Source organism: Biomphalaria glabrata, chromosome 1 (genome assembly GCF_947242115.1).
Source record: "Biomphalaria glabrata chromosome 1, xgBioGlab47.1, whole genome shotgun sequence".
Taxonomy (NCBI): domain Eukaryota; kingdom Metazoa; phylum Mollusca; class Gastropoda; family Planorbidae; genus Biomphalaria; species Biomphalaria glabrata.
Window position 1 is genome coordinate 80,267,906 of NC_074711.1, and position 576,716 is coordinate 80,844,621.

At 34.8% G+C, this 576,716-nt stretch overlaps 23 protein-coding genes and 2 long non-coding RNA genes across 48 annotated transcripts; 11 read left to right on the forward strand and 14 right to left on the reverse strand.

Moving 5' to 3' along the window:
* Positions 1-6,906: 6,906 nt before the first annotated feature.
* Positions 6,907-42,338, forward strand: LOC106079750 (uncharacterized). The gene is made up of 26 exons (XM_056017893.1): positions 6,907-7,177; positions 8,392-8,552; positions 9,864-9,948; positions 10,524-10,670; positions 11,525-11,600; positions 12,545-12,664; positions 13,651-13,807; positions 15,111-15,265; positions 15,846-16,076; positions 17,060-17,261; positions 18,027-18,209; positions 20,145-20,292; positions 22,095-22,862; positions 23,364-23,542; positions 24,432-24,578; positions 26,126-26,392; positions 31,836-32,098; positions 32,737-32,842; positions 34,051-34,277; positions 35,783-35,966; positions 36,422-36,505; positions 37,524-37,655; positions 38,496-38,558; positions 39,511-39,541; positions 40,613-40,725; positions 41,006-42,338. The coding sequence occupies exons 2-26, from the start codon at positions 8,406-8,408 to the stop codon at positions 41,339-41,341; spliced, it is 4,551 nt and encodes a 1,516-aa protein (XP_055873868.1). The 5' UTR covers positions 6,907-7,177; positions 8,392-8,405; the 3' UTR covers positions 41,342-42,338.
* On the reverse strand, positions 27,244-31,655 carry LOC129924085 (uncharacterized). Of its 3 annotated transcripts, XM_056017906.1 has the most exons (5): positions 30,817-31,651; positions 27,965-29,264; positions 27,782-27,846; positions 27,545-27,626; positions 27,244-27,437 (listed from the first exon to the last, which is right to left on the reverse strand). In XM_056017906.1, the coding sequence occupies exons 2-5, from the start codon at positions 28,206-28,208 to the stop codon at positions 27,373-27,375; spliced, it is 456 nt and encodes a 151-aa protein (XP_055873881.1). In that variant the 5' UTR covers positions 28,209-29,264; positions 30,817-31,651; the 3' UTR covers positions 27,244-27,372. The 3 variants fall into 3 exon arrangements, with proteins under 3 accessions (XP_055873881.1, XP_055873874.1, XP_055873880.1); XM_056017899.1 differs by having other exon boundaries at positions 27,244-27,626; positions 30,817-31,655; XM_056017905.1 differs by having other exon boundaries at positions 27,244-27,626; positions 30,370-31,655.
* Positions 42,339-57,836: 15,498 nt separating the features above from the next.
* On the reverse strand, positions 57,837-73,486 carry LOC106051526 (condensin complex subunit 2-like). The gene is made up of 19 exons (XM_056017911.1): positions 73,350-73,486; positions 71,985-72,097; positions 71,662-71,823; positions 71,271-71,370; positions 70,913-70,991; positions 70,668-70,754; positions 70,278-70,395; positions 68,614-68,699; positions 67,863-68,118; positions 66,804-66,886; positions 66,549-66,690; positions 65,596-65,695; positions 65,353-65,483; positions 64,201-64,442; positions 62,735-62,836; positions 61,997-62,158; positions 61,436-61,537; positions 59,013-59,183; positions 57,837-58,233 (listed from the first exon to the last, which is right to left on the reverse strand). Exons 3-19 carry the CDS (start codon positions 71,795-71,797, stop codon positions 58,171-58,173), a joined length of 2,160 nt encoding a protein of 719 aa, XP_055873886.1. The 5' UTR covers positions 71,798-71,823; positions 71,985-72,097; positions 73,350-73,486; the 3' UTR covers positions 57,837-58,170.
* An 8,780-nt stretch (positions 73,487-82,266) lies between these two features.
* On the reverse strand, positions 82,267-86,739 carry LOC106051101 (uncharacterized). The gene is made up of 3 exons (XM_056017930.1): positions 86,589-86,739; positions 85,791-85,880; positions 82,267-82,915 (listed from the first exon to the last, which is right to left on the reverse strand). The coding sequence occupies exons 2-3, from the start codon at positions 85,834-85,836 to the stop codon at positions 82,362-82,364; spliced, it is 600 nt and encodes a 199-aa protein (XP_055873905.1). The 5' UTR covers positions 85,837-85,880; positions 86,589-86,739; the 3' UTR covers positions 82,267-82,361.
* A 6,855-nt stretch (positions 86,740-93,594) lies between these two features.
* LOC106067901 (uncharacterized) lies at positions 93,595-100,580 on the reverse strand. Its single transcript, XM_056017941.1, has 3 exons — positions 100,355-100,580; positions 98,269-98,327; positions 93,595-96,998 (listed from the first exon to the last, which is right to left on the reverse strand). The coding sequence occupies exons 2-3, from the start codon at positions 98,312-98,314 to the stop codon at positions 96,139-96,141; spliced, it is 906 nt and encodes a 301-aa protein (XP_055873916.1). The 5' UTR covers positions 98,315-98,327; positions 100,355-100,580; the 3' UTR covers positions 93,595-96,138.
* A 28,090-nt stretch (positions 100,581-128,670) lies between these two features.
* Positions 128,671-144,233, forward strand: LOC106079751 (protein glass-like). The gene is made up of 2 exons (XM_013240954.2): positions 128,671-128,897; positions 140,257-144,233. The coding sequence occupies exons 1-2, from the start codon at positions 128,671-128,673 to the stop codon at positions 141,539-141,541; spliced, it is 1,512 nt and encodes a 503-aa protein (XP_013096408.2). The 3' UTR covers positions 141,542-144,233.
* A 36,816-nt stretch (positions 144,234-181,049) lies between these two features.
* Positions 181,050-317,088, forward strand: LOC106053378 (uncharacterized). Of its 3 annotated transcripts, XM_056017955.1 has the most exons (17): positions 181,050-181,448; positions 267,682-270,631; positions 281,864-281,945; positions 283,262-283,365; positions 287,202-287,300; positions 288,414-288,512; positions 289,158-289,262; positions 290,430-290,528; positions 294,321-294,419; positions 295,268-295,366; positions 295,590-295,688; positions 296,783-296,881; positions 304,849-304,947; positions 305,729-305,824; positions 307,349-307,547; positions 309,741-309,869; positions 313,681-317,088. In XM_056017955.1, exons 2-17 carry the CDS (start codon positions 267,725-267,727, stop codon positions 313,749-313,751), a joined length of 4,485 nt encoding a protein of 1,494 aa, XP_055873930.1. In that variant the 5' UTR covers positions 181,050-181,448; positions 267,682-267,724; the 3' UTR covers positions 313,752-317,088. The 3 variants fall into 3 exon arrangements, with proteins under 3 accessions (XP_055873930.1, XP_055873931.1, XP_055873934.1); XM_056017956.1 differs by lacking the exon at positions 290,430-290,528; XM_056017959.1 differs by lacking the exons at positions 287,202-287,300; positions 288,414-288,512; positions 289,158-289,262; positions 290,430-290,528.
* LOC129926404 (mucin-2-like) lies at positions 194,501-195,655 on the forward strand. Its single transcript, XM_056030109.1, has one exon. The coding sequence runs from the start codon at positions 194,501-194,503 to the stop codon at positions 195,653-195,655; it is 1,155 nt and encodes a 384-aa protein (XP_055886084.1).
* Positions 317,089-317,274: 186 nt separating the features above from the next.
* LOC129924134 (ceramide glucosyltransferase-like) lies at positions 317,275-340,722 on the reverse strand. Its single transcript, XM_056017967.1, has 10 exons — positions 340,612-340,722; positions 330,479-330,594; positions 329,240-329,381; positions 327,705-327,807; positions 325,583-325,684; positions 324,468-324,583; positions 323,069-323,247; positions 321,413-321,496; positions 320,245-320,434; positions 317,275-318,927 (listed from the first exon to the last, which is right to left on the reverse strand). The coding sequence occupies exons 1-10, from the start codon at positions 340,669-340,671 to the stop codon at positions 318,751-318,753; spliced, it is 1,269 nt and encodes a 422-aa protein (XP_055873942.1). The 5' UTR covers positions 340,672-340,722; the 3' UTR covers positions 317,275-318,750.
* Positions 340,723-342,758: 2,036 nt separating this feature from the next.
* On the reverse strand, positions 342,759-361,233 carry LOC106060569 (uncharacterized). Its single transcript, XM_056017968.1, has 17 exons — positions 360,300-361,233; positions 358,760-359,003; positions 357,792-357,846; positions 357,381-357,567; positions 356,914-357,263; positions 356,643-356,776; positions 356,273-356,500; positions 355,095-355,344; positions 353,605-353,689; positions 353,363-353,445; positions 352,542-352,742; positions 352,328-352,403; positions 352,133-352,202; positions 350,471-350,596; positions 346,977-347,114; positions 346,605-346,760; positions 342,759-346,517 (listed from the first exon to the last, which is right to left on the reverse strand). Exons 1-17 carry the CDS (start codon positions 361,110-361,112, stop codon positions 344,590-344,592), a joined length of 5,124 nt encoding a protein of 1,707 aa, XP_055873943.1. The 5' UTR covers positions 361,113-361,233; the 3' UTR covers positions 342,759-344,589.
* A 4,491-nt stretch (positions 361,234-365,724) lies between these two features.
* On the reverse strand, positions 365,725-389,010 carry LOC106074537 (uncharacterized). Its single transcript, XM_056017970.1, has 17 exons — positions 388,827-389,010; positions 388,220-388,440; positions 384,450-384,541; positions 383,594-383,648; positions 383,121-383,307; positions 382,668-383,025; positions 381,007-381,240; positions 378,878-379,127; positions 378,218-378,302; positions 377,171-377,250; positions 376,582-376,782; positions 376,344-376,419; positions 376,111-376,177; positions 374,922-375,041; positions 367,847-367,984; positions 366,698-366,853; positions 365,725-365,934 (listed from the first exon to the last, which is right to left on the reverse strand). The coding sequence occupies exons 3-17, from the start codon at positions 384,451-384,453 to the stop codon at positions 365,756-365,758; spliced, it is 2,190 nt and encodes a 729-aa protein (XP_055873945.1). The 5' UTR covers positions 384,454-384,541; positions 388,220-388,440; positions 388,827-389,010; the 3' UTR covers positions 365,725-365,755.
* Positions 389,011-393,307: 4,297 nt separating this feature from the next.
* Positions 393,308-437,393, reverse strand: LOC106074492 (ceramide glucosyltransferase-like). 3 transcript variants are annotated; one of them, XM_056017979.1, is made up of 11 exons: positions 437,212-437,393; positions 412,411-412,613; positions 405,369-405,484; positions 404,325-404,466; positions 403,877-403,979; positions 403,659-403,760; positions 403,223-403,338; positions 402,290-402,468; positions 401,593-401,676; positions 401,244-401,436; positions 393,308-400,141 (listed from the first exon to the last, which is right to left on the reverse strand). In XM_056017979.1, exons 2-11 carry the CDS (start codon positions 412,504-412,506, stop codon positions 399,962-399,964), a joined length of 1,311 nt encoding a protein of 436 aa, XP_055873954.1. In that variant the 5' UTR covers positions 412,507-412,613; positions 437,212-437,393; the 3' UTR covers positions 393,308-399,961. The 3 variants fall into 3 exon arrangements, with proteins under 3 accessions (XP_055873954.1, XP_055873957.1, XP_055873963.1); XM_056017982.1 differs by lacking the exon at positions 437,212-437,393 and adding an exon at positions 423,244-424,305; XM_056017988.1 differs by lacking the exon at positions 437,212-437,393 and adding an exon at positions 423,240-424,305.
* Positions 414,625-428,101, reverse strand: LOC129926414 (uncharacterized). Its single transcript, XM_056030205.1, has 2 exons — positions 428,001-428,101; positions 414,625-415,006 (listed from the first exon to the last, which is right to left on the reverse strand). The coding sequence occupies exons 1-2, from the start codon at positions 428,099-428,101 to the stop codon at positions 414,625-414,627; spliced, it is 483 nt and encodes a 160-aa protein (XP_055886180.1).
* A 1,001-nt stretch (positions 437,394-438,394) lies between the features above and the next one.
* On the forward strand, positions 438,395-450,454 carry LOC106074570 (uncharacterized). 8 transcript variants are annotated; one of them, XM_056018004.1, is made up of 12 exons: positions 438,395-438,731; positions 441,150-442,423; positions 442,732-442,916; positions 444,020-444,115; positions 444,884-445,027; positions 445,318-445,437; positions 445,764-446,689; positions 447,175-447,317; positions 447,551-447,678; positions 448,369-448,596; positions 448,735-448,782; positions 450,042-450,454. In XM_056018004.1, the coding sequence occupies exons 2-12, from the start codon at positions 441,273-441,275 to the stop codon at positions 450,347-450,349; spliced, it is 3,477 nt and encodes a 1,158-aa protein (XP_055873979.1). In that variant the 5' UTR covers positions 438,395-438,731; positions 441,150-441,272; the 3' UTR covers positions 450,350-450,454. The 8 variants fall into 8 exon arrangements, with proteins under 8 accessions (XP_055873979.1, XP_013090836.2, XP_013090824.2 ...); XM_013235382.2 differs by having other exon boundaries at positions 438,395-438,722; XM_013235370.2 differs by having other exon boundaries at positions 438,395-438,677.
* A 1,095-nt stretch (positions 450,455-451,549) lies between these two features.
* LOC106074606 (sphingosine-1-phosphate phosphatase 1-like) lies at positions 451,550-459,803 on the reverse strand. Its single transcript, XM_013235412.2, has 4 exons — positions 458,854-459,803; positions 457,906-458,103; positions 455,892-455,981; positions 451,550-455,556 (listed from the first exon to the last, which is right to left on the reverse strand). The coding sequence occupies exons 1-4, from the start codon at positions 459,475-459,477 to the stop codon at positions 454,993-454,995; spliced, it is 1,476 nt and encodes a 491-aa protein (XP_013090866.2). The 5' UTR covers positions 459,478-459,803; the 3' UTR covers positions 451,550-454,992.
* A 94-nt stretch (positions 459,804-459,897) lies between these two features.
* LOC129924227 (uncharacterized) lies at positions 459,898-464,713 on the forward strand. 3 transcript variants are annotated; one of them, XR_008776218.1, is made up of 3 exons: positions 459,898-460,052; positions 463,708-463,865; positions 464,584-464,713. It is a non-coding gene; the product is annotated as an uncharacterized LOC129924227 (long non-coding RNA). The 3 variants fall into 3 exon arrangements; XR_008776220.1 differs by lacking the exon at positions 459,898-460,052 and adding an exon at positions 462,388-462,450; XR_008776219.1 differs by lacking the exon at positions 459,898-460,052 and adding an exon at positions 462,466-462,665.
* LOC106072307 (polycomb group protein Pc-like) lies at positions 464,422-467,363 on the reverse strand. Of its 2 annotated transcripts, none has more exons than XM_013232663.2 (2): positions 467,246-467,363; positions 464,422-465,273 (listed from the first exon to the last, which is right to left on the reverse strand). In XM_013232663.2, exons 1-2 carry the CDS (start codon positions 467,313-467,315, stop codon positions 465,032-465,034), a joined length of 312 nt encoding a protein of 103 aa, XP_013088117.2. In that variant the 5' UTR covers positions 467,316-467,363; the 3' UTR covers positions 464,422-465,031. The 2 variants fall into 2 exon arrangements, with proteins under 2 accessions (XP_013088117.2, XP_013088118.2); XM_013232664.2 differs by lacking the exon at positions 467,246-467,363 and adding an exon at positions 466,678-466,997.
* Positions 467,364-469,585: 2,222 nt separating this feature from the next.
* On the forward strand, positions 469,586-477,654 carry LOC129924226 (uncharacterized). The gene is made up of 2 exons (XR_008776217.1): positions 469,586-471,837; positions 477,155-477,654. It is a non-coding gene; the product is annotated as an uncharacterized LOC129924226 (long non-coding RNA).
* Positions 477,655-479,606: 1,952 nt separating this feature from the next.
* Positions 479,607-487,050, reverse strand: LOC106051744 (aldose reductase A-like). Its single transcript, XM_056018025.1, has 8 exons — positions 486,857-487,050; positions 484,496-484,576; positions 484,178-484,285; positions 483,751-483,939; positions 482,734-482,825; positions 481,997-482,104; positions 480,905-480,998; positions 479,607-480,389 (listed from the first exon to the last, which is right to left on the reverse strand). Exons 1-8 carry the CDS (start codon positions 486,906-486,908, stop codon positions 480,244-480,246), a joined length of 870 nt encoding a protein of 289 aa, XP_055874000.1. The 5' UTR covers positions 486,909-487,050; the 3' UTR covers positions 479,607-480,243.
* Positions 487,051-487,565: 515 nt separating this feature from the next.
* On the forward strand, positions 487,566-508,284 carry LOC106051734 (coiled-coil domain-containing protein 171-like). Of its 3 annotated transcripts, none has more exons than XM_056017992.1 (32): positions 487,566-487,667; positions 489,123-489,243; positions 489,368-489,482; positions 489,790-489,869; positions 491,148-491,322; positions 491,438-491,639; positions 493,155-493,195; positions 493,332-493,426; positions 494,000-494,092; positions 494,232-494,326; positions 494,535-494,600; positions 494,776-494,914; positions 495,273-495,372; positions 495,639-495,769; positions 495,858-495,947; positions 496,830-496,991; positions 497,086-497,124; positions 497,442-497,609; positions 498,112-498,300; positions 498,998-499,111; positions 499,606-500,008; positions 500,660-500,821; positions 501,208-501,422; positions 501,648-501,812; positions 502,013-502,204; positions 502,540-502,685; positions 503,723-503,777; positions 504,358-504,492; positions 504,668-504,814; positions 504,929-505,002; positions 506,258-506,356; positions 507,498-508,284. In XM_056017992.1, the coding sequence occupies exons 2-32, from the start codon at positions 489,232-489,234 to the stop codon at positions 507,541-507,543; spliced, it is 3,945 nt and encodes a 1,314-aa protein (XP_055873967.1). In that variant the 5' UTR covers positions 487,566-487,667; positions 489,123-489,231; the 3' UTR covers positions 507,544-508,284. The 3 variants fall into 3 exon arrangements, with proteins under 3 accessions (XP_055873967.1, XP_055873968.1, XP_055873969.1); XM_056017993.1 differs by having other exon boundaries at positions 487,580-487,667; positions 489,126-489,243; XM_056017994.1 differs by lacking the exon at positions 487,566-487,667 and adding an exon at positions 487,848-487,947 and having other exon boundaries at positions 489,126-489,243.
* A 3,345-nt stretch (positions 508,285-511,629) lies between these two features.
* On the forward strand, positions 511,630-516,545 carry LOC106072309 (MOB-like protein phocein). The gene is made up of 8 exons (XM_013232666.2): positions 511,630-511,741; positions 512,258-512,320; positions 512,556-512,656; positions 512,775-512,817; positions 513,207-513,293; positions 513,564-513,643; positions 514,437-514,548; positions 515,162-516,545. The coding sequence occupies exons 1-8, from the start codon at positions 511,679-511,681 to the stop codon at positions 515,285-515,287; spliced, it is 675 nt and encodes a 224-aa protein (XP_013088120.1). The 5' UTR covers positions 511,630-511,678; the 3' UTR covers positions 515,288-516,545.
* Positions 516,121-524,197, reverse strand: LOC106072308 (fumarylacetoacetate hydrolase domain-containing protein 2-like). Its single transcript, XM_013232665.2, has 7 exons — positions 523,844-524,197; positions 521,160-521,376; positions 520,258-520,317; positions 519,045-519,207; positions 518,056-518,164; positions 517,681-517,768; positions 516,121-517,396 (listed from the first exon to the last, which is right to left on the reverse strand). Exons 1-7 carry the CDS (start codon positions 524,086-524,088, stop codon positions 517,334-517,336), a joined length of 945 nt encoding a protein of 314 aa, XP_013088119.2. The 5' UTR covers positions 524,089-524,197; the 3' UTR covers positions 516,121-517,333.
* Positions 524,198-524,282: 85 nt separating this feature from the next.
* On the forward strand, positions 524,283-530,854 carry LOC106072306 (leucine-rich repeat-containing protein 46-like). Its single transcript, XM_056018026.1, has 7 exons — positions 524,283-524,399; positions 524,972-525,056; positions 525,938-526,097; positions 526,562-526,670; positions 527,675-527,741; positions 528,686-528,966; positions 529,572-530,854. Exons 1-7 carry the CDS (start codon positions 524,315-524,317, stop codon positions 529,742-529,744), a joined length of 960 nt encoding a protein of 319 aa, XP_055874001.1. The 5' UTR covers positions 524,283-524,314; the 3' UTR covers positions 529,745-530,854.
* Positions 530,855-533,840: 2,986 nt separating this feature from the next.
* LOC106074642 (nicotinamide/nicotinic acid mononucleotide adenylyltransferase 1-like) lies at positions 533,841-546,837 on the forward strand. 2 transcript variants are annotated; one of them, XM_056018031.1, is made up of 10 exons: positions 533,841-534,028; positions 536,996-537,084; positions 538,103-538,170; positions 539,217-539,356; positions 540,252-540,382; positions 540,554-540,655; positions 541,135-541,193; positions 541,288-541,383; positions 543,528-543,801; positions 545,828-546,837. In XM_056018031.1, exons 1-10 carry the CDS (start codon positions 533,950-533,952, stop codon positions 545,873-545,875), a joined length of 1,086 nt encoding a protein of 361 aa, XP_055874006.1. In that variant the 5' UTR covers positions 533,841-533,949; the 3' UTR covers positions 545,876-546,837. The 2 variants fall into 2 exon arrangements, with proteins under 2 accessions (XP_055874006.1, XP_055874007.1); XM_056018032.1 differs by lacking the exon at positions 543,528-543,801 and having other exon boundaries at positions 533,849-534,028.
* Positions 546,838-546,840: 3 nt separating this feature from the next.
* LOC106074529 (uncharacterized) lies at positions 546,841-560,874 on the reverse strand. 5 transcript variants are annotated; one of them, XM_056018027.1, is made up of 21 exons: positions 560,594-560,870; positions 560,098-560,253; positions 558,981-559,959; positions 558,191-558,243; positions 557,891-557,949; positions 556,947-557,132; positions 555,270-555,379; positions 554,057-554,166; positions 553,646-553,761; positions 552,886-553,077; positions 552,687-552,770; positions 552,415-552,570; positions 552,141-552,324; positions 551,462-551,542; positions 551,240-551,354; positions 550,393-550,475; positions 549,613-549,684; positions 549,204-549,374; positions 548,681-548,759; positions 548,426-548,493; positions 546,841-547,879 (listed from the first exon to the last, which is right to left on the reverse strand). In XM_056018027.1, exons 2-21 carry the CDS (start codon positions 560,240-560,242, stop codon positions 547,740-547,742), a joined length of 3,183 nt encoding a protein of 1,060 aa, XP_055874002.1. In that variant the 5' UTR covers positions 560,243-560,253; positions 560,594-560,870; the 3' UTR covers positions 546,841-547,739. The 5 variants fall into 5 exon arrangements, 3 of the variants coding, with proteins under 3 accessions (XP_055874002.1, XP_055874004.1, XP_055874005.1); XM_056018029.1 differs by having other exon boundaries at positions 560,663-560,735; XM_056018030.1 differs by lacking the exon at positions 556,947-557,132 and having other exon boundaries at positions 560,594-560,871.
* Between the last annotated feature and the right edge of the window lie 15,842 nt (positions 560,875-576,716).

The window sequence follows — 576,716 nt, forward strand, 5'->3', positions numbered from 1 at the left end:
ACAGTGAAAAAGGTGCCGGTACGTCATACCGGTGCGTTACCGTCACAAAAAATCACTGGTTATAGATCTATGTAGTAAGCAGATACTAAGAAGAAAAAAAAATGTATTGACTGACATGGTTGTTTATCATTGAAAACAAATAGGCCCTATTACAAACTACCCACAAAAATTCAAGGCCAGAAATGAGTAGGCGCCTATGGAAAATGGGAATCTCTACCGCGCCGCTCCATTTTTTTTCTTTTATAAATTTCCAAAATAACTTTTTAAGTACAAATATCGTTTTTTTTAGCGGCCCCCGAAAGTGGAAAAGACGCTATTAGTTTTGTGCGAAATGTCTGTCCGTCTGTCCGTCCGTCCCGTTTAGATCTCGTAAAACTAGAAAAGATATTAAAAATCCGACATCACAATATTTTAGACCATTCAAAGTTCTGATGCAACGGCTACTTTCTTTTTCTGAAAGCGAAAAAATCTAATTTTTAAAATCAGTTATGCAAGCTGTTTTTTTAAAGAGAAAAAGCTAATTAGTATGCATTATAAGTTAGACGTAAGTTAAAACGAATAGTAATCTTATAAATGTCATTTTCGTGAACAACTATTTATTGCGGAAATGCCTTTTCTTTTGTTTTCTGAGCATTCGAATAAGAGATTGAGTCTTTTCAAAACAATTACATCTATTATAAGACATCAGTTAGTCCAGGAGAGGCGCGGTAGCTGAGCGATAAAGCGCTTGGCTTCCGAACCGGGGGCCCTGGGTTCGAATCCTGGTGAAGACTGTGATTTTCAACTTCGGAATCCTTATGCGCCTCTGAGTCCACCCAGCTCCAATGGGTACCTGATATTAGTTGGGGAAAAGTAAAGGCGGTTGGTCGTTGTGCTGGCTACATGACACCCTCGTTAACCGTAGGCCACAGAAACAGATGAACTTTACATCATCTGCCCTATAGACCACAAGGTCTGAAAGGGGAAATAGTTAGGCCAGGTTCACATCTAACTTTGCATTCACTTGCACCTATCCTTTGATCTGCTGTACCGTTGGGGCACTACACAAGATCTGTCAACCTTCTTTCTCCATTCTTATCTCTCATTTGTCTTTGATATAATTTCATTTGGATGTTCTTTCTGAAAATATTGAAGCCTGCCTGGGTGGACCACTTCGGGGGCCGGTAGTGTTTCCACACAAACTGTCTTTGTAATCTTGTTTTTTTTTTAAGTTTATAATGGATAATGGAATAATTAGAAGTTATAATAAAAATATTTATGGATTAAATTTATAACAAAGACTAAACCTAGATCTAGGTCTATCAGTACGTTGACTTTTTTGACATTTTAAAATATTTTTTCCCACAGAGATCAAAGGGTTTTTATGAAGTTAGTTTTACATTTTAAAATGCAAATCTTTAATAGATTTGTTGGCTATTTATTTTCCTTTTAAAAGAGATAAAACGTGCTTGCAGCAGGGACTATGGATATTTATATCTTTGTTGCCACGAATAAAACTGTATGATATACATCGAATTCCAGGTATCCTGTTACTAATAATAGATTTAAATGGCGAGTATTTTATGATTACGCTGTTTAACCTTGAAGCAAAATTTACAGAATCTGGTTTAACAGATCCAATAGTTATTCTTAATAATGGGTTAGGGAATTGTCCATTATTCGGGTTTCGCCTCTATAATTTCAAAATTAAACTTCACACTCGAGTTATTACCCCTCTATTCATCTTTCCATAATCCAATGGAACCATGCTTTTCTAAGTTTAAAAAAAAAATTAAAAAAAACTGTTTTTGTAGAGTGATAAAAGAGTGAATTGCAAAGGTGGGAAAATGAATTTAAAAAAAAAAACTAAATGTATGTCTTTTCGTCAGAGGAAATTTCACAATCATGGCATATTTTTTATTTGTGAAATTAAAAAAATGTTATTCTTTCTATGGGAACTTCCCACATGCCTTTGACCAGAGTGGGGCTACAAAACAGCGTGACGCAGAGGTTAAACCTATTATAACTTATCTTATATAATACAGACGTTACTTCAAAAAAGAAGATGATTACGTCCTACGCGTCATGCATTTAGTCATGCGTATTAACCAATGACTTAAAATCTGCCAAGTCACTGGTTTTCCTGGCTAGCTCAGGCAACCCATTCCATGCTCTAATAGTACTAGGGAAGAAGGAGTATTTGTACAAATTTGTCCTAGCATATGGGACGAGGATTGTGCCTTTATCTTTGTGTCTTTCAGAGTATTTTATTAAATTTTGTTTTTGTATTTGAAGATTATGGTTCAGTGTTTTATGTATGATTGCTACTTTACTTTTGAGCCTTCTGTCCTGAAGGCAGCCACAATGTGTGGCCCTCTGTCTAGCTTGCGGATACGTCTGTTGGGCATAAATCCAAAAGCAACATTTCTGAACTGTGATAATTACTCTCTCAACCTGGCAGCTTTTCATTCTGCTGAGATAGATCCAACAATTGTCACCTTTTTTTGGAACTGTATCTTATCTTATCTTATATAATACAGACTTTACTTCAAAAAAGAAGATGATTAAGTCCTACACGTCATGCATTCAGTCATGCATATTAACCAATGACTTAAATTCTGCCAAGTCACTGGTTTTCCTGGCTAGCTCAGGCAACCCATTCCATGCTCTAATAGCACTAGGGAAGAAGGAGTATTTGTACAAATGTGTTCAACTTTTTTTCCCCAAATTAACCCCAGAGATGGGCCAAACTGAAAGAAGATGAAACCGGGATTTAAAAAAAAAGAGTAATACAAGAGAAGAAGCTACGTCGGCAGTTTCCTTGCATCTCGATAAACCATCATACTGTTGGAGAACCTTTTTGAATCAACAACTGAAAGAATGGACACTAGAAGCAGTGCACAGAATCTGTTCTGTTGTCACAGATAGATATTAACATTAACATACTGTAGACATTAATTAATAATAATTATAATTATAACGGATACTGATTATCAAAGTAGACATAGAAGACTCTCTTTTTATTTCCGTCAAATCCTTTTGCTTTCGCACGAAACATAAACAACAAGCAATGACGTAATATCATATAATATTAGCTCATCCTTCATTTTGAAGTTATTATCACATCCTTCCTTTTAAAGTTCTTAAGACTGATATCTACTAGGAACTTTAACAATTCGAACACTTCTGGTTGTCTTGACTGGCACAACAAGTTCTCTAGACGTTGGTCTATAACTGTCTGTTTCGTTTGTTCCAACAGTTTGCTGTTCATTGTCTTCATCGCCTCATCGGTATCATAGTACCCAGAGATGTCTTCATCGAAACTCTTGTTCAAAAAGCGTTGATTTCTTCTGTATGTTTTTCCATCGTTTGTCTTTATGATGTAAGATCTGGGTGATGAATGTTTTTTTATGACAACTGCTTTCTGACATGTTTGTCCTAGACGAACTCTCACTTTCTCTCCGACAGAGTAATCTTTAGGTAGTCTTGCTTTTGCATCGTATTTCACTTTGCTTTTCACCTGTCGTTCGTTGAGTAATGTCTCTGCATTTTCAGCTACCGATGGTTTTAATAGTTTGGGATCAGTTGGAATGATGTCCCTGAGTCTTCTACTCATCAGCAGTTGTGATAATGAATACGGCAGTCCGAGTATTTCTATACTCGAGTATAGCGAGATATGGATCTTTCCCACTTTTGTATGCTTTAAATCCTTTTGCTTTCGAACAAAACATAAACAACCAACAATGACGTAATATCATATAATATTAGCACAGAATCTTCTTCAAGCAGTGGAAAATTAAGAATTTTTTGCCTTATCTGGAATTCTGATCAAAGCTCTTGCGCCTAATTAATATAGTTCAGAAGAAACAACAAAAGTCTGGACTGCACATACGAGAAGCTGCTAAAGAAATTAGTACCCTTTTATGATGAGAAATTGACAAAAACCCAATCCATCGAAAAAGCAAAAGAAAAAGGTAGTGAATACTATGGATTCCCTGTAATCAAAACAACCAGAAGAAAGAAAAGACTTGATGAGAAGTTGAGTTCTAATGTAGGACTGTCAATAGAACTGCAATTCAAACGTGCTGGACAGATTTCATATGGAGATGAAGGGCAGATTACAAAGGCTGGAAAGAAAATGGATACCTTTGGGTTTCTTCTTGAACCAAGACACCTGTTGGATGAAGACACGCTTATGACAAACTGTGTTACTTTTTCCTGTTTGCATGATGAAATAAATGGCAAATCGTTTGTTCAATGATGTCATTGATGCTCGAGCACTTTTCATCCACAAACCAGTGATACGATCACCAATAGCATATTGAGGAAACAGGTTTCATATGGTAATTACGTGTGCTCAAACCTTGCAACCTCCTCCGAATACCGCTAAGTCAGGCCACTTCCATTGCGTCATGTGAGAGATCATTCTCAAAGCTCAAGTTCATCAAAAACTATCTGAGGAGCAAAATGACGCAAGAAAGGCTTATCATGGCTTTAATGTCAGTGAAATCACAAATACTAGAAAGTATCGATGAAGATGATGTTATAGATGTCTTTGCTGCACAGAATGCACGACGTTAACCAATATGAATTGAGATTTGTCACTTGTGCATTATTTAGCTAATAAACAACGGTATTGTTCATTAAAAGAGTGTTAATGATTATTTTTTGTTAAGTTTACTGATATATTGAACCAATTTGAATTTGGGCTTATATATTTTTTGCGTACATTATCTCATGTCATATGTCGAATATCAAAATGCAAGGGGCCTCCAAAGAGGTCAATCCCCCCGGGCCCCCAAATCCCTAGCTACGCCCCTGCTCAAACCTCAACTCATTTACTTGGTTTGCTTGACTTTCTTTCATCTTCTAGTGAATCAACAGCCAGAAGTGTTTCGAACGACATTTTGCAGCGAAATGATTTCTCTTTTTACATTTTCTGTATGTCTGTCCAAATGTATTTTCCGTGAGATCTACCACAAGATCTGCACTCTCTAATGATACTTGTTACATGATTCTGCCATTTTTTTCCTGTGAGGTTTTGACTGGCTTCTATCTTCTGTCTTCTTTAATTTATTAGCAGCATCCACATGTAGTCCTTTCATATCTATCATTTGGTTCTGGGTATGCTCGTCAGCACGAATTATGCTTACAGCTTTCTCTAAAATCTACATCTCTCAGAAGTCTCTCTCTCACTCGATCCGACTGTATGTCACCTACTAATTAATCGATCTCTGATGAGTTCATCTCGAAGATTGTCAAACTTGCATTCTTTTGCCAAATTCTTCAAATCAGTATAATAGTGTTCAAACGTTTCACAGTCTTTCTGATTTCTTGTGAAGAATTTAAATCTGTTATACACGGTGTTAAACTTAGGCAAACAATGATTCTCAAACCTTTCAATTACTTTGTCTACAGTCTCATCTTCACATAGGCTACTTGAAAAGTATTGTAGATGTCTCGAGCGGGTTCACTGATCAGGTGTAATAATAAAGCTTTCTTCACTGGCTCGGGCTTCGTATTCTTTTCAGTGGCGACCATAAACAGTTCAAAACTTTGTCTCCATTTTTTCCATCTTTCAGATAGATTACCGTCTATTGACAACGGTAGTATAGAGGATCGAATAATTCCACTATTCGTATAGATTCTAGATTCTATATCTAGATCTAGATCTAAAACAAAATAAATAAGTAATAAGTGATGTGATTATGGCTATGCCACTGGAAAGGGGGGTGCCACTAACTTACGTATCTTTAATTATCATACATTGATGTGACTCACTCACTACTATCATCTATTAAAAACAAAATGAACTAACTTGCTACAAATAATATGTACTTTTAGCAATTTAGAAACCACTACCTATTGGCTATTACAAGCGCTTTAAACCAATGACAACAGATCTGACACCTAATCTGACATCAAATCTGACACCAAATCTGACACCATGTTCTGTTGTCACAGATAAATATATAACATACTGTAGACATTAATTAATAATAACAATAACAGAGACTTTGTATTTATACAAGTAGACATAGAAGACTATCCTTTTTTTTATTGCCTCACTTAATGTTAATTACTTTCTCACAAAACATTCACAACAAACAATGACGTAATATAAACATATTAGCACAATGCATCTAGTCAAGTATGTTAACCAATGTCTTAAATTCTGCCAAGTCATTGGCTTTCCTGGCTGGCTCAGGCAACTCATTCCATGCTTTAAAAGCACTAGGGAAGAAGGAGCATTTGTACAAATGTGTCCTAGCATATGAAATGAGGATTGTGCCTTTTAGTAGTCTTTTATCTACCTGCATTATAATGCTCCGAAACACGAATACACTATTTTTAATGAAACGTCTCTCCCCCCCAACATTATTACACTTTTTGGCCCTTGTATATTCAGTGGAACAGCCAGTATTACATTAATATCTCTATTCGCAACTTAGTCCCTCTTTACATAGGCCTATTTATTATTATTTTTTTTTTTTTGTCAATCGTAAAATGGGATGGGTTGTCTGAATCAGCCAGGAAAACCAACGACTTAGCAGAATTTAAGTCATTGATTAAATAGTCATAAATGTTCGCGTCTTCCATGAATAGTAAAACGTCGAATCAATAATGGCCAGATACAATATGCCTTATTTGTAAAGCCCTAAATCTATTATAATTTCAGATAAAAATATAAGTAGAATTTCAGAAAATCAAAAAGAAAATATTTAAAATAAAAATAAATATTTGAATAAATTTAAAAATCAGAGTTTACTCTAATCGTTTGTTTTACGAATTTAAAAAAGCTTCATTGTTAATAGTAGTCTTGACATATAATATAAAGTTTCCATTTAGTTGTAAGATCTATAGCTACACTGGCACGTTCTTAATATTTTTCCTATTCAATCCGTTATCTTCATACAAAACAATAACAAGTCTCCTTTAAGACGTTCTAGATCCAGATAGATTTAGGCCTATCTAATCAAGATCTAGGCTTCTAAGAATCAATTCAAGTAACACTTCATTGAGTCTGGATTGAGTCCATATAATATAATATTAATAAGAATAATTCGATAATAATAATAATACTTAACTTAATAAAAGACAAAAGTTAATTAATACTAAGTGACACTAAGTCGAACTTCTAAGTACTCTAAGTGACAGTCACAGTGAGTCTGAGTGAGTAAGTCACGTAAGTCGGACGGTAAGTGACACTAACTTCACTTTCACTAAGTCTAAATTTGTCTAATACAAATACTTATGCTTATAGTTATAGTTATACTAGATCTATATTACTAGTAATACTTTATTATTTACTATTATTATTATATTAGTAATAACTAGTAGATCTAATATATAGACTAATACTGTAATACTACTAATAGTAATAGTAGTAATAATAGTACTGTTACCTGTAGTGGCTGTAGTAATAGTATTAGTAATACAGTAATACTAATAGTAATACTTCTAATATTGTAATAGTACTTTAGTAATAGTAATATAGTAATACTTCTAATATTTAATTCATTATAATAAATGACATCAAGATAGAAAATATTTTTAGTTAATATTAGACAATTTGTAAAAATGTTTTACATGTTTCGGATGTTCCTTCAGAGTTGAAGATAGTTTACTTCCTAGTCCAAACCTCCCGCAGGACGACGGGGGATGGGAGCGGGCAGGGTTTGAACCCTCGACCGTCGATAAATCCGAACGACAGTCCAGCACGCAAACCGCACGACCAGGCAGCCATTTACTTTCTAGATCTAGACCTAGATAGTATATAAGTATAATTAATAGTTTAATACTAATAGTTATAGTTTACTACTCCCTCTCTATATTATTATTAGACTTTTAGTACTAGAGTAGATCTATATCTAGATCTATTATAATTAGAATAGTAAGAATACAATAGATGATAGTAGTGAGTGAGTGACATCATTGTATGATAATTAATGATACTTAAGTTAGTGGCACCCCCCTTCCCAGTGGCATAGCCATAATCACATCACTTATTACTTAGTCTTAGATATAGAATCTTTATTTACTTAATACTTACATCTAGTAGTAAACAGTCTTGTACACTATAAGCAATACTAGTAGTGTTTAGTGTAAAAGGTATAGGGTCTACTACTTTGAGGGGATTCATCATTCAGATCATCTATCTTCTAAGACTTCTTAGATCTAGATCAGTTGATCTAAATTTTAATCATGATGATCTACACTCCCCAGGAGTGAGTGAGTCAGTAGTGTAGTGAGTGTAGATAAGTCAATATACCAAGGCTTTTATTTTCCTTGGTTGTTTAAAATAACCTTGAATATACAATTATAGCATCAGGTTAAGATCTAGATAGATATCTACATTTTGTACATGTCATCCTTGCATATTTATAAATTATGTGTATTTTTCAACTGTAGGTGCTGGCTTTAAAATGCCTACAACTACCTTGGGTGAAATCTTTACATTAAGTCTTGATGTGGCAACAGCAGAAAACATATTTGCATTTTACATTGGTGCTCTTTTGCTACTTGCATACTTTCTATCAATAACAGTTTCATCTCTGCATATTCGTTCAGATGTAAGTAATGAACCTCATTCACCAATCGTAAACAAACAACATTTAGCCATGTGATAATATTAATAAAACAATGAAAATTATGTATCACATGACAGCCTTTATGGATTACGTATTTTGTATAGAAGATATAGAGAACCACGTGGCAAAATGTTGTTTGTTTACGATTGGTGAATGAAGTCCATTGTTTGTGCTTGTATTAAACAATAATTAAACTTTTCTATACAGCAACCATCAGCAGTCTAATTAACTTTGCCATCACCTGATGGTATGGTAATACTTCACTGGCACAAAGACATAGACTAAATAGACTAATTTAAAAAGCATTGTATATCACTCGAACACAGCTACCCTCTCTTGAAGAACTTTTTCATGAAAGATGCCTTTCCAAAACACACACATTTCTTAAAGATAACCTGCACCCATTAAACCACTGTTACATCAGATCTGAATGAAGTGGTTGTCTCCTTTCCATTAGGACTAAAACAGAAAGATTTAAAAACTCCTTTATCCCACTTTTGGTCAGAGTGTTACAAGGTCATCAGTTGTCATTGAGAAGTACATAAAAGTCTAATTCATAAAGCACTGGTTGTGAGTGTGTATGTGTTTTGTGTGGGAATGTTGTTCGTATTTTAATCTATATTGTTATTTTTACAGTAGTTATGCTGATGTGGTTAATTGTATTCAAACTAAATTTCCATTTGATTGGACCAATAAAAATTATCTTATCTTATTATGGTAAGGTATAAAAATTATATGTAAGAGTTCCTTGAGAAAGTAAACAATGAAAAATCTAAAAATTATAATTGAAACCATTGATAAAGGATGAAGTTAATTGATATTGAATCAGTAATATATTTAGTGTGTAGTTGGACACAGTTTTTAAATTTAATTATTTAAACAAAGTTATATTTTTTAAAAAAATAATAATTTTCTTCACTGACACTTAATATTTCACTTTTCCTATATAGATCCTACTATTGAGACCATATAATAGCCTCGTCCTCACTAGGCTGTTTTATTTAGCTTTATTAGAACTTCTTTTGTTTATATTTCTTTTACATGTATAAAAATTACACAAGGATTCAATGGGAGAGCATATACTTTATAAAAAAAAATGTAGTACACAAGATAATATTGGGACCATTAATTTAGGTTTTATTATTTATAAACAAATTTTTAGCTGTTTATTTTTAATAAAATTTATCAATCTATCACTAACATAACTTCTTATAATTAATTAACACATAGATATCATCTTTAGAAGGTTATAAATTATAAATTCTCCAACTATAGTCTCTTTTTTTGTTTCAGTCTGTAGTATATCCTTTGTCTAGGCCACAAGTTGGTACTTATTTTACTGAGTATATAATTAAAGTAAAAACTTCCTTAAGGATGGGTAAGTTTTCTTTTTGTGCATAACTTTTATCAATTATTATCCTTTCACTGATGAGGGAAAATACGTTTTGCCTTTACCTGGGTGGTGCCACTCTTAGTGGGTAAAGATAAAAAATGTGCTGAACCTTATTGGGGAAGCATTACATAAGGTGAGCTTATGGTCAATTTTTTTCTTTCAGAGTACACATTGCAAACTAGCTGGTACAGAATATCTGTAAATTTACTAACCAAAAACATAAGCGGTAAAGAGCTTTAATAGATTTTAAAGTATGTGCTATTAAAGTTTCCTTGCTTGAGTGCTGGAAGATCTTTGGTGCATAACTATGCATCCTAAATCACACATATAAAACAGAAATGTAGCACTAAATATACAACATAGAGGAAGTGGCCCTTAGCATGAAAAAAAAAAAGTCAAATGGATACAATAATTGTAAACTTTATACTTCATATAACCCAATGTAAGTTGAAACAACTCATTTGTCAGATTAGTTTGAATCATTTTGTACAGGATTGGTTAAGGTCATGATAAGAAAAAAAATATTTATTTCTGAAGAATTATTTACTTCTTTTATCAAGGCTCTTCATTTGATGAAAGGGGAAGGATTATTATACAACTTATTGGAACCTTTGCTGACTCTGTTCCACTACATCTCAAACAAGGCAAAGGGATAGAGTTCTTCCTGGAACGTGGCACAACAAATATATTTGTTTACCATTCACCATGTAGGTAACATGATGTTTCTGCAGTGTGAATGAATATAATTTTTGTTACAGTGCTAAGATATTTTAACTATAAAATAAAGAAGGGATTGTCTTTGAGCAGGGAAATAACTGTATCAAAGTAGTGAAGGTTTATGGTGCAGCTATCAGAATGACCTGTCACCTTATTTCTTTACCCTCCCTGGAATGTTAGTCACTCATTCTTGTAAGATCACCATATCCTAGATTAGGTGACTAATATCAATGAAGAAATCTAACATAAAAACAACTGTAAAGTAAAATTTTGTGATAAATAAAGTTTTTCTGTGATAAAAATAGTTAAAATAGAACAGAGTTGAAATCTGTGAAAAAAATAGTTGTAATTGAACAATTTATGTTACAAAAAAATGGATAACATAAATAACTTAAGTCTGTAGTAAAAGTGGATGTAAAAAACAGTTTGTCGCAATTAAACCTAGCGTTTTTTTCATATAGCTACTACATCAAATTCAATTTGAGCATATTGTTATTATTAAGTGTTTAATTCTGGAAAGCACAGTCCAGGCCAAACTTTGATTTACTGTGCTTAGCTACTAGGAGGAAGATTGCCCCAGACTTGCTGATCTCCATCTTGACAGGTCTGGGAAGCCTCGAGTTCCTGACCTGTATGGTGACATACATGAATTACACACAACAGCAGGTTTTCTGTCTAGTGCTTTTGCAAGAGAGTGTTTGAGCCTCTCCATCCCTCACTCAGGTTTAGTTTGTTGGTGATGATGATCATTTTGAAGAGAAGCTCTGCAGATCTAGTTGTTCAGAGACAATATTTAGATTTCATTTAATGTCAGAGTATTTACAATTTTGCCATTTTTCACAAGATGTTTTAGGAGATATTCAAGAAATTACAATCACTATGGTCAATGATGCTCCCCATGAGATACCATTTGTTCAGTGGTAAGCTCTCTTCATTCCACAATCGTCACAGTTGTCATTATTTATGTTGTTTCGCTCTTGCCTTTTTAGTTTTTCATTGTATGGTTGATTACATATATAGTAAAGCTGTTTTATTTACTCCTGCTCTGTAATGTAGATACTATTTTATGCTACTAGCATTTGTTTTTAATTATTATGTAGATATTATTTTATGCTACTAGCATTTGTTTTTAGTTATTATAAGCAATATGTATGCTTTTATACTCACAATTTTTGGGTGGCTGAATATTTTAATAAGTGTAATTTTTTATTTATAAGAAACTACAACAGTTTTTACAAAGCTGATATCAATTCACTCTGTCTGTTTGTCTGTCTGGTAGAAAATGTGTACACATTATTTTTCCCACACCCATTCTTGGATCAAGCTGAAACTTCGCACAGTTATTAATTGACATAGACCAGACATGAATTTTTGAAAAAAGTAACCAATTAGACAATTAATTACTGGTAATTCATTATTTTGTTTAATAGCAACAAGGGAAACTAATACTTCAGTATTCAAATATATGGCTAAATTTGTTGGGTTTAGTCTCCTTAAATAATTGTTAACGCTGTTCTCCGATCAAGTTAGTCAATTAATCATTGGTAATTAATTATTTTGCTTGATATCGAATAAGGAAAATAACTTGTACATTATTGGTAGATATAGTTTTAAGGACAGAATTCTTCCCTATTGTTGTTTTTTTTAAAGGATTTTTATATTTTGTTTGTGTTTTAAATCTACAGTTTTATATTTGATTCAAAAGTGATCATTTTTGTAATTGGTTGTATTATTTTAAACATTTTATTCTTTAACATAATGCATGTCATTTGCCTAATCAATGAAAGAAAATCTTGAGTAATGCATCTAGGGTAGTGTCAAATAATTATTATATAGAATGTTGATTAGTATTTATCCTTCTTAGGAGGCCAGCTTACATTGCTGTGATGCAGCCAGCAACCAGACTTTTGTGGAGTACGATAGGAAAGAAGATGATCTGTTTAGAGATTATTCAAGACACCTTCACATGTGTTCCTGATAAAAAGTAAAAGTTTTCATTTATTGGTTGAAAATAGGAATGAGGAGGGGCGTAAATTAAAAACATGCGTAACATTAACAAGTAGGCTTGAAGGGTAAAGAAAATAGTTTTAATACATTTAAATGATATTTGTCTTATTGTAGGTGGTTAAGCTCGTCATCAGCTTAACAGCATGCTCTATGACCACGTTTGAGGGAAGAGATTATCCCTATGTGCAGTAGGGGAAAAAACATCTTAATGCTTTAGGTACTAATTTTAAAACCATGCATTTGACCATGTAGTTGCAAATCCAATCCTTATTGACTTAGAACTTCGATATTTTTCCTGTTGACAAGGACAATTTTAACAGCAGCATGACTGTAGATTTTGTCGTTTAATACTCTTTTTTAGAGAGTAAAAGCTTTTGTGCAACATCTGAATCTGTGCTTCTTAATTTTCAGATTTTCTTTAATATTATTGTAACTACTAAACTTTTGCACTTGGCTTGTGTTGTTGGCTCTGATGAGCTTTTTGATTGTCCATGAGTGTAAGAAGTTTTTATATCACTAAACGGACAAAGTAACCAAAGAAGTAACGTAAATACAAAATCAATTGTAATATCAAAGAAATTTAATTTGAAAAAGGAATCTAAAAAGTCATAACACTACTAACTTTAAGTAATGATTAAAAATTGCATAATCTAATAGGTTGTCTACTTAATTAAAAACTGTTGTCCATGTGACAAAATGCTTAAATTTACTTTTTGAAATTTTTCTCAATCTTTCTGAGCCAGAGGTTTATTGACCACAGAAGCAAAATTAAAAAAAAAAAAAGAAAAGATTACAATACTTTCTTTACTTATTAAAAAAAGAACTAGCATTTTTGTAAATTAAAATAAAATGACCTTCTTGCAGCTAATTATTGTTTCCTTCTGAGAATCTGCAATCAACACACAGGTCAAATATTATGTGTCTTTAATATGGTCAAATGTCTTTTTTTTTTTATGGCTTCAGGGAAAGATATGGCTTTGTCAAAGCCCTGTGTTTATTTGATATATGGATATCAATGATGCACTCACCTATAAGATTTGGAACCTACAGTAATTTTGTTAATGTACTGATGATATTTTATGTGATAACTGGCTTATCTGCCCTTATTTTGTTTTTTGAAGTAAGTTCTATGCTGTTATGTTTGGTATAGTTTTAAAGCAATTATATGAATTTAGAAAAAAAAAAAAAACTATATATATAAAAAAAAAAGAAGAACAGTTCAAGTATATGAATACATTGTACATTATTTTTTGTTTATAAATATATTTTTCAACACTTGTGTGACAAAATAAGTATTTGTATGCTTTTATTGGTACCAATGATATTCCTTTTGTAGCCTAATTATGCCTAAAATAAAACATAGAAACGAAAAGGTTCTTTTCCTCATCATGCTCAGCCTATGTCATAAGGCTAGCTAGCCATATAGAAAGGGTGAGATAATCTTTCAAAAAGTTTCAATGATTAACCTTAACATTTCCTAAGTATGCTAATATATTACTATTTTTACAAAACTTATATCAACTGTCTAAGTTAGTACATGTTATTTCTCCGACACCCAATCTCAGATCAAGCTGAAATTTTGCACAATTAACCAATTAGTTAATTAACTATTGGTAATAAATTATTTTGTTTGGTATCTTGAACAAGGAAAAGAAATTGTACTTGACTGAAGTGGTGGTATAAGCTGAATTAGTCCCCTTTGTATGTCGCTGCTCTAAATTGAAACAAGCAATATATAACTATACAATCTTCTCTAGTCATAAGTACTTCACAAGCAGAGTGGTTAGCACAGTCATAAGTAGAAGAGTGGTTAGTACATTAGCTAGAGGATGCGTTTGCCTTCCTCCCCCCCCCCCTTTTTTTTTTTTTTAAATGCTTTTAAAAATGAACCAATTACAGTAAAATGCACCCAGATTTCCATTTATTTCTTTCCCCCCACCCATTTGCCAACTGATCCAGACAAGTAATAGGGCCATAGCTTATTGAGAAAGCTAAAAGCATGAAATAGCGCTAAACAAAAACAATTGGTAAAAATATTATTAATTGCACACTTAGTATAGTTCTATTACAACTTTTGTTACATGACTGATCCAAATTAATTGCTACAATTATACTTTGCATAAGCTTTGGTTTAAAAAAAAATAATTTTTGTATGTTTTTCTTGTTTTAAAGAGCCTCCCCATGTATCATTAGCATTCTCAGTGTGTTCTGGTCCAATCTTTTTGGAGGACGTCTGGGGTTGGGGTCATCTGAGAGTTTTTTTGTGCTGCTTTTAGGCTAACAAAACTCAGCTTGATTAATTCATGACATCAAACATTTCTGCTCTGGGTTAACTGGAACTCCACTCATCCCCACAATCCATGTTGAAAGTTAATTCATTAATTAGTCAAAGAGATTTAAATTGTTTCAATTTTTTTAAACAGCTTGGATTCCATGTCAAGGTTTTGGCTGATGTATCTGATATAATAACTACTGGCAACAGTGGAGTGATTATACGCATTTTTGGGTCAGTTATTGCTGTTTGGTTGATAGAAATCTTTTTGGAAGCTCTCTTCAGAAATACTGTTCCAAAATCCAGGTAAGTATTGCTACAAGTTGTCTAATTTTTTCCATGAGAATATATTTCAGCAATCGGGATTTGTCCACAAAGTTAATCTAGAAAACCAATATAATTTACATTCTTTGTTTTAAACATTTTAAAAAAATGTTTAGGATGATTATTGTTAAGAGGAGATTATCTTCAAATCAAGAAAAAATAATTTGCCTTCCTGTGCTAAAGAATCCAGTTTTTAGCATTCGCCTTTCTTCTATATCTGCATACCCACCATGCAGATGTCATATAAACTAAAAATTTATTATTACAAACAGAATCAGGAATCAATAAGGAATAAAATTGTGAGCTTATCTGCATCGAGAAAGAGCAAATACAAATTTTCATTGATAAACATCTTATCAGTGAAACTGAATCCAGCTGCCTTCATAATTTAATTATTAGGCCACTCCTTTGGATTTTTTCATTTTTTTTTATTGCAGGAGACTTGCAATTTAGTTTGATTTTATCATTTTAATTATAGCTTAATGATGTTATGAATATATGCAACTTACAAGCACTTTATTGTCATCAGCGTTACCACTTTTGCTATTTTAACACTTCTTAGTGCCCCAAAGTTTAGCAAGTTTCATGGACTAGTGGAGCCAATTGAGCCTGTTCATGGTCTTAATGACTTCACCATTGACTATGAGTGGGATCAAGTCTGGCCTCTTGTGCCAAAGAAACGAGTGATTGTGCCATATGGCACTCGGCATGGCAGTGCCCACAGTGTGTTTCCCATTGCTCCAGTCTACTCCTATTTCAACTTTTGGGGACTCATTAGCAGAGAAGATGAAAGGTAAAACTATTAAACACATGATTATAGATAAATCTGGCTATTTTTTTAAATTGTATTGAAGTTTCCAAAATACATCTTTCCATTTAAACTTAAAGCTCTAGATTATTAGATGGCTGCCTGGTCTGCACGCTGGACTGTCGTTCAGATTTATCGATGGTCCTGGGTTCAAACCCTGCCCGCTCCCATCCCCCGTCGTCCTGCGGTAGGTTTTGACTAGGAAGTAATTATCTTCAACTCTGAAGGAACATCCGAAACATGTAAAACATTTTACAAACATTTTTATTTGTAGACTTTAAAAATATAAATGGAAAGTTTGTTGTATACAGTGGCAACTTAAATGTTTAACAAATTTTTTCATTACAACATTTGACAAAACTAGTGTATGGACAATCATTTAATTTAGCAACATTTTATATTTAAAGCATTGTATATAATACTCTGAGTTGGTTAACAGGCTATTATGAAGTTTCGCTCAGCAGTGAAATATGCAATTAATGTTGTTTGAATAATCTTACCCCAAAAAATTATTATTGACTTAACTTTTACTTTGATTTTGGGTTTTAGTACTAATTGTGAACCAATAATACAGATTACAAACTACGTCTGACCTTGTGTAAGAGTATTAAATTAGGGTTGTTGGGGGGGGGGGGGCTGTCCCAATATATGGTTTAGTGTTTTATGTATTATTTTAGATTTAATTTGTAATGTTCTGTCCCAGAGTGTCTAAATTTAATGACTTTACCAATGGTGAAGTATGTAGAGTCACTTATATTAATCCTCTTCTTGGAAGGGGAAACTTGGAAGGGATGGAGGTTGGCTGATGATGATGATAATGAAAAAAAAAGAGCATCTGAGTATCACTTCTTTGCTGGTCATTGTATGGAGGAGGGGGATTCATATTGTGAACATAATGATCTATTGAGTGAAAAGACTTCATGAACTGAAAAGATATCCTAAATATGACCATTTGGAATTTACAACAGGGAAGGTAATTGGTTTACCAGGACTTTGAATTTGTGTGCATTACCATTACCTCTGGCATTAAAATGGTTGGCTAAAGAAGCTTGGAGTCTAAAGGAAGAGAAGCTGATCAAACAGTATCTAGCTGATTTTCAAGGCCCTATGTGTTTCTTTTGTGGTTGGCTGCAGGACTGGCCTTTACATTATGTGGACAATCCTCAGCAAGTAATTGATATCACTAGAATTATTAATATTAAATGTGAATGTCTTTATAATATCATTGCTTTTTTTTTCCACACCACAATTAGGAGCATCATTTTAAACTAAAAATAAAGACAAAACACATGCACCTTTACCTAGTCTGTTAATGTATGCCTGCTACTATGGTATATTATTATTTTTATTAGGAATTATTAAATGCTTGTGCAAAAATAAATATTTTCGGTATTCCTGTTCTTATCAAATCAATAAAACAACTTCCTCAGTCAGTGCTGAACATGAAACTGTTGACATGTCTAAGTCTTGTGATTCTTTAAATATTCTCTTTATTCTATTGGCTTAACCCCTTGACGTTGTTATGTCAGAGAATTGCAAGCCAACTCGCATAAAAAATATGACCTGGAAGATGAGGCTACATTATACATGTCTTCATGACTTGGAGTGCTGCTGTTGATTGGCTGATGAATTATCTTAGCTAGTATTTTAGTACATTCCAATTTATACAAACTGAAAATTCCCTGGTATTAGAGCTTATTTCATTTTTTAGCTAGTCATCCCAAACTTACATCATTTTGAGATATCATTATTGAAGTTGAATGTGCTTTTTACATACCTTTATCAATCTTTTTTTTTAGCATTATTTTATTAATTTTTATTATTAGGTATCTTAAAATATTTTAAAATACATACAAAATAGATATGAAAAGTCAAATATTTTAAAGCCTTTTTTACTAATTGAAACAAAATTGTGTCATTTTTATCTTCTCAAAGGCAGGGCTGGTATTTAGCCACATAATTTGCAGAGATATTCTCTCAATGACTAAACTAACTAATAAGACCCAACGAGCTAGGTTTGCTCAACTTTGCCTCCATCAGTGGAATGGTCTGATCTGTGGCATTTTTCTCTATGTCATCAAACAAAGCCTGGAATTAAGAAATGAGCCTTCCTCTGCTGTAAGAGTCAGATTATATTTACTTTGCTGTGTAGTCAATATTGTTTGTTTGTTTGACATGTTTTGGATGTTCTCTTAGAACAGAAGATTATTACATGTTTGCCCTAACCTCCCTCAGGACAGACGTATATTTGAAGGTTATTTTATTTGCAAGGTTATTTTATTTGAAAGGTTATTTTATTTGCAAGGTTGGTAATGTGAACTGTTAAAGCATTTGGTGCCATTTTTGCTTTGCTGGTATATAAGCTCATCAGTGAGTTTGAACACAGCTTGTTCTGGTGCAAGTTCAATATTGAAATGTTTGTTAATGTTTTTATGGGCTTGTCAATGGAGCAACTAGTTATGATGCCAACGTCTTCTCAGTGGTAATTATTATAACAGTTCAAGGTTATTCTTTCTTTTTGAAATAAAAAAAAGTTTAACTTGAAAAAAGTTTAGTGATTTCTTTTTCCTTTTGAGCCTCATGGAACTGCATTTGACCCATATGCTTGTGAATCTAGGACTGCAGAATTTGTGAGGAGGATTCTAGCCATAGAATCGAGATGCTTCAGAAGGATTCTAGGTATCACCTAGAAAGACTGTATCACTAATGAAGAGATCCAAAACAGGATGACCTTCTGACCATTGTAAAAAAAAACGCAAGCTAATACTTTACAGCAGTGATGCCCAAAATACGACCCGCAGGCCAGATCCAGCTTGTGATGTGGTTCAATCCGGCCCTCCATAACTTCGGCAGAAAGTGTAGAAAATCTCCCATCCATAAAAAAGGGCTGATAATGTATCTTTATCTATGTTAAGGCCCTCACTATTTCTCTGATGTATTGGTACCATGACCCTGAACATTTGTGTGTTTATGAAATGGGAATCTACCATGAAAAGTGAATTGATCTTTACTTATTGTTGAAAATTATAATAAGCCAACATATTTTTGTAATGTGGCTTTAAAAAAAATAACATCAGCATATATAACGGCAATATGAAACAAATATTCCGGTATTCTTGGTTTGAGCTGGGAATAAAAGATTGTTAAACTATGTCTAGAGATTGAAGGATTTATGAGAATATTTACCAAAAGAGACAAGAAAATGATTCCCCGGTAAAACTAGCTACAAAGTTGTTCATAATTTAAGTAGAGAAATAAAGCCATTTTTCATTCGTAAAAAGATAAACTTAAAAGTCTCATTAATTGTTTTAGGTCAATTTCATTTTGTTGTTGTTTTTTTTGTGTGCCTTTTCGACCATGTGGCCCGCGACATGAGCGTCAGAAAATAAAATGGCCCACAGGTCGATTGAGGTTGGGCATCACTGCTTTACAGCCATGTGACAAGATCCATAGGGCTTGCAAAGACCTTTCTGTTGTGAACAGTTCCTGAGAATAGAAGGAGAGGCAGACAAAAGAAGCTATAAGGGAAGCCAACATCAAGGAAAGGACATGTCTGTCAATGAAAGAGATTCAAAGTCTGACAAAAGACTTAAGAGAGATAGTCAACAGATTCATGTTTGGTGCCCCAACAGTCTACAAGATTAAGGTAAAGTTGTAGAGTTGGCAGATGTTAGGAAGTGAAACCAGCCAGTCTCTGAGATGACTTGAGAATGGGAGGAGTCGAGAACTTTGGCTGTGCACTATGCAATTAGAACTTTGGCTGTGCACTATGCAATTAAGTCAAGTGCCATTTAATGATGATTATGATGATGGACCCAAACTTACAATTCAGTTATTATTATCTTATACAGACTCTTCTGTAATATTTTTTTGAATTTTGTAGTCTTTAAGTGCTGTAGTTTAATATCTGGGAATATCTGTAGATTTCTAGCTCTCATTGTAATTAATTATTCTGCTAAAAATAATTTATTTGTGCTTGATCAGTGATTAATTAGTGATTAATTGGTTTGACAGCCATGCTTAAGGGATGATTTTTTACTGTCTTTCTACCAGTTAGTAAGTTTCATACATAGGCATATTAAAATATTTGGGAAACGGAGTCCACGTGAAATTCAAGCAACTTGGAAGAAGCGTCAACTCCGTCTGAGAGAGTTACAGATGGCTGGCATACAAAAACGAGCTGAAATAGATGAAGTTTATAGTAAGTAGTTTCACAATTGTTGTTTTATATTGGGTGTTTTATACTGCTGTCAGGAGACAAGACTTGTTCTTGTTTGTTTAGCTTCAGAGTTTATTATTTCAAAAAGCTTGGCTTTTATAAGTCATTCTCTTTCTCAAATTTAGTAATATTCACTTTGTAAACATTATTCTATACAGACCTGTCTTTAATGTAAAAAAAAAGTGATAATTGTTGTTACTTTGTTGCTACTTTGTATATTATAAAGCAATTTGAAAGAGTTTTATGTATGTATATGTATGTTATTTATAGAAATGAACACTGTTTGACCAAAATTGATGAATATATATATATTGATATATATATATATATATATATATATATATATATATATATATATATTGTTATAAACCTGGTGGTGGCACAGATGGGGGTGGTGTGTGTGTGTGTAGTCAGCCAACGCCAATCGCCCCAGGCCAGCGCTAGATGAGCGGTCGAGCGTGACGAGTTACGACGGTCAGCCGAGACGAGTTTCAACATGACGGTTCGGGAAGGATCGGCGTCGTGGACACAGCTCAGGAGCGTCACAAGAATTGTAGTCATCTGACCACCCAGAATGGTCGAGCGACGTTCTGTCCGGTTCTAGAAGGCCAGCAGGGACCCTATATAAAGAGCGAGGGTATAAGAGACGAGTCAGTGACAACTTCCCGATCTACAGTTCGTTACAACGGCTCAGTACAAGTCCGAGACGAGACACAGAGAGACCAGTGCAAGAGTTGATACGGCGAAGAGATATTTGTACAGTCTTGTGTTACGTGCTGCCAATTGTACAGTGTTGGCTGTTATTTATTGACATTAAACTATTACGTTACTTTGAAGCCCAGAGTTGTCAAGTTCTTTAAGTCGGTGGTGTCGTTTGGTGCCATTTGCAGCGAGCCTGGATAGGGAGATTCGTAACAATATAAATACTTAGCAGGCTGTCAAACTCAAGATAAAAAAAGTTTTATGCAATAGATTTTATTGTCTAATACATAATACATAAACTTATTGGATCTGTTTAACTACATTTCAGAGAGACATGATAAACTGTTCTAAGTATTGAACCTTGAATGTCAAACTAGTTTGTGTCAAGCGTCAGGATTAAAATCTATAATCCACAAAAACAAAACCTAATAAAATACTCATGAAGACACATAAATAAAGACACATTTCTTAATCGATATGCTAAGACAAATTTGTACAAATGCTCCTTTGCAAGTGCTATTAGAGCATGGAATGGGTTGCCTGAACTAGCCAAGAAAACCAAAGACTTGAAGAGTTGAAGACTTGCAGAGTTGAAGAAACTAATTAACATGCAAGACTAGATTGACACAGGGACACCCATATGATGTAATCATCTTCTCTTTTGAAGTAACATCTGTAAAGTATAAGATAAAAAGACACCAGCACACTCTTTTGTTTTCTTGGCAATTAATTCATTGAATAAAATCCAACTTTCTGATGTAATTTTCACATGTAAGATTCAAGAGAAAATGTGTTATGAATGCATATTTTGTGTGCTATTGTATAAATCATTTGCTCTTATAATGCATTGTTATTTGTTATGAACATTTCTTACACAAATTTCTTCATGGATAATAAGATTTGTTTTATTGTTATTAAATATTTCCTTCTTAACGTATGTGCTAGCAATTTTAATGGCTGCTCCAAAATTTGACTTGAAGATATAGGTTAGCGAACAAAGACTCTTAAACCCCTTGTTTAACTATGTATACTAAACATTTTGTAAATTTTGTACTAATTCAAAGCTCATTTCTTAAAAACAGATCCTTCAGTTGGCAGTAACAGAAATACCAGTGCCATACAATCAAAATCAAAATTTCCAATCAGCATTTTTGTTGGCTTGTGGCATGTTGTATGTAGAAGGCCAGCTATCATCAAGGAACCTGCTGCGCAGTCATTGCAAACAGATTTGCTGGATGGCATGGAATGTGTTGAAGAAGATGAAATGTTGTTTGAGGACCTGGACAGAGCCTCTCTCAATCTTGGTAAAGGGAGCAAAAAAGCCACGGAGTTTAGTCTTCTCAAAGCCAAGGACATGCCTTCCTTTAGTGTCGAAGGTGAAGGACATTTTGATCAAACCTGGGTCTCAAGAACAGACGATGTTTCTAAAAAAGGAAAGAGAAATTTGTCTAGAAGAAAACTCTCGGAGCAGTCTGCTTCTTCAAATTTTAAAGAATCTCTTCTAGAAGTGAAATTGAATTTAGATGCTATAGAGGAAAAAGAGGCCTGCTCAAGTTCAAGTAATGTATCTGTGGTAGACAGTGACTCATTACCTGGATATATCACTTCCTCTGATAGTGAAGTTTTAACTAGTGTTGCTGTGGACACCTCCTATTCAGCCCTTTTCACAAATGCCAATTTTAACGCTAACAGTGAAGATGACAGTGAAAAAGATGTGGATTTACCCTTGGTAATGGAGAAGACCAAAGCAAGACTGGAGTTGAAAGAAGAGCGTCAAGACATGGCAGCGGCCATATTGGCTCGGAAAGATCCCCAAGATCAAAAAGAGCATATAACAGCTGGTGCAGATGGTAAGGTTTTATTTCTGCTGCACTCACTGATCAGATAGTTAAAAAATGTTGTTACATAAGTTTTACTATAACAATTTTTTTTTTATGAAATTAAATTATTTTAGGACATTTATACTATAAAATCAAATTTATAATAAAAGAATTCAGTACCTCAAAATTGTAAATGTAGTGAAGTGTTTAATTAAATTGTTTTTCAATTTTACGTATGAGTACCATTGGTAGGTTGTTTTGATAGTATTAGAAGTGTATTAAAAAAAGTAAAGTACCCCTTTCAGATCTTGTGATCTAGAGGGCAGATGATGTAAAAGGTCATCTGTTTCTTTGGCCAATGGTTAAGGAGGGCGTTATGTGGCCAGCACAACAACCAACCACCTTTACTGTCATCCAACCTATGTCAGGTGCATTAGAGGACATACATTTTAAGCTATCAAAGTGTTGACATTTTTCAAATTATTTTTATGTCTCCAAATGGATGATGAGTTGAATGTTCTGCTTCTTTAGTGCAAAGTTTTCCTATATCACAATATGAATCTGCAACACTTGGTGTGCCGTATGATGAAAATACTGCTTGCGTCATAGATCCTGACAGACCAACTCATTTTCTGCGACACAGACATGAAATAATTGGCTATTGCTGCAAAAGTAAAAAATGTTCTGCATATGTTGAAATTCATAAAAAGGTATAGTTCAATATACTTAAGGTATCCTTGCTCTTTTCTGTTGGCACAATTTCCATGCTTTAAAATATTTTTTTTTCTTTCTTTCTCCCCACAGAGTTTTAATTGCTGACAATTAAATGTACTATAGTTTCTTTTTGCTACACATGCAGATTTGTTTTCTTTTCAATATGTTTTTACCAAGTATTATATGTTCAAAGTGTAAGACACACAATCATTATTTTGCATTTCGACACACTCAACTATATTGGTTAATGTTAAAAAATTAAGGTAACATAAAATTAATATATTTTCAAATAAAGAAAAAATAGGGAAAATTATTTATTTTTTTTTAATTTTTAAACATTTTCTTTTTCATTAATCTGTACAGAATTGGATATGTAAAAATGTAATTTAATTCTCCTCTAAAGTTTTCTTTGATATAAAGTATTGCACAGATTGACATCTCCTCCTCCCTCATTTAGCAGCAACTTATAGAGAGCATAGATCTTGAAGACTGTAGCATACACTCCGAAAAGCACTCCGAAAATCCTACTAAGTTGGCTTTTAGTTACATTACATCATCTACAAATAAAACTGTATAAAACTCTGTATTTAAGATTTGCTGCAATTAAAATCATTAGTCAACCAACCAAACTTCTGTACCTTTTCGGCTGCCTGCTTAACATGTGAAAACATTTCTCTGGGATTAAAAAGTGTATGTTCAAGCGGGAAAACTACAGCAGTAGTATCCTCTTGTAGATAAATATTGGCATATAGTAACGTAAGAATAGTTCTTTTAAACTACTGCCTCAGTAATGAAATACAAGAAGAAAGAATGGAACTGTGTAACATTTATTGTTTTTACACCTTAATTTAAGTTATTTGTGCTATAATGTTGTTTATTGACCAGGTTGGGCATACCTCTCTGGAAGTATTGAAGAAAATAATCCAGGACATGCTGAATTTTGCTATGGACAGTAAAAACATCACAGACGTGGCCAAACTTTGGAAAAGGAAAAAAATGGTTCTCCAGGTCTATGACATGATGGAAAAGAAGGTCATTATAACCTTTTTTTTAAGAAAAAATATTATTGATTAGTTAATACAGGCTCCATTTTGAAATTCTACATATTTAAGATGTAACATTCAAATGGCCTTTTTGTATAAGCATTCTGCATTCTTCTTGCTTGATTGGGACTCTACTATTGAAGCTGGAGTTGATAGTTTTGGTTTGATTAAAAGTTATTTGCATATTTATTTTTTTTTTTTTTTTTTAAATATTTATTTAAAACCTTTAGAGAATTTAACCTTTCCCTAGCAATAAACATGACTGTTTGCTAAGATAACTATACATTGGATACATTTCCTGATTCATTTTAAAAATAACCACTAGAAAGTTTTGAGGCAATTCTTTCACACAAAGAAAAGCAATAACTGAGTAGAGGAGCAGAAATAAAAACAGAATTTAAATAATCCCCTGTAATACTATGGCAGTGGTGCTCAACCTTATTCAAACAACAGGCCATTTTAATTTACGACTTTTGTGTCGTGAGCCACATCAACAAAAAGGTTAAACAAAAGAAATTAGACAATAAACCATTTTTATTACAAGCCTGGGAATCTAGTACTTACATTAATTCATGAGAAATTTATTCTTAACCAACTCACAAATATCCGGCTGCATAGATGAGACACCAAGTCAAAGCACTGAATCTAGAATTCTAGATGTTCGTCTGTGAAATATTACGTAACATGGGTCTCCCACAATTGATCACTGAAAAGGTTTGTCCTCACAAATAAGTGCTTGTAATTATTGTGATCATCCTTAACACTTGTTTTTGGAGATGTAAGTTTCTGAAAGCAACACGGAGTAGAAGTCAATTGTCTGCATCAATTGTAATTTGTCAAGTAGGGATGTCTGACATTTTAAATTAATCAGTTCCAGTTAAAGCTCTGTTTTGGGCACTTGACACTTTGGCTGCTGATGGATTTTCAAAAGGACAAACATTGTTCATGAAGAAAAGGATCCTCACTACATGGTCCAGACCTGAACACCTTGCCACATAGATTTTGTTGGTGAATAATTCAATGAAGCCACAGAGGCTCGGTTCCACAACTTCTCTGTGTAGCTAGCCTTACAGTTAACTCTTTTTTTTCTTGTCTCCTTATTCTCATCAATCCTCCACTCTAGGTGTAATCTAACAATCGCGTCTCCAACCAAGAATGTCCCCTTATTTATTTATGTGTTTGGTTTCATAAAGCTGTTGAATGTTTTGTTCTTTAAAAAGAGCCACTCTTTCTTTATAAAACAAATATGTTGGCTTATCAGTAACAATCCATTTACCCGGTACCCTAAAAGAAAGATTTTTTTCTTCAAACTTCATGCCAACATTTTTTGGGCTGGATGGAGTCACGATGCAACCAGCAGGCTGTAATTTGGGCATCACTGGACTGTGGTATTTAAGAAAAACTTTATCTACATATTTCCGTAATATGTTCTATATTTTGAACTTATAACTAATAATATGTTTAAATACTTTGCTGACCCTCTTATAAATTTTTTTTTCTGATTGCTAACATTTCAAACACTACATCTTTTTTTAGGCCTTTATGTATAGTAACAAAGACTTTCATGATATATTGCCAAACCAAGAAGAAGGTTTTCTTTGCAATCAACTAGTGACCTCCATCCTCACGATGCTTGAGACACTCATAGATATTGTCCTTGTCAATAAAGAGGAATCTTATCTTGCTCAAATGGTTATCAGGCGCAAGAAGTTTGGCGTACGACAAAAGCTTGTACGCCGTTGCCTTTTCTGTGCTCGTCAGGTGAAAGATGATACTGAAACTTTAGGTCAAGGCTGTGATGAGGTTAGTTTAAAAATGCAATGAAAGACTTTGATGGCATTTTTTTGAACTGGATAGCTAGGGAAATATTTTATCTCATTTAATACAGTGTAATCTTCATGATTCTTATTTCTATTTCTAGACATTAAGTTACATCAGAGTGTTTCTCCAGTACTGGTGCCAAAAAGTGTCACATTATGCTAAAAATTAAAGTTGAAGTTTTTGGTTTCATTTCAACTGTATTCACTTCTTCAACCAGTTCACTTTAAGAATTTATCAATAGAAAATGAATTGCAAGATGTAGATTTTGACAGCAGTGTCTATTCAAGGGGTACCCCCTTTTGCGTCACAGGTGCATCACCGGGACACCACTTGATAATTTAACAACGACCAATTGATAAATTCATTGTATTTTAGCATAATATAACTGTCTTTATTGATATTAGTCTTTAGATACTGAAATTTATGCTTTTGCATAGAAAAAGTGGATTTGAGCTCAATTCAAAATTTGGGACACCGTAGCACCTGTGACACTACAAGTTAAAGTTTTTTTAAAAGATATTCTGTGAGAATATTGAAATTATTTTATTTTTGCACTAAAGTGATCCATTAGACTTGTTATTAAGTTCACTATTCTAGTCATATAGTACCCATTTGTAAAAATGCTGCTTTAATTTCACAAAATGTCGCGGGTGCTTCATGGGACACCATTTTTTAAAATAATGTTTATAAGTTTATATTTTTGTCTTATCTGTGCACAAGTGAATGATCATTATTATTTTTAATTATTGACAAATATATATTTTATATCTTTTGTTAGTTTTAACACACAGAAAAAGGTTTGAAAAAAAAAAGAAAGAAAAGAAAACACATAAAACTGTACACAAATTTTATTTGACAAATTCAGAAATCAAAACATTCCACTCTCAAACTATTGCCTTGGTATCAACATCACTTCAGTAACAATCCTGTCTGCATACACTAACTGTATGTCCTATATTTCTTTAATTTCTGTGCCTTTTAAAAAAATTATTTCTGCGCTGATCATCCAGGACTTCTATCACAACTCCTGTTAGAAAAAATTACCAGCAATGTTGAAAAGTTAATACTTCAATCTAAAACATACTTTGAACTTGTTTATTGAAATTAAAAGGTACACAGTGCAAAAAATTATACCTGGATAGAATATTTCCCCATACTTGACAATCACACAGCTATTTACAATGTACTTTTGATGAGTGAAGAAAATTGTTTGGGCCTGAAAAAACAACAACATGGGGCTGAAATACTTAATTTCTAAAATGAGTCTAAAATTATTTAGCAAGGTATATTATTAAAAAACAACTTATACAATACAGGTAACATAAGATTCAATGAAAATGTTTAAAATGTTTATATGTAAAAGCTCTTTACCTTTGAATTTGAGCATATGGGACTGACATCCAAAGAGTCTTCAAGATTTGACTGAGATTGCACTACTGAAGAAAAAGAAACAATTTCATTTAGAAATCAATTACGTAATTTTAAAATGAATAATGTTTTTTTCTCAGATAATTGTAAAGTGCTATTTAAAAATAAATAAATACAAGTACTTACCATTTTGTTTCTGAAGTTTGAACACCTTCCAAGAGCCACATATTTCATCATGCAGGCACTGACTGCCATATGAATTTCTGTATGGATAGCAGAAACAGCTTCTATTTCTGTAAGCAATAGTGTTAGGTGTAATACCTCTCACTAGGTCATTAAAAGATCCTTCTTTATTTACTGGTCGCCACTTTGATACCTTTTGCAGTGTACCATCACTCTGAACATACTCATCCGTCATCTTTGACCACATACTATACTCCACTCTGCTAATTCATCTGTGCAATTTTTTAAAGGCTCAATACTTGTTAATTAAATCCACACCACAGTTGCTACATGATCTTTCAATGCACTGCAGCTTATGAAAACAATTGGCATTAGTTCTTGGGCATAGAGTTAAGTCAAGTGATGAAGCTGGATTTATTAATGTCAGCTCTCTGTGTCCTTTTTTGATCAGAAATTTATTAATGCCCTCTATATAAAGAAAAATCTTCAAACACAACTCACATAAGCAAGACTGCATCTTATGTAAAGTAGCTTTTGCATGAAACGTTTTCCTGTTTGAGCACTAACAGATGATTGAGAGGGATCAGTTCCCTCTACTGTAAAAAATGAATATTGTTTCCAAGGCATTTTGTGCAATGCAATCACGTCATTTTTTTTCTTGCAATTTGTTCTGATTTGCACTTGGACATAAAACTTCTTGACCAAATGTTAGAAATGAGTAGCACAACCTCTGAGTTTGTTGTACTTACTAAGGATACTGCAGAGTACTTGTCTATGAGCACTAGACATCTGACTTTTTTTTTTGCTGGTGGAGTGTAGTTAGGTTTTGATACTTTCTTTAATGTTGTTTAGAAGGATGAGCTTTCTTCTCTCAGGTAGGCGCAGAAAGCGTATGTCATGGACAGCTTTTACTTTTTCTTGGGGAGCATATTTGTGTGAGACCATCAAAAACTGCAGCATATTTCTTGGGTGACCTAGGCAATTTCATCAAAGCCCTTGAAACAGCCATTCTTTTTGCCACTGGAGTCTGGAATCCAGTACCTAGTGATTCACCAACCTCTGCTGAGATGACATTAAGTGGACTATTAGCTTGCTGTTTTCTTTCTTTGCGTTTTCTGTTTATCCAAGCTTTTTCATGTGGGCTTAACTAGGCCCTGTATGCAGCTTTTCTCAACCTTTCCTTTTCTCTCTGCTCTAAAACAGCAACACGTGTTAGAGACTCAGGCTTTGATGCTTGTAAATTTAGAGTCTTTCTTGGCTTGTAGACGCCTTGAAACTCTAACAGATACTCCATTACTGAAATCTGTAATTTATAAAAAAATGTATAAGTATCTAAATAAATAGATCTATTATATATAATATAGGCCTACTAATAAATTTCATAAACATATAATATATTATATATTGGTGCATTATTTAAATCTAGTCTAGTAATGCCCATAATTGCTTGATAGGGATAGACTCAATCAATAGTATAGGACTAGTACTGTTAATTATATTAACTTAAGTTATAATCATTCAGTGGTAGACTGAAAGAACTGAATATAATATAATTGAATATACTGTATAAACAATACAATGGAAATTAAGTGCAGGTTAAACCAAACTTTGTTTTAGATACTATCTACATTTTAATATAGAATAGGTCTATAATATAGATCTAGTCTCTAGATATTTTTCTAGATACTGGTCAATTTAAAGAAAAATATATTATTAAATCTAAAAATAGATTCTAAATCTAGTCATAAATGATCTAGTCTAGAGTCACTAGTCTAGATTCATAAAAGATCTAATGATTTCTAATCTAATAATCTAGTTTAGATCTAAATCTAGATAGTGAATTAGATCTAGACTGACTAGACTATTCTACTCTACTCTAGGTCTAGATCAAGACTCAAGAGTAAATCTAGCTATAATATAATGAATTACATAATTAGATCTAGATCTAGAGTAAATCTAGATAATGAATTACATAATTAGATCTAGATCTAGAGTAAATCTAGATTTAGGTCTAGAGGTCTAATCAGTCTAGATTTCTAGATCTAGAGTTAAGCTCTTTAAAGTTTTAAAGACAAGTGTCCGAGATGCGCCTCAAACGAAAGATCTAATAGTTCTAAATCTTATTTACAGTAATAAGTAAATTTTAATTATTTAATATTTCTTAAACAGTACCGCTTTATTTCTTTTAGATGTAGCTAATATTATCTGACACTGTAAAATCTTTAACAAACTATCACTAAAATCTATTTGGACTTAACAGACGCAAACTAGGACACCATTTGTAAACAAACGGAGTAGTGTCCACTGAAACGCCCCAAACGATGTAAAGTAAAATTACAAAAAATATAAAATAAAAGATGTCAATAAATGTTCATTTAAAATGATTAATTATGAAAATAGTTTATTACATATATTAAAATCATTTAATCTTAATTAAAACTTCCATGAATACAGAAAACGTAACAAATCCTGAACTCGCATTAGACGCTACATGTGACGCCATAATTTATGCATGGAAAACACCAGCACGGGGTCCCAAGGAGCGCCTCAACGCCTAATCCAATTTACTTCTCAAAATAAAAACAAATTAATTATTTTAAATCGCTACACACGTCTACTATTACATCAACATAATTGTTTTAGAAATATAAACTTTTTGTTTAGTAACAGGCTTTAAAATTGATTAACTTTACGATTTAAGACTAAATTGTGTTCAAGACGCTTCACGTGACGTCATGATTGAATGGTTAAATTTAGTAACCTCGTAATAAAAAAAGCACTTCGATTTGGATATTGCAATCAAACTTATTTGTAATAAGCTTAAATTTCAGTAGAATAATGAAATATCTACGTACCTGATGGGTTGTTGATTCACAAAAAACAGATTAAATGAGGTTTTTGTGCAAGATTGCCGGCGATTGATCGTGTCGACGCTTGAGGCGCATCAATGGTTTATTGTGGGACACGCTATTGTTTACGTACTCCTGTTAATTACTACGCCAGTATTTCCAGCGGAAACGGCACTTCTTTTGTTCTACACAATACCTGTGATGCTCAAAAGAACTCTCATTCATAAAAAGTAGTGTTGTGGGAAAAATAATCCCATTCTTAACACACGCAGCACAGGCGCTTCATCTGGGACACCTCGACCTATTTTAAGCTCGTTATGCATGTTTAGAAAGCTTTTAACAAAAAAAATACTTTAAAAGAAATCTTTAATGCTTGTTGTAACAGAAATGCAATGTTGAGCATATTATTTATTTCTTGTTTACAATTCATAGAGGATTGTAATTCCGTATAAAGTGGGACACATCGCGATGCGCCTCAAACGCCTTTTTGTGACCGTGTTTAATCAATATTTTAATAACCTTGAGAAAAACTAAATAATGACATTGAAATATGAGGATCTTGTTAACATATTCCAACAAAGATGGAAGTTTTATGCCCCTTGGTTTTAGTACGATATTAATTCAATCATACCATGGTGTTCCGTGTTACATCAAAAGCTGCCATTTTGGGTAGTAATTTCACACATTTTTTACAATTTCAATATTTCCCTAGCACCTTATGAGCTCAAAATATCAAAATTTATAGATTAACCATTTCTTAATGCAATGTAATGCAAATTGTCACATTTGAATAACAATCTTATGAAATACGGACTTTTTAGTGAACCAATACCTAGTTGTAACCAGTACTGGAGAAACACTCATCAACAAAAAATATTTGGAGTAATTGAAATCCCTTCATATAGTGTTTACTATTTAATGATTTTTTTTCAATTTTGCATTATTTACAATTTATTCTTGTTTAGCTTAAAGGACCTCTTCATAAAATTCTTACATGTTGTACAAATTTTATTTATTTTGTTTAGATGGACAAGCTTGTCAAATTTTTTTCAAGAGACACCGTCTATGTGGCAGAAAGGGAAATCAATATAGAGCTGAAGTATAAAGTGACAGTGCAGAACTACTGCGCCATGATGGTGAACGTGGCAAAGAAGGATGTGATGAATGAGCTGGAGGATCCACCCATGGTGCTGGCCACCAAGGTGACAAGGGCCATGATCTATAAGCTGCTTAATGACATGCTTCCTAAGCACACTAGCTTCAAGGATATGACAGCAGATGAACTCAGGTATGTCATGCTGTTTTTTTCTTCCAGTTTTTTAGAATAAGATAAGATTGCTTTATGGAAATGTTGTTAAATTGTTTGCTACTTTTTAAACTTTGGACAGATGAATTGGAAATACAATCTAATCAAACTAGAACAGATGCAAAATAGATCATAAGAATTATAATAAAAGAATTTTACTAGAATAACATAATTATTAAAATCACTATATATAAAGACACTTATTTGTAATACATAATACATAAAACACTGAATCATAACTCAAATATAAAGATAAAGGCACCTTTCTTATTTCCATATGCTAGGACCAATTTGTCCTTCTTTCTTCCCATGTGCCATTTGACCATGACATGGGTTACCTGAATCAGTCAGGAAGTTTCTTATTAACATGATTAACATGCATGACTAAATTAACACATGGATATATGTAGAACATAATTATCTGAAGGAATGTCTGTAATTAGAAGAATGTGCTGATTTGCTAACTTTTTAAATTGGTCAACAGCTCTCAATTTCTATTAGGCTAGGATGTGCATCAGAAGACTAAAGGTCAGATTGAAATTCAAGTTCTCTGCCTCACATTCAACATCTTCAACATTGACAAATATTTTGATAACTAACTCAATGCTTTCACATTCTAGGCGGCTTGGAACTAGAAGAGAAAGAATACAAGCAAGGAATGACCCCACTGCGAAATCAAGTAGAAAAGAAACACCAGAAGAGAAAAAAAAGAAACAGATGATTCAAGTAAAGAATTTATTTTAAAAAAATTGAACTAACAAAAAAATTCTTTTGTCTGTTAGAGATATGAGATTTAATTTTTTGGTAATTGAGGTGCTAGAAGTGTTCTCATCTGTTAGTAGCAGAGAGTTATTTGTTAATTTTAGAGATTTTTTTTTATTTGTTGAAGTTTTGAAGGTATCTTCAATGAAATAATGTATTTTGTTCAGAGATCTTTAAGGCATGTTAGATGCTATTTAATAAGCAATAACATTGAAATAGTGACATACAGTGACTAAGTAATATTCATAGCTCTTGTATAACGGGTACCTTACTACACATAATTCACTAAGACAGGTTCTGTTAATATGCTATTATAGTATAGTATTGGAGAAAGGATTCACATCTATTTCACTGTTTAGGCACACATGATTGTTGTTTAAATCCTGTATTGGTAGTGAGGTCTTGAACTTATTGATTTTGGTGATCTTAGATCATTTTCTTATTTCTAATCTGCTCTCAGCACCTTGGATGTCAGAGGGCATTAAGGAAGCCAAACTGATTCATTGCCATTGTGAGAGATTGTATAGTAAGACATTGAAAAATTCAACTACAAATTAATTTATTTATCACCACATTTGTCAAACGTATGACTTTTACATCATCTGCCCAATAGACCGCAAGGTCTGAAAGGGAAACTTTTTTATTTTTTATTTTACATTTGTCAAAAGATTGAAAAGGTTGATTTATTAAGGAGTCATTAAGAGTTATTATTGAAAATTTGAAATGTTAGGTGGAGCTAATAAAGGAATTTCCATCTTCTATAAACTTGTTGACTCATTTAGTATTTAACTTATTGGCAAGCATTCATCAGAACATTGAATTCTCTCCAACTAGCTAAGTGTCCATAACATTCTCATGGCCAGGTATTAATTATTCTTATTTGTTAAACATTATCAAAAGCACTTAAAATGTCACTATAAATGGGACAGTCTCAGCAAGCTCAATATAAAAGTATAGAATGCTGATGGAACCATTCTAGGCCCAGTGATGTTTATTATATATACTTATCCACACATTAGTCCTGAGTGATAGCTGTTACTTTTACCATGGTAAACAAAAAGTTTTTGCCAAAATTTGCTACAATTAAATGAAACAAAAAGTTTTTATTTTATAACATTAGTTGTTAGTAATATTAGACTTTGCATTCTTTTTCTTCTACGTTTTAAAACTAGACTTTGCTGGAAGACCTCGGCAATAGATGGCGAGTGAATGTGAAGGAGAATGAACTGAATCATTGTTGCATGCTACTGGCTCAGTGTTTGGTTCAGGAGCGCATCCTTGGATTCTCTCTCTATTCCGGGCTGGTCAGTGAAGAGCATGAAGAAGTCCTAGACAACAGTCGCTCTCGTCTCGGGGAAGTCGAGAAAAAAGCTTACACTGCCATTCTCAAAATTGCCAGGTTAGTAGAAATTTTTTTCTGTAGTATGATTTGGTGCCTATTGTCTAGGATGTATTGTATGATTGGTGAAACATTCATCAGTGTTTTGAAGTGTGTTAATTGTTTAAATAAGATTCAACTTACAAAGATAATTTCATAAATAGGACTTATTCTTCTTCTTTTAGTGGCTTTTGTGTAATGATTGAAAGTGTTCTAGTGGAATTCTTTATTGTTTCAAGTGTTAAGATATTTAATGCAATTGGAATAAAATGAGCAGACTGCTTATAAAGAATTTCCAGAGCTAAATGTTTGTTTTTTTCTTTAATGTTTGAATGTGAATGCATACCTATTCTGGATCTAGTAGCGTCTTAGGTTCTATGACAATCATGGAAGAAGTACATTTTTGACATGGGTTGGGAGATACAAAATGGTAGAACTAAAATTGTTTTACATGTTTCAGATGTTCATTCAGATTCTGAAGATAATTATATCCTAGCTCAAACCATCTGTGGATGGCAGTGTGCAGGGTTTGAACCTGTTACGTTTGAGACCACCTAACGAACATTAATGTCAAATCTTGTTATATCAAATAGTCAAGAGGACTTCCCTTAATTTTGAACATATTTGTTTTGATAGTTTATGTTACTGAACACCTCTCACTTTGAACAATTAATAAATACTATAAATTTGTTTAAAAAACATTTTTATCTATAAACATGGTCAGAAGCATTCATCAGAACATTGAATTGTTTGTTTGTTTTACATATTTCGGATGTTCCTTCAGAGTTGAAGATAGTTTACTTCCTAGTCCTAATCTCCCTCAGGACGACGTGGGATGGGAGCAGGCAGGGTTTGAACCCTCGACCGTCGATAAATCCGAACGACAGTCCAGCGCGCAAACCGCACAACCAGGCTAAGTGTCCCTCCCTCACTTGATGTTTTGGATAGCTGCCTGGTCTTTCAGTAAGCGTGCTGGACTGTGTAACAGATGCATGTGTATATCAAATGTAGCTGAAGTATTTCTAGAAGATGCTTAATTAGACTAAGTGCGTGTGTACCTTGTTTGATGTATTTTAATTGCGAGTTCTTGAAACATGCACACCGTCACAAATATAGATAAGGTACTAACAGGAACACAGACTCAATGACCAAGTTGACTCAAGGTGAACTTCAAACAAATATTTATTACAGAATGGGCCACAGTCTAGTCTAGTTATCCTCTCAAGAGTCTAGCAGTAACTGATTAATTAAAAGTCTATTCTAATCTCTAACCCAAAGTCTATGTCGTCACTATAAAATGTATGTTCACCGTCAGTCTAATAAAATGAGCTACCCAACTAACTAAACTAGCTATCTAACAGTTGTCATTCGGACTTCTTGATGGTCCAGGTTCATACCCTGCCTGCAGCCATCTCCTGTCGTCCTGCTGGAGGTTTGGATTAGGAAGTAAATCTTCAACTCTGAAAGAACATCTGAAACATGTAAAACATTTTAGAAACATTCAGTATTGAATTCTCTCTGTCCAGGAAAGTGTTGCTCCCTCGATTGCGGAAGGCTATTGACTCTTCTCAAGACTTTGATATTTTATTCACTAAGTTTAAAATGGAAGCGGCCTACACTGCCGAGGTTCTAAATGTTGTTCAGACAATGAGTGAACCAGTCTTTATGAAAACCTGCTGCTTCTATGTGGATGATATTGTGGAGATAAAGGTAAGAGTAGTAGATCCTTAATATTTGAAGTGGAAGCGGATAGATAAGGAAATTGAAATATACATTGCTATAAATCATCGTTTCTCAAACTAGTGATGCTCACCAAGAAAAAAAAAATCTATATCCCCCCCCCCCCCCCCCCCCACTACCCATTGCTTGTACATAAGTAACATTGGATCTTAAAATAAGCTTCTTTGGTCTAACAAACATAATTTTGTAATTCTAATTTTTGAATTAAATGTATGCACTCATTCTTATTGGATTTGTTAATTAAAGTAATTAGAATATCTTTTCTTGAATAAGTTCTGTGTCTTATTCATTTCTAAATCTTTGTGATATTTTGGAAAACAAAAGTTCCACTAAACTATTGTCATAATAGAAGATCTACTCAGTCAACTTAGATATAAGGCAACATTACCATATCTAATTTTTCTTTTTGTATTTTTTATCTTTAGATGCAGGAGTTTAAAGAACTTGCAACTTATATGAAATATATGGAACCTGCAAAAGACATTACTGGTCATTTAAAGTTAAAAATGGTAAGAGATGTCAAATAATAACAATGACTGTCCAATTACTCAAGGTAAAAACAGTTGATATATATGATATATATATTTTGTTTGTTTAATAGCAATTTCTAGATGCAATTGTTATTCAACTTGAAATAATAAGAAACATAAAAAAAAAAATATAAATACTTTGCTTATTTTGTATTCTAATGACTTATTTTATGCTATATTTGTAGTGAATTTCAAGGTTATAAAATTGTGCATACAAAGTATAATTGTAAAACAGGTCAATTTAAAAACTTAAGTGAAATCTGCGATTGAATTAAAATAGTGAATGTTTTCTAAAGTTATATCCTAATAGCTCCACATACACACTTCACCTTCTCCTATCCCCTTGGACACCACACATGATATGTCGACTCAATTTTTCTATCTCTCTCTGTCTTTTGCCCTGAAAAGAATCTATTTCTTTGACAGGCCCATCCATTATTTTATGTTATCTTCCCATTGCTTTCTCTGCCTCTTCTTCTTTGTCCTGGTACTGTTCCCTGAAAAAAGGTATTTGCGAGCCCTGTGGACCTTGTTATATAGTCATAAAGTTTTAGTTTGCGTTTTTTAATAGTGGTCAGCTAGTTCGTGGGGTCAATTTGTCATTTTGATCCTGTTTTGAATCTCCTCAATTGTGATGTGGTCTTTGTAGGGAACACCTAGTATCCTGCTATAGGTAACCTTCTATAGCATCTCAATTCACCTGCAAGGGTCCTCCTCTATAGATCTGCAGTTAGCATCCAAGTTTCTATAAGGAATTTATAAATAAAAATAATGCTTTCATTTTGGAAGTAGTTAAAGTTTTAAACCTAAAATTGGGAAGCACTTTTAATTATAATTCAAAGATACTGTTGAGATTTTAATTAAGAAATTAAGTTTACCCTGATGTGAAAAAGATGAGAGTTTGGTCAATATTCTAGCTACCTTTTTAATAATTTCCATTCCACTTTGAACATTTTAATTTCAGACTATGTTGTTTTTTTTTTCTTGTTTCCATCAGATGAAAGCCAAATACAAAATTGATGAACCTTTTTTTGAACAAAATGTTCGGTATAATTTTTCTTTCTCATCCCCCATACTAAGATGGGGAAATGTTGCCATTAAAGGTGTGCCTGCATTTCCTAATGATCTGGTAGGTTTCTTTTCTTTTTTCATCTATTGTACATTGAATATTGTTTTACTGTTATCTGTAAACTAGTTATATATTTTTGTAAAAAAAATATGTAGATCTTTATAAGTAATTTGAAACTGTTTATTCTTCTTATAATAAAAAAGTTTTTAATTTTCAATATCGTATTGTAACAGTCTCTCTTAAGAATTATTTGTAAATAAAGATGTTATTCACCCAATAGCTGCTATTTCCTCTTTTAAAAGATTAGAACTCTTGTTATATGAAAGTTAAGACAAGAAAAAAAAGCTTATCTAAGGGGAGCAACTTCAATTGTTTGGTACAATAAATTTTTAAACTTTCAACTTGATCTGAGAATGGGTGTGGGAGAAATAATCCTAAATATTAGGACATATCTCTGAATGCTGGAAAATTAAATTTCCCATGTGAGTGTCAAAAGAAAATTAAATACCAGTAATTAGTTGATTACTTAGTTAATTTTTTTTATCGATTGTTGTATTGTCTTTGTCAATGAATAATTGTGCAAATGGGTGTGATATAACATGTTCAAATTTTTTACCAGACAGAAAGATAAAGTGAGTTCCTATAAGCTTTGTAAAAATTGCTGGCAGTTTCTAATTGCATTGCATTGCATCAGCAGTCTACTCTAAATTAAAAGTAAAAAAATAATAATTAAAGTTTAAAAACAAATATATATTTCATTAAAATCACTAGTGAGTTACTGAACTTTTTATTGTATATTGTATTGTATTTATTGTGTATAATATTTATACTCTGAAGACTATTTTCTGTGAAAGCTTTTTGTAGCAGGATTATTTTTCAGTAAAATATTTTTCCTTCCAGAAAAAGGAATCTGACTCTATAAAGTTTGATCAGTGGCTACCAAAGATCATGCAAGTTGGTGCTGTAAGTATGACATTATATACAGCTTCATTTTAATGAATTAATCATTTATTTTTGTGCTCTAAGACAACACAGTCCTTAGAATTCCTTACTTTCAGATCTTTAGTCCTCAAGGAAACTATTGTAGGCATTGCAAATTCAAATTTAACCTGCTGGGCATTTGTAGCATTAATTTTTTCAAGTTCATTGGTAAGCAACTTTATACTAGCACAACATGGGCATGGAAGCCCATTTTAACAGGCTACTTTAATTCTATGACAGGAATATTTAAGCCCTTTTTTACCAGCTTCACGGGGAGGACTTAAGATAACTTACCTGTACAGATTGGAGGGACTATTCCCTACTTACAGTACCACCTTGACAGCTACACAAATAGAAAAGAAAGCAAATATCAAATACACATGCTATAATTGGCCTTTATCGAGCATTACATTACACGATTTTCTAACACAAGTCTTTCAGCATATCATTATGTCTTTATCTTTTATTGGTAACTTCAGCTGATAAATTTCAATTTCACAATCTAGAGATGTTTGTAGGCAGGACCGAGTAGATATTGTGAACTACACAATGTATAATACAACAAAACAAGATTTACAAGGGTAGATAAAATATTTCTAAACAATGATATTGACATCACTTTCAAAGTAAGCATTGATAGAGAATGCATTGCATGGGACATCTATACACAAATTAAAACAAAAACTGATGGATGAGAGTTGTAATATAGTTCACATTTAAGTTATTTATTCAAAAGTCAGCAAGAATTCAAAATAATACTTTTTCATAGACCTGCAAAATTGGGAAATGTTGCCAGCATCAGTGGCAAGAGTATGTTTCAGACTATAATGTGATTTCTATATCATTTTTATTTCCATTTTCATTGTTCATTTATTGCTTTATAATCAGTATTACTAGTTTTTTGTGTAACATAAATTGTATTATTCTTTAACAGAAAGATGAAAATTTGGAAAAAATTACTTCCAGTAAGTGCAATTATTGTTCAAGTACTGCTGTTTAAAACCTTGAAAAATATTATTATTTTTACTAAAGCATGACAATCTTTTCAAAATGTGTGGGGTTTTTTTGTCCACTGATGGGCTGCACTTGAATATTAAGTATTCATTAACAAAAGATGTAGCAGAAAAAAAAACAGAAATGAAAAAGTGGTTTGAGTCTTGGGACAAGTCCCAAAAAGCCAGTGGAGTCTGGGAGCGCATGAGGCGCCCTGACCACACTTCCCCGTGGTGGAGGCTGTCCTGGCCTGAGCAAGCTATTATAGCACAGTGCAGGACAGGCCACTGTCCTGTTGGCTCATACTTATCACGGCTATGGCCAAATTTTGATTCACGGTGCCCCGCTGCGGGGAAGAAGAGGAAGTCATGTCTCATATTCTTTTTGACTGCCCCAGACTTGTTGATCTCCGTCTCGACAGCTCTGGGAAACCAAAAATTCTCGACCTGTATGGTGACATGTATACACTACGTAAGACAGTAGGGTTTCTGGCCAGGGCTTTTGCAAAAGAGGGTTTTAGCCTATCAAGCCCTCACTCAAATGGAGTTTGATGATGATGATGGTAGCAGAAACAGCTTTTTTTTAGCTGATTAAGGACCAGATAAGTCCTACATGCTTTGTCAGAACATATCATTATATATTTTGTTGGAAAATTTTCTTTTGATTCTTTGGAAAATGGTGGTTTAAGATAAGTCTGTTACACTTTTACACTTGTGTTCTTTTATTTTGAAATAAGATTGTTAAACTGTTTAAGGTTTCATAAATGTTTTTTTTTAACTTTTACTTGGTGTATCATTAGAAGTTTTTAAATTTATATGTATTTTGAAGGGAGTAGGGGGAGTCTTTAAAATTGCAAGCTTAAAAAGATAACAGATATATTTTAACTGTTATGAGATATTTTTAGTTTTGTTAAATTTATGCAAGTATTTTTCTTTGATTTGCCTTTTACTTTCTCTTTCATGCCAGTACCCAAAATATTTTGTGTACTTGGTGTTGAGGTTTTAGTGTTATCAACTTATATGTTAGTGATCTTTTATCATCAGGGGTTCTTAAAGCAAGACGGAAACTCAAAGGGTATCTGGATCTCAATGAAGTGGAGAAGAAAAGAAAATTAGAAGCTCATCTCGGCAGAGTGCAAGCCAATTTAATTGAACAAGTAAGATTTATTTACTTACCCTTGTCCTAAGAATGAAGCTTTAAGACTTACATTTGAAACTTTGTAGACAATTTTATATATTTCCTACAAGCATGTAACCTGTTACTGTGATTAGATTGTTTTTGAGTTATTGTTACATTACATGTTTCATTTAATAATTTCTTCTATTTTATAATGATCTTTATAATGCTCATCTTACTATAGTTTGTCTATATTGTTTTTAGATGTTTTTTTTAATTCAAATTTATATGTAACAGAAGGGTTTCTTCTGTTTCTGTAGATAACCTTAGCCTCACAGAATATCTCTGATACATACACTCAAGAGACAGACTTTCAAAGAGAATACCATAGGGATGAATTATTCAATGTTGAGTTTTATGCTACAAGCAAACTGCAGGTTCCATTTTGTTCCGCCATGGGAACCATCTTAATTTTGCTTGTTGTTCTGTTGACACTGTTGATGATGTTTTTTACCACATTTAAGACCAGTCGCATGGAGGTGAAGGACGTCCGAAACTGGTTTGTCTACTGCTGCTTGGCATTTTTATTACACTCTTTAGTTTTTGAGCCACTCAAGTGTGTATTTTACCGTATTTTCAACTGGTATGTTGACTGATGCATCAATAGCTTGTATGCTGACTATTACACTATTAAGATTGAATGTTGACTGATATATCTTAACTTGAATGTTTACTAATGCATTATTAACTAGTAAGCTGACTTATAAATCTTTAACCTGTTTTTTTTTTACTTTTATTTCTTTAATTTGTGTGTGATAAATCTTTGACTAAGTGTGTTGTATGTTGACTGCCTGGTACATTTTTAGCTTTTATGTTGACTGATACATCTTAACTTGTATGTTTACTTATGCATTTCTAACTAGTAAGCTGACTGAGAAATCTTTAAATCTGTTTTTTTTACTTTTACTTCTTTAACTTTGACTAATCTGTGGGTCTGATATATATATCGTGTATGTTTTTGGCTGACTTATACATTAATAGATATTAAATATTTGACTAATGTGTGAGTCTGATATATTTTTGACTAATCTGTGGGTCTGATACATCTTTGACTAATCTGTGGGTCTGATATCTTGATCTTGTATGTTTTTGGCTGACTTATACTTTAATAGATATTAAATATTGGTATGTACCTAGAATTTATGTTAGATACAAGTTCTGTATATTGTTAGATTGTGGATATCAACATACGGTGTTAATTGTTATACAAGTATTGTTACATCAATCCAATAGTCCTTGTTTATATGAACAATGTCTGCAGACTTATTAGTTTGTTGATTATTCAGCTAATTGTTTTCCAGATGACCAAGTAATGTTTTCTCTAAGTGAAATTAATCTTTTTTTTTCTTGACTATTAGAAATGTAAGTTTGATACTTTTCTTCAATAAACCTTTTTGATTTTAAACTAATTATCTTGTGTGCAAGTGTGTATGTTATGGTTTTATGGCCTTGTGTATGGGTATATGTGTACACTTTGATATGATTCATAATCTTGTGGACTGGTAAGATTTCTTCTTTCCACTTAATTTTTTTTCCTAACCATTCTGAAGAGTCTGGTTGGGATTGTAGTGCTAATACATTCTAGAGACTCAATTCTGCTACATTTTGTGATCATTTATTCTTTGATGTCTCTCAGTTTTTCAATGTTGTGTTTTTTCTTTTGCATGCCTCTCAATTTCCTTATACTCAAACAGCAGGGAGTGGAAAAGCAATTCCAAGCTAGAGAAATGAAATGCTTCGAAATCTACAATTTTAAATCTTGAGTTTAATTAGGCCTCTGAACATTTTCTACAAATAGGAAGTGAAGCCTCGGTGTGAAACTTTGTGAATTGGTTCAAGTGCTAATTCATAATGAAATATAAAAAACAAAAAACAACTGTGTGCTGAACTTCCACCCCGGGAGGCTCTAGAAGTGTGTGTGTGTGTGTACTGCACTTCCACCCCGGGAGGCTCTAGAAGTGTGTGTGTACTGTACTTCCACCCCGGGAGGCTCTAGAAGTGTGTGTGTGTGTGTGTACTGCACTTCCACCCCGGGAGGCTCTAGAAGTCTGTGTGTGTGTGTACTGCACTTCCACCCCGGGAGGCTCTAGAAGTGTGTGTGTGTGTGTACTGCACTTCCACCCCGGGAGGCTCTAGAAGTGTGTGTGTGTGTGTACTGCACTTCCACCCCGGGAGGCTCTAGAAGTGTGTGTGTACTGCACTTCCACCCCGGGAGGCTCTAGAAGTGTGTGTGTACTGCACTTCCACCCCGGGAGGCTCTAGAAGTGTGTGTGTACTGCACTTCCACCCCAGGAGGCTCTAGAAGTGTGTGTGTGTGTGTACTGCACTTCCACCCCGGGAGGCTCTAGAAGTGTGTGTGTGTGTGTACTGCACTTCCACCCCGGGAGGCTCTAGAAGTGTGTGTGTGTGTGTACTGCACTTCCACCCCGGGAGGCTCTAGAAGTGTGTGTGTGTGTGTACTGCACTTCCACCCCGGGAGGCTCTAGAAGTGTGTGTGTGTGTGTACTGCACTTCCACCCCGGGAGGCTCTAGAAGTGTGTGTGTACTGCACTTCCACTCCGGGAGGCTCTAGAAGTGTGTGTGTACTGCACTTCCACCCCGGGAGGCTCTAGAAGTGTGTGTGTGTGTGTCACAGGCCACAGCACCGGAAACAAAAAACAACACATTTAGTCCAAGGAACTGATCCTCTGTGGTTACATTATGCACTAGGCAAAAGTGATGATAGACCAGATAACGCAGCATCATGAACGGGACCAGATAACGCAGCATCATGAACGGGACCAGATAACGCAGCATCATGAACGGGACCAGATAACGCAGCATCATGAACGGTATGCAGAGTTGCCTACAAGTTGAACGCACATCTTGTGTATTTTGTACGAAAATGGGCACGAAAATACGCATTGCTTATGCAACAAAAAAAATAATTAAATAATAATAAAAAAACAAGTTGTTGCAAATCATGTATGTAGGTTAGTGCGTCAATGTCTTGAAATGTTCAGATTAGATCTAGGCCGTAAACATAAATATATGTCTATGATCTGGGCCTACCAGAGATAGTAGGCCCTATCGTGTTATTTTTATTTTAGCGCTGACGCGCCATAAGATTTAAAATATTTACTAAATGTTGATGATGCGCCATAAGATTTAAAATATTTACTAAATGTTGATGATGCGCCATAAGATTTAAAATATTTACTAAATGTTGATGATGCATATAAAGCGTTCCTTTCAAGTGTCTGTTTATTTTAAGTCTTGGGAATGAATTGATTTTTTTAGTTCTAATTCATAGGAATTTTATAGAATCTAGACTAAGTCAAGATCTATATATTTTATATAGAAGGCCTAGTTTCACGATGTAACGCACCAAACACTGGCTTAGCTAGATTCCATTACTTTTGAAAGTCTAAATTCAAAGAATGAAATAAGAGACAAGGCTGCAGAGTGTGTTAGCAAAAGAAAATGCAGAAATAAATAATTCAATTCTTGATTCATTGTGCTCTCCTTCAACACACGTGGTTGTTTTCTGAAACAACTTCAAGCATCAGAACCGAGAATAACTATCTTTATTTTACAACAGCTAGAGAGTTTATCTATAATATTCAGCAGACTGAATAGCTCAGCTTCTATAGGCCTATTAGAAATAAGTTCAATGACTATTTAAGAACATTTGTCTGAACAAAAAACTTTAAAATGCTAATTCTTATAGTGATTGTAGAGGCCTATAAACGTTATAAAGACGTTTTAGAAACGCAGTCCTATTAAATAGATCTAGTCACGTTCACCTATTCCTTAGTTTGTTTGAAATAAGCACTCGCCAATAGGCCTACCTATAGGCCCTAAAATCTTCGCCCATATGGCCTTCATTTCAAATAACATGTGACAACCAGTGCAACTCCTGAGCTTCAGGCGTAACTCGGATATTGGGTCCGGTGGAACTATTATCACTAACAGGAAAAAGTCGAGTAACTGACGCCTTAACTTGTAAGATCCGGACAGATGGACTCCTTATTCCTTGGCAGGCTACCCTACTTAGAAGGAAATATGTCAACTCAAATTACTGCTGCCTTATAGCTTTAAAAAGCTTCGGAAGTCAGCCCAGAGGCGGATACCTTAAGGCATCTTGCAGCACACAATGCTACACCCTGGTAGAGCCTGCGATGCCGATGATCCCAAATTGTATCGGCGCTAGCCGCTCCTCTTGATAGATCAGCTTTGTGGGCGGCATCTTGAAATCTCGTTTCCATCAGATTATCCATAGTCATTTTGCAACTGAAAGAGACCATAAAGTAGCCTGATAATAAAGATTCTGGATTATTTTGATCATATTTTTGTTTATATTGTATTTTTCCACTTTACATATCTGGGATGCACAGTATCAAAAGACGCATCACTTTTAAGGGAAGTTGTAGGCTATAAACATCTGGTTAGAGCATAGACTATATATATTTTATATATATCTCTGTGGCATTTTACGTCTCGAGAGACGATCTTTTCCCTTTGCAACTTCTTGTGTGACTAAAGAGGCCAATCCTTGATACACAGCTGCGATCGCAGGTTGGGCATATATTATCACCAGGCGCCGTTGCATTTTCACCCTTCTTTCTGCTTCTGTTGTGTATGACTATATATATATATATAGGTTAGAGCCAGCACATTTAGACATCTCTAAGCAAGAGTGGGCGAAATAATCGCTCCGCCTGCCTAAAAGATCGGTGTCTACCAAGCAGTGGTACTCTTAACCGTCAGACTTAACCTTACTCTATATGACTTCTTAATTTCACCAAAGATGTTTGCGCTCCATCATGAACACACGATGGCAAAACTGCATCACAAATAGCGGCGATGTTCTTTCGAATGCCGGCAGGGACTGCTTTCAATAGTTCGCCTGCTACGCTGGGCAGGACACGTATCCCGTAGGGGAACGACCGTAAGCCAAAGGTAATCTTTTTTTTTTTTTTTGCAGGAGATAAAGGTGGTCAGCATAACATATGTGCCCCCTGGAAAAGCTTTAAAGGCCAGCTTGCTTTAACTGCCGTCGAAATAGAGAAACTGGCAGCAGGTGGCTTCGGAACGAAACAGCTGGAGATCACTTACAAAGCTGTGGCCGGCATGCACATTTCAGACCAAAAGAAAATCCACTGCCCATGACAGACGTAGGCAGCGAAAAGAAAACCAAAATCGACCACCGCCGGATACCGGTTTATGTCCGCTCTGGATGTGGCAAAATATGTAGGTATCAGCTGAGACTACTATAGGCCTACTCCTCATTACTCTGCGGACTCGAAGAAATTTTGTCATTTCATACCAGACTCAGTCGAAAACCTTTTAGAAAGACATAAATGAGATCCTGTTGGTGTCGGAGGTATTTCTTGCAGAGTATCCTGAGGTTTAGTTTTTTTTTTTTTCTGTTGTGTTAAGCCTCCGGCTTGTTCCTCTGATATAATTTTGACTGCTAGCTGTTGTTTTTTTTTTTTTTAGACTTGGGCCATTCTTCTGTCCGTCAAATCTTGTTGCAAATTTTATAGATCTATTATCAAGCAAATCATGGTTTCTCTTCAAGTAGGGATGTCGTCAACTCCAGGGTAGGGCCTAATATTAGACTAAATTGTCACTAGACTAGACAGGGTTTGGTTTACTAAAGTTGACTTCCATACAATTTACAAGAATGTGGTTTAATGTTAAGTTTGACGGAACGCGTCTGTAGACAAGACAAGAACTAGACTCTAATTAATCTCATTGAAATCTGTAGGCCTATCATTGGAAACAAAAATTAGTTCGAAGGATATTATTAATATTTGGATACATCAGCTGGGTGGAGAGGGGGATCACATCTAAACCCCAGGCATTCATCTCATTTCTATAAGATGATTGTTATGTAGTGTGTGTATGTTTCTTTGAGATGATTGTTATGTAGTGTGTGTATGTTTCTATAAGATGATTGTTATGTAGTGTGTGTATGTTTCTTTGAGATGATTGTTATGTAGTGTGTGTATGTTTCTTTGAGATGATTGTTATGTAGAGTGTGTATGTTTCTATAAGATGATTGTTATGTAGTGTGTGTATGTTTCTATTAGATGATTGTTATGTAGTGTGTGTATGTTTCTATCAGATGATTGTTATGTAGTGTGTGTATGTTTCTATAAGATGATTGTTATGTAGTGTGTGTATGTTTCTATAAGATGATTGTTATGTAGTGTGTGTATGTTTCTATAAGATGATTGTTATGTAGTGTGTGTATTTTTCTATAAGATGATTGTTATGTAGTGTGTGTATGTTTCTATAAGATGATTGTTATGTAGTGTGTGTATGTTTCTATAAGATGATTGTTATGTAGCGTGTGTATGTTTCTATAAGATGATTGTTATGTAGTGTGTGTATGTTTCTTTGAGATGATTGTTATGTAGTGTGTGTATGTTTCTTTGAGATGATTGTTATGTAGAGTGTGTATGTTTCTATAAGATGATTGTTATGTAGTGTGTGTATGTTTCTATTAGATGATTGTTATGTAGTGTGTGTATGTTTCTATAAGATGATTGTTATGTAGTGTGTGTATGTTTCTATAAGATGATTGTTATGTAGTGTGTGTATGTTTCTATAAGATGATTGTTATGTAGTGTGTGTATGTTTCTATAAGATGATTGTTATGTAGTGTGTGTATTTTTCTATAAGATGATTGTTATGTAGTGTGTGTATGTTTCTATAAGATGATTGTTATGTAGTGTGTGTATGTTTCTATAAGATGATTGTTATGTAGTGTGTGTATGTTTCTATAAGATGATTGTTATGTAGCGTGTGTATGTTTCTATAAGATGATTGTTATGTAGTGTGTGTATGTTTCTTTGAGATGATTGTTATGTAGTGTGTGTATGTTTCTATAAGATGATTGTTATGTAGTGTGTGTATGTTTCTTTGAGATGATTGTTATGTAGTGTGTGTATGTTTCTTTGAGATGATTGTTATGTAGTGTGTGTATGCTTCTATGAGATGATTGTTATGTAGTGTGTGTATGTTTCTATAAGATGATTGTTATGTAGTGTGTGTATGTTTCTATAAGATGATTGTTATGTAGCGTGTGTATGTTTCTATAAGATGATTGTTATGTAGTGTGTGTATGTTTCTATAAGATGATTGTTATGTAGTGTGTGCATGTTTCTATAAGATGATTGTTATGTAGCGTGTGTATGTTTCTTTGAGATGATTGTTATGTAGTGTGTGTATGTTTCTTTGAGATGATTGTTATGTAGTGTGTGTATGCTTCTATGAGATGATTGTTATGTAGTGTGTGTATGCTTCTATGAGATGATTGTTATGTAGTGTGTGTATGTTTCTATAAGATGATTGTTATGTAGTGTGTGTATGTTTCTTTGAGATGATTGTTATGTAGTGTGTGTATGTTTCTATAAGATGATTGTTATGTAGTGTGTGTATGTTTCTTTGAGATGATTGTTATGTAGTGTGTGTATGTTTCTATAAGATGATTGTTATGTAGTGTGTGTATGTTTCTTTGAGATGATTGTTATGTAGTGTGTGTATGTTTCTATAAGATGATTGTTATGTAGTGTGTGTATGTTTCTTTGAGATGATTGTTATGTAGTGTGTGTATGTTTCTTTGAGATGATTGTTATGTAGTGTGTGTATGCTTCTATGAGATGATTGTTATGTAGTGTGTGTATGTTTCTATAAGATGATTGTTATGTAGTGTGTGTATGTTTCTATAAGATGATTGTTATGTAGCGTGTGTATGTTTCTATAAGATGATTGTTATGTAGTGTGTGTATGTTTCTATAAGATGATTGTTATGTAGCGTGTGTATGTTTCTTTGAGATGATTGTTATGTAGTGTGTGTATGTTTCTTTGAGATGATTTTTATGTAGTGTGTGTATGCTTCTATAAGATGATTGTTATGTAGCGTGTGTATGTTTCTATCAGATGATTGTTAAGTAGTGTGTGTATGTTTCTATAAGATGATTGTTATGTAGCGTGTGTATGTTTCTATAAGATGATTGTTATGTAGTGTGTGTATGTTTCTATAAGATGATTGTTATGTAGCGTGTGTATGTTTCTATAAGATGATTGTTATGTAGTGTGTGTATGTTTCTATAAGATGATTGTTATGTAGTGTGTGCATGTTTCTATAAGATGATTGTTATGTAGCGTGTGTATGTTTCTATAAGATGATTGTTATGTATTATGATTTGATACTTCCCAGATAAGTGGTCTACCACGGAAAGATACTTCCCAGATAAGTGGTCTACCACGGAAAGATACTTCCCAGATAAAGTGGTCTACCACGGAAAGATGCTTCCCAAATAAGTGGTCTACCACGGAAAGATGCTTCCCAGATAAGTGGTCTACCACGGAAAGATACTTCCCAGATAAGTGGTCTACCACGGAAAGATGCTTTCCAGATAAGTGGTCTACCACGGAAAGATGCTTTCCAGATAAGTGGTCTACCACGGAAAGATAATTCCCAGATAAGTGGTCTACCACGGAAAGATACTTCCCAGATAAGTGGTCTACCACGGAAAGATGCTTCCCAGATAAGTGGTCTACCACGGAAAGATGCTTTCCAGATAAGTGGTCTACCACGGAAAGATAATTCCCAGATAAGTGGTCTACCACGGAAAGATACTTCCCAGATAAGTGGTCTACCACGGAAAGATACTTCCCAGATAAGTGGTCTACCACGGAAAGATACTTCCCAGATAAGTGGTCTACCACGGAAAGATGCTTCCCAGATAAGTGGTCTACCACGGAAAGATGCTTCCCAGATAAGTGGTCTCCCACGGAAAGATACTTCCCAGATAAGTGGTCTACCACGGAAAGAGGCTGTTCATTCACAGTGATCTTTGGGAATGAGTAGATTTTATTGCGTGACCTCTGAAACATGACTTCTGTTTACAATAAAATGAAAAGAGGCAGCGGCGTACGCAAGTCGTTGACCGCACGCTGGAAATCATGTTCAGTGTGGGCAAATAGGGCGCAACGTTCAAATGTCTTTTTTTTTTTCACTGGCACTCCATTGTCATTTTTTTTTCTTTCTGAAACAGTTTGATATTGAATATTTGAATTTAATGTCTTTCTGAAACAGTTTGATATTGAATATTTTAATTTCATTTCTTTCTGAAACAGTTTGATATTGAATATTTTAATTTAATGTCTTTCATAGTTTTCCTTTACATTTCAGATGTTGTACTTGTTACTTCAGTTGTGTACGATAAAAAGATAAGTTGTTACTTTAGTTGTTACTACAGTTGTTACTACAGTTGTTACTTCAGTTGCTACTTCAATTAGTTTCGTTTATGTTACTTGTTTTTTTTTTAAATAATTAATGAATGTTAAAAAAAATGGAAGATTTCTTTTACACCTTTGCAGAGGGTTATGATGATACACTGATACACAATTCTAAGTTGATTAAAATGTAATCGTCTCAAATTCAAAGAAATATAATAAAACTCGATGTAATAAATCTTAATGATAAAACACAGAGATAGAAACTGTAATAATAATCACAGCAAGTAATTTCTCCCTAGGCAAAAAATAGGAAAGAATTGATAAAGACGGTCGGTCAACAGATCACATGTGGTTCCCCAGTGGTTCAAAAGACTTCGGGATAGGTGAATGTGATAAGTCAGTGATGCCCCAAATACTGCCCGCGGGACAGATTGGCACGCGGCGTGGTTCCATCCGCCCGCCGAAATGCCGGCACAAATTGTTGAAAGTCACCCTTCAAAATAAAAAGTTTTAAAATGTAACTTTGCCTACGCTGGGGCGTCAATTTTCTCTGACGAATTTTTAACAACATTTAACATTTGTACGTTCATGAAATGGGACTCTGAATATAGAATCTACCTAGAAAAATGAACGGGTCTTGCCATTTTTTTTTTTGTGGAACATGATAATAAAGCAGTATATTTGATTTGTAAAGAAAGTGTGGCTGTTTTAAAAACAAACAATATATAAAGGGCATTACATTGAGCCGCGTATAAAAGATTGTTAAACTACGCCTTGAGCTTGGAGGATTGATGGGAATATTCAAGGCCACTAGGTGTTTGGAGGTGTTGTGTGTTGAAATACTTTCATCGGAAATACCATAGAGGTCAGTGGAGAGAAGGCCACTGGGTGTTTTGCCTGGAACGCACATATAGTATATGACGTATTGGCTGCATATGCCATGAAGCAAATATAAATAATGGAGTTTACTGTCATTCTGTAGTAAAACATCAAGACATCTTCATAGACCCAAACAACAGCCTAGCGACACACAAACACACACACACACAACACAGATAATCTATGGATGAGACATGATTGATTAACATGCATGACTAGATTAAAATTGCCACATGAAATGAATAGAAAGTCTTCTTTTGTTTGTTTGTTTGTTGTTTTACATGTTTCGGATGTTCCTTCAGAGTTGAAGATAATTACTTCCTAGTCCAAACCTCCCGCAGGACGACGGGGGATGGGAGCGGGCAGGGTTTGAACCCGGGACCATAGATAAATCTGAACGACAGTCCAGCGTGCAAACCGCACGTTTAAGTAACGTCTGTACGGTAATCTATAAGATAAGATAAAAAGATATTTTTTTTATTTATTTTATAGATTATAAATGGGCCTATGGTAAAATAAGTATTATTATAGGTTAAGAATGTGTTCATTCTTCAATATTGTTAATGTTTAAATTTTCTTGATTCACTTAAATTTAATATTTCGTACATTTACTGCCAATCTAGCTCTATATCTTATATTGTTCACTCCAAGCATAGATGATTTTCTTAATTAAACTGATTGTTGTAATTTACTAATTTATATTTTAATATGTGGAAAAAATACGGAGGTGTGGCATATAACAGAACCTAAATAAAAACGTAAAAAATAATAATTGAATATATTGGTAATTATATTGGTAACTAATACATCTGGAAATAGATCTAAATCTAAAACAGTTACTCTGCATATGAAAAATTTAGCCCTAAAAATATATATATATATATATCTAAAACAATTACTCTGCATGTGAAAAATTTAACCATGAAAAGTATAGACTAAATAAAGAACTACAACTTTTTTAAAAACACATTTCACTAGCACAAATTATCAAATACTTTATAAAATGTTTTTTTTTTAACTGCCAAAAACAACAACAACAACAACAACAAAAGTTTTCTTTTAATAATAATACACAGCTACGTTTGTAAAAGAAATTTTTATTTCTAGTTGGCAGCTTTTAAAATAATTTCTCCCTTCTTCCGGCCAAAAACCTAGCTTAGTTGTTGACAACAAAAGAATGTCGTGAAAATGACACTGAAGCTGATATACACATAATACAGGATTACCACTTATAGTAACTTATAGCTCTATTAGTTATAGTTATAGATCTAGATCTAGTTATAGATCTGCTAGTTTCTAGATTCTAGATCTATATGACTATATAATCTAGTAATCTACTACTAAATCTAGATTCTAGCTTGGTAATAAATAAAAAAAAGTTATATTTAGATCTGGAAAATGTCAGTTTATGCAAACTTTGGAAGCATTAAAAGTATTAAAAATCATCAGTTTAATGAAGAACGGTACCAAACAAGTGAGTCAATGACAATGACACAATCACTGTCACAATGTGAATTTGAGTATAACAAAGATGAAAAATGTCCTCCTTTACACTTAACTTAAGTGTTAGCACAAAATAAATAAAAAATTCATGTCAATCAATCCAATGTATTTTAATAAAAGCCATTTAAGCCTTGAGCTTCAATGTAACATACTACTGATGTAGACTATGTAGACTCTATCTAGATCTATTTACTTAGTATGTTTGTCCGCATAGAAATCAAAATCCCCGTTTGATCAATCTTGATAAAACTTGACATAGGCCTAAATGTTCCTAAAGCATGGATGATGGTGGAGACTATATCACACTGTATGAGTCACTGTATGTTTAATGTCTCTCTCTCCCCCCCCCCCTTCCCCTTAACAGAAAGATCATTAGTGACATTAGCTGCTTAGCAACAAAAATTTAAATCGCTTTTGAGAAAAGAAAAGTGTTTCTTAGAGGGCATACAAATAACACTATGGATAACCATTTTAGCATAAAATTTCACTATCACAGAGAAGATACAATAAGGCACAAATCACAAAAATACGTTTTTTTTTTAGTAATTAAATCATTGACGTGAATTCCAACTTTCTGATGTAAACTTCACATGTAATGTTTGAATGAAATTTTTGAATATTTTTTGTGTGCTAGATTTATAATGTGCATATAAACTGTATTCTTTGTTAGTAGTCTCTGCACTCCTATATGTGGTTGTGAATAATGTTTTAATCCATGTCTCATTGAATGCTGAGGCTGAAAGAAGAATTGTAGCCACTGAGTGTAAATGTTGCAGGAAATGGCTAGATATCAGATACCAGAAAAAGAAGATAAATGGTTTTGTGTACACCATTAAAAAAACAACAAAGATCAAGAAGGCAATATTTTGTAGATAATATCTGCTTGTGCTCAAAATATTTACTTTTTCAGACATCTATATCCATAATTAAGTTTGTAAAAACAATGTGAAGTCTAATAGCTGTGTGAGATATAGGTTACCTCAGTGGTCATTGATTATTTAGTTGCCACGAAAATAAAAGTAGAGTGTGAAAATGAGATGGCCATATGGCGACATATTCATATCATCATCATCATCATCACTCCTTTGAGTTCCTCATGGAACATAGGGCCTTGACAAAAACACGCCACTCTCCACGGTCTCTTGCTAGCTTTTTGATGGTGTCCCAGCTCTTCCCGGTCTTCTCTGCTTCTTCGAGTACACTGCGTCGCCATGTTCTTTTTGGTCTTCCTCTGCGTCTTGTTCCCTGGGGGTTCCACTCTAAGGCCTGCCTAGCTCTGTTGCTGGTATCTTTTCTAAGGGTGACATATTCATATGATCAAATTTAAATACTGGGAAAATGGGTTTTCCCGATTTGTTAAAAAGTTTTGTTCTTTAATAGAGATAAATTTAGGTATTTTCTTTTATATTTATATATATTAATTATATTGTATACATGCTTGCCAACTGACCAGGAAGTAATACTCTTCGTATGATCTTTTAAAAAATCAAATAAATATAAAACTGAAGGCATTAGTTTGCAACCTTCTTTTCTATTGTCTGTAATAGTAATATATATAATATAATTTTAAAGTATAAGCCAGAGGAAGCAGAGAAGTGAAAAGATGGCTGGTAGATGAATACTTTAAAGATACAATAAATACATTTTAAATAAATATTTGATGAATATTGAATCTTGAACTAACAACATAATTTAAAATTCTAAAATGCAAAGGGATATTTACTTTTAATATTCTCTCTTTGACTGAAGTCCAAGTAATTATTGTAAGTAAAAATAACATTGGAAAATTCAAAGATGTTTTAAAAAAAGCATGGCAATAACTTTCTATTCTTTTAGTTGGAAGAGGTCATGGCTTTTCTGAACTAGATGGTGTCCCATTCCGGCTCTCAGACAAGTGCTGTGTCACTTCTGGCCTCAGAAGTGATTTATATAAGGTAACAAGAAAGACATAAACAATACTGTAAAAAAAACAACAACAAAGCTTATATTAAGCATAGTTGTATCTATTAGTTTGGATCAGTCATGTAATTAAATTTGTAATAGATTTAGTTTGGGATCAGTAGCCCCGCATGATCAGCTAGGCTGTAGCACGGTGTGCCACAGTCTGCCTAAGGGTCACCAGCTCCTGATTTTTCCTCAGGGTTGTCTCCCGAAGCCTTTCCGTGTTTGGGTATAGCCGCAGGGCAGCGTAGGTTTGGATTCAGAGTTTTCCTTCTCCTAGATGGGTAGCCAACCAAGGCTAACAAGCCCCTCCTGCCCGAAGCTTATTGGCTTAGGCGCCAGTTGCTCGCCTTTGCCCCTTCTCCTGTCCGTGGTAATGGTTCCGCCAGGCTCAGTAACTGAGCCACACGTGAAGGCCAGGAGTTGGACTGGTTGTCAGAGGCTATTTGAGACGCATGCCATTGGAAGCACTTTATAGGTTATGATGGGCTTAAGACCATTACCACTTCCGGCGTTAACAACCGTGCGGAGATTTAGACTAACAATAAAAATTATTTGTGATTAGAAATATTTTTACCAATTGTTCTTGTTTAGTGCAATTCCATGCTTTTAGCTTTCTCTATACACTATGATGCTATCACTTGTCTGGACTTGTTGGAAGGGGGAAGGAGAAAGAATGGGTATCTGGGTGATGGCGTTTTAAATGCATCAATAAAGAAAAAGTAAACGACCTGAACTGGGACTCATGGGCTAAAGTCTTCTCAAGCCAATATACTAAACCAGTGACAGCAAAAATGCTTATGAAAATAGGTTTCATAGTTATCTCTTTTCTCTCTACAAAGTATAAAGGGAACTAATTCAACTTATACCACCTTATTTCTTTCCATTTCCATACAAAATAATTAGTTACCAATATTTTTTTTAACTTAATTGGTTATTTATTTATTTTAGTTTTGTTAGGTAGAAGAAATAATTGTGCAAAATTTCAGCTTGATCCAAGATTGGGAGAAAATAATGTGTATAAACTTTTTACCAGACAGACAGAGTTGATATAAGCTTTGTAATTTAAAAAAATGCTAATGCTATCATTTTATTTTGTTTGAAATCATACATTATATTGTAATTTATAAAATATAAATCTTGAATTTGTTTATCTCAGCTTAATGATGTTCAGCTAGAGTACTCAAGAGTCATTGATTCCACATGCTCGGTAAGTTCATTTTGCAGAACTAGTGCTAGGGTTGTTTAGATGAAATGAGAATAGCTGGATCAATGTTTGCAGAAAAAACAAAGTACCTGTACTAGTCTTGAGTGACTACCCCTGCAATGGCTATGCTTTTGTCCTTCAGTATGATACAAATACTTGTCATTAACAAATTACCTTTTTAGTTCATTTTAAGCAATAAATACATTACATAAGTTCCAACAATTTCAAGACATCATTCTAAAATAAATTAAAAAGAACATTTAACCAACTTAATGGGTTATATTTAATTTGCAACCTTCAGTATAAAATTGTTTGATGAATATTGAACTTCTACATAATTTAAAATACTAATTGCGATTTTTTTTAAAATCCAGTAATTGCTTTTTTTATTCAATTTAAACCTGACACTTGAATTTGTTTGTATTTATATCATTTTTTTTTAAAAGTCTATTGATGTTTTTAAAATAGTCAATATAAAACAACATTAGGTGTCCCCATGGATGTGCCTAATGTTAGGCACACTTTGGGAGCTTATGGTGTAGGATAGGCAAGGATAACTTTGTAACTTCAATTTAGAATTGTAGGCATATCAACTAAATATCTATTATTGCTTTCAGAACTGAATTGGAATAGCAATAAAGTATGGTTGGTTAGTCATGTGATATGGGTTCTACGAATCATTTGGTGGTCTCAAAGGTCCTTGTTCGAACCATGTTGATATGTGGGAGGTTTGGGCTAGGGTGTAATTATTTTGAGAGTCTGAAGGAACATCTAAAACATGTCAAACAAAAACATTTTCCAAACAAGCATATTAGATAAAAGTATACAAACTGTTTAAATGTAAATAACTCAAACTAGTTTGATTTAGATCTATAATAGTTTCATAATGACAGTACATACACAGTGGAATAGTTTAAATTACCGTAATTGTTTTATGGGGTAAATATGCAGTTATAATTTAGTTCTAAATTGTGATTTTATATTATTAAAATAACTAAATTCTAAGATCACACATAACAGATATAGTACCACAATTCAACTAAGGCTTTGTCTTTAACTGTACAGTTGATCAATCCAAGAGTGGGGAGGTGCTATTAAAATAACTATTAGATGAGTTGCACTGCCTTAATAGCTTTGGCCCTACTTTATAAATGGAAAAATAAAAATATTTACTGCTGCAACTGTTTAGAAAAACAGACATACATAGAGGGTTTCCTAAATGTATATCTTAATGGTAGCATAAAAATTATGTACATATTTTTATTTAATAACCCCTTTTTTCCTCCTTTTGAAGTAATTCACATTTTATGACACAAAATGAAACTGGTACTTGTCTCATTCTTCTTATATTATTTGCTTTGAACAGTATACCTTTGAGCTGGAGAGAAAAGTGATGTCTAATATGGCAAAGAAACACAAAACATAACCTGGCAGCTATTTGCTGTGCATGTTAGGAGCAGCTTCTCTCACAATCTAATTCATGTGCCATACATCATTTTAAAAACATATGTACTTGAGTGATAATGACTTATTGAATGTAAGCTTTGTACTATACTGTCTTAAAATAAATGCAAATATATTTTTGATAACATGTTGGTTTGAGTGATTTTATTTTGTTCAGTTAAAACATAGTGCAAAGAATTTTTCCTGTATCACAAGACCACTACCACTTTTATTGTCTTACAAATATTTTATTATACTAATATTTTGTTCTAGTTACACTAATTACAGCATATTCATGATTGCATAAATATGTATGTGGCAACCAGGGATTGAAACAGACTTGGAAAGCATGACATACACAATTTTGTTATATTTGAATGGGAGAACTTCAACACTTTTACCTTCTAGTACTTTTAAGTCTAATAGATACTACAGTGTTGTAACATTTATGAATCTGTTATGAATGTAAAAAATGTATTAAAGAGCCAGTGGAGATCTTAGGAATTCCCAAAAATATAGGACAATAACAAACACAGAGCAACTAGAAACACATGAAGAAGAAAACTAATATAAAACAATGCATTCTCATTATTCAATATTTTATTTATGTAATATTTAAAACAGTTTCATGGCATTAAAAAAACATTTAAGTCAACAAGTGACAAAAAAAATGAACCATACAACTTAAGTCTATGAGTTCCAATAGTGGCACAATAACCCAGGATAAGCAAGTTGTTGACATTTTGAAGACATCTTAAAAGGTGTAAGATTCATGTAAAGAAGGCACATAGTATTGATTCTTAATATCTTTAACATAATGTACACATTAGTAAGTAATAATACTAGTTGCTGCCTAATCCTTTTATATATATATATATATATATATATATATATATAAACATTGAACTATTACCATTAAAACATTTGCTATGTCCATATTTACAAGGAGTAGAACACAAGTTCAAAACTCTAAACAAATGAGAGTTCCAAACTATGCAGAATAATGCATATAAGATAAAACATCACATAAACCAACATTGAACTAGCAACTTCAAATGCATTAATTACAATTGCTAAAAAAATACACATATTAAATTTTCTCACTAAAATCAACAAAAATCTGGCCAGCATAATTGTTGGTCCTACTTTTTGAGCATCTAGACATTATTTCAATCAAATATTTTATTTAGTTGGGAGCAAAACAAAAAACAACTATCATAGGCTGTCTTGCTCTATGTAAATATCTTCCATTTCTTTAACTGTAGTTAACTTGAGACCCTGTAAAGAAAAATATAAATAAGACATATATTTAAGAATTAGATACAAAACTATTCATTTACAAATGAGAAATTGACTAGTAAGAAGTGAAAATTCCAACTGTTCTTTCTTTTTTTTTTTTTTAAATAAAAGGAATTTGCCTACGCCAAAACCAGCAGTCAATAAAATTGTTTAAATAGATGAGGTACAGTTTACAAAATGACATAAAACTAATTCATGACTAGTATTATGAACAACTATCCAAATGGTACTCAAAAAATTTAGGAGTAGATACAAAAAGAGTTGAAAATGTATTTTACCATCAGAATTTTAAATTATAAGGGTTCATTCAATGTACATTTATCTATGAAAATCTTCATAGAATATACTGATAGTGCTGCTTCCATGACTAACAATTTACAAGGTGACTAGCCAAATGACACATGTCTTTATTGATCAATTGTCAAAGTTCTACTAGAGCTGTTGAACGCTACAAAAAACATGCACAAAAATTGTTATTCTAATAGCACTGCCAACAAATGAATAAAAACAAATTGGTTAAGAAGTTTGTGACACAACAGCCAACACCAAGACCACTTGGCTACCTGGCACGGAGTTCAAGTTCAAATCCTGACTAAAACTGAGTAGTTATCTGAGCAACTCAAGGCAGAGCCCCCCCCCCCCTCCCCTGATTCACAAAAACATTTGGACAACATTTTACTAAGCATGAAAAGTTGGGCTCTACAAAAACAATAAAAAAAAAAAATTGATCTAAACAATGTAATATAGACAAAGCTTACCTTTTCATTGGTAATGTACAGCAAACAGGCAAAGACAGTATGTATAGACAGATTCTTGGCCATTGTTGTTGAGACTTTAGAGGGGAGAGTATTCACAAGTTGACTGAAGTAACAAGGGGAGGTCATCTTTGTAGTGGACAGGAAGACATCATTAGCAGCAACCTCTGAGTTCTAAACAAAGATTGCATTCATCATTAATAATAGTTATAATATTTTAGATAGCGCTGTTAACAAACATAATGTGGGCTCAAGTAGCACTGTTAACAAACATAATGTGGGCTCAAGTAGCACTGTTAACAAACATAATGTGGGCTCAAGTAGCACTGTTAACAAACATAATGTGGGCTTAAGTAGCACTGTTAACAAACATAATGTGGGCTCAAATAGCACTGTTAACGAACATAATGTGGGCTCAATGTTCTAAAAGGACAAAACAACGCCCCCCCCCCTTTCCCAAAAAATAAAAAGGTATCCAATATAACAAAAAGTTTTGAACAGGTAAGTCTTCATGTTCTTGAAAGTTCTATGGAATCCTCTTAATTTGAAGTAGAATAGTACAGAGGGTGCCTTCAAAAGTAATGGAATGTAATTTACTTTTTAACAAGGGAAATAACCAATAAGATATTCAACAAATTACCCCCCTTGCTAATATAGTAATCAAATATGGGGGTATTTTGTAATTAGCATTTTTTCCACATCATTTTACGTATATCACATGATATTTGTATTTTCTCTTTAAAGGATTTCAAATTTAAGTAATTGACAATCCCATTTTGTTTATAACTTTGAAAATGTCTATGACTACTGATTATTACAACAGCGTACATATTATTTGGTGAGTGCCAAACTGAAAAAAAGATGGATGGATTGTATAGATTGTAAGTCAGCCTGTTTTTGTCCCTCTCTTGGCACACACAAGAATAATAGGACATTAGCACATATTCATGATGTAACATACTAAATATATACAGTTGGCTTAAAAAGACATACATCCTTGAAATGGTATTATATGTATATTTGCACTTTAAAATAGGAACAGTTTCAATGACACTACATACATTATAACTGAGCTTTGAAATGTTACACAACATCAGGGAAAAAAACAACAACTCCCATTCCCTAATAAAACTAAGTACATTATGTTACTTATTCTATCTCTTGGAACGAATGATACTAAGTGCTTTTGTTTCATTGGAGGTGTTCTGGGAAATCAGGTCTGGTAATCTATACTATAAAGTAGAATGTTTGGCGTATGTATGTATGTATGTCTCCGTATAGAAATCAAAACCTTTTCACTGATCTTGATAAAACTTGGCACAAATGTTCCTTGGGTACCAACTTAGACCGTAGAGTATGTATTGTGGCCCTAAAACAAACTTAAGACCCTCAAAAAAAAAGAAAAAAAAGACCAACTCTATTACAGCTATAGTATTTTATGGATCTAGGCCATATTTATAATGTTGACATGAGAAAAGATCGAAAGGATTTAGATCTAGATATAATTATAAGAACTTAACTTTGCACTTATAGTTTATTTTTTGACACATGAAAATACAAAATATAGTTTATTGATTTCATTATTTTATCAAATTTGTGTTTCAAAAGCATTTTTACATTAATTCGTTATTTATATCTGTGAATTTAGATATCCTGATGCACATTCTTTCATTAGACATTACCAAATGGTTACACATTAACACATCTCTCAACTGAGTCTATTCCTAGGTCTAATACTCTTATTGAACTCTATGATGATAAAACTTCTTTTCGCAAAGATAGTTTTATGCTTTAACACATGAATATACGAATTATAGTCCATTCATTTCATATTTTAATCAAATTAACATTTAAATTTGTTTTTCTAAAGCATTTTAATACATTCGTTCGCTGTTCGCTAAAGCTGCGTAGCCGTGTTGAGATAGGCCTATATTCATTCAAGAAAAAAGGTCACGCATGCGCAGAGCAAAGCATTCACGCAGCACAGAATGAACTCTATAAATGCCAATTTTTAACTCCAGATTAGTCTAGATCTAGATCTATGTCTACCTCAAGATCTACTTTATACTTTAACACATGAACATACAAAATTAAGTCTATTCATTTCAAATTTTAATCAAATATATGTAGGCCTACAAGCAAATGTTTTAATTTGAAAAAATGGATTTAAGTAGATTAGCTATTTTGATTTGATGGCTTCATTCAAACTATTTTTACATTTACACACTCGTTTTATTTATTACATTATTATTTCGTTTAAATGTTTTAAAAACACTCTCAGTGACTATATCGACAGTAATACGCAAATAAAGACCCGCTGGTAAAATATGTCTAGTAATTTAATAAGCATGAAAACTTGTCACATTTAAAAAGTACCAAAGGACTTGAAAATTAATCCCAAAATTCAATATTTAAAATCTATTTACCTCTTGTGTATCTTTTGTCAAGATAGACCAAATGGTAGACTTTAATTTCTTGACGTCCACTCGTTTTGCGGATTTAGCATACTGAATGCTGATTTTTTGTACCTAAAATAAAAGGAAAAGAGGATAATAAAGTTGATAAATGAAAATGACAAACTGAAAACAGGGGACATTTAGCTAGGAATCAACAGGGAAAAACTTAACAGCATAATTAATTACATGTTTCAAAAATTCAAAGGAAGATTGCTAGGTTAAAGACACACTGGCACTACAAAGAAACCTCTGTTGTGCAGCATTGAGGCTGACTGATGGTAGGTTGACTGAAGGGTCAACATGCTGACTATAGAAGAGACAGGCCAAAGGTAGGCAAAGAGAAATCCTAATGAAGAACTGGTAGGGAAAAAGAAATAATAATTATAATAAATGCAGCATGGAAACCTTTCCCAGATACCCTCACTCCACAAAGGAGTTTGGAACATAGTGTACTGAGTATGTTATAAGCATGAACGCTGCGCTAATATGTACTGAAACAATGGAACAAGTGACAAAATCTCTTTAAAATACCTTGTTTGGGGCTGCCACAAGTTTATCTTGTGTTAAGACAGTGCCATTTAAAGTCAAATTGGTGAAATGACCTTGACTAGAGTTGTCCTGTGAGGCCTGAATAAAATTGGTCTCATTGGAAAAGTCAAAGCCAGCAGCAGATAAATCCTCATCATCCTCATCCTGAATGAAGAGAAAAACAAAATAATGTCAGGAATAAAAAAAAAAAGCTCCTCTTGCACTATATGCTGGCAAGCGAACCAAAGCCCATCAATTAAAAGTACCTAGCGATTCTGACAATCTAAATTTAAAAAAAAATAAGTGTAGTTTTGAGCAAACTGTCTTCAAGTTGACAAGAAAAAAAAAACAACAAAATAAGGAATATCCAATTGTAACATCTGTATTGTGACAATCTACTGAACAGCTGTAAGATGAAAAACAGGTTTACTTATGAAGTACACTTGTTAAAAAAAACATGCAAATCATGATTGCAAAAAGATTACACATGTTTGCATAATTAAAACAACTTCTATTTATTAAAAGTCCATAATAACCATTTGCACCTACTTCAAGACAACAATGGAATGTCTTTCATAAGCACATTTTATTTTCAAGACAAAAGTTACATGGATGGACAGATAATTAAAATTAAATATAAGTGTATTGTACAGTGTAACCTGTAGTACATTACAAAAATGATAATGTAATCAAAAGTATTTTAATACTAAACAGAAATCCAGAAATGATAAAAATGGTTACCCTAGCAACTGGACAAAAGTTTTCAACATCATTTTTGTTATTGAGGTCATAATTTTCAATTTCGCCGTCAACACCGATTGCCTCCTCTGTTACTGGTTTGATCTGCATATTAAGAAATATATGAATAATATAAGAATTTAAGATGTACCGCTACTTTTGATAAGCATTTCATTAAATGTCACTCAGAAAAGGTTATAAAAACAAAACTGGCACAAAAAACCGTCTCAAAAGGACCAATTTCATACAGGAATCTCTAAACCAAAAAAAGAAACACCAACTTGAAAAAATTACTCTGGAATCCTCGATACACTATAATGAATCTCCACCCTGGGACGAAAGCCCTCTACCTACTATAAGGGACCATATTGAAAACATAAAAAGAAAATCTGATTACAGACCAACAGAGCTCAAGGAAATAGTGAACTGCTTTCTACATACCAATTACCCTAGCAATCAGTGGATCAGAGTTTACACGGATGGCTCATCCCATAAAGCCACCACAAATGGAGGAGCTGGAATACTTATCGAATGGCCAGATGGAGAAAAACTAGAAAAATCCATTGCAACTGGAGAGCTCTCTGACAGTCACAGAGCAGAAAGGGAAGCACTAGCACTAGCTGCTACCATGCTAGCAAATCATTCAAGTTCCCCTCACAGTCAGATTGTCTTTCTAACAGACGCGAAAACAACTCTCCAAAGCTTGCAAAACTCTGATTCCCCTTATATTAAAAACCTCAGAACAGCACTTACAAAGCTCAACAACAACAGCAAAAAACTGTTATTCAATGGATACCAGCTCACATACAACTAGCAGGAAATGAGAAGGCTGACACACTCGCCAAGAGTGGGAGAACAAACTCACAAGTAAACTCTGCACTCTATCCAGAAGAAATGAAGAAATTAATTGTAGATAAAATAAATGAGAAATGGACGGGCTCCCATCCAAATCACAAGAAAGATGACGCTTACTATAAGCTATCCCGACAAGACCAAAGTCTAATCTTTCGACTCACGACCGGACACAACAGAATGCGACAACACATGTTCCGGAAGCTCAAAATTGGAACCAGTGAAATCTGCCCATGTGGAGTATCACCAGAAAATGCCGACCATGTCCTCCAAAACTGCTCTCTTTACCAAGAGGCCCGTATAAGACATTGGCCCCAAATCACCCCAATAGAAAGAAAACTATATGGAGAGCTCCTTGATTTGGAAACCACTGCGCAGTTCATCTCATGTATTGGTCGTCATATGAACACTCCAACATAACAATGAGAACGAGGAGAAAGAAGAACTCAGAAAGGGTTATAAACATGAAGCTGACACATTTTTTTTTTTAATTTGTTTTTAATACATACATTTTTGGAGAAAAAAAATGTGCTCATTAAAATGGGTTACAGGAAAAGCTAAGTAATTTCTGAAAAATAAAGCAAAAAACTAAACATGAAGTGAATAAAACATGTTACCTTTATATTTGGTTTTAAGAATAAACAAAACAGTTTCTCTTGTTTGTCTATCTGTTTGTCCTCTGGCAATGTTGTTCTTTTCTTAGTGTAGGTGGCCCACGTTCTCTTAGTGATGCTAATAGACTCTGCTTTGGCTGGCTTCAGAATTTCAGCCACCTGTTCCTCAGACATGTCAAATGTGAGTTTAAAGGGCTGCTTTTTTGTTTTCTTTTTGGTCGTCTTCTGGGCTGACGTATTGGAGCCTTAATAAAGAAATTTTTATTTAGTCAAAGCCTCCACCATTTTTATGCTCAAAACTCTTAAAACAAACTAGATTTCAAGAGACTATTATAAAGGGGGTCCCAGGTTCAAATACTTATAAACACTGGGATTTTTAATTTCGGGATCTTTATGGCGTCCCTGAGTCCACCCAGCTCTACTGGGTACCGGAAATTTGTTGGGGAAAACTAAAAATGGTTGATCAATGTGCTGATCTTTACATCATCCGCCTTATAGATCGCAAGATCTGAAAGGGGAACTTTTAATTTAACTATTATAATTTGAATTTGGAACTGAGATGCAATAACTATTTCTTTTAAGCTTAAGAATTTTTAAAATAACTCAAAAGATTATATTCAGTTTTCCTATGCATAGGCCTCTCCTAACATCTGTTATAGTTGATTCTATCGCTCTGATCAAGTTGTTTAAGAATGTTCAATAAAACCAATCACTACAGAAATGGCAAATACTATAGTCTCATTCCGCAAGAAATGTAACGAGTTTTACTAAATTTGAATCTTTGCCTGTGCTATTTTAGTGGCTCCTTTGGCAGTAAACCAAATGATACTGTTACTAAACTGTCAGAGTGACAGGGTGGGATTTTACAGTTAATCAGCCAGATGAAGTAAGCACAAGCATGTGAGTGTGTTGATCCTTTTTCTTATATAAAAATTGGTAAAATTTTTGTGTCCTTTTAGCTACATATAAACAATTTATAGAGCCAAAATAATTTTAGTTTTAAACAATAAAATACAATCAGAATTCAATAAAACAAGCTTTTACAAGTCGAAGAACAATTTTTTTCTAACCCAATATTTGTTAAAATTTGAAAAAATTAGAGGTCAAAATTTTTCTATTGAGAAGATGAGTATAGTAAAACAAGAAAATCCTAACCTGATTTGTTTATAGAAGCCAGTTTCCAATGTCCTGGTCCAGCCCAGGCTTGTAAAAGTGCACTATTAAATAGACAATAGTCTGATGGTTGTGAGGAAAGGATCTGACGCAGTTTGACAACACTTCCTTGACTGGTTTTACAAATGTACATAAAAGATGTAAAAAAAAGATGAAAATGTTACGTCACATAGATAAATACAATTAAAATAAAAAACAACACATAGCTTAGTGATAAATACTTACGCTATATCACTGATGGCACTTTCAACAAATTCTGCTGTGGTAGAATCTCTGAGTGATAAGGCGTTCAGGTCATTGACAAGGCCACCTTGATCAAAGTGATCTAAAATAATATAAAATATTTCTACTAAGGATTTATCATTGCTTATAAAACTTAATAATTGAAATAATGAGTGTCATCTTCCTATAAGATTGTTACAAAAGCAGCACATTCATGACGAGTAAGCAAGTGTGTTGTGTGACATCAGTTCCAAAGCATTGGTCTCGATCTGTATTATGTCTGGTCATTTTAAGAATTCAGTGGAAATAATTACATTTTTGGAGGCACTATGGTTAAGCGCTCTAATGTGTACCTGACATTAAGTGGGGAAAAGTAAAGGTGGTTGGTTGTTGTGCTGGCCTAATGACCTTCTGAGAAAAGGAGAACTTTTTTTAAAATTACATTTTTTTAAAATTTCTGTCTCCGAAAATCAAGATTCCGAATGCATCTCAAACAAAACTTAGTAAAAATAAAAATAGAGAGAGACTAGTCCAGTTCATTAGTTATTTTATTAATAATCTTTCCTGTGCGTCTCATTTAACTATGTCTCATTCAATGGGTGGATTTCAATTCATTGATATTGTGTATTCATCAAAATATTATTAATACATCAATGTGTATTTCCAATATTTTGTTATTAAAACATTTAGCATCACTGAATTTAAATCCAGCGATACAAGGATTACATCAACCATACGATACCACCTTTACACTGAAAAAAATATATATTCAAATACAAATTTCGACTATTATTTGCTCTCAACTATTTCAATCACTGAAACAATGGAGAAAGTCAATAGATCATGAGTGATGCCCTAATATCCCAACTGAATAAGGAATAGGTGAAGGTGAACTTAAATTACATTGTAAGTTGATTTGTTAAAAAAAAAAAGAAGTATAGAATCCATCAAATTACCATTGTCTCCATCTGCATTGTCATTATCATCTATAGCACCAGTTGCTATGGCATCCACTTCTTCTTCCACACTAGATATGTGTGGTGGCTCCACACTTGCATCAAAAGCAAATTCCGAGAAGCTCTTTGGTAAAATAGAGACCTAAACAAAAAAATATACTGTTCTTCAAAGTTTTAATTAGCAATTATAGTCAAAGTGCAATTTAAATTAGCAAAGTAAGATAACTTTACAATACTTATGTGTGTGCCACTTACTTCCCCTTCATTAGTCAGAAAGTGAAAATCACTCAAAGGAGAACACATCTGACAGTTTTCCAAATTAGCATTCTCAAGCTTGGCTGAAAACAAGAAAGTGTAAAAAGGTAAAACTATTGATCACCAGATTCTGTGACAAGTCTATCAAGTTAACACAGGTTATACCAAAACAAACATTCAAATATGCTCAATGAAAAGTTTTAGTCTATCAAAGTCAACACAAGTTATACCAAGGCAATCATTCAAATATGCTCAATGAAAAGTTTTAGTCTATCAAAGTCAAAAACTTAAAACAACCAGATGATTTGTTGACCTCCTGGCTAGGCTTTAGTAAATTAAGCACGACAGATTTAATTTTACCATAACTAAGCTTCAATGTACAATAACTTAAAACATGTATTATGCCATTAAATCAAGTAGTCGTAATCTAATCAGTTGTCTGTTCTTTTTTAAATTAGGTTTTAAACTCCAGACATTTTTCTATAATTATTTTAAAATAAGCACATGAAATGTTCCCTTTTATTTGGACAAATAATAAACATGTCCATAAAATTTTGGAAATGAGTAAAAGTATGCCTTATTTTAATAACCCAGCAACAATACAGGCCTGTATGCAGTATATTGACACTACTATTAGAAACATTTTATTGAAAATAAATAAATAAATAAGACATGACTTGTTTTTATATTAGACATTTATGAATACAAGTAAATGAAATATATATATATATATACATATATGCTCAATTAAAAACTTTTCAAAAGGTATAGCTTAGAAATTCAATTGTAGAGGCAAATATTGTATTACTATAAAGTAGTATTTTTTAAAATAGAAAATGTATAATGTATTTCAACTTTGTATCAACAAAAGGAGCCATATATATATATACATCAACATGCAATGCACCAAATTTGGGCAGATACTTTTTACTTGAACTATAATTAGTTAATTTTTCATTATATGCAAACATTGGAATGTGATTTAACAACACTTGGCATGCTTTCTGTCTTGGCTGTAAGTATTAAGAACCAACTTTTCTTTCTCTTGTCCTTACTAACCTTTCAGTTCAGAGTAACTCGCTTTTTTGGGGGCAGATTGGGAATCAGGTTGTGGAGCTTCAAAACTCACAGGTGCTGAGGAGTCCAGCACCAGCTGATAATTGTCATCAAATATTCGTAATCTGTTCAGAAGCAGTCCACGAGCACCGCCTTCATCAAAGGCAGCTGATGTCACTTGAAACATGGGATCCTCCTCAAACTCCAAGTCTTTGTCATCGTTTATATTTTTAAGATTGGTCTCAACAGTGGGTGAAATCTGGAAACAAACAAAAAAAATGTAGTTAAAAAAAAAAAAAAGCAGTCAAAAAGAGCTCCCCTATTGTTGTAGACAATGGTAAATAAGGATGCTAATTAGCAATCCTTAACACCTTAACTTCCCTTCACATACTGAGATTTACTTATGCTCACATTCACAGAAAAATATAATTAGGCCCCCAGGACATTAGCCCACACATTTTTAAAGACGCTAAATTATTTATTATGACTGAACTAATGTCTTTAAATGTTAAATGCTGAGTGGCTTTCAAGCTGCAGTCCCAGTGATTTTAAGGACCTCCCTAAGTCTAACTTTAATTGGGCACCTTACAGTGCTGATCACATGACTCCATCGTTAAGTCAGAGATGTTTTGCATCAATTGTAATATCTTAAAAACAACACTGACTTCTATAGTCTAAATCCCTTTGTAAAGTTACTGAATCACATGATAGTTAAACTTGTTGAATTGCAGAGTTTTTAGACTTCATTACTGACCTTTTTCTTTTTGATCTTTTGTTCTGCTTCTACAGCTGTGTCCTCTTGTGCTGCATTCTCTGCATTTGGTCCATCAGAAAGAAAATCTAAACAAAAAGTGATAGACACTGGTAATTAGCAAGCAAAAGTGAGTCAGTGGTAATTTGCAAGCAAGCAATAACAAAAAAGTCTAAATTAAATCATATTCTAGGATCAAGATGGGGCCGCACAGTAAATCCACTTGCTGCCAATCTATTTCCCTTTGGTTAAACTCCAAGCCTTTTTCAAATTTTGAAATATTTATGCCTTTGGCTATTCTTACTGGATAAACAAAATGGCAGCTGATCAAATAACACTTGTCTTCCAAGATTAAGGAGGAAAGTAGAATTTCAAGTGGCTACAATCCTAGCTGTGATCTAGATATTTTGTCACATCCATTTACTGTTGTCAGCCAATGGTTGGTTTACGTTTTTTCTGTCCATGACTGTCTTTAGCAGATTTCTTTTACTTTCAAAAGTGTATCCTGCGGCCTTTGTCTTGTTCAGAAGCTGCCGTCTACTCTCCTTTAAGTCAGTTAAAGCAAGCTGGTGTCTGATATGGGGGAAAGGCAACTATTGCATCAACCACGAACACGTCTCATCAAATAATGCTATAATTATCAAGACTCCATCATCTTTATTAGTATGTCTAAAAGACAAGCCACTAAAAATGTCAATCACAAAATATTTTAAATTATATTTTTTTTTCATTTCACTCTCCAATAAATACAGGCACAGAAATAAAAAAAACAGACTCAACTATATAAACATTTCTGTTTGTCTCATAATGAGATCTGCATAAGTAAAACACTTCCAAATAAAAGCTAACATTTTGACTGAATGAAAATAGAACAATATGATGTCTACACAGCTTGTTGAATAAACATATTACAGCCCTGTTGTAGTTACACACTGGTTTATCTTTTTTGTATCCAAATATATTATAAAGAAACAAAATATCTCATGTTTAGAAAATCAACAATGTTTTTTAAAATAAAGTTACCCAAAATATAAATAACACAATACAAAAATAATGTTTACTTCTCAGTGAAAAGTACTCATGGGGAAAAAAAAAGTACATAAAATATTAGTTTACAAGGGACTAGTGTACAGCAATGAGCTATAATTCCACAGGGTGAGGAAAAAGGGGAATTAAAAAAAATGTGTCTCTATGACAAATCGCTAGGGTGTTATTTATTATTAATACTTTCCCAAACTAATCTGTAGAGCTCATTAGACTACAGAATAGATGTCAAAGAAGCCAGAATATAAAATTCCAGCATTCATAGCAATTCGTACTACGAAAATTGTTCTAGGGTTTGGGTACTATTTGGAGCTTATCTCAATAAAATTTACACATTTTTTTTTATACAAGAATAAATTTTTTTTACTATAGTTATGCACATGTTTAATTAGCGATTCTTGTTCATTATAAATTTAAATAAAGATTTATGGGTCAAAGCTGGTATAATCAACAATAATGAGACACTATATTTGGTTCTTAATTAATTTTATATGAATAAATTAGTAAAGTAATACATGGGCGTATAAAACACTTCTTAAGTAAAAAAAATAATTTTAGAGATAATCAGCAGCTAACTCAAAGTTAATTCTCAAACAATTAAAAAACTATGAATTCCTACTCACCTTCCTCTACCACTTTTCCCCCTCCTAGGCTTGCTACCATTTTATAGGCAGATGAATGAATGAAATCAACACGCCCAGCATAGATTTTGGCACTTGCATCTAGTGTTGAGCTAGCAACCTATTTGTTAAGAGATACAGCAAATTAATTGCATTTATCCTAACTAATCTAGACTTTGTCTACTGTTTAGCTAGTAGCCTATGCAATTATTGCAGGATACACCAAAACTGTAATGCTGACATTAAAAAAAAAACAAAAAACTATTAGCTTCAGTTTGCTTTGTTTTATCTGTTATATATTTAATATTTTCAAAAACCACTGACATTGTCCACAGCAACTTATTGTAATCAATTCACTTCATTGTATTTTTAACTTAAATGAAGACCATTTACCTGGAAATTGTCTAGCTTTTTCTTTTTCAATAACTCTGTGATGTAATCAATGAGATGCAAACCAAAGGCATTTTTTGAGGTAATTTTCTGAGCAAAAAAAAAAAAAAAAGAAAGAAATAAAAAACAACCATTTTGTAGCATGTTTATGTCCATTAAACTATAGCATTGTAATGTCATGCTAATATTAAATAGCAGCATAATGTCATAAATTATATTTCATCACATTAAATAGTGTTTTGCCTTACGTTTTCTGTGGATAATTTGATGCAATTGGCATAGTTGCTGGCAAGTTCTGCACTAGTTAACCCATTCAGCTCTGTTGAACTAAACACACAAACATGTTTTAATATTTAAAACCAACTTATCATAGCACTTATGGATCTAGCTGTGACAGACCTATTTAAAAAAACTATTTGAAATTTTCATTTTCCTACTGAATATTATAAGCTATATAAAAATATATCCTACAAAAATAAAGGCTACAGTCAATATTTTTTGTTACATTAGCTTAAAAATAAAAATTTACTGCACAAAATATGAGTAGTTTACTTGCAGGAATCTGTTTATTAATAATAAATGAAACGTAACAAAGGCTAGCACTACCTGGGCGATGCAGTGGATGGGCTGCCCAAAACTCTCCTATGTATATCAAAGGCTTGAGACTTTCTCCGCCTTTCCCTTTTTTGCTGACCTTCATCATAATCTGGGGAAAACAAATCCCAAAATGTGATATTTAGTATTTGCTAAGCAAATCTCAAGGATAAAAATACAGCTTAAATGTCTTATTTAGTTTAAATAGATAGAGAGAGTGAGATATCTGGATTGAAATAAGTGATAGTTAAGGATAGAATAATTCTCTAAATTGAGTAAGACAAGTATCTTGCCTAGAACTAGCAAAAGCCACAAATAGAGAACAGTTTGTTGTATTTATATCATTTAAAGATGATGTTGCAAAGAATTTAAGTAAAATATTCTAACTTATAAAACTAAATACCATCAAAATTTTGAAGAGCTGTTGCAGGGCTTGAGATCCCAGGGGTACGACTAGTAGCTGGAGACAAGTATTTAGTTGAAGCTGGGCGAACTGGTGTAGTGTTATTCAAAGAGGACAACACAGCCCGTTCTGTCATGGTGTGGTATTTTAACTGATAAAATCCTGTGCAACAATAATTTTAATGATAAGTATAATATTTAAAAAAGAAAGATTTTTTTTTACTACATCACTATTGTGTGTGTATCAAATTTACACACAAAAATATCCCTTATTTTTTTAATGTAAAATGTTATGTTCAGAACATACGATGATAAAATACTCACCTTCAAAACAAAATGGTCCTACCCTTGTCCAGTGATTAGTTGGATTTATTACTTAATTTGGCAAAATTAATCTGTTAAGACTGGCTGACTATTTATTTTTTCCATTCTTCAATCTGGATTAACAGCAAAATGTCAAAAAGAAAATAATAAGTATATGGTTTTACATTAAAAAATATTCTTTTTAAAAGACTAGATACTGATGTAGATTTAAGTAAAATGTTTTATGCTAAAGTGATATTCACTTTCTAACAATTGAGAATTGAGACTTTATTAAATTGTCATCTTATTTGTCCCTGTGTGGTATGCAATCCTGGAAATGGTTCTGAACTCAAACCCTGCCTACTGCTGTCCTGCAGAATGCTAGTAAACTTAATTTCTGAACACATGTCTGGTTGTTTTTATTACAAAGTTTAGATCTCTATATATAAAAATAAACTCACTGTCTGTCTGGTACAAATTTTGAGCAAATTTTTTTCTTCCACACCCACTCTCTGATCAAGTTGAAATTTTACACAATTATTTATTGCACTTAAAAAAAACAATGAAACAGGAATCAATAAAAAAATTAATTACTGTTAATTAGATAGATCTATAATTTATAATTAAATTGCTTGATACTTGATACTATGTCTAAGTCAGACTAAGTCGCCTAAGTAGTCTAGATATTTTCTAATGATACTGATAGTTAATCAAGATTAAGAGATTAATTTTAATCATTATGATTAACTTGACTGACTTGACTTGTAGTTGGACTGTGACTGTCCTAGTAGGCAGGCCTAGACTAGACTAGTCACTTAGATCTCTAGTGTCTATTACACTATTGTGAAGTATTGTGACTATATTAATACTGTGACTATACTATAGTATAGTGTAGTCACAGTATTAATATAGTCACAATACTTCACAATAGTCTATAGTGTCACTATAGATTACTATAGAATACTACTAGATCTAGACTCTAGTATCAGTATAGGACTAATAATTATATCTAGACTCTAGTATCTAGAGTAACTAGAGTGTTACTAGAGCGAGTTTAGAATAGTCTAGATCTATGACTACTAATCTCAAATCTCAAGTCAGACAAGTGGACAAGTCACAAATGACAAGTTGATGACTTATAAATCATTATCATGATTATGAGTATTATTTAATTATGAGTGAGGGCGACTGAGGGGCGAGAATAAAATAGATCTACAAACTGAAACTCTAGTCTCTAGTGACACTCTAGACTTTATTCTGTCATTTCACAAAATTTAGATTTAAAACAAAACAATAAATTATATAATGTATCTAGATAGATCTAAATCTATTATATTCTAGATCTATATTAATTATTATAAGAATCCATACAATGTAAAGATTTACCTCGCTAAATAAAGAAATTTAAACATTCCGCCTCGACTTCCGTAAATAACACAGTTTGTGGCCACTTTGGCTTATCTGGATCTAGACTCTTTTTTTTTTTTTTTAATTTTAGACTTTGGTATTCTTTCATAGAAAACAAGATCTAGAATAATAATGTATGGAATGATAATGTAAACCTATCTAGATTTAGATATTAATAAATTTGATTTATTTTTATTATTAGAGTTTAATTTTTTTTCAAATAAATCTAGATTTAATTTTGATCGTAAAAATTTAAAAATCTCATGCTGCACTAGCCTATATTTTACATTTAGCCTGCAAAATGCGGCAGAGGAGATACCTGCAATCTGCGTGGCTGGCTTCTTATGGGAATACAACAGTAATACAACTCTTTCTCAAGACGTCCATCGAAGGGCTATTCTGACGCAGCGTCTTTGGAACAGCGGCCCTGGGAACGACAACAGTGACCTCCACTACCTCCCTCTTTGTGTCAGGTGGCTGGCGTCAGCGACAACTGTCTTGAAGTCGCTAGAACAAAGTCGTACAAGTGCTCCTTCTTCCCTAGTGCCATTATAGAACGGAATCTGTTGCCTGGATCAGCCAGGAAAACCAACGAGTTAGCAGAGTTTAAGTCATTGATTAACATGCGTGACTAGATTGACACATGAAATGCGTAGGACGTAATTATCTTCTTCTTCTTTTTTTTTTTTTTTGAAGTAAAGTCTTTAATAAATAAGATAAGAAGGTATATATCAATAATATCCCTGGATTCTGAGTAGCCAAATTTTAGCCATTTTTTCGCACCATCAAATCAATTAACTTCTAAGTAGCAACTGAACAAGTAGTGCTTCCACTGGTTAATGTAGTAGTAGATTAGCCTAGGCCTGCCTAGGCGTATCAGGAATTGATGACCAACCGTGTACGTACAGACTCTGAATTCTGAGTAGCCACATTTTAGCCTATTTTGTATATTTTATAATGAAATACATCTTCCAGATGTTTTTTTTTATTACGTAGATGTAGATTTAGTCAGAATCCGGGGGGGGGGGGGGAGTGCATGTACCATGTACCCCCTGAGGGTGCCCATGCAATATTGATTCAAGAGTTTGTTTTCATTTGCACATAGATTTAGTTATTATGAATGTCACAACATCGACTTTCACAAGACATTTTGTATGGTGATTTAACAGAAGGCAGGAGACCCGCTGGTCGTCCACTGCTAAGGTATACTGATGTATGCTAACGCGACATAAAGTGGCACTGGATAGATTCACATGAAGAGCGAGAATTAAAGGAAAGGTCCTGCATTGCAGATGCCATACACAATAGTAGTAGAAAGAAGGGTGAAAGTACAAAGGATTGGCCTCTTTAGTCACACAAGAAGTTGCAAAAGGGAAAAATCGTCTCGAGACGTAAATTGCCACTATTACTTTTTATAATATTTAGTTAAGGTCTAAGATATTTTTATTTGCCTTGGAGGAGAAATCCTTGCCAATTATCTTTCGATGTGATAAATGTTCTAGTTTCTTTGATAAAAGGAAAGAGTGTAAATGTATTTATGTCTTGTGGTCGGTGTCAGCGCTCGATAAAATAGCAGGTGAAACACGTCCACCAGTTTACAAAAGAAGAGATACAAGAAAGTTCTTCACATGCCAACGTCCAAGTCAAAACGGAGCACTGGCAGCAGCAGGAAACCAAAAAATACATCATGATTTAACTGCATTTGCTGGGTATTTTAGTGAAGAAATTGTCGATATCTCAGGCACTGAGCAGATGTCTTTGAGTGTTCGTTTTGTTGATTGCGATTGTATTCGACTTCATTGGTTTAGTTCCTGTGGTTCAGAGAGACGCACTGCATGTGTCTAATGTCATTGTACAGTCTAAACATGGGCAAAATACTCGGCCAAGGCTGCCCCGTGATGGCTAGCATTCTTTTTCCGTAACTGTCCCTAGCGATAGCGTTGATGCTAATTTTACCTTTTTTTATGTGAGACACAATCAACTGAAAAATACGAATACATTCGAGATTAAAGTCTAGTTTAGATTTAAGTATTTACTGTACACTTAATATCGATTAGGTATGAGTACCCGAATAGGGGGCAGTTCTTTTTTTAAATATTATAACAAGAAAGTTGAGGCTACGGCTTTGAGCCATGGGTGGCAGCTTGCACCCACCTGCAAAAAATCCTGCGGGCGCCCATGATAATATTATATACAATATACATACACCTAGATCTATATCTGTGGTCAGTCTCTTAGCAACACTGGCAAATCCAAGGGGAGGGGCAAATTTTTGATTAAAAATCACACAATTCGTATATGATTTTTTTTGTTACTTATGTTAATAATATATATTAATTATTTATATTTTAACAAATGTTTAGATTATGTCGTCCCCCCCCCCCCCACTTTTCTATAAATGTTGGCCGATTGGGTGGGGTGGGGGCGAAAGAGTTTACTATTTCCTTGAGGTCTGTTGGAATGTAGTCAGATTTTTGGGTAATATTTTCATTACGGTCTCTAAGAGAAAGAAGAGAGACGACCGTAGGGGGTCCACAGAAATATGAAAATTGTATACAATTATAATAACTTCTAATGATGACTTTAATAATATTCAACTGGCCCCTCACTGCTAGTTAGTATGTCTATTATAACTATTGTTAACGCAGCTTGGAAAACAATAACAGTTCTGTGATAGAATTTTACCTAAAAAACTAATCAACGTCGTTCCTTCAATGTCTCTACTTTATCACACCATTCAAAGAAGTTTTAAAGTTTCCAACCGTCGACTTTGAGACTCCACTACACACCGACATCAGTCTGGGACTTAAAATCGTGTACATTTTATGGTTAAATTTTAAAATTATACAAGGGTAGGTAATTCGTGTTTGTTAAATTGTGTGTTCGCACGCCCGTCTAACCGTTAGATTATGGATAAATGTTTGAAGCGTGAGCAGACGTTTGATGAAGAGCAAGAGTGTAATGGAAATAGTGACAATGAACTGAGACAGGATGCCCCAAGAGAGGTGGCAGCACGTAAGGCAGCATTACGAAAATATGCTCCTGAATATTTACAACTCGGATTTGTGTCCTACAAAGGCAACAGCCAGAATGTGTCACACGTTTCAATGCATTCTCGAGTTTGAAACCTACTAAACTGAAACGTCATCTTGTAACAAATCATAATGAACTAAAAGACAAACCCGTAGATTTCTTTAAACGCGAGATGAAAAATGTATGCAAACCAACAGAGAATTATTAGCGATGCGACAACAGTGAATGAAAAAGCTCTTAAGTCTTCATATAGGCCTATTATGGCATAGCCAATAGCGCAGAGCAAAAAAGCACACATGGTTGCGGTGAGTTTGGTAATGCCGGCAGCTTTAGAAATATGTGATTCAGCCAGACAAATCAGGCTGTGTCGGGTGTCCGCTAAAATTGAACAGTTAGTAAAGGGGGTCCCTGAACTGAAAAAGTTTGAGAACCTCTGTATTACATTGCCCCTTTTTTTTTTTTATTAAGTGCACTAAATATTGCTAAGAAGATCTGTTGGTTAAAAAGTAGAGAAAGGGAAACCACTCAATGGAGAAAACAGTCCTGTTGGCGATCACGTGACTTTCAACCAAAAGGCACGAGTTAATTGGCTCGTCTTTGACGTTTTCAGCAACCGCCTAAAAGGGAAATCACTGGTGGAAAATTATGGACTCAACTAATCTATTCATCGCCGGATTATTTTTTGGGGGTGTAAATTAGCTCCCCTTCGTTTCATCCGATTAGCTTACAGCGAAACATGTCTATCGATTTTTTACATTTTTTTTTGACGATAGACCTCGAGACACAATGTCATGTTCTAAATGCAAGTGAAACAGATTTTAAGAAGACAATAGTATAAGATATTATAATCCTAATGTATATAATACAAGAGTTTAACTGAACCAAAAACCAAAGTCTTTTAAAAACTAAATGAATTGAGGATGTAGGCCCCTATATATTAGATTTTTTCTTGTAAATAGAAAAAAAAAAGAGTTAGTTTCTGTTTGTAGATTGCCACCGATTGCACTTCAGGAATATACAGCTTGGGATTGCCACTCTGTAAGGGAGTGTTTCCCAAACTGTGTTCCGCGGAACCCTTGTGTTACATGAGGCCTGAATAGGTGTTCCACCAATTACTGGAATAATTAACTAGTAGGCCACAACGTGAATTAACCTATCTAAAAAATAAGCAAAGTGTTCCGCTAAATGCTCAAAATGTGCGAAGTGTTCCGTTACGGAAAACGTTTGGGAACCTCTAGTGTAAGGGAAAGTCAAAGAGTAGGCCGTAAGCTAATCTCTAGAAGCTTAAAAAAAAAACGAAATTAAAATTAAAACTCAGAAAATAGTGAATAAAGAAAATGAGAATAAGAATTGTGGGAGAAATTAAGAAATAAACCATCTCAATAAAGCAATATTGCAAGATCACTGTTGCCAACTAAAGTATAAAAAATGACTTTGTGGAAAAAGAAAAGAGCTGAAAAATTTAATTTACGATGCTAATTAATGCCAACAAAGTATTATAGGGTTTAAAAAATACATGGCTTATTAATATATCCGTATTATTTACATTGGAAACATGGGAGACTCGATTTATGTCAGCCTATCTGATCTATTATAATTCATGAGACATAAAGACCACGTGACATATTTCTTTCAATTCTATAAAGTGGTCGAAATGAATGTTTCTTTTTAAAATAATTGAATAACTGGTATGTTTTTTACCAATTTCTTTTTAAGCAAACAGATTTCTACACATTTCAAACAAAAAGATTGAGAAAAAAAAACTTTATTCAAAACGTGTTTTAAATTTCAATCAGCTCTGGACATTTTTGTACTATTTTTTCTTGACAGTTGAAATTGTAAATAAATAAATAAAAAAAAAAAACATGTTTTAAAAATTTCTAAACAAACCTTCAACCACTCACTGCAGATCCTTATATTCATATCTATACCAAAGTATTAAAAATGTAATATTGAGCTTCGAAAACTAAACACGTTTTTTGGAGCATTTAAAATTAGAAAAGATATATGTCTTCCTCTGCGCTCACAACCGGAACAAGATATAATTTTGTACATTAGTTATAGATTTTTTGAGATGCCACAGAAAGATCCTAGGTATCAATTACCTTCTAACTACTGTAAAAAAAAAATAATAAAAAAATAAACGCAAACTTAAACTCTTTTGCCATAACTGAAATTTCTCAGGGTTCGCAAAGACAATCTTTCAAGGAACAGTACCAGGAAAAAGAAGAAGAGTCAGACAGAAAAAGCGTTGGGAAGACAACATAAAAGAATGGAGAGACATGTTACTGAAAGAAATTCTATCCACGGCAAAAGAAAGAAGAATGGAGAAAGACTGTCAACAGATCTTGTGTGGTGCCCCAACGGTTCAACAGACTAATGGTTAGGTGAAGATGAAGAAAACCCTCCTCCCGTTTTTTTCCTCTAAAAAATGGTTGACTTGCATTTTAAAAAATTACATGATCTATTATCACCTTACCATTAACAATACTATTGATATTTTTATAACCAAAATTTACAATCGTCATTTGAAATTCCTGGCAAAAAAAAAAAAAAAAAAAAAGTATAACACAGTTGATGCTTCATGTAAAATACTATTGAACTGTCACTTCGACGGTCGCGGATTTGAACCCTGCCTGACGCGATCCCCGGGATCCCCAGCTGTCCCGCTGGAGGTTTTGGCTAGGATACAGTAATCCTTCGATTTGGAAGGAACATTCGAGACATGTACAACACACACAAACTAAAGAAGTTTCAGACTCTGGTTATTATTGAGACGAAACTCTGGACATATTTTATGCGTTACGCCTGCGCGGCTCTTCCTGACGTGTCTTATGACGTGTTGACGAATGAGATCTTCTGCCAAGCAGACGTGATAATGACGCGTTGTCACTTCCGTGTAACTCTCGAAATGGCCTCTTGCCAAAATGAAGGGAACAAACTTTTAATATAACAAAAGAAAGTTACAAATTATTCATCTGACATTCTTGAAAGGCGAAGAATTGAATGATAATAAGGGAACAAAGTTTTGTTACTTGAAAATAATAATGGAATTAATGCATGCATTCGACCACATTATAATCTCTCCGCATCATGAAACAAGTAGGTTAAATATAAAAGAAAAATACTTGTTTAAAAACAAAGCTTCCATTTGGGTGAAATGGCATCAATTATTTTTAATCAATTCTGTAATTAAGACGAACAATAATACATTTGTGAAATTGGAAATGTCTATTTATTGTTTTTGCTTAGTGCAACTTCCATGTTTATAGCATGCTCAGTGCACTATGGTCCAATCATTTTGGGGTGTCAATCAATATGGTAAAAGCCAATCTTACGGGCGATAAAAAAACCTTAACAAAAAAACGGCATCATCAGCTTTCATTTGATGAAAATTTAATGCAAAGACGAATTTATTTTCTAATACAAAATCTTAATTTTCACTTATTATCCGTACCCCTACCCTGACTGGGTAGCGTGTGATCCATTTCGCATAGGGCTCCGCAAATATTAGGGCCGGCCCTGATTAACATGCATGACTAGATTGACATAGGAACACGCTTAGGACTTAATCATCTTCTTTTTTGAAGTAACATAAGATAAGATACGAAAATGTCTTCAGCAAGAGAGAACGCTTTGAGTCAATCTTGTTACAGACGTCTCTCGGTACACAGGGCTCTACTTGTAAGCGATAGGAAGTCTCTTACATTATGAAAAACAAGAAATTCTTTAAACAATAGGTAGCCTAATAATGTAGTTTTTATTTGCACAATATTCAAATATGGATCAATTAGGCCTACTAGTACAAAAAAAGAAGACTATTTGAAAAGATAATGACCGCCTAGTGGCCTAGGCTCTTCCAATCAGCGAAGACTGAAAGACGCTGATCTTAAGTGTTGTCACAACAAAAAGAAGAAACTAACCGTATGGGCAGTTAGAACAACATCGAAACAAACCTAAAATAACTAAGTAGGTAAACAGGCGGAACAATGCTAGAAGCAGTCTGTCGTTGAATATGTCAACAAATAGTCATCTAAAAATGAGGCATACGCAAATATATTATACATTACACGTTAATAATTATATTCAATCTAGTTATAAAAGTTATAACACAAGACTTTTTTATGATCTACACTGAGTTAGAAAAACTGAGCGACAACACAAGTGTAAACAGAATGTTTTTTTTAGCGGCCCACGAAAGGGGAAAAGACGCTGTTAGTTTTGTGTGGTTTATGATCTACACCAGCGGTTCTCAACCTTTTAAGCTCGGCGACCCTTTTTACAATCCCCCACTCTGCCGCGACTCCCCCCCCCCCATACACATACGGCAATTTAAGAGTAGACAATAACAATCCATATTTTCTATGGTCTTAGGCGACCCCTGGCAAATGGTCAATCGACCCCCAAGGGGGTCGCGAACCACAGGTTGAGAACCCCTGATCTACACTGAGTTAGAAAAACTGAGCGACAACACACGTGTAAACAGAATGTTTTTTTTTTAGCGGCCCCCGAAAGGGGAAAAGACGCTGTTAGTTTTGTGTGGCCTGTCTGTCCGTCCTTCCCGTTTAGATCTCAAAAACTAGAAGAGGAAATGAAAATCAGACATCATGATATTTTAGATAATTCTAAGTTCTGATGCAACGGTTACTTTTTTTCTTTTCCGAAAGTGAACCATCTAATTTAAAAAAATTATATATGCAAGCAGATTTTTCAAAAAATTACACCACTTTTTAATGAAAAACTTCAGGGGATGTAATTTTTTTAAAAAGGTCATGGACTTCTTCACTAATAAATCAAGCTTCATTCATAGATTCGCGCATTGGTACAAAGCATTTGCATCTAAGGTCAAAATGGTAAAAGTGTCAATGAATCATTATAAAATATATTTTCCATTTATTAACTAACTCATTGAATAGAATACTGATTCAAATGTTATTTTTAAAAAAGAACTTTGATACGAACTTCGTTTTAGTTATAAGTTTAAAAAATAACGAATAACTTTTATAGCGCGCAATTTTGACATATCCTCATTATAGGGGACTACACTTGAGAGTGACAGTCTAAATAGAGACTAAGTAGAGCCCAGATCTACATAATTATAATACGAGTTCTAGTCTAGATATAGTAGATTCTATATCAAGATTCTATTGCTATTTCTAGATCTAGACTTAGATCTAGGGCAATCTAGGCTCAGATCTAGTTCTAGACCTAGACTTATAGCTTGAATCTAGATTTAGATCTAAACATAGGTATAGATCTAGCTAGATCTATGTCTAGTTTGTATGACAAATGACAATGGAGATATTAATTTTTATTTGCGATGGGAAAGTCTTGTTGTCATTTGTACACAATGGACCTCATTCACCAATCGTAAACAAACAACATTTAGCCACGTGATAATATTGGTAAAACAATGAAAATTACGTATCACGTGACAGCCTTTATAGATTGCTTAATTTGTATAAAAGAGATAGGCTAGAGAACCACGTGGCAAAATGTTGTTTGTTTACCTTTGGTGAATGAGGTACATTGTAGATTTAAGTAGGTCAAGAATTTAGTTTTTGTCGTGTTGCCAATTTATCTAATTTTGTTAGAAGAATAAATCTTTTTTAGTTTCTCTTTATTACAATGTAACATGTTATTAATTTTAATGTATGGATAAGGTTAATAATAATTATTTTAAAAAAATATAAGTGTACGCTAAATGAATATATGGAGATGCTGTGGCTGAGGGGTAAAGCACTGGAAGTCCCGTGTTTGAATCCTGGTGAAGACTCTAGGTGAACCACTTCGGGGGCCGATTTTGAGTTTGTGTTTCACACTTGTTTTCATTTTATTTTCTTGTAAAATTATATAAAAACTATTTATATGAGGTTAATCTTTATTGTCTTTAAACAAGAATTTATTTTTCGTGTATTTGAAACAGCTTTCAATAAGACCTCAGTCTCAGAATCTCAACTAATCAAGATCAATGTCTACGGAGTCATACAGAAGCAGCGAGTTGACCATAATTGATTGCCAAGGGGCATCTCTTTCCTGACTGGGCACTGGATACGCAGTGGTTAAGGCGTCACTTTCAACGAACATCCTGGATCTCAACTGGAGACGAAACATAAAGTTGCGCAACGCCCTGAGAGCTGTTGTCGAAAGGAATGTGGAGGATATGGTTGTGCTCACCCCTGTTCTGATCGTTGATGCTGATGTAGTTGAAGCCGCCAATAAAGTGGATGTCGCTGATGTAGTGGATGTCGCTGATGTAGTTAATGTCGCTGATGTAGTTGATGTCGCTGAGGTAGTGGATGTCGCTGATGTAGTGGATGTCGCTAATGTTGTTGATGTCGCCGAAGTAGTAGACGTAGCTGTTGTAGTCGATGCCGTTGAAGTAGTGGATGCCGTTGAAGTAGTGGATGTAGTTGTACTGGATGTTGTAGTCAATGGTGTAGTAGATGTTGAAGTTGTGGATGACGTAGTTGGCGGAGGCGGAGGCGGGGTCAAAGGTTTGAGAGTCTGCCCTGCAATGTAAACAATACATCAGATCACAATATAGTCATGGCAATGCCTTCGATTCTGAAGATTAAGGATGAATGCAGTATTTCACATGTCTACGCAATCTCAGTTGCGACTAGCATATTCTTCCGCATTTCGTGCAGACAAGCCGACAATATATGTAACAATATTTAATTAGTCAAAAAGACCAACTTTGTGATCCTACAAAATAGCGAACGACAAAATAGCGAACGACAAAATGCGTCGACAAAATAGCGACATTATTTATTATCCTTTTTTTTTCCTGATATTGTAAAATATAAATAGGCAAATATAGTAGAACATATTTCATTATAGGTAAAAAAGAAAACCTTAAATATATATAACATTTTTTAATATAATAAAAATGCACTTAAAAACACGCAAGCTTAATGACACATAGATTAATACTTCCATACTAGTTAACTTTACAAAATGGACTGTCACAGAGTATGCAATGTCACGTAAGAACTCCATCAAAGGCTTGTTTCCAACTTGTCAACTTCGCTGCCAGACGTCTAAGTTACTTTGTCTTGCTTGCATTTTTGCTTCGATCTCCAGCATTGTATCGAAGAATTCATTTCTCGGCCTATGTTCTCGTAGGAATAGATTGATTGGCTTGTAGACACTGGGGGGTGATGACCGTCAGTAGACAGCTGAAGCGCATAGTGCCATCCATACACTGAATTATTTGTTTATGAGAATATTGTCCTATGACGTGATGGGCGTTAGACAAAGAAAGACAAGAATTAGCGCAATGGAGAATTAAATCGGTAAGTCGCCGCCTGAGATGAACCGAACTTACAGGCGAGAAATGTGATGGCCATATTTATTAATTCCGTAGCTACAGGACTTTACCCTTAGAATGTGTCCCCACATTTTAAAAGACACAATTTTTAACACAATATACATATTATAGGCCTACATAAGAAAATAAGAGAAATGATATTTTCAAGTGCGCTATCTGTTTCTTGAAATGTCTTCACTAAAGCGATCTATTATTAATTATTAAGCTTGAAGAGGGTAAGGAGCCTTCACAAAAAAAAGCTTGCCCAGGGCCCTCATTTATTAAAATCCGGTACTGATGCTATATAAATATAAAAGTATCGAGCTATTTTGTCCTAGAATTTCGCGCTATTTTTGTCGGGGCTCTTTGGTCGTTCGCTCTTTAGTCGGGTAATCGATCGAATTGCTTTTAACAACCTAGTTCACTCATGTGTAGAGCAGTGTTTTTTTAATTATTTTTTTTTTATAATTAAATATAGACCAATAAGAGTGTAATAAACAGTTTCACATTTCTTCTGCTCTCAAAATATCACACTTAAAAAGCTTCAGTGTAGTGCAGAAATAAGTTTGGCTAAATAGTAAAAAATGGAGAGAAGTCTGATTTAAAAAATTAATCTTAATATAAGCAAAGAAAACAATATTCAATCTTAGAAATCAAAAACAATATTTTACATATTGTAAGCATGAGCTATAAATATAATTTTTATTGCTTTAAATTCCTAGAATTTTAGAGTTTATGCAATTTTATGTCTTTATGATACATTCAATTCATTCCAAGGTGTTACTTTCCACTGGCTATTCCTGTTTTTTAAAAATCAATCCTTTAAGCCAGTGATGCCTAAAATACGGCCCGCGGGCCATATCCGGCCCTCGACGTGCTTTCATCCGGCTCGCCGTAACGTCGGTACAAATTGTAGAAAATTTAAAAAAAAAATATTTGAAAAAAGGATCTTAACCTACGTTAGGGCTCTTTTTTATTGTTCTGGTGGATTGGATAGCCGAAGAAACCAAAAGTGGATTCTGAATTTAGAATCTACCAGAAAAAGTGGATGGATCTTTACCTTTTTTTTTGTGGAACATGATAATAAACCAACATAGTTGTTTTGTAAAGTGTGGCTGTTTTAAAGTGAAACAACTTATACGCGGATTATAAAACATTCTTAGTTTGACTTCGAATTAAAGATTATTCAACTACGCCTTAAGGATCGATGGGGATATATACCAACAAGAGACAAGAACTTGAGTGTTGATTAAGCTATCTACAATGTTGATCACATTTTAAGTAGAGAAATGAAGCCAGTTACCGACGCTTAAAAAATGACACGCCACCAATATCTGATTTTTTAATGTATGTACTAGACGCAAAAGTTTCTAATAAACTTGTTTTGGGTCAATTTCATTTCGTTTTGTACATTTTCGGTCGTGTGGCCTGCGACACGAGTGTCGGAAATTAAAATGGCCCGCAGGTCAAATTAGGTTGGGCATCACTGCTTTAAGCAAATGAAACAAAAATTCTGAGATCTAGAAACACAGACTTATATAGGTCTATGTCTACAAATTATTTGATGTGAAACATGCATGGAAACATGTCAAAGACAAACTTTTTTTTTTCTTAAAACTATGATGCTAACTATTCCTGTGCAGTATTTTTTATTTTGGAAAGTAACTTAGATTGTTAACTAAACATCGTAATCAGACTCTAATAATGATAATACGGCAGATCTAAACAAAATGTACTCTCTTCACAGTGCAAAGTTTACATCATCTGCTCTGCAGATCGCAAAGTCTGTAAAGGGAACTTTTTTTTTTTCAGTGCAACTCTGCTGTGTTTCTCAATCGGTCACTGTGTGTATGTGTGTGTTTCCCGCGTAAATCTCCTATGTAGTATTTCCATGTTATTTATAGGCCTTTTCTTGAAAACGTTATGAGTAATAAACAACTTATTTTTTTTTAACAATTATTGTGCATCCTTATGTCTTATTTGTTTTGAGGAGAAGGACAAAGACTTATGTTACATATTAAGTATCTTAATTTGGTGTGTTAATTTGACATAAAAAAAGAAAATGAACTACAAACCTGACGCCATCAAGAAATACGACAAAACGAAATAAAGAGACAACATTGTCACAGGTCAACAGGGCACAGGTCAGCAGGTCAACTGACAACCTACAAAAAAAAAATGTTTAAGAATAGATAGGTAATAATGACGTACACCAGTTATGCCCAAACTAAGTCCCGCGGGCCCTAGATGCAGGACTATCGAAACGTCTGCCGTCATTGTATAAAGTAGTCGAAAACTCAGGTCCTTTGGACTCTTGTTAAGAATGTATGCAGTGCTGCGATCTGCTACATTCATGGCGGACATCTATAGGTCCTCTGGGCTGAAATTGATTTGTCAACTCTGAGGTAGAATTTTAACATGGTATGTATCTATCTATTCGTCTATCTATCTATCTATCTATTCGTCTATCTATCTATCTATCTATCTATCTATCTATCTATCTATCTATCTATCTATCTATCTTTCTCTCTCTCTGTATGTATATATATATATATATATATATATATATATATATATATATATATATATATATATATATATATATTCAAAAAGTATACAGATAACTAATTTAAGGATGCAATACAATGGCTTAGCTTATCTGATTGAAATATAAAAGCCTCTATTTCCTTTAAGCAGTCTCCTTTTTATTGTATATAAAGCTAATAAATTTAAATACTACACAATGAAAATAAATTTCTTTTTTTTTTCGGTCAAATTAAAAAAACACAATTAATGAAATAATTGATATTATCAATTATAACATAGAAAAAACAACAACAACAACAATACTTTGAACATTGAATTTTGTATACCTTGTAAAGTCACGGTAAGAAATATTACTGACGCTCACTTTGAAAGCCTGTTGAAATATTTGTTTCTTAAATTCATCTGGACACCTGACATGTCCAATTTATCTAGGTTAGTGACATCCACTTTGTGCAACCAAATTTGTTGTTGTTTTTTTTTACGGTTTTTGTCATAATTATAACGGACATCACTTTCTAGTTGGTTGCGTCCTGTCCCCGAGTCATACCACACACATAAAAAACAACACTTTACAACTGTGGCGTAATAAACTACCTCCTCCCCCCCAGCACATTGAACTAAGTTTCCCTAAGTCTCACTACATAGGTTTGTTATATTATGAATTGTTATCTTGATGGAACACAGGCTTTGCGAGAACGAGACATACTTGTACCGATGTTAACAAAACGTTTAAAACATTTTGATGGAGATTTTTGGATTGAACCAAAACTGAGGCAGTGCTAGACACTCACGCACTTGCACTTTAGAAGATTATGATACACCATAAAAATTTAAAACTGTAGGTGAAATTAGAATTCTTTAAATCTGCTAAATCATAGGATAAAGTATAATTTAAAACACCTAGCAATTTGATTTAAAGCTGCTAAATTATTTGCTTAACTTTAAACAAAAAAGTCAAGGTATCGAAAGGATCTTGTACAAGATGAGCTTAACTAACCGTTGCATCTATTTCAAGTGGGGTGAAGGCAAATATTAAAGCCGCATTTTTAAAAATAGCATTTTTAGGTTTTGAGATCTAGTGACAAAAAAAACAACACAATTTCTGATTTTATTTATTGCCCACTAATATAAGTGTACAAAGTTTTCATACAGAAGACTCAAACTATACCGGAATATTTAGGTCTACAATACGTTTAAGTGGATATAATGTAGAAATGATGCATTGAACGGAATAAAAAATTGTTTAAAAAATAATCGAAAACTAAGCTTATATTAAAACGCATAAAAAGTAAAAACATTAAAATAAAAACAAAAAGCGTTGGGTTTAAATTTTACTTTAACTCATACACACCCAACGCTTTTAAGATTGTTTCTACTAGTTAGTGCGTGTACATTTTTAAAAATATTAACAATTAATTTTCTTTTGTTTCTATGATGTGTATGTTGGTTTTAATTCATTATTCCTGTAATATAAGTACATACAGATTGATGTAAGTAAGTAGTAGTGTTTAAGTAGAAGGAACATTGTTAGTAACAATGATAATTAAAACAATGTTGATTAAAGTTTTCTTTATAATGGTCTAATATGCACACATCCTTTGATATAATCGTTACATTAACATTTCAGTATTTCATTTGACTCTAACCATCTTTCACTTCTTACTGCCACAAAAGGCTTATCTCCCCTATGCTTAATATGATTTCTGTATATATTCTATTATACAAAAAATCACGACCTATTAATCAGTTAATTATTTGATTTTTGTTATTGACTCTTGTTTTGTCGTCGATCATGAGCTTCAATGCAAAATTTGATGACGATTAGATAAGTAGAAATGGTCTAAACATCGATGGTAAAAGTCTAAACAAATCATAGAAAGGTTCAGAGCAAATTAATAAAAGAATTGTTAAAAAAAAAAGGAAAGGTTCTAAAATTTTACTTTGTTGACCAATCTATATCAAGAAATGTTTGTCTGCGTGTTTAAACCATTACGTAAACAATGCAATTATCTTCTGCAATTAACATAGCCATGTCTAGTTATACATACTTTTATAATGTTCAGTGGCGCCAACCATTTTCAGTCTGGGGTGTGTCAAGTGATTTCTCACTCGCGTGACACAGGCAGCCTAAAAAAAAAAATAATTGAGTCCAATGGAACGGAGCCGCGGCGGCTTCATCATGCAATACGTTTCTAGGGACTGCATCAGGACCAGATGTGGCCCGCTGGCCATAGTTTGGGTATCACTGGGCTCATACATTCCTGTTGCACTCTGTTTTATGATTTGTTGGTTTGTGCAAGACAACAAAATATGTTTTCATTCATTTGTGTTGTGGATGTGGAGGAATGCCCCTCCTTGTAAAGCACTCAATGAACAAACACAGATGACATTAGTAACAACTTTATGACAAAGTAACTTTTTTTTTAGACATGCGCACTCATTAGGCAGGAAGGGGAGGGGCAAAGAAGCCGCTATAGTGCAAGTTCTCAAAATATTTCATTGATCCCGTAACGATGATTAAAAACTATGAATAGAATAGTTAGGGGACAGAAGAAGAATACGATACGAATAAATAACGACAATGAATTGTCTTCCCTTTAATGGAGGAGCAGTGCCAGGTAATTCGAAAAATGTTTTATAATATTAATAAGATAACAACACAACGTATCTTAATTTTACTAGAGGAAAGTTGTCTTTTAATTGTGTATAACACAAAACAATTATAACATTATAAAGATAGCAATATATATATAGGCCTATATATATTCATACCGCAGGTTCACTCAAATTATAATTGCCGCAAAAAAAAAAATTGTCTTACCCTGAGATTTGAAAAATATTTTTTTTCCCTTAACTCCTTCTCTCCTAATTAACGATATCATCGTTGGTTTGACCTCATTAAACTAAATGAATGTTGTTTTTATAAACTTTAATTTGTGTTTTATAAAAAGAGCATGAATTGTCCTATTATTCTGTACCAAAAGTAATGTTTTCTTATCATAAACAAAAATGTTATTGAAGTTGAATCATAACAATGTAGAATGTACAAATGTGAAAAAAAAACAACACAATTCTGTAAGAACGTGGAAAAATAATTACGGAGAAAAAGAGTCTAATGTAGTTCTTATTGATTTCAGGTTACGAGGTGTGTGTCATGTTTATATTGGGTTTAGTTTCTCTCCATTAGCCTACTACTACGTCAGAAAATCGTACTTAGAATGTATAAAATTTTGTCATTATCGACAGCCTAACGAATAAAATAAAAGTTGAAAAGTGGAAAAATGTGTTATTATTTTACTGAACTACTGTTGTTGATTTTTGTTCCTTTCTCGTAAATACAAATATGGATCCAGCAAAACTGAGATGAGCTCCAGCTGGCAACAGACAAGACGGTGTAGGCCTCCCGTAGTGCCTCATAGATCTCATACAGAACACGTGACACTGCCGAATTGCAGATACATCTCGACTTAGTTCTGGGAGCTGTGGACACTCTTGCAAGACACGCATCACTGTCTTTCCCCCGACTCTCCAAGCTATGGTCTGAATAGTGCCAGAAATTCCTGAATGTCTGACTACTATCATGACTTTCAACAAAACTATCACACATACTTTGGTAACAAGTAAAAATAAATTAAGGTTTGAGTGTCTGACAGCGTTTGTTTTAATTTTATGAGTCAGTGTTTCCCAAACCTTTTTTTTTTCTTAACGGAACACTTCGCACACTCTGAGTATTTAGCAGAACATTTTTGTTTATTTTTTTTAGAGAGATTAATTCACGTGGTGGCCTACTATTTAATTATTCCAGTAGTTCGCGGAACACCTATTCAGGCTATATAGAGAAACATAACAAACTCAATATACATAACAATATAAAAGAAAGAGAGGAAGAGACAGAGAAAAAAATAGAGATAAAGAGAGTGTGAGGGAGTGAGAAAGAGACAAACTGATGTAAATTTAGGTATATGAGAGAGAGAGAGAGAGAGAGAGAGAGAGAGGAAGAGAGAGAGAGAGAGAGAGAGAGAGGAAGAGAGAGAGAGAGAGAGAGAGAGAGAGAGCGAAACATTCGGAGAAAAATAAAAAAAAAGAAGAAGACAAACTGATATAAAGTTAGGTATATGAGAAAGAGAGAGAGAGAGAGAGAGAGAGAGAGAGAGAGAGAGAGATAGACAGAGAGATTAGGAGAGAGAGATAATTAATCATGGAACTATACTAATGGAACAACAGCTCAGAGTTTTTAAGAGCGAAGTGCCGTCGCGCATTTGAAGTCAAACTATATATAGTTGAGAAATCAATGATGATGTCACAGAAATGTACTTCACGAGCCACATTGATTGACCTACATTGAGTGTAAAACTTTCAAAAACCCTATTGATTGCGTATAAATTTCATTTATTGTCTGATATGATACATAACATTTTCCTGAATAAGAGATCATCACAGAAGTTGTGTTTTTTTTTTGTTAGGCCACTTCATTAAAATAGGTATTACCTGTGCTTCCAGATATGGGTATTTTACACAAAATCTGGAACCGTTTTATGTACATGAAATAATCATCATCATTTCCCGCGTAACCAAATCCCCCCACTTTTCCCGGTCAAAAGTTGTTCTTAGCAGGATATCAAGAGAGAGGCCAGTCCATTCTTTGACATTGTCCAGCAAGCTCCCTCCACTGCACCTTGAGTTTTTGACAGTGAGTCATGTCTTACAATATGACCGAACAAACTCAGTTTTCGTCGTTTCACGGCATCGAAGATTTCCTCCTTTTTGCCATACAGAGTGTTGATTTGTAAAAGGACAAAATCATTTTTGCCTGCCTTCACTTATAGTCACAATTCATAACAGTATCTATTATAGAGTCATATTTTAATAGATCTAATAAATAATTAACGAGGAACTACCAATCTGGGTATATTGATACTTAAATCTGGGTATACTGTTAAAGAGCAACTGAGGTATGAACGTATATCTTGTCTGCTATTGTACAAATGTTTGCTTTAATCATATATTTTATAATGCTCAATCGTAAAACAAATTTCCTCACGGATAATAAATATTATTATTATTACTATTATTATTATTATAATGTTAGAAACAAACGAGTATTCATTCTCAGGCGCTGCCAGGATAGAGTTTCGTTAAAGGGAAACAAAAATCCTCCTAGTCCCTTTATCAGTTTCCACCGAGGAATTTTCTGGTGATGTGGCAGGTCTGCAGCAGTACCGCACTCTGACAGGCATCGAGAATGTTTCTAGGAATGTTAAGGGCCTTGAAGGTATCTGTGAGTTCAGTTGTTATTATCATCTCGGTTGATATAACAATGGGGTATATTGTTATTTTAGAAAATTTCCATAAACGCTTAATTTCCAAGCCTAAGTTCCCATATTTTCGTTGTTTTTCCAGCTCAGTTTTTCTTAAATTATGAGACAGTGGAATGATAGCAGCTTTTTCTTTATTTATTTTTTTTTCATCAATTATTAATATTATTCAATTTTGAAAGTGCATTTTTCAATAATCAAAGCATAACCTATTTAGATCTATGTAGATTTCTAGATAAAATAGATTGACTCTTATTAATAGAGAACAATTTGATCTGGTCTAAGACTTCATGTAATATAATAGATCTAGACCTTATATATCTAGACCTAGGACTATTATAGGTACTACTGGTACTAGTAAATATTTAGACTTTAGATCTATGTAGATATCTATTTTATTCTAATTAAGCTTAATTACGTGTGATGGAGATTACATAGGTCGGGACCTTATTGATGTCATAACTACATTTAGATTCTAGTTCTATGCATGATGAATGATGATGATCATCCGATGATGATGGCTTAGTTTTAAAATAGTTGAGTTTAATAAATTATATAGACATAGATTTAGAGTCATAATCTATGTAGTAAATATCTGTGATATTTTACGACTCGAGAGACAATATTTTTCCTATGCAACTTCTTGTGTGACTAAAGAGGCCAATCCTTGATGCACAGATTTGGCATATGTAATCACCAGGCGCCGTTGTACTTTCACCCTTTTTTCTACTACTGATGTCTATGGCTCTGCCGTCCGGGACATTTTCTTTATGCTCGCTCTTCATAAAGATTTTTTCATAGCCCCTTTTCCCAAATTTTAGTAGTAAATATAAATTTATAGGTAGCCACATACTGACATACAGACATGTAATAGTGGGACTTCTTATTTTGTATTCTGACTTCTGTATGTTTGTAATATTATAATTATGTCAATAAATGACTCATTTACAGTCGCGTAGCTAGGAATTTACCCGGGGGACTTGACCTCTTTGGGGGCCCCTGCATTTTGTGTAATATTTAATATTCAATGTAAAAAACACTCATTTGGGGCCCCCCGATCAAGTTGGGGCCCATGGGATTTTCAAATTCTCCCCCTCCCTTAGCTACGCCTCTGCTCAATTATATCATTTTAAATAATAAATGTGGACATAACTTCTAAAACGTAAGCAATGCTTGATTTGATTTGATCATGTCCTCTAGTGTCTCTAGTCTAGATATATTGAATTCTAACGAAGATGTAACCTAAAAGCCTAATATTTAATAATCTACATTCTAGTGAAGATCTTGGGATTGGATCTAAACTCACATCCTTACGTAAAACCATAAAAGGTCCCACAAGTCTGATATTGAGATGCCCAATGAATCGAGAGTCTAGTACTGTCTCTTGATCTATCTGCTTATTATCTGTATCTTATAATTATAGATCTAGAATCTAGACTAGAGATATAATATATGTATAACATATAATTCATAATCTATGCCATGCCTAGACCCAATTAATTCAAGACATATGAGCTCATGTCATGTGGTGTTAATATATTTCTATTCCTTTGAAATTTAGGATAATATAAAACTCATATAGAATAAATTATAAATGCAATCTTGGCAGTTATTTGTTATGACACTGTGATCAACTTGGAATTGTGATATATGTATATATATAGCCATCTTTAGGATTGACGTTTTTTGTACATTTTATACCTCTAGTAACGCTGTCAGTGAAATCTTAAACCTCTTCTTTTAAAGTTATAAAAATGTTTGTTTTACATCTTTCGGATGTTCCTTAAGATAAGTTAAAGATAATTTACTTCCTAGTCCAAACCTCCCGCCGGACGACGGGGGATGTCAGCGGGTAGGGTAGCTGCTGGAAGATTAACAAACCAAAATTTTGCAAGCTGAAAATATCCTGACATTGGATTTTGAAATAACTTTTGAAAACGTTTTTGAGATCTGGACGTACTGGACAAAACAAAAACTACTATCGACTTTTCCGCTGAAACAAATAATCAAAACAAAAAATTTGTCATATTTTATTATTTTCTCTAAATTGTATGATTTATGTTGACACAATGATACAGCACTATTTGACTCAGGACGATACAATGAAAACATTGAGAACGAAATTTAACAAAAAAAATGGAGAAGCAAACATCTCACAATAAAAAAAACTGTCATGCAACACTTGTGTTAATCTCAGAAATGTTTGATTTGAGAAATAAATCAAACGGTCGGTCTATCTCTTCAGATAACACCGTGACACATACTCTCCTTGAATACATTCACACTTGAGTAAACCCTACATTTGTTTCACATTTGAAACAATACAAATATAGAATCAAATATAAAACAGTATTACCTCTAGACTCCTACATCTATTAATTAGAGGAAAAGAACGGACAGCTGTACGATTTTGGCATTGAAATGGAATGTTACAAATGAGATGGGGTCTAGTAAAGAGATTAAAACATACAAATTAATTATAATTAAACACATAATTATTTCTTTTTAAAAAATTACTCCTAGAAAATTTAAAAGAGTTTTCCAGGATTTTTTTAAATTGTTTTTTTTTTTTTTTAAGAAAATGTAGAATCATACTTAGCCCATAGACATAAATAAATATAGACTGGCCGATAAAAGAGTTTTATGAAACGAAAATTTGTGACTTGCAATTTTGTGTACTTTATGATACAGCAGTGTAGTTTTGTTTAATCTCTAACACTGAAGATCATGCAACTTTTCAGAATTCGGAAATCCGACAACAATAGATATACATGTTTTCAAGTTACATGAAGTTATTTCCTTTTTCCAGTCTATATTTATTAATGTCTATGACTTAGTTCCATGACTTAGCCAAACTCTCGGCAGACGAAGGCCGGATGTGTAAATACAAAGCAGCCGAAGAGTAGTTGTGAGACATCATCTATCTTTTTAGTTTTTAGCAACAAACAGAAGAAGAAGAAGTTGAAGAGACTATCTTCGGAGATGAGTCTTACGTACATACTTTTGAGCAATCTCAGTTTAGTAAGCATTACATAAACAAATCATGTTGGGACAAAGATATATTTTTTCTCTGCATAAAATACAAACAAGAAAACATCATACAAACACATCAATGCATCATTCACTTTCACTTATCTCTTGGAAAATAGGTCAACATCTTAAAGAGTTTCACATTTAGTACTAATAAAAAGATTTGTTTCGGAAAAAATGTTAAAGTAACAGTTATTCGAAAATGACTTAAAAATCAAAAGCATAAAAAAAATCGAAGTTAAGCGAAACATTTCATCAGAGTAAAAAAAAAAATATTAGGCCATTAGGGAAACAGAACAACCCCAATCGGGATGTCTAAGGACCGAGTCCATTGCACTGGCGGGAATGAAATGGAGCCCCAACAACCAAATCACCATCAACCCACCGTTCTTTGTATGGAGCACATCCACACAGCTGATATGTTACAAAGAAGGACATGGTGGAGTTTCCCCGGTGTGTTTGGCTTTCGGCCTCGCCAAGCGCCTAGGTATACGAACCATCGGTAAAAGGGATATAATACATTTACATTTGCTTGGATCCCTCCCCGGCAGAACAGTTGTTCAGAGAGGTTGATAGAGGTGAGCTTACATAGGCCTAGAGCTTCAAAGAGTCTTCCACTCAAATTTTACGACAATGGCAAAGCACAAAAAATTAAAAATTTCTTTATGTTGAAAAGTACGGTGACAATCCAAACCAGGCGAGGCCCTATTTTGTATATACCTTGAGCCGGCTCTGTCGTGTCGCGCAATTCTTCTACAATTTCTACTCACTCATACATAGCTCTTTGACTGTACAATGTAATGCATTCAACAAAATATTTGAGAAATAAATTATTTACAAAGGCAAACAGTCTAGGTATTAAAAAAAAAGAAGTAACAACTATAACAGCAATGCTGCTTTGCTCTCACATGTAAGTTGCAGGTCCCAATAAAAACAATAATTATTAATTACAATCAAACAAACACAAAGAGCAATTTAAAGTATTAAAACATATATCAAAACATATAATCAATCATTTATTCTCATCAAAAAGATTTGTCTACCTTGTCAGTTGTCGGTACCGTTAATGATCCACGGGCAGTGTTTCTATGGACGTTTTGTAATAATAATAATGTGAGCATATTATAATTAAAATTATACTTAAAACATTGTGCTTTTATTTTGAAAATAATTTTAAAGGATACTTCCTTCTCTCTCAAACACAGTTACCTGCTATCCGTTTTTCTTAATATTTCTTTATTTGAAATTAAATGTACATTTATTGCCCCCATTCACATTCAATCGTTAGTGTAAGGCTGTTATATTAAAGCTAAGTAAATAATTTTAGACTTCATTGATTTGAACGAACTAAAAGGGAACTTAATTGTTTTCTCCCTTAGCAATGATTATTTGAAAAAAAAATATTCTGAGTTGGTCTCAAAGTTTAGTGCTTATTTTAAGCCTTTTTTTTTAGTTGATCTATTTCTATATTGGGATCTTTGGTTGTCAATGAAACATTCCATTTTCAAAACCAGTTTACGTTTAACCAGCCCTAGAACTCGCTAAAAAGCCACAGATTCGCTAGATTGTTCGTTTGGCGCTGTTGTTGCTGCTGTTGCTGTAGCTGCTGCTGCAACCTCTGTTGTTGTAGGCGCTGTTGCTGCTGCTGTTGAGGCGATTGTTGCGTGAGCAGGTAGGACAGTGGTAAGTACTCCATGTCCATGCCAGCGGCGTAGAGCGGGGCGATAGAGTTGATGGGGTTGGTGTGCCCTTGCTGGTGGTTGCTCTGGTGGGACAGGGCGTACATCCACGGGAAGGCGTCTTGACCGAGGAAAAGCCAGGGGAGAAAATTGTGTCCTGAGTGCTGCTGGAGATTTGGAAAGGAAGGTACAGGTGGGCGGTTGGTGTTGGTGGGGCTGTAAGGGTTGGATGGTTGTTTAGTACTGACTGGTGTGGTCTTAGCTGTTGTAGTCGCAGTGGTGCTCGTGGTTGTATTTGAAGTAGTTGTTGTCGGCGCGCTAGTAGTTGTTGTTACGGCAGGCAAGACGGGGTCAACCTGATTGGGGTCTTTCTCTCCTTCCGGCCCCACTGGTGCCGGAGACGTTGATTGGTTCGATGTTGTCGATGGTGACGCAGTGCTTGTAGAGCTGAAAGTGGCTGCCGTAGAGCTCTCGAGATACCGTGTGGTCGACGTTGTAGTGCTGGTGGTCGATGACGGGGCAGGTGTTGTGGTCAAGGTTGAATTTGTTGTGGACGCGTCCACAGTGTCGGTAGTCGTGCCGTTGGTTAATGACGTAGATGTGGTTGTTTCATTCGAGGGCTGAGCAACAGCACCAGTCGTTGTAGTCTCGTTAGATAAAGCAGAAGCTGTTGTATTAGTCTGTGCCTCTACAGATCTTCCAAACAACAGACCTGAACATTGAAATATAGAATGACATTATCAAAGCAATCTAGTCACAAGCTAATATACTTCTTTCTAGGTAATCTGCAAACGGTAACATGGCTACCTAAATCAAATTAAGTAAACGTCTATACTTCAAGCAAATAAGCATCAAAATTATCTCACTACATTAGAAACATTCCAAACATGACACATTGGTCTTTAGATTTTAGAATAAACATGACATTAAATATTGATCCGTAAGGCATTTGTTTTTTGTTCATGGTTTAGATTTATATATGTTTCTATATAATTGAAATTGCCAATCAACACAGTTCAACGGTATTGTCAGCTCTACAATTTCATGCTTAGGCCTACAGCTCCTACCTGAATGTAGTTATAGACAATGCGGTATATATGCGACTAATGCGTTACGACCAGTAGATAAAGTAGTCTGATCGAAGGACTCACCTAAATTAAACCTTGTAATAGCGTCTCGAGCCAAAATAAACTAGCATATATTTTGTACACCGTATACATAACAATACTTGTTTTTTATGGATTTGCCTTTTAAGACTAAGACTAAGAATAAGACTAAGACTAAGACTGCTTTATTTATCCTTATGGAAATTTGTTGTGATTACAAGGACTCTTTTCTCATATAAAGACAACACAACAGAAACATACACATAAATACAACAGACACAACATAGAAAGTTCATTCAGCGACTACACACAGGCATCTTGGTCCTATTCATGTTTCCTGATCAACGAGTGGCGTTGATATAGTCTGACCGAGTGAGGTACGAACGAGTTTTTGTATCGCTCTGTTCTTGTTTTGATTGACAGCAGTCACCCACTTCGCGAAGACCTGACATAGTTATGATGGAGCGGGTGGCCGTTCTCTTCCAAAATCTCCAAATACTAACAAAAGTTGCTCTTTAAAAAAACAACTAACGAACAAAATAACAAACAAAAACAAAAAACAAACAAGATAACTATTAGTCTTTTTCTGTTAGGAAAGTCAAATATAATCTATCATTTAATTTAGCGATTTGCGTAAGTTTCTTTTTCATGAAGGTCATATAAAGATCCAAGGTCAAAAACGTTTAAACTTATAAGTCAAACAGTTTTGGCGGAAGTGTAATGACGTCAGCCAGTTTGCACGTGGCACATGTTTCTCATTCCTTAAAAAACTTTGCAACACTCACAACGTAAACATAAACACAGAGACTCACACACACTCTAACACACACACATGCATCAGACTCGCTATTTCAGTTACGAAGAACACAAACCTACCAGACGTATGCAGGGCCAGCAAGAAGAGGACACGGTAAGGGGACATCGTGTTTGGGTTACTGTGGAGGAGGAGGACAAAATGATTAAAGGTTAACATGTGACATAAGGAAGTTATTTTCAAACTTCATTTTTCAACACTTAAAAAAAAATAAAACATCGCTGTGACAGAATTTAACTTCCGGTCACGATAAGCGATTGTACCGGATGAAAATGTAACATTATAAAACTGTTTCTTCAAGTGAAATCAAACTTTAACGTGCAATCACTAGATCATCATTATTATGATTGTTATACATTTTGTTACAGGCACTTACAGGGCTTTCATGCTCCCATAAGATTCTTAGTGAACTTTGAAACCATCTCCGTTTTGTGGCCACGTGTGTGGAGGGAGGATCCAGGAGAAGGTTTTGATGCAGCCTTATGTTATCTTATATAACACAGACGTTACTTCAACAAAGAAGATGATTACGTCCTACGCGTCATGCATTTAGTCTTGCATATTAACCAATGACTTAAATTCTGCCAAGTCACTGGTTTTCCTGGCTAGCTCAGGCAACCCATTCCATGCTCTAATAGCATTAGGGAAGAAGGAGTATTTGTACAAATGTGTTCAACTTTTTTTCCCCAAATTAACCCCAGAGATGGGCCAAACTGAAAGAAGATGAAACCGGGATTAAAAAAAAAAAAAGAGTAGGCCTAATACAAGAGAAGAAGCTGCGTCGGCAGTTTCCTTGCATCTCGATAAACCATCATACTTTTGGAGAACCTTTTTGAATCAACGACTGAAAGAATGGACACTAGAAGCAGTGCACAGAATCTGTTCTGTTGTCACAGATAGATATTAACATTAACATACTGTAGACATTAATTAATAATAATGATAATTATAACGGATACTGATTATCAAAGAAGACTCCTATAGGTAGTCAAGAGGTATAGGCCACTCAGCTACGTAATTCTATTATGAAACCATTTTTCTTTCAATTTTTTTTTGTGGCTGAGTGGTAGAGCGCTTTGGGGTTCGAACCGAGACGTCCAGGGTTTCGGTGAAGACTGGGATTTTAATTTCAGGATTTTATGAACGCCTGACTATATTTAAGGAAATTAAAGGCGGCATGTGGTTGTGCTGGCCACATGAGACTCTGCCCGTTAACCGTTGGCCAAAGAAAAGATGACCTTTATATCATCTGCCGCATAGATCGCAAAATCTGGAAAGGGGTACTTTTAATTTTACCGTTACCTTTTTCATGAAGAAAAAAAAAGAAGACCCTTAACTAAATAGCTTTGTTACCAATCCGAGGGCGAAGTACTACAGAACTGAAACATCTTAGTTAAAGTTTTTTAATGAATTCAGTTGATTTTGATTTCCATTAAGTAGTTTTGATCCTGGCAGTGCCAGAGATTTTGAATATTAGTTCATTCTTTAAAATGATAATAAATCAGAAAATATAGGAAAACAAGGTTTCAAAAACAGTTTTTGTGAAAACACAAACTCAGAATGGGCCTCCGAAGTGGTCCACCCTGGCAGGTAAAAAGGCAGGTTTCAATATTTTCAAAAAGAATATCAGAATGAAATTTTTTCAAAAGCAAATGAGAGAGAAGAATAGAGAAAGAATGTTGACAGATCTTGTGTGGTGCCCCAAGGGATAGGTGAAAGTGAGGGTGAAGTTAGATGTGAACCTGGCCTAATTCCTTTAGTTTTGTTTTCTGCGCATTTTGTAAATGTAGTAGTTAGTATGAAGAACTTAGCTATTCATTTGTAAAAAAATAATAATTTCGTAAAACTGAATTCAATAAGAAACGAAACGAAATATGAAACAATGAACGGCTGTGTATAGTTAAGACTTTTAGTTTTTTTCTCGTGGAGTCTGTCCCCCCTCCCCCCTTCCCCGATAACATCGCTCTTTCTATGTGTCATTAACCGTTTAAAAACTCGTCAATACGCATATATATATGTATGTATGTATTTTTATTTTTTTTTTCAAATTCGCCTCCTCCAATCACTTATTAGTTTCAGATAAAACAAAATGAACAAAATGAAATACACTGTTTTAAATGTGCAAATATCATATCACTGAACACTTACCTTGATTCAATAGACAATCTTCGGAGCGTAAAACAATTAAAAAATATTTGTCCAGATGTTTAGTGAGCTATAATCTTTAAAAAAATACATAAAATCGTTTATTGGATAGTAGAATGAAGTAGAATAGTTTAAACAGTCCTACTACAATCTGATTGACCAAGAATGAGCTGAGAGCGTGTGTTTTACAAGTCCAGTAATGTGACACCTATTTCCATTGTTTTACCTGGACAACTTACCTTTATAAGGCTGTCACGAACTTGCTGCCAAGTCACTTGTCAAAACTGACAGACTACCTTTCATTCTACTGCCTTCCCACCTCCCACACGCCTTAGTAAAAACGGAGGGGGCATTGGAGCATCAAGCCAACATCCATCACTTGAATTTACCTGTGGCCCAATGCATGAACCTACACTGGCCCAATGCATGAACTTACATTGTCCCAATGCATGAACTTACATTGTCCCAATACATGAACTTACACTGGCCCAATACATGAACTTACATTGTCCCAATGCATGAACTTACATTGTCCCAATACATGCACTTACACTGGCCCAATACATGAACTTACACTGGCCTAATAGATGAACTTACACTGTTCCAATACATGAGCTTACACTGGCCCAATGCAAGAGCTTACACTGGCCCAATGCATGAACTTACATTGTCCCAATACATGAACTTACATTGACCCAATGCATGAACTTACACTTTCCCAATACATGAACTTACACTGGCCCAATACATGGACTTACACTGGCCCAATACATGAGCTTGCACTGGCCCAATGCATGAACTTACATTGGGCCAATGCATGACCTTACACTGGCCCAATGCATGAACTTACATTGTCCCAATACATGAACTTACATTGACCCAATGCATGAACTTACACTGGCCCAATACATGAGCGTACACTTTCCCAATACATGAACTTACACTTACAATGGCCCAATACATGGACATACACTGGCCCAATGCATGAACTTACACTGGCCCAATGCATGAACTTACACTGCCCAATACATGAACTTACACTTTCCCAATACATGAACTTACACTTACACTGGCCCAATACATGGACATACACTGGCCCAATGCATGAACTTACACTGGCCCAATGCATGAACGTACACTGGCCCAATACATGGACATACACTGGCCCAATGCATGAACTTACACTGGCCCAATGCATGAACTTACACTGCCCAATACATGAACTTACACTGGCCCAATACATGACCTTATTCTGCGTCTTTGTTGTCCGCAAGAAAAACAAAACAAAACATGAACACAAAAACAATGAGATTAAAAATAGAAACTACAACTAAATTCCCGTTTTGGAGCCGTGACGAGGAGCGAGAGGTATCAGCTATATTTAGATCCAGTTGTCCAGAGAACGTTGGCATTTCTCTTTGAAAAGAAGTCTGGTCTAGATTATAAATTGTGTTTTGAAAAGAAATTTGCACTAAGGAAAACTAATCGAAAGTATTTTGAGTTTCAGAGTACTGAGTGAAAAGGGAAGGGAGATACTTCAGCTGACTTACTTAAAAACAAAAATACGAAAAAAAAAATAAGATTAATGAATGAAATGTCCAGGACTTTATTATTCTACTACCGGTGGTTCCTTTTATTTATATAATGCAAAGAACGCAGATCACAGAAAAACCGAGAATCAAAGCGGGAATCACTGCAACAGATCCAGACTACCCACACCTTAGGTGCGGCTGACTTTTCAAAGCGAAGACAGGACTCAACAGCCATCTTCCAGTTCTTCAGAAAGAGAGTGTACCTATCTTCGACCACGAAGAAGAAACTGTAAAGACTTTACAAACCTTGAACAAAGAATCATTATGATAAGACCAATATAAAGGGGCTAATAAAAAACACAAATCAATTCAACAGTTCAAATATCGATTTCTACTAATAGGCCTACTGTCTACAAATTTATTTTTAGGGGTGGGGGGTGGATTGAGTAAGGTGTTTTAGTTTTACAATGTCACGGAAAAGAAAGTTTTAAGTACATTACATTTCTCGACTAAAATGTGTTGTTTTTTTAAGAAGGTTCCAGGGATAAGACACTGACAATTTGATAACCACTGCGCTGATGACGTCTTGACAATAGTCTCGTGGTGATAATAAACAAGGTATTTTTTTGTGTGGCTCAGGTGGACGTGTTTACATCACGTGACCATTCAACAATGTTACAAATATGTCAACTTAGCATTGCAGAGATGGGGAGGAGGGCCTCGTCCTATAATCTTGCGATGTTTTCTTGGTATAAATATTGTAATGGAATTTTGTTACTTATTGCATTGCTGTCCTGGACTCAACTGTCCATTCTTTACACATTGTCTCTCGACCGTGAAGGCTCTTGATCACATGACCACAACACAGGTCATACTTGCGGTTATTAGCAGTACTGTCCCTTGTCTATCGACAGCCGTTGATCTGTGTGATTGGCTTGAGTGGTCAGTAGGCCGCACACATTAACCCTTTCAGTCCGCCACCGGAGTTACTACAATACATAAGTATAAACATATATGCAAACATACATTGTCTTGACGATGCTGGACAGCAATGTTACTGAGTTTAGTCCGTATGTGTGGGGAGAGGGGTTTGAATTAAGCATACACTTTCTATTGTGCCTGTTTAGATGAGTGTGTGTTAAGCCTTTTCTGGTAGTTCTATTTTTAAGACCGCTCGATCAATGTGAAGGCCAGGTCATCTAAACAACAAGGTAGTATCCGCACAAAGATGGTGTTTCAAAACAATAACAAAAAAAAGTCTTAAGGTAGACATCAACAGCAGCACCAACGAAAACATCAACAACAACATCAACTACAACATGTACAAAAACAACATGTTTAAAGCCTGGCAATCATTTCTGTTTAGAAGTAAGACACTATCAATTGGGTTACTGTTGTGATTGTTGTGAACTCCTAGCCTATGACTTTGACATGGCTACATTACGTATGCAATACTTCAAGAACACCAGGGATGCGTTAGAAATAAGAAATATTTAATAAAGCAATAGGAATAAATTATAACTGTAGATAACGCCAACAAAAGCTGAATTCCTAAATATACATTAACTATCAGAACTGCCTTATAATGGCTCCTACTATGCTATCACAAAACTCCGGTCCCCTGACAACAATAACAAAAACTTCAAGCGCTGTCACTCTGTTCCAACCAATGGACCAATGAAATAATAATAAAATAAAAAATAAACATAGAATTCTTTAAGTCTTACAACCAAGGTTCTATGACGTACCGTTTACAATATTATATACAAAGCATAATCACCACAGTTACTCAATGAACGTCTACGTTGTTCGTGTTTCCCTTCCAACCTACCCCCCCCCCCCTTTTTATTCCAAGTGCATTGCATGCACATTCATTTGACAAATTTTGTTTCACTGATAACTAACCATTTAAAAGCCTAGATTTCTCTACCTTGATAGCCCAGGTAAGGATCTCGAAGGCCTTGCTTGAGCACGCCTATACATCATATCGTCTGGCTGTGCAGAAGGTAACTTATGAAGGCGTCTACATTTTCCACTTTTCTTGGATAAAACGGATTTAGGTTTGCTGTCTATAGGAGTAAATGGGAACACGGCCCAAAACGTTAAATGCTCTCTGATTAAAACCTAAGTCTAAATATAAACTAATCGCAGGTTGTTCATGATTAACCTTCTTTAATCTTAGACCACGTTAAGGTTCGTTTTTCATTATAATCTTGATTCGCAATCCATCCCAGTGATGCTACAACCCATAGAGGGCCCTGGCCTGCTTTAGCACATCTCTCATTCTGATCTAGCCTGGGCTTTACTTCTCCATGTCCGGACTTTGTGCTTTACTTCTCCATGTCCGGACTTTGTGCTTTACGTCTCCACGTCCGGACTTTGTGCTTTACGTCTCCATGTCCGGACTTTGTGCTTTACTTCTCCATGTCCGGACTTTGTGCTTTACGTCTCCATGTCCGGACTTTGTGCTTTACGTCTCCATGTCCGGACTTTGTGCTTTACTTCTCCATGAAGGTGCCGATCGTACTCGTGGTCTGCCTTTGGGGCGCCTGCAATTTTGTTTTTTGTCTGTGAACAATCTTTGCCCCTTTGTCCTCTGGCATTATTTCGCACTGAATCTAATCAATAATCTATGAAAGTTTGCTGAGACTACGAGGTTTAAATTATCATTTACTTTTTCTCCATGTTTTTTCAGACTATTTTAAACATACATGTTACTTCTAGTCATTTTCTCCTTGTTTACATTTTGACATTTAAGATCTCCTTTAGGCTTTTTTTAAGATATAAAATATAGTACGAGAGGGAAAGAAGAGAAATGGATATGAAGAAATGTGAGAAGTAATAATGGAATCTAAAAGGAAGCATACGAAAAAAAAAGATTGGAAAAGATTTCATCATCATCATCATCAAACTCCGAGTGAGGGTTTGAGAGGCTCAAATCCTCTCTTGCAAAAGCCCTGGACAGAAAGCTTACAGTTGTGTGTAGTGCATACATGGACGAAATTTAGAAACAAATAGACAAAATAAACAATGTCAAGGACGCCCAATTGAACGATGACTGTCGCCTGCTAAAAAAAAAATAAATTATTTAGTGCAACAAGCGAAATAGCTTAGAAATTTGATTCTAAATGAGTGAAAAGTGAACACAATGTATTATAAGATTTGTTCAAATACTTTGCTTATCACTTCTTCAGCATTCTGTGCACCAAAAATCTTAATAACAATATTCTTTCACTAATTCGTACAAAATGCTCCTTCTTCCCTAGATCCATTAGAGCATGGGTTGGGTTGTCTGAATCAGTCATGAAAACTAACGATGTAGCAGATTTTAAGTCACTGATTAATTTGACTATATTAACCATGAAACGCATAGAGCGTAAACATGTTCTCTTTTGAAGTTATGTCTGTAATTCACAGGGTGAGAATATATGTAATGCTTCAATGTCAATTTTGGTTTATAATTATTAAACTTGAAGGACGTTGAAGCTATGTGTATAACGGAGCAGGACGTTTTGGCGCCACCGTTTTGGCCCCGCCGTTTTGGCGCGAAGGTCGTTTTGGCGCGAGCCGTTTTGGCGACGGGACGTTTTGGCGCTAAATACATTATGTACGTTTATTGTATTATTTCTTTTAAAAGAATTATTCATATCTATGTTTTGCATGAGTGTTTGTGTTAAGACATATTTTTCACGTACTAAATGTAAATGTGTGTTTGTTTTTCACATCATTTTCTTTAATAAACATTTTGGCTTGTGTATGTGTGTTTATTAAGAGGCACACTTTTATTTTCAAAAAAGTTTTAGATGTTAACATGGTTTTTGTTATATTAAACTATGACACTTAGCTAGTTCGTATATTACACTAACGTCAAATAAAAAAAAATCTTTTGGAAAGAAATCCAAAAATGTCATCCAGTGCGATTAGCAGAACTCACATATAGCATTAGCATGTCATTTCCATTCATGAATCTGACTTATTATAGGCCTATATTCATGAAATAAGCAAAACCTTTATAATTAAAAAAAAAACAATTCGCTGAACGGTGTTAGAATTCATACTATACATACAATATTATGGTAGAGTGAAATAAACATTGTTATAAAAGCTACGTGCTTATTAAATAATCGTCAAATGATATCTCGTGCCAAAACGTCCCGTCGTCAAAACGGCTCGCGCCAAAACGTCCCTTCACCAAAACGGCGGCGCCAAAACGTCACGTACCGTATGTATAATATTGTTTCAATTAAAACAATTTTCTTGTTATAATATAACCATAACATTAAAACGTGTCAACATTTCAAATGTTGCAAAGACCAGAACAAAACAAAACAAAGTCGAAGATGAATGAAAACAAAGATCTCATGACGACATTCACTTTCACCTTGAGCTGTTGTTGTTCATTGTTACGATTTGGTCGCGTCATAATGTAAAACCAAATTAACCAAATTAAAATATAAGTAAAAAAAAAAAAAAAAGGCAAGGAATAAAATGTTTACGTCTTACGTTTGGGTTTAGATTTTTTTAAAAGGTGGACAGCGTTCTGTAACTTTACGCTCAAAACAAAGTCAGACATTTTGTGTCATCGCGTTGAAAACTTCGAAGATGATGTGCGCACACATAAAGACAAGATCATAAAGGGAGTTAGTGTTACATACAAACTTCTGGGCGGCCCCTATGATTCATTTGTACTTACACATTACAATGCACACTACAGCTGATATTTTGTTCGCTTAAGTTGCAGATCAAGGCGAACTGCCTATGAAAATAAAATGTTTATATGTTATAAAATATGTATGTATATAAGGTTAAAGGTCATGGTACAAATGAATAAAGAAATAGTTTGACACCATGAGTGTCTTATTTTCAGATAAGTATTTTCTGACTTAATAATAATAATAATAATCATAATCATAATAATAACAATAATAACGGTGGATTTTAATCGCCCTGATTCACTGTTTATTGACCAAAAAAAAAAACGCTATCATCATTGACATTGCCGTACCACTAACCCATAATATAAGGAAAACAGAAATAGAAAAACAAAGAAAATATGGGAATCTAAGCTTGGAGATAAGGGGTTATGGATTTTGTCTTAAAATTAAATAACAATATACCCTGTGGTTATATCAATCGAGGGGATAATGACAACTGACCATACAGATACCTTCAAGTCCCTTAACATCCCTAAGAAGATTCTCGTTGCCTGTCAGAGGGCGTTACTGCTGCAGACCTGCCACATCACCAGAAAGTTTCTCAGTCAACACTAATAAAGGGACTTCAATGAATTTTCTTTATCTCTAACGTAGCTCGACCGTGGCAGTGCCAGAGACTGAATATGAGTTCGTTTCTAACATAATAATAATATTTATAATAACAATATAAGAATAAATGAATCTAAAAAAAAAAATATGAAAACCTGAGCTTAGAGATTAATTAACCGACAGTGGAAATTATTTAAAATGACAATTTACAGTTATTATATCTACAGAGTGAATAGTGACAACTGCGCAAACGCATCCGAGTCCTAAAGCATCCATAACAAGATATTCGTTACTTGTTAGTGGGCAGTATTGCTGCAGACCTGCCATATCATCGTAAAATTCCTGTGGACCATGTTAAAGGGACTTTACAATAAATTTCCTACTAAACAAACAAGCCAATTTGATTAACCAAACAATCTCAAGAGAATGATTGTAAGTCTCTCATATGAGAAATTCGGTTCGTTCAGAATCTGCAAGAACATGTTTTGAAGTCTGCTGCAAGCCCCTCTCGTAAACATATTATTAATTTTGATTGTATGATTGAAGCTTTGCCGATAGAACATGTGAGTACCTTTTTATTCTAATTTCCGCCCACGCGCCCCCTTATCATGTAGCCTCCACAGGTTGAGAATCGCAGTCTTAAAACCTCTTCTACCTGCCCCCACCCTTTTTTGTTTTTCAACGTTTAAAGTAGCTAAAATTGTAATGTTTCTATTATTCCGTATTATGAGTTCGCCACGTATAAATTGATATAATCACCTTTGATCCTGTTTATAAAAGAAATACAACCTCCATTTACTACCAATACATAAACTACTTTTCTACCATGACAGCAATTCTATTTTTGTCCCGGAAGCTCACCCAGAAAAAAAGTCACGCTTGAGTCTATGGTAATTGATAGCAGTCGGATCGAGATTCTATGGAACAACAAGGGCAGATAATTCACACTATCTACATACGTCACGCACGGCATTAATCTCTCGCATTCCTTGGAGTGATGTCGCGTAGACCAAAAAAGAAAATTGTTCCCGCCCTTTCATGACTGAATGGCGTTTTCTCCTGGGCTAAGTTCGTAAAATTTCGGTCAACTGAAAAATAAAATTGACTACTTTACACACTGACATATTTTCCACAGAGCTTTTATCAACGCACTCGGTCTAGGCTGAATCTTATAGTTTCATATGTTAGTTGACACACTTCTCATTCTCGCATCATGTTGAAATTTTTCACACTTATTCATTGTCGATGACAACACACTAATCAAGGAAAAAATTTACATACTAATTTATAAGCTTATTAATTAATTTTGTTTTTTTAAGGAGACAACAGGTCCAACTAAGCTAAGCCTTGTGTAGAGAATTAGATCTTTCACTAAGGTCATGAAGTTGCAGTTAGGCCGGAAATGAAAGAAATAGAATCCTAGTTGTTGCACTGCCAAGTTCCACCTCTTGCAATAAGTTGTTTTGTTAGCATCACTTTCTTGAGTTGACTAATGCCTCAGTGTAAACCTCTTCTTTCTAGACTAGGGTTAGGGAACACACACACACACACAGACAAACTTATATCGTCCACTAACAAACGTCATACACCTCGAGCCACTTTTGACGTCACCTGTAGGACTCGACACGTGAACTTTGGTCAAGGTAGATGGAACGTTGAAAGCATTTTGACAAGCTTGACAACCTTGACAGAGTCTAAGTTGACGCGGACACAATCCTGGACATCAACTTCAAAAAAGCTCTAAACTTATGACTTCAAGCTTTAGTTCATTTCTAGCCTTGCGTTAAACTGTTTCTATAGTGTAACGAACACTGGAGTCGGTTGTATGTAGTCAACTAAAGGTGAAATCGATACGAAATGCAAACAATCAATTCTATAGTGCTATTGGAGATTTTCAAATAAATAGCTTTTTTTTTTTTTTTTTTGGTGTATACATCATATGGGAGCATTGAAAAAGAAAGTAAAAATTCCATAAAATGGCTTTTTATTTGGTGTATCCGGTATATAGAAGCGTTGAAAAAGAAAGTAAAACCCATAAATAGCTTTTTATTTGGTGTATCCGGTGTATAGAACATATGGATAGATTGAAAAAATTAAATTTTATGGTCGTCTGCAATGTGTTCATCTCTTCCTGTCTGGCTGTCTAATGATCCTCCCGATGGACCGGGATCAGAGCCCTGCCCGCCCCAGTTCGTTACGTCCCTAAACACTTTTGGGCTAGGACGTCATATTCTTCTTTGTTGAATGGACGTCAGAAAGTTACAAGTCAGTTAACTGCTGCTATGAAGAGTGATCAATCAAAACCTAGACTATGGTGACCATTGTGGGGCCTTGAAACCTTGTTCAGTTTAGCACTACGCTGCTATACAATACAAAAATACATGCTCCCTTATAGCGAGGCCTTCGTTTGAGGTGCGGCCTTAGAAGCTCGCCTCTCTAACAATACTCATAGTGCAGGCTTTCTTAAGGATCACGATGCAAAAAGAGTAGAAAATAAAATGTTGTTATGTAATGTTATATTTTAGGAAACGCCAAGGCCATGTTTAAGTTAATTCCAATTCCATACTTTAGGGAATGCCATAGCCACGCTTTAGTGAATGCCAAGGCCATGTTTTAGAAAAGGCCAAGGCCATGTTTTAGAAAAGGCCAAGGCCATGTTTTAGAAAATGCCAAGGCCATGTTTTAGAAAAGGCCAAGGCCATGTTTTAGAAAAGGCCAAGGCCATGTTTTAGAAAAGGCCAAGGCCATGTTTTAGAAAATGCCAAGGCCATGTTTTAGAAAATGCCAAGGCCATGTTTTAGAAAAGGCCAAGGCCATGTTTTAGAAAAGGCCAAGGCCATGTTTTAGAAAAGGCCAAGGCCATGTTTTAGAAAATGCCAAGGCCATGTTTTAGAAAATGCCAAGGCGATGATTTGCAGAATGTCAAGGTGATGTTTTAACATTGTATGGTACATGTTTTTTTTTTCAAAATGTAAAAACATTTAGTCTGTCAGCTGTCATGACAGTTGTCACTAACAAGGTAAATTTTTGAAATGGTTTTAAATCTAAGAAGTAAAATATCAGGAAATCTTGTGACGTTTTTCTGTATCTGGAACAAAGCATCAAGTCACGTGATTAAACTGTTTGCACTGACAAACGTACACTCACTGCTGCTGCACTCAGACAGCCATCGAAATCACGGGGCTGCACTCTCGTCAAAATCAGATGCAGATCTTTTATTCCTATTTATATGTTTATTGTATTTTATTTATAATATCGTTATCAAGAGAGGAGGAGAAACAGAACGAAAGACCTAAAACAATAGCCGGCAAGCCTTATGCCTTCTTGGAATGAGCAGTAATAATAGTTATATATATATTTTTTTTTTGGGGGGGGGGGAGTTGCTTAACTGTTTGATGTGTAACGAAACTATAGACTCCTGTTTGTTTTTCCCCTTACAAAGTAAAAATTTCAAATAAATATTTAATGTACTCGTGTATTATATAGTTCATTATTACGTTATTAATTATTATTAATGTTTTTTTTTTAATAAATTGGTATGTTATTGTGAGAAAATAATGTCTCAAATAATTATTGGATATAAAATTGATATAAAATATTATTTATCATAATTTCGGCCACTTAAGTATTACAATGCCCCGCTTTTCGACATATGGCACATACCTACAATTGTTATAGTTATTTTATAAGTACTTTGGAAAACACGCAATTTTTGTGTACTTGACTCCCTTTTAAAAATGTAAAAATAAAATGCAACATTTAGCATAGCAAAATAAAATCAAGGCGTTATTTATACTTAAGAACATTAAGCCTGTTCTCTGTGTGGATACTTTTAATACATTTTGTTTGTAGATGTCTTTTTTAATGTTCTTTAAACTACGGGATTAGAGGGTCGCAAAAAACAGTAAAAATTCAACATTTAAAGTATGCATAATTTTTTAATATTTGAGCTAAAAGAATAAATTTAGTATCCCGACTTTACAACCACAAGCTCCATCTGATTGGATAAAAATCTACAAGGCCATTTCTGAAAAATCGTTTTGGGGTCCCTAGTAGGCCTACAATGAGACATTAAGTTGAATCGCAAATTGTACTATTGTAGTTAGTCTATTCATGTTTAGACCTGTTACTTTGAATTTTATATGTACTTTAATTCTTGAGAATACCATTTTGTCATAGATCAAGTATTAAATTTTTGTTAAGTCCAGGACCTCTAATATTTTTTCACAGGTTGAACCTTTGTAAACGTTGTATATATTGTTATAACTCTGCTCCTACACGGACTCAAATGGTGCTGACCATCGCGCTGATAGACGAAAGATATGAACAGATTTAAGAGAAGGATGTTGACACCATTTCTTCTTATAGAAATTTCAGACGTAACTTTAAAAAAAAAAAAAAGATGATGATTACGTCTTACGCGTCATGCATCTAGTCATGCATGTTAAACAATGACTTAAATTCTGCCAAGTCACTGGTTTTCCTGGCTGGCTCAGGCAACCCATTCCATGCTCTACTAGCACTAGGGAAGAAGGAGTATTTGTACAATTTGTTTTAACTAGTTAGACATTAGACAGAAACAACGGAGTTCCGCCTAGGTCTAGGAGCTTGAGTAGAAGTTGCGATCAAGTCAGAGCTTGTTATTATGTGTTTGTGATGTCCTCGTTGAGTTGCCTCCCTTATTTTTTATTTATTACTATATATATATATATATATATATATATATATATCTTGAGACTAAAAGAGAAAAGCAGCAGTAGACATAGATGTACACTGTGAAAAGAGAACGCAAATTAATTAGCGAACTACAGACAACGGTTTTGTCGGTATTGATTGTGGCAAAATGTAGGTCACAGTTAGGTCTGCATAGCGAGAGGTGAAATACTGAACTCCTTCTAATACGTCAAGTTTGATAACAAGAGCTATATTTATATGTAATAAACAAATAATTATATAAAGCTCATGGCGAAATTGGGTTTCAGAGATGTCTTCGATAAGCTCCTCCTTGTTATTTCCTTTCTCTCCGACCTCTTCACCCCCTCTCTCCCATGTCCATTTCGCTGCCCTCATATCAGCCTCTCCTGCTCCTCCACATTCGACTCGTACACATTAAGCTCGCGACTGAGATACTTATCTCATTAAATCCTTTTAAATAAGATTGAGGTCTGCTTCCTTCCTGCTCAGTACGGCTCGTTCATCTACTTGGGCGGCTCTGTGGAAGTCTCAGTACGGCTCGTTCAGCTACTCGGGCGGCTCTGACTCTGTGGGAGTCTTTTTTTTTTAATCCGTCTGAGTGACCTAAAGATTACCACGTCTGTCCTAATTATGAATTTTAAATTCTGTTCAGCCTATTTTATGTATTTTGCTAATGGGACCAAATGTATGGTTTATTTAGAGATTATATTCATATTGTATGTAACTGAAAAAAATCGTGATTTCCATGACATAATATTAGACTTCAATGTAACATAGTTAGAGAGGCGACACAGGAGGAACGAAATAATTACAAAATTGTATTATATTTTACTGTTTTCTGTTATTCATTAAATCTGCAAAACTCCAATAGATCGTTGTTATCTGCCTTGTCAAATCTTAGAATTGGCTAGTTCCGGTGAAGATTGATTACGCAGTGATAGAACCAACAACAACAAACAAACAGCCTTTTAAATACAAAGCTTTTTAATAATTCTGTTTATACCCCCCCCCCCCAAAGCTAATTATAGATCTGCATCCATTGATGAATATCCCACATATCAAAGCTTATTTTCAGACTCATCTGTAAGCAGTGACGTCTGCCACAATCTAAATATAGGACAATAAGGAAAGAAAACATGTACAAGGTAGAGCCGGAGAGAGGGGGGCTATTCTCCATTCTCCTGTTCAGTCATTTGTTTTGTGGACGTCTTGTAAGAAACAAAGATGAATGACTCTAGCACACTGAACACAGGGGCACAACACGTTGTTATGTTTGGGTTTTATTTTCTTAACGATTTATTTTTTTCAGCGGTAGAACTTCGCAATGTTCGAAAGTCGTGATGCGGTCAGTAAGGGAAATGTTGAAGATAAATACTTCTTAGGTCGTGGTGCAAGAGGCGGCTATAGAAAGTAGTGCTCATTGTGCAGCAAGGAAGGGGTTGCCAAAAAATACTCAAGTAATGAAGTAATAAGAAGTGGACAGATTCAGGCATTGCATTGGAAGTTAAAACACTCACTCAAAACAACTTCCAAGCGATTTTTAAAAAATCACATTTAGTTATACAATTGTGCGCTTTATACGTACACACTTATTATTATAAATAATAATTTAATTTTCATTCACTGCCAGGTTCGAGGTTCGGTAAATGGAAACAAAATTCATCGTTGTCCCCTAACAGTATCCACTGAGACATTTTCTGACTATGTGGCAGGTCTGCAGCAGTACTGTCCTTTGACGGGTAATAAGGATCCTCTTAGGAATTCTTAGCGGGCGCGGTTCGTCTGCGAGGTCAGTTGTCATTGTCCCCTCAGTAACAACAGGGTGTATTGTTGTGATCTTTTTATTAGGATAGGTCATAAGACCAGTGACTTCTGCTGTACTGGCAAGTCAGTCCAGTGGTACTCTGTGGTCCAAAATTATATTATCTAGGCTATTAACTAGAGCCTCTAGCTATACAAAATTACTGAGACAGACAAGTAATAATACTGAGATGTCAGTTGCAACAAAACAAAAAAAAAGAGTTTATTTAGAAACAAAAGGAAACATAATGGAATGTATGCATGGAAATAAAGACTAACAAAAGAAAATCAAATAATGAAACAAATCAAAGTAGGAAAACAGGTTCGTGTCAGGATAATTGAAGAACCACTACCACAGAGGTACAGTAGTGTCTTATGTCAAAAACCAAAACGATTGTCACTAACAATGAAATGACGTCATCCATGAGACACTACTGTCTCGTATCAAAACAAAAGATGTCTTTTACAAAAAAAAACAACAACATACAGGAAAGGAGAAAAGACCAAGTAGACTTAATATTTACATAAACCAGCATATTACTAACAAATAAATAAAGTCTACTTAGCTCATTATCTAAACACTCTTCCCATAACAGTGGCACACTCCTCTTGAGTAACACAGCAATAGTACAACAACACAAGTATTAGTTAAACATTATAGAGATTTAGTTCAAACTACACTGGTCAGCTCAAAGACTCAAGAGGGAGATAGCAATTGTTAACAGTTGACAGGGACTTAAATAAAGAATTAAAGGGGACTAACTCTTATTGAAAACAAAAGTAGCTACCCTTATTGTCCCTCTTGTCAAGATTGTTATTTTAGACAACTTCCATAACCGCTTAATTCTTTAAGCTTAGGTTATCATATTATTATTATTTTTATTATTATTATGTTGTAAACGAACGAGTATTCATTCTCTGGCGCTGCCAGGTTCGACTTTCAGTAAAGAGAAAAACAAATCGTCGTAGTCCCTTTAAGTTCTCACTGAGAAATTTTCTGGTGATGTGGCAAGCTGCAGCAGTACCGCCCTCTGACAGGCAACGAAGATGTTCCTAGGAATGTTAAGGGCCTTGAAGGTATCTGTGAGTTCAGTTGTTATTATCCCCTCGATTGATATGACAATGGGGTATATTGTTATTTTGGATATCTTCCATAAACGCCTAATTCCCAAGCCTATGTTCCCATCTTTTCTTTGTTTTTCTATTTTAAGTTTTTCTTAAACTATGAGACAGTGGTACGGCGATGTCAATAATGGTAGTGGTTTATTATTATTATTATTATGTGAAAAACGAACTAATATTCATTCATTATTATGTAACATTGAAGAAATGTTATTACTGTTATTTAGAAAACCGAATGTCTTCAAACTATACGAAGACTGTAAGGTCTACCACAGCCTTTGATCCAAATGCCCTGGTCCCTGGTGAATAATATTCAGTCTGGGAAAGTGCTGATGATACTCACATGCATACATTCACTTACTCTGCAATCCATTATTTAGTCTTGTACCCACACAAGTACCGTGTAGAACTTTTATCAGCCAGGAAAACCAAATGACTCGAGTCTCTAATTAACATGTATGACTACATTAACATACGTATCAACGAAGGACGTAATTATCTTTTTTTTTTTTTTTTTAAAGATCCATCCATCTCAGTGGGGCAACAGCCCAAGGAGGGCCCTGGCCTGCTTTAGCATATCTGATGATATCTGTCCATTCTGATTTATCCTGAGCTTTACGTCTCCATGTCCGGACTTTTAACTGTTGTAGATCTGCCTCTACGTCATCAAGCCACCGTACTCGTGGTCTGCATCTGGTTTTTTTTTTTTTTTTTTTTTAAAGAAATTCAGTAATTGATTAGAGCAGAAGGTGGAAACAAATCCAAATGTGAGTTGAATCAAATGAATCAAAGGAATCAATTCAAATAGTTTTATTACAGCGCACATTTAAAAGCCCTTTTTTTTTTTACAATACCTCTAATCAAGTCACTCCTTCATGTAACTTGGATCCAGGAATCTGGACGGCTGATCTCAAAAACGACTCTAACGATTTTCCTAGAAATTTAACAGTTGATGTATATTGCAGAGAAGAAATATTACTAGCTCGCTGGCTACACGGGAAAACTCTAGTTTGACCGTTATCAATTTTCAAGTAAAAAAATTAACAAGTTTAAATTTAGCTAGAGATCTATATCTAGGATTCTAGGTCTATATCCAGCATCGGTTTTGAAAGGACTATCGCGTTCTTGAAAGGACTATCGTGTTCGGGAATTTCCGAATGTAAGGCATTATTGATTCAATAATTTAATGTTCAATAAAAGTGTGCGCATTCTCTTTTAAGTCTAGACTACTCTTGGATACTAAATCTATACATTAGCTTAACCAAGATTCTTTCTCAGTGAGAAGGCGAAAGGGAAGGGGTATGAAAATGTTCCATCGTTTTTTAAATTTAACATTCATTAATTTTTAAGAGAAAAACAATGGCTCTATAATAATAATAATAATATAATAATAATAATAATCTTTATTATCCGTAAGGAAATTTGTCTTACAATTTGTGCATTACACCAAACAAAAAAAAATTATAACTATAAGAAACCAAAGTGTACATTCACACCAGACTCACTCGTAATTTACATGTGACAAAGTTTATACCAGATTGGTCTTATTTAATGATTTGATTGCCAGGGGAACAAAAGAGTGTTTGTGTCTGTTTGTCTTTGCTATCGGTGTCTTGTATCTATTTTGTGATGGTAAAATCACAAAATCCTGACACAAAAGGTGATTCTTTATTTCGAGGATCTTGTTAGCTTTTTTTTATAGATGTTTGTCTCAAACAACTGCCCAAATGGGGTTTGTTTTTTGCCAATGATTTTGCCAGCAGCATTTATGATTCTATTAAGTTTATTTTTATTTTTAATGCTCAGATTGCCATACCAGGCAGTGATATTGAAACTTAAAATATTGCAGATGTGAGCGTGATAAAACATAGCCAAGGCCTTTTCGCTAACATTAAACGAGGACAGTTTTCTTAGTAATCGTAATCTTTGCTGCCCTTTTTAGCTGATATAATCAGTATTTGCAGTAAAATTTAGTTTATTGTGTAGGATAGTATCAAGGTATTTAAAGGTTTGCACAATTTCAATAGTCTCTCCAGCTACAGAAAAAAATATCATTTCCCTTCTTTTCCCTACGATAATCGATTATCATTTCTTTGTTGTTTTTTTTTTACATTTAATAATAAAAAAACTATCTGTATAAAGGAAGAATTGTGTTTTTAAAAAAGTATGTTTAACATTTTTCTTGTTTTTGTTACTTTTAAAATGTAGCATTCCTTTAAACCAATGTTTATTATAAGATAATGTGGTAAATTATTTCAAGATACTAAATTATTATTATTAAAAATTTATAAACTTAAAATCATAGGGCCTACTCTTGCATTGCCAGCAGGATCTGGAGTTGCCAAAAGAAAACAAAATTCATTGTAGTGTCAGTCTAATGAGGAATTATATTTGTTCTATTAATATTTTCCCAGCAAAGAAGTGCATCTTATCAAAGAAATAAAGGCTAACCCAGAACTATATTTTAATGTTCCTTTAAAACAAATTTGTTATGACTTCAAATATGAAGGTTGAGTGCATTCGATAACTCCTTTTACTGGACGAGATCCAATTCTATTTCGTTTCCGAAAAAAAAAAAGGTTACATTTTCTATTTACAATCATGAATCAAATCAAAGATAGACGAGCGAGTTATTTTCTAACTGAACATTTGACTTATGTTGTGTATCAACAATTGAAGCAGCCTTGTACTGATTTTGATTCAAAGTAATTAATGTCGATAATTCAGAAAGCGAAGGTGGGGCTAAATAGACTACAATGTTAAGGAATGGTTCTCTCCCCCCTGGCACATAATTAAACGATGGAGTTTTTTCCCCTCCATCTCTCTGAAAGTAAGAACTTTATTGATTGATACCAGAAGCTGTCGAAAGAGAAACTGCTTCCCTATTGGCTAGTCCCAAGCACTTCATTGCTGAGTTAGCCACGCCCTCTGACCTTGCCAAGCTTCCTCCTCCTCTTAAAGCCCCCACCCCCCACCCTCTTCTTTCTTTCTTTTCCTTTTCTCCACGTCCCCTTCCACGCCGAGTGAAGCCGAGCTCGTGAAACTTGAAGGGCGTCCCTAGCACGGCACGTGCCGACACCAGGGCCCAAGCTTCGCTCACTCGTCGGGCTTCCAAGTCTACGGAACTCAAATAGACGCACAGCGCCCTCAGTGGCGCTTTCCATGGCTTCCCCCCCCCCCTCTTCCCTTCTTTCTCCAATCATTTTCTTACGATTGATTTCTATTTTTACACTCTTTACTCCATGCCGCCATTTTTTATTTTGTTTCTGAAAATTTGGATTCCTCCTTGATTTCCCCCCCCCCCCCAACTCCTCGTCTTGTTCTTCACGTCTTTCTCCCGCCCCAACTGCCCCCTCCTCTCCCCTTCACTCTACGTCCCCCACCCGCTCTCTTAAATACTTGTAAAATGATTATCGCTTTCTGATTTTGAGAACGAGGCAACTAAAAGGTTTGAATGATTTGAAGTTGACTACAACACGATTCGTCTGCTACCTCCTTCGTCGCCGCGTTCTGCCGCTCCAGCTTCCGGTTTAAGTTTCTAAGGATACCAGAAAAGACTGGCAGAGACGGGGGACAGTTGCTAAGGAAGTCGTCACTCAAACATAAAACAGCGGGGAAAATTTGTAAAAAAAAAAAAAATTGCGATCAGATCGAGAAGGCAAAAAATTGACAAGAAAGCGCGTGTGTCAGACTGATGCAGAATCCTTACAGACGTTCCAGGAAAGAGCGGGAAAGCAAGAGGAACAAGTCAAAACACCAAACGACAGTGTTCTCTACGTGTGTCCACAATGGATAGTGACACGTTTGAAAGGAATCCACGAGTTAGGTTACAAGTTGACCCCGCGAGCTCGGCACGAGTCCTGTGACGACTTTGAACGATATTTAAACAGCACCATTTTATTTTTTATGCAGTCGCGAGACGCCATGACCTTAACTGGTATCTACGGGAATATCCACAATTCGTCTTGGGACTGGATACGGCTACTTCTTGAATTGGTGAGTTCGAATTCTTGCATGGGACTAATTCTTAAATTGTTTCGGCATTGATCCTGTGGTGCCTTATAGTACTTAGGTGAATTAATTGTTTTTCAATCTGCAAACACCTTTATTATAATAGAAGCTCATATAAGATTCCTTTTTTAAAAAAAAGGATTTCCGTTTGTTTAGAAGTTATATCCCCTCCACCCACCCCCACACATACATGCGCAATAAATACACTTTAAAATAAATAACATTTTAAATAAATAATTTCCGAACGAGACAGCTGGAGATTTCTTACAAAGACAGCGGGATACACATTTGAGATCAAAATGAAATCTACGAACGCGGACAGGGGTAGACTGGGGAAAAAAACCTAAACCGACCACCGCCAGACAACGGTTTTGTCTGCATTGATTATGGTAAAATATGTAGATCCCTGATAGGACTGCGTAACCACATGATATATTACACTCCTCTGACAAATCTTATTATTCTATTTTAAAGCATTAAAATGTAAAGAGACTCGGTGGCTAAGCGGTAAAGCGCTAGGCTTCCGATCCGGGGTCCCGGGTTCGAATCCTGGTGAAAATTTTAAATTTCGGAATCTTTGGGCTCCTCTGAGTCCATTCAGCTCTAATGGGTACCTGACATTAGTTGGGGAAATGAAAGGCTATTGGTCGTTGTGCTGCCACAGGGCACCCCTAGTTACCTGTGGGCCACAGACGACCTTTACATCATCTGCCCTATAGAAGTTGAAAGGGGAACTATACTTTTACAAATGTAAAATAATACCATTTAACAATGTAGGCTTCCAAGCTACTAGTAAGAAATATTAACACTTATTACATATATTTTCTAAGAGATACATTTAGTTACTTGTACCTCTACGTGTCTTTACTTTCTGTATATAATCTCTGTTTCCTGTTGGACTGAGTTTATACATAAATACTGAAGTTCTTGTATGTTAGTTGTTTTCAAACTGGCGATTTTTCCTCGCGTAAATATTTTGGGAGAGACCTTTTAAGGTCGGTAACTGAATTAACGCTAGTGATAATAAATAATATTTCCGAAAACTAAAGAAAAATAAGTCTACATTTGTTGTAAACTTTTACACAAAATGGTCTTATCGAAGGTTTTGAACTGAACTCTTTTGCATTTAGACTATCTTTGGTAAAGTTCCGAAGTCAACCCTTTTTTTTTTGAATGATGATACTAAGGATGCTCTCACGGAGTGTCGAAACAAAATAAAACATTGTAAACACTACTAATGTACAATATCTTTGATTTTCTGAATAACATATTCTCTTTTCTTTAAAAAAAATCAACATATTCAAGTAATGAAACTAATTTGTTTTGTTACTATTATTTTCTGACCAATAAGTCAGACATGTCTTGATGAGGCCCTGCTGGACTGTGATCATTTCCTTGTGTTTAACATTGATCTGATCCATACTGAACACAAACAAAACTCAGACATAACGAAGGTTGAAGTCATTTTCTCTACAGACTTTATAAAATACATTTCTCAAGACTTGAACAAAAAAAAAAAAAAAGCTGCTCGTAAGTTAATTTTACACATGAAAAATTATTTCAATTATAATCCCAGACTTTTTTTTTTTTTTTTTACTTATAAGACTAAATGAATTACAAGTAACATGAAATTGATTTTATTAGCGGCCCCGGAAAGGAGAAAAGCCGCTGTTAGCTTTTGTGTGGTCTGTCTGTCCGTTTATCTGTCCGTCCCGTTTCGATCGCAAAAACTAGTAAATATTGACAATCCGATATCCCGATATTTTAGATCTTACAAAGTTTTGATGCAACTTTTTTTTTTGTTTGAAAGCGAACCGTTTCATTTTTAAAATTAAACGTGCAAGAAATTTGTTCATAAAAGTTAGCCATTTTTACAGCTGCCTGCCTTTTTATCTACCTGAGTGGACCGATTCTCGGACCAATTTGCTCTCTGCATTTCTACTAAAAACTATCGTAGTAACCTTGTTAAACATTGATTCATACTTCATGTTACAATAAAGTTGTAACAGATCTGATTGGGCTGGCCAGTACGAGGATCAAATCTACGACATTCGCGATATTATCAATTTCACTGACCGCCCACTTTTGACCAATTTTTTTCCTTCTTCCTACTAGTTCTGAAAAGTTAAGAAAAGCTTCTTTTTTTTTTTTTGTATAACCACACAACGAATGTAGCTGAAGACAATCTCATTGTTTTTAATTAAACAGCTCACTCACCAACCATTACGTAGAAATAGAATTAAAACCCAAAGCAGATTATGTGTCACTAATAGTTGGCACGTCAATTGAAACAAGTTATTTAGTTCTCCTTTTTATGGTGTGGTATTTACGCAACGTCGACTTTTATGTCTTGATGTAATTGAAAGTGAATTGAAATCAAGCTGCATCATAAGATGACCTGAGGCCTATAGATCTAGATCTAGAGTACCAGACTTAGAAGATGATGCGCAAAATGTTTCTAAATGTCTATTAAATGATTATACTCTTTCATGAATGCGGAAATACCCGAAGACGTTCGAGATAATTTTTTCTACTTCTTTAGCCAAATTTAAGACTAAGACTGAGACTAAGACTAAGACTGCTTTATTGATCCTTACGGAAATTTGTTGTGATTACAAGGACTCTTTTCTCATATAAAGACAACACAATAGAAACATATACATAAATAGAACAGACACAACATAGAGAGGTCATTCAGCGACTACACACAGATATCTTGGTCCTTTTCTTAAAAAACGAAACTATGTATTGATAATCAGAAAGTATACCCACGTCAGGTGAAACCCTACAGTGGGTTAGCTAGTAAAAATGTAGGGGGGAGAATTTGAACATCCCCGCGGACCCCGATTGAGGGAGGCCCCAAAACGGGTGTTTTTTACATTAAATATTAAATACTACGCAAAATGCAGATGCCCCCAAAGAGGTCAAGCCCCCCCCCCCGGGCCCCAAAATGATGGAAAATTCCTAGCTACGCCCCTGCTTTGAATAAAGAATACTATCTGAGAAATCGTGAAGTCCGATATAAAACGTTGGGAGAGAGTGGATACATCTATACATTGAGGCATAGGAGTAAACAGCAAACGTTGTAGTGTACCCTATGCATAAAATACCAAATATTGATACGCCAACTTGCTTTAAATCAACTAGAATCGAAGAAATCACCTGGCTGCTGAAGGCTCTCGAACGAGACAGTTGTAGATTTGCTTACAAAGGCAGCGGAATGCACTTGTGAGCCCCAAAAGAAAATCCAATCCGAGAACAGACGCACTATAAATAGTAACCTAAATGGAGATATGCTGTTCACATTGTCAGCGTTTGTTTTCAAAATAGAACTGTATAAGAAAGTCGTGCCACAACCGATGTGTCCAAAAGTAAATCTTAGTTTTGACCTCTGTGTCCTGCATCCATAACAATCGATTATATAAATATTTTTTGTTATTCAGATTATACTTGCAGTGACAATGACACACAATACAAACGTAGTTACGGTCTTCGTCCTGGCCATATAACAATGTCGGGCAGTCAAAGCTATCAAGAAATTGTATTTAGTTTATGATAATTTAACCTATTCATTGGAATATATTCGCCGCAGTTCTTAAATTATACAGTCATTGGCGCAAATATAGAATTTTTAGAGAGTTGTCAGAACGAGAAAAAAATTTTATTTTGATATCGGAGTTCTACCACTAATCAGTAATAGTTGTTGTATGTAATTTATGTAACTCATGGTGAATGCATATTACTAAAGAAGTTCGAACATTAAAACTATATAATCCAAGTATATATATATTAAAAATGGTATACCATATCCGCATGTAAGGGTTAAGTATTGTATTTTTTATAGTGGGAAGACATTTACATTCATATCTACAGTTTAGTGTTTTTCTGAAAGGTAAGGCTTCTTAAAAGACTTGGCAGAATTTAAGTAATTGGTTAACTTACATGACAAGATGCATAACGCGTAAGACGTAATCATCTTCTTTTTTTAAGTAACATCTGTATTTTATAAGAAGATTAAAAATTTTGATATTTTTATTTAAAAACAAGTAGATCTATGCATTTTTAAAAATGTTTTTCTTGTTGAGATATACAGATGGACAGGAGTGTGTATATTGTAGAGTCATTTTTTTTTATTTTTTTTTACAGGAACCGATTAAGAAAATAAACAAATCATAATCTTGAAGTTCGTGTTCATAACAAGTGAAATATATTTTAAAAATTCCCTTTTATAAACAAAGCTTATACTAAGTGTAATTGTATCATTTTTTTTTGAATCAATCATGCTATTAATTTGTAATAGATATCGGCTATTATATATATATATATATTATTTTACACAAAATTTGAGTCGGCTTAAAAGACATCTTGAAGAGTTTTAAAAATAAATTTGAAAACACTGTATTTTGTATTTTTGTATTTTTCCCTTTCTTTGAGACGTAGTGGTTGAGAGGTAAAACGTTTAGCTTCAGAACCGTGAGGTTCGAATCTAGGTGAATGCTTGAATTTTGAACCTCGGAACTTTTATGACATCCGAAACTCCACCCAATTGAAATGGGTACCTGACAGTTGGGGAAAATGAAGGGGTTTGGTCGTTGTGTTGGTAACATGACACCCTCGTTAACCATTGTCCAAAGAAACAGAAATAACATTTTAAATACTCTGACTCAGAGTACTGTACATTTATACATACGCTTAACCAAGATTTTTTTTCCGTACAGAGGAGGACATTGGGGCGGGGTAGAAATTGATCAATTTTTTTTTACAAAAATCTATCCTTCATTGATTATTAAGACTAAAATATTCGCTCTTACAAAAGTCATTATCTTCTTGATGGAGGAAATTTTGTTTGATTTCAGAAGACAGACTTGTTTCGTAAAATATTTACAAACATACGGCATTTCCACGTAATAGAAGTCATCGTCATGCAAACTATATTTCAATTTTGATTGTTAATATCTAACTGTCTATCTTCACTTTTATTTTCTTTCCAATCTCATTGTGGACACTGTCTATGTAGGGTTGAAAAGTTTTTTTTTTTTTTTTTTTTTACAAAGCTTATATCCTCTCACTTTGTCTATGTCAAGGTCGCTGTATGGAGTGATCAATTTTTTCAAGTAAATGATAAAAATTTCTTTGCTCTACAAGCAAATAGTTTAAAATTAGAAGATCCTAGATACTTTTTACGGCGCGACTATACAAAATCTGCTAACATACGGAATAACTTGTTGGCAAGGCAACTGTTGCGACGTCTAGAAAACATCATATAAAGGGCATAAAAAATTACACTCACAACTTTACCACATTTTAAGGAACTTTTTGAACAAAAGTGTCTAAGAAAAATCGAAAAAATCTTGTAAGACAACGGCCACCCTCTCCATCAGAACTACGTCAGGTCGTCGCGAAGTGGGCGACTGCTGTCAATCAAAACAAGAACAGAGTGGTACAAAAACTCGTTCGTACCTCACTCGGTCAGACTATATCACCGCCACTCATTGATCAGGGAACATGAAAAGCATCAAGATGCCTGTGTGTAGTCGCTGAATGAACTCTGTATGTTGTGTCTGTTGTATTTATGTGTATTTTTCTGTTGTGTTGTCTTTATATAAGAAAATAGTCCTTGTAATCACAACAGATTTCTATAAGGATCAATAAAGAAGTCTTAGTCTTAGATTTACGCAGTTTACGCTTTCTGTAAAGCGTTAGAACCGTTTTAAGAAAATGAAACTTTTTTTCTTCCATGTTACGAAAGAAGAACATTAAAAACGTGTACCTAATGTACAACACACATTTGAACCTTATCATGGGCGTAGCCGGGGGGGGGGGGTTTCTTGGGGTTCAACCTCCCCCCCCCCCCCGAAATGAAATTCCCCCCGGGGAGGGGGTGTCGGAGTTTAATGACTAATCTTTTGCTGTAATTTTGTTTATTTTAGGTGAAATTTTAACACTAAACCATCACTTCCCTAGCACAGCCAAGGGGGTTTTGAGTTTAAACCCCCCTACCAGGGGTTTTGAGTTTGAAACCCCATACCAGGGGTTTTGAGTTTGAAACCCCATACCAGGCAGTTTTTAGACTTAAAACCCCCTACCAGGGGTTTTGAGTTTAAAACCCCCTATCTAAGGAAGATTTTGATTTTAAACCCCTCTCCAAAATTTACGATAAACCCCTCTTCAATATAAAAAAGTAAATTACACTCTCAAAATTGTATGAGCGTAGCCAAAGGGATTTTGAGTTTAAACCCCTCTTCAGCTGGATTTCAAGCTAAAAATACCCCTTCAATATAAAAAAAAAAAAAACAAATTAAGCACTCAAATTAATATGAGCATAGCCAAAGGGGATTTTAGTTTAAACCCCCCGCCAGCGGGGTTTGAAGCTAAAAAATAAATCTTCAAAATTAAAAAAAAAACAAAAAACAAATAGCCAAGTCTATTGGGTGTTTTGAGTTTAAATTTTCCTTCAGAGGGGTTTGATGTAAAAAATACCTCTTCAAAATAAAATAAAAAAAACAACAACTCCAGATATATTTTAGTTTAACCCCCCCCCCCCCCAGATGATTTTGACGATAAAACATCCCTTTTCGATATAACATCTAAAGTAAAATAGTCACCTAATTCATCAAAGATCGTAGTCAAGAGAAGTTACACATGTCTACCAGTGGCTGGGCTCCATTAATAAAGTGCAATGAAATTGAAAAGCACTAAATGTGTCTCTACTAAGATGGCTAAGACAGATTTTAGGAGTCAGTTAAAGAGATTGGATCTAAATCAAGGAAATCCTATGCCGAACTGGGAGTCGACCCCTTAGTAAGGTTGGGACAGAGCGTCGCATGAGGTTTGCGGGACATGTTCTCCGACAAAATGGATTACGCCTAATAAGAGTTGCGATGACATCCTAGTACAACTTGGCGCCACACTTTCATGGAGGTCCTCAGAGCAGATGGGAAGAGGCTTTAGACATTGCTAGTGACAGTTTTTGTGGAAACAGCTTGCCAGCTAATGCGCCGAACGGTGCGGGAGGGTCTAAGTCAGTAAGAATAGCACATTATGTTTTTGAAATAAAACTTTTTAATAGCAAAATAATGCACTGTAGGTACCTCAGAATATGCATTTAGTTGACTTTCAATACCAGAAATAGTGCTTGGAGGCGGGGCTACGCCCCGCGCTGGGGGAGCTCTCGTGGCTCCCCCCAGACCCCTTGGTGGCAAGGGCGAGAATTCTACAATTAATTTTTTCACTAACTCCAGGAAGAACCTATTCAAGGGACAATAAACGTCTTCCTAAAGAATGAAGGGTCAGATTAATTATGTACACACACACACATCCATCCATACAAACATATATATATATATATATATATATATATATATATATATATATATATATATATATATATATATATGTATATATATATATATATACAATTTTTTTTTGGTGGGGGGGGGGGCGGGGGGTATCAACCCTCCCCCCGAAAAAAAATCCTGGCTAGGCCCATGAACCATATAATAGTTGTATTAATGATGTAGTCCTATTGTAATAGTTAAGCGCTTGAAAGGGCCAACCCTAAATATACACAGGGCATACATGATGTTCTTAACGGTAGCTTCCAACAATTAAGTCAATAAACTGAGTGATTGTTCAAGGTAATTACTGAAAACAAAAATGAAGTTGGTTCACCAAAAAAATCTGAATAAAACAAAATAGAGCCTTTAAAGTAAAAATAAGATAGAATAAAAGTGAATATACATAGCTAAAAAATAACAAACAAAATTGAAATATAATTTACATGACGATGCATTTTATATACAATACACCGCATTAGAAATTTCAATTAAACTTTTCAGAAACAAGTCTGTTTTCTGGTAAGTTGGTACCTATTTGTAACAAAAAGATTGATAAAAATTCCCACTTTAAGAAGCTGCTGACTGTTTCGAAAGAGCAACTATTTTACTCATAATAACTAATGAATGATACTTTTAAAGAAAAATGAAAATTGTCTACCCTGACCCAATTCTCTCTCACAACCAAAAACATCCTGGTTAAGCGAACGTATAAATCTACTCCGAGTCTAGAGTATATACAAGGTTACAAAGACAGTTTGTTTGGAAACACAAACTCAATATCGGCCCCCGAAGTGGTCCACCTAGTGTCTTCACCATGATTCGAACACGGCACTTCCGGTTCCAAGTGCTTTACCCCCTCAGCCAGAGCATCTCCTTATATTCATTTAGCGTACACTTATATTTTTTAAAATAATAATTATTATCCTTATCCATACATTCAAAATTAATAACATGCAACATTGTATTAAAGAGAAACTTCTAAAGATCTATTCTTCTTACTAAATTATAAAAATTTGCAACAAGAAAAAAAAATTCTTGACCTACTTTAGGTAGTGAGCTAGCTAGAAATGACTTGACAGACTTTCCCCTCTCTAATAAAAATTAATACCTCCATTGCCATTTATAAAAAAAAAACTAGATCTAGAACTAGATTTAGATCTAGAACTAAGACTAAGTCTAGATCTACAACTTATCTTATATAATACAGACGTTACTTCAAAAAGGAAGATGATTACATCCTATGCCTCATGCATTTAGCCATGCATATTAACCAATGACCTAAATTCTGCCAAATTCTGTAACATTACAATTCATTGACCCCCTTCAGTCGTATCTCAATTGTGGTTCATCTCACAGAGCTGTGTTTTCCTACTTTTTTTCCTTAGCGGAACACTTCGCACATTCTGAATATTTAACTGAGCACTTTGCTTATTTTCACGTCGTGTTTAATTATTCCAGTAGTTCGCGGAACACCTATTCAGGCCTCGAAGAGTTCCGCGGAACAAAGTTTGGGAAACACTGTCATAGAGGTTGGGGCATTGAACGAGATGAAAGCCTGGACATGGTCGGAAGCTTAGTCGGAACGTTGTCACACACACAGACTAGCCCCCCCCCCCCCTTTTTCCAGTTTAGGACCAGCAGGGTCTGCCAGAGAGTAGTACCATGTTCTAAAAGCTGCCTAGGCTCCACCAGCTCTTCTTTCCTCAGGATTGACTCCCGAATCCTTTTCCATGTTTGGGTTTAGCCGCAAGATGACGGATGTAAGGAATCATACGTTTACTGTAGGCAGCCTAATAAATAACTTCATTATTTCCAATTCATTTTCACAACTTAAAAAGAGAGGAGAGACATTATTCCCTTTGCAACTTCTCACGACATAGTTCTTTTTTCTGAAACTCATTCAGCCAGCTCAATATTTATAAGTTGTGTCAGGGCCTGCCTGGGGTCATTGGAGGCCCTAGCCAGAGTGGCCCCAAGTGAAATTGAAAAAAAAAAAACAATACAGAAAAATAGGCACTGGGTTAACAACCTTCCTGTGTCTATATCTAAATCAACAATTCAATTAAATTTACATAGCATGAATGTGATTCATGGACGGTTCATGATCACCAGACTAGTAGGACTAATAATGTTTTGACATTTCACCAAAAGGAAGAAATGTGTAGTCTAACAAACAGATCTTAAACTTCAGTGAATAAAACTTGAATCGTAGTACAGACTTAGAGCTAGGCTAGTATCCATAGAGTTCTGCTTTGTTTAAACTTCAGTGAATAAAACTTGAATCGTAGTACATACTTAGAGCTAGGCCAGTATCCATAGAGTTCTTCTTTGCTTAAAATTCGTTCCATGTTTCGCAAGTTTTTCACTAAAAAAATCGTTTACTTTGAGTCGTGTGCGAGGCCTCCACCAATCGGAGGCCTTAGGAGGCTGCCTAGATTGACTATGCCTAAGGCCGGCCCTGGTTGTTTTGTGTTTGTGGGCTATTTTTATTGACGTCATTTTCACTTCTAAGTCATCATAACATAACGCTTGTTCTGCTCTTGTGTCCCAGCGCCACCATGGACTCCCCATACACAACGTCCAGTTCTAACGTGGACCCTTGGAGGACAGACTTAGATGACCAGAGTCCACCTCCCAACATCTTCTTTGACCTGACCCCGCGGGAACACGGGGGCGAAGGAAATATGGCCTCCCTAGGCCTCAGCCCCATGGAGCTGGAGCAGCTGCCCAACTTTTTCTCCCTGCCTCCGTGTGCCCCTTACAAGTACGGGCATCTGTCTGACAGGTAAGAAGTACAGTTGTTTAAAGACTGCTTTAATTAAAATGTAATTTCAAGGCCCATTCTGTGGACGTAGATTTCACCAGAGGCCCTAACATTTGCTTAGGATCACTGAAGGTTTTAGGTTGCATATGTTTCGTAAGTCCTATTACTGAACAACTTACAAGAAAAATAAGGATCGATAAATAATCATCTTATCTTATAAGTTACAAAATAAGTTTAAAAAAAAGGGAACATTATTTCGTCCTGCGTGTATCCAGGTTTCGGCCTAGTCGTGCGTGTTAGAGGCCTGATTATGAAAACAATCACAGAAAAAAAGGTGTATTTCTCTTTTTTTTTTCTTGTCTTAATTTTTTTTCTTTACTAATATGTATGCTTAGAAGCGGCCTTAACTTCATGCTTTAAAGGCATTTCTCCAATAGCTAATAACTCCAGGCTTCCAGTCTGTAGAGACCTCCTGTTTATATGGGCCATGTGTACAAGTTTGAGAACCACCGTGATCCCTATTAGCGAGGACTTGATGTCTATATAGAGAAGTAGGGTGAATGTTTACCTGGTATAGGTACAAAGTAGCTGGAGGTAGATCGTATTACACCTGGCCCTATGTCTGGAGTGTTGACTTAAGCTACTGCTTATACAAACAAGGCCTGACCAATAGGCCGTAATGGACAAGTCGGTATTCTAACCGGCCAGCTACTGTGTGGAGACGAAAGTATTCTTTTTCAATTTAGAACTTTATTTAAATTTTTTTTTTCGGCTTATCGAACTATCATTAAAATAAAGGCATCATGGGTAATTTCAAGGCTTAAGGCTCGTTGTTTAAAATTCACTTTAAATAGGTTTTTAGCTAAAACATGTAACAAATACACTCGTTATCAGTTACAATCAGTTACATGTCATTGATTGAACACAATCATGATATATATATATATATATTGATATAAAACAAAATCCGGACAATGAATAATACACACACACAAACACACACACAAAATTTGCCATAATCAATAAGATAAACAACCTACACTTTATTGCATAATTAGAGTGTAATTGAGATCTCTTACAAAGGCCGCGGGATACACATCTGAGACCTAAAGCACGCGAAGACGGCGAAAAGAGAACATAAACCGATCACCGGCAGACAAGGATTGTGTCTGCGCTGGATGTGGCAAAATATATAGGTCTATTGATAGGACTATTATATCAGTTATCAATTTATTTACCCTTAAAGGCATTTGCAAAATATTCCGAAGAAAAAAATATGAATTTCAAAAATACTTATTACAAAACATTTGTGTAAAATAAAATAAAATAGTCTAAAAAATATTTAAACCATCTTTGTCATGCGTCATTGAATGTAAGATAATGATATGAAAGAAGAACATACTGACCATATCATAAGTAAATAAATTTTATTAAATGTAAGCTGACAATGCTTTTTTAAAAAAATCTCACTTAGGATTGGCACTCCAAAAGGACAATTTTGTCTATTTTTCAGGATATTTTAATTAGTTTTCAGGAGATTTTAATAATGAGATTATGATTATATTTTGCGATTCCATGAGATTTTCAGGAGGCTCTGGAAAATCAGGAGGCAGCGGAAACACTGTTTATATAAATATAAGTTATAAAGGTTTAATTTAATAATTTAGACCTAGAATTAACAGGGGGCCTATGAAAGTGCAGGGCTTACTGCAGCAGCATAGGTTGCAGTGGCCTAAGGCCGGCCCTGTCTATAGTTCGGTGTTTTGCGAAATTTTGCAAATAAGAAAAGGAATTATAATTTAATAAGTTTATATTCAATCGAAAAGAACATAAAGGCTACATGTCAAAAAATCAGCAGGAATCAATACCATGAATATATTGGTTAAGGAAGATGTTTTGATTCCTCTCTCTCTCCTCTCTCTCTTTCTAATTCTTGTTTTCTGCCCTCACTGGTCATTAACTGACTAAAGCATATAGTGCTGGTCAGCATGGCTTGGTATTTAAAGGTAACGTTGGACACCATAGGGAAAGGATCTAGTGACGTGTGCAACTAAGGAACCAACTAGGAGAACATTTTTTTTTAGGTCGGAGCCGGCGGCAATGTGTTATTGCAACTGGTCTTGGCTCGTCTTAGCAGAGAAATCTGGCAAGTGTAACACTAAACGGAGCTCGTGTTGTCAATATTGACATTTTATATTAAAGACACATACTTTATGGGAGCTATAATTGACCTGGACAAGTGGGTCTGGAGCTACCTACACAGGGTTTTTTTTTTTTTCGGACACGTCTTGACACGTGCGCACTGACCAGGCGTCAGATTTTCTGTGTCGGTTATTTCGATAAACAAAAATGTGAACATCCGAACTGAGACTAAACCTCGAAGCTCAGATTTTGTTTTTGTTAGTTTGGAGAAATGGTTATGAATATTGATAGGATCATGTTTATTACGACAATATTTGGCTTTGCCTCTATTTCCAAAAAATATTCTACTTGATAAAAGTAAAAGGAAGACCAAGAAATCTATTTTGATTGAAATCGACCGAAACAAGTAACAAAGACCGAGATGACTAAAACTCCCTTGAAGGCAGTGATTCCCAACCCCGTTAGGAAATCATTGATTCCTTTAATGCAGCAATTATCAAACCTTTTAAGGCATTAATCATCGATTGCTCTAACATAGGGACCCCACGATGACCTGCTAACTATTGTAAAATAAAAAAGGAAGTTAAAACTCTATGACCATATTACAAGGTCTTCGGGGCTCGCAAAGACCTTCATTCAGGGAGCAGTACCTGGAAAAAGAAGAAGAGGCAGATATAGGAAACGATTAGAAGACACCATAAAAGAATGGACGGCTCTGCCATTTAAAAAGTTTCTATCCAAGGCAACAGAGAGGAATGGAGTAAGACGGTCGACAAATCTTGCGTGGTGCCCCAGACTAACAGACTAAGGGATAGATGAAGATGAATATAGCAATACTCAAAAAAACATTATAACACCGCAATCATCAATTCCTTCCATTTATTTGTTAATAAAAATAGAATCTTGAAGACGAGAGCTTATCACTGATCATTACGAGCGTGTATTCCAATTTTGACTTCATTATTTCCAATTCATTTTGCTTTTTAAAATCTAATTAACGCACAAGTTGAAGAACCAGCCGAACACTAAACGATTATTTACATAAGAAGTAGCAGAAATGTTTGCTAGAAAACACAAAGATATTGTAAGTACAATAAATAGATCTATGTCAGTGAAGCAATGAAAACATTTTTAAACACACTGTTTTGTTTTTTTTAGCTTATCAAAAAAATGATTATAAAAAAAAAATAATAATAAAACCATGCAAAAAAATCAAATAAAAATATTTAGAAGTCCAAATACGAAGGCGGTAATAATTCGGAATAACACTAGCAAAAAGATTTTTTTTTTCGGCTTAACACTATTAAGCTTAAATAATATTTTTAAACAGGTAAATATTTTTGAATTTTGTACTTTACCTATGAAAAGGGCTATATAGTATTATGCAAGTATAATACAAAATACATTTTTCAATTACGCTCGCGAAACTTTCAGCATTAGGACAATATTTAAAAGACAAAAGGGTAGGATGGTCACATACGCCAGCAGTGATTGCTCAGTTCATCACTTAATTCAATTTAGTCAATGCCATTATGGTATTCAGAAAAAAAATACATCGATCAGTAATTCTCAAACTTTTACCAGTGGCGCCCACCTAGGCGGCCAGAGATAGCGCTGTATTCTGTGGTAGAATTTTTTATATTTTTTTTTTACATTTCCTATAAGTTTGAAATCCAAATTAGGTCAACGAATGTTTAGTTACGTTAGTCCGTCTAAACATTTTAGTAATTTTTTAAAATGATTTGTATGCAAAAAACAAAATTTCTGTAGATAGTATTGTAGGACAACAATTTCCCTTCCAGCAATGGGGACTGGCCAAGCTTTTTTATGCCTTCTGAGCATCAAATATTCATGCTCCTGGCGCCTACAACGCACCTATTTTTGTCTTCTCATAATAAGCAAATTTCTAATTTCGAAATAAAGTGTATACATTATTGAAGCATTGCTATTTCGCAAAGAATCGAGTTTACAAAAAAGATAATACAAGTGAATCTCACGTGCTTTCTGGCCGGCAAACTATCGATAATTTTATCGAAATCATTTTTTTTCCACTAGGTTTTGTTCAATTGACGAATTAGCCAAATTAGTGAGTCATAAATTCGTCATCGTTGATTGTAAGTATTTCTTCAAAAAGTTAGTTTGAATAACTTTGCTTGCATGTAGCCACCCTTACCACAATAGTATAAAAGATATGCGAATCAAGATGGCAATAGTCGGGGACTGACTTTTTTTTTATATACTCTAAAGAGTCTAAAGCCTAATAGATTCTTGTTTTGCAATTTCGCAGACTTCTGGAAAAACTGCGACAATTATCTGAAGCCCCCAGACAAATTCGTTTTTCGCTTGGAGAACCATCAAGATTGATTTCCATCTGAGGATTCAATAAAGACGATTAAAATTCATATTTATCATGACGTTGTTCTTAAGGGGTTATTATTTCATGAACAATACGGTCCAAGGAAGGTATTTCCATCAGTAGCTTTTTCTTGTGTGTTGATAGAAAATCTTCATTTTTTTTCGCCTGTCAGTTTGTTCATGTGGCCAATACGTCTTTGATGCTTTGCATGACAATGTACCATAAAACTTTGATCCAGAATTTAAATGTTAGGTCTACTGTGAAAAATAATGGCGAAAATATTTGCTTGAAACTTTCTGTATGATTTTTTTTTTCGTGAGCGCTCATATTACAATAACTCGTTTTTATTTTGTTGGGACATGTACTTATTCGATCTCTCAGAAATTTTGTACTGCCACTTCTTCTGCCAATTCTTCTTCAACTCGTTCGTGATGCCCACGGAGTGCCAGGTTCTGCTTTAAGAGACAACGCATGATGTCCAAGATGCTCTACAGATAATCTCTCCACATTTTCTCCTCTAGCTTATTTAAATCTTGAGCCTTGCTGTCAATATTGTTGCCTTGTCATAAACTTCCCTCCAAGCAAGTGATGTGTAGCCGAGAGGTTAAAACCGCTTGGTTGCGGCTTTGCCATCTTACAAGGCGGGTTGAGTTCGAATCCCGACTCTTATCAGCGATGTGTTTGCTGAGATACCCCCTCCCCCACTGGTCCACAAAAGAGATTGGACCTTTACTTCTTAGTAATTAAAAAGTACACACCCATTATAAACTTGTCCATAACCAGTGCATTGAACAATGAAGTAACATTATGTAAGGCTTCAAAAAAAGTGCGTCGCCTTCAGAGATTGAAACAAATCTGGTAAAATTTGATTCAAGCTGGTCTACAGCTTATATTTAATTTAATTTAAGAAAGAATATAGGACATAACAAATGAACAAAATAAATTAATGTAATTGTCTTTATTTATGCAATTACAATGTGTATTTTTACTGAGGACGCTATACCTCAGTTAGATGCCCCCCACGACTTGATGCCCCGCACCACCTGCACATTGCTAGCTGCACCACTGATACACAGTATACAGAATCGTAAGGCCTAATCATTTTTGTCAACTTTTCAGTATTGAAGAATTAATTCCTAAGCTCTCTGCCTTCTAAAAGTTATAATTTAACAGAAAAAGAAAGTCTAACTAATTTATTATAATTTAAAAATGAAATGTACAAATTTACACGCTCTACTTGGATTAGCTTTAATGAAACTACAATTTTATTACATAAAAGTTTATATTTATATCTAAAAAATTATAATGATTTAGATTCCAACAGTCTAGTTATTGAAAGCTAAATTTTTCAACGCTCTTAATAAAGGGCGAAGTTTGTAGGCCTATTATCCTAATTGTGTGAACGCTATCTCACATTTGACTCCACCTTAACTTAGGCAAAGTGAGAAGCTTGGTGCCAACTTTGTATGCCTAGAAGTTGTAGAAAAACGAAACACCGTATTTTGGCGCATATAACCCGCGGGCTTAAAATATCCACAAAAGGAATGGTAGATGTGCGGGTATACAAAGGTGCGGGGTTTACAGAATTTATTTTACTCATAAACATAACATAACAGAAACTATATACATGCAGGTGGGCAGTTCACTGTGTGGTTGCGAAATGTACATTGGAAAGTTTTATGAACATCCATTCTAAACCTCAAGAAAACAAATAGTACCGACGATATTATTTTATATATCGGTAGTTTAAGTCTCTCTATGCACATACTGGGTGCGGACAGTACCATTTTATATTTGCTTATTTTGTAATTTGTGCGGGTTATACGCATGTGCGGGGGCATATGCGCGAAAATGCGGTAGGTCTTATTAGATTCATAATAATTTGCATGTGATTATCTCCCTTGATATGATCATTTTCCAATTCTGTGTATACTATGTATACTATAAACAAATGTATACCTTAAACCAGCGTTTTTCAATTTTCTACCTTCAAACCCAAACGTAGAATTGTCAATTAGTACTAAACCATTAACAAGTACATCCCACCGACAAACTTTTCTAGAATATTGTTGACCTCCTTCAGTCTTTGAACATCAAACTTCTCCCGAATAAAACCCAATAAAAAAGCATGCAATCATTTATATACACAGGATCTTTCGAAATATTTTAAAATACATCAAAGAATTATTTCGTTGCACTTTTCAGCACCTTAGAATTTAATTTGTAAATTCTTTCGCTTATAGCACAAGGTAATTTTATTATGCCGCAGACGACTGTGGTCTTTCAATAAATCGTAGTTGATCTTTTTGTTTATTTTGTTTATTTACTTAGAAATCTCATTCTTTTTCTTTTCTTACGTTCATCTATAGGTTCCATTACATCACCTCCGCATTTCTTCTTATTTCTTTCTCGTCTTTTCTATTTTATTGTATTTTATTGGTTAAAATAAACCCCACATAAATGAGTTCTTAAAAAATCGAACCGTAACAAAGACCAGATTGAGTGTGAAAAACCCCTGTCATACAGAAGAGATATTCAATCTAAAGCTATCTTTAAAAAAAACAACTAACAATTTGTTCTAGAGTTTAAATAACGTTGCAAAAAACGAAATCTAATCCATGTTTTCTTATTTCGGACACAAATTATTTTACAAACTAAATACATCGCCTTATTCTCAATGACTTTATTGAGTCTTGCCATGCATAAATATTAAATGTCAGTGCACTATTCTGATGCTAACCAAAGATGCGTAACGGGGTCACTATAATGTCCAGTTACCGTTATCTGATTCATTTTGAAGTTTATAATATATAATATATTAATTTAAGCTAAAACTAAATATGCGCTCATGTATCGCATTAATTGCATTATTAGTTTAGAAGTTTTCATTTCGATGTATCCAAAGTTTTCCATATAGTCGCAAGGCAAGTCGTGTATCAATAGTGATTACTTAAATAGTTTTAACAATTTCCTTAGTCTCTATGATAGATATAATTACTTCCCAATCTATCCCCATGAAAAAAAGACCCCCCCCCCAGGGGCGTAACTAGGGATTTGGGGGCCCGGGGGGATTGACCTCTTTGGGGGCCCCTTGCATTTTGACATTCGACATATGACATGAGATAATGTACGCAAAAATATATAAGCCCCAAATCAAATTGGTTCAGTATATCAGTAAACTTAACAAAAAGTAATCATCAAGACTCTTTTAATGAATAATACCGTTGTTTATTAGTTAAATAATGCACAAGTGACAAATCTAAATTGATGTCGCTTCACGTCGTGCATTCTGTGCAGCAAAGACATCTATAACATCAACTACATCGATACTTTCTAGTATTTGTGACTTCACTGACATTAAAACTATGATAAGCCTTTCTTGCGTCATTGTGTTCCTGAGATACTTTTTTGATGAGCTTGAGCTTTGAGAATGATCTCTCACATGACGTAATGGAAGTGGCCTGAGTTAGCGGTATTCGGAGGAGGTTGCAAAGTCTGAGCACACGTAATTCCCATATGAAGCCTGTTTCCTCAATATGTCTATTGGTGATTGTATTACTGTTTGATGATGAAAAGTGCTCGTGCATCAATGACATCATTGAAAAAGCGATTTTCCATTTATTTCATCATACAAACAGGAAAAGTAGCACAGTTTATCACAAGCGTGTCTTCTAACAGGTGTCTTGGTTCAAGAAGAAACCCAAAGGTATCCATTTTCTTTCCAGCCTTTGGAATCTGCCCTTCATCTCCATATGAAATCTGTCCAGCACTTCTGTCGCAACACGTTTGAATTGCAGTTGTATTGACAGTCCTACATTAGAACTCAACTTCCCATCAAGTCTTTTCTTTCATATGGTTGTTTTGATTACAGGGAATCCATAGTATTCACTACCTTCTTTTGCTTTTTCGATGGATTGGGTTTTTGTCAGTTTCTCATCATTTTGCAGAAAGCATGAAAGGGTACTAATTTCTTTAGCAGATTCCCGTATATGCAGTTCAGACTTTTGTAGTTTCTTCCGAACTATATTAATTGGGCACAGGAGCTTTGACCAGAATTCAAGATAGGCAAAAAATTCTTAATTTTCCACTGCATGAAGAAGATTCTGTGCTAATATTATATGGCATTACGTCATTGTTGGTTGTTTATGTTTTGTGCGAAAGCAAAAGGATTCAGAGTATACAAAAGTGGGAAAGATCCATATCTCGTTATGCTCGAGTATAGAAATACTCCGATAAGTGGACTGCCGTATTCACCATCACAACTGCTGACGAGTAGAAGACTCAGGGAATCATTCCAACTGATCCCAAACTATTGAAACCATCGGTAGCTGAAAATGCAGAGACATTACTCAGTGCATTACTCAACGAACGACAGATAAAAAGCAAAGTGAAATACGATGCAAAAGCAAGACTACCTAAAGATTATTCTGTCGGAGAGTTCGTCTAGGTCAAACATGGCAGAAAGCAGTTGTCATAAAAAACATTCAGCACCCAGATCTTACATCATAAAGACAAACAATGGAATAACATACAGAAGAAATCAACGCTTTTTAAATTAGAGTTTCGATGAAAACATCTCTGGGTACTATGATACCGATGAAGACAAAGAACTGCAAACTGTTGCAACAAACGAAACAGACAGTTATAGACCAACGTCTAGAGAACTTGTTCAGTCAAGACAACCAGAAGTGGACGAATTGTTAAAGTTCCTAGTAGACAGTGCCGGTCGCAGTGGGCGCCGCGCTTTCATAGGCCCCGCGGTAATTCCAAGTGTATATTATTAAATTAAACAATTATAACGTATATAAAATAACAGGGTTTTCGCGACCTTCTGATTTTTCAGGGCCTCCAGGAAATCTCATGAAAAGGCTAAATATACAATAAAGTCCTGAACGTTTTTGAATTTTTTCAAATCTCCTGAAGAATAGACGAAATTGACGTTTTGGGGTGCCAATAAATAAAAAGTGGCATTGCGAGCTTTCATTTGATAAAAATTTATTGCAAAGACGAAAGTAGGCCTATTTTCTAATTCAAAAAAAATAAATAATTTTGACATTATGCTTATCCCTACCCAGACTAGGCCCCGCGCGATCCGTTTCGCATAGGGCCCCGCAAATGCTAGGGCCGGCCCTGCTAGTAGATATCACTATTAAGAACTTTAAAAGGAAGGGTGTGATAATAACTTCAATAGGAAGGATGTATTAATATTATATGATATTACGTCATTATTTTTTGTTTATGTTTTGTGCGAAAGCAAAAGGATTAGATCATTAGATGTAAATAAAAAGAGAGAGTTTCCATTGGATTGAGGAAAGATGAATAAAGGGGTAATAACTCGAGTGTGAAGTTTAATTCTGAAATTATAGACGCCAAACCCGAATAATGGACAATTTTAGCATTGTTAAGAATAACTTTTATTTATACTCGATTCTGTAAATTTTGCTTCAAGGTTAATTAGTGTAGCCATATAATACTCGCCATTTAGATCTATTATTAGTAAAGGTAACAAGATACCTGGAATTCGCTGTATATCATGCAGTTTTATTCGTGGCAACAAAGTTTAAAATGGGATACAATCTCAGTATCTAAAAACCAATCTCTGAGGCAAAAATATTTTTAAAATATCTAGGATTAGTCTTTGTGATAAATTTAATCCATAAATGTTGATTAAAAAAAGACACCCGTTGACACTATTTGTCAATCAAATATATTAATTTATGTATTTACAAATAAATTTCGGACACCCATTTGGGGGCCCCCCCTTGGTGGGGGCCCGGGGGGATTTTAAAATTCTCCCCCCCATCCCCCCCCCCTTAGTTACGCCACTGCCCCCCCCCCCTTGACCTACAGTTCCAGTTAAAATGTGTCAGCCCGGAAAGGTGGGGGTCAAAAGATTTGAAACACTCATTATGTCAACAAGTCACCCAATAGCCCGCTGCTACTGAACATGTCAGCACAATTGGACTTCGTCTCTTAGTCTACAGGGAAGTCTCTAGAATAAGTATAGAATAAGTAAAACATTGAAGACTTGGGTCAAATTAAACTTCAGCTCTTTTACATTACTCGTTGCACTGAAAGGAAATAATGTTCATAATATGACGCAAACAGGTAAGTTTGGACAATGATGTCATTTCTGGTCATTTATTCGACGCTAAACTTTTCTGAAGGTTTTTGTGACATTTTAACTTGTTGTTTTCCATTAATTCCATTTTTTTAAAAACAGAGTGCAAATAGTTGGATATATTTCTAGACTACGCTTAGTTACGAAACTAGAGAAGAACAAGAGAGAAAGAACCAAACGTATTCATTTAACTGAGCATCACTTTGAATTTTGCTGAACTTATTTTTATTCCGTAATGCAAAGTAGAGGACTAGAAATGTGCAATTTGTGCAGGGTTCACATGTACGTTGGATGTACAGTCAGACTCTTAATACATCATTAAAATGGCATTGTTCCTTAATATTTTGTAGAGGTATTTAGACGCGCATATGTGTCAGGCTAAAATAAATTTGTTCCATGTTTACTTGTGAATAAGTTTTGTAAAGTGTGTCATGTTTATAAAGTGCGACACACCTAAGAAATGTGTCACGTTAAGACAGAAACATAAAGTGTGTTTCTAGACCATACAGCGTGTACCACTTATCTATAAAGTGTCCGACAATCCTATGCAAATTGTGTGTGTCCTATCCATACATTGTTTTTTCAAGTTACTATTGAATCGAAACAGAACTCATTCTGACATTTTTATCCTAACTTTCATTTCTATGTGTTTATTTATAATTTTTTTTTTAGATTAAATCCTATTTTTCTAAAAGTTTAGTTTATTTTTTGTGGTATTTTTTTTTCATTGCTTTAATTCAATATTAATTTTATATTCGCAGAGAATATCCACCTAAAGGGCCTCATGACATCGCCGACGCTCTGCTGTCCTTGAAGCACGCTGTCGTCCATCCTGACCTCAGGGGGCCCCTGTCACCTCACACACCTCCCCCGCCGCCACAGACGATGCCTCACTTCGGCTCCACGCACTACCCTGGGCAACACATGACCGGATACGGCATTCCTTCCCCTGGCCCCCACCACTACACCCACGGACACTACTCGCATGGACATTCCGCCCCGCAAGGGTTGGCCTACTCGATGAACCACAACACGCCATCGGTGCAAGCATCCTACGGGCCCCAGAACATGGGCCCTCCGCACCAATACGCTCAGTACGACCAGTGCCCCAGTCCCGGCATTCAACACTCGGTGCAGACGACAAACGTTCACTTTCCTTCCATGAGCGTCAACGTTTCCATGAGCATGAATGTTGGGATGACCCCGAACCTGGGACCTGGACAGTACAACTGCGGCGGAGGCGGGGGGACTAATGTCGGGGGTCCTAGCCAAAACTGGACCCTCCCACCAACGAGCCCGCCAATGCCTCCCCCTCCTCCGACAGTGTTATCCCAATACCACCCAGCAGGATCCTCCAACCTCCAGCCCTACTGCAACGGTTACTCCGCATCGCAGCCGCACGCCTTCAGCCACTTTAATTCAGACTACCGGCCGGTCCCTCCGGAACACAGGGCCACTGTCTACTACAAGCCTGTCGCAGAGACCTTCAAGGAGAGCAAGTTCTGTCAGGTCAATCACCACCACCACCACCACCACCATCACGAGCACGTCCTCAAAAGAGCCAGGTTCGGGTCCGAGCGGTCCCTTTCAGCATCGTCGGCGCTCGACGCTGGTCTCGTCAAGACGAATCTCTGTCGCATTTGCGGGAAAACGTACGCCCGGCCCAGCACTCTCAAAACGCACCTCCGGACACATTCCGGCGAGAAGCCGTACAAGTGCAGCACCTGCAGTAAGTCCTTCTCCCAAGCGGCGAATCTGACCGCGCATCTTCGAACACACTCGGGCGAGAAGCCGTTCCGCTGCCCTGTGTGCGAGCGTCGCTTCTCCCAGAGCTCCTCCGTTACGACACACATGAGGACGCATTCCGGCGAGCGACCTTATCGCTGCCGCATGTGCAAGAAGGCTTTCTCTGACAGCTCTACCCTCACAAAACACTTACGGATTCACAGCGGGGAAAAACCGTACCAGTGCAAGCTCTGCCTCCTGCGATTTTCTCAGTCGGGAAATCTCAACCGGCACATGCGGGTTCACTCCAGCAACGCATAATTTGATGACGCAATCGAACGTTTATTTAACTGGCCAAGCCTGAACCAATAGCTAATCAGGAATATCTAGCAGCTTATAATGTGCATTCAAGCTATAAATTAGGCTAACGAGGAAACTTGTTGAGTGGCGCCATGTGAGTTCTGTTTACACGTTCGATTGACTCTCCCAGAAGTCATGGACTTTATATCATGTGGATAGCTGCATTCCTGAAGCACAAAAGCAATATATGTATTATTGACAAAGTATAGTCACTCGATATGTTGTGTAATAATACACAAATAATATTATGCACAGATAAAAATGCACTTTGAAATCTAAATTTTTACAGGATAAAGTCACACAGACCATCATAAGTCATTTAAGAAATGTCCATTGAAATAACATTAAAAAAAAAAGTACCACAAGTGACACAAATATTGCCTTTGAATCGTATTAGAATGAACACAAGCCATTCAAGTTTAAACAGATTACTTTTGAGCATTATCTACACATAACATTCTTTGAAGTTTGTTTTTACCTTGAGTACAAAGTGAAAATGTGTAAGAAGAAAATTCCTAAAAAAAAATATAATTAAAAGTTTGCAAACATTCCGCAATAACATCCATTATTACGTACCAGTCAATTGTTATGTATCAATATTTTTCACAATTATATTTTATTGTGATTTTTTTTTTGAAGATCTCATTTTGTGTGTTTGTATGTGTGTGTGTTTGCGTGCGTGTATAAATAGAATAATGATTTATTTTTCAATGCTAAGTTCTAATTGAGTGTAATGTGTAAAAGCAATTTTGGCGCTTTCAAAGTTTTGGTATTTCTCGACTTCTGGTTAATTTACCTCTAAACATGTCTCAGTCATAATGAATGGCTTAAAATATGAACTAGCCCCCCCCTCCCCCCTTTTCCCCCACCTTTTTCTCTCCATTCTTTTATCACAGCCTAGGCACACAAATCGCCATTGTCCTAATTCTGAAATGGACAATATAGTTTCTTTGCACAAGGACCAGGTCAGAAACACGACATACTTGGACTCTTTCTGTACCTTCGACTTTTTCCTCGTACAACCCAAACCTTTAAGCTCCTTGCACATTACACGGTTTGGGACATGCGGCAAAAAGAACCTTTTTTCCCCCTCTCCGTTGAGGATACGCTTTGGACGGCAATTTTCTTTTGCCGTATTTAGATATTCCACATTTTTTTTTAAATTTAATTTTCGTGAATTGTTTTGAAAGATTCATCGTAAACAAAATACTTCTTCGTGATTGGTTCATTTCTTGTAGCTGTACTGCTGAAAAACGTTTAGTCTGAAATGAGCCATTTGGCAAGTTAAATCATTAAATCTGATCCTGCTGTATGGCGACCGTGGGGTCCAGTTTAAAAGAGCCGTACGGCTATCTGACTGTCACGGCTAATGTGAATACCCCGGTGCCATTTTTTTCCCACAGTTGTAGCCTTAAGTTCTTTCGTGGTTTTTTTTTTTTCGTACGACGAAAACCGTGTAGTGTGTAACGGGCCTTACAGTAGAAATCATGCTCCTCTGCACTTAACTGTAAGCATAAAATATTCCTTCCATACTTAATAAAGGGCAAATCTGGCAAGTTAAATCATTAAGTCTGATGCTCCTGTATGGCAACCGTGGGGTCCAGTCTCAAAGCGCCGTACGGCTATCTGACTGTCACGGCTAATGTGTATGCCCCCATGCCATTTCTTTTTTTCCCCCATAGTTGTAGCCTTAGGTTTTTTTTGTTTTTTTTTCGTACGACGAAAACCGTGTAGTGTGTAACGGGCCTTAAAGTAGAGATCATGCTCCTCTGCACTTAACTGTAAATATAAAATATTCCTTCCATACTTAATGAAGGGCAAATTTAGCATATTCCTTCCATGCATAATTCTACTGAGATAAATTGTCTATTAAAATTGTTGTTGAAGATGCTGCATAATATTTGGAAGTGAGACATTGCCGCTGCTACAGAACAAATAGAAAGGCATTACCTAATAACATTATCTTTTTCTACACATTGTTTTTCAATGTGAAGGCCGATATTTAGGAATTGGCGAACTAGCGAACTAGAAGTTTTTCTAATGGAAGATGATTCAAACTAAACCAATGTGTCTTCCAAAACAACACTCAAGGGAGTCATGACAGGCAAAGATCAGTGATCGTAAAGAGCGCCAAATATTTAAAGACGTAATCGTTTTCAGCATGTAAGGAACATATTAGATAAATTGCGGCCAGGGGCGGACTGGCTATATGGGCCATTCGGGCTAATGCCTGGTGGGCCGTTACCCAAATGGGCCGGTATGGCCAACGAAAGGGCCTCTTGGATACCACTATGGCTCGTATTAAAATGTTAAGAAATGTCCGGGCCTATTTTGACACCCAGTTTGCCCCTGATTGCGGCGTTTCTCCTTTCGGGGGAGGGGGCGCCAACAATATAGTAAAACAATCATTTGTTTCAAAAAATGCTGACAATGTGACAAAGGATTACTAGCGAACGGGTTCGTTTGTCATCTCATTTGTTTGGGACATTGCCTATACGTCACAGGATTGCAATCTCAGCTTGTCATTAGAGTCCCGCTCTAGTGGAAATAATGAGCGTTAGCATTTGGAGTCATTACAATTGGCTACATAAGTAGGTTAATTCTGGTAGAATGATAATATCATAAATTTTCTTTAAGAGTATAATGTTGAGTTTAAGGTTTAAGAATATCATTTGTATTATTTTAAAGTCAAATTTAATATTATCAGGAAAGAATATGTGAAACTGTTTATTACTATTACTATTATAATTATTATTTTATTATTAATATTATTATAATTATATATTTGTGTTTACTTATTAATGTTTTCGTTGAGTGTATGTGTTTATGATGTTATTGTTTCAAACAGCTGGCCATAATAAGATAATTCTAAATATTTGTGCATTTGTTTTTAAAAAACTGACCACTGTATGTATATTTTTGTAGAATGACAATAAAATGTTAATTTATGCATATTTGATTGCTTTCTTTCTTTCTTATTTTCAATTCCTACTTTTAGTTACTCTCTCTTTATGGGAGGAGAGATAGACATGTATGGTAAAAGTTTGACTGAAAATGTATGAAACTGACAAATGTTGTGCAGCTTAGGCAAGAAACTCATGAATATTAAAATACTGGAACCCCTTATTTATAAGAAGAAAAAATTCTATTTATTTCAGTCATTTCTTAGTTTTAAAATATAGCCACACAGGGACCTCATCATATCTTATATAATACAGACGTTACTTCAAAAAAGAAGATGATTACGTCCTACGCGTCATGCATTTAGTCATGCATATTAACCAACCCATAACAGAACTTTATTGTGCAAAGCTTATTGTATAGACTCCTTTAAATCAGGAAGCATTACAATAAATAAATGAGAAATCTTATCTTATATAAGCGTCATGCATTCAGTCATGCATATTAACCAATGACTTAAATTCTGCCAAGTCACTGGTTTTCCTGGCTAGCTCAGGCAACCCATTCCATGCTCTAATAGCAGTAGGGAAGAAGGATCATTTGTACAAATTTGTCCTAGCATGTGGAACGAGGAATATTGTTTATGTTTTTTTTTTTTTTAGTGATACTCCCCAAAATGTTTATTTATTTATTTATTTTTTTAAATAAAAGGGGATGTTAATATGGTGCGCAAAGGTGCACGCGTTCAACATAATAAAGTATTGCTTCCGCCACGACACTAATGGTAGTTGGTTTATTGCTGACTGTGAACTTAGATCTTAATCATCAGCTACATAAAGTAGGAATGGATAGAAATGTTATATTATATGAACCTATTATTACTTAGGCCTACCCGTGAAAGTTTTAGTTAAGATTACATTAACTGTAATATCCTTGGGTGTTATGTTTTGTTTAGCGTTATAAACTGGCAGCAAATGAAGCTATCGCCCTGTATGCCCAGGAAAAGGTCACTTTGGTTGATGATCTGAATTGTTGCAGATTTGGTGTTGATGTAGTGTAGTTGAGTGACCAATGGGCACTTCAATGGCTATTATCTTGTATAGATACGCTGCCCTTATTATGCAGTACACAGCCCCTCACCGCATTGTTCTTACATTCGCCCAGTATATTGTATTAGATAATCAGCTGTCACAGCTCGAACGTGGTACCCACAGTGGACGTCAAACTCAAGATGACAGCTTCTTCTGTCACCCTCCAATTTTCGTGCCGCCACCCCCACCCCCCTCCATACTTTCTCTCTCCCCTCTCGACGCACTGCAACCTCCCTCATGCCTGGTTTAGTCGTGTTAGTGAGACCCGCGAAATATTAACTCCCCTCTCAAGAGACTCGAGAAGAGGCAAGAGGGGAGAGAATTAGCTGCTAGCTTAATAGAGTGCTCCCCTATTTTCTGGCTTTTCAAGAATGGGTAGCCACCATGAACAAGACATCGCTAATGTTGTGGGTGCGCAGTGACTCGAGCTGTCATCAAACAAGACTCTAGTTGTGCCCTCCCTGAATGACCTCTTTGTGTAGTTTAGGAAATATTCTAATTAACCCTGGTCAAAGGCGCGCCTTTATAAATACTTAGAAATCACAGCTCAACACCCGCACATATTGTAATAGGCTGCGATTGATTTCATCTTGTATCTCTACGAGTTTGGAGATAAATAACGTCCTAATGTTTTTTTGTTTGTTTTATTTTTTTGGTCAAATTTTCGTATTTGCCCCCCCCCCCCTCTCCCACATCCTTTCCCATCCATTTAGATAACCAGTTGAATATAAGGATGCGTTAATGGGATATATTAGTAATCAAATAGGAGTTTCAGGATTATTTTTTTTTTACAAAGCTTATATCAACTCACGCTGCCTGTCTGGAAAAAAAAGTTTGAACACGGTATTTCTCTCACACCCATTCTTTGATCAAATTGAAACTTAAAATAATGATTTATTGTTAATACTAAATTTAATTAATTAAACAAGGTTACAAAGACAGTTAGTGCGAGAACACAAACTCAAAATCGGCCCCCGAAGTGGTCCACCTAGAGTCTTCACCAGGATTCGAACACGGGACTTCCGGTGTAGAGTGGTGTAGATACCTTTTACTTTGTTGTTTATTTTGCTGGTGACCTCCAGCTGTCTTGTTCTGAGGCAGCATGCAACCATGTGCTCTCTTCTATGTCAGCTAAGGCAAGTTGACGCCTAAGCTGGTCTTTTAAGCGTTTCGGTGTCGACCACTTTTTTAGCTCACCAAAAAAGACTGCCTTTGGCATACAGGATACTGCTCTGTCCAGCGTAACTGTCGGACTTAAAGAAAGCCGCGGATACACATTTGAGACCAAAAGAAAATCTTAATCGACCACCTGCGGACAATGGTTATGCTTGCCCTGGATGTGACAAAATATGTAGGTCACAGCTAAGGCTGCGAATCCACGGGAAATACTGCAATCCTTATTAATCTTCGGACTCGAGGACAAGCCTTCAAATTATTATTATTTAGCTGGTGAATTATTACCATGTGTTCAAGCTTCGGTGTCTACTGTACCGTACCAAAACAAAGAAATGGTCATAACAGCTTCTCTACGCTTTACTTGCTCACACTGAACATGATGTCTAGTTAGCGGTCAACGAGATTGCGTACGCTGCAGCCTCTTTTGATTTAACTATAAACCTCAGTAAAAAGCTTGGGGTTAGGGCGTGGTGACGAAGGCCCCAAGAGAGTTCTGAATGGGGGATGTGTAAAAGCAGGCCCTATCCCTCCACGGGCTGTAGCACCACTGGGATAAATGGATGGCAAAAGCCGGTATGAACTTCTTATAGTCCGACAGTCTGGCTGTGCAGGGCACGTATCCCGTATGGGGGACGAACATATTGTTTGGCGTAACAGAGATGCCCCACGGAAACGTTTCTTTAGAAAACTAGTGCAATGATTTAAGTCTATTAAGAAAAAAATTGCCATTTTACTTTGTCACAAAGTGCCTGTTTTACCCTATAACGTAGAGATTTGCGTCACTTGATGTTTCGTACTAAAGCCATAATGAATATACTAATTCCACAATTAAATGTCTGAACGTAACCATCTAAAAAGTTACATTGCCAAGACTTTCTTCCAAGCCAATAATAGTAGGCCTACAATAGTTTTACGCAAAATTGGATTGCAAAACTATATGACGGGCGTGAGATGTGGTTTATCTAGACCAGGGGTTCTCAACCTGTGGGTCGCGACCCCATTGGGGGTCAAATGACGATTTCTCAGGGGTCGCCTAAGACCATCGAAAAAGTGGATTGTTTTGTCTATTCTTCTATTGCTGTATATGTGTGTGTGGAGGGGGTCGCGTCAGAGTGGGGGATTGTAAAAAGGGGTCACCGGGCTTAAAAGGCTGAGAACCGCTGATCTAGACTGTAGGAGGACTTAGAGACTTTATATTTAATCGCCATGTACAATTACATTTAGAACTAACAGCACACTAAAGCAACTCTTCAGATTTGTAGTCTTTATCTGATCGTTCATTTTCGTAATTACAAAAATATTCCCAAAATGACTTAGGGCAGTGATGCTCAACCTAATTCAACTTGCGGGCCATTTTAACTTTCGACACGCGTGTCGCGGGCCACATCAACAAAAATGTAAAAAAATGAAATAAAAATTCACCTAAAACTATATGAAACTATTGGATCTAGTGCTTACATTAATTAATGAGATATTTAAAGTCTATCATTTTTACGCGCCTAAAAATGGCTTCATTTCTCTACTTAAAATGTGAGCGACATTTTAAAGTAAAAAAAAAGTTAAGTTTCTCCTTTCCGACCTTGCAATCTATGGGGCAGATGATGATAAGGTCATTTGTTTATATGGCCAACGGTTAACGAACTGGGTATCATGTGGCCAGCACAACGACCAACCGCCTATACTTTTGCCAACAAAAGTCAGGTACCCATTAGAATTGAGTGGACTCAGGGGCGCCCTAAATATCTAAATATCCCGAAATTTAAAATCCCAGTCTTCACCGATATTCGAACCCAGGACCCAAGGTTTGGAAGCCAAGCGCTTAACCACTAAGCCACCGAACCCCTTAATTAGTTAATTAATTATTGGTAATTAATTATTTTGTTTGCTATTGAACGACATTGTAACTTTATCACCAACTTTTTTTCTTGTCACTTTTTTGGTAAATATTCCCATCGACCCTCCAATCTCTAGGCGTAGTTGAATCATCTTTTATACGCGGCTCAAACTAAGAAGGCCTTCATATTTGTTTTATAATGCCGCTGTATATGTTGTTGTTTTTGAAACAGTCAGACTTTCTTTACAAAACAAATATGTTGGTTTATTTTCATGTTCCACAAAAAAAGATCCAGTCATTTTTTCTGGTAGATTCTACATTCAGAGTTCCATTTCATAAACTCATAAACGCTCACTCGCTAAGGGTCATAGTACCAATCCATCAGAGAAAAAGTGAGGGCCCTAACGAAAGTAAAGATACATTTTCAACTTTTTTTTAAGGGAGAGGATTTTCTACTTTTTGAGCAGATGTTTCGACGGGCCGGATGGAACCACGTCGCAGGCCGGTTCTGGCCCGCGGAACGTACTTTGGGCACCACTGACTTAGGGCATATAACCTTTCTTAGGAAATTATTTAACCGAGCGAGGCTCGGCCACCTGATATTATTTACTAAAGACTTAAATAAATAGATGTTCAGGAACATTTTGTGCCACTGTCTTGTATAGAAAATGTTGAATACTGTCTTTTGTGTTTCCAAGTCTGGATCTATATCACCAAAATAGAACCTTCTGTACCATATCTCTAACTAGATCCTGTATTCTGGGTACATTACCACCGCTGTCATCAAGTCTGAATCTGTATGTGTGTACTAAAATTTTATATTCTCTTGAGTAGGTTTATACCTTTGTGAATACAGAATTTTTTCCGGGGAGGAAAAGAGTGAATTGGGACGGGGAAAAAAAAGTTAATTTTGTATATCTATTAATCATTAGTTATTAGGAACAAAGTTATCGCACTTACAAAGAGTCATTAATTTCTTAAAGGAGGAATAGTACTATTGTATTGTATTTTTATAATGATGTTTGATCTCGGACACGTTCAATCCAATTCCACTACAATATATGCGTTATTTGTGTTTCTTAAACGTATTAACACAGTAGATCAAAGAAATAATCTAACATAAATAGAATTAGCATCGATATTAAAAATACATTTCTGCAGAGAATATAGCAAACAAGGAACATAGGATTGAGGATTATATAATCTTAATTATATATGTAAAAGAGTTTCTTGTGTATTTTCAATACCTCTTTGTCGCGAGGAGAGCGGACAAATGACAGAACGGAATTGTGGGTAGAACACGCTACATGACATTTTAATTGCCTGTCATCATTGCAGGGAAAGTTGCTAAGGCTACTCTTCTTTCATAACACAACTTTAGAACCTAAAATAAAACAGAGTTGATCAAACACAAGAGTGCCCTCTGCCTGAGTATAAATAGCCTGGGCATGTCCGAGCACCAGGCACGCTCATACGAAACCATGTAGCATACTCAAGTACTCCTAGACTGCGCCCACTGGCCAGTCCTCCTCTGCAATCTGTATCATGTTACTCATTCAGAGAAAACAATAACAACAACAGTACTCACGGGTTTGTATCTCCGACCCGAACCCTCCTCTGGACCCCTCCCCCTCCCGCCTACGCATGAATGAAGGATGACTCCTGTAATGCTCTCTTTAGCGCACTCAACCGGACACCGCCGTTCAACCAACCTGATAATCAGAGTGTCAAGGCGAGCAGGTCAAGCTTACACAAGGGTGAGACCAGTGGTCAACGTGGGCATTTCTGTAAATATTATGCCTCCGACAAGAAAAAAGAAAATTGGGGAAAGGTGGGAAGGGCAAGGTGATGAGACAACACAGAGAAGAGCAGCACCGAATGAGGAAAAGGTTCAAAGCCATCAGGGGAGATAAGCAATGCCACTTCAATGAACGCTGCTAAACTAAACAAGAATAGTGGCAAGTTGAAAGTTGTCTGCCCATTCATTTTCAATTTGCATTGACGAAATAATAATAAAACAAGAGAATAATTCTAATAAGTTGAAATGTTTACTATAAGGACAATTTACGTCCCGGAGGCCTCGCAACCATCTCAGAAATTTTTATCGACGTTTAAAATTTAGTTTGTTAGAACTGGACCAGTTGTGAAAGGGGGAGGGAAGAAAGGGGTATCTTGGTGAATGTTTACATAAATACATAAAAAAATGTTTATTCAGGGCTCGAATCTTCAAGGGGACTAATTCTACTTATATCACCATATCTGTCAAGTACGATTTCTTTTTCTTGTTTAGCAGTTCAATATACCAAACAAAAGAATTAATTACCAATAGTTAATGGACTAATTGCTTTTTAAAGAAATTGATTGTTGTGTTGTCAGGTAAAAGAAATAATTGAGCAAAATTTCAGCTTGATCTTGAGGTTGGGTATGAGTGAAATGACGTGTACAAAATGTTTACCAGACAGACAGATAGAGTGAGTTGATAAAAGCTTTGTAATCAGGTTCAATTAATTAATCTGCTAGTTATCGCTAGTGTTCAGTAGCAGGAGTCTGTAAAAATAAATCAAGTGAAGGCTAGCGGCATTGCATTAGGATTTAGTAGGCTCACTCTAATATTTGCAGCTGTTAGACATTAATTTAAATACCCCCCCCCCCCCCAGTGATGTTAGGTGTAGCAATGTCAGTGTCCCCCTGCTCCATACAGACGTATATTGTGCGCTGCTTAACATGCTTCAATTATAAAGAAACTAGGCTAGTCTTAGGAATATTAAAAGAAAAGGGTGAGGTGGGGGCAGATGAGGATGATTGCATTGTCTTTCGACCCCGAAAGGTTACATCATTCTTGTTTGTGGATTTGTAATACCATAATTTGGATTTCATTGTAGCGCATAGGGACAATCTAGTAATATTAAACAAAAAAAAAAGTTTACAAGCATTTCCAAGAAAAGTTTATTAAATGTGTACATTCACAGTTACGAGGATATATATAAAATTAAACGATAATTGTATTCTATATTATCATAACATCAGAGTGCTAGGATGCCTACAAGGTGGAGATAATTCATCACAAAAAAAAAAAGATCGCATTTGTTTGAAGCCAGTGTTTTCCCCTGAATTAATCTCGATGACCGCTGGCTATTACGGGCACAGTTCTAGTCTGCACGTGGCGCTAGCTCCAAACGAAAAGTTGTGGCGACTGACCAACGGCGCCCGAGGGCTAGAGATTAGCGATGTGGAGGGGGAAAGTCGTGAGGATAGCAAATACACATCTCTTCCTCTTTTTTCACTATCTCTCTCTTTCTTTCCTCTTTTGCCAGCCATCTCTCTTTAGTTCACCTCAAATCTGTTCAGCGTTTCCTTCTTGACTCTTCCGTCAGCACTCCTAAGGAGATTTAGAGTTATGGAAATATGATTCCAATAATAAATCCCACATTATAAGTCGGATAATCCCATTTGATTCTGTTTGGATTCAGCCAAAGATATGGGAAATAAAACCTTCCCACCCACCCACAAACAAATCATTATCATGTTACTACCCGACCTTTACCCACAATAGCATTTTTTTTTTGGCGGCAAAAGTCACACGCACACATAATAAGCTTAGGATAGAATTCAAAATGGCTATTCTTGTATCAATAAGGGAAGAACGCGAGTAATTCCTAAAACAACGACAGAAATGCCTCGTGTCCCTTATTTTTAAGAGGCGCCATATTCCCACATCCCTCTCCTTTTTTTAAAAATCTAATTTCTTAAAAACCAACAGAGACGTCTGCTAGACAATGTTGAATGTCGGAGTTATAGCCCCTCTCTAAAGTGACTTTAGTTCATCGCTAATCTCATAGAGGGTTCAGTGAGTAGGGGCGAAGGGCTCTAGCTTATTGAAATTGTGTCTATTTCATGAACACGTCTGCTGTTCAATAGAACATTCCAGAAGTGATGCGGGTAGTGTGACACTAGGGGACGACGCAAAGTAAGATGGCGATCCAAGTCAAATAGCTATTGGCCATTTTTTTTTCTTTTTGGTTCTTCATATTAAAAACTTATAGAAATTTCGCTTTTTAAAGAGTGTTAGATGTAAAGGGAAGAGGAAAAACGAAAATGGAAAATAGAAAGGGGGTGAGGGTGGAGACGGGCACCCTTGGTGAGGCGGCAGGTTACAAAAGATGTTCACGTGGATAAGAAAGCCATAAAAAAAAATAGTCCCTTCTCTTTGCTTGTTGTCAGCAGAGTCACGCACCACGCGCGCGATTTGGTCCACGTCACGGGCTCACGTGCCGATGGCTCGCCCTCAATACAAACAGCATTAGGGCAAGGACGATGATTTGGGTAGGGGGAGTCGGGTGTCTTCAGTTTCGCTTGAAGCTGTTCATGTCGCGGGCAATGTTTTTTTTGGTGTCTTCTTAACTATAGGAGGGAAGACATTTCAGTTGGCAATGTTTCACCTCACTCCCATGTAGCCCTAAAGTTTGGTGTCTACTTAACTATAGGAGGGAAGACATTTCAGTTGGTAATGTTTCACTTCACTCCCATGTAGCCCTAAAGTTTGGTGTCTACTTAACTATAGGAGGGAAGACATTTCAGTTGGCAATGTTTCACTTCACTCTCATGTAGCCCTAAAGTTTGGTGTCTACTTAACTATAGGAGGGAAGACATTTCAGTTGGTAATGTTTCACCTCACTCCCATGTAGCCCTAAAGTTTGGTGTCTACTTAACTATAGGAGGGAAGACATTTCAGTTGGCAATGTTTCACTTCACTCTCATGTAGCCCTAAAGTTTGGTGTCTACTTAACTATAGGAGGGAAGACATTTCAGTTGGTAATGTTTCACCTCACTCCCATGTAGCCCTAAAGTTTGGTGTCTACTTAACTATAGGAGGGAAGACATTTCAGTTGGTAATGTTTCACCTCACTCCCATGTAGCCCTAAAGTTTGGTGTCTACTTAACTATAGGAGGGAAGACATTTCAGTTGGTAATGCTTCACTTCACTCCCATGGAGCCCTAAAGTTTGGTGTCTACTTAACTATAGGAGGGAAGACATTTCAGTTGGTAATGTTTCACCTCACTCCCATGTAGCCCTAAAGTTTGGTGTCTACTTAACTATAGGAGGGAAGACATTTCAGTTGGCAATGTTTCACTTCACTCCCATATAGCCCTAAAGTTTGATGTCTACTTAACTATAGGAGGGAAGACATTTCAGTTGGTAATGCTTCACTTCACTCCCATGGAGCCCTAAAGTTTGATGTCTACTTAACTATAGGAGGGAAGACATTTCAGTTGGCAATGCTTCACTTCACTCCCATGGAGCCCTAAAGTTTGGTGTCTACTTAACTATAGGAGGGAAGACATTTCAGTTGGCAATGTTTCACTTCACTCCCATGGAGCCCAAAAGTTTGGTGTCTACTTAACTATAGGAGGGAAGACATTTCAGTTGGTAATGCTTCACTTCACTCCCATGGAGCCCTAAAGTTTGGTGTCTACTTAACTATAGGAGGGAAGACATTTAAGTTGGTAATGTTTCACTTCACTCCCATGTAGCCCTAAAGTTTGGTGTCTACTTAACTATAGGAGGGAAGACATTTCAGTTGGCAATGTTTCACTTCACTCCCATGGAGCCCTAAAGTTTGGTGTCTACTTAACTATAGGAGGGAAGACATTTCAGTTGGCAATGTTTCACTTCACTCCCATGGAGCCCTAAAGTTTGGTGTCTACTTAACTATAGGAGGGAAGACATTTCAGTTGGCAATGTTTCACTTCACTCCCATGGAGCCCTAAAGTTTGGTGTCTACTTAACTATAGGAGGGAAGACATTTCAGTTGGCAATGTTTCACTTCACTCCCATGTAGCCCTAAAGTTTGGTGTCTACTTAACTATAGGAGGGAAGACATTTCAGTTGGCAATGTTTCACTTCACTCCCATGTAGCCCTAAAGTTTGGTGTCTACTTAACTATAGGAGGGAAGACATTTCAGTTGGCAATGCTTCACTTCACTCCCATGGAGCCCTAAAGTTTGGTGTCTACTTAACTATAGGAGGGAAGACATTTCAGTTGGCAATGTTTCACTTCACTCCCATGGAGCCCTAAAGTTTGGTGTCTACTTAACTATAGGAGGGAAGACATTTCAGTTGGCAATGCTTCACTTCACTCCCATGTAGCCCTAAAGTTTGGTGTCTACTTAACTATAGGAGGGAAGACATTTCAGTTGGCAATGTTTCACTTCACTCCCATGGAGCCCTAAAGTTTGGTGTCTACTTAACTATAGGAGGGAAGACATTTCAGTTGGCAATGTTTCACTTCACTCCCATGGAGCCCTAAAGTTTGGTGTCTACTTAACTATAGGAGGGAAGACATTTCAGTTGGTAATGCTTCACTTCACTCCCATGGAGCCCAAAAGTTTGGTGTCCTCTTTGTAGTTTACGGAAACAACTACATTTCACTTTCATTTGACGCGTGGCGTCTTCGTCACTTCTTCACAAGAACTGTTTTATGGCTTTGTAGGTATTGGTTCATTTTGGTTTAGTTCAAAGATCATAGTGTGAATTGGTTCGAAATTCATTTTTAAGAACATTTTTATCAACCTGCTTCTTATGGAGCGTGTGTGTGTATCGATTGAGTAATACATGTATTATGACGAATAGTCTATATATAGAAGCTGTGTATAAAAGATGGATGGGTGACATGCAGGCTAGATGTTATATTTAAATATTTTTTTTTTACTCTTTTTTAGGCTTTCGCCTCTATTTGGAAGGCTTCATGCCTTGCTTAGGTACCTGACATTAGTTGGGGAAAAGTAATGGTGGTTGGTCGTTGTGTTGGCCACATGACATCCTCGTCAACCATGGGCCATAGAAATAGATGACCTATAAATGGCAAGATCTGAAAGGTCTACTTTGCTCTTACTTTTTACTTCTTCATTCAAATAATTGCCCCCCCTCCCCCCAATGGCTTAAAGGTCTAGACATTTCCTGACAGACGTTTAGAGCAAGCATACTGTTCAATGAATTTAAGAAAACCACATAAAAAAACACCTTTCATTTTAATTTATTACAAAGTTGTATTTCTATTCAAAGGATATCCATTTCTACATATACATTTTCCTGTCATGGGAGATTTTCCTAAACGAAGACAAATAGCAAGCTTTTTGGTTTATCCAATCACAGAATACGGAACTTTTTGTGAGCTATCTTTATTCAATGGGAGTATATTAATTTTTGTTTCCTTTACTTTTTAGCACTACAGAAGAAAATGTTTTAGCTCTCTCTCTCTCTCTCTCTCTTGTAGCACATAGTAGTTATAATTATTTTGTTACAAACAGTAATCTTTTAGAATAGCGTCCTGGAATTAATTTTTTGTTGTATAATTATTTCAAAATCTTTCGCAATATGTATCTTATTAAATCCTTACCCTTTTCTTTCTAGGTTGCCACTAATGTTGAGATGGGTTCAGTTTTAAGAAACAGTGACCAGTAGTGGTTTTGAGCAGGTGTCAAAATCGGCCCATAACTTGTATATCACACGATAGGCATCCAATTCTAGTTCTACCCATCCTAAAAATCATTTTGTTAAGTTTGATGATGTATCGATAACTTTACGCATGCATACAGTGATGTCTATATCCCTTAAAGGATGAAGCCTACTAATTGCACTAGCGGATCCAGAACTTTGGAGTGGGGGGGGGGGGGGGCGAATATCAAAAACTTCTAACCGGTGCACCTCTAATATAAATAGATAGAACGAAAACTAAATTTAGCAACCTGTACTTTCATAGCTTACAATATGGTTGCATGGCAACGCAGAATTTAAAGGATCGAAATTAAAAAACAATTAAAAAAAGACACACCACAGTTCAGCATATGCTCTTCGCTCTTCACGGCAGTTCAGAAGGCAATATGTACATTATATTTTGATTTTCGGGATTTTTAAGGCGCCCCTGAGACCGCCCAACTCTAACGGGTACCTGACTTTAGTTGGTGTAAGCAAGGGCTGTTGGTCGTTGTGCTGCTGCTCGCAAACCATTGGCCAAAGAAACAGATGTCCTTAACATCATCTGCCCTATAGATTGCAAGGTTTGAAATGGGAATTTTACTTAACTCACAAGGTCAAATACTGTTTTCTCAATAACCCGGAAACCTAGTTTGACTGTCAGCATCTTAGAGCTGGCTACACACACAACAGAACATCAAGTCCACTTGTTTGATGGTAATTTAATATACTTACGTTCAGTATAACTAAGGCTGTCAAGATCATTTCATATTTTAGCGAACCCTCTATGCATTTCGACCTAAGTGTATATCTTTGTCGTCTTATGGCGTTGAGCCTGTTCATTTATAAATGCTGTCATCATGACGTTGGTGAATCTCTAGTGCTTGCGAGAAAACAAATAATTTTACTACATTTAAAAAAAAATTTTTTTGCACAGGATTCTATTAATAGTTGCTTTTTACCTTGTTTCTTTTTCGCTTCTTTAGATTAGTATTAGGCTTTAAATTGCCAAAAGATTTTTTTTTTCAAAATCACAACGCTCAAAGAGACATTTTACTGGCATGTTTGTGTTTCCATGGTGATGGTAGGAGGAGGGGGCGAATGGTTGTGAATGATACAAGATGATTGACAATGTTGTCGTCGGTCTTGGGTGGGAGAGACGACTCTAGAATACCAGACTGTTAAAGTTATTGTAGTGAGATTTGGTTCAAAATACAACATATATTATATCTTATAAACCTTATATCTTAAGTCTACTACATTTTTTTTCATCTCAAGTTGATTTTGTCTATTTTGTAATAAACGCTACATTTAGTAGCTTATTGTTTACAAGATTTAATACTCCTACAGCGGATTAGTTGTTTACCAGCAGTTTGGTTTTACAAGTCAACGACAGTCCACAACATATAGAGACAATAGACAATAGTTTCCTGTGTTTAGAAGTAGGTAATTTAGAGTAGTAAATGGGATCAGATACTATACTGACAAAACTTCAGGTGGTTACATCCAATTAGTCCAAAACATTCACAGTACGTTGTTATGTTATTTCATCTTTGCATTCTCCAGGCAGCAGGTGGTTCAGGAACAGGGCGTGGATCAAAAAGGGACATAATTCGATTGATGTCTGACAACCGGAGTGACCCACTGTAGGGCAGGGGAAGATAACTAGTGACACATTACAAACACGCAGCGGTCAGCGAAAATACGCCAAGTAAAGGTAGAAGCTAACCAAGTGCCCACACAGCGTGAACGATTTGACCCGGGGAGATCTTCGAGAGCTACGCTCCCCTTGGCCGAGACACAAGAAAAGATAACTGGATGATGCAACATTGATGGACTGGGAACCACAGCGCAGTCTGTTAGTGATTTATTAGAAATACCCGGAAGCAAATGTCAAAAACAGAATATGCACAGTACAGAGAGATCTAATCTTTTTCAAATATTTTGATCTACTATTAAACAATATCCCTCTTTTTAATCTTTATTCCGCCAGTGCAAATAAAAATATTTTTTTTGTTTTTAATTATACCTGAGTTTAGTCATTATTTGTTTCGTTTTTACGATTCAGACTTTGTCTAGGCCTACTACCAATACAAACAATTTTTGAGTTATAAACAACTAAACCATTCAAAGATCAGGCTGAGGTAGTTGCATGGACTGCAACCTGATATTATGTACGAAAGAAAATACATTTTGTGTCTTTATGTTTGTGTGATGGGAACTGATTTGTGCCGGTCAGCCAAGCTTCGAGTTTGTTGCTGTAGACTGTAGACTGTAGTGCCTTTCTAATCTAATGAAGCATTGGAATGAGTCTTGCTTTCAGTTTAATCAATGGAACGTTAAACACCTGTATACATAGCTACAATGCCGGACTTTAGTGAGTGGAGGCCCTATTCTTATCAAGATTCAATATAAATGTACTGAATTATTATTGCGAGGAAAGAGAGAACTTGTAAATTTAATCTAATTTCCCTTATATTTACGCGTATTATGTATATTTTCTTATAAATTATATATTTTTGAAATATGAGACACCCCCCTCCCCCCCCCCATATTTTTAAAGTTCAGCCCTGGACGAATGCAGTCTTGTAGTAAATACTGTAGTAAATCCGGCCCTGCATATAGCCATATGTAGATAGCAGCAATATGTAGATAACTGTATGTATATAGCTAAATATGTATACAGGAATATGTATGCAACAATATCTATTAGGCAATATGTATATGGCAATATGTAAAAACATCTTTAAAAATTACTTTTTAGATAATGTTGATTTATCAGTTAATTATTATCAGTTAATACAAAACCTGTTTGGCTTGAACCCAAGACTGGTGTCTGGTGTCTAGTGTCTGGTGTCTGGTGTCTTGTCTGTTCTGGGCATAGAACAAAGACGTAAACCTTGGACACCGAGGTAAATACCTTTAGGATGACCCTTCAATCTCAACGTTCTCAGAGGGAATGGGTAAGGTGGACATTTGATAAGGCTCTAAGCTTTTTAAGATATGGGGCCCATTTATAAATTCAAAATATTATATGTCCGTGCCAAATATGAATTTCGGATACTAGAGGGTTAAAGTGATATACAATTAAGAAGTATGTAGATCAGTTGAAATTTTATCTTAACAAAATCATTAGGGTTCATAAGAATCCAAACTCACTTGGACATTTGTGTGTGTAGTCTGTACATGAACCTTGCACCGCATAGGGGAAATGTCAGAAGTAAATATTTGACAAGAAAAATTAGTTCAGAAAAAAAGATACATTACTTGGAACTATTTTAATACAATAACATCCGGTTTCATGTCTAAGCAGTTTTTGCAATCAAGATTTAAACTTTTTTTTTTTTTTGAAAGTCGAAATGCTGTGTTGAAGACACGCAATTATGAAAGGTCAGCTGTTGCATTAGTCTCGGATGACCGTCCTATCTAGAGATCAGACCCGAACTGGACAAACATCTTTAAGGTGTTAGCGCTGCACCAAAATAAAGTCAAGATTCAGGATTTGTTCCGCCTGTCCTCCATTACAGCACACTTCTGGCGCCCCGGGGCGTTTCCGGGTGTCATTTGAGGTCGGATAGGAATGGCGATTAGCAGGCCCTAATTAAGCTTTAAAGTCTGTGGGGGAAAACAGTACGCACTCGTGTCACACACGGAGACGGCAGGGGAGAGAGGGGGTAAAGTTAGTCGTCCAAGCGGCTAGTGCCGTGGGTATCCTGACCTCCTTCGAAGAGCGCCCCATCCGACAGCAGTCGCTGGTTCGCCCATGGAGAAGAAGATAACTGGAAATAAGATCTGATTACGATAATGGTTTGACAAAAAAAAAAGGAAAAACTAGACGAGGAGTATTTCATCACGTGACTGGGGCGCTAGGAAGGGAGGGTTTAACTGTATTTAAAAAAAGGGGGGGGGGGCGGGGGCTGAGCAAAATGTCGTTTTATTGACACTGCGTATGCATGAGAGTGCGTGCGTGTGTTGGTGATTGTCGGTGCGTGCGTGAGTTGGTGTTTTCTGGTGTTTCATCTCCTTGTTAAAGAGATGTTAAGGCACAAGGAGGGGGCAGGCGAGGGAGGGACATGTCTGTGGGGCGGTAAAATGGTATCGCTTTACACTAATCGTCTGCACTAGCTCTGCACCCCACGAAAATATGAAACAAGAAACTAAAGCTTTCGTAGTAGTGAATTTGTTAAAGAGGTCCAAAATGACCCATGTTTAAGAAAAAGTCTCCAAGATTAAAAGATCCATATCTGGCCACGGCTATAAAGTTTGTGCGAGTACCAGTTTAGTACCAAAGGCGAAGGGTTCCTTATAGGTCAACAGATATTGGTGTCCGGTAAGGTAGAAAACCTGATAGGTGGAACCACTTTGAACGTTTGCTGACTAGGGAAAACGCCCAATGGTCCGTTGGTCGTGTGTAGTTAACTTAATTCTCCAGTGACCAAGCAGTTATCTACATCATCGCTGACCACGAAATCTGCTGTATTGATCCAGCCCGCGGTTGATGTCGGTAGTTGAAGCGAACTCTTCCAGAGATATTTGGAAGCATGAATATTTTGTACTTGTATTTGTCATTTTGTTTTGGAAATGGCCCTTAGCTTCTTGATGGTTGAAACAAAACCCATTCGATGCTAGCGATGTTGGCCAAGGTTTGGTAATTAATTGCACTTCAGTGACACTAATTTTTTAAATGCCTTGACTGTAACAGCTTTGACTGCCTCAATACCTTTATTTTAAGACACTGACCATCATCATACTGACCATACTCACACTGACCATACTCACACTGACCATACTCACACTGACGAACTCACACTGACCATCCTCACAATGACCATTCTCACACTGACCACCCTCACAATGACCATTCTCACACTGACCACCCTCACAATGACCATCCTCACAGTGACTATCCTCACACTGACCATCCTCACAATGACCATACTCACACTGACCATACTCACAATGACCATCCTCACACTGACCACCCTCACACGGACTATCCTCACAATGACCATCCTCACACTGACCACCCTCACAATGACCATCCTCACACTGACCACCCTCACAATGACCATCCTCACATTGACCATCCTCAAGTCTACAACAGATGAAATTATTATGATTAAAAATATTTGCGTACTTGTATTAGAAATAATAATAAAGCTTGTCTTCGTGCCCAACTATCTGGGAGGAGTGCAGTGTTTTTGCTAGTATAGAATCTTTAATAGCATCATGTAGGCCTAATTTGCTTTTTATTTTGCACACAAATTATACTATCAAAATGTATAGTTACCCCCCCCCCCCACACACACACCTTCCTATTTAAAAACCTTCTGTCATTCACCTCTATGCCCCCCTAACACTGTAGCCCAAGTAAGATTATAAACACATTCTTCTTATAACAGTCTATAATCTCTTTGTCGATCTGCCCTTTAAAAAAAAACGATAATTACGAAATTAAAAAAAAATGTTTTCTTGAAACGAAGTTTACTTTTTGATGTCCAGGATTTCATTCCACAGAAATAGTTCATTAATTACTAAACTCCTTCATCACATTAATCTAACACTGTCCTTGTATCTTTCCCTTTAATGCACTGTTCTTCCTTCTGTCACGTTGTGACAATGTCCTCGGTGTCAGGCGCGTTTGAAGGGAAATAACTCAACAATTAACATTGACTAGAAAGTTGTCTTTCTTTTTTTTTTCTCGGATTTTATCCTACAAAGCATAAGTTAGATCTACTTTACTTCCTTAGATCTACTAATCATTTAAGGATTAAGTTTTCTTCCATTTAGTTTAATCTGTTCTATTTCTTCAAAGTTTGGACTCTGTTGTTGGTGAATCTTCATATTATGCATCCATTTAAACCTAGTGATGGGAACTAAACTAACTTTTCAAAGTTAAACTAAAACTAGTTTTCAACTAACATTAAGTAATTAAACTATTAGTTTATAGGGTGCACGCAAGCCAATTGGAACTGAAATGTACAAAATTAATTCAACTATAACAAACTTTTGTTTTGCGGGGTTGAACTAGACCTATATAGATATAATCATCCGACTGTATGCCTACGGTTCGATCTTATTCTTTTAACATTCTAGTAATATTTATCATTGACCTACCAATTCTGACCTACATTATGACCAGTCTCATCATTTCTTTATACAAAGTTCTGTTTGTACTACGACTGATGTTCCTGTACTTTACTATACTTTACTGTACTTCAGCATGCTGACCAACTAGATGCCTTGGTACCTTCTTTGATTTCTTTCAGAGAATCACTTTTTTCAGGAATCCATTATTTATATATTTAAAAAAAATATGATTTCTCTGACAATAGCAGGTTATAATTTATTTTATACTCTAATATTTTAACACGGTTCCAAGCATCCTTCTTCTACAGCTCCGACGATCTATTACAATTTTACAAACTTGCCCTAACTTGGTGAGAACCTGTGGGATAGAACCAATCTGAAACCAAAAATGCAAATATGAAAATATTTATTTACAACTCCACATTTACACACACACACATACATGCATATTTATCTCTCTCTATAATACTATCTATCTATCTATCCATCTATCTATCTATCTATCTATCTATCTATCTATCTATCTATCTATCTATCTATATATATATATATATATATATATATATATATATATATATACATATCATGGGCGTAGCAGGAATTTTTTTTTCGTGGGGAAGTTGGGGGGGGGGGGTCTCTCCCCCCTCAGCCCCCCCCCCCCCCGGCGGGAAAAAATATACATGTGAGTGTACATAATTAATCTTTATTACATTCTGACCCTTCATTCTTTTGGATGACGTTTATTGTACTCTAGAATAGGTTCTTCCTGGAGTTAGTGGAAAAATTATAGACTCCCCGTTCCCCCGCTAGCAAGGGGGTCTGGGGGAGCGCTGGGAGCTATCCCGCCGCCAAGCACTATTTCTGTGACAGTACACATAACCAAATCATTCCACTGTTCAGTAGCTGTACTTAGCTGGATATCAAGAGAGAGAGAGGCCGGTCCATTCTTTTATGTTATCAGCCAGACATTTCTTGGACGTGCTCCCTGTACCTTGAAGAATGACTTCTGCTAGCGAGTTATATCTTACAATATGACCAAACCAGCTCAGCGGGAAATGTAGAAGGTCTTTAAAGTAATAAAAAGATGGATGATTTTACGTACGAAATACATTTTTATTAATTACTTTGACTCGTATTTTTTTCATCCGATTTAATTTATTTTCCGATTTAATTTACTCTAACAAATATGAATTCAAATCAGGATACATTTAGAAATACATATACAAAGCGAGACAACCCAAACAATTTCTAGACAAGCAGTTTATCTGAGTCACTTCCCTTATCTCAACTATTCCATTTTGCTGCAATTTGTACGCAATCGAGCTGTGACAATTCCAACATAAAATTTTGTCACAGTAGTCTCCCTTTCCCCATTTCGTTGGAAACTTGTTAGCTTCTAACTTTTATTAAAGTCCTGCTGCTGACTAAAATAGATTCATTTTATAACACTTCAGCCTCTCTGACTGGATCTATCTCCATAAGTTAGACTGTGACTTGAGTTCAGATAATTGTACCAAATGTTTTAGAAACTAGACAGTAAAAGAGATGAACGTTTTATCCATATTGATGTAAGTAGGAATACAAAAATAACTCTGGAAATTTGGGCGCAAGTGAGTCTAGTTTTATAACTTCAAATTTTTAAAGCTAAAAAATATATATTTATTCAGACAAAATTATAATTTTTAAGTTTATCGTAGTACAGTTTCTAAATTTATATATAGTTAATATATACACAAACACACAAATGAAAATAAAAAGAAGTTTATTAAAAAAAAATGCGACCACGAGACTTCGAATCAGGTACCTTTGACTCTAAGCCAACTTTCAATGTACTGGAACGATATACATATATATTATATTGAGTTTATACAAACATACTTTGAATTAAATTTTCTTTTTAAAAGATAAATCTCCGAATTTTTCTATACTATTTTACATAATATTACTTCAATATTTCCTCAAAATGATGAAATTTATAAAATTTAAAACATTAGATTTGATTTCAAACAGTTTAGTAAAAGAAAAGACGTTATATGTTGTTGACATTTAAAATTGAAAAACTAGTACTTTTTATTTAAACTGAAAATAGATGGCATCTTTTTCCAACAGTTATCAGCCTTTGACGATGACCTTTCGGTGGATTATTTTCGTAGTACATTGATATAGAGAACTCTATGGACATTTGAACTGCAAAATTTTGCATTTTTCGTGCAAAAAAAATATTTATTTAAAGTAAGTAGAAAAATTATCACAATATAAATAAATTCTATTTTGGCATTACATATTATAAAAATTTTAACAAACAAATTATATATTATTTATCTATTTGAAACACAATAATAAAATGTTTAAACTTGTACTTTTTAAGTAAAAACCAATTTTACATTGAATATCCTCTTTATAAAAATTTGATGAATTGAACAATGCATATGTAGACACTATACGCACACATACACACACAAAATATACTGATATTTTTCACGTGGACAGGTATTACAAAACAAACACAATCTGTAATAAGGTATATTTAAAAGAAAATATCTGTTGAAAGGCGAATCGTACGTAAAATTGCTATCCACATGTATATTGTAACATTTTTGATTAAAAGAAGGAATTATGTACACTTGCCTACAATTAGCCTCATATAAGTTTAACCTTATTTTAAATATACTTATATACGATATCCATAGAAGTGTGGCCAAAATGCATTCCTTCCTAGTCAGTGGCGTAGAAAGATGCCTATATTTCAACAGTTACGCTAGGCAGGGCATATATTCTGCATTAGGAACGACCTTGCGCAAGGGCAATTACTTTGGCAAGCTGAAAGCTGATAGATGCAACAAAGGTAACTCCCGAAAACGTCCTAAGGCCAGCTTGGGCGAGATCTTGCTCAAACTTACATAGAAGAGAGAAACATAGATGCAGGCAGCTTACGAACTAGGCAGTTGCAGATTTTTAAAAATTAACCTCGCCCCAGGTTAAACAGTAGAAGAGTCCATCCTGACATTTTGAGAGCATATCACACATTCAAATTTTGAATTAAATCCTAGAAATATATGACTTGTAGAAATATTTGTAAACTAAAGGGCTAAATCAAGAAAATCAAGTAAATAGTTTTTTTTTTTTTTTTTTTTTAAATCACACGGCACATCCAGCCATACTCGGTGATCGCGATTTGCTTTTACACAAACTGTCTGTTTAGAATTGATCCCATCTACGGTATGTGGTGTTATCGCATGTCAAAACGTGCCCTTCTGTACAAGTCCATTTAAGTCAATGACATAGACGATAGGTAAATAATAGGATAAATCAATACTAGTAGAAACATTCCATTTGCCCATTTCTGTATGTTCTTTCCATTTTCCTATTGAAGTATGTTCTTTCCATTTGTTTATTTACATTTGTTCTTTCTATTACATTATGTTTTTTTTTTCTATTTGCCTATTTATGCATTTTTCTATTTATATATGTTCTTTCTTTTAGCCTATTTATGTGTGTTCTTTATATTTTTTATATTTATGCATGTTCCTTCTATTTGCCTATATTTGTATCTTCTTTCTGTTTGCATATTTTTGTGTGTTCCCTCTATTTGTCTACGTTCTTTCTTTTTGCCTATTTATATATGTTCCTTTATTTGCCTATTTATATATGTTCCTTTATTTGCCTATTTATATATGTTCCTTCTATTTACCTATTTATGTGTGTTCCTTCTATTTACCTATTTATGTATGTTCCTTCTATTTACCTATTTATATATGTTCCTTTATTTGCCTATTTATGTATGTTCCTTCTATTTACCTATTTATGTATGTTCCTTCTATTTACCTATTTATGTGTGTTCCTTCTATTTACCTATTTATGTATGTTCCTTCTATTTACCTATTTATGTGTGTTCCTTCTATTTACCTATTTATGTGTGTTCCTTCTATTTACCTATTTATGTGTGTTCCTTCTATTTACCTATTTATGTGTGTTCCTTCTATTTACCTATTTATGTGTGTTCCTTCTATTTACCTATTTATGTGTGTTCCTTCTATTTACCTATTTATGTGTGTTCCTTCTATTTACCTATTTATGTGTGTTCCTTCTATTTACCTATTTATGTGTGTTCCTTCTATTTACCTATTTATGTGTGTTCCTTCTATTTACCTATTTATGTGTGTTCCTTCTATTTACCTATTTATGTGTGTTCCTTCTATTTGCCTGTTCTTTCCATTAGCATATGAAGTATGTTCTTTCTATTTGTGTGTGCGTGTATGTTCTCTATAATCTTGTCTTGTTCTCTCCACAACCATTCTTCTCATTCTAAACACTTGAAGAAAAGTCCCAGACCAGCGTCTGACAATATAAAGTGACCTGGGAATGGAAGAAAAAGTTGGAAGAACAGGAAAAAAAAAACCAACTCTTAATAATAAGAAACTAGAGAACAGCTTTTTGTTTTGTTACCTTCTTTCCCAACTGCTTCCTCTCCCCCCCCCCCCAACCCCCACACAATTGCAAGTATCATCGCTCAAATCCCCCACCCCGCCCCGTCAAACATTCTTTTAAATTAACGCCCACAGATACAAGAAAGCATTAATGATGTTATTGAGACACTTAACAGCCAGCACCACGAGAGCTTCCGCCGTTGGGTATTTTCCCACAAGATATGTGGGTTTTTTTTTCCTTTGGCATTCCCAGCGTATTTTTTTTTAAAGGCTAATCAACCTATAAACTAAGGCTCGTTAACTGAATGAGTTTCAAAGTGACTAAATAGCAATTGTCAGAGTATATAGCTTTATCCCACACAAAGATATTAGTTCTGACAGTAAAATATTTCCAATGCATTAATGGTAGTTTCCCTCTTTGTTCTAATAATTCCAAATGGTAACATTCAGAAATCTACTTTAAAAAAACAAACAAACACCACCAACAACAACATATCTACAATGACCCTTTGGGAAATAATTCAATGTAAACATTTGTTTAAAAAAATGATAGTTAAAATCAATATTAAAGGCCCTACGCTGCTTTATGGACATATACAAATAAAAACAAATTGCCTATAAGTTTGTATATTTGATAAAGGATGTAGTTGAAGAGTTTAAGAGCCAAGCTGTTCCATGAGATGAATAAAAGAAATCATCTTGAGATGAATAAAAGAAATCATCTAAGTCCTAACGTTCAACTAAAGAATTAACTAATAACACACAGGAGTCACAACTTTATACAGATTATACCAAGCGTATCTAGGGTGGGGGAGGAGGGGTAGAATTATAAAAATTCCCCCCCCCCGGGCCCCACTTGAGGGGGGCCCCCAAATGAGTGGTATTTTTTACATTAAGTATTAAATATTACGCACAATCAAGGGGCCCCCTAAGAAGTCAAGCCCCCCGGGCCCCCAAATGATAGAAAATTCCTAGCTACACCCCTGCATAGACTTTAAAACACCCATGCCACACATCTTTCTCACGCAACTACCCCACACTAACATCTACTTTACAAGCTTATGCCACCTACATCTCCTTCTTAATCTTAACCCATATACATAAATGACACAATTAAACTAACCACCTATCCGAATTTCTAAATCACACACTTACTTACCTCATACACACGCCCCATACACATACTCGCACACCTACTCCACCCGTTTTCCCACACCCAAGAAGAAAAATGTTATCACTCTTTAGTCTAAGTATTTTTTCTGGTGTTATTTCTTGGATTCTAGGTGTTTTTTTTCGAAAGTGAAATGAAAGCACGGACCCACCCAGCACATGGTCTCCCTCCAACATTTTTTCCCTTATTAATTTCCTTCTGCTGAATTAATTTTCTTCGATTCCACCCAGCAATCCAACGCCATCCTCACATCTTTCCAAACCAAGGTTTATACGTGTGTGGAGTATATCTGCTCATCCTGCAATCTTCCCCACCCTGCGACACCACTTTGACAGTGTAAATAGTCCCGGTTAGCGGAAGGATACTCTACAAGCTCCTTAAAAGCTCCTACAAGACAAGACCAAAAAAAAATCGAATCTAAAGCCGCCTGCTGAAGTGAATAAAAGCAGATGGGGAATGAACTGCTGCGTGTTACGGCGGTGGGAAATAACTAACGAAATAGTAATCGAATAAAGCCCAGTCAATTCTGGTTCTTTTTTTCCAGTTTTCTCTTAAAGATGGGAATCGATACTATTCATAAAGTAATCGTTGGTGTTTGTGTACTCTTTCTGTTCCATTCATGTAACCAAGACAAGAAAGATTCCTCCTTTCTTTGCGCCTTTCTCCACTTTAATTTTCCGACACATATTAGAAAGAAATTCTTATAAGAACATGCTGGTTCAATGCATTCCATGTACCATTTAAATGTTATGTTATATTCCACTGACAGCATAACGCTTCCAACTGTTATTTCTGAACAGATGTCAGACAGAAGTCAGACAGAAGTCAGACAGAAATCAGACAGAAGTCAGACAGACATCAGATAAAGATAAAAACAATTGGTAACAAACAAAATACAAAAAACAAAACTTAAAAAAAAAAAACAAAGTTTATATTTATATGTATTAATTAGTTTGGATCAGTCGTGTAATTAAATTTCTAATAGATCTAGAGTATTCCAGACTAACAATAATCAATTTGTGCGATTAGAAATATTATTTCACCAATTGTTTTTGTTTAGCGCAATTTTACGCTTTTAGCATTCTCACTACGTTATGATTCATTGTCTGGACCAGTTGGAATGGGGGAGAAGGAACGGGGCATCTGGGTGATCGCTTTTTAAATATATATTTTTTTTTAAAGCGAACGACCTGAATTCGAATGTGTGGGCTTCTCAGGCTTCTCAAGCCAACGCGGTAACCACTCTGCTAGCGAAGAGTCTATGAACATGGAAGATTGTAGAGTTATCTCTTGTTTCTATTTCATCTCTGTGTTCACTAAGCTGAGACGGCACCCTAATATAAAGGGGACTACTTCAGTCCAGTACTATTTTTTCCCTTGTTTGAGATACCAAACAAAGTTAATTATTAGCAATAATTAATCAACTAATTGGTTATTGTTTTTTAAATTGATTCTTGTGTTGTCAGGTAAAATAAATAATTGTACAAAATTTCAGATAAATCCGGGATTGGGTGTCGTATAAATAACGTGTACAAACGTTTTGCCAGACAGACAGACAGACAGACAGAGTGAGTGGATATAAGCTTTGTACAAATATTTATTATCACAAAGATTTAATATTATTAGTCTAGATCTATTAAAAATTTAATTACATCCAAACTAATTGATACAACTACGCTTCATATAAGCCTTTTTTTTTATTATTTGTTAATTTCCAATATTAATTATACTACAGAGTTGTACATATGATATTGCGCTTGTTTCTTGAGTGTTTGTTTCTTGAGTGTTGGGGAACCCATGTACAGGGTATTCAAAATTTTGAATATTTCAAATATTTTTGTTAACACTCTAATTACCATTTGGATTTTGAAAGATAAATGTACTCTTTTCTTGTAACCACATAGTGGTGTTATATACATTGCTTTAATCTAATTCATTGACTGGCCCGTCCTTTTCTTGAAGTTGACTTCCCATCGCTTCTTTTTGTCGGCCTCTCCTACTGTTCCTTTCAGAAAAGTATGTGACTACCCGAGAATCTCGTGATATAGTCGAGAATATCGTGATATGGCTAAGGATCTCGTGATATGGCCAAGAATATCGTGATATGGCCAAGAATATCGTGATATGACCAAGAATATCGTGATATGGCCAATAATCTCGTGATATTGCTGTACTGGTTTAAATACAAAAATTTGTTTCTCCTTATTGAGATTTAAAGATATGTTTTATTTCCTATCCTGGTTACAGAAGCCACAAAAAAATATTTTGAAAATAATTAAATTCATTATTTGAAACAATAATAATTGATATATATAATAATTGATATATATAATACATACTCTAAATAATAAAATTGATAAACCCACTAGTAATTTAATAACCCGATCGATCTGGCACAAAAAAATATTTTCTTTCAGCCATGGCAGTTAATAAATGAATTCTAATAAAATGATTCTAAAAAAATGCATATCCTTCAACAATTTATTGGATAAAAACAATGATACTTAATTAACATTGTCTGTTGGGCTGTAAAATGTATTTACACCAGACATATTGGACTCAATGATGTTCATGAATTTATATATGCCAGGATTTTTTAACAAATTGAAGTAAAATACAACATACACTAGCATTAACCCCGAGTGACACATGCAATTCATGTTACTCTAGTGAGATTGTAAAAGTCGCGAGATTGTCTTCGCAACATTGATGTAGTGTTGTGATTCCAAAGCTATGCCCAAATAAATATTTCACGAACTATTGGAGTAATTAACAAGAAATAATTTATTACTACATAAAGAAAACAAATTACAAATGTATCTATCAGCTCTTCTCGGTAACGGTAAAAAAAATTCTGTAACAGCATCACTGTGAACTTTGAACTGACCTAGATTTTTGCTCTAATTTGAGTAGGCCTATGAGATATGAATATATAGGCTGAACGGGTAAACCCATTTTATATCATTTTTAGGTCTGCGTGTGGATTAACCATTCAATGATTTCTTGTCGAATTGCTCTGAAGAGTACCACAATAATAATAATAATAATAATAATAATAATAATAATCAAATGGACTGTCACCGACCTACATGACATAGACAGGCTCACTAGAAAATTACTAACCAAATTTCGATGTTTACACCCCAAGACCTCCACCATAAGGTTATACCTGCCCAGAAAAGATGGAGGCCGTGGATTGCAGGACATCTTCAAACTGTGTCAGACGCAAGTTTTAAAAATACGATTAGTACTGAATGTCTCCAGCAATGAACTAGTTTCCTTCCTACGCAAATATGACTCCGGAGCAGCCATGGGCATAGCCAGGATTTTTCTTCAGGGGGGTAGTGGTTTGGGGGGCATTTTCTCTCCCCCCCCCCCCGCCGCCAAATATATATATATATATATATATATGCGTGTGTGTGTGCGCGCGTGTGTGTATATAATTGATTTTTATTACTTTTTGACCCTTCATTCTTTTGGAAGACGTTTATTTTACCTGTGAGCTTGTTCCCCCTGGGCTATTTTTATATGTATTTTTTTATATTTCGTACACTTTAGTACATTTTTTTGTATTTATTCAAAATTAAAGTTTGTTTGTTTTCCTTTAGTCAGTGGAAACTGAAAAATAGACTATAATGAATTTTGTTTCTCTACAACGAAACTCAACCCTGGCAGTGCCCGAGAATGAATACTCTTTTGTTTCTAACATAATAATAATAATAATATGCCTAATCCATAAGGAAATTTGTCTTACAATTTGTGCATTACACCAAACAAAACAGTATAACTATAGAAAACTAAAATATACATTCACACCAGACTCACTCAAAATGTACATGTGAAATGTTTATATCAGATAGTTGAATTCTCTTTAACGATATATACACCTAAAGCCTAAGGGAACAAAACAATTTTCAAGTCTGTTTGTCTTTGCTATCGGTGTCTTGTATCTCTTTTGTGATGGTAAAATCACTAAATCCTGACCCAGAGGAAGATTTTATTTCTAAAATCTGTTTAGTTTTCTTATGAATGTTTTTCTCTTGTTCAAATTTGACTTCTATACAAGCTATTTTATTTGTAAGCAGGAGAGATTCAGCTTACCAGTATCGTTCCGGATATCAAGAAGTAATACTCTATAAGGAAACGATTTCAATAAAGTCATTTTATGTTATTTTTAGCGGCCCTCAAAAGGGGAAAAAAAGCTATTAGTTTTGTGTGGCCTGTCTGTCCGTCCATCCGTCCCGTTTAGATCTCAGAGACTAGAAGAGAAAATGAAAATAGGACATTTTGATATTTTTATGGATAAGGTTAATAATTATTTTTTTTAAATATAAGTGTATGCTAAATGAATATATGGAGATGCTGTGGCTGAGGGTTAAAGCAATTGGAACCGGAAGTCCCGTGTTCAAATCCTGGTTGAAGACTCTCGGTGGACCACTTCGGGGGCCGATTTCGAGTTTGTGTTTCCACACAAACTGTCATTGTAATCCTGTTTTTCATATATTTATGTCTGTACATTAATATAATGTTATCACATAATTAATATTTAAAAAATAAAGTTAAATGTAGAATAGGTTTTAATTATTTTTGAAAGTATTATTATTTAAAAGAAAATAATCAAGCCTAAAAAAAGTGTTTCGCTAGATTCCCCGAATGTGAGAAATGGTCCGTTATAATGTTACAATAAACTCTTTTACTACTTTTGTTTCTCTTATTAGCTCTATGTAGTTGTAACTACAGATGGAGAAACCATTTTTCTCTTGCCTCAACTCCACTCAACTCTCCTTTTCATTCAGATAATAAACAACTGTACAAAATACAATCTTCTTCTGTTAATTAAGGTTAATACAATCTAGAAAAAAAACAAACATTTGGAATGTAATCTGCAATATGTTCTTTAATATTAATCCATCTTGTTTATCAATCACACTTTAGACAGGGGATATTACTCATTTAGAAAACGGAGCATAACTCTTGTAATATATTGATCAGGGGTGCACGACATTTTCGAACTGGGGGGGGGGGGGTCATATATTTTTCCCCACTGGTGTCAAGGGCCCCTTCACAACACAAACTAATCGAGCTCAAATAGAACCGAGCCTCTAAAATTAATTATGCAAAGTGAGCAGATGTAATGAAGAGCCTAAGAGCAAAGTGTTACGTACGTGCCAGAAAAGACACGTGGGCCGTAGATTGAGAATTACTGACACGGTTGCTCTTAAGTTCCCACAAATAAGCAAATCCTGAAAACGTCGTTCTTTTTTGTCAACCTGAGTTTTGTTTTAACACCAAATCTGGGGCAGATTACATTTTCCACTTTGCACATTCATTAGCAGGCTACAATACTTTTTTTTTTCTTGTTTGAAAAGAATAATACTTTAGTCTTTTAAAAAAAGGATTGCTGCCTGGTCGTGCGGTATGTGCGCTGGACTGTCGTTCGGTTGTCTCGATGGTCCAGGGTTCATACCCTTCCCGCTGCCTTCCCACTTCGTCCTGCCGGAGGTTTGGATTAGGAAGTAGATTATCTTCAACTCTGAAGGCACATCCGAAACATGTCAAACATTTTACAAAGATATTACAAACAGAGAAACAAGTGAAGAGATGGGGAACATACGAGGGCTTGGGATAGAAACAAGTGAAGAGATGGGGAACATACGAGGGCTTGGGATAGAACACCGACAATTACTCGAAAACATAGCAATAAATACAAACTTTTAACAGGAAGTTGGTTGATTGATGGATCTTTCAAAGAAAAAGTTGGTAACGAAATAAAAATAATTAGAGGCCTAGCAATACATTTTAACATTGAAACATAAAGCAGTTCTATGACCTTTATCTCATGTAGTACAAGTGTTCGGTCAGAGGTCATTTCAATTCACCACAGGATGCAACGTTTTCAACATTTTTTTTTTTTTTTTGCAGTTTCTAGTGTAATTACTATCTAGGCAGGGGCGTATCAAACATGGCTCGAAGTAAAGGCGGTTGGTCTTTGTGCTGGCCACATGACACCCTGCAAGCATATGACCTTAACATCCTCTGCCCTGTGGAATGCAAGGTCTGAAAGGATCTATACTCACAAGCTCATTTACTGGCTGCTCTCTAAATAACTAGTAAACCTGTCAGCATCTTAGAGCTGGTTACACACACAACAGAATATTAAGTCCATTTGTTTGAAGGTAATTTAATATACTTACATTCAGTAAAACAAATGCTGTCAAGTTTGTTTCCTATTTTATCAAAGCCTCTTTGTAGTTCAATTTAAGTCTCTATCTTTTTTGTCTTGGTATTAGTGTTTCGTAAGGCGTTGAGCCTGTTCATTCATTAATGCTGTCATAATAAGGTTTGTACATCTCTAGTGCTTGTGAGGAAACATTAATAATTTGACTACATTTTTTTTTGGCACAGGATTCCAGCAATAGTTGCTTTTTAACTTACTTATTTTCTGCTCCTTTTTTTTTTCGATTTTTTCACATTTTTAATTCCAATTAACACATTGCTACACAGTTGAAGATAATAATTGTGATTTACGAAGGACTTCGCAGCGGGGGTCAACTCGAAATCATGCGACAACTTCACAAAACTTATGAGAATTCGTATGTGACTGGACATGTCATCTATAGGACGTGTAACGTTGTTTTTGGTCCGTTTATAGCTTCCATCGTATATATTCACACTGACGTCGATCTCTATAAAGAAATAAAGGTCTTCTGTTTCTTGTTTATCGTTGAGTGTGTATAAGAAATTGACGTCTAGTAGAAGCACTATATACAGATGTCGGGTATTTACGAAAATGCTTTAGATTAGTATTAGACTTCAAATAAGATGCTTTTTTTAAATCAAGACGCACAAAGTGCTGCTTTTAAAAAGAATATTAGCCTATACAATTTTAAAACAATTTACTGGCATTCATGTGGCCCTTTCGGTGGCTCTATCGGCCTACCGGACAGTTTCCCGAGAGCCCATATAGCCAGACCGTCTCTGTTACAAATTTATTCTCATTTTACTTTTAATCCAGTGTATATTTATTATAATGAAATAACCTTTCTGGGGGAAAAAAGCGAAATCACTCATTGATGTATTCATGAGACTGTGGTGTGGACTCCTTTAAAGGAAGACAACCCTGACATAAGTCAGAGTTTTGCTAAATACGAATCTGTTAGATTTAGAAATAATAATAATACTTAACATCAAAAAACTAATTGATACAAATAAACAATTAAACTATAAAAAAATACTTTATGACATAAAGTTATGTTTCTTTTAATTCAGTTGACCTTTTTCCATATAATATTATGGTATTTGTTTACGTTTTGAAATACGCGAGCTAATATTATAAGTTTATCCTTCACGTACAGTAGTTGTCTATAAGGCAGAAACAATTTATAATAGCAAAAATATACAAAGAATTGTTGGTAAGTGTCCAAACCTCACCAGTGTGAGAGAAACTGTGATAAATAATTTAAATGGAAAGGGCAACACAGGACTAGCGATATTTTAAATAAGATACCTAAAGCAAAAAGTAAAAAACTGAAAGAAATGAACTTGATTTTTTTAGCAGAGTATACAAAACTTATATGGAACATATACTTTAAAGCTACTTATGGTCTTATGACAAAAGCCCAAGAATTCCTAGGATGTAAATAGCTCGACAACTGACGTCAAAAAGCTGAGGTATCCTAGGAAAGAATCTGAGATCTTGGTTCCTTGTGATAAACATTAAAAAAACTGATCTCGTTCTGACCACTCGCGTATGCTCCTTATAATTGCGATGATGACTCTATAACGCTTCCCATTTGTTAATTGTTTGTTTCTTTGTTCGTATGACAGAACACTAAAGCTGCTGACAAATGTTTTAAATATTTGATAAGACTTAAACATCTTTCATCCCCCCCCCCGACAATGTAGAGTATACACGTATAAATAAAGTCTAGGGATGTATGGAGCATGTCATCGAGCCTATAACGTGTATACATTACTCAATGTTTCTAGTTCAAGTTTTTTAACCGTCTTAATTTCCTCAGGGGAGATGTTTTTTGCTCATCCAATCAACACAAAGAATTGCTTTGAATTTCCGAATTTTAACCTCGGCCGAATCTGACAAAATGACATTGATAAGAAAAAATACATTGTACAACAACAACACGAGGAAATAGGAAAAAAAATTAAACGCTGATAATTTCAGTTGTTGTTTTTTTTACATGTTTTCTTTGGTTTTAAGCTAAAATTTCAGCACATATTTTTTTCCAGATTCTCTTGTAAAATTGAAGCAACCTCGAAACTTCGGGATAAGGGTGACGTGGTCGAATGAGTCAATATAAAGACTCTACTTTAGAATCTACATAAAGACTCTACTTTAGAATCTACACAAAGACTCTACTTTAGAATCTACACAAAGACTCTATTTTAGAATCTACACAAAGACTCTACTTTAGAATCTACATAAAGACTCTACTTTAAAATCTACACAAAGACTCTACTTTAGAATCTACACAAAGACTCTACTTTAAAATCTACATAAAGACTCTACTTTAGAATCTACACAAAGACTCTACTTTAAAATCTACACAAAGACTCTACTTTAGAATCTACACAAAGACTCTACTTTAGAATCTACACAAAGACTCTACTTTAAAATCTACACAAAGACTCTACTTTAGAATCTACACAAAGACTCTACTTTAGAATCTACACAAAGACTCTACTTTAGAATCTACACAAAGACTCTACTTTAAAATCTACACAAAGACTCTACTTTAGAATCTACACAAAGACTCTACTTTAAAATCTACACAAAGACTCTACTTTAGAATCTACACAAAGACTCTACTTTAGAATCTACACAAAGACTCTACTTTAGAATCTACACAAAGACTCTACTTTAAAATCTACACAAAGACTCTACTTTAGAATCTACACAAAGACTCTACTTTAAAATCTACACAAAGACTCTACTTTAGAATCTACACAAAGACTCTACTTTAAAATCTACACAAAGACTCTACTTTAGAATCTACACAAAGACTCTACTTTAGAATCTACACAAAGACTCTACTTTAGAATCTACACAAAGACGCTCTGACTTTGATCGTGATCTTGCACATTTATTTCAAGGGTCAAAACAAGTTCAAGTCTCAAACATAGAAACGCAGCATGAGAAAATTATGGTAAAAAAATATAAAGTTGAAGGAAACATTTTCATGACCGTCTCCCTCTGGTACTCGAGGTTTTTATGACGTCGATTCGGCGCTTACTATTTAGAGCCTTGATATTTATAACAAATGAATATTTACATTTAACTAGAGTAACAGGATTGATAAATATCATTACATTTAGAGACACTTTGTTGAAATAAATTATCATGTAATAGTTTAATGTAGTTATTTTGATTGACATTGCACTGCTAAAACATACAACGTAGGCTTAAGCCCATTGAGACCATAAAATGCATAACAACAAGATTTAAAATGGCAAAATAATCTAAATTGGCTTTGAACAGCACCGGACTAATATACGGAGGCATTTCAATGTTATAAATGCACTGATGACAAAAAGTGGCCACCTTGTAGTCGATTCTTGCACTCATAGGGAGCCTGCTTCCATAGTGTGTAAGCAAGAGAGCAGTAGCAGAATTACGTATACTTTTGCGTAGGAATCTTCTTACAGCGCTGTTCTGAATTCGCTGCAGCTTAGGGACTTTTCCATCATGTATTTCTCTCCAGAAAAAGAAGACAAATGAGTTTTCACTTTAAAAAGTGAACACTGGCAGACAAAACAAAGGAGGAACTCTTCAACAAAGTGAAGGCACGAAAGCTGAGCTGGTTTGATCATAATGTAAGACATAACTCACTTTCAAAAGTCATCCTTCAAGGTACAGGAGAGGGAGCACAAAGAGAAGGTCGTCCAAAGAAATGTCTGGCTGGACAATGTAAAAGAATGGACCGGCCTCTCACTTGATATCCTGCTAAGAACATCTGCTGACTGGGGAAAATGGAGAGCTTCGGTTACGCTAACTGTCACAGCACCCCAAGGACAAAAAGTCAAGGGACAGATGAAATGAATACCCTTCAGCACAGTATTGCAGTAGTTAAGGCCGGAGAGTATCAGTGCCACTGTGAACTTCCTTATTGACTCTGTTGTCAAATATGGTCCAATCTACGTAGCCACAGATAAACATAATAGCTTGCATGCTTGTGTGTGGGTCAAAAGACATAATTGAATTAGAATAACTCCAAGATTACAAGCTAAATATTTGGGTATCCTAGTTTAGAAATGTGAACATGTGCATCTTGCTTATATATAGCAATATATGCCTTTGTGGAGATCACCAGCCCTCCTATGAAAGAAGGAAGAAACAATGAATATTAGATATTAGAAATAGTTTTGGGTCTTACAAAAAATGTTTATCTATAAATAAGCATCCAAGTTTTTTATGTATTGCACTAATCTATGACATAAATTCTCCAGTTGAATCTCCCCTATCACATTTTGTAGGTCATCGAACGGCCAGGCCATTATATGCATTTTTATGGCCAAGTATTTTTATCTAGACAAACGTTTACAATTTCACTTCTCTGTTTAGCTCCCTTGTCTGATTCTTCAATTGGATTCCTCTTAGTTATCATTCTTTCCCCTGTACTCTACTCTGTTCTCCACTCCTAGATGGGAGCTTCTCCATTCTACCTCCGACCACTTTGTTTTTGTTTTACTCTTCATTTCAGTTGCTCTCTCTCTCTCTCTCTCTCTCTCTCTCTCTCTCTCTCTTTCTCTTACTGTCTCTCTCTCATATACGCTAAAACCCCACTCCTACCCCCCCCCTGTCTCTTGTTTGAAGTATCTCGGTGTTTGTATCTCCTCTTCGCTCTTCTCTCACTACGACCTCCTCCATCTCTCTTTCTCTTTCTCCTCCTCCTCTCCTCTGTCATTCTCACACTTGGTACGTCACATTGTTTTATTGATCTGCGCGCGCTCGCTGACATTTTCATCTGCTTGCGATGTCCGCTCCCCCCCCCCCTCCTACCTCTCTCTCGCCTGCTCGTATACTACCCAGTCATAGATCTCCTCATTCCCTCCCCTCCCAGCCTCTCTTGTTTAAGTCTTCATTGGCCAAGTTCACAAAACGCCCACCGTATTGTCCATATTTTACAAGTTCCCCAAAATATACCCCCTCCCCGGTCCCCATCTATTTTTAATACATTAACACTTCCACATTTTTACTTTTTTTTTTTCATTTTGATTGCCCCCTCCTCTAAAATAAAAAAATAAAAAAACGCACAGTCCTCTCCCCCCCCCTCCACCCACTCAACTAACTTCCTACCCAAGTTTTCAGCTATTACCAGCTCTCTGCTCATTGAGAGTTGTCTACCCTTCTCAAGGGCCAACAACTTCCAGTCAATCTATCTTCTCAAATTAGAGTAGTAGGCCTTCCAATCGCCTTAATTTTCTGTTATAACTTCCTTATTTTCCCCCAGTATTGACTCGTTTGAATGTCTTTCTTTGCGTCTTATTTTTTAGTGAAAGAAATTCACATGTTTTGGAGGAAAAACAAGAACAATATTTTAAAATCCTTTTTTACACAAGTATTAGTTTCTCTTGTTTTGGTATCAAAGAAAATAAATAATTACCAGTAATACCAGTGTAATTGGTGAATTTAAAAAAAATGATTCATGTCTTGTCTATGCCAACGAATAATTGTGCGAAATTTCAACTTGATCTAAGAATGGGTGTGGGAGAAATAACGTGTACACACTTTTTACCAAACAGACAGCGTGAGTTGATATATGCTTTGTAAAAATAACTCTAACAATAAGAGCAGTGCCTGGTCAACACTATTTAATGCTCCACGTTTTAATGCTCACCATCTTATTAACAAGGCTTTCAAGTTTTTGCGGGATGTGTAGATGAGACGCCCAAACCGCTTGGCTACGGATAGGCTACCTTACAAGGAGGCTTGAGTTCGAACCCCGAATCGAGTTGTGTTTGATGTGTGCCTAAAAGCAGCAAGGAAGCCTTCTCCTAGATACCATCCCCCTCCCCAACTGGTCCACAAAAGAGATTGGACCATAGCGGTCTGACCGTCTGAGCAGGCTGTAAGCATGAAAGATGAGCTTGATCTAATATAAAACAATTTGAAAAAAAAAAAAGAAATGTGTTGTATACTGTTCCCAAACACATTCATTATTTCAAGGCGATTAATTTATTAAAAAAAAAAAGAACTTAATTGCTAATGTCTGGGTCGGTTTAAAGTACGTTGAGTTTCCTACACGTTTTCTAAAGCTCTAATCAACTCCACTTGTTACTACTTATATTTAAAAGCATGCAATACTTTAGAAGACAAAGAGATACGACTACTTTTAAATGGAGTCCCAGTATCATTCTTTGTAAGAAAATATTCAATATGCCCATTTTTGTTAAAAAAAGATTTTTTTAGTACTCATTTATGGAGGCGTAAATCCGGAGCTGCATGTATATTACGTGCACGCAAAAACGTATTTCTTACCTACTACCTTGATGCCAACCGTGCATAGGCGTTGCTAGGGGAGAGAAAGGGGGAGAATTTGAAAATCCCCCCTTTGCCCACACTTGAGGGTGCCCCCAAATGAATGTTGTTTTTACATTAAATATTACCCAAAATGCAGGAGCCCCCATAGATCAAGCCCCAGGCCCCCAAATGATGGCGAATTTCATCTACGCCACTGCAACCGTGAGAATTAAAGTTTTGTCGGGGAAAAGAAAAACTGAAACGAATACATAAAAGGTAAAAGTTTCTAACTCGTCGGGTGGGGGCTCTCTTGTGGAAGTCTCGGGACAGTAGCCTCTCTTGCAGTGTATTTTATTAGAGATTAAAACTGTTTAAACGTTTCACGTTTTAGTTTTATTTTTGACATTTTCTTGATTTTAGATAGGTGAACACAAACGTGAATTACTATTGTTTGAAAAAAAAATCTCTACTACGTTAATAGCATTTTGGAACAGATAATTCATTTACCCCGATTAAAGTTTAATTTAAATTAATTTACACAATTTAAAAAAAAAAGCGCATATTCAGGTATTGTCTTAGCTTGATATCCTCTCTGTGCCTCTTTTCACTGCAATGCCCTAAGCGCGTGCTTACGCTGCCCATTGATTAATCTAGCACTGACTGCGAGTAATGATATTAATACAATAATGTGCAGTCTGGAAGAAAAAAAAATATTCGCGTTTAGCAAGGAACGGTATGTACTCCTTTTTATTGATTTTTACCACCACCGAGTTGCTGCCCTTGAGTTAACGCTCTTTTCTGTCACACAGCCTCTGAAAGAAGCGTAACTCTTGTCCAACTGAGTGTTCAGGCTTTAGGAGCAGACGTGGGATAGGAACTGACAACGTGAAAATTCAGTTTTCAAAACAAAACAACACATCGAAGTGCATAGAAATATTGATTCACTTTTGGGGTCTTATTACACTGTATGACACTGGAATATTTTTCTAAAGGCTGCTCAGTGTAATTGTATTTTGTTTGTTATTTAACAACGCTCTCAATTCTGGTGCATTCGGGCAGAGTTCAACTTGATTGAAGTGTGGCAGGTCTGATAGGTATTGTAAGAAAACTGAAGACACAGATCTCTGAAATAATACTGACTGGATTTATGCTGGATATTTCTAAGTTTTTAAATGGTAAGATTTATTGTGACGTCGCAAAGAAAACAAGGATGCTTCCAAATCGCTGTGAGTATGAATAAACGTATTCAATAAACTAAAAACTTGTTTTAAATTTCAAAATGCTAACATCAAACAACAGAAGATATATTTAGCATATTTGTATAATGAAGGGAAACAACGTTTACTGCTCGAGGCTACACATGGATGGATGGCCACGTCTAACATTGTATCATAATTTGTGAATAATTATCTCATTAGGTCATATTAATGTAATGTCAGGTGATCATAGAAATTACAGAGCAATGATTGTGTTTCTCAAAACCATCTTACGGCGCCTGATGATTAACTGATCAGTTCGCATGGGCGAACTAGGCAGCCTCCTAGGGTTCTCTATTGTTCTCACGTAGGACTTAATTTTTTTATATTTTTTTTTAAGGAAGAAATAGTGAAACTTGTCCCCAGTGTTATCTTTGGAGCGCACTTTTATTTTTGTATTTCATATGGGGCCACCAAATTCCTTTCGCCTTTTATCTAAGGCGGTTCTGAAACCAGTTATTATTTTCTTGATTAGGAAGTTTTGTAGGTTCAAATCTTAAATCAATTCAGTCCTCTTTGTTCTTATTTTTTTATTATGTTGGAGGGTCACTAATCCTTTATCTGAGATGAACCACGCAATTGTTTCCAGATAGAGTAGTTTTCAAATAGTTACAAAAAATACTCTCAAATTCTTCATCTTCAAAAAAAAAAAAAAAAAAAAAACTTGGCGTGCTCTAAGGAATGAAACTTGATTGTTATTGTTCTAACCATAGACATAAATAAATATAGACTGAAACGAAAATTTGTGACTTGCAATTTTGTGTACTTTATTATACAGCATTTATGAGCAGTATAAAAGTGAAGTATTCATATCTATTTCAGCCATAACCTATATATATTGTAAATGAGGCAGTGTAGTTTTGTTTAATCTCTAAGAATGAAGATCATGCAATTTTTCATAATTCGGAAATCCGAATACAATAGATATACATGTTTTCAAGTTACATGAAGTTACTTCCTTCGGCCAGTCTATATTTGTTTATGTCTATGGTTATAACTTATTTCCTTAGTCTTCGACACTACTGTAATTTAACAAATATAAAATTGTCGCACAAAAAAAAAAAGTTTACAAAAACAACAACAAAAAAAAGCATATCTAAGGGGAAGAACTCAACATATACATCAGTATATCTCAACGCTGCAATATTTATTTCCCTTTTTATATCAAACAAAATTATCTAATTACCACTACTTAATTAATCATTGGTTAATATTTGTGTTTATTGATTCGTACTTTGTAATGGACATTGAAGAGTTGTGCACAATTTTAAATTGATGCGAGAATGGAGAGTGGGCGGTATAGTAACCTTTTGTGTGTGTGTGTGTGTCCTGAAAGAAAATATTGTTACGTTCTCTCTCCTAATCAGGCCTTCTGTAAACACTGCTAAACACAACACAACACATCAACACAAGAACCTGACAACAAGAGCTCCAAATAATCTGGTGCTTTAATAATGGTCAAATAAAACAGCCAATATGACACAATTAGGACCGACTTCATGGCTGACTAACAGTCCCGGTCTCAACGCTCTCCGGTCTTGAACTGCACTGCTTTACACACACTGTGTCTCTGGTCTGCGCAGGCTTATGATCAGATGACCATAACACGGGCGCTATTCACGTGCAAAGTTCATGCCAGTACCGTCCTTGCCTTTCAATATAGCACGCTAAACTGTATTACTGGCCTGTGTCGCATATGTCAGCTGATCACACACAGTTAACCCTTTTGCGTCGCGAATAGGGTTATAACAATATTGTCATGTACTAATGGTTCAACGAGGCCATAGAGTAACATTGGCACCCTGAATGTGTCACAGAACGTCATAGCCATTGCTTGTCAAGGAAGGTAGATCCGTTCTACTTCGCTACAAAAAATCCTCTATATCAGCACCAGTAAAAAAAAAAAACATTTTAAAAAGTAGATAAAAGAAAGATGACTTTTTATCAAACCGGAATACAAATAACTACATCGAAAACAAAACAAAACAATATAACAAGATACACACTTTATATTATGAATTATGTTAAAAACATCCGTTAAAAGAAACGCTTTCATGGTCAGTGTTTAAGTGTTCACTAATGGTATGGGCATACTGCAGATATATAGTAACCTTTAAAAGCTACAGGCTTAGTGTGGATTGGACAATGTTTTTAACTGATAGCCAACATCACAAGCAGTAACACAGTTTAGTATTTTATAGTAGAGCCTAGTTCAAGTCACCCTAGTATTAGACCAGACGATAAAATGACTACGTGTGTTCAAATGTGGTCATTCTTGTGCTGCACAACAGTTTAATTGGGGTCAATGAAAACTGTCTAGAAATGTCTTCTGACACCAGTTCAAAGTATTTTTTTCAAACTTGAGATGTGGTGACACGGCTGTCAAAATGGTAGTTTTAAAGTTTAAGAATTATCCTGAGCCGTGCTCTCTGTCGCCTCGATAGTTATTACAGAGTACATTACGTGTCCCCCCCCCCTCTTTTTTTTCGACGCTAATTTACGTGAGGTAGAAATTTAAAAAAAAGAGTGATCTTTCCTTTACTTCTTCTTGCGTGTCCAAACTCTTGAGCCATGAAGAGAATTATATATATATAGATTGTTATGACGTATTTTTTATGTTGCGTCATCCACAATACTATTCAGTTACGAGCCTCCTGCCAAAAAAATACCCCAACATCTGAACTATTCAGAATCACAGCCGCTTTCTTTAATTTCAAAGTGATTATGTAAATCAAACGTTCAAATCAGTAACATTGGAGTTCTTCACACTCCTACTCACACAGGCCTATACAGCGAAGGTTGACGACACTCAGTTAGTGCACACATTCACATATCTGATTACTATCTCATCAAGCAAACACATCCAAACAAAAAGACCTACAAAGACAAACACACAATTACATACATACATAAACACACACGACTCATGCATTTACACATACAAACATAAACCTGTACACAAACACACAAACCTCACAGTGACATAAGGTATCTCCCAACTCACCATTGGCACCTGTTTAAGTAAAAATCTAATTTTAGATCTCTTAATCGATACTCGTTTCCAGCAGGATCGATACTGTTGATCGGCTTATTGAATTAGAGGCAAGTTTGGCAACAATGCTCACCCTGGTCCGACACGTGAACAGAAAACGTCTTTTTGGAAAATCAACTCGACGCCTGACTTTGATTAGGACGATCTGGATTTATACAGAAACTTCTTTTCAAAGAAACACAATGGCCTTTTTTTCCCCATTTTTTTTTTTTCACAAAAGAAAATAGAAGGAAAATAAAAGTTGACTTCCAGCTACTTTCTATTCGCTAAATATTTTACATCAAAGCACCAACACACACACACACACACACACACGCACACACGCACACACGCACACACACATATATATTTTTTTATTAGACCAGTGTTTCCCAAACTTTTTCCTTAAAGGAACACTTTGCACATTCTGAGCATTTAGCGAAACAATTTACATTATTTTTTTTTAGAGAGATTAATTCATGTGGTGTCCTAGTAGTTAATTACGCCAGTACTTCTTGGAACACTTATTTAGTCCTCGCGGATCACTACGGTTCCTCGGAACACAGTTTGGGAAACACTGTATTAGAGCAAACGTCGGCAAACGATACATATTTCTCTTTCTTTTACTATGAAATGCATTACGAAATGGACCTCGATTGTTTTGTACTTTATATTTCTATATTCAAATCATTGAGAAAGAGACAAGACTGAACAACACTATCAGAAAAGAGTACATTGTAACCAATAAGGATGTCAAAATGAATAAACACATTTGTGTCCTTTTAAATCATAGCCAGTCGGATAGTTCTCAAATCAATGACGTGCTGTTTCATTTGTAAGGCGACTCGTCTCTTTTATGGAGATGCGCCGAGTTTCCGAATTTCTTAGTACTTCCGCGCAACTTATAGAATGACTTATCAGATGACTAATATGAAGACATTAGAAGTAGAAAGGTTCATAAGAAGGTGTCCAGTAGAAAATATCAATAGATACAGTGTGAAAAAGAATTTATTCACCAGTCGGAGATATCTAGGTGATTTTTATTGTACAACTTCATGTTAGGGTATCCATGTTTCTGAAATCATCTACAGCCTAGAGCGCGCTTTGTTATTAAGGTCATTTTCTCCATAAGGTATCAATGTTTCTGAAATGATCTACAGCCTTGGGCTGAAGGGTTATTAACACCTTCTTCAGCTTAGGGTGTCTATGTTTATGGTTCAAGAGAAGTCTATGTCACATTGGCGAGCTTATAGCAGTGGGAGATAACATTTCTAATCAAGCTATATAATAGTAATAAATAGCGATTCCTTCGATTCCGAAGATTAAGAATGAGTACAGAGTTGCATATAACTACTAAGCCCAGTTGCGACCTGCATATTTTTTCACGCATTTCGTTGTCCGATGGCTGTCTATTTCAGTTTTCTTTCCATCTTCTGCTTCTGTCTTCAATTATGGCTTTTCTCTTGAGTCTCAAATGTTTGTCCAGTAGTCTCTGTGAGATCTCTCCAACTGTCTCTCTCCGAGGTCATTTGCTGCCAGTTACTTTCCTCTATGCCAGTGAGGGCGAAATGGAGCCTGAGTTGATCTTTATAATGCTTGAAGAGACTTATTTCTCCATACTCTCAATCAACTGGTCGTTCGGTTTGCGCGCTGGACTGTCGTTTGGTTTTTTCAATGGTCCCGGGTTCAAACCCTGCCCGCTCCCATCCCCTGTCGTCCTGAGGGAGGTTTGGACTTGGAACTATCTTCAACTCTGAAGGAACATCCGAAACATGTAAAACATTTTACAAACAAATAAACAAAAACCTGCTTCTTCAAGTTTATCAGTGCACCAACAAGCTTCGAAACAACGTTGTCAATGACTTTGAATCGAGATCAAATGCTTTAACGTATAATGGTTATTCATCTAGATAATAACAAGTGATGAAACAGTTGACAGCGATTATCTTCTTTACATAGAAATTAGAAGCTGAACAAGTCATGACTCTGCTGACTCATCAAACAACTCATCAGCTCTGATGGGCGACGTCACTAAAGTGTTTCTCAGTAGAGTCGCCTATTTTCTCTCGAAATCAGCGAGTCTCAAAAGTTTGGCGACGTGTTTCTTTACTAGACATAACTCTCACTTACTCATTTCTAATCGGTCTTGGAGGTGGAATAACTCTTGGTCAAAATGTTATTTTTATTCGATGATAGTTAAGCTATAAAATTGTAATAGATCAAGTTATATACACACAAAAAAGCATAGATAGATTTTTTGATTTAGAGTAAGAAAATGTTTTACTTTAAAACACATTTAGACTTGACTTTCTTTTTGAACACAAAGTCATTGATAATGATCTAATTTTCTTTTCTCAGACGGCACATTGTTGTATCATAAATTCACAAATTAGGGGCCGCTATATTCTTACCTTATTTCATAAATTACAGACGTTACTTCAAAAAAGAAAATAATTATGTCCTACGAATTTCATCTCAATCTAGTCATGCATATCAGTTACTTCAACTTTGCAAAGTCATTGGGTTTTCCTGGCTGATTCAGGCAACCTATTCCATGCTCTAACTGTACCAGGGAAGAAGTAGCATTTATAAAAATTTGTCCTAGCATTGGGAATAAGAAATGTGCCTTTATCTTTTTGTTTTTCTGAGTATTTTATTACTTTTTTTTTTTTTAGTTTTGTAAATTATGTTTCAGTTTTTTATACCTAATTGCTACTTTACACTAGTTACTTTGCAGTCTTCTGTCCTGTAAAAAAAAAGGTGTGCGCCTTAATCATTTCTTTTTCGATCTCAGAAAAGAAATGCTCTGTTAAGAAAATAAAATATCCAGAAAATAAAATATCTTGTTCTCTTTGTATTTATGTGTAGGTTGAAAAAGAAGCAGACGTCGCGAACTTACAATAAGGTAGAAACAAAAGAATAAGTTTCAAAAATACAACAAAGAAACAGTTTCACGTCTTCTTGTCTTATATGATACAGACGTTACTTCAAAAAAGATAACAAATTCTTCCTACGCGTCATGCATTTAGTCACGCATATTAACCAATGAACTTAATTCTGCCAAGTCACTGGTTTTCCTGGCTAGCTCAGGCAACCCATTCCATGCTCTAATAGCACTAGGGAAGAAGAAGTATTTGTACACATTTGTCCTAGCATAAGGGACGAGGAATGTGCCTTTATCTTTGTGTCTTTCAGAGTATTTTATTAAATTTTGTTTTTGTCTTTGAAGATTATGGTTCAGTGTATTATATATAATTGCTACTTTACTTTTGAGTCTTCTGTCCTGAATGCTTTCTAAATTTAGTGATTTTACTAAAGGTGTTACTCTAGTTCAGGGGTCGGCAACCTTTTGAGTCGGAAGAGCCAAAAATTACAATTTACAAAATTTCAAAGTTTCTAAAGAGCCACAATCGTCTGCGAATAATCTGACTTTTGTTCCTGAACTAATGCAATTTGGTAAATCATTTATGTAAATTAAAAATACTAGTGAACCTAGACTGTTCCTTGCCTGAGTTTACTGTTATTGGTGTTGATTTAGAGCCATTTATTATGACAGTTTGTTCACTCCCTATTAGAAAATATTTAATCCACTGATGCAATCACTTGTTGGCTTTAGTTGCTAAGTGACACATTTTACTAAACGCCTATTTTATTTATCATGGGGGAAAAAAGTCACATTCGCGTCACGTTCTATTAACTTAGGTAACCATGTTCGAAATTCTAACTAAAAGTAAATGATTAACATTTTTACTCGAGTTTTTAAATTGTGTCTTTGACCACCTTTCACCTTTCGACTTTGATGAAAGTGCAAGGCTAATAGTGGCATGTTCTTCCTCTTCTTATTTTTCCCAAAGCTTATATCAACTCACTCTGTCTGGTACAAACTTTATACACATTGTTTCTCCCACACTCATTCTCGAATCAAGATGAAACTTTAACCAATTCATTATTAATATATTTGTTATAGAAAAAAGGGAAATAAATCTTACAGTAATGCTATATGGCTGTAAATGTGCAGTAGTTCTTTCCATTATATACATGCTTTTTTTTTTTTTTAAATATTTTTTTTTATATTCCACTTGCTTCCATTCTGCTTTAAATAATATCTATTGCATGGATAATGTTGAAACCTCGAACATTTCCCGCTTGTTGGCGTCATGAATAGCAACACAGCAGACTAAAAGCATATTATTATTATTATTGCTTTTATATAGCGCTACTTTCATGCTTATAGCATGCTCAGAGCGCTTTGGTCCAATCTCATATGTGGACCAGTGGGGGGGAGGGGGTATCTAGGAGTTGGTTTTCCGTGCTGCCTTTAGGCGCTCAGTAAACACAACTCTGCCCGAGTCGGGTGTCGAACCTCGAGCCCCCTTCTAGGTAGCCAAGACAAGCCAAGTTCAAGCGCACTTAGCCTCTCGACCACGCTTCCATATAATATACAAATAGTACTATCAATACCAATCTGGTTTGGGGAGTACTGAAGGCCTCAACATTGAGCAATACAAAGAACGAGCTCAGACAGAGTGTCCAAGCTCGAGTCCCACAGGAGTTGAGACGTCTTGCTTGAAACACGTGAATCAGGCTTAACAACAATGATGGTCGTGGTGCCAATAGAGAGTGAATGTAGCACTTATTTCTATCCCAGCAGTATATGTTAAGCAGCAATGCTAAGTATTTAGTGGACGTTTAGTATCGTACCGTAGCTCTACCACCCAGCTCCCTATATACGCTAAGCGAGATTTTATAGGACTATGTCATCTGGACACCCATGGCATATCATCTGGACCCCTATTGAATGTCATCTGGACCCCCATGGAATATCATCTGGACCCCATGGAATGTCATCTGGACCCCATGGAATATCATCTGGACCCCATGGAATGTCATCTGGACCAAATGGAATATCATCTGGACCCCATGGAATGTCATCTGGACCCCATGGAATATCATCTGGACCCCATGGAATGTCATCTGGACCCCATGGAATGTCATCTGCACCAAATGGAATATCATCTGGACCAAATGGAATGTCATCTGGACCCCATGGAATATCATCTGGACCCCATGGAATGTCACCTGGACCCCATTGTCATCTGGACCCCATGGAATGTCATCTGGACCCCCATGGAATATCATCTTTACCCCCTTGGAATGTCATCTGGACCCCCTTGGAATATCATCTGGACCCTCATGGAATATCATCTGGACCCCCATGGAATATCATCTGGACCCCCATGGAATATCATCTGGACCCCCATGGAATGTCATCTGGACCCCCATGGAATGTCATCTGGACCCCCACATCTGGACCCCCTTGGAATGTCATCTGGACCCCCATGGAATATCATCTGGACCCCCTTGGAATGTCATCTGGACCCCCTTGGAATGTCATCTGGACCCCCATGGAATGTCATCTGGACCCCCATGGAATGTCATCTGGACCCATTGTCATCTGGACCCCATGGAATGTCATCTGGACCCCATGGAATGTCATCTGGACCCCCATGGAATATCATCTGGACCCCATGGAATGTCATCTGGACCCCATTGTCATCTGGACCCCATGGACCATCCTCAAAGCTCTTTCTAACAACGTCAGTTGGATGAGACGCTGAGGAATGACATTGCTACAGTTGTGGAAGGAATAGGTCGTCGGCCCTGTGGTGCTGCCCAGAGGTCCGAAAAGTCTGTGAAGGTGAAAGTGATACATCATTGCGTAAGCTGCACGCAGACTAGCTTAGAGCATTAAAGCGCTATAAACGTGACGCCATAAAAAGGGATCTTCAGTCTCAGGAGTGTTCCGACTTGTTTACTCTCGTCTTTTCCAACGGTCATTGTGAACTCCCCCTTGCCACGCACACAGCACAGAACTCACCACACATAACCGTAAAGTACTCTGCTCTTAACTCTCTTGGCCGACATTCATTTTTCACACCGTTACTACGAAACCTAGCCATCCAGGTCCTTTCTATAGTACCGCCCCATTGTTCCATGGTGGCGCCCCGTATCCTGGAACTATCGATTCGATTAAAAACGCAATATACTCTTTGCCATTGTCTACTGTACAAACATATGTTTTTTTTTTCTTCCTTTCTCTGTTTGCCTATCAGTGTGTTTATGTTCATGCTTGTTGGGTTGGGAGTTTTAAAAACTTTCGTTATAAACAGTCAAGTACTGGACAAATAGCCACACAGATTATTAACTCATGGATTTCTGTAACTCCATGTCTCTTGTTTCTTTTTAAACTATGGTAATATTTTATATGGAGAGCGTGATGGCTGATAGGTAAAGCGCTTGGATTTTAAGATACGGGATTTTGAGGACGACCAACTCTCATGGATACCTGACATACGTTGGAGAAGTAGAGGCGGTAGATCGTTGTGGTGGCCACACATGACACCCTCGTTAACTTTCAGCCTCCATAGGTTGCAAGGTTAGTAAAGGCGAACGTAATAGATAATGCAAGCGTTGGGCATTGAAATCTTAGTAACTGTCAAGTTGTCTTTATCAGTAGTTCGTGGCACTCTCTCTTAAACAGAAGACTCGAAGAAGAATAAAGTACAGGACAAATCGATGAAGAGAAACTCCACATTCTATTATCAGGTCCAACAAAAATAACTCCACAAATTCGAATCACAAAAGAAACCCAAATTATATTTGTTAATAATAGAAGTAATGTTTTTCAAAAGAACTGACTGTATTCAACTGCCTTGTCTACTAGGTTGCGCAGTTGCGCACTTCTTATAGTGTTTACCATAGACATCCGGTCTATTTTTAATCATATAAACTAATTCCAGAGCACATGAATGCATGACGACATTATTGTATTTTTTTTTCCTATTTACATAACAGATTTACTAGTTGTCCTCGCTCTTGTCATGATCTGTGAAAATCATACAGTTTAAAAGCTATTTTAAACTGAATCAGATTTCAATAAACTCTAGTGCAAATTATCCTTTCGTAATGCAGAAGGTCTTGTTTCAATGTAAATCACTCATCGTATTACTAAAATATACCTAGTAATTCTTATGGCAAGCGTAACCTGAAAGCAAAAAAAGGACAAAAGCTACAAGTAGCGAAGTTGGTAAATTGAGGGAATTAATTTGTAAAAAACAAGATTACATAGACAGTTTGTGTGGAAACACAAACTGAAAATCGGCCCCCAAAGTGGTCCACCCAGGCAGGCTTCAATATTATCAGAATGAAACTCTATCAAAGACAAATCACAGAAGAATGGAGAAAAGGGTTAACAGATTTTATGTGGTGCCCCTGCGGTCCATCAGACCAAAGGATAGGTGAAAGTGAATGTGAAGTTAAATGTAAACCTGGCCTAACTGATATCTTATAATGAATATCTAATTAATCTAATTGTTTTGTAAAGGACCAATCTCTTATTCCTCAAGAAAATAAAACATTTCCGTAATCCAAAAGAAAAGCTTTTTCCTTTGGTTAAGTGTCTAATAGTGGGAGGTGGACTCTGCAGTTCACGTGATAATATGGAAAACTACTTATTAATTGTTTTTTTAAATTATGTCCAACTTATATGCATACTAAATAGATTTTTTCTCTTTAAAAAAATAGTAAGCATTTTTTTTTTGTAAATATAGTACCTAGTATAACAGAACTTACATATCTTAAAAATAAAAATGTAAAAAATTTTTGACGAAAAATCTACAACTGTTTGCATAAATGTGTTAAAAATATGGTAAATTGTCGCCTCCCCTAATAAAGAGCCTCCAGTTTTTGTTACTATTAATAGTGAATAGTTGTAAAAGTGGTGTATTTTAATGAAAAAACTGCTTGCATAAGTGATTTAAAAAATTAGATTTTTCGCTTTCAGAAAAGAAAAAAGTAGCCGTTGCATCAGAACTTTGAATGGTCTAAAATATTATGATGTCGGATTTTCACTATCTTTTTCTAGTTTACGAGATCTAAATGGGACGGACGGACATAAGGACGGACAGACATTCCCCACAAAACTAATTGCGTCTTTTCCCCTTTCGGGGGCCGCTAAAAATTGAATTCCAGTTCAGAAAATATGTTAAATACTAACTGTGAGGGCTATGTTCATTCTACATCGCAACTCCCCATAGATAGTAAAATTAGTGCTCTCATATTATGCAGATCAATGACTTTGTTTTGTGTTTCAACAACACTTTTATATTCTTCATAAATCAATCTAATAGCAGCATCTGGAACGACCAAGGCCACTTCAGCAAAAAGTCAGTTCCGGTGCCAGATGTATAGGTAATGACAAAAGATCACTAAAGTTAAAATGTCAGTGCGGTTGGTTGTGTAGTCAATATTTCAGTCCTTACAGGGTCACGTGAGTCAAAGAGCTCAGGTGTGGAAATGTGTGGGAATGTGGGTGAATGTGTGGGTGACGCAGAGAGAACGAGAGTGCAGATCAATACATCTTGATCTGCCATTACATAAAAAACCTATCGGGAATTAGAAGTTCCAGGATCTCAGTCTAATGACCGAGACAATGTGGGAGTATCATTTGCCTGACTCTATAGATTTAAACCTACAGTTTCACTTACTTAACATTATTAAACATTTGCAAGGACTCGCTAAGGGAAGTTACACTATTTCAGGCAGAAAAAATATTTAAATGCGCTCTAAATTAAAGTGTGTTACTGTCGTCCGAAAAAATATACTATAATAATTATATTAAACCAACTCCTAATCTTCTACTTCAAATAAACGCTGCTGTTACAAAATATCAGTGACAGTTCGAGGCTCTAGAATTTAGATTCTTTTCATTTAGACGTTTAAACTACTATTTATTTTTTTTTAACCATATAACATTCTTTGAAACAAAACACCAGCATCTATCTCAGTGATTCCCAAAGTGGTCCATATAGACCCCCAGGGGTCTACGAGGACTTCCAAGGGGTCTACGGAGGTGAAAAAATTAATTGGGGGTCTATGATCTGTAAATGGGGGTCTACGATAGTGGATCTCATTTAAGCATGTCTAAACTTGAAATTTCATTTTCTATGAATGATTTGTAACTTAGTTAATCCTTTGAATTTTAGTAGTTGATTGCCTAACTTTTAACTACTAAAAATTAATAATATACGTTAAAATACGACAAAAATAATAATTTTTTCAAAAAAGGTGCCGGTATGCCATAGCGGTGTGTACCATCACAAAAAAAAGCCCTGCCTATATCTGATATCATAATCAAAAATTCCTCGTTGCTACAATATATTGATAATATAGTGTGTTATTACTATCATATTTTTCGTTTTTTTATGAATCAAGAAATCATAAAGATCTACTTTTTTATCAATGGCTCCATCACACTGAAGTATGATAGTTGTCAAAAGGCTTATGTGTGAATTAAACAGTGTGAAAACAGTTCTTGGGTGCTAAAGATCCAATTTAAAAAAAAAAAGCGGGAATCGGAGATGGTCTGTTTAACAGATTTGTTTCATAATTTAATGTAGTTTATTTGCTGTACCAAGGTGATTGCCTAAATTTTGTCAAAACGAAGTCATAATCTCAGTGTTTCTTGGGAGGATTAAAGGAATGTAGCGTGCATTGAACAGCATGAATTTTTTTTTTTTCCAAATTTAACTTAGTCAAACATTATCTAATCGAGAAGGTATAACGTTAAACCTAAATTGAAGCTCAATATGAAAATTTTATTATCAAACTTTTCTACCAATAGTTTTTTTTTTTTTATTAGTCAATTCATGTCATGCATATTAATATCAATGTACATACATATCTGCAAGAAAAACACATTTGATATTAATGAATTTTTTTTTAAAAATTCAGGGGGTCTACCGAAAACTGGAAAACATGGCAAGGGGTCTATGAGACAAAAAAGTTTGGGAACCACTGATCTATCTTTTAGTCTGTTACACCTGGGAAACACCATCACGGCGTAACATCGATTTCACCTGTTCTTATACATGTGTTTACAACTGATCTATCAACATAATCTGCAGTTACATCTGCAACTACACCATGACATATGGCTGCACTTACACCTGCTCTTATACATGTAATAACATCTGCTAGTACATATTCACTTACACCATCACAGGCACCAGAACTTACCCTGAACTTACACCTACACTTAAACCTACACTTACACCTACACTTACACCTACACTTACACCTATACGTGAAATTACATCATCATAAACATCTACAATACATTTACAGCAACATATACACCAGAACTTACATCTGTACTCACATCTTCACTGACACTATCAAAAACACCAGAACGTACACCTGCACTGACACCATTACATACGTCTACACATACACCTGCAACATCAGCCTTACTTTCACCTGCACTGACACCATCACATACGTCTACACATACACCTGCAACAACAGCCTTACTTACACCTGCACTTACACCATCACATACGTCTACACATACACCTGCAACAACAACCTTACTTACACCTGCACTTACACCATCACATACGTCTACACATACACCTGCAACAACAGCCTTACTTACACATGCACTTACACCATCACATACGTCTACACATACACCTGCAACAACAGCCTTACTTACACCTGCACTTACACCATCACATACGTCTACACATACACCTGCAACAACAGCCTTACTTACACCTGCACTTACACCATCACATACGTCTACACATATACCTGCAACCACAGCCTTACTTACACCTGCACTTACACCATCACATACGTCTACACATACACCTGCAACCACAGCCTTACTTACACCTGCACTTACACCATCACATACGTCTACACATACACCTGCAACAACAGCCTTACTTACACCTGCACTTACACCATTACATACGTCTACACATACACCTGCAACAACAGCCTTACTTACACCTGCACTTACACCATCACATACGTCTACACATACACCTGCAACAACAGCCTTACTTACACCTGCACTTACACCATTACATACGTCTACACATACATCTGCAACAACAGCCTTACTTACACCTGCACTTACACCATTACATACGTCTACACATACACCTGCAACAACAGCCTTACTTACACCTGCACTTACAATTACGCCATAACATACGTCTACAACACACCTGCACCAACAGCCTCACTTACGCCTGTTCTTACACCATCACATCACTTACACCTGCACTTGCAATGACACCACCACACATATCTACACATTTACCTGCACTTATATCATCACTTTCCCTGGCACTCTTATAAACGTAAAATGTAACGAAAACAAAATAAAAACAAACAACAACAAAAAAACTAAATTAATCTGGACTAGAATAGAAAGCACATGATTCGATTCCAAGTACTCGATGTTATCTCATCCCAGAAACGACTCCACTTAGGTTAATATCTTGCTTGACAAAATCGATTATAACCTATTAGTTATTTAGTTAATGTAAAAAAAGAAAAGTTACCTGCCCTTTATTAAAATCGATATTATGTACAAATTCTAGAAAAAATGTTATGAGAAAATGTTTCTTTGTGCCAGGTGGTCTCTGAATTGTGGAGAATTTAATTTACATTGGAGATTTTTATATATAGCGGAAAAAAAACTATAAATAGCTAGCTTCTTGGTGTATCTAAGTACGCTGACCCAACTATAGTATACCTATAGAAGACTTAGAAGTAAAGTAGCAATTATACATAAAACATTGAACCATAATCCTCAGATACAAAATCATTATTTAAAAAAATATTCAGAAAGACACGAAGATATAGGCACAATAATGTACTATATGCTAGGACAAATTTTCACAAACGCTCCTTCTTCCCCAGGGTTGCATGAGTCAGCCAGGAAAACCAATGTCTTGGCAGAATTTAAGTCATTGATTAACATGCGTGTCTAGATTGACCTAAGAACACGCGTAGGAGGTAATCATCTTCTTTTTTTGAAGTAACGTCTGTATGTTATAAGATAAGATGATACCTAGACTGGAAGCACAGCCCCACATCTCGTGTCAGATTGTTTTGTACGTAACTCTTTTTTCAATGTCAGAGAATTCGTCTAAAGAATCTTTGATATCGCTCTGCTGTCTCAGAAAAGTAATAAGCTTCAGTTTTCAATGCATAGAAATATAACAATCCTACTTCGTGGATTTTAAATAGAAGAGGCTATTAATCCGTGACCTCCGTGTATGTCGAAGCGTGACCTTCGTGACCCCGTGTATGTCGAAGCGTGACCTCCGTGTATGTCGTAGCGTGACCTCCGTGTATGTCGAAGCGTGACCTCCGTGTATGTCGAAGCGTGACCTCCGTGTATGTCGAAGCGTGACCTCTGTGTTTGTCGAAGGCGCTGATTAATCATAACCATAACTTCTAACCCCATAAACGGCTCTAAATCAACACCGATAACAGTAAACTCAGGTGTACCTCAAGGAACAGTCTTGGGTCCACTACTATTTTTAATTTACATAATTTGCATTACTTCAGGAACAAAAGTCAGATTATTTGCAGACGATTGCATAATATATAGAACAATAAAAACAACACAAGACACAGATATTTTACAAAGAGAATTAGATGAATTACAGAAATGGGAATCAAATTGGAGCATGTCTTTCCACCCAGAAAAATGTCAGTTGTTAAGAGTAACAAAAAAACTAAAACAAATTAATTCCACTTATCTTATTCATGGCAAACCAGTAACACAGACTAAAAACGCAAAATACCTAGGTGTTATAATAAATGAAAAACTGTCATGGAATCCACATATTGATGAAACTACAAAAAAATCAAACAAAGCATTAGGATTTATTAAAAGAAATTTCTATAAATTAAATAAGAACATAAAACTAAAATGTTATTTAACCTTGGTTAGGCCAATAATAGAATATGCATCCTCCGTTTGGGACCCCTCAACTCAATAAAACATTAAGAAACTGGAACAGACATAAAATAGAGCAGTGAGATTCATAACAAACCAATATTCACATTTGACTAGAGTAACACCTTTAGTAAAATCCCTAAATTTAGAAAGCCTTCAGGACAGAAGGCTCAAAAGTAAAGTAGCAATCATACATAAAACACTGAACCATAATCTTCAAATACAAAAACAAAATTTAATAAAATACTCTGAAAGACACAAAGATTCCCATATGCTAGGACAAATTTGTACAAATACTCCTTCCCTAGTGCAATTAGAGCATGGAATGGGCTGCCTGAGCTAGCCAGGAAAACCAGTGACTTGGCAGAATTTAAGTCATTGGTTAATATGCATGACTAAATGCATGACGCGTAGTACGTAATCATCTTCTTTTTTGAAGTAACGTCTGTATTATATAAGATAAGATAAGATAACTTCACGCAAACCTAAAGTTTATAAAGTTTATTTCCTTATAGTTTCCTTGTAGATAACAAAACATGCTGCGTTTCGACAATCCTCAATATCTCAAGCCTGTTGATTTTTTAATCATCTTATGATTTTAGATTCTACATTTAAAAAGATCTCTCTAGATCTATATTGATATTCTGGATCTAAATATTGAACGGCATCATAGTTGTAACTATAGTTTTAACATAACTCAGGTCTATATTATGCATATTATATGTTATATTGGTTAGGTTTGGAAAAAAACAACACCTTTACTTCTTTTATCTACGTTACAAACCAACACACCTGTTTCAGGACATTGTTGTCTAGTGTTAAGAAATCGGCGGGTCCAGTCAAGATTAAATATACATACGACTGTGGTTTAGTAGTTAATTAGTAGTTATTCTATTTCTTTCACCTGAACTGGATGTTCCTTTAGATTTAAAGATAATTACATCCTAGCTCGGACAGACCACACAAAAATAATAGCGGCTTTACTCCTTTCGGGGGTCGCTTAAAACTATCTCTTGATCCTTGTAGTGCTAGAAATAGGAGAGGATGCTCATTATTTTCTTATAACTTGCCAACTAAAATCATGCTCTAACAATTAGAAAACAAAGTTTGAGACGTCGGTCAGATTTGTCGCGATTTCTCCGGAAATCAATACCACAATTATATTGATTGCAAAGATTGTATTGCTGCTTCTGTTTTAATACGTAGATCTGCATCTCGAGAATATGTCGATTGTGCTGTTTTAAAATATTATAATTGAAGATCACAATTTTCTTTTAGATCAAACTTATGGGTTCCAATGTATATAGTTAGTACAAAAGAAGTATTTAGAAAACATTTTTAAGACACCATAGCGCCACTTTATTTAAAAAAATAAGCGTGGCGAGGAAGTTTGAGTTCGAATCCCGATATGAGCTGAGTAGCGTTTTCTGAGGCAGAAAGGAGAGCCTCTCTCAGATATCTGCCCCCCCCCCCTAGGCCCATAGCACATTGAGCGCTATGTAAGAGTAAGTTTGGGATTTATAAATAGTGTCAAATGCACCCAAGGCTCTTTGAAGTACCTATTCTATAGACTGCATCATATTGTACGAATTGTGCTATTGAGACGATGCTTATGGTACGCACTAGTGCGCTGTTCAGCATGGAGTATGCACGGACGGAATATTTAGAAGAACAAGAAGAGACAGTGGATTTCCACCAAAGTGAAAGTTGAAACAGATCTAGAGCTCGGGTTGATTCGCCTAGTATTATAGAAGGGATAATGCCAAAGTGAGGAAACAGCTGAGGTGCCCAGCGGGGTTGTTTGGACAAGAAAGTCTCTGAAAAACAATGTAACATTTGTTCCTGCGAATAAAAGACTTTCTGGGTGGCTTGGGAAGCTAACAGTTCGTGGGACGACCGGGAGATAGCGATACGGACTGTGAGCCTGAGACGACATAGACGGCGGCTGTTGATATTGTGGGCAAAGTGAAGACAGAGGCGTCGACAAATAACTGTGTGGACAGCCGACGACAGAAAAACCTGTAAACAAGACCTGAAGACCAAGGCTGCTCTCTGTATGTGTGATGTCCTTATATCACCTGTTGACCTGTAAACAAATAGCTATTAACTTTTATAATTTACTTTTCATTGAGTTGCTTCCCTTGCCTAAAGTTTATAACAATAACATCTTAAAATAATTTAAAAAAAAACTAGCATTTTAAATATTCGTTTTTAAAATAATTTATTATTTATTTATTATTATTTCCAGACTTTTTTCAAATAAAAATGCTACTTCCCTCAACCATCTTTACCTAATAATAATAATAATAATAATAATATACACAAAGAACATGAAAAGCGTCCGCACCCTATGCCTTCATCCAGCTACGCTACTGCATGCCCCATCTTGTAAACACGTATCAGGATGTTCTCTTCTTGGCATCGCAGCTTCATTAATTTCCCAAGACAAGCAGCGTAAATAATGTACTGGGTTAAGCGTGACGAGTGAATCGAGGCGTGCTGTAAGGGGACATAATTCACCAAGTCAAGTAAAAGGGATTAGTTATCATTCTTTAATCCCCGTTTTAAAAAAAAAGGGTAGTATACATCTTGCCAACTCAAACCCCGTAATTTCCAAAAAAAAAACAACAACATTTGTCTTCTGTTATTCGTATTAAAGACATATTCATTCTACTGACATAAGAATTTAAAAACTAACGGGAGAGAGAGAAAGAGCGACAGTGAGAGATAGGGAGGAAGAGAGAGAGAGAGAGAGAGAAAGTGAGAAAGAAAGAGAGAGAGAGGGGGGACGAGTTGACATCAAGAGAGAAAGAGAGAGAGAAAGAGAGCGTTGATCCAAGATTGGTTGTGGGAGAAATAACGTGTATAAACTTTTAACTACACTAACAAACAGACAGACAGACAGCATATAGACAGTCAGTCAGAGTAAGCTTTGTAAATACAAAAGAGCCTCCTCAGATGTCTCAGATCAGCCTATAGCTCGTAATTACACCGTATACCAAAGTCTTCAAGAGCCAATTAAAAGCTTTTAAAACATACTTTTTTTTTGTTAAATGCGAAAACATAATTAAATATATACGTTTTTACCTAAGAGATTTATAAATTGATTTTACTTTAGCAAGTCTGAGTCCTCGCAATTATAACTCCAATTGAACTTAATTTAAAAAGAAACAAACAGCAAAAACTGTCTTTGCAATTAGGAGTTTTTACATTTTTAGTTCATGTTAGTTTTTTTTTATTTTTCTGTATAAATTCTAGTAGACCTCTAGAGACTACTATGGTTTCCATGACTACTGTTCAAAGAAATATCGACGCACACATACATCAATCAAACTTGGTTTTTTTTTTTCCTTTTTTTTTTTTTCAAATCCAGACCTTTATCATGTGGTTTAATTAGGTACGTACTGGTACTATACAGGGGTGGAGTTGTTACATGGGCATTCGGGCAAATGCTAGGTGGGCCGGTATCCGAAGGTTCTCATGAATGCCACTATTTTACGTATTAAATTATTAAATGTTTTATAATATTCTCTTATAAAAGGGACCCTATGAGCGTCGTGTTTCAAAAAAAGGTTTCACAGACTCTATAGTGTAGGTCCTAATGTGAATTAAATTTAACACATTTTACGATATAGGCCTAATGTAATAGCCTACATCCGTAGACAGTGCTACTTCTTTTAGGGCAGGGGTTCTCAACTAGTGGGTCACGACCCCCTTGGGGGTCGATTGACGATTTACCAGGGGTTGCCAGAGACCATCGAAAAAATGAATAGTTTTGTCTATTCTTCTATTGCTGTGTGTCTGAGCGGGGAGGGAGGGGTCTAGGCAGAGTGTGGGATTGTAAAGAGGGGTCGCCGGCGGGCTTAAAAGGTTGAGAACTTCTGTTTTAGGGCCTACGTACTTGGTGATTAAAAAGCAACATCAGGCTTTTATATTTTTTGATAAAGATATAGAACATACGTACAGTTATCAATACATTATCAAACTTAACATAATAATTTTGAGGGCAGGTAGACCAATAATTGGATGTCCATCATATGATTTACAATTTATGGGCAGGATGGTATAGGAATGCCTGGGCCGATTTTGACACACAGTCCGTCCCTGTTAATATATATATGGAAACGGGGATGGTAGTTTTTAATGTAGCCTTAACCATTTGTATCATAATCTCTTATTCTTGAATATTATCTTAATATTCTTGGTATATTTTTCATATTCGACCTAATCGCGCATGTGTCGCGGGGAAATGTAAATCGGGTGGAACTGCATTCGCTACATCTGCCATTGTTTTTCTAACCCCATTGCCTCAGTATCATATGTATAGTATAATGAATTGTTGATGGGTAGCCTTGTTGCAAGCCACCCACTTTTTGTCAGGCTAAACCTCTGCCACGTGGCAATCACTATCCTCAAGTCATCTTTCCTGGTTATATGGTTGACGTCTGCCTTGCTTCTTCCTAGAGACATTATTTTACATAAGACTAACTTTTGCCTGGCTTCCAATGCTAACACAACCCAGCTCGAGTTGGGTTTCAATCTCGAGCCACGTAATAGTTAGCCAAGCGGTGTATACCACTCAGCAACACAATATTTCGTTTTTAGAGCACCATGACACAAAACTCAATAAATAAAATAATACTTTAAATATACAAATAGCAGTGTGGGGGTTACTAAAGTGCACTAATCACTTACGATCTACTATAACGATTTTTTTGTATTATAGATGGTCGTAAATATTTTGAATGATGAGAAAATGTGCGTCTTAGTTTTTGCGACATTCAAAGCAGTGAGTTGTAGGCCCCTACCTAGCTGCGGGAGTAACATTCAATTCTCGTAGACAGCAGATTTGATAGTTCAGATAGTTATCTAGACATAATGCCTAGGTAGGAGGACGTTGTAGGCAAGTAATTAGGCACACACACACACACACACTTTTAAACTCGTATACTTACACACCGACTCACCCGCGCCCACACACACGTAGCTCAACTTTTGGCCGAAGCATGAGTCCACAAAGATCGATCAAAAGGAACACACACACACTCACACACTCTAATACAAGCATGAGCACACACGCAAAAGGCAATGACACACACACACACCCTTTTTACGCGCTCAGCTAGCAGGAGCACGCTAGATTGTTCTCAATCTGCTAATGAGCCTTACCAGGAAATGGATAACCTCCTTGTTTGCGCTCGCTGTGCAAAGTGGCTATATCAGAAAGTCAATCAATTTATTTATAGGGAGCGGTCCAGAGGATCTTTAACCATTGGCTTTTATTGTTTCGACAACCCTTCTTAAGATCAGCAATTTCATCCTCACAAGTCAAAAAACAAGCAAAATATTTTTAAAAATTGCTAGAAAGAAATAAACAACAAAGCTTAAATAAGGAAAGAACTGCACGTTTTACTTTAAAAAAACAACAACACATAAATTATCTAAAGGGAAGAAGTCATATGCAGTCATATTTCTAAATACTGTAAGATTTATTTCCCTTCTATATATAAAACAAAGCTAATTAATTACCACTTGAATTAATTGACAAATTGTATTAAATGATTCATGTTTTGTTGGGGACAATGAATAATTGTGCAAAGTTTAAATATGATCCGAGAATGGGAAGTTGGAGAATACGTGTTTCCAGACAGACAGACTGACGGAGTGAATTGATATAAGCTTTGTAAAAAAAAATGTTCACACTTACATTATCGACCTTCAAACAGTAAGTACTAGATGTAACAATCAAGATCAAAACAGGCTACGATTTAAAGTGAGGAACGACGAAGATAGATCTGTACGGTTCTACCAGCACCCAATAACGATAACTCTTATAATGCAGGCGACAGATAAACTTGGATTAAGAACTATTGTGTGAATAGTAATAGATAAATTGAATTAAGAGTTCCTGGTTGAAGAAATAATGTGTGTGTAGCAAGAAATAGATAAACTTACTTTAGAATCTTGGTTGAAAAAGTATTGTGCGCATAGCAAGATATTGATAAATCGACTTTAAAATCCCTTATTGAAGAATTATTGTGTGTACAGCAAGGATAATACTGTGAGCATAATGTCTCTAGTTGATTAATCATTTGTGTGTATAGCATCATTAGCATGTAAAAGAAAGACTGACTAAAGACTCTTGGTTGTAAAGCCAAAAAGAAATAACTAACTTAACTGCCCTGGTTGAAGAACTATTGTGATATTATAACAAGAGATTTAGTTGCCTACGGCAGAAGATTGTGTTGTTCTAATTTCTCGTCACGCATGCATAGAAATTAATTTAGAAGGCAGTCTTCGGGGAAATTGATCTTTATTCACGTGTTCAGTCATCAACTCAAAGATGTCGCCCTACCATCTGCATCGCGCTTCTACCATAGGAGGGATTTTGTATGTCTGACCTCTTTTATGTTATATTAAAATATTTTAAAAGGATTAATAATAGATCTCCTTGCTCTACTAAACATGTCACTCTAAGATATACCGGTTTTTACAGACAATACTATACTTTGACAACAGGTATTAACAGACAAGACAGTAGATTTCAATCGATCTTTTCTACTTCTGACTAGATCTAATAATAATAAGGCTTGTCTTCGAGTCCGAAAACTAATAAGGAATGTAGTATTTCCCGTGGCTACGCAGCCCCAGCTGCGACTTAAATATTTTGCCAAATCCAGCCTGGCGTTACCATTGTCTGCCGGTGGTCGATTTGGTTTTTCATTTTTTGGTCTACGTCTGTCCTCGGCAGCGGATTTTCTTTAGGTCTCAAATGTCTATCGCGCGGCCTTTGTAAGTGACCTCTAGCTGTCTCGCACTAATTATTTATGTAAAAGTAACACTATAGAACAACTTTTAAAGAAAGGAAGTTTGTGTTTTCATTCTTAGTTGGCACCTGTGGGCCCGTTATTTTGTAAACAATGTACTATACAAGACAGGTTTTGATGTGTGAAAGCATGATAAAAAAAAAGGTTACCAATGACGTGTTTTAGCATCAATTGTTACTGTTAATAGCCCGGGCAATGCTTCTCAGCCTCACCTTGGCGCTCGTGTGGGAACGTTCGTTAGAGAAGACGGTAAGGCCAATAGGGAAGCAGAAAAAAAGTACACCCGTTAGGGTGTCTAAGGCTAAGGACAGACTCCATTGCACTAGCGGGGATGGAAGAAAGCCCCAACGAACATAGTACTTTCCACCGTTTTTATGGCGGACACCTGCATGCTGCTTTGGTACATAGAAGACATATGTGGGAGTTTCCCCGGTGTGCTCGGCCATTGGCCTCATTTCTGATCCGAGTGCCAGAAAATATGAGCCATTGATAATAAGGATGTAATAATTTACATCTGACTGGATCTTTCTCAGACAGAAGTTTGTTAAGACAGGCAGATGGAGACAAGCTTCCATGGGGCCATAGTTCCAAGAGTCTTAGACTCAATTCTTAGGGCAATTACAAAGAAGAAACATGACATTCGATCAAAACCTATGCAGGACCCTTAAAATGAAAGTGGCATGTTCTGCTTGCCTCATTCTTTTAACAAATAAAACTGCATTGTGGGACTGAAACATTTTTATTTCTCTTCGTTTTAAAAATGGTGTAGTTAATTGTATAATAAGAAAAACGGTTTGCAAATATTTTATTTTTAAAAATAAATTTAACAAATCATTAATATTGAATACATATATAATGAAATTTATAATATACAAATACATAAGTTACAAATACATAAGTTACAAATACATAAGTTACAAATACATAAGTTACAAATACATAAGTTACAAAGTACATTGCGTCATGAATCCAGGTTACTCATTCTATGGTGTTTCTCAAGCTGGACGTTGACCACTGGCTACATACAACGATCATAAGAAAGAGAAAAGACTAGAAAAAAGTTTAATCTTCCTGAGACAAAGTCATTCGTCGTCTGGTGTTATGTCCAGCCAAGTAGGTCGTTTCTCCCAGGGGGCTACATCTCAGCGTCTAGTTGACTTTCTCTGTCTCCCTACAAACATCGTCACGTGATTTAGTTATCAAATTCAACCCTATACACGCACACAAGCACGCGCGCGCACACAATTATCCCTAGTCACATACAGGCTCGGTTAACACATGGACCTCTAGACCTGGATGGTGAAGACAGTGCAGCGCAAAGACCCCATTGCTTCTTTTATTACAAAACTTATTTCAATTCACTCTGTCTGTCTGTTACAAAACCTATTTCAACTCACTTTGTCTGTCTGTTACAAAACCTATTTCAACTCACTTTGTCTGTCTGTTACAAACCTTATTTCAACTCACTTTGTCTGTCTGTTACAAAACTTATTTCAACTCACTTTGTCTGTCTGTTACAAAACTTATTTCAACTCACTTTGTCTGTCTGTTACAAAACTTATTTCAACTCACTTTGTCTGTCTGTTACAAAACTTATTTCAACTCACTTTGTCTGTCTTGTAGTACACATTTTGAACACGTTATTTCTGCCACTTTCCATTCCCGGATCCAGTTGGAAATTTGCGCAAACGCTTGCTACAGCTTAGGGCTTAGTATATATGGCTCCTTCTGTCTCGTAAGACAATGGATGCGCCCAGATGAGTCACTGGCTTTGGTTACGTCTTGAGACGGGGCAGAATCTGGAGTGGCTGATCAAGCCAATTCTGGAGCGGCAGAGTTTGCCACAGTTCGAGCATTTATATTCATCTGTCCTAGGGCTCACTGACAGAGCAGCTTTTTCTTTCTCTTGACCGATGCAGCTTCATTTCTTTTGCATTCAGCAAGGTTCGTACCAGCACGTACACTCTGTCTCCATGCTGTCCGGTCTTGGGCTATCTCCTCCCACATACTTTGGTCGATGCCCATGGCTCTCATGTCTCGCTTGCAGACATCTCTGTAAGTTAGTCTTGGGCGGCCCTTGCGTCTGGCTCCCTCTGCTAGCTCAGCGTACTGGATGTCTTTAGGGATTCTCACATCTGACATGCGAGTGACATGACCGAGCCAGCGTAGTCTTCTCTGTTGAAGGAGAGCATAGATGCTGTGTATGTTGGCCAGTGTCAAAACTTCCTGGTTGGTGACACGATACCTCTTAGTAGACTTAATAAAAACAGTTAACCCGAGTCGGGTGTCGAACCTCAAGCCCCCTTCTTGGTAGCCAAGACAAGCCAAGTTAAAGCTACTTAGCCTCTCGACCACGCTTCAAACAATCAAACAATGTTATCATGATGTTATTGAGTTTGAGTGTGTGTGCGTGTGCGCGTGTGTTTCTGATATAACAATGAGTAAAGGTGAGCGGATAGTTTGGTTGTATTCGCTGAACAGATTCTGATGAAAGTACAAGATGGTCTATCGTTATAATTAGGTCTGTGAACGTAGTGAATAGGAGAACAGCGGAGAGACGTGAAACAGAAAAACGTGTAATTTAACTGATTTACATCTTGGTTCATCTACAACTTGTCTTTCCACATACATCCATAGTGAACTGCATGTATTTATAAATTCAACAAAAAAATCCAAGTTTGTTTAAAAAGAAGTCTGTTCTACATTATGCATACAATACGCCTATACCAGTTTAGAGGTACTAGCTTTTTGGAGTTTTAACTCATGAAAATGTTCCCCATCTAAAATAAGCAAAGTAAAAAAAAAAATGCTTAAACAAATTATCAACTGTATCAATTAGTTTGGATCAGTCATGTAATTAAATTTGTAATAAGCCTCAGACGACAATCTTTAAAGGGAACTAATTCAGCTAATACCCCCAATTTAGTCAAGTGCTGTTTCTTACCTTGTTTGAGATACCAAACAAAATAATTTATTACTAATAGTTTATTAACTAATTTATTAATTTTTAAAAATTGATTCTTGTGTTGTCAGATATAAGAAATAATTGTGCGCAATTTCAGCTTGATCCGAGATTGGGTGTCGGAGAAATAACGTGTGCACACTTTTGGCCAGATAGACAGACAGACAGAAAGACAGACAGAGTGAGTTGATATAAGCTTTGTAAAAATAAAAAAAGAAAGCTCAGCAAGAGCTAAATATTAACTTGAGGAATGCAGTTTACTACACTGTACAGAAACAGAATCATATACTCCACCTTTTTACTTGTGGTACTTGGTGATTGACATTCCGCTCACCACGACACCAGGGGTAAGAATAAATAATATCTGAAGGATGTCTTTGATCTTTGTCCTTTAAAGAGAAAAGATGTGTCTTTTTAATTCAGAAAGTACTCTACTCCGATGGCTTCATTGATTCTGGCGGGGTTACCCGTTTAGACATCCACCGCTGGGTCCCTGGAAGACATAACAGGACTCGGCAAGCCGATGTTGATACATCTGTTCCGTCTATGTCACACGGCGCATTCCGATGCGGATCGTGTTATGTGGTCCAGGCCAGGGTATTGGACATCGCCGTGCCGTGCTGGTACACTCAGGTAATTATCTGGAATCATATCAGATATAATTGACGTCATTACCAAGAGGCCTCGTGATTGTTTATCGTTCCTGAGAACTCCATCCTCTTTAACCCTCTAAAAGCCAGACTTCTTAGTTCAGATCTGAGACACCGCCAATGTTAACCCTCTAGAATCTAGACTTCTCAGTTTATGCCAATAACTGGTTATGTCAATTTGTCATTTTAGAACAAAAGTGTTGTGGGGAGAGGGGGGGATATCCTTTTCTTACATTATATATAAAAAACAAAGTCGATGATTCTCAAACATTCAGACATTATATATGAGCTAGCTTGTAAGGCTGTTTTTCTTTTTTATTACAAAGCTTATATCAACTCACTCTGTCTGCCTAATTGGTACAGATTTAGATCACGCTATTTCTTCAAATTTCCATTTCGGATCAAGCTGAAACTTACCACAATTTGTTCACTGTTTCTAACAAAATAAGAATCAATAAAATAAAAATTAACCAATTAGTTAATTAAACAGTAGTATTTAATTACTAAGATCCACACTTCACAGGGAAAAAGAAAATCACGCCTGAATACTACTAGCACAAAAAATTCTGATCTTTGCACCGAATTTGAGAACAAATTAGAGGAAGCTTTTAAAAACTTCTCTGTGACTGAGGTAGAAAAAAGCTGGACGTTTATGCGTGATACAATCTACCAAACATCATCACTGGTCTTTGGAAACAAAACCAAGAAAAGCGAAGACTGGTTTGAAGCTAGTCTACCAGAAATGGAAACTGCCACTACGAACAAGAGAGCAGCCATGCCAATCTACAAGAAGGATCCCACCCCAAGCAACTTAATAAGGCTCAGAGCTGCACGTAACAATGCCCAAAGAGTAGCGAGACAATGTGCTAACAAATACTGGTAGGAGCTATGCGAAGATATTCAATCTTGTGCCGACTGTGGTAACATAAGAGGACTATATGAGGGCATGAGAAAAGCCTTTGGACCTCACACCAGCAAGTGTGCTCCACTCAAGTCAAAAGATGGCTCAATCATCAGCGATCGTGCGCTGCAAATGGAACGATGGGTAGAACACTATGCAGAACTCTACCAGATTGAAAACGCCATCTCACCAAATGCTGTTTCCAACTTCCCATCACTTCCAGTTTTGACGGAATTAGACGAAACGCCCTCAGCAAAGGAGCTGAGCATTGCCATTGACATGCTTGCACATGGGAAAACACCCGGAGGAGATGGCATTCCTGCTGAAGTAATTCAGGCTGGAAAACATGCCCTAATCAAACCACTCCATGAACTGCTAAGCTTGTGCTGGGAACAAGGAATGGTCCCCCAGGAATTGAAAGACTCCAACATTGTTACAATTTATAAAAATAAAGGCGACCGCTCTGATTGTAACAATTACAGAGGCACCTCACTGCTTAGCATAGTCGGAAAGGCTTTTGCTAGAGTGTTACTAAAGCGATTACAGATCCTGGCAGATCGTGTTTATCCAGAGTCGCAGTGTGGCTTTAGGGCAGGAAGATCTACAACAGATATGATTTTCTCTCTGCGGCAGCTACAGGAGAAGAGCAGAGAACAAAAGCAGCCCCTCTTCATAGCTTTTATTGATTTGACCAAGGCCTTTGACCTTGTTAGCAGAAGCGGTCTGTTTGCTGTACTAGAGAGAATCGGCTGTCAGCTTTTCACGAAAATATGCAGGGCACCGTTCAGTTTGAAAGTTCTTCCTCCAGGCCATTCTCCATTAAGAGCGGTGTAAAACAAGGATGTGTACTGGCCCCTACACTTTTTGGCATCTTCTTCTCAGTCGTACTATCCAGTGCTTTTAAATCCCTGGAAGACGGAATATACATCCATAGCAGATCCGATGGAAGGCTCTTTAACCTGGCACGTCTTAAAGCCAAAACGAAAAGGTGTCGTATCTTGATAAGGGAGCTGCTGTTTGCCGATGACGCGGCACTCGTATCTCACTCACAAGGAGGTCTACAGAAGCTAGTGAACGCCTTAGCAGCTGCTTGTCAAGAGTTTAGCCTTACTATAAGTCTCTCCAAGACCGAAATCCTGGCACAAGACGTTGCAGAAATACCTATAATACAAATTGGGAACCACACCCTTTCAGTGGTGCAGGAATTTACCTACTTGGGTTCAACAATTGTCAGTAACCTAGACTTAGACATCGAGCTGACAAAAAGGATAGGAAAAGCTACCACAGCATTGGCAAAACTCTCCAAGCGCGTCTGGGAAAATGGTAAATTGACCACAGCGACCAAAATCCTAGTCTACAACACCTGTGTTGTGAGCACTCTCCTTTATGGCAGTGAAAGCTGGTCAACATACATGTACCAAGAGCACAGATTGAATAGTTTCCACTTGCGCTGCCTGAGACGCATAATGGGCATCTCTTGGAGGGACCATATCTCCAATCAGGAAGTTTTGAGACTGGCCAATATGAACAGCATGTATGCTCTCCTGACACAAAGGAGATTACGCTGGCTCGGACATGTCACCCGCATGCCAGATGGTAGAATCCCGAAAGATATCTTATATGCTGAGCTTGTGGAAGGAGTCAGACCCAAGGGCCGCCCAAGACTAACATATAGAGATGTCTGCAAGCGAGACATGAGAGCCTCAGGCATCAGTGAAAGTATGTGGGAAAACATAGCCAAAGACCGGAGTGCATGGAGACAGACTGTGCGTGCTGGGACAACCCTTGCTGAGAACAAAAGAATTGAAGCGGCTTTAATCAAGAGGGAAAAAAAGAAAGCTGCCCTGTCTGCTAGCCCTAAATCAGAGGCATACAAATGTACGAATTGTGGCAAAGTCTGCCGTTCTAGAATTGGCTTGATTAGCCACACCAGATTCTGCCCCGTCTCAAGATTAAGCCAAAACCAGTGACTCACTTGGGCGCATCCATTGCCTTTCGAGACAAAAGGAGCCATATAGTATTTAATTAAATTATTTGTTTGATATCATAAAGGGCAATATATCTTACAGTATTGCTATGTATGTCTGTAAATATGAACTTCTTCCCTTGGATAATGTAAGGTTTTTTGTAATAAAAAAAATATTTTGCTTGTATCTCTCGTTCTTAAACAATAAGGACATTTTCTTTTGATTTCATACTTATTTTTTTAATCTAGCTTCTGATAGGGACAAACAAGAGTCTGTGTATGTCTGTTTTCTAGGACACATGAATGGTTATGAAACATCTACGACACTTTTACGAGACAACATAACCACATCTGTGGGAAAACTAAGACAAAAAAAAACAGCCACACATGTGGCAAAACTAAGACACAAAACAGCCACATCTGTTGAAAAACTAAGACACAAAACAGCCACATCTGTTGAAAAAGTAAGACAAAACAGCCATATATGTGGCAAAAACTAAGACACAAAACAGCCACATCTGTGGCAAAACTAAGACACAAAACAGCCACATCTGTTGAAAAACTAAGACACAAAACAGCCACATCTGTGGCAAAATTAAGAAGCAACATAGTCACATCTAGGCAAAACTTTCAAATAACAGCCTATTTGTGACGAAGCTAACACACATCTGTAACACATACAAAATCTTTACGACACACCTACGACACATATATGACATATCTGCGACACAACTACGACTTAACAATAACACAATTGCAGCGGAATTAGAAGTTGCTTTTATTTTATTGAAAGAAAGAAATGGACTTTTGAATGATGGTAACTTTGTCTTTTTTTTTAAAGCATGAATAACTGCAGCATTTAGCTCTCTGATTAGTTTTTCATAAAATGATCATTGATCACATAGATACGTAACGGACCGAAAGAAAAAAAATGAGCGCTTTAATTCTAGACTTTTCTCTGTCTATATCTCAGTATTATACACACCTCATTCTACTGTCACCATCCAGGAACTTTTAACTCTCTCGCACCTCATTCTACTGTCGCAATCCACGAACTTTTAACTCTCTTGTACCTCATTCTTCTGTCGCAATCCAGAAACTTTTAACCTCTCTCATACCTCATTCTACTGTCGCAATCCAGGAACGTTTAACTCTCACGAACCTCATTCTTCTGTCACCATCCACGAACTTTTAACTCTCTCGTACCTCATTCTTCTGTCACCATCCACGAACCTTTAACTCTCTCGTACCTCATTCTTCTGTCACCATCCACGATCTTTTAACTCTCTCGTACCTCATTCTTCTGTCACCATCCACGAACTTTTAACTCTCTCGTACCTCATTCTTCTGTCACCATCCACGAACGTTTAACTCACTCGTACCTCATTCTTCTGTCACCAAACACACGAACCTTTAACTCTCTCGTACCATGCACACCTCTGTTCGATACAAATCCCCATACAGTGCAAGTCATGAGCAACTAGAGTAGGAGGGATACAGGTAACCTGAAATTAAGAACTTTTTCGTCAAACTCAATTACAGTTTTTTCCTTGAGTTTTATTGTTTCCAAAACATTAGCCAAGAGAGACTTTAGATTCTGAACATTAAACATTACAGAATATTTTTCAAACAGAGAATATATAGGACTAACAAGCCAAGTAGGAAGAATACATGAAAACACTGAACCATAACTTACAAATACCAAAAGACAACCTAATCAAATGCTCAAAAGATACACATATAAAGGTACATTTCTTTTTTCCATTTGCTAGAGGATGATGCGGGTTGCCTGAGTTGGCCAGGAAAACTAATGACTTAAAATTAATTTAAGTTTCTAATTAACACGCAGGACTAGATTAAAACATGAAAACGCAAGGACGTAATAGTCACCCCTTTTGAAAGAACTTCTGTTATTTATTAGATATTCTAAAGTGTTTGACACTTTAAATATATTTTCTATAGCAAAATGATCATTGAAATTGTAACTTGTTATGACTTGACTTTTAAGCTGTTTTTTTTTAAAATCTTTAAGCAGTTAAAATGAAAATTGATTTGTCTATTGCCAAGGGTTCTATTGTATCACCGTTGTTGCATGTCTTGTCATTCATTCACACTAACCGCTAAATAATTCATCCAGCCCCATCGATTGAAACAGAGCTGTTTGAATTCAAACACGAAAAGTTGTCCCAGCCAAAGATGTATATTTAGGCATTAGATGTCTACAAGACTCTGGCCAGCGTAAACGAAAATTGCCATGTTGGCGCAGACATAAATAAGAAAAAAAAAAGTGTTTCTGCAGGACAAAAAGTTACTTTTTCGGTCTTATTAGTTGCCATTTCTCTTTTTGTTCAGCATTGATTTTTTAAAATTATTTTCATTGGCATTGTGTTTGCCTTGAGTTTACAAAGAAAACGTGCCTCGAAACCCGTCCGAAGTTGCCTCGTTATGACAAGAATAAACAGTAGAAACTCCAAGTTGGCAACATAATCTAAAAATTATAAACCATTCATAAAACAACAGAGGAAGAGCAAAGGACAGAAAGCAGCTAAGATTCCCATCTCATCCATTTCCTCCCAGACCATTTGTATTTCTTTCTTTTTTTTTTAAAGCCAAAACATCAAGTGAAAAAAAAAAAAAAGCAGGGAGTAATCGAAAATAAATGGAAAAATATTTTTTTTTCTTCTTTTTTTTTGTTTTTTTGCCTGGCTTTCAGTTGGACAGCTGAATATATTTTTTGCTTTAGGAAACGTTTATAGCAAAACAAGGAGGCGCGTTGGCTGAGTGGTAAAGCGCCTGGCTTCGAGCCGGGGTACCGGGTTCGAATCCTGGTGAAGACTAGGATTATTAATTTCGGGATCTTTGGGCGCCCCAGAGCCCACCCAGATCTAATGGGTACCCGACATTAGTTGGGGAAAAGTAAAAGCGGTTGGTCGTTGTGCTGGCCATATGACACCCTCGTTAACCGTGGGCCACAGAAACATTATCTGCCTTATAGATCGCAAGGTCTGAAAGGGAAACTTTACTTTTTTTTACTTATAGCAAAACAAAGAAATATAAGTGACTAAAGCCAATTTCGAATCTTCGTGTTAAATTTTAGAATTTATATCGCTGAATAACAAACCAATCATCAAGAAAGAAATGAGCTTATAGATATCTCTAAGTAGTAGGCCAAATGAAAAGCGTCTCTTGATGAAATAATGTAAAGATTATGGTAAAAAGTACAAAGTTAAATTCCCCTTTCAGACTTTAGGACCTAAAGGGCAGATGGTGTTAAGGTCATGGTTGTTGCTACCGGTCGTTGACTTGTGACACTAAACCGCTGGTCGACAACTAAACCGTTGTAGCCGGAATGTATCTTGACTAATAAACTTACAATCACTTATGTGACTAAGTTAAGAAAAATACTAAATAGAGCTTTATCTATAATAGTAATAGTAATAATTGTAATAGAATAGTAATAATAGAATAGTAATAATAGAATAGTAATAATAAAATAGTAATAATAGAATAGTAATAATAGAATAGTTATAATAGTAATCAACTTAAGGTAAAATAAATGTAGTAGATAGTAGTAATAATATTCTTTAGCAAAATCTTACTGAATGCAATAATACAACCTTTCAGTCTCACGATCTAGGGTCGTCTCCCCTAATTAAGACCAAATGACGACAATGCCATCTATGTTGCATCATTCACAACCAACCTCTAGCCTCCTTCCACCGTCACCATAGAGACACATTTTTTAAAAAGATTTTTTTTCTTTTTGTTATTCTAATAAAAGAGATATAAATTGCTATTTAGCAAAAACTTGAAGTTATAAGTCCATAACGAAGCTAGCACTAGTCAAATAGAAAAGCAGAGACACTTATTCATGTGAATATTCACATTATATTGGGAAAATCCGAAAAAATTAGAGACTCTCCAGTGTAGATGTTTGAAAACTAAAAAAAGCCACATTACATTTGAGATATTTTCATTTAGGGTGTATTTTTGGTGCATCTGGTGTCCAGAATAAAGGAAATGTTCAAACGCGATGGTTTTTCAAAAAGTTAAATCTTCATTTTTGTGCACTTTTTAGCTCTGCAGAATCCAATTTTTACGCTCTTCTGTTTGTAGCTGAATGTTAGTTTTTCACAAGCTGATTCCCGTGCTACGCTGCGGTTTAGATAGTTGGTATACATTGTTTTGGCCCTCAAATTATCCTTGACATTGTTTAGTTTCTCAACACAAGTTAATAACTTACTTTTACTAAAACAAAATAAAATAACAAATAACGAAACCCCGCTCTTAGAAAAAGTTAGAAATAAAGTCTTGGACACACATAAGAAATCTTCCTGTCCACACAGCATGGAACAGATTCCCTCACTTGTAATATCGATGAACTATCACAATACGCAAGATTTGGCAAAATATGTAGGTCGCAGCCAGGGCCGGTCCTAGCAATTGCGGGGCCCTATGCGAAACTGATTGCGCGGGGCCTAGTCTGTTTGGGAATAAGGATATTAAGTGAAAATTAAGATTTTGTATAAGAAAAAAAAATTGACTTTACTAAGTTAAAAATTGTGATCTGTACTTTACGAACCTTGTAACCAATGGTATATTTATATGCTAGTGACTATAAAAGTAAATAAGTATTGGAACTTCCGATTGAGATATAAATTCGCCCGATTATTACATGAAAGCTGACAATGCCTTTTTTCCTTTTATCACTCGTAGGATTGGCGTTTTCCGCAATTAATGACACCCACAAAATGACACTTTTGTCTATTTTTCTAGAGATTTTAAAGAGTTTTCAGATTTTAATAAATTCAGGAGATTTCCAGGAGTTTTTCGTATATATTTTGCAATTTAATAATTACACCCTAAATTAGCGCGGGGCCTATGAAAGCGCGGGGCCCACTGCGGCCGCATAGGTTGCAGTGGCCTAAGACCGGCCCTGGTCGCAGCCAGGGCTGCGTAGCCACTGGAAATGCTGCATTCCTCATTACACCGATGGCAAAGACAAACAGACACACACACTCTTTTGTTCCCCTGGAATTCAAATCATTAAATAAGAACAATCTGATATAAACTTTGTCACGTGTAAATTATGAGTGAGTGTGAATGTACACTTTGGTTTCTTATAGTTATAATGTTTTTTTGTTTGGTGTAATGCACAAATTGTAAGACAAATTTCCATACGGCCAATATAGATTATTATTATTATAATTATTTTTATTATTATTAATCTTCGGACTCAAAGACAAACCGTATATATAATTTATAATTAACGATAAAACACAATGATTAGTATATTGTTATTTAAACAATCGTCTGCCGCTCTAGAATTGCTTATCTTATCTTATCTTATATAATACAGACGTTACTTCAAAAAAAGAAGATGATTTCGTCCTACGCGTCATGCATTTAGTCATGCATATTAACCAATGACTTAAACTCTGCCAAGTCACTGGTTTTCCTGGCTAGCTCAGGCAACCCATTCCATGCTCTAATAGCACTAGGGAAGAAGGAGTATATGTACAAATTTGTCCTAGCATATGGGACGAGGAATGTGCCTTTATCTTTGTGTCTTTCTGAGTATTTTATTAAAGGCTTGATTAGCAACACTAGGTTCTTCCAGGTCTCAAGACTAAACCGAAACCAGTGACTCATCTGGGTGCATCCATTGCCTTTCGAGACAAAAGGAGCCATATATATATATATATATATATATATATATATATATATATATATATATATATATATATATATATATATATATATATATATATATATAAGCTTGTTTTTTTTAAAAATAAAATCTAGCATGAACAAAAACAAAAACAAAAAATAAAAATAAAAACTTAAAAAAAAAATAATCTAAAATATTTATGGATCAGTTATTGGCACGTCAGCTTGTCTGAAAAGATTTCCACTCCGGAAGTTCAAGAACTTAGTCGTCACGTGATTGTGTAAGGAAGATGTGCTATGTTTTCCAGCAATGTCAGACATCTTGTATGTGGTGCATTCTGTCGTCTGATGGATTTCTTGCTGTCCTGGTGAGCGTTGGTGGCGGTGAGGGAGAACAGAAAGTGTGAGAAGAAGCTGAGATGTGGAACGTAGGACATTCATCTAGCCCCCTCCCCCCACCCCTTGTGGTTTACTTGTCTAGGTTGATGTCTGTCCGAACCGGAAGTATGGCGTGGTTAAATTGAAGATCCATAATTCTGATTCCGCTTTCTGTCAGCTTCTAGTGACAGATCCGTAACAAAACCAAAACTTTGTGCTAACATATATATGCAGAGTTCTCAATGCACTTATACTCTGTATTGAACTGGAGTCTCACAGGTCGTCCAGTTGATTGGATAATACTGTAATAACAATAAGAGAAAGCAACTCGACGATATAGATGTCTATTCGCATGGGGACATCACGAACACGTATTAACAATATCTGCTTTCAGCACAGCCTCTTCATAAGTTCTTGACTTGGGCGGAACTCCGTTATCTTCTCTCTAATATAAAAATCCTTCTCAGTCTGGTCTCTAACAGTGCGCACCTTCTGCACTTGCTTGGATGGCGGTGTGCATGGCAGAGTTATAACAATACCATATACTTGTACCCATATATATTATTATCACGGTTAATGACATCACAGTTAAAGGGCTTGACTGTCAATGCTTGTAATTTTCTCTCTTGTTAATTGAGCTCGTTGTTGATCTTTGCCGAATTGTCAGGGGAGCTGATATCTTGTAACCGTGATGCCGAGGATTCTATAGATGTATATCTCTAGATCTAAATAATATCTTAGAGATTCAATAATAAAATATTCAATTATACTACTAGATTTAATACAAATACAAGACTGATCTCTACAAATTCTAACTCAAAACTAAAATACGTCTTATCTCTACAAGATTTACATCCAGACTGACTTTCTCTTCGCGCGTTTTTCTAACCTACAATTTTGACACTGGCTTAACCCTTAAAGTGCTGAGCTGTTTTTCAGTGAGTGCAAACAAAATGGAATTACAATTCTGATGTTTAGAGGCTAAACTACCACACTCGTTTTAAGGGTTAACTAATGAAATCATTTTCTTCAACCAATCAAATTATTTCCTGTCAAGTGTCATACATTTCATATGAATGTGTTGTCATATTTCAGGAAATGTCCTTTAAATTTCGTGTGATTGTGTTGCCATATTTCAGGGGTGCACCATAGATTTGATATGAATGATTTATCATATTTCATGGACTTGTCTTACATAATACTTGTTCTGTCCTAGAATAATCTGTAATGAATTTCTCTCCAGCAGCTCTATTATAATTATGTTTTTTATGTAACACTTACATCTTCATTACACCCTCCAAAACAAATGACCACCAGGAAGTCCACTAGGCCATACAAACACAATTACAACAGGGGGAGGAGGGGGACAATTGCCAGCATTGATCTGAGGATAGAGGCTCCCGGGGCGGGCAAACAGGAGCGAATTCCTCCGGTGTTGGAGAGAAGGCTATCGACGTTTTCATCGCGTGCTACCATCATTTTTTTTAAACGAAAATCTTTTTCCATCTGCATGCTATGACCTCTCCCTATCCCGTGATGCTATGACCTCTCCCTATCCCGTGCTGCTATGACCTCTTCTTATCCCGCGGGACAACGGGGTGGTAGAGCAAACGACAAAGTTCATTTTTATTGCAGCGTAGCGCGCGATGTATTCTCGTGACGAGGTCTCCTCGAGTGGACGTTGAACCTCATCCCACATGTGTGTGTGTGGTTTAATTTTATCAATAATGTTACAGGATCAAAAGAGAATTAATATAGACAACATCTTATATCAATCTTTTTTGGGAAAGATTTGAAGCAAAAAGGTGGCTGTCATGTAGACAACTGTCTTTTCTTACCCAGAGTATGGTTATTGAAAGTAATAATCGTCAGTCTCGTTTTATTATTAATATTGTGTATTTTAAGGTTGGAGGAATTCTGAATTTTCTGAATGTTTTTTAGTGTAAGGCCGTACAAATGCTCTTCTTCCCTAGTGACAATAGAGCCTGAATCAACCAGGAAAACCAACGTCTTATCTGAAGTTAACGTCTCTCATTAACATGCAGCTCTAGATTAACACATAGATACGCCAAAGACGTAATTATATTTTTTTTATAACGTCTGTAATTTATTAGAAGATAAGAAGATAATATTAATGAATATTGGATTTTTATTGGAGAGAGAGATAGAGAGAGAGAGAGGGAGAGAGAGAGAGGGAGAGAGAGGGAGAGAGGGGAGATTGGATGAGTTGTAGGACTGTACTTAACTTACTTTCAAATTTGAGGTCCATTTTTGAGATTTTTCACATTTTTTACAAAAGACTATTTTACTGTTTGACGACTCTCACAGATTTCAAATAACGCTACATACTCGATTGGAAATTGAAACTTCACTAAAATATTCACTACAACAGTATACAAAAATACTGACCATTGGTCAGAAATAATTTCAGTACCTCTTCTAACAATTCTATAGCCATTGATCTGGTCGCAGATGACCGCCCTTGTCGACATCCGGTCAAAGAAAGTATCGATCCAATCCTTCTTTTGGCCTGACGACTGCAGCCGTGCCGCCTTCATTGTGGCTATCCCCTCCGTCAATAGACTCTCTGGCACTGAATGGACACTGATCGAGAACTCCAACACCGAGCATATTGGGGTCATAAAGTGACCAGTAATGGCTAGCCCTCGCGGTCACTTCTCCTCGGCAGTTATTGATTGCGTTGGTCTTTTGTTACGTATCTGCATACGGCCCAGGCTGGTCTGACGTTGTTCTCACTCGATCATGAATGGCACCCCCGGGGATAGTCGAAGAAGGTTGAGTAGGTCTGTGAAATATGAATGAGGTGCCAATCATATGACTTAGTAACGTCTACTTTCTCTTTCTTTACATAATGATTAGGGTGGATATTAATCTTATAAGATATAACGAAGAGGCGGTTTAGAGCTCGAAAAATAGGAGGAGTCTACAGTTGGGGGCGGGACAATGAATGTGCGCGTTAGCTGTTTAGAAAAAAAAAAATTAACCAATCTGGGGATTTTATTTGTATAAAGAACTCCGTGCCATATCGAAAAACACTTAGTAGCGACCCGCTTCCGAAAGAGACACTTATAGAACTGTTCAATAAGACATAGTTCGTGTATTTCAGACCCAAAGGAAAACTCGCCGAAGACATTCGCAGAAGGCAATTAGACAGCTGAAACCGACCACACAAAGACATTGGCTCTGAATGCTTAAGAGGTAGTAATATATGTAGGTCACAGCTGGGACTGCACGTTTTCCAGCTCTTTAGACTCGAAGACAAACCTTTAGAACTATATATGATCGATGTGTATCCCCAAAAAACATGGTAAAAAAAGTACCCGTTTCAGACCTTACCAAGATAATGATGTAAAGATCATCTGTTTCTGTGGACGACGGTTAACGAGGCTGTCATGGGGCCTGTCTTTACTTTTTTCCAACAAATGAGAGCTGGGTGGACTCAGAGACGCCCTAAAGATCCCAAAATAAAAAAAAAATCTCAGTCTTCACCTGGATTCGAACCCGAATCTCCTCGGTTCGTAAGCCAGGCGTTCTACCACTCAGCCACCACGACTAGCACATCTAAATTATTCTTTAGTATTGTACACGTTCCTCTGTTAAACGCGTCACTCACGGAAGACGTTTACATCTAGACCAGGCTGTGTAATAATCTTACGCCAGCCAAGCAGATGAATTAAAGGTCGCTAAAACCCAGCTCTGAAATATCAACACAGTGCAATGCCATGAAACGAGCGCATGGAGAGGGCCGCATTATCGCCATGTTTCTTTGTTTTACACATTTTGTTATTGAGATTCCATAGGGACAAAAGTCCCACGTGAAGAACCGTTTTGGTGGATGTCAGGATGTGGTCTGTCGCTGGCGATCCCAGAATCGTGCTACTTTACTATGTGCTATGGCCTGCAGCCTTGTGATTATCATGTTAATAACAGTTGATCACGCGATAGCCTCATCTTCAGAGCAGTTCTCCAGGAACGAGGCTGATAATCAAATATTTACATTGTTTGGAGACAACATCTACTTCCCCTTTTCAATGACACACGTGCAGTTTTTAGCTTTGATTATCAGATATGATTATCTTGGTGATTATCTTGATGATTATCTTACTGTTCCTCTACTTACTCTTTGAAGCTGAAACAGATGCCAGATGGTCAGACGTCAGATAGTTAGACGTCAGATAGTCAGCCGTCAGATAGTCAGCCGTCAGATAGTCAGAAGTCAGATAGTCAGACGTCAGATAGTCAGACGTCAGATAGTTAGACGTCAGATAGTCAGAGCACACTGCATTAAGTAACGTTTTTCTCTCATCTCTTACGTACATTGGACAGATGATTTAAAACTTAGCTGTTTCTATGACCAACGGATAACTGCGGTGCCATGTGGTCAGCAGCGCGATCTGTTTCTCCCAACCAAATGAACAGGGACTCATTTGAGTTGGCTGAACTTGAGGACCTCCCTTAAAATCCGGAAGTTCAAAATCCTTGTCTTCACCTGGATTCGGCCTTGTTAGGAAGCCAAACGCTTTACCCCTCGACCACCCACAACCCCACGCAGCTTTATATTAATCTTATATTATTACAGGTTATTACACGTGTTGCAAGTGCCTACACACACACACATCAACAACAAAACAATGACCTTAAAGCATCAACTATCACTACAAAAAACAATAACACTCAGTGGGGTAGCTAGGAATTTGCAATCATTTGGGGTCCCGGGGGGCTTGACCTCTATAGAGCCCATGCATTTTGACATTCGACATCATGACATGAGATAATCGCGTAATATTTAATATTTAATGTAAAAAAAAAAATAATTCAAACACGCATTTGGGGGTCCCCTCTAGTGGGGGCCATGGGGATTTTCCGATTCCCCCCATCCCCCCACTATAGCTACGCCACTGATAACACTGATCTAACACATAGGAGATAATGGTGTCTATTGTTTCAGTACGTAAAATACAGAAAGAAATAGGATCCAAGAACAAAGTCTTGTATTATACATTCGTTCCTCCTCTTCTATAGTTTACATGACACTATTCTTGTGACTGTCAAGTGGCCGTGGGCTAAATGTAATTTGGTGTCTGATCTGATTTGGCCCGCGGACCCGTAGCTGTGATCGAAATGAAGAGGTAAAGGTCACAAGTTGTGACGTCTGCGCAGCGCAAATGAACTATGGGTAATTATTGGTCACAGAGTACATCGAGAATTGGGTAAATAGGTGATCGAAAATTGATCAGATTAAAATCGAAGGCAAACAAATTGGAAGATGTTTGAAAAGACAAGAATAGCATATATGACATCTTAATTCAGTTTGTATTAGCCCCAAGTCTAAAATGTTTTGATATCTCTTTCTCTCCATCTCCCTGTCTCTCCGTCTTTCTGTCTCTGCGTCTTTTAGTCTTCATCTCTGTCTCTTCATCTATATTTCTCCATCTTTCAGTCTTCATCTCTGTCTCTTCATCTTTCTGTCTTCATCTCTGTCTCTTCATCTTTCTGTCTTCATCTCTGTCTCTTCATCTTTCTGTCTTCATCTCTGTCTCTTCATCTCTGTCTCTTCATCTTTCTGTCTTCATCTCTGTCTCTTCATCTCTGTCTCTTCATCTTTCTGTCTTCATCTCTGTCTCTTCATCTATATCTCTCCATCTTTCAGTCTTCATCTCTGTCTCTTCATCTTTCTGTCTTCATCTCTGTCTCTTCATCTTTCTGTCTTCATCTCTGTCTCTTCATCTATATCTCTTCATCTTTCTGTCTTCATCTCTGTCTCTTCATCTATATCTCTTCATCTTTCTGTCTTCATCTCTGTCTCTTCATCTATATCTCTTCATCTTTCTGTCTTCATCTCTGTCTCTTCATCTATATCTCTTCATCTTTCTGTCTTCATCTCTGTCTCTTCATCTATATCTCTTCATCTTTCTGTCTTCATCTCTGTCTTTTCATCTATATCTCTTCATCTCTGTCTCTTCATCTTTCTGTCTTCATCTCTCTCTAATTTTCTCTTTCTCCGTCTCTCTTTTCACCTTTCAGTCTTGCCATCTTCCAGTCTTTTCATTTCTTACTGTCTCTCTCTCTATATATATACATATATTTATTTATCTCTATTTTTCTGTCTTTTCATTCATCTGTTTCTTTAGGTCTGTCCATCTCTCTGTCTCTTAAAAGATTCACGCATACAGGCACATTGTTTTTAGCGTTGACATTATTGTATCATATGTTACGCCCTCACAAGCGTTGCAAGGACACCCGAGTAACAATGCATGCTGCTTTAAGTTAGCATGTCTCTAGAAGCCCGAGAAAAAAAAGAGTTCACAGAAGTCTCCCTACACTGAGCTATTGGCTCCTGTCTCTATTTACTTCTATAAATCAATGTATATTGACATCTCTTCAAATGGAGAAACCTTTCATCTTCTCTGAATAAATCATCCGAGAAATCTTTTTTTGCGTTACACTCTTTTCTTTTATTAACTACACAATAAAATGTCAGTTATTTATAGATCTACACTCTTTCGGCCGAAGCAACAAAAAAAAAATCTGATGGGCGATATAAAAGGGAAAGCGAGTCAATACAAAAAACAAAAAAAAAAAGCTTCTGTGATCTCAGCAAACAGGTGTTGTTTTCCTGGTCATTAAGCTTTCTCCTGCGCTCATAATTTTAGTTCAGCGCTGTTTGGTAAACCCAACCCTTGGTTGGCAAACTAAAATGCTATTTATTCAGAGAGGTTGTGCGCGCCCTTAATAAAGAGTCCATTCCCTAACTTATATCTGACTAGTCTTTCCCCAAGCCCTTGTCTTTGTATTCGATCTAACGAATCAGAGAGACAAAAAAAAAAGCACTAAAAAAAATCGATGTCCACAAATAATTTAGTGGGGCTGTTCATTTGATTCAATTTCTACCGAGCATGCGCAGAGTACCACCAATCGTAGCAAAGATTGCTGGGGGTTAAGAGGTCAGCAAGGGAGACAACACATGTTGCGTCACGACTCGTGTAAACGCAACGTAAAGAAAGAATCGACAATGAGTCCGTTATCCCAGTCCGATTGTGAATGGACATGTTGATAGGTGTGTGTGTGTGTGTGAATGGACGAGGTGATGTGTGTGTGTGTGATTAAACGAGGTGATGTGTGTGTGTGATTAAACGAGGTTATGTATATGTGAATGAACGAGGGGATGCGCGTGGTAGATGTGATTGCCTCCATTCACATGTAGAGATCGATGCAACTGTCCCCACGCTTTAAGAACACCAAAATCAAGACAATATGACACCCTGTTGGAAGTTTGTGCGTCTCTTTCAAAATACAATTATAAAGAATTCAATACTATCGCTTTAAGCACTCGGCCCGAGTCTCGGACATACAGCAACCTTAATTGTTCCATGTTGACCCTGCGTCTCAGATGTGCTCTATAGAGTTCGACAATGAGATAAATGTTTTGCTGAGATACAGATTTCAAGCACTCGAAGAGCAAAAAGCCAAGCACGGCAAAATCTCGCACAATCTCGTTAATGTTGCTTGGAAGTGTGATTTTGAGATAACTTTCTTTACAGACCCGAAATATAGGAAGTAGAAGAAGAGTACTAACAAAGTAGCTCCCCCCATCCTTTTTAGTCAAGCTTGCGTTGTTCATTAGATTCCATAGATCGCCACCTTCAAAGCGAGGCCAGGAACTAGAAACAAAATCCACGACAGAAAAAAAAAAACAAAACCCGCTTCGTTTCCGTAAACTTTTAGAAAAACTTTTCATTTGGTGAGTAAATCCTACTAACAGTCGGTTTGAATTATAACAATAATGGTGCCAAACTAATGAGGAATCTTTTTTCCCCGAAAATTTGTGAACGATTCGCTTAAAGTAACGTGAGACTTGATAAAACGTATGGAAACGTACACTGGTGAAAGGAAATAACTTTCTAGCCAAGAAATGATTATTTAAATGTTCAATATTAACTATCTCTGAGTAGCCACCTGAAATACAGCACCATTTCGTCATCTTCAGGCCCGAAGGCAATATTAGCTATATATTGTATTCTTCCGTTTTAGTATAATGAGGACAGACAGACGACAAAAAGAGAATCTAAATCGACCACCGGTGGACAATGATTATGTCTACATCGGGTGTGGCAAAATATTTAGGAGGCAGCTTGGGCGGCGTTGCCACGCAGAATATTGAACTCTGTGGTTGCCTTCGGATTCGAAGACAAGCTTTATAATAAGTACATTCTCTTAAAGTTGGGCGGATAGTTTTTCTCTGAACGAATAAAATTTTTTAAAAATTATTATTATTATTATTTTAGCTTTTATATAGCGCTACTTTCATGCTTATAGCATGCTCAGAGCGCTTTTGGTCCAATCTTATTTGTGGACCAGTGGGGGGGAGGGGGCCTTTAGGCGCTCAGTAAACACAACTCTGCCCGTGTCGGGTGTCGAACCTGGAGCCCCCTTCTAGGTAGCCAAGCCAAGCCAAGTTCAAGCGCACTTGTTATGTATCTTTACAACTATATTTGGACAATGTACCTCTCCGTGTTACAGCTATTTAAAGAACAAATAATTACTGGTTCATAGTTTTAAACTAATAGGTATATACTTTCATGAACCTGCCCAGTGCGCAGCCGAACATTCCGGGCTCACATAGGTCTCACCAGCCACCTGAAGAGGCACAAAACCCTAGTGCAAAGCCCTCAGCCCCCCTGGATGACAAAAGTGGTCATCATCCAACCAAGATGAACGAACTACATATGCATATTTTTTTTTCACGACCTTCAAGTATCTTGTTTAGTTTGTACCATAGACTAAGTGTTATTGTAGTGATGTTATAGGGGTCTTAATGTTATAGCTGTTTTATGTTATAGAATTCTTTGATGTTATAGAATCTCTTGATGTTATATATGTCATGACGTTATAGATGTCTTGATGTTATAGGGGTCTTAATGCTATAGATGTCTTATGTTATAGAATTCCTTGATGTTATAGAATCTCTTGATGTTATATATGTCATGATGTTATAGATGTCTTGATGGGGGTCTTGATGTTATAGGGATCTTGATGTTATAGAGTACTTGATGTTATAGATGCTTTGATGTTATAGGGATCATTGATGTTATACATGTTTTGATTTTATAAGGGTCTTGATGTTATAGGGGTCTTGATGTTATAGGGGTCTTAATGTTATAGGGGTCTTGATGTTGTAGATGTCTTGATGTTCTATGAATCATGATATGGAAGGAGTTGTTTTGTTACAAGGGCAGTGCTGTTTCATAGACAGTAGCGTAGCATCCATGCCGCGAAGGGGTTCAATGAACCCGGGCCCACGACCATTAGGGGCCCACAGTAGCAACAATGACGAAAAGGGGTTCGTTGCACTTGGGCCCATGACTCTCGACTAGTTGAAGCCCACGTGAGAACTTACGGATGACACTAAAGTCCTAATGTTCAGAATTAAAATTTCGATTTAAGCTGCTAATTATTCAAGTTTTTCAAAGCTCAATTAGTTTCTTTATTTTTTTGTATTTAAAATGTGTTAATAGAGCGCATTTATGGTCCAAAATAGAGTTCTATCAAAGTCCTAAATTCATAAACAAGCTTAACAAGTTAATTAGAAGCTTTATATTCAAAAACACTATTAGGAGCATTAAGCACACTACACTCATTCAAAACAAAGAGGATGGGGGGATAAACTTGCAAGATGTTAAAACAAAAATACATTCGCTAAGGCTAAAATTTGTAGGTCAAGTAGTTAGGAACCCAACAAACTTTCCCTTGACAATTTACTATTATGGTTTAAGATTAAGTAGTCTTCTTCCAATACACAATGATACTCCTCACTATTTTGGTACAGTCACTCATCCATTTTACAGATCTATTTCAAGAATTTTACCTGGTAATGAACATTTAATACACAACAAAATTAAAGAATCGTACACAACACTGAAAAAGCTGTTACATGCAAGCCTAGTGAATAGGATTAAGTGGGGGAGAGTTCTTGGGGTGACAGAATTCAAGGACACATTCATAAACCTACACAACAAACATATCCCACCAAAAGCTAGAGAGATAAGTTATAGATTTATCTTTGGGATGACCCCTATGGTTAGAAGACGGGCAAATGACCGTGAATGTATATTATGCCACCTTGAAAATGCTGATAATGAGAAACATATGTATTTGGAATGTCCATTATTCCTTCAAGTTAGAAGTACTGTAATGGACCTATTGGAAGCAAACTGTGGCAATTATGTAAATGTTAACTTGTCTATTATTTTAAACAAGCTGCCAAAACTAAAAAATAAAATGATACATAACTTTAACTTGATTATTGTTTCCGAATACAGGAATCTTGTTTGGGCTAGCTGGCTCAAATGTCTACATAATAATAAGGTGTTTGATCCTAATCACTTGGAATTAACATTTAGAAAAATAATGGACTTTATGGTAGAGAATTATCTAGTTTGATTTTCATATACCTGTACAATGCTCATGTAGTTTTCCAGAAATAGGGTGTTGGGGGTCAGGGATATCTGATATTGTGTTGATTGTTGTGGAGTAGAGGATACTTGTATCATTTTTCTGTCTTTAGGGGGTTCATTGGTTAGGTAGTATGTCTTTGATATTAAATAATATTTCTATTACTATTATTATATTTTTAGGTTAATCACTTTTCAATTATTTATGATTTAATACTTGTGAATTATGAGAACTTACAAATAAAAACATATTAAAAAAAAAAAAAGCCCACAAAAGAGGCAAGATGGCCCATAAAAGAGGCAGATAAAGCCCAAAAAAGAGGCAAAGAAAAGAGGCCTAAGGCCCAAGGATTCCTATGATGATAAAGCTAAAACTGAATAGCGCAAATTCTGAGGTTTCCTTTAAAAAAAAAGAAAAAAAACAACAACTGACTATCAACTTTGTTAAATAAGAAGCAAGTTATCACATCAGTTGTGTTTCTAAACGTTTGTATCCGCGCCAAAGAAGTAGAGACTTTGAAATAGTGTGAAACACTCAATTTAGGACAAACTGAGAAGTCCTCATCATATTGTTTTGTTGTCTTTGTATTGTGTAAAAAAAATGTTAGTAATCAATTAGAAAAGAATAAAAAACAAAGGAGATGAAATCCACAAAAGAAAATATATAAAAAAATAACATTAAATATTTAGCAAGCAAACTAATCACCATTGTAGGCCTATGTTTCATATGTCTTGTTCAAGTTGACTATGTTTGTTCTGCTACAATGAATGGCGAAACTAAATTGGGGTGCAGCTTTATAAAAAAGATCTAGAAGATAGAGAGATGTCCATATTAATCATGGAATAGCGACTTTCTCTGACCATTGCTTAGTATTTGGTTTATAGTTCTTAAAGAAAGTTATATTATATTTATACAAAAAACTCTGACCAGGCTTTATTTGAAATTGTTATGAATATTGAAATTTGACAAGAAAACAAAGCCGCACAAAGTCAAAACGAGATAATAGACCAGTTGGGCGATGCAGTTCTGGAAATAATACTGAGGTCCAATCAACACCATTGTTCTCTTTCATTTCCACTATGCTAACCACGACTTCAACTTGGTCCTAAATGATTCCGTCAGCTGTGTTCAAGACGTTGCAAATTTCTAGGACTTGTTATGTGTTTTTTGCTCACAGCATCTCAAGATGGGCGCGTCTTGAATCCTATAAGAAGAGCATAGTTTACATTAGACTCAAAAACTTTTGTCCACAAGGTGGCCATCAAGGAATGCTCTAAGAAAATGAGATTCATATATTTTGATTGACTAAAGTTGATCACTCAAATTACTTTGTGTTCTTCAAAAGAAAAAGAACGCCTGGAAGCTGCAGCACTTTGAGGGAAATTAGAAACATTCGATCAAATTGTTCTGCTTATTGTCGAGTACAAAATTGTAAGCGCAGTCAGCGTTACGTTACATCAAGCAGAGCAGAATGTCTTTTGGTGAATGTACCCATACATTCAGATGACTCAATTGTAAGCGCAGTCAGTGTTACGTTACATCAAGCAGAAAGTATTGGAATGTCTTTTGGTGAATGTACCCATACATTCAGATGACTCAGTTGTAAGGGCAGTCAGCGTTACGTTACATCAAGCAGAAAGTATTGGAATATATTTTGGTGAATGTACCCATACATTCAGATGACTCAGTTGTAAGGGCAGTCAGCGTTACGTTACATCAAGCAGAAAGTATTGGAATATATTTTGGTGAATGTACCCATACATTCAGATGACTCAATTGTTCTGTCACACACTACATTCGTTTTATTTGGAGGAGGGGGGGCACCAAGATATTCTTGAACCCGGGCCCACGGATACCCTGCTACGCCACTGTTCATAGAGCTATGTTGTTTTTTAAGAACCTAGATGTCACGGTGCTATGAGGATTATGTTGAACTTAATATATAGGGGTCCTAATGAAAAGTTGTCATGCGGATAAGGGACTTATGTTTATAAAGTTGTCATACTGTTAAATAAAACTTTATTAGAAAACAATAACTCCTGCACTGTCTTCTGTCACGGGAAGATCTGAAGTAACTAAACTAGTTCCCGCAACTCTTGCCGTCTTTCCACAACTCTTGCTCTCCATTACGTAGCAAGCGATCAACACAATAAACACACACACACACACACACGCACGACTAGATACACAGACACTCACTACCAAAAGCAAAACGACACAATAGATCTTGAAAACTTTCCTTTGTGATCGACAAGAAACACTTACACACAAACGGCTACATATACACACACTCACTACCAAAAATCAAAACAACACAATAACAACAACCTAATCTCTGAGAGTTGGTCACTTTTTTTTTTTTTTTTTTTTTCATAACTGCTGTAAAACAGTGGATCAATGGCGCCGCCATGTTTGCCGTTGTCAGCAGCGAAAATGATTTAATGTCATGGTAGCACTGAGATTGTCTGTTGACATTTCGCGCTGCCGTTTCTGTGTAGTCGTAGTTGTTGTTGACTGGTAGGATGAGTTATCAAACAGTTATCAAACAGTTATCAAACAGTTATCAAACAGTTATCAAACAGTTATCAAACAGTTATCAAACAGTTATCAAACAGTTATCAAACAGTTATCAAACAGTTATCAAACAGTTATCAAACAGGTATCAAACAGTTATCAAACAGGTATCAAACAGTTATCAAACAGTTATCAAACAGTTATCAAACAGGTATCAAACAGTTATCAAACAGGTATCAAACAGTTATCAAACAGGTATCAAACAGTTATCAAACAGGTATCAAACAGTTATCAAACAGTTATCAAACAGTTATCAAACAGTTATCAAACAGTTATCAAACAGTTATCAAACAGTTATCAAACAGGTATCAAACAGGTATCAAACAGGTATCAAACAGTTATCAAACAGTTATCAAACAGTTATCAAACAGTTATCAAACAGTTATCAAACAGTTATCAAACAGTTATCAAACAGTTATCAAACAGTTATCAAACAGTTATCAAACAGTTATCAAACAGTTATCAAACAGTTATCAAACAGTTATCAAACAGTTATCAAACAGTTATCAAACAGGTTTCGGGTTGGAATTGAATGACATTGAAAGCGGTTAACAGAGACAAAAGATCTAGCAGAATGGAACCCGAAACTAAAATCAATTCTTTACGAGAGAGAGAGAGAGAGAGAGAGAGAGAGAGAGATTCAATTAAAGATATTCTTATCTAGCGAGATATGCAAATGAATGGAAGAACAGAACACATAAAACAAATTAATAGAATAAAGAACAAATACAATCAAAGACAGAGAGAATGTACAGAAAAACGAAGAGAAAGACACTGACAAAAGGAAAGAAAGAAAAAGAGACAGGAAAAAGAAACCTAAACAAACTGGAAAAAAGAAACAACAGAGATAAAGACAATGAGAACAAAAAAAATATTTTAAAAACTTTTTCCAAAGTCGAAGCTTATATTAAGTATATTTATATCAATTAGTTTAAATCAGTCATGTAATTAAATTTGTAATAGATCCAAAATAATAATAAATCTGTGCGATTAGAAATATATTTACTGTTTTTGTTTAGCGAAATTTCATGTTTTTAGCATACTCAATGAGCTATGTCCTATAACTTATCTGGACCAGTGGAGAAAGAGGGGGGGGGGGGGGGGAGATCTCAGTGAATGTTACCGTGATCGCTTTTTAAGTGCATTTTATTTTTTTAAAAGTTGTACGACTTCAATTTGAACTTGAGGGCTCAACCTTCCTCAAGCCTTCTCAAGTCAACACGCTAACCATTGTGCCATGAAAGTGCTTATGATAATAGAAGGTTTTATAGTTTTTTTTTCAAACTTTAAAGCTTCCTCTCTACAAAGTATAAGGGGGAGATATTCAACATATATCACTACATCAGTCAAGTACAATTTCTTTCCATTGTTCGATACCAAACAAAAAAAAAGGAATAAACAATAGTTAATTAACTAATTATTTTGTTGTTGTTATGTTGTTTTATTCTTTGTCAGGTAAACAAAATATATTGTTTAAATTTTCAGTTTGATCCGAAACTGGATGTGGGATAATCACAAGACAGACATATATATATACATTTTGTAACAAAAAAAAAAAAAAAAAGGTAAAATAAGGGAGAGAATTCAAAACGCAGTTTGTTATAAAAAATAATTACTATCAGTAATTTGACTAGGCAATCAAGGTGTCTGACACTGGGCCTAGTCTCACAATATGATAGCCAGACACACTGAGCATGCGGACGTATTGCTTGACATGACGTTGGATTGAATCAATACAACATCAATATCTTCTATCTGTTTACTAGTGTGTTGCACAGCAAGCAATGAGATCATACCATAATGAGAACTAGGAGATGTAAGGAGATAATTCATAAAGATTTCTGTATATATTTTACAGATCAAGATGAGATCACAATTTATCTTTAGATTTTTTTTAAATTATTGGTAAATATTTATATTGATTGATATCGAATAACGTTAATACCTTCTACATTATTGAGATATGTAAATGAAAGGGCGCAGTTTTTCCACTTAGATTACCTTTATCTTTTAAAGGATTTTTGGAATTGTTTTTGTAATTTGCTTGTATTCTCTTCGTTTAGACGTGTACATACAATTCTTCAAATAATATGAATATAAGATTAAAATTGCACGAGTAGATATACGTTCGAATTAATGATCCAGAATTGGTGCTGATTTCCGCTGCTCTATAAAATGATCTGCTATTCAGTATGATGACAATGTGCCTGCCGACTAGATCCGGGGTCGGCAACCTGCGGCTCGCGAGCCACATGCGGCTCTTTGGGTGTGAAGCTGCGGCTCTTTAGTTCCATACACAAATATTATTTATTGTATCGAAACATTTTTAAAAATAGTTCTGAATCTTTTTTTAACGAAGATTAGTCACCGATTCTTTCTCTCAGCCACTTGCACTCGCTTTTCACCACACCCCTCCCCCATTACACGCGTCGTCACTGTTGTCAGTCCGCCTGAAGCTCTCGAATGACGTCGTCGTCGGATGTTTCTATGTAGGTTTTAATTCGCTTTGACGCAAGACGAATTGGCATCTTAAACACTTGCTTTAACTGTGACGTATAGTTTGTTGTTGTAGTACCATGTAGTTTGTTTGTAAACGAGTTACAAACGAATTATCTTCTCAAAGTTAGAAGCAATTTACAAGTAATGTTATTCTGGCAAGCTGTGCGGCACCACTAGAATTGGCACAAAAAAGGAAAACCATTTACGATGACGAGTATGTCAAAAACTGCTTCATACGTGCATCTAAAGGAACTGTTTCATGTTTAAAAAAAAACAAACCGGAAATATTGAAAAAAAAAAATCAAAGATTTTACAGTACAAGACAGTATAGCTAAAATGTCTTCAAATGTAATATATTAGCAGGTGGAAGATATTCATTTTTTTTCTTCCTTATCACTTGCTATAGATTAGTCTTGCGACTTAAAGACACGGCACAAGTTGACCATTTTGTCAGATATATGTCTTCCCAAAGTCTAAAAGAACTTCTAGGATTGCTACCGCTTTCGTGACAAACTAGAGTGGACGATAGGGCGAATGCCTTGTGCAAAAATACATTGAAGACAATAATATCGATTCAAATAAAATCATTTTAAAAGCAACTGACAGAATATGACAGGAAAAAATAAAAGAGCAACAACGATTTGTCGGAGCGAAATAAACCAAGAAATTCTTCGCAAGGTAATGCACCAAGAAATGCTTTGTGCCCAAAACGATTCCAACCTAAATAGATGAGGTCATGAATTTGGTAATCAAGACTGTTAACAGCATCTTGTCAAAAGCCATCTACCACTTAAACGAAATGGAGACTCAATAATCCGACCTCCTTCTTTCCAAACAAAAGCTATGACTTTCCAAAGGTAAGGTGATGAAACGTTTAGCATTGTGCTTGAATGAAATAATACATTTCTAAATGTAAAAAGACATTAATCACACCGAATTAGAGAACGACAAAAGTTGCAAAAGTTTTTCTTTATATTTAATATAACAGCGAAATTCAATGAGCTAATCTAAAACTGCAAGTAAAGGAAAACCCATTCTATGTTTTAGTAGAAGAATTGGTTTGTTTTGAAGACAAATTTATTCCTTTTGCAGAAGATATTCAGAGCGGTCAATTACTTCATTTTGAATGTCTGTCTAAAGCAGTATCGCGATAAAATCAGTGAAACTTTTAAGATAAGATCATTTTATTGATCCAATCGAATGGAAATTCAGTTTGACTACAATTGACAACATCAGCGTAACTACTGTACAATAACAGTATAGATGACAAATTTGAACAACATTCACACACGAAACCAGCGCTTTATGATATGACAGCTGATCTTGTAACACCCTGACCGAAAGTGGGCTAAAGGAATTTTTAGATCTTTCTGTTTTAGTCCTAATGGAAAGGAGACGACCACTTCGTTCACATCTTATGACACGAATTACTTCATCACAGTTGTAAAAAAATCAAAGAAGAATTTCTTGACAGATTTGAGCAGTTCGAAACCAACAAAACTATTCGAGCATTCCTAGTACACCATCTCAACAGTTGGAGGTCCAGAAATGTAAGTACGTAACGCAATAAAGTGGACAACTGTAAGGAATGCCGCGAGTTGATTCGGCGCATGGAATAAACTTCCAGATTGCTACAGTTAGGTGAAGAAGTTTGCATTTGGAGTGCTGACTATATATCGATTGACATAGTCGTGCGAGCAAGTGTTCTCTTGCATGAATATAATTAAAAGTAATATAAGAAGCCAACTAACAATTGAGCATTTAGAGTCGTGTTTGAAACAACAACAAAGTTACCGTAGGAGCCAAATGTATCCAAAATTTCTAAAATCATGCAAAGGTAACACGGTAACTGAATTTGTTTGCTTAATTGTTTGTTATTGAAGTACAAGTTAATGTTGTAAATAAACGTTTAACGTCTTTAGTTGTTATCCGAAATAAAAAATAATTATCTAATAATGCCATATTATGTTATATATTTAAAAAAAAATCATTGGTGAGAACTATTTATAGTTGGCAAAAAAAAAAAAAAAACGTTGCGGCTCTTTTAAAACTTCGAAATTTTGTAAATTGTAATTTTTGGCTCTTTCAACTCAAAAGGTTGCCGACCCCTGGACTAGATCTACAATCTGTATATATAATTCTCTACGTCGCCCAACCATGCGGAACACGACGCACGCACGCCGACTCTCTAACCCTCCTCCCGATGTAAACACACTATGATTGGACAGACTACATAAGGCTGTGTATGGGGGATATTAAATATGCAATAATTAATAAGCTTCTTGAGCCCTTGAATTCACTCTTATAATAGTAGGTCACTAGGTCTACATCTGTTACAATAATATTAATAATTATAATAATCTTTTATTGTCTGTACGGAAATTTGTCTTACAACAACAAAAAACATTATAATTTAGAACTATAAGAATCCAAAATGTACATTCACACCAGACTCACTCATAATTTACATGCGAAAGGTTTTTATATGAGATTGTTTCTATTTAATGATTTGATTGCCAGCGGAACAAAAGAGTGTTTGTGTCTGTTTGTCTTTGTTATCTGTGTCTTGTATCTCTTGTGATAGTAAAATCACAAAATCCTGACCCACTAGATCTAAATATATGTAGGCCTACAAGCAAATGACTTTATTTTAAAAAATGGATTTAGTTCATTAGCTTTTTTTTTAATTGCTCCTTTAATACTTTACATTCACTTTCTTAGAACACTATTATTTGAAAAATTATAATATTTTGGCGTTGATGGTCCATTGCATCAGTGGATTAAAGATTTTCTGATAGGGAGAGAACAAAATGTAATAATAAATGGCTCTAAATCAACACCGATAACAGTAAACTCAGGTGTACCTCAAGGAACAGTCTTAGGTAAACTACTATTTTTTACTTTACATAAATGATTTACCAAATTGCATTACTTCAGGAACAAAAGTCAGAATATTTGCAGACAATTGCATAATATATAGAACAATAAAAACAATACAAGACACAGATATTTTACAAAGAGAATTAGATGAACTAAGAAATGGGAATCAAATTGGAGCAAGTCTTTCCACCCAGAAAAATGTCAGTTGTTAAGAGTAACAAAAAAACTAAAACAAATTAATTCCACTTATCTTATTCATGGCAAACCAGTAACACAGACTAAAAACGCAAAAATTTGAGTTTATTAAAAGAAATTTCTATAAATCAAATAAGAACATAAAAATAAAAATGTTATTTAACCTTGGTTAGGCCAATAATAGAATATGCATCCTCCGTTTGGGACCCCTCAACTCAAGAAAACATTAAGAAACTGGAACAGACACAAAATAGAGCAGTGAGATTCATAACAAACGAATATTCACACTTGACTAGAGTAACACCTTTAGTAAAATATCTAAATTTAGAAAGCCTTCAGGACAGAAGACTCAAAAGTAAAGTAGCTATTATACATAAAACACTGAACCATAATCTTCAAATACAAAAACAAAATTTAATAAAATACTCTGAAAGACACAAAGATAAAGGCACATTCCTCATCCCATATGCTAGGACAAATTTGTACAAATACTCCTTCTTCTCTAGTGCTATTAGAGCATGGAATGGGTTGCCTGAGCTAGCCAGGAAAACCAGTGACTTGGCAGAATTTAAGTCATTGGTTAATATGCATGACTAAATGCATGACTAAATGCATGACGCGTAGGACGTAATCTTCTTTTTTGAAGTAACGTCTGTATTATATAAGATAAGATATTATTTCATTTAATTATTTCCAAAACACTCTCAGTGACAATATCTACAGTGATACGCAAATTAAGACCCGCGGGCCGCGGGTAATATATGGCTAGTACCTTTACTTTTGAACTTCCTACTTGTGTATCATCATTATTATTATATATGTGTCAGACATGAGTTTCAACTTAAGGTGTGACTTCCACCCGCTAGAGCACCCAGCCAGAGTCTTTTCTTTCTTTCCTCTTCTCCACATTGTATTTTTACAACTCTGTCTGTCTGTCTGTCTGTCTGCCTGCTAAAAAAGTTTGCAGATGTTATTTCTCCCACATCCAATATCAGATAAGACTAAAATTTTGCACAATTATTTCTTTTACCTGACACAACAAAAATCAATGTAAAAAAAACTAACCAATTAGTTAATTAACTATTGATATTTTTTTTTTGGTATCTCGAACAAGAAATTGCACTTGACTGATGTAGTGGTATAAGCTGAATTAGTCCCCCTTTATAGGTCGCCGGTCTAATTTGAAACAAACAATATATAACTATACACTCTTCTTCATTCACAAGTACCTCTTCAGCAAAATGGTTAGCACGTCGGCCCTAGGAGATGTGAACCACTAAAAGCATGAAATAGCGCTAAACAAAAACAAATTGGTAAAAATATTATTACTCGCAAAAATTTAGTGTTGTTGGTCTAGATCAATTACAAATTTAATGACATGACTGATCCAAACTAATTGATACAATTACACTTCGTATAAGCTTTGTTTTTTTTTTAAAGTATTTTTAAAAAGATGTTCATGTCTGACTTCTCTCTCTTAATCCAACGTCCATCTCAGCTCTGTCTCCGCCATTACAGTGGTTTACAAGCTCAATATTAGACAAGAAATAAATGGACAAACTAAACAAGGTCAAAGTTACTGTTGCCAACTAAAATAAATACATAAAAAATGACTACATCTACACGCGAAAGAACTTATACATTGAATTTTACAGTGCTAAAAACGTGCGCGCAATTTATTGCCTAACTATTATAAAACGCATAGCTCATCAACACTTCATGTAATCCGTACACCGGAAACGCCAAATAGCGAGCAATTCCTAGTTTTTCGCCATAGATAAACAATCTCTAATAAAATTATTCAAAAGTGGATGGATTTGTTTTGTAAAAAGTAACTACCATAGACGTCATTATCTATAAGGCATTATTATATACAATGTTCGCTAGTTTTTTTGTTGTTTTTTTTTTTGCCTACGCTGGAGGATGCAACAAATTAAAAAAAAACATCATCATTTTATTTCTCATTACCTAAGAATACGTTCAGACACGTTTGAATAGCATCATTTTTTTTCAAATACTAAAACGAGTTCATAAGGCCCTGACCAGAATCAACAACCAAAATTTTTAGTGATGTAAATTTAAAAAAAAAAAAATAAAGCCCCCGTCAAACATCTCTACGGTCTCGGGCTTCCAAACAATTTTGTTGTAATTGTTTCTTGCCAGATCGTTATTCCCTCCCTTGAGAGAATTCTGTTTCTTCCTCTTTCAAAATGAGAAAGAAATTGAATGCACTTTGTTTCCCCCAATTAAAGTGAACGCCTTTAACTCTTTCTCTACTGACTGACGATACCAGCGTTGATTCGACCAGAATGAGGTAAATAATTACGGAGAGAAAGATTTAAAATGAGAATGAAGCGTGTGGGTGTAATAATTCTTTTTGTTTTATGGAGAGTAACGTGCAAATACAATAAAAATTGGTTACCCTCCCCCTCTTATCCACCTTTCCCTCCCCGAAATCCTCCTGCAGACTCTTGCTCCCCATATGCGATTCACCCCCATGCTACAAACCTAACTCAAACCTTAGCCTAAACTTTAAAGTCCCACGCAGTGGTCTAAGAAAACTCTTCACTGTTATGGACACCCCCTTCCTTTAATGTTTCTTTAGTATCAATTCAATACCCAAGTAACCAGTGACGTGAAAAGTGTTCAGAATTAATAATTGAACACGCGCGGGCGTTTCATAAACACGTTTGTATTGTGTGAGCCAAGCAGTTTAGTTTCGTAAATGTCCCAGACATCCAAGTCTTTATTGTCCTATTCATGTCCTATTCATGTTTCAAAGTCTATCTCATGCTGGGCTTGTGCAGAAGGCAGAGATACGTTTCTAGGAACTACTGTGAAAGAAAAGGATCAAAAAAAATATAGGGTGAGAGAGAGAGAGGCAGAGAGGGAGGGGGAGAGAGAGAGAGGCAGAAAAAAAGAGAAAGAAAGAGCGAGAGAGAAACATAGCGAGAGAGAGAGAGAGAGAGAGAGAGAAAGAAAGAGTGAAAGAGTGAAAGTTATACAATATAATACAAGAAAATATAGCTAGACTACAGCGTCTCTACTAATGCTACAGTTCAATGACATACTAACATGTATGAACTGTAACAATGATATTGTACCATAATATAGTTGACTACAATGTGAGTGAAAATTCTAATTGTCGAGTAAATCTAATAGACTCGGTAGACCTAAGATTAGGTCCAGAGTAAGTTAAATTGACCAGTGACTGTTGTAGCTCAAAGGGAGGCACTACGCCAAAGGGAGATGATGACAACAATAACAAACAAGCCATTCTTCATGTCTTTGGTTAGTCCCCCCCCCCACACACACACACACAGACACACACATTTCTCTGAAGGATGACCGTCCATTCATATTGCATTGACTCAATAGTAAGACGCGTAGAAGTTGGGTTTAATTGGGTATTTCCTTCGACAGTACATTAAAATGTAAGAACGGAAATACATTAAGAGACAAATAACGGAAGTAAGCCGAAGAAACTGCCTGTAGTGAATCTTGACGACGTGGACTGTTTCCTTCTTTGTGTAATAAAGTGTTGTATTTAAAAAGGCCGCTGATTATCTCATTCTATACTCACTGGCGGATCCAGAACTTTGGAGTGGGGGGGGGGCGATTTTTTTCCAAACCCTAACCCTAACGCCCAGTAAATCCTAACCCTATGCATAAACGTGCGTACAGCATATATATATATATATATATATATATATATATATATATATATATATATATATATATATATATATATATATATATATATATATATATTCGATATATGAGAATAAAATAAGACTGTTTCTCAATCTTCGGCGAAAAAAACAGAAAAAAAAAGAGTCTTTCTCTTGCAAGCTTGGGGGTCTGGGAGAGCGCTGTAAGCTTCTTCAGTGGGGTTCGGGGCGAAGCCCCGACGCCCAAAAGCGTTTTCTTGCATTTTTCTCTGCAGAAACGCATTCTCCTGACATCTACAGCTCATTACTTATTAGTGGGGTTCGGGGCGAAGCCCCGACGCCCAAAAGCGTTTTCTTGCATTTTTCACTGCAGAAACGCATTCTTCTGACATCTACAGCTCTTTATTTATCAGTTTGGTTCGGGGCGAAGCCAAAAGCGTTTTCTTGCATTTTTCACGGCTGAAACGCATTCTCCTGACATCTACAGCTCATTACTTATTAGTGGTGTTCGGGGCGAAGCCCCGACGCCAAAAGCGTTTTCTTGCATTTTTGACGGCTGAAACGCATTCTCCTGACATCTACAGCTCATTACTTATTAGTGGGGTTCGGGGCGAAGCCTCGACGCTAAAAGCGTTTTCTGGCATTCTTCACTGCAGTAACGCATTCTCGTGCCCTACAGCTCATTATTCATTCTATTATAAAGTGCCTTTTGAATAATGAGAAAAATATTCTAATATGAATTTATAGTCCCTTAATACATTGCAAATAAAACCGATTTGTTCTTTGAAATGATTAGATACCCCACATATTTAGATAAAGATTTGAGGATCGCCGCCGAAAAAAAAAATATTCGATTAATAATATTCAATGAAATTCTAGCATTCATTGTGAGTTATAGTCCTAAATTTATTTAACTAGAAAAATATGAGATAGAGTAAAGGTTGGAAAAAGTCGACTAGGAAAAGATTATCTGGCTTTTGAACTCATCTCAACCGTGACTGTTATATTGAAAAATTTCGTTTGAATTATAACTTTTCCAAAGCAAAGTCTTTCTTAAAATAGTTATGATAAATTCATGTCAAATTACACAAACTCTGTCTGGAAAGGAAAGGGCGGTAAAATGAAAACTATTAATTCTCGCTCCTTTTTATAATTTCTGCTATTGATTGCATTTTGCATTAAAGAATAGGGGTTGGGCGACTCGATATAAGAATTTACTTTATAGCATATATAAATTATATTACTGACAGATTTTTTTTATTTTGTAATTTCTTACTATAATACAAAAAGAAAAAGTATTGATTTGTCCGATGGGGGGAAGGGGATTGCATGTATCGCACTTCCACCTGTTTATATTATATAGATATTCGACTAATTGTGTTCACATACTATGATTTCTCCATAAAAGCAGAACCGCCCCCCCCCCACTCAAAGGGTTTAGATGGGAAGGGCGGTGGAGGTATTCGCTCTTCCCCTTCCAATCGGCCAACAGGTGAACGAAATTATATAAAGACCGGTTAAAATACCAATAACAAGTTTTAATCATATAGATATTTAATTGATTCTGTTAGCAAGCTGTGATTTCAACAAATAAATAGGGTCGCCCCCCCCCCACTCGAAAGTTTATGGTGGGGGGGGCGGATTGATGCCATCGCCCCCTCCCGACCCTACCGAATCGGCCAAAATACTAGAAGGGGGGGCGAAATAATCTAAAAATAGGTTGAAATAGAAATAATTAGTATATATTATTAACATAAGTAATAAATTCGCATACAAATTGTGTGAATTCTATACTATAATTCGTCCGCCCCCCCCCACTTCGGGGGGGGGGGGGGTCGGCCGAGTGGGGGGGGGGGGCGATCGCCCCTACCGCCCCCCCCCCCCTGGATCCGCCAGTGTCTATACTAGACTTACTTGTTTTAAGGGTGAGCTGTATGGAAGAACTCGAGATTGGAACTAACACTATTTCAAATAAACAGTTTCTTCAACTAGATTATCAACCATCCAACAATATCAATGAAGAACTCTTCTGTCATCCAGGGAGCTGAGAACTTTGCTGTGCAATTTTTGTGCCTTAGCATTTGGTTGGTGAGGGTCTTTGTCCGATAAGATAAGCCTCCTGCAGGACAGATGTGGATTAGCACGCATTGTTTGATATACCCAGAACGTAGCTCGGAACACTGACCTATCGGTGCACGTTTTGTCAGAACTTCTACTTCACTGTCACTGTGGAGAGTCTGTGGAAACAGTGTCACATATCTAGCACAAGTGTCCCCCAACTCCGAGAGTTAAAGGTGGGAGGGGGGGAGTATCAAGAAGGTAGCTAGATCTGTATGGGGGCTGCGAGGCACTACGTTGTATGATGAAGTCATAGCACTACGGGAGAATTAGTCCTCTCTGCTCTGGAACAAATCTCAGGTGTCCGAAATGTTACGTTGCTAATTAGGTTCGAGCTACAATACCTTGCCACACTACTGCTATTCCTAACTAGTTTATTTTAGCAGTACACAAATTTAGCTGTAATACCTTGACATGCCCTACTTGCGTGCACAGACTACTGCGACCTGCCTATTTTAGCAGTACACAAATTTAGCTGTAATACCTTGACATGCCCTACTTGCGTGCACAGACTACTGCGACCTGCCTATTTTAGCAGTACACAAATTTAGCTGTAATACCTTGACATGCCCTACTTGCGTGCACAGACTACTGCGACCAGCCTATTTTAGCAGTACACAAATTTAGCTGTAATACCTTGACATGCCCTACTTGCGTGCACAGACTACTGCGACCTGCCTATTTTAGCAGTACACAAATTTAGCTGTAATACCTTGACATGCCCTACTTGCGTGCACAGACTACTGCGACCTGCCTATTTTAGCAGTACACAAATTTAGCTGTAATACCTTGACATGCCCTACTTGCGTGCACAGACTACTGCGACCTGCCTATTTTAGCAGTACACAAATTTAGCTGTAATACCTTGACATGCCCTACTTGCGTGCACAGACTACTGCGACCTGCCTATTTTAGCAGTACACAAATTTAGCTGTAATACCTTGACATGCCCTACTTGCGTGCACAGACTACTGCGACCTGCCTATTTTAGCAGTACACAAATTTAGCTGTAATACCTTGACATGCCCTACTTGCGTGCACAGACTACTGCGACCTGCCTATTTTAGCAGTACACAAATTTAGCTGCAATACCTTGACATGCCCTACTTGCGTGCACTGACTACTGCGACCTGCTTTCCAGTTTGGTTGAAAATTGAGAACCGCAAATGTTTTTTTATGACGAGACATCGTAAGCAGTGTGTCAATAATTTAAATGTTGTATGTCCCAGGGGGGTAGATTACATTCAAAGTCTGGTGCATGGTACAGAAAGCATGGGGAGGGGGGTGCTTAAAAATGCATTCAACGATTTTGTTTATCTACAATCTATGTTATCTTTAAATTCTATTTATCATATTCTCTCTCTCTCTTTCTCTCTTTTTTTCTAGTTTCACTCTTATATCTTTTTTTTTAAATTCCTTACAAGTAATCAGTTTACGTTTACCAAATAAGTTTTTCAAAAGCACATTTTGTTGTAGTCATAATGTCGAAATCAGCGAATAGCACCTTAAACTTTTTTATATCACCAGCGAATTTCATTCTTTGCGCTAAAACACTAACACAATCTTCTTCTAACATAATCAGCTTCTGACGCAATCAGCTTCTGACGCCATCAGATTCTGACGTCATCAGCTTCTGATGCAATCAGCTTCTAATTCTTCCAAGTTCAAACATAACTAAACAATCATCCTCTAACATAGTCATCTTTTAGTTTCCCTCACTTCAACTAATTACCATCAAATCAACTATGTGTACACACATCACACCAAACTAAACGTAACTATGTGTACACACATCACACTAAACTAAACGTAACTATGTGTACACACATCACACCAAACTAAACGTAACTATGTGTACACACATCACACCAAACTAAACGTAACTATGTGTACACACATCACACCAAACTAAACGTAACTATGTGTACACATATCTCACCAAACTAAACGTAACTATGTGTACACACATCACACGAAACTAAACGTAACTATGTGTACACACATCACACCAAACTAAACGTAACTATGTGTACACACATCACACCAAACTAAACGTAACTATGTGTACACACATCACACCAAACTAAACGTAACTATGTGTACACATCACACCAAACTAAACGTAACTATGTGTACACACATCACACCAAACTAAACGTAACTATGTGTACACACATCACACCAAACTAAACGTAACTATGTGTACACACATCACACCAAACTAAACGTAACTATGTGTACACACATCACACCAAACTAAACGTAACTATGTGTACACATCACACCAAACTAAACGTAACTATGTGTACACACATCACACCAAACTAAACGTAACTATGTGTACACACATCACACCAAACTAAACGTAACTATGTGTACACACATCACACCAAACACACTAAAGGTAACTATGTGTACACACATCACACCAAACTAAACGTAACTATGTGTACACACATCACACCAAACTAAACGTAACATTTCCAAAAGTTAGTTGGCAGTTATGGGGCAAATGAGCAAGTCTCCAGTTAAGTTTGATTTCATTATTCATCTCAGTGCTTCTCATAATTTTTCCACATCGGTCATTCCAAAATAAAATAAAAAAATAAAGTCATTGTAAGCGTTCAAACAATGTCAAACTCAATTGCAAAGACCAATTCGCACACTTCAAGCTAAGGTTTTTCGAAATATTGTAATATATATACAGCGTTTCCCAAAAGTAGATTTACAGTTATAACGTAGACTATTTATCTGGAAATTCGTTATCCCCATGAACATAAACTTCAACAATTGAATCTCTCAGATGCTCAAATGTCTTCCTTCAATAGTGCACCATTCTTGTAATCTCTCCGGGAGACACTGACACACAGTGCGCTAGTTTAATAACTATAAACCAACTTTTGGGCCACCCTGTATATGTGCTGTTATTGGAATGTGAGGTAACGGTATGTATCTAGAAGTGCTATCGATTTCTGTTTGAGATGCACTGCCCTACAGAGTACGCCTGAGTAGGCCTTTCCAGAAAAACTAGACAGACGTAAACTCGTTCTGACATCTCCTAGAGTTGTCTCTCTTAGTAATAATGCTTGCCACTTTTCCCAGCAGTCGTCGAAATTCTAATAACCAAAACATTACAATCAAATCCTGCATACCAGGACTAATGATTAATAATTTCAAAGAAGTTATTAGAGTCTATATATAAGACGTACTTTATTAGATCTATATCTTCTCAATTAAAAGGAATACAATAGCTTATGTGAATCTCGTTTCCATTTAGATCTAGTAGTCCAGACAATGTAAAATATTAAGAAGAATCATGGTGGTTAGTTAAATCAGACATTTAAGGAGGAAAAGGTGGCCTGCCAAATCTGAACAGTTCACAAAGAAAATGAGCCTTAAAGTTGTAGTCTAGTTTGGTACTGTAACATCAATTTTCCAATTAATGTCAGTAGTGGGCGATATTCCTTCCCTCTTTCATTCTCTTTGCTTTTCTGATTCTCCCCCCCCCCCACCTCTCTTTTCTCTACTTTCTCCATCTGTTTCCTTCTCTCTCTCTCTCGCCTCTTGCTCTCTCGCCTCTCTCCATTCCTCTCTCTCTCTCTCTCTCTCCATTAAAACCAGACTAACAATGTCTGACTCTAAGTCAACTTAAAACCAGACTAACAAAGTCATGATTGGTACTCGGTCACTTTCTCTGAACCAACACACTTGCCATCTTTCAATGTTAAATCTATGTCTTACCTTATCTTATCTTATCTTATCTTATAAAATACAGACGTTACTTCAAAAAAAAAAAAAAAAGAAGATGATTACGTGTGTTCCTAGGTCAATCTAAGTCATGCATGTTAACCAATGACTTAAATTCTGCCAAGTCATTGGTTTTCCTGGCTGACTCAGGCAGCCTATTCCATGCTCTAATAGCACTAGGGAAGAAGGAGTATTTGTACAAATTTGTGCCAGCATATGGAACAAGGAATGTGCCTTTATCTTTGTGTCTTACTGAGTATTTTATTAGGTTTTGTTTTTGTATTTGAAGATTATGTTTCAGTGTTTTATGTATAATTGCTACTTTACTTTTGAGTCTTCTGTCCTGAAGGCTTTCTAATTTTAGTGATTTTACTAAAGGTTTTACTCTAGTCAAATGTGAATATGCGTTTGTTATGAATCTCACTGCTCTATTTTGTGTCTGTTCCAGTTTCTTGATGTTTTCTTGAGTTGTGAGGTCCCTAACAGAGGATGCATATTCTATTACTGGCCTAACCAAGGTTAAAAAACATTTTAGTTTTAGGTTCTTATTTGATTTGTAGAAATTTCTTTTAATAAATCCTGATGCTTTCATCAACATGGTGATCCCTTGACAGTTTTTCATTTATTATAACACCTAGGTATATTGCGTTGTTATTCTGTGTTATTTGTTTATCATGAATAAGATAAGTGGAATTAATTTGTTATATTTTTTCTGTTACTCTTAATAACTGACATTTTTCTGGGTGAAAAGACATGCTCCAATTCCATTTCTGTAATTCATCTAATTCGCTTTGTAAAATATCTGTATCTTATGTTGTTTTTATTGTTCTATATATTATGCAATAGTCTACAAATAATCTGGCTTTTGTTTCTGAACTAATGAAATTTGGTAAATCATTTATGTCAATTAAAAATAGTAGTGGAACTTAGACTGTTTCTTGAGGTACACCTTAGTTTACTGTTATTGGTGTTCATTGACATATACATGTGCATATTCTCGGCTCTAAATTGTTTAGTTTGGCAACACATGCACTATTGATAAGTTAGTCGAAGAGGTTTATGGGAAGAGAGAAAAAAAAGCGTATGGAGCTCTATTTACAAATTATCTAGAAAACAACATCAGAAATGGGTGCCCACATGTTGACTCTGGGGAAATAAACATTACGTCGCTATTCGGTTGTGTTGTTTTTTTCTCTTTTGGTTCCGGTTGACATGTACTAAATGTTGATATTTTAGACCCAACTAACAAAAACGTTTATTGATTTCTCCAAGGCCGGACTTAAAGACCCAGGGACACCGTTATTTAAAGGTGGTTGATTTTGGTGTTGCCCATAGTTTAAAAAATCTATTAACCATCCAAAACTTCTCCTGTTCTCCTGTATAAGAACAGTGCTACGTTTAAGCATTTTTGAGACCAACAGTTTTAATAGCGTGAGGAATTTCTAATAAACATATGTGTCCCTTTCCCACGAAAACATAAGCCTATAATACATAAAAAGAAGACATGTCTTTGAGTACATAGACTAAGAAGAGTGATGTATTTCATGTGGCTACGAAACAAAAAAAAAACATATAGTTTCCCACCAACATTGCAGAAGGGTATCTAATAGCAGGAGTCCATTTAAGTTATCTTTTCGCAGTCTTCGCTTGTCAGTGGCAATGTCTTTCCTGTTGTCTATATAAAATGTGTGCGCCATTGCAGGAGTTCTCTAGACCTCTCTTTCGGAAGCCATTTGGCTGTATGAGCCATCTGATGCCTTGGCTGGTTTTTCGAAGCGTTTCTCAGCAACACCATTATCACGCGTCCGTCCTTTAAGCTCGCCAATAAAAATTTTGATTTTTTAAATTTTGGCTTTAAATAATTGTTATGAAATCAATAATAGTAAAAGTTTCTTATAAATGAGCCTACATATGCGCTAAATAGGTTTTTGGTCTCTAAAGGAAAGAAGTACCTGACTTGCCTGATATTTCATACCCTTTGACTTATGTGTATTTGTTTAACTTGGGAATAGAAAAGAATACAAGATGAAATTTTTAGAAATATTTTCATTGTGAGACGGTGTTTATGTTAGAAAAGAGAGGAATGTTATTATTTGATCTCGAATCCTAATTTACAAAACACCTTTTGTTCTCGTTCTATTTGTTAAACTTGTAAAAGCTTTTCTGGCATATTGCTGATATAAAAGAGAAATTTTAAATCTGGCAATAAAGGGGCCACACAAAAGCTGCCAGATTGGCCAAGGTTTAATGCTGGCGCCTGGACAGAATTGTCGCGCACACCAACACACACACACGCACAGTTACAGAGCCCTATTTTTATCGGTCTCTCATTAATAGCTGTCTGAGCCAAAAGTTGTTATTATTATTTATTTATTTATTTTTTGTTATAGTTTTTAATATGACTTTTTTTTTTCTGCTGGTATATGACATTTCTGGTGTCAGAATAACAACTTTCAACATTACAAGAACAGTAATTAGTTGTCTACCGTTTAGGAACTTTAGCTAACACATCTTTGTGTGTCCAGCAAGCTGATGTCAATTTACAATGTGCAAATTTTAAACGTATAAGTGTATCCTTACCATAGACTTATATAGTATACTAGACTGGAAACCGGAAATAAATTCTTATCCGCGACTGATCGATTCACAGACCTATACATATATAGATATAGACATATATAGATATAGACATATATAGATAGTTATGTACGTAAACTCTTTTTTCAGGCTCTAATGGGAGTCACCCCAATCAATCTTTTCTGTCTTAGAAAAGTAATGATCTTTAGTTTTCAAAGTTAAGAAATAATGCTAAATCATTTCTCGGATATTCACGCAAATATATGAAACGAAGCCATTTCCAATTTGTTTTCATTGAGATAATGTTTTAAAAATCCTAGATCAAAATAATTCATGTTGATTTAAATCATCTTATGTAGATTTAAATAGATTGATTACCTAGATCTTTCTAGATTATATATCTCAAAATTGCAAAATAATAATTATGAGACGAGAGTACTCTTATTTTTTGATGTTCAATTACTAGATCTAAAAATTAAATTATATGTTACATAGGTCAGGGTTGAAAAAAAACATACAATTTTACTTCTTTTTACTACTTTACAAAACAACGCCTTGATCCAACTTTCTAAAAAAATTTCACATTTTTTTTTGTATTTCTAAAAAATCTCCATGTCCAGTCTAGAGTAGTTAATATATATATATATGGTCAGTACTTTTACTTCTCTGCGTGTAATGCGCTACGCTCACCCGTGTTTGTGTGTTCCAGTTGAAATGTAATGCCGGCCCAGATTTGCCCAGATATGGCGTGCCAGTCTGGTAGTAAAATTTAAAGAAAGGACTTTTTTTTTCATGCAGACATTTCATCGTAACTATTTTTTTTTAAATCCCGTTTCTGTTTTTATGTTTATGCTTTCTTTTCTTTCATGTTTCATCCAAATAATGTTTAAATACAAAATTCTCAAGTTTCGGCAAAATAGCCGAGTCCATAAGAGTGGATTTCTGTTTTAATTGTTCGTTCCTATTTTACAATCTTTTGGGCCAAAATTGTGAGGTCATTCAATATGTTATAATGATATTTGAAATATTTTGACAAACTCTTTGACAGTGGACAACCAAATACTTCATGTCTTTATTTCCAAATGACGTTAGAACAAGCTTTAGTTCATCATGCATTTCAAGAAATTCGTATTCCACGCGACCAGGCAATCATCCTGGTATTATATATTATATATATATATAGTATATATATTATAGTATTATATATGCCCGTGAACTTGTTTATTTTTTACTGATATAAGAGTTCATTTGTTTACAAAGCTTCTATCAACTCACTTTGTCTGGTATAGACTTTGTACACGTCATTTCTCCCACACCCACTCTCGGATCAAGTAGGAATTCAGCCTGAAAAAAGAAACAAGAATAATTTTTTTTTCAAATTACTAACTAGTTAACTAACTATAGGTAACTATTTTTGGTTGGTATCAAACAAGGGAAAGAAATTGTACTTAACAAGTGCGGTGGTATAAGTTGAATTATTACCCTTGAGGAGGCTTGAGCCAGAGGCAAGGCCCTTGACGAATGTAATATGCAGGGCCCTGAGCCGTAAGGGTAGACTAGATATATCGTACCACGTCACGCAAACGGGATCGTCCGCCTCTAACACTGAAGGAATTATTTTTGTTACAACATATACTATCTTACGTAAGTACTGTAGTATTGGCCTTTTAACTACGTAAACTCGAACACTTAATTTCTGAATCTGAAAAAAACGCTATATAAAAGACATCTGCTCTTTGTGGCTAACATCAAGCGTGCAGTCAAGGATGACGGGAAAATATGCCATCAGGTCCATAAGCTCGTTCTGAATCCTATGTCCGAGATACTAGTTGTGAGCCTCGGCGTTCTTAATTAGTCGAAGATGTTCTTGTATGGTTGGGTCGAATTCGTCAAGCATCTCAACCAAGCCTAAGAACTGACCGATGTTCGGCGTATAAAGTTTTTCTGTTCTGCCACGAAATGCTCTGTTGTTTTGTTGTTGTTTTTTGCAAGGTACTGAACAATCGCTAGAATTCTCGCTAAGACTGCGCGCCAACGACGTTTTTCTTTTCTTATTTGTTCTTGCATCAAGTTATCCATGGCGCCTATCCCTGCCACGCTGACACATACTTGCATACATGCATGGCTGCATGATCGTGCGGTATGCTCGCTTGACTGGTCGTCTCGATGGTCCCGGGTTCACCCCCTGCACGCTGCCATCGCCGTCGTCCTGAGGGAGATTTGGATTAGGCGGTAGATTATCTTCAACCCTGAAGGAACATCCGAAACATTTAAAACATTTCACAACAATTTTAAAGAGATTTACATAAACCTTGTGTTGCTGAATTTTTATTACCAAGATGTTTCCAGTCACAGCAGCTTTCTTTTGATAATCGGCCTCCAGTGGCTTGCGTACCAAACAACTAACTAGGAAAAGAAAATACTGTCTTTAGTCTTTGGTATAAGAACATAGTGGACGATAGGAGCTACAGTGGCCCATTGACTTTCGCAGATCCGACTTTCTAATGGAAAAAAAAATACGTCCGCTTTTTATTTCGTTCACAGAAACACGGATTTTCACACGGCCAATAGATGAATACGTCATCGTCAGACTTTCTGGATGCTGATTGGCCGAAATAACTATTAGCTGATTAGAAAAATTCTAATAAAAATACACAATGTAACGATGATGGAAATATTTTTCAAAATTTTCAAATTGGTTTTTGTTTTCACTTCTATTAGACTTTAATACATTTTATATTGTGCATCAGGCACCATGGCTATAAACAAGGTAGAGAACCTTTGCCACAGATAATATAATAGGATTTATTTCCCCTTTTCCTTCAATTTGTTTTACTTGATAACTTTGTCTGAAGAATCTCGCGTCATTTGTCTCGTGCGAAACTCTAGCTAGAGAAAACGGGAAAATCCGATAGCATAATAAGTATGATTAGTTTCTATTGGCTTACTAGTGGAAATTGATGAAATTGGCAACCGCCTTGGGGATAATACAGAGGTTATGTTTTGAATTTCAATATCGATCTGCAGCCAACCCTGGCTGATCAACTTGGCAATGCGACACTATATTGCATCATTCTTGTTGTTGTTGTTTTTTTCTTCACTTTTATTTTAAGCGGTTCCCGGAAAAACTTGATTTTCTTTTAATAATCTAAATTGTAGCCCTTTCTCAGAGAATATTGATCATCTCTTCTAAATTATCATGCATGTGATATCAGCTTATCACTCATTAAAATTTTGTGGTTATCTATTTCATCCTTGTTTTAACCGTTGGAAAATGCTACTTTTAAACTGAGCAAAGAAATATCTAGCGATAATGTTCGTATGGTATTAAGCTGGAGATAGGTAGAATAAAGACTTGGCATTCACATTTTATTATAGTGCGGAATAAACGAAAGACTTCTTTGAAAAAAAGGACATTTATAAAATGTTTATTTTAGAAACTTTTATTATTTAAAGATGTGTAATTTAAAGAGGTATATCATTTAAGATGTTTATTTGAAATAAGCGTGTGTTTCTGAAGTTGTATATTTTAAAGAAATTTATGGTGAATATGTTAACTGAGGTCATAGGATCACTTTATTCTCATGTTTCCATATCGGTTCCACTTGTAACTCAATGAATCAGTAAAACCACAAGTCTGTCCGGCACTCTGTCAGCACAGCAAAAGTTGATCAGATAAAGTATTTCAACTTTTCTAAACCAGATATCAAAACTTCTGACCTAGCTGCAGAGTTAAGTCTTGAGTTAAATTGCACCAACTAGATTAACACATGGTTGCGCGTAGAGCCCTATTATCGAATATTTTAAATGAAGGTCTGTAATGTAAATGATGAGATGTGATCCAACAGTGTCCAATCTCAAAGGTGCTTAAACCTGCCTCAAAATAAATATAAAATGGGTGGATATTGCGGTTAAGAGACACTAGTGAAAAAAAATCTGATTTCACTATAATCCACGGCATGTCGAAGTTTTAGCAGAAATATGCGACGTCCTTGACAATTATTCCTTGTGAGAAAGCCATTATTGTGTTTAACAGTACAAACAATTTTAGAAAATAAAAAAAAACAACACATATACATTCTTCGAAGGATGCAGAACTGGTTACGCAATGTTCTGAGGATTGGTGAATTCGTGATTGGACCACAGTGCACTGAGTGTACGCTCTAAACATGAAAGACGCGTTACATGAAAGCAATATAAAATAAAAACCAGTGTTTAGTCTTGAATGTCGCAAACTTGCCAGTAGCATAGGGGAATAAAGGAAAAAAAAAGAAGGGGGCGTGGAAAATAAAAAATCTACTCGGACTTACGACATCATGAGAAAAAAAATATCAAGAATTATGACGTTATACATTTTTGAGCTTTGGAATATAATCTTGAATCTCGTAGTTTCTAGAAGAAGTAAACATCAGGACAATCTAGCAGTCAAGACTGTGGGTTTGTTTAACTTATATTATTAGTCTTTCTTTCTATTTTTCAGCAAAGGCTTGAATCAAGATACATATTAGACTTCAGCTTGTACCAATATCATGCCTGGCAGTTAGAAGTTATGCTCTTCAAGGACACAACATCTTCAAAGTCATTAAACCTTTTTTTTTTCCAGATGTTGAAATAAATACCAACGCTAAATTAAGGATATAGTTTAATTTTTTTTTTAACAACCTAAAAAAAAAAAGCTAAATGTTCCGATAAATCTTAGAGTGTGCGAAGTGTTTGGTTCTGGAACAAGTTTAGGAACCTCTGCTCTAAACGGAAAAACATCTAAGTTTTATCAACTTTAAACCAGGAGAGAGAAAACTAGACTTTTTTTTTTTATCCCACAATGCACTTTTGAGCGACATACAAATAAGTGCCTCAGTAAAAAAACAAAACAAAAAAAAAATGAATTTAAAAAAAATAAAAGAAAACGAGGCTTTTATTAAAACGTACTAAAAAGGAGAATTAATTTTTTTCTAGATTTCACTACACATTTAGCCCAAACATTTTGTTAGTGAAAAATTTTAAAAATCATCAAAAAATGCTCCACAGTCCAAAATGCTCATAATTATATTTAAGTTTCCTACTGAAATATGTTCTCTTGACAAGACCTTTAGATTTTGTCAGGCGTCAAATATGCATAAAATGTTCCTGCAATTGTTGGCTAAGATCTTCTCTCGATGGCGCTTCTTCAACCACTCAACTCTCGAATGTTCTTCTGTTTACATAGCCATTTCCCTGAAAGCGACTCGAGTACTGCGCTACTGAAGTTTAAAATAAGAAGTTACCGGAAACTCAATGTTACTGCACATGATAGCAGATAGTTAACGAATAGCAGACGCCAACATGATAGCAGATAGTCAACGAATAGCAGACGACAACACTTAACTCTCAACTGCTACCGGAATTACAATACTCGAAAAGAGTACTTTATAAATCTAATGAACGGTAATTAAAAAAAAAAGATGTTTTGGGTGGACCTAAATATAAGGAGAAGACTGGCATTTTTTAAATGCTGCTTTTCCATGTTGTAAAAAAAAACAACCTCTGACTTTAAGTTGAAATATTCTTTAAAATATTATTGCTTTTATTATAATGCTTCAGACTATGTCGATACAGAGAATGGCATTTATCTCATGAATCATAAGTCAAGTTGGTATTCAAGTTTGATTGTGAATATCTTCTGAATTGAAAGAAGTCTTATTGCGATACTTAAAGTCTCCATCTCTAAAACTAAACTAAAAGAACATGAAGAACAAACTAAAGGTATTGAGTTACTTTAATGCAGAGCAAATCATAAGGACAGTAAGAATTAGCAACAGTACATAATAAACAATTTCATAGCAACTGTTCAAATTGATGAACAGAGATTGCATCATTCCTTGAAACTTGAATAACATTTACAGGCGACTTCTTGGTTGATGTTGATTCATTCATGTGAAGTTGCTTCTTCAAGTTCGTTAAGCGTTGTATAAATTGTATGGAGGTTTGGAGATGTGGCCATTCCTTGGTTCCTCTACGACATCATCCAACGCTTGTGGAAAATGTTGATCAAGCCTTTGTCTAGAATACTGGAATGAGGCGGAGCACCATCGTGTTGATACCAATGTTGATTGTCATTTCCAATGAAGGGAAACAGCTTTTTGATTTAAAAACGTGACATACTGCACTTTGTTTCACGGCTGATACTGAAGGTGTTGTTGTTTTTTTGCTGTTGTTTTATTTTAGTTGTAGAGACGGAGACTTAGGAATCGCACGGCGTATATTTCTTGCGGATTGTTTGTCTTTACCTAACATAATTTGACTCCAAAATGATTAGCGCGTAGAACAAATCCAAGAACATAAATTTCAAACACGTAAATAAAAGCAATAAGAATAACTTGACAAATCAAAATAATAATTTAGAATCACAAATGGACGTTTGATAAGCCAAAACTAGTAATTACTATAAGTTCAACGAACCCACAGTCTTGACTGCTAGATTGCGTCCTTCATATGATGTTTACTTCTTCTAGAAACTACGAGATACAAGTTTATATTCCAAACCTAAAAATGTACTACGTCATAATTCTTGATAATTTTTTTTCTCATTATGTCGTAAGTCCAAATAGATTTTGTAGTAGCCACGACCTCCCCCCCCCCTTTTTTTTTTTTATTTTGTGTTCCCATTGCTACTCCGTAGTCTGTGACACTCAACAATAATCGCTGGGTTTTATTAAATTGCTTTTAGATATGTTTATAGCCTACTCAGTGCACTGTGGTCCAATCTCATTTTGTGGACTTTGGGTGGGATTTCCGTGATGTCAATAGGCGCTCAGTGTTGTGACCGGTCGTTGACATGTAGCACTATTGCTGGTAGACAATTAAACTGTTGTAGGCGTAATAGATCTGAATGAATAAAACTTGAACAAGTTGTGATCGAAGGAGATAAATGTAGTAGACTTTAGTAACAATAGTTTTAACGAAATCTAACTGACTAGAATAACACAACCTTTCAGTCTCACGTTCAGGAGTCGTCTCCCCTAACTAAGACCAAATGACGACAATTTCACCTGTGTTGCATCATTCACATCTAATCGCTATCCTTTTCCCACCATCACCATAGAAACACACACACACTCCATAACACTCAGTCGGGACTTAAACTCAAACCCTCTTCGTAGCTAGGCGTTGTTTTTTTTTTTTTATTGTTTTTTGCCACTCAGCCTAACATCCCACGCAACTTGAAAACATTTCTCTCAAAAATTAATACATCGTCCCCCCCCCCCAGGTCCCCTTTTTAGTTTCCATTGGTGAATTATTATACATTTTGTTGTTGTTGTCTCCCTTCAATCTATTTTTGTCCTTTTGCATGTAGACGGCCAAATAGTCCAAGTGTAAGGAGTGCATGTATCTTACAGCAGACTGATGGCTAGGTTTTTTATTACTGATTCTTTCAACACGACGTTGAAAACTTAAACTTACCTGTTTACTTTGACACCAGGAAGACATCCTTAGTTACCTGCGTGCCAATAGAACGCGAGAGGAGTGTGAGCAGGGCTCGCCATCATTAAGTCGCAGTCTTTGAGACCTACGCCAACAGTTGGTTTATTGATTTCATGTTTGAATATTTTTTATAGTATTTAAAAAAATCGATCTCTTCACAAGTGACTTCCTTTGCGCTAATCATCAACCACCAATCTTTCTATTAATCCTGATCCCTAGGATACTTTCTCAAAAGTCGAGCGGTTTGCGCTTTGGACTGTCGTTCGGTCCCGAGTTCAAACTCTGCCCGCTCCCATCCACTGTCGATCTGCGGGAGGTATGAATTACGAATGAAGCTGCCTTCAACTCGGAAGGAACATCCAAAACACGTAAAACTTGTTTTTTTTTTACCTTTTAGACTTTCTTTTACATATCTTTTTACGACATTACAGCAGACTAAACACAATTTCACTTTTTCTTTAAATTATTCTCAGATATCAACAATAAAACATATTTACCATGAAACGTATTTTCAAACCAGGCATTTTTCTATTATTATATTTACCTATCATTTCTTTCAAATCAGAATTTTCAAAAAACATTTTTAAAAAGACAACACAGCGACAAATAAACAACTCTTTGAATACCGAAGTGCATTTTAATGGAGTGATCTCCCTTGGGACAAGTGGAAAGAATTTACTATTTCAAGCTTTCCATTTCCTTTCACTTTATTCCGTTCCAAAGAGTTATGGAAACCAAAATGGCTGGCATTAAAATATCTGTCTTCTCTCCGCCTGTCGTTGCCCTTTTGGTCTGCCCAGAATTTTTGTCTCACTATTTCTAATCTTGGTGGGACGTGATGTACACCCAGTATAATCAATATTATATGCAAATGGGCAACGCGAACTGTCCAGACTTGGCAAGCACATCCAATAGTTTAACAAATCGAATAGAGCCTTCGCTTTTTAACTATGAGATATAAAGAAAACATTTAATTGGACAACTTTTGTGTGGTCAGTACGATGGTGTCTATTCATTTACTGCTGCAACTATGAGAGTAGTATAAGAATTTCTGAATTTTAAGAAAGCTGTATGATATCTACCATTATATTAAGACCATAATACATGCAATGACATCAAAACTAAACTATCTTCCATCTCACCCAGATTATAGGCTAATATTTACAATCTTAAATAAACCATAATAAATATAATCTCACCCAAACTGTAACATCTAAAATCACCCCCAAATTAAAACATCTTCTATCACATTACATTCAAATGACAAAAAAAATGTATTATTCGTATTTAAAAGATAAATCTTACAGTATTAAAATATATTGCATTAATTGTGCAGTTCTTTTCCATAGAAAAACGTTGCTTTTTTTTAAAGTATCTTAGTTTTCTTTTGACGTGACTTAACTTGTTGACTTCCATCGAATAACTCTTCAATTTCTCAATCATTGTTGAGCTGGTCAGTTTGATCCTTGTTCACGTTAATGCTGCCCAAACTACGGCACGAGGGTCAAATCCGGCCCATCCAAACTTTTTTCCAACAATACCCGCAATGCAACCTGTGACGGTTGGAGTTACCGTGTGGGTCTGCACCCTGCTCGACCGGTTTACATTCTAATTTTAGTTTAAGTTTTGTGTTGAAGTATTGGTAAGCCAACATCTGAATACAATTACTCAAAGTGTTTTTTACTTTGACAAGATTTGATCTCAATATAGAAATTTCCTTTATGACATTACTTGTTCTCAAACATATACGCCAATAACAGTTTCTGAGTGAGTACACTATAGATTTTCCTCTAATTGAAAGCAATTACGAAGTCCATTTCTCTGTACCTCAAGCCCAAACAAAGACAGCAGAAACACTGACCTATGTATCATTCTTTGACTGTCCAGCTCTGGGAATATAAACAAAAGAGGGAGACAACCACCCGGGAAAAAAATGCGTATTTGCCAGTGTTACAGTTTAATTATCTCCCATGTTGGCGATCTGAGACATAATACTGGCTTGACTTGGTATAACGATGGCGCTGTCTTAATGGCTAACCCAAATGGGACTTTTTTTTTATGAAATAATGTTAACTTTTCATTCCAGCGCCTACTAATAAAAATAATAATCGATTATTGCATAATCGTTCTGTTTCCTCTCACGAATTTAGCACGGCTACGATATCTAAGCAAACGTCTGTGAAGATAGCGTGTAGCATCTAGAAGAAAATGTTTACGTTTAAAGATTATTTTTTTAGATAGTTGCATTGGCTTAGAATTAGAGATGGACGTTTAGCCGGAAGATGGTGCGGTCTTGCAAAAGTAGCCACTAGCATTTCTGAAACACTTTAAATACATCCTAGAAAAAAAAATAATCTTTACTTCGCTTCGTTTATTTAGCTTCAAATATATGAATATATATATTTATATGTATATGAAAAATATAAAATATATGAAAGAAGTATAAGATTATTTCTTGGATTAAACAAAGATGAAATAAGGACTTTAAAATAAATACAAAATATTACACAGTAAAAATGTTTCGATTACGAGGCAGTTAATTTCTATTATTAATGGTTGACGGAGTTTAATTAAGTTTAATGTTTCACCAGAGACTTGCCTATATAATTGTGTGATTGTAAAAGCTATGAAAGGCACATCTGTTTTCCTATTAAAATGCCTTGTTGTATACATTGGAATTAGTTGTAGCTTTAGAGATTGAGATAAAAACACAAGTTTGGCTCTTAATGGAACTTCATTTATGACCGCATTTGATGTTTTAACGAACTTCATTGAAAACGAAAAATAAATGGGGGGGGGGGGGGTTCCGGCCGGAAAACTATAAAGGAGAGTGAAACGATGAGCAGGATGCACCAAAAGGGGTGGGGTGGGGGGTTATTGTTTTGTTATGTTGGAAGTCGGGAATAGGGGGACAGGGCCGGCCTTAGATGGTAGGAGGCACTAAGTGAAATGAATTCGTTGGCCCCAAATGAAATTTTTAAAATATATAATATAAACAGCGAATAAAACTAAAATTGCGCATGCGCGGCCCCTACCGATCGAAGGCTATAGGCGTCTGCCTAGTTTACCTATGCCTAAGGCCGGCCCTGAGGGGGAGGGTTACTGGTCAACTGATAAACAATAAATACCAAGGGAACATATCAACAGGCGAGGCGGGTGTTTAATACTTGTTATACTTATAACATAGAAGCAAATCCATAAAAACTTTGCTTTTTTTATGTACCCCGTGCACAGAATGTGAACGTATTGATACACTGTTAAGTTTTAAAAGCATATCATATTATGTGTACCCTTTCTTAGCACTGCATAATCCAATTATTAAGTAATATAAGACATGTTTTATATATCATTTTTCCTACTTTATGTTCAAATATAATTCCAACCAAAAATTTCATGTTTGGTCTCATTGAAAATAAAGAGCAATAAAAATCTGGTCCGTCTGTGGCTTGAAGCTACTACGTTTGGGTTATTAACGCGACCTTTTAACAACTTAGCTACATTACCATGTGTGAAATTTTCGCTTGAACTAAATGATTCTCATTTTTACTCGAGTTTTTACTACTCAGTTTGTCTGTCTGGTAAAAAGTTTGAACATGATTTTTCTTCCATTTTATTTTCAGATAAATGGCAGTGATTTAGTGGTTCTTTCTCTTAAAACAAGCTTTGTTTTTTTTTTTAAAGTATTCTTTTTTTTATTGCTTGGTTGTTGTTGTTTTTTACTTCTAACCAACTTCCATTCACCTTTCACCTTTTGACTTTTGACCTTTTATGAGCTAATAGAAGGAATTGAACAATAAAAAGGTAAACATGAAGCTGATTACTTAAACATAAACATTTTCTCTGGTCTTTTCAATAATGTGTCAAGATTTTGTTTTCTTAAAAGTCAATTACATTGGTGAAGAACAAAAAACTTTTTTTCCCCCAAAATCCAAAAAAAAAAAAAATAAATTATTTGAAGTTATTTCTGTATTTCTCATCAATTATTAAATCCTTTCTTTAACAAAAATACATCAGTTGAGTAAACTATCTGTTGAAGTCTAAGTTTGGTCTAAGTTTGGTCTAAGTTTGGTCTGTCTGATTTAGTCTCTCTCTTTTTTTTTTTCTTTTCCTTCTCCTTTCATCTCTATCACAGTCACCAGACACCTCAGACAGTCAGATGCTAATCTATAAAGGGGACATAACTAAATAAGAAATGCTCCCATAATTTCTTTCCCTTTTTCTCTATCACGCGATTCGGTCAGTTCTCAGAAAGCATCATCGATCAAGCCAGCCAAGAACCTAGATGGGGATTTAACAATTGAGCAAGGTACAAAGATATAAAAAAAAAAGCCTGTGGGATACAGGGGCGGGCTCCCGGATCTGTCTCCTTCTTAATTAACTGAATTTCCTTGCAATAAAGATTTCATATGTTGCATGTTTGCGTCATAATCCAGCCCCCCCCTCCCTCATCATTTTTTTTCTTTTAGCGGCGCCCTACCCGCCTCTTTTCCTCGTACCTCCTGTGGAAAATCTTACATCCGCATGCGTAATTTAATTTCCTTTGCAACGCAACAAAAAAAGCGACCAAGTCAGCTTTGACAAAGAACATCACTCACCCTGCCAGTTATCTTCCGTGTCTTTTATGTTCCGGGATATGATTACGTAAAGATAGACAATTGGTCCTAGAGCTGGTTACGCCAGGACAGACATTTGGTCCTAGAGCTGGTTACGCCAGGACAGACATTTGGTGCTGGAGCTGGTTACGCCAGGACAGACATTTGGTTCTAGAGCTGATTACGCCAAGACAGACATTTGGTCCTAGAGCTGGTTACGCCAGGACAGACATTTGGTCCTAGAGCTGGTTACGCCAGGACAGACATTTGGTCCTAGAGCTGGTTACGCCAGGACAGACATTTGGTCCTAGAGCTGGTTACGCCAGGACAGACATTTGGTCCTAGAGCTGGTTACGCCAGGACAGACATTTGGTGCTGGAGCTGGTTACGCCAGGACAGACATTTGGTTCTAGAGCTGGTTACGCCAGGACAGACATTTGGTCCTAGAGCTGGTTACGCCAGGACAGACATTTGGTCCTAGAGCTGGTTACGCCAGGACAGACATTTGGTCCTAGAGCTGGTTACGCCAGGACAGACATTTGGTGCTGGAGCTGGTTACGCCAGGACAGACATTTGGTCCTAGAGCTGGTTACGCCAGGACAGACATTTGGTCCTAGAGCTGGTTACGCCAGGACAGACATTTGGTCCTAGAGCTGGTTACGCCAGGACAGACATTTGGTGCTGGAGCTGGTTACGCCAGGACAGACATTTGGTCCTAGAGCTGGTTACGCCAGGACAGACATTTGGTGCTGGAGCTGGTTACGCCAGGACAGACATTTGGTCCTAGAGCTGGTTACGCCAGGACAGACATTTGGTGCTGGAGCTGGTTACGCCAGGACAGACATTTGGTCCTAGAGCTGGTTACGCCAGGACAGACATTTGGTGCTGGAGCTGGTTACGCCAGGACAGACATTTGGTCCTAGAGCTGGTTACGCCAGGACAGACATTTGGTGCTGGAGCTGGTTACGCCAGGACAGACATTTGGTGCTGGAGCTGGTTACGCCAGGACAGACATTTGGTGCTGGAAGTCATTTCTGCAACACTGACATTTGGTCCGGGACAGTGTTTCTCTATTTGTTTCTCTAACGGAACGTTTCGCACATTCTGAATATTTAGCGGAACATTTCGCTTATTTTTTAGAGAGATTTATTCACGTGTTGGCCTACTAGTTAATTATTCCAGGGAAACACTGGTCTAGAAAATAGTTACTAATTGGGAGCAGTGGCGTAGCAGAAATGGCTTGAGGGGGGGGGGGCTCAATAAATCCCTGGTCAAAAGGAGCCCTCAAGGAACTTGACAAACTTCGATGAAATTACTCTGAAAGACACAAAGATAAAGGCACATTCTTCGTCCCATATGCTAGGACAAATTTGTACAAATGCTCCTTCTTCCCTAGTGCTATTAGAGCAGGGAATGGGTTGCCTGAGCTAGACAGGAAAACCAGTGACTTGGCAGAATTTAGGTCATTGGTTAATATACATGACTAAATGCATGACGCGTAGGACGTAATCATCTTCTTTTTTGAAGTAACGTCTGTATCATATAAGATAAGAAGATAATTCAATATGTGTTGATCACGAAGATTATCATTGACGTGATAGGAGTAATAAAGAAATGTATTTTTGTTAGAGATCATTAGATTTCCAATTCGATCTTAAGTTTGAAGAACTTCTTAAACAATAGAAACATTCAATAAATACTTAATACATGACCACAAAACGAGGTCAAAGGTCAGTGTAATTGTTGCCAGAAAAGAAATAAAAATCCAATTCTTCATAATTCATTCAGTTCTTCATCAGTTTCTTATAGTGTGTCGTGATCTACATTAACCAAAAAAAAAAAATCAAAGGTTCAATTCTGGGATTTCCTTTTTAAGTTTACAAGACGCTGCAGACTTGGTGAAACAAATAAGCCCCAAGCTATGGTAGTGCCTTAATTATATGTGGACAGAACAGTGGCCTTCGGTCTCTACTTGAACTAGCATATTCAATATACTACAAACTAAAAAGGCCAACTGTGGGTTTAACACCTTGAAAAGTTCTATGCATTGGTGTGAACATGTGTCCTACAACATGGTCGACGAACTGCGATTTACATCTACGCTTAATGTGTTTTAATGTTTCTTAAAGTGTTAACAGAAATTACTTTGTGTTCCTGTACCGTAGAGAACGCAATGCAGCATCAATAAGGGGAAGAAATAGCCAAATTTGCATTATATAGATAGATAGATAGATGGATAGATAGATAGATAGATAGATAGATGGATAGATAGATAGATAGATAGATAGATAGATAGATAGATAGATAGATAGATAGATAGGTAGATAGATAGATAGATAGATAGATAGATAGATAGATAGATAGATAGATAGATAGATAGATAGATAGATAGATAGATACACAGACAGACAGACAGACAGCAGACAGATAGATTAAATAGATTCCCTATATATATATAACAAACAATATTCTGCGAACATTTTTTGATTATGTTGTAAATGTGCACTTTAGGTGTAAATGTGCACTTTAGGTAAAGGAATGAGGTTAAAGATATCTGACAAGTGTGTCTAATAATCTAGGTCTTCATATTTATGAAATATTATTTATGAAATATTATAATAATAATAATAATTATTATTATTTTTATTATTTCTTCTTCTTCGTTCTCATTGTTATGTTGGAGCGTTCAGATGACTAGACCAATATATGAGATGAACTGCGCAGTGGTTTCCAAATCATGGAGCTCTCAATATAGTTTTCTTTCTATTCGGGTGTTTTGGGGCCAGTGTCTTATACGGGCTCTTGGTAAAGAGAGCAGTTTTGGAGGACGTGGTCGGCATTTTCTGGTGATACTCCACATGGGCAGATTTCACTGGTTCCAATTTTGAGCTTTCGGTACATGTGTTATCGCATTCTGTTGTGTCCGGTCCTGAGCTTTTTATTATTATTATTATTATTATTATTATTATGTTAGAAATGAACGAGTAGTCATTCTCTGGCGCTGCCAGGGTCGAGTTTCGCTAAAGAGAAACAAAATTCATCGTAGTCCCTTTAACAGTTTCCACTGAGGAATTTTCTGGTGATGTGGCAGGTCTGCAGCAGTACCGCCCTCTGACAGGCAACGAAGATGTTCCTAGGAATGTTAAGGGCCTTGAAGGTGTCTGTGAGGTCAGTTGTTATTATCCCCTCGGTTGATATAACAATGGGGTATATTGTTATTTTGGACAATTTCCATAGACGCTTAATCTCCAAGCCTAGGTTCCCATATTTTCTTTGTTTTTCTATCTCAGTTTTTCTTAAATTATGAGATAGTGGTACGGCGATATCGATAATGGTAGCGGCTTTTTCTTTTTTATCGATGAACAGCAGATCCGGGCGATTGAAATCTACCGTTTTGTCGGTCAGAATAGGCCTATCCCAGTACAGCAGATGTTCAGTAGACTCGAGAACCTCTTGCGGAGAGTATTTATTATTATTATTATTATTATTATTATTATTAGGCGTATGTAAGAAGCGAACTCATCTTTATTGATTATTATTATAATGTTAGAAACGAACGAGTATTCATTCTCTTGCACTGCCAAGGTCGAATTTCTTTATAGGGAAACAAAATTCATTGTAGTCTCTTTATCAGTTTCCACTGAGGAATTTTCTGGTGACGTGGCAGGTCTGCAGTAGACAGCAGTCCCGACTTCTGACAGACAACTAGAATCTTCTTAGGAATGTTAAGGGCTTTGCAGGTAACTATGAGGTCAATGTATATTATCCCCTAGGAGGATATAACAGTGGGGTATATTGTTATTTTAGATAACTTCCATAAACGCTTAATCTCCAAGCATAGGTTCCTATATTTTCGTTGTTTTTCCATTTCAGTTTTTCTTAAATTATGAGAGAGTGGTACGGCGATGTCATTAATTTTTTTTTTGTTTATCAATGAACAGCAGGATCAGGGCGATTAAAATCTACCGTTTTGTCGGTCTAATTAGACCTATGCCAGTATAATAAGTGATCAGTATACTCTGGAATCCGTAATGGCCAGTATCTGTAAATAAGAGGAGTATCCTTATTGATCAAATTATGTATCAAAGCCAAGTGTTGAAGTATTATTATTAAGTTCAGACATGTAGAAAGTTCTCTATAGCTAACAGCGTTTAAGAAAAGAAAATGCCATAAATACATAAGAGTCAGTGGAGTCAGTGATATCAATATGTGTACATGCACAACCTTTTTAACAGACAGACAGACAGACAGAGTGAGTTGATATAAGCTTTGTAAAAAAAAAAAGTCGATTGATTCCTTGCCTTCAAGTAGGCCTACTCTTGAGCTTACGTTTGAGTCTATAATGTTCATCTGTATCACTAGTTTTACCTTTAGGTGGTGACAATAGATTTCTAAAATGTTTGGTGCATAAGTGAAGCAAACATGGGGGCGTTGGAAAATCATTTTGATGACCTAGTTAATGTGCACTTCAAATGTTCCTATTGTACAGATGGGTCACAAACACTATAGAGGTTTCCTTAGGCTGCATGAAATCTCTTTCTCTTTGTTTGTGGGGGGGGGGGGGGTTATACTATTGGTAAGTAAAGTGATACAAGTGTTCATGGTATCTCCACGTTTTACTGTTGGATATAGAGTTGTCTAATTACGATTGTTTTGTGTTTTAAGATTTCTATTTTACTTTTATGTAGCTATTCAGCTAGAGATTTTTACAAATATATTCTGTGTCTCTGTTGACATTTATCTTTCCGATAGTTGAAGGTCAAACATTGAAGGTCAAACAGAAAAAACTTGGTTCATCGTGTTATGTCAACTTGGGAGGGGGATTTAGAGAGCTGTGCGTTCAGAGGACGCTATTCGCTGCCTTTACTATAGACTCTCTCTCTCTCTCTCTCTCTCACACACACACACAGACAGACACACACACACACACTAAGACCCACATTCACACACTCACTCGATTTTTTTTTTTTTGGGGGGGGGGTTAGTTTCTCTTTTTTTTTTTTTTTTAGTTAAATAAAAAAAATTATTTCTGATCTAAAATTATAAACTTCAAAACACAAAGCATCCATGCAGAAAGAAAACAAAACTCCGAAATTGTTGAAATTGTTAAATCAATAATAATGCCCTTTGTTATTGCTGTAACACGGGCGGGAAGGGGGTAGGGGGAGCAAGATAATCACTACTGCTTTTTTTTTAACTCACATAAAGGTCGAGCGTTTGGATACTCTGATCAGGTTATATATAGTTCTTCCATCGTGGTTCGATGAAGACCACTTTTGTCATTTGGGAGGCTGAAGGCTTTGCACTGGGGTTTTGTGCCTCCTCATGTGGCTCGGGAGCCCGGAATGTTCGGCTGCACACTGGGTAGGTTTTTCCAGCTGGAGCTAGTGTCATTGGCCTTGCTTTCTATACTCTTCTCGTTACGATTGGGTTGGGAAAGGGAAATAGATTTGCTTCATATGACACTGTCTTCTAGTCGATTCGCAATATTCGCGTGGTGAATAAATCTATAAGTATATATATATAGATTAAAAATCCCAAAAATCCCAGTTAGCTTCCCCCAATGAAATTTTTACCCGCATAAAATGATCAAAAGTAGTAGGAGTTTTTAATTCCAAGGGACAATATCTGTGCCTTCCTAGAGTGCTAGTTAAATTGTAAGAGTTTTCTCCCTTGCTCTTCGCTGTTGTCCAAGTCAATATAAGAAACTATATTAGAGTAAATGAAAAAGTGTCACTTCCATGATGCGGGTCTCGCATTTGACTGTAGAAAGAACTTAGATCATATCTTAAACACTAAAATCTATGTTCACCAGTCTAGATCTGTCTCTACTACGAAATTGCAATATACGAATTTCCGGTTTTTTAATAAATTTAGTAATTTCAATTTTTACATGGTTCATTATATTATATTTTTTTTTATTTCATTTAGGGTTTCCAAATTAATTTCGCCTAGGGCCTCCAACCATCCATGGCGGGCCCTGTATCTAGATAAAGTACAACTGTAAAAGTGAAGATATATAATTGCTCTCCGTTTGGCAAACATAGTCTTAAGATGTCGAATGTCACTATGCAGGGGCTCCTAAAGAGGCCAAGCCGCCCGGGCCCCCCAAATCCTTTTCTACCCCACTGGCGCCGAAGCAACAAAAGGCTTAGAGAAGAAGCAGGCCGATCTGCAACTGACCAAAGCTACCCATGACACTTTCAATCGTGATTGGACTGTAGTCATCTTCGTGAAATGTGCTCAGCTTTGACCACGAATAAGGAGCTAGAAACAGACATTGATTCATTTAAAAAAAAAGATTACGTCATAAACGTATCCATGTGTCAATGAAGTCGTATACCTTAATAAAAGACGTACTCTCGGCTAAGTCTTTAGTTGTCGTGGCTGATTCACGCAACCAAAGCCACTAGGGAAGAATGAACATTTGTACAAATGTGTATGTATGACAAAATGTTAAAATGTTTTTGGTTCAATATCATGGCGATGATCGACGAGGAGGTGCTAGATCATAAAGAGAGGGGTGGTGAAGGGACTGACCGAATATTATTAGCTCTGGAGGTGACTTCTCTGATTGCACCACTCGCTCAGTCCAGTACCTGGCCTGGTCATGTCCTCAAGTTGGCTGGAATCAAGAGGTCAATAATGGCACTTTGGGAATCAACTAAAAGTACGAAGATGACGCTGACGTTGATTAGTTCGTGAGGCTGAATAAATCTGAGCCTATAAGTACCACATATAAGTCTAGGGTCGGTTTTACGGGGGGAGGGAGGGGGCGCTTGGAGGTGAGCTACAAGAAACAAAATAGCAATGATAAAACTAACATAAAAGATATTTTAAAGTTTAAAAATAAATTTTTGTTTATGTTCATAATTTGTATATTTAAATAATATAATATATATATATATATATATATATATATATATATATATATATATATATATATATATATATATATATATATATATTTGAATGTCAGGAGTATATATGTATGTATGTATGTATGTATGTATGTATGTATGTATGTATGTATGTATGTATGTATGTATGTATGTATGTATGTGTGTGTGTGTGTGTGTATGTATTTATGTATGTATGCATATATGTATAAGTGTGTTTATGTATGTATGTATGTGTGTGTGTGTGTGTGTGTATGTATTTATGTATGTATGCATATATGTATAAGTGTGTTTATGTATGTATATATGTATGTATTTGTGTGTGTGTATGTATGTATGTATGTATGTATGTGTGTACGCAAAAAACCTAGGTGTTATAATAAATGAAAAACTGTCATGGAATCCACATATTGATGAAACTATAAAAAAAATCCAACAAAGCATTAGGGTTTATTAAAAGAAATTTCTATAAATCAAATAAGAACATAAAACTGAAATATTATTTAATTTTGGTTAGGCCAATAATAGAATATGCATCCTCCGTTTGGGACCCCTCAACTCAAGAAAACATTAAGAAACTGGAACAGACACAAAATAGAGCAGTGAGATTCATAACAAACGAATATTCACATTTGACTAGAGTAACACCTTTAGTAAAATCACTAAATTTAGAAAGCCTTCAGGACAGAAAACTCAAAAGTAAAGTAGCAATTATACATAAAACACTGAACCATAATCTTCAAATAAAAAAACAAAATTTAATAAAATACTCTGAAAGACACAAAGATAATGGCACACTCCTCGTCCCATATGCTAGGACAAATTTGTACAAATACTCCTTCTTCCCTAGTGCTATTAGAGAATGGAATGGGTTGCCTGAGCTAGCCAGGAAAACCTGTGACTTGGCAGAATTTAAGTCATTGGTTAATATGCATGACTAAATGCATGAAGCGTAGGACGTAATCATCTTCTTTTTTGAAGTAACGTCTGTATTGTATAAGATGTATGTATGTATGTATGTATGTATGTATGTAGGTATGTATGTATGTGTATGTATGAATGCATGTATGTCCTGCATATAAATCAAAACAATTTGACCAATCTTTATACTAACTGACAGAGCGTTCCAAGAATATTGGAGTTTAAGAATTTTTTTCTTTTTAGTTTATAATATAAATTAATGATAATAAATTCCGCTTAAAAATTCTTTAAAATGAAAATGATTGATCATATATTTTTTCTCTAAACTTGACAAAGTTTTACTAAGAAGACTTTTCTTTTCATGTTTTCTTTTATTTATTTCCAGATTTTTACCACATTTGTAGTGACGATGTAAACTTGCAGAAATAATGACGTCAGTCACACGTGGTGGCAGCCACATTGGAAGTCATGCAGACAAAAACGGTGGTGGCGCCTACCACCAAAATCATCACAGGCTGTCAAACAGCAGCGCCACCATTCAGATTAAATCGACTTCAGCAAAAAGTGGTGTCAGGGGAGCCTCAGAGTCAAACTATAAAGCCGCAGAAGGCAATGATGCTCGCTCTCCTAGATCTTACGAACAAGGAGCTCGAGGCAGCGTGGCGAGTGGTGAAATCCCTTATGGGCGTTCTTCTAGGCATCACGAGGACATAACGATGTCTTCTCCTTCCAATGGGCACAGTTCGAATCATTACAATTCAACGACTTCGTCCAGGATTCGCTCGGCGGATCGTGATCGTGGACAGTATTCTGACAATGGGGCGTCCAAAAGAAGAGATGACGGGGCGCAAAGAACACGCCACGCTGGCGCTCCTCGCGACGATGACATTGATAGATATTTTACGTTGCAGCATGAGAGCAAAAGCAGCTCCAAGAAAGGTAACTCGTTACGAAGGTCGACATCAACCGACTATGAAAACCCTGAACATGGAGAGATGCCTTCCAGAAGATCCAGAGACAAAGATCATGATTCCAAAGACAGACGGCGCAGCAGCTCGCAGACGAGAAACCCAGAATGGACTGAGAAAGATCTAAGAGGGCAGCCATCAACAGCTTACAGTGACCATAGGAGGTCATCCAAGACTGAATACGATTACAGGGACGACGCTTATGGGAGACGTACTTCTGAAATGTCGTATAGGGAAACTCAGGGTCAGTATGAACGCCGACGCAGCAACGCCGGACAAAGTGGTGACGGACTTCGCTACCATGACGATGGTTCTCGCTCGTCATTGAGACTTTCATCCAGTAGGCAGAGTTTGGAATCCGACTCTGATCGATATTACAACTCACGCCAGAAAAACAGCGGGTCAACCTACTCAGTCCATGACGAGAGAGACATGCACCAAGGGTATGCAACGACTGGAAGAAGATCCAGCAATGTCAAGTCCTATGATTATGCTACTCTGCCCAAAGCCTCATCCAATAATGGAATCCCCATCGAAAGAACCTCGGTAACGAACTCTGCAGTAAGTAGCACCAAAAGCGCCATTAGGTCTTCCCAAGGAAAGGACACGTATCGCAAAGAAGGAACTCAGCTGGGTGAAGATCGAGCATCGAAGGTTAAAGGCGAAGACACTCGTAGAGAAGATTCTACTCAAAGTAAAGCTCTTAGAAGTCCAGCACTACAACAGCGATCGAACGAAGACAATGAAAATGTACCTGTATCACACAATGATGGCAACAGCTCAAGCAGGAAGTCATCTGCTCGGTCTAATCAAGATACTGGATTCGTTTCGTCTTCTTCCTCTTCGTCTCGCCGAGAAGAACCTCAATCTAGAACCAATCCGCATGCCTCTCCACTTTCAAGTCATTCCGATGCCGAACCTGCAAGAAACAGAAGGAAATCTCAGATTTCTTCCAATCATAATCCTGAACCTTCAACTCATGCTCAACACACAAAAGACCACTACGTGTCATCTAGCAGTAAAGGAGATTCAAGTTTAGAAGAACCTATACACGGGCATGGATCCCATTCCAAGGAAAGTCTAAAATCTATTGAAAATCCACTAAGGGATTCTCCGTCTATGAGCCGAGACACTATTAACAAATCAAATATTTTCAAAAGTAACCAATCCCTCAATGATGAAAACGCAGCATCTATCGCGGCAAAAGCAAGGAATGCCTTGCCATCAGAAAACCAAATTCCCAGGACCTCACATGTTGCCTCAAGAGCTCAACCTAAATTAGAATCTGGTACCTCAGCCCCAAAGACGAATAACTCCAGATCTTACATTGCAGGAAGCATCTCATCTTTACTGGCTCGTGCTACCGGTGGACAATCGGCCTCTTCACAGGGTAACCGAGACTTCACTTCCGTTAGCGAAAGGTGGCGAAGCCTAAAAGAAGGTATTCTGTCAGATGCTGAATCAAGTACTTCCGGTGGCAAAGAGAGTGCTGCGGCTTTGTTCACAGCAGCCGCCACAAAGTTCATCACCTCTTTACCAAATTCTATTGTGAAAAACATTCCCTTACAAACAAACACGCCATCTCCTCCAGCTTCAACAGCTTCCACACCTGCAGGGGCGACACCTCAAACACGCCTCAAGACTCAATCCCATAACAGAATTCCAGATTTTAGCACAGCTGCTAAAAAGGAAGATATTTTTTCCATCCCCAGGTCTAAGACCGAAGAAAGAGGCCATCTTGCATTGTCAAAACCAGAAAGCAGCGTAAACACAAACCCAGCTAACGGTGACAAATATTTAAACCAAGAGAAACAACTTTCGTTTGAAAAACCGCCACATATAGATAGAGCCTCCAATATACAGAAACAATCTAGTACAGAGAAACAGACTACATCTAGTGATCAACATAGCTCAGAGAAAACAACGTCCTTGGAGCAAAAACTTGGAGGAGAAAGAGGTTTAAGCTCTAAAGATAAACAGCTCAACCCCGAGAAGCAGCTCAACTCTGAGAAGTCATCTTCTGAGAAATTGCAGAGTCCCGAACAAAGTGTGATCAACGATAGAAAGCTTAGTTCAGAGAGGCTGTCTCATACTGACAGGCTGTCTCATACCGACAGGCTGTCTCACACAGACAGGCTGTCTCATACTGACAGAATATCACGTTCGCCCAAGGAGGACAGGCGGTCGGAGGTGAGCAAGGACAAAATCTATGCTGCTCGTAATGGTCTCAGCAATGCTAACCCTCGAGGAAATCCTCGACCCAGCGTCGTTTCATCTACTCTAAGCAACGGCCGTACCCATGGCTATTCCAAGCTGGACACCTCAGAGAAGCTGGACAGCCCACAAACTGATGATAGCGGTCAAATGGTGAGTACGGGCAATATGAATTTTAAGGCTTGAGTCTCGCGTAGCATCCTATTATTTCGACCTCTTTAAATTCTTGAAACATCTTTTAACACACATTGAAATGTGTCCGAAATCTGAAGCACGCGCGAAAGGACTTCACATGACCACTATCAACACATGACCACTATAAACACATGACCACTATAGTGTCACTATTGACACATGAGCGCTATAAACGCATGACCACTATAAACACATGACCACTATAAACACATGACCACTATAAACATTGATGGGGCGCGTTGGTCGAATAGTAGCGTGCTTGGCTGCCAGGGGTCACGATCTCGAATCTACTCACCGGGATTCCGGATCCCCTGACTCCACGCAACCCCAATGGGTTAGGGTACGGTACCCATACGTAGGGAAAGTAAAGGCGGTTGTAGTCTGACGAAATGACACTCTCGTTACTGCCGAACTTACGATGTTTGTATATTTAAATTAGCCCAGTCACGACCTCAAAACAAAGTACAACAATACTGTGAGCAATTCTTTGACAATGGGAATAGACTCTAGATACGTTTACAATAATTGACAAGTTCATATAACAACTAGTGACACCTATATCTTCTATTATCTAGCCGTGACTTTCTAAATGTAATCTTTTTTTTTTTAATTAGGTTTGATACAAATGCCCATTTAATTACACGACAGTTAAAATGTATTCTGACTTGATATGGTATCGTTGTTACATAAACAATACAATAATTCACTCACAGTTGATATGAGTCGTAGTTTGAATAGAATACATTAAACTAGAGGAATACTGTACTCCCTTTGCAAATCATGTGTATTGTTAGAAGTTAAGAACATGTTGGTTTATTGGCGATCATCTCACTCTCAGGTATTTATTTAGATTTGTGTAAATCAAACAGTACAACGTAATCTGTGACATCCAAGTCTCGAGACTATGTGAACAATCAGGAAAGTCTCGAGAGTATATGTTAACAAAAAACGGAATGGTTTCTGCACTTTTTTCCTATAATTAAAATCATGCATTGGTATATCTTTATAACCACACGCTTTAAAGACCGGCTTAGGGGCCAACTTTCCTTGGCTGACATAGAAGAGAGCACCTGGTTGCATGCGGCCTCAGAACCAGACAGCTGGAGGTCACTTACAAAGGATGCAGGATACATATTTGAGACCAAAAGAAAATCCGCTGCCGAGGACAAACGCAGACGGCGAAAAGAAAATCTCAATCGACCACCTGCGGACAATGGTTATGCTTGCCCTGGATGTGGCAAAATATGTAGGTCACAGCTGGGGCTCCGTAGCCACGGGAAATAACTGCATTCCTAATTAATATTCGGACTCGAAGACAAGCCTTATTATTATCATTATGATTATAACTGCACACAGATAGGAAACGCCTTGAGATAGTACACCGATACTATTAATCTGTCAGTTAACCATTTATAATGTGAACTTTTTGTCAGTGAACCAATTGTCCCTGAACCATATGCAAGGTGAACCAATAGTCATAAACGATTCGTAAACAATTTTTTGAGAACAATTTGTTGTGAACCCTTTCAACTGAGGACGATAAAACAAATTTCTCTTTAGTTGTTTAATGTAACTGAAAGGGAGATAAAAAATGAAAAATTAAATATTACTATAAACTCAGTTATTTCCCTTTTAATATCTTGTTCATAATAAGTTCACATGCAGAAGAGGATCGATTATCCGGACTAATTTTGAACGGGGTCTGTCCGTATAATCGATTGTTCGGCTTACCGAATACGTTTTAGTATAAACGGTTCATTTCACCAAAAATATAAAGAAAATTCATAAATCGTTATCGCACGATTATAAGAAGATTTGTGTTTACCTGAATGACAATACATGTGATAGATCTACCAACAATTCCGTTAGATTACCTTTTTTTTTTTAATGATCAATTTCTTGTTACAACGTAAACATTGATGACATTTTGAATAACACGGCAGATTGTGGTTTTTAAATCTGCATCGATTCGTTGTACACTTAGTAGTGCATCGGGTGTAACCTTTGCCCTCCGATCGATGATTGTGGAATCGCGGCGGTACGAAACATGTATAAAAACTTTAATTTTGTTGGCTATTATTAGCTCATATAATTATGTCAGCTTTATTACTAATGTATCTTTATTTATATACTTGCAGAGTAACTAATCTTCTAACAGAAAAACGTGCATATAGAAAACTATACCGTTTGATCGTCTAAGAGCTGAGCCGAAGGCTTTCGAGCTCTAAGTTTGAAAAAAAAACTGTTTAAGCGTCAAACAATAAAAAACAAAAAACCTGCGTGAACCACCGTTCTGTCTGGAAGAGACCCAAGTCAATGCCTATGTAAAGCACTGCTATTTCCGATGCATCGGGCATCCCGGGCGCATGGGCCGGACATGGCCGAAGGCCGAGTGCACCGGGGATCTCCGCCATTTTCCTATGTTGTACCAAGCTAACCGTGGAGGACTCGCCATTAGGACTCCGCCATTAGGACTCCGCTCCGTGCAATGGGTAAACTCTCTCCTACCCGTGGACACCCCCATGGGAGTTTTGTTTTGCTATTCATTTAGCCTAACCACTTCCTCTAATGGTCGTTTCCACACGAGCACCACTATACCAACTATACCAACACGGGCGAAAGTACGCAACATTTGACGCAGCGGTTAAGCCCTGGCCGTTTTGGAGCGAAAAGCTCTGACGATAGAAAGAAGGGTGAAAGTGCAACAGCACCTGGTGATTTTAGATGCCCAACCTGTGACTGCAACCGACAACTCTCTTTTGCCTTGAATAAAATATCTTCCAATTACAGGCCAGACCATTCTTTGATGTTGTCTTCCCATCGCTTTCTCTGTCTGCCCTTTCTTCTGTTCCCTGGTAATGTTTCCCAAAATAAGGTCTTTACGAGCCCTGGGGACCTTGTGATATGGCCATACAGTTTTGGTTTGCTCTGTTTTAACACCGGTTTGCAGGTCATCGTGGGGCCCAATTGACATTGTGATCCTTTTTTGAATTTACTTATTGGTGGTGCGGTCTTTCACCCTTCTTTCTACTTCTGGTATGTATGTTATCTGCAATCCAGGACTTTTCCTTTATGCTTGTTGCCATTGAGATCTATCCAGTGCATTATTTTCCAAAACGTTAAGAACTGTTGTGTCAATTTTGAAGAGCTTCATGTCACGTTTGCATACATCAGTATACTTTAAAGGCGACTTGCGGCTCTCCTGCATTCTATTAGATAAAGGTGTAGATTGAGATATTAACTAGTATTGTATGTTGCAATCAAGTGTGAGCTATTTTTCCGGATTAATCGATCGATTGTTTTTGAAAGCGTTACTCATCTAGGATTGTACCTTTCAAGATGAAGATTTATTAGGAGACCGAATCCCTGACAGACAAGAAATTTGTTAAGGTTAACCATTTAGTCACAAGACGCACCAATTTTCACGATAGCATGATAAAAGCCCAATACCATTACTAGAAGTAAAATACCACAGTACCTACAAGGGGTGTCGTCCTGTATTTCGGACTTAGCCACCATGGTCCAGAGTTTAAATCCTTCCTGCTGGCATTTCCTGTCGTCCTGCAAGGGATTCGAACTAATGCCTAAGGTGTGATTGCCTTCATTTCTGAAGAAACATGCGAAAGTCAATGTCACGCGTATATCTAGGTCAGTCAAACAGAAGTAAACAACTTTTAAAGAAAAAACAAACAAGACAGACAAAGTTGTTAGTCACGTAACAGAACTTTGTAAATGGAGGAATTGTAAATGGAGCAAGGGTAGGTAATGACAGAAGTATGTAAAATTAGCCCTGCGTTGCCTCCCTTGGGCCGACTAAAATGGAAACGATTTTCTTCAACTTGGCAAGGGAGATAACAAAGTGTGGACACACAAACTCGTTACATTCTTACCCGCCCTTGACAGCATTGTTCGGGCGCTGTCGTCATGGCAACGCGTGGAATCCATTCATTATAGACAACTTTATAAGGGGTTGTGGTTTATGATATAATACTTTCAAAAAAAGCAATGCTTATATTATGATATTATTTTGTTCAAATTTTAAAAATTCCAATTCTAGAAGATAACGTCTAGACCAGTTAAAGTGTAAACACAGTAATTTTTTCTTTGTTTAAAAACCGATTTTGAAGATTAAATACTTTCACAGAGACTAGTAAAGTAAACTAAGAAAAGAAAGTTATTGAGAGATGTTCTAGAAATATAAGGTGACCCAAGTGATACACATGTAAAAAAATATTTATATTAGCTGAGAGTATTCAATTAAACGATAGCTCACTAAAACAAATTGCCTCACCAAATCCTTAGCCTGTTGGACCGCTGGGGCACCTGCAAGAACTGTCAACCACCCTTCTCCATTCCTCTCTGCCCTTTGCTTTGGATATAATTTTATTCACTGACAGGCTTGTTCATTCCTTGATGATGTCTTCCCATCGCTTTCTCTTTCTTCCTCTTCCTCCTCTTCCTGGTACTGTTCCCTGAAAGAAGGTCATTGCGAGCCCTGAGGACCTTGTGATGTGGCCACAGAGTTTGAGTTTATGTTTTTTTGACCGTGTTTATCAGGTCATCGTGGACCCTGTATTATTAAAATAAAAAGTTGAGATTTTATAAACTAAAAATTTACACTAACAATAATTAACACTTTATTATGTTTATACTACAGTGTAATACTTTGATTTTTCAAGAATCAATGAAAAAAAAAGGATAAAATAGTAAATTTTTTATTTGCCCAACAGACTTCGAGATTCCTGCTTCTCGCTGGACTACGCATTTCTGCTACCCCTCCTTCCACGACCAGAAAATGGCGGAACATCAAGATTTTCCTCACCCATGATATATCGCTTTATCATATCTTTCGTCGAACCCTTTACTTAACTTGTTTATCTAACTTTCTGAAAATTAAACAAGAGGATCTCAAAGTGGTACATGTTAACCCGTATTCGATGATGTATGCTGCCAATTAAGTTCCATCTCACTAAGGAATACACCGCTCAACTCTTTAACCCTTTGTTTTCCCATTAAAAGTGAAGTTTAATTTGAATTATTATTTACTTATTGCAATTGAGATAATATGTGTACAATAGTGTACATAGCATGATTTTTAGGCCCATATTATATTTAACACTGTACCCGTTAGAAATGCCCCCACCAAAAGTTTTCCGAAATGAATACAATGCATTATACATCAAAAAAGTATTATTCACTCTATTTTTATTATTTAGATAATGTTTATGCACTCAAAACCTATTCGGTGTCACAATTTAACACATCCTTAATAAACTATTTAATAAATATGAATAGGTGAATTATCATTACACTTTACGAACCAGTGGCCTTGTTGGATTTGATCTCTTTAGGGTTCCCTGAATTTTGACATTTAACATCATGACATGAGATAATGTACTTAATAAATATATGACATAATAATATATAACTCAGGTTACTCCCTGAGAGTAATTCCGCACGGAAAGAGTTAATAATGTGAGGAAACGTACATAACAACAGAAATAGCACGATTGCATGGCAGTGGTGTAAGGGTTAATATTTAATGTAAGAAAAAATTCGGACACACGTTTGGGGGTCCCCCTCAAGTGGGGCCCGGTGGTGGAAGGACCTTCGTATTATGATCCCCACCCTAGCTACGCCACTGTTACGAACGGTATCTAAAAATGACTTTTAAAAAAAATAGATTTGACTGCTTTTGTTACTAAAATCGGCAGTTGGCAGTAGGTCATTGCGTCCCTCTCCAAAATAGCTTTAAAAAAATATTTATAGGAGAGGGCAGAAGAGAATAGTGGAGAGGACTCAACAAATCTGTTTACGGTCCCCCACTGTATTCTATATCTGTTTTCTCTGCTGCAATTTCAAGTTTGCAAGGCGGTACCCTTTCAGTTTGAGATACACCGGAATTGAGATCCATGCCGATTTCCTCTTGACTGGTAGATTAACGCGAGCTTCGGGCTGTGGCTCTGAGCCTGTTAAATATTCATTTGAAAGATGTTATTTTTTTCAAGTGCCATTCTGTTTTTCTCTTCTTCTGGGTTTTATTTCTCTTTTGTACCAAATAATGTGAACGCTCTCAGAGAGTGTTGTCAATAATGTACACACTGTATTCTATGCAGCTCTTGGTATAGGCGTCTGAAAACGTGAGCATGGAGATCTAATTGCTATCTACATTAAAGGTTTTTGTTTCAAGCTGGTCGAGCTTTTGTTTTGCTGTGAATTAAAGAAAGGAGCCCTTTTAATGGCATTCAACACTTTCTTCGGCATTCGCTTGTGTGTATAAAGATATTTGTGTGTTTGGGTGTGTAGATAGACAGACAGACAGACAGATAGACAGACAGACAGACAGACATACAGACAGATAGACAGACTTATAGATAGATAGATAGATAGATAGATAGATAGATAGATAGATAGATAGACAGACAAACAAATGGATATATATATATATATATATAGATAAAGATAGATAGATAGATAGATAGATAGATAGATAGATAGATAGATAGATAGATAGATAGATAGATAGATAGATAGATAGATAGATAGATAGATAGATAGATAGACAGACAGACAGACAGACAGACAGACTTTTTGGCGCAGCGTTTTGGCCCTGACCGTTTTCGCGCTAGAAGTTCTAACAATAATATATAACAAGAAAAAAAAACATTTAAAAAATACTTTCTAAAAAAAAAGCTTAAACTAAGTGTAATTGTATCCAATAGTTTAGATCAGTCATGTCATTTAGTTTGTAACAGATCTAGACTAACAACAATAAATCTGTACGACTAGAAATATTTTTACCAATGGTCATGCTTTTAGCTATCTCCATGCGCTATATCTTATCATTGTTTGGACCAGTTGGGTAGAGTGGGGCGAGGAGAAGAAAGAGATATCTGGGTGAATTTCACCGTAATCGTTGTTTTTTTTTAACGACTTCGAGCTCATGATTCAAGCCTCCACAGGCCGACATTCTAACAACACTGAGGTGTGTAGAAGATTGATAAAAGAAGATTGTATAGTTATGTATTGTTTGTTTCAAACTTACTTTAAAACGGCGACCTATGAAGGGGACTAATTCAACGTATACCACCACTTCCGCCAAATACAATTTATTTCCTTTGTTTGAGATAGCAAACAAAATAATTAATTATCTACAGATGATAACCTAATTGGTTAATTTTTTTTATATTGATTCTTGTGTTGTTAGGTAAAAGAAATAATTGTGCAACATTTTGAGCTTGATCCGAGATTGGGTTTGGGAGAAATAACTTGTACAAACTTTTTACCAGACAGACAGAATGAGTTGATATAAGCTTTGTAAGAAGGCTGTTTACCAAGCTGCCAATGTAAACTATTTGCTCTATTAGTAAAGTAAACTTTGGTAAGGGCATAGCGTATTATTTAAACTTGTTCTGTTGCTTAGGTGTATTTTTAATTATTGAAGCTCCGTCATCAGTTCCAATCTAGATTTGGCATTGAAACCGATTACTGAGAAATGCTGACGCAATCAGATTTCTGGAGAATTTGAATAAATGTAGCCAACAAGGGGAGACTACCACTAGCACTAGCTGAGCAAGGAACACAAATGTTGTGTCGACTTAGGTTTACAAGAAATCGATTCTGTCCTTATTTCCGATGTGCTGGCTGGCTGTGTCCATCATTTCGTACAACACATGTGTAATTTTCTTTTTAGATGCATGTGTGTTTATTTAGGTAGAGTGTTCTTATGGGTGTGTATGATTGGGTCATGATTGCCCTGAGCAGCGGGATATTTTCTTCTAATATATAAGATGCATTGGCGTGGAATTTGTGGATAACACGGGACACTTTAAAAAGCCAAGTTGACACATCTACCTAAAGCCGTATCCTTAAACACTAAAGCAAAGTCTTAGAAATACAAATACTTATCAGCTCACATACGTGCAGGCTCAAACACATACACTCTCATAAGCGAGACCATCGCAAACACAGGCACGCTTACTCAAACACACACAACATATCACACACACGATCACATTACAAAACACACACACACAACCTTTTTTTTGTTACTTTATTTTGAGTTACCCTTTTCCTAAATCAGATTCACCAACAATGATAAGATCGATACTCATATTTAAACGATGCCAGCAATTCTTACAACCGAGGCCACCATATTTTCTTTCCTGGTAAATAACCCAAAAAAAAAATGTGGGACACGTGTGTGCAGTTATATATGTCAGGTGTGAGCGTGTCACTTCTCTTGTGTGTTTGTGTGTGAGTATCATTCACGCGCGCCTGTGTTCTGTGATCTGTGAAGCGGTTGTTATATAGGATCGATACGACGCTTCATGGCCAGTTAGCCCTGTAGGAAGCTTACCGTAAATTTCTTCCCTCTCTCTCTCTCTCTTCCTCTCTTCCTCTCTCTTTCTCTCTCTCCGTATCTGTCTCCTGAACACTAATAGACTCAACTATATTTGTCAATACTTTCCAGTGCTACATCCTATCTTCCAGCGTTATCACTAGACTCTTTCAACCAAATTCCAACATGGATTTCTGGGTCAGATCACGACGTAATGTCATTTGCCGATTCCCTTTTTTAAACTCTTGACTCTACGGAACAAAATTAAACTTGGTGGTACCAGAAAACTTTTGACTTGAAACTTGTTGATATTTTTTCTAACATCTCCATTGATGGCCAACAGAAGTAGGTCAGTCAGCAGAAGGCGGGAATGCGCTATGTTAGTTTATTCTGTAATTTCTTAATTTCCTGGTAAGTTGCTTGTAGTATATTTATTAATTAGTATAATTTCCCTTATCAGCTTGCAAATTCTTCCTCTGGACAGGTATCTTGAAAATGGTTCTAAAGATTTTCCAAGAAATTTGACAGATTATGTATATCTTTGGGGAAAAAATGACCAACTAAATGGCGACAGGGAAAAGTCGGGTTTGATCGTTACAATGTGGCTTGATGTCCAGACAATCTCTATCTTGAACACACATTCACCAGCGGGTATTCCCGCAATGTTTTCAGCGCTAACTAAATAAATGTTCAGAAACCTTTTGCGTACCGTCTTCTAAGTCTGAATCTATAGGCCTCTATTAATAGAATTTTATATACACAGAGTAGTTTTTTTTATACTTTCGCTTAATCAGGAATTTTTTCGGATCTGAGGAAACGTGAAAAATGTTCAATTTTTAAATCAATCATTCATTAGTTAATAAATGTAAAATAATCGCTCTTACAAAAGTAATCAGCTTCGTAGAGTAGAAATTGTCTTCAAAAATTTGTTATGTTACTTGTTATGAATAAGAATTTAAGCATATTGTCCATGTGAAAGCTCATTTCAAAACCTTACCTAAATATTTATTTTTCTGGGCCTTGTAGCTCAATATTAATCTATTCCAAGCAAGACTGGAGCCGTGTCAATGAAAAGGTCATATTACGCGTGAGATCTTGACATTTTCACCAGATTAATTAATCTTGTTTTTTTTTTCGTGAAAACAACAACACCGCAACTGAAAAGTTCCACAAACACTGACCTTCTACGTCGCAACCATGTCGGCAGTGTAGACCAATAGGTCGTTGCCACGTCACAGATCTGACGCCTGCTGTTATTGTCGTGTTAAAATAAAAAAATGTGAATGGAACATTCCCATGTTTAACATAGATAAATCCAATCCACTAAATCATTAATACCCACAGATCGTATCCAGCTAGTTACTTAAAAGCATTCGTCATGACGTATCCAGCTAGTTACTTAAAAGCATTCGTCATGACACTGTTATTTGTAAAAGATGGTGCAACTGTTGGAACGTCTATTTCTAAATGTACTTACAGGATGACTTGATTTTTTTTTTTTTTGGGGGGGGGGTTCAAATCAAGTTTCGAGTTTTTCTAAAGGGGGGCCGCAATCAAATTCTTGAACCACCTGCACCTTGTTACGCTACTGCACATACAACACAATGCATACCGTAACACGCTTGTTAAAAAATATCTTTTGTCATTGTCGAATGGGGCTTGAAATAGAAGCCGCTCTCAAAAGTGGCATGTAAAGTAAAGTAAAAGTCCCCCTTTCAGACCTTGCGATTGCAGGGTGTCATGTGGCCAGTACAACGAACAACCATCTTAACTTTCCCCAACTAAGTAAGGTACCCTGAAAAATCCCGAATTCTAAATCCCAGTCTTTACCGAGATTCAAACCCAGGACCCCAGGTTCTGAAGCCAAGCGCTTAAATACTCAGCCATCGCGCCCCCTCAAAAATGGCCTGGGGCTTGAGATATTAGGCCCTCTCCAATGTGGCATGAGGCTTAAAGTATCACAAAACTGGAGAGTAGAAACCTCAAGGGTCCAAACCAGGTAGCCAGGTCAGTAGGTTCATTAGCTATGGAATAAATAAATATATTGAACAGGAAATCTGATCATTAACATTTTGACTCATTGTATTGCCAATGGCCTAGAACAATTTAACTAGTGCTCAATCTACAGGAAACAGTAAGAATTTCAAACAGTTGTTTTGTCTTGAGTTGTAGAACTTTCTAAACAATTTTCTAGGAGATCACTTTCCCTCGTGTGATATTTTGATTGTGTGAAATATCGCTGTCAAACATAAGGCGCCATGGAATGTCCAAATCCTTTCTTTCAAACATAAGGCGCCATGGAATGTCCAAATCCTTTCTTTCAAATACACCAGGCAGTCCATTACCGATATTCCATAAACTCTGCAATATTAGACATTATCTTTGCTTTTATTATTATATTCAACATCATGTAAACACTTTTCGCCTTTTTGACATAAAAGATTATTATACTTATTATACTACATCTTTATGTCCTCACTGGCATAGAGGAAAGTAGCTGGCTTCAGATGGCCTCTGAAAAAGACAGTTGGTGAACTCTCACAAAGGCTGCGGGACAATATTTGAGACTTATAGAAAAGCCATTACTGAAGACAGGTGCAGAAGACAAAAAAAAAACGTAAATAGATCGCCAGCGGACAACGGCTTTCTCTGCACGAGATGCGGAAAAATATGAAGGTCACAACTGGGTCTGCGTAGTCATGTGAAAGATTGCACTCATCCTTAATCTTCGGAATCAAAGACATTGCCATTCATTAACTGGAGTGCATCAATAGACCGTGTAACTTTGGCCCCTGTTAAATGAAGTTTCTATGCATTCTATAATTCTTTGAAATAAATTATCATTTCAGACGCCACCAGACCAGGGCGCCGACATGAAGAGGCGCAGCAAAGAAATGGACGGGGAGCTGACCTCCTTTCTGCCAGCCGAAAGTAAGTCTGCTACTTATGGCTAGTTAAGAAACAGGTTCGAATCTTGGTGTTTGAGGCAAGGAACATTTTGTTTTATTGTTGATGATGAGGGGAAAAAATTGAAATGGGGGGGGGGAGGTTTCAAACGTATCGAGAAATATGGCGGCAGTTGGTTGTGTTTATCACAGAACACACTTAAAAACAATTTGCAAATTGAAATAGGACCCTCCTCATGGATTAGAACTGTTTTGTTTTTATGTATGGATAGGATGTATTTTTGCTTAATTTATCAGAAGCTATTATCAACTGGTCAAATATATTTTCATAGCCATATAAAAGTGCGTAATATTTGAATTCTTAGAAAATGCAACACATCAGGTCTCCATTTATTATTTACATCTTTCCTTTTGTCCGCCCTCTTTTTTTTTTCTCCAAGCCTGTTAGTGATCACCCCCTGGTCAGTACAACTGTCCTCAGCTGAGTGTGTCTCCCAGTCTTCTCCATCTTTTCTGCTTTATGAAAAATTTGGTAATGTTCATATTTTTTTATAACTCAAGAAAGAAAGAGTGTGTAACACAAACTCGTAGGCGGCCCCTGCTGATCAGTCGTATATATTAAATTACACTATGAATTAACATTAACACAGTTGTCAATTATATCGATATTGTGAAATATTTAGTTGTATGGAAAGTACATATTAGTTTTTTAAAACAAAGTAGAACGCTTTTAGAAGATCATGAATAGCTACTGCAGTAAGGAATGCAGAAATATTTTTTTTATTTCTGTATTTTTTTAACAATTCATTTGACAAATATAAAAAAAACACACACACATACACACAGAGAGAGAGAGAGAGAGAGAGAGAGAGAGAGAGATATGCTAACTACAATATACAGTAGGGTTATTTTTTAAGACTTTCCAGTGTAACCTTGTTTTTTAAATGGTAGGCCTTTATGTCTTTGATAAATAATAGTTTTAAAATGTAATTTTTTTTAATAAAAGAGTTCGCTTTCATAAGACCAAAAGTAACCATTGTATCTATTATGAAATCGATACAGGCAATAGAAAAAAAGCTGGCTTTCATCAACTGTGCGACAGACAGACTGCACAAAACCAATAGCTTTTAATCCAGTCCGTGACTTTAAAGTGCCCAGGTTTCTCTGCACCATCTAGAATTCCATATCTTTGCTCTGACAACTTAATTAATTTTTTTGTTGTTGTTTTTTTTTTTGTTGTTTTTTTATTGGGTGGGGGGCGGGAAAGGGGGGGGATCGTATGTATTTTTTTTTTGTTTATTTCAATTCTCCGCATCTCATTTTTTTAAAAATCAATTTCAGTGTCCCGAAGAGAGGAAAAATTTCACGATGCGGCCCGCATGAACGATGCCGCCCTTATACGCGCATTGCTGAAAGAAAAGGTCAATGTCAACTGCAAGAACAGCGTAAGTCCTGAATGTCATCTATGGATGTCACCTCTCCCCCCTTAGAATCTAGCTAGCAGTGTGTGTGTGTGTGCGTGTTCTTATGCATGTGGCTTCTTCGTCTGTAGAGCTTAACCATTCAACTATTATTAGTTTCGTTGAAGTAGTAGATACAAGTTTTTAGTAATTTGTTAGTCTTGTCAGTATAGTTCTGATTTAGTACAGCTTAACTATTCCACTATTTTTTGTTTTGTTGAATTATTAGATAGAAGTTTTTAGTATATTTGTTAGCCTGATTTTGTATATTTTAAAAAAAAACTTTTATTAGTCTATATATGTTAGGATATAATCGTATGTATAAGAATGCTTATTTTTTTTGTTTTTTTGCGAGCAATTATCTTAAAAGTGTAATTTATGTTTAATTTCAAGCGTCTATCTATTAAAGTATTTAAAGCTTTAATCCCATCTTGTAAGCTGCGGACATTATCTCTCTGAATTACTAAGCGGTAGTTTGATTCCATGTACATAGATCGAAGTTTTAATCCGTTACTCTACCTATACAGACATTTTCTGGTTGTTTGTTTATGGTGAAAAACTAAATCTCATTTAATTTGTTTTTAAAGAGTATCATCATAAACAATTTTATTTTTGGGAAACGTGAAGGCTGAGTGTCATAAACAACTTGAATTCCGGAAAAAAAAAAGGATTCTTAAGTTGAAATTCCCCTTTTAAACATGTGTTTTTGATTAAATAATTTTTATGATTAGAGATTTACTGTTCGTTAATGTTTCACAAATTTTAATTGTCGAAATTTTTAGTATTAACTTTTAATAAATATAGTATTTATTTAGTAAATATTTCATCAAAAATCTCTCTTGTTTAGAGGCCGAGGGTTCTGTTATGACTTTGAGCTCTCCTGATGTTAATCTATCAGTCTCTTTCATTGCGTCTCCTCTGACATGCCCTGGTTCAACATTGCTATGGACATCCTGAGGTTTACGTTAGCGCACTTTGTTTTCATATGAACTCATGATTACTACAATAAAGTCGTCTTAACCTTACAGGCCAATATAAGATTAGCCTTAAAAAAAAAAACATTTAAATTTCTGTCCCAGTCACCGAGTTTCGCTGACTGAGGGACAGACAACTTGAGAATGAGCTTTAACTCTTTCTCTCCTAATTAACGATACCATCGTTGAATTGACCCCATTAAATTAAATTAAATTTTTGTTTTATAAACTTTGTATTTTGCGTTATATAAAAAGAGCATGCATTCTCCTATAATTCTATACCAAAAGTAACGTTTTCTGATTACAAACCTAAATGTGTTTGAAGTTCAATCATAACAGGGTAGAATGTACAAGTACGAACAATGAACAATTCTGTTAGAACAAGGAAAATAATCAAGTTAATAAGAATCTGAAAAACTCCAATGACTTCAGTCATTCCGATAGTCCCGGATATGAACCCTGTCCGACGTTATACCGCCCCCGTAAGAGGCTAGGACGAAGGCCCCAGGTAAGAGGCTAGGACGTAGGCCGCAGGTAAGATGCTAGGACGTAGGCCCTTGTAAGAGGCTAGGACGTAGGCCCTTGTAAGAGGCTAGGACGTATGCCCTTGTAAGAGGCTAGGACGTAGACGAACTGTATGAGGCTAGGACGTAGGTCCCCTGTATGAGGTTAGGACGTATGTCCCCTGTATCAGGTTTGGACGTATGTCCCCTGTATAAGGCTAGGACGTAGGCCCCCTGTATGAGGCTAGGACATAGGCCCCCTGTAAGAGGCTAGGGCGTAGACCCCCTGTAAGATGTTAGGACGTAGGTCCCCTGTATGAGGTTAGGACGTAGGTCCCCTGTATGAGGTTAGGACGTAGGTCCCCTGTAAGAGGCTAGGACGTAGGTCCCCTGTATGAGGTTAGGACGTAGGTCCCCTGTATGAGGTTAGGACGTAGGTCCCCTGTAAGAGGCTAGGACGTAGGCCCCCTGTAAGAGGCTAGGACGTAGGCCTCCTGTAAGAGGCTAGGACGTAGGCCCCCTGTAAGTGGTTAGAACGTAGGCCCCCTGTAAGAGGTTAGGTCGTAGGCTCCTTGTATGAGGCTAGGACGTAGGCCCCCTGTAAGAGGTTAGGACGTAGGTCCCCTGTATGAGGTTAGGACGTAGGTCCCCTGTAAGAGGCTAGGACGTAGGCCCCCTGTAAGAGGCTAGGACGTAGGCCTCCTGTAAGAGGCTAGGACGTAGGCCCCCTGTAAGAGGCTAGGACGTAGGCCCCCTGTAAGAAGCTAGGACGTAGGCCTAATCATCTTCATTTCTGAAGAAACGTACGAATCTTGTAAAAACCAAAAAGAAACCCCGAGTTCAAGGAAAACGATTTCCCTTCATTGGGTTATCTCCCTGAAGGGTTTCTAAGCTAAAGACGTTACTTTAACAGCACAATATGCTGTTCAGACGCTCAGTCGAGCGGGATCCAATCAATAGTACTACACAAAATGTCTTCAGATTCACCATAAATAGCTTTCAAGGATATGTTCTCTTCTTGGATAATTGTAGAATCGTTACATCAATTTCCTCATTTGTAAAATGGCAAAAGGTCATAGGTTAATAGTAGTTTCGAAATAAGTTTAAAACGCATGAGTAAATCCTGACTGTATATTATATCGGGATATAAGCGCATAGTTTCATTCATACTGAGTTATAGTCGAGTCTGGAAGTCTGTTGTTTTTTTTTAGACTCGCAAGTAAAACCTTTAAGATAATTTGAAACACAAAAAAACAGAACAAAAGTAGACTCAAAGAATTTTATTACTTTTTCTAAAAATATGATTGAATTTTCAACACTTATGGGGGCTATGGTGGCGTAGTGGCTGAGTTGTAAAGCCCTTGGCTTCCGAACCGAAGGGTCTCGGGCTGGAATCCCGGTCAAGACTGGGATTTGGAATTTCGGGATATTTAGGACGCACCCAAGTTCATCCAATTTCAACGGGTACTTGACCAAAGTAGAAGAATGTAAAGTTGGTTTGTCGTTGTGCTGGCCACATGACTCGCTCGTCATGAGTCTGCCCACAGAAACAGATGACGTTTGACATCATCTACCCCATAGACTGAAAGGTCTGCAAGTGGTACTTTACTTTTACTTTAGAGTATTTAGAACAGGCCTAGACAAAAAGATAGAACATGTAGCATCCATACAACTTTGAGCAAATGTTATTGATCCTTGTCATAAAGTATTCCCAGTCTGTCTACACTTTAAAACCTTGTTTGTGTGTGTGTGTGACGTTCAGTTGCTAAGCTACAAGTTTCCATTTTTCATATTTCTTTTTTAAAAGATAAAATAAATATATAGTATTGTTAGTTTACATCCACTTGCGCAGAAGAAAGATCTCAACCTATTTATTAACATATTTTAATCACCGAAGACTTTAACTACATAGGCTAGTATTATATCTAGCAGGCCTCTGCTGATTGGGTGAAGCCGACAAGAAAAGTAGTGCGTCGAAAATACGTCTCAAAACTCAAATGTCTCAAACCGCAGGTCAAGTCATTTTCACGAAGTTCCAAACTGTTTGGTTTGTTTTATAAAGATTTTTTTGACATATTTTAAAGAACAGCTTCATCATGCGGTTTGTTTTTTCATATTTTTATCCCTCTGACAATATTTATTTCCCAAAAAGAAAACGCTGCTAAATTCGATTAAAAAACAAGTATTGGGTCATATGAATCTTTATTATTTGTTGTGTCAAAAGTCTTTATTCCTATCTCTTATAAGTTCACAATTTCAAACTTTTTTATGATTAAAAAGAATAAGTTATATTAAGTTTAGTTGTTTTGTTTTTTTCTTTCACTTTATTTACTTGGAATGATAGTTGGACAGGACTGCCCTTCACTGGGCTGCAGCAAATGGTCATTTAGAAGCCGTAGAAGCCTTGATAGAAGGTGGGGCTGACCTTGAAGCAAAAGACAAGGTAGACATGTGTTTTACTTTGTCCTTGTTCATTTGATTTCATGTTCCAAAAAATAAATATGTGTGCACTTACCTATATTTCATTCAAGTTTTCAAGGAAAAGAATTCTATTTTTAAATATTTAGATATTTCGAATCCTATCCTCAGCAACATAAGATTTCTAGTTATACTGATATTATCACGTGACTTTAGATCAAACGACAACGTTAGCTAAATGCTCAAGAATACGAATATCAATTTTTTTTGATGGTTTTGGAAAACATGGTGTCCTTTATCAGACACGTACGAACTTTGGCAATGTCATTTAGGCCATACAGAAACAGACATAAACTTTGGTAGAATGATTTAGGCCATACAGAAACAGACGTAAACTTTGGTAGAATGATTTAGGCCATACAGAAACAGATGTAAACTTTGGTAGAATGATTTAGGCCATACAGAAACAGACGTAAACTTTGGTAGAATGATTTAGGCCATACAGAAACAGACGTAAACTTTGGTAGAATGATTTAGGCCATACAGAAACAGACGTAAACTTTGGTAGAATGATTTAGGCCATACAGAAACAGACGTAAATTTTTGGTAGAAAGATTTAGGCCATACAGAAACAGACGTAAACTTTGGTAGAATGATTTAGTCCATACAGAAACAGACTTAAACTTTGGAAGTATGATTTAGTCCATACAGAAACAGACGTAAACTTTGGTAGAAAGATTTAGGCCATACAGAAACAGACGTAAATTTTTGGTAGAAAGATTTAGGCCATACAGAAACAGACGTAAACTTTGGTAGAATGATTTAGTCCATACAGAAACAGATGTAAACTTTGGTAGAATGATTTAGGCCATACAGAAACAGGCGTAAACTTTGGTAGAATGATTTAGGCCATACAGAAACAGACGCAAACTTTGGTAGAAGGATTTAGGCCATACAGAAACAGACGCAAACTTTGGTAGAATGATTTAGGCCATACAGACACACTAAGACAATATTGTTATGTAATTAAGTCAAGACGCCCTCTATAGATTTATTTCCTGTTTAATTACAACTTTAAAACAAAACGCTATGGTCAGCACGAGACGTAAATTCATCCCAATCAACGCTTTGTCCACAGTACGGCATGAGAGCAATTCTTTGGTCAGCGTGGTTTGGTCACATTCCAGTATTAAAAGCATTAATTAACGCTGGTGCCAGCACTAGGGTGACTAACAAGGTACATATCACTATCATTTAAAAAATATATATATTTGCGGTAACGATGTGAAGTGACACTATTTAATTACAATATTTATAATGCTTCACTAATGGGATTGCTTAACATCACATATTGTAACTTACATTTTTATATAGCTGTTAGATCGCTTACTAAAGAGCCTAAACAACAAAAGAAAAAAACGTTATTCGAATTTAAAACACCAATTTTATAACATATTTTTGTCTCTTATCAACTTAATAATTAGATTTTTTTTAATCGGAGATAGGCGGATAAACACTAATTGTTTACTTTATTGTGTATTGTGGGTTACACATCATTAAAAACAATATGTTAGAAGAAGGATGAAATAATAAATTGTATAAAAAAAATATGGAAAAAATTATTTTCTTCTTTACACTAAGAACAAAAGTGCTACTTACGCTTAACTTTATTTCTTAAACTTTGAATACTCCAATATGATTACCCATCCATATTACTATACTATAGCTTCATACATCCAACTAAGTCACTCACCATAGTTTATACTCACAACCTCTGTTACTCACCATACACCTAAAGTTACCCATCCACGGCCTCACAAGTCTACGTTCCACGTAAGCTACCCCCACTATGGCTACCTCTTGGTTTAACTCTCTCTTACAGCAAGGTCTCGGCGTGCTCCACTGTGCAGCAGAAAATAATCATGTTAATCTCATTGCCTTCATTTTCGATGCGCTAGAACCTCATGACATCAACAAACAAGACATCGTAAGTCTTGTTGATCTTTTGTTTTGTTTGTTTGTTTGTTTTTACACACAATAAGACTGAACAAGATATCACGTGATTTTACCCATGTTTGTTAGTCTTCTTTAACTCTTTCTCTCCGTAATTATTTACCACATTCTGGTGGAATAAACGCTGGTATCTTCAGTTAGGAGAGAAATAGTTAAATTATAAACTCTATAGCTGAACAGAGTTTAAATGTTTCGCTTTGCTGTTCTTTTGATGAGGGATTCATCTTGGGGTGGCTTAGTGTAGGTTTGAAAAGATGTAACATCTATATGTTAAAATTTGATGCCCTTCGATGTCATATGCGAATACGATTCTGATTTCAAGGCTCAGCTGTTCTTAAATTGCTTATTCATAATAATATATAGGCAAAAACATAACTACAACAACAACAACAACAAAAAAGCAGAAAACATACATTTGATGCAATAGTGTTGTAACTAAAATAATTAAACTATTTATAAGTAGCGAAATAGAAACCAATTTTGTGTTTTTGTTATGCCGCTTATTTAAGTTGTAATTTTTATATCCGTTTTTCTGTAGTTTACTACTATTATTATTATTATTATTTCTATTTCATTTTTCTATTTATTTTATTTTTGCGTCAGTACAGAAATCTCGTTTCCGTTAACCAGGGCCGGCCTTACTAATTGCGAGGCCCTTCTTTTTTTTTTTTTTTTTTTACAATAACAAGTATTACTATTAATTAGATCATTTGTATCAATATTTATAATACAACATGCGTAGGAAGCAACACAAATGTAATAAGCGCCAGTGGATTCTAGTGACGTCAATAGTACGATACACTAAATATACGTTAACCTTTTAAGTTCTGCATCTTTTAAAACCTGTGACAGGAGCCAAAACTGATTGTGATATTCTAAATGTAATTTGCGGGGTCCCTGCCAGGTGCGGGCCCCAATTAGGAGCAATTGGTAAAAATTAGCCCAAGCCCGGCCCTGCTGTTAACGATAGTTGTTCGCGTGTTCTCATTAAAACGTGACTACGCTAAGGTCCAAGCTCAGGAGAAAACAAAAGAAGAGTTTGTGGTTTATCCAAAGACTAGAACTACGTATGACTTGTCCTTCAAAATGTACAAGGTCAGTATCGAGCAGTCTCGTTTAAAACAGTTTTTCTGTCTATCAGAATGAACGCACGGCCCTACATTCAGCCGCCGAGGGAGGTCATTTCGAGTCTGTCGTCAGGTTGTTGGAGGCCAAGGCCGATTTGCATAAAAAGGACAAGGTGAGGAAACGGAACCAACCAGCACCTATTTTGTGTGTTTTTCAATTATTGCTTTCATTCTTGCTGCTCCAAGAATTTACAATTTGCAAGACGCTTGCGCACCGATGTATAGTGTTGACAATGTATCCCATTGCTTGGAGCCATGCTTGGAGCCATGCTTGGAGCTGAAGGCTTCGTGGGTTTTCCGTCTTATATCTTATTACTATTTGGTTGTCATATAAAGATTATATAATATTTACTAGACGTTTATGCAAATTTTTTGAAGTTCAAATTATTTATTTTTCTATGCATAATCTTTTTTTTAGAATTATACACCTCTAAGAGCAATGCACCAGCCTCTTCAACCCGTTCAAATAGCGTTTAGATTCTTTTCTAAGTTACGCTTGGAGAACAGGTTTTCATCTATTGACCATGTCATCGCCTTTCTAAATAACAATTTTATGGACAAAGACATTGAATACTATTTTGGACGGTTTGGAGAGGTGTAACATCGCTGGGAGAAGTGCATATAGGTTTTAAAAAAAAAAGTTACAAGATTATGTAAACAAAAAAAAATTGTTAGGAAATACCCTCGCATTTATCTGCTAACAACCGCTGTCGTGGCTTCATTAGCGTAATTATCAAATAGACATAGTCAACACTTAAAAAGAGTTGAATCAAATTGATCTATAGATCCGTAAATATAATTACTTTGCTCCTCTACAATACTAAATTAATCTTCACCTTTTCACACCAATGAATCGAGTCGAATGTTTCTTTTGAATTGTAATCAAATATCATTGAAAATAAAACTTATGTACTGGAAAAAAAGACATTTTAAATATGCTAAATATTCTCTAAGATCAGAAACCAAATAAAATTAGATCTAAGCTTACGTTTAGCGTTTTAGGAATGTAGATCTAATTGACTATGCAGGCGATAACACATTTATTCACTAGATCTAATTTATGTTAATTTGATGTTGCTTGCTTTCTCTATGTTTGTCATTAACTAAGCGGTTGCCTTGGTGTTGTGTTTATCTTGATGTTGTGTTTATCTTGATGGTGTTGTGTTTATCTTGATGGTGTTGTAGCATGCTCACTAATGTGTTGTAATTATTCCTGGCCTTAGTAGATGTTTTAAATTATTTATAGTTGTTGATGTTGTTCTATTTTGATTATCATAAATCATTTTTAAAGATTTAAATTTGTTAAATAGTATATCAATTTAAGTATAATTACAGAGGAGCCCAGATAGTTCTAGCTCGAAGCTCTGCTTAATTTGAATTACTTCAGTGTATTTTAATCTCCTAACATGTATATTGTAAAGTTGTCAACTGGCCAAGATGGTGGGGTGGGCTTAGTTAGGAATTGAAGTATTTGAAATGTGTATTAGTATGTCTCAGTGCAAAACAAACATGCGGATCCGTTGAATTACACACTGAAGTGACACACTAATAAATGGATTGAAGTTTTATCTTTACAAACTCAATATACACACAAAGATTATTAAATCAAACGTTGAAGTAAGATTTCAATATAAAGTATATTTAGATCAGTACATTTAACTAACAATAAAGGAGCTCCACTAACTGAATTAACTGAACTAGAATGACCAACTACGACCCCAATATTAGGCTCCGTCTTTATTTTTTGTAATAGTTTTTAAAGACATTTCTAATTCCACTTTTACTTTTCACTTTTTTCTTCAAGTATTGTTTAAGCCGATCGCTTGAATTTACAAAGAATTCTTTCATTTGAATGTATTTACTAAAGAACAGGTCAATGTCTCAGTTTGAACATTTGCTGGTCATCAAAAACTTAATTGGTTTCTTTGTTTACTTCTTTTCTTGGACCGAATCAAGTACTCGAGCGTGACCGGGACCAAGACCAGCCGACTAACGCCTCTCCTAGCCTCTCACACCAGACGTCTTCTTCAGGCCAGCTTTTGGCTGCTGAGTTGAACGCTCTTTAGCAGTGAATTTATATTGTTCTGTAATCATTATCGCTTGCCAAAGAAGATAGCAGAGCAGGAGCAAGTACACCCCCCCCCCCAGCAATACACCCTTTTCTAGTGATCTGATGACTCACCGTTGTGTATACTTTGGACTTTGCGTCCATCATGCCGAGTCAATTGAGGCAGAAAATTCAGACATTCATGTCAAGTTCCGCTCAGACGACAATGTGTTTAACCTTCGGCGCCTACTACAACAAAAACAAAATGGTCGTCACAGAACTTCTCCGTGATGAGCATTGCGTCTTAAATGCCAGCTCGCCGTTAACCAATTAGCATGCGTGGCCACTTCTTTAGGTTTAACAATAGACTTCGGGAAAATGGGACGTCAATGTTTCAGAAGTCACCCAATAAAAATTACTCACCCCCAAAGATCACCGTGAATGGACTACCCCCTCAACGTGGCCGACAACATTGCATATTTGGGAAGAACGATATCCAATGACGCATCACTTTCAAGAGAAGTTGATAGCCGTCTTGCTAAGGCAAGTAGCGCTTTTGGACGCCTTCAAGCGAGAGTGTGGCGGAATAAATCGCTCCAGCTGCTAAAAGCAATCAGTGTCTACCACACCACACTTTTATATGACTCTGAGACCTTGGTGACTATATAGAAAGAGTCCAAGGCTCATCGAATACTTCAATCAAAGGTTCCTCCGATCCATAATGGACATACGGTGGCAGGACTTATTACAAATAACCATGTTCTGCAAGATTCTGGTGTGGACAGTATCAAAGCACTAATATTATTCGACATCTGCTCTGGGTCGATCACTTATCCCGCATGGGGGTCGACCGCATGCCGAAATCGATTTTATTTTCGCGAAATATTAAAGGAGGACGGTGAAACTGAGGTGCCTCCTTAAGAACTAATAAGATCAACTCAGGTGCCATTTTTCCCTCACTGAGGGATAGAAAGTATCTTATCTTATAAAATACAGACGTTACTTCATAAAAGAAGATGATTATTTCCTACATGTGTCCCTTGGTCAATCTAGTTATGCATACATGCTGGCAGCGGATCTCTAACGAAGGTCGCGGGACACATTTGGGGCCGTTAGGCCTTTGTTCTCAGACGACAGTACCAGAAGACATAATGAAAACTTCAATAGACCCCCGGCAGACGACTGCTTTATCTGCATTGGGTGTGAAAAATTATGCGGGTGGCGTGGTCATGTGAAACACTGAACTTATCCTTGATCTGGCATCTTCAGAATCGAAGACATTGCCATTATCATTCTAAACGGAATGCAATCATCATGGTCTAATTTTTTAGAGAGAAAATATAAAAACTTTTAAAACGCTAACGGCATAGCTGCATGACATACGCAGGAACACTTTTAACGATATTACATTCACTGTGAGGAAACATAAAACATGTCCTACCCCTACGGGTGTGAACATAACAAGGGAAATAACTGTGTGGGATATCTGTATTGAATGGTTATTTTAATTATTGAAGTGTCATTTAATTAATTAAATTTTCGATGTCCCTTTTCTATCCCCTGTCACTTTGTATTTGGTGGATCCCACTTTATTTGTGATTTTTGTTTTCTTGTTTTCCATTTAAATTCCTTTTTTTTTATAAGTCAGTATATTCATGAATATATATTTTCTACTGTTTATTTGGTAAACAAAATTCTTTTCGGGTTTTTAGCAGATACATTGAGAACTAATGAATTAATAATAAGATGGAGAGGAATAGGAAGAATAATAACAACGATACTTATAAGACGATACTTATAAGACGTACACAAGATGAAGGTAAAGAAAAATGAGGTGAAAATGTTTTCTTATCTCCAGGCTGGTATGACCGCAGTCCACCTAGCGGCCAAGAATGGACACATTGACGTTTTGAAAGCTTTGTTGATGCAGGGAGTTGAAGTAGACGACCGCGATGTGGTGAGTTGTTGTGTCCTGGTCATTGTAGGAACTAGAGAGACAACGAGACTACATGAAAGAGAGATAGAGGGGGGGGGGGGGGGGAGGGGAGATACCATACGGGGAGGAGAAATATAAATTTAAAAAAAAAAGCGTATCTAAGGGAAAGAACCGTTAATTACTTATATTTATCTGAAAATGGCAGGGTTTAGCTCCCTTTCTGCTATACAAAACACAGTTAATTAATTAGGACTAATTGATTAATTAATTTAATTAATTGGTTAATTTTTTACTTGATTCTTGCATTGTCATCGACTATGAATAATTATACTAAATTTCAACTTGATCCGAGAATAGGAAGTGGGAGAAAAAACGTGTCAAAAACGTAATAAGGGGATTAAATCCATATATACATCCATATATCTCATTAAGTAACGTTTATTCCCCTTATTTCGATATCAAACAAAATAATTAATATGTCTTGTCAGGTACAATAAATAATTGTGCAAAGTTTCAACTTGATCTGAGAATGAGAAATGTGAGAAAAAAAAATAAGTTTAAACTTTTTACTAGAAAGTCAGACAGAGTGAGTTGATATATGATTTGTAAACAACTATAAAGTAGAGACAAATGATGTCTGACAGAGCAACCGAGAGTGGGAGAATTAATTAAAAGACTTAAGCTTTAGTATTTTACCTTTAAGGACATGAGCAGAAATAAAATTGGTAACTCGCTCGAGCTATTGAGATCTTAAGCTGATAGCTCAACCTGTCAACGCAAAACACTTTAGTTAATAAGGCCTACAGCAGATTCATCGTATTTGGGGTGCAGCGCCGCCTTATAAATGAGATTATTTCTGATTACTTCAGGAAGGCAAGACTGCTCTGCATTTAGCAGCTGAAGCTGGTCACAAGGAAGCCGTGGATCTTTTGTTGGACTACACGGCTAACCCAAACTCTGAAACCATTGTGAGTGCACCTTTTTAAAAGAGATTTTCACGTCGTCAAGTAATCACCTCAGTATAACTATAACTTTTAAGTAGTAATTTGAAACAAGCTTGGACGGCTATAATGTTAGGTTGATATTTCATTTGGTTACGTCCAATGCTAAACCCATATTTAAAAAAAAAAATAGCACTTTGTTTAATTCGTGAAATTTAATTGCTTCATGTTAAAATTTCATGCTGGCCAGAAAGAATTCACACCTCTTCACTTGGCAGCCATGGAAGGTCACACGGAAATGTGTAAAAGTCTGGTCAAATATGGCTGCAATACAAATGCTCAAAATTACGTAAGTTGTTTATCTTGATTCAGATACATAATTTGTAATCTCATTGGATTAATTATTTGAGTTAGAGATAGATCTAGAGTTAAATGTTGGCTTTGATAGATTTCGTTCTGCGCATGCGTGACCTTTCTGTCTTCTCTAATGAAGGAATTAATGAAACGGTTGTTAGATGTACGCGACTCATGAATGGAACTATTAAAATGTATGTCAACACGGCTTCGCAGCTCTAGCAAACGAATGTATGAAAAATGCTTTAGAAAAACAAATTTGAATGTTAATTTCATTAAAATATGAAATGAATGGACTATAATTGGTATGTTCATGTGTTAAAGTATAAAACTATCTTTGCGAAGAGAAGTTCTATCTTCTAGAGTTGAATTAGACCTAGGAATAGAGAGATGTGTTACATTTCGGTCTTGTCTAATGTAACAATGTACGCAGATATAAGAAACGAATTTATGTAAAAATGCTTTTCAAAGAAACATTTGAAGCTTAATTTTATTAAATAATGAAATCAATAGACTATATTTTGTAATTTTCATGTGTCAAAGTATAAAACTATCTGTGCAAAGTGTAGTTCTTAAAATTAGATCTAGATCTAGATGCTTTCGATCTTCTTTCATGTAAACATGATAAACATGGCCTAGATCAATAAAATAGGAATACTTTCATAGAGTTGGGCAATTTTTTTTTGAGGGACTTAAGTTTGTTTTTTGGCTAATATACATACGTCACGGTTCCAGTTAGTACCCAAGGAACATTTATGCCAACTTTTATTAAGATTGGTCAAACGGTTTTCATTTCTATTCGTAACATACATACATACATACATACATACAAACATACATACATTCATACATACCATACCATACCATACCATACCATACATACATACCATACATACATACATACATACATACCATACCGTACCGTACCATACCATACATACATACATACATGCATAAGCCTTACTTTCTACTTTATAGTATAGATAGTTTTTTGAATAAATAATTCGTATAGAATACTATAAATTATTACATGTTATTAAACTTATGGGATAGAGAGTTACAACTGTTTCTATTCTTGTCTCTACCTAGCAAGGTAACACAGCTTTATTCTTGGCAGCGAATGGAAATCACAAAGAAGTGGCCAGGGTTTTAGTAGATGCTAAATGTGAAATTGACTTGCCGAATAGTGTAAGTGCAATTTACCTAGAATTCAAATAGTTTTCCATGTTAAAGACAACTATGTCGACAAACTAGTCCATAGTTTACATAAATAGTTCTGATAGTCAGAATCAGATGTAGCCTTAGCAGTGCGAGGGGCTCTATAAGTATGTCATATGCGGGGCTCTGAGCCGTAACGGTAGATTATATATATCGTACCATGTCACGCTAACGGGATCGCCCGCCACTAACGATGTAGGCCAGTGATTTTCAAAGTGGTCTATATAGACCCCCAGGGGTCTACGAAGACTTCCAAGGGGTCTACGAAAGTGAAAAAATAAATTGGGGGTCTATGACATGTCAATGAGGGTCTACGGTTATAGATTTCATTTAAGCAGGTGCTGACTTTAATTTTTACATCCCATTAATGTAATTTTTTCATACACTAATATATGAATAGTACCTTAGTTAATCACATAATTATTTATCCTGCTATTCAAACGAAAAATCGTTGTATTTAATTCCAATAATTATTTAAAGAGCTTAATTTTGTCTACATGTAACAAATTTTTAACAAAAGGAATTGTAGATTGAACAGCGTTGATTATTTAAAATTGGGATTCATTCCTTCCTTGTCAAACAAGCAGTTGCTAAGTGCCTTATTTATGACGATATGAAACCAATTACGCTGGAGGATCATTTGAGGCAATGTCACTCTGACGAAATAGATACAGATTTGAAAAACTTTCGAACACTCAAAGATAAAGAATAGAACCACAAAATTACTCTTCAACATATAGAGAAGATGGTGGTTTGTGAGAGTCCTACAATATTTCTTTACTTATAGCAAAATACGGAAAATACTATAGATAAAACATTGATTTTACCAGCCGTTGTAGTTTTAAAAACTGTTTTACACAAACCTACATCTGATTTTATTAAAAGCATTTCTTTAAGCAACAATATAGTTCAAGGGCACATCGGTGGCATAATTTATAAAATTAAAAGCTTTTTATAATTCTTTGCAAACGAGTTGGTGATCAGCGGCGTCGCTGGCTCTGACAGGGTGTAGCGCTGTTTGCCCCACTTGCCACCCCCAAAGGCCGCTACTGGTCAGAATAGACCTGCCCAACTGGACTTAAAATCCTTCCAAATGTAATTAGTATATCTGTCCTGATTAGACCATTCAGGTTACAGCATCGAACCTCTTTGAATTAACCTAGTGAATCTGTTCAGATTAAATAAGTTGGTCATTTCAGATTAAATAATTTAGTCATTTCAGATTAAATAATTTAGTCATTTCAGATTAGATAATTTAGTCATTTCATATTAGATAATTTAGTCATTTCAGATTAGAAGTTGGTCATTTCAGATTAGATAATTTAGTCATTTCATATTAGATAATTTAGTCATTTCAGATTAGATAAGTTGGTCATTTCAGATTAGATAATTTAGTCATTTCAGATTAGATAATTTAGTCATTTCGGATTAGATAAGTTGGTCATTTCAGATTAGATAATTTAGTCATTTCAGATTAGATAAGTTGGTCATTTCAGATTAGATAATTTAATCATTTCAGATTAGATAAGTTGGTCATTTCAGATTAGATAATTTAGTCATTTCAGATTAGATAAGTTGGTCATTTCAGATTAGATAAGTTGGTCATTTCAGATATTAGGAGTTGGTCATTTCAGATTAGAAGTTAGTCATTTCAGATTAGATAATTTAGTCATTTCAGATTAGACAATTTAGTCATTTCAGATTAGATAATTTAGTCATTTCAGATTAGATAAGTTGGTCATTTCAGATTAGATAATTTAGTCATTTCAGATTAGATAAGTTGGTCATTTCAGATTAGATAATTTAGTCATTTCAGATTAGATAAGTTGCTCATTTCAGATTAGATAATTTAGTCATTTCAGATTAGATAATTTAGTCATTTCAGATTAGATAAGTTGCTCATTTCAGATTAGATAATTTAGTCATTTCAGATTAGATAATTTAGTCATTTCAGATTAGATAAGTTAGTCATTTCAGATTAGATAATTTAGTCATTTCATATTAGATAATTTAGTCATTTCAGATTAGATAAGTTGGTCATTTCAGATTAGATAATTTAGTCATTTCAGATTAGATAATTTAGTCATTTCAGATTAGAAGTTGGTCATTTCAGATTAGATAATTTAGTCATTTCATATTAGATAATTTAGTCATTTCAGATTAGATAAGTTGGTCATTTCAGATTAGATAATTTAGTCATTTCAGATTAGATAATTTAGTCATTTCAGATTAGATAAGTTGGTCATTTCAGATTAGATAATTTAGTCATTTCAGATTAGATAAGTTGGTCATTTCAGATTAGATAATTTAATCATTTCAGATTAGATAAGTTGGTCATTTCAGATTAGATAATTTAGTCATTTCAGATTAGATAAGTTGGTCATTTCAGATTAGATAAGTTGGTCATTTCAGATATTAGGTGTTGGTCATTTCAGATTAGAAGTTAGTCATTTCAGATTAGATAATTTAGTCATTTCAGATTAGACAATTTAGTCATTTCAGATTAGATAATTTAGTCATTTCAGATTAGATAAGTTGGTCATTTCAGATTAGATAATTTAGTCATTTCAGATTAGATAAGTTGGTCATTTCAGATTAGATAAGTTGGTCATTTCAGATTAGGCGTTGGTCATTTCAGATTTAGAAGTTGGTCATTTCAGATTAGATAATTTAGTCATTTCAGATTAGACAATTTAGTCATTTCAGATTAGATAATTTAGTCATTTCAGATTAGATAAGTTGGTCATTTCAGATTAGATAATTTAGTCATTTCAGATTAGATAAGTTGGTCATTTCAGATTAGATAAGTTGGTCATTTCAGATTAGATAATTTAGTCATTTCAGATTAGATAAGTTGGTCATTTCAGATTAGATAAGTTGGTCATTTCAGATTAGATAAGTTAGTCATTTCAGATTAGATAAGTTAGTCATTTCAGATTAGATAACTTAGTCTTTTCAGATTAGATAAGTTGGTCATTTCAGATTAAAAGTTGGTCATTTCAGATTAGATAATTTAGTCATTTCAGATTACATAAGTTAGTCATTTCAGATTAGATAAGTTGGTCATTTCAGATTAGATAATTTAGTCATTTCAGATTAGATAAGTTGGTCATTTCAGATTAGATAATTTAGTCATTTCAGATTAGATAAGTTGCTCATTTCAGATTAGATAATTTAGTCATTTCAGATTAGATAATTTAGTCATTTCAGATTAGATAAGTTGCTCATTTCAGATTAGATAATTTAGTCATTTCAGATTAGATAATTTAGTCATTTCAGATTAGATAAGTTAGTCATTTCAGATTAGATAATTTAGTCATTTCATATTAGATAATTTAGTCATTTCAGATTAGATAAGTTGGTCATTTCAGATTAGATAATTTAGTCATTTCAGATTAGATAATTTAGTCATTTCAGATTAGATAAGTTGGTCATTTCAGATTAGATAATTTAGTCATTTCAGATTAGATAAGTTGGTCATTTCAGATTAGATAATTTAATCATTTCAGATTAGATAAGTTGGTCATTTCAGATAAGATAATTTAGTCATTTCAGATTAGATAAGTTGGTCATTTCAGATTAGATAAGTTGGTCATTTCAGATATTAGGAGTTGGTCATTTCAGATTAGAAGTTAGTCATTTCAGATTAGATAATTTAGTCATTTCAGATTAGACAATTTAGTCATTTCAGATTAGATAAGTTGGTCATTTCAGATTAGATAAGTTGGTCATTTCAGATATTAGGAGTTGGTCATTTCAGATTAGAAGTTAGTCATTTCAGATTAGATAATTTAGTCATTTCAGATTAGACAATTTAGTCATTTCAGATTAGATAAGTTGGTCATTTCAGATTAGATAAGTTGGTCATTTCAGATATTAGGAGTTGGTCATTTCAGATTAGAAGTTAGTCATTTCAGATTAGATAATTTAGTCATTTCAGATTAGACAATTTAGTCATTTCATATTAGATAATTTAGTCATTTCAGATTAGATAAGTTGGTCATTTCAGATTAGATAATTTAGTCATTTCAGATTAGATAAGTTGGTCATTTCAGATTAGATAAGTTGGTCATTTCAGATTAGGAGTTGGTCATTTCAGATTAGAAGTTGGTCATTTCAGATTAGATAATTTAGTCATTTCAGATTCGACAATTTAGTCATTTCAGATTAGATAAGTTAGTCATTTCAGATTAGATAATTTAGTCATTTCAGATTAGATAAGTTGGTCATTTCAGATTAGAAGTTGGTCATTTCAGATTAGAAGTTGGTCATTTCAGATTAGATAATTTAGTCATTTCAGATTAGATAATTTAGTCATTTCAGATTAGATAAGTTGGTCATTTCAGATTAGATAATTTAGTCATTTCAGATTAGATAAGTTGCTCATTTCAGATTAGATAATTTAGTCATTTCAGATTAGATAATTTAGTCATTTCAGATTAGATAAAATGCTCATTTCAGATTAGATAATTTAGTCATTTCAGATTAGATAATTTAGTCATTTCAGATTAGATAAGTTGGTCATTTCAGATTAGATAATTTAGTCATTTCATATTAGATAATTTAGTCATTTCAGATTAGATAAGTTGGTCATTTCAGATTAGATAATTTAGTCATTTCAGATTAGATAATTTAGTCATTTCAGATTAGATAAGTTGGTCATTTCAGATTAGATAATTTAGTCATTTCAGATTAGATAAGTTGGTCATTTCAGATTAGATAATTTAATCATTTCAGATTAGATAAGTTGGTCATTTCAGATTAGATTATTTAGTCATTTCAGATTAGATAAGTTGGTCATTTCAGATTAGATAAGTTGGTCATTTCAGATATTAGGAGTTGGTCATTTCAGATTAGAAGTTAGTCATTTCAGATTAGATAATTTAGTCATTTCAGATTAGACAATTTAGTCATTTCAGATTAGATAATTTAGTCATTTCAGATTAGATAAGTTGGTCATTTCAGATTAGATAATTTAGTCATTTCAGATTAGATAATTTAATCATTTCAGATTAGATAAGTTGGTCATTTCAGATTAGATAATTTAGTCATTTCAGATTAGATAAGTTGGTCATTTCAGATTAGATAAGTTGGTCATTTCAGATATTAGGAGTTGGTCATTTCAGATTAGAAGTTAGTCATTTCAGATTAGATAATTTAGTCATTTCAGCTTAGACAATTTAGTCATTTCAGATTAGATAATTTAGTCATTTCAGATTAGACAATTTAGTCATTTCAGATTAGATAAGTTAGTCATTTCAGATTAGATAATTTAGTCATTTCAGATTAGATAAGTTGGTCATTTCAGATTAGAAGTTGGTCATTTCAGATTAGAAGTTGGTCATTTCAGATTAGATAATTTAGTCATTTCAGATTAGACAATTTAGTCATTTCAGATTAGATAAGTTAGTCATTTCAGATTAGATAAGTTAGTCATTTCAGATTAGATAAGTTAGTCATTTCAGATTAGATAACTTAGTCTTTTCAGATTAGATAAGTTGGTCATTTCAGATTAAAAGTTGGTCATTTCAGATTAGATAATTTAGTCATTTCAGATTACATAAGTTAGTCATTTCAGATTAGATAAGTTGGTCATTTCAGATTAGATAATTTAGTCATTTCAGATTAGATAAGTTGCTCATTTCAGATTAGATAATTTAGTCATTTCAGATTAGATAATTTAGTCATTTCAGATTAGATAAGTTGCTCATTTCAGATTAGATAATTTAGTCATTTCAGATTAGATAATTTAGTCATTTCAGATTAGATAAGTTGGTCATTTCAGATTAGATAATTTAGTCATTTCATATTAGATAATTTAGTCATTTCAGATTAGATAAGTTGGTCATTTCAGATTAGATAATTTAGTCATTTCAGATTAGATAATTTAGTCATTTCAGATTAGATAAGTTGGTCATTTCAGATTAGATAATTTAGTCATTTCAGATTAGATAAGTTGGTCATTTCAGATTAGATAATTTAATCATTTCAGATTAGATAAGTTGGTCATTTCAGATTAGATAATTTAGTCATTTCAGATTAGATAAGTTGGTCATTTTAGATTAGATAAGTTGGTCATTTCAGATATTAGGAGTTGGTCATTTCAGATTAGAAGTTAGTCATTTTAGATTAGATAATTTAGTCATTTCAGATTAGACAATTTAGTCATTTCAGATTAGATAATTTAGTCATTTCAGATTAGATAAGTTGGTCATTTCAGATTAGATAATTTAGTCATTTCAGATTAGATAAGTTGGTCATTTTAGATTAGATAAGTTGTTTATTTCAGATTAGGAGTTGGTCATTTCAGATTAAAAGTTGGTCATTTCAGATTAGATAATTTAGTCATTTCAGATTAGACAATTTAGTCATTTCAGATTAGATAAGTTAGTCATTTCAGATTAGATAATTTAGTCATTTCAGATTAGATAAGTTGGTCATTTCAGATTAGAAGTTGGTCATTTCAGATTAGAAGTTGGTCATTTCAGATTAGATAATTTAGTCATTTCAGATTAGATAAGTTAGTCATTTCAGATTAGATAACTTAGTCTTTTCAGATTAGATAAGTTGGTCATTTCAGATTAAAAGTTGGTCATTTCAGATTAGATAATTTAGTCATTTCAGATTACATAAGTTAGTCATTTCAGATTAGATAAGTTGGTCATTTCAGATTAGATAATTTAGTCATTTCAGATTAGATAAGTTGGTCATTTCAGATTAGATAATTTAGTCATTTCAGATTAGATAATTTAGTCATTTCAGATTAGATAAGTTGGTCATTTCAGATTAGATAATTTAGTCATTTCAGATTAGATAAGTTGCTCATTTCAGATTAGATAATTTAGTCATTTCAGATTAGATAATTTAGTCATTTCAGATTAGATAAGTTGCTCATTTCAGATTAGATAATTTAGTCATTTCAGATTAGATAATTTAGTCATTTCAGATTAGATAAGTTGGTCATTTCAGATTAGATAATTTAGTCATTTCAGATTAGATAAGTTGCTCATTTCAGATTAGATAATTTAGTCATTTCATGTTAGATAAGTTAGTCATTTCAGATTAGATAAGTTGGTCATTTCACATTAGATAATTTAGTCATTTCAGATTAGATAATTTGGTCATTTCAGATTAGATAATTTAGTCATTTCAGATTAGATAATTTAGTCATTTCAGATTAGATAATTTAGTCATTTCAGATTAGATAAGTTGGTCATTTCAGATTAGATAAGTTGGTCATTTCAGATTAGAAGTTGGTCATTTCAGATTAGAAGTTGGTCATTTCAGATTAGATGTGTTTGTCATTTCAGATTTAACCTTGGTTAGGCCAATAATAGAATATGCATCCTCTGTTTGGGACCCCTCAACTCAAAAAAACATTAAGAAACTGGAACAGACACAAAATAGAGCAGTGAGATTCATAACAAACGAATATTCACATTTGACTAATAGCACCTTTAGTAAAATCACTCAATTTAGAAGCCTTCTGGATAGAAGACTTAAAAGTAAAGTTGCAATTATACATAAAACACTGAACCATAATTTTCAAATACAAAAACAAAATTTAATAAAAAATACTCAGAAAGGCACAAAAATAAAAAAACACTTCCCGTTCCATATGCTAGACAAATTTGTACAAATACTCCTTCTTCCCTAGTGCTATTAGGGCATGGAATGGGTTGCCTGAGCTAGCCAGGAAAACCAGTGACTTGGCAGAATTTAGGTCATTGGTTAATATACATCACTAAATGCATGACGCGTAGGACGTAAACGTCTGTATTATATAAGATAAGATGATAAGTTGATCATTTCAGATAAGATAAAATGATCCTTTCAGATAAGATAAGTTGATCATTTCAGATAAGATTACTAGACCTATTTGTGTTTCTAGCATACCTAATGATTACTGCCATAAATAATGCAACTATTTTTTCCAGCGGATGCAAACACCTCTTCACGTGGCTGTAGAATGTGGTCACTTGGAAGTAGTCCAGGTGTTGCTTGCAGGTGGTGCTAGCCTGGATACAAGAGAGAAAGTAATTCAACATATTGTATCATAATTGTATCACTACGCATTCTTAATATGTTTTCTATAATCAATGATCTGTAGGGCTTGTATAAAACATGACGTTCAGACTATGTTTTGGAATATTGCCTGTAACTGTAACCATAACTAACCATAACTAACACTGAGTTTCAGAGGCCTATTTTGTCTCCTCAAATTGTTCTCCTCATAAATTATGAGATTTGGTCGAATTTAAAAAAAAAAAAAAACAGGTTTCTTTCACATCTCTTTCTCTCGGTCTAAATATTGAGCACTAACTTCAATAGTAGAATTAGAGCTGAAGTTGACCTCACACGATAAAGCTTTTATGTTATGACTTCAGAGAATCATCTTACATCTGTCCCTTGACTTTTGTCGTAGGGATGCTGTGACGTAGGGGTGCTGTGACGCAAGGGGTGCTGTGACGCAAGGGGTGCTGTGACGTAGGGGTGCTGTGACGCAGGGGTGCTGTGACGCAGGGGTGCTGTGACAGTTCACGTAACCAAATCCTTCCACTTTTCCCGGTCAGAACCTGTTCTTAGCAGAATATCAAGATAGAGGCCGGTCCATTCTTTTACACTGTCCAGCAGTTTTTCTTCGGACGATCCTTTCTTCCTGCTGCCTCCAGAGAATGGGCCCTAAGAAGTCATATAAAAATACAAAATGACATTGTATGGTTATCCCTAACATTTGTCAACATAAAATTGCAATGATATGAAAGAATTTTTTTAAATATGTAAAAACCTATTCTAACACATTATTTCTCCATCCAGTCTGGGAAGAGTGCCCTTCAACTGGCCGCTAGAGGAAATCACGTGGCTGTAGTGGACATGCTGATCAAAGCTGAGAGATATTACGCTTACACCCGAGTGAGAAACGATTTCTTTCCAATATGTTCCTTTATGTATTTGTTTTCTAATCCATTGTTTTCTTAGAACTGTGATGGGAGATAATCCCCAGTCCATAAAATTGTGTGTTGATAGGATTAGAGGCAGATGACATGGTTGAATGTGCTGCTAAAAATAATTCATCCACTTCTATATATTTTTCTTTATTAATAGTAAGGGCAGGGAGACAACTCTAATATTCCTGATACATATTTTATTAAGAATAAATATTGTTAGCTCCCTCCGTAAGAAAAGGTGCTATTCGTCATGTGTTGTCTGTCCTCTTTCAAGTTATAGATTCCAAAAACTACAATGAAAATCTTATTTCCTCAATATTCTTGCGAGCGTCAATATAGTTGTAACAGTTACTTTTAGTCTTCTGTTATCTAATGCTTTTTTTAAATTGTACTATGCAAACTGTTCTACATATGCATTGATTTTTTTTCAAAAAAAGACTTAAATACGTCACAATGTTTACTATTACCAGGTTACAATTCATTTTTAAGAGTATTGAAGAACAATAGAAATAAACAAGTTCTACTTGTCTCCTTCATTTTGTTTCGATACAAAGGTTTTAAGGATTTGTAAATGTAATGCATTTGTTTTGAGATATTACAAACGTGTGTGACGATCATACTTGCCGGGGATTATATTATCAATACTTGACAATTCTATGAAATGAAGAAAGAAACATCTCTCTGTATTTTCTTAAAACTTCTTTAATAATACTTCTTCAACTTTCACATCAAATTAACTTCTCAATTCAATAACAGCTTGACTTGATACTTCGTAAATAAAACTTAAAAGATACATATAACTTCACTTAGTATAACTTCAACTTCAACTAATAAAACTTTAACTAATGGACCCACTAATATCACAAAACTTATAACCATTACTAATCGAGGACTGAGCGAGGACCTCGTCTAACTGACTTTCCCTTAATTAATACCTTTCTTAATCGTATGTTCCAGAATCATGGAAACTTCTTCCCTAATTATTTTAATAACTTTGACCTTCTAGAAGCTGACGTGTGCTATTTTTTCCCTTAACCCCTTTCTTTGATTGGATACCTAAAATTAACTTGTTTTCGCTGGACACTTGCACTGGTTTGAACTCGCTTCTAGAAACTGGTCGAAATAGGTCACAGACTCGACTCGTGACAGGTGATCGAAGGTTGCATAGCTATTTGTGATCTTCAGAAAGCCTCACTTTTAAAAAAAAAAACACCACTAAACATAATGAATGCACATAAATATAAACTTATTTCAAAACAAAATTTAAAATTTAGAGATATTATGTGCCATTGCCGATATACATACCATCAGCCCGTTGAGGTCAACTACGAGTTTGTAAGTAGCATAAACTCCATGTTCACGTTTTCATTAAATTGATCAAGATGTGCTGTAAAACACAGAAACTTTTGTTACTTTTGAAAAAAAAAGTATACTCTGAATAAATTTAACGAACGCTATGACTTAATCATGCTTTAAATGAACTCGTCAGGAGTATCATGACAAAGATGTCGGCTACTTAGATCCTGACACTTACCTCCGAAAAGCTCAACACCCTCATGCCTCTCAGATGAAAGATGTTCTGTGGAAACTTGCCACCAAACAGCTCAAACCAAATGATTGGAAAAAACTGGCCTACCATTGGCACTTCACAGCAGAGCACGTCAAAGCTATTGAACAGGAATATACAGGTACTTCTAATGCTAGAAATAGTGTACATTTTCCCGCTTTTATAGAACAACTTAGTAAATATAAATGTATACAAGTATCTAAATGTTTAAAAGATTCCTATGAAACCCAAGAGGTCTCCTTAATCTAAAAGTGCAGGAACCAAGAATCAGAGGTTAATGAAGCAATAGACTTGAAGACATTTCTTGTGGTTTCTGTTGCCAAAGTCTGCAATATGTCTTTTTTAGCGAAAGGGAAAAGACGCTATTAGTTTTGTGTGAAATGTCTGTCCGTCCGTCCCGTTTAAATCTCGTAAACTAGAAAAGATATTGAAAATCCGACATCACAGTATTTTAGATCTGATGCAACAGCTACTTTTTTTTATGAAAGCAAAAAAATCAAATTTTTAAATTCAGTTATGCAAGCAGTTTTTTAAAGAGAAAAATCTAATTAGTGTGCATTATAATTTAGACCTAATTTAAAACGAATAGTAATCTTGTAAACAACATTTTCCTAAACTTTTTTATACAGCAGTCACACTAGAATAAGATATTGAGCCTTTTCAAAACATTACATCAATGACAAGACTTCAGTTAGCCCATGAGAGGCGCGGTAGTTGAGCGGTAAAGCGCTTGGCTTCCGAATCGGGGGTCCCGGGTTCGAATTCTGGTGGAGACTGGAATTTTCAACTTCGGAATCTTTAGGCGCCCCTGAGTCCACCTAGCTCCAATGGGTACCTGACATTAGTTGGGGAAAAGAAAAGGCGGTTGGTCGTTGTGCTGGCTACATGACACCCTCGTTAACCGTAGGCCACAAAAACAGATGAACTTTACATCATCTGCCCTATAGACCACAAGGTCTGAAAGGGGAACTAGTTAGGCCAGGTTCACATCTAACGTTGCATTCACTTGCACCTATCCTTTGATCTGCTGGACCGTTGGGGCACTACACAAGATCTGTCAACCTTCTTTCTCCATTCTATCTCTCATTTGTCTTTTATATAATTTCATTCGGATGTTCTTTCTGAAAATATTGAAGCCTTGCATAGGTGGACCACTTCGGGGGCCGATTTTGAGTTTGTGTTTCCACACAAACTGTCTTTATAACCTTGTTTGTTTGTTTTTTATATTACAAACATTTAAATGCTGGAGGTTGTTGTTTTTGTTTCTCCATTCTTGGGACTCAGTTAAATTGAAAATTTAAATTCAAGGGAGTTAAGTAAAGATAAAAATAGTAAAGAATCGCGAATAATTCATAATCAAGTTATATCTACAGATGGGACTTGAGTCTGGTCTGAGTGTGATACTTGAACACTGTTTTTACAAAGCTTATATCAACTCTGTCTTATACGTTTGTTCACGTTATTTCTCCAATTCACCCAGATATCTCTTTTTTTCTCCCCCCCCCTCCCCTCCCTCCCCCATTTTCTCAACTGGTCCAGATAAGTGATAGGATCATAGCGTAATGAGAAAGCTAAAAGCATGAAACAAAAACAATTGATAAAAATATTTCTAATCGTACAAATTTATTGTTGAATGTATAGATATATTACAAAAAATAATGGCATGACTGATCCAAACTAATTCAAACAATTACACTTTGTATAAGCTTTGTTTGTTTGTTGTTTTTTTTTAAGTATTTATATGTTTTTCTAGTTAATCATGAGAATCTCCAGAACATTGCCTCGGACTGTTATGTAGGTATTTTGTCTTGCCATTAAGGACATTCATTGGCTCTATTACATTAAAGAGTAAATTAAACATGCACAATCTGGACAACTCACCGATTTCTTTTTGGAAGTTAATGTTGAAGCTTTCAATACGTGTATGAAAGACAAATGTATAAACATGCACCATTGTGGCGACAGTCTGAAGTGTTGTCTTTTTGTATAAATAGAGATTTTCTGTTTCGTGGCCATCTATAACAATGTAGTTTGTATATATACTATAAAACACGTTCTACATCGGAGATCATCTCTAACAATGGAGTTAAAACCTACTTTTACATTCGGAGGTAATAAAGAAGTTGATATATAACTAGTCACACATCGTGTTCTATGTTGGTGCGAAAAAAATAAACACAGACATAAACATTATTTAATGATATGACATTAATGTAGATTTCAGTTACACCAGAGTTGTCAACATTCCTGACATTCAAGAGATAAAAAATTAAAACTCGGCTAACCAAACCATGTCTGTTTGTTTGTTTCCTAGGTGCTACAAGCTACAAGGATCACGGATTTAGATTGTTAAATATTTGGCTGCATGGGGTTCGGAAAGACGAGAATGTCCTGAAACTTTTATATGAAGCTTTAGTCGCCATTGATAGAAAACAATTGGCAGGTAAGTAGTGGTGGGCAAAAGTGAACTAAAATGTTCGAAACTTTTATATGAAGCTTTAGTCGCCATTGATAGAAAACAATTGGCAGGTAAGTAGTGGTGGGCAAAAGTGAACTAAAATGTTCGAAACTTTTATATGAAGCTTTAGTCACCATTGATAGAAAACAATTGGCAGGTAAGAAGTGGTGGGCAAAAGTGAACTAAAATGTTCGAAACTTTTATATGAAGCTTTAGTCGCCATTGATAGAAAACAATTGGCAGGTAAGTAGTGGTGGGCAAAAGTGAACTAAAAAGTTCGAAACTTTTATATGAAGCTTTAGTGGCCATTGATAGAAAACAATTGGCAGGTAAGTAGTGGTGGGCAAAAGTGAACTAAAAAGTTCGAAACTTTTATATGAAGCTTTAGTCGCCATAGATAGAAAACAATTGGCAGGTAAGTAGTGATGGGCAAAAGTGAACTAAAAAGTTCGAAACTTTTATATGAAGCTTTAGTCGCCATAGATAGAAAACAATTGGCAGGTAAGTAGTGATGGGCAAAAGTGAACTAAAAAGTTCGAAACTTTTATATGAAGCTTTAGTCGCCATAGATAGAAAACAATTGGCAGGTAAGTAGTGATGGGCAAAAGTGAACTAAAAAGTTCGAAACTTTTATATGAAGCTTTAGTCGCCATTGATAGAAAACAATTGGCAGGTAAGTAGTGATGGGCAAAAGTGAACTAAAAAGTTCGAAACTTTTATATGAAGCTTTAGTTGCCATTGATAGAAAACAATTGGCAGGTAAGTAGTGATGGGCAAAAGTGAACTAAAAAGTTCGAAACTTTTATATGAAGCTTTAGTCGCCATTGATAGAAAACAATTGGCAGGTAAGTAGTGGTGGGCAAAAGTGAACTAAAAAGTTCGAAACTTTTATATGAAGCTTTAGTTGCCATAGATAGAAAACAATTGGCAGGTAAGTAGTGATGGGCAAAAGTGAACTAAAAAGTTCGAAACTTTTATATGAAGCTTTAGTCGCCATAGATAGAAAAACATGGGCAGGTAAATAGTGATGGGCAAAAGTGAACTAAAATGTTCGAAACTTTTATATGAAGCTTTAGTCGCCATAGATAGAAAACAATTGGCAGGTAAGTAGTGATGGACAAAAGTGAACTAAAATGTTCGAAACTTTTATATGAAGCTTTAGTCGCCATTGATAGAAAACAATTGGCAGGTAAGTAGTGGTGGGCAAAAGTGAACTAAAAAGTTCGAAACTTTTAGTTGAACTAAAAAAAAAATAATTAAGGCCAAAGTTTAACTAGAAAAAAATATTTTAGAAAAAATCGTACTTTAATTAATTTGTTTCTAGTAACAAACTATAAAGTTTAATTAAAATTTGTAAAACTTTTCAACGTGTGATAGCGGTTAAAACGCACATATACCTGTTTTCTGGTCATGTGATATCAACAACTTTGATTATCAAACAAATGATTCAGCTAACAACTATTTTGTCAGTCTGCATTTGAAGATGTTAAAGTAAGATGTTGATAGAAGTTATGTTAGTCAATATCTGTACTTGAAAGCAGCAGTATTATACAATGTTGTTAAACATGTTTTGCAATATTATGAATGGGGTTGTTCCGAATTATTTCTGAGTTACGTGGTGGTGTTTCATTTCTGTTTTTATATTTAGTGGGAATCTGATAAGCTTGTTAGGTCAATATTTAGTGGTTTTAATCAATTCATGTGCGGCAAACAATAATTTATTAACTGCAGGAACATCAAGTACAATCTTTTTTATATCTTAAACTTAAATGAAGCTGAAGCGTATAATAGATTCTAGTCTTTTATAGAGATCTATGTCTAAATCTACAGTAGGCCTAAATATGATCTAAAAGTGTTGGGATAACTAACTCTTGTAAAAAAAAAACATCTTAATCCACACCCTCCCTGCTCATAAAGTAAATAGTCTGTGTCCGACTGATTTTAACAACATGGTCAGCTAGACGTCCACATGCAGGCCTATGCACGTGTAGTCGATGACACTACAAGACCACCATGTGTTTTTGTTTTTTGGGGCATTATGCAATTGTTTGCTTTATGTTGAGTGGTCAGACAAGAAAATAACTTACTGGCACGGTTACACTAAAATAGTTACACACACTCCCTGCCCAAAAAGTTAATTGACTGTACATGTGTCCGACCGATTCTAAAAAACCTGGTCAGATAGACATATACAAGTAGGCCTAGTGCGTTTAACGGTTATGCAGTAGTATTAATTGTATGGTAAGTTGTCAAACAAGAAAATAACACATTGGCATGGTTAGTCAATCATGTATTTACACTAAAATAGTTACACAGGTCAAATGTTTCATAAAACTCCAACAATTTCGTTTCTATATATTCTCTGGTTACTACATCTGAATCTATTTTATTTAATGAGATTTTCAACTTTACCGGTATAAGTAAAATTTTCAGTCATATAGTAAGTTACTATACTTTTAAACAATTCAAGTATCCTTCTACTCTAAAGGTTTTAATTCAAAGCTAAAATACAAGCACACATAGTTATTTATACATCTTTTTTTTTATGCAATAATGTTTATGTAAGAAACATCTTTCTTATTACTGATTTTATGATGGATATTTCTACAATTTTAAAAGAATTAGATCAAACTGTACTCAGGCATAAAGTCAGATAAGTAGCTAGGTCTAGATCACCCCCTCCCCCCAAAACAAAGTTATGAAAAGTTTGTATAGTTTAATTAATTTTCTCTAGTTTAGTTTAACTAAATTTTGAAATTTATGATAAACTTTTAGTTTAGCTACTTTATTTTAGTTGAAACTTAGTTTTAGTTTAACTTTTCAAATTAAGTTTAGTTCCCATCACTACAGGTATTTAACATTAGTTACAACAAAGTAGAGCAGTGGTACCCAAACTCGGCCCTCGAGCATTATCCGGCATCTCCAAACCCTTCCCACATAGCGTAATAAAGTCGCATAGGATCGGCAACATTGGTCGTGACGATTTTTTGAGGCTCGTGTCTCTAAAGTTTTTATATCCAGGCCCCCAGACATAATAAGGGCACCGGTGATGTGAAAGATATATCTGACACCAGGATGTAGAGGTTGTGTCTGACAACACTGATGTAGAGGTTGTGTCTGTCACCACTGATGTAGAGTTGTGTCTGTCACCACTGATGTAGAGGTTGTGTCTGACACCACTGATGTAGAGGTTGTGTCTGACACCACTGATGTAGAGTTGTGTCTGACACCAATGATGTAGAGGTTGTGTCTGTCACCACTGATGTAGAGGTTGTGTCTGACACCACTGATGTAGAGTTGTGTCTGACACCACTGATGTAGAGTTGTGTCTGTCACCACTGATGTAGAGGTTGTGTCTGACACCACTGATGTAGAGGTTGTGTCTGACACCACTGATGTAGAGTTGTGTCTGACACCACTGATGTAGAGGTTGTGTCTGTCACCACTGATGTAGAGGTTGTGTCTGACACCACTGATGTAGAGGTTGTGTCTGTCACCACTGATGTAGAGTTGTGTCTGTCACCACTGATGTAGAGGTTGTGTCTGACAACACTGATGTAGAGGTTGTGTCTGTCACCACTGATGTAGAGTTGTGTCTGTCACCACTGATGTAGAGGTTGTGTCTGACACCACTGATGTAGAGGTTGTGTCTGACACCACTGATGTAGAGGTTGTGTTTGCCATCAGTGATATAGAGGATATGTCTGACATTCATTTAAAACTTAATGTGTAACATATTTATGTCTTTTTGTACTTTTTTTTTTATTGTATGCCTTTTTGTCTTTTGTCTGTCCAGAAAACATTAGGAAAAAAGTGAATTTGCTTGCTGAGAAACCTTGTTCCCCGACACTTTGCTCCGTGTCCTAGCAGGAAGAGATGGACTACGCACCAGTGTAATTAGCTAGCTAGTTCTATTCTATGCAATTCCCAAGTCCCTAAAGAAGGACTTTATCGACGGCTTTGGACAATCGCATTATTGATCAAATCAAACTGGGTTGATTCTAGCATGTTTTGTACTTAGGTCTAGGTTAATGAATATGGCTGTGTTTTGTACTTAGGTCTAGGTTAATGAATATGGCTGACTTTATTTGTAATTAGAATTATTTAATTTTTACTGTCTTTTTATATAGTTAAGTGATGTTGTAGAGTTATACTCATAACCTGTATGCAAGGGTAAATAATCTGTTAACATGTAACTTGCCAAAAAGCTTTAAGCTAATTGACAATTATTGATTTTAAAATAATGCATTGTTTTACATTTATTATTTTATTTATTGCTAAAGTAAGTAGGATATGCAAATTTTTAAAAATATTTGAATCTTTTCTTTTCTAATATTGATCAATGATTTTCAGAATACATTTACATTTACCAAGCTTATATCGACTCACTCTGTCTGTCTGTCTGTCTGGTAAAACGTTCGTTCACTTTATCCACCACACACTGAATTTTAAAAAATGGAGGCGCTGTGGCTGAGTGGTAAAGCACTTGGCTTCCAAACCGAGGGTTCAGGGTTCGAATCCTAGTGAAGACTGGGATTTTGAATTTCTGGATGTTAGGATGCCTCTGAGTTTACCAAGCTCTAATGGGTACCTGACATTAGTTTGAGGAAAGTAAAGGCGGTTGGTCGTTGTGCTGGCCACATGACACCCTCATTAACCGTTGGCCAAAGAAACAGATGATCTTTACATCATCTGCTCCATAGATCGCAAAGTCTGAAAGGTCTACTTTACTTTTACAATAAAAAAAAAATACAATTGATAATTTATTTATTTTTCGGTATCGAACAAGGGAAAGAAATTGTACTTGACAGAGTGATAAGTTGAATTAGTCCCCTTTATACTTAGTGTACAGAATTAGTTCGTCACTTAAACGTTTGAAATTGACAATAGATGACAATAAAACTTCTATTTTCATAAACTCTTTTTGGCACAGTGGTTAGTGTATTGGCTTGAGGAGGCTTGAGTCGTAGAACGTTTTTTTTTATAGAATACATTTTAAAAAAGCGATTACGGTAGCCTTCTCACAGATAACCCCTACTTTCTTCTCCCACACCCTCGGTCCAGACAAGTGATAGGATCATAGCGCATTTAGAAAGCTAAAAGCATGAAATAACGCTAAACAAAAACAATTGTTAAAAAGTATTTTTGTTTATTTTTTCTTGTTTATTGTTATAAATGTACAATATTATCACCCCTAAAATGTTATCCCCTTTTGTGAAGTATTTACAGAGCTTTGAACATTTTCCTCTTTGTTTATGTCAGGGTTGTTGTTTTCTTTTCACATAAAATCAGGTAAATAGATTACAACAGAAAATTATTAGAAAGTATTTTCTGTTAACAGTTTAAAAACAAACTTTGCCAATGTTGTCTGATGTTTTCCTTTCACACACACAAATTGTTTGTAGTTGTTTAAAATAAATTGACCTACACTGATTTTTCTATTTCAACCGGTGCTTTAAATTTGAAATAGTGTTTTTTGATTTCCTGTGATAATTATTTTTGAAAAATGTCTTTTAGAAACTATTTTTGTTTTGATTTGACAAACTTAGGTCATTTTTAACCTCTATTACGACTTTTTAAAAATCTATTCCTTCAGTTTGGATTGAAAAGATTTTTTCCTTAGATGATTTCTAGCTTTTTTAAAACTATAATTAAATAGGAAATAGAATGGGGATGGGGAGTTTGTTTCAAAGTAATGTCTGTAAGTTATACGGTAACTATTACAGAAAGCTGTGACAGTCCGGGCATGGTAAAAATTCTGCTAGTAGTTTTATAGCTAATACATGTGTAAAGTGTGTTTCTCTCATAGTTAATGTAGGGTACACTGTGTAATGTTACTTTTTATATGATAAATAATTTGTTTTGTTACTTCAACCTAACAAAAAAAATTCCTGTTTTTTTCTGTTCTCATTGTTACATTAGTTCACATTTAGCTTATCAGTAAGTAAAGTTGCTAATAGATGCCAATAGTATAGCCAGATAGATCGAATCGATCAATGAGTCCTAGTCTAGATGTTCACTATAAGTTGTAATCATTTCTTAGGGAAACACACTCTAATTATAGCACTCCCCCAACGACTCAGTAGATCTAGTGATTCCTCTTCGTGTGATTACCTTAATATTTAGTTTCTTCATAGCCATCATATGTATCTAATGTTATAGAGAACCGATATTTGTACAATGACAACGTATTGAGTGCTTTGCTATGAGAATGTTTTCACACAGATTGTCTGATCTCATATTAAACAAAATAATGAAGTTAAGTTCATGTCACCATTAATTATAAAATATACTTAGTAATATTAAGGAACAATGATTTCTCATATAAAAGCAGACTGGGATGTCTGAAACTTGTGCTCATTGAGATAACTATACTGTTCATTTAAACCCTAATCCCAACCGGTCCTGACCATACAATTATTCTGAGATTTATGAGTTAGTCTACGCGGTCTCTTGCCCCGAGTCTGACCCACCCGCCAGACAGAACAGTGTACACTATTCTCATTCAGGCCGGTAAGAGGGAGCTCTTGTTCACTTTTGCTGGCCTCGAGTTTCAAGAGCCGAAGGCTCAACTCTACCTGACAGTTTCAGAAGAAGAAATGTAAGAGTTTGTTTTGCTGGGTTGCATCGTATTGAGATCTATATAACCCTATTGGATGAAAAGTATGCTTAATGCAAATCTAAGTTATTGTTTTTTGAATAATTTCATTCTCGGTGAGCAAAATATAAATACTACGAATATTGGAAATAATTATAAATGAGACGAAGAGTTGCCAACTACAGAAAGACATTTTTTTTTATGAGGCGACTGAACTATTAATGTAAATTTCAACACAAGACAGAGTCAAATTCATTCAACAAACTTTCAGAGTTGGCAATACTTTGTGGTGATGTCTCATAGCTTTGCATTTATTACTTTATTTCTTATGATACAAAATAAAATGTGTATAACATCCATAAGTATGCCAGTCACATGTCAGTGTCTGTGTACATAGGATTTGTTATTGTCATTATGTTATGACTTGAAAACTCAACTCTTATTTTTGACGCTCTTGTCAATGTGTGATATATAATGACATTTTACTGACATTTGTGATAAAGGCTGACATTTTTACTGACTTTTTCAACATGTGATAAAAACCGACATTTTATTGACATTTTCAGCATGACATTTTATTATTATTGCATTTCTTCTTTTGTTTAATCTAATAAATGCATTGAATCAAATGAAATTATCTTGATTTTCTTTCTTTCATGTCCCGCATTACTATATATTGATAGAAAGTCGCTAACATGACAAATGGTAAAACACTTTGAGAGATTGAAACTGAAAAACAAAGTTGAATTTCTTTATTAAAATTTTAATGTATAGAACAATAATGTACATGGAAGGTTATCTGAAGAATTTGATGAAACAAAATATATATACATAAACATGTCTTTAGTGTATTCACATTATCAATCTACAGACAGTATTTTAATATATGCTCTGACAACAAAATCATGACAGAGATCAGAGACAAGGGCAATAATTCTATTAAAGGACCGCAATCCTAAGCATAATGAGTAATGTAGAATTTTGAATTAGACGTTTTAAATATCGAGCCGAAATCAGTTTAAATCAGTGATTCTAATTTCATTCACGTCAAATAGTAATCTTCTTCTTCTTATATAATACAGACTTTACTTCAAAAAAGAAGATAAATACGTCCTACGTAATATATTGTACAGCAATTATTTTATTTCACTTTTAAACAATTATTTGTTATGTTAACATGACTTTGCCAGTAAGAAAACTAATGTAGCTACATTTAGAACTCTGACCTTTTAACGAAACCTGAACGGGAAGGAACGATTGTTTCCATACATGAAATCCAACTAAGGAATATACTCGCTATTATAGTGGGTACAAACAAGGCGATACAAATTGTATTACGGTGAGAAATAATGAAATGTATGAATAAAAGCATGTGCGGATAACTCGGCTAATATATAGTTTGTTCGCAAAAAGACATTTTAATTTTGTGCGCATTCCTCAACACATGAATGAAACTCAAAAGTTCAATAACTTTTCTTTCATTCTTCTGCGTTGCATTATTGGTTCAACCATGATATGAATTGGCGGGGTAATAGATCTAGATCTAAGTATCATGTTTAGAAACGTTTTCAAGGAGTTGCAATCGAGAACAATCCATACATTTCCTTAACTTGCTCTGTCACTACACATCCTTAACTTGCTCTGTCACTACACATCTATAACTTGCTCTGTCACTACACATCTATAACTTGCTCTGTCACTACACATCCTTAACTTGCTCTGTTACTACACATCTATAACTTGCCCAGTCACTACACATCTATAACTTGCCCTGTCATTACACATCTTTAACGTGCCCTGTCACTACACATCTATAACTTGCCCTGTCATTACACATCTTTGACCTGCTCTGTCACTACACATCTATAACTTGCTCTGTCAGTACACATCTATAACGTGCTCTGTCACTACACATATATAACTTGCTCTGTCAGTACACATCTATAACGTGCCCTGCCACTACACATCTATAACTTGTTCTGTCAGTACACATCTATAACGTGCCCTGTCACTACACATCTATAACTTGTTCTGTCACTACACATCTATAACCTGCTCTGTTACTACACATCCTTAACTTGCTCTGTTACTACATATCTATAACTTGCTCTGTTACTGCACATCTATAACTTGCTCTGTCACTACACATCTATAACTTGCTCTGTCACTACACATCTATAACTTGCTCTGTCAGTACACATCTATAACTTGCTCTGTCACTACACATCTATAGCTTGCCCTGTCACTACACATCTATAACTTGCCCTTTCAGTACTCATCTTTAACTTGCTCTGTCAGTCCACCAAGGCGAACTCGAAATGTTCTATGATGCCACTTTATGATGTGGGGGTTGAGAAGCGCGACAACCAAGATATAAGTTGCTGAGAGTTCTCTAACTAGCCAGCATTTCAGAAACTCAAATTTAGACAACAGCAATGGTCCATTCTGAAAACACAATATTTTAATGTGTTACTTATACATCTTACTAAATCAAACTTTTTACTTTTTGGTTTAAATTATATTTTAAAATAGGATTTGAACTAGGGTTAAGTTCCCTTACTGACAACCAGTAAGTTTATAGGCCCTAAGTTCCCTTACTGGCAGCCAGTAAGTTTATAGGCCCTTAAGTTCCCTAATTGACAGCCATTAAGTTTATAGGCCCTAAGTTCCCTTAATGACAGCCAGTAAGTTTATAGGCCCTTAAGTTCCCTAATTGACAGCCATTAAGTTTATAGGCCCTAAGTTCCCTTAATGACAGTCAGTAAGTTTATAGGCCCTTAGTTCCCTAATTGACAGCCAGTAAGTTTATAGGCCCTAATTTTCCTTACTGACAGCCAGTAAGTTTATAGGCCCTAAGTTCCCTTACTGACAGCCAGTAAGTGAATAGGCCCTAAGTTCCCTTACTGACAGCCAAGTAAGTTAATAGGCCCTAAGTTCCCTGATAGATAGGCTAATGAGTAACAAACTGAAAATGAATGAATTTTTGAACTGTTTTATTTCCCTGTATATCTGTTTTTCGTTTATATCGATAAAAGAAATATTGGATGAAAAATAAATATTTGTAGATTGACTTATAGGCCGAACTAAACTTCTTTTTAATTTACGCTTTTAAAATAGTTTTTTACAACGCATACAAATTATTATTATAAGCAAGCGCGCATGGGTGCGTGCGTGTGTGTGTGTCTGTGTGCGTGTGTTTGTGTGTGTGTGTGTGTGATGTTTTTTTTTTGTTGGATAGTTGAAATAGAAAGAGGGAGTTTGCATATATCGTAGAAGATAGTTACTGTTGTGTAATGAATATAAATTAATTATTTATTATAATTAATACATTTGTGCAGGACTTGATTGTATTATTAAATCAAGTAAGAGGCATTGTAGACATTGACAATGTTTTTAATACACACACAAATACATAGTCTAGCTCAACATAGAAAAGAAGAACGCAATCCAATATTAGTCACAAACATACTAAATTACCTCAACGTAAAAAAATAATGTAATCCAATATTATCCACAAACACACCCAACTTACCTCAATGTAAAGAAAGAAAAATGTAATCCAGTATTATCAACAAACACACTCTCAACTTACCTCAATGTAAAGAAAGAAAAATGTAATCCAGTATTATCAACAAACACACTCTCAACTTACCTCAATGTAAGAAAGAAGAATGTAATCCAGTAATATCCACAAACACACTCAACTTACCTCAACATAAGAAGAATGTAATCCAGTATTATCCACAAACACACTGAACTTACCTCGATGTAAGAAAGAATAATGTAATCCAGTATTATCCACAACAAAACATGCGCTAGGAAGAAATTGTAGGGATTGATGGCTAAGAAATGATGCAAGGTCAAGGCCGAAATGACGCCAAGATGAGAGCAATAACTAAAAGATTCTAAAACTTCTACCAAAGGCATCATGTTCAAGCGTAGCTTTGACCACCTGCAAAATAAAGAAAAATGATTTCCGTCTGCATAATTCAGAAAATGAGTTGAGTTGAGTTTAGTTTCCACTCTTGCCAGCTCTAAGCATTTAGGGGCCCCAGGGGTGGGGGGCTTAATTTCTTTAAGGGCCCCTGCGTTCGACATCATGACAGGAGATATTGGTGTAATATTTAATGTAAAACAAATTTCTGACACTTATTTGGGGGGCCCAGGAGGATTTTTTTTATTTGGAACCCCTCACCCCACCTTAGATACGCCACTGATGTGTGTCTTATGACCTACAATCCTCGAGGGGCCTCTAATCTTTAGAAAACACAGGATTAGCATGTCTGACATAGAGAATGTCTGTATTCACTAAAGAATTATGAAACACTGACGTCCTTTTTTTTTGTGTTTTTAAGACCTAGGGATGATTACTGCATAGACTAGCTCAACGGAATTAGAGTTTCATTGAGGATTTTATAGGGCACTTATACTTTGAAATTGATAAAGTCATAATAACGACCTCAGATCCCGGAGTTCTTTCAAAAATGGGGTCTAGAGTTACCAACCCATTTGACAGCCTCAAATATCGCTTCTGAGTAGTGAAATAGTTTAAATTTGGCTAATATCTACGCATTTATTCTTTTTCAGTATTTTACCAACTAATGTCATAATCAGAAATGTAGCTGTAATCTATTTAGGAGATAAATGGATTCAAAAGGACCTTTCTTACACTAGTACATTGTCTCTAATGAGTTTTATTGTGAATATATTATGCGTCATCCATCTGGGTTTCGGTTCTATTTATTCCATTAAGACCAAGCAAAAATGCTACATTTCTAATTGCTTGCAAATATTTAAAGCACCATTTACTAATCGATCTGCTTCCTCATTTAAATGTCTCGATATCATTGACACAAGAATGAAAGTAGAAAATAGATTCAAAGTGGAAAGATTGTCAGTGTAGCATTCCTTCAATGTGTTCTTTCATTACCTGATCTGTCGATCAGCGAAACCTCTCAGAGTAGTCTGTCCTACATTTTGTTTGGCTGGGTACGCTGACAATACTAGGCGACCCCTGAAATCATAAAATCATTTTGTGACGTCAACCTTTTTTTAAAATCAATTATTTATTATACTATCTATTTTTTTAATGAGATAATGATGACAATAGTAACAATAATAATAATAATAGAAAATTCATCAGTGGACTCTTAAGGGCACTACAGTGAATTTTCTTTTTCTTTCGAGCCGACATTAACATCGGACTAATAAGACAAGGAAAAGATAACTCGTGTTTATTCTTTAGTCTTTTTCATTTATTTGTAGCTGTCGAAGGTCTTGTGACCCAAACATCTATTTTACTTTGGTCCTACAGGGTCTGTTGTATTTTATTCTTCTATTTACTTATAATTATAATGATCCAATAATAGGCTAATAGTAATAACCGTTAGCCGTTACAATAAGACGCTATAAAAATGTAATATATTTGCTTCTGATCGAGTTCAGATACATCGTTTGATCTACCTAGATCTAGATATCTTTCCTACCTAGATTTAAATAGTCAATCTTTCCCACCTAGATCTAGATAATAATAATAATAATAATCTTTATTATCCGTAAGGAAATTTGTCTTACAATTTGTGCATTACATCAAACAAAAAACATTATAACTATAAGAAACCAAAGTGTACATTCACACCAGACTCACTCATAATTTACATGTGACAAAGTTTATACCAGATTGTTCTTATTTAATGATTTGATTGCCAGGGGAACAAAAGAGTGTTTGTGTCTGTTTATCTTTGCTATCGGTGTCTTGTATCTCTTTTGTGATGGTAAAATCACAAAATCCTGACACAAAGGGTGATTCTTTATTTCGAGAATCTTGTTAGCTTTTTTATAGATGTTTGTCTCAAACAACTGCCCAAATGGGGTTTGTTTTTTGCCAGCAGCATTTAGGATTCTATTAAGTTTATTTTTATTTTTAATGCTCAGATTGCCATACCAGGCAGTGATATTGAAACTTGAAATATTGCAGATGTGAGCGTGATAAAACATAGCCAAGGCCTTTTCGCTAACATTAAACGAGGACAGTTTTCTTAGTAGTATGTTACCTACATAGATTTCGATATGTTTCCCACCTAGATCTAGATATGTTTCCTACATAGATCTCGATATGTTTTCCACCTAGATCTAGATATGTTCCCCACCTAGATCTACATATGTTTCCTACATAGATCTCGATATGTTTTCCACCTAGATCTAGATATGTTCCCCACCTAGATCTACATATGTTTCCTACATAGATCTCGATATGTTTTCCACCTAGATCTAGATATGTTCCCCACCTAGATCTACATATGTTTCCTACATAGATCTCGATATGTTTTCCACCTAGATCTAGATATGTTCCCCACCTAGATCTACATATGTTTCCTACATAGATCTCGATATGTTTTCCACCTAGATCTAGATATGTTCCCCACCTAGATCTACATATGTTTCCTACATAGATCTCGATATGTTTTCCACCTAGATCTAGATATGTTCCCCACCTAGATCTACATATGTTTCCTACATAGATCTCGATATGTTTCCCACCTAGATCTCGATATGTTTCCCACCTAGATCTAGATATGTTTCCTACCTTTCGTGTAGAGCTGTTGTAAGGAAGTAATCTTCCGCAAGGTAGCGGCCATACCAGGCTAACCCATTGACCTGGTCAAGTAAAGTTTTCTTAAACATGTAAGACATGCCTGTGACACAGATGAAACCCAACATATTGAAGGCTATATAGAACTTGGCATGGAACGCACCAAAGTAAATCTGAAAGGAAAAATTGTTTGTATGGGTAGCTTCGTCTCGAAATAACATAGAATAATAAACATTTATATTTATTTTTGTTGACAGGCTTTTTTTTTTGCGAGTTGGAAAATTAATTAAGGAAGAGTGAAACAGTTCACGTGTCTACCTAGACCAAGCTCTGACCTACATATTTTCTCTTCCAAATGCAGACAAAGTCATATATGACAGATTATTTTAAAATTATATAAATGTTTCACTCTATAGTTTGAGCTATTTAAAATTTATAAAAGTAACCCTATTTCTTTGTTTAATTAATTGATGTCGTTGTTAAACTTGAATGTGGCATACTACTAGAGTCCAAAAACTAGGAATTTCATATTTTATATATACGTTATAACACTTTCTATGAAGTTTCTATAACGCATATATCAACTCGCACTGTCTGGTACACATTTTGTACACGTTATTTCTCTTACTTCCCATTCTCGGATCAAGTTGAAACTTAGCACAATTATTCATTGCCGATGACAACACACGATCAAACAAAAATTTACAAGTAAATGTATAAATATGTGTTAATTAATAAATTAATTTTCTTTTATGTAGAAAAGAGATAAATATTGCAGTATTGATGGTATGTGGCAGCAATTGTGCGGTTCTTCCCCATATATAATCTTTGTTTGGTATTTTTTTAATACTTTGTTTGTTTACATACTCTCTTTTTTTTTAATTTCATTTATTATTTGTAAGACAGTTTTGATATGTCCAATTTTGGTACGACTAAATGTATTCAAGTGAAAAGCAGCATTAAGTCGATACATTTTGTGGAGAACTATCTGCCCACATGAACCCAACAAAATCATTCATGCGTCCCTCGAGACAAAGTGTTTTGAAAACCCTGCTGGAAAGTTACAATTTCATGTGTTTCAAGCTATCAATATTTGAACAGTCTACTTGCGTAACATTTTGCAATCCAATGTAGTTTCTTTTGAATTTAAAAAAAATGATAATAGAAGCGTTTCTCCTTTTAAGTGGCTAATGGTCTAGATAGAAATTTAACGAGAGCTTACAAGTTTCTGAAACAAAGGTTTTGAAAGGGTTTCGTGTAGTCAGCACAATGACCATTTCCTTGTCCAGTTTTTATTGGAGTTGGCTGGACACAGGAAATGTGAGTATTTTGATTCAGCTGCCAACCACTTTACCATTCGACCTCAGCTCCATTGATCTACAGACCTACTCACTTTTTCAACATTTGATCCAAATCCATGGCCGCCTGTGATATAAGGCATTTGATGAACAAGCGCCACATTTAATATCTGTAGCTTGCTGATCATATCATTTAAAATAGCATCAGAGGCTGAAAAATAAAATAATATTATAATTTGAAAAAAAAAGCCCAAACATGTAAGTGAAGAAGTGAAACTAGAATTTAGAAAAAAAAAATGACCAAAAATGTGTCCGGATTGTTATTGCCCAGCTACTTTTAACTCTAAAAATGCATTTTGTGAATGAACAAGGGGGCGCCACTCTGATAACATTTTTTATTTTACGTTGTGCCTATCTTTCCCGTAGAAACCAGCTTAGAGAATTGATTAACAAATTTTCGAAATGCATTTGGTTGTAGTTTAGTCTCAGCAATGCATATTTTATGCATTAAAATATTTTGTTTCATTATTAACCCAGTTCTCTGGCTCGTAACAAACCACTACCTTATTTAAAACAAAAATATTGCATTTATCTTCTAATACTTTATCAATCTTTAAGTTGGCCAATAATCTATCTAATAAAATGTGATAAAATAAACTTACTGGAAAAGAATTAGCAATTCAGAGAGAACGGAAGTAACTTACTAAGTGTCCTGCAGATTAGTTAGTTTTAAATCCAAACCATAAAGAAATACATGAAAACCGGAATAAGAAATTACTTCTGCCTGTGAGTAAACCTAATAAAAAAGACTCTCAGAAGGTTTCAAATGACTTTTTAGTAAACTAATCTTATCCAGTCAGTTTATGATCTATACCTAATAAATATCTATATATATATAATTTTCTTCTTCCCTCAAGAGTTTGGACGAGAAGAAGAAGTAAAGGAAATATCACTCTTATTTCTGCAATTTTATTTTAGTTTTCAAAAGATTTTAATAATTTCCGGATATTTTCATGATGTTTTCGTATATTTTGTTATAAGTTATAAAATGGTTTAATTTAATAATTTACACCTAGAATAAGCGCGGGTCCTTTGAAAGTGCGGGGCACACTGCGGTCAGATAGGGGCCTAAGGCCGGCCCTGCAAAATAACGGCGTATGCTACGCCGTGGGTCGACGAGTAGTTATTTAAAACTCTAGTGAACTCATACCTTCAATGCGGCTTGAACTTATCCAAACAAATTCATACCGCGCAGCTTCATAAGCAGGAGCCATGTTCTGTACCATGGGATTCACTACATCCTTGGCTCCACCTTTGAAATAAGTATTCAGAAAATAAAAAAAAATGTGGGGAAAATGGTCTTCAAGAATGTGTTTCAAATATTTCTGTAAGATATTACCTCGTTACAGAAGCGTGGCAAGTTTTCCATGGTTCCAGGTCCAAGAATATGATGATGGCCCCCCCCCCACCCCAATACACTTTGGTATAAATAGAATGTGACAAAAAGAAAAACATCAAAAACAATACTTAAAAAAAAAAATCTTATATTAATTGTAGCTGTATCAATTAGTTTGTATCAGTTATGTAATTAAATTTGTTATAGATCTAGACTAACAATGATAAATCTGTGCGATTAGACATATTTTTAGCAATTGTTTTTGTTTAGCGCTACTTCATGCTCAATACGCTATGATCCTATCACTTGCCTGGATCAGTTGTAAAGGGGCGAGGAGGGGTGAGAAAGAAGGGGGTATCTGGGTGATCGCATTTTAAACGCGTTTATTAAAAAAAAAAAGTAAACGACCTGATTTCGAATTTGATGGCTCAAGCCTCCTTGGCCTCCTCAAGTAAATATGCTAACCACTGTGTCAGCTTATGAAATTAGAAGGTTTTATAGTTATCTATTGTTAGTTTCAATTTTTTTTTCTACAAAGTATAAAGGGAACTAATTCAACTTATACCACTTTATCAATCAAGTACAATTTCTTTCCCTAGTTCGAGTTACCAAATAAAAGAAATTAATTACCAATAGTTAATTAACTCATTGGTTAATTATATTTTTAATGATTCTTGTTTTGTCAGGTAAAAGAAATAATTGCGCAGAATTTTAGTTTGATCCGCGATTGGGTGTGGTAGAAATAATGTGTACCAACTTTATACCAGACAGACAGACAGAGCGAGTTGATATAAGCTTTGTACAAAAAAAAGAAACGAAGTCACAACCTGTATGTATCAGTACATTAACAAACAAGACATTCCATTTTACGTACAACTTTTTACAAGTAAAAAGTGTTTATGTGTGTGTTTCCAAGGTAACAACGAGGAAAGGGGGCGTTAGTTTTTGGTGGTGTCGAAAGATGAAGTCGTAAGCTGGTCAGTCATAGTTTATGTTAAGCAGTCACGTGGTTAAGTAGTCACGTGGGTGAGAGTTGAAGGGGAGACCAATCAGAAACGTACGAAAGTAAAGAAGTATTTTTGTAGTGACTTAGATTTTGTTTTAATTATCATTTCAATCCGTTGCACCTAGATCTCAACTCCAATTGAGCTTATATATCATTAATGTTTGTTTTAAAAAGACGCCTTTTCACGTTGATTTCAAGCTCTAAACCAGCGGTTCTCAACCTTTTAAGCTCGGCGACCCCTTTTTACAATCACCCACTCTGCCGCGACCCCCCCCACACACACACACACACACATACAGCAATAGAAGAATAGACAAAAACAATCCATGTTTTCAATGGTCTTAGGCGACCCCTGGCAAATTCTCAATCGACCCCCAGGGGGGTCGCGATCCACAGGTTGAGAACCCCTGCTCTAAACTAAGAATTTAATTTGTCTACATCGATTTAGCTGTACTAGTTGTCTAAAGCTACAAACCAACTTACCAAAGACCAAAGTGCTCTTACACTCAATTCAATTGCGACTAATTTTTACAAGCAATACCCCAATAACCAATGCGTGTATGTTTTTCAGTGGCCCCTGTGGGCCCCATTTAGTCATAGGCCTCGTGCGCAGTTAATCTCTACGAGCGATGGTCACTACTCTATTGGAGCTATGTACAAATCATAAAAAAACAACACTTAAAATAGACCAGTGTTTCCCAAAGTGGGGTACGCGTACTCTGAGGGGTACGGAAAGACTTTGGAGTGGGTACGCGTTGCACCTCATTAACTATGCTAATTTTTTAAATACCCAGTTATTATGTTCTGTTAATAAATTAAATATGAGGTGGAGAGGGGATGAGAGGTACTCAGCATTACAAAAATTATAAAAGGGGTACACATAGGTCAAAGGTTTGGGAAACACTGAAATAGACGATGAACTGCACTTACCTATCAAAAGCTTCATGTCTACATGTGGGTAACGCTTGTGTAACTTGTTCACCAAAGGTATGGCGCCATCTTTGTCGTCATGACAACAAAACAACAACTCAAACTGCAACATATTTTTTTATGTAACAATTAAAACATCAGCGGTGTCTTTCTGAGAGAATGTTACAGTAGTTACTTGTCACTCGAAAGTAATGATGATGATGAGAAGATGACCAAGAAGGTAATGAGTTGGTGCCAGTGATATCTTTGTAGGCCTTCAACTATTTCTTGCATCAAGTCAGACGTTTGTGGCACAACGGATCACGTGCAACCCGCCAGAAGAACGTGTTACATTAAACTTTGTACACTTTATTGGTTACATAGCACTTATCAATTTGCACGTTTCGTTGTATTTGTTGCATTGTATTTGTGATGTTGTATTTGTCATGTTGTAATTGTTATGTTGTATTTGTTACGTTGTATTTGTTATGTTATATTTGTCATGTTGTATTTGTTGCATTGTATTTGTTACATTGTATTTGTTATGTTATATTTGTCATGTTGTATTTGTTGCATTGTATTTGTTACATTGTATTTGTTATGTTGTATTTGTAACATAAAATTTGCTGCGTGGTATTTGTTACATTGTATTTATTATGTTGTATTTGTTATGTTGTTTTTGTTATATTCTATTTATGTTGTTTTTGTTATATTCTATTTATGTTGTATTTGTCATGTTGTTTTTGTTATATTCTATTTATGTTGTATTTGTTATGTTGTTTTTGTTATATTCTATTTATGTTGTATTTGTTATGTTGTTTTTGTTATATTCTATTTATGTTGTATTTGTTACTGTTATGTTGTATTTGTCATGTTGTTTTTGTTATATTCTATTTATGTTGTATTTGTTATGTTGTTTTTGTTATATTCTATTTATGTTGTATTTGTCATGTTGTTTTTGTTATATTCTATTTATGTTGTATTTGTTATGCTGTTTTTGTTATATTCTATTTATGTTGTATTTGTTACTGTTGTTTTTGTTATATTCTATTTATGTTGTATTTGTTACTGTTATGTTGTATTTGTAATGTTGTATTTGTTACGTTATGTTGTACTTGTAATGTATTTGTTATCTTGTAGTTGTTACGTTGTAGTTGTTATGTTGTAGTTGTTATTTTGTATTTGTTTCATTGTATTTATTACATTGTATTTGTTACGTGGTATTTTTTAATGTTATGTTGAATTTGTTAAACTGCATTTTGATAAGTCGTATTTTTTACATTTCTAATACGTCTGTGCCGCACAAACAAAAGTTATGACATTTTATTACTCGCTTGTCATGGCTTCTAACATCCTGCACGTTTCGGATGGTGTAATGAGACCAGTCGTTTAGTATGACATACATTATCGCATACCACTCAGCCTTAATCTCCGGAGAGTGAGAAAGAGAGATTTTACTTTCATGAAACATAAGCACACATGCTCACACAAAACGGCTTTCACTAATTACGAGGTGGACTTTGTATATGAAAAGGGTTATTTCGACCTGCACTTACCTTAGGATACGCCAACTTAAAATGAGATTCTAAATTATATTCCAGAAAAGGATCAACTCCCATAAGTGGTTTAATGATGGACACACCAGGCACAACATCTCCCATCTCTAGCATACCAGAAGGTTTGTGTAAGTACAACTTGCTGTCAAGATATAACAGGAAATGACGTCATTGTTACATTTCATCTAGTGAATACGTCAAGAAAGACAACACTTTATGCACGTCCTTTTATCTAGAAGATGTCATACTATTGATGATTATCCAAAAAATATATAACCTGTGATTTTGGGGATTTTCATAGTAAACGTTAATCACATTAGTCTGGTCTGTGTTTGCTCTTTGATTGTAAGTAATCAAATACAATAATAATAATAACAATAATCTTTATTATCCGTGAGAAAATGTCTTCTACAGGAAAACAAAAGAGCGTAAAGAAAAAAAAAGGGGGGAGGGGGAGGGGAGATTAAGAGAGATTTAAAAAAATAGACAAAAAAGCAAAATATTTTTATGCAAAGATTAGATAAGGGAAAGAACAGCACAATTTATGTCATTGCCTCTAAGTAGTGCAAGATTTATCAATTTATATAATAATAAAAATTAATTAATCAACTAATGGGCTTTTTGTTTGGGGGGGGGGGGAAGGGGGAGAAGAAGGGGGTTGATTCATGTGTTGTAATCTACAATAAATAATTGTGCATATTTGCAACTTAATCCTAGAATGGGAAGTGGGAGAAATAACGTGTACAAGAAGTGGGAGAAATAACGTGTACAAGAAGTGGGAGAAATAACGTGTACAAGAAGTGGGAGAAATAACGTGTACAAGAAGTGGGAGAAATAACGTGTACAAGAAGTGGGAGAAATAACGTGTACAAGAAGTGGGAGAAATAACGTGTACAAGAAGTGGGAGAAATAACGTGTACAAGATTTGTACCACACAGACAAAGGATGTTAAGGTTTGTAACAAAGTCAATGACGCCCTATTGAAAGCTCACTGTGGCCAACAACAAAAAACCAACAAATTACTTTGTGGAACTGGTGAAAGAAATTATAAATTATACATTCTAGAATGATGAGAAGTGCTAACAGAATTATTTGATGGTTTATTCAAATACTTCAAGTATCAATGTTTCCGTTTTCTGTACACCGGATACACCAAAAAGTGTTTGCTATTAATAGATCTGCCTAACTGGATGTAAATCTCTAGTAAACTCAATCAAACAGAAAGTGGAATATTCTTACCAAGCAATGAGGGTAATAGTGGTACATAACAAAACTATGGAGTACTCAATGAAGGCAACACCGGCTAACAAAATCCACAGCACTTCAAACGTGTCCACATGGTCCAGGCTCCACTTCTGCAAGGGAAATAATAATTATCTTCTTTTGTGACTTAAATTCTTCTTCGTTCTCATTTTACATGTTAGAGGGTTCAGATCAGTAATCCTATATCTGAGATGAACTGCGCAATGGTTTCCAGATCAGGCAGTTCTCCATATAGTTTTTGTTCTATAGGAAGGTTTTGGGGCCAGAGTCTGGTTCGGGCCTCTTGATAGGGTTCTTGACGTAACGTTTTTAATATATTTTGTAGGTTCCCCTTCTGACAATGCAGTCTATATCATGTAAAGGTCACCTGTATCATTGGCCAACAGTTAACCAGCAGGGTGTCAAGTGGCCAGTACAACTAAAGTCATGTACCCATTACAGTTGGGTGGACTCAGGAGTGCGCTAAAAATCCCCAAGTTCAAAATCCCAAAACTTCACCGAGATTCGAACCCAGGACCCTAGGTTCGGAAGCCATGCGCTTAACCACTCAAGACAATGATACCCAAAATACGGCCCGTGGGCCTAATTTGGACCGCGACATATTGTTATCCGGCCCGCACAAACATCTGAAAAAGATCACACAAAAAAAAGGTTAATAAATGATCTGTCCCTATATTAGGGTTCTCACTCTTTCTTCCATGGATTTTAATCTTTGCTTTTCTAATATTTATATTATTTTGTTTCATTGTTGTAAGAAAAAAAAAGTTTATGTTTTAATTTTTAGGCGACATTAATCTTTAGTTATTTTTAATTCTTTGAACTGTCCACTGCTGTCATGAGCTAGTCTTGTACGTGGCATCTTGTGGGTGCAACCAAGGGCATCATTTTAGATCGCCTTAAGGTATCAACGCAAGTGGTAGGCCCTACTGAATGAAATGTGAGATCCGAAGAAAACAAATGTAGACTGTGAATGTAAAACTTTGAAAAAAAAGTGGAAAATTATGATTGGATGTCTCAACGGCCTTGTAATAAAAGTTATCAGAAAATTTGTCAATTCATTTTTGTTTTCTTTCCCTTGATTCGTCCCACGACAAGAGTGTCAGAAATAAAAATGGACTGAGGGTCAATTTAATGTACTGAATAAACTAGCCTATTACAAGAATATTTATTACGCTGATTAAAATGTTTTAAATATAATCTTGAACATATAATTTATAATTTAGACTTTTTATGAAAGTCATTTTTCAAAATAAATTCGGACTATGAGACGCTATTTTACAATTAGAATTGGATAAATATAAATGGTAAAGTTTGGTTTTCTTAGTGCCGGACAATGGCAATCTGAATTACAAACATTTCTAAAGTAATGCTAATCAGAAAGACTTGGTCAAAATAAACCTTTACGTCGAATGAAAAGCGAAACAAAATCTATGACTGTAAAAAAAACACATTTTAATGAACTAAACCCTTGACTCTGGTTATGTGATAAGCATTAAGGCTTATTATATGAATACCACTGATAAGTCGTAACACTATTCTAAAAGCTACTGATGTTCTTCTTAAGAGGATATTAAAGTCAAATTGGTATCCCTTGATCTATTCGTACATGTTAATTAGAGACTTTAACTGGTTTTCCTAACTACCCCTAAGAACGAAAAAGCACTTACACACATTTGTCTTAGCTTAGCAAATAAGAAATGTGCCTTAATCCGTGTGTCCTTCTGGGTATCTCCTTACATTATGTTTTTGGATTTGCAAGTTTTGGTCCAGTGCTTATTACAATACCTCCATTCGTGTCAGAACTTCATAGAACTTGGAGGGTGGGCAAAGGATAGAACCTGGATACGGATCTCTAAAATGGCTCTTACGATTTTCCTAGAAATTTAACAGTTGGTGTATATTGCTGAGAAAAGAATCACTAGCTCGTTGACCACAAGGGGAAAACTCTATTTTGAAGTTCAGTTTGAAAGTTATAATTCTTCAAAATGAAAAACAAAATTGGCTATTACATAAAATAATACTTTAAAAAAATACAGCCTTTATTAAGCGTAGTTGTATCAATTAGTTTAAATCTGTCATGCAATTAAATTTGTAATAGATAGAGACAATTCTAGAATACAAATAATAAATCTGCGAAAACAAATATTTTTACCAATTGTTTTTGTTTAGCTCAATTTCATGCTTTTAGCTTTCTCACTACGGTATGATTCTTTCGTTAGTCTGGACCAGTTGGGAAAGAGGTGGGGAAGAAAGAATGGGTATCTGTGTGAATGTTACCGTGATCACTTTTTAAATGCATTTATTTATTTTTTTTTAAAGTTAAAAGACCTGAATTCGAACTCGAGGACTAGAGCCTCCTCAAGCTTTATAATAATAGCAATAATAATTACCATTAGTAATTATTAAACTAAATAGTTTGTTTTTTTATTGAATCTAATTATGCAAAATTTCAACTGGATCCGAGATTAGATTGTGGGAGAAATAACGTGTACACACTTTGTACCAGACAGACAGAGAGTGAATTGATTTGAAACAGGATTTAAAAGGCAGTAATGTGGATGTACAAAATGTCTATGATCCCACAGCAAGCAGTAGTGTTGCCAGGTTTACGAAGACGGCCGACGTGGAATAGAGACAGGTTGATATTTATTAAACTTGTTTCACTTATCATGAAGTTTATGTTATTTTTCAATAGGAAGCAAGAATAAATATTAAATCTTAAAGATAAGCTGGATAAATATTTAAAATATTTTTAAAGACAATACATCCTTTATGCAACTTATTGAGCGATTGTTTTTTTTCTCTTAAAAATTAATGAATGTTAGTAGGGCCTATTGTTAGATTATAAAACATTTTGCACCCCGCCCCCTTCCCCCTGAGAAAGAATCCTGGTTATTAGAGCTAGACTTAGAAGACAATGCGCAAAGTTCTGCTGAACATTAATTTATTAAAGTCTTGAATCAATGAAGCCTTACATTCGGAAATTCCCGAACGCTGTGGTTCTTTCAAAACCGATGTAGGATCTAGACCAGTGGTTCCCAAACTTTTTTATCTCGTAGACCCCTTGCCATGTTTTCTGGTTTTCCGTAGACCCCCTGCTTAAGTTATATTGCCTTTTTGAAAATTCATCAATTTCAAATTACACATTTTGTTTAAAATAATATCTAACCAGTGACACGAGGAGTGAAAAAGTAATTTAGAACTACATTTTAAGTTGAATCTATTTTTTTAAATAAATTTATTAACAAAATTCAAATTTCAACCCATTATTTAATAGTTAACACGTATAGCATACAATCACTATATATATAATAAACACATTGGAAACATTTGTTTTTCAAGGCTTGCAAGCTCACCATCCGTTGCTACGGAGATTATTTTTCAGATACGGATTTGTTGTTTTATGAAGTAGTTCTTCAAAATATTAAATATTAATGTGCCTAAGTATCACGGTAAAAGTTTTCACAAAGAGCAGTTTTTCGTGGATTTTTGAGTCATAATAATTTGAATAAAAAAATCATTACCAGACAAGGTTGATTCAGACAGCTTTATAGAGAAATATGTTAATTGCAGAAATATGTCGTTTGCAAAGACTTACATAAGAAGAAAGAAATATTTGACTATATTCCAACAGAGCTCAAGAATCTAATGAACTCTTCTACAAATCCATCGCCCTAACAACCTATAAATCAGAGTTTGCATGGATGGTTCTCAGAAAGCCTCCACAGCTGAAATACTCATTTAACGGCCAAATGGAGAAAAAATAATTTAAAAATTAAGTTCATTGTACCTAATGAGCTCTATGACAACCACAGAGAAGAAATATGAGCACTGGATCTAACAGCTATCATGCTAGCGAATCAGCCTAATTCACCAAACAGTTAAATTTATTTCGTAACCAATATAAAATAGTCCTTCAAAGCTTGACAAACTCTGATGCTTCCTAAATAAAACAACTCATGAAGCCTGGACTGACGTTCGGTTGTCACCTTGCCTGCTCGCATCTCCCGTCGGGAGGTTTGGAATTGGATGTAATTATCCACATAATCTAAAGGAGCATCCCAAAGATTTTGTACAAAACATATTGTGTGACCTTGTAAAGCACAACAACAGCAAGAACACTGTTCTCCAATGTTGAAACAGAAGGAAATAGAAGGCTTACTGACTAGCCAAATGTGAGAAAACAAATACACATTTGAACATAGCTCTCTATCAGGAAGAAATGAAGAAACTAATAGTGAATTGTAAAAACGAGAAATGGACAAGCTCTCATTCGATATACAAGGAAGATGAAACCTATTATAAACTATCCAATAGGACCACCTATAACTGTTCACATCAGAACCGTACACATTATAATGAGAAAATATATGTTCCGGAAGCTTAAAATTGGGACCATTGTAATTAGCCCTTTTGGAGTCTCAACAGAGAATGCCAACCATGTCTTCAAAATTGCATTCTTCATCAAGAGTCCCAAAACAAGACACCGGCCACAAAACCCAAACATGAAATTCTTTTAATGATATAAGTTTGTGTAAGAGTTTTTTTTACAATTTCTTCAACGGCTGGTAAAAATCAATATCGTGTGAGGTTTTCAGTATTTTACTATAATCATCATCTTCTCAATATCAGGTCAAAGAGAGATTTTGTGGATGTGTTCTGAACTTTATCTTTGAGTGTTTGAAAGTTTTGCAAACTTTTATCTTTTTATCAGGTTGGTTTGACAAGGAAGTAATGAAGTTCAATTTCAAATACTTAACGCTGTACAGTCAACATTTCTTTTGGTTAAATTTATAACTAGACAAAACTACACTATTCAAATATAGTTATCAAATTAAATTAAACAATATTCCATTTAATCAGCAGGATAAAAATTTAAGATTTCCTAAGGTACAAATCATAAATAAGTGGATGAAAAAATTCCAGTTTTCAAAATTAAAGTCACGACATGCTTTATTTTTTATCGTAGACCCCCGAGCACATCTCATAGACCCCGAATTCCCATTTTAACTTTCGTAGACCACTTGGAAGTCTTCGTAGACCCCTGGGGGTCTATATAGACCACTTTGGGAATCACTGATCTAGACCTAGTAGGCCGATATATATATATATATATATATATATATATATATATATATATATATATATATATAAATCAGTGGCGTAGCTACCAATGTGCGGGTGGTGCGGGCCGCACAGGGCACCAAGTGGAGAGGGGCACCAAAAGTGACCAAAACTCCCCCCAGTGTGTATTAATTTCCTATTTCCCTGAGCTTTTCAGTTAAAACGACTAATTGTATGGACACGAACAAACATAAACTACTGTATTTTAAAAATGAACTAACGATTTATAAACTAGTCATGTCGCTATTTTGTTTCATCTCCTTGACTATTTCTTCAATACAATGTAAGCTATAGAACAGTTTGAATCTAATTTACTACATTTATTTCGGACACACGGCACATGTTGTTACCACACTGATCAATGCTCTGTAATATAAAGAAGAAGATAGGCCAACCTTTTTTTTACTTCATTGTTTAGTCCATTGGTTTAATCTAGATATTGAGTTTACAAATATATTTCTAAACTCTTTTAACTAACTAGTTAATACTGTAACGTAAAAAAAAAAAAAGATGAACAGTGCTCAAGGCTGACTAGTCAGGCTGGCGCCTCAAAACCATTTTAAGCTCAGACGGAGAAATCGGCATATCTGGTTCTGTCCGGTCTGGGTAGACTATATAGTCTAAAGAAGCATCGAGACAATTTCAAGTCACATCATTGCCAGAGTCCACCGACTAAAGCCGAGCTGTTATTGGGTATGAATTAGCTGAACAATTAAAAGCAACAAAGCAAGATGAGACGGTTATCATTGAATCCAGAAAAACATCCTGACTGATGAAAAAGAAGAAAATACTTCAATACCGCATGTTCTATAGACTAAAGGACAGCACACAAGCATGTTTTAAGCACACTCCTCAAAAATTCATACTGAAGAAGCTGAACCATCAGACAGTGTAAACAATACAGAAAGCAGGATAATAAACTCTAGACTGAACGACATTGGAGATTGGCCTAATGTCATCACAGATAATATTCGCATACACCTTGTCACTCAAGGATCTGAAACAGTTCAGCGCGGTACGTGACGTTTTGGCGCCGCCGTTTTGGCGACGGGACGTTTTGGCGCGAGCCGTTTTGGCGCCGGGACGTTTTGGCGCGAGATATCATTTGACGATAATTTAATAAGCACGTAGCTTTTTTTTTAATGAACCCTTGAGTTCCAGCGACTTAGGCAAATAACCATGGTGTCTATGTATACTTAACTTAAAGTATTTTGAGAAACATGGTACATGTATTATATTTTTACTTATTATTAGCAAGTGTTTGGTATGTATAGCTGGAGATACCATACAGTCAATAAATAAACCAATGTTAATGTAAACAAATAATTGCATCAATTTTTAGTCTATCATCGTTTCATTTTGTTTTTAATTTCAAAGTAATATCTTAAAAAACTTTTTTGAAAATAAAAGTGTGCCTCTTAATAAACACACATACACAAGCCAAAATGTTTATTAAAGAAAATGATGTGAAACACAAACACACATTTACATTTAGTACGTGAAAAATATGTCTTAACACAAACACTCATGCAAAACATAGATATGAATAATTCTTTTAAAAGAAATAATACAATAAACGTACATAACGTATTTCGCGCCAAAACGTCCCGTCGCCAAAAAGGCTCGCGCCAAAACGGCCTTCGCGCCAAAACGGCGGCGCCAAAACGGCGGCGCCAAAACGGCGGCGCCAGAACGGCGGCGCCAAAACGTCCTGCTTCGGTTCAGCGTGTCAATTCAGAGAGGAGTATAGACATCAAGAATCAGCAAAAGGAAAGGCTAGAAAGCTTTCAAAGGCTTGTTTTTTCCGGCAAATGTCAAACGGCGAGAAAGTTCTTAGAAAGTGGATGTGTTATTCGCCCCAAAAAAAGAATCCTTATTTTGCTTCCTCTGCATACTCTTCTCAACAAGATCAAGTACCAAATCTTCATTTAAATCCAAAGATGGATTCAATGAGTGGTGGAGGGTATCCCCGAAAATAGAAAAACATGAGACCAGCAGAGCTCACATTCAGTCATCGCTTGCTTGGAGGGAACTTGAAGTTCGCCTGAGAGTAGGGAACAATATTGACAACAAGGCCCAAGATTTGATTATACAAGAGACGAAAACCTGGAGAGTTAGTAAAATTACTATCAAAGTACGATCCACTCTTGAGGGAGCATGTGCTTCGAACTACAATATTGGGGGATCACGCTAAAAAACAAATCATACAGCAAGTAAAACAAGCCAAATATTTCTCTATTATTTTTGACATCTGAAAACTGGATCAAACTTCCCAAATTTTACGGTACGCTGTCATGAATAATGACGGGGTGCAGGTTTGTGAGTCATTTGTTGACTTCATCAACACAAAGGACAAGCATGCTGCTGGAATCGCTGAGATGATTCTAGAGAAACAGCGTTCGGATGGCTTAGACATAATGGACTGCAGGGGTCAAGGCTATGGTAATGCTGCGGTCATGAAAGGTCAAAACTACGGTGTCCAAAAACGTATTCTAGAAGTCACTATTCATTGCCTGCTCAAACCATTCTCTTAATTTAGCAGAAATTTGAGCTGCTGAAGCTGAAATCAATTCGGTAACATTTTTTGGTACACTGGACCGTTTACACGCCTTTTTCTCAACTTCAATACACCGCTGGGGTATCCTCATCAAAATAACCGGAACTAGCCATAAACGTTTAGTTGAGACCAGCTGGAGCGCCAGAGCAGAAGCCGTCAAGATGGTTAGGGATACATTTTCTAAAATTATAGAAACTCTGGAGACATTAACTAGCAGAGATGAAAATTCATCGACTAAATCTGAAGCAGGTGGATTATTGGTTGCTATTCAGTCTTTTAGTTTTCTCACCTATCTTGGATTTTGGGCTCCTGTATTAACTGAAATTAATGATGCGCAAGTCTACCTTCAAAAACAAGGATTGTCTATTCAAGACTGCTCACTCAAACTAAAAACATTAGAGACATTTTTAAGTAGTAATCGAGAGGACATCGCTGAAGCCAGCATTACCTTTGCCGAAAGCGTATGTTCAGATCTGAGAATCAGTACAGAACCTCAAGAACGTATTGGCCATAAGAAAAAGATGCCTGGTGAGAAAAGTGACGACTCTGTACTTACACACAAAGAAGAGCTACGAAGAGAAATTTATTCTACCTTGGACAGGATTGTTCAAGAAATAATCACCCGATTCGAGCAACTGCATGATGTAGTAGATAGATATGAATTTTAGCCGCCTTCCCAGCTATTAAATCCTCAGGTCGAAATCAATCTCAATAGTACTCCTAGCGACATTGATAAAAACGAATTTCTGCTGGAGCGAAAGAGGCTTCAACGTTTTGACTCAGTTTCATCTGAAGCCTCCGAACTTCCAAAAACAAGGACCTGTTGAGCTCTTGAAATTTATAAAAAAAATATCAGCTAGATGATTCAGTCCCGAATATCGTCATCATGATTCGCTTATTTTTTACTATTGCGGTAAACGTCGCTACATGCGAGAGAAGTTTTTCCAAACTTAAACTGATCAAGAATTATTTGCGATCAACGATGAGAAATTTACGACTCACTAATTTGACCATTTTGTCCATTAAACAAGAGCTGGTGGAAAAAATTGATAAAATTATTGATACTTTTGCCAGCAAGAAAGCGCGTAAAATTCATTTGTAGTATGTTTATGTAAAAGCGATTTTTTGAATTAACAATATTTGATTAATGAATACATATTATTTTGAACAAAAAGTAAGGTTTTGCAATGTTATTGATGAGGTACCGCACCAGGCACCATATACTCTAGCTACGCCACTGATATATATATATATATATATATTTGGGCAGTTGTTTGAGACAAACATCTATAAAAAAGCTAACAAGATCCTCGAAATAAAGAATCACCCTTTGTGTCAGGATTTTGTAATTTTACCATCACAAAAGAGATACAAGACACCGATGGCAAAGACAAACAGACACAAACACTCTTTTGTTCCCCTGGCAATCAAATCATGAAATAAGAACAATCTGATATAAACCTTGTCACATGTAAATTATGAGTGCGTCTGGTGAGAATGTACACTTTGGTTTCTTATAGTTATAATGTTTTTTGTTTGGTGTAATGCACAAATTGTAAGACAAATTTCCATAAGGACAATAAAGATTATTATTATTATTATTATATATATATATATATATATATATATATATATATATATATATATATATATATATATATATATTTATAGATAGATAGATAGATAGATAGATAGATAGATAGATAGATAGATAGATAGATAGATAGATAGATAGATAGATAGATAGATAGATAGATAGATAGATAGATATAGTCTCTAGCCAAATTTACACTTATTTATTTTTACTTTGAAAAATTAAAACGGTCAAACTAGAGTTTTCCCCAAGTGGCCAACGAGCTAGTAATTCTTTTCTCAGCGATATACATCAACTGTTACATTTCTAGGAAAATCGTTAGAGACGTTTTTTTAGATAAGCGTCCGCCCATCCTCCATAAAGGAGTGACGTGATATTGTAAGAAAAATATTTAGGCTTACATTTTTCTGACTGTTTCTAGTTTTAGCAACATTAGAGTTCGTCCTATTATTGTTTAGTTGCCAATTTTTGCTGAATTAATAAGACATTAGCTTTTTATTCAATATACATATCTAAATTACATCTATATCAAATTATCAATACAATGCAACGGCTAAATAGACTTATGTTAATTCACAGCAACTATCGCGAACTGCTCCCCGGCTATAAAATCATTACATGCATTAGGCACATAGCAAAGCGTTTTCCAAAGATATATATTTTTTAATTCTTAGAACTACTCAATCGAAGCTTTTAATTAACTTTATCTCAACTATTAAATCCGACAGAAACATGGAGAAATGTACGAAGCAAGACAATTTGTATACATATATAGAAATAGTCAAACATTAAATGTGTTGATTTATATGAAAATTTTGTTGATTTTTTACTCACTATTGAAGTATCATTAAACAGATCTATAAAGAAGAAATCAAAAGAAAATCTCGAATCCATAATATTTGCTATGGTTCAAAATTTTTCACTCTGCTGTTTTCAATTTTCATCTCTATCTAAATCAACTGGTTGGAGTGGAACTGCTCTGAGTGCCAAATGGTTTTAGTTGATCTACTCTGAATGCAGTTTTTTTTTTTTACCTTTATGAAAACTCGAATTGGTCTCTCTAGTGTACTTGCTACGGTACATTACTATTGACTTGGGGAGGGGGGGGGAGGTTGAAGAAGGAAATACCTCTCAAGATTTTTTTTTTTTGTAACAGTAAGACTTTTGCTACTAACTGGGACTACGTTTTGAAATACACAACACAGAATCTACGGAGTAGATCTAAGTTTGTACACAGCTGCGCATCCAAAGAGTAACTTATCACACAGATGATCAAACCCTGTTAGTCAACATAAAGATTAGTATGCAAGTTTATGAACAGCAATATTCTTTTAGTGCCTTGACATAGAATGTAACTTGTCACATAAATGAACGTACCGACCTATCGAAACAAAGTATGCAACTCTAAAGACTCACATTTCTTGAACTTGAAGGGGAAGAGAGAGACCGATGTTTCTCTAGGTCGCGTTACAAGAAATGGTTTAGAGATAATGTGAGAATCAGTTTTTTGTCTTCTTTAATTTAAGAAGCAAACAGATATTTAAAAGTAAAACATATTTTATTCCTTCAAAAATATCGTCCCCTGGACCAACATTATTCAAGTTACCATTGACCCTATTAGTACCACAATCATACCTCAGGTACTTCATAAAAGACTTTATCTCCCCATCCATCAAATGAACATTACGCAAACCACATTCATTTCATTATCGTAGTAGTTTAGTTTTCTTTAACCATGGGGTGGAGGGTGCATACATTGTTTTAATATTATTATGATAGCCTCCTTAAATCTTCCAGATTTATGTTAGCCTTCTTAAATATTTCAGGGTTTATGTTGACCTTCTTAAATATTTCAGGGTTTATGTTGACCTTCTTAAATATTTCAGGGTTTATGTTGACCTTCTTAAATATTTCAGGGTTTATGATAGCCTTCTTAAATCTCTCAGGGTTTATGATAACCTTCTTATCTTATATAATACAGACGTTACTTCAAAAAAGAAGATGATTACGTCCTACGCGTCATGCATTTAGTCATGCATATTAACTAATGACTTAAATTCTGCCAAGTCACTGGTTTTCCTGGCTAGCTCTCAGGGTTTATGATAACCTTCTTAAATCTCTCAGGATTAAGTTGATAAAGCTATCACTTTTACTCCAAGTTGTTAGTACCCATGATGGTATGTAGTACCCCTGAGAGTATGTAGTCAAACTAGTCTAACTATACAAAGGTGTGTCAAATCAGCACTCGTACTTCTATAGTGAGTGTGTTGCAGAGAGGCGTGGGGGTGTGTACGTGACAGACTAACCCAAACTAAATGATGCGTAGCGCGCGAACTAGATTCTAGGTAATGGTATCGTGACCTAACAATGAAGTCCTTTATATGAAAACTTAGAAGTACTACTACACTAACTACGGGTATTACCAGTCTCGAATAGTGTGGTAGAAAAACTGCTAGTAAAAATATTAAAAAAAAAAAAAAACATTTGTGAATAGCACTGACCTTGAATAGCACAATCTTACTTTTATGCACAATAAATAGAATCTAAAATAGTGTACAAAACAATAACAAGCCTCAATTACTATACACATCTAAATGGAGACAATATCATCGTTAATTGAACGGGGTGAGAGTCTCTAGCAAGGAGATTTTTTTGATTTGCAAATGTATTTTCATAAACTGTTAGATGTATTTTACTGTGCCGAAATTCTAATTCACGTGAGAAGAATGGACATTGCATCACACACTCACACATTGCACCTCACACAAACCCAAACATTGGACCACACACACACACACACATTGCATCACACACAAACTTACTTTGTAATACACATCACACCACACACAAACTCCCACATTGCACAATACATCACACCACACACAATCTCACACATTGCCTCACACATTACACCACACACTGCCTCACGTAAGGATCACAAACTCACATGCAAATCACATTAACAACAAAAAAAACATGAATCGAATGACACCATATTATTATTATTTACAGACTATAAAACAAAACAAAAAAAATCGTTGTCCATTTGATTTTTAAAACATAAAAAATACTGTTCAACCTACAGACATTAAAACTAGAAATTGTGTCTATAGGGTAGGAGACGTATGCTCTGTTTACAAATAAGCAGAAACAAAAACAAAAAGTTGTACAAAAAATGGCACGAGAAAATACTCTGGATTGTCACTGAGAAGAGCAGCGCGCGTTAATTAAAGGTCAAAGGTTACTGAGTGAAGTGTATAGTGTTCAACAATGTTTACATCTCATCGTTCCAGTAGTTCTTTGTGTCGAGACACAATGTCACAGTCTCTGCATTAGTCCATGGGATTTCTTCCTATCGCTCCACTGTGGGAACTGGTACTCACAAACAACTTTTGTAGCCAATGTTTCAAAGCAGAGAAATACAACTTTAAAAAGTCTTTCTTTTTTTTTTTTTATGACAAAGAGGCATGGTAGTGTAGCATTGACTTTCGAGAGAAATGTTATCTCAACATTAACTATAACAGCTCTCTAACAGACCAGGAATAGCAATAATGATAACTCACTTCACTTTCATATTTGACTCATTGTGAGTTCAAACAAAAAAAAAAAAAAGTATCCATTTTTATTAGCAGAATGACTAGCTCCCAATGTGCCATAAATTATACATGCAGTATACAGTCCCTGGTTGACAAACTATCTGCTGCTTGCCAGAAGTTCGGCTTCAACATCAGTCAAAGCAAGACTAAGATACTTGTCCAAAATATAAACACTGCACCTCAAGTAAGCATTAATGGCTAACCACTAGAAATTGTTGATCACTTTTGTTACCTTGGCTCCATCATATCCAACAACACTCTACTGGATGAAGACATAAACAACAGGATAGCCAAGGCAATGGCCACCATGTCACGGTTGCAGAAAAGAGTCTTGGACAACATATTGCTGACTAACAGTACTAAAGCCCTAGTCTACCGGACCTGTGTGTTGAGCACTTTGCTGTACGGAAGTGAAACATGGTCAACCTACTCATGGCAGGAAAAAAAGCTGAATGTCTTCCACCTCCTATGCCTAAGGCGGATCTTTAAAATAAAGTGGCAAGATAAAATAACCAATGAGGAAGTGCTTCGAAGAGCAGGATGCCAAGACATCCGCTCTGTTATCAGCAGCAGACGCCTTGGCTGGCTTGGCCACGTTCGTAGAATGCCAGTAGGTCGACTTCCACAGGACATTCTGTATGGCGACCTAATAGAAGGCAGGAGAGCCGCTGGTCGCCCACTTTTACGTTATACCGTCGGATGTATGCAAACGCGACATGAAACTCTTCAAAATCGACACTAGCAGCTGGGAAGAGGTGGCACTGGATAGATCCACATGGAGAGAGATCATAAAAGAAGGGTCACGGATTGCAGAAGTCATACACAACAGAAGTAGAAAGAAGGGTGAAAATGCAACGGCGCCTGGTGATTACATATGCCCAACCTGCGATCGCAGCTGTGCATCAAGGATTGGCCTCTTTAGTCACACAAGAAGTTGCAAAGGGAAAAAATCGTCCCTGAGAGACGCAAAATGCCTAGAGATACAGAAATAGTTATTTTATTTCATTTCAATGAAATCCTGGTTACTAGAATACTGATCCTATGAAGTAGAAAAAAAAATGACTAATTGTATAATACAGTTTGGTAGAAATCAAACTGAGAACTGTGATGCAAAATATATATGTATAAATCTGAATACATTTTACATTAGGCATTACATTAAAAATCATTTCCTGTTTTTGCTTACAATGACATGAACACATAAAACGCAAAAGCTCTACTGAAGGTCTAAATGTTTTCTGGACTTGGAATGAATTGATTTAGAAATGTTGTGGCTGCTAGAAGATGGAGACAGCAGAGGAGATGCAATGAGTGTCCGTAAGCCATTATGGGATAGCATGGGTGAGAAATGTTTCTTGTCTGGGTTGACCAAGTCAGACTGAACATTGGCAGCTTTAGGAGGAGTGTCTGCAGTTAGCCTGTCAGTTTTAATACATTGATCTTGTAACTGGCTGATTGGCAGAGCAACAGGAAAGCCTTGACTTCCTTCATCCGCAGCCGCTGAAGAGTTGCGTGTCATTCGTTTGACAGGAGTCATTACACAGTGGACAAAGCCTAAAGACTGGGAGAGAGAGCCGCCTGACAACTGGCTGGATTGGGAAAATACTGAAGAAGAACAGGGCTGAAAGTCTGGCATGTAAGAATCATTGTCTTTCTCATCCTCAAAGAGCTGGGGACTACTCCCTGGGTTAAAAGTTATGGTATCTGTTTTCACAAGTGATGATGATTTGGGAGGTGAGCCTTCTGCTGACTTCTTGAGCCTCTTGCTAGGAGACCCTACCACCTCATCCGAGAGAAACAAACTTCTTTTTCTGGCATGTTTAGGTGCACTAACAGACCCTGATTTTTTAGGGGTGTCTTGCGGCTCAGTATTTGGCATCTCTTTTAAAGCATGATGTGGGTTTGGCAGATACAAAGAAGTACTCAGAAAGGACTTAGCTGGAGATGATGCAGAATTAGATGGAGGGGAGTATTGCTTGGTGCTGCACTTCTTCCTACGAGCCCATGTGTTGATAGAGTCCGACTTTCCTTTGCACCTCGGTGAAGGTGTGCGTATGGTTACAGCAGCAGGAGCACTACCTCTTCCAAAAACATCTTGAGATCTGCTTGGAGAAAAGGATTTCCCAGCCTCAGGTGAAGCATAGCCCTGTTCTAGTCGGCTAAAGATTTGCGGTTTTGGAGTTTTATTCTCTGGTTGGCTTCTCTCTGCAAAGGTAAAAGATTTCAATGGTGTGGTAACAGCTTGCAGTTCAACCCTACGGGCAGCTTTGGCAAGTTTCTCCTTCATTAGTGGGGAGTTTTTGAGGATGGATTTTATAGGTGTGGCTGTCTCTGTTCGAGGTGGAATTCTTTCAAATGTGGGGCCAGCAAGATCAGTGCTTGAAAATTTAACTTTACTAGGAGTAGCAAGCTTGTCTACAGAGGTGTGGACAAGTGCATGCTGCTTTTTGGGAGTAGTATGTTCATGGGGTCCACCTTTCTTTGGAGTGAATTGAAAGCTGGTCATAGGAAGTAATCTTGCTGTACTTTTAGTTGGGCTTGATAAATGATTACTAAGTGTTATAGAATTTGCAGAAAAAGTTGGTCCTGAACCTTTAATTGGTGTGGAAAATTCGCCTGTTATATTCTGTTTTCTTGTTGGGGTCAAACGTAAAACCATATTTTTAACAGGAGTTTTTGTTTCTGCTTGCCGCCTGTCTTCACTTTTTGAGATGGCATTTTTAAATCCCAACTCATCAGCAATACAAGATGGTTTTTTATCAGGAGTTACCATGAGTGGAGGGCAAGAAGCAGTGTCCCATTGAAGCATCTTGTTCTGTTTCTCTGGAGTCTTATACCCCGTGGCTCCATAACATCTCCTCTTTGTAGGACTAGTTAACAGATTAAAGTCATTCGCATTTTCCCCATCAAATATCAAATGGACATTTTCAGTACCGGTACTTGCTCTGCCAGCTGATTCTTTGAATTCTAATCTCTTGGCTGACTTTCGTGGAGAGCGCCTTAGTAAAGATTTTGTCTTGTGTTCAGGGGAAGGGGAAGCAAAGAAAGATTTTATAAACCTTGTCTTTGGTGAAATGTTGGGTGAATCTCCTCTTAAAGCACTGGACAGAGTGCCTTGGGACCGTGACAAGAGGAACTGGCTTTCTGCAAACAGAATACAAACATATTAGAAGTAGCTCTTAATGAGAGTTAAAGATACTTTAAACAAAAAAAAAACTATGTATACTTTACCTTGAGAAAGATTGATTTGATTAGAGCTTTTCTGTGAGAGTTCGAGGGAACGACTGAAATTTCTGGATGGCTGTGAGCTGGAGGAGTAAAATGATTCTCTTAATAAATGTCCAGCTGATTTAGTGAGAGCAGATGCCAGGGATGGATCATCATCAGCTACAAATGGAAATAGACAAAGCAGTTAACAAAAAAAATGTTTACAAATTAGATAAACAAAACAAACTTCTTAGCAATTTTATATAAATAAATCTTTAATAAAAAATGAGATCAAGCATCGAAATTAAGGTTCAAAATGGTTCAATGTTGCATCAGACTAATCAACTGAGGTAACGAATTCCTCCAACTAAGCTCAACACAATTAAGTTAATGCACCTTTAAGTGGGGACTCTGCAATAACTTTGACATCAGGGTTAAAATTCTCACTCTTCCTTCTTCGCTCCTGCTGACGTAAAAACCTTTGAGATGTCTGTTTGTGTGATGGTGTTCCAAGAACTAAAGTCTTTGGCTTCCCTGTCAGCCAAAAGAAAACAAAAAACTTTCATCAATGTTATAAAATGTATCAGAAAAAACAAAATTCTAATTATTTCTCCTCAGATCAAATACTAATTAGTTTCACAAAAACCCATACTGATGATTAGTCTTCGCTTCTGTTCGGCTTAAATATTCGTTAGAAATGTTAACTGTGCATAAGACAACCTGGCAATTTTATCTCTTTAGTTGTATTTTTTGCAACAAGATCTTACCATGTCAATCATGATCTACCATATACTTCATTAAATCAACTGAATTTTACCAAAGTCAAATGGTAACCTTTAATCATTGTTTAGTGCAGCTATTCAACAGCACAAAAGCAAAGTAAATTTAACACAAAATGTTTAAGAATATCTGGCAATCAAAATGTATTTTTAGTTCCAACTAAAAAGTCTTTTACCAGATTTATACCATATATATATATATATTCCATATTTATATTTTTATTTTAAAAAATGCAGGATTGATTATAGCCATCATATAGACCAGCGATGCCCAAACTACAGCCCGCGGGCCAGATCCGGCCCGCGACGTGGTTCTATCCGGCCCGCCAAAGCATTGGAACAAAATGTAGAAATTAAAAAAAAAATAAAACAATAGAATGTTGAAAAAATATTCTAATTCAGTTAGGATTCTCACTCATTCTTTGGTGAATTCCATCTTTAGGTTTGGTATTCTAATATTCGTAGTAAATTTTTTTTTTTACTTGTAAGAACACAGGTGTTGTTTTTTTTCAATGACGATAAAACTAGACTGCTATTTTTAATTATTAAAAAATAACGCTACTGTCTTGAGCTAGCGTGTCCTTGACACCTTGTGTGTGAACACAGAGCATTAATGCATCGTTTTGGGTGATATCAAAGTAATTGGTACCGCAGTGTTTCACGTTTGTGATTGAATGAAATGGGAGAGAAACGAAAAGTGGACTCTGAATGTAGAAACTTTCAAGAAATGTGGACAGATCTTTCCTTTTTGGTGGAATAGGATAGTGTGCCAACATGTTTGATTTGTAACGAAAGTGTGGCTGTTTTTAAAGAACATAACATTAAAAGGCATTATGAAGCCAAACACATAAACACATATGGTGGCATTCTTGGTTTGAGCCCCGAAGACAAGATTGGCATGTTACGACTAGATATTGGGGGATTGACAAGAATATTGAACAAAAAGAGACAAGAAAATGAGTCTGCGATAAGTTCCAGCTACAGAGTTTATCACATCTTAAGTAGAGCAATGAAGCCTTTTTCCGATGGCGAATGTGTAAAAAAGTGCTTGCTAGCAGTGATGGAAGAAATGTGTCCTGAAAAGAAGAATGCAGTAGAAGCTGTCAGCCTTTCTCGCATGACAATTACAAGGCGAGTGGAAGATATGGGGGTAAATCTTCATTCACAATTAAAAGACAGAGCAGCAGAATTCGAAATGTTTTCTATTGCTGCTGATGAGTCCACTGACATAACTGATACTGCGCAACTCTTGGTATTTATTCGCGGTACAAACAACAATTTTGATATAACAGAAGAGTTAGCAGCTATGCATGGGACTACACCTGGAGAAGACCTGTTCAAAGAAGTGTCAGCCATCATAGAGGACCTTGCTCTTCCTTGGAATAAATTAGTTGGAGTGACTACATGATGGCGCTAGAAATATGGTTGGATGTCACAGGGGAATGACAGAAAGAGTTATTTAAAAAGTTATTGAGTCAAATGGAACTGAACCCCTGCGGCTTCACTGCATCATTCACCAACAAAATCTCTGTGGAAAGTTTTTGAATCTGGACCATGTGATGATGATTGTGCTCAACAGTATACATTTCATCAAATCACAGAACGTTGAATCACAGAACTTTCAAAGATTTTCTGACACAAATAGAGTCCGAATATGAAGACGTTCTATTTCACAGTTAAGTGCAGGGGGGGGGGGGAGGGTGGTTAAGCCGAGGGAAGGTGTTAAAACGTTTTTTTTATTTGAGACACGAAATTGAAATATTTATGACCGATAAATGAAAACAAGTGCCACAACTAAACAACCCCTCATGGTTGTGGGATTTGGCTATTTTATGCGACATGACATCACATCTAAATGAACTTAACACCTAACTAAAAGGGAAAGACAAATTGATTTCGCATGTGTATGCAGACATATGTGCTTTCCAAACAAAATTGCTACTTTCATTCAACAGGCGGAAAAGGTGCATCTTGTCCACTTTCCAACCTGTACCACTCTACAAAATGATAAGCAGCTAAATATGTCTTTCCCTAAAGAAAGAATGATCCAACATCTGAGGCTCTTGATGAATATTTTCAGTGAAAGATTTGTGGAGTTTCAGAATTTAAAAAATGAAATCCGTCTTTTTGAAAATCCGTTAGCTGCCAATGTATTAAGTGCTCCGATGGATCTGCAACTGAAACTGATTGACTTACAAAGCCAGACATCCCTGCTTGACAATTTCAAGTGATGCAGACCATTGACTTCTACTCCATGTTACCTGCAGAAGCGTTTCCAAATCTTCGAAAACAAGCGCTAAGGATGATCACAATGTTTTCAAGCACTTATTTGTGTGAACAAACGTTTTCAATGATGAAACGAGCGAAAACTATGTTACGTAATCGCCTCACGGATGAACATCTAGATTCAGTGCTCCGACTTGGAGTTTCATCTATGCAGCCAGATATTCAGAAGATGGTTTTGGATAAACTCCATGCATCACATTAATTTATGTAAGTAGGTCTACAAATAAAACTATTAAAAATAGCTCATTGTATATTACATTTTTTTTTCTTTTTGATGATATGGCCCGCGACACGAATGCCGAAAATTAAAATGACCCGCAGACCAAATAAGGTTGGGCATCACTGATATAGACATTGTAAATTATTGCTATTAATTTGTAACTGACACATAACATCAATAACATATTATATGTTATACTTTTTGTGTCATAAGACAATTTGGCAAGTGCAGTAGGTATGGCCTTTAACATTTTTTTGCAGTGAAATTTTACCAAGTATGATACCATTTACTGTATTCCAATGTAAAGAGAAGCTAAAAATATCTCAGGAAATTCCAAATGATGTTGAGACACTGATAGAACTTTCCAGAAGTTAGCAATTGGAAAAACTATATAAGACAACAATAGATTTAGGGTTAGTGAATAAAAAAAATCTATTTTTGAGTTTCAATTTAAATAAGTGTTTCTGTTTAAATTCTATACAGATCTATGCTACGCTTGTGTGAAAACAAATGGCAGTCATGGCAATATAAAATTTACACAATTCCAACATAGCATCTCTTTCTAATAACTATAACCTGAAGCACTGACTTCAATAACAACTTACCTGAATGTTTTGATCTTTTCTTATAACTTCGTTTGGCTTCCTCCTTTGATACAGTTTGACTGACTCTTTTTTGGTCAGAAAACAAATTTCTTTTTGCTCTACCAACCTCAGGAGGCACTGAAGAGACTAAAAGTAAACACCCAAAAAAAAAGGTCCTGTAAGTCACATAAGTATTAAATCAGGCTTCCTTTAATTCTGTATCCTGGAATTTTATCAAACTTCATAATTTTCCTTCTCATTTCAGCAGAATCCCATTGGCGAGACAGTAAACAACATTTAAATACTGACTCATGCTAATTTTCCCAACATATTCAACATCCTCAGACATCCAGCCTGAGACTGAAAAGAAACAAACCTTTTTGACCACCTAATTTAAGTTGCAATCTTAGTCATACTAAATTCACTAATCTTAAGATAAATTGCCAATCCATCCTTACAATTTCTTTAACCATGATTTGTGTAAACAAAAAAATTATAATTGGTAAGTTTCATTTAATTCAAAATTTAAACAATGAAACTGTTAACTGATATGGTTTCTAAATGAAATAAACAAATATCTGGTTAGTAAATTTAATAGTTAATTAAGTTAAGAATATTAGTTTAAATAGGAAATTCTAGCATGATAGGATTCAAAGGTAAAACTCCATATATCCACCAAGTGTCATAAGTATGATAAGGTTTCAGGTCAGATATCACAAATGGCTTACCCAGTCTGAAGTATAGAGAATATTAACAAATGAACTGGTCTACTATGCCAAAGAGACCATACAGATATAATCATGTTTTTATCTGACATTTGAGATGCTCATATTATTACTTAGATTTGTTCTCTTGAAGTACAAGTAACATTCTTCTAGTGATACACTGAAGCAACACCATGGTGAAATGAAGTTGATGGAAGCTTATTGCCTTCAAACTCTGACTAAAAACTCCAATAAAATCAGATACACAAGTTGCATAAATATCATTATTAGACACCATGTGCAGTTAAGTAAAATTGGACTATAATGATTTGAGAGGACAGGGAAATGTCAAGGTATAACTTAAGTGGTGTCTGCTTCGGAAACAACGACTGTCAATTTTATATCACCTTGTAAGCATAATCACCAGGGGAAGAAAAATGCTTGATGTGCCTACAACGTCTGCCTCAGACATTTTTTTATTTACTCTGGATAAATAAGATAAAATGTTGCTAACAATTCTATCCATATCATAACTAGGTGGGGGTTATCTGGATGCAAAGTTAGATTATGCCCACGGTGCTTCATAAAATATCATTATGATCATCAAACTCTGAGAGAGGGCATGAGAGGCTCAAATCCTAACTTACAATAGCCAAGTACAAAACCCACTGCAGTTGTACATAAAAATAAATAAGGCTTATCTTCATGTCCGAAGAATAATGAAAGGTGTTATATTTCATGTGACTACACAGCCCCAGCTGCAACATACATATTTGGCCTAATCCAGCCCAGCACAGACATAAATGTTGTCTGCCAGTTGGTTGTTTTAGATTGTCTCTTTGCTGTCTACATTTGGAAGTATATTTCCATATAAATGGCTATCCAGACCAGTCAAATTAAATTTTGGCACATCAGTTATTAGCAAGATGGCCATTGCTGAATTAAAGAGAGAAAAACAAAAAAGAAAAAAAAAAGGTACCAGTTTGTCTCCTGCGGGAACTACGAATTTTTACTTTCACTTTCTCTTTGGTTGAACTTTTTGGCTCTGCCTGTAAAATACAAATTTGACAGACTTGTATTAAATTTGAAAAAAATATTATTTAAAATATTAAAAAAATAAAGCTGATAAAAAAAAATTATTTTATTTAATATATTTAATTAACGAAAATGTTACCTTTTGTTTAGGTTTGACTAGAATCTGTTTTGAATGGCGAAAATCTGAAATACTTGGATGTTGTTTGAATCTTGATCTGAAATAGTCAACATTTACTCTACCTATACATAAAGATGCCGTAAAAAAAACAAATAAAAAAAAAACTGAAGTCGTATATTTAAGCCTGCAATAAAAAAAACTAAATGTTTTCACATTTTAACTTTGATCTCCTTACCTTGCTGGCTGGGATGCCTGGTCAGAGAGATGAGAAGATGGCTGGGTGGAGCTTGGTGCAGACATAAAGCTGTCCTCGTTCAACACAGACATTGGGGCTTTGGAGGAAACAGGGGAAGCAAACTTGGACAGAGCAGGAGGCAGAGGCAACATAAGCTCATCATACACATCAGTCAGAAGTTTTGGTAGAGCCACGGCATAGCTGCAATAGAAAGCATAACGCAGACAATTTAAAAATAATGACAGTTTGGTCTCCAATATCATCATAGTGTTTATCTGTATTGTTTAACATTTCTATACAAAATGTTTTTATCTATTAGAAACTCATGGAGCTGAATATATCCCTAACCCACTTTTAGAAATCATTCTAACTCATTTGTTGTTGTTATTAATAAAAGTTTTAATGTCTCAACTGTATTAATGTTGTTCTTCACTCGAATGATCACAGAGAAGTTAAAATCATACATATTTCTCACTTTTAGGAGTTACTTTTTATAATCATTTCTAACACACTGTCATTTATTTGTAGTTTTTTTTTAAACCCTTTTATGTTTAAATGATGTGTTTCACCTAAATTTTACAGAGTAATAAAAAAAGAATCAAGTGCTTATCTTCAAGATCAAAATAATCCCATTTGGTTTTTAAATTGAAAGTTCAATAGTGAAATCTATTTAAAATGAAACAAAACATTGACCTAACTTCACTTATCTTAATGTTATTCAACGGTCTGGAAGCACACTTGTTGATCTGAACTATAGACTTGGGCATGTATGAACTGAGTTACTCAATGGATAAAGATAAAGGAAAATATTTTAAATGTACCTGACAATAAGAACCTCTGAGAGAAAGTCATTCAAATACTTGGAGTCTGTGACAAACATGAGTCCCCTCAATAACAGAATGAGCTGTTGGAAAAAGAAAATGTTTAAAAGTTATTTCATCATTCCACTGGCTTTAAAACTACTAATAAATATTACAAGTGTGAATGCTTCAAGTTTCTCTGAGGTGTTAACAATGAAAGTTCCATATATACAAACTAAACAGATGGACTGTGCCACACTAACCTCATTTAGAACAGCATCATGATCTGCTTCATCATTCCTGGTCACAAATTCTAGTTCAAGTAAAAGTAGCACTTGTAATTTATACCTGCACAAAACAAACGATTGCATCAATACAAAATATACACAAAATATTTGGTATTTGATATTTTTGTTTTTTTGTTGGCACAGTGCTAAGTGCTAAATGTTATACAACTAAGTTATCAAAAATAAAGTCCATTCAGACTCAAATAGTAAAAATTTATATTATATAATTTAATAAAAATCTGTTGTAAATATGTATATATTTACAATTACTTTGCCGATCTGAACTCAAATTAAAGCCCACTATTTTCCAAGTATCAACATGATCAAACAGCGTTTTGAGGTTGTCTCTTCTAAAATAGTGGAATGGCTTATAGCAAGACAGGATATCTAGGGAGGCATTGAAAACTACCCCAGCAGGATATGGGCTGAAGCTCTGACACCAACCATTTCCCTGTGTTTTGGATTCATAAATACTATTAAAACAGAAAATGAATTGAAAATAAATTGAACGCTTTCACAACAATCGTTAGTAAATCGCACCCCTGAATTTCATGGGACAATGTTTTCAATAGATCCAATGTCTAATTCTACTGATTGCAAAGGAAATAAGTTTGTACACAAGAAAACTAAATTTTTTTTTTAATTTAATGTCAGAATATTCATATAAATGTATTTATTTTGAAACCTATTGAAAACATATTATCTACTGTTAATTAAATATATGGCTTTGGAAAAATATAATAATTACAGTGGCAAGTATAGGTTCCTTTCTTTTGTCCAAATGAAAATTTTCTTAGGGTATCAGGGTTTCTGCCCCAAAGTCAATATGAAATTCCATGGGTTTTCCAGGAGAAATTATGAAATTCCAGGACATAAAATTCGCAAAAAAAATTATAACACTAGCCAAAGTTGGCGTAATTTAGGTTGTCATTGTCGGAAGTGTAATGGATATAAGCACTCCACTACCTATAAAATACTTCCAATGGCAAAAGTCTTAAATAGCCTCTGACAACACTCAGGTACTGAGTCCAGCGGAACTATTTTCACTAACAGGATAAGGGGCAAAGGCTAGCTAATCACCTAGGAGAGGAAAAACTCTGAATTCAAACCTCTGCTACCTTACAGCTATACCCAATTATGGGACAGACTTCAGGAGTCAACCCTGAGGAAAAATCGGGAGCCAGCGACCATTAGGCATTTAAAATTTATTTCTGCCCCTGCCGCCTCATCCTTTGATTTAATGGTGCCAACTAACTTTTTTTTTCTTTTTCAATCTGCAAAATTCCAGGACATTCAAGGAGATATTTTAAAATTCCTGGAGATTTCAAGGACTTTTTGAGTTTTTTGAAATTCCAGAGGCTGCAGAAACCCTGGGTAATATATTCAGTTTTTTACATTTAAATATAAACATTGTTTCCACAAATGTGTTCTTGACAGTTCAAATCTCTACCCCAACAATAACTCACTCTGCTATCTTCCTATTTCTGTCAGTATTCTGTGTGTACTTGTCTTTTAATTCTTTACAAGTCTTCACCAAATATTTCTTTACAAGGGCTGCAGCACACTTTTCTGGGTTGCTGTATTGGAGGCTGTTCATGTAGCCAGTGGCAACGCTCACCATGACTCTCACTGTACTCTCAACAGCTATCCCAGCAGACAACACTTGTTCATACTGTTTCACTAGATAGTTTTTTAAGTCTGCTTCACTTTTAAAATCTACAATTGAAAAAAATAGTAACAGAAAGAATTGTGAGTTGATTTAAAAAAAAAAAAAACTACACCCAGTTTTAATTTTAACAAATGAAATGAAATTATTTTGATTGATATCAAGAATTACAAAGAAAAGTCAAATGAAGATAAGTTCTCAGAGAAATAAGTAAAATGTTATACATATATACATGCATTTCTTTATTACATCTTACTTTATTATGATCAATGGTTAGTTATTTGTGTTGTGTTTGTTGGGTGTGAAAAATAATTCACTGTAAAGTTGGTAAAAAACAAAACCATTTTATTTTCAAATATACCCTGTGCAAAAGATAGTTTAGAAAAAAAAAATTTGTAAATGTAGACAAAAGAATAATACATTAAGATAATAAGCAGTGTCAGGTGATAATGGTTTCCAATAAAACAAAAGTTGTTTTGTCAGAATATCTTTCCAGAACATACTGAAAACTTGTGGAAGGGCTAAAAATAAATCATAACTCAAATATAAACTTGGACTACGCAGTAACAAGAATCCAGATAATGCTAGAATCTTAGATTGCAGAGTATATAGTGGGACAAAATGGAAAATCATGGTCCATTGTGCTTATTTCCAACATCATCACTGAATTCATTTATTAAATTGATTTATATTGCATAGTTTTAAATATTGGGTGTTTATTTCACAATTCAAATTCTTGATATTAAAATATTCAGTTTTCTTAAATGGATTTGTGTTCATTTATCAGCCCTTTACTAATCTCCAGCATACCTCTTGGATATTGTGTCACTAGAATTACATCTAGATAAACTTTTCAGTATATATCATGCAATACCAGACTCTGTGTCAGCTATGTAATAATCCATAAAGCTACAGAATTTAAATGAAAACTAAACAACAAATCTCTTAAAATAGCTTTCAGACTTTCATTGTGCTCACCTGTATCTATAAAGCCATTGGAGTTACAAGATCTTCTATCAGGACTGCAAGGTGCTGACTGTAGACTGGTATCAGTATCTCCAACAGTCTGAATACTGGAACTCATGGCTTTGTCCACCATCATTCTACCACGACTAAGTGTTGACGACCTAAGCGTGCGCATATTGGGCTTAGATGACCTTGAACTTGCTTCAGAGTCACCAGAATCTGCTTTTTTCTTTCGAACAGCTTTGCACATTAAAAAAATATTGACTCAATTAAGAAACTATTCACAAAATCTGTCCTTATTTCTTGTCTCCCTTTAAAAACTCACAAAGTTCAAGTAAAAATACACTGAAGACTAATGTTTTTCTGTGCCCCTTTGACTTACCACAGAGAGGTGTACTAGTTGAAGGCTGATAATGTTGAACTATCTCTGGAGGCTGTTTTTCTTTTATGTAATGTTTCCGCAGTTCTTTAAAGAAAGCTTTATTTACCATGGAAGTACTTTCTAGACTTCCAGAGCTGCAAATTCAATTAATTATTTTTTTAATAATTTTCAGGAGATTTAGTTGAATGACTATGTAGTCCTGATCATTTTGAGTTGCTTCTACTGATGTTATTTTGCATAAAGATATGTATTTGTCATTAGACCTACTTACCTTAAATTAAGTTTTGAAATCAATGAAGACATGTTAGCCAAACTACCAGGCATATACCAAGAATTCAGATAATGAGACTGGTAAACTGTATCTGCTTGCACCACATTAGGTTCTGATCTTACTTTTTGTTGTTCACATTGTCCCTCCCTAAGTGATTTGTTTATCAGCCGAGACTTGAAGTCCTCAAATGTTTCCTTCTTGTGGCCCTCAAATGCTGGTTTTAGAATCTTATGTTCTCCATGGAAACTCTCTGGCATATTTAACAACGACAAAATTGCAATACCACTGGTAAATGGTTGCAGGATTGCAGTATAAACAGTATCATGGTCAGCAAGTTTTATGGTTAGCACCTAAAGAAAACAAAAGTGACCATTTTAAGCCAGGAGAGGAAAGTTTGTAACGAAATTGTTTTTAATTTAAGATGCATAAATTCTAATGTTCAATAAGTTGTTCACTACTAAATTTACCCCCAGTGTTAGGCTTTGTTGAAGCAAACTGTGCAGGTGAAGAAGTTGATCACTTTTCTTACAGTCCAGGATGTAAGAGGTAATAATCTTAGTGGTCAAGAGATGGACAACATCTTTATGTGGCACACAACCCATCCAACTTATTTTGGCCTGTTTTAGATCCAAAGATTTATCTATGGATTTTCCCCTGTTCAACAGATTTTGCACATTAAAAATATTAGATTTATATATGTAAAAAAAAAAAAAAAAAAAAAAAAAAGAACAATACAATATTTTCAATTTTGTTATTTCTATTTACATTGGTAAAAAAAATTCCATGAATCATTTAAAGCACTTATTTCAATGCCAGAATAAGGAAGTGAATATATTTGCAAAAGACTAGACATATCTAATATAATAAGTAATACAAACCTGGTTTCAAGCTCTTTAGTCAGTGGCACCAACTGTACATCAAATTCATTTAATCCTGTGAAGAAAAGTTGTATCAATCAATTTTGTAGAGTTGAAAAAATATTCAACATTTTCAAAACATTTAATAAACTGACAATACAATGGGTTTATAAAGTAAATAAAATTCCAGAGTGTTAAATTATTTTTTTTTTCTAAAAGAAACATAAAGAGGAGAGCGAGAGCATTGACTATTGTCTAGAAAACAAAATAAATTGACTTCTTGTTACTGTTATTCACACAGTATTTCTTTACCAAGGATATTTATTTGTACTCCCCACTTTTTCAGAAAATTATAATCAAAGGTAATTGACTTTATTTTGTGACAATGATGGTGAGTATAAATACTTGATTAATATAGAACAAATGGATGGTGTTTTGCTCAATGCTTTATTGTGACACATAAATGAAGACAATATGGATAGTTAAACACTCAGTATAATTGCATGATGGGGGAACATCACAAAGACCTGTTACCCCTTGCCATACCCACTCTCTACTCCTCACGCCTTTACACAAAGGGCTGTTGGAAGTGTTTTTCTTATGAAAATCTGATCACCATCATGATAGTACAATTTATGAATTTAAAGAACTCAATCTTTCATTGTTATTAATATACATTTTTGTTTACTAATGATGAACTAATTGCCCACATTGTTGAAGTATAACATCAGCCTTTTTATGCTTTCCAGACACTTATTCTAAAATTACCAAAAAAAAAAGTAATAAGCCTTAAAAGTAATGCTAAATTTATATAGTTTGTTTTTTTCTAATACTAAATTTCATCCAAAAAGTTAAATCTCTATTTCAGCACTAACACTCAAAATATCATTGACTGTTTAGTTAGTAAGCAACTTAATTTAAATAGAGTGAACATTGGTGCTTAAATAGTATATTATATTCTAAAAATCTACAGAAGCAAGAAAACTTACTTGGTCCAGAAAATGAAACCTGCGGAGAATCACTAGTCAAGCTATTTTTTTTTATGAGTTGAGAAAGATAAACTTCCACAGGTAAGAGGTTGAAAAAATTTTGCATTGATGTCAAATGAACATCTTTTTCAAAGAAATTCTCTTTACTTGCAGGAATATCCCTAAGAATGTCATATTTGGACAAAAAATTTCCTCCCAACATCTTGAATGTTTCTTTTATAATTGTTCTCACTTTAGTATCATTCTGACAAAAAAAAAAGGAAAACACAAATTTTAAAATTCTATATATATATATATATATATAATATTAAATTCTATTCCATTTTACATAAAATACACTAATTATTTTTAAAAAAAAAGGATTTATCTATGTGGGGTTAATGTCCATTGATTTGTTTCCAAATTTATCAAAATTTTACTCTTGTCTGAAAATTTCAAATTGCTTCATAAATTTTTTTAAGATTCTAACATGAGTCCATATCTCTAATGCTCCACCATCTCTCTCATGTCCTCCCATCTCTCTCATGCCAGCATGCAAAACACTGAACATTAAATATCACTTTCAGTTTGTTAATTGTTGTTTTTAACAGAGCTTCCTACAGTCTATGTATTCATACTCTTAGCCTGAGAATTCTTGAATCCCTGTTAGTGGTAAAGCACTTGGCTTCTGAACTGAGGGATTCCAGGTTCAAATCTTTGTGAAGACTGGGATTTTGAATTGAATCCACCCAACTCTTACATTGGTTAGGGAAAGTAAAATGTTTGGTGGTCGTGCAGGCAAATTATGGTACCCTTGCTAATCCTTGGCCATAGAAACAGATGATCTTTACATCCACTGCCTTTACTTTAATTCTTATTTTATACATATAATATATATATATAAGTTAGATAGCACTAAGGCTGAATAGGAGAACACATCCTAAAATTACTTTACACAATTAAGATTTTATCCAACTAGCGCCGATTTCCAGTTTGAAAAACCCTAAACATACCTTAAGCAAAGAGAGGTAATTCTTAATTTAAAAATTCTAAAAAAAAATAAAGATTTAAGACCTAATACTGGTACTAATAAATAAATAAACAACTTTAAAAAATAAAACTTTGATTATACACATTATACATGTAATACATGACATGTATTTTAGTTTTAAAAAATATACTTTTAATACTTTAAAAATATTTAATTTATATTTTTAAAAAGCTTCAAAAATACTCTGGAAATTATAAACTGGAAGTAGGGAGATGTTCTTTTTTTTAGAAAAAGAAAATGGTATACACATCTGGTTTTCACTAAAAAGAGTCACCACGCTCTCATTCTAAACAAGAAAGTTTAAAAAACAGACTGCAAGCATCCCCATATATATATGCACTCTGAGTCTGAGGCACTAGAGTCTAGAGCTTAGCCATCTACATCACATCCTACCGCATAAGAAGATGGTGGGTTAAAAACAAATTAAATTTTTTACAATTTTAATCTTGTTTACCAAATAGTTTTTTACTCTCATATAGAGATTAGAGATATTATATATAATATATATACCTTTTCATTACATTCCATTTCGAGGATGGATTTGCAGATTTGTGATGCCATATCAATCCAGTATAAAGAGATTTTAAATTTATTCTGATATTCATTAAGCAAAGCTGGTGACATAAATGAATCCAAAAATATTTCAGCATCCATTATCAATTTATTTGAGAATCTTCGCAATCCTTTTTGAGATGATGGTGATCTTGATAGTAGAAATACAATTTTTTTCACATTATTTTCATCTGTTTCAATATTTACTCTTTTCCTAGTAGATCTAGATCTAGAAACAGGAGATGTGTCAAAGTTGTAGTTGGGTGTTTCATTTTCAATCCAGTTGAAATCATGTACAATTTCAGTCAGTGCTTTCGACAAAAAGCTAGATGCATCATATGCATGGCTGCTTGACAATCTTGTTGATGACAATACTTTTGAGGAATTCCCACTACTTAACGGCTTTAAGAGCATAGTTTTAAATGCTACATCTAGTTCTTTTTCAAAGTTTTTTACTGATTCTTCATTGAAATGTTCAAATTTAGTGTTATTAGGTATTTTCTTAAGAACAGAAACAGCAGAGTTAAACATTTTAAATCCCCATTGGATTTCTGCCTTTGTACTTTGTTGTACTCCTAGATCTATACCCAATCCATTGCTATTAGGTATCCCATCATAATAGGGCTTAGATTGTTTACAAGTTTCAGTTAGGAATAACAAAGTTCGAGTAACTATCATTGAAATTTCACTTGAATGATTACACTCCTCGCACGTTGCAAGGTTACCGTCTATCAAAAATACAATCTGGAATTTGTTTATTGAGGAATCCATGTTAGATGTGTAAGAAAAATAGAAAAAGTCAAAGCTTTATACGTCTAAGAAGTGGAAATAGCAACCGATTAAAATATAAACAAGAAAAATAAACACAGTGTATTTGCCGCCGCCATTTTGATCTAGTATTTGATTGGTTTTAGAGATATTCCGGAAGTATATATATTGAATCGTTTTAGTTTTTTTAAGATTCGCTTTAAAAGTTCAATGCGCTTTCCGTACAAATAATAATAATTTTGTTTCTTTTTAATTTCAATCTTGGTAGCGCCAGAGAATTTGAAATTAGTAGCCGCGTTAGGGGGGTGGCAAGTGGGGCAATCGTCCCAGGCCCCGCGTTCGGAGATTACATTGTCATAGTCAGCTTCGAGAGCCAGATTAGTTCTCATAAACTAGGATATTTGATACGATATGATTAGATATGATTCGAATTAGACCTACTATGTAAGCTCTTAAAATGATATTTTTGGACATCGCCGATTGTTGTAGCCAGGGATATGACAATGGTGCAAACATGAAGGGAAAGCACCAAGGAGTTAAAGGCGCACATTATTCGTATTAACAGGCAAGCATTTTACACTCCGTGCGGCTGCTATAATCTGTAATTTGTTTTAGGAGACATGGCTAAATGCAACTCTCAAGAGTGACGTTTTTATGATCTCATACAGAGAGTCTATAAAAGTTTGGCTGCGTCGTCTGAAAAGTCACTGTCATAAACAAGGTGGGAGTGCCGCCTTAAAAGTTACAAAGAAATAATATCAAACGAAAGAATTCAGAGAGGCACTGTTGACTGTCGCAAATAATCCACTGGTGAAAAGTGAAGCCGAATATCTAGCGAACTATGAACAAGGAAGTTTCGAGCTTATTCTCGGTTTAATCCTATGCTATGATATTTTATTTTAATGGTTATGAATACTGTCGGCAAAACTTTGCAACCTGCTGACATACAACTCGATGTGGCAATACAGCAAATCAAAGGCCTTCTTGCACTTTTTAGAAAGTACCGGAACGTCGATTTCTCTGGTTCACTAATCACAGCAAAGGAAATTGCTTCCAAATTAAACGACGATCTGAAATTCAAGGAACAAAGTCAGACAAACAGTCAAACAAAGAGTCAGACGCGAGATATAAAAACAATTCGATTATGAGAGTAAAGATGAATCAACATTTTCGCCAACAGCGTTAGAGGAGCACGAGTCCGTTAGCGTGTGTGGTACGATACATAAAGGGCCCTGCATATGGCATTCGCCCAGGGCCCCCCACGCTGCTAGGGCCGCCTCTGTTTGAAAATGTATTAAATAATAATAATAATAATCGTATAATTTAGATATAATTTCATGTCTATGGCATTTTCCGTCCCGAGAGACGATCTTTTCCCTTTGCATCTTCTCATGTGACTAAAGAGGCAATCCTTGATGCACATCAGATGATCAGAGGTCATATGCTGGGCATTTATCTTGTTATCCCAAGACGCCGCAGAGTCTTCAGATATTTTTCTGCCTCTGTTGATTTAAACATATTGATCCAGCACCCCTCTTTTATGCTAGCCCTCCGTGTAAGCTTACCCTGTACTTTTTTCCTCACAACTACTGGTGTCTTTCTTGGAAGTGCTTCTTGTCCCGCTTTCATACATCAGCGTACCTTACGAGTTGGTGACATATGCAGCCCTCTATTAATTCAACACACAAAATGCCCTGTTTATGTCTAAGCCAGCCAAGACATCTACCCTTGGTAACTGAAGCGCTGATGTTTCTCTAAACTTCCTCGTTGATAATTTTATGCTTTAAAAGTGAAAGGATTGAGCTTATCTTCCTGCCTTGAGTAGGTGGACCATGTTTCACATTGCTGCTTAGCAGGTTGGATAGACATGGGCTTTAGTAGGATATATATATATAGTCAGCTAATTATTGTCCCACTCTTTTTCTGAAACCGTCACATGGTGCCAATTGATTAAGCCATTATTCAATCTGAATACATTTCATTTAATATAATTTTACTGAGGATTTTGTAAGGAGATAAACTTTTGTTTGTGTTTGTTACAGACATGCCACAAAAATAATTGCGCCCTACGCGTAGGCCCCTATGTTTGTGTGCATTTAATTTAAGACTTAGCCAAAACTCTTTTAATTTTCCTTGCTGATTCATGCAACCCGTTCCAAGGGCACTTGTACAAATCTGTTCTAGCATACGGAAAATGTGTTTGTTTATTTCTTTAAGCTTTGTTTCTTTCTGGATAGTTTATTGGGTTGTGCATTTGTATAAGTTATAATTTAGTGTTTTATTTATTATTGCAAATTTGCTTTTTAGTTTTACTGTCCCTTACTGTCTTTCCCGCGATTTTAGTATTGTTGCTACTTTAGTCAAATATTCGTTTGTTGTAAATCTCATGGCTCTATATTTTTAAAAATCTATTTTAGTTTATTTAAATTTTTTTCTTGAATTGAGGGGCGAAGTATTTCTAGTATTGGTCTAACGACATGGTCAAATAGCATTTTTGTTTTAAGTGTCTGTTCGATTTGTAATTTTTTAAAACTAAACCCCAAATGCTTTGTTTGATTTTTTTAAATAATTTTGTCAATATGTGGATTCCATAGCTTTTTATTTATTATATAACATAGCTCGTATACATGTTTGACCATGAATAAGAAATCGTTTTTAATTTTTATTTGTTCCCATAATCTATATATATAATTATCTTCATCGCCCAACCATAGGCCTACTGGACACCACACACGCACGCCGACTCTCTAACCCCCGTTTAAAAAGTCATGGAAAGATAATTCGTTTATTTCTGCAGGTCAAACTAGAGTTACCCCACGTAACTTTCGCATTACACATCCTCCGCTAGTTCAAGTGCTCGCCATTCTGTCGCCAGTTGCAATTGACTTTTCTTGTCTTTCTCAGTTCGATTAGTATGCCAGCTCCTCCGTTTCTGTTTAATTGTTTACAGGATCCGTGTAAACTCTGGCCCATTGGTTGTTGGGGTAGTGGGTTTTTTTTAAATAAGAGTACTAATTCCCTGAGCTCTGTTTGGTTGTGGTCGGATTTGTAAACTGTTTTCGATGCTGTCTCTTATAGAAGGAAAGGAGCTTTGGTCCTAGGGAGGAACTGCGCTGTGCTGCTATGTTGATTCCATCGTTATATTGTCTAATTAGTATTTCTGTTTAAGGTTGGCAGAACTTCAAAAGACTATTTATAGTTTTATAACAAAGTTTCATACATATTAAACTAAATTAATTGCTTAATCTACTTATAGTGCACGTTTTTATACCTCAAGGACTTTTTTTATCGCGGGGCATCTCCCTAAACCCTCTTCCTCTTAATCAGCGTTTCTCAGGTTTCACTTTCAGAACCAAAAGTAACTGTAGCAACAATTGCTTGATACATGCGATATTCAATAGCTTCAATAGTGTTTTTAGCATCAGTGATATAAATGGGACAGACAAACAGAACAAAACCCCAAGCAGTTTTCCATATGGGGGATAATTTAAAAAATAAAAAGAAGAACAAAATAATGAATGTTATACGGTTTTATTCACTGTAACACATGGCACAGCCATTGCACTTCCTGTGTGCTATATATTAAAACAAAGTGTAAATAATTTGATTCTCATTCCAATAGAAACAATGAAATAGAATACACAAAGCACAAGACAGTAATGCACCTCTTTGGACAAAAGGTAAAAAGAATATATAAGAGTTTCTGTTGAGAAGACACATCTATATACATAGGCCTAATTCTCTTCATGGCTCAAGAGTTTGGACAAGAAATAAAGGAAAGATCACTCTTTTAATTCTGCAAGTTGGACTAGAGTTACCCTACGAAAAAAAAAAAGGGGGAGAACAAGTAATATTCACCCGTCACAAAATAGCAGGGCTGGACTCAACTATTGTCGGGCTCTATGCGAAATGTTTTTGGTGGGGCCAAGTTTGGGTAGGGATACAGATAATAAGTGAAAAGTAAGAATTTATATTAGAAAATAAATTTGTCTTTGCATTTTATTCATTCTTTACTACCTACAGAATTACTTTATGAGCCTTGCATGTAGCGAACCCATACAGTATATCATAAAAATTCAGTTTCCCACATAGATCACGCTCAATAGCAAGAAATACCAAATGTTTCAATCTATCTTCAAGAATTGTTGACCTCAAGTAATTCTTCATTCTCCACAATTATGGGTATTGCATAATGCATTTTTTTTCATTCGCGTTTTCCATTTAGAATGACACTCCAAAATGACAATTTTTTGTCTATATATTTCAGGAAATTTTTTTTTAGTTTTCAAAAGATTTTAATAATTTCCTGAGATTTTCATGACTTTTAGTATATTTTGCAATTTCAGGAGATTTCTGGAAGCTCCTAGTAAATCAGGAGGCTGCAGGAATACTGTTATATGTTACAAATGGCTTAATTTAATAATTTAAACCTAGAATTAGCGCGGGTCCTTTGAAAGTGCATCGCATAGGTTGCTATATTGCCTAAGGCCGGCCCTGCAAAATAATGGTGAATGCTACGCCCTGGGTGGACTAGTACAATATATTTCATATTATTATTCAGAGTATTTGAATTTCAAATTCAAGAAATTTGTTTTTAAACTTACAAAAAAAAATATCTCAGTAGAATATGTATTACATTAACTTCTTCAACAAAATTCTAATTTCTTGGCAGACTTTCTCTGGGATCGTCTTAGTGAAGATTTAGTCTTCTGCTCAGTTGAAGGGGAGGTAAGAAAAGATTGTATAAACCTTTTCTTTGAAGAGATCTTGAGTAAATATCCACTTACAGCACTGGACAGAGTGCCTGGGGAGACTGACTGGCTTTCTAGAAAAGCAAATACAAAAGAAATATGTCTTATGAGATAACGTTTTAGACAAAATATGTGAAATTACAATTATGTATTGTATCATAGTTGTTGTTTGTGAAAACCAGAAGTCAGGATCTGATGTAATAAAAGAGCTTCAGTTTCTACACCTACAAAATAGGAAGTTCTCTCTATTTATTTATTTAATATTGTGTTTAACAATCTACACATTATTTTTATTTCTCTGTAGCAACAGAACATAAAGAAATGCTAAAAAACCTTCAGAGACTCCTACTTGCTACATAGAAGTCGTAAAGCAATCAAAAAACTAATGGTTTAATGGCATTAAAATAAAACATCAATGTTCCTCATCTGTTCTGTTACCTCTTTATTTAGTTCTTATTCATTCCACATGTGCACTGACTGTAACCCTTACGTTAAAAAAAAAAAAAGTAAAGTTCCCCTTTCAGACCTTGCGATTTACAGGGCAGATGATGTCATCTATTTCTATGGCCCACATTTAACAAGGGTAGCGTGTGGCCAGTACAACGACCAACCATTTTTATCCACATTTAACAAGGGTAGCGTGTGGCCAGTACAACGACCAACCACTTTTATTTTCATAACTATTGTCAGGTACTAATTAGAGCTGGGTGGACTCAAAGATGCTCTAAAGACAAAAAAATCCCATTCTTCCCTAGGATTTGATCCTGAACCCTCCGATTCAGAAGCCTATTTCTTAACCAATCAGCCACCACACCTCAGAAAAAAAAACCCACTTACCTTGAGAATGATTAATTTGGCTGGAACTTTTCTGGGACAGCTCAATTGAGTGACTGAAATATTTAGATGGTTGAGAGCTAGATTTGTAGAATGACACACACGGCAAATGTCCAGCTGATTTGGTGAGCGCAGAGGCTAGTGATGGATCAGCATCAGCTAAAAAACAAAATACACAAACGTTAAAATGAAGATATAAAATTAAGTATTAACAATTTTGAATGAAATGCTAACAGACCTGCCTACCAAAAAAAGTCCAAATGCGTAACACTTACGGACAAAATGCGTATTTTGGCATCAGAATGCGTAACACTTACACAATCCACTATTTTGTCATATATATATATATAAATAATATTAGATGTCATGATTAGATCTACAATCTAAATCTAGATCATTAGAGATGATATCTAGACTAGATCTGGAACTATGTCTATATAATGAATATAATCTACTCTAGATCTAGGCTCAAGAGTGTTACCGATGCCGTGGATCCGCTACAAACGTAGACCGTAGGTCTATTCTATACTAAGACTAAGAATCTAGCCTAGATCTAGACTATATGGTAGTTATCGATCTAGATCTAGTCAATCTAAATTTTAAATCATACTAAAACTAATTTCTACTAATGAACTTACAAAAAAAAAAAGTCACGTTGGTGTTTCAGCTAACTGACGGTACCAACCTTGATACCAACCCGCCACTTCCTCACTCTCGCGTTCTTCATTTCTAGACATCTAATTGCTATTTAGAACCAATCAACGTATAGATCTGGGCACATTGTGTTCACCCCACCTTTTCTGTTTCCCCTGTCTCCCCACAGGTGGGCTTAGCGTGACCTCCTTGACCGCTTGTAAGCTAGTCTAGAGAGGAGAAAAAAAAAAGGATACGAAATGCGTAACGCGACGGGTTAAAAGCGTATTTGCGTACTGGCGGTCATTTTTGGGAGATTTTGCGTAACGAATACGCATTTTGCGTAACAGTAGGCAGGTCTGTGCTAAGTAACCTTTACCTTTTATATATTAAAAAAAAAATTATCCCACAAAGAATAGAGAATTTTTGAATGGTACAGTGGATGATTAGAAAGGGTAATAATGATTGTAGAAAGGGTAATAATGATTGTTGAGTTCAACAAAACATGATGAATTGTACCTTTAATTGGAGACTCAGCAATGACTTTGATATCAGCGTCAACATTCTCCCTCTGTCTTCTTTGTTTTTGCTGAAATAAAAATCTTTGAGAAGTCTGTTTATGAGATGGTGTTCCAAGAACCAAAGTTTCTGGCTTTCCTGTGAAATAAAAAGAACATAAATGGCTTTTTATCTTATCAAATATATCAGACAACTAAAATTTCACCCTTTTTTTTTAAATTTGACACTTCTGAAATAATTTGCATCACGTTTCCTGTATTGTTCATCTGCCTTCTTTCCTGTACTTATTGTTACGGTCGTAGCGCAGCACGGTGTGCATGAATAATGGTGCGAATTTGTGTAATGAATGGAAGTGATGTTGAAAAGGGGAGGCCGGGAGAAATTGACAGGAAGAGAAATGAAATGTTCGTATTTATATAACTGGTTGTAATATTAAAGTATTTATAGAGTAATAACCTGAGAGTCTATTATTATTTCAAAGAGTCTTGTGTCGTAACAAGTGGCGCCCAACGGAAAAGGCAAGACCTACGTTATATCGGTATCTAATTCCTGTCTACTGAGGTGTTACTAGTACTACAAAGTGTAACAAAATCTCTAGATCTCTAGATCTATTAAGATTGGGAGAGTAGCGTCATCTAAATCTCTAAAGCTATGTACTAGACTCACTGGTAAACATAAACATTTAGTTCAAACTTATATAAAAACATTATTGCTGAATTAATCAATTGGATTAACATTTAAATCTAGATTTATATAATTATAATTATTATGACGGTCAATTCTCTACATTCACCAATGTGAAAACGTCAGGGATTACCCACTGTATTTGGATGTGTTATGAATTTATTGAAAATAAAATAATTAAAAAAAATCATGTCAGAGGCTGCTGAAGTATATGTTCATTATTCTGGCTGGTCATAGTTCTCAACAATAACCTTTAACATTCAATATTGATGGAAATTTGTACGATTATTAGCACTGCTGTGGGCAACACTAGTGAATTTTGACTACGGTGGAGAACAGTGCCTATTTAGGACCAACGGATATACACTGACTACGGCATATAGACAAATAACGAAAGACTCATATCACCGGCGGAGAATATACACTAGCATTGGCAGTTATACCAGCAGGAAGAAGAGTATTCCGGGAAGTAGATACATATTTGTATTCGAATAACATTAAACGTTTGGTTCATTACATTACATTTAGATATGAACATTGTTGGGTCCAAGCATTAAGTATATGAGAATCAAATATATTTAATGGATATGGTCAGATAACTCGATAAAGAAAAAATACAAATGGCGGATAAAGCTGAGATAGTTGCTTTGAAAGAAGAAGGGAGACTATTGGAATTAGAAGGAGCAGAGCTGAGAAAATATGTACAAGAAAGATTAATAGAAAGAGAGAAACTAGTCATGGAAAAGGAAATAGAGAAAGAGAAGTTAGCCATGGAAAAAGAAAGAGGGAAAGAGAAGTTAGTCATGGAAAAGGAAATAGAGAAAGAGAAGTTAGCCATGGAAAAAGAAAGAGAGAAAGAGAAGTTAACTATTGACAAAGATAAATTAGCAATGGATAAAGAAATAGAGAAAGAGAAGTTGGCTATCAGTAAAGAGAAATTAGTTACGGATAAAGAAATTGAGAAAGAGAAGCTAGCTATGGAGAAAGAAAGGTTAGCCATAGAGAAAGAAAAGTTGGAAATAAAAAAAAAGAAAAGCTAAAGATGAAGGTACTGGAAAGAAAAATGACGTGTCTGGAAATAAATTGGCAAAATATAAAGGTACAATGTTTGATGAGAATAAAATAGACATAGATATTTTCTTAAAGAAGTTTGAAATTGAAATGAAAGAATTGGCTTTTCCTGAAGATAAATGGACATTTTTGTTATCGAAGTCATTTGCAGCGGAGGTACCGTCAAAGATTTGCATGAATCAGAATAATTACCAAATAGTAAAGGAGCAATTACTACGAACATTTGGAAAAACTGAGGCGTTTTATCGTCAACAATATGTTAATTGCACCATTGAAACCAACGAGGATCCCCAAGCATTTTTAGACAAGATGAATAGCTACTTTGACAATTGGACAGAGTCATCAAAAATAGAGAAGACGTTTGATGGACTAAAGGTATTTCTTATGCTGGATAAAGTCATTTATGAGAGTCAGGACGAACTAAAAATATTCCTGCTGGAGAGAAAGCCAAAATCTGTAGATGAGATTGTAAAATTAATAAGGGCTTACAAAGTGGCACATCCTGAAAAAAAGTTAAACAGAGGTAGCGATATTGAAGAAATAGTAGCATTTAATAGAGCTAGAGAAACACAAGACAGTTATAGCAACAATAGAAGATTTAGATATGAAGGACAGAATAGGTTTAGAGGACAAGGAAGGAGCCAAATAGATAGTAGACAAGGCCAGTATAATAGCTATAGAGGGCGATATCAAGGAAACAGACAGGGAAGATATGACGGCAGAAGAAATGGAAGAGATCAAAGTTTGTCGTTATTGTCGAGTTCGGGAAGTCTAGATTGTTTTCAAACATTTGTAGGAAATAAGGCTGCAAGAACGATAAGGGATACTGGGAGCACTATTGTTGGAATAAACCGAAAATTGGTTGAAGATCATGAATATACTGGAAAAAACAAAGCATGTATTATGTTTGATGGTAAAACAGTTCGATTACCCGTGGCCCGAGTGAACATTAAAACACCGTATTATACCGGGATCGTAGAGGCATGTGTTATAGACCATGATCAAATTGATTTGATTATTGGCAATATACCAAACATAAAGAAGTGCACGGAAAATGAGATAGAAGTTTGGAAAAATTGTTGTGGAATGGCGACTACTCGATCCTGTAGTAAAGATGTAGAGGAAGGAGATTTGGCAAAATTGTTTGAGTTATCAACTAAGGAAAAAGAGCAAGATGAAAAACAACATGAAAACACAGAAACAATAGAAATCAAAGATATAGTATTTAACAAAGAAAAATTTATCACAAAACAAAAAAATGACCCAGAGTTACGTCAGCTGGCTCAGAAAGGAGGTAGAGGAGGAAGATTCTTTATAGAAAGAGGAGCTCTTGTTAGAGAGATTGAATGGCATGGGGAAACAATAATCCAGCTTGTGGTACCTAGAGAATTCAGGCAGCTTGTTATGGAAAATGGGCACGATGTAGCACACGCAGGACATATGGGAATACATAAAACGAAACAAAGAATATTCAAGGATTTCTATTGGCCATCTATTAGTAAGGACATCAAAAACTATGTGACTTCGTGCAGACTATGCCAAATAAAAGGGGCAAGAAAAATAAAAGCACCATTACAAAGGGTGGATATAGCAGATAGACCATTTAGTAAAATAGCGATTGATTTGATTGGTCCAATGCCAGTAGTTTCGAATAGGGGTCACCGTTATATTTTAACTGTGATAGACGTGTGCTCAAGATGGCCAGAGGCTATTCCACTCAAAAGAATTGAAGCCAGAGACATAGTACAAGCATTATATACGTTATTTACAAGATTTGGATTTCCCAAAGAAATATTATCAGATAGGGGCACTCAATTCAACTGTCAGCTGACTACAACATTCTTGAACATGTTTGGGATTCAGCAAAGGTTTACAGCCCCTTACCACCCACAGAGCAATGGTATTTGCGAACGCTTTAATGGTACGCTAAAGAAAGCATTATCTAAAGTAGTGGATGATAAACCCAAAGAGTGGGATATGGCTATTCCGTCAATACTATTTGCATATAGAGAGAGTCGTAATGAAACAACAGGGTTTTCACCATTTCAAATGATTTATGGAGGAAATCCGCGAGGTCCAATGACAATATTGAAAGATTTGATAATCTCTTATGAACATGTAGGAACTAATGACAGTTATGATATTGTAACAGAAACTAGAAATCAGGTTATAAAGGCATGCGAAGAAGCGGGTAGAAAGGTACTAGAGAAAAATGAATTAACGCGTTACAGGGTGAATAAACATAGAAAAATGACGGAATTAGAGGTAGGACAAGATGTTTTGGTCTTACTCAAGGATAAGAAGAATGTACTGTTCACAAAATGGCTGGGACCGTACAAAATAACAAGGAAAATTAGCGATGTGGATTATGAAATAGACATTGATTCTAAGCTCAAAATATTTCATGTAGATTTGTTAAAAGAGTTCAGACCAAGACAAAGAAGTGAAGAAAGGAGTAAAGATGAGTCAATGACAATGAGTGCCTGTGTGACGGAAGAAATGGAGACAGAGGAAAGGTTTAGACCAATAGAGACAGTGGCAACAGAAAGTAGGCAAACGTGGAAGGATGTCATGGTGGATGGAGTTTCTCTTGATAGAGCTAAAGAAATCAAGGCACTAATTGAGGAGTATAAGGATATTTTTACGGATTTACCTGGGAAAACAAGTATTATAGAACATGATATCAAGTTAACTGGCAAAGTACCGAATAAACTGCCACAATATACGATCCCATTACACCATAGAGAAACATTACAGAAGGAAATTGATGAGCTACTAACACTTGGAGTGATAGAACCATCTAGTTCACCATGGGCTGCACCAGTCGTGCTAGTTAAAAAAAAGTGTGGCAACTTAAGATTGTGTGTGGATTATCGACAGTTGAATAAAGTCACAGAATTTGACCCATTTCCAATGCCACAAGCAGAAGAAATGTTTACTAAGCTAAAAAATGCAAAGATTTTTAGCACGTTGGATCTGTCAAGAGGATACTGGCAAGTACCTCTAAAACAAGAAGCTAAACCATTATCGGCATTTAAGACACCTTCGGGCATATATCAATGGAATGTGATGAGCTTTGGCTTGGTAAATGCTCCAGCCACGTTTAACAGAATGATGGCCAAATTATTCAGCCATAGAAGAGACACAATTTGTTATTTAGATGATATATGCATTTTTAGTGAGCAATGGGATGAGCATATACAAAGCCTTGGAGAGGTTTTTAAAATTATCAAAGAAAACAATTTAACATTGAAACCAACAAAGATAAAAATTGGCCTAAGTGAAATTTCATTTTTGGGGTATAAGATTAAAAATGAGTACATTACACCATTGGAAGAAACTGTATCAAAAATATTGGACATTAAGGTACCAAAGACAAAGAAGCAAATTAGAAGCCTTTTGGGGTTATGCAACTTTTATAGAAAATTTATCGCAAATTTTTCAGAAATAATTGAACCACTAACAAATCTAACAAAGAAAGGAAAACCTAACAATATAGTGTGGACGGAGGAATGTCAAGAAGCACTGGACATAATTAAAACTTTCTTTTCTGGGGCACCGATTTTGAAATTACCTGACAATACTAAGGAATTTATTTTGGCTACAGATGCATCAGCCATTGCAATAGGAGGCTGTCTAATGCAAAAATGGAATGGTGTCCCACATCCTGTTTTATATGTGAGTAGAAAACTGACAGCATCTGAGTTGAAATATGCTACCATTGAAAAGGAAGGACTAGCCATTGTATGGGGTATAACAAAATTAGGGTTCTATCTACTGGGAGCTAAATTTGAACTATGGACGGATCACGCTCCCTTGGCTTTCATTAATACAAATAAACTAGGAAACAACAGAATAGCCAGATGGGCATTGCAACTTATGGATTATAACTTTGAGGTCAGGACAATACCAGGGAAAGACAATGTGATAGCTGACACATTATCACGGTGTACCTAAGAAGGAAAAGAAATGGAAGTAAGGAAAGGAGCTTGGCCACGTCAATTTTGTTTCTGTTGGTTGGTCAAAAGAATAATGTCAGTAAAATCATTTTGGTGAGAACACAATGAATAGCAGTGTAATGAATAGACATCTATAACAGATTGGAACATTTTGTAAATATACACATATTATATGTATATGTAATCGAAGACTGTATGGATTGACGAAGCTTTGTTACATGTGTGAGGTGTCGAGATATTAATATATAGTGTTGTATTGAGAATTTGATGAAACCATTGTTAGAAATGTAAAATATAGTATTACAGTTACATAGTTAATTATAGTTTATAATTATGAATTATGAGATTTACTCTGATTGGTTCGTTGGAGAAGTCTGGACATTATACATTGGGATGGATGTAAGTAATTTTGAACCTAAAATAATAATGTAAAGAATGATGATATTTAATTTTGCTGTTGGAGGGTTTTGTTGTTGTCGTTGGTTTTTACCTGGTTTAAAAGAATGATAATTAATTAAGATAATATAATTATATTGAACAGTGATTTATAATTTTATTTGATATTTAAAAGACGTTCGATGTACATCGAACTTTGCAAACAAGGGGGGTGTTACGGTCGTAGCGCAGCACGGTGTGCATGAATAATGGTGCGAATTTGTGTAATGAATGGAAGTGATGTTGAAAAGGGGAGGCCGGGAGAAATTGACAGGAAGAGAAATGAAATGTTCGTATTTACATAACTGGTTGTAATATTAAAGTATTTATAGAGTAATAACCTGAGAGTCTATTATTATTTCAAAGAGTCTTGTGTCGTAACACTTATAATATGTCATTTTTCCTACATCAAGAGATATTAAGTTGGTTTAAGGAGATATATTAAGTATTTTAAAGTAAGCTTATCTCTAGAACTATATTTTTTTAAATCTTAAACTCATCCATCATAGTTATTTTAATATAAAAATAAAGTGTTTGTTGTATTACAAAAGACCAATTGTTCATTGTTTCCAGTAAAAGTAAACTGCACAAAAACAAATATAAAATATTAAACATTTTCAACATTAGAAAAAATGGATTTTCTTTTTAGCTCCAACATTTATTTACATACACATATTCATTTAACTTACCAATTATTAAGTCAATCATTAAAATATAATACAAGCTAGTGCAGGACAGAACATTGAGGGCAACATAGTTATATTTACAAAAGGTTTATCAAACCAGGAACAGATCATTGCATAATTAATATGAAAAATAGATAGATCACTGCCACGTAGGCTGTGCAATTTATTGCTTAAATAGGACACCAGTTACATATTCGACTTTAACAAAAACCTGAAGTATTGATTTCAAAATCAACTTACCAGAATACTGAGTTCTTTTCTTGTAATTTTTTTTGACTTCCTCCTTTGATCCAAACTGGCTGAGTTTTTTTTTGATAGAAAACTTTTCCTGTCTATTAATTTCAACAGGTATTGAAGAACCTAAGATTAGAAGAATAATGTTCTTTATACTGTTGGTAAAATCATATGTGAAGTTTAATGTTGGTAGTAGCTAAAAAACAATGGTTTGAAAGAAATGAAAGCATTATTTTTTTGCAAATTTTCTCCAATACACTATATTGTAATATGTATGAAACTAAAGTATCTAATCACTAATTAATTTGTGACATTGTTTTTCTTTATAAATACTTAATTCTTATGAGTGCAAATACTGCATAATATAGTAATTTCCATCAATTTCAAATTAATCAAATCATGACACAATTATGTGTTATGTTTTTAATGTGCAAGGATGATATAATAAAAATCAAATTTATTTTTCTAGACTATTTAGTTAATAGACTCAAAAAGCAAAGATTTACTGCTGCAGGGGTAAAGGACTGTATAAAAAATACGAAAAACATGCATATATGTAACCCTGCCGGACCAAGCAGGGTTACATATATGCATTTTTTTTTAATTTTCTATTTAGTTAATAGTTTTCCTTTAGATATACAATAAAAAATAATAGTTAGAATTTGACACAAGTGTGTGCATATGTATAGTTAATTAACTTAACTAATTGGTGAATCTTTTTTTTTAAATTGATTTTTGTGTTGTCAGGTAAAAGAAATAATTGTGCAAAATTTCAGCTTGATCCAAGATTGGGAGATGTAGGAGAAATAAATCTTTTTTTACACACTTTTTACCAGACAGACAGCAGAGTGAGTTGATATAAGCTCTGTACAAATAATTTGGAAGAGAGACTTAGAAAAAAAAAATTAATAAAAACAGGAAAAGACAGTAAATGGAGGAATAGAAAATATTTTGAAACTTAAAAATAAAAAATACCAGTGTCCTTTGCTATTTGAAAAATGTTTTGAAAACATAACCAGAAACAAAAACAGAAGTCTTTTGGAACTTTAAGACAACTTACAAATCTTACTAATTGTATCTCAGTCCTCGCCCATCACTACAAAATGTATCATATAGGTATAAATTTTACATTTCTATTACTTCTAAATATATATATAAATATATATATACATATGATACAGAAAAAGAAACATACTATCAACTTGTCTCCCAAGGGAACATTGAGCTTTCCCCTTTTCTTTGGCTGAACTTTTGGACTCAGTCTGTATAAAATAAACCTTACAATATTATATTACAATGTTAAACAAATTTTACAAAAAAAAAAAAAAAGCATTCCAATGTTGTTGTTTTTTTTAAATTGACCTCAAAAAAAAAAAAAAATACATTAAAAAAATATATATAAATAAATATATATGATAAAAATGCTACCTTTGATTTAGGCTTCACTAAAATCTGTTTGAAATGTTGAAAATGTAAAAAACATGGATGTTGTTTGAATCTGGATCTGAAATAATAGTAAAATTGGAATTAAATTATATTTTCAGAAGTGCATCATATTCAGAAGAAAAAAAAAAGTAGAACACACTGGACAATAACATAAGGGCTTATAAAATATTTAAGCCTGCTCTAAAGAAACTAAATATAACTATAACTTTGATCTCCTTACCTTGCTGGCTGGGATGCCTGGTCAGAGAGATGAGAAGATGGTTGTGTGGAGCTTGGTGCAGACATAAAGCTGTCCTCGTTCAACACAGACATTGGGGCTTTGGAGGAAACAGGGGAAGCAAATCTGGACAGAGCAGGAGGCAGAGGCAACATAAGCTCATCATACACATCAGTCAGAAGTTTTGGTACAGCCACGGCATAGCTGCAATTGACAAAAAAAAATTGAATAGCTAAGGCTCCAAGATAGTTATAGTCATTGGTTCACCCAGTAAAGTTTTACATCTTGAAATATAGTTTTCTTCTTTCAGAATCTCATTTAGCTGATTACTTCTCTTGCTGGTCCACTGAATCTAACTAGGAAACATACAAATTTGTTCACAAAAGATGTGAAAAAAAAACCCAGACAATAATTAGTTCTAAATTAAAGAAACTGTTTTGTTTTTTTAAAGTTTTAAAAGTTGTACTACATCAGCATTGATCTCCACCTACACATATCTTAAATGTTATGCTCTGTACACTAAACTTGGCCATTTCTTGAATAGTGATTCCTAATTTACAAAACTAAAGCAAAATATTTTTTTTTAAATTACCTGATGACAACCTCTAAGAGAAAGTCATTCAAATGGATGGGGTCTGTGACAAACATGAGTCCCCTCAGAAACAGAATGAGCTGTTGACAAAAGAAAATTTTATAAAAGTTATTTAATCATTCCACTGGTTTTAAAACTACTAATAAATATATATATATATAGTTCATACATTGTGGTTTGATGATGACCACATTTGTCATCCAGGGGGCTGAGGGCTTTGCACTGGGCTTTTGTGCCTCCTCATGTGGCTGGTGTGACCTATGTGAGCCCGGAATGTTCAGCTGCACACTGGGCAGGTTATTCCAGCTGGAGCTTGTGTTATTGGCCTTGCTTTTCTTCTGCAAGCGCTGTTCTCTTTTACTCAGCTATTTGTGCACCAGTTTTAACAGCGCAACGCCATGATGCTCTGTCATGTGCTTCTGTCTCCCAGGTGGATGGATTTATGCTGAACGCTTTCAGAGAAGCTTTGAGAGTGTCCCTAAAGCAGTTTCTTTGTTTGCCTTGTGAGTGCTTCCCTTCCCTTAATTGGCCATACAGGAGTTGTTTAGGGATTCTGTAGACGTGTCCTGCCCATCGCAGTTGGGACTGCATCAGGATTGTGTGGATGCTTTGGAGACCTTCAGTATCTGGTATTTTTTCTTGCCATTTGACATTCAGTATTTTTCTGAGACAGGATGTGGAAGTGGTTCAGTTTCTTTGCATGTTTTCTGTACAATGTCCATGTTTCTGGGGCATAGAGCAATGTAGAAAGGATGACAGCTCGATAGATCCCTAGATTTGTATTTGTGGTGATACTTCATCTGTTCCAGACAATTTTAGACAGTCTGCCATAGGATACACTGGCCTTGGCGATTCGCAGGTCGATTTTATTATGGATCTTTCCGTTTCTGGAGAGTGTGCTGACAAGATAGGTGAATCTGTCTACTGCATTTATATCATGTCCATTTATCTAATAAATATTAGGAATGTGAAAGCTTCAAGTTACTCTAGGTGTTAACAATGAAAGTTCCATATACAAACTAAACAGATATACTGTGTCGCACTAACCTCATTTAGAACAGCATCATGATCTGCTTCATCATTCCTGGTCACAAATTCTAGTTCAAGTAAAAGTAGCACTTGTAATTTATACCTAAACAAGACAAACAATTGCAACAATACAAAAGTAAAATTTAGCAGTAACTGTAAATAATTTTTGTCATTCTTTGTAAAAATAATTAGCTAATATTTTGAACAAAAGTGTATTATAAAATCTATAATTTTTCACAAGATAACCAGTCGCATCATTACAGAAATGTAGTATGTAAAAAAAAAATATTTTTTTTATATAAATAAATATATATATAAGGTACACTTTGTCAATTGATATACACTGGGTTAATGTGGTGTCTATGTTATACTGAGTATATATGTGGATCTAACATGATGGAAGGCTAGATATGGACCAGAAAAATCTCAAAGAGAGGTTTTAATAGTCACTTTATAGATTGGCTTGATAGAAAAAAGATGATAAGATAATTTCAACAAACAACTTTCATTGTTTTTAGCAACAAGCGTCACCTGTTGTCTAGATATGACAAAGGGTTTTGAAAAATATTTTAAGTACAGCAATATCTTATTAGTCATCAAGATAACTTCTTATTCGCTGTGAGCTAAATGTAACTCTGCATTATTTTAATAACAATATTACCACCATCCCAAACTTACTCAGCTATCTTTCTATCTCTGTCACTGTTCTGTGTGTAGTTATCCTTTAGCTCTTTGTAACTCTTCACCAAAAGTTTCTTTACAAAGACTGCAGCAGACTTCTCTGGGTTGTTATGCAGGAGGTTGTTCATGTACTTAGTGGCAATGCTCACCATGCCTCTCACTGCAGTCTTGGCAGCCACCTCAGCAGACAACACTAGTTCATATTGTTTTACAAGATAGTTCTTTAAATCTTCTTCACCTTTAATATCTATGATTGAAAAGTTATAGCACAAAAAATGAACCAATGTAACTACTTTTATTGATATTCTTAAAAATAAACTAATAAAAATACTAAAAAATTAAAATGAAACGTTTACAACTTATATCAACAATTGCAAAGAAATCTATATCAAAGATAAGGCAAAAGAGAAATAAGTATGAGATTTTATTTACATACTGTTGTAACCCTATTGGCGATGCGATAGGGTTAACGGTGTGTGATCAGCTGACTTATGTGACACAGGCCAGAAAGACAGTTTAGTGTGCTATGTTGAAGGGCAAGGGACAGTACTGGTATGAATGTTGCACCTGAATGTGACCTGTGTTATGGTCATCTGATCATAAGCCACACTGGAGCAGAGACACATAGTGTGTAAGGCAGTGGAGTTCAAGACAGGACAGTGAGGAGACCAGGACTGTGAGTCGACCATGAAGTCATTCCTGGTGGAGTCCTCAAGTGAATGTATGAGTCCAGGAAGAGATGGAGACAGTAGAGTTTAGTACGGTGATGTATAGTGTAGCATTTTTAGTTGTTGATGTGTTGCCAATTGTCTAGTATTGGCTGTTACTATTTATTTGACCATTATTAATGGACCAGATTATTTGGAGCTCTTGTTGTCAGGTTCTTGTGTTGATGTGTTGTGTGTTTAGCAGTGTTTACAAAATGCCTGATTAGAAGAGATCATAACAATACAATTCATTTAAATATTAGTTTATAATAAATGATAATTAGTTTTATTTATTTTAATTATGTTAGTTGGGTCTAAAAAAAAATGATTTATTGTAATGCCTAATATTGATATCCTGATGGGGGTTGTATATTGTTTTTGCATTTTTGATGATTCTAGATCTGGATGTAGTGACACATAGTGAACAGTGAGGCCCAAACTATGATCCAAAAGCCAGTGACTCAGTGCTTATCTGACCCCAAGATATTTTTGCCCAAAGTGACTAATAAATCACAGGAGGCTCTGTTCCATAGGAAGAAGCCATTTTCGGAATTGATGCTGTCCACAACAAGGGTGTGGGAAGTTTATCTGACCCCAGACTGAAAAATGTTGGGCTGGTATTGGAATAGTTCCAGTTTAGAATATTAAATAACTGAACTAAACAAACTTGATGGGTAGAATAAATAAGAGAATACCACCCGTTGAATGACACAATAGAAATAAATTGATCAAATAAATTCACATGGAAAATAGTGAAGTAAAGCATGAAACTGACTGTCATGCTCCCATTTTATAGCCTTCTCAAAACTGTGTAATCATTCCAGATTTAGAAGTAAAATCAAATTTTTTCCTCTTTATCTAACTTAAGCTATTTACTTTTGCTCAAGTGGTCAAGCCAAACAACTTTCTTTGTTAAGATTATGAAATCCTCTCTTTGTCTAGATATATGTAGCATTTAATTATAAGTTATTATTATTATTATTATTATAGCTTTTATATAGCGCTACTTTCATGCTTACAGCATGCACAGAGCGCTTTTGGTCCAATCTCTTTTGTGGACCAGTGGGGGGGGGGGGAGGGGGTATCTAGGAGTTGGTTTTCCGTGCTGCCTTTAGGCGCTCAGTAAACACAACTTTGCGCGAGTCGGGTGTCGAACCTCAAGCCCCCTTCTAGGCCTTGGCCTCTCGCACTTGGCCTCTCGACCACGCTTCCCACTAATTTGCTTTTAAGTTACAAAAAAAAAAAAAAAGGTTTATGAATTCATTTATACCTGCTGTAACAGGTACAGTTGAGGGAATAGATCAGCTTAATTTATGTAAAAGTGTACTACATTAAACAGCTATGAAACAATGCATAATGATAATAAAAATAATTGAATAAGTTAAAAAATATCTTGAACTAGACTATCATTGTGTTCACCTTTATCTATAAGGCCATTGGAGTTGTAAGATCTTCTATCAGGACTGCAAGGTGCTGAATGTAAATTGTTATCAGTATTTTCAACAGTCCCACTATTGGCTTTCCAATCATTCATGGCCTTCTCTACCATTGTTCCACTTCGACTAGATGTTGATGACTTCAGTGTGTGATTATTGGGCTTAGATGACCTTGAACTTGCAGAGTAGCCAAAATCTTCATGCTCCTTGCGAAAATCTTTGGAAAAAAAGAAACAATGATTTGCTTTTAATCTTTGGCACATCTGCACATTTTAGGCCATGACTTGCCATTCAATATTTCAAAGATACTCCCCCTCCATTCAGCAAACACAAACATGACATTAAAAGCTATGCAAAGAATGAAGAACATATTTTGTAACCCAATATATAAAAGTAAAGTTCTCCTTTCAGACCTTGCGGCCTATAGGACAGATGATGTAAAGATCATCTGTTTCTTTGGCCTACGGTTAACGAGGGTGTCATGTGGCCAGCACAACAACCAACCGCCTTAACTTTCTCCCAACCAATGTCAGGTACCCATTAGAGCTGGGTGGACTCAGAGGCGCTCGAAGATTTTGAAATTAAAAACCCAGTCCTCACCAGGATTCGAAACCCAGTTCAGCAGCCAATCGCTTTACAGCTCAGCCATTGCGCCTCCCATCACAATATATAACAAGGCTTAAAAACTAATTAACACATGAAAATGGAATTATTTGTTTTGGTATCAACAATTATACACAGAAAATATCTACAAGTCATTAGGGACATGAGCATATTTTTATATTTACATGTATTTCTTTAACATATTTCTATTTCTAAGTTGGTCAGTTTGATATAAAAATGATAAGTAGTTTATATTGTTATGTGTCTGTTGGATGTGAAAGGGGATTTATGTAAAGCCTTAAAATTGTGATTTGAAAAAATAATACTTGTACAGAGTACACATACTTGCCATCTGACCTATCATACTACAGCCATGTAACCTTATGACAAACTGACCTATCTTACTACAGCCATGTAATCTTATGACAAACTGACCTATCTTACTACAGCCATGTAACCTTATGACAAACTGACCTATCTTACTGCAGCCATGTAACCTTATGACAAACTGACCTATCTTACTGCAGCCATGTAACCTTATGACAAACTGACCTATCTTACTGCAGGTACTTAACCTTATGAAAAACTGAACTTTCAAACTGTAGACATGCAATTTTATGACAAAACTGACCTAAATGACTTCAGCCACGTAAGCCTATGACAAACTGACTGCCTAAGTCTTTTATTTATGCAGCCCAACCAGTTCAACTCCCCATTTCCTACATGTTGTTAAAAGGGTATACAAAAATTTAGCTAATATTGGGGGAGAGATCTATGGAAAAAAGGATATGATAGCAAATGTGAAACATTACGTAATTGGGAGCTATTTCTATAGCAACTTTGCTACAGCATTAGTGTTCAATTTTATTAATAGAATGTGACTTCAAGCTAATGCTGGAACCTCATAACTAAAGCGGTTTATACCAGTTATACAGGGTTGCAAATCTTTAAAAAAGCTCAGTTATGTAACTAATTATAATTTTTTTTTTTAAATCCCTTTAAAGACTCAAAAATTAAAGAAATACAAGATACAAGACCTACCACACAGAGTTGATGGCTGATGATGGACAAACATAATGTTAGCTGAACTACCTGGCGCATACCTAGAAATCAGATTATTAGGATGCACATTAGGTTTTGATGTTACACCTCTGTGTTCAGAATTCTCCTTATTAAGAAATTTTTTCAACAGCCTAGACTTGAAGTCCTCAAATGTTTCCTTTATGTGACCCTGAAATGTTTCCTCGCAGCGGCTTTCAAATGTCAGTTGCAGAATCTTTTGTTCTCCATGGAATGTATCTGTCATATTCAAGAGAGACAAAATTGCAATTCCATCAGGATAGGGCTGCAGGACTGAAGCATGCACAGTTTCATGGTTGGTAAGTTTTACAAGTAGCGCCTAAAGAAACAAAAACATTAAAACATGGGGAGGAATATTTGTGATCAAGTTTGTTTACATTTATTAATGTTATTTTATACTGCTCAATACTTTACCCCCAATGTTTGGGTTCGCTGAAGGAAATTGTGCATGTGAAGAAGTCGACTTATTTTGTTACAATCCAGGATGTAAGAGGTGATAATCTTAGTGGTCAAGAGATGGACAACCGCTTTGTGTGGCACACAGCCAATCCAACATAGTCCCGCCTGTTTCAAATCCAGAGAGTTACCTTTGCCATGTTCTCTGTAATAGATTTTACACATTAACAACAGAGTATAAAAATACAGAAATTTTCTCATAAGGATTATTTTTTATTTCCATTTCAAAGCTTATTTCTAAAGCAATTATGACAGAATAATGAAATGATTTTGTACTAGCATAAGATAAGGCACAAACTATACCAACTGGGAAGATGTTGCAGATGTTGCTATTGAACAATTTGTATTGAGACAGCTTTTCACCCAAATAGTGATGGAGGATGCAAGTAACTAAGTAAATAACACACAAACTAAACAATAATTAGTACAACCTGGATTCTAGTTCTTTAGTCAATGGCCTTAACTGTACTTTGAACAGATTTGATCCTGTAAAATAAAATGTAATAACTCCAAAATACTTTATATACCAGTATATTTCAATAAAAACAAAATATATATTGAGTTCAGATTGCTTTTTAAAATAAGAATAAAAAATAAATCCAGTTTTAAGTGTTTCCTTAAGTTAAACTATATCTCAATTTCAAATCACAATAAATTCAACTCAGAAATTTTATGAGGAAGGAGGAAGACAGAGGTCATAACCCACTAAACTTCATCCCACATTTCACTACACCAGAGGTAACAAAGATGTATATATATATATATATACTATATATATATAGTAATGACTTGTTCATCTATCCACAATCCTGTTACTCAACTACATAATTTTCGAAATGGTGGTCATGTAGTTATGGTACAATGTAGAAATGTTAAGGGGTATGGCTGTTAGACCTCTCCAAAGATGACATTACTAAACTGAAAAGAGTTAGATAGAAAAGTCAGATATTTGATCTGCAAGAAAAGACATCCTTGATTTGCTTTCAGTGGGAAATAGCAAGAAACAGATATGAACCATGATCACCCAAATTAAAAAAATTTAAGGAATGCCTTAGAACCTTTGAGACTGATTTGATGTGAAGATAGAGAGCATTGAATAATCTGAATGTGACAAATAGAATGTAGTCTTAAGACATTTAAAAAATAAAATGTTTAAGTATGAAAGACGTTTAAGTCCTCATTTTTTTAAAACTATCAAGACAACAATATTCAAAACAAATTTCTAGATACATTTTTAAGTAACTTTAAACCTATTCAATGACAAATTTTTATAAAAATGTATTTTACTCATTTCTCGTGTTGTATTGTAATACTGCAGAACAACACCATAAATTCAAGCAAATAGTTGATTTTCTCTATTACAGCACTTTATTAGCTTCCTGACAAAGAAAAAAAAAAACAATAATAAAAAAAGGAGAAAGAAGTGCTTAGATTAGATCAAAGATAGAATAATAAACTATGTTAATAATGCTTAGATCTAGAAATGATTAAAACATTTTTGCAATATATAATGCTCTGATCATTTATTGAGTAGACTTGATGTAGACAGTTCATGTTTTGGAACATTAAAATTTACAGATCTAAAATAGGCCTACATTAGAATCTACTTGTCATGATCAAGATATCACTAGGTAATAATGTAGATCTATTAATAATAATATTATACTCATAATTTAATTTATAAGTGCTGTCAACAAACATAAAGTAAGCTAACGGCACAGTGACAACATAACAAACATAAACAAGAGTTAGAATGACAAACTAATGCCTGAAACAAATGTGAACAGCTTTAAAAGGTCAACATGTTCTTGCTATTGTTGGTCTGAGATCAATAGGGAGCAAGTTCCAAACCTTTAGTCCACGCACTGAAAGAAGCCCCCAAACTGTAACTTTTGAGGAAGAAGCGTGACACAACTAGAGCTTTACTAGCTATTCTAGATATATGTAAATGTTGAGTCTAGGGAGCAAGACTGTCTCCGGGACATATGGAGTGATCAGTTCTCTTTATAAGTTGTCATAAACAGCTCCTTCTAAGTAGTAACACATCTAGATCTAGATCCAACTATCCTTGTCGAAATCTAGAATAACATATCTATCTACATTCAGACCTGCCTACCTAAAAAAGTCCAAATGTGTAACACTGATGTTCAAAATGTGTATTTTGGCACCAGAATGTGTAATACTTGCGCGATTGAATATTTTGTCAAATGTTATATATATTTCTTTTAATCAAGTAAAAACTTGACTGTAGGTATTCCTAAAAACTAAAAAAAAACAAAACATTTTTTTTCAAAGATTTATTAAAGAACATTACAAATGGTTGCTATTTCACTTATTTTTTTTTTAAAGAAACTTTCTTAGAGATGCCTTGATGGAAATGTACAAACAGAGCCTATTAGTATGTTTAGTTGACATTTGCTTACTAAATAATGCCCATGGCTGTTGGGTTTGGGGGGTAATTAGACCTATTAAAGTGTTTTTTTTCAAGCACAATTTTTTTTAACTCTGACTTTTACGACTGAATTAACTTTTATGGCCTTTTCACAACTGTGTGCGAAATACTTTTATTACAGTAGATATAGACTCTTGATCTAAGCCACTAAAATTCGCAGACTTTTCATGGGTGTGAAAGAATTATCTTCATTAGATTCTATAATAGTGATTTAGCTTAAGTCTAGATTCTAGTAGATCTAAGTCACTGAATTTGCTGACTTTTCACGGCTGTTGTGTGCGAATTATCATGATTAGATCTAAATCTAGATCAAGTATCATAATCAAGTAGTAGATCTGAAGTGAGTGTTACCGATCCCGTGGATCCAATACAAACTACAAGCTAGATCTACATCTAGTCCTGTATAATAAGAAGATCTAGACTCTATATACCTAGCTATAATGTGATGTTTTGAATCAATAGCACTTCTGTATTTTTGACTAAAATGAATATGGGAATCCTGAAATCTTTTTTTCTTCTTTTTTTTTTATTCGACTTTTTTTAAGCTCCAAAATAATAAATTTCTAATTAACTTTAAAAAGTCACATTGGTGTAATAGATAAATGAATGGTACCGACCCGCCAATCTTGCATTCTTCATTTCTAGACTAAATCTTTCAAGAACCAATCAAAGTATAGATCTGGGCACCCCACCTTTTCTGTCCCCCCCCCCAGAACGGCTTAGCGTGACCTCCGTGATTGCGCGTAAGCTAGTTAAGAGAGGAAAAAAAAAGGATAAAAGAAATGCGTAACGTGACGAGTTTTTGACGGGTTAAGTTCGTATTTGCGTACTGGCAGTCATTTTTGGAAGATTTTGCGTAAAGAATACGCATTTTGCGTAGGCAGGTCCATTTATCGTATAGGGGCCTATATTACAGACGTTACAATGAAAAGAAAACTTTTGACTAGATCTAGAAAATATCTATCTGGTTACATCTAGAATCTAGATTTCCATGATTTATGATGATAACTTTGTGATGCCTGACATTGTTAATATATATATATGTCAGTTATACAAGACCAAGACTCTATAAAAATTAAAAGTCCAATGAATTAGAACTAATTAACATAAAACATCCCAATTGCAATAAAAAGGATGCCTATTATAAACTATCTCAACATGACCAACGCATAATTTTTCAACTCAGAACTGAACACAACAGAATGAGACAATATTTAATATGTTCCAGAAGCTAAAAGTTGGGACTAGCAAAACCTGCCCTTTTGGAGCATCACCAGAGAATGCTCACCATGTCCTTCAAAGAAAGCTGCATACTTTGAAATGATCTATTAGATATCAAGAGACCAAAACAAGACTCTGGCTGCTGGCCCCCAAAACCCTCCTATAGAAGAAAAACTATACAGAGAACTGCCTGATCTGGAAACCAATGCAAGGTTCAACTCAGATATATATATAGGATTACAGATCAATCTGAACCCTCCGACATATAAAATGAGAACGAAGAAGATGATTGGTTTTCCTGGCTAGCTCACGCAATCCATTGCATGCTCTAAAAGCACTAGACAAGAAGCAAAATTGAATATGGCAACCGGCAAAGGTATTTTATTCTATATCTGGTCATCAAAACTAATATACTAATAGAGTGGACTATAGATCTAGATTTTATTCTAGATCAGTGGTTCCCAAACTTTTTTGTCTCGTAGACCCCATGCCATGTTTTCTGGCTTTCGGTAGACCCCCTACTTAACTTGTATTGAATTTTTGCAAATACATCAAAATATTTTTAAAACAAATTTCTAACTGTAGTGAGTTAAAGAGTGAAAAACTAATTTACAGCTACACATAGGGTTATAGAGATCTATTTTTTAAATTGATAAAATTCAAATTTAAACTAATTGAAATAACAATTTATATTTATTACTGGAATCACCAAACACATTGGAAATGTTTTTTTTTTTTTTTTTTGCACATCTATTATCTGTTGCTACGGATATAATGTTTCATGTAGCAATTTGTTGTTCTATGAAGTAGTCCTCAAACATTAAATAGTAATCAATTAATTAATTAGCCATATGTATCATTGTAAGAGTTTTCGCAAGTTTCTCATGTATTCTTTTATCTTTCACGTCTTGCACAAATATTGGTGCGCAGAATTGTTTTCAATAACAGGAGAAGGGATGAAGGTGAGTACCTAGTGAGTACCCAAACCAGTAAGCTTTTGAAAGGAAGGGCTCATTAGACTTGGCTTGCAGCCCATCAAGCAGAAGGAAAAATAAATTCAAACTGTGCTGTCTTGCAGCTATACCCGAACATGGGAAAGGTTTCGTGGGTCAACCCTGTTAAAAATTAGGAGCCGGCGACCTTTAGGCAGTTTGCATCACACAGCGCTACACCCTGTCAGAGCCTGCGACGCCGCTGATCCCAAACTGTATATATGTCGTTTGGAAAGAATTACAAAAAAAAAAGCTATTATTTTATAACTTATGCCACAGATGTGACCTTGAACTGTATTGTTGATTATAGAAATTCTTTTAATAATATCAGATGTAGATTTGTGTAAAACAGTTATTTAAAACTACAACGTCGGGTAAAATCAATGTTTTACCTATAGTGTTTTCCGTATTTTGCTATATGTAAAGAGATTTTGTAAGACGCTCACAAAGTATTATCTTCTCTATATGATGTCGAAGAGAGATTGTGTGGGTCTATTCTGATCTTTGAGTGTTCCAACGTTTTTCAAATCTGTATCTGTCAGGGTGCAGGCAATGCCTCAAATGATCCTCCAGTATAATTGATTTCATATCGGTATAAAGAGGCAGGCAACCGCTAGTATGACAAGGAAGGAATAAATACCAATTTTAAATAATCAACGCTGTAGTCTACATTCTTTTTGTTAAACATTGAAGCTATTTAAGTAAGTATTTAAGTTAGATATAGCAATTTTTCGCTTGAATAGCAGGATAAATATTTAAAGGATTAACTCGGGTACAAATCATATATTAGTGTATAAAAGAATTACATTAACATGATGTTTAGTTAAAGTCACGACCTGCTTAAATGAAATCTATTATCGTAGACCCCCGTGGACATCTCATAGACCCCCAATTTATTTTTTCCCTTTCGTAGACCCCTTGGGGGTCTATATGGACCACTTTGGGAATCACTATTCTAGATCTAGTAATATAATATATTAAATATATATCTAGTATTACCTGAATAATACTGTAATACCCTACGACCCTAGAGTCTATCACTACCGACACTAGAAATAGAATTTAGATCTAGATATCTAGATCTAGATAGAAAGAATAGGACTAGATTACTCCTTTAGATTTTTAATTTTTAGATAGATTATCATAGATCATAACATAATCTAGATCATCATCTAGATAATGTCACAATATACTAGATTAAACTAGATCTAATTGAGTACTAAGAATACTAAGATTAAGATCTACTTTTAACTATATTAATATTATTAACTGTAGTACATATCCAAACTAAAATCTAGATCTAGTTACTAGATTTAACTAGATCTATATTATATATCTATATTAATTCTAGTAGATCTTGTAAGTAGATCTAACTTAAAGTTAAAGTACTTTAACTTAAAGCTACCACTCACACTAGTCACAGTCTAGTGACTAGTGACATTATCATTGATATCATTAGAATTATTTACAGATTATTACTATTATTAGTATTATTATTAGATCTAGAATAATCTAGATCTAGTATTAATTTAATAATAATTTTTTATTATCTAGGTCTAGAATCTACTATCTAGGCCTACCCCTATAGTATTTAATAGTCACTATTATAGTGTCTTGTCTAGTAAGACTAGTGGTAGTAGTGGTAATACTAACTTAGTACTACTACATCTAATAATTAATAGTTACTCTAGTTACTAGTTATAGATCTATCGATCTAAATCTAGAATCTACTATCTAGATCTAAAAATATATAGTAATCCTAGATCTAATAGCGTCTTAAATTTTTTGATCACAACATGCTTTGTTTATATTCATAGCCAGATTTTTTTGTTAACAACAACGTTGCCAGATTTTTATCACAACTAGTTACATTTTAAGAAATTTCAGTTGTCCAAAAGGGAAAGCGTTGGAATTTAGAAATTCCCCCCCCCCTTTTTTTTCCCAAATACACCGAGGAAGTTAAGAATTAAGCAGAAATATCACAAGCAATGAGCTACAAACTATCGACACCCCCAACCAGGGGCGGACTGGCTATATGGGCATTCGGGCAAATGCCCGGTGGGCAAGTACCAAATGGGCCGGCCTGGTCGTGACAGTCTCGCATGTCTTGTCCCCAGCTCCGCGAGCTAAGGGGGGACTTGCCTGTGCAGTCACTCGACTTGTATGGTAGCTATGAGGCACTACGCCGGACAGCTAAGTTTCTTGCCAGAGCACTACGGGAGGACTAGTCCTTCATGCTCTGATTTTTCAATAGGAGTTCATCTCAGGTCGTGACCAGATATTTTTTTTTTCAATTAAGACAACTTTTTAAAAAAAAAGTGACAGCAGCAAGAAAGAGATGTTCAAGTTGTTTTTTTTTTGACTATTGATTATGTTTAAAATTCAACAAGAATATCCAAAACTTAGATCTAGAATAGTTGTCGTTGTTAATTTTCATTTCACTGTTATTCTTGTTAGTTTCTTGAAAATTTTAATGACCATTGAGTAATGACAGTAATATCAATTTTTTTAATGCAAATTATCTTTTTTACGTGTATTTTTTTTCATCAGTCATCACTAACTAGTTAATTGTGATTCATCTCAGAGCACACTTCCTCATGTGGCTGTGGAGCCAATTCGAGACTGCGCACTTAAAACTTACTAATTTGGCAATGGATTTTAAAAAATAGATTTGGATAAAATTATTGATAGTTTTAAGAGCAAGAAAGCACTGTAAGATTTATTTGTAGCATCTTTTTTTTTTTTGTTAAATTGATTTTTTTTTTGACGAAGTAGCAATACTTTGACAATGAATACACATTAGTTTTTATTTTGTTTCCTTTCTTTTTTTTTTTTTTTTGTTTCCTTTCTTTTTTTTGGGGGGGGGGGGGCATCATCACGAGCTGCCGCACTGGGCATCATATACCCTATCTACGCCACTGGGTCATACAGAAATAATAAATTAAAATTATAAATGCAAACTAGAAATGTTAACAAAGATAGACTTAATAACTAAACGTTTTGTTTTTTCTTAAATCAACTCCTCTACTATACAGAAACTTATACAATTTTAAGTGGCGCATCTAAAAAAAAATTGAAAACAAAATTGGCGCATGGAACCAAAAGGTTGGCCACCCCTGGTCTAGATCTATTAGGCTTACAAACTTAATTAGTATACATGACTAATCCAAACTTAGTATACATGACTAATCCAAACTAATTGATAAAACTACACTTCGTATAAACTTTTTTTCAAAATATTTGTTGTTTTTCTTGTTAAAGTTTTGGAATTATGGGCCGGCTACTATTCCTTTATTTCGGAATAAAGCTGTACCGGTAATTTAAAATACCGGTAATTTAAAATACCGGTAATTTAAAATAATTAAAAGTTTGAACAGAAGGCGTAGGCCTAAGGCTAAGGCCTATCAATCATGCTATCTATTTTCATATCTTTCTATATCTTGGATTCACCTCACCACCTTTCCCTATCCTTAGTGTTGGGGCACAACACATGATCTGTCAATCGTCTTTCTCCATTCCTCTCTATTTTTTTTGCCTTAGAATTCTTTTCAATGACAGGTTCTCCATTCTGTTATCTTGACTTTCATCGCCATCTCTGCCTCTTCTTTTTTCTTGTAGCCTACAGTTCCCTAATTATATGCGATCAATTTTTCTTCATGAATAGGCCCTATATATATATTTAGTCCCCCCCCCCCCAAAAAAAAAAAAAAAAAAAAAAAAAGATTTATAAATCGAATTTAGACTAAATTTGAATTGTTTGTATTTTTTTATTCATACTATCTATATCTATCTATCAAGGTTGTCATTTCTGGAAGTAGAAATGCATATAAGCAATCCAATACCTATAAAATGCTTCCTAATGGAAACTCCTGGACTTCATGTATGGCTCAGATATTGAGTCCGGCGAAACCCTTCTCACTAACGGAAGGGGCGAAGGCGAGTTACTGGCGCCTAAACGAGTAAGCTTTGGGCCGGAGGGGCTCGTTAGCAATTGCTGTCTACCCTCCTAGGCGAAGGAAAACTCTCAAAGCTCTGCTGCCTTGCAGCTATACCCAATCATAAAAAAGGTTTCAGGAGTCAACCCTAAAAAAAAATCAGGAGCCGGCGACACTTAGGCAGTTTGCAGCACTAAATGCTACACCCTGGCAGAGCCTGCGACGCCGCTAACCCCAAACTGTATCGCACTTGCCGTTCCTTTGGATACATCAGCTGCGAGGAAAAAGGGGGGGGGGGGCTGATGTGTGGACATCGATCTTTCCGACCACAGCTAATGCCCAGGCATTCACCTCATTTCCATGAGATGATTCAGAGTCGCTTCGCGATTGAAGGTGACCATTATCTATAATTCTACATCTATATATAATAGGGAATAAATACCAAACTTTTTTATTTTCACTTTCATTCGGCTAGAGGTTGTTAAATTGATGGTCTGTTTGTTGATAATTATAGATTCAAGATGTTGATGTTGCATGCGAGTTCGTTGAAGACACAACAACAGATTGAATAAAGAATATACTTAATAACTCAGGCTGATAACTTCAAACAATTTAATGAATAAGTAAAAGGGAACAGTCGTGTCGTCCTCTAAGGCGTCTTGTCCGTCACTCTCACTCTAGTAACTAGTTCGTAATCCTACTTTTTAATTACTCGTCACGTCACTAAGGAAAAACCCGATTAAACTCAACTTCTACGCGTCTTCTGTCATTACAAGGTCAACGGTCATCCCTTTCAACAAGTAAATAAAATGCCTTCCACGATGTAGGCCTAGTATGTCAGATGGGATAAGCAGGAGCCGTTTTTTTTTTCAACAATTACATCCTATCTGGACAAACAAATTAATTAGTTTGGAGACCAAGATCCAGATCTTTAATCGAGACTGGATTTAGACTTGAATAAGGCTCTAGGCCAGAACTATTCGAGTTACGGAGCATTTTTTTATTCATTCTCCCCTCACAGACTACGCCCTTGTCGTCTACAACATCAGACAAACCATTTTCTCTTTCTTCAATATGATTGCAAATATCCCTGGAACATTAAAGAGGCTATAAGAAAATGGAGGCCCTAAGCTAAAGCTTGTGCTGGAATGAAAGTTAGTTCCCCTTTCAGACCTTGCGGACTATAAGGCAGATGATGTAATGGTCATCTGTTTCTGTGGCCTAGGGTTAACGAGGGTGTCATGTGACCAGCACAACGACCAACCGCATTTACTTTTCCCATAACTAATGTCAGGTACTCATTAGAGCTAGGTAGACTCAGAGGTGCCTGAATAGCCCGAACTTAAAAATCCCAGTCTCCACCAGGATTTGAACCCCAGACCTCGATTCAGAAGCCAAGCGCTTTACCGCTCAGCCACTGTGCCTCCAGTTAATTAAGTAATTGTGAAGTAAAACTGAGATAACAATTGGTATTGTCAAATTACTTGATAAATAAGTTCGACAAACATCACATCTTTGCTAAGAATAAGACTGAAAAACAAACTGTCAAGTGGAATACTTGTATTCATCAAATAAAATATCAATACAATCAATTTGTTTTATTTAAATATACAAAATGGTGAACAATAGGAATAAGTTTATATTTGGTCTATTTACAAATATCAAAAAGGTATTAACTACAACAAAATTGTTAACCCCTTACAGGAACATCTGCATCTAAAAACATAAGGATTGATATGTTGAATAAAATATTGGAACACACAACTTGAAAAACACACACATTTTTACATGTAGATCATAACTATTGCAATACAAGTTGTTGTTTTTTTAATAATAATAATAATAATAATAATCTTTATTGTCCATATGGAAATTTGTCTTACAATTTGTGCATTACACCAAAGTGTACATTCACACCAGACTCACTCATAATTTACATGTGACAAAGTTTATACCAGATTGTTCTTATTTAATGATTTGATTGCCAGGGGAACAAAAGAGTGTTTGTGTCTGTTTGTCTTTGCCATCGGTGTCTTGTATCTCTTTTGTGATGGTAAAATCAGAAAATCCTGACACAAAGGGTGATTCTTTATTTCGAGGATCTTGTTAGCTTTTTTATAGAAGTTTGTCTCAAACAACTGCCCAAATGGGGTTTGTTTTTTGCCAATGATTTTACCAGCAGCATTTAGGATTCTAAAAAGTTTATTTTTATTTTTAATGCTCAGATTGCCATACCAGGCAGTGATATTGAAACTTAAAATATTACAGATATGAGCGCGATAAAACATAGCAAAGGCCTTTTCGCTAACATTAAACGAGGACAGTTTTCTTAGTAATCATAATCTTTGCTGCCCTTTTTTGCTGATATAATCAGTATTTGCAGTAAAATTTAGTTTTAAGTAGTTATTCCAACAGCAGAATATAGTTCTAATTGGCCTATAGTCCTATAGGTACATTAATTTGCTAACATCACTTTACACTGTACAGAAAGTTTACATTACACAATGGGCCAGAAATGACCAGATTGTTTTAAAGATAAGACTAATTGGATTTCAAACATAAAAAAATAAATATTTCCTAAGGTTGCATAATTTTGGTGGCAGATGAGATTATGCTCTGATCCCCTTATAGCTCAGATTTTTTTCTAACATTATCATAAAATTGACATGGAATAGGAATATTGTTTCTTAAATGTTTTTAAATATTAGATATATTTAACAAAAAAATAAAAAATTCAAGATTTAATTTAAAAAACAACAACAACACCCAATCACTATGACAGGATCATCCAGGAAACTTTGAAAATGTATAATGTATACATTGATATGTTTAAAAATGTAATATTTTCATTTTACAAACAAATTAGAACAATAAAAATGTCAACTAGTTTAAACAAAAAATGACAATAATTCAAATCATTTGTGAGTTTAAGAGAATACTTGAACGCAAAGGTTCTCCAAATGTTTAAGACCATTGTGTCTAAAGGGTAAATTTCAACAACAAATCAAGATTCTATAAATCATAATACGAATAGCTTAAGATAGACAAATAGTCACTATTTCTTTCTCCTATATCATAAACAGTGCGTTAGAAAGTCCAGTAGTATCCTTTAGTTATCCTAAAAATATATAGAAAGAGACCAATTAGACCTAAGTTTGCATATGGCAAGTTTCTCTGCCTTCTTAATTTAAAAAAAAAAAAAAAGGGGGGGGGGGTGATATTTACAACAGTGAAAAACTGCAATGGGACAACCTACAAACAAAAATAACAAAGTCACAAAAGAATGAAGAACAAAATTACAAATTACATACAGCCCACATCATTGCAATCCTTATTGGTCAATAAACAATTTAATATTTGAACAAAATGTAAATATCTCTCATTCCAAAAGAAATAGAATGAATGCTGAATAAAGACAGCAGTGTCGACAGTAATACTTGGGGACAAGTTAGCTTACATCAATCAGTCGAGTAACAGAGTCACAAATTTAACTTAAAAAAAAAACAACAATACAACAATAATTAAGGCAAAAAGATTTGAGCTTGGCATCACATTTTCAATTGACTTTCCAGACTCTCAACAGGAGAAATCTTAGGACCATGTATTTTACTTGTTAAGTAAATTGAAGTCAAACAGAGGCTACAGATGAAAAAAATAGTAGAAGAAAAACAAGTGATAAAAAAAAAAATAACATGGGCAAGTCTGATCAAAATTAAAATAAATGTTTAAGACATATAATTATGGATGTTTTTTCTTTGATTTGATGGAAATATAATGTCAATAAATGTCAAAGTAAAACTCAGAATGTATACTTTAATACCATTTGTAAAAATAAAAAGTTTCACCAGACAAAATACTTCATAATTGTTTTTATATAGCAATTATTTATCAATACATTCACAACAAAGGAAAAAATAATTCTTTTTTTTTTTTTTGCTTTTAATTGAATTAATAATTTTTTACAGATAACCTCTTCACAATTACAGTAAATCTAATATTTCTAACTATTCAATAATAAAAATAAAATACAGTAACATTAAGAGAAAAAAAATCAATTATATGCCAATCAGATGCATCCATAAATTGAGAACTAATCCCAAAACATTTTCTTAAGATCTATAAAAAAAGATGCACACATCAAGCATTCACAAAAATGTCTTTTTTTGTCAACATCTGATATGTATTGCTGAATACATCAAATTATACAAAAAAAATTCTGCAAACTACCCTTTGAAACAAAGTGTTTTAACTAAATGCACAAGTACAGTATTCTAAATTAGTAAATCTGATATTTCAACTGATGTAAGTAATTTGCAGTTTTCTTTTTCTGATTATGATTTTGAATAAACTTAAGTTAGAACTAGTTAAGAAAAGAAAGGAAGAGTGTGTACCCCATCATCATGGCTGCCTTGTTTAATAAGTAGTATTCAATGATCATGGAAGATAGTGTTATTTCTTTGTACAAAATATCAAAGCAAGAAAACTCAAATACAGGCCTACATCAATGAATTGGCTAAAATACACAAGAGAGGTCACCACTCAAGACATCACATACAGAAAACTCATGAGATGGCCCAAGATACTGGAATGTTTATTATTTTAAAAACTTATTTTAAAAATAGTCCAAATTTGCCCATTGACCAACAAATGCCCTGGTAGTGATAATAACAGTTTACCCTCCTATAAACACATTTAAAAGATGATGTGAGACGTTAGGGAGGGCTGGCAATAGATCAATAGTAGACAACAAAGCCTTTTAGACACTTTAAGACAGTGGTTTGCTTAACTCTTTCTATCCGTTATTATTTAACACGTTCTGATGGAATCAACGTCGATATCGTCAGTTAGGAGAGAAAGAGTTAAATTACTTTTCAGATTGTTGTCGGGATGGTCTTAAATATAAACTCTGCTCACTATCATCCTCTGCTATCCTACAGTACACTTGGTTCAAATAATATTAATTCCTTATGTAACATCTGAAACTAAGTTTCAAACCATGAATTTGTAAATTTCAGTGGCAATAACTCCTCAAGATCTTACTTTTATTTAAGTACACTGAAATGAAAAGAAGTATTGGAAAAACTTTCAATTTGAGTCTATGACTACAAGAAAAGGGACAACTAGTTTGTGGATTATGAAGCTTTTATAATATTAATTACAACAGAGGTCATATTAATATTTTAAAATACAGTTAAATATGTCGGTAGCCACAAGCCAGTATTAACACCAATCAAGTACTGCTATTAAGACTGATCATATCACTGATAGAGTATGAGCATACAGACATCTTTCCCAAATTATGAATACTACCAAACAAATCTTTAAAAAAAAAGGTTTCATCCCCATAAACAAAAGTAAATATATATATATGCATAGTTGACATGAATTCACAAGGCAATAAAAAAAAATATTAAAAAAAGTAAGTAGTTGAATGATTCAATAGCAAAACACTATTGAAGTCTTTGGTCACTGATTAAATACTATAATTTGAAGTATTTTCTGAATTGGCCTTGTTATTTCAAAAAGTGGATTTAATTATTTTTTGATAAGAAGAAAATAAAAAAAACATAAACACATGAGACAAGAAATTAAGATTTTTCTTTCTTAAGTAACACGATGTTATTGAAACATAGCTCTCAATTTTGAATTCAATCTCATATTATTAAGTATCTTACTTGATGGTAGAACAAAAGTACCACATCAAAGTGGATAGGGGGAAAAAAAGAGTATATGAGCTATGTATAATAAAATGACAATGAAAAAACAAAACAAAATTTCCTTAATTACAATGCCAGTTTTTTATCTGCACATTTTATCTTCATTGGTTTAAAGCTCTAAGTGAGCAAATTTGTAATTCATTTGCAAACTTACTGTTGAGGATATTTACCAACATATTTTATTTTTACCAATTGAATTCAATATGAAAATGTTTTAAATTAGTAGTGAAATTAACAAATGTTATTAACCAAAACCTGTGTCGAGCAGCTTACATGCGTGTAGATGTACAAGAATAACACCATCCATAATCTACAAAATACATTCACTGCTTTAAATATAAATAAACATTTTCTTTGTGCTTTCTCTAATTCCAACTATGCTGATAAAAATCTATTCTCAAAAAAAAAAATATTATAATAATAATATCACAGTAGGAATGAATAAAAAAAAATAAGTAATTAAAAAAAATAGTGCTAATACTTGACAACTGTAAATGCAATCCCTAACATCCTGGCAATAAAATGTCCAAAAGTTTTAATCAAATAGCATTAGTAGATAACTTTTCAAAAGATGCATATTTTTTTTATTTTAAAAATTGTTTGTTGTTGTTAAATGCCTACTGATAACAATTGAGCAAGGACTTCTGCACACAACAATCTCCTGAAGAAAGTTTTCATTCACAGGAAGTTGTGATGATTTTTTAAAAAATGGGACATATGTTACTGTTTACATTTTTTTTGGTTGTAAATTTGCTTATTAGCAGGTAGTTAAGGTCAGGGTTCATAATAAATAAAAACATGATCAGATCTTGCTCAACTAAAGTAAAAAAAAAAACATGGACATTGCTTTGGTCATGTTCTATAATTTGTGCAATTCAACTGAAAACATAAGTCTGGTGAATGTTTTTGAAAGAAGGCCCTTACATAGCAGACATGCCTACCATTTCATAGTTTATACAATCTATTCATTTAGTAGTTCATAATTCTGCTTTTTTGACAAAAATATTTCAATAACCACAACCATTTTTTTTTAAAATGCATAATAAAGATAGTGCATAGTGCAAACACAAGCAAGTCTAATTTCCTGGATTGTCTTTTCAAAGAATAAAAATTTCACAATGAAGATGAAAATATCAATGGCTGTAAACAAGGCGTATCATTCTTCTACTTTAAAAACTACTTTTAAAATTTTTGAAAAGAATGCAGATGGCAGTAGTTTTTAAGTGTTTTAAATATGTTGATTCTTGTTCATAACATCTGGTAGAGGAAATTCTACCATTTATATATCTATTCTAAGATCAACTTAAGCCTAACTAGATTAGATTATTCTACATCTTATATATCTTGCTCTAGTACTAGTAACTGGACTCACCACCTCATCTATCTCTAAGTCTGTTGGGGCACCACAAATGATCTTACAGGCATGTCTGATATAATAAGAAACCTTCCTTAATTGGACAAATATTCCATTTCAAAAATTTATCCAGATTCAGGACACATTGAAATAGAAATGAGACCTGATGTCTGAACCCATTGCCAACTCATTAAATCCTAAGTTCAAAGACATTGTATCTAAAGATTAAATAACAGCATCAGTAAGCTACTGGCTTGGTACGATATGCACATAGTTCTTATGGAATGTCAAAAGTCTTCTCTCACAGATCACATCTACACAATAATTTAGTATGACACAGTGCACGCAGCTACACTTGTAATACAAATAACATGAAAATAATTTACAGTCATCTTTATGAAGTCTTCAAACTTTTATCTCCTCAAAATACACCTCTCTATGTCTTAACCATTCATCAACACTTTTAAACACATTAACTAGCTGTTATTACTCTCTCTCTGAATTATAACAATAAATATTTAGTATGTCAAAGTTAACAAAAAAATATTTACAACATATTAAGTAAACAAAACAAATTTTTCACAGGCATTAGTGACAAAGTGTTTTGTTATTTCAAAACTTTTTAGTTTTCAGAATTCCACACAACACTTAGGGGGTAAAGAAACTTTAATAAAAATGACATGAACAAGAAGAGCATTCAAGAAAAATAAATGCAGTTTTTAGCTTTCAAATGTACACACACTTTGTCATGGAATGGAAATCTCTAATATTCCCATTTAAAAAACTTTTTTGAGGGAAATTACCTTTTAAATCAGAAATATTATGCTAGTTACATTTAATACAAGATTATAGTGGTATGTCATATCAAAGAAATGAAGAGATTTAGATTCAGTAAACACACCACTAATGCCTGAAGTTTACCCAAAAGTTATACTGCTCAACTATTGAGTAGTGTCACCAAGCTACCTATGGACATAGAGACCACAAAACTCAATCTGGGTGGTCTCTCCAGATCGCATGTCACAATGCACATAGCTATGGAGTAGTAGCAAATAACTACAAGCTCATTCTTTCAAGTCCAGGAGCTGAAATAAAGTGTCTTTGAAACAATCCTAAGTGTCTGCTCAGTCACAAGATTTCATTGTGAACAAGTTCTGTTAGTCCCCCAAATTTAACACGGAACTTTCGATGACCCCAATGGATGTAGTGAAGATTAACAACTGCAATAATGAAGACGTAAGTTGCAGATAATTCTCTGATAAACCAGCCTCTAAGAAATTCAAATTTTGAAAACAACAATGGTCCATTCTGAAAAAAAAATTTTTTAATTAGAATAACAAATTCTGAAAAAAAAAAAATGCTTAATACTGTCTGACTTATTTTGACAGGATAAATAACACAAACTGAGGCCTGATAAAAAAAAGATAAAAAATTAAGAGTAAATAATAAGTTCACAAAATTAGCATGTCTTAAAATCATCTTTCTTTTTTTTTTTTCATTCTCTACAAAAGTTTCCTCTGAATACAAAATAATTACTGCCAAAAACATTTTCAAAATCTAGCAAGCCTAAAAATATATTTAAAAAAAACTTTATCAAATAAAACAATATCCCCCTATAAACATTTAAAACCTGTATTTCTGAATATAAAATTGAAGTTAATATCTCATATATATCCTTGTTATAAATTCAAAGGAACGAAAAATGAATAACGCTTCCACTAAGCTAAGCATTTGCTAATAGATGATTGATTCATTTTATATGCAAAACCTTTTCTATAGGATACTATTATTGTTACCAAATAAAATTCATGATAAGCCTAACTAATTTAGCCATATTTGTGAATACTGAAGGATTAATTTCCCTTGTTGTTATGAAACAGAATAATTAATTACCAGTAATTAATTGTTCAATTGGTTACTTTTTTTATTGATTCATGTCTTGTCTATGTCAATGAATAATTGCAAGAAGTTTTAACTTTGATTGGAAAATGGGTGTGGGAGAGATAATGTGTACCACTTTTTACCTGACAGGCAGACAGACATAGACAGAGTGAGGTTGATATTAGCTTTGTAAAAATAGTTGGATTTGTGAAGCTTGTTATCTCATGGTACAATATAAAGATACAACTTTTTTTTATTAAATGCATGCACTTCAGAAGTATGTTGGGCTTTATCAGATAGACAAAGAGTGGAGTCCATAGATAGTAGACAGTTTAAAATCAGACTGAAACACCATTTAGAATTTTCTATATAGAAATAAGATTCTTAAAAAAATATGTTAGATTATGACAGAAGAATTGGATGGTCATAGCTCTGTCAAGTTATATACATATGCCAAAAAGATGATGACAAAAGACATGGGTGGTCATAGCTCTGTCAAATTATATATGTATGCCAAAAACAAACTCACCTGAACATTTGACACAAGAACATAATCCATTATTATCCATGAAAAAACATGTGCTAGAAGGAAGTACAGTGGATGGATGTCAAAAAAATGATGTAAAGACCATGCTGTTATAGCACCCAAAGGGAAGCAATCGCATAAAGGCTCTAAAAATAGTGTCACAATAGTCATCATGTTTAACCTCAGCCTCACCCACCTGAAAACATAAGAGATACATACATCTTTGAAAACAAATATTTTTATCACATACACTGTTATATACATTGATGCTGCACAGATCCTAGAGTTAATATAAACTCAAATGTAATTTTCTTTCAAGTTAATGAGTAAAATGTGAGTTTCTACGACTTACCTAACCATACGATCAATAAATCCACACAGAGTTGTTTGTCCAACATTTTGCTTGGCAGGAATGGCTGACATAACTAATTTGCCTCTGAAACAGTTGAATTTAAAAAACTTGTTACATTTAATAAAATAAAGGCTAACCTCTTAAAATCTTATAATAATTAAATGCACAGTAAACAAAAAATAATGACCAAATGACAACAGCATTAATAATGTCAATGAGATGGCAAGTGTTTATATCAAACAAAAAAATAAAATATAAAAGCCTTATTTTATTTTACAAAATTGCTTTTATGTTAAAGCATGTTTATTGCGCTATCGTCCTATCTCTTTTGTGGACATGTGGGGGGAGTGGTTATCTGGGAGAAGGTTTCTGAGTTGTCTTTAGGAGCTCAGCAAACTTAACTCTGCCTGAGTCTGGATTCGACCTCAAGCCCCTTGTTAGGTGGCGTGGCCACTAACACAACTCAGTTCATACCCACTGATAGGTAGCCAGTTTAAGCCACACATGACACTGTTAATATTAAAATATCCAAATATTACAAAATAAATGTTTAAATTTTAAACTCGTGTTTTTTGTTCAGCATACTTTTTCTTTGTTTTCTAGTATTATGGTTATGGTTTTGAAATCAATAAGAACACCAGTATTTGTGGTAAAATAATGCCTTGCAACACTTTAAAACAAATAAATTGATATTTACCTTTCATGAAGAGCATTAGTTAAAAAAAAATCTTCAGCCAGATAGCGTCCATACCAGGCTAACCCATTGACCTGATCAAGTGATGTCTTCTTAAAAATGTAAGACATGCCGGTCACACAGCACAGGCCGAGCATGTTGAAGGCTATATAAAACCTGGCCATTGCAGAGCCAAAGTAAATCTGAAAATGTTTTTACAAATTGCTGAACTATACAATTTTATAAATTATACTCTTTAAAGATTCATTATTTTCAAAATAATTAAACTTCTAAACAAATCATGGGTAAATATTTACAAATTTATAAATATAGATATCTATACAATAATTTATGTAACTTAAAACATGTTTTATCAATTAATTTAGCATTTATAATGAACAGTTTATGTAACCATCAGGGGCTGACTTGGTGTCATAATTGGCACTGTCAATACCATATGATTTGGCCCTCAAATTGCATGCCATATGAGAAAAATGAGCATACATTCGTACCTGTTCTAAAAAAAATATTACTTTTGACTTTTGTGTCATAGAGAACTAAACTCATGCATATGTTGGTTTATGTAACTTGTATTTGAAGGCTGTAACTTGCATTTGAAGGCTGGATTGTAATCTTAATGCATACTGGCCTAACCTTAATTAGCTTGAATTATGATCTGACTATGTTCACACTATTGTAATTCTGTAGAACTTTATGAAATAAGAGGCCCTTATGTTATACAAGCAAGTATACAGATAAAGGCTTTTATTATTAGCCAAAATGTATTAGGCTAGTATTACACTGAAAAGTCAGTAAAAGATCTTTAATGAATAGTAATGCAAGGGCCAGTCATGACATTCTATGGACCCCTTTTATAATAAAATATAAATCTTTTACAGTAATGTGGGCCACATTTAAATTCCAGAGGGTAGGGGGATGCAAACACTAGATACTAACCTTTTCAACAGTTGAGCCAAACCCAGGACTATCGGTAGTAAAAGGAATTTGATGAACTAAAGCCACATTTGGTTTCTGTAACTTGCTAGTCATGTCATTTAAAATAACATCTGAGGCTAAAATACAAAAATATATTATTAATAGTAAAAAATAATTACAATCAAGACCTAAAGCACGAAGCAGGCACAATTTAAGTTTACTTTCAAAGCTAAACAATAACAGTTGATGCACTGATGTACTGAGCTGATGGAAGCTGTTAGTTTCTTAGATCTATACTATGGATACTATCAAATTAAAAAGATTGTGATTTAAAAAAAAATTCTTTTGCACTTATAATACAGATTTAAAAAGATAACTGAAAGAAAAAAATTAATAAATATTTTTAAAAAATGTCTATAAGTATCTTAACATAAGATATTTATCAAATCCTTCCTACCTTCAATACGGCTTGAACTTATCCAAACAAATTCATACTGTACAGCATTGTAGGCAGGAGCCATGTTCTGTACCATAGGATTCACTATATCTTTGGCTCCACCTAAAAATAGAATGCATATACATCAATAAGTTTTGTATAAAATACCCCCCCAAAAAAATTTGAAATGATTACTCAAAATAAATCTTTTAAAAGCAAAAGCAATGGATGAAACATACCTATAAAAAGTTTTACATCTACATGATGATAGCGCTCATGTAATTTGTTTACTAAGGATATGGCTGCATCTTGGTCATCATGGAAACAAAATAACAACTCAAACTGTAATTAGAAGATATTTATTGTTAGATTTATCCTATAATTAGCAATTACAACTATATAATTACTTACATCATAAAATTTGTTTAAAAAAGAAAAAAGTTGTCAATAAATAATACAAGTTTACCAAGAAGATGTAAAAAAAGAATATATTAATAATTCTATTTCATTTCAGATCTTAAGAGCCTAGGCATGCAAATCTCATTTAGCAGTAATTAAAAAAACTAGTAGCTTCTGATCTCTATCTTTGACAATTTTGTTTACAGCAAAATGAATACAAAAGTAAAAGTAACAAATCTTTACTAGACAAAATGATGATGGAAACATTGTGTTGGTTAAAACTTTTACCTTAGGATACGCCAACTTAAAATGAGATTCTAAATTATATTCCAGAAGTGGATCAACTCCCATAAGTGGTTTAATGATGGACACACCAGGCACAACATCTCCCATCTCTAGCATACCAGAAGGTTTGTGTAAGTACAATTTGCTGTTGATATAGATTGTATTAATATTATTGGAATGATGTAATTCCATAGATTCTAATGTTGGTGGTTATTTACAATTTTTATGGCTTTTTAAAAAATCAAAATAATCAAAAATGTGTAAAATATATGAATATGATTTAGTTAACTTTAGCAAAATATGTAGTATATAAATATACGCATAATATTTTTTCAGTTTTTGTTTCACAAAATATTTTTTGTTTAGATACACACAAAAGTATAGAAAGATATGATTTATTAAAACTGAGGACTGCAAGGTTCTTTAGACAAACATTTCAATTATGTTGTCTTATGTCCCAAACCATCTGTATGTAGTGGTTGCCATAGGTGGTTGTGAAGATCGTTGTCTAGGGGGTTGGATTTCTGGCGAGCAACTCCAAGCCCTAGTTCAGTCTCCGAATGACTCTCTTAAACTCCAGTCTCTGACTATGATTAACTATCTTAGAGCCAAGACACCAACTTACTTTAAATCTTACACACCTCATATACCCTTACACACATTCATGTGGACCCACTCATGATGGCTGTGGTCAACCTTTCAACACCCAAGGTAGAGTAAAACTTTCAAATTAGCCCTACCATTTCAATAAACAAACATGGTTACGCTAGAAAATCTCTGATATACAGGGGATTTAAGTCAATGTTTCAATGTTCAAGACTACTCCTATAATTCATCCAGGAATTTCTAAAGGACCAGAAAAATTAGGGAGAAGGGGAAAGATACATTTGTTGCAAGTTAAAATAAAAGATATTTAATATTTTTACAATCTGCTAAATTCTTCAAAATCATTGTTTTTATTTGTCCTACAAACAAAGTGTTCTCTGACTTAACAAATAGGTACAAGATTGAGGTAATTTAATGTGAAAATGTCAATAATATTCTCACCTGGCCACAAGAGACACAATAGTAAAGAACATAACACCTGTATAGATCATCAAGGCAACACTGGCCAGTATAAACTGTACATAGTAGAGAGTATCCTCAGGGTCCCAGCTCCACATCTGAAAGGGAGGTAACAAATTACATTATTTATAATTTCGTTAATGAAACGTTTGAGTTAGTAAAACATAATGCCAATATAGACAATAATTAATTGATTTTGTTTCTTTTCACAAAGCTTATATATCAACTCACTCTGTCTATCTTATACACATTTTGTAAACGTTATTTTTCCCTATTCTTGGATCAAGTTGAAACTTTATAAAATTATTCATTGTCCCTTATAACACATATATTAAAAAATAAAATTGACCCAATAATTTTATTAATTAGTTGTAATTAATTAATTTTGTTTTATATAGAGACAGTATTAAGGGGAGATAAACCTTGCATACATAATTAAATTTGTGCTTAAAATTTGAAACTAACTATAGACAATAAAACCTTCTATTTTCATTAGCACTTGTCTAGCTCAGTTTCTAGTGTGTCAGTCTTTCCATCAAGGAGGCTTGAATCCTGGAGTTCGAAGTCAATGCTAGCACAGACACTTTCTCCCTGATACTTCCTCTTTCCCATCCCTAACTGGTCCACACAAATGATAGGACCATGGCACAGAGAGCATGCTAAATGCATGAAGTTGTGCTAATCAAAAACAAGTGGTAAATAATATTTCCAAGCATACACATTTATTGTCTGTCTAGATCTATTACAAATTAATTATATGATGAAGTCTAAATAATTGATACAATTACACTTAATATAATATAAGCTTTGTTTTTGTTTTGTTTTTTAAGTTTTGTTTTTTTAAATATTTTGTTTCATATTTTCAACAGATTTTAACCATTAAAGTCCAGTATCATGTATCTAACCATGCGAGTCTAGTTTTTAAGCATGCAATTCTAGTATATAAATGTGTCAGAGTAAAGATGATTCACAGTCAAACACTTCATGATCCAGGGGTTCACACTTCATGGTTAAAGAAAGTACAGTAGAGTTTGATACAGTAGTACAGAGATCAGTGCGGTTATATATGGTGAAGCCTTTGTACAGTCAGTGTTATGTGTTGTACTGGATATGATGTATAAGACATTAAAAAGTTAGTATTTTGGAGCCTGAGTTGGCAAGAGATTTGGATGTGTTGTGAGGTGCAGTGTTAGCAGAGAGGCTGGATAGGGAGAGACTCATTACAGCATTTTTTCAACATTATTGTTTGATGAATCATTTAAAACACCAGTTGAAACCAAATCTTATAAATTACAGGCTGTTGCTTCTAAAGAAAAAGTTACTTCAAAACAGAAAATAATTACGTCCTATGAGTATCTATGGGTCGATCTAGTCATACATGTTTATCAGTGACTTAAGCTCTGCTGAGTCGTTGGTTTTCCCTGGCTAATTCAGGCAACCCATGCTCCACAAATAAAGACAGACTTATCAACACTTTTATAATCTAAGTTGGACTTGACAAATGCAACACATTTTAATCAGATTTTTTTAAAAAATTGAAGAGGGAAGTACCAAAACAACTAGATCTGTAACTGTACACACGTTTGTTTTACGTGAACTTGTTGTGTTTGAACTTAATTGGCATTTGCCTGTGGTGCTGTTTCAAATGTAGCTTAATCTACAGCACATGTTGCTAACAGTTATTTGATTGCACGTTATACAACTTTGACCAAATAAATAAATGTATCTTATTAATTTCCCTAAACGGTTCCATTGGTATCATAGCGTAACACCGTAACACACGCGCGCGGCCCTAGTGGAATCTCACATTTGACATGCCTGCTGTAAACATCATTAATATGCATTGGTTTTTTTTTTCTTTCTCTGAACATCTCATCCGTCAATCGACTGACCGCATGGCCCACAGATCAATATGTTTATACTTTAGCGTGAAGAAGTTAAAAACACGGTGGACGTCTAGGCGATTCTGACCAAAACAATTTGTAGGCCGAGGAACATATCAGACAAATGTTGGTCTAAGGAAGGCTGTTCTGGCGGTGTAACACGGGTCAGAGGTAGGACACTGTGAAATTGAGGCCATAATGTAATGAACAGAGAAAACAATGTATCATCGGTGGAGAAAGTAAAACAACCTAATATCGATAGAGACCTAGTCTCAGTAGCGTTAGGATACACACTTACCCAAGCTACTAACGGAAATGAGAAGATGCAAATGTTAATCTAAAGCAAAAGTCGCTATGATCGTCAGTCAAATCGCTCTAAATGTATGAAACAAACTCATGTAGATATTGACCTAAGTCCAGTAACGTTCCGCTCCACACATCTCCCAGCTACTACAGTCAAGAAGAGGAAAATGCTTATCTATCTAAAGCAAAAGCCTCTTTGATCATCGGCCACATGACTCTAAATGTTTTCCTTTTGACATGGACACGTATCTATTCAACGTACTACTTCTAGAGGCGCGGTGGCGGAGCGGTAATGCGCTTGGCTTTTGAACCGGGGGTTCCGGGTTCGAATCCTGGTAAAGACTGGGATTTTTAATTTTGGGATCTTTGGGCGCCTCTGAGTCCACCAAGATCTAATGGGTACCTGAGATTAGTTAGGGAAAAGAAAAGGCGGTTGGTTGCTGGCTACATGACACCCTCGTTAACCTTGGGCCACATACAGATGACCTTTACATCATCTCCCTATAGATCACAATGTTTTAAAGGGGAACTTAACGTACTACTTCTAATTATTAGTGTGACAACAGAAATAGGCATGCAAGGAGTCCCATACGATAGTAATCAACTTGAATATGAATACAAAAATCTGACACTATATAAATAAAATCATGACTATACATTATTTGACACGTCGGGGTGTGGGCCTTCCGCACATTTTCTGGGCAACCTTATAGACCTACAATTAGAAGAGAGAAGCAAAGTCAGATCAGCAGGAATACCAAGCTATACAAGAAGTAAAGGTAACCTGCTAGAAGGACAAGACTGCGTCCTTAAAAAAAAAAAAAGAAGACAATGTGCTGCCACTCTGCCAGTGCACTAAAGCTGAGTGTGCTGATTACATGAGCGCCAATGGTGTCACATGACAGGTTCCATATGCCTGGACGTGTAAGTCTACCTACAGACGACCTCATTGAGTGCGTAGAGATCTAACTTGTGCTTCTATTGACCTTGTTATGGCTAAACAACAAAGCCTTTGATTCGCAATTAGGTCCGGGAGACTTTTTTTTTTTAATAATACATTGAATGTGTAGAGAAGAAAAAAAGCATTAATCGATAAATTGATCGTGCAATTCCGAGTATCGAATATCTCCTATTGATTGATTGAGACTCGATGTAAGACTAAAGGCACGCTATTGTAGCCGGCAGGCAAAACATGAAGAGTGCCTTGCCAACAATTCAGACTTGGAGAAACGTCTTAGCCTAGCACATGGGCGTGGCCAGAGAAGTGAGATGTTTCGGGCTCCCCCCCCCCCCCCAATGAAATATCCCCCGCAGGGTTGAGTTTTTTAAAACTGTTGTTTTGCTTTAATTTTTTTTAACGGCGGGAAGATTTTATTGTTAAATCATCACTTACTCCAGCGTTGTCAAAGTGTTTTAGGTTGAAAACCCCCCTCTTAAATACCAACAAATTAGAATCTATGTACTAAACAAAAACTAGTTATTCAAATCAGAGGCACTTTACAAATAAATGCTAGCTGAAAATAAACCAATACGTTTAAAATACAATCTTTCAAAACTCTGCGAATGTAGCGTGTGTCTATTCTCGGGGTTTGGCCAAGTTTGTGATCTGATGCTCAAACGATAGTCAGGGAAGACTTCTTCCTTACACATGTAAATATTGACATTTTCCTATCGGGGACAAAAGGCTAATGACGTGATTTATATGCAACTTTTTCTTGTAGATTCCGCCAACATTCTTAATATCCTGCACACACGGTATCACATCTAGAAGATGTAGATACATACATTGAAAGATAGAAAGAGAGAGGAGAGAGAGAGAGAGAGGGAGGCAGAAAGAGAGAACAGACTAGACCGCTACGGTATTGGGATGAAGAATAAACTGGTCTACAAACAATCAAAGAGCATTTTTTGTAGTAAAAAGATGTGAGGTCTCTGTTTTCAAAATGAAAAAGTTTGTTCAGTCTTAAGTTGAAAATAACATTCAAGAATGAACGAATGTACGCGCCAATTCAAATGGAATAGAATTGTCAACACTTTCATCTAAACTAGTATGACATTAGACGCTTTAAGAAATTTATCAAGGTTTTGAAACGACTGGTTTGAATTCTATATTGTATTCTATTGAATCTATCAACTGGCAAGATAGTCTTTGATTTGGACATAGCTGCGTCCAGATAATCAAATATACAAACGAATGTATTGAGCAACTCTAGAACTCCAAACTTCATGGGCAACTTTCTTCTTCTTCTAGCCAACTTTTTGCTGCTGAGCTGTCAGCTCTATTGCAGTCTGTGCCAAGAAAAATAATGTGCTGTTTTCTTCAGTTGTTTAGCACTGCCGTACAGGGTGTAGGTTATGTTGGGCTGTAGTAGAAGTAGGGTCTGCCAAAGGTGGATTAGGAAGGGGCATTCAAAGAGGATATGATTTACGGTTTCATAAGGGTGGGCGCAGTGTCTACAAAGGGGGAGTTGTGTGGAATTTATTTTGTTCAGATGGTAATTTAACACAGGTATGTGTCCTGTTCTTAGTTGGTAGATTGTAGATTGCTCTTTGCGAGTTATTACTGTCCAGTTTGTTAGGCATAGTCATTTCTTTGTACATGGCTCTGCCTGTATTTCCTGATGCCCATTTTTGGTTGAGCCACTCCTCTTTGTGATTGTTGACTAACATTGACCTTAGGGTGAGGTAAATAACAGGTCAATCTGGTTGTTCCATAGAAAATCCTGCCTTTGATAGTTTATCTGCATTTTCATTTCCCATGATGCCAATGTGTCCAGGGTTCCACTGTAGTGTGATATTGATATTTAATTTTGATATCATCTGATGGATTATCACAATGAGTGTTGTCAACTCTCTTGGGCTGTTTGAGGTGCTGCTGTTAAGTGCTTGCAGAGTGGATAGAGAGTCTGTAAAAAAAAGCCTGAGGAAACACCCAGCCTACACTAAATAGGCAACTTTTTTAAAAAATCCAATTTCAACCCATTTAATCTCTGATATTCTAATAGATGAAAAATAAATAAATGAAATCACGCAATATAAGAGAGTACAGTCATTTATCAGTGATTTGAGAGAGACAATTCATATTAACATCATTTCATAACCATTGTACCCAAACAGTGCTTCGGTTCTATGCAAACACAATTTCAACACTGACACCATAACATGAGGAAAGGGAGAGGGAAGGAGTCCATGTCTAGGAAATTAAACATTATATTTCTGCAGTTACCAATTAATGACAGCTTTTAAAGTCATGCCGTGCTATTCAGCTGGATAAGTTTCTTTTTCGATTTTTTTTCCTACCCCCAGTAAAATCGCGATTGTTCTTTACTGTCTCATATCAGAATGGTGGAAGTTTTCCCAGCCCCAGTACATTGTTTTGCTGACAACATCCACTTTAATGACCTAAGGAGCATGCCACATTTCGGACGTATGTGGGCTTTGTTTAACTCGAATTTCCCTCGCATAATACTTAATATTGGCCAGTGTTGCCCCCCCCCCCTTTCTTTATTAGACCTTATTTGGTATTCATATTAGCCCGTTTCACTTTTTTTTTGGCTGAGTGATAAAGCGCTCGGCTTCTGAACTGGGGTCCCGGATTCGAATTCTGGTGAAGACAGGGATTTTTAATTTCGGGATGTTTATGGCGCCTCTGAGTCCACCCAGCTCTAATGGGTACCTGACATTAGTTGGGGAAACGTAAAGGAGGTTGGTCGTTGTGCTGGTCACATAACACCCTCGTTAACCGTGGGCTACAGAAACAGACATCAAACACCATCTGCCCTATAGATCGCAAGGTCTGAAAGGGGAACTCACCCCTTTTTAATTCAACCTCTTCTTACTATGAGTTGTAGACGCCAGGAAAATGAATTTCTGAAGCTTAGAACTATTACTATTTCTAGAAAATTTAAAAAAATACAATCATATTAAGAAACATCACACTATTCTTCCAACAAAAACTTAACATGTAAGCATGATTGAATATTCTTTACATAAATCTGGATTCCATAAATATATTCCTTAAACCCCCCCCCCCCCCCCCCCAAACCAACACCACACCGTGAGTCCCCAGATGACTAAGAGAGAGATGCAAATGAATCTGATGGCGCTACTGGTTAAAGTTAGAGAAAGACTCAAGTACAATACAATTGTAATATTGTTTTCAAAGATTATATAACTCACTATGTCTGTCTTTCTGGTAAAAAGTGTGTACTTGTTATGTCTCCAACACCCATGCTCCGATCAAGTTGAAAGTTCGCACAATTATTTAATGACATAGACAAGACATGAATCAATAAAAAAAAGTAACCAATTAGACAAATAATTAATGGGTGATTCATTATTTTAATAGTAACAAGGGAAACTAATACTTCAGTATTCACAGATATGGCTAAATGTGTTGTGTTTAGTCCACGTAAATAATTGTTAACGCTATTTCTCCATCACGCATTCTCCGATCAAGTTGATACTTTACAAGATCATTCATTGCACCCGGAATTGGTACGAATCAATAAACAAAATACTTAATTAGTCAATTATTAATTATTGGTAATTCATTATTTTGTTTAATAAACAATAAAGGAAATAACTTGTACATTATTGGTAGGTATAGTTATAAGGATGGAGTTCTTCCCCTTAAGACAAGCTTTGTTTTTTTTTTTTAAAGGGATTTTTTATTTCACCCAAATAAACAATTTGTTGTTCGCCAAATCGTTAACATTTTGTTGAATAGCCCCATTACTGCCCCTTAGTGCAGCATGTGGGTACTACCAAGGTTACTTGTATCTTAGGTTGAGAGACATTTAAATAGAGGAAGATTGTCGAGTTCTAGATGCACTTACCCCAAACTGAGACCTGTCTGTGTCTCGTGTGTTGTGCGACGTGGACGTGGTCAAACAGAGCACCAGAAGCACCACCGAGTAGTGCACTACTGCCATCGCTGGGCGAACTCCTTTAGCTTGGGTGCAGCAGACGGCATTGACCAGCTCCTAGCATACTCCACGCCCATGCAAAGTCCAGCATGAGTGAACTGCTCTCACATCAGCTGAAGTCAAAGAAAAACAAAAACTATCTTTTCAAATGATCCACACTAATACAAATTTGAAAGGGGATTTACTTCACTTTCTCAGAAGTCGGAAAAGCATGCTCCTATGACAAGACTTCTATCAACGCAATCTGTCTGAGTCGAATCTTGTACACGTTATTTCCCCCACTTCTAGGATCAAGTTGGTACTTTGCATAATAATACATTATCGATGCATCAACTTAAAACTTTAACAAAATTATTTATTCAATTATTTGTTATTAATTAATTTTGTGTTATATAGAAAATGTACTAAGCTAAGGGGAGATAATCTTTGTGTAGAGAATTAGGTCGTTCGCTATCAAATTTAAACTTTCAATAGACTAAAAAAAAAAATTATTTGGATATGTACTTGAATAGCTCGGTGGCTAACATGTCGCTTTCCATCATGGAGGTTCGAGTCTTCGAGGTTGTTTTTTTTTAAATAGCTTTTGAAAAGGCAGCATGGAAACCTTCTACCCCGACCTCCCTGAAACTGGTCCACAGAAATGATTGGGCCATAGCGCACTAGACATGCATTAAGCATGAAAGTTGCACTTCAAAGGCAGTAAAAATATTTCCAATCGCACAAATGTATCATTGTTAGTCTAGATCAGGGGTTCTCAACCTGTGGGTCGCGACCCCTTGAGGGGTCGATTGAAGATTTGTCAGGGGTCGCCTAAGACCATCGAAAATATGGATTGTATTTAGTGTATTCTTCTATTGCTGTGTATGTTATGGGTGGGGGGGGGGGGGGTCCGCGGCAGAGTGGGGGATAGTAAAAAGGGGTCGCCGAGCTTAAAAGGTTGAGAACCGCTGGTCTAGATTCTCTTGATCTATATACATTTAATTGCATGATTGAATCAAAATAATTGATGCCAGTTCACTCAATATACGCTTAGTTATAATTATTTTAATATATTTTGTTTTTAAATTCGTACACTATATAAGTCATTGTTTTTATAAAACTACATAACGTTTGTCTTCGAGTCCGAAGATTATTAAAGAGGCAAACCTGGCGTTTAACATGGTTTTTAAAGAGTTTTCGGAGGGGGGGGGGAGGGAGGCACAAGCCACTATCAATTTACAAATACTTAACACAGGCTGGATACCAACATTACAGTAAACGATTATAAAATCGCAATATGCATAGAACTTGATCTTTGATAATTGTAGTTCGAAGTAATGAAAACAAGAATTCCTTTCAGATTTATGCTGATATAATAAGGAAGAGGAAATTGAGCAACTCAGGTTTAAACAAAAAATTTGATCTTATATAGCACATTCAAATGGTATCCGGGAGTTTATCGTATTGATCTGGGTCCTATGTTTCGTTGAAAGAAGATTGAACAGATCTATATCCGTCTTGTCTGGGACACAGAACAAAATACTTGAACATTTTCTTTAGAAAAAGATTATTTGCATGTTGAACCCTACCACCCCACCTAGCCCCAAATTTCGATTTTTTAATTTTTTTTTTTAAGGGAGTAAGTTGAATGTGACGTGAAGTCAATTTTGTAAAATGAGAATTTAAAAGATAAAAAAAAAACAAAAAAAAAACCTCACAAATTGTTGGAATAGGTTAGCTACAACATGGTGTAAGTGTAACCGCTAAAGCTCGTAATCCGTCAATGTGCACATTGCCTAGCTCATCTGGAAATTGATTTGCTTCGTTAATGTGCGGAATCAAGAATTGTTCGCATTTTACCAAGGCAATGTGCATCAGGTGCCCGCAAGTGTGCATCGTGTGATAAGTTTTTTTTTTTTTTTTTTTGCGTAATTTGTGGAGACACAGATCCTTAAGAGAAGGGTGAGGTAAGATAGTATTGAGCAGCATCTTTAAAAAGATTACGGATCAGAAAACAGTGCGAAGAGGCTACATTTAGATTTGCATGTAGTTTTTGAAAAGCAAGCAAAGAGAAATGTTAGCAATTTCTTATGCAAGGCATGAGAATTAGCGTACCCAAAGTATATAGAGAGTAAAAACTGATGCTCACTGGATTTTATCTGTGGTTCTTTGTAAAATTTTATCCGTGGTTCTTTGCAAAATTTTATCCGTGGTTCTTTGTAAAATTTTAGCCGTGGTTCTTTGTAAAATTTTAGCCGTGGTTCTTTGCAAAATTTTAGCCGTGGTTCTTTGTAAAATTTTATCCGTGGTTCTTTGTAAAATTTTATCCGTGGTTCTTTGCAAAATTTTAGCCGTGGTTCTTTGTAAAATTTTAGCCGTGGTTCTTTGTAAAATTTTATCCGTGGTTCTTTGCAAAATTTTATCCGTGGTTCTTTGTAAAATTTTAGCCGTGGTTCTTTGTAAAATTTTAGCCGTGGTTCTTTGTAAAATTTTAGCCGTGGTTCTTTGTAAAATTTTAGCCGTGGTTCTTTGTAAAATTTTAGCCGTGGTTCTTTATAAAATTTTAGCCGTGGTTCTTTGTAAAACAGCTATTATAAACTTTGTATCTAATGCAATTGTATGCAAAATCTGAATTCAGTGTTTACAAAGAGAAAGAGACTTTGAAAGATGGAAAATGTCCCTGCTGTAGAAATATCTTAACGTCCAGCAGCAATAAAACAATCCCCTTGGTAGTAGTCAGCGTTTCAGAAAATGTGAAGGCTAATCTAAATGTAGCACACACGGTGTGCTTGTTGCAAGGAGCAATTGCTATACAAAAACTCAATAGCTTTAAACTAAACAAGAAGATTTTAGATCATTTTTACGGCGCGACTATACAAAATCTGCTAACATACGGAATAACTTGTTGGCAAGGCAACGCTTCATCTAAACTGTTGATCCGCCTTGAAAAAAATTATAAAGAGGGCATCAAAAATCACTCACAACATTACCATATTTAAATGAACTTTATGACCAGAAATGTCTAAGAAAAATCGGAAAAATCTTGGAAGACAACACCCACCCGCTCCATCATAACTACGTCAAGTCGCGAAGTGGGCGACTGCTGTCAATCAAGACGAGAACAGAGTGGTACAAAAACTCGTCGTACCTCACTCGATCAGACTATATCAACGCCAGTCGTTGATCAGGAAACATGATAAGGACCAAGATGCCTGTGTGTAATCGCTGAATGAACTCTTTATGTTGTGTCTGTACTATTTATGTGAATGTTTCTGTAGTGTTGTCTTTAAATGAGAAAAAGAATCCTTGTAATCACAACAAATTTCCATATGGATCAATAAAGCAGTCTTAGTCTTATGTAATTCAAAGTGTCACCAATCTACACATGGCACTACTAAGTAAACATAATTTTGTCAAATGTTTTGCAAATTCATTTCCTTAATTGTAATAGCGTTTTATATTACAGTTTTTTAATTGACAGATGATGACTTGGTGATTTGATTCTAATTTGTTGATTGTTTGTATAAACCTGATGTCAAGAAATATTTAAACACCACTAGAGATCTTATTTTCCAGTGCTTAGTAAGTAAAAGGTAACTTTTTTTTTTCTTTAACGAGCGCCTAGTAGGTAATGTGCAATTTATTAAGGTAATCGGCACATTTACGCACATTAACGGATTACCCTAGTCAATCTGCACAACACCAAGATAATGTGCAGAATAATTTATTTCTGCACTTTAGCGGTAACATATAGACTGGGTACGAACAGCCAAATATGACATTTAATATTACCAGATTGAATCCGAGAACTAAGAAACCTCTAAATAAATAAGTTACATTATTACCTGTCAGAGACGTAATGTCTATTGTTTGATAAATATGTCGATTAGAAATCTGATGATCTGGTGGACAATATCCAAGTTCTCCCCAGACCAAAAATAAATCCACATCTCCGATGAAATGATGTTCCTTGAAGTGGAAGGAAAGTACATCCTCGTGACTTATCTGCAACGTCATTTTTTGTTTCCCTCAAATGTAACCAAATGTTTTATGCCACAGCTGGGACGGCGCATGAGACTGCACTCTTGTTGAATCTTTAAACCAATTATTACATTCTTATTCTGATCAAACGTTGACGAATGCATTGGATTGAATTATCGACCACACGAGCTTCTAAGTTCAAATCTTATTCTTTGTCCTGGATCGGGCTTCTTTTTTTTTTTTAAATTGCTTTTAAATAGCGCATCTTTCGTGCTTATAGCATGCTCGGTGCAATATGGTCCAATCTCTTTATGTGGACCATTGAGAGGAGGGGGTATCTGGGAGAGGTTTCGTGCTGCCTTTACGCGCTCAGCAAACACAACTCTGCTCGACCCGGGATGCGAGGTAGAGCCCCCTTGTTAACTGGCCAAGGTTTGGGGCTCTCTGCCACACGTCCAAAGTCACCAACACTTAAGTGGATAGCTCTGTGTTTAAGTACTCCGAGGTGACAAGTCAATATACACTGACCAATGAGGCCACTGTTGTTTTACCTGGGATAGCAAATTCAAAAGAAAAAAAAGTCTTATCCCAAACATTAAAGTACATCATCACAGGATTTGCAACATGTGTAGAGTGCGCTGTTTGCAAAGAACACGAACATATATGTACTTCAACAATAACAAGTAAACAGTTGATTGATCAAATACATTTGTTATTATTGTAGGAATTCGTCATCAAGATGATTCTAAGCAGAGGGAATACAATCTATGGACAGAGTTAGTCTTTACGCAAGCATTTCATTCATCATTGATAAATGATCACAGAAATTAGCACTTGAGGATGATGGAGGAATGTTGTTAAGACATGACATGTGACACCTCTGTTATGGAGCATGGGAAATATCATGTGACATCTCTTTATGAAGCATGGGATATGACATGTGACACCATTTTATGAGGCATCCCATGGGATATGACACGTGACACATCTGTTAGGAAGCATGGAAAATATCATGTGACACATCTGTTATGAATCATGGGTTAAATCATGTGACACATCTGTTATCAAGCATGGGTTAAATCATGTGACACATCTGTTATCAAGCATGGGATATATCATGTTACACCGCTTTATGAGGCATCCCATTGGATATATCATGTGACACATCTGTTATGAAGCATGGGTTAAATCATGTGACACCTCTGTTATGAAGCATGGGTTAAATCATGTGACACATCTGTTATGAAGCATGGGTTAAATCATGTGACACATCTGTTATGAAGCATGGGTTAAATCATGTGACACATCTGTTATGAAGCATGGGTTAAATCATGTGACACATCTGTTATCAAGCATGGGATATATCATGTTACACCGCTTTATGAGGCATCCCATGGGATATAACATGTGACACATTTGTTATGAAGCATGGAATAAATCATGTGACACCTCTGTTAGGAAGCATGGGATATGAGATGTGACACCTCTTTATGAAACATACTCATGACTACTTAGAACGATAGGTAACAAAATGTGCGTGTATGAATATGCACGAGTGACGCAATGTGTTTCACTCCTAATGTGCATCCCATGGTGTATGTTTTCCTTTGGTTCACTGGTGCAAAACAGTGCGAATGCTTCCATGTACGTGATGTAACGAGGGATGACCTCAGAGGAAGAGAGAGGGAGAAGGAAGCGCCATCACTGACTGTCGACATTGTTATTTAGTAGGCGGTTTAAGATTTCAAACAAAAATTACACTAATTACATCTAATATTATGAGCTTCATAAGTTGTGTTGGGTTTATTTTTTAATGCGTGGTGAAATATATAATAAGATAATTCTGCATCACATTACTATTAAGTAATGTTGGAACTAAAAGAGGTAAAGACCTGCATGACATATACACATATCTCTGATTTTCTGAAGCTATGTCTAGACAAAAAAAGAAGACACAACCAACTAATGTAAGTTAACAAGACCACTTCACGTAGCGTGGTACCTCCTCGCACTACTGAACACTGTACAGTGGTGTCATCGAACCACTGACCGCGTATTTACTGGACTCTACTGACACGAACTTTACAATTGAACTCTCTGCTATATAGTGTTGTTTTTTTTAAGCTTTAGCCTCAAGTCTAGAGAACGTAGGAACACCACCAGGTCATTGAGGCAATAGGGTATCTTATTTCGGAATGGCCGTTTACTCGTCACGCTTGATCGCCCGTGGTCGTGACCTCACGTTGGCTGTGCCGTGGTACGCCTTGGACGCATGTGTTGGTCAGTTACGCACAGCCACCCCTCATCTCGGCGTCAGAGAGATACAAATAGTGCTTGGTGGCAAGAGGGGTGGGGGCAATGATGTGGGGACATTTTTTCGACCACAGCTAATGCCCAGGCATGCTCCAGTCGTTTGGTGACTGATGAAGGCCACACAGAAAAGACCATGGAGCGGAGACAAGAGAAGAGCATCGGACAATTTTCCAAAAGGGGGGGGGGGGGGTAATTTTGGAGATTCCCCCCTTCGTAAGACTGTATTGCGGTTTCTCTCGCTTTCGGGATACATGTCCTGTTTTGTTTTGCTCTATGCTCTGAAAAATACAACGTTCTTGGTGTGTCCCCTGGGCCTGGAGGCACCAAATCTCTCGTAAGTCTCTCGCCAATAGTAGTCATTGAGTCTTGCTCAAGAATGAGACCCATCCATTCGATAGTGTTGTCATTTCTTTTGTCAGCAAGTCCTGTAGGAAAGTGAAATATTGGACGACCTTAATGAGCAACAACGCGTCCATTCAATGCATATTAGGTTCCCTTCTTTTAAAGTAACGATTGCGTGTAGAACACCATGGGGGCTCTGCGGACCCTTTGAGTTATACTTCATACAGGCGAGTAAGACTAGCAGCTTTCAACATTACCACACCACGTTAAGTTTAATTTGCCCAACAAAAGACAAAGATGTTAATATGGAGCATTCGAGCTTCATGATTGAACAAGAGTAAAAAGTATGGGGAATTGATTTGTAGCGTGCGACCTCAAACGTAAAATACAAAGAGGCATCTTGAGACTTTCCAGCCATTGCAATATAAAATTTATGAAACATAAGATTAAGTAGGCAGTCTTCTCTGGTGTCCGTCTGATTCATAGAAATACACACATCGCTGATGACTAAGGCGAGACGGTGTTCCAATAGTAATGCTTCCACAGTCAGGTTCAAGGCCAGGGAAGCAAATACATTTTTCTAATAAGGGCATTGCTCCGTAAAGAAAGCTAGTGAACGCCAACGAGTTTCTAAAGAAATGTGTCGATTTGGTTAAACTGGTGCCTAAATGTAAGTGAGCGATATTTCGATATAAAATGTATAATATGATCAGTTCTTGTTACAGACGGTCTGCTCAAAGATTGAAATGTTGGTGTCAACTTATACCACTGTTTAGTACAGACAACCATTACAGCCATTGGCCTACATGCTCGGGTGAACTACGCTATGCTGTTGAAGTTACAGATTCACCCCCCCCCCATTTCCCCCCCTCCAATTGGTATATCAATACATTGGGAAGAATTTTTTTTCTCTTTTGCATGAACAATGTAAGCGCTTGTGAAGTTGGGATTGGGTGGTTTGTACGATATAATAACTTAGGACCCAATTACCAAATGTAGCCAGGGATTTTTGAATTAGTTAAGAACCCACAGAAATAATCTTTAAAGAATTCAGAAGTTTGAAATTGATATCATATAATGAATAAACACACAAAAGATTCAAAGTAATAATATACAATAGGAAAATCATCTCAATGCAAAACTCGAGAAATAAATGTAATATCAAGCTTAAAAGGTAATGAACCCGATTCTACAAATCTTGCTCCTTTATATAGACTTATTATATAGTGGTGACGTAACTATACTTTGTCGAATATTTTCGATTACGCTCACGTAGTTTGTTTCAAGTAATTTTTTCTCTAGACTAAATCAGCTCTAGTTTCAAAACTAAATCTCTAGGGATAGCCTTGTCACTTGTTATTACGTGACAATATCTTTATTAAGACAGTAATGTACACATGTGATTCCAAAGCTTAAAACAAACGAGCATGGAGCTGGTCTCAAGAGCTTGAACTGAATGGACATCAACCAAAAACAAAATGATCCCAAAACAAAATCAAGTATTATACACGCATTAAATACAACTTATTCTTTCAGTGCTACCGATATTTTAGCTCTGCACATCCAACAGTGAAGGTAAACATTAAATCTTTACACATCAATTCTACTTTCAAAAACTGATGGTCTTTGGAAACTATCGCATCAACCGGATTTTACGAGATGGCAACGAAGCCAACACATCAACATTATTTAGATATAAGCTAGGATAAAGAAAAAAAAATGATTGAAATGATTGCCTTTCTTTTAAACATTTTGAATTAGTAACAAGACTGGACGTCTTATCTTCCAAAGTTAAGACGAGAATTACAACTCCAAAGTAGTTCGGCAAAAGTTTTACATATATAATAGAGGGACTCATTCGTCATCACCGTACATACAAACATGTAAATGATTTAAAGTTTGAAACACGTGCTTTTAAATCTTGTTTTAAATGTGGATAACGCATGCGCATACTTTATACACTTAGTTGTCAATGCACGCTTTCGGACGACCCCAAGTAGCTGTCGCGTACATTTGATGTAATAACAAAACAGACCGCCAGCACAAAACCAATAGCGGGACCAATAGAGAGGCGCTAAGAAAAAGAACTTTGTCTTTAATGCAATGTAATCAAGGGCAGATTAACCTATGGTCGACATAAGCTATAGATATATAGGACCTTCAAGAAATATTTCGCACTAACCTATATCTGAAAAGACATCAAAAGGGCTCCATATCTCAAAAAGCTTAGGACCCTCTTTAAATACGACACTGAATGTAATTGTGCTACAAGTCTGTTCCGAGAGTGACTATTGGAAATGGTTGAATCAAATAACTTAGACATAAATCCCGATGTTCCATCAACAATGTTAACAATTACACCATGCTATTCTAGCGGATAAGATATCGTTTCCGATGTCCCAGCAATCTGCAACGAATATGAAGAGATGCTACCAAGACAAAAAGGAATCTAAAATGTTGGAAGCAGACATTCATGCATTAAGACATGCATTTAAAAAAAAAAGCTCAAACCAAATTGGATTGTTTCGTGAAAAAGGAGGCGATTAATATGTAGTTTCTCATCGAAGGAGCATACGTCTGTTTTTGTTTTCCCTTTACATACATAACACGTCCAAAGTCAACAACAAAACGTAGCCAACTAGAGCAATGTTTAATGTGTCATTCTTTCTATCTTTTTTTTTCTTTGAACAAAACACATCGATTAATATTTTTGGACGTTTGAAAACACTTTAGGCCAAACACGTAATATGGTAACTGTAACCCAGATCAAGTTTTGCTGTACTCAGAACTTCCAAAATCTAATTTGAACACTAAGAGGATGTCAATAATTTATAAGCCCCTATTATAGGTAAGAATGCCTCTTTAATAGGTGACCCAAAAGACGCGAAGCAGACCTACCGTGACATCTAAAATATTGGCACTGATTGAATATAGGTTACGCTCCAGTAGTTTTTGCTTAGAACTACAGAATGGGGTTCTACACAAGCGTTTCTCAAACTAGTCATGCCCCACCCCAAACCCACCGCTAAGCTAGCTAAGAGCTGTGGGGGGGGGGGGCACTTTAATCTCCTACAGCGTGGTAAGGGGCTATAAGCGTATTTTTAAGAGTCCTGAGCATCAGATATCCACTACTCTGGTGTCAACTACACACCTCTTAGAGCGCAGGTCAAACAAAGGAAGGAGAGGTGGAAGGGCCCATAATGAACAAGTTTCTTGGCATTCCTAGTTGCAGAAATACATTATCCTGGTATCTTAAGTACACTATTCAATCTAGTTTTTAAAAAAATCCAATTAAGACAAAGTAAGAAGGAGGCAGTACTGGTCAATATGTTAATTCAAGGGTTATTTGAGCTAGAGCACTGTAATGGGCGTTGTTAGACCATCTTGTTTAGTAAGACGACTGGTCAACAGAGTGATTAAAACAGTTGGAGAAACTCGACCAATCTGACCTGACAAAGTCTTAAAGAATCCCGTTGGCGGAAACCTTGTGAAATGTCTTTAAATAAATAACGTTATGAGTCGATTACTGTATACATTCTCAAAGTATCTATTTTGAAGAGTGTTGGTTGGGGGGGGGGGGGGGGTGGACGCCCCACAGTTTGAGAAACGCTGCTCTAACAAGAAGTCGAAGTTAACATACAAAACAAAAATCAATTGACGAGTGCACATAAAGAATTATGAAATCGTCAAGCTATGGTTCCTGAGAAAGAAAGTTTGAACTAAAAGAAGCTATGTCAACTATTACCGAAATCCGATCGTTTTTTGTTGTTGTTGTAGGAGTGAACATTTTGAAATAGCCAAAGCAAATGCACAATAAATATGGAGATCAAAACGTTGCATCGCATTGCCGCTAAGCTTTTGATAGAACTTATTTCTTTAGACTAGATACACGAATAAACGTGTGCCATTTGGTTTTAATCGAAGTTATTTAAAAAAAAAAAAAAAAGGCAATAATGACAAGCGTCAGTTGTTGTTTTTTAAGTCGATAACAAATAGTGTTAGGTCGTAGTTGATATTATGATGTAGCGAAAATCGGTTTTAAAAAGATAAAGAGTCAAGGGGGGACACCAAGAGATTTTTTTCTTATATAATTACAGTATTCCCACAAAACAAAAAGCACACACCTACCCTCGATGTCAGCTTTAATTATCCTTTAGAATGAACACGAAATCAATACGGATCTTTACTGCACAAGGATGGAGTCGTGGCCATCACAGCAGCATTGCATAGCTGGGATTTAATGCAAAGTAATAGTTTGGTCTACGTCTGCTGAAAAGCTACTAGTTTGGTAAATTAAACGAGTTTACGTCTAGCTACCTGTACAGGAGAACCCTTGTGTGAACAGTCATTACAACCAACCAAATGCCTTTTGCTGTACAAGAAAAGAAATCCTCAACGGAATTATCGATCTTCCCAAAAAATCTATAGATTCGAAGAGCCGGTCCGTCCCCCATATCTATCTATACTGAATGATGTTAAATCGATGTTCAATAATCTATTTATAAATGCGCGTCACGTGGTCCTATGTCTGAAATAGGTGAAATAGCTTGAGCAGAACCATTACAAGACGTTAAAATTTACATTTACACAGGACCTACTGTTAAACAGAAAAAGGATGTTTTGGTTACAGGACACCATTATGCCGTGAGCACTGGAAAAAGAGACATAACCAGCATTATGTCATAGAATAAGGACATATTTTCACCCCATATGGTAGAGACGAACTCCTCAAGCTTCGTTCAAAGAGGACGCCTCTACCACCATGTTATGCACATATAAACAGTCTGTACCTTTCCTCTTTTAGTTCAAGGAAAAAGAGGGAAAAAAGGAGGACAACGGCAAAGGCTGAGAAGAAGAGGTTTTCGCCCACCACTTCCTACGATTATTCTAGCTAACCACCGCTCAATTAGAAACAAAGTGGATGAGATATGTGCCCATGTACGCCACGACCACGTTTTTTAGGGAAAGTTGTCTAATGGCGTTTACCGAAACATGGTTAGAGGAGGATGACAACGACGATCTGATTGCTATTGACGGTTTCTCTTGCTGAGATCTGACAAAACGGCTGAGTCTAAGAAGAAGAAAGATGTGTGTGTGTGTACATCAACCTCAAATACTGTACCAACTACACGGTTAAAAAGAAAATGTGCTGTCCTGATCTAGAACTATTGGCGCTCTCGTTGAGACCTTTTTATTTGACACGAGATTTTGGTGTCAATTACATAGTCCTGGTTTATGTTCCGCCTATTGCCAAGACGGAAGTCTCAGTGCAATCATCGCTGGCGTAGCGCATGAGTTTCAGACAAGGTCACCGGACGCACCAGTAGTTATACTGGGTGATTTTAATAAATGCATCTACCCACCTTCTATCAACACATCTCATGTCCGACAAGAGAGAACAGAACTCTGGACTGTAACATCAAAGGAGCATTCACGTCTCGTGAAAAGCCAGCACTAGGATCATCGGACCACAAAACAGTACAACTGCTTCCTAATTACCGCACGAAACTTAAAGAAGGCAAAGTCATTAAAAAAGAGTGGACTCAAGACAACATTCTTAAACTACAGGGTTGTCTAGACTGCACCGACTGGAAATTGTTTAAAGAGACCACTTCAAATCTGGAAGAATGGGTCGACGCAGGGACAAATTACATCGAATTCTGTGAAAACATGTGTATCAGTACTAAGAGTATCAAGATATACCCCAACAATAAACCATGTATCACTGCAAAAATAAAATGGGAAATCATCAAAAAGAGAAGAGCATATATGAGTGGCGGCAGGAAGGAAAGGAAAAGAGCTCAACGAAATCTCAACGTCGTTCTTGAGGAAGGGAGGAGAAACTACCGCACCAAGCTGGAAGACTCGATTAAGACAAGTGACATGAGACAGGCGTGGCATATCATGAACAAAATGGCAGGAGCACAAGTCAAAAGTAAAAGTAATCTTGCTACAAGAGACGACAAAACATTATCCAACGAGCTAAATGATTTCTATTGTCGTTTGGACACTAATTATCTAAGACTCAAAGCCCTTGAGGATGTCAATGTTAACAACTGTTTAGAATTAGCGATTACTAAAGAGCAAGTCTGCAACATTTTCAAAAACGTCAACCCAACGAAAGCTGGTGGGCCCGATGGAATAAAAGGGCGAATCTTTAACATTGTATCTGTGCCAAAGGTTTCCAAACCAAAGGAAATGAATGACTTTCGACCTGTTTCATTTACTTCCATTGTGTCTAAATGTTTAGAAAAACTGGTTCAAATGTTTCTTTTGAATGATCTTGGTAGTAAGTTGGACCCTTTACAATTTGCTTATCAAAAGGGTAAAGGTGTAGACGATGCCATCCTAAATATTTTAAATTGTGTCTACATACAAACATCTGGACCTACCAAACACTTAAGTAAGATTGTTCTTTATTGATTACTCATCAGCTTTTAATACCATACAACTTCATTTACTTATTGAAAAAATGAAAGCGTTGAAGATTAGTCCATACATAATACTATGGGCTAATGAATTTTTGACCCAGAGGGTTAGGGTAAACAATGTTATATCAAATGCACGCATAGTTAACACAGGGGCGCCCAAGGGGTCTGTGACATCGCCATTGTGGTTCATTTTGTACACCAATGATTTTCAATCCGGTAGTCCTTTTTGCTGATTATGCGGCTCTTCTTGCCCTGCTCTCAGAGAGCTCAGGCGTAAATGAGTATATCAGAGAAATAGAACACATTGAAAAATACAATAAAGATAATTTTTTTATTATTAAATGTAAAAAAAAAAAAAAAAAAAAAAGAAATGATAATCGATTATCGTAGGGAAAAGAAGGGAAATATTTTTTCTGTAGCTGGAGAGACTATTGAAATTGTGCAAACCTTTAAATACCTTGGTACTATCCTACACAATAAACTAAATTTTACTGCAAATACTGATTATATCAGCAAAAAAGGGCAGAAAAGATTACGATTGCTGAGAAAACTGTCCTCGTTTAATGTTAGCGAAAAGGCCTTGGCAATGTTTTATCACGCTCACATTTGCAATATTTTAAGTTTTAGTATCACTGCCAGGTATGGCAATCTGAGTATTAAAAATAAAAATAAACTTTATAGAATCCTAAATGCTGCTGGTAAAATCATTGACCAAAAACAAACCATATTTGGGCAGCTGTTTGAGACAAACATCTATAATAAAGCTAAAAAGATTCTAGGAATAAAAAAACACCCTTTGGGTCAGGATTTTGGGATTTTACCATCACAAAAGATATACAAAACACCAATAGCAAAGAGAAACAGACACAAACACTCTTTTGTTCCCCTGGCAATCAAATCATTAAATGGAAACAATCTGATATAATCTTTTCGCCTGTAAATTATGAGTGAGTCTGGTATGAATGTACATTTTGGTTTGTTATAGTTCTAAATTATAATGTTTTTTGTTTGGTAAAATGCACAAATTGTAAGACAAATTTCTGTACGGACAATAAAAGATTATTATTATTATAAACCCATGTGACTCATCGTATATGCATGTAAATGTGTTAAAGATTATCCTTTTTTTTTTTTAATTTCTCAAACATTTTAGCTTGTGCATGTGTGCACATTAAATTTTTTTCCAAAGTATTTATTGTTCTTAAAATTCTTAAGCATTACACAACAAGGTTATAGCCAAAATCTAATGAGTAAACAAACTCTTCCAAATAGGTTTGAAAACAATCATGTATGCACAAAAATTAGAAACCGGTATGTGTCGTTCTTTTTAAAGGCAAAATAAAACGAACATTTATAATGGGTCTAAAGTATTCAGCGCCAAAACGTCAAACCTTCTGCCACAACGTTACTTTTTATTCTCACGCAACATTGGCAGTGGCAACGATCTCCCTAGATGAGGAAACAAGAGGAGATCAAAGCTTAATCGATGCAGCAATGCTGACTAACGCAAGTTCAATTTGGTAAGACAAAGATTGGCATGTCTTGGAATGATCTTCCTAGATGAGGAAACGAGGTCAAACAAAAGAGCTTTAAGGGTAGAAAGTCTAGAAGTGAGCAGCACTGACATATATAACTACTGAGAGCAGTAAGCGGGTCTTATTGTGCAACAGATAACGATAAAGTATTCAATTGATCAAAACGCCATTCATCGCAAATAGACTCTTTAACTCGGGATTTGGCTACATGCAATATTTTGGATTATGCATGCAAATATCACAGAATACATTAAACCTAACCAATCTATATTTTAATAACCTTTTTTGTACTGGATTTGTAATAGAATGTACAAAACTAGTATGAACATGAATAAAAAAAACAAACAAACAGGTTTTAGTGGGTTACGTCAAGTGGTTTGAGGGGAGGGGGGGGGGAATAAAGAGCAAGTTGCTTCGTGTTATTTCCGGGACACGCACGTAATTTTGTTTTTATTCAAGCACATCGACACTAACATCGAGTCAAAGACTTAAGAAGCATGATATAACACAGATTACCTATAGTACTGAACCCAGTGAGTGTTGTACTGGCTGTGCTAGGTCAGTCTACTGCTACAGCATGACATAAATAAATGCATACCGTGTAATTCTGCGTTATTGGTAACGTCAATCAAAGAGATGTAATAATCCATTACATGTCGAGTTTATGCGCTTTAGAACAAAAAATGTGAGGTGACGAGATATAACGTTTCTATGCCAAAGCGTAGTCATTTACATTTTACAAGCCTTTCGCGACCAATAATCTAGAGTGAAATTTACCGTTTTAATTATTTTTTTTTGTCAATTTTAGGGCGACGTGGGTAAACTTAATACAGAACGGAACACAAAAATAGACTAATGCAACCTTGTCTCACGATGTTAGACTGACATGCTACCTGTACAAGTTAACTTCACCTTCTACCTCGAGAAATGTCTTCGTTTGGTTGAGTAACCTTGACCTCTAACCTTGGCTTTACACGATTTCCTGATGGTCTCAGCTCTGACACGTGGGGAATGTTCCATTTTAAAGGGAGACTTCTTTTATAAAACTTGAAATGAAGTCCCCCCCCCCTTTTTTTTTTTCTCATTAGAAATAACCATCACCAAGAACGGAGCTAACTCTTCTAAAATAAAATATCACACACACACACACAGTGTTAACCGCTCTTCGGGGCTAATAAATTAGAAAGCTGTGGGAAATGCTTTAGTTGAAATATACACTTACGTTATTAATTTAAACTGCAACATGCGGGTAAAAGATAGATCTGGCTCTTTAAAGACAAGACAGAAAGTAACGCCATGATCATACCTCAGCCACATAATCATTTACAACAACATAAAGCAAACAAACATAGGGTTAGGGCAGGTTCTATTTGTTTATTTTATTATTTGTTGATTTGAGGCACATCGGCACAATTTAGGCCATGTCGTGCCTGCAGTCCCTTAAGGACTACTCTCTCTCTAAACAGCAAGGGCCAGATTCTATACAGTAATATAATTAAAATTAAGGTCTATTCACAGTTAAAATAGTAAAGGTAGTAAAAATTTAAATATTTGGTAAAAATCTAATGTAAATAGTGTATGTTCACAAATTCAGAAATCACATCTTCGTAGATAGCCCCACTTCCCGAATAAAGCCCAGTACCTTCCCAGGGTCGACATTATTAAATAGTGTTTTTAGATTAGTGGCTCTAAAATGTTTCGCCCTGACATCCTGGTATCTGGGGCAATCAACGAGGATATGTTCCACGGTGAGGCGAGAGTCACAGTACTCGCAAAGTGGGGGCTCCTCTCTCTTCAGTACAAAAGAGTGCGTGATGTAGGTGTGGCCAATCCTAAGTCTGGACATGGTTGTGCTACCACGCCTTGTCAGACCCTTAGATGTGGGCCGCCACCTGACATCCGCCACAATCTGCCTGAGTTTACTGTGAGTCTCAGCCTCCCATCGGTTCTGCCACTCTCGATAGGTGGCAGAGGCAATACTTTGTCTCAGGTCCGAGTAGGGGATTTGGGTTCCTGACACCGCATGATTTAGGGCTCTCTTTGCTTCTCTGTCTGCGGCTTCGTTTCCCTCAATGCCAACATGGGAGGGGACCCAGATGAAGGTGACATCCCTACGGTCGGCTGTTATTAGGTCCAACAGCTTCAGGCTCTTATGTACCAATGGGATGTCAGTCTTCATCCGCCCCAAAGCTTGCAATGCAGATTTGGAGTCGGAGCAGATTATAAATTTCCTCCTTTCTGATGCTTTTACGGCCATAAGTGCAAGCAATATTGCGTGCAATTCGGCCGTAAAGATGGAGCAGCCATCGGGGAGTCTACGGGAGATTGTTTTGTTCCGAAAGGAGCAGGCACACGCGACCTTTCCCTCCATTTTGGATCCGTCTGTGTAGATGGTGCCACAATCTCCGTAGCTCTCCTGCAGTTCCCTAAAGTGGACTTGTAGTATGCTTGGGTCTGTATTTTCTTTTTTGAAATTAAGGAGGGATAAATTTAATTTGGGTTTATTCATTAGCCAAGGAGGATTCTGAGGGGTTTCTATTTTAGAGATTTGGTCAATGGGTGGGGTTAAATTTTGGATGGGTTCTCTCATTCGAAGGCCCAGCGGCTGTATGACGTTAGGCCTTCGATTGTATAATTCTACCTCTGTGGGGTTAAATATGGAGTCAAAAGCAGGGTTCGTGGGGTTGGATTTTAGCTTGACTATATACTGCATTGCAAGCTTTTTCATTCTTATATCCATGGGGAGTTCTCCAGCCTCCACATGGAGACTTGGGATAGGTGATGTACGAAACGCGCCGAGACAGAGACGCAGGGCAGCATTTTGTATTGGTTCCAGTATTTTTAGGTACGACTTCCTTGCTGCTCCATATATTATGGATCCGTAGTCTAGCTTGGATCGAATTAGACTCCGATAGAGCAGCAGCAAGGTATCTCTGTCAGCTCCCCAGTCCGTATGGCTGAGTACTCTTAGTATGTTTAATGACTTTTGGCATTTCTTCCTAAGTTCCTTAATGTGGGGGAGAAAATTAAATTTGGAATCTAAGGTGAGGCCTAAAAATTTTGTAGTTTTCACGACAGGGATCTTCTTTTTGTGTATAAATAGTTCAGGGTCTGGGTGGAGTCCCCTTAGATTACAGAAATGCATACTAACTGTTTTGGAGTCTGAGAATTTGAAACCATTATAGTTTGCCCAACCCTGAATTTTGTTTAAACATAACTGTAATTTCCTTTCTAAGGTGTTCATGTTTTTCCCATAAGTAAGAATGACAAAGTCATCAACATACAAAGAGCACTCTATGCCAGGGGACAGCGCATTTATGATGCTATTTATTTTAATGTTGAACAGGGTGACTGACAGAATGCTGCCCTGGGGTACACCCATTTCCTGGTCATGAGTGTCAGAAGCGGAGTTGCCCACTCGAACCTGAAATTTTCGATCTTTCAGGAATTCCTCCACAAAACGGGGGAGGTGTCCCTTAAGCCCCATAAGCGCCAGGTCACGTAGAATGCCATGTTTCCAGGTTGTGTCATAGGCCTTTTCTATATCGAAGAATACAGCTACTAGATGTTCTCTTCTGAGTAATGCATTTCTAATATAAGCTTCCAGCCTTACCAGGTGGTCAGTTGTTGTCCGCCCCTGCCGGAATCCGCACTGGTAGTTTGAGATCACTTTATTCCTTTCCAGGTACCAGACCAGCCTACTGTTAATCATTCTTTCCATGGTTTTGCAGATGCAGCTTGTTAGTGCTATTGGTCGATAGTTAGCTGGGTCAGAGCCGTCTCTTCCCGGTTTAGGTATCGGTATAACTGTGGCTTTCCTCCAGCTGTTTGGGAAAGCGCCTGTTTGCCACACACAGTTATAGACCCCTAGCAGGACTGCCAATGAGAGTTCGGGAAGGTGCTTGAGGAACTGGTAATGGATTTCGTCTTCTCCAGGCGCTGTGTCATGTGACTTGTCCAGCGATTCCCTCAGTTCCTCAAGCGAGAACGGTTTGTTGTAGTCTTCATTGTTCTCTGACCTGAAATCAATGGGGTGTCTTTCCTCCCTGGTTTTGACTTTTTGGAACTCTGGCGTGTAGTGTGCAGTGGATGATTTTTCTGCTATTGAGGATGCAAGGCAGTCAGCTATTTCTCTGGGGGACGTGACAGTTCGTCCTTGATTTTTCAAATGCCCTATTGCATTTGATTCTTTCCCTTTGATTCGCCTTACTGCCTTCCAAACCGCTCTAGCAGAAGTTTTGGCATCCAGACTGCCGACAAAACTTCTCCAGGAATTCCTTTTGGCTGACCGTATGGTTTGTCTAGCCTTTGCTCTAGCTATCCTGAATAGCTTTAGGTTTTCCTGGGAAGGATTCTTTATAAATGCAGCCAGTCGTTTTTTCCTATCACCAATAGCACTTTTGCAAGCTGTATCAAACCATGGTTTGCTAGGCCGTTTTGGATTTGCAGAGGTTAGGGGTACAACTTTCCTGGCTATACTTAGTAGCTTGCTAGCAAAGGTATCAGCTGGGTTCTGTTCATGGAGGATATTTTCTGTGATATCCTCAGAGCATCTTTTTTGGAATTGTTCCCAATCGGCCTTATTCAGTTTCCACCGCTGAGGTCGTCCCAATGAAGGGAGGTTGTTAGTAATGATGATTGGGAAGTGATCACTTCCCCGTAGATCATTGCTAACTGACCATTTAAAATCGTCCAGAAGTCCGGGGACGCATACGGTGAGGTCAATGCATGTGAATGATCCAGTTCCTGGGTGCAAGTAGGTCGGTGATGCATCATTAAGTATGCATAAATCATGTTGGAGGAAGATATCCTCCAGCATACGACCTCTTGTGTCGGTATTGTTGGATCCCCACATGGTGTTATGGGCATTGAAATCCCCAAGGATTAAATAAGGCCGGGGGAGTTGTTTCAATAGGTCCTCCATGTCTGTTCGGTTTAATGGAGCGCCTGGTGGTAGATACAGGCTGCAGCAAGTGATAACCTTGTGAAGGGTTATCCTAGCTGCTACGGCCTGTAGTGTGGTCTGTAGTTCTACCCTCTCATGGGGGATGCTATCCTTCACAAGGATACAGACTCCACCTGATGCTCTCTCTGCATCCTCAACATTCTTGGTGTAAGCACGGTAGCTTCGGAAGCTGATGCAATCTTTTAGAAATGTTTCCTGTAAGCAGACAGCTACAGGAGTCTCAGAGTCCATCAGTAGCTGCATTTCCTCGTAATTGGCCTTGAGGCCTCTACAATTCCACTGTACAATTCTGGAATCCATGGCTTATTCTAGATGACCTACTTGGAGCTATTTGGCCTTGGGAGGCCCCCGGGGGGGGTTTCCCTTTATTCCAGTGACCTTGGTATTTTTATTCTTGGGTTTGGATGGAGAGGAGGACAACCCCCTTTTGGGGGAAGTCTTTCTCTCTGGAGAGGGGAGATCCCTCTGGTTAGAGCGGAGGTTATTTCCTCCTCTCTCACCTCGGGCATCCTCTCCGCTTTGATTTCTCCCCTTAGGGAGTTGGTCAACCTCTAACTCAGTAGAGGTTGGGGTGTCTGGCTGGGTTCTCTGAGGAGAACCTGTGTCAGACATGATGTCTCCGGGTTCTCCCGGAGTATTGGTTTTGACATGCTGCTCAGTCTCCATGCTCTCATCAGCGAGCACAGAGAACCTGTTCTTTAGCATGACAACAGGGCTTTCTTGTTTCTTCAGAGGTGTGTTCTTTGGCGGTGTTTTCTTCTGAGTTGGGGGAGGAGGAGGGGGTGGTGGGGTCAATGTGTCCGTCTGTGTGGCTATGGATCTTCCTTTCTTAGCAACAGCCTGGGCGTAGGTCTTTGTCAAGCCGAATTGGCCCTTGGGTAGGGCCAGTACAGCCGATTTCGCCTGGCTAAAGGTACATCCGTTTCTTGCCTTGTACTCCTGCACGGCAACCTCCTGTTTCCACACAGGGCAGTCCTTGGAGTAGGCTGAGTGGCCAGCTTGACAGTTTGGGCATTTGAACTGGGCTGTGCAGCCCTTGTCCTCATGACCCTCTCCAGCACATCTGGCACACACAGTGTTCCTCTTACAGACTGCCGCGCCGTGTCCATAACCCTGGCACTTGAAGCACCTCATGGGGTTAGGTATGTAGGGCCTCACTGGAACTCGTAGGTATCCTGCCTTCACATACTCTGGCGGTGTCCTAGTTCCGAATGTGAGGATAATAGTGGCGGTTTTGACCTCCTCACCCTCCCTGCGCCTGGTAATGCGCCGGGCATGGGTGACTCCTTCAATGCCCTCCACTATTTCCTTCTCGGAGCATTCCAGTAGGTCCCTAGAGCTGATTACACCTCTGCTGGTGTTCAGACTCTTGTGTGGCATGACTTCCACTTGGAGATCACAGAGTCTTCTGCATCTTAAAAGCCCATCAGAGTGTGTCTTGCTGTCTACTTCTACAAGGAGTTCCATTGTTTTGTGTAGCTTAGACACACTCTTGGGCTCTCCCACTACTGACTTGAGTCCCTTATAGATAATAAAAGGGCTCAACTTGGTCAGGCTTTTTCCCTCCTCTGTGCATCTAACCACCAGAAATGATGGCCAGGTGGCACAGCTTTTTGCGACCTCCTCTTTTTTATCGTCAATTCGTCGTTTCTTGCCCAGACATAGGTCTGGGGCAAGTAGTTTTGTGTGTGTTTTTTGGTCCATATATATTTTGGTTAATTCGGCACCTGTGCTCCCCACCCGCCATCGAGTCCAACAAGGGGACGGGCCATTCGGATGTCCAGAATGAGCCCGCCAGGGCTACACAGGTGCTATACTCAGTCAGCTGCTACATCGGACATGTGTCCAATACAGCAGCTCCCTGATTGACCCTCCAGCCACCGCCCTCCAGCATAGGTCGACGACCTATGCTGGTAGCTCGGCATGACCAGCCGGTTGACCCAGAGCGGGCCATCTGGGTCTCAGGTCTAGGGGAACTTGGAGCCAAAGTATTGTGTTGTTGTGGTTTATCCTCAGATAGCCACCACTCAAACACCAGGATCTCTTTATCCCCCCTTACCCGTCGCAGTCCACGGCAAACGGACTGGTCTAGGACGTAGTGAGAATTTAAAGTTAAGGAGACAGTGTGATGATCAATGAAGGCAGACTTAGGAAAAGAGGAGGCAGACACAATGATAGAAAAGAAGTAGGGCCCTTTTGAGCTCCAAAAGTGCTAAGGAAAGAGGAGCGCAGTTTAACGTCATGTCTCGGGACGATAGGGCAGGTTCTAAAAGACAATACTACATCAAATGTATATACAGGTGCACAAAAACAAAATGACCTACAGAACAACATACCAGAACTGAAACAAATGGGGTAATACATGTGATTCTAAGTAGAGTAAAAAACGTATTTAGAAGCCAGTCTGTCACTAACTTTAATACCCAGTATTACTACTAGTTGTGAGGAAGTGGTAGAAATAACGGAAACTGATATTTGGACCATTTTGAATGAACTTGAGTTACAAGCCTATGTAGCAGTTATATGTTAATATAAATTATATTAGAGCACTGATTTAAAATCATGCCCCTAGTTCAGCAGATGCACACATGCCACTGAAAGGGGTTCACATCTGTACACTGATGGTGCTGTGTGTAATAGTTTTGTCTTCATATCTTCACTAACCTGTTCCATGCTCTAATGGCACTAGGGAAGAAGTGGCACTTGGACAGATTTTGTCCTTGCAAATGGAATAAGAAATGTGATTTATATTTGTGTCTTTCTGAGTATTTAATACGTTGTGTTGTTGTATTTGTAAGTTATGGTCTAGTGTTTTATGTATTATTGCTGCTTTACTTGCTAGTACTCTGTCCTGGAGTGTTTTTAAATTACATCAAGATTCATAAATGACTTTTCTATATTAGGAAGCTAGTAAAATTTGATTTATTTTTTTTTAGAATTTCATCCTTTACTTTTCCTACATCATCACATCTAGCTATTCTGAGTTTTTAGTCCGTGGAAAAAAATTAAATGAATAGGATATATGTAATTTTTTATTGGTTTTAGTTCTTTTTTGTTACTATTTTTTTTTGTTAAGACATTTTTCTGGATGGATATGCACACTTGAATTTAATTCTCATTTCTCTAATTCATCTTTGTAAAATTTCAATTTCTTGTGTAGATTTTTTTGGTTCTATATGACTATGTGAACTTTATTGAATGCTACATAGAAATCTAATAAGATTGCACCTATTTAATTCTATTTGCAATAACCTAAGCACTTTGGAAAATCATCAATTAGACCTATTAGTTGTACTGTGATAAATTGATGCCTGAAAAAGTATTTTGAACACAGATGCTCACCGTCAATGCTTAGTTCTTTAATAGGTAATGTTTACAACTGGAATACCTTCAGGTTCAGATATGCATTATACATTATAATAAAGTTTCCATCTGGTCAAATAGTTTTTGGATTACTTCTCCTTGTTTTTATAATATATAGATCTGGATTTAAATACAATTATTATTCTATATTATTTAAGTTAATAGAAGTTCTAGATCATTACAATTATTTTAGTCTAAATTTGATTGATTTAGTAGTAGATTCTAGAACCTAGATTCTAGCTCTACTCATATTTCATCTCTAGAATGAATTAAGATATACATTATTCTATTTTCAAAAAAAAAAAAAAAAAGAACAACTAAATTTATTTAATAATCTAATATAGAAAACCAACATTTCACTATAGTAGGCCCTGTAGTGACTATAAAGACTCTATTTAACAGAGAGTTATAAAGTCTATATTAAATATAATTAGTATAGATCTAGACTTCTAGATCTAGAATGTTAAAGCTATACACACTATACTATATGCAGTATAGTGAGTATAGTAGGCAGGGACGGCTTTAGATAATTGGAGGCTCTATTAGAAGTCTAAGAAAAGTGAATTTGGTGGCACCAACTGAAATAGAAAAATAAATTTAAACAATTGCGAAAAAACTAATTTTATTAAAAACCTAGTCTAGTCAAGTCTATAACATTGAGAACAAGTTTTGCTATATATATATCTTCTCTAAAAAAATTGTTTTCAGTCCTGTCCAAGGCTCCCACCAATTGTAGGCCAGTATGCCTGCCGAGAGGTGAGAGCCTAGAATGCCTATGCCTAAGATGACCCTGATAGATCTGTAGGCCTAGGGCCTAGAATGCCATGGGCATGGCAGTAGACTTAGACTAAACCATTGTCATTCATCTAGAATAATTCTAATATATATTAGAGTATAATTAGAGAATAGACTAAGTCAGTTTACTGTCCAGGTAGGCTACTACTAGCAGCTAAGATAGTGTGACCAGTCACAACCAGTCACCAGCATTTCTAGATTGCTATAGATCTGGATTTCTAGAATCTAGACATATAATATAATAGTAGATATAGATTCTAGATATATATATATTTAGATTTTAGATCTAGATCTATCTAGAACTAGACCCTATAGGCTTATTATAATAGTAGGCTTAGAGAGACTCTAGTCCTAGTCACCTAAATCATGTAGAAATGTAGACTGTAGTAGATGACCTATAATAGATTCTAGATCTAGCTGTCTAGCTAGATCTACATATATATAGACTAGAATTGACTAGATCTATATAGTGCAATATAGTATAATATAGACACTTATAGTATTATAGTAGTCTTGTTGTAGAATGCAAAGAATCTAATATTCTAATTATTCTCAATTATTGTGGCAGTCTTAGAGTCTACTCTAAACTAATGTCTATATAGTAGAATATAGTAAATAGCAGATCTATGTATATCGTATAATCGTATATAATATAGATCTAGATAGATAGATCTAGTGAGTGATGATTCTAGAACTTACTAGTAGGCTGTTTTAACTGAGTAGGCCTACATAAGTAACATAGTCAACATAGACTGAGTTCTATATAAGACTCTAGACTCTAGTCTAGACCCTAGTAATACTTATGACTTATAACTTATATAATTATCTGAACTAGATCTAGATCTAATTGCCAATTATTGAATTAAATTGCGCACATCTATGAGTATGATTATAGTCTAGATTTATATTTCATTATTTGTCTTTAAATTATTAAATACTTTAATTTAATAATAATAAATTTTTCAAAAGCCATTTAAACTTATTTTGAAAATCAAAATGTATTTACCGGTAGTTTTAAGAAATAATGTAATTAGATCCTCAGTTCCATTTAATCTAGATTCTAGATCTTTATCTAGTCTTCGAAGGTGCGTGAAATTTGAAACAAAAATCTACACAACTGTGCAAAAATCATTCAAGAACGACACACCTGTACAGTTTTTAAAATAGGTGACAGTGATATTCTTGTCGTCACAGAAGAATGGTATCGATACCGTCTCTGGTCTAGTACAACATGGTGGGTAAAGATTTACTAGACGCGACTCTTTAGTAATGTAAACTACCACACGTTCCAGTCGCACATGCCAATTTTTTTATATTTTTTTTTAAAGATTTTCATCTTCTTTAGGGCTATGTGTACACCAATAACCCATTGTAAACTTTGTGTAGATATATCCATCTGAAAAAAAAAAAAAGCCTACAAATGCATGGGCTTCAAGTTCAATGAGTAATGAACATTTTCAAATGACTCCTTTAATTTTATTTTAACTAAACTTTAATTAATGTAATATTAGGCTAGTGTTCTACTATGTACCTAATGTAGATCTTGTCTAGTTAGAATATTTATTTCAATAATATATCGCTAAAAAAAAACTTTAAAAATCTTACAAATTTACATTTAATTATATAAATATCCTAAATCTTATATAATAGGTTTTAGACGTTAGTTCAAAAGGGAGAAATTGCGTCCTACGCAGTTCACTGTGTCAATCTAGTCATACATGTTTAATAAGTAAATTAGTGGCACTATGGACGAATTTTAAGGAGCACTTTTACGAATTGGTCCTAGCATAGGCTATATGGCATACATTTGGAATACAGCAATAAAAGAATGTTTTAAAATGTGTAACCCTGCGTAATAGTTACGGTCACTGTAACCTTTCTCACACGATGTAGCCAAAAAATGTATAATTATAAGCTTATTCATTTAATAATCATATGCATTTCCACTATATTTCGAATAGTGGTGTGCCTAATGCCTATAGCCTACCGTACATGTGCTTACAGTTACACGCTATTTCAAATGGGTAATGTTGAAGCGACATGGTTAAAAAAAAATCTTCGTTTGATTGCATGTTATTTACCGAATATCGGCAATGGGAGTAACCGAATACATATTATATATAAATATTTATATTGTATATATATAGATCTAATGGCACTCTTCATTGTTATGAGTCTTTTTTAGTTCTAAAAAGTTAAAAACGCCTCAAAAACATCTTATCTTACATTTCAGGAATCAATAGAATTTAAATGAAACCACAAATAGAGTCTATATAGAATAGAATTCTATTTTAGATTAGATGTACTCATGGTCTAGATCTAGCTTTTTAAATAATATGTCAATTAGAAATCTAGATTAGATAATCGATCTAGATTCTAGATCTTTAAGCAACAAAAAAATTAACCAACATCCAACATTCAAATTAAATCAAATTCAACAATCGGCACAATGCCAACATCAACATGAAACATGTGAACATGATATTAAATCATATTAATGATAATGCACGACTAAAAGTAGATCTAGTAAAAAAAAAGTCTAAGACTGTCGTCTATCACCCTATGTCTACTAATCTAGATATCATTGACGGTAGATCTAGACTAGATCAGTGATTCTCAAAGTGGTCTATTAAGACCAACAGGGGTCTACGAAGACCTCCAAGTCCAAAGGGTCTACGAAAGGGAAAAAAATAAATTGGGGGTCTATGAGATGTTCACGGGGGTCTACGATAATCATAATGGATTTCATTTAAGCAGGTCGTGACTTTAATTTTTTACATCCCATTCATGTAATTATTTCCTACACAAATATGTGATTTGTATCTTAGTTAATCCTTTAAATATTTATCCTGCTATTCAAACGAAAAATTGTTGTATTTAATTTTAATACCTTTTTACATAGCTTAATTTTGTCTACATTCAACTAATGTTTAACAAAAAGAAATGTAGATTTTACAGCGTTGATTATTTAAAATTTGGATTAATTATTTCCTTGTCAAACAAGCGGCTGCCTAAGTGCCTTTTTATGACGATAGGAAACTAATTATGCTGGAGGTTGATTTGAGACCATGCCACTGATAAAATAGATAAAGATGTTAAAAACTTTCAACACTCAAAGATAAAGTTCAGAATAGACCCACTAAACCTCTCTTCAACATCATATAGAGAAGAGGATGGTTTAATTGTAAGCATCTTACAAGATCTTTTTACTTATAGCAAAATACGGAAAACACTGTAGGTAAAACATTTATTTTATTAGCCATTGAAGTAGTTTTAAAAACTGTTTTACACTAACCTTCTTCTGATACTACTAAACGAATTTCACTTCGGTGGTATGAATTATAACATTAAAAGTTTCTTATGCAATTCTTAAGCAAACGACATGTGGGATCAACAGCTTCGCAGACTCCAACAGAATATATCAACAAACTGCTAAAGGGTAGCCTGCTCCTGATTTTTCCTCGGGTTTGATCCACGAAACCTTTCCCATGTTTGTGTATTGCTGCATGGCAGCAGTTTTGAATTCAGTTTTCCTTCTGCTAGATGGGTAGCAAGCACAAGCTAATGAGTCCCTCCTGCCTGAAGCTTACTCGTTTAAGTGCCAGTTTCTCTCCTTCGCCCCTTCTCCTGTTAGTGAAAAGAGTTCAGGGGATTGGCGCGGATCCAATATTAGAGCCAGATTTTAAAGATCAAGAAATACACAAGAAACTGCTCTTTGCGAAAACTTTTACAATGATACTTAAGGAAAATTAATTAGGCCTAATTAATATTTAATGTTTGAAGGACTACTTCATAAAAAAACTAATTCCTATATGAAACAAATTATCCGTAGGAAAGGATCATGAACCTGCAAAAACAAAACATACAAAAAAACATTTCCAGTGTGTTTGGGGATTCCAAAAATACATATTAATTGTTATTTTAATTTCAAATTTGAATTTTATTAATAACAAAAGATAGATCTCTATAACTTAAAATGTAGCTTTAAATTACTTTTTCACTCTTCGACTCACTAAAGTTAGAAATCAGTTTTAAAAAAAATAGAGTTGATGAATTTGCAAAAATGCAATAAAAGTTAAAGAGGAGGTCTACCGAAAGCCAGAAAACATGACAAGCCTACTACGAGACAAAAAAGTTTGGGAACCACTGATCTAGATGATAGATCTAGTAGCCCTACTATTATAGATCTATATAGATCTAGATACTGATACTCATGATAGTAGGCTACTATAAGTAAATCAAGATTGATAAATCATTAAATGTTTGAATGTTTATGTATAGAATCTAGATCTATAAGTAGGTCTATAAGTGTAGGCCCTATCAAGTCTATGACATAATTATCTTCTTTTGAGACTTTTGTCAACTTTTTTTCTTTTAAGAGACATCAGTAATTTAGATCTAGATCTATAAGATAAGAACTCACTAGCTCAGGAAGACGACTATGCTATCAGTGGGGTAGCTAGGGTGAAGAAGGGGGTGTCCACATTTGAAAGTCCCCATGGGCCCCCACTTGAGGACAGCATTGATCTATAGACGATCTTATAGATGCCTTTGCCGCACACAAAGTACAATGTGAGGCGATATGAATTGACATTTGTCACTTGTGCATTATCTCGCCAATAAACAATGGTATTATTCATCAAAAGAGTCTTAATGATTATTTTTGTTAATTTTTTTAATATACTGTACCAATTGGAATTTATTTTTATTCATTATCTCTTGTCATGATGTCGAATGCCAAAATGCAGGGGCCCCATTTTTTAAAATGTAGATCTAGATCTTGATCAAAGTATTGAGAAAGTATTATGATTATAAACCAAAATAAAATTCTGATATACATCTGTAATTATTTGTTTAATTAGCTGATACTTAAGCTTTTCTATGTTGAGATAGTTGGTGTATGTTGATTACACTGACTGGAACTCTTTTTTCATCTTTCACTAGAACGGATCTTACAACATATACACTTTAGACCCAGGATTTCTCGTACCTCAACAATATGTTGCTCAATGATGCCAATTTTTTAAATCCTTGAAATCACTACACTGTTGTGAGGACTGCACTAGAATGGAGGACTTCGAGCTAGGAGATAAATACGAACAAGATGACAGCTCTTATGCATCTCATAACATACAGAAAGCTACTGGAAAAAATGAAACAGATGGTGAGATGCACTTGGACTTGCACAGCACAGCGAGTTCTATCAGTGATGTTCCTCGTCATGTGATGGTTAACTCAGATAGCATATCTGGTAGTACAAACACTAAACACATGTTTGATTCAGAGAGATCCAATGAAGATGGTGACACCACTATTTCCCTAACATTTAATGAAGAAGAACTTGATACTTATGTTACCACTGCTGTGAATGAAAGATCTGAACTTAAGAAGCCAACAGACAAATTTCCCCTTAAGAATAACATTTTAACTGGAGAAACATCACTGACTTCTTACAGGCTACCTGCTGAACCTTTAATACAAACCAAAATATATCAACAAAGCTCTGAAAAGAACCTTTTAAAAGGGGTTAAACAATGTAATCATGACTCTGTCAAGGAAATTGAAAGTCATATAAATGATGATAATTCAATGTTAAAAATTATAGATGAGACAGAAGAAAAATTCATTGTGCACTTAGCACTAGAGAAAGAATCTGAAGTCGCCTTACATCAAGTTGAAAAAGCCAATTTACCTTTAATAGTAGATAAATTGTCTCAATTTCCCTTAACTCCAGAAGAAAACCCCCAAATACTCATTACTACACAAGAAAAATCCAAAGTACTCTTAACTGCTGAGGAAAAAATCAAGGTCTCTTTGGCTTCTGAATATGACAAACAAAACATTATAAATGATGAAGACTTTATTAACAGTCTTTCTAGCAATGTCACTTTCAGTCTAAAAGAGAGTCAGAGTGTGGTACCAGGAGTTGATGAAAAGAATACAATTGAAAGCAAAACTGTGATCAATTCTGAGGCTGGTGAATCAAATCGAATTACCAAAGAGTTCACTGTAGTTCCTGTGCCAGAGACTGAGCTGGCAACAGACAAAAAGGCTACACCATTTTCAACTGTGGCTGACAAACTGATTGATTTGGCAAATGCTACATTGCTTGTTGAAAGTGGTCTTAGTACACTCTCTGAAGGTGAAATAAACAATCAAGACACCATTGGACCCTTAGAGAATCCAGCATTTCTACGCACTCTTCACTACACAGAAAGGTTTGGTATAGTTAACTAGATGCTTGTGTTATGCAACAAACTTTTCATGCTTTTAAAAGATAAAATAGTTAACTTTTTAAAAGAAATATTCATATTATAGCAAAATATTTTAAAACTTTCGGGGTAGAGGGGTAGAAATTATAGTATTTGATTTTATTTTAGTATGTATGCAATTTATGTAAGGTCTAAACACTTAAAAGACATTAAAGTTGTATAAATAAATTTAAAAAATATATTTGAAATCTGTCTATTGTAGTGAAATGTTTTACCTTCAAACTGATAGGATTGTCCAAACATGTCATCCACAGTCAGAATATCAATAACTTTCTAAATCTTGAGCAAGAATCAAATCTCCTGTCAAAATCTAATGAAGAGGATGGTACTGGAACCAGCTCAGAAGAAAACCCAGACCTGGATAGAGGATGGGCATGGGTTATCTTGGCATCTTCATTTTTTTCTTTCACACTTTTGGGAGCAACAGCATATGCAGCAGGTAAGCTTAATCATGTGTAGGCCCACTAGCTAATTACTCCAATGGTTCTAATGATAAAACCAATATGATTTCATCTTATCTGATAAAGCAAACTGTTTCTTACACAACAAAAATATATACAGAACATATATATGACTTCATTGTGATATAAAAGTAAAAAATAATTATCTTTTAATGGCTTAATTCGATCCAATATTGTTTAACCCTGCAATAATTTATTACATCACATAATTTCTTTGCTGATAGATTAAATGAAGACAAATTTAAAACAAAGTTAAATTTGAACCATGAAGACAAAAAAAAAAATGAGCAATTAAATTTAAAGCAACTGTTATGAAGAATGACCTGTAACAATTATCAAAATTATGTTACAATGTTCTGGAAATGTTTGGATGTTCTAAAAATTATAGTGCCTGAACTTTAACAATGTATAAATATAACATGAATATTTTTAAGTACATTGAAGAAAAAACAGTTATTTTAAACTTTAGTCTTAGCATATGGAATGTGGAATAAGAAGTGTGCCTTTATCTTTTTGTCTTAAATATTTTATTACGTTGTGTTTCTCTATTTGTAAGTTATGCTTCCTGATAATTGATTCTTGTTATTTCATGTCTCTTTGTTCAGCTGCTTTCACTGCAACAGCTGTCATTTCATGGATGTCTTCAGACAAACTTGACCAAAAATCATTTAATGGTTGATCTTTATCTCAAATTAGAGTTACTAAGTAAATCAATCAGAAAAACCTAGCATTTTACAGTCAATACACTTTAGTTTTAATGTTTTGTATGAAACCATGACATAAGCAATGCTTTCGCTTAATTTTGTGATGCATTGTTGATCAATTCTTAGTGATGTTATAGAATTATTTTCTGTTACTGAGAAGAGTTATTAAAACATATCATTATTTTTTTCTGCATTTAGTTAGAGATTTATTCATTTTTAGGCTTATTAATTAATCTCTCCATAGGCTTTGTGGAAACCTTGTGGGCTGCTGAACACAGTTCAGTAAGAACAGCATGGCCCAATCCATAGAATTAACACTTGTTTTGTATATGCCCAAAGTTCTTCTAAGTTCTTTTTTTATAATCTGTTATTTGTAGGTGTCTTTATGAGTGCTATCATCCAAGAAGTAGAGCCTGACTTAACCAAAGTGTCCTGGGTTGGATCTGTGAATGTATGTTTTACTTACCTTACAGGTGAATATTCTTTTGCAAAATGGATTGGCCAGTATATTTAGTATATAATACTTTGGTAGCTACTGCATTTTTTAAACTTGCATTTTTTCTTCTTCTTACAAAGATAGAAACAGATTTATTTTACATGTAGGCCTAGTGTTATTTTTATTGTTAAAAAAAGCTCTATTGATTGAGAAAGCTAAATAATCAGACACTTGTCTATAGAGCTAAAGTTTTCTACTTAGAAATCTGCTGGGGACTGATATATTTTTTTTTATGAACTTGGATAAAGTTTCTGATCTAACTCAGTTCTAATGGACAGGGCTAAGCAAACTAGCCATCAGCCTAGGGCCTATGATTTGTGGTGACCTCGCACAGGTCTCAAAATATTTTTCTTGAGATGAAATAGCAGAACTTGTGCTCAACAGTAATCTTGGTGTACACTAGGTTTTCAAAAAATTGCATAATTTTTTTTTCTTGCAGTTTATTTTTTCTATTTCATATGAGGCCACCAAATTCACTTTGCCTAGAGCTTCAAATTATCTATGGATGGCCCTGTTGGATAGCTGAAATACATTGCGAAAAGTAGAGATGTTCTGACCACATTATAGTGTTGGCTTAACTTCTCTAGAACTAACATCTTTATCATCATTATGTATGCTCCAATGGTTTTGATATATGACATAAATCAGAAACCCATCTTAAATATGAATTATTTTATTGACAAATATTTGATACATTTCTATACAAATTCAAGTTCCAGAAACTCTTATCTGTCCTTTTTTTAAGGTCCTTTTGTTGGAGTGGTTCTTGATAAACTTGGAGCCAGGCTGACCGTATCTTTAGCTGGAGTTATTGTAAGCTTAGGATTTGTGGGTGCTGCGCTGTCAACTACTGTTGGTCATTTAATATTAACTCATGGAGTTTTAGCAGGTGAACACATTTTGTATACAATGTGTATATAGATATCATAAACCACATTTCATTGCTTTATTTATGCATGGGACATGAATTTTGAGTGATAGAGTGCTATCTACATGACTAAGGATCCTGGGTTTAAATGTTTGTAAAGGAAAATCATTTTTCACTCTTTAATTTTGACTTTGTTTTTGGGGCCACTCTGCTTTAATTTGTACCTGTATAAAACATAAATGAGTGATCACTTTTTCTGAACTTGAGGTCTCAAATACAAAAAGATTATTTTTTATGACCCTTGAAACCAGGAATAGGTGCTGGATACACAGTGAACCCAATGTTTGTCACCATTGGTCAGTACTTTGACAAGTACCGAGGTATCGCTTGTGGTCTTTTAGCCTGCGGCACTGGCATTGGCATACTGACAGGTAAGACGGATAAAAAAATTGACTCATCAGGTTACTGTGACAAGTTAATTGTTTGGTTTATACTTATATATTTATGATGAGCTAATTATACTAATTTAATTTTTTACATTCAACATTTATACTTTTGCTCATTCATATCAAGTATTAGTTAAACAAAAAAATCATATTCGTTTAAACTGTTAAAATATTTTATACCTTATTAGTTCAATCTAAAATTTACTCTTCATTTCCATCAAAAGTCAATTGAATAATCTTTTTATGTTTTTTTTTCTTTTGATACCAACATGTCGATATCTATTTTTCTTTACATTTTTTCAACTTAATAGGTGGATCACTTGTTTCTTTGCTACTGAATGCCTATGGTCTCAAGGGCACTTATCTGATTTGGGCAGGACTGATGCTGCACATTGTGCCTGCTGGCATGCTCCTCCGTCCTTCTCAGTGGGAAAAGTTGAAAAAAAATTACACCAACCATTTCTCTAAGGACATCAGTGAACCCCTCATACAGAGTTGTGGCAACAGTGAGATGAGCTTTTTAACTAGTTGCGAGGGAAGTAAAAATCAGAGCATAATGAGTGGCCTTGATAAAGGCAGTTTTGCCAGAAAGGATATGCCGAAATCTCATGGTGTTGAAACATCCCTTCTAAAAGCTGTGCTGATTAAACGAGCACTAAGCTCCAGTATTTTACTTGGAAATCAGATTCAGGTAATGCCTGTCACGGAGAAATCTTCAAAATTGACCCACAATCGATACATTAGCCATCAGCAATCATCTGCTAGTTCTACAAACCCATCAGCTTGCCAGAGTCCTTCGATTGGCATGTCATATCATGCACCATCTAATCTGTCTAACCACTCTCCTCACAGCTACAGACATCAATCAGACATGATACTGCCGGCTTCATCTAGGACTCCTCATATGGCACATTTCTCTCCTATAAGCTTAAGGGGTCAACGAATGTTCCATCATTCCTCACAGTATCATCAAAGTGGACGGTCACACTGCAGTTCCTTGATCCAGATCAATAAGCTAAAAGCTGCCCAAATGAGCAGCATTGGAGATCATGATAACCTCTCCTATACAACCATCGGCTCAAAAATTCAGAAAAGAGAGTTGATATCTAGATATGCGTTGAGGTCTGGCAGTGCCACTACTTTCATGGGTAGTATCATGAGTGTGCCTGCAGCACTAGCCATGGTCAATGATGACATTTCAAAATATGAGTCCAAAAGTATCATTGATTCATCCAAGGTAAGTTCAAAATAATTAAAATTTATATGATTTTAGGAAATAAATCATTTTCATTTTAATTGGAAATGCCATATTGTTTTTTAGTTGTTGAGTAGTGGGTTTTATTTTTTTTTTTTTTTTTTGACTGGTCATTTGTTAAATAAAATGTTTAGGGCAATTTTTTTGGTTTTAATATAATTAATAACAAACTTTTTTTTTAATTATGAATTTTTTTTTCAGAACAGAACTGTAATTCTAATCATTTCAAAAGCTAACCAACTTACATTTACTATTAACCTTGTTTCTCATAGTCTGCTTGCACAATCAAGTTATTTTTTAAGAGTGAATGTAAATTGTTAAATGGCCATGCTTGTAGACAATGTTTGATTTTGTATAACTTGTGTCTGTGTTGTTTTTTTCACCGAATGTCTGATTATCAAAACTATTCCTACACACAAAAAGAGTAGTAGAGTTTTAGTTTTACTGAGCTTCACTGTTTTATTCAGAGTCTGAAAGAACACACACTTGGATTTTACAACTCACTGCAGCTTTTTCGAAACAATATGTTTTTGATCTTTATCACTGTCTGCTTCTTCTGGGCCATTGGAGAATCTCCTGTCATCATGTACCTGCCTTCTTTTGCCACAGAGTAAGTTCAAAACTATGCTGATCATGTAAACCCATGACTAAGTCATTTACCACTGACATGGTCATTTAGATGTTAGATAGCAGAATGTAGAAAACATTTTTAGATAGATAATAAAAGATTCACTAAATTTAACATGGCTGAGTGGTAAAGAACTTGGTTTCCAAACCTGACAGTAATATGTATACATTTTTTCAAGTTAATTTATAAATACAGTATCATGTTTCTTCTAACAGTAGTGGTACCAGTACCATCCAGGCTTCATCTCTTTACACAGCCATGGGCTTAGGTTCCATCCTAGGAAGGTTCCTAGCAAGTTTGGCATCTGTGGATAGTGACATTGGAAGTACACTTCTTTTTACAGGTATGTTAGGTCATTTTTAAAAACTGTTATTGATCTGACCCCAATCCCCATCTCATTCTTATGATGCCAATCTTTACTTTATAAATGTAATATATTGAACACATTGTATAAGGAAAATAACCCTATTCAAAATGATAAGTTTAATTAGTATTTTTTTAAAATGTTCTTTGCAAAACTTGCTGTCCATGTTAGTTTCCTCTATACAACAAGTTCCACAAATTGAATAAAAGAAGAAACAATTAAAAAAAATTAAAAAGTATAAGGATGTCAATTTTGTTGTTATAAAAATTGAAATTTATACTTTAAAAATATGTTCTTTTTATATTTTAATATATGATTATTTTTTTTGTTTGACGAATTCAATTTTTTAAAAAATAATTAATATAGTTAAATTGCAATTATTATAGTTATAAAATATACATTTTCTTGAGCAATGTAGTAATGAATCTAAAATTTCTATTCAAAATTCAAAGAACTAAAACTAGAAGTCATAAAATGTTGGCTATGGAAAAAGTTTTATGCCATCTGCGTTTTGAATCTTTAGAGCTTTTAGGATAAATGCTCATACAGTACAGCAGCTGTTTAAATTTTGAATATCTTGCTCAGCTAGTCCAGACAAATATGTTAATTATTTATGATACGATAGTTACATGTTTTAAAGTTATTATTTGTTTGTACGTGACATTTCAGTCAGTCTTTTCTTAGCTGGAGCTTCGACTGTGTTTGGGTCTTTAGTGGCTTCCACCTTCATCTATCAAGTTGTTTTCTCTGGACTGTTGGGTCTGTACACTGGGGCACTTGTACCACTCTCCTCATTAATAATACTTGACATGCTGGATGCCAGTGACCTTGGTGCTGGAGTTGGTTTCTTGAGTCTATTTCAGGGCATTGGATACTTGATAGGACCTCCTTTGGCAAGTAAGTATCTATATCACATTATCAAAATAATATAGCATAATAGTTTTTAAAGGAGATAGATTTTCTAAAAGATTTTTTTAACAAAAAATTAACTTTATTCTCATTAAGAGATTATAAAAAATATTTTTTTATTTTCAGGTTTTGTTATCAATGCTATAGGTTACAAAAATTGCTTCTTTGCCTTAGGTAAATAAATATCTGTAAAAATTAAATTTCTTTACATGGCATATGTATACTATGTTGCATCCATTGACCCTTTTAAAATGAGCATTAAGGTCTGGGTGAAGTATTAGTTTAAATATTACCAATGGGAAAAAGGATGGTATTATGGACTCGAATGCTTTCAAATTAAAACTAGTTTGCTGATGCATAACCTTTGGGAAATATACGGCTTTGTGATGTAGTTCTACCTGGCCCCTGGAAACTTCTTCGCCCAGTCCAGGAAATCATCATGTTAAAGCTTATTTATTTGTAATTGAAAACTTGGACATTGATGTGATACTATGTTGGATGTACAAATCAGTTAAATATTGTACACTATGGCTAGCATAATGTCAGAAAATAATATTGCAATGTAGAAAAACAATTTTTAAAAATAATCTCCTTAACAAAATAACAAAACTTGTATTAAATAACTTAACCTCAAGTTATCTAAATGAGCCAGAATGTAGTGGTAAAACTCTTACTCTAAATGAGTGTACCTATCACATTGAAAATTATTACAAGTCATTGTAATAGTCCTAGTATTAAAAATTTGTTCATTCCTACTTGGAATACTACCTTGTCATAGGTAAACTAGTTAACTTATTGTAGGCCTACTTAGGTGAATAGTGTGAATGCAAAGTGTGAAAGTTTAAATAGTGAACATAAGTTAGGTATGACCAGGTCGTATGAGAGATTGAGAGTTAGTAAAATGACCGGGTGAAGTGAAGTGGTTTCTCTAGTGATTTGCTGAAGTCAGTTATTTTCTGATCAAGTTGGAAGTCATGTAACAATTAAGTTATTCTTTAATAAGTTGATGAAATAAGTTAATATGAAGTTGAGTAGTGATATGACCATATGATAGTATAAGTGAAGTGAGAATGTTAACAAACTACATATATACCTTTGGGAATAGTAGTGATCTGTGTAAATTATTATCATCTATTTGTTTCATGGAAGTTGGATTTATTTTTTGTACATACACATCATATTTATATCATGTTCGTAAGTAGTTCCTGGTTTATGTAATTGTTATTAGTCCAGTCTGCGGACTGTAATGCTGCGTATGAATGATATGCTCACGAATCATAATCCTACAAGCATCCTAGAAATTAATGTCATGATAATCATTAGTGACAAACCTGTTGTTTAGTATTAGTTTTGTTCTACTTTCTAAGAAAACTTTTTATTTTACCATATTCACTTCAACACACACTAATTTGTAATTTTTCTTTCTTGACCAGGATGTGTTTTATTATTTAGTAGTGTTGGGTCAGTGCCATTAGCTATTAATGACTCTGAGTTGGAAACAGATGACCAACTTTCTTCACCTGATGCCTTGCACGAATTCCTTGAAGGTGATTACATGGCGGAAATTAATGGAATACCAGAGTCCAAACTGCCCTCCTACTTGTCTGCCAAAGATAGCAATGTGATTCATGTTATTGACAATAGGGACATGAGTAGTAAGCTACTTGACATTGCTGAGGCTCCACAACGCAAAGATGCTGATGATAAACTTTGTACCATACAAGAAATTTTGGGTAAATGACATGGTCAAAAAAAAAAATTAGATGGTAGAACAAAGTCATTGCCAGGTTTTTATTTTTCCTGGTGTATTGAAATTTCATTCTCATTAAATGTTTTTTTTTCCAAAGCTTTTTAGTTGTATTTTAAATTATATTAATATAGTTATCACTAATCATTAACAACATCTAATGAAACACTAAAAGACTTCTACAAAAGATTAGAAAAGAAATGTAATTAATCTTGTCAATAACAATATTATAAAATATTTACTTCCACTTATAATTATTGTTTTGATATAGCCTTTTGAATTTTGCTCTATAAATAATATTATGAAAATTATAATTAATAAACTCTAAAAATTCACAGTTATATATTTTATTATGTTCAACTTATTTCTCTTTACCTTACATTTGTGGATACCTTAAAGAAAACCAAACCCTGCTACATTTCTAATATCAAGAGGTACAGATAAAAACATAGAAAAATATTTTTAAAAAAACAAAGCTTATATTAAGTGTAATTGTTTCAATAAGTTTGGATATATTATATGATTGACCTAGACAATGAATATGTGATTAGAAATATTTTACCAATTGTTTTTAGCTTTCTCAATGTTTTATGATCCTATCACTTGTCTGGACCAGTTGTGAAAATGGGAGTGGGCATCTAGGGGAATGTTTACTATATTATCTTTTTTCTTTTTAAATGCTTAAAAAAACATATTCACTTAGGGCTCAATAAGAGTCCTCAAGGGGACTATTCAACTTATACCATAACATCTGTCACTGTATGATTTCGTTCCGTTGTTCAAGATAACAAACAAAATAACTAATTCCAATAGTTAATTAACTAATAGGCTAATCAGGGATGTGTGGTTGAGAGGCTAAGTGCCCTTGAACCCAACTTGGCTACCTATAAAGGGGGCTCGAGATTCGATACCAGACTTGAACAGAGTTGTGTTTACTGAGCGCCTAAAGGCAGCACGGAAAACCTTCTCCCACACACCCCCTCCCCACTGGTCCACAAATGAGATTGGATCATAGCACTCTGAGCATGCTATAAGCATGAAAGTAGTGCTATATAAAAGCTATAATTCTATTTATTTATTTTATCTTTTTATAAATTTTGTGTTGTCAGGTAAAAGAAATAATTGGGCAAAATTTCACCTTAATCTGAGATTGGGTGTGGGGTTAGGGTTAGGGTTAAAAAATATAAATACAATAAAACTTAAATTACTTTTTTTTTTTATTTTCAAATCATCAAGACAAAAATTAGCAAGACAAAGCTTCTTCACAAACAAAACATTAAAAGACAAGTCAATAAATATTTATTGATAGTTGCTGTAAATTGTAGAAATATAAAAAAGAGCTGCTGTACTAATTACAAAAACATTAATTAATACACAGTATTAGGTTTTGTAAAATAAGAAAATCAGGCTCTGATCAAATTAATCAAACTTTATGTAACATAAAGAAAGGGAATTTTGTTTCTCAAAATAAATGCTTTATCAGTGTATTTTGTGTATAATCCAGGATAATTGCAAAAAAATAGAAATAAAAGAAGGCTTTCGTTTCTACAGTAATACAAAATTAACTACAAAGTATAAATTTTTAAACAAATATGTAATATTTTTAAAAAAATGGAATGTTTTAAAAGCATTTTATGAAATAACATGCATTTAAATTATAATCAACAGTTTGTCTTTATTAACACTTAAGAATTCCAAATGAATTGCAGAATACTAGACTGCCAAAACCAATTGCACTTTTTATATATAAATATATCTATAAAACATAGTATAGATGGCACTCAACTGAAAGGACAGAAAAATATCAACTCCTGGAAGTCATTCTTTGTTAAAGCTAAGTGCAAAATTTTGTTGTTGTTTTTTTCTCTTTTTTTATGCATTGATTCCCTCAAAAATACCAGCATGGATTAACATCAATGTGATACATACATATATCAAACATAAATTAATAGCTCTATTTGTAATATATGTATGTATCACATTTGTTTCAGCACCTAAATTCAATTCTATGTTTATGGATTAACATCAAGCATTCACAAACAGTTTAGCTATTTCTTGGAAATTCGTTAAATATTGGGTAGACAAAGAAATTTCATTTCTGTGGCCAACAGTTAACTAGGATATTGTGTGGCTAGAACATCATTCCTCAAATGACTTTCAAAATAATCAGGTGAAATCAGAGTTCACCTGCACTCCTGAATAAAATGCTCATTAAGAGACACAGCATTTCAGCAGTTAACCCATACCCTCAGATATCATGATGATTTAAAAAAAAAAAAAAGCTACAGCAAATACTACATGTAATAATTAATGTTAATCATCCAATCAATATATGTATTGAAATGACTAAAACATGTTGATGTATAAAGTATGCTTTATATTGAGTGCACAACCAGAAATATTATAGAAATAATATCACAAAATATTTATCATCTGGTCACTTGAGAACACAGAAGAAGAATGGTCACTGGTGTGCCATAGGCTATTTGCTGTAATAGACAAAACATTCAATAACAACTTTATATTTTTCTTTAACCTTAGCACAAATAATAGTGCTTTCTTGTGATATTTGACCTCCAAAACAAAATGAGTTATTCCAAACACATTTATACATATTACTGATATATCAAAATATTTTTTTTTGTAAACGACTTTAAGGTTGTTTTTGTTTCAATATGAAAAATACTGTTATATAAATTCTTCCTTTTCCAAATTAAAAAAAATGTTACATTGAAAGAATCACTTGTCAATTGTGTGATACATGTATAGGATAAAGCTGTTTCCTATGTCATGCATGTATAAGAAATAATGATAGATGGAATATCATCACTATTTATTCAAAATTTGCATTGCATAATACCTCAAAGCTCCAACTTTAGTTATGCATTAATAATATATTATGCAAGTAAAATTTATAAGAAATGTCAATATTATCATCAAATCAAAGGCTAGAACATAGGGACAAAATTAGGCCCAAAATTTTACTTTGTTTAGATTGGCACAAGATTATGTGTACAAATTAATTGATGATAATGATTATTGTCAGAGATTACTATCAATAAATGAATTTAAAAGATTGCTCACAATAAACACATAAATAGATTAATACATAGCTATCAAAATACAACAATAAAACTTACAAAAGTATTGTGACATCAGGCCATCATACAGAAAGATTTTTTTTAACCTTTTATCAGCAGCAAGCAAGTGAACATCAGGGATCATCTGAAAAGCGAATTATCTAAAATAAAATCAGCTTTTCTCTTTACCGATTCCAAAGAAGTTCAGTGGTATATCACCCTTGGGATGTCAATAATTGCTTGCATATCCAGCCTAATGTCACTATTGTAGTTCATAGGACAATAACAGAAAATAATAATAATGAGCATTGTTCGATATAGAAATTCTTAAAAGCAAATCTTCGAAAATATATAAACATGTACATGTTCCATTAATTCTTCTATTCCCCTTTAACAAGACTTTCATAACTATAAGGTTATTATTACCACATAAACAAATTAGTATTTTTAAAATGTTTGTATTTTACATTTTAAGTTTTATTTATCTAAACACATATATATTACCACCTAATAAGAAGACAATTTTACTAATTACACATCTCATCTTATAAATTACAAACATTCTCACAAAGGAGAAGATAATTAGGCTACTTCATATTAACTTTAATTCTTAAATAAGAGTACTTCCAGAACTATTTCTTTAAACAGAAAATGCATACCCTAAAAAACTATAAAATGTAAATAAGTAACTTGTATGTTATTTGTTTAGTTGTTGTTTTTTTTAGAATAAATAATTTCATAACAGCATTAGTAGCCAAAGAACTACTACCGGAACATATAAGAAAATATTTCATTTGTCCTAAGCAAATATTTTTTTTTATTATCACTACAAAATGTGCAAAAATTGAATAATTATCTTAAATTTGATAAATACATTTTTTTTTTCATCCTAATTTTGCTTTCTGATACTAAAATAGTTTAAATATAGTCATTTTTACAAGAGTTTTTTTTTAATAGATACTTATTTGAATATGAGGTGCAAAATCTTTATGTACAAGAAATAGTGTACTACTAGCACATCATTGAAGAGCTTTGTGCTAAAAGTATTTAATTCACAATTTTTAAAAAGAGGGAAAAAATTATGTAAATTTCTAAAATTAATCTTTGATGATCTCATCTTAAATATAGTGTAATTAAACTCAGAACTTTTAGTACTTGAGTCTTCATTATATATCAAATAAAAAAATAGACTAGATCATATTCTTATCCTACATTCTCATTTTGTGAAAACAAATGAAAACAAATCCTTTTCATAACAAAAATATGTTCAAAATGTTAACAGTTGAACTACTCCCACAAGATAAAATAGTTTGTTGCTTCTTCTTTTTTTTTTAGTCAATTTTAGTCAATATTGCTACCAATATAGTTTTTAATTATCTTTTGACATATAGATTTTTCAACACATTAGATTTTACATAATACACAGCATAAGACCTGACTTTCATTTTTTTGTATTGAGGCTTTTTGTAAAAAATGAAATAAAATAGATTGACTCATTATTGTGTTCAGGTAAAAAGTATTATTTAACAATTGCTATAAAAGTAAATTTCTTCTAGATCAAGACATTTCTAGAAAGACTGCTGGTCTATGGATTCCAAAGTACATATGAATTACTGGTACAAAAAAAGAAATGCATATACCAACCATACAGTATGTTGTAAACTTGTAACCAGTCATGACACTTGGGTGTGTTTTGTCTGGCTTCTCTAAACCAAAGAATGATGAGAAGAGTTGGATGGTTACAATTCTTGTAATGGAATGCACACCAAAAATTATACACACACCAGTAATGAATCTTAGAGAGGCCATACCAACCCAGGTCAAAGTTGGGCTGGTTATAGAGTAAGGACCTTCTGCACCAGTCTGCTGAGAATATCCAAGCTGGAAGCACAGCCACATTCCGATAGCCACACCAGTCAGTGAGGCCACAATTTGCACTGCATCCCCTTTACTGGAACTCTTGAAGTTAGAAGGGTAGCACACGGTACAAAGAGCCAAGCCTGTAAAAAGCACGATGAGCGAGGCAAAGAGGTGGGTCTGGTGGTAAACATCAAAATCTTCCACATATTTTGTAAAGGAGAAAAATATTAGAATGGCATATAAGCATCCAGCCAAGAGATCCTAGTAAGAAAAAAAATTGTTACACAGGTTAGTATGCATAAACAGATAGTCAATACTTTATGTAAATCAATGAGCCTCATTCATCACTTGTAAACAAATAACCTTGAGCAACGAGCTCCTCTACCTATTTTATACAACTTATGATATCAAGTGACCATATTTATCATTCATTGTGTTATCAATGGTAATCACGTGACTGTTTGTTTTGGAGAATAAGGTCCTTTATCAAACTTCAGGTCTATTGCAAAAATAGTAATTGTGATTTGTTGTTTAAATAAATAAATAACAAACTTAATTAAAATTATTACACAATACACATACAATGTAAAACTTACCAAGAAGGTGTGGACACCAAGATATATCCGACTCAAGCATGTAATGGAAAACCACAGAAAAGCTATGAATGCAGCAATGTACACAGGCACCTGAAACAATTAAATCATAGCTCTTAACACACTTACAGATATTAGTTTTATTATTTAAATTTTAAGTATAATAATGTTTTAAAATGACAAACTTTATGAGCAATATGCATGCATAATGAAACAAAGATGAGTGTGTTTTATATGAATTAATGCTTGGATACCAAGAGAACTTATTTTTGTATGCAAGAGTATGTGGCCAATAGTTAAGTAATTAATATAAATGGGTCAACAATAGGACAAAATTGCTGTAATGTATAATACAATATTTTTACTAATACATTATTTTTTTTGGACGCTAATGTTTGAACTATTATAATATATTGTTATAAACCTGGTGGTGGCACAGATGGGGGTAGTGGTGTGAGTGTAGTCAGCCGACGCAAATCGCCCCAGGCCAGCGCTAGACGAGCGGTCAACCGTGACGAGTTACGACGATCGGCCGAGACGAGTTAACAACATGAAGGTTCGAGTAGGATCGGCGTCGTGAACAGAGCTCAGGAGCGTCCCAGAATGGTCGAGCGACGTTCTGTCCGGTTCTAGAAGGCCAGTAGAGACCCTATATAAAGAGCGGAGGTGTCGCAGTCAAGACGGTTCAGAAAGCGGGTTCACGACAGGAGTTCAGAACACGGTCGACTACAGCACAGTTCAACGGTGTGGTTCTGTACGGAGCATTACGACGGTTCAGTGCGGAGTACTGTCAAGTACAGTTGAGACGAACGGCGTCTTGATCTTGGTCTGTGATCGAGTCCGACACAACGAGCCCAAGTGTGTGAAGTCAGTCCCGAACTGTTGAACCCAGTGCAAGCCCGGAACGAGACGGAGAGGCCAGTGCAAGACTTGATACGGCGGAACGGTGTTATCGGAGAGATATTTGTTATCGCAGAGCTATTTGTACTGTTCTACGTGCTGCCAATTGTACAGTATTGGCTGTTATTTATGGACATTAAACCTTTACGTTATTTTGGAGCCCTGACTTGTCAAGTTCTTTAAGTTGGTGGTGTATGGTGCAGTTTGCAGAGAGCCTGGATAGTGAGATTCGTAACAATATATATTGCACTATCCTGAGACTTTTAGCTGTTGAGTTATATTTTTTAATGGAATAAAAAAGGATGAAAAGGCATACACTAATCTAACTACTAAATTGTTTGTTTTCTACAATAAAAACATGTTTTTTTTTCCTTATCATTCCCAATCATCTTCTCTACACCTGCCCACCCTACCTCCTGATAATAAATACTGCCAATCATTTATCTGTTAAATTGGACAGAAGATATTATATTTTATTTATTAAACTCTCTTTACTGCCTTATAGTATAGCCATAAGAAGTAGCAAATGAAGTTTTCATACTTATCTAAGAATGGATCACATTGTCCATGTAACAAATTACAGTAAATGACTCAGACAATTATGTTTAACAGATAAATTCTAAAAATATTCAGTCATATCAGATGATCTGTAGACATTTAGTAATCAGTCAAATACTATACAATAAGAAGATAAACTAGTTCTCAGGCCCAAAATATTGAGTAAGAACAAAAAGAGCTGCACTGATTCATGATTTCAAGTGATCTGGGCCCTAAAATAGCTTGAAATATTGGACCTTAGAATTAAGGAAAGTTTGTCGTGCGGTTTGCTTGCAGGACTGTAGTTCAGACTTACAGATTGTCCCGTGTTCAAACCTTGCTGTCCTGTGTCATCCTGCGGGAGGTTTGGACTAGAAAGTAAATCATCTTCAACTCTGAAGGAACATCCAAAACATGTAAAACATGTTACAAACAAACAAGACACATCTGTTGCTGCTACAAATTTTGAGGGTATATACAGTAAAGATGGAAATGGTGAATGGATAACTAGAAAATGACACAAAAAACTTTTTTTTTTCCAGAGAAAATAGTTTAATATGAAATGAAACTATTGTATCACCTGATATCTTTGTACTGTAATGTAAGCAAGGTATAAAGGAATTGCTGTAGCTGCCATAGCATGAGTTGAGGGCATGGAATATTCCTGCAGGTAGTCTGTTTCCAATCGAACAACAGGAGGACAAGGTGGACGAGGCCAGCAGAGGTAATCTTTAGTTGCTTGTCCAAGGTACATCACAATGCACCACAAATAAGCTGTCTAATAAAAAATATACATAAAATTATATACTATATAAAATACACAAAAATAACAAACAAAAGTAGAATAATACTAAGGCTTGTCTTCGAGTCTGAAGATTAATGAGGAATGCAGTATTTCCAGTGACTACACAGCCCCAGCAAAACAAAAGTATATATATTTTTGGAATGAGTTAGTGGCACTTAATGTTACAAAACAAAGATTGCCATGGTGGTCAGATATTTAACACTATTTTACCATGTTTAACAGAAATAGACCATACCACCCTCCACATCACAATGGCCTGTATCTTGGAGATTGTGTGTGAGTTTCCAAGGTTACAATGAGGAAATAAAGCGATTGGTTCTGGTTGAGTAGGGAAAATTTTAAAACTACAAGCTTGTCTGTCATAATTTATTTTAAGAAATCATATGGATGAAAGTTGGAGGGAAAGGTGTTTTTTTTTAGGAGACAGATCTGAGAGAGACCATCATCATAGTAGGCCTTAACATTGACCTGCAATGTTACAACCTGTGGGCAGGGAAGACCAGTAGCTCATTGCCTCAAATAAAGTTTGTTCAAGTTATTTAAAGTTCTACACTACAAATATTATACACCTACATTGGTTTAGTTGTACTAGATGTCTGGAGCTACAATTACAATCCAATGACTAACAAAAATAAGAGTCTGTTAATTTGCTATCTATCTAAATCAATACTATATTAGGCCTATATATAATATAATCTATATAATAAGACAGTGAAAACTTACCTGTCTAGTAACCAGTCCATCCAAATTCCAGAGACAAAAGGGAAAAAATGTGAGATAAAATCCTTCATTCCCAAGAAATGCTCCAAACTTAGCAAGGTAAAACAAAGATTTGTACTTGATGTGCACTACTGGAATTGATTTGGTCTTGAGAGAAGCTTCACAAAAATCTGAAGGCAAAATATCCGGATTGCTACTTTCAAAGATGCTTCCTTTTCCGCAAACTCGTCTAGTCGGTTCAATTAGCGCATAGCCATTTTTAGACTTTAATTTTAATTTTTTAGAAAGAATTAAGTTTTTATCATTTTCCTTCATTTCATTGTTATTATATAAGATTCGCTGTCTGGGCCAATCATCTTTCTCTAACGGCTGTGTTTGGTTGTTACTAAATAAGCCCTTATCCGAGATGCCATAAGTGTCCGTGTTGTCAACAAAGACCTGTTCCTGTTTATATCTGCTATTACATTCCTCATGTTCTACGCTGCTTTCTTCTGAACTTGACTCGTAAGGGGCTTTCCTGGTCTGTGTATGTTGGTCGCAGGTCTCTGGTTTTTCTGTCTCTATACCACACAGGCGCTGAAATTTGGCGACATATACTGGGTCGGCCAAAGAGTAGAGTAAATCCATCTTTCCTAGGTTCTATGCGGAAATGAATATAAACAAACAACTTCAAGATTGTATCCAATTCTTATCGCAACCAAAACAACTTCAGTTGATAATAATATCTAATCACCCATTTTATTCATCGACGTTGTTGTGTTAGCCGGCAACGGTGTTTATCGCAGGCAACAATATTTACTTAAATACTAGATCTAGATTTAACATCGTAATAGCAAATCGCATTAAGATCAGCGTACAAAAAATACAATTACAGCAATGTAGACGACAGTCCCCCGTTGACACCTGATAGCTGCATAACAAATTTGCCAAACCTTGGCTTCCAGTTTACCTGTGCCCGTGTTGACCAATGAATGATGACGAAAATGTAAGGTGTGTTATAGTACTCGTATTCGAACGCCAGAAATTGTTTGCGAGTATTAAGCCCAACTTTATCGATACTAGATATGGTGAGGTGAAGTCATGTTGAATCAATAATCTGGCTGGCCCACAAGCACGCTGCGTTTTGTTTTTCCTCCCATTGATAAAGTTATGATGGCTGCTTGATGATATTAATGAAATATTTAATGTGTGGCTCTCAAAGCGTAAGCTAATAGACCCTACAGACATGACTTCTGTTAATTTTGAACAATTGATATAGGGTCCATTTTTTTTATATCTAATCTATAAATCTATCTATTATTAATACGTTTAGATTTACTACTGATAGGATGAGCAAAGTAACCTAGGATAAAATGTTAAAAGTCTAAAAATATCTAGATCTAGAATCTAATTTGCCAGTCTCATGGGCCGGCCTTAGTTAATTGGAGGCCCTATGCGAAGCGAATAGGTCGAGGCCCTGAGCGAAGTGAAATAGAAAAGAAAAAAAAAGACCGAAAAATACGCAATGAATTATAAACCGCCCTGTATCTATATCTCAATCAACAAATAAGTTAAATTCATATAGCGCCGATAGCACTAATGTGCTTCATGGACTATTCATGATAACCAGACTAGAAATAATGTTTTGACATTTCACCAAAAGGAAGAAACGATGGCCTTCTAACATATAGGCCTGTAGTCTATTCGCGAATAAACTTTGAATCCTAGTAGACACTTAGAGCTAGGCTATGTTTGAGATTTGATCCAAGTTTCGCAATTTTTGTTTTCTAAAAACAATTTTTGGAGTCATGTGCGATGACCAATTGGAGGTCGTAGGCGGCTGCCTATTTTGCCAATGCCATGTTGTTCATTATCAAAACTGATGAGAGATAACACTTTATTAAGATGTATGTCGGCACAGAAAAGAGGGGGCAGAACTGATACCGATGAAGTTGTTTGTGACCCAGTAACCGGTCAACTTGACACAGTGCTCGATGTTTAGGCCTAATTAATCCCATATGGAGAGATATTAAGTTTCGGATATTAAATTCTTCAGAAATGGATATTAGGCTTGGTCCATTCTAACATCCGGCAGACGCCAGGGGATGGAAGCTGGCAAGGTTCAAACTCGGGATCTTCATGACGACAGTCCAAAACTCAAATAATAGGCCTACGAACAGGCGTATACATAGTGTATTTCTGATACATTTGAATTAACTTCTTCCCTAGTGCTATTAGAGCATGGAATGGGTTGCCTGAGCCAGCCAGGAAAACCAGTGACTTGCAGAATTTAAGTCATTGGTTAACATGCATGACGCGTAGGACGTAATCATCTTCTTTTTTGAAGTAACGTCGGTATAAGATAAGATAAGATATGCATACATAATTAACAAGAACAGATTTCGTTTTGTGAAATATTTATTCTATAAAAGGCCGAAGTAGGCGCATGTTTAATTATTTTTGGTGCGGTAGATTTTAGCTTCTGGTGATTTTCCATGGTGAGACTAAATCTAACAAAAAAAGCAAATACCAATATCCCTTTAAATAAAGTAACAAAAGTGTGTTAGGGGTTATATATATAGGCATAAATACATATCTTACCCCCCCCCCCCCCAAAATCATGTCCTTTTTTATTCCTTTTTTTTTAAATAAAAGGATTTGTGTAAAGCTTTTATTTAACATAAAAAACATTTTAGACTGAATATATTTCTGCTCTGTGTTTCCCTAGCATATTTCACAATCGCTGCAAGTAGCAGAAGCAATTTAGGCAGAAACCTTCACAACCTGTTGAATTTATATAAAAGTTGAATTTTTTTTCTGCTATGTGTCATGATGCGCTGTTGTAATACAAATCTCCTAATTTGTAATAAAGGTATCTTCTTCTTCTTCTTGAAACTGTCAGGTAGTGTTGAGCCTTCGGCTCTTGGAACTCTAGGCCAGCAAAAGTGAACAAGAGCTCACTTTTATCGGCCTGAATGAGAACAGTGTACACTGTTCTGTCTGGCGGGGTGTCAGACTCGCGGCAAGAGGCCGCGTGCACAGGGACCCCTGCCATTTTCCTTTTCTATACCAGGCTAACCGTGCAGGACCTGCCATTTATGTAACGGGCACTTGAGGAACGGCGCCTGGATTGTGACAAGGTTGTGGGAGCTTTTTTACAACTCAGGACAGTGCAATGAGGATGCTCTCGCACCCCCTTAGGCACCCCCACGGAGTCTTGTTTTGCTACCCTTTAGCCTAATCGTATCCTCCTACGATCGTTTCCACCCGGGCGCCACTATGAGGCAGGGTAGCATGCCCGGGGTAATAAAGGTATATATATTTAAAAAACAAACCCGGAATGAGACATTAGCCCTTTTGCTAACCCTCTAGCTTGTCAACTATCAATCAGATGATCATTTATTACATCGTTTAGATTTTAGACCAGGCTCACACTGAACTATATCTTCATAGCAACACTGAACCATATCTTCATTGCAATCAGCTCATTGAAGATATGAACAATATAGGCTGATAATAATAATAATAACAGCAACGCCATCCGACCAAAAAAAATCAATCACGCCGGCAACACTTTCAGCCCGCACACGTCTAGTTTGTATGGGGAGAGGCAAGATTGTGGTAAATTATAGTTTGTACTTCATATGTCTTATATCTGTGGGGAAAATATTAATACATGATTCTTTACTTGCATTTCTTACCAAACAGTTAACCCATGCATGAACCTTCCGGGGCCACATCTGGGTTTGTGTGAAAACATAAACTCTTTTTGTAATTTTTTTTAAATTATATTTTCTTTGACGAAATGATTAAACTGCTAAAAGGCTTGGATGAAGGTGAGTTCATTAGATTCCACTACCGTGATTACAGTTTTAAAAAGACATTTTAAAGTCAATCTGATTCCGTTTCGAAATACATCTTTAAGACAATCTTTTTTCAATGGACATCTTTAAGACAATCTTTTTAGAAGAACATCTTTATTACAATCTTTTTCGATGAGCTCAACATAGGATGGCACTACAGCGTTGCTTTCAGGAGCATCGTTAAATATCAGCTTAGATGTCAATTTACCGTTAAGCTACTGACAAAGAAAAACATAACATAGGGCATGACTTTGAAAAAAAAAAGCTGGAACATTCTTGACAAGGCTCAAAGCTCGTACTTTAGAGACCGTTGAAAAAACAAACAAACAAAGAAATGATAGTCTAGATAAGTCGATATCTTGAAATCAACGGCTAATTATTATTATTATTATAGCTTTTATATAGCGCTACTTTCATGCTTATAGCATGCTCAGAGCGCTTTTGGTCCAATCTCATTTGTGGACCAGTGGAGTGGAGGGGGTATCTAGGAGTTGGTTTTCCGTGCTGCCTTTAGGCGCTCAGTAAACACAACTCTGCTTGAGTCGGGTGTCGAACTTCGAGCCCCCTTCTAGGTAGCCAAGACAAGCCAAGTTCACGCTTCCCTAATGGTTGTCTAAGATGTGGCAAAATATGTAGAACACAAGTGAGCCTTAATTAATTGCTACGTACCTAACAAGTAACAACAGTATTTTGTCTGTAATCTGTACTGAACTCGATGACATTCCCATTTAGTTCGAGATCATGGTAATATAATAGTTAGAAAAATTATTACTTTTGCTTAATTAAGGAATTTTAATAATTAACTAATGCATGATTATGCTATTGGTATGTAGGTTACATTTAGTAAAGTCTTAGATTAAGTTCCTGTATCTGCCCGAGACATTAAATATTTAAAGCCTTTAACCGTGTACAAGACATCGTGAAGACAATCATTATTACATCTTTGTTTTCGATTTTACTAAATCGACTATTTCCTATACAACGTAGTTTTAAACTTTCACTCTTTTAACTTCAGATGCTAAGAAATGAAAAATGTGTCAACACACTGTGCTTTGTGGTCAGTTGTGGTCAGTTAACCTGATGCAAGCCTATTTGTCAGCCTTTGTCTTCCTCGAAGCTAAAACCTAGTCTGCTCCTAAAAACGTTATTTTGAAAAAGCATTACACATGTCAGGTATAGAGAAGACATCAATGGTGTGTAATATGTGTATAGTGTCAATGATAAGCTATTACGACAACAGTTGCTCTCTTGTTAACATATTTTTAAAAGCATCTATTGATCTTAAAAATAATAACTATAATAACGAGCTACGTCCTTAGACCTTGCAATCATTGTAGGGACTACACATTATTAAGCTCTTACGAGTTTCACAAATAAACACTGATGAATGTGAATGTAAGCCCTCAACTCCCGAGATAATGGTGAAGAAGAAAAAAATAAATAGTATGCTAAATGTTTTGAAAGAAAAAAAAACAACTATTTTTTTCATTCATTTTTTTTTCTTTTAATAGAGCGTGTCTTGGGTTCGAAATTAATGATATGGTATTCCTACAATTTACAACAGGGCCCCGTTTATATGATTTTCTTCTATGTACCTTGTTTTGTGTATTTCTATTTTTTTTTCTTTCTAATTTTCCCCAATGAGAGAGAGAGAGAGAGAGAGAAGACGAAAAAAAAGGAGTTAAAAAACAACAACATAAAACTGTAATAATTCATAATATAACTTCTTTATTACCACAAGCTTATGATTTCATTTAACTGTAGCAGTACAATCATTACTTAAAACATTCAAATCAAATGCTATTTTTTTTGTTTATATTTTTTAACGTTATTGACATCATCATGTTAGACAAGTCTAATGCTAATTATAATTTTATTTCTTTATATGCAGACATCACTAGCTGTATTGTAATGGCCGTACAGACTTAAACTCCTAAAGAAAATCCAGACAATCGACATTGACTATTAGGATACAGCTTCAAGCCTAGGAAAGTTTGCTTATATATATGCATACATTAATTTCCAACAGGTTCTTTTTTTAATTTGTTGAACAAAAAGCTTTTTTTTTTTCATAGGTTGGAAAAAAGGGGTTGCAAAGAATAAAAATGATAGTACTTTTTAGTTTGCATTCATTTATAAATATAAAAGTACACAAATCAGCATTTAAAAATAAATTTTTATAAAATTCAGTTACGTTTGAATTAAAAAAAATAATTAAAAGGCTAAAATTATGTTGTGCTCAAACAAAATACCACCAAAATATCATGTCTAAAGAGATACAACAAATACTAGATGTTGGAAATCTTGGGTTAATAATTCATTATCATCTCGGTTTTTTTTTACCCGCTGCTACTTTTGCTGCTGCTGCTTTTGCTACTGCTGCTGTGATGATGGTGGTGGTTGTGGTGATGTTTGCTGCTGCTCTTACTGCTATGATGGTGATGGTGATGATGGTGGTGCTTGCTACTCTTGCTACTTTTACTCTTGCTGCTGTGGTGGTGGTGATGATGGTGACTTTTACTACTGCTCTTACTCTTGCTGCTGCTACTGTGGGAGCCGAGGATCTCAGAGATCAAAAGACCTGAACATAGAAAAGAGACGAAAAAATCACACCATTAACAACTTCTGTACTTTCTTATTAAAAAATATTTTAATGGGCTTTTTTGCTGCACATAAAAATTATATATGTCAGACGTGAATATCCCAAATTTTTAGTAAAAGAAATTACAAAAGCCATTTCTCTATAGAAGAAGTTACGAAGGTTATATAATATAAAACAGCAGACCTATATATACTACAATAAATATAGATATTTTTTCTCTTTATACGATTTAATTAAGTTAAAAGACGAAAATTGTTGAAGAAATGTTGTTAAATATGATCTTAATTCAGAGTAAAGGTTGCTTGAGCCAGTCAGGAAAACCAGTGACCCTGGCAGAATTTAAGTCATTCGTTAACATGCATGACTAGATGCATGACGTGTTTTATGTAATCATCTGAAAAGTAACGTCTGTATTTTATAAGATAAGATATGAAGTCGCTAGTTTATTATATCGAACAAGTTAAGTTAACAACAAGTTAAGTTAAACAATGATTTGTGATCTACTTTAACCAAGTTGAAACTGAAATACAAGTAGAGTCATTGGGTAGTAAAGTAAAGTTTCTCTTTCCTTTGTGGTCTATAGGGCAGATGATGTAAATGTCATCTGTTTCTTTGGCCTACGTTTAACGAGGGTGTCATGTGACCTGCACATCGACCAACCGCATTTACTTTTCCCTAACTAATGTCAGGTACCCATTTAGAGCTGGGTGGACTCAAAACCCCAGTCTTCAGAGGGATTCGATCCCCGGTTCGGAAGCCAAGCGCTTTACCGCTCAGCCACCGCGCCTCCTAAAGTCATGAGGTAACGTTAGAATAGTCTCAGCTTATAAAATGTTTTAAGCTGTGATCTCTTTCTCAAGCACCATTGATGTATGCAAACCCGACATGAAGCTCTTCAAAATCGACACTAACGGGAAAAAGAGGCACTGGATAGATCCACATGGAGAGCAAGCATAAAGGAAGGGTCCTGGATTGCAGATGGCTTACACTATGATACACAACAGTAGTAGAAAGAAGAGTGAAAGTGCAACAGCGCCGGGTGCTTAAGTATGCCCAACCTGTGACCGCAGTTGTGTATCAAGGATTGGCTTCTTTAATCACACGAGAAGATTCAAAGAGAAGTAAAATCCCACAGATAGATGGGAAATGGGTAATATTAATGAATCTATAGATAATATTAATGAATCTATAGGTAATATTAATGAATCTATAGGTAATATTAATGGATAGATCTCCTTGATACACAGACACGGGTAATTTATATTCATGAGGAGACGAGGCGATTAATCTGAAAACCTACAGATATTTAGATTGCTGCTTGATTAAGTCATAATTTAAAATGAATTGATAGATTGAATGATTGATCCAATAAAATTCACTTACACAGGCACAAGGCAATAATAAGAACTGTGACCTTCATACTGAAATGTAAATGAGCTGTTAGCTGCAAAGAACTGCACAAGCACACCAGAAACAGTTCACGAGAAACGTCTTGTACGGTTAAGAAGCTAGTCGAATGCTACGAGTCTAAGTTTCAAGGCTTTTATAGATACCTCTTAAAATCAAATGCGTTAAAAACAAATAAATGCTTGACTTAAACTAGTAGTCTATTGGTAATCGGTAAAGAAAGCAACTTGCAAAGTAATTGTAAAAGCTGCACTATTCAAACGTTACGTAACAGACAAAGAGATGGTTCAAACAACACATTTCATTGTTTCTTAGGCTGTTGTTAGTGGGGCTTTATTACACACAAAAAAATGAGGGAGGGGAATAGAGTCCCTATAGACTAATTCAGATTGAGGCTCTCAATCACAGACATCGCAAAAGATGACATATGCTGTTCAAACTTGTTGCATTGGCGTTATACAACAATACTTGTCGCCCGCGTTCGACCACGTTGTAATGGCTTGTTTAGGGGACATAAAAAGTGTATAGACTCCAGAATGTTTACCTCCCTTGTCATGATGGTGTGAAGGTGAATGCTGCAACGTGATGTCCTGAACTCTGATAAACTTGCACATCTTTTTTTTTCCCTAAACATACAGTCATATTTTACCACTTAAGCACACACAGAGAGAGAGAGAGAGAGAGAGAGAGAGAGCCAGTGAAAAACAACACACTTAGCCTTCAATGCTAACATATTTTTTTTTTTACTAGAAATAGATTAGACACAATACAAATTAATTAATGCAAGGGGAGACAAACGATGTTTCGTACTAACACAGGTGTATTTATAACTTTTTTTTAAAATGGTGATAGGTAAATTAATGAGCATGTGATTGTGTTTGTGAGTGTGTGTGTTTGTACCCTCCAGGCCTCCACCCCCCACTCTCATTTTTTTCCCGATGTGCTTAGATAATGGTTGACATTCCTATACTCTGGACAAGATGATTTGCTCTCACAAATGTTGACTGATTTCCGCTTTGATAGTACGTAGAGCCGTAGAGATTTACATTTCTAGAGACTACAGTTTGTTTATATGACATGAAACCTACATGGTCTATTTATAAAGGTATGAACTAGCCTGCATCACTGTTTGTATCGATATGACAATACAAAGGCGAACCAGGCTTCTGGAGTATATATGTATATTGCACCAGGCCATCTGAACAATGTATTTTATGTTGGGCTACTTGGCAATAGCTGAATAAAAAAAATAACCCTTACGCAGCGGCGTAACATGTTACCCGTAAGAATAATAATGGTGGGTCCACTCCTTTGAGTCTTACAAAAAACCAACTGTAGCCATACGACACACTGTATGGACCATTATACACGTATTTACATTCAAGCCTTACACAAAAGACATCCCAATGCAAGTCCTTTTACAACTTTACAACTAGTAGCTCCAGATGTCATTACACTCAAGGAAGTCGATCGAATCACTGAATCGAGTAATTTCTACAGTCATTTCTCAAATTCTTCATCCCATTATAGACATCCGCTTGAATCGGAGGTGGATCTTCTGGCGAGTTCTAAATTCTTAACAAACGTTGATTGCGTGTATACTTAGGGACTCAATAGTAAGCGGAACGATTTTTTTCCATGAAGAGCTGCTGCCTGCCCCAACTTAAAGTAAAGGTGGTTGGTCGTTGTGCTGACCACTTGTGCCCTCGTTGACCGTGGGCCACAGAAACAGATTACCTTTACATCGTCTGCTCTTATACATCGCTAAGTCAGATGGAGAACTTTAATATTAGGCCTACTATCGCTGACTGCTGGTATTTTCTGAAAACTTTAAGGAATACAAAGTAAGTAATCTGTAGAACACTGTATCTGAATCGTAATGTTTTTAGAGTGTCATTTCTTGACATCCACTTTTGCTTTATTATCTGTCTTATATAATACAGACGTTACTTCTCAAAAAGAAGATGATTACGTTATGATGATTACGCGTCATGCATTTAGTTAAACTTATTAACCAATAACCTAAATTCTGCTAAGTCACTGGTTTTCCTGGCTAGCTCAGGCAACCCATTCCACGCTCTAATAGCACTAGGGAAGAAGGAGCCTTTGTACAAATTTGTCCTAGCATATGGAACGAGGAGTGCCCTTCTATCTTTGTGTCTTTCTGAGTATTTTATTAAATTTTGTTATTGTATTTGAAGATTATGGTTCTGTGTTTTATGTATAATTGCTACTTTACTTTTGAGTCTTCTATTTTGAAGGCTTTCTAAATTTAGTGATTTTACTATTACTCTAGTAAAATGTGAATATTCGTTTGTTATGAATCTCACTGCTCTATTTGGTGTCTGTTCCAGTTTCTTAATGTTTTCTTGAGTTGAGGGGTCCCAAACAGAGGATGCATATTCTATGGATGGCTGCCTGGTCGTGCGGTTTGCGTGCTGGACTGTCGTTCGGATTTATCGACGGTCGAGGGTTCAAACCCTGCCCGCTCCCATCCCCCGTCGTCCAGCGGGAGGTTTGGACTAGGAAGTAAACTATCTTCAACTCTGAAGGAACATCCGAAACATGTAAAACATTTTACAATTTTTATTATTGGCCTAATCAAGGTTAAATAACATTTTAGTTTTATGTTCTTATTTGATTTATAGAAATGGAGACGTAAAGCTTAGGTAGATCAGAATGGAAAGATAGTGTGCTAGAGTAGGCCAAGGCCCTCCATGGGCTGTAGTGCCACTGGGATGGATGGCTGTTTTGTCTTGTGCAAAAATAAATATTAAAACAATATACAGGAATGTGTATTATAAGCCTATACTTATTAGTGTGTCATCTGGTGTCTTAGCTACTAACCGTTAATAGAAAACGTTTACTTAAAAAAAGAATGAACATGGTATTTGTATGTTGTTAGACACCTTATTTATATAGGTTAGTTATTTTAGTTATTTAGCGACGCACCATAGTAGACGCATATTGAACGGGACTAGTGACGTTTGGGATATGTTGGGTTAGAGACCGGAAAATCAGTTAGCGATAGAACATTCCAGGGTAACGACGTGTTTAGTGACAGAGACTTCTACTGTGGCCCTTTTATCATAATAAATACATGTTGAATAGTTCATCAGAGTCGACTACATCTCTTCACTAGTTAAAATCGATGTGCCAGTTCTTGTTTGTATTGTTGTGCAACTACACGTAATACACCCGGACAATTACACCCAAACGATTGCAGAGTAATTGGTTGACTTCAAGACAGCCTGAACTAGCAACATCACAGTGGCGACCCCGAACCTCGAAGCCGGACCCTGATGAAGACGAACATCGAACCGGACCTCGAAGCAGAACGTTTACTCAGGTGAGGGTCGTGCACTCGAAGTTATAAGATTTCATCGGAGTACGGCTGAACACAGCAGCATCACAGAGTGACTTTGTTCTAGATCTACATACAGTCATCGCCTGTTTGATCGCACGTTCGACGAGCCGTTAACTCAGGGTGACCTTCGTCAGGACAGTAATCATCGCAACGTCTGGTCTGCTTAACCAGTATATTATCAAAGCCTGATCTTCATATGCTGAATCGACCTACAACCAGAGAAACCGTTCGTTCATAACGGGTGAGAGATCGTTAGTGAACCTGTTGGACATATTTTTTCTTCGTCATAGGAGCCACATTGAGTATCAAGTTTTACCTCGTCAGTTTCGAGAAGGACAGTTTGCCCGCTGTCAGAAGTATTGTGAGTACTACAAGTTTGGTAGCTAACTAAATCGAAATCGCTCTGTCGTCTTACCCTTGGAGAGATTCTTGTGGAGCAGTTTGCTCATTGAACCGGTTGCTTGCCACGTTTATAACGGTCACTGTGTTTAACCTTTGGAAGGTTAGTGAAGTAATCTTTATCAGTACTGAACATTGATATATCTAGTATTCGTCGGTCTAGACCATACCTAGACTTGTTAGCAGTGAAGTTGTGGAAACAGCTACATCCACTTAATTTCGTTGAAAACCGTTAATCGTGTAACGGAACGTCGTTGGAGGTGACCTTGGTTTCACCTAGTCTACATTGGACAGTTGGTCTAGTGAAGCAGAGTACAACAGCAAACTTCGTCGTACTACCAGAGTAGCAGCAGAAGCAGTGAACTATTTTAGAGAACCGTTATTCGTCAGCCCAGATCAAGCCATCGTCAAGAAAGCCGTTATTCGTCAGCCCAGATCAAGTCATCGTCAAGAAATTCGTTATTCGTCAGTCGTCCAGATCAAGTTGCCGTCAAGAGACTGTTATTTGTCAGTAGTCATCTACACAAGTCAAGTCATCGCCAGAAGAACCGTTAACCTATTCGTCAGTAACTGTGTACACAAGGTCGTCGGAACTACACATACGCTCATCAACAGTCGTCGAAGAAACTGGAACATTTTGCTGTGGCATATCAGGACATCTGTGGCATTACGTGGGATACTGGTAGCACCGGAGAACAGAGTCAGGACTGGAAGAGAGGCAGTGGAATTTGTTGTGATCTAGCATATTCGGGAGTCCGAACAAAGGGATCTTTCTTATCAAAAGCTAAGTGCCATTTTTCTTATTAGTATATGTTTAGATTGCCCTTAGAAATAGATTTTGTCTAAATTTGGTACGTTAGCCTGAGTAAAATCAGGTGGTGCGCCTTAAAACCCGTCGGGGTAGAAGACGTAATTTAGATGAAAAGCTATATTATACGTTTAGGGTTGTAATTTGTTTTGTTTGTGTAAACGTCATATCCGTTGTTGCCTGGTTACTTCGTGACGTTATCATTGTGTGCCATATTGTCACATCCCAACCCATAGTGATAGTCTCATTTAATTATTTCATTTGTTTATATTATTTTAAATTATTTATTTTTATTAATTTAATTAGATCTGTATTTTTTTTTTTCACTTAATGATAGAAAGTGCGGGTAGGATTCTTTTACTGTGAATCAGACTAAAATAATTTTAGTTTGAGCGGTTAAAATCAATTATGATTTTGCCATGAGAATAATGCCGAAACTGGCTATGTAGTCAAACACTGTCGTCTGGCTAAATATAGATCTGCAAATTTTGTACATCTCTTTGGTACAATTTAATTATCTAGACTCTACTTTGAAATATTATTAAGTTGAAGATGAATGAAGGTAGTACATTCTAAATATATATATCTTGTTGAAGATATATTTGACATTTTATGAACGTATCTGTTTTATATGGTTAAATAGAACCATAATCTACTCTAGATCTAGACTCTAGACAGTCTTTGAATTTACTCTAAACACTTCACTGTGACTTCAGTCATACCAGATTTTAAAATTGATCATAGTTATTCATACTAGATCTAAAAGTCATAGTGCTCTTGATAACTATAGATCTAAATAGTATTATTATACATACTATAATATACTAGATTTAAATTTGTGTGTAATACTAGATCTAATATACAGATTTGAATATAACCATAATAACTCAGACTAGATTTATACATTTACTAAATCTATAGATAGAGACATACCATTTAAAATTTGTATAAAAGTGTGGAAAAACTTAAATATAAAATAAGTTTAAAGTATAGCCATAACTAATATAGGCTAAGTAAAAATATATATAAAATATAAAACACAATGGCTACATCATCATATGTGGACCTTAAGGAGGTTAAGGAAACAGCTATGCAGGATGGAAAGGCCATGGAGTTAAAAGGAAAGGACTTAGCAGCTTATGTACAGCAAGTTGTGAAGGAGGAAACGGAACGTCAAAGACAAGAGATAGAAAGACAAGAAGAACGTCAAAGACAAGAGATAGAGAGACAAGATAGGATCAGAAAGGAAGAATATGAGAAGCAAAAAGAGGACCGAGAACATGAAGCTAAAATGGAGAAGATGAGATTGGATGCAGCACAAGCCAGAGCCCAAACTGAACAAGGAAATAACACAAATAACTCAAATAATTATACCACTCAAAGAGACAACCCTAATTCACAAACATGGCTAAAGAGAAAAATACAAAGTTTTGATGAACAGAAGGATGACATTGGTGATTTTCTGAAAAGATATGAGGCAAAAATGTCTACATTTAATATGCCTGAAGAAGAATGGTCTGAAATACTGATGGACTTTGTTCATGGTCAAGCTCTAACAATATGCCAAAATCATGACCATCATATTGATGATAGCTATCAGGTTTTAAAAAGAGAATTATTAAATGCCTATGGTCATAATGCTACAACTTTTAGAAAGAAATACTTTGACAATATACCATCATTAGGAATAGAACCCCAAACTACCATTAATATGGAAAAGGATTTTTTCAATAAGTGGGTAAAATTAGAAAAAGTAACAAACTCTTATGAAGGATTAAAAAATTTTATTCTAGTGGACAACTTTGTAAATAAATGTGATCCTCAATTACAATCTTTTATTAGAGAAAGAAACCCAAAAACTATAGATGAAATAACAGAAATAATGAGAGTATACAAAAATGCCTATCCAAATAAACCATTTTCTGATAGGGATAAGAGCAAAGTAGATTTAATAGGATACACCAAAGAAAATGTTGATAGAAGTAGAAATAGAAACAGATCAAATAGTGGAAATAGAAAATATAGTGAAATAACCTGTTTTAAATGTCAAGGAAAAGGTCATATAGCAGCTAACTGTAGAAGAGGGAATAGTAGGTCTGGAAGTAGAAATAGATACAATGAACAAAATAACAGTAGATATAGGAGTAGAGATAGGAATGACAGGGGAAATTATAGAAATAGGAGTTACAGTAGGGAATACAAAAATAAAGGTACAGATAGGATATATTTCATGGAAGGAAATAGGAACAATTTTGCAGTGTACCCAGGGTTTGTAGATAGAATTCCGGTGGAATTAATCAGGGATTCAGGTTGTAACACTTTGGCAGTAAAAACTAAATTTGTCAAACCTCATTGGTATAAAGGGTTTACTAGGAAAGTAGAATTAGCAGATGGCACTGTAAGGGAATTTAAAGTTATAAGGGTATACATTGAAACCCCATTTTTCACTGGCTATTGTGATGGCATTGCAATACCAGAAATGAGATATGATATGTTAGTAGGAAACATAAAAGGAGTTAAAGAATGTTCAAGAAAAGAATTAGAAGACTGGCAAAACAAATACAAAAACATAAGACAAAATCATGGAAACATAGAAACACAAAATATAACAAGTATGGTAATAACAAGATCAATGGATAAACAAGATGAGAAACAGGAAAATACAATAAATGTAATAAGTAAGGATGAAGAAAAAGAAACCAGTAATGTAATACAAATAGAAAATACAGATGTTAAGGAAAGTGAGATAGAAAATGAAACACAAAATAGTCTGGAAACACAAATATCTCAAAGTGAAAAAGAAACAACACCCACATTTGCATTAGAACAAATGAATGACAATATTATTGGGAAAATTTATTCAAGAATATCAGATAAAAACAATAATAATCCAATGGAGAAATTTTGTATAGAGAATAAAATATTGTTTAGACAAACAAGTAATGATAACAAGAAAATAAAACAACTTGTCTTACCACAGAAATATTGGAAAGATGTTTTAATCATGACACATGATAATAATTTAGCAGCACATAGGGGAGTAAAGAAATGTTATAGGAACTTGTCAAAACAAGTATTTTGGCCCAAAATGAAAGCAACAATCAACAAATACATAAACTCATGTGACATATGTCAAAAGAGATCTAACAAAAGCCTAGTGAATAAAGCACCTATTCAAGAAATGGATGAACCTACGGCACCATTTCAGAAAGTATCTATTGATTTAATAGGTCCTTTAATTCAAACTGAAAATAATAACAAATACATTCTAACAGTAATAGACATGTTTAGTAGATACCCAGAGGCAATCCCATTATCAAATACAAGTGCAGAAAATATCATTAATGCCATAACTCAAAAAGTAATTACAAGACATGGTATACCTAAAATTATATTGAGTGATCAGGGATCTCAGTTTAAGTCAGAACAATTTAAGAAATGGACTAAACAATACAATATACAACACATATACTCTTCGGTTTACCACCCGGAGAGTAACGGTTTATGTGAACGATATGGTGGATCATTAAAAAGATCACTAACAAAGATAATTCAGAATAATCAGAACAAGTGGGATCATTACATTAACTATGTACTATTTGCTCATAGAAACAACATCCATGAAACAACACAATTTTCACCATATGAAATAATACATGGAAGAAAACCCAGAGATGAATTAGATGTTTTTAAAGAAAATCTAATAAGCAATGAGAATAAATTAAATAATGACAGTGAAACAACAATCACAACAGAATTGAAAGAAATATGGACTCAAGCATATAACAACAATAAGAAGTACAAACAAAGTGCTCATGAGAATCTAAATAAGAAAAGACAATTGAAAACACTAGAAGTAGGAAACAATGTATTAATATTGATAAATGACCTGAAAAATAAAATTGGTAAACAATGGAAAGGTCCATTTAAGGTGATAAAACAAATTAGTGATGTCAATTATCAAATTGAAATAAATGGGAAAGTTAAAACATATCACATAAATAATTTGAAACTATATCATGATAGAGAAGATGAGTTGATACAAAACATTCAGGAGGAAATAGAAAATAAATTTTCAGAAAGAGAAGAATGCTTGATGATAATAACAAATGAAAATCATAATGAAAATGATATTAAGGAAATACCTGTAATAGAAACAAAAGAGAATCAAACTTGGCAAAAGATTAATCTTAATAATCTAACTAAGGAAAAGTCAAAAGATATAACTAAAATAATACAGGAATACAAAGAAATTTTTTCCAGCATACCAGGAAAAACTAATATTATTAAACATGACATTAAAGTAACAGACTCAAAACCTATCAAGCTTAAGCCATATAGAATACCGCTACATTTACAAGACAAAGTAAAGAAAGAAATAGACAATTTACTAGAATCAGGTATAATTGAGCCATCAACATCCCCTTATGCTTCACCAATTGTGATAGCCAAAAAGAAGAATGGAGATATAAGGTTATGTATTGATTATAGGAAACTTAACAACATCACAGAATTTGACCCATATCCAATGCCAAATATAGAGGATATTTTACATAAATTAAATGGAGCAAAATTTTTTACTAAATTAGATTTAACTAAAGGTTATTGGCAAATACCTTTAACAGAAAATGCAAAACCTTACACAGCATTTGTAACACCATATGGTATTTTTCAATGGAATTATATGAGTTTTGGATTAGTAAATGCACCTGCCACATTTAATAGAATGATGAACATGATAATTGGAAACAAAGAAAATGTTATTTGCTATTTAGATGACATATGTATTTTTAATAATAGTTGGGAGGAACATTTGGTAGATGTAAAAGAAGTATTCAAAATAATAAAAGAAAGTGGACTTACAATTCAAGCAGAAAAAGTAGAAATAGGATTGGAGGAAATAATTTTCTTAGGACATAAAATAAATAACAACATGATTAGCCCTATTGAAGATAACATAAAGAAAGTACTTAATATTGAAATACCTACAACAAAAAGACAAATTAAAAGTATATTGGGAATAGTAAATTATTACAGAAAGTTTATAAAAAACTTAGCAGAAATAGTGAATCCACTAAATGACTTACTTAAAAAAGGAAAACCTCAAAAAGTAGTTTGTAATGAGGAATGTGTGAAAGCTATTGACAGAATTAAAGATGTTTTTAGTCATGAACTAATATTAAGACTACCTGATAAAGACAAAATATTTTATGTCACAACTGATGCATCTGGTAATGCTATTGGTGGTTGTTTAATGCAGAACTATGATAACTTACATCCTATATTATATGTAAGCAGAAAATTGTCAGAGGCAGAAAAAAAAAAAATATAGTGTCATTGAAAGAGAAGCCTTAGCTGTAATATGGGTAATTACTAAGCTAGAGAGCTATTTAATAGGAAGGAAATTCATATTATTAACTGATCATAAACCTATTCAATATATACAGCAAAAGAGCATGAAAAACAGTCGTGTTTATAGATGGTTCTTAGCACTACAGGAATATAAATTTGAAGTGAAAGCTATTAGTGGATCTGTGAATATTGTAGCTGATCTATTGTCTAGAATGACATTGAAATGAAATACTTCTGTAAATAAACTATGATTATATTGAGTATGTAATATATATTAACATATTGACACCATTTATATGTTATGAAAAGGGAGATAAGTAAAGTTGATGTTAAGCATTTAAAAGTAAGTATGGATATTTTTTTTTGTGTGAATCATTTCATATATCATTGACGAAAGTTAGTTCTATGGAAAAGGGTGAGTATAAAAGAAAAATGGACAAAAGCGTATAAAAGGGTGGTAAGAAAAAATGTATTGAATGTGTAAATAAAGTTTATAATTGTTTTTTTGAAATATTGTATTTTATCAGATTACTGCCAGTGAAGAACATTTGAGATGTGTAGGACATGCCCATAAGATGCCACATTTTCCTCCATGATGAACTGTGTAACAATGAAGATGATTTTGGAATGTTATGAACTGTTATGAACATTGACATGTATATGAGGAACTGTCAAGTCAAGATGAAGATGTCAAGAAGAAGATGTCAAGATTTTATGTTTGTGGTCTTCCCCTTAAATTGAAAATGCCCTTGTAAGACTTGACAGTAGTGGAAAAATATTGACATATTTTTTTTTTCAAAGGGGGGAGGAATCTGTTAGACACCTTATTTATATAGGTTAGTTATTTTAGTTATTTAGCGACGCACCATAGTAGACGCATATTGAACGGGACTAGTGACGTTTGGGATATGTTGGGTTAGAGACCGGAAAATCAGTTAGCGATAGAACATTCCAGGGTAACGACGTGTTTAGTGACAGAGACTTCTACTGTGGCCCTTTTATCATAATAAATACATGTTGAATAGTTCATCAGAGTCGACTACATCTCTTCACTAGTTAAAATCGATGTGCCAGTTCTTGTTTGTATTGTTGTGCAACTACACGTAATACACCCGGACAATTACACCCAAACGATTGCAGAGTAATTGGTTGACTTCAAGACAGCCTGAACTAGCAACATCACAATGTACAAAACGTTTACACATTTTTAACGTCTCCCGTATACACATACAATAATATCAGATGCGAGTAGTCTGTCGGGCTTAAATCTCAAAAACTAGAAGTATTATTTCTCCATATGTATTGCTTGATAAGAATAGGTGCAAAGGCTTTTAAAAAATTGCTTTTATATAGTGCATCTTTCATGCTTTTAGTTTGCTCAGTGCGCTATGATCCAATCTCTTCCGTGCACCTGGGAGAAGGTTTCCGCGCTGCCTTTAGGCGCTCAGCAAACACAATTCTGCTTGAGTCGGGATTCGAAATAGAGCCCCATTGTTAGGCGGCCAAGCCGTATCCAAGCGATTTTGGCCTATCAAAATTTGGCCTAGTTTGGCACATGTTTTGTTTTTCAATCATAAAAATGCACCACTTTAAAAAAAAAATTGTAGGGGAGGTAGTATAAAGAAGGGGAAATAATCTTTAAGAAGCACCTAACACTTTATAGATTAATTTTTTTTTTAAACCAAGAATGCACATCGTATAAATATATTTATTATCACTTTGAAATTACATTTTGTATTGGAGTAGGTAGAATTAGAATTTTAAAGCCATATTCATCATCATCATCTGTGTTTCGTCGTAGGGGTGGTGTAACAGTAACCTAATCCCTGCATATAGTAACAGTACCTAATCCCTCCACTCACAAGTCACCTGCTGTTCTTAGCAGGATTCAGGATGCTAAGAGAGAGGCCGGTCCATTCATTTTATATTATCCAGCCAGACATTTCTTTGGACGACCCTCTCTTTGTGCTCCCTCCCCTGTACCTTGAAGAATGACTTCTGATAGTGAGTAGGCCTAATGTCTTACAAAATGACCAAACCAGCTTAGATTTCGTCTCTTCACAGTATTGGGAAATTCCTCCTTTATGCCAAGTGTTGACTTGTAACAGTACAAACTCATTTGTCTTCTTTTTCTGGTATCTGATACTCAGCACTTCTCTGTAGCATTTACTCTCAAAGGTTTGGATTATTCTTTCAGCCTCAGTGTTCAGAGTCCAATGTTCACAACCATATAGGAGTACAGAGACCATAAGCATCTTGATAGATGTGCCAACATTGCAATAGACACCATCAAAGCAGAAAGTAAAAGTGCACATAGTTATCCAATGAGGAAGGAGCATCAAGGCCTTTATGTGTGTGTGTGTACCAAGCATGCCTTCTAAATCATCAATACTGGCAACAGAACAGTGGCCTTCGACTCATGAGATGCCAGTCATAGAAAATGTATAAATCAACTTGGTTTTCAAGCTATAAAGTATACAAAGAATTACAAAGAACTTTGATAAGCAAACACTAGCCCATAAACATTAAGGTCAATATACAACAAACAAAACAAGATGGCACTGGGGCATGATATCAGAGCAGCATTAATAAGTGAAAGAATAAATGCAAGCAATTGTACAATACTTTGGAAAGATAAAATTTAGAAGGCAAACATTAAAGATCAATAATAATGTACTAATTACTAGGAATGAACCACAAATTCAACCAGGGAAAACTTACCTGTGTGTCATGGAATACAAATTTGCTAGTTATAAGAATAAAATCATGAAGTAAGATATAGTGTGACACTTTCTGACTAGTTCAATTACATTTTGCAACTCAACCACTCCTTTTTACTGATACGTTATCATTTGATTTCTATTGTCCACAATTACTTCCCTTAGTTTCAATTTTGAAAATTAGCATTTAAAGCAAAAATATTGAATTATACAAATTGTTGGTCTAATAATATGTATAATGATGAAAACAAAAAATGAGTCAAAATATAAAAATATGTTTATTTAAAAGTTTGAATTTGAGAGCAAGAGTTATACATAAATCCAATAATAAAACATCATATGAAATATATAGCTATAAATTAAACAGGTAATCAATAGTTTATTGTGGTGTTTTATAAGATTAATCTTACATAACACAAACATCATCAATTGAAAGTAGATCTAGAGAATTTTTACAAATATGTTGATGTTCATCCTAACTATAATAGAATATTAAAATTGTTATTTTTTAAATTCAATTAGTTATCTAAAACACTAAAAGAATTAAATCTGAGAATTCAAATCCTGCTGTAAGATTACATAAATATTCATCTAAAAGAAAAATGAGTTTTCAAATATGAAATGCAATATCATAACTTGAAATAAAAATTCTACAACTGGGATAAGATGTAGAAACTTTTAGATCTGCTTCCTTATTAACAAGTCATAGAAAAATGGAAACATTGTATATCAAAGAAAAATCTAAATATTATGTAAAAGAAAAATCTTAACATTCTAAAACCATTTATAAAATCTAAGTAAAATGTGTTTTTTTCTAAGAATAAGTTAAGTGTATTATTCTATAGAGATCTTTGGCTTCTTTGAAGGACCACTAAGTTACTGAAGATACTCAAAGCTCATGCTACTTTTGATGGGTCCCAACAATAATGGGCCTCTTTGTTTAAATGAGACAGTTCTTCCATTTGTTTACTGGTAAGTGAAAATGAAAATATATCAAAGTTGTCTCTAATATGTGAGGGATTGGTTGATTTTGGAAGAACACCTGAAAAAGAAACATAAGTTACTTAAATATCTGTGAATACATGGTTACACAAGTATGAAAAGTTCTGTATAAAAAAGTTCTGCGATGCAACAAGTAGCTAAAACCGAACTCTTAAGCACTTAAATAGGTCATGCATTTAGTTCCACTAATCTTGAAATCAGAACATGACTGCCTGGTATTGCAGTATGCACTCTGAACTATTGTCTCGATGGTCCCATGTGCAAATGACATTTGGGCTTGGATGTAATAATCTTCAGTTCTGAAGGAAAATCCAAAGTATAGTAAGTAAGTTAAAGTTCCCCTTTCAGACCTTGTGGTCTGTGGTTAACGAGGGCGTCATGTGGCCAGCCACCTTTACCTTTTCCCAACTTATGTCAGGTACCCATTAGAGCTGGATTTAATTCCGGGACCCATGGTTTAGAAGCCAAGCACTTAACCACTCAGCCACTGCGCCAGATCCAAAGTACATAAAACAAAAACATTTAATTAATAATCATATTATGTTAAGAATTTACCAATGTCTTGTTGAACAGCCCAGCATAACAGAACTTGAGCAGGAGACTTTTGGCATTGTTTTGCTATTTCCACAACTTTAGGATCACTGATAAGCTAGACATCAATAAGATATAATTAAATAATTTAAATATTTTAGCTGAAATTGTTTATATTAGTCTACAAGAAACAAATTTTTTTCTGACATAATATAATAGTCTATATTATAAGTACAAAATACCATGTATTTTATTTTTGCTATTTCCCCAAAAGGCCACCGTCTATTAGAAACCATTTAATAGAAATAGCACAAAATTTCTGCATTTTTAAAGCCAATTCTTTCTTTTTTTCCTAAGTCAACTTATTTTTAATTTGCCTTCCTTTTTGATGCACTCAAAAAATAACAAAACACTAATCCTAATAGCATCAAAAAAGATAGATCTAGAGACTATTTTTTAAATTTTGTTTTTGAGAGAAAGAAAAAGGAATGATACTTTGTAGCACTGTTATTTCTCTACATTCAAAAGGAATCAAATAAATGATTACAAATACAAAAAACAAAATTGATATTTCCTTATTCCTATTTAAATGTAGTGTGGGAAACACTATTGGGGCCTTTAAAAAAACAAATTTTTTCCCTCTAAGACTGAAACTGATGGTTTAAAGAAATGTTTGCAGTGTCTAATGCCATACATTGCTAGCCTTATGAGTAAAGGATGATATGGAAAAGGCAAAACTAACCAAAAATTCTATGTATATAGAAAGTAAACTCTACTTAAAGTACTGTGTATAGATTATAAATAATATAAGTAAACCCTGCTAGGCCAATGTAGAAATAAAGGATGATTGGGCTGCAAGGCCCTCCTCAATTACAAACAAACGAAGAAGATAAACTATCAGCACAAAATAGGCTAGTAAATAATTTTACCTATCTCTACACATGTGTTTTTGTCACTGCATTGTTGAGGTGTTATGTGCTCTTGATAGCCAACAGTAACATCATACAGATACATTTTAACTTGCATTTATTGTTCATCTTCTATTTCTATAATATTTTTCAAAACAGTTGTTCACCTTCATGAAACAGTAAATCTTTACATATTTAAGTGTCTAACCTCTTTAGAGCTGGTAGTTCCTAGAGATGAATAAGCTTGAAGAAGAATGTTATGTTTATCACAAGTTTTCTTGACATCTGCTTGTATAAGATGTGGGTGGTATTCAGTCTTAAAAAATAAAATAAAAAAAAAAAGATCATGACTTTTACAAGTAAATTTAAAATGTTGCTGGATCTACACAGCTTCCTCTCTGGTTATTGAAATATTACATTGACCAGTGAGGCCCTAAATACAGCCCAAGGGCCATATCCAAATTTCTTTGTCCTTTATAACATGTTAATTACTGAAGCTAAGTAAGCTAACCTAGTCTAGCCTAGTAATACATTTGTCAAAACATGATATATTGATATAACAATATTCCACTATGTTTTTAAATTATTTACTTTTCCATTCCATTAAACAAAAAAAAAAGATATTTTAAGAACTGAACAATATAAAATATGTCTGTTAAAACCATAAAATACATTAAAAATTTAACTAAAGTCTTAGCAAAAATCACTTTGTGACCCTTTCAACAAACAGCCTAGTATATTAAGTAGTTTCAGTGACCAACAAGATGCATATGTATTGTTAAGCCCTGCATTAACCCTAAATGACCCAACATCAGTAAAATTTTAAAATATAAACACCACTAAATTACAGGAATTAGCAAGCTAACTTTAATCAATTTCTGAGTATTGAAAGAACTAATATTGTTCTATGTAATCCTAAACTCTATTAATGGACTTGCAACAAACCTGTAAAACTGAGGGCTTGACAGTGCAGTAACTAAGCAACTCTTCAATGTGTCTTGTTAGGTAATTGGATATACCGAGAGATTTGACTTTGCCTTTATAAAACAAACAGCAAACAGAATGTAATTTATTTATTTATTTAAAATAATAAATAAGCTTTTCAAACCATTAGGCCAGTGTTGACAAAATATGTCACATGAGCAATAAAACAAAACAGGTATAATTTTATTCAGATTTTTAGTGACTTTAAATTGCCCTATACAAATTAATTTGTTGACTGCCAATTGCCTGTACATTTTGTGATACATAAAATACAGTTTATTTTATTTAATAACTAAAAATTAATATTTGTACAGGTTATATTTCTTGTTTTCTTTTTAATGATAAACCAATACTAATAGTTTATCTTAAAAGGGACAGATGTTCCCCACTCCAAAAAAATATGACATGCACATATACATGTGTTAATATAGTCATGCATGTTAAATAAAAACTTAATCTTAAATGGTTAACCACAGTGATAGATTGCAGGCATAGGCTTGTACCTTCATTAAATACACACTCCAAGTCAAGCTTTCCTTTCAAAGTTGTTTTTGAATAAGTAAAACATCATATTTGGACAGGTTAAATATCATAAAAATTAGAAGTGTTTTTTTTTAAATAAAATTCTAATAATAAGAGTTTATTTACCACAGGATTAGATGGAAGGCATCTATTTTTTATAAAGCTCCTATTAACTCAATCTTTCTGTCTTGCTAGAATCTTTTTTACTCCCAGTTCCCATTCTCATTTTGCACAATCATTCAATGATGATGCATGAATAATTGATTAAAAAAGTAATCAATAAGTTAACCAATTAGTCATAATTAAATAATTTTGTTTTATATAGAAAAAAAGTACTGAGCTAATGGTAGATAAAGCTTGAAATATTGAGAGAGATGGCAGGAGTTGATTTGTGCTCTCCCTTCACTCGATATACGCTTTGTTTTTTAAAAGTATTTTGTTTATTTTGCTTGTTACCTTGTTTGAATGCCTCCTCCATATCAAGCCAGCTTTCCTTTCGAAGTTGTCTGTTATGTTCATCTTTTGGCTGATACTGAGATGTTCCAGGCCAATGTATAAGATAAAGATCTAAATATTCACAGTCAAGTCTTTGAATGGAGCCTAACAATGCAGCTTTAGCATTTCCTTTACCTTGCTCTGAAGGTCCTGTGAATGGGAATGGTGAACATTATTAACTGCAACAATTTCTTTGCCAACTTACATACATAAAACAATGCAAACTTCAATTAAATCTCTAATGATTATGTATATTAGTTGTCACCCATATGTCAAACAGTTAATTATTAATATTTAGAATAAGATATCTAACAAGTTGTTTTTATGTTTAAAATTAAAAAGATTATTTAAAAAAATATTCATAGATTATGATGACATAGAGACTTACCAAGTTTGCTGGTGATAAATATGTCTTTTCTTTCAAGGTTATATTTTGGCAAAAGTATTTTTAATGCTTTTCCTATGTCCGATTCATTTCTATACACAGATGCTGTGTCTAGGAAAAAAGCAAAATATTATTAATATTAATATATTCTTACATTAATTTTAATTTTTTTCTGGCTTGTAATATTATAGGCTAGGAATAGGTTATTCTTCTTTTTTAAATAACTGGTTCTTAAAAAATGAATAGAATCGAACAAAGTTTAACTGAAAGGCTCATTACAAATAGCTAACGTTTACAGCAGTACTAAGATTTCTTAATTACCTATTGACCTGTACCCTGCAGCCAATGCAGCTTCTAGCACTGTATAAATAAGATCATATCCTTGTATTTTGTAGGTTCCGACTATACAACAAAAAAAAAAAAGAAACTCTTTTATTTAATATATGCTGCTTAATAGATTTTAAACACGAAAAACAAAAAAAAAATACTGTTTAAAAAAAATGAAGCTTATATTAAATGTAATCGTATCAATTAGTTTGGATCAGTCATGCACTTAAATATGACTTTGAAATAATAAATCTGTGCGATTAGAAATATATTTACTAATTATTTTTTTTTAGCTTTTAGCTTTTTCATTGTTCTATGATCCTATCACTTTGTCTGGACCAGTTGAGAAAGGGAGAGGGAGGAAGGGGGTATCTTGGTGAAAGTTTACATGATCCTTTTTTAAATACATAAAAAAAAAAGTTCACAAAGGGCTCAAAAGTTCTCTAGGGGACTAATTCATCTTATACCACCACATCTGACAAGTACAATTTCCTTCCATTGTTCAAGATACCAAAAAAAAAAATTAATCACCAATTGGTTAATATTTTTTTTTATTGATCCTTTGTGTTGTCAGTTAAAAGAAATAATTGTTCTAAATTTCAGCTAAATCCGAGATTGGGTGTGGGAGAAATAACGTGAACAAACTTTTTGACAGACAGACAGAGTGAGTTGATATAAGCTTTGAAAAAATGCTATCCCCTAATTTTAAATTCCAAGAATGAGTGATAGTCAGTTAATACTGATGTTTATGGTACAATAAATATGCTTTTAACCTTTGAAACAAACAGGTTGAGCATGGTTCAGTGATATAAATTTAACTTGTTAAATCTTAGTTAACATTCAAAATTAAAGTCTAGTATTTTGGTGTGAACTTTTTTTTGGCATGGCTCTGAGACCTAAGTGCTCTATAGAAGGTATCTTCGCTCCATTATAGACACATGCCAGCAAGACTAAGTTACAAATTTACATGTTCTGCTGGAGGCCTGTGTTGACAGTATAGAAGCAATACTAATCAGTCGACAGCTGCTTTGAGTTGGACACTTATCCTGCATGGGGGCGATTGCATGCTAGCTAGCTTAAAAAGGAAGATGTAACAGATGTTCCCCCTGAAGTACTACAAGGATCAACTCAGGTGCAATTTCCCCCTCACTGATATAGGAAACAGAAAAACAGTTGAAGAGCTCTTATGAAGGCTTTGGGACACACATTTGTGACTCAAAGTAACGCCCTTATGGAAGACAGGTGCAAAAGATAAAAAGAGAACTTAAATAGACCTCCTGGCAGACAACAGCTTTGTCTGAATCAGATGTGACAAAATATACTTGAAACTAGTTTTGCCTAATAATGTAAAAAACAGCACTCATCCCTAATCTTCAGAATTCAAGACATTGCCATTATTATGATTTTATACACTAGCAAAAGCACAGATAATTAGGACTATGAATGAAAATAATTTTATAGTTGGGGGCTACCCACAAAGTGGCGAAATGAAGAAGTTGCAGATCTGTTTGTTTTATTTTTGTTTGTTTTTACATGTTTTGGATGTTCCTTCAGGATTTACGACTATATTACATCCTAGCCGACCTATCCCAAGCTTTTTGCAGGACCATTGAGACATTGGCCCAACCGCACAGGATGATGCACTGATGTAGCCATCCAACTACTCTTTAAAGGTTGAGAATCACTGATATAGAACTACATCTATCATTTTTAATTATTTGTATAAGTAGATTGTCTACAAAGATAAAGACACATCCCTCGTTCCATATGCTATGACAAATTTGTACTATTGCTCCTCCTTCCCTAGAGCTAGAGCTATTAGATGCTAATGGGTTGTCTGAGCCAACAAGGAAAACTAATGACTTTGGCAGATTTTAAGTCATTGGTTAAAATGCATGACACATGATGCATAGGACGTAATCATCTTCTTTTTTAAGTAACATCTGTATTTTATAAGATAAGATAAACTATATAATCATATACTAGACTTTAAATCTAGTAATCTAGGTATATATACTGGTATTTATTATTATTTTGATTATAGACTAGTATTATAGATCTACTACTAGACATCTAGTGAATCTAAAATCTAAAGTCAAAGTATTCTATTTCTATATAGACATATAGATCTACGTCTAAGTCTATCTAAAAAATTTCATGTGATAATATGAAATCTGATTAATCATAATGACTCAGCAACTACTGGCTAGTCATCTGTGAAAAATGATTAAATGATAAACTAAACTGACTAAAGCAAAAATAAATCAAATCTACAAATATATAATAATATCAAAAGTAGATCTAGATCTATATTTGATTCCATAGAGTGACCATAGAATGTAGTCTGGTACTTACATCCAATAATTGGCATTTGATGCCCGCTTATCAGATGAACCATTTTACTCATTTTGGCAAGACCACAAAATCTTCACTGTTCTTTAGTAAGCGGCGTCCTGTGTTACGATCAAGAGAACCGAGATATTACAGTTCGAAAAACTACATCCTAGTCTTGACAAGGGGAATTTTGTTCTGTATCACAGAGCATTAGTGTAGAGAAGAAAACGCGGGTATTTCCTAAACTATTTCTGTCACTTCCTTACCGCTCCTTTTTTTTTTCATAATGTCAATGTAGATCCCACTTATCTTAGACTTAGTAAATATCTTTATACATGAATATCCACAAATACCTACATGAATTTCTCTCTCTAATAAAAAAAAAAATGTGTTAACTATTCTAAAACAATTTACCAAATTTTATCACCCTGTAAGTGTAGAGTAGTGTCAGTGTAGAGGGTAGACTTGTGTAGAGTAGGCCTACTGTAGAGTAGTGTAGGAGGAGTGTAGGCTTATTAATTATTATTATGATTTGTCCATGTTCCTAGTCTCTTTAGATTATTCTAGATCTATGTAGTTTAGATCTAAATTAGAAATAGTTTTCTACATTTTTTTAAACTACAGATTAAATTTAAATCTTTGTATCAATATAGATCTATATTTAAAAATTAAATATTTTCTAGATCTACGAGTTTGAAGATAAGAAATGGGGCTAAAAATCAACCAATTAAAATCAACTCGGCGTGGAGTGCAGAATCACGGAACTCCAACGAAGCTTAATTTAAATACATGTACAAATAAACATAGAAGCACAGATATAGACAGTCACAAAGTAAATACTAAAATAGTTATCTACTCTAGATCCTAATCTTTACAGCTTTCACAAAAAAATAGACCTATCACTCGCTAATACTTATCATTTATGTTATTTGTTTTTGCATTATTATGTACCACTCTTTATAATATTTAATATTTTTTATATAAAAACTTTTGCCTTGGGCCTTGGGCCTTGGTCATGACTTAGACTTGATAAGTTGACTGCTTGTTTCGACATGTCGGACATGTCCCTTGGATTTCAAGTTGGAAATTGAGAACTTCGGCTTAAAGTCTAGGTCTTTAACTTTTAACTCAACTCATTAGCTGGCTTAACCTTAGTAAAATTAGTTACTTATTAAAACTGTTAACGGTTTAAAATTTAAAGTTAAACTTATTACTTAACTGACTTAACATTTAGTTACATTACATCTGCACTGTCTACACGTCAGGGGGCTAAATGAGTACATCTATTCTATTCTAGCTAGACTTAGACTAGTCACTAGACTATTACTACTCTTCTAGACTACTAAATTAACTACTTAGATTCCTAGATCAAGATCCACAAGACAAGTTGAAAATGAAATCATGTTTGTATTCTCATGCTATTAGTTGTAGTGATAATAGTTCATTGCAGGCCTGAGAGAAGCAGGACATTACTATTAGTGACTGAAGTTCCTGATGCATTTAAATGCATGCATGTCACCACTGCTGCTTCATCTGCAAACAGCATGCAAGGGTGGTTCTGATTTTTGTTTTGGCCCTCAATCTGGCAATATCAGTATTCAAAAGTTTGTCATCAAATCTGGAATGGAGGTAGATGCCTTCAGTAGATTTGTCAAACTGTCAGAATGTGTGGTGCATGAGCAGTGAGAAGAGTATTCTGAAGTCAGGACACATCCTTACTTATTAACCCAGCTGTTTAGATTTAAACTTTCGGAGCAGACACCATTTAATTGCCCAGTACCCATCATCTTTTGGTGGATAGAAACTATTAGTTTTAGCAGCTTGGCTGGACAGACTATTCAAAGTCTTTTAAATTCATTTTGGGATATTTAGGATTAGAATGCAATCAAACACATTTCCAATTAGGATTAATAAAGCAGCTTTATCCTTACATTTACAGTTATCAGTGGTTTAGACATAGACCTTTTATGTAGACACACAGGTTGAAAATAGCTACATAAAGTACCAGTACTTTAGTGTCTAATAATTTATGAGATCATCTTTTAAGTCAATCATTCAGAAGTATTGTACTGTCAAATAGTATTTCCTAGAGAAATAAAACTTGTCATTATATACAATGCTTGAAAGCATCAGGCATTTTACAGAATGTCAGGTTTTGTACTTACTGGTAACATATTCAGCTTTCAAATTTTGAATCTTTCTTATTGTGGACCATAATTAAATAGTCTTGTGCATAAATCTTCCTATTCAGTTACAATGATGTATCTATTGTTTTGTTTCTCATCAGCAGAAAGGAATGTGAAGTTTTGTTTTAAGATTGATGGCCCTTGGTGCTATTATTACTAAAGCTTTCCATCAAAAATTGAAACAGCTAGAAATTAGTAAATTCTCACCAAATGTCTGACAAGGTGAGAATTAATTGTTACTTATACAAATATGTACCTGTTAATTATTGCATCGAAAAAATATATGTGCTGTCAATATATTGTCTTAAGAGAATGGATAATTAAATATTTAATTGTTTTTTACCAGGAGAATCTGTCCTTTACATCGGAGGATGATGTCAACACTAGTCATTTTATTAATGAAATGAATCGCCTACGCTTACATAATCAGCAACTACAAGTGGATCTAGAAACAGAACATGGTTAAGAAACATTTAATGTCTATACCCATGTCTATTTGTTTTTATATAACTGTCATATACTTTTTGTTAACTTAGAGGTGTAATTTTAGGCCCATAAAATCATTAGAAATTGTGTTTATCATTTTGCTAATTTAATTTTTTTTATAATTCAATCTAGCGACATACATATAAGATTTTTTTTGCTTCTGAATTTGAGTGCTAACTATTGTTTGTTACACTTTTGGCATTACTTCTCATAATGTTTTGTTCTATACTTTGATAAATTTGGTATAGGTTATTATATGTTTGGTTTATTTTAATTTTGCAGATACAGTAAAAAAACTAAAAAAGAAATTAAACAGTCTGGAAAAACATAAGCTTGAATCAACATCTAAAAATAACAATGAGGTAATATTCATCAATTCTCAGTATGTTTTGGGTTTGCTTTTTATTCAATTAACAGTTGCAAAAGAAAATTTTGTCCTTTGCCATTTTTTCACATCAATTACTCACAACGTTCCATAAATCTTTACCACCAAAAGATTTACCTAAAGGAGAAAGACTGGATATATTATGACAGTGATGCCCAAAATACGTCCCGCTGGTCAGGTCCGGCCCGCGAAGTGGTTCCATCTGTAATGTCGCCACAATGTGTAGAAATCCCCCTTCCAACCAAACAAAAAAAAGGTCGAAAAAATGTATCTTTACCTATGTTGGGTCCTCACTTTTTCTCTGATGGATTGGTACCATGATCTTTAATATTTGTGTGTTTATGAAATGGGACTCTGAATGGAGAATCTACCAGGAAAAGTGAAAATATCTTTTTTGTTGAACATGATAATAAGCCAACATATTTATTTTACAAAGAAAGTTGGCTGTCTAATAAAACAACATAAAAACGGCATTATAAAATAAATATGGCTGCATTCTTGGTTTGAGTTGCGAATAAAAGATTGTTAAATTACGCCTAGAGGATGGAGGATCCATGAGAATATTTACCAAAAAGAGACTACAAAATGAGTTGTTGGTAAAGCTACCTACACTGTTGCTGATATTTTAAGTAGAGAAATGAAGCTATTTTCTGATGCGTAAAAAAATATAATTGTCAAATAACCTATTACAAAAACTCGTTGATCAGGGAACATGAAAAGTACCAAGATGCCTATGTGTAGTCGGTGAATGAACTCTTTATGTTGTGTCTGTTGTATTTATGTGTATTTTTCTGTTGTGTTTATATGAGAAAAGAGTCCTTGTAATCACAACAAATTTCCGTAAGGATCAATAAAGCAGTCTTAGACGTAATCTTTATTAAGTATTAAATCCACGTTTCTACCAAAATAGTTTCAGAATAATTTCATTTCGCTTTTGTAACTTTTTGCTCATGTGGCCCTTTAGACGAGTGTTGGAAAATAAAATGGCCCGTGGGTCAAATTAGATTGTGCATCACTGTATTATGAAGTACAGCTGGCATATCTAGAAGTGGGGTAGGGGGAATGCAGAATGCTTTGGTTGTGGAAGTTTAGATTTATGCTTGTCAGTTATTTTTTGTTTTCAAAATTTTAAATTTTAACTCTGTCTGAAGGTTATTGGAATCAAGAAAAAATTTGAAAAACATCATTATTAAAAGAGAAAACTAATATTTATTTTTCATTCTGTATGTCTCAACTTTTGACTTTTATTTCACAGCTAGCATCACTTGAGACTCAACTGGCAAAAGTCAGAGCAGAAGTAGAGAAAGGAGAGGCAATAAGGCAAAATTTGGAATATGAACTTACAAAAAGCCAGAGAGAGTTAAGTCACATAAAACAAGCCACACAAGAAAGAGAAAGTGTTTTGATGGAAGGAACTGATGATTTAAAACGTAAATGATTATTTCATTCCTTATCTATTTAACTGCTTATAAGTAATATTTGATATTTTTTAAATCTAATAGGTAATTGAATATTGTAACCAAAGATGCATTTTTGTTCTAACAGAGAAGATTACAGAACTAACCAATGAAGTCAAACTTTTGAAACAATCCCTTCAGAACATTCAGGAGTCATCAGAGGAACGTGAATCTAAGCTAAAAAATCAAATTGAAGATGGGAACAATAAGCTATCCCAAGCTATGGCAGATCTGGAGTCAGTTCGAAGAGAAAAACTGAAAATGAGTGAACTATGTCAGCAACATTCCAGGTGAGCAATATAGTTTTATAGTGTCATCTTTTTTTGAGCGTCCAATACTTCTATTCTTTTAATAGGCAAATTTATTTTTTTTCACACCCATACACCATTAATAATGTCTCATTTAGTTGTACCACCATATATTGGTAGACATGGTGTAAATAAAAGGAAAGTTACCAGTTGGTCTTTTTTTTTTATAACTTGCATGAATTATTTTAGAATTTTAAAAAATGAAAACAATAAAATTTTTAAAAATGAAAACACTAAAATTTTTTAAAATGTTTATCAGTTACTAGTAGTTGTTCTATATATATACACAGACGGATTGGCTTCAAAGCCACCATCAATGCTGGTCTTGGTGCCTTCCTGGTCTTCCCTAAAAATAAACACTTTGAGATAAGCGCACCCTGTGGCGATTACTGCTCAAAATTCCAAGCCGAAATTGAGGCAATTACCATAGCACTACAGACAGTGGAAAACAAATTTTATGAAGGAGTGCAACCACCATCAGATATTGTTGTCTTTACAGACTCCCAATCTACTCTGCAAGCACTTAACAGCAGCACCTCAAACAGCCCAAGAGAGTTGACAACACTCATTGTGATAGTCCATCAGATGATATCAAAATTAGATATCAATATCACACTACAGTGGATCCCTGGACACATTGGCATCATGGGAAATGAAAAGGCAGATAAGCTATCAAAGGCAGGTTCATCTTTGGAACAACCAGATAGACCTGTTAACTACCTCACCCTAAGGTCAATGTTAGTCAACAATCACAAAGAGGAGTGGCTCAACCAATGGGCATCAGGAAACACAGGCAGAGCCATGTACAAAGAAATGACTACACCTAACACACTGGACAGTATTAACTTCCTCCCCCGCAAAGAACAATCTACAATTTTCCAACTAAAAACAGGGCACACACCACTATTAAATTACCACCTGAACAAAATAAACTCCACACAACTCCCCCTTTGCAGACACTGCGCCCACCCCTTTGAAACCGTAAACCATATCCTCTTTGAATGCCCCTCCCTAATCCACCTTAGGCAGACCCTACTTCCACTACAGCCCAACATAACCAACACCCTGTACGGCAGTGCTGAACAACTGAAGAAAATAGCACACTTTTTTCCTTGGCACAGTCTGCAAAAGAGCTCACAGCTCAGCAGCAATAAAGCTGGCTAGAAGAAGAAGAAGAAATAAACATAAAAAAACAAATTAAGTACTGGTAGGCTGCTTGAAGATATCTGTCTTGGAGTGAAAGACAATTTTTGACTAAACTGTCTCACAGGGGCCAATTATGAGTTTGTGTATAACACACCCTCCCTTTATTACTTTGTTTAATCTTCATTTCTTAAGAAATGAAGTTTCTAGTTTTATATTGTTTTTGACCTAGTTTTATGGATCATGTTAAGGCTATTAAAAAAAATGATTAAATTAAAAGTTATTTTAAAATATTGCTATACTTAATACTTTGACTGACGACAATACTAATAATGAGCATTTTGTTTTTTTTAGTCTGATAACAGAACTAAATGAAAATCTTCATGAGTTTGAAAGTAAGTTTGAGACTATTAATATTTTAGTCAGTTTCTTACATTTAAAGTGTTGTTTTTTGTTGTTTTTTATCAATGTATATTAACTCAAGTCAATCACTTTAGTTCTACAAATGTATAATTTATGTTTTGTTTGTAGCTGATAAAAGAAATGTTTTGGAAAGTCTCAGGCGGGCCACTGCTGAGATTGAATATGCTAAAGACAATGATGCCAGACTTAGAATAGAATTAGAGGTTTGTTGATATAAAACACTTAAATCTAATATTTTTAAAGGCAAAAGTTTTTAATAAAATGTATGCCTCTTATCTATGCAGTAGTTCTTTGTTAAATTAAAATAAATGACATTGTTAGGTATTGAAGTACTCTATGCATATACAACAAAACAAAAACAAAATAACTTATCTGTTTGTTTATTCAAAATTTTTTTTTTCTGTTTTTTTTTCCTTGTAATTCATTGAAATGAAAAAATATTGTAATAGTTTTTAAAGTTTCCTGGGCATGGTGATCAAGTGCCGAGATACTTGGCTTCCTTACCAAAGGGTCTCAAGTTTATGTTGTGAAAACAACTTTGGTATTTTTAGGATACCACTGGGTTCACCCAACTCTAATGGATACCTGACATATGTTTGGGGAAGTAAAGGTGATTGGTCCTCACCCTCATAATCATTAACCATAGATATATATGAGTTTTATATCATCAGTCCACATAGATTGCAAGGTCTAAAAGTGGTACCTATTTAATAAATAGTTTGTTCTAGTCAGAAATAATTTTTTTTTGTAACCATTGAATATTTAATATTTTATAGAATGCTTTTACTCGAATTAAAACCCTTGAAGAAAATATTGAAATGGAGAGAAGTTCTCATCTGGAGACGAAGTTTAACTCTGAAATTGTCCAGGTAAGAACATCCAGTTTTACTTCCAATCCAATCAACAGATTTGACACCGATAGTTTTTGCACATGAACTTTTACTTAATGATTAATTACATAACAGATTGTTGCTAATTAAATTATTAAAGATATTTGAAATATTGTAGCTTCGGGTGCGAGATTTAGAAAGTGCTTTGGAAGTTGAGAAATCTGCAAACTTTGAGGCAAATAAGGCAATTGAGAGATTGTCCCAACAAAGCAGGTAACTTGATATTAATCTTTTCCTAGTCTATAAATATCTTTGAAGTATATTCTAATGTTAAAAAGAATAAAGAATTGTTTAATAGCAAAAAAAATTTTAAGCTGATTTCTGATTTTGTGAAGTAACAACAAAGAGTTGTTATTTATGTCAAGATTAGTAATTATATTGTTAAAATCAAAATGTAGAAATTGCATTCTTTTACTTAAAGAGAATTGGAACAAGTCTATGAAGAAGAAAGAAAAATAAAGAAAGAAATTGTACACAAGCTAGAGAAGTAAGTTGCACCTTTTTTTTTCTTTAATTTTTTAATAATAGTACTATATATATACATATTTTTACTTATATGTTTCTGTATGTATGCATGTAGACAATAATAGTTTGCTGGTAAATTTATATTTTAGCAATAAGTTTCTTTTTAACAACATCATCATTTAGTCTTTATTTTGCAGATCAGAAAAAGAACATTTGTCAGCAAAAAAGCAACTTGTATCTGAGATAGAAGACAAAAAAGCTGCTATTAACAACCTTTCGAGAGAACTTGAGATTCATCAGAAAAATTTCAATGAACTGAAGTCTGAGCTTGGAAAGGTAATCAAACAATCAATCAATCAGCAATTGTTTTATTTGAAGAGTAGAATCATAACTATATTCTGTAGCGAAAATAAATGGTACATATATTCTTAACTGTCCCCAACTGATAGGTATCTATTTTAAGATAAGTAGACAACTACTATTCTTTTTTGAAAGATCAGTCTATCTCAATTGTACATACTAGAACTCTTTTTCCCTATACCACAAAATCTAATATTTATAATTTTTTGTCATAAATATTTTTTCTAGTATTTTCTAGTGTAAAATCTATTTATGGTGATCTAGTGATATGTATATACTTTGTTGTTTTTTTTCATTACTAAAAATATATTTCTAAACATTTGTTTCTTTTTAGACTAAAAAACGTCAAATGTTTTTAGAAGAAACTTATGAGGGCTCAATTAAAGAGTTGGAGTTTTTGTCACAGACCTTTCATTTTGATGACAAAAAGCTGAGTGAGTTTGTTTTTTATTTGGCTTTAGCTCTACTACAGATTTTGTTGTATCATACTTTGTATGATTATTTTAACAACATGTGCTTATGTAAAAAAAAATTTTTTGTTTTGTTACAAAGTTTAAAGATAAAACCTTAACAACAATTAAGGCAAAAGGTCTTCATGCTGTCCGCTCAATTTCTCTTTATCTTAAAGAAGCTCTTGCCACATTCACAAAGCTACAAATAGTACTTCAATTTTTTGCACAAATTCTTCATCTCTGGGCAGGAATGTCTCAAAAGGAAGAAGTGACCAATGATTCCAAGGGGAAGAAAGTGACTAACCCATGTATTGTTGTTGATAATTTTAAACAGTTGCTCATTCAGGTGAAGAAAAAAATGGATTCTCAAACAGATGAGGTTAGTTAGGTCTGGAAGTTATTCAATGTAGAAATTACTTTCATATAACTTAAAAGAGTTTATAAAAAGTGTTTTATGTATCTTGCAGATAAATAAAATTAAAAAATCTTTAGAGAAGCTTTCGAAAGAGCTTGCAGCCAGCAAAGAGTTAATCAAAGCCAAGGAAAAATCAATAGAGGTACATTTTATTTTAAATAGCTAACTTAAATTCTGAAGTCACTGTTACATGTTATAAACATTCTGAGAAATTTGATGTTTTGCTAAATCACGGGCATAAGAGAGTAAAGAAAAATTGTTAGATATCGAAAATAATTTATTTATATTTATTTTTTTTTGTCTAAGCTACTTGACTTGTTGAAAAATACTGTATTTAGAAAAATAATCAAGATAAAAAAAAAATTTTAATTTGGGAATTTAGTAAAGGGTTATTTTGTTGTTGTTTTTTCAAATGTAGATCTAAATATTTCTTAGTTTTAATGTTTTTGTCTTAGCTACTTGATTCATTGCAAAATACTGTATTTAAATATATATATATATATATATATATATATATATATATATATATATATATATATATATATATATATATATATATATATAAAATAAAGATAAAACCAAACTCCTCTTTCTTGGATAGATTTTAAAACAAATAGCTAGAGGTAAAAAAAACAAACAAATATGATGTCAATATTTTGTTAAATTTTTTTGTTAACTTATTCTGGCTTGAGCCTAAAAAAACCCATATATTTTAAAATAAAAGAAAATAGATCATTTGCCAATATTAGATCTAAATGATTTGAGCACAAAAAAAAACGGTGTAAATAAAACTGATTATTGCAGATATCTAAAAAAAAACAACAAAGATATATTTTAAAATTAAAGAAAATAAATCATTTGCCAATATTAGATCTAAATCATTTGAGCAACAAAAACCCCCCAAAAAAACAGGGTTTAAATAAAACTGATTACCGGTATTGCAGATATTGTTTTTAAAGTCTTGTAAAAATAAAAGTGCAAATGTCAATCTAATAAATGCTTGAAAGTTCATTATTTCATTTAGGAAAATCAACAAAGACTATCTAAAACAACAAAAGATCTTAAGAAATCAAGATCCAACTATGCTGACCTTGAAGCAACAATTGGTAAGTTAAAGACAAGTCTACAAGTCAATGCCAATAATCAAGATAAAAATAAAAGCCGCATTCAGGAATTAAGTGAAGAGGTAATTAACTTTTTTTTTTTCAAATGTAGATCCAAATATTTCTTGGTGTTTATATTTAGAATAATATATTAACTACATCTATTTTGTTTTACAGATTATGAAACTAGTCAAAAGACATCGAACTGAAGAAGAGGTATTCTAAATTTGTCATTTTAAATGCTAGTAGCAGATACTGGTATATAAAAATTTTGGCTAATGACATTGAGTTTTTGGTTAGGGATTAAAAAAACAACAGCTGGTAGACCTATGAGTACTTAAATTTGAACCTCAACTGAAGTGCAAAAGAAAAAGAAGAAAAAAAAACTTTAAAAAACATCCTAATTTATAGAGGCAGCTGCTCAACTTTTTTTTTTTTAACTATAAATGTCTAAATACTGTACTTGTTAGGTTTCTTTGAAAATTTAGAAGTAATTTTATTTTTCTAAATAATGTGTAATTATTTATTTCTAGGAAAAATTATCATTTCTCCATGGGCTTTATCAACGATTACACTCTTGCCATCTGGTGGAAGTGTTGCCAGATAAGAAGTTTAACCAGTTTGCTTTTGAAGATTTGAAAGACATTATTTATGAACAAGTAGCACTTGTTATAGATACACTTCAGATCACTGAGGAAAAGGTGAGAGGTGCACTGTCTTGTTTGCAGACTAGTATTAGAAGGATTTAGTAGAATACCACTTCATTTTGAGACAACTCATCACTTGTTGCCATGCTAAAGAGAACAGCTGTAAAAATTACAAGTCTGATTGTTAAAACAAACCTAACTTTGTTTTAAATGTTTGCAGAGTCTTTAGGAGTTGGATTGAAAAGACAATTTCTGTTACAAACTTGTGTCCCCCATTTTTCCATGGATATTACTAATGTTTGAGATGCATGTACATCAAGTTGCTCTCTAACTTCGGAATCTTCCTATGTCTTCTCAATGTGTAGCTTCACCTTGACATTTATTCTTGATGCAACTATGTTAGTTATTTTTCTAATTAATCTTCTAATTAAACAAAGGGAGGTAGAAACTGTTTCTTTTTTGTAGTTTATATTTTTAAATTAAATACATAGTTATAATTGTGTTTTTAGCATGTTTGATGACTTTGTTTCTCTTACATTACTTTGTCTCTCCGCAGTTAAAATCTTGTTTAGTGTCCAATCAGGAAAAACAAGATTTATTATCTGAACTCAAGCAGTCCCATCATGACCAAATAAGTCGACTGATGACTTCTGCCAGTGAGCGGGAACAAGCATGGAGTCGGCAGAAAGAAGAACTTGAGCAGCACTACAATCAGATGATAAATGACCTCCAGTCAAGAACTCTTGTATGTTTTATACTTAAGTTACTGTTTGAAAATCTTAAGTTTTAAATTTGATGCTTAAATGAAAAGGGCATTCAGAATTCAAACTTCAAATTATTCTATAAAAAAGAGGGTTTGTCTGGATTAATATATTCTTTTTCTATTAATGATGGAGAAAAACTTTAAACAACAATAATTCAAAGCTGTGAAAAATTGAGCTCCCTCAAAAAAATAATGATTGGTCAAAATTAGATAGTCATAGTTTTATTAAAAAAAAATTAATACTGAAACAAATTATAAATAAACATGACATGTAACATCTATATAAGGTTCCTTGTCTTTGGAAAAAGCCTTGGATTCAATATTTTGTGGGGACTATTTGGATAGGATTTTTAGCGTGCTGTAGGTAGTGATGCAGGACCAAAAATAACAAAACTCATTTGAACACTCTTTTGGAGAGCTGGGTGGTGAAAATTTGGTACCTGATCACTGCTAGGCAATGTCCCTGGGTTGGGTCAGTGGTTCAAGTCCTCATCTGGGCATGTGTATGTTTTGCAATATTTTCTTCACTTTCTTCTTTTAATAACCTTGGTACTGTAGTGCTGCTATTATTACATGCTACATATCATGATTACGACTAATAAAGTGTGAATAAAACTATAGTAAATACAATTATAAATACATTTTTTAATATTTAAATTTTTTTTACAAAATCATTAAGAAAACTCAGGCAATTGCAGACCAAGCTTGGGAAAAAGTGAGAGCAACTGGCAATGTCCAGCAAGGTTTAGAATCAGAAGTTTCAGAACTTAGGCAAGAAATCAAAGAATGTCAGGTTGGTTGCATTTTATTAAGTATTTTATAAAACTCTTTAACTGTTTTAAATCACTGTAGTTAGTACTGGTAATTGCATTTCCATCTCATAATGATTTAAATGGCTAACTAATAGCAGTCAAGTTTTTCCTAATAGTACAAAGTACCAAACCTCATCTTAAAGCCCTAATATTTGTAAACAATTTCATTAAACTAAGCCTTTGACTAGCTGCTGTTACAAATAATTCATGTGTTGCAAAATTAAAAAAAAAAAGCAAATTCTGGTCAAATTATTTAATGCTGCTAATTGTGGAAATTACATACATTTTTCTAATGCTTTTCAACAAACGTTAATGTAGTAACTAATAAAAACAATAAATTATAGACAGTTTTTTTTTTCTACTTATGAATTACCTATAGTCAGAATCAAAGGCTTACACATTTTCTATCAGTCACTTATTTCCTAACAGAATACAGTTTTTAAAAATATATGTTAAAATAGATTTTTCTCAACAGGCCAGCAATTCTTCCCTGCTTTCTGCCTGTGCCTTGCTGGTAGGAGCATTTTACCCCTTATACACTCGAGCTTCCATGTTGTCTGCTGAGCGTCGAATTTTAGATGAAATGTATACATCATGGGAAAACTGCAGAGAGCAAGGCATTTACTTGAACACGGTACTGGGATCTGGAAAAGATTTTAAGCAGAACAAGCCTCTTATGAAGGGGAAGAAATTTCAAAGCAAGAAGAGCCCCATTCTGAGGTTTAGAGTTTTTGTGCTGTCTGTGATAGCTGCCAACAGACTTGTTTACTTTAGCAAGGAGTCCCCCAGTTGTTTCTATACATACTCATCAAATATTGGTTATGCTGGTCTCACTGTTAAAGTTGGAGGACAGACAAAGAAATATACCAAGTTTTCAGGTAAGTATATGTATGTATGTGTTCACATAATTCATGCTTTCCAACAACATAGCAAATCTTGTGTATGTATTAGAAGTTTTATTAATAAAGTTTTTTTTCTTCTTCTTCTATGTTCTCATTATTATGTTGGAGGGTTCAGATCATTATATCTGGGATGAATTGCACAGAAGTTTCCAGATCAGACAACTATTTATAGTTTTTCTACTATAGGGGTGTTTTAATGCCAGAATTCTGTTTTTCAATAAAGTATGCAACATTGGATGACATGGTCTGCATTCTCTGGTGACAATCCGCAAGGCCATCTTTTGCTAGTTCCAATCTTCAGCTTCTATAACATGTGTTGTTTCATTCTGTTTGGAGGCAAAAAAATAATCATTGATCATTTTAGGATAGGTTGTAATACGTATCATTTTCCCTAAAGTTTAGGGGAGAAATTAGTAATTAGAACTTTTTCTTTTGACAATCTTGTTTGTAAATTCTTTTAAAACTATTTTCTTTTTCTTGCTGGTCTAATCAAAGGGGTACATGGTTTATGAGACTTTTCTTAATGGATGTTTAGATGGCCCATTGGTAGTGTGTATGCCCAAATGATGATTGAACAAACATAGCCCTATATTGTACTTATTGTCATCTATGTGTTTCATTGCTTAGGGGTGCTGAATTTTAAAGAGAGTGATTCAACTTTTGACTCGGAAACTGCTGAGGATGAAAGAAACACTCTCTCTTTTTGGCTAAAGAGTCCAGTATTACAACAGACTATATTAAATTGTATGAGTGAACTGCAGGATGTGATGTTTGACAACAAAAAGGAAAGTAATAACAATTCTTTCATTAAAACATTAATAAGCATTTTTTAGTGTAAAAAATTGTTGTTTTCATATAAAAAAGCTAAATTGTATTTTACTTTACTTTTTATTTTTTTGAAAAATTATCAAAAACAGGAAATGTCTACAAATTGAAAATGTTATAATTGTTTTGTCAATTAAGGTATATTGATATTTCTCAACCTCATTGTTCTAAGAATGATAAGATCTGCCTAATGAGAAAATGTCTAATGGCATGATAAAAATCAAGATTTTGTATGCCTATTCCAACAATCTGTTCTTGTTGCTTGCAGCCAAGTTTTTATTGATTAAATCACACAGTTAGTAAATTCAATTTATTGACAATTGTAGAATGTTTTCTTTTCAATGTTTCAGTAAAACATCCAGAGTCTTCTGTACTTGTTGCTGCGGCCAAGTCTTCATTGAGTAAATTAATTGACAGACTTTATAACCTCTTTCCTTCACCAACTCACCCCACACAGACTTCACTGCGGGACAGAACTTCCTTGGTACGCAAACTGGAAAAACATTTGTCACATATTCTTGGTGAGACACCTGAACACCTCAAAGGCAACTTGATTTCATCTCAGGTTAAGTTACACTCCTTTTTTTTTTCTTTATTTTTACAACAAATAATTAGAAACTCATAAAATAAAACCAGTTGTAATAAATTAGACTAAAACAAAGCTTATGAACGTTGTTTTTAATTCTGCTTGTGAAATTTCTGTTAAAACTATGTTCTTGTCTTAATCAAATATTTGTTTTGGTTTATTCCTTTTAGATAATATTTATTAATTGGACCTTTTCTTTTTCAGGAAATAATGAGTAATCTTCAAAACCACATATTAGATTTGACTTTGCGTCTCCACAATGCTGAGAAAGAAAGACGACATTATCTTGCAGAACTGAATGAACTTAAAGATCAGATAGGAGATGAGAGTTCTGAACAATATTCAGAGGAGAAAAAAAGTGCTTCAAAAGTAAATTGGTGTTTGCTACACTTTACCTTTGTTTAACTTCTTTTCTATTGAAGATAAATTTGTTTTACTTTCTTTGAGGCAACTTGTTATTATTATAATTCATGTACTTAGTTTTTTAATTTGTATTGTATTGTAAATATAATTTTATTGATAAGGATAAGAAATAAAAAAAAAACACTACTTTCCATGTTGTTTTTCAGAATGCCAAATATGTTCCAATGTCCAAGTTTGAACAAGTGTGTCTGGAACTAAGTAGCGCCCTGCGCAGGGAACAGAAGGCACAGTCACTGTTACAAGAACAAAGTAAACAGTTGACTGAGTTGACTTCCCAACTGGACCTGTGCACTTCAGACTTAATGGAGAAGCAGAAACTTTTGGTTCAAGCACAGGAAGTAAGTACATCAAAACACACATGTCGAGAGAGACATCAATTTGTAATTTCTAATTACACTAACTTCATATGCATATATGTAAGCATAAATCTTTTTTTTTTAATATATAATCAAATGGTGATGCACATCGATGACAGAGTTTTAGGGGGTTGGTAATAAAGAGAAAAAAAATTTTAGTTCAAAATTTTAGTATTTTCTTTTTTTTTTCCACACACAGAGGTTATGGATATCTATTACATTGGCACTCTAGAAAATTTAAGCTTAAAATATATATGTCATGTAATGATATTAATGTTATTTACAGCTCATAAAATAAAACTATATTTGTAATGTAGGCATTATCTGAGACTCAGAAAGAACTAAGGCATAAGGAGCAAAGTCTGCGCCAGATGAACCGACTTATGAGTCAGTTTGAGTATGAAAAAGATTCACTTCAAAGTAATCTCAAAGATGCTGAGAGTGCTTTGAGAAGCTCTTTTAGGTATTTTCTTTGTATGTTTACAACCAATTTGTGTGCTGTGAATTGAAATATTTCCAAGAAAATGTAAATAAATGAAAAATCAAAGAAAAGAAAAAAAATTTGAGGTTTACCAATCAACATGCCTATATTTTATGTAGTTTAACATTAGTTTTATTATGATTAAAATTAATTATGGAATATTTTTTTTTCATTCTCATTTTTCATGTCGGAGGGTTCAGGGTAATATACCTGTATCAGTGGTTTCCCGATCAGACAGTTCTCTTTATAGGTTTTCTTCTATTGGAGGGTTCAAATTCTTAATCCTATATCAGTGGTTTCCCGATCAGACAGTTCTCTTTATAGGTTTTCTTCTATTGGAGGGTTTTGGGGCCAGAGTCTTGTTCAGGCCTCTTGATAAAGTATACAGCATGGAGGACATGGTTAGCATTCTCTGATGATGCTTCATAATGGCAAGTTTCACTAGTCCTGACTTATAGCTTCCAGAACATATGTTATCTCCTTCTGTTGCGTCCAGTTTTGAGGTGAAAGATTAAGCATTGGTCTTGTCAATCTTATAATAGGTTTCCTCAGCAACTCAGGACAGTTCTGGTAAACCTTAACATCAACAGCAAGGAAACTGTTCTTCAATGGAATCCAGCACACATTGAATTAGAAGGCATTGAAAAAGCAGACATACTGGCTAAAAATGGAAGAATGAACAAACAAATGAAAATTCCTCTCTACCCAGAAGAAATGAAGAAAATGATAGAGAGTAGAATAAATGAGAAATGGAACAGCTAGCTCACATCCCAATTACAAGTTATAGAATATGATAATATATATATTAAAGAGGAAACAGGAGGAAGAATAAGTTTTATTTTATTAGTACTTGCAGTTGTGAAAAATGAAAATAATACAAATTAATTTTAAAGTGTAATTCACTGTGTCTTGTACATAGGTAGTTAGTTGAAGTAACCATGCTATAATAATTAAATATAGTGCACTAAAGTTTGAATATTATTTTAGTAATAAAATTTGTTTCTCTTTTGTTTTAACAGAGACAAAGAAATTTTGGCTCAGTACATTAAAAATGTTGAACTCATTTTAGAAAACGTAAGCTATTTTCATTCATTATATTCTTTCAAGAAAAATAGAAAAATACAGCAATAATTTTTTTTTTTACATCCCCCCCCCCCTCCCTTGTTTCTACATTTTTTTGTCCTTATATCACATCCAGTACTCATGTATAGAAAGATGCATACATATTACATACATAAAGTAAGCACTAGGGACCAAATTTTGAATGAGAGAAAATAGTTAATTAAATATAAGGAAAACATCAGGCTGCTATGGCCAGGGCACAAACCAGACCACACTTAGTACAGCATTACTGTTAGGTGGACTTGCAGTATCAAGGGTCACTGGTTAGTGTCTTGGTCGACGCAGTGCTACCTTTATCTATGTAATATGTCTGCATCATTCATTGTTTCAGCACTTAGCTTCACATTTGTATTTTCATGTCTATAAAGTCTGCAAAAAAAAATGCATGATGTGAATTATTATACTATATACCATTATACCATTGGTTAAATATATAGATGTTTGTTGTATCATTAAATGAAGTAACGTCTGTATCATATAAGATAATGACTTCAGAAACTTGAAAAATTAATTATCAACAATTTCACTGCAGGCAAAGAAGCAAAATTTGGTCATAAATACATCAAAGTCTGGTGAAGGGGAAATGACATTGGCTTGTTTACTTTTGGATGCTCAACTGATACCTCAGGATATCGGGAGAACTGGACCAGAGCTAATAGCTATTCAGGTATTACATGTTATACACCTTCATTGTAAATCCTTGTTGCTTATTAAAGCTGATAATTCTAATCTAATTTAAAAAAAAATAACTATACTTATTAATAAAGAGAATTGCTTTTTCATAAATGTTATTACTCTATGTCTATGAAGACTTTTTATGGTATTTTGTTTGTGTATTTCAGAATCTTGTAGGAAGTTTTGTAGATGCCCAAAACCAAGCCATTAATAAGATCAGAGCTCTTCAGACAGAAATAACTTCACATCGTGATCACATCAGCATTTTAAAACAAGAGCTAAATAATGCAGTTAACAGAGAATTTCACCAAAAGGTTTTTCATTGAATAAATTGATATATTGTTCATTATTCCACTTTTGAAATTGTCGTTTATTTAATATAGTTTATCACTTCAGTTTTGTCATTTAATTTTGTGTTTATGCCATAGATTGGAGAGATCAAAGAGTTTGAAACTTCAACAACTATAACTGATTCACAAGATTTAGCCTCAACTTCTTTAAGGTATGTTCAGACTAATTATCGAGAAAATGAAACTAAATATGATTAATAAAGTCAATAATTGGGTCTTTGGTTTTACAAACATAATGGACTGTGTCATGATTGTAATACATCTTCTCAGACAGGAAAGTAAAAAAGTACTGTTTAAAAAAAAATTAGACTTAATGATATATAATTATTCTTAATTAATTAATGTAGGGCTGTCATGCACACAATGTCAAGATTTGTACAAACTCTAGAGCCTCGCTGACATGTCTTAGTATTTCATTGAAACATCTTTAATTTTGGAAAGAGTAGTAATGCTGAAAGAAGTATGCAGCAGTCACAGCAGTTGTAGGGGCATTAGGCCAGAAGAGCTTACTCTTTCAGAGCTGGAGCAACAGATAGAAGAAAAATGCTTATAAGGGCAGATGATGTTAAGGTCATCTCTTTTTTTGGCCAATGGTTAACAAGCAGGTTGTCATGTGACCAGCTCAATGACCAACCATCTTTATTTTCCCCAATTTAAGTCAGGTACCCATTAGAGTTGGGTGGACTCAGGTGCACCCAAAAAATCCTTAAATTCAAAATCCCAGTCTTCACCAAGATTCGAACTCAGGACTCTTTTTTTTTACTTATTTATTATAATGTAAAGTCTTGGAGGATTTAATTCTAGCTTGACCATAAATGGGTGGCCTATTTTCAATCTCAGGTTTGCAGATAATATAGACCTCATTGCAGAAAATGCAGACCAGGCTGGTACAAGAGCTTACTTCAAAATCAAATGCTGCAGCTAGAGCAGCAGGCATGGAAAATTAGTGTTGAAAAAACAAAACACTAGTTTGTGTGGAGATAGAACATATTTGTTGTTGACGGTCATTGACTTATAGCACTATACTGCTGGTAGACAACTACATCGCTGTTGGCATATATTTTAACTGACCTAACTAGAAATAAATTGAATAACTTCTCTGTGAAAAAAAAACTAAATATTTATTACAATATAGACAAATTGAACTTGATGAAATTTAATAAACTGATATTTAAACAATCACAATAAAACTCACAATAAAAACATGTCTTTACACTCTGGCTTCCTGGAGTCATTTCACCCACTTACCTTGTAAACTGAAGAAAGTGAGAAGGGAAGTCAAAATTGTAACTAGGTTTTAAGATTTTACCATATTAGTTTCTGGTTGAATTAAGATTTTACTTTGATTTTAATGTATTAAATAAAATGTATTATTCTAAATTTAAGTTTTGAAATCTTTATTTTCAGGCCAAGCTCTGGTGTTTTATTTGACACGTCACAATCTAAAACTCATCTCATTTCCCCTCCTCTTCTTCAAAACACAAAGTCAGCATTTCATACAGTCAAGTAAGTAGCTCTATCATTGTATATATCATTGATATCTATAAGGAGAGAATAACCTATATTATTTATTTACATTATTTTCAAACAAGATAATGCATGCTATTAAGGCTACCTAATAATAGCCACCATTTAATTAAATTTTAAACTGTCTTTTACTTTATTTAAAAAATTTAGTCATTGTTAATAAATAATCATAAATACATGGCAACTAAAGAGCACAAACAAATAAAGTACAGTATTTGGTGCACACTTCATTTAAATGTGAAAGACCTTTGATCAAAATTTATAAGTTTATCTATCTGAGAAGTACCATATCAGTGAATGCCAACCTAGATGACCAGATAGACTTCCATGTTGCGCATGACAGTGCTGCTTTTGGCAGACTTCAAGAACAAGGACAGCAACAGAGAGGACTCAGCATATCCACAAAGCTGAAAGTCTACAGTGCTGTATCCTCCCTTCATTCTTATATTCATCACTCAGGGACCTTATAGTCCTGCCACATTAAAAGCTAAATTCCTTCCAACTGCACTGTCTAAGCAAAATTCATCAGGTGAATTGATTTGACCACATAACAAATATTGAGATCCTACAGTTGTCACATATGAACAGTATCCATGCCATAGCAAAAAGGTCCTAATTTTGATGGGTGAAACATGTAGTCTGTATGCCAGAAAATTGCCTCCCTAAACTACTTTTTTATGGGGAGCTATGTGCAGGAAAGGGCTCTCAGTGGGGTCAACACAAGTGCTACAAAGACACCCTTAAGAGCTCCCTTAAGGAGTGTGACATTGACATTCACAGCTGGGAAACCCTAACTCTTGATCGCTGTTCATGGCAAGAGGCTGTGAGTGTCACCAGAGCAAACAAAAGGCTGAGAAAAGAAGCAGGCTTATCTGCAGTAGACCCAACTTACTCATGCCATATCTTTTTAAAGTGAGGATTGAATTTTATAGACATCTTTGAGTACATAGGAAATGAGAAATGTGCTCATCTTTGACCATGAAGGAGGATATTTATTTATACACACACATTTAAGCAAAAATACTTATTTTTTGTGGTTAAATTACAAATAAGTTTATTTAGATGTTTTATTCATACAACTTAATATGGACTCATGTTTTTCTTGTTCAAATGTTTACAGATCAAAAAATATGCAGACATCTAAAGAATTCTCAAACCATAAATAAATCAAATGTGGGTCAAAGTTTAACAGCATTAATGGCAAAGTGCAATTCCCTTCTCTGTACTACTGCATTAACAAAGACTTGTTTAACATCTATTTCATGAAGCAGTGACTGCATGCAAATTTGATACATATGGAGTGTGATGCAAAATAAGCCTTTGTTGAACAATGAATCAGACACTCATTCAGTTGAGTTCCATTTCACAGTTTAACATTGTCTACTAAACAAGTTCAAAAAGGAGAAGACAAAATATTTGAGAAGTTGTTTACATTTTTTTTTCATTTAAATTTTTTGCATTGCAAAATTCAGATTAATCCATTTTCAATAATTGTCAAGACAATGCTTAGTATCAAAATTTTGTTAGAATTTAAAATATATTGATTAAATGTAAAATGGAACACAGCTTGGGGAAGTCTCAATAATTTTTTTCAAGGCTTTATGAATTGCACCCATAAATAACTGCCCATATTTCTGTATTATGTGATATACTCTGTATAAACTCATTAAACATTTTGTGGTTTTACTTTTAGTTGCCATATTTCATACAAAAATAATTGCTTCAAGAATTATTGTATTCACAATTGATTGATGTATTAATTATAACTAACATTTATTTGCTAATGTACTTTTTACTACATAATTACCATTATATTTTTGTGATAATTGTTGTGTTTTCAAAACCCTAATGTAATGGTAATGATTATACATATTTATATTTGATATTAAACCCAACTATATTGTTAATTTTTTTTTTCTTTTTATTTTCTTGAAAAATTAATTTTTTGACTTCAGTTGTTTTAGTTATTTTCTACTCTCTAGTTTATATACAGCCTGGACTTTGTTCTTTTAAAAAAAATAGCCTTATTTTCATATATATGATTCATGTGCAGTCTAAACAACATTTTTCTATCAATGGCAATGCAAACCATTTTCTTTAAAAAAAACTTATTTTACTACTCATTATAATAATATGATAAGTAGTTGAAATTTCATTTCGTGAAATTCAAAATAGGAAATTGGAAAGTGATTACATGAAGCTTAATAAGGCAATAAAATATGCAAGAAAATAGTAGGCCTACATTTGAAATCCTTGCAGGTAGGGTACAAAGTTGCATATATAGAAAACAATTCGTTCACTTAGAAACTGTGAGAGGTCTTTGTTTTAATTTTAAGTTTAATAGATTTGAATTTCTTGAAATTTCCTTCAATTGCAGTGTCCCAGTATGTTTTGGTACTACAAGTGTTGATGATTTTTCTCAATAGTTCAATATTTAAGTTCTGTTTGACTAGAATTTGAGAAAATGAAAAGCTGAATGCAATGAAAAAAAAAGGTGGAATTATAGTCTTAAGAAAAATTGTAGCAGCTTTGAGACTTGTGTCAATTAAAAAAAAGGATCCTTTAAAGATGGGAATAAACTCTGATAGAAGAGATTAGATCTAGCTGCATTTCTTCAGTAAATCTCTGGTGAAAATGTGGGATAGATTAAAACATATAAAATTTGGTTTGAAAATTGAATTAAAAAAATATATATATATACATCTCAACTTTGAGATTTTAAAAATATTCTTAGAAATAGCTATGCCAATCTTTTATAATTGTTACACCTTAAAACGGTCATTGAAAACTCTCAGAATTCTAAAATGATGTCACACTAACAGATAATTCTTTTCAACAGCAAGACTCTACCTGCTCAAAAGCAGAGCCAATATTTTTTTTTTCTTAACTTTTCTGTAGCTTGGCTACACAATTTATAGATTTAAACAATATTTTGATCTGATTTGGCAAGATATGCAATGAGAGAGTCTATATAGACACAAATATTAGCCTACTACATTCTAGATACTGATTATAATACTACGGCCCTCTAATGAAAGGTAAGTAGATTATTCATGAACCTAATTTAAAAGTGTTTCAGAAATTAGTAGGAAAGGATTGCACAATCCAGTTCTATTCAGAAACTATTCATGCATTACATTTCATTACATGGTCGTGGAAAAGCTTGAGGAATTTACAGAAAGCTTGATTATGTAGTTGACAACAAGTTTTCGTGGGAAGACAATTGTGTAACTTTAACAAAAAAATTCACACATCGGCTATCCTTCCTATTCAAACTAACAGTTTAAACTACATAAGAATATCTTGAATAATTGTTACTGTGCGACACTGTAAAACAGAGACTATGCAATAACTTGTCAGCAATGTAAGGCAACATGTCATCTAAACTGTTGTGCCGCCTAGACAACCTTATAAAAAGAGCACAAAAAACAAACAAACACGCACAACACTACCATATTTAAATGAACTTTTTGAACAAAAATGTCTTAGCAAAGTCGGACTTATCTTAGAAGACAACCGCCACCCGCTCCATTATAATTACAAGTCATCGCGCTGTGGGCGACTAATGTCCATCAAGACTAGAACCTAACGGTTCAAAAACTCGTTCGTTACTCATTGTCAAACTGTATCTGCGCTACTCGTTGAGTAGGAAACTTGAAAAGGACGCATGTGTGTAATCATTCAATGAACTTCTCTATATGTTGTATCTGTTCTATTTATGTGAATTACGGGCCGCTTAAAATTGGAGAGATGTATGCCCTAGGCCTACATCAGTTTTTCCATTAAAATGTAATTGTTATTCACATTGTTTCAAAATGGTTCTACTAATGGTTGCCAAAGAGGAATATTCACATTTAACTTGAGTAACACCTTTAGTAAAATCAGTAAATTTAGAAAGCCTACGGGAGAGAAGACTCAAAAGTAAAGTAGCAATTATACATAAAAAAAAAATAAAAAAATACAAAAACAAAATCTAATAAAATACTCAGAAAGATACAAAGATAAAGGCACATTGACATTCCTCGTTCCATGTGCAAGGATAAATTTGTACAAATAGCCTACTCCTTCTTCCCTAGTGCTATTAGAGCATGGAATGGGTTGCCTGAGCTAGCCAGGAAAACCAGTGACTTGGCAGAATTTAAGTCATTGGTTAACATGCATGACTAGATGTATGACACGTAGGACGTAGGCTAATCATCATCTTTTTTTTTTAAAGTAACGTCTGTAGCCTATTATATAAGATAAGATAAAATGTTGTGCCGAACTTATTGAGAAATGCTCTGAAAGATTATGGATTTTAGTATATCAGGAAAACAAATTTATCTTTGTGTAAGTGTAAATCGATGTATTATTTACACATATGAGAGAGTAGCACCAGATACGATTGTGAGACAGATCAAATTACTTGGCAAATCATGCTTCAAATGATCATAGAATAAATATATAGATATATACCCCAAAAACTAGTTAGACATGCGAAAGTAGGACATAGTAGGCCTACTGTCGTCCCTCATTCATATATCAGGGCCCCGGCTGCCCCGCTCATTCGAATCACGACTCTTGTTACCTTGAAAAAAAAAAGCCAATCAAGGAGTCGGACGAAGGCGTCCCCATTATCCCGTTGACCGTTAGAAGGAGTTCTTCTAACAGAGACAGGCGAGGACAGGGAGATTTTCACCCAAAGCCCTGTCTGAAGGTTCCACGATGTTAGCGTCCATTACTTGTCTATATAATGATTGGATCGTAGATCATCGTGCTATTATACTTAGCTAACAACACTCTGAAACGGGCCCCGCTCGCTATTAAGCGGCCGAAGGCAGCACCGAATACTGGGAATTTCTTCATATTCCTATCCTGTATAACCACCACAAAGCAGTGTAAGGACCGACACTCATAGGCCTACTGGAATCCTCGGAGGCTTGTTACCAGAGTGATTGACTTTCTGGCCAAAAGAAGAAACACCTCAATAATGAGCTCATTCGGTCATAGATTGTAAGACATAGGCTAATGACTCGCTGTCAAAAGTTATCCTAGGGAGTACGTAGAAAGGGTCATCCAACTTCCGACTCCCAAGGAAAAATTGTCTGGATAACGACAAGGAGTGGACCAACCTCTCTCTAGTCACTCTTGATATCCTGCTAAGAACAGCAGCTGACCAGATAAGTGGAGGTATTTGGTTGCAGAACTGTCTCAGTACTCCAAAGACGAAAAACATGATCATATATATGGCAGTGCGGACAATTATTTTATCTTTATTACTGCCGGAAGTTGATCGCTTCCTTTGCTTGTATTGTAACAAAAATGAAAATGGCAAATGAACCTGTGCCAGTAATCCGCCGCAATAGGCCTGGCACGAAAGCAAAGGTTTGTAGAGCATAAATATCTATTTTGTAATGTTTATGTTAAGAAATATATAAAGGTGCCGCAAATAAGTAAATCTAGATACTAAGATAGCTTTAGACTAGATCTAAATCTTCTAGTCTGTCTACTCACTGACTGCACCGACTCAGACTCAGTTAAAATAATAATGTTATATTTTTTTTATCAGTTCACTCGACTGTCTCGACTCAGTGACTGGCTACAATCATTTACTTTGGCTTTTATAGTTTTGCTTAATTTTTATTGAAGTGTGTTTCTAACCTCACCCCCCCCCCTAGCTTTTATTTGGGGGATTGGGGGGGGGGGGTAACCTCAAAACCTCCTGTTGGAACACTCATGAAATTTGGTGATTGTAGCTTTGTTTTTTATTGGAGTGTGGTTATAACATTCCACATTTACTCTGCTATACAATATGTTTTTGTCTGATATGCTTCTACTGCATGCAACATGTCTAATTTCAATAAGACTAATCTCAATAATGAGTCATTGGTTTCACTACAGGAATGGTGTAATTGGGAAGATGAATCTTTTGAAGAGATGGATAGTACTTTAGCTGTTCAGCAGGTGAGAAGACTTTTTATTAGTAAATGACAAAGTTTTACCAATGCCCTGAAATTAATACTATTTATGCTTTAATTGACATTTGCTATACATTTTTTTCTTTATTCAATTTGGCTTCATTTTAATAGTTAACTTTTTCTCTCAAACCCATGATTAGGAGATAAAGAGTTAAATCTGTTGGTGACTATGTCTTCTTAAAATTATTAACTTCAATGCTTTGATTTGTTTTATTTGCTAGTTCATTCAGCAAGCTATTAGAAAAGATTTTACAAACGTGGAAGAAATCTTGAATCCTCCTGATGGACAAGATGAAGGAGTATGGAAATATGAGCATCTACGGTAAATATATTATTTCTTGGATTTTAATGTACATTGGCAGGAAGAATTAATTGTTTGATAAACTCTCATTTTACTTGAGGCCTCTTGATCATCTAAAGGTGATTTTTGTATTTTCCAGACAGTTTTGCATGGAATTGAATGGATTAGCCGTTAAACTGCAGGTAACATTTCTATTTCATGGCTTTTTGAATATATTTGGGGAAAAAAGTATAAATTTAGTATATTTAACACAATCGTGTATAATTTGTTTCAAATGGGTATTATTATTTTGTTTGGGCCTGAATAACCATGACTTTTAGCATTCATTCAATTTTTATAAAATTAGTAGGAATAGTAGCTCCTTACTTAAATTATATATAAATAAAGGACATTTTATTAAAAGTTTAAAAAAGGGGTGGGGGAATAAAGTTTGTTTTAAAAAAAAGGTCTTTATTTCTTTTGTAAGTATTTTTGGGCTGCATCATATCAAGTTATTATTTGTTACAATCTATTTTTCTCTGTATAGTCCATCAATATTTAAGTATGTACTCATTTTGAAATGACATTGCAGGCAGAATGTAACCCAGAGACCTGTACACAAATGACAGCCACAGAACAATGGATTTTTCTTTGTGCGGCACATAAAACACCAAAAGAAGTAAATTGTTTATTTTCTATCACTTTTAAAACAAATAGTTAAAAGAACATGTTTTTGTGATGTCTGTCATGTTTACATCAAAACTCTCTGTTCACAACTGTCTTCATTGTGCTACCTAAATAGTGCTACCAATAGCTACTTTTGTTATTCTGAATATTTTGTTACCTTATTTCATTTGTGTGTGTATGTGTGTGATTGTTTCTAATTGATTAAAAATTTTTTGTTGTAAACTTGACTTCATGGAAATTTTGTTTCGTTAATCTTTTTCAGTGTCCAGCTATTGACTACACAAGACATACATTAGATGGGGCAGCATGTCTTTTAAATAGTAATAAATATTTTCCAAGCAGGTAAATACATCTGTAGAGCTTAGGATATTAGGTTGCTGTCTATAGACTAATAATTGACTTAGCTCAAAAGGTGCTATCAAACTGATTTCTCTGTTGATCAATACAAAAGAAATTATACATTTTTAAACTTATTGATTTTTATATATTTATTTTATATTAGCTGCTTGAATAGTAGAAAAAAAATGGACACTAACTTAAAATAATTTTTAGTTTTTAAAGTTTAAAAGATTGTTCTTTTAATAAATTTAGCATCAATTTAAACATAGACATTGCTATCAATATAATACCTTTACATACTAACATATTATATTATTACAATGAATATTTTATTTGTAGTCTCACAAAGAATGAAGATATTTTCAATGCATAGACATTTGGATGTTTATATACACATTCATAAAAATAAGCTTATGAATTTGTAGATAAATGTAAAGGACTCACCTACTAGAATGCTGCTTAAAATTTTTGTATTTACATATTTAATTTTTTTCCTATGAATTGCAGATAATTCAGATATTTTTCAGATTGCAGATAATTTTCCTAAGAAAAAAACATTAATACATTTTGTCTATCATTATTTTTTTTTTAAAATTTAAAACTTTGTACAATCTTTGTACTAATCTGATAAACATTTTTCTTTCACATCCAATAACTAATTCATCGAGCACTTTTCTTCGACTGCCAATTCCTAATTCATCCAGCACTTTTCTTCGACTGCCAATTCAAAATTCATCCAGCATATTTCTTATAACTGCTAATTTCTAATACATCCAACCATTTTTTTTTTAAACAGAGTGAGCATAAAAGATTCTTCTGTGGCAAAACTAGGTTCAGTTTGTCGTCGTGTCTACAGGATATTTTCTCATGCATACTTTCATCATAGGGTTCTCTTTGATCAGTATGAGGTAATTATTATTGTAATGATTAGTACAATAATTTACTTTCATCATCAAAATTTTTTACAAGAATGTAGTTTATTTAATCTTAATTTTTCGTAAACAAAAAACATGTAATATCATATGCTTTCAACATTATGCATAATTTGAAATTAGGCATGGGTTGAGACATGTCTTGAACATTTAGCGTCTAAATGTCTGCCAAAATTATAACTGCACCAAAACTTCCTGCTTTGCAAGAGCCAAGGAATAACACAATGAAATTCTTTCAATATAATACAAAGCAGTCACAGAGGCAGGTTGAAGGCAGGACAATCTCTAAAAAAATGCAACAAACTGAAAGCAATTGTCACAATTTAACTAAAAACAAAATGCTTCTGTACAGTACATCTTGCATCTTGTCTCAGAGCATTATGGTCTAATTTTTTGTATGGATCAGTGGAAAGATGGGGTACCTAGGAGAAGGTTTCTGTGCTGCCTTTGAGGCGCTCAGCAAACACAACTCTAATTGATTCGAACTCGTGCCCCCATTGAAAGGTAACTAAGCAGTTTTTACCACTCAGCCACACAATCAGTCAGTTTATGTTTACTATAAACTGTTAACATTCCTTTTTTTTTTCAGAATGAAACCTATTTGTGTAGACGCTTCACTCAGTTTGTCACTAAATACAACCTTATGTCTAAAGATAATCTCATTGTACCTATCATGGAGGACCAGCAGACACTAGAAGGAGAAAGTGAAGCATAGTGTTTAGTTGACTGGTTTTTTTTTGCTTGTAAATACAATATTTTTAGCATTGTACAATTGGGAAACAAATCTAGAATAAATTAATTAGCTGAATTGAAATGTATAGTATAAAATAAAATAATATTAATTATGCATTTTTTGTTCCTGAATGTGTTACATAATATTTTTCCTTAATAATTAAATACAATTTCTAACCTAAGTTATACATGTCCCTTTAGTCTGTCAAATGTATTTTGTTTGTTTCCTTCATTTAATTGTATAATTATTCAGATGTTTAAATAATTCTTAACAAAAGATTTTTTAAGCAAATTTTAGATGGTACTTGGCAGCAGAGATGATATTGAACAGTTGCGCCCAATGGTACTGGGCAGCAGGGATGACATAGGACAGTTGCCCCAATTCTTACCTTTCTCAGCTAATCTGTTACATACCTTTTTTTCTTTTGTATTGAAACCATTCTGTTTATTTCTAAGTTATTAAAACTAGTATCCCATGCAAGCTGTTAGTTATTTCAAAAATTGATTTGTCCTTTTTTTTTTTACTTATTTATATATATATATATATTTACATTTTGTATGTTTATTAAATTGACATTAAATATATATAAATAAATAATATCTTGGATCCCTAAGATTAAGGAGTTGACACAAACAAAAATGTATACATATATATTTAAACAGTGCAATAGATAGTAATAGCCCTGTATTGTCATTGGCCTAATGTTGTGACTCTGTCCTCCCTTCTCTATCTTGATCATTTGTTCAGGCTTTTCATTAGTAAGTGATACATTTTTAATCTATTCGTTTAGAATGTTTTTGATAGTCATTTCCTAGTTGTTTTTTTTTTCTCCCTACTTTGCTTGCCATTGCAAATAATTAATGACGCAGTAAATATGTTAATCTATTTTTCCATCCTGTTTGGTTTCAGACTGTGATGATTTTTTTTCTTTTCTCTAGGTAATCCTTACTTTACCCTACTCATAGTTTCTAAACTTACTGTTGTCCCTTGAAATTCTTGGACTTCTATTCTTTGTAGTAATCTGGAGTTTTTTTTTTTTTTAAATAAATTATAATTTTCAATGAGTTTTATGACTGAATTTTTTTAATGACTTTTAAAAAATTCTAATATCAAATACTCTTTTGTTTATAATGTCAACCATATTGTGAGTTTGTTAAGAAAGGTTAGTTTTTGTTTTGTGAAGAATAATTCTGAGGATAGAAACTCATATCCATTTGATTAATAAATTGTAAGAATAATACTGGGCTCTATTCTGTTTACAAATATATTTTATTAAGACTGTTCACTGTTGTTGTCTCTGACCTGAACACAAACATAGTGTGGTTCTAATTGTTGACTCAACACAAGATATTCAAATATTTTATTAAGAGAACAATCCATTGGAAATTTAACAATACAAATTTGTGCAGAGATTGAAGTTACAGAAATAAAATGCAATTTTTTTTTTTAACATGAAAGACCTTTCCAGAATCTGTTCAATAAAGCAAACACTACACCCACAATGAATAATAAAAATGTAAGTTAGTAGATCTAATAGTGTAAATCTGAATCTTTTAACAAATTTCTGTATTAACCTTACATACACACACACACATACATTTTATAAAAATTTGTATAGCAAAATAGCAAGAAATAAATTACTTTTATTAAAATGATATTCCTTAGAAAAGATTGCAACGGAAAAAGTTTTATATAATTTTACAGATACATATAATATTGCATGTATTACAAAAATTACATTATCTACAGTGTCATCACTGTATTCAAATAGTACATTCAACAAATAAAAATGTAAAATGTGTTTATAGGAAACCTAAAAATAAAATGGAAACATTTCTTTCAGACAAATGCAAAAAAATCTGGTTAATTGATTAAAGTTAGACCATAATGCAAAACCTGCTTTTAAACTTTTAAAAAGTCACAGCAATGGCTGATTAATGCAGACAAGAATCTTTTATTTTAGAAATCTCTCATGACCTCTAGCTTGATGATTTTGTGTTAGTGAATAGAGAACAGGCTATTGGGCTGCTAAACTATTTGATTTTTGAGAACTCCAATTTTTTCAATGCCAACTTCCACAACATCTCCTCTCTGTTAAGAAAAATAAATATTTATGTGACACTAAGCCAAGTGGAATGACTAAAAAAAAAGGGTAGTTCAGTTAACAGATGTTGCATAGCTAAGGGAGAATAAGGCTGCCAATCATTGTTAAACCCCCAGATTGTAGCTAATTTGGATCTTATCATTGCAATAAATTGCAGATAGTGAAAAATGAAATGAACTTATTCGAAATTTTAAAATAAAAATTCTATCTTTTTACAAAATATTTTTGATTTTTTTTTCTACTGAATTGCAGATAAATGAATATTATATACCTTAAGAAATTCTGGAGGTTTTCGAAAGACTCCAACACCTGGAGGTGTTCCTGTTAAGATTGTGTCCCCTGGCTTCAATGTAAAAAATCTGCAAGCAAAGTAAATTTAGAATATAAAATTCATTTATCAAAATGTAATGTCTCTTTCAAGTTGTATAAAACAAACTTTCAAAGTGAAGGTAGTTTGTTTTTTTTCTTCTTTTCTACAATTAATAATAACAACATCTAGACAGTAATGCAAAGTAAAAACCATTAAAGAGAGAGGCCGAATCACTTGAGATAAGGGATAAAGTGTCATCAACAGCTTGAAATATTTCTGAAGTGACTGCTGTATGAGACATAAATAAAAGCTAACCAGCAGGCAAGAAATGTTCACCTTGAGCAGAACTCCACAACTTCTTCAGTTTTGAAAACAAGTTGATTGGTGTTGCTGTCTTGCTTAGTGACACCATTCACACGAGTCCAGAGGTGTAAATTGTGAGGATCTGAAAGAGAATCAGCAAGTCATTAACATAGTACGTGAATCAGATTGTTATTAGCACAGTACATTAACAGCAAGCATGTACAAAGAACATTGTCTCAAGCCAGCAAAGTGGCCTATTAAAGTTAAACTTGTTTCATTAAAAATCACCAATATAATAATGTCATTCACTTGAGTATTCTGCAATGCTATGAAGGAAAAAATTAAGCTCAGAAAATTCTATGTCATTTGTCATGTCCAGGACAATCAGGGAAGAGAAAAACTACATAACGAGGTGTAAGGATTCATATAACTTTTGGCTTAATAAATCCATTTCATGAGAATTGAATATTGTGATTGAAAGATTTAATTATTCTCATTGGATTTATTTCATTAAAATGTTCCACCTACTAGCATGCTTTGTTCATTAGAAAGTTCTGTTATGTGAGAACAAAGAATCCCCATAAATCTATTATCACAAATGGAAATATATAAAAAATTTAGCATAAAATAGCACCACATATACATCAACAATTATCAGTTGTTTTTTTTAATGTTTGGAAAAATAATTTAATTTTAAATGAAAATAAAAAATTATATTGTGCCATATACGAGCAACACAACATAACATACAATCGAAGCAAAAATATTTTCTTGAACTAATTCTGAACTAGGTTTAATTTTGTTCATGTTCCACTAGTCTGTTTTTCACCTTCAGTCAAAAAGGTTTTGTATGTAATTTATTTGTTGTGTTTTAACAATTTATGGTTAATTTGAGGTTTCCTTCCTTTTAAAATAAAGACAAACCAACAAAGAATATTATATATTTATATAAAAGGACTATTCACAAAATAAAATGATGTTCCAGAACAGAATTCTAGTTTTGTGAAAAAGCATGAACTTACCACCAATTTCTTCTTTTGTAACTATAGCAGGACCAAGAGGGCAGAATCCATCCATGCTTTTTCCAATAAGAAATTGATTTCCATTACGCTGTAATTGCCAATCTCTTGCACTGACATCATGAGCCACAGTATAACCAAATACATAGTCCATGGCCTTATCTTTCTAAACAAAAAATGTGCATTCTATAGTTAAAGTTTAGAATGATATGTTCTGAAAAATAGAAAAAAACTTCACTAATTTTTATAAAAAAAAATAATTATTAAAACATTTTTTTTTAAGTGAAAAAAAAAGTTTCTTTATTTTTCGTGACAATTGTATTAATGCATTCATATTTTAAATGCAGGGTCTAATTTCCTACAAAAAAAAAGATTTAGTAATATTATAGCTAATTTCTGTTTTCTAACTATGGCTGTTACAAGGAACAATAGAATCATTGATAATTTTAAAAGTTCTGAATAATTAAAAAAAAAATGAAAATGAGAAATTACTCTGTCACATGTCAGAAAAAATTATCTCTAGAACCATAAGACTAGGACAAAGTAATACATGATTTAGAAAACCCAAATAAGATTCTGGTTCAATAGTTAATTATATTTTGTTCTTAACTAAAGCAATGACCAGCTCAGCCTTTAAAACCGATTCTAAATGATGTGGTCACTGAGCACCCATGAACATTGTTTTGTAGTGTGATACCATTAAGTGAATTGATGATTCATTTGGAGCAACTGAAGGGAGGTGATTCATATGGAGCAACTGAAGGGAGGTGATTCATATGAAGAAACTGAAGGGAGGTGATTCATATGAAGAAACTGAAGGGAGGTGATTCATATGAAGAAACTGAAGGGAGGTGATTCATATGAAGAAACTGAAGGGAGGTGATTCATATGAAGAAACTGAAGGGAGGTAATTCATGTGAAGAAACTGAAGGGAGGTGATTCATGTGAAGAAACTGAAGGGAAGTGATTCATATGAAGAAACTGAAGGGAGGTGATTCATATGAAGAAACTGAAGGGAGGTGATTCATATGAAGAAACTGAAGGGAAGTGATTCACCTTCTCCAAGGACTACAGAATAACAAAATTAAAGGAAAATTGGGCCTAAGTTATTTCTAGTAAATAAGTTAATGTGTATTTTACTTTTCTTTAATTAGGTAGTGTTAGCAGAACTCATCAGTAACAACTGTAAAACTAGATAAGAATGTCCAACACTTACAGGAATGTTTTTCCCAGTTTTTCCAATGATTATTGTTAACTCTACTTCCCAATCCAATTCCTGCAGAGGTGAATATAAAAATAATGAATGCATGATTTATCCTGTATTAAGTTTAAAACAGGTGTTTCATAAATAATAATAAAATATTAGTTCCTAAAATACAAATGTATAACCAGTCAGTATCTGTATATATTGTGAAGAAACATTAACAATTATTAAAGCATAGTTAATAAATGATTAATAGATGACATATGAGAAAAGGTCTTTTATGTGCTCAGCAAACACAACTCAATAAAAATCATAAATTCTTTAGTCTCCATTGGGATTCAAACTAGAGAAGCTCAGTTCAGCAACTAAGTTTATGAGTTAGAGAAAATGCAAGATGGTTAAAGCACATTCAGTTTTAAAGATAGTAATAGCAGATTTTAATTTTCTTAAAATAGATCTACATTTCATGATACATCTAGTTTATTAGTAGGACAACATTTAAGTGACCTTTCTTTCTAATTTACATTACTATTTAAAAATAAAAATTGGCATCAAAAAGGTTGAGAAAAACACAGTGCAAAGAGAATTCAATAAATTATTGATTTATCTAGCAGAGGTCAGTGCTTGTTCAACTAGTTTGGCTTAACAAATATATTTATGTGATTTCCATTTTATGATTCTGAGACATTTATTCTTGTTGGATTTATTTATTAATGTGTTTGGGATTTCAATTCCTAAATTCATTCTGACTTTTGTGGTGTTTATGGGAAAACATAGCATCTTTTGGAATGTATAATCAAAGCAGAAGATATGCATAACTTAAACAACTCATGACATGTGATGGCATTATAGATAAACAAAGTTTCACAATAATTATACTTAAATGTCTACTGATGTAAAAAAAAATCTCTCACATTTGTTTCATCTGGGTAAGGGATGTTGTCTAAGGGACCAATGATAGAGCTGTTAAATTTGCTAAATACAACTGGTTCTTTGGGCACAGGCATATTTTGTTCAGCACAATGATCAATGTAGTTCATTCCAATGCATATCAACTTCTCAGGGTTGTCAATGGGACTCAGGAGAGAAACTTGATTGCGTTTCAGCACATTTTCACCAGTGTCAACAGCACTGAGAATACAAAATATGGGTAACTGATTTTATAAAAATACAATTTTCAAGTAAATAAGCGAAGAGAAAGAAATAGAAAATGAAGAGTATATTTGCAAGACATCTCATTATCTTTCTCAGTCTTGGTTTATTCACCACTAATCATCATAGATATGTTACCAAAGAGAGAAGTTTGGAACAAACAAGTTAAGCTTTTATATAAGTTCTTTGATTATCCCTCAGTTTCCACAGATTATGGAGATTGCTTGCCACAAAATGTGCCGAACAGCACAGGAGTATCTAGTCTAAAAAAGTTAGTCAGAATTCAGATACAAAATATCCATTACTTCATATCAGTGGTGTCACTAGGATGGGTGTCATCTGCAAGATTTTAATTAGTTACAATAAGAATCATAACACTCTGGTATTTTTCAATTTTAAAATCCAAGTTGACATACTGCATTTTCCAATAACCCACTAACTTTAGGGCCTACACATTTTAAATGATGAGAATCCAAAGTGCTGTGCAAATGAAATATCAATACAGGCCATCTGTAGAGAGTGACATAGCTGGCATACCATTATGAGGATGGCCAAAATGCAACCTTTCAAATTTAAGTAACCTAAAACTGATATCTATTGGAGGTAGGAAAAAGCTTAGTCATTAGTTTAACTTACTCTTACAAATTTGCGGCTTAATTTTATAAACACTATTAGGCTGTGAACCAAGAGCTCAAGCCGAAGATCATTGCCCTGACACATGAAATCACCAATCAGCTTTAAATATAATATTAATTTAGCCATATTTGGCCTTTTAAAAGAATTGTGTATTAATAAATGAGTTAAAACAAAAAGTTAATGTATTACACAATTTCAAGGTACTTTCAGTGGCATTTTAAGTCTCGAGAGACAATCTTTTCCCTTTGCAACTGAGATGGAGTGACCTCTCCATTGCTGGGGGAAAGCCTGGGCAGTAAATTTGCCAGTGCTGAGCTGCCCACACATCAACACTTGCCTCTCTTCCATACTGATCGGGTCCAAAGGGATAGCAAGCCATCGCAAATTTGGGGTCAGGTGGCTGCAGGAGTTTGCCAGGGAGCAGTAGTCTTACCACTGTCCCCCCAACCACGGGGCTCCAAAACCGGTACTTTACTAGTATTTTAAGTACATAATATATTAGAGACAGTTGCAGATGAGAAAACGAAAATAAACCTTGAGCAGAATACAACTTTTATCTTATCTTTATCTAGGTCAATCTAGTCATGCGTGTTAATAAATGACAAACATTGCCAAGTCATTGGTTTTCCTGGATGATTTAGGCAACCCATTCCATGCTCTAATAGCACTAGGGAAGAAGGAGTATTTGTATCATTTTGTCCTAGCATCTGGAACAAGAAAAGTGATTTATCTTTGTGTCTTTCTGAGTATTTTATTACGTTTTGTTTTTTTATTTCAAGGTTATGGTTCAGTGTTACATAATGAATAATAATTGCTACTTTACTTTTTTAAGTCTTCTATCAAGAAGGGTTTCTAAATATAGTGATTTTACTAAAGGTGTTACTGTACTCTCTTTGCTCCAGGGTTGCTGGTTTGTGCCTCCGTTGGTGCTGTACCTTATATATTTTTGTTACATTTAATTCATTACTTTCATTAAAATTTGGTCCCTGGTGTTGCCCGGGCATGCTACCCTGCCTCATAGAGGCGCCCGGGTGGAAACGATCGTAGGAGGAAACGATTAGGCTAAAGGGTAGCAAAACAAGACTCCCGTGGGGGTGCCTAAGGGGGTGCAAGAGCATCCTCATTGCACTGTGCGGAGTTGTAAAAAAGCTCCCACAACCTTGTCACAATCCAGGCGCTGTTCCTCAAGGGGCCATTACATAAATGGCGTGTCCCGCACAGTTAGCCTGGTATAGAATAGGAAAATGGCGGGGGTCTTAGTGTACGCGGTCTCTTGCCGCACATCTGACCCACCCGTCAGACAGAACAGTGTACACTGTTCTCATTCAGGCCGGTGAGAGGGAGTTCTTGTTCACTTTTGCTGGCCCAGAGTTCCAAGAGCCGAACGCTCAACTCTACCTGACAGTTTCAAGAAGAAGAAGAAGTCCCTGGTGTTGTCTTTATATGTTAAATATGTTTGTATATTTATTTGTTTCAGCTCGTAACTTCAGGTTTATATTTAGACTATATGCCTCAAACACTGGAACCTGCCAAGCAGCGAACATGAAATAAAGATAAAAAAGGAAACAAGACATTGATTGACTTTGATGATGAAAGCAGAACATTAGCCATCTTGCCCTGACATTTTATGAAAAGCGTGAAAGGTGGTCCAAAGCAGGACTGTCCCGCGCTGGTCTCATCTTTAGGCTTTTACTTATGTTTTACTAGATTTGTATGATTATCATTATGACTTATCATTATGTCTTAATTATGATGTATGTTCTATTATGGGTTTGTATATCTACATCTAATAATACAAAGAAAAAAACACCTTTTTGCTATATCCAAGTATGTTTGTCCACCAGCGATAAAGTCCTTCATATTATTTGGAATTTGTGAACTGCATTTGTTAAGATCTACAATATCTCCTCCGTCTCCGAGCTCGACACCAACTCCACGTCCACTTTCGCTTTGAAATTGGACAAAACGCATTTTATGAAACTGACGTATAATTTGACTTGTCAGAGTCAGGGTCTTTGATCCAGTAAGCAGTCTTCTATACAAAGAAAAATGCATATAAAATCAAGATCAAGATCTATGCTGGTGTAGAAGATAACATAATCTAGATAACAATTGTAAAGATAGGTCAAAAACTGTGGTCTAGCATACACATAACTAATTTAGTAATTGTATTTTTTTTTACTTTTCGACCTTTCAACTTTGAACTAAATCACAAAATATGACCTCATTTTTTTTTTTCAAGGGAGATAATCCAGTCTCCTAGTTTCCGAATAGCGTCAAAATGGCAGCCATTGAAACGCAAGATGATGCTAAAACAGTAAAACAAACTTTCAATAGCTGGGTGGATGAAGTGTTTAAAGAAAACGGTAATGTTTTTTTCTACAAAAATGGAGAACATTTATATTGATTCAGTTTATAACTGTCTTCAAGGTGGAAAAAAACAACAACAACGTTAGAATAGATCGTCTATTAACACTATCGTCTAGTAATTTATTTTTAATTTTAGTAAAGTAAAAGTATGTGTATCTTAACTAGATCCAGACTATCTAGATATACTATTAGATTTCTAGATATACATCTACGAGATTATGAAAATTATTACATTACTTGATCTAGTGTAATGTTAAATAACAGTTAAATCTACTTTAATTATAATATATGAAATATTAGGGCATATATATATATTATATTATATAGGATAGGCCTACTTACCTACTTATAGATCTAGATCTAATTCCATCTATAATATGCCTTATATGAAAATAATTTGAATGAAGTATTCTCCAAATTAAAAGGATAGTCTGCTAATTAAGACAACATGTTTTTTTTTTCCACATAGAAAATCATTATGTCTTGCATCCTAATAATCATTTGTCTATGTATTTTAAAGATTTTAAAAAATTATGCACCATTGTTTTTTTTTCTTTTTTAAAACTAGATTCAAAACCAGTCTGTCTATCACTTCATCTGATTGTTCAAAGGCATCTTCCCCCAGAATCATCAGAATGGTCACATGAGGAAATGTAATTCTTTATAGTTAAATACTTTCTGTTACAAATTAACTCAGTTCTTTTCTTAAAGCATCAAAGGTGCAAAGCTTGTTTCTGATTGTAATAAATGTTTTAAAATAAATAGATAATTTTTAGGTCTTTATTTTGGATTGTTTAAGAAAAAATAGTGTAAAATTTTGTTTAATGAATCATTATAAAACTGTTATTAATCTAACCATATAAACAGTAATATTTTTCTATTTTGGCCATAACCAACCTTTTTAAATATAAGTTAGCTCTTTACTTGTTGGTATTTTAGGTTTGTTTGCAACAACAAAATATAAGTTAACTTAAAAAAATGTGTTTTTTTTTTCTTGATATGTTAATGAACGAGACCATTTGAAAACTCATATGATGATCAACAAATTAGACATTTTAAGCAATTACATCATTAAAAATATAATAGTATGACTGAATTGTATATGTTTCTCTTAAACAGCTAAAAAACATATGTACTACATATTACTCATGAAAGGAAATCTGTGAACAAAATTTCAGGACCCAGATACTGATTTTATTGAACTAGAAGAGTTTGTGGTCTATTTTCGCCAATGAAATCAGCTTCATTTTAGGCTTACATTGGTTGTGTTCATTCTTTTTTTTTTCTAATATTACGGCAATGAAAAGTTGCTAGATTTAGTGACTCTGAATCTAGAATGTATATAAACTTTTTTGTACTTTGATGCTTGGCTCATGAGAGTATTTTTAATCTGTATAAACCTGGTACCAGGTTATTTAAATAAATATTTAAAATAAAATTATATTACATTACTGAGCATCTATCTATTCATATCTGAAATATAGTTTTGTAATTTTAATGTCATTTTAAATTGCTTTTTTTTTTTTTTTTTCAGAATTAAAGAATTGAACAAAAAAAGACGCATCCGCCTCGACAGAGAAAACATCGGCCAAATTGATAGCTGTGAGCTTTTAAGTGCAGATGTAACACATCTTTATCTTCAATTTAACAAAATTTCCAAAATTGAAAATTTAGAATGTCTTCCTAATTTACAAGTAAGTTGTTAAGAAATAAGTCTAAAACTTAAAACAAAAAAAAATTTGTGTTGAAATAATTAGTTAGATATTGCCTATTAATCTCTGTAAAACACAAAATTAATCTAGCATTTTATGCCATCAATATTTTATTAATGGTCTGTTATTTTTGTCAAACAAAACCTTATTTTGGTCTTAAACGTTTATTATATGGTTAGCAAGTTAAGTATCTTTTTAAAACAAATACTCCATGTGTAAGTGATGTTTAGTTTTGTGTCTGTGGCCAATGTTTATCTGGGAAATTGTAAGGCCTTCTTCCTATTAGAACAAAAATGTCAGGTTAAACTATTGGACTGAGGAGAACTAAATATCAACCTTTAAAAAGGTTCAAACTTGTGACCCCTGGCTTAGATGATTGATGATATGTCTTTTTTTTTTTTTGTTTATAAAATCTGTTTATGAACAAAATATATTTTGTATTCCAGGTTTTAATTTTATCAGAAAACAAGATTACAACTATTGAAAATATTGATCATTTAAATAAATTGGTTTTCTTAGATGTTTCTAATAACCTTATTGAAGAAGTACAAGCAGGTAAGAATTGTTGTTTTTAATTTTTTTATTAGAGTTCCAATTTTTAGAAAAGATCATTAAAAGATTAACTTAAATAAGTTCCCATTTTTTAGATGATATTTCTTAATATTGAAACAAAGTCTACCATGATAATGTTTTTTTTTCCAACTAAAAATATGACATAGACATTCCAGCACTTCAAAAATATCTAGGTCAGGGGCATCACTGTGGCTCATCATGTCATATGACCATTCGTAAGCTAATGGTGTCCCCCTTCCCATTAATGATACCAGTATCACTGATTAGTGATATGATTGATAATAAGGTAGATAAAATAATTCCACATAAAAGCAACGGTAGCTAGCTTTCATGCTGTCTACTTTTCTCTCTCTCTGGTTCATTCTTTTGCTTTCTTCATCATGTTCTTGAAAGTATTAGCACAATGATGCATTATTTAACCAACGTATGGGGGATGGCTGGCTGGTTGTTTTTTGTCTCGATGATCCCTGGTTCATACCTTGCCCACTGCTGTTCCCCGTCATCCTGTGGGAGGTTCAGACTAAAAAGTAGATTATCTTCAACTCTGAAAGAACATCTGAAACATGTAAACAAAAAAAAAAAGAACTTGCACATTAGGGGTGCAAGTAAAAATGAAAATTCATGTATTACATCACAAACAAACTCATTCTGAAATCACATTCATACCAGTTAATGTACATTTAAATAAAAATTATAGCTTTTATATAGAGCTACTTTCATGCTTATAGCATGCTCAGAGTGCTATGGTCCAATCTTATTTGTGGACCAGTGGGGGGAGGAGGTATCTGGGAGAAGGTTTTCTGTGCTGCCTTTGGGCGCTCAATTAACACAACTCTGCCCGAGTCTGGTGTGGAACCTCAAGCCCCCTTCATAGGTAGCCAAACCAAGCCAAGTTCAAGTGTACTAGCCTCTCGACCACGTTCCCCATACCTTATATTATTTTTTAAGTTATGTTCAGATTCATTGTTTCATTTATTTTCTTTCAGAAAACTTGCCACAGTCAATTATTATTTTAAACCTGTCTGGAAACCCATGTGTCAGTCAATCATACAAGTTAGTTTTTTTTAAAGTCCTAATCAATTAAAAAAAAAATCTATTTGTTAAAGTTGTTTATTATAAAACAATTACTACCCACTTTAAAAGAATTACAAGAATTATAAGCATGATTTTTATTTTCTTTTATTGAGCTACATTAGAATAGCAATTATCCAAAGCACAATATAATCTGTATGTTTGTTTATATTGTTACAATTTTCTCTACCCGGCCTTCTTTAAACACTGATCAACACATCTAACTCAAGAACTTGACAGCAACAGTTCCAAATAACAATGTGGTGGTTTAATAACTAAATACTTTAACAGCCAATCCTACACAATTGGCTACACTAACTATAAAAGCTTTGATGTACATAACAGAGCTGCCATACCAAATTCTCCTAGTTTTCCTGGACTCATACGGCTACATTCTCAAGGACTCACATTGTATTGTACCGTTCTTACTGCCCTTTTTACACACTGTCTCTGGTCCATGAAGGCTTTTGATCACAAGACCTTAACACAAGTCATATTTGCGTGTACTAGCTGTACTGTACCTTGTCCATTGACAGTCATTGACCTGTGTGATTTACCTGAGTCATGTGTATCAGTAGTTTACACACACATTAACCCTATCGCTCTGCCACTAGCATTACAGCAATATGTTTGTTTATATTGATGATTTGAAGGGTAAATAATATCTCATATAAATTGTATAGAGCAACCATTTGGTTGTTGTTAGAAACTATGCTTATTATTTATTAAATAAGAGTTTGTTAATTCCTAGTTTGACTAAATAATTTTCCTTACCCTCATTTTATCTGTTTAATAACACTCAAAGTAGGCTAAAAGGGTGGGTGTAAAAGTTTTTGGGAGCAGCAATATTTACTCTTTCACAACTTATAGTCATTGGTTTCTTTCAAGAATATGTATTTAATGTTTTGTTTTTTTAATCCACTTAGATCAAACATAATAAAAAGGCTGCCTAAATTAAAACACCTGGATGGTGCAGAAATCTTAAAAGAGGACAAACTGGAAGCTGGGGTAGAGGTGGAGAGCATCTGTGGAAATAATGAAAATCAAGGGGAAGAAACCACTGATGAGGAGGAGGGCAGTGAGGATGAAGATGATGCAGAAGAAACAGTTACAGATAACATTGCCAGAAAAGGAAAGCTGACAGCTGTGGCTGCACCACTTGAGGCCAAGAGCCTCATAGGCTACAAAAAACTACCACAAATTCCAGGTAAGTAGTTTGTAATACATTTTTTTATCTCCCTTTGTTTCTAAGACAAAGAATTCAATTAAAAAACAAGCAAAATATTTAAATAAAATCATATAAAAAGCTTATCTAAGGGAAATAACTCTGTACTTAAAAACGATATATTTTAATAATGTAGAAGTTATTTCCCATATTTGATATCAAACAAAATAATTAATTACCAATAATAAATGGACTAATCAGTTAGTTTTTAAAATTCATTCTTGTTTTGTTTGGTACAATTAATAATTGTTTAAAGTTTAAACTGGACCAGAGAATGTTTAATTATATAAAGGGAACATACCCTACACATTTAGCTGCATCTGTGACTACGGGAGGATTAATTTCCCTTGTTGGTATCAAACAAAATAGTTAATACCAGTAATTATTTGACTAATTAGTTGTTTTTTGATTCATGAATAATTTTGCAAAGATTCAACTTGATCTGAAAATGGATGTGGGAGAAATCATATTTATACTTTATATATATTTATGTATACTTTTTACCAGACAGACAAATAGACAAACAGAGTGAGTTGATATAAGCTTTGTAAAAACAGCTGCTATCATTTGTAAACTTTATTTTTCAGCCAACATTCATGATTTGGCAACAAACATTCTGTTAAGATCTCAAAGCAGAATGGAGGAAAGGACAAAGGAATATAAAAAGCATCTACAGGAAATGACAAATATCAAGATTTTATCTAAAATAAAACCCATTCCTCATAATTTCACACAGAAAAAATTGCCTGATTTAAAATAACTATTTTTCATAAGTGAAAAAAAAACAAAAAGAGAAAGTGTTCAAAACTAAAAGATCCTTTAAAGTTAAAGCTTCTTTTAATTGCAATAAATGTTATATATATTGTATTTGAATTATGAGAAATTAATAGTTCAGGGGGGACAATGGTGAGGCAAGGTAGGAACAACTAACCTCTCCTGCTCATCAAAAGATGTTATTGGGGCAAGGGGAAACATTCTTATGGTTATTTACTTCAACTCAATTTTTTTATGTCTTTTTTTAAAGTTTTGATTCCTATTTTGTTACCTATGAATAGGGAAGAACAGTATTTTTTTTATTTTGGTCATACTTTTTTTGTTTAACTGAAAAGAGTAAAATTATTACACATTTACACCCCTTCACTGTGTCTACAAAAATTGGGTGCTAAAATTAAATTAATTTTCATCATTTTGATAGCTCATAAATTTTGTTGTTACAGACACCATAGAACTCAAATGGTTGTTAGTAGGCTAATGGCTAGCACTTGCAATGATATCAAATGGTTTAATGGCTGTTCTTGAAACCAAAATAAAGAAAAATGGCCATCAAACTTAAGTAGATTATGTTTCATTAAGAAGTTTTGATTTTTAAACCTAACCTATTTGTTTAAAAATATCTGTACAGTTAATACTTGGCAGTAAATGTTGTTGAATACATGATTATTTGAAGTGAAAAAAATGGTGAAATTTATAATATTTATTTATAATAAACTGTGGCTGTTGTCAGATTATGGATGGTTCAATAAATGTTTTATTGTTGCCATTAATTTTAGCTATATTATTTTCATGACTTTCATGAATCTGGACTATCAAAGTATTTGTTTAGGTTCATATGAAGTTTTTAGCTTACTGCTAGCAATATTATACATTTCATGTAATATAAAAGGGTTAAGAAAGCACTGATATTAACCATACTCTAATTTTGATTAAAAAAAAAAGATTTTACAAATTTCTTTAGTAATTAAATAATGATGTCACTTGAATTACTGTAAAGTAGGACCAAGAAATATGCTCTTATTTTTTACTTATAATTTGTATTACTAAAACATTACTCATAAGCATAGCACTCTCTTCCATTCATCACATGAATAAATAACTTCATGCTTTTCTGAATTTTTGCATCCTTAATCCACAAATCACAAAATAATAGAAGTTGGGACCAAACTTTGTTTCGTTCTGTATTTATCTGGAACACTACCTTATACAAGTCATTCCAACATGTCAGTTTGTACTCTAATTGGTTGTAGGCCTATATATTCTCAGTTATGATGATCAATTATAAAATCTTTTGTGATGAAAATTTTTTGCAGATTCTTTGTTATCGTTGACACTTCAAAATAAATAAATCATAGAGCAAATTCAAATTAGAAATTCTTTAATTAATATCTTTTGACACAAGTCTATAAAAAATAAAAAGAAAAGAAAAGAATGAAAAACTGTAAAGCGGCCGGACCAGATGCCAGACTCATTGACGGCTGCCTCTGAACAGCAACAGAAATTTTGCATCCTCTCCTTCAAAAAGTTTGGGAGATAACCTCAATGGACAGGAAAGTGGCCTACCTATTGAAACTGACAAAAAAAAGGATATCTATTCTAGTGGTGAGGAATCAAACTTCTCTCAATTCCCAGTTAAGTCTTGACTCGTATCATCCTGGATAGATTAAAGAAGCACTAGACAGAAAACTGGAGAAGTCATACGGGAACTGGTGGGACTTTATGGTAGATCAGATAATTCATAATTTTTTTCCAACATCTATGTAAAGACTTAAATCGCTATATAATCCACTATGGAAAGTTGACAAACTCCTTTGAAATGAAGAAGGGAATAAGACAAGGCTCCACGCTTTCCCCAACAATCTTCTATTGGTAATTGACTGGACAATCAGAAGTTCAAAAGCTAGCAACATTGGCATACAAAGTCGAACTGGGTATGAAAATCGACCCTGACATTACCATACGATCCACTAGAGACCTCCACATACCTAAATCCGGTCCTGTGCCCAAGTAACACAAGACCGTAGATTAACGTTAACGCAGTTATTTGGAATTCGGCTACCACCTTCAACATCTCTCACCTGCTGCCTAGTCGTGCGGTATGTACGCTGGACTGTCGTTTAATTAAATACTCACAAAGACACAAAGATAAAGGCACATTTCTCGTTCCATATGCTAGGACAAATTTGTACCAATGCTCCTTCTTCCCTAGTGTTATTAGAGCATGGAATGGGTTGCCTGAGCTAGCCAGGAAAACCAGTGACTTGGCAGAATTTAAGTCATTGGTTAACATGCATGACTAAAAGCATGACGCGTAGGACGTAATCATCTTCTTTTTTGAAGTAACGTCTGTATTATATAAGATAAGATAAGGTTGTCTTGATGGTCCCGGTTCATACCTTACCCGCTTCCCCTCCCCATAGTCCTGCGGGAGGTTTGCGCTAAGATGTTGATTATCTTCAACTCTGAAGGAGCAACCGAAACATGTAGGGCTCTAAAACATTTTAAAAACAAACCATTCCAAAATATTGTTATAAACCTGGTGGTGGCACAGATGGGGGTAGTGGTGTGAGTGTAGTCAGCCGACGCAAATCGCCCCAGGCCAGCGCTAGACGAGCGGTCAACCGTGACGAGTTACGATGGTCAGCCGAGACTAGTGTCAACACGGTGGTTCGGGAAGGATCGACGGCGGTCCGGGAAGGATCGACGTCGTGAACAGAGCTCAGTAGCGTCACGAGAGTTGTAGTTATCTGACCACCTAGAAACGTCGAGCGGCGTTCTGTCCGGTTCGAGAAGGCCAGTAGGGACCCTATATAAGAGCGGAGGTGTCGCAGTCAAGACGGTTCACGGCAGGGGTTCAGAGCCCGGTTCACTACAGTCCGGTCGACTACAGCACAGTTCAGCGGTGTGGAGCATTACGACGGTTCAGTGCGGAGTACTGTCAAGTACAGTTGAGACGGCTGGCGTCTTGATCTTGGTCTGTGATCGAGTCCGACACAACGAGCCTAGTGTGTGAAGTCAGTCCTGAACTGTTGAACCCAGTGCAAGCCCGGAACGAGACGTTGAGGCCAGTGCAAGAGTTGATACGGCGGAACGGTGTTATCGGAGAGATATTTGTACAGTGTACGTGTTTCCAATTGTACAGTATTGGCTGTTATTTATCGACAATAAACTATTACGTTACTTTGGAGCCCTGAGTTGTCAAGTTCTTTAGGTTGGTGGTGTATGGTGCAGTTTGCAGAGAGCCTGGATAGTGAGATTCGTAACAATATCATAAAATTAAGCTAGAGTCTGAAAGAGACAAGATACCTATTTAAGCTGGTCGTCAATAACAGAACAACTACACGACTTTGACGTCTTTTCTGGTATTCATTCACAAATAAAGATCTACGTCCTAACTTGAACCACTCAAAGGAAGGCAGGGGATGGCGGCAAACATGGTTCGAACCCGGGACCATCGAGATGACAGTTTGGTGAGCATACCCACACGACCTCGACCATACGAAGTTATGGACGGGCTGGCATAAGACATGCTAAATGTCTAATAATGTCACGAATGCGATTGCTGTTTTAATGATCGTTACCATTAGTGCATGGAATGTTTTGCCTGAGTCAGCCAGGAAAACCAATGACTTGGCAGAATTAAAGTAATTGATTAACATGCATGAATAGATTAGTTAGTTAGTCGGCTACCGCAAAGCATTAGTTGCGGGATATAGTGTATATATATTGATCTGCCAAGAAAGATCTCATATTACGGGCACAGCTAGTCGGCTACCGCAAAGCGCTCGTGATGATAATCTAACTATAGGCCTATAGAATTAGCCTAAAACTATTGTTCTGTATTAAATCTAATCTGGAATCCCCAATCCTGAATCATGACATCTAGATTCTAGATCTATATTAGGAATGATTACTTATCATTTAACCTTGATTTAACCAACTAAATTTGAACTGGAAAAACCTTTTATAGATCAATGTTATAGACTACAGGTAATTTAAAAAAAAAAAAAAAAAAAAAGCCATAGTTGGTAAATCTAAATTTCCCCCCTCCTTTCCCACATAAATTAATTGAACTTTTTTATTTTCCTAGTAACAAGAGCTCGAGATTCTCACAGTTCCTGGCAAGTAAACACTTAACGGGACTGATTATTGTATTTGTAGAAAATATGCTAGGCATGATAAACAAATGCAATGGGGTCTCCGGTAAAAGTAATACTATTAGCTTGTGGATCTTTTAGCCCTATAACTAATATGCATCTTCGTATGTTCGGTAAGTTGTATTTTTACAGCAAATCTAATTAATCTAGATCTAGAGTAGAAATATTCAAATAATTTCGAAAGTAGAGACAGATACTCATACTGATCATACTGTAACTGTGACTGTCAATAGTACTGATACTGATACTAAAAGTAACTAATATTTTTTTTTATATAGATCTAGATTTAGAGACAGATCTCTATGAGTCTATATAAATATAATATTATCTGTATATATATGATCTCTACTCTAGTCTCTAGATCTAGTAGTACTAGACTAACTGATGATAGTCACATACTGTGACATAGTAAACTAAGTAATGTATGATAGTAGTGGCTATACTCTAGAGTAGACTGACTACACTACAGTCTAGGTCTAGATATATATATATATATATATTATATATATATTATATTATATACACATGTAACAATATAGATATAGAATATAGATCTATTAATGTCTATTATGTTGTTAGATCTAGATCAATAAACTTTGACATTATAGATCTAGTCCAAAAAAATGATAATATAGTCTACAAAATTCCATTTAGAGCATGAGTCTCAGTCTAGGTCTTATATAACACAAGTAGATCTACTTACAGTACAGGAGTTACTTTCACTTTCCATTTCACACTTTGACATCACTATTAGATCTAGACTCTAGCTATTTTGTATTTTATTACAATAAGCAAACCAGGTTTGGCCTGTGCAAAGTCAGTATTTTTTTTTTTCAAGGAGTGTTTTAAAAATGTTTAGTAATAAATAAAAAAAAAGAAATATACTTAAACATGTACATATCGTTATAATTATAACAAAATTTTCCTCTTATTCTGTGCATCTATATATTATATTTGGAATCCTAATGTAGACAAAGTCTTATTACACTTGAAACGATCTTTCTTTAGTTAGTTGTGGGGATGGTAATAGACTCCCTCCCCTTTCCTAGCTAACAGGTTGATTTGGGTGAACTCTGAAAGCTGAAGTATTAAAACATATTTGATACAGTGTTGATATTTGTAGCAAAAGGCATATATATTCAAATGTATCAGGTCATGTTTGGATAAATAACCATAGTTACAACTTGCTTATGGAGACTTAGATACTCAGATTCTCACAAATCTTAAAATTCCAAAATTATCTGTATCATTTTGACATTTGTTAGAAGAATTAGAGTTTTACATAGAGTCATATAGTCTTCATAGCTTCTAGTTCTAAAAACTTGGTCTCAAATGGTTGTATTGAATGATGCAGCTTGTCAATAGCATAACCATCTAACAATCCAGAAGATTTTTCATGTAATACCATCTCTTTTCATAAGCAATTGCTATGACTCAAGTCTCATATAGTTCATTATATATCAGTATCATTAATTTACATTGAAGCAGATTTAGAAATTTATTTGTCAAAGAAAGAAACAAATTAATTGCTAGAAGCATGTAGTTTGTTTCTTATTTTTTTTACACAATTTGTAGGTCACATTTTCCTTCCCTCCATGTGAGGTAGGTACAGCTTTGTATAGCAAACCACAAAATTTGCTTAAAGCTTTCTTGTTAATCTGCTAACATCATTTAGTCCTGTCACTCCATTGAATGACACTAAAAGTCTATAGAGTAGTACTTTGGAAGTGGCTTAAAAAAAGAGTTAAATAAAAGCTAAAGGCCTTAGAGACTCTTGAACAAAAAAAACAACCATTTCTCCCACTGGCCAAATATGAGAGAATGGCTTTTCACTGATCTCTACGTCTGAAGGTCCCCCATCAACTAGATGATTTAATAACCTCTGTTTTGTGAGGTCACTGCTCCTTGAGCCACTGCCCAGTTCCCCTTACGGTGGCATGCCTGGAGTTTATTCCCACAAGGGAGTCCTTCATATTCCTACTCATACCAACTTGAGGAACAATATGATGGTGTTAGTAAGCCTTTCTTTCTTTTGCACTAAATGCAATCTACTCATAATGTAGTGTTTATCAAAGTTAGCTTATTCATCTTCCCCATGGATGCTTCCACAATGGTGCCATGGTGAGGTCTAGAATATACTGTACAGTATCATACTGGGACAGCCCAGCAATTGAACTGATAATGTTTCTACTAGACAATTTTGTGTTTAGTATTATAGTTATTCTGTGCATATAGTTGACAAATAATCTCATTCTTATCTAAATACCTAGGCATGTAATTGTTGTTCAATAAATTAATTAGATCTTTGTACTTTAGTGAAAATCCTCAAAATATTTGGATTTCAAGAAAGTAAGAAAAAGAGAGGATATAATTAATTACCCTGGAAGATTCTTCTCTTGAACTTGCCTAATATTTCTATTTCAGGATCTATCACTCTCCTCACTCTGTCTCCTTTTTCCTTATTTCTACTGCCAACTGAATCAATACATTTATGGCTGTATTCAATCACAGTTTATGTATTTGTGTGTGTATGAATGTATCTCATTTGATTTCCCTTGTGTCCTTTTCAACTTATTGTGAATGCTGAACACATTCTTTTCAGTAAAGGAATAATAATAATAGTCACACACACACACACATAGATTATAGGATCATTATTGTTTTTACTAGCACAAGATAAAAATAACTTTTTATAGTGCTTTTGCTTTTACAGACTCAAGATGTCATTAATGAGTAACTTTTCTGTATCTATCATTGGTTATGAGCCTTACACAAAATATATATTTCAAGATTTGAATTCCGTACGATTATCAAATTGATTCCTTTATTAAACTCACATCGCTAATAAGTTCTTTATTAAGTATCGAAAATTTTCAGAATAATTAGCAAAGGTCAGGGGGCAAGGTGGAACTGTTAATGTTACATCTACATTTAGTTTAAATGATTTCATACGTATAGGTGTTCATTTTAATTACCAGCACACATATATTGTCTTTAACATTTTACTCTTGTGAACTTGATTTTTATAATTATTAATAATTGCATGCTAAATACAAATAAAAATGTCATTTTCTCTTCAGAACTAGGCCGAGATGCTCTCAATAAGACAGGAAGATTTCAAGTAGTTTCAGGTGTCATTTCCCCCGTCAGTGATGGCTATGGCAAGAAAGTATGTTTAGAGTGATTTAATAAACATTTTTGTATGCTAAACAAGATCATTTCATGGTAATGAACATTTAAAATCAAGAAGACAAAAAGCAAAACAAAATTGTAGTCAACCCAACGATGAAATAAAAGAATAAATCTTTTAAAGTAATGTTTATACCAGGATTTATAGTAGTTATCAATTATTATTTCAGTTTTACTTTTAAAAGATTTGTGGGCATGTACTTACTTCATTGTAATAGACAATGCCATGAGTTCAGCCACTACATGTGTGAGAGGTTTTGGAAGTAGTTTGGTACACACACACACAAAGTCAGACTGTGAATGTAACATTACAAATGATATAATTTTAAACTAAGGCTTATCTATAAATAACATAGGTAGCTAAGAGCTTTCAAAGTGTTAACATCTTTATAAAGACATAGGCAGGCTTGGACAAATCACACATTGGTTATTAAAAGTATAAAATTCATTAACACTTTTATGTTAGTCATTCATTGTTAAGCTTTGTGGTGTACTTGCTGTATAGTAACTTGCATTTAGTCATCTGTAATTAATCTGAAACTGATTAATTTGCCAATACAAGTAAATTCAAACATCTTCAAGTAATCACTTAAGCCAACAATAATTATACACTAGCATCATACAACGCATGATAGAAAGTGAAACAATAACTGTAATTAATATAAAGTTAAAACAGATTTAAATTTGAAACTCAATTACAATTCATGCAAATTTTACTCTTTATCCTAAGTGATGTAAAAATGCTCTGTACAAATGAGATTTAAGCAAAATAAATTAAGAAACACATTTAAAGGAGCCATTGTTTGAAGTGAACACTGAGTATCACTGAGTATATACATTATTTTGATGGAACAAGTCATTTTTCTTTTTTTTTTTTTCTCTTTGTGATCTGCCAGTAAAGCTGTAACCAGGTACTTCAATTAGTTTTGGTCCCTATTGTGTGTTATACATTGCTGTACATCTAATGTTGAATTGAATTACAATTATTTCTGTTTCAGGATCTTGTGCCAGCTAAACACAGATGTGAAATGGTCAGGGCTGCACTTAAAACTTCAGATTGGGTCAAGTAAGAATTGTAAAATAAGATATGAGATTATTTTTTAGATGAACACTGGATTTAATTATGTTAAAGAATGCTTCTGCCATGCTATAAAAACAACTGCATAGTTGCACCTACCAGTTATGCTCAAGCAACCTGTTTGATTAGTTTAACCCTACACACACACACACCACTAATTGCTTTTTTGTCATGGAGTGTCATGTTTTTATTGTATTCATTGGTTGTATTGTTGATATTGATTCCTATTAGAGAAAAATAGGTGTTGAATCTACTCTGTTTGCGTAAAGTTTGTCTGTGTGTGTGTGTGCTGTGCTGGTATCTGTTAGTGTAAAGTTTGTCTCTGTGTGCTCTGTGCTGGCATCTGTTAGTGTAAAGTTTGTATGTGTGTGTTTGATGCTGGCATCAGAAGTGATCTATGATTGTTGTTCCCTTCCTCATGCATTTTTCATGTATTGATAGTTCATGGATATCTCTCTTGAAGGTCAATTGTTTTAGTTTTTACTGCACATTAATATAGGTTGATAAATTGCTGTAGGAGGATTGCATTTAATGAACATGCACAGTGACTACAGAAGTTGCTGTTTTATCACTAATATAGTGATAAGTTTAGGATTGTATAATATGCTAGTAAGTTGAGAAGATTATTGAAAAGCATAAAACACTTGTATCATTAGATCTACAATTATTTGATTGTATGACCTGGGCTTGTTTTTATAAGATCCTGTTACCCCAGATGTATATTAATTGCCTGGGAGAAGTTAATGTGAAGAAGGTTTACTCACTAAACTCCAATGAGATTGTTGAAATTACCCCCCCCCCCCCCCCACACACACACACTAATTTATAGTATTATATATGCCCTGTGTAACCAATTTGATTTTTGTATTCTTATCTGGTCAAACCACTTGTTTGATTAACAGTCATTATTTTTTTAAAACTAAATAGTTTTTTTTTTAAATATGTAAGTATAATATATTTATTTCTGGATGCTTGTAAAAAATTTTATTATATATATTTGTAATACTCTGTTTCAACTATTCACCCAAATCTAGGTTAGATCCCTGGGAGTGCACTCTTAGTTTCTGGTCACCAACTGCCAAAGTATTGAGGCACTACCAAGAACAATATGATAGTCATTCAAATTGTAAAACTACACCATCAAAAAAGAGGAAAAAATTGTCCAATCGATCAGGTGAATACTTTTGTGCTTCATTAAAAAAAAAGTCGAAAGCTTCTAACAGAAAATGTTCCTGGTGATAGTTGTGAAATGCTCAACACTTTTTGTTCTATATATTTATTGAAATATGCATCCTCTGTTTGGGACCCCTCAACTCAAGAAAACATCTAAGAAACTAGAACAGATACAAAATAGAGCAGTGAGATTCATAAAAAATGAATATTAACACTTGAATAGAGTAATACATTTAGTAATCATTAAATTTAGAGATCCTTTAGGATAGAAAACTAAAAAGTAAAGTAGCAATTATACATAAAACACTGAACCATAATCTTCAAATACAAAAACAAAAACTAATAAAATACCCAGAAAGACTTAAAGATGAAGGTCTATTTCTTGTTCCATATTTTAGAACAAATTTGTACAAATGCTTCTTCTTCCCTAGTGCTCTTAGAGCAAGGAAAGGGGACGCCTGAATCAGCCAGAAAAACCAACAACTTGGCAGAGTTTAAGTCATTGATTAATATTCATGACTAGATTGACCTAGGAACACGTGTAGGACATTATCATCTTCTTTTTTGAAGTAATAGAAACATCACAACAGGGTTTGCATGGTCATATAAAATACTGCACTCATCCTGAATCTTCAGAATCAAAGAGTCTTTTATTATTATTGAAATTATCTGTTTTAACACCAGACAACTGTGCATTCATTTAAAGCAATGTAAGCTCTTTTCCAGCAGCATACAAAGCAAATATAAAACATATAGTACCTCTAGTTTAAGGAAAAACAAAAGGGTTCCATTAAGATGTTAATGGATGAGTCATTTAATTATTCTTTGCCTTGTATTAGTATGTAACCATTTCAAATCTTCTAACTATAATTTATACCTTTTGTTTTTGTTCATAGTCTCCGATGTCCAAACAAACCACATCCCAAGTTCAGATACAGAAACTGACCAAAGCCCAGTTGTGAAACTTCTTTGTGGAGCAGACCTCTTGGAATCATTTGCTGTTCCTGGGCTGTGGGCTCAAGAAGATGTAAGTCTTGTGCATAGAAAAAAACAGTTTCTGAATCCTCTCAAAAGTAGCATGAAGAGCTAATTAAAATCAAATATATTTTTTTTTGGCCTAATCAAAACTATTTTGTGCATTACTGACTTTTCGTTTAATGTATTCATGAAACTGACTTTTACTGTTTCCCACTTGAAGATTGAATACATTGTCTCCACACATGGTCTAGTTGTGATATCAAGAGTTGGCACAGACCCTCACAAGTTCATCTATGACTCTGATGTTTTAACTAAATACAAAGTAAGTATTGTGCTCATATTAAAGTGAGTGAGTCATGGTATGATCACTTTGATTAGTTAAATTAATTTGTTTTTGTTTGTTGATTTAAAAGAAACGTAATAAAAAAAAAACTCATTGTCAAAGCAGGAATTTATGTATCACATCACCTTTCATTTAGAGATTCCCCTACATCTCTCTAAACAAATTATACCAACATGCCACACATCACATTCTTTTGTAGATTACATATGATCTTTGAATTTAAATAGGCAAGTTAATAGTAGAAAACCAATAAGACTCAGAACTCTCTGAAATAGAAATAGTTTGGACAGTCCACAAAAAATTAGAAGTCAGAGAATGTCCTAACCTTCAAAATTTAATGTCATTAGTTTCTAATACTGTATCAATTGTTTTGGTTCTTGGTCATAACATTGATTTCAATACATCTTAACTCTTATGTGTAGACACCATCATTATTTTATATATGTTTACTTTGACAGGAAAATATTGTTGTTGTTACAGAGTGGATCAGCAATGAGATTAGTTCAACTAAAATTAGGTATTGTTTTAGTATTTCTATTTGATTTGTTCAGAAAGTTTTAAATGAAATAGACGTATCAGTCAGAGCTCAATCTTTTCATTGCCTTCTACAGAACTGCACTGCGTAGAGGAGAGAGTGTGAAATATTTACTGCAGGATGGTGTTATAGATTACATCAAACAGCACCAGCTCTACAAAATACCAGACAAGTAAGGATGTTGCTAGTTAGTCCCCTCTCAACTTACTCTGGAACTCACAGCTTAGGATAGAATGTCTTTTTCCAGAATAATAAAGAATAAGGAAAATAGAAGCCATTTTTTTTTTGACAAGTTTTATATTAAAATTTTTTAAGATCACTGATTATATGATTGGTATTTTGTTAAATTTAAAATAGCAATTTCTGTAAATGTTATATTGTTAGACTCTGAGATTTTTTTTTGCTTGGTTGATTTTGTTTATTTATGAATTTTATCCATCTCCACTTGCCATAAAATGTTTTCTAGTGTTGAAATCATTTTGATATTGTTTGGTGATCTCTAAAATTAGATTTATGTTCTTACTCTGGATGAGTTGATAACAAAATGTCTGGTCATTGTAGTGTTGCCATTGATTTCTTGGAGCCATTTTAATAGTTAGCTAAGAGTCATTTTGTTGCCAAATCCACATGAAGTATCTTTTCTTACTGACAATGACAATCCTTTTTTTTTTATTAAATCTTTAGTTTCTTTTTTTGGAATGGGGTTTTAACACATGGTTTTTGTTTAATTTAAAGTTATGTTAATTTCACTGCCAAAGTAAAAATATTTTCTTAAATAAAATACAATCTGAGCTGAGATAATAGAGATTTTAAAAACAAAAAATTAACTTAATGTAATTGTTTACATGTTTCCTATCATAAGGGCAATGTGTTGGATGAATAACTTGCCAAATAAAATGTGAGGGAAATTTGAAATAAAATGATTTGTCTCACTCCTGATAGAGAGCACATTATTATTATTACTAAAGGGAGTTTCAGTATTCAGTCTCATCCATAGTGTGAATATAATAGTATGTCTTGATGTCTTAGAATTCAATATGAATGCTCAATTTTGTTTGTTCATCTGTGTTATGCATTACAGTTGACTGGCACTATTTATAACTAGGTCAAAAACACTTCAGTTGAAATACAGTGGTTCAGATCATACAATGTAATAACTTTAACTTGTTACTAAACATAGATATTCGTACACAACAAAACTCTGTTCTGAATCACTATTTTCAATACCAAAAGAATGTATATTTTGCTCTGATAAAAGCTTTGCATATATTTTTTTTAAACATTATTCTTTATTACATTTCTTTACAAATGTTCAGTTAAATCCACACTTTTGTATTTATATTTGGCTTAATCAGTTTATTGTGATTCAATTTATTTATATGTTTAGATGTAAGTCTACATGTTATACTGTTGAATTAAAAAAAAAAGCCATTTTATTATGAAGTAAAGATGATTCATAATCAGTTTAGTTTAAAATTCCATTTGTTGTTTGCTATATGTGTATTCAAGGTGTATTTTTGTCTTCTCTTTGCTTTGTTAATTTTTAGATTTATATAGATTTTAAATTACCAAGGTGTTATAAGATTACCAGAATTCCGTTTATGGTGATGAAATTTGGAAATAGCATAATATTGCTTATTGACCTATTCATTAAATTGAACATACACCATCCAAAAACTTGAAGAAATGGTGATTCATCATCACTTAGTAAGTATCCACTATCCATTGATCTAATATAAAAAATACATATTTTTTGAAAATGTGTTCTTATATTTATTTATTTTTATTTATAAAAGGCAGTTAGATATGTATATATATATAAGTACGACACCATATGCTGTTGACAAATATTCCATGGAAATTGGAATAAGATTTTAGAAACTGTAATTGCTTTACAGAAATAATAAAATATTCTGGCATAGACACACATTTATTTTAGAAACATTTTTATCTAGTTTTTTTCTAAGTGTGTAAAATAGTTGCATGCACAACAATCAAGAAGTTTTGCAGTTGAAGTTTGTAGCTTGATTTTTCATAGTCTAAAGTTATTGTGTTGATGTCCTATACATTCCAAACTCTCATGTCAGTAACATATCAAGAGTTAAAATTGAATCTGACTCAATGTAGTCAAAGCTCTCATGTCAGTCAGTTTTTCTATTGCATGCAGATGTTTTTTTTTTTTTTTTTTTTTTTTTGCTTGCTTGCATCACTTCCTTATGTTTTCTTTACTGTTTATTTAATTTTCTTTTTATTTCTCTGACCTTCTCAATTAAATACTCATTTTTTTTTTCTTCTCTGCTAATCTCGGGATGACAGTAAGTATATAAACCACCTGTTACCATCTCCGGTTGAAAAAGAATCTAACTCTAATGATCCCGAAGAGCAGCCTCAGCGTCCTTCCTCAGCAGAGGTGAAAGTCATTCTGAGGTCATCTGCACCAGGAAGTTACAACCCAAATCACCTGACACTGCACCGCATGACAACCAAGATGGAGAACAAAGGTCCTGTCACAAAAATTGTTCCAGCCCACAAATCTAATAGCACCAGCTGTATCTCAGACTTTGGGATGCTGGTCAGGCGGGTGAGAAATGTACGTGTTGGATTCACACCAGAAACTTGTGTTTAAACAAGTCATTCTCATTGGTTTTAAACCACTTCAAGTCTTTTATTTTTCTAAACCCATAGCTGCCTCAAGCAGCACATTGATTATTCCCAGCAAGTCAAAACTGAGTTAAATTTGAATGGGGGTTATTATAAAATCTGGTGGGTTTCTATAACAAATCTACTTCTGGATGTTTAACTTCTCAATTCAAATTATTATGTTTCTATAATTTTCTATTGACTCTTATCTGTGATTCAAAAAACAACTGCTATATATTTTCAAATGTTTATCATGTGATTTTTATGAACGTATCATTGAGTAAACCATATCTACACAAATAGAATTCATTATTTTTCAGCCAAATATTATAAACTGACTGGCCCATAATTAACTTTAAAAGACTTACAGCATTATTTCTTCTTATTAGGAGTATTTTTACTAAAGCTTTAATGACCATTCATTATTAATTAAAAATATAAATAGGCTTGTATCACTGTGTTGTTTTCTGTGTGAAGTTATAAATTGTATAAACTATTATTAGGCAATCTCTTCCTAGTCTTTAGTTTGTCCTGCTCAGCAGCAGTAAAGAATATTAAAAGAAGAAATTTGCTCACAAATGAATGGCTGTTCAAAATGCTAGATTCTTTAAGATCTCATTCACAACATAATGGCTTGTAGTTAGTTGTGCTTTCACTTTCTTCAGTTCTTTACTGTTACTGGCAACCTTTCATGAATAATCTTGAATTAACAAGCAGAAAGAAATGGGTGACTTTTATTATTGGAGCCAGATATGTTTAATGAGCTTGGACTACTAAATGATTACATATTTTCTTGTGAAAGAGCTTTTAGTAACCATCTTTAGCGCATTGCTTATTTTGAGCAAATAACATTCTTTTTTCTTTCATCACAGTTGGCCATTTTGTTTTCAGTCTAGTCATTGTTAAAGTTCAATAAGTTAAAACCTTTTCTTTTTTTTAGATAATAGTGGTAGGATGTTATTTAAGTGTCATTTGTTTCCTTTGATAATGGTGTATGGTTAAGTTTGGTATTTACTGTGAGAGGTTACACAATTTATCACTATCACACAAATAAATTGGATACTAATTTTCTGATGATTTAATGGCAATTTAAAAAAAAAAAAAATTATTATTTTTTAAAGAATTCCCACTAGTGATACTGATTTTAATTTTTAACCATTTTTAATTCTTATTTAAAATTATATTAATCATCCACTTTCTAAAATAATTATAGGAATTTCTTTGCATAGCATTATCTGTTAGTTAGTGTTAGTATTAAAGCATACACTTGAACATTGAAACATAGATAATTTACTCTTCCTTAAGACAATCATCTCAAGGGTGTGCTATTAGGTTATTCACACCAATATTTATCTAGATTTTGGGAAATGATTACCTTTTTTTAGTCTATTTGTGTGTTTCTTATTTCGGGTAAAGTTTACAAGAAGTGGGAGGAGGGGGGGGGATGCTTGGGTATCAATGTCTAAAAATTGTCTTTTATTTTTCTTCGGAGTAGATCCCAAATCTATATATATATAACTAGTCAATGAGAAATGGCTTTGAATTGATACCTTGCTTATTTCTTCTACACTTAGTAAGTTAGATGTCAACATTTTTCTATTCATTGACTATCAGTAGCCAGGATTGGATTATTATCTGTGAATTGCATTGCATCTACTTTGAACATTCAATGTTTTTTCCTGTTGCTAAAATCAACCTCAGTTCATATTCTGCTGACTCAGCTTTTTGGTGATTTAATTTCTTATTTCAACTTTTTACAGTTATTATTTCATACATTTGATGTGTTGCTAAAGTTCACGTCATGGATTTCATGTGTCATTCAAAGATTTGATGTGTTGCTGTTTCACATCAGTGAAGATACAAACTTTTTGTGCTATTAAAATTTACACTTGTCTTTTATGAATCTGTTGATTTTTGTGTCATTTATATTTGACATATTTTTGTTGTATTAAGATTGTGTTTTTATTTGATTGCAGTACAATCTCAGAACCAGGCGGCGGCCACTAAATACTATAAAGAAATAAATTCTCTCCACTTGTGAATGTTTTAGTTCAAGGTTCTCCCTCACTACTGTCTGTAATGGATGAGATCTTTTTATGTGCCATTCTTTGATCTGTGTCCAGCTACAAGAATTCTTGTCTTAGTGTAAGAATGTTCTAGATTTCTACAAAATCTATAAAAGATTAACCTTTTTTTAGGTTTGTAGGTGAAATTACACTGAAACAATCAAAATCAAATCAATCACTGAAACAATCACAATTTGAATGTTGGGCCTAGTTTTTATAAGGCATTTTTAATGGTCAATAAATCAGACACTAAAAGTGTGTTTCAATGTAGTTTTATTTTTGTCCATTTCAATTTGAAAAGGTATTATAATAAAACATTAAGAGACATAATTGTAATGCTTCTGTCTAACTTTCTTTTAGCTCATTAACTTTTTAAAAAACTAAAAGGATTTTATTATTTGCAAAACATACTTGATAGTAGAATTAGTCTTCTCAGACCGTCCCTTTCTATCAAAATGTATCAGTAAATAAATGAGATTTGAATGATCTTAAATCTTTATTATACTTTAGTCTAGATATTGTTGGTGAAATTTAAAAAAATAATTTTTAAACCAAGCAACAGCTACTTGAAAAGTATTCAGTAATCCTTTTGTTTTGCTGAGACATTAGATGGACTAGATTTCATTCTTGTTTGTACTACCTGGACCATTCAATGTTGTCACATATTTTATAAAGTTGAATGTTGTAAACTGGAATGTGTTCATCTAAAGATGACACATGATTAGTGCAATGATGTATGTTCCTATGATGTATGTTCCTTGTTTACTTGTATTGTAATGCTAAAAAAGAAATCATTAAAATACATGTTCTCATGCTTATTCAGGATAACTTAAAAAGCTTCAGTGCCACATACAATGCTGTATATAAGTAACAACTCTATTGTTTAAACCAGACTGCTAAATAAAGTGGATTAAATAGAACTCAATGATTTGTCTCTTTTATTGAACTTGATGCATATTAACAATACAAACAAGCATTAATTAACAAATAATTGAAATAAAAAACAATTGTAAAGAAATAGGGTTTTAATTCTGACAGATTAATAAAAAGTATCACATTGTACTATTCTTCAACATCAACAACAATAGACCAAAGTTGAACCAAACAAACCCACATACCAAAACTACTTATAGAGTTAACATAAATCATTATGAACTACTGATAATACATTTTTTTGAGTCGAAATAAATCATTTCATTTGTCTGTCATTGGCTATCAACCACCTCTTCAAAACAGGTGGCCTCTGACTTCACATACATAAAAAAAAAAATTTTCACTATACTTTCATGGCAAAATAAAAAAAAAATGTTTGACATAGATCTAGATCCACTAGATCAGTTATACCCAAACTAAGCCCTGCGGGCTGCTGGTCATTACCAGCTAGTTAGATTTATACATTATAGACACATCTTTTCTTTTTTCTCAAATGTGACAGTGGAGTATTTAGGTACCGAGTATTTTAGAAGTCAAATTTACAAAGGCGGTGCATTTAAACAACTTGGCTTCCAAACACAGGGGTTTTGAGTTTATAGGCAAAGAATATTATACCCTTTAACATTTATACACAAAAAAACATGTTTTCATGTATAGTAGCTTTTCTATACAATTCTACTTTTTTTTATTTCATGACAGAAATATTCCATCATTATTTACATTTATATTCCATCATTATTTACATTTAACTTGATAGTCTGCATTATTTTTGGTATAGTTCAAACTACAATACACAGAAAATAAAGATAAAAGTAATAAGATAAAACAAACTGTCAAACTTACAATTGTTCATCACAGAGCAAAAACATACGAATGAAGTTTGACTGACTCAGTTATTCTGCTGTGAGTTGATCATTTGTAAATGTGCCCAAGATTTCCCAGAGGAAAACACAACAGGAAGTGGCACTTGGAGAGTACAGAAACTACCACACAGTGTCTTGGTGTCTTCTATCACTTGTTGAATTACGTCTGCCAAATGTGGAAGAGTACTTGATGAACATTTTAAATCTTGAGCACCTAATTTCTTTTTTTGTATTACATATCTGTGTATGTTATTTTTATTGACATCTATCAAGTTATTGTTATTGTGGTAATGCTGAGGTGGACAACAGTATTGAACCAATAAAATAATCTTATCTTTATCTACTGAGGATCAATAATGGTCCTAATTGATTGAATGAATTTTTAAAAATTGAATATAACTATCATACCAGAACTGGTCACTCAAGGAATTGAGAATCAATAAATTATTATAATATGCCCGAGAAATGTATTGGTCATAATTATAAATAGCTTTCTTCTGCAACTAGAAGCAATTTAAAGCAAAATCTATTCATGAATTCTTCTTTCATATCATTTTGTAAATCACTATCTATAAATAAATTTATTACAGCTGGTTTTAATAAAGATGTTTGTGTGATAACTATAGACATAAAAACCTTTTTTGTATGCGCCATCAAAAGTATTAGCAATGAGTTTAAATTGTCTTACAAACTGAATGAATTTAAAAAGTACCTTTTACATGATACAGTTGATGGTCTGGAACTTCCCAAACAAGTTCATCATGTATTTGTATCAGAAGCCTGTGAAAAACATTTATAAAAATATAAATATCTAAAAATCTTTTAAATATTAAAGTTGAGTTTTAGACAGAAAGTAAAAAAAAAAATACAATCAAAAAGGAATTTGAATCTTTTAAGGAAAAAAAAAAACTTAGAACTTTGTAATTCATTGATAAACATGTAACAATTAAGCGGAATTATATTTTACCTGCAACTCATATTTTGAGTCTGTTTTAATCTTTCATCAACTTTTATCATAGCCAGCTTACAAATATCTGCTGCTGAACCTGAAGAAACAATAATAGAGGGTGCAGCTAATTGAAAGTCAGCTCTCTAAGACAATTTGAATATTTTCTAGAAAATGAAAACCTAGCTGTCTATACTGATGGGGTTAAACCTCACAGCACCAGTATTATGCCAGTATAAAAATAGATTTACAGTGGTTTTCAAATAAAAGCTTTCCTTATCCTCTTAAGAGTTTTTTTAGACAAAGACTAAAAATACTGCAACTATATAAATAATAGAGGACACACAGTAACAAAAACATCACAAAACATCTAACCATCGAAGGCATTCAAAAAAATAAATTGTATAAGAAATGAAAGGACCTACAAAAAATAATGCACACAACACAGTAAAAAATATGAAACATCAAAGGCTTTCAAATAACAAATTATGTATGAAATAAAAGAACTTGTTTACAAAAAGATGTAGGCCTACACAACACAAACCTTGAACACAGAAGTTGACAGCTTGTCTCTGAGCTTGAGATCTCAAGTTTGCTGAAGAGCTGTTGATATGAGGAAAGTAACGCCTTCTGCCACAGATAGTCTCAGTGTAACCATGATCTCTGGCGTAAGACCAACATTTCTTGATAAACACCTCCATGGATGGAAATCTGGCTAAAGTTAAGTGCACATGGGTTTATACCTTGTTTATAACCATACAAAGTTATAGTCTTCTGTTTTTATACTCTAAGTGACTTATTTAATATTTTACTAGTAGAAAAAGAAACACTATAGTGTATTCTTCTTTTTTGTTTAAATACAAGAAAAATATTTAATATAAAGACATTATGCTATTATGTTATTTGAAAACCTTCTATTGCTTCTGCCTACTCATCACTAGAATACAACTTACATAAAAAGTCATTCATTATTTCTTTAGCAACATCAGGAGATACTTTCAGGTATTCTGACAATCTTTCTTTGCCTGCAGGGATACATCAATATTATTTTACTTGTTTATAGAACAGATCTATTCTTTCTGCAACCAAAGAGTGCACATTACTTTGTGAAACACTTAAAGAGAAAGTTTCTTTTTATGCTTTCAAAGGTATTTTTATTGGCAAAAAATAAAAGAGTGTAAAGTTGTGAGATGTCTGGCATAAATCAATTAGCTTCCTACCTGGGGACTCTAATTCAAATCCCAACTCCAGCTGAGTTGTGCTTGCTGAGCACCTTAAGCCAACAAGTAAACCTTTACTCAGATATCCCCTCCCCAACAGGTCCACAAAAGACATTGGATTGTAATACTCCAATTATGTTGTAGAATGAATGGTGTGCAATTTAAATGTAATTTTTTTAAAAAAGTTAATATAATAGGATTGCAAAAGAATCTCATTTTAATTGTTACTGAAACTTTGTGTTCCCTGATGAACTGAAATGGATTTTTAAGTTATGTTTGCAGTCCATTTCTTGACCAGTGCCAACTTTCTCTAGGCTTTTCACTTTCTGAACTGTAGTGATATTGGATTTCAAATAGTATAAGAGCATAACATAAGAAAAAAAACCCACATGAACAAAAAATCAACTCATTTTGATGCTTTAGTTAGAGAACAAGTTTCCCAAAACATATTATAATGTATTCTTTTGAGAGAACGTAGATTAGGACTATTCAAGAACTAAACTAAGGACAGACCTGCTCCATAGATAATGGAATAAACAACTCTCTTTGTCCTCTCCCTCTCTTCTGAAGTGACTTCCTCTATTGGCTTTTCACACCTATGACAAGGATTTGAATAACATTTTATATTAATCACTGTCTAGTACTAGACTCACAGATAATGTTTCTTTTTGTCATAAATTATATTATTATTTGACTTATCTTATCTTCTTATCTTATATAATACAGACGTTACTTCAAAAAAGATAATTACATCCTATGCGTCATGCATTCAGTCATGCATATTAACCAATGACCTAAATTCTGCCAAGTCACTGGTTTTCCTGGCTAGCTCTATGCTCCATGCTCTAATAGCAATAAGGAAGAAGGAGCATTTGTACAAATTTGTCCTAGCATATGGAACAAAGAATGTGCTTTTATCTTTGTGTCTTTCTGAGTATTTTATTAAATTTTGTTTTTGTATCTGAAGATTATGGTTCAGTGTTTTATGGATAATTGCTAATTTACTTTTCAGTCTTCTGTCCTGAAGGATTTCTAAATTAAGTGATTTTACTAAAGGTGTTATCTAGTCAAATGTGAATATTCATTTGTTATGAATCTCGCTGCTCTATTTTGTGTCTGTTCCAGTTTCTTAATGTTTTCTTGAGTTGAGGGGTCCCTAAAAGAGGATGCATATTCTATTATTGGCCTAACCAAGGTTAAATAACATTTTAGTTTTATGTTCTTATTTGATTTATAGAAATTTCTTTTAATAAACCCTAATGCTTTGGTTGATTTTTTTTTTAGTTTCATCAATATGGGGATTTCATGACAGTTTTTCATTTATTATAACACCTAAGGTATTTTGTGTTTATCTGCTCACCATTCAGATGTCAAAGAAATGAAAATGTCCTGGGCTTGGGTGTGCCAAAATTTAGACAACAATCCACTGTCTTCAGAGAGATGAGCCAGTATTCTCAATTCAATTTGTTGGAAATCTAATTCAAAATTATTATAGGATATCATTTTAAAATGTACAAAATATATGTTTTAGTTAAAAAGTAGAATCATTAAATTTTCTAGCACTAGTATACAAAATTCTTACCAGCAGCTAACAGAACATGTCCTGCATTACATATATAAGGTTCTCTTGCTAGAAGTTCTGCATTGGACTCTTTATTGGAGCCTGAATGACAATGTCATTTTTGTAAATAATATAAAATTACAAAATTATGCAAACTATTAAATATTTCTGCTTGAAATTGTCAGGAAAGCCTCATGAATAAGGTACTTCAAATCTCTTCAAATATTATACATTTAAAAACTACAGCTCTGCCCTATCACAAGATGTCTTATACCTTTGTCCAAATATCTGCTGCCCATTGGAGCTACACAAGTTTAATTTTAATGTAGTGGAAAGATTTTGTTTTAAGATGGTAATCCTTCATCCACCATACTTTCAATTAACAACATCTTCATAGTAAAAAAAAACAAATAAAGATTAAGCTTTGCATAAATAATAACCATAACACAATGTCAGAACTAAATAGATTAAATTGCTGCAGGGGTGTACCACTGTATAAAATATTTAAACCCCCTCCTTTTTTTTGTTTGTCCCATACATTCACCTTCATTAGAATTCTCTGTGCACTTCTATCCGCCTCATAGCCAACAACGTCCAAGATAAAAAGTAGGAGCCTTTTTAAGTTAATTCTTTGTCAATTTCATTTGTATGTAGCTGATGAAGGCCTGATAGCCCAAACTAATGTAATGTAATGCCTTACCACATATAAAAGTTTCCTGATATTTTGAAACAGTTATTGCTCCTTTGGGTACAGCCTGGAGGTTTGGACGTGAAGATGTAATTCTACCAGTGGCTGCAGCGGTCTGGCTCCAGTGGCTTCGTAAAGTCTTGCCAACAACACAGGCTTTGATACCATCGATATAGGTAGATTTGAGTTTCTGGAGCTATACAAATATAACAAAAAGCTAATCTTGAATAAAAATGTTTAAATGGCATTATTACTAAAAAACTGCATTGGGATAAATGTTACAAACCTGTCGATATTCAAGAATCATAGATGGTAGAGGGTGAAAAGCTGATAGAATATTAAGTGTTGCTTCACTGGTTGACCTCAGTTGAAATGCATTAGTTACACTTAACTTTGTTGTAGCAGGCAGCTTCTGGTCCAACTTTAACTCTTCAAAAAGAACCTGTGAGAGAAAGTTCCATACTTTCAGTTCTGCTCTTTAAACAAATAGAATACATTTACTTTACCACATTCATAACTTATGCTAACATTAGAGGAGAAATCATTTCTATCCCTAACCTGACGTAACTGGACATGACTGTTTAAACAAAACTTGTGGCCTGCTGCTTGATAAATGCACTTTTCTAATTTGATTAATTTGCACTGCAAATACATTATTTCAGGTTTAATAATATTAAATCATGCTTTTTTTCTATTTATAGTTACAATCTATATATACAAATTCTAATTTAAAGTGAAATATTACACCAAAAATTACTTTCAGGATATCTGAATATTTAAACAAAACATCCAAGTCTATTTGTAAAGAGGACATCTCCATCCGAGCCAGTAGTGGGGTTAGACTCATCTCTATTGAACAGAACACACTCCACAGTTTTTGCTGATTTAGTTTTTCTCTCAATGTTTGCATTAGATGGCTGCTGTCACACAAACACTGAAGCCAGTCTCCCTAAACAAACAAGAAAACAAAATTATGATTTGATTTTTACACTGGCACCTTTTGTTTACTGTACTGGTGTCTCATTGATTTCTCTTTCATTTTTTTGTGTTGCTAGCATAAATCTGAGCAATTCTGACAACCTGTCCTGCTGATTCCTTCTTCATTAAGAAATAAGCCAGATGCTTAGAAGATTTGAATTGCAGATGATATCAGGAGAGAAGATCTAAAGAAAGCAGAAGTTAAATTTTGTCTTTATTTTCTTATTGTTAATTTTGTTTTCATAATGTTTCTAACGCATATAATAAAACAGCATTTACATATAAGTGGTAAGCAATTCTGTTATCCCGAATATTTCAAGTTCAATCCCTGCATGCTGTTATTCCCTGCTGTCCTGCAGGAAGTTTGGGCTAGCATGTTATAATCTTTATTTCTAAATGAATGTCTGAAAATCAAGTCAGTTATCAAGTTCAAATAGCTAAAAATAAATTTTTTATTTTACAGCTTACATTTCCTGTAGGCTTTTATTTATTATGATAGCAACATGCTAGTGAAGGGGAAAATAAAGGTAAAAACATACTTCTTTAAATTTGATTCCTGCAGGCTGATAAACTTGTGAAATGTTTGATGGGGAGATTTCAGGATTTAACATCCAGGCAGCAATGACAGGATCTTCACAATTCTTACAAATAATGCCTACAATAATAAAAAACTAAAAACTTTACAACTGTTTCAAAAGTGCTGGAAAAGACTAAGGAATGTTCATCAAATACTTCCAAGCTTAATTTTTAAAATCAAGTTTATATTATCATTGACAAGTAAATAGATTAGAGATTATCAAAACTAAAAGGAAAAAGAACTAATGAAGAGTGATGTATCACATTTATGAATCATTACGATAAACTTTAAAATCATTATAGTAAATTTTAAATCATTATAGTAAACTTTATCTTCATTAAGCTCAGAGCTTTTAAATTATCAGTAAAAATACCTTGTGGATCATCTATTTCAAGGTAACTCTGTAAAGCTATAAGAAATTCCTTTAAATTGCTAATGATTTTCAGGATTTTTGTTGAGCCCATAATGGCAAGCAACATTTTTCTGAGAAGTAGAAAAGAACATATTACAACCTAGTAAAAGAAAACTTCAGTACAATGAAAACTGTATTGATTAATTTGGTTTACTCAAGTGGTCTCATATTGTATATATTAATTATCACAAACTATTGAAATAAGGTTAAAACTTATTTATATAATGCACATGTTTAGGACTAAGCCCATGCTTATGCTAGCAACATATATATATATATATATATATATATATATATATGAAGATGTGACAATTTCTTATTACCAGATAACTTAAAAATGTATTTGTAATATCTGGTGGTCATTATTATCCATTATCCCAGGATGTCAGTATGTCTGTGTGTAGTCGCTTAATGAACTCTTTATGTTGTGTCCATACTAATTATGTGAATGTTTCTGTTGTGTTGTTTTTATATGAGATAAGAGTCCTTGTAATCACAACAAATTTCCATTAGGTCAATAAAGCAGTCTGTCAGGGAGAGGTATGGCGAGAATGAATGTTAGTTTGATATGATTGTTATATCCCCTTGTTATGAATGCGAAGTGTTGCACGTGTTGTGAACTGAGTGATTAAGTCTATGTTGAATGTGCGAGAGAATGTGTTAGTCAGTAAGGTCTTGCTCCCGGTCCAGGAAGGTTGGACGTTTACTTCCTGGACTGGTATTTATGTATTTATAAGTTGATGGACTGGTGTTTTGGGTTTCATAAGAGTGATATAATTGTGTGCGTTATCAAGTATTAAAGTATTGTTGATATTCATGAATATAAGGAGTTAGAGTTGATGTAGCCTATATTAAGTGTTCGTATTTGAGTTAACCCTTAAAACGCGTCTGGTAGATTAGCCTCTAAACATCAGAATTGTAATTCCATTTTGTTTGCACCTCTTTGTAAAACGGCTCAGCACTTTAAGGGTTAAGCAAGTATTGATGATATAATTGAGTAACCAAGAAAGTACCAAGCAAGTATTAACAAGTGTAATTGAGTATTCATACCCCTAGCGAGCATAGTCAACAAGAACAAGAGACAAGCAGAGCATAGAGCAGCAGCAGCAGTATATATATATATATAAAGTCGAACCTCTGACACAGTCTTAGTCTTAACACATGAAAGACTTACTTGATTATATTTTTGTTGTCTGTATTGCAATCTATGACATAGCATAGAGACAAGGGCTGAGAGTTGGGTAACAAAGCCAAACGATTTCTCCCACTCTGACTAAAATCAGCCTGTTGGAATATAAAATTCATTAGTTCGCTTTAGTAAAATGCATGATTCTTTTGAAAGGTATGTTAACACTTTTAAAATGACTATTGAAGCTGGTTTTTTAACTTATAACTTAGACATTCCTTCAAAAAATAAAATTTTCATGTCCCAAGTATTATGAGTTTTTAGTTACAAAAAATAAAAAATAGACAATGCTTATTGTTTTTATTTTCTGGTTACTCTTGACAATTAGTACTAATTAGGATGGAGAGAAAAGACACTAATCAGGATGGAGAGAAAAGATACTAATCTGGATATTTGCTAAACTTACACAATTTTTTATGAAACTGAAATGAAACATTTACCTAAATCTTACCAATTTAACCTTTTTTTAAATATATATATATATATTCTGAATAATTAGGCTCTGGTTATTTACTTTTTGTTTCTGAAGTCCATGTCTGGCTCGATGGAAATAAATGGGGTCTTCACTCATCTCTATCATATTTCCTTGTAATGAATGTTTCCTTATTATGATTAATTTAGAGGCTGTGCACTAAAAAGTATTAGTTTATTGTGTTTTAAAGTTGAAGTACATAGCAGGTATCACTTGCAAGGATTTTCTTAGACAATCTATGGGACAGAACCTTGGAACAGTCCACATGTCAAGGTTACGTTGTATGGGTCATATAATATTTTGAAGAGATTTCTATCTACAGAGAATGAGGGTAAGGTTAGCTACCAAAACTGAGTCCATTGGAGAGGTGTGCTTTTCTTCTGCATGGATAAAAGAAACACTATAGATGCATGAATAATTATACATCTAAAAGAATGGTTTGGAAATATGCTCCTCCGGGGGAACACTACATGTAGTCATGATACAGTAATACTAAGTGATTATTACAAATTTAAAAGATAGTGATAAAAAAAAGGGTAATACAGTTATGTTTGGTGTTTTATATTATTTGTATTTCATAGTATTATACATATATATTAATCTTTCCAAATATGCTTCCATGAACTAAGCTGAATTATGCTGCTTTTAGTAGTTATAAATATAAATATATATATATTTATTTTATATATATTTAGAAGGTAGAATTCTCTTCCCTATAGGATTTATAAGAATTAAGAAAGATAAATGCATTACTGTTTAGGAAAAAAAAAAGGAACATAATTCCCAGAAATTATTGATTTGAGTATTTCTGTGATAATGTCCCCTGGTACATCAATTACTTTTACTAATAGATTTTAGTATCACATAATAAATTTACTTAAAATTCCATTTAAATGCTCAAACAAAATAAATGATAAAGATTCAAATAATGTAAAGGACTTGAAATTAAAATTCTATTTCCTTTAATTAATTGTTATTTTTCTCACTGAGAACTATGCATCTGCTTCTGATCAAAAGCCACAGTATTGTTACCATGGCATCTAGTAGGTTTACAATGGTAACTTTATATTATTACTAAATTATTTAAAAAAAAAAAAATCTTTATTAAGACACAAAAAAAATAAAAATGAGGTTGCTCCATTAAAAGGGTTTCATTGACCTTAAAAATTATTTAAAAAAAAATAAAATGTTACCTCAAAATAATGATAATCACTTGAGTTAAATGTATTTATCAGTGCCTGATTCTCTCTGAATATGTATGTCAGTGATAAAGATTTGAATGTTTGTAGTTTATTTAATAACACTTCTTGGTCATGAGATTGTAAAGTTGAAAAAGTTATCACTTCAGGCTGGGATACTGTCAGCTCCTTTAATGAAATCTGGTATATCAGATGCAACAATGAGTTAACAAAACTGTATGTGTAAAAAAGATATAAAACAATTCAGTTCCAATTATATATATATATATATATATATATATATATAAGTTACTGGTTGTTTTTCAAACTTTTGTAGGAGAACTCATCATGTCTGCTTTGTTGGCTTTTTTTTATTATGGAACCAGATATGTATATCTCTTGTTTTTTTTTAAACTATTTCTAAAAATGCTAACATTAAAGACTATAAGACTACCCAGGAAACATTATTTTATAAGCTTGCTTTTGTTCTAAATGGTAAAAAATTTTGTTAACAAGACATATTCGAATTCAAATTTTTTATTTATACTGTTATTGTACAGTAGTTACGCTGATATTATCAATTATAGTCAAACTGAATTTCCATTTGATTGGATCAATAAAATTATCTTATCTTATATTGTTCTTTTGTGTGTTGTTGTTTTTTATTTTTATTTTATTTTTGTCATGTTAATTTTTCTTTTTAACTTATATAAGATATTGCTTGTCTTTTTTTTTTTTGGTTAAGAAGAGAAACCTCTATTTACTAAAAAGTTGGACATGACTTTTAAAAACTAGACATAACAGTAAATGGGTAATGACAATACTTTAAAAATGAACCAAAAGCAATTTAATGATTAGTTTTCATAAAATAAAAAGTAAAATCTGTAATTATATTTGAGATTTGAGACATAACCCAAAAAAAAAAGTGTAATTTACCAAGAAGTATCAAGTCAATGTACCTTATTAGTGACTTGAACAGGAGGTTTGAATTCATTTTTCCTTCGTTTAACAGCTTTGTCTTGAAGACATAAAAAAAGAGAAAAATTCAAAAGTTATAAGTATAGAAAACTGGAAATTAGTTAAATAGTTTTAAAAATAGTATAATTATTAAATACAAAGTATGATAGCAAAGTTTTATCTTATGAAAAAAAAAAGATTCATCTACAAAGAGCTTGTGAAAACATACTAATATTTTTCTTTTACCAAGTTTTTTAATTGAGAAAAACAAATTTTACAAGAAAATAGAAAAACACTTATACCTTTTATGCATTCTATATCTCTTGTAGTAGAATCTTTGTCTGATATAGGCAGTCTAAATGATATTTAGAAAAACCTGTATGATTAAAAATGATATCTTCATTTAAAAAAAAAAGTAATGGTTTAATTGTGAACAAGTTAATAGTAACTTTTAAAGCTGAGTGAGTACCATAAGAAATGAGACAACTTTAACATTACTATGTTGCAATCTTGATGACTAAAGAAGGAAACAATACTGAAATGATACAGGATGGCTGCCTGGTCAATCAGGACAAGAGCAGAGCGGTACAAAAACTTATGTGTTCCTTATTTGGTCAGACTATATCAACGCCAATCAGAAAACATGAAAAGGACCAAGATGCCTGTGTGTACTCGCTGAATGAACTCCTTATGTTGTGTCTGCTTTATTTATTCTTTCTGTTGTGTTGTCTTTATATGAGAAAAGAGTCCTTGTAATCACAACAAATTTCCATAAGGATCAATAAAGCAGTCTTAGTATGCACTCTGAACTGTCTCAAGGGTCCCAGGTTTGAACCCTACCTGCCACCAGCCCCTGTCGTCCTATGGGAGGTTTGGGTTAGGATGTAATTATCTTCAAAATCTTTAAAAAAAATATGAAATTAGTAAAACAATCTAATCATTTTAAAAGAATGCAAAAGATAAAGTTTTTGTGTCTTTTATATTCTCATAGCATCTTGAGCCTACATTGTTTGTTATTTGTTATCAACGCTATATAAATTATTATAATTATTATAACTTTACATAAAGAAGTATACAAAAGGTAAATATTACCTTCCTATTTCTTTTACAGTCAAGTCTTTCTTAGATTTTTTACTATTCTCTAAAGATATTCTGTTTTCTGATAACTCTGTTGCAATGTCATCAAGTTTTCTCTTAGATACTTGTAGACGCTCATTATTAGTGCCTTGACATTTAGCAGCTAGTTTATTATTTTGAATATTTGCCGTAGGCTGTTCAGTTGCTGAACCAGTTATTGTTAAGGGAGATTCACTATCAACAATGATTTGATTGTTTTGACTAGAGCTGGATAGGTCCAATACATTTATTCCTGCCAAAGGGTCCTCTATGATGTTATTCAATTCTTTTTTCTCAGACCAAGAAATAGGAGCAGTCTGTGATTTTTGTGACATTTCAAAATCTGACCAATGAAGGTCAAAGTCTACTGCTTCCACTATTTTTTCTTGATTACTGTTATCATTAGTAGATACCTTACTACCACATGGGGATTCATCCAGCTCAACTGTTTTAGGAGGTTCCAAGACCTTTTCAGAATCTTCAGTAAGTGATGCAAATAAAACTGGAGAATCTTCTAGCTCCATATGAAACAATTTCTTTTCACTTGGTACCATGTCTGAGACCTCTGAATCATGACATTGAGGCTTTTCTATTTGGAACTCTAAATGTGAATGTGTTCTATGATAAGCTGTCTGATGATGAGTAATTTTTTCATGATGAGGAGAAGTTCCATTGTCATTAACTTCTTCATAGATTGGCATATCAGGAGATTTGCTCAGATTTTCAAACCAGCATGCCTTGCTTGAAGTAGGAACTTGTGTTTTGTTACATGTTTTGAATCTATTACTTCCTTGTAACTGATAAGAAGATGATTCCCAAAGCCTATTTTGAGAAAAGTCATTAGCACTTGTTTCTCTGATACATGTCACTAGACCGCTGAAATCTTGATATTTCATTTCCTCTGCATCCTTTTTAAATGTTGCATTATAAATTGATTTGTAATAATCATGAGTATCTACAGATTAGAAAAAAAGTTTTTATTTTTAATAAAATACCAATTCTAAGCGCATCATTGAATAGAAAATTATAAACATTTATTGATAAAATAAAACATTAAAAACTCTCAGATTTAAAACATCAACTCGTGACTTACTTATTATTTGACTATTACTATTTCTCATTAAATTTGAATACTTTATTTCAATTGATGCTAGAGTTTTTTGAGCCTCTGGTGACAGTAAGCTGTATGCATTCAAGATGGGTGGATTGAGAGCTGGTGTTATAGTAAATTTATTCATTATCTTTGTTCCTAAAAGAGGAAATCAGAAAATTATTATAATCTAAATATGGCTAAACATGCATATCATGAACACACAAAAATTCAGTATGAACTATTAAAGTATTTCAAAGTGAACTAAGTAAATAATTTCTAATAGTTATAGCGGTAGATGTAATGTAAGTAATTTGGAAGCAGATGAGGAAGACGAGGGGCCGTTGGAGAACCAAGACGCTTGTTTTGGGGAAAGCTGCTTAGTGGCTTACACTTACACTAAGTTACACCACAGACGGGACCATAGTCTACTCTATGGCATAGACAAAGATGAGCTGAACCTAAATAATATCTAAACTCTAGATCTAGAATCTAGTACCTAGATTTAGATCCAAGTCTAGATCTATATTCCTAGGATTAAGATCTACAAATCGAAATTTTCTTATACCGGTACAGAAGAAAGTAAAAAGTCTACGTCAATAGTCGAATATATATTTTTTAAAAGTAGATCTAGATCTAGATCTTGGCTTCGTCAACCATAACCTAGATCTAGTAGGTGAGTAGGCCTAGATCTAGATTTATCTAGTACACTGTACAGGTACGAAAAATGTTTTAAGGCCAAAATTGATTATAAGACACTTAAATAAGCGCGCCTAAGTCGTGATTTTTATTACTTGGTATTCATTGCAATGGTGCCTGTGTGTGTGTGTGTGGGGGGGTATATATTAGATAGGTCTATAGATCTAGAATTATACTAGATTAAATTTAGAGACGATTAAAAAACAACAACATAGGCCTACATACAATGATACATCTATATAGATATAGGGCCTAAACTTTACACACATCTCGATCTATTTAACACATTTCATTCAGAAAATCAAACAGCTCTACGCTATATAAATGGAATTCACATAAAGATCTACATCTAGTATGCAGCAGAACGTCGATTATACGGATTAATTGGGAGCGAGGTCTGTCCGGACATTCGATCGTCCGAATAACCAATGTGAAATAGTATAAACTATAAACGGTCCATTTCACCAACATTATAGAGAAATCGCATAGGGTGGTATCGCGCCCTGCGTAAACATAAAATTCACCAACGTGGATCATCGTGTAAGAGCACTTAGATATCGTCAAAAAAAAAAAGATGCCTAGATGCTGTTGCACGGCGCCCATGTCATCAAATAGGACTACCAAGGTCATCTAGCAGACGTCCTGGAAACGGTGGAATGTATTACACACTGGTCATCTACTGCACCCCAAACCCGCTCCAGTTGTTTGGACTCTGTTCTGTCACTGGATGTAGTTGGCTAGTGGCGAGAGATTGATGCTGATGCAGCTCATATCTCCCTCACTTTAAACAAATTTCATCTTCTATGTTCATCAACAAAAAAGCCCTGCAAGTGGAGAAGTGACAGGTGTGGATACACTGGTAACCATAGCTATTAATCTGCTAGTAGGCGGCCTAGACCATGTAGTCGCTTCCCAGTGACCGAGTCAGCTTGGAACTCGGAAGCCGTCTAAGCAGCCTTTGTTTAGTAAAATATTTTAAATGTTTTCGGATGTTCCTTCAGAGTTGAAGGTAACTTACTTCCTAGTCCAAACCTCTCTCAGGACGACGGGGATGGGAGCGGCCAGGGTTGGAACCCGGGACCATCGATAAGTCAGAACGACAGTCCAGCGCGCAAACCGCACGACCAGTCAGTCATCTCTTTGAAGGAATGCACTGCTTGCTTTCTAAGCACGAGGAAGGAGATAGACAAGGTGCCCTAAACATTGCCTGTACATACGATGATACGAGACAAGGAACTCAGCCATCAGTAAATGATGCAGATTTAAAAAAAAACAACAAGAGAATCAAAAAGGGAAACTGCAACAGATTCAAGCTTTTCATCATCCCCATGCCTTGCTTGCGGCCGGCTTTTCAAGGCAGAGAAAGGACTCGCTAGAAATCTTCGAGTTAATAAGGAATGAGATTGTACACATCTTCGGTTACGGAGGAGCTACATCTCTCTATCTGTAGATAGATCTCTATATATCAAGATATAGGTAGGCCTATGCTTGATCTAGTCAAGAGGGCCTTCGAAAATAGTTTCGAAGCCTTCATATTATATTCACTGCCTTCTTTTTATAATTGCTAGATCTTTATATCTAATTATTATTCCATGATTACTAATTAATGGTTCTTAATGTGCTCAATTTATTCTTGTCCCTTTGTCTTTCTTTCTTCCAACCCTCTCTTTCACCAAAGCCGCCCTAAGCCACGTGTCTCTCTAACTCCTGTTTTTTTCTCTTTTTCCCCATTAAAGTTCCTTTTCCGTTCCTCCTGCCAACTATATCTCCCCTCCCCCTTCCCTACTAGTATCCATCAGTACTCAGGTCCCTTTCCCAAAATGACATTCTATCTGGAATATCGTGCTTTCTTTCTCTCTATGGCCCACTTGAGGACAAAAAATCTTTCTCTCCCTTCTTGCCACCCTTCCCTCCCCAATCCGCGCACACTTCCTTCTATTTCTCCCCCCCCCCCCCACCACCACCCTGTAATTTCAGGACATAATGGCAATTATGTGGACATGAAGGTTTGAGGCTAACATCATGCAGGGGTCCGAGAGAACCGATCGGCAAGAAGATCCTAATTGCCCGGGGCCCTTACTCCGTGTCTTCACTCCATTATTTCCCGCTTTTAATGAACTCCCGCTGAATTGAGCTGATTTGTTAGCCCCCCCCCCCTTTTTTTTTTCGCTTCCCCAAGTTCGTCCCCATTTCTATTTCTCTCTCTCTCTCTCTCTCTCTCTCTCTCTCGCACACACAGCTCCATCTCTGTTGAGCCAAATTTTTATAATTGCATTTTAAATAACTACTCATCCTAAAAAATGAGATCAAAGCGGTACTTGAATTTCACGGATTTAGATAAGGCATTAGAACGAATGCCCAATGGGATCTCGATACGTCTGCTAATGACTCATTACATCTTCCTCCTATATCCCAGAAGTCAACAACGCCAACTACACGTTCCTAGAATATATCGACGTTCCTGCAGGGGTGAAGTATTAAAACTCAACATTTACATTTTGAAATGTTACACTCTTGAGAGGGAAATAGTCTTGTCTTCCGTTTCATCTTTTTTTATTTCTCGAGAACACAGAATATCTGCATGAAGTCACGCGCACCCCCGCGTGTGTGTAGCTATTTAGTATACAGACTGTAGTCTGTAGCATTAGATAATGTGAAGAACAATTTTGATAACTTTTAGATGTAGATATACATGAATTCTAAATCTGTCTAGAAATGCAAATATCTCAAGAATTGTGACAGTGATTTTAAAAGTGTGTATGTTTTTTAGGAGGATTTTTTAAATATAATTCGGTTCGTGTGTGTGTGTGTGTGAACAAAAAAAAAAGGGGGGGGGGATCTGCGTCTCTGGACGTAAGAAAGTCATGTGTGACGAGTGGACTGAATCTTGAATAGTGATGTACCTCTCGAACTGTTCCACAGGAAGAGAAAAGCTTAATTAAAAATTCAACGGTCAAAAGTCTATGTGAGAAGGAAAATAAACAATATAGGCCTATAGCCTGAGAACAAATCAACGGGCGTGTCCGGTAGGTGATGCTTGTATATACCATATTTTAGAAAAAGTATACATCTGTCTTATTCAATTGGCTTCGTCGAGTATGATAGGTGGACAATATCCTGAAATCCTAAAAGATTCTAAGGAGCTTTTACTTTAAGTATACTAGCCGGGTATGGCACGCGGCCTGCGGGTCTTAGTTTGTGTATTATTGGGCTAGTGAATTGGATTTCGATCTATGCCTAACATTGCGAATGTTCCCAACACATTTAAAAAAAAAAGATTTTGTTATAAAAATAAAAGTAGAGTGTGAAAATAGGTTTACCTATTCAGCTGACTTATTCATATCAATATAAAATACTGTAAAAAAACAAGGTTACAAAGACAGTTTGTGTGAAACACAAACTCAAAATCGGCCCCCGAAGTGGTCCACCTAGAGTCTTCACCAGGATTCGAACACGGCACTTCCAGTTCCAAATGCTTTACCCCTCAGCCACAGAATCTCCATATATTCATTTAGCGTACACTTATATTTTTTAAAATAATAATTATTAACCTTATCCATACATTCAAAATTAATAACATGTTACATTGTAATAAAGAGAAACTAAAAAAGATTTATTCTTCTAACAAAATTAGAAAAATTAGCAACTCGAAAAAAAAAATCTTCTTGACCTACTTTAAGCTACAATTATGTACAAATGACAACAAGACTTTCCCCTCGCAAATAAAAATTAATATCTTCATTGTCATTTGTCATACAAACTAGACATAGATCTAGCTAGAGTTAGACCTAGTTTTAGATCTAAATCTAGATTCAAGATCTAAGTTACTAAATCTAAGCCATTCTAAGCCTAGATCTAGAAAGTCTATATGATATCTAAGTCTAGATCTAGAACTGGATATAGAATCTTGATATAGAATCTACTATATCTAGACTAGAACTCGTATTATAATTATGTAGATCTGGGCTCTATTTAGTCGTACTTGGACTGTCACTGTCAAGTGTAGGCCCCTATTATGAGGATATGTCAGAACTGCGCGCTATAAAGTAGTTTGTTATTTTTGAAACTTAATAACTAAAACGTAATTCGTATCAAAATTCTTTTTAAAAAACCACATTGGAATCAGTATTCTATTCAATGAGTTAGTTAATAAATGGAAAATATATTTTATAATGATCCATTGACACTTTTACCATTATGACCTTAGATGGAAAATATATTTTATAATGATCCATTGACACTTTTACCATTATGACCTTAGATGCAAATGTTTTGTACCAATGCGCGAATCTATGAATGAAGCTTGATTTTTTAATGAAGAATTCCATGACCTTTTTTAAAAAAAGTTACCTCCCCTGAAGTTTTTCACTGAAAAGTGGTATACTTTTAAAAAAAATCTGCTTGCATATATAATTTAAAAAATTAGATGGTTCACTTTCGGAAAAGAAAAAAGTAACCGTTGCATCAGAACTTTGAATGATCTAAAATACTATGATGTCCGATTTTCATTATCTCTTCTAGTTTCTGAGATCTAAACGGGACGGACGGACGGACAGACAGGCCACACAAAACTAATAGCGTCTTTTCCCCTTTCGGGGGCCGCTAAAAAACAACCAAAAAAAAAAAACGGGTTTACCCGATTTGTTTTTAAAAATTCGTTTTTTTTTTTTTAAATAGAGATAAATTTAGTGTTTCTTTTTATTTTTACGGCACATTTATGCCTAGTTGTATCAAGATTGGTCAAACGATTTTGATTTTTTGGGGGGACATATATATATATATATATATATATATATACCGCTTACTTTCTGCTTTGTATATTAGATAATATGGTGCATTCTGTATGGATAGACTTCGATAGACGGTGATTCACTGCAGATGAATCAATGATGTAGATTGCTTCTCCTTAAGTTGGACGAACTCGAATGTGAAAGTAAGATATCTAACTATATTACATTATTCAGTAACAGGCCAAGATAATATATGAACTTTTTAATTAAGCGGTGAGTTAAAAGGAAAAAAAAAAAAAAGCGGAACGCGACATTTCGGTGCAGACGTTTTGGCTCAGTCTGGCACGTGTATAATCTATTCCTGACTTCTGCTCTAGATAATCTACTTCTTGCATGCACGCTGCTTCAATTTTGTTTTTTAAACTAAGAATTTTGTTTCTGAACAAAATGCAGCACACACACACACACACATTGGAATTAATCACGTGGCCCAATCAACTAGTTTGTTAGTGTGCTCAGGGAGAAAAAATACGTGCAGACGGCTCTCGAAGAAATGTAAATGAGGTCAATCAACCGTGGAGACTCCCCTAGGTGGCGCACCGTGTGCGACGTTAGTATTTCCGACCCGGGACCAATCGAGCTTTGCCGAATATTAATCGTGTCAAATGATGCCAACTAACAGTCTGACAACGAGACAATTTTTTTTATTAGGGTTTAACTTTCATAATGTTGTAAGCGCATAACTTGAGCGTTGATTTCTAGGGAGTGTTCTAGATCTTCAAACAAGTTTAATTTAAACAAAAACTTAACAAAAACAATTGAGTGAAATGATATCAATTATTTTGAATCAATCATATCATTAACTCTTTCTCTCCGTAATTATTTACCACATTCTGGTGGAATCAACGTTGGTATCGTCATTTAGGAGAGAAAGAGTTAATTCTAAATGACTCAAAATAGGTTTATTGTTTAAAAAAGGATCGACCGTTTGGTTTATTATTGGACCTTAACTCTATGTGTACGAGCCGAGAGCACTAATCTTGTTTGTCGGGGTACGGCTGTGCGTGATTATTGTCACGGGTCGCCCGCCGCCGATTTAGTAAATTTTCAATATAAAATGCTTATATCATGCTCAGTGCAGTTTGATTTAATCTTTTTTGTGGACCAGTTGGGAAGGTTTCCGTGCTGCCTTTTCAATAGGAATTAAAAAGAAAAAGGTGCTGGAAGGCCGACGTGTTTTGCCACTGAGCTATTCCGGTACTTATTAAAAAACAGTAAAGTAAAGTTCCCCTTTCAGACCTTGTGGTCTATAGGGCAGATGATGTAAAGTTCGGAAGTCAGCCACCTCGCCTCCACTTATAAATAAAAATAGAAGGTATTATTAGTCTATTGTTCGTTTATAAGCGAAAGACCGAGTTCTCTGTTTGTCGGGCTAGGGCTTTGTGTGGTTATCGCCACGGGTCGCCCGCCGCCAATTCAGTACATTTTCTATGTAAAACAGAATTAATTAATTACAACTAATTAAATTGGTTATTGTTTTTTTTTAATTGATTCATGTGTTGTCATGTACAATTAATAATTTTGAAAAGTTTCAACTTTATTCGAGAAAGGGAATTGGGAGAAATAATGTGTACAGAATTTTTTACCAGACAGCTAGAGTGACTTGATATAAGCTCTGTTAAAGAAAAAGACGTTCCCCTTATTGGCCTATGCATTATTTATTTAAGCACATCTTATTGTAATTATTAAATTAGGCTTAAACTATAGAATGCGAATCAACATTTGGGTAACGATTTGGTCATTAATTGTATCAGTTAAATACTGATGCAAATATTCAATGAATAAACTAGTGAAAAAATAAACAACACCTTTACGTTACGTGGCAATAAGCCAGTAGGTCTAGTTATAGTAGTCATAAATGTTCCGTTGTTTTTCAATTTAAGATTCATTAGTCATATAGAGAAAAACAATTGTTCTGTAAGTTGTATAATGACTTAAGGGAGATATCTCTTTAAAGAAAAAAAAAAGTATTTTCAAGTTAAAAAAATGGCCCAAATCTTTTTTGTTTTTTTGTTTTTCTGTTTTTAACTCTTGCCTTGCGTATGATGTTTTTTAAAAATCACATCAGAAATAAAGAAAAGCATTGGATGTTGGTGGGCATAAATGAGAAAAAGGATTGAGACTGAATTCTGTTTATACCGGGCAGTATGTTTCATTACGCAATAGTGTCTTTCTTGACGTCCTAGTGTCTTTCATGACGTAATAGTGTCTTTCATGACGTAATAGTGTCTTTCATGACGTAGACATGGACAACACAATACTTGGACAGAGTTTTGTAATGATTCCATCGTAGTCATCCATCTTCAACCAACCAACCAACCAACCAACCAATCTATCTATCTATCTATCTATCTATCTATCTATCTATCTATCTATCTATCTATCTATCTATCTATCTATCTATCTATCTATCTATCTATCTATCTATCTATCCTATCTATCTATCTATCTATCTGTCTGTCTGTCTGTCTGTCTAAGCTATTCTGTAATACCGGTACATATATTGGTCCATGGCATCTGTATAAAGATCAGATCAGACGGAAATTGAGAAATGCTGCAAGCAAAAGAAAATGGATTTTTAAAAAATGCTCATCCTTTGGCCCTAGTTCAGAAGGCCCAGTTACGCCATTAGACATTCCTTGGCCCAGTTATATTCATTTTGCAGTGGGCCATTTTATTTTTTAACTATTGTGAATAGCTTGACTGATCAAATACAAGTCATCAGACAGAGCCTTCAAAAGGGGAAAAAAAGTGTTCATTTTTTTTAAACACAGAAATTCTTGCATTTATCTCCCATCTTGACTCCCTCCTGGCCCCTTCTTACCCCTTACATCCCATCGGCACCCTGTTTCTCCACTCATTGGTTCTATAACGATTTTGTTATTTGACATCTCGGCTCATCCCCTAACTATCCTGTGGCTACAGCAGTAGCGGCCTGATAATGGAAAGAAAATGAGCTGCCGAATCATGGGAGAGAAAGCACACGATCTGCAAGTCTCTTAGATAATAATATTACCGATTTCTATACGATGCTGTTGTGGAGGGTGGGGGGGGGGGTGCGGTGGGACGCTGGCCGGGTGGCCAGGAGTTTGTCCAAACAAGACCAGAGTTAATAATAATGTAGAGAGAGGGGGGAATTGAGAGAAAGAGAGAGAGAAAAAAAAATGCAATTAAATATGAGTCATCCATTGAGAGCGGTGTTTTCTCATTGGTCGAAGCCAAGAGAGGTTTCTTGTTGGGAATCCTCTTGTATTTGATTATGTCCGACAGAAGCACCTGCTCAGCTTCTTGTACTGTCGTCAAGAGTGGCTTTGCTGACAGCCGAACTTCCTATTAACTCCCGTTTCGTCTCGCGCGTTTCGCTCTTTGTAGGTCGTCTCATCTTTGATATCACGTGACTCCACGAAATATTGTTCACTTTACGATTGACCAAACTGGCAATATCTAGGCTAGTAAAATAAGATTTCAAAGTAGGTGTGAGCCCAGGTACTGCTAGGTCTTAGTCGGTGTGGCTTCGTCAATGTGTGAATTGTTTTGGCACATCTCTATAGTGGCGTGTCAAGTGTTTAAAAGCATGTGTTAATATTCTGATTCCACATTTGTCATAGCCAGGAAAAAAAAAAGTGTCGTAGCCTTGATCGTGTCGCAGCTCTCAGCGTGTCCCACTAATGAGTGAGTCATGTGTCTGGTTTAAATATCCCTCCCCAACCACCAGCCCCCCTCCTCCTTCTAAATTATCGTGGCTCTGATGGGTCACAGTTCTGGATGTGTCAGAGAGTCTTGTAATAGATGAGTCAAACAACTAGATTCATGACTTATCAGGATCGTAGTTGTTCGACGAGGGGAGGGGGGAGTCAAACCCTTTTACCACCCACCCACCCCCGATCAGAGGTGTTGCAAGAGTTGAAAGGCACCCGTGGGCCAGGGTTCTAGAATATGATAAATTACTAGCTCGTTGGCCATATTGGGAAAACTAGTTTGACCGTTTTTAAAGAATAACAATAAAGAAATTTAAATTTGACAAGAGAACAAGAAAATATTTATCTTGAACGGACTAACTTGCCGTGGACGAACAAAAAAAAAAAAAAAAGAAACTTTGACCTGTTATCACTTACTAAGATATTTTCATGATCGAAACCGCAGCGTTTAAATTTACCAGAAACGATTTCTTATTCGCTATTTCGTCCCAATATGTTTCTTTTTGAAGCTGACATATTGAAAAGGACAATATTAAACTTACTTCCATATTTGTAAGCACTATTTTAACTCTTTTTGTGCGTAATTTTGAAAAGATCATTTGGGTAAAAACAAAAAACAATCAATTTAATAATTCCGTTTTTTAGAGGACACAATGCAAAAATAAATGTACTGTGGGAAACGGTAAGAGTGAAATTCCAATGGGGCCTTTGGAAAATGCATTTTTCCTCTTTAGGCCTGAAACTGATGGTCGAAAGAAATGTTTGCGCTATCTAATACATCACATTGCTTGCCTTATGATTTAATAGGGATAGAAAACAAAAGGATAAAACTGACCAAAGGAGCTAGATCTAGAATTCAAAAGCTGAAAAGTGTGTGATGATGCTAAAAAAAAAGTTAGGGTAGATCATTGTAATAAAAAAAAGGGCTAAAATATGTGAAAGCATTTATGTTTGTGTGTGTATTTGTGTGTGTGTGTGTGTGGGGGGGGGGTTCTGGTCGAAAAGCAACATAGAGTATATTATGAAGTTTCGAAATTGAATTGAGAGCAGGGGCGGACTGGGTATCAAAATCGGCCCGGGCATTACCATATAAACCGGCCCACAAATGTCATGTCATATATTTTCGGTGTGTGTGTGTGGGATTTAAAACCTCTCCGCAATTTACTTATATATATATATAAGTATATATAAGTATATATATATGTATATATGTGTGTGTGTGTCTATATGTAATTAATCTTCATTACATTCTTTCTTTCATTCTTTCAAGCGTTTTTTCTACCCTAGAATACTCTCTTCCTATAATTAGTGAAAGGCAGTATACACGGCCAAGGGACAGCCAGGGAGTCTGGGGGAGCGCTGCAAGCTCCCCCAGTCGCCCCGGACCCAAGCATTATTTTCGTTATTTTAAGCATTAAAAAAAGCAGATTTTGAGGTATCTACAGTGCAATTAGCCTGCTACTCTTCCGCTAAAAAAATCAAAAACTAAATCTTCTATTCAGTGGAGTCCAGCGACTGGTAGAAAAAGGTAAAATGCTTTAGTTTTTGTATTGGAGGTGGGGGGGGGGGGAAACCACAAAACCCCTTTTGGCTACGCTCATGAAATTTGGTGACTAGTTTTCTTAAGTTGGCTGCACTGGGGAAGTAAATAAAGTTTCCCTTTTCCCTAATTCTATTCAAAATATATAAATTTTGATAACGCATCGAAAACTGGATGTATGCTTTCGTAGGTTTACATAATGTATTCTATTTATACATGTATGTAGTCTGAAAACTATAAACACTACAAAAGCAGCCTTAATGAGTTTCAAACTTTTTGGTATAACTTATAGATTACAGACGTTTCTTCAAAAAAAAAATAATAATAATTAGGTCCTACGCATTTCACGTGTCAATCTAGTCATGCATGTTGATCTGTGACTTAAAATATGCTCTAAGTCATTGGTTTTCCTGGCTGACTCAGGCAACCCATTCCTTTAAAGTGGTATCACCACAAATACAAAACTAGGGATCTATCGAGCCGTCGTCCTCCCTACATTGCTCTATGACTCAGAAACATGGAAAGTGTACAGTTAACATGCAAAGAAACTGAATCACTTCCACATGACATGTCTGTGAAAAATACTGAATGTCAAATGGCAAGACAAAATACCAGATACTGAAGTCCTTCAAAGAGCGAGTCTGCAAAGCATCCACACAATCCTGATGCAGTCCCAGCTGCGATGGGCAGAACACGTACGCAGAATGGAAGACCACCGCATCCCTAAACGACTCTTGTATGGCCAACTAAGCGAAGGAAAGCGCTCACAAGGTGGTCAAAGAAAGCGCTTCAGGGACACCCTCAAAGCTTCTCTGAAGACGTTCAGCATAGATCCAGCCACCTGGAAGACAGAGGCACATGACAGAGCATCATGGCGTCGCGCTGTGAAAACTGGCGCACAGGTTGGTGAGGAAAAGAGAACCAGGCTGGCAGAAGAAAAACGCCAGAGAAGAAAAGCAAGACCAATGACACTAGCTCCAGCTGGAATAACCTGCCTAGTATGCGGCCGAACATTCCGGGCTCACATAGGTCTCACCAGCCACACAAGGAGACATAAAACCCCAGTGCAAAGCCCTCAGCCCTCTGGATGACAAAGTGGTCATAATCGAACTACGATGGACGAACTATATGACCTTTGAGTGGTCTTGTAAACACGTAATATTCCTTAACTACGTCACGCTGATAATCTGTCTAGATGTGCGAGTATATCTCCAGAGGTAGAGATGAGCACCCCCACCTCCTTTTGTTTGTTTAGTCCATAACATTGATTTCACGGATAGACAGCTGACCACATTAAGCGAGATGTCAACGTGTTGACACTTTCTAGAGGTCACATCTTATGAGGGAACTGAGTTTGTTTACTTGGAGTAGAATTTTTATTAGGGGCGGGACTACAAGCCAAATCTCTATAAGGTTAATCTGGTATGAGTTTGTTTATTATGAGATAGGTTGTCAATCAAGGGTCTGTACCACAAACCAAATTGTTAAGACATATTGACACTGTCTAGAGGTCACTAGATGATGACACTAAGTTTGTTTACTTGAAGAGAAATGTCAATTAGAGCGCTGAACTACAGGACACACCCCTACAAGTATTTTGTTACACAAGCCACGGGTATAAAAGTGGCTTGCAAGGGCATTTAGTAAATTAAATAGTAATAATAATGGCTGATAAAAAGTCATCACTTATATGGCGTTACTTTAATGTCAAAACAATGGACAACTCTAAAGCAGTTTGCAATGCTTGTAAAATAGTAATGTCACGTGGTAAACCAGCAAACCTAAAGACTTCTCAACCACCACTACGATTAGTCATCTACGCTCGAAACACCCAGACTTATTCAACGAAATGAATGCATTGAAATCAGCATCAAGTAATATCACTGCATGTGCCAGTACGTCTACGAGCTCCAGTGATTCGTCAAGCCTCACACACAAGCAACAACCAGGGATTAAAGAGGTCTTAGACAAAGCTAAATTGTGGGATATTAATAGTGATAATGCTAAACGCATTCACTTGGCCATAGCAAAGATGATTGCAACTGACATGGAACCTTACCAAGTAGTTGAGAAGCCTGGATTTATTGGACTTTTAAAAGTACTGGAGAAAAGATACACTGTGCCTAGTCGCAAATATTTTACAGAACGTGTTATTCCAGATATCTACGACACTATTTCCTCAAAGCTTCGTGAAATGCTATCTGATGCTAAAAGCATCGCTTTCTCAACGAACACTTGGACAGCTGATAATACCACCGAATCATATTTTGGTTTAACTGCCCATTGGTTGAATGAGTCATTTGACCGAAGCAGCTATGTTTTGCATTGTACAAAATTTAATGGCCAGCATACGGCTGCAAATTTGCTGTACTTAAGATATTTACTAAGCCATTATCTGTATTAGATACAAACCAGAAGCGGTTTGTGGCCTTTAAAACACGAGCCTAATGACAAGTTGATGGTGTCAAATACATGAACACAAACATCTACCCACTATAGGCTACAACTTAGATTGTACTTAAGAAAGATTTACGCTATAAAACCAAGAGTGAACTTTACCTTTGAAAGATTTACATTAGTTACATATATGTTTATATATTCAGCATGAGTTATCCCACATTCTACTTTACAATACATACGCACACACCATCTCATGTTACAAAGATTAGTTTATGATAAGCATATCTGTAAAAAAAAATGCTGTTCATTTTAATTTATCAATCAGTGATAGAGTTTAAAGTAAGAAAGTAAATAACAAAATAATATGAATATAGGTATGTTATATAGAAGATTTGCAAAAACTTCAGTAAAACGAGCTGTTTGAGTCATGTAGGTATCCGGCTCCGGCCGAATATCTAATTGTACTATCCGGTTATATCCGGCTCCGGCCGGATATCAAAAAGTACTATCCGGTGCACCCCTAATATATATATATATATATATATATATATATATATATATATATATATATATATATATATTCCTTTACCAGATAAGAGAAAGCAGAACGGTTAGAGAGGTACTTGAAAAGCTCTTGCTTTGTCCTAGTACATTCTCAAAAACGCGATTTGTATATGAATATATTATTTAAAATGTAAATGATTCTAAATCTCCTTTCATTAAATATCGGATGTGACAGCGCTATATAAATTATTGTAATTATTGTAATAATTTTCATTATTAATGACTTCATACTAAGCATAAGTTTGACATTAATCATAACGGTACAAATATTGATTTCGATCTAGATTTATATTTTAATTAAATAATCTTTTTTTTTTTTTGTAAGCTTTAAGTGCAGTATTTTTAGATCTATGTTATTACAAATAAACAACAAGAAACTCACTTTTTTCTTTTCAAATCGCAGAAACTAGAACTTTATACGGTTATACCCATATTGAGCTATGAATAAGTTGGGTGGTCTGCAATTTCGCGGCTGTGTGCATGTGTTTAAGTTAACTTCATAGACATAAATAAATAGTTAACTTCTATTATGTTTTGTTAAAGATCTAATTATCTCCCCTTTTGCCGCGTTATATCAATGTTTTCTAACTTAACTTCTCCCATCCCTCTTTTTCGTTAACTTCCAATGGAACCATCATAAGACGGGTGAGGGAAGGAGCAAAACAAAAATAGGAGTGCCATCAAAGGCCCATGCCGACCAGCAAAATGATCAGGCCAAACACAGTCTTGAAGACATCAAAGTAGTGTTGAAGGCCATGCCGCTCGTGCATAGCAGAAAGTACGGTCTAACGTTTTACAAATGATTACACGTACAGTGTATAGTGTAATTCTTAAATTTTGTTCTTGTTGAATTTCAAACAAAATTAATTGTAATGATAATTTAAAAAAAAACAACAACAAGAAAACGTGTTCGGGCCTTTGTGTCTTGCTGCTGTCACTTTTTTTTAAAAGTTGTCTGCATTTAATTTTTTTTTCTTTGGTCGCGACCAGACCGGCCCATTTGGTACCGGCCCACCGGGCATTTGCCCGTTTGCCCATATAGCCAGTCCGCCCCTGATTGAGAGTCGTAGAAAAGTCAGAGATTATTCTTAGTACTTACTTTTTTTTATTATTGGGCTGGAGGGGGGGGGGGGGAATGGCAACGGATAAGTAATAAGTAATTCACGGACCAAAAGCATGTGTGTGTGTGTGTCGAGGGAGGAGCGTTATAAAGCGAATCGTTCCAAATAAGTTCAAAAGTCTGACAGAGGAATTACGATGCGCGAGATGAAAAACAACAACTTTATGGGGAGACAGCCAATGGGCATCAGGAAACACAGGCAGAGCCATGTACAAAGAAATGACTACTTCTAACAAACTGGACAGTATTAACTTCCTCCCCCGCAAAGAGCAACCGACAATTTTCTAACTAAGAACAGGACACACACCTCTATTAAATTACCATCTGAACAAAATAAATCCCACACAACTCCCGCTTTGAAGACACAGCGCCCACCCTTATGAAACTGTAAACCATATCCTCTTTGAATGCCCCTTCTTAATCCACCTTAGGCAGACCCTACTACCACTACAGTCCAACATAACCGACACCCTGTACAACTGAAGAAAACAGCACACTATTTTTCCTTGGCACAGTCTGCAAAAGAGCTCACAGCTCAGCAGCAATAAAGCTGGCTAGAAGAAGAAGATTGGGGAGACAGAAAGAGATGGAAAGAGATAGATAGAGAAGGAAAGAGAAAGAGAGGGAGAGAAGGAAAGAGAAATAAGGAACGATACAGAGATGCATAGAGAAGGAAAGAGAAATAAGGAAAGATACAGAGATGCATAGAGAAGGAAAGAGAAGAGAGAAGGAAAGAGAAATAAGGAAAGATAAAGAGATGGATAGAGAAGGAAAGAGAAGAGAGAAGGAAAGAGAAAGAGAAGAGAGAAGGAAAGAGAAATAAGTAAAGATAAAGAGATGCATAGAGAAGGAAAGAGAAATAAGGAAAGATACTGAGATGCATAGAGAAGGAAAGAGAAGAGAAAGAGAAGAGAGAAGGAAAGAGAAATAAAGAAAGATAAAGAGATGGATAGAGAAGGAAAGAGAAGAGAGAAGGAAAGAGAAAGAGAAGAGAGAAGGAAAGAGAAATAAGTAAAGATAAAGAGATGCATAGAGAAGGAAAGAGAAATAAGGAAAGATACTGAGATGCATAGAGAAGGAAAGAGAAGAGAGAAGGAAAGAGAAATAAGGAAAGATAAAGAGATGGATAGAGAAGGAAAGAGAAATAAGGAAAGATAAAGAGATGGATAGAGAAGGAAAGAGAAGAGAGAAGGAAAGAGAAAGAGAAGAGAGAAGGAAAGAGAAATAAGTAAAGATAAAGAGATGCATAGAGAAGGAAAGACAAAGAGATGGATGGAGAAGGAAAGAGAAAGAGGGCGGGTATGTTAGTATAAACGCTAAATGTGGTCCCTTTATTGAACTTTAGAAACAAAAATAAAACAATGGGATGTTCCGGCCATAACTAACAATATAAAGCGTGGGAAAGAATCGTCGGGCTTAGCCGGTGTGTAATGCTTGTATAGAAATATTTGTCAATAGTTTGAAATTATCAGTTGTTCCCTTTTTCTTGTTTACAAAACTTGTATCTACTCATTCTGTCCGTCTGTCGGGTAAAAAATTTGTACACATTTTTTCTCACGCATTCTCGTATTAAGATGAAGCTTTGCCTAATTATTCATGAGCATAGACAAGACATGAATTAATTTAAAAAATAACCAGTTAGTCAATTAATTATTGGTAATAATTTTTTTTTTTACCAAGAAGGGAAATTCATCCTTTAGTATTCACAGATTAAGTTGAAAATTTAAACAATTATTAATTGTATCTAATAAAACACGAATCCATTAGAAATTAACCATTTAGTCAATTAATTATTAATATTAATTATTTTG

What these genes read in the sequence shown, in the direction of transcription:
- LOC106074606 (XM_013235412.2), bottom strand. Translation starts at nt 459,477, where the DNA reads ATGGATTTACTCTACTCTTTGGCCGACCCAGTATATGTCGCCAAATTT. An exon ending in ATGGACTGGTTACTAGACAG is followed by an intron (nt 458,104 to 458,853) that starts GTAAGTTTTCAC and finishes ATTTTTTATTAG; the next exon opens with ACAGCTTATTTGTGGTGCAT. An exon ending in TTGGTGTCCACACCTTCTTG is followed by an intron (nt 455,557 to 455,891) that starts GTAAGTTTTACA and finishes TTTTCTTACTAG; the next exon opens with GATCTCTTGGCTGGATGCTT.
- LOC106053378 (XM_056017955.1), top strand. Translation starts at nt 267,725, where the DNA reads ATGACGTCAGTCACACGTGGTGGCAGCCACATTGGAAGTCATGCAGAC. An exon ending in GCACTAGGGTGACTAACAAG is followed by an intron (nt 288,513 to 289,157) that starts GTACATATCACT and finishes TCTCTCTTACAG; the next exon opens with CAAGGTCTCGGCGTGCTCCA. An exon ending in AAATTGACTTGCCGAATAGT is followed by an intron (nt 296,882 to 304,848) that starts GTAAGTGCAATT and finishes TATTTTTTCCAG; the next exon opens with CGGATGCAAACACCTCTTCA.
- LOC129926404 (XM_056030109.1), top strand. Translation starts at nt 194,501, where the DNA reads ATGGCTGCACTTACACCTGCTCTTATACATGTAATAACATCTGCTAGT.
- LOC106074642 (XM_056018031.1), top strand. Translation starts at nt 533,950, where the DNA reads ATGGGGTCTCCGGTAAAAGTAATACTATTAGCTTGTGGATCTTTTAGC. An exon ending in GTGATGGCTATGGCAAGAAA is followed by an intron (nt 537,085 to 538,102) that starts GTATGTTTAGAG and finishes TTTCTGTTTCAG; the next exon opens with GATCTTGTGCCAGCTAAACA. An exon ending in AAAATTGTCCAATCGATCAG is followed by an intron (nt 539,357 to 540,251) that starts GTGAATACTTTT and finishes TTTTGTTCATAG; the next exon opens with TCTCCGATGTCCAAACAAAC.
- LOC129924134 (XM_056017967.1), bottom strand. Translation starts at nt 340,671, where the DNA reads ATGGATTCGAGATTTTCTTTTGATTTCTTCTTTATAGATCTGTTTAAT. An exon ending in TTAAGTTGGCGTATCCTAAG is followed by an intron (nt 327,808 to 329,239) that starts GTAAGTGCAGGT and finishes AATATGTTGCAG; the next exon opens with TTTGAGTTGTTGTTTTGTTG. An exon ending in AAGTTCAAGCCGCATTGAAG is followed by an intron (nt 324,584 to 325,582) that starts GTATGAGTTCAC and finishes TTTATTTTTCAG; the next exon opens with CCTCTGATGCTATTTTAAAT.
- LOC106074492 (XM_056017979.1), bottom strand. Translation starts at nt 412,506, where the DNA reads ATGGCAGTAGTGCACTACTCGGTGGTGCTTCTGGTGCTCTGTTTGACC. An exon ending in CAGACAGGTCTCAGTTTGGG is followed by an intron (nt 405,485 to 412,410) that starts GTAAGTGCATCT and finishes CCTCCCTTTCAG; the next exon opens with ATGTGGAGCTGGGACCCTGA. An exon ending in ACTAATGCTCTTCATGAAAG is followed by an intron (nt 401,677 to 402,289) that starts GTAAATATCAAT and finishes CAACTGTTTCAG; the next exon opens with AGGCAAATTAGTTATGTCAG.
- LOC129924085 (XM_056017899.1), bottom strand. Translation starts at nt 28,208, where the DNA reads ATGTGGTCAAAGATGACGGATGAGTATGTTCAGAGTGATGGTACACTG. An exon ending in CAAACTTCAGAAACAAAATG is followed by an intron (nt 27,847 to 27,964) that starts GTAAGTACTTGT and finishes CTTTTTCTTCAG; the next exon opens with TAGTGCAATCTCAGTCAAAT. An exon ending in CCATATGCTCAAATTCAAAG is followed by an intron (nt 27,627 to 27,781) that starts GTAAAGAGCTTT and finishes TTGTTTTTTCAG; the next exon opens with GCCCAAACAATTTTCTTCAC.
- LOC106072309 (XM_013232666.2), top strand. Translation starts at nt 511,679, where the DNA reads ATGAAAATGGCAAATGAACCTGTGCCAGTAATCCGCCGCAATAGGCCT. An exon ending in GGCCTGGCACGAAAGCAAAG is followed by an intron (nt 511,742 to 512,257) that starts GTTTGTAGAGCA and finishes GTTTCACTACAG; the next exon opens with GAATGGTGTAATTGGGAAGA. An exon ending in GATTAGCCGTTAAACTGCAG is followed by an intron (nt 512,818 to 513,206) that starts GTAACATTTCTA and finishes ATGACATTGCAG; the next exon opens with GCAGAATGTAACCCAGAGAC.
- LOC106072308 (XM_013232665.2), bottom strand. Translation starts at nt 524,088, where the DNA reads ATGCATTTTTCTTTGTATAGAAGACTGCTTACTGGATCAAAGACCCTG. An exon ending in TACTTGGATATAGCAAAAAG is followed by an intron (nt 521,377 to 523,843) that starts GTGTTTTTTTCT and finishes TTGTATTCTCAG; the next exon opens with TGCTGTTGACACTGGTGAAA. An exon ending in CTTACCCAGATGAAACAAAT is followed by an intron (nt 520,318 to 521,159) that starts GTGAGAGATTTT and finishes TCACCTCTGCAG; the next exon opens with GAATTGGATTGGGAAGTAGA.
- LOC106072306 (XM_056018026.1), top strand. Translation starts at nt 524,315, where the DNA reads ATGGCAGCCATTGAAACGCAAGATGATGCTAAAACAGTAAAACAAACT. An exon ending in TATTGAAGAAGTACAAGCAG is followed by an intron (nt 526,671 to 527,674) that starts GTAAGAATTGTT and finishes ATTTTCTTTCAG; the next exon opens with AAAACTTGCCACAGTCAATT. An exon ending in TGTGTCAGTCAATCATACAA is followed by an intron (nt 527,742 to 528,685) that starts GTTAGTTTTTTT and finishes TAATCCACTTAG; the next exon opens with ATCAAACATAATAAAAAGGC.
- LOC106079750 (XM_056017893.1), top strand. Translation starts at nt 8,406, where the DNA reads ATGCCTACAACTACCTTGGGTGAAATCTTTACATTAAGTCTTGATGTG. An exon ending in TGAAATAGATGAAGTTTATA is followed by an intron (nt 20,293 to 22,094) that starts GTAAGTAGTTTC and finishes TCTTAAAAACAG; the next exon opens with ATCCTTCAGTTGGCAGTAAC. An exon ending in ATGACATGATGGAAAAGAAG is followed by an intron (nt 24,579 to 26,125) that starts GTCATTATAACC and finishes ATCTTTTTTTAG; the next exon opens with GCCTTTATGTATAGTAACAA.
- LOC106051101 (XM_056017930.1), bottom strand. Translation starts at nt 85,836, where the DNA reads ATGTTGTCTCTTTATTTCGTTTTGTCGTATTTCTTGATGGCGTCAG. An exon ending in GTATTTCTTGATGGCGTCAG is followed by an intron (nt 82,916 to 85,790) that starts GTTTGTAGTTCA and finishes TTTACATTGCAG; the next exon opens with GGCAGACTCTCAAACCTTTG.
- LOC106074570 (XM_056018004.1), top strand. Translation starts at nt 441,273, where the DNA reads ATGGAGGACTTCGAGCTAGGAGATAAATACGAACAAGATGACAGCTCT. An exon ending in GATAGGACCTCCTTTGGCAA is followed by an intron (nt 448,597 to 448,734) that starts GTAAGTATCTAT and finishes TTTTATTTTCAG; the next exon opens with GTTTTGTTATCAATGCTATA. An exon ending in AAATTGCTTCTTTGCCTTAG is followed by an intron (nt 448,783 to 450,041) that starts GTAAATAAATAT and finishes TTTCTTGACCAG; the next exon opens with GATGTGTTTTATTATTTAGT.
- LOC106051744 (XM_056018025.1), bottom strand. Translation starts at nt 486,908, where the DNA reads ATGAGTAAAATGGTTCATCTGATAAGCGGGCATCAAATGCCAATTATT. An exon ending in TCAAATGCCAATTATTGGAT is followed by an intron (nt 484,577 to 486,856) that starts GTAAGTACCAGA and finishes TTTGTTGTATAG; the next exon opens with TCGGAACCTACAAAATACAA. An exon ending in TCAAGCCCTCAGTTTTACAG is followed by an intron (nt 482,105 to 482,733) that starts GTTTGTTGCAAG and finishes TTATTTTTTAAG; the next exon opens with ACTGAATACCACCCACATCT.
- LOC106074529 (XM_056018027.1), bottom strand. Translation starts at nt 560,242, where the DNA reads ATGAATAAATTTACTATAACACCAGCTCTCAATCCACCCATCTTGAAT. An exon ending in GTGATTATCATTATTTTGAG is followed by an intron (nt 555,380 to 556,946) that starts GTAACATTTTAT and finishes ATATTCCAACAG; the next exon opens with GCTGATTTTAGTCAGAGTGG. An exon ending in TGAAATAGATGATCCACAAG is followed by an intron (nt 553,762 to 554,056) that starts GTATTTTTACTG and finishes TTATTATTGTAG; the next exon opens with GCATTATTTGTAAGAATTGT.
- LOC106074537 (XM_056017970.1), bottom strand. An exon ending in CAATGGCCTTATAGATAAAG is followed by an intron (nt 379,128 to 381,006) that starts GTGAACACAATG and finishes TTTCAATCATAG; the next exon opens with ATATTAAAGGTGAAGAAGAT. An exon ending in ATGATGCTGTTCTAAATGAG is followed by an intron (nt 377,251 to 378,217) that starts GTTAGTGCGACA and finishes TTTTGTCAACAG; the next exon opens with CTCATTCTGTTTCTGAGGGG.
- LOC106051526 (XM_056017911.1), bottom strand. Translation starts at nt 71,797, where the DNA reads ATGACAGAACGGGCTGTGTTGTCCTCTTTGAATAACACTACACCAGTT. An exon ending in AGTGCCATCAGTGATATAGC is followed by an intron (nt 65,484 to 65,595) that starts GTAAGTATTTAT and finishes TTGTAAAACCAG; the next exon opens with TCAAGGAAGTGTTGTCAAAC. An exon ending in TGTACATTACCAATGAAAAG is followed by an intron (nt 58,234 to 59,012) that starts GTAAGCTTTGTC and finishes TTTTCTTTACAG; the next exon opens with GGTCTCAAGTTAACTACAGT.
- LOC106067901 (XM_056017941.1), bottom strand. Translation starts at nt 98,314, where the DNA reads ATGTCCCCTTACCGTGTCCTCTTCTTGCTGGCCCTGCATACGTCTG. An exon ending in GCTGGCCCTGCATACGTCTG is followed by an intron (nt 96,999 to 98,268) that starts GTAGGTTTGTGT and finishes TTCAATGTTCAG; the next exon opens with GTCTGTTGTTTGGAAGATCT.
- LOC106079751 (XM_013240954.2), top strand. Translation starts at nt 128,671, where the DNA reads ATGGACTCCCCATACACAACGTCCAGTTCTAACGTGGACCCTTGGAGG. An exon ending in TACGGGCATCTGTCTGACAG is followed by an intron (nt 128,898 to 140,256) that starts GTAAGAAGTACA and finishes TTATATTCGCAG; the next exon opens with AGAATATCCACCTAAAGGGC.
- LOC106072307 (XM_013232663.2), bottom strand. Translation starts at nt 467,315, where the DNA reads ATGTGCAAGTTTATCAGAGTTCAGGACATCACGTTGCAGCATTCACCT. An exon ending in ACACCATCATGACAAGGGAG is followed by an intron (nt 465,274 to 467,245) that starts GTAAACATTCTG and finishes TTCTATGTTCAG; the next exon opens with GTCTTTTGATCTCTGAGATC.
- LOC106060569 (XM_056017968.1), bottom strand. Translation starts at nt 361,112, where the DNA reads ATGGATTCCTCAATAAACAAATTCCAGATTGTATTTTTGATAGACGGT. An exon ending in TCAGAGGTTCTTATTGTCAG is followed by an intron (nt 352,743 to 353,362) that starts GTACATTTAAAA and finishes TTTCTATTGCAG; the next exon opens with CTATGCCGTGGCTCTACCAA. An exon ending in TCAAATCAATCTTTCTCAAG is followed by an intron (nt 346,518 to 346,604) that starts GTAAAGTATACA and finishes TTCTGTTTGCAG; the next exon opens with AAAGCCAGTTCCTCTTGTCA.
- LOC129926414 (XM_056030205.1), bottom strand. Translation starts at nt 428,101, where the DNA reads ATGGAACATTCCCCACGTGTCAGAGCTGAGACCATCAGGAAATCGTGT. An exon ending in AAACGAAGACATTTCTCGAG is followed by an intron (nt 415,007 to 428,000) that starts GTAGAAGGTGAA and finishes AATTTTACAAAG; the next exon opens with AACCACGGCTAAAATTTTAC.
- LOC106051734 (XM_056017992.1), top strand. An exon ending in AGATTGTCCCAACAAAGCAG is followed by an intron (nt 494,327 to 494,534) that starts GTAACTTGATAT and finishes TTTTACTTAAAG; the next exon opens with AGAATTGGAACAAGTCTATG. An exon ending in AGAAAAAAAGTGCTTCAAAA is followed by an intron (nt 501,813 to 502,012) that starts GTAAATTGGTGT and finishes GTTGTTTTTCAG; the next exon opens with AATGCCAAATATGTTCCAAT.